General features: G+C 40.1%; 5 protein-coding genes and 1 long non-coding RNA gene across 12 annotated transcripts; 4 read left to right on the top strand and 2 right to left on the bottom strand.

Moving 5' to 3' along the window:
- Positions 1 to 29891: 29891 nt before the first annotated feature.
- On the top strand, positions 29892 to 44840 carry CLDN10 (claudin 10). 2 transcript variants are annotated; one of them, XM_040538630.1, is made up of 5 exons: positions 29927 to 30199; positions 36283 to 36444; positions 36607 to 36688; positions 42617 to 42724; positions 43441 to 44840. In XM_040538630.1, the coding sequence occupies exons 1-5, from the start codon at positions 29980 to 29982 to the stop codon at positions 43553 to 43555; spliced, it is 687 nt and encodes a 228-aa protein (XP_040394564.1). In that variant the 5' UTR covers positions 29927 to 29979; the 3' UTR covers positions 43556 to 44840. The 2 variants fall into 2 exon arrangements, with proteins under 2 accessions (XP_040394574.1, XP_040394564.1); XM_040538640.1 differs by lacking the exon at positions 42617 to 42724 and having other exon boundaries at positions 29892 to 30199.
- A 517-nt stretch (positions 44841 to 45357) lies between these two features.
- Positions 45358 to 78615, bottom strand: DZIP1 (DAZ interacting zinc finger protein 1). Of its 2 annotated transcripts, XM_040538594.1 has the most exons (19): positions 78492 to 78615; positions 77916 to 78407; positions 72936 to 73020; positions 71479 to 71603; positions 68357 to 68518; positions 67384 to 67521; positions 66071 to 66133; positions 64691 to 64831; positions 63801 to 63849; positions 62962 to 63018; positions 55785 to 55844; positions 52589 to 52734; positions 52067 to 52259; positions 51564 to 51693; positions 51318 to 51368; positions 50193 to 50395; positions 49666 to 49796; positions 46250 to 46421; positions 45358 to 45552 (listed from the first exon to the last, which is right to left on the bottom strand). In XM_040538594.1, exons 1-19 carry the CDS (start codon positions 78492 to 78494, stop codon positions 45470 to 45472), a joined length of 2484 nt encoding a protein of 827 aa, XP_040394528.1. In that variant the 5' UTR covers positions 78495 to 78615; the 3' UTR covers positions 45358 to 45469. The 2 variants fall into 2 exon arrangements, with proteins under 2 accessions (XP_040394528.1, XP_040394536.1); XM_040538602.1 differs by lacking the exon at positions 55785 to 55844.
- A 13965-nt stretch (positions 78616 to 92580) lies between these two features.
- On the top strand, positions 92581 to 122857 carry DNAJC3 (DnaJ heat shock protein family (Hsp40) member C3). Its single transcript, XM_040538616.1, has 12 exons — positions 92581 to 92761; positions 97884 to 97994; positions 101057 to 101181; positions 102190 to 102264; positions 110423 to 110575; positions 111964 to 112145; positions 113722 to 113841; positions 115095 to 115200; positions 115291 to 115411; positions 120516 to 120648; positions 121434 to 121582; positions 122648 to 122857. Exons 1-12 carry the CDS (start codon positions 92680 to 92682, stop codon positions 122803 to 122805), a joined length of 1515 nt encoding a protein of 504 aa, XP_040394550.1. The 5' UTR covers positions 92581 to 92679; the 3' UTR covers positions 122806 to 122857.
- Positions 92772 to 95985, top strand: LOC121060671. Its single transcript, XR_005814905.1, has 2 exons — positions 92772 to 93982; positions 95587 to 95985. It is a non-coding gene; the product is annotated as an uncharacterized LOC121060671 (long non-coding RNA).
- A 9383-nt stretch (positions 122858 to 132240) lies between the features above and the next one.
- On the bottom strand, positions 132241 to 220384 carry UGGT2 (UDP-glucose glycoprotein glucosyltransferase 2). Its single transcript, XM_040538550.1, has 39 exons — positions 220146 to 220384; positions 218931 to 219013; positions 210333 to 210463; positions 209468 to 209580; positions 205062 to 205236; positions 203139 to 203235; positions 202009 to 202087; positions 200362 to 200462; positions 196421 to 196520; positions 192129 to 192189; positions 187446 to 187537; positions 185732 to 185882; positions 183543 to 183662; positions 180676 to 180761; positions 176514 to 176649; positions 174832 to 174963; positions 173129 to 173293; positions 172566 to 172689; positions 172387 to 172485; positions 170447 to 170541; positions 168005 to 168211; positions 166501 to 166632; positions 164422 to 164549; positions 162589 to 162684; positions 160725 to 160827; positions 155543 to 155622; positions 153688 to 153877; positions 152626 to 152784; positions 151350 to 151435; positions 145280 to 145364; positions 143685 to 143767; positions 142609 to 142707; positions 140639 to 140723; positions 140093 to 140275; positions 138687 to 138847; positions 138270 to 138384; positions 136491 to 136607; positions 133597 to 133741; positions 132241 to 133089 (listed from the first exon to the last, which is right to left on the bottom strand). Exons 1-39 carry the CDS (start codon positions 220295 to 220297, stop codon positions 133067 to 133069), a joined length of 4569 nt encoding a protein of 1522 aa, XP_040394484.1. The 5' UTR covers positions 220298 to 220384; the 3' UTR covers positions 132241 to 133066.
- Positions 220385 to 220422: 38 nt separating this feature from the next.
- HS6ST3 (heparan sulfate 6-O-sulfotransferase 3) lies at positions 220423 to 553487 on the top strand. 5 transcript variants are annotated; one of them, XM_040538576.1, is made up of 6 exons: positions 220423 to 220655; positions 221048 to 221108; positions 223503 to 223581; positions 233535 to 233647; positions 234079 to 236846; positions 547802 to 553487. In XM_040538576.1, the coding sequence occupies exons 5-6, from the start codon at positions 236311 to 236313 to the stop codon at positions 548505 to 548507; spliced, it is 1242 nt and encodes a 413-aa protein (XP_040394510.1). In that variant the 5' UTR covers positions 220423 to 220655; positions 221048 to 221108; positions 223503 to 223581; positions 233535 to 233647; positions 234079 to 236310; the 3' UTR covers positions 548508 to 553487. The 5 variants fall into 5 exon arrangements, 3 of the variants coding, with proteins under 3 accessions (XP_040394510.1, XP_040394505.1, XP_040394496.1); XM_040538571.1 differs by having other exon boundaries at positions 221048 to 221132; XM_040538562.1 differs by having other exon boundaries at positions 221048 to 221198.
- The last annotated feature ends 23229 nt before the right edge of the window (positions 553488 to 576716 follow it).

Genomic DNA, 576716 nt, shown 5'->3' with positions numbered 1-576716 from the left:
GAGAGATTGGGCCCAAGCACTCTGCAATCTCAGCAAAGGCTAACTGCTTGACCAGAAGAAATTAGATCATTTCCAAAAGCTTGTAGATTTCAATCAAAAGAATGAACGGAAATTCTTGTCTTATAGCCTGAGTACTTTTAATTACTTGTCCCTTGCAATTTTACTACCTTGGGTAGTTTCAAATGAAAATCTGCATCCAGCAAGAGAATTCCATGTTGTGCCCACTTCCTGACACAGGACTGCAACAAGATGGTTACAGCTTGCGATGTTGAAGGGGAAGCACTGGTGAACAAACGAGAGGAACTAGAAAATATAGGTCTTTTAGGTGTGTTTGGCACTTGGTTATTGCTTTAAAAGAAGAAGGAATGGCAAGGAAAAGTCTGTTTCCAAACACTCATTTCTATTATACATGAGTCATGCAAAGTGATTTTTACAGCCAGAGATTTTTTTCACTGGCATTGCTCATTTTTCTCAGTAAGTGAAAGAAATGGCATTCTTTCAAGGTCTGAAGTTCACTGGGTTACATCTGCTTTCACTCAGTTCTACCAACAGCAATATTTTCTAAATGGACCTATTTCTTTTTTTTTTTTCTTTTTCCCTCAACATCTTTGCAGTCTTACTGTCTCCTTCATGCCACTAGCAAAGACAGGCTCGTAAATCAGCTCAGCCTTATGTCTGACCCAGTGCAGTTGCTCAAGTAATGTTTGTATAATCTAACCCCTTCTTTACCTCAAATTATGTACCTTTTTCCCTCTAAATAACTTAATGGAAACTCAGCACCAAAAACAATCCCACCTGCTTCTGGTCAGCTCTTGGTTCTGTGTAGTTGGACCAGTAGGGATTACTCCAGTATCCAGGGTCATCTCAGTTAGGAATCAGGCAAAGCATGTCATATAGATTGTACGCTGTTGCAAAATTAAATTAAAATAAAATAAAACAAAACAAAATGCAAGAGCCTGCCTGTCTCTACAATGTGAGATTGTTTCTGCTCCCAGGCAGGAGCCTCTGCTGCAGTACTGTGTCCAGTTTGGGTACTACACTTTAAGCACGATGCAGAGCACTTCGAAATAATACAGATAAGGGCAACCAGAATCGCTAAGGTTTACAAAACGTGACCTATGAAGAAAGACTGGAAGAGTTACGATTGTTTAGTATAAAGAAGACTAAACTGAGTGTAGGCATGAAAATAACCTTCAAATACGTAAAAAGTGGCTGCAAACAGGAAGAAAATAATCAGTTCCCCTTATCCAGTGGCAGTGCCACAGGAAGTGGTGAGCCTGAGTTGCTATGAAGATTTTGATCAATTTCAGCACTGTACCATAAAAACAACTGTCCCTTTTCATCCGTCTACAAGCAGACTAGATCTAACCCTTAGCTTAATTTTGTTGCTCTGTGGTTGTCGTCTCTGGTTACATGATCCAGTTCAACCTTATATCCTGTGGTCGGTTTAAGTCACCAGAAGTGCAATGTCCTTTCCTCTTCTCTCTCTGACTCCCATTTGCAGCCTGCTTAGCTGGAAAGCTTTAATTCAGAAAAGATGATTTATCAGTTATCTAAGGTCCGCTTGTTGGTAGCCCTTGGTCTACAGAGGTCTTTCGGTGGACTCCCGGTCTGCAAAGGTTGGTTAATAGTATTAAATCCTCTTGCACTTTCTTTATGTACATTTCCTACTTTTTGTCTGAATTCAGAGTAGGCTTTTTCCCCTGTGCTTGTAGAGCACACAGTTCTGTGTAACATATTTGTTGCCTGTGATTTGGCCTAGATATTGCTGAGTAATCTGCAGCCCTGAGCAAAGGCAGCACACTCACATTTATCCTATTTCTCTGTGCTATTTTCACTGCCAAAAAATATTCTTCTAATGTATCTGATGCAGCCTGAAATGGATGAGACAGGGAGGCAATACAGGCCAAAACGCTTGAAGTACTCAAGCTGTACGTATCTTCCTTGTATCAAATATAAACAGCATTTAGATTAGGATCTGAACAAAAACATCCAGCTAATGGCCAGCTCTCGGAAGAGTCAAACAAGGCTGGCAGGGAGAGGCAATGCTTCAAATAAGCTTAATGTCCTCTATAACAGCTGAGATTTGCCGTGAGATTATTATCTTGTGTACAGAACAAAGATTCGCTCATAAATAATCTTGAATGGTGTAGGTTCCATATTTCTCCTTTTTCCCTGTCGAGGAAATGTTCTCCTGCTTCTTCAGGCGCTTGAATCTGGGTGCAGACAAGGTGCTAAAATTGCTGTGCTGGATCTTAGGCATAGGCTTGGGACTTATCCCAGACAATCTAGACATGCCAAATGACAGTAAAGCAGATGGATGATTAGGGAAGGTATGGGCATATACAGGATTCGACTGAATCCACCCTGATTCAGTAGATACCTGCTGGTGAATCCTACTCTACCTCAGATCAGGTGGATGTAATTCATACCCACAACTTTCAATCCAAACAAAAGTGCGATTTCCTCCTTTCCTGCTGCAATAACTTTTGCACATTTCACATCCCTCCCTTGTCCCAGGCAGACTGCTTGAAGGAAGCAACACTTCACCCCGAGTTGCTGCAGGGGTACAGCACTGAACCCTTAAAATGCCCCCTTGAACTGAGGACCCCCTTTCCATCCCTCGGTATTCGGTCTTCATTGAGTAGACCTTTAACTGAGTGGGACTCAAACTATCCTTGATGTGCAAAGCCTTGTCACTGTCTCTTTTTCCACACAGTTAGGATGTGAAATCCATGTTCTTCTTTAGCCATCTTGTGGTGATGGGCATGAGTATGGAAAACAAGTCTCTGACAGGCATTCGCTGGCAGCCTGGATCTCCCTCATGCAAGAGAGAACACCAGCTATTTCAAAAACTAAGCCTGCCATCTATTCTTCTGAGTGACCTTTTTACATAAAACATGCTGTGCGTGCGCATGTGCACACACAAAGTCAAGCTGTCCCCCATGTTCTCACAGGTTTTTTTTTCATCACGCAGAAATAATGCTATCATTCTTGAAAGACTGATATCAGGACGGTGGAGAAGTAGTTACCGTGGGCCAAAAGGCTAATCAAGAGGAAGGGCTGGTGAAGTTGTTTAAAGCTATGTAGTTGGCAGGCTGCTCAGGGGAATCAATGGACATTTTCATAAAGCATTTAATAGAATGCACTGAGACAATATAAACCCTGTCCAAAGGAGCCCTTTGTTGAAGTGTTGGCAGTATATCTCAGGCTGGAGTCAAATAAATTAGTCATCAGATAAATCAGTCATGCCAGCTATGAGAGTGATACCAAAATAAACAGAATGTTTTAGTCAAATCCATGAAACAAAAGGATCAGCAAATCTTATTTAAAATTCTCCCATGTAATTGATGCATAATTAAGCTGCTAACATGAATGCAAGTGTGCTGTTCCAGAGTATGTGACGGTGAAGATTGTATCTTTGAAGGTAAATGGGGATCTCCGGATGCTATTAAAAGTAGTGTTTGAAATGCTGGTTCCAAGTACCTAGTGGCAAAATCCAAGAAATTCAAAGCCTGAGTCATTCCTAAATTACTGCAGCTTTGATGCCAGGGAAACTCCACAAATCTTGATGGAGCTACACCAGGCTCAGACTGAATCAAGCCCTCAGAACTTCATCCTATTAAAAAAAGCATTGTCAAATGTTTTTAAAGGAAAACATCAGGATATGTTTACAGAAAATACATTTCATAACGAAGAAATTGGAGGGGAGGTATAATACCAGCAGCTTGACTGCCTTACCCCAAATGTTTTGCCCCAAGTATAGTACCTTACTAGCTCTAAAATATGCAAATAACCCTAACTCTTACTTTTTTCTTGTCCCAAAATAATAATAAAAAAGATGTTAGTGATACCTTTAGAGTTATCCCAGTTATCCTTATGTTTAGCCCATATTATAATAACTGTTTTCATATAAACGTTTATATATAACTATTTATAACTATTTTATAACTATTTATAACTATTTTCATATATAGTTTTTAAAAGCTGCTTCCATAACCAGTGTTCCCACCCCACTCCTCGGGATGCTTGTTAGACAGTCTCACAAAGGACCCAAGTGCTGGCAGGGGAAAAGTGGGGCACGGGAGCCCACCAGTTGCAGCACTGTGACCAGGCTGCAATTTGTGTGAACGTAGAAGGACTTTTTTTAAATGGACTGAGAAAGTTTAAAATGTTATGAGGAAGCTTCTCTTATCTAGTTAACATTTGTTTCATAATAGTTGCTATCTCAGACCAAAATATTATGCTTTGGGTGCCTAAAGTTATATAAGTACCCAGACTAACTGGCCTTGTGCATAGCGGATGTAGTCCTGAAGGGATGTAGGGGCTGATTCTTCATTACCGAGAGTGCATCTAAGCGCATCAAGTCTCACAGATTTGACATGACTCTCACCATTCTCCCGTCACACGCTTCCTTACGCCAGTGTTGGCATTCCCCTCCTGAGCTGTGTGGTGTAGTCGACAAGCTGGAGGGAAGGGATGCCATCCAGAGGGACCTAGATGGGTTTGAGAGGTGGGCTTGTGCAAACCTCATGAGGTTCAACAAGGCCAAGTGCAAAGGCATGCACCTGGGCTGGGGAAATCCCAAAAATGAATACAGGCTGGGTGATGAGTGGATTGAGAGCAGCCTTCAGGAGAAAGACTAGAGGGTGCTGGCTGATGAGAAACTCAGCGTGAGCTGGCAATGTGTGCTTGCAGACCAGAAAGCCAACCGTATCCTGGGCTGCATCAAAAGCAGCACATCCAGCAGGGAGAGGGAGGTGATTCTGCCCCTCTGCTCTCGTGAGACCCTACCTGGAGTGCTGCATTCAGCTCTGGGGCCCCCAGCACAGGAAGGACATGGAAGTATTAGAACAAGTCCAGAGGAGGGCCACAAGGATGCTCAGAGGGCTGGAGCACCTCTCCTACAAAGACAGGCTGAGGGAGTTGGGGTTGTTCAGCCTGGAGAAGGGAAGGCTTTGGGGAGACCTTACATCAACCTTCAGTACCTATAGAGGGCCTACAGGAAAGCTGGGGAGGGACTCTTTGTCAGGGAGTGTAGTGATAGGATTAGGGGTAATGGCTTTAAACTGAGAGAGGGTAGGTTTAGATCGGATGTAAGGAAAACATTCTTCACTGTGAGGGTAGTGAGGCACTGGCACAGGCTGCCCAGAGAAGCTGTGGGTGCCCCATCCCTGGAGGTGTTCAAGGCCAGGCTGGATGGGGCTTTGGGCAGCCTGGTCTGGTGGGAGGTGTCCCTGCCCATGGCGGGGGGTTGGAACTGGGTGGTCTTTAAGGTCCCTTCCAACCCAAGCCATCCCATGACTCAATGAAACTGCATCCACCTCTATCCTGCTTCAGGTCCCCATGTGCCAAGTGCAGCTGATGATCACGTCCTTCTGGCAAAGAGCCCTGTGAGGGGCTGGGGAGCTGCCTCTGATACGACTGGTTACTCCGATACAACTCAAACAACACGTCTGTGCCAAGTGCATGGGTGATAACACAGAGAACATGAGCGCAGCTGCACCACAGGACAGAATGGCTTAAGATGACTTTGGTTAAGTAAAAACCACGCCTGCCATTGCATAACTCCAGGCTGCTGTCTCAGCAATGCTGCCCTTAATAGAGCAGCAAATCCTAAAAGTAACAGCCTTTATCACATTTATTCAACACGTGTATACAGAAGGGACAGGCCATCACCTTTGTGCACGCCCATCAAATCCTACTGAATGATGACTATGGAACAAGCTTCAGACATAAATTCTTCAGTGGAATACCCTCAAGGCAGAGTAATTTCATGTTTCCTCATGGAAAAGTAGAAGCCTCATTGGAAATAGGTGGTCCAGCCAATAGTCAAGTTTTGTTACTTCCCTTTTACAGTAGTTTGTTTATTACTGAATTTCATATCTATATTTTAACTCCATCAATAATGTTGTGTTCTTTCTCTTGAATGATCAGATTGATCAATACTGTATTTGCCTTGGAAAGGCTGTGCCACTTCCATTATTACCCTAAAACTACAAAGATTTTAGAATTAGCTGATGGTCAGCTGCTGTATTCACATATTTTCAGGATGACATCTCTCTCATACAGTGCTCCACAAAGGAACCAAACACAGGCATTGTGCTTGGCTTGCTCTTATCAGGAACTACTGAAACCAGAACAAATGTTTATTATTAATTATTATTATTGGCTTCTAGGAGTACATCTTGTAATTGGCACTGTGCAAACACAGAAAAGAAAGGCCGACTGTGTCCCGAGAGTTTATAATCTAGGGAGTAAACTTCAAAAGAAGCGGGTAGGTTGATGCCATAAAGGAGGAGGAAGAAGGAGGGGGAAGAAGATCAAGCTTGTTTGATCATGTTGCTTTACAAAAAGTGAAAGGAAAAAGCCCTTTGGACTGGTGGGGTTTGTAGGCTCTTTGTTAAGCTGTTCCTCCAGCGTGCTGGGAGTTTCTCCATTGGTCACCGCTGTATTTCCCAGTTTGGAATCATTTCTGTCGTAATCTAGAAAGTGCAGCACCCTGGCTCTCCTTTTGAAATGTTCTATAGTTTATAGTTATTCTATGTCTTGAAGAAAAGGATCAAAATATCCAGTCAGACCACACCCAAAAACAAGACGTGAGCCAGAAGCATTAGTGGCAACGTGACTGCCGGGTAGGAAGCAGCCTACACAACAGCGGTGGCCAGGAGCTTGGCAGTCCCTGCCTGCTCTGCAGTGTCCGTGGGGCTTTGAAGGCCATGATCCTGTACAGGACCTTGCAGGTGTCCAGCCTGTGGATTGCAGAGCATCAGACATCACAAACAGGATCCAGTCCTCCCCAACTCTGAGGTTCACACAACACCTTAGCACATCTAAGACGGTTTTTTTTAGATGTTTGATCAACATTGGAGCTAGAAAACGAGCTTGCAAAAAAGTGAGTAATTATGCAAAAGAATAAAACTTGCATATAGCACTCTGAAACCCCCATGGATGCTTTCACAAATTGTTTAATGGTGTTAGAGTTGGTGATAGCACCAGGATACCTGTACCAGTACAAGAAAGACTCAAATCATACCTCCACTCACAATTTCAGACTAGTCACATTCTAAATTGATTTATCTGTTTTCCAAGGAAGAAATAATTAAACACATAGATGGTTCAACTGTTTAGCTCCAGTATATTTTACAGAGATAATGTTTTTTCAAGGTGTTGTTTGGATTTTAATGGAGCTTCTTGAGGAGAGGACATAAGACAACAGAGATTTCCTGGGAGAAAGATGTCTCTAACTTTTACACTATTTGAACAACACATCCAAGGCTGAGAAGAATATGCACAGAGAGCATAAATATAATTAGATTAAGACTGAAATTCTGATAATATAGACTCCTAGTAATAACCAGGGAGCCAAAAAGTCTCAGTGGTAGAGATGCCCCATGCTGTCCCAGAAGCTCTCCAAAATTTTCAAGGATGTTTTCAACTGATACAACAGAGGAAGAGATAAAGATAGCAGTCTTCACTGATAATGTGCTCTAAATTGCGTAATTTGAAAACTATTTACCAAAAAACTGTTTAGAACTTCCCTTTCAGAACAGTTCTCGTATCTCACTTTGTGCTCTTCTTTTGTTGTGTATCTGGAGAAATTAATCTACAAGCACTGGAAATAGGCATCAGTGTAGGAGCCAGCCCGGTCCTAACTATCTTAGCTATAATTTTTGTTGGCCACTTATCTGAGCTTCTGTGTTATATCTAAGAACAAATAGACTATTTCTTTAATTTTATGTCTTGCTTTTGTGCTAGTAACTCATTTATCATTGTTCACTAACAGGGATTATAACAGAAGCTTTTATATGGTCAGTTGTTGCTGTAACCAGGGTCTAAGAAACAACCATTAGGGGAAGAACTTCATGTAAACACATCAAGAATTGGGTTTGGTGGTAGGGTTATTTTTTATTTTATTTTTATCCTCAGGGAAAAAAAAAATCTAAAAATTTAATTTTGGGATCCACTTGCTAAATTATGTTATGCTCTCCCTGAGTTAACCCTATTCATTTTTCGCTTTGCCTCCACTTTCAGCTAAATCTTAAGTATATGCTAGAAAAGCGATATCTATAATTAATAACTGTAGGTTATTTTCATTGATTAACCAATATAAAATGGCTGGAAGGTGTTCAGATATTTAAGAGATTAGTCATAAGAAAGAGTGGGCTAGTTCCGCTTAACAGACAATACTGACTGTTGTCCCAAATGCTTTTCTCATTACCGTCTGATGAATCTATCTTCCTTCCTTGCCACCAAGAATGGAAAGACAGTAATAGCCACAGCTAGGATTGACTACTCAAATCCAGATTACTGGGCATACAGAAAAGATCTTTCTCACCTACAGACAAAGAGGACAGGGAAGTGTCACGTTATCCAGGCGCAGGTGTTTCTTCTTTCTCACGTTCCTCTTGATCTTTATGCTGGCATTTTCAGCTGGACTTTCCTTGGCAGGAGGAGAAGTTTTGCTAATCCTTTTTGTCCTTGAAATGCCTCAGAATGTGAGTCTTCTTGTCCTTTTTTTTTTTTTTTTTTTTTTCTCCTATGAATTTAATTCATATTTGTAGAGATTCAAAAGCTCACTGGTAAAAAAATAAAATCGTCGTGCTAAGATGATCAGTCTGATTCTGATTAAGACAAGTAGGGGTATACAAACCTGGTAACATTTCTACAACACATAAAACATTATCAAATGTTGTTTACATGTTTCCTCTGAAGCACCATTCTTACATAACCCTTGAACGTTAACATATGTTACTGAAGTTTAAACTTACACCCAGCACTCGTTAATCTGCTTAGAGCTTCCCTCAACAATATCGGTGAAAAGGGATACACCAAGACTGATGTAATTAACCTGGTTTTATGTAATTCTGGGGCATGATATCTCATTTATAACAGCGTTAGGAAGTAGCACCTACTTTCATAAGCCTGAGAACTCCAGCAGAGACAATAGGCAGCAAGGTAGCATGTGTTGGCTGGGACAGCATCTGCATCCAGAGAGGCAGAAGCTAGAAGCAGAAGAGCAGAAGTCTAAAAATAACCTTGCAAGTCATGTAACAAAACTGGGAAAACTTTATTTTCCATGCACTTAGTTTCAATAGCTCGTGTTGTAGCGCTGCAGGCAATAACAGAGTTTGTATTTGCTAGCTATGTTAACAACCTGCTGAAGGCTAGCACATTCAGGGCAGATCCCTGCAAACCCCTTCTGAGGACATCGCTGACAGAAAGCCACTGATGATTCAGTGAGTTTGGAGCAACTAATTTAGGGTGATTTTGTCAAAATTCATGCTGCTTTTATTAAGTGTAAAAAACTCAAGGTACAAAATGTTTAAGTACAGCCTCCTTTTCAGAAGGCCTTTTAGTCAGGAAAGAAGTAAGATTGGTTTGACATGACTAACCTGTACTGGTGTTTATGTGACTCTTCATTGCCTTACAAGTAGTTTATTTACAAATAGTACTTACAAATAGTTTACTTGATTACATGTTCCAAAAAAAATCCAACAATTGAAGTGTATTAATTTATAATTCCCTGATGTTTCTGGGTTGGGTTGTTTTGGTTTGGTTTTGCTTTTGTTTTTCTTCTTTTTTGGCACAGTTTGCCCTTTCCCAGGCTTCCGCCACTTTACAAATCCTGCATGAGCCTGTAAGGCTCCATCTATGCCATGAACAAAACATGCCAGACTGGTGCTTGGGATTGCTCAGGGCACACTCCAGAGCAATTTGTCTTGGGGAGAACAGTCGCTGTGCCCCAAACCGAGCCTTGAAGTTGCAGAAATTTCAGTCAGAGCTCCGATGCTGGACCTAATTGCTTGGACCTTCTTTATCTAGAAGTGTATGTGCTGAAAATGCATGAACTTCTCTCTAAGACTACTTCAGACTCATGACTTCATTCCAGGCTATATATAGGACATCTGTTTTCCTCCCATAGAACAACAGCTCTGGTCTGCCAGAAGCGTGGCACACAGGCGCGCTGCACTGGCCAAAAGCCCACGGGGGAATTCATGCCCTGTCAACATGCCACGCAGACGTGAAGAGGACTAAGCAAGGGCAGAGCACTTTACCCAGATAGTGCCCTCTGTGCTCCTGTGGTTCTCTGGCATCCCCAAATCTAAATCCTATTGTCAAGGGAGTGTTTGAAGGCTAAAGGAAGAGCAACAAAGCAACAAGGTCTCCTTACAGAAGCAAATTAGGGTAACTTATCCCTGGCTTCTTTTGCTATATGAGAGCTTTCAGGCTAGAATAATGTGAAGAGTGTTTAAATGTGAACCAGAACTAAGCAGGGCCCAAGAGAACAAGCAAAGTGTCTCAGCTTCTGGTTCTGTTTACCAAGATCTCGCAGTCTGTTCTTGCAAAGTCCTTTCCTCTTTCTCCATGGATTCTTTGGATCTGCTTCCCTCTAAAGGCCATTCAATGAATTATACTATTGCCCATAAAATCAAGTCTTTCATATGAAATCAATGCAATGATCAGATCTATTCCTTATCTGGAAAGGTGTTTGAGCTCTAGAAAGTAGAGGAATAAATACTTTAAAAGTTATTTTTTTATTGTTGTTGTTGTTTTAAGAGAGCTTAAAAGAAATGATTTAAGTAAAGTAATAGATTTTATCAACCAGTGGAATTTTTCATGATAAATTTATCTAAAATTAAGTCTCAAGGATACATATTTTTGAAGTAGTACCTTATACTACAGTAACGTGAACCACAGAGGTGAACTGGCTTGTCCTGGGCAGAGACCTGAACCTGGCTGTCCTCGCTCCCAGACGTCTGCTCGAAGGGTGTTTGACCTCTCGGGTATACCAGCAGTATTACTGCAGTTCCACGTGATCCTACGTAAGGAACTTTCTGGTGTAGTAAAGTTTGGGCAATGTCTCATCTCAGAAGGTGAAACTGCTTTCTAATGTGCTACATTTCATACTTGTCGTGTTTGATTAAGGCAAATTCCATGGATACCAAAGTAAGTCAGTTGGACTTGAAACTTGGTTATAACTAAGGATGGAGAAATGTAGGATGGACGCTTTGACTTCATCTCCTTCACCAAGCAACATACACACTACTGAAAATCAGCAAGATTGCAGCCTCTTTCAGCATGGAGTCAACATTCTGGTTTAAAAAAAAAAAAAAAGTGAGAGCTACCTCCCCTGGAGCAGTGAGGCTCAGTTTTAAGTGCCATGAAATTTAGACCTTTAATGGAGGCAGTGGACTTACACTGTGGATAAAAAGGAGCCCAAGCTGGAGAAGCATGCTGAGAAGCTGGTAATTTTGTCTGCTTAGTTAAGGGAAAGAAAAAAAAATACAAACAAAGACACACACACACACACACACACACAAAAAGGAGGAGATTAAGGTTTACCAGTTTTCTATTTGGGTAGACTGTGAAAAATAGGATCATCATTAAGTATACTTGTAATCTGAGTTATAAATGTCATCAACTGGCATTTATGCTCAGCTTCAGCACTGTATGGATATCTACAGTGTGGGGGATCAGATTTTAGGTAAACTGAGTATCTCTCTCCAGTTCTCTCTGTATGGGGAATGGAGAGCAATTAAATTCCCGAGGTAAATCGGATCTGAGAGCAAGGCTCATTTAACTTTGAGAAAAGGGATCAAATGAGATGTTTAAGCATAGGCAATTTTAAAAGTCCTTAAAATATCCGAGACTTTCGACACTCTCCACCTGCAGTTAAGGCACTGGAGGATACCTTAGGGCATTTAATATGGCACTATCCACATATGTTTAGATCTCTAAATTGCTCCTTAGTTGTTTTGTCCAATGTAATTGCCCTGATTAGACAGTAAGGAAGCAACAGCAGGGCTCCTTCTTAGTGTGTTAGCTTGCTCCTAGTGACTTAAAGCAGCAAGCAGCTGTTTTGGCTCCGGAAGCCTCCAGGTGCCCTAGGTAGAAATAGAACTGCTTACACAGCTGTTGGCTCTTCATCAGGCCCTTCATTGTCCTCACTGCCATTGTCTACACTGTCACTTAGTGCACTTCCAGGATCTCTGTTGGAGATAACTGTAGGTGTCTCTGCTTGAGCAGGTGGGTTGGACCAGATGACCTCCAGAGGTCCCTTCCAACCTCAACCATTCTGTGATTCTGTGGTAACTAATTTGACCAAACCATAAACCAGGCTTTAATTCTGAGGACAGTAGACTCCATGGATCATTACCAATAGGTGACACCTTCTCCCACATATGTCCACGAGTTGTACCTGGATACAAAAAAACTTAAATTCATTTTCATGATATGAAAACGCTGAGGAAAAACAAAACAAAACAAAACAAAAAAACCTAAACATTTCTTAATTTTGTTTTAGGGCCGTCATTTTGGGCCTGGAAGAGATCCAAGCCAAGCCAAACCAAACCAAATGATATACAATGATGTCACGGACAACTTACTTTAGCAAAAGTTAGCAGGAGGATATAAGCCATCCTGCAATTTTGGCAGGAGTATCTTTACCTATGTCAGTGCAGGCTGTAATTCATACAAATTTAGGAACGTAGGAAAGCTGTACACAAACACTGTGTTCAAAGTGGCAGCCCAGCTGACTGTGCAGGGCTCATAATATCCCTCTTTCTCACAAGAGCACACTTATTTGTTAGCAAAGCCAGTGCTACTAGGGATCTGTCAAAGGTGTTAGTTACAAATGTACGGCAAAGAAAATTCTCTATACATCTTTACCCTCTTTAAAGCAGACAGAACAAATTCAAAATATAAGCCACATTGGTGATTTATGTAGATCGAAATCCTGGACTACTGTATCTTTTTATGAAGGCACATCCTCTTTGTTCTTCAAGCTGATCCTGAATCCAGTTTCAGTGCTTAAGACCATTCATCTTTGTTCTAGCATTCATGCAGACAGCCCTGCAATCTTCTGCACTTAACTGCTGCTGTTCAGTAGTGTGCTGTCACATGCCTAGCACTTTCTGAGGTCAGCCCAAAAAATATAAAGCCCATACAAGCAACAGAGCATTCATACCTAATAAATAAGAAATTGTTAAAATAGGTGAAAGAGCACATGTTGCCGAAGGTGTTTTGGAACAGCTACAGAACAAAAGACATAACCAGTTTTGCAAGAACTGTGTCCAGAGTATCTGCAGAGTCCGAACCTCTGTGAGAGACTTCTCTGAGAACAGAGAACAATATAAAGTAAAATGAGATATCCTGAGCACAGTTAGGTATTATTTACAAAAAAACCATTATGTTCTTTTGGCAGGTTATGGGGGACATTAAGTGGTATTAAAAGAGGAACGCATGTAAGATAAATCTCCTAGCAATAGGTTGTTCATACAAAGAACAAAGAAGTTGCGTAAAACTGGTAAAATTTCATCACTTGTAGACCCAAATGTGACTACAGCAGTAGTTCAGTCCGGTAGAATAAGGAGATAAACAGGTTAGTAATTAGGTTCATTAGAAAGCACTGTGCAGAGCATGACTTGCTTGCAGGAAAAGCTCAAAGATGACATGACAGACCTCAGAGTCATGAAAGATAAGCTCTTCAGAGAGTTCTTCTCCAAGTCTGTGGGCAGGAAGTGCAAACAACTAATGCTATCTCTCCCTGGGCAGGTAGATCAGTATTCTGCAAACATGAAGAAAAAGATGCTACCTTCTTTCATATACTGTATGATTGGAGGTATCAGGTTGTCACTACAGAAGATGAAAGTCCTCAAATGTCCTAAAAATGGAGGCAAAGAGGACAATAAGAATTAAATAACATTTCTATTCTCTTTATTGTCTAGAGAAAGAAAGAGGGAATGAATCCCACCTATCTCAAACAAATATTTTTGGCTATGATGTCCTCCCCATCTATTGTTTCTCTTTTGCATGCAGAGAGAGCTTAGACAATCAGCAGAAACTACTCCCTGAAATTTTAATCTGCACAGTTTGAGCTAGATGAAACACATCTTAACACTGCAAGTTTCTTCAGCAGTGCTTCACCCTGCAGCTAGGATGGCCACCTCTGGAAAGGGCGGTTTAGTTACCTATTTGTGGCACTGACAGATGGTCACAGAGCGCAGTCTTTAATGATTATTTGGTATGTTTTCTGTAGCTTCTTGTACAAGTAATTTTATCTCCATAGTCTGAAAGCACTGGCTGTAAAGTCTGTATGTTATGTTCCCAGATACTTTGCATCTCAGAAGCGTGGAGTGCAAAGGAGGTGCAAAGCCTAATTTTGTTAAAGGTTTCCAGGGAGTAGAGTGCCACATACTCAAGAAAAAAAATAAATAAAAATCCAGCAGATTTGAGGAGAAAGTTCAGAGAGGCCCACTTTGATTATCTCAGGAGCAGTAGGCACTAGCTCAGTCACCTGAAGTATCCCAAGTGCCTCAGCCAAGAACTGCTGGAGCACTAGGAAGTCAAGGCCACCAAGCCTTCTCCCTCAGCTAAGCCCTCTAGGTAGCACAGGGGTGCAAACATTATCCATCCACCCACTAGTGGGAGTCCCTCGCATCACCTGGGAAAAAGGTAGAGCTTAAATCAAAGTTGAAACATTCCTAACAGAAGTGCCTCAGTGTAATCCTCAAGGTGAGGGAAACTAATTAGTACTACTGTCCCAAATTTGAACTCCAGGCTTTGAACACATGCATTGCTATGTAGCTTTGCCTTGTTCCCTTGAGTAGAAAGCAGGAGCATCGACATACACTAATACTGGGATGTTTGAACATGGGATTCTTCTAGATCTTCAAGTCCAGACTGTTATGTGTCTTCTGGTAGCTGTCAAGTCCTATACGAAGTTAGAGAAAGCTCTAGAAAGGCAAAATACAGTATATTAGGGCAACTGGGAGAATGATCTACTGATAAGAAAAAGGTTTAACTTAAGATAAATACAAAAGTCTCTGAGACAAGATGCAGTAGAATTGCTTCTGCAAGGCTCAGCTGTGAGAAATAACATTATGAAGAAAACAAATGCTTTTATGGGCTCAGAAGGAACACGGACCAGGTCACTTACTGTGATTTATTTTTAATTGTGCTGAAATGCTGAAATGTAATAATACTGATGCTTAGGAGGTGAGGCAGCTGATAAACTCATTTACCAATTCCAAATAATAAAACCAGCATTTAAAATTTACCACCAGAGGATCAGAGAAATAAGTTGTCTGAGAAAAATAAGCAGGTGTAGCAAATCAATACCATGTTGGCTCCGTTTTTCATAATGGCAAGTCAAAAGCGACAGCACATCTCCCACGTGGTTCTTTGCTCTGCAAGAATGAAGACGCATTTCCTTCCCAGGAAGCAATGTGCTATTAATTGGTGCTTTGAATGCAACTCGCTTCAGAAGTGGTGGTGAGGGACAGCTTTATGGGACCTTACGAGAGGTGGGCAGATGGCCATTTCATGATGTTAACAGCATGCTTGTTCTGTGTTCCTCTCTCTCATCAAAATGTGAATGAATCACCACGTCCAGAAAACTCTTGCAATCATTTTACAATTATAATGCAGTTGAGACAGATGAATCCTCAAGAGTAGAAAATAATTCTCCTTGAAATATAAGGTGCAGAATTATAAAGGAAATACAATTTTCCCTGTAACATCCAAAACTCTTCAATGCAACACGCAGACAGCTGAGGCACGTGAAAAACAAAAATATATATGTATAGAAAAAGGAAAGAAAAAGAAAAAGTAGATGGGGAAAAGTTGAGCAAGTCACTACAGAGGAAATGAGTGATCTTGGCCAAGGGCTGTGAAATGTAAAAAATAAACACACAAGAAAAACAAAAGTGACAACAAACAAAAATCCAGGCCCACTCATACGGCAGCATTTGCAGCAGAGGATCTTATTTGGGGAAAGCAATATTTTTAAAACAAAACCATTCACACTGGAGCTTCCCTACCATCCCACTGAACGCCAAAGAACACAAAAACAAGGCAGACATTTCCTTACTTTGTACATGATAGATTTGTCTCGAAAACTCTGACAAACTCCTCCCATTCCACACCGACATACGGAGCAGTCTGTTAACAAATGGCAAGAATGGGTCCAAACCTACTCCCAGCGAGCACCTTAAGGGAATCGGCTAATCAGCCCCCAGTTCTGCAAGCGCTGAGTGGAAAAAGCCTCCTACACCTCCCTCCCTCTCCACCTGTGGAGCGCCAGAAGAAGCCAGAGCACCAGAGACCCCAGCAGCAGCCTCTGTCATGTTTTCCTCCCAAAGGTAGCAAATGACTGGCTGAACAAGATCTGCATGAACAGATATCTGAATAGACGGCAGTAATTCAGCTGAAGGCAGTAAGAGGAAATGCCAAGGTAAACACATTCCACATGACTTGCAACACAGTGTGAAATTTCACCCTATCATAAATAACACCATAAATGCAAATGTTGTATTTCCCAAGGTACTGGTCGGACACAACCTCTTCCCTAAGGAGCAGATGGGGAGCAAACGTAGTATCGCTGCTCTTAGCCCTGACGGGCGTATCTGAGGGGTTTCTTCTGTGAGGATGACCGTGTTGCCCACTGCTCCCACCTGCTATCTGCCTGGGTAAAGAAAGATGCCTCATGAGCTGCGTGCTCGGGCAGCCAGGGCACACACAGCCAGCAAATTAGATAAATACCAGCAGCTCCTGGGAAGACAATGAACAAAGGTTAATTCTTTCCCCTTTCCCAGCGTGACATTTTCACTGTGTTTAAGTGCAGTATGATACCTAGTTTCTACCATAACTTGAGGCCATGCCCTTCCACATGCATAAAAGCCAACCCACTTCTTACCCTGAAAGCAGAATTTTTTGGCTGTATCTAGTACCTTAACACTCAAAGACCAGGCTCATCCAACTACGGCTTCAACAGATACCGTCTAGGAGGAGAGAAATCCTTCCAAAGCGTGACTGTCCACAGGCAGGAGACGACACAGACCAGAGCTATGTCCAGTTTACCACTGGCCCAGAAAGTTGCTCTTCCAGAGGAGCACAGACAGTCATTGATTTCAACAGCACCACCTCTGGAGTTAAGTACTGCCGAGGAGATGGGACTGGCACCACTCATTTTAGCAGTCTGAAAGGTGTGTCTGAGGTGACCACTCCTGCAAGAAGTGAAGGCAGACAGACATCTCCAGAAGGCAATCCATATGAGACCGATGGGATAGACCATCCTTTGGAAGTATCTGTCCTTCTCTAGTGACTAGATAGGGTGCTTAGAGTCAATGCCTTAGGCTAATTTCTTAAACCTCAGACAGCTAAGTTAGGAGAGACAAACCCCATCTGAAATGAGTAGGCAGCTCAGACGTGGCTCATATGGGACACCACAGTTTATGCATTAGGGACTCCTCAAGGATCCCTCCATGTACAAAGCCCTATCACACGGAGAGTAGTCTTGCATACAAAATGACCACACAACTCCTTTTGGTGCATCCCCCTAGCACTGTGCCAAGACGTAAGTGCTGAGAGGGTCTTCCTTAGGGCTTGCGCCTGCTTTTCATGCCTGTGTTTTCTCTGCCTATCTCCAGCATATTCCAATGTGCCACACACTTCCTTGTCTCCTGGGGCCACAGAAGTATTTCTTCTGCTTTCTCATTTTTTTTCACCATCCACTCTTATGGCAGCCTCTCTGACTGATAGCTGAAAATACCATTCTCCCAAGATCCAACCATTTCTTTTGCTTGCATTATCCGCCTGCCACATTTCAGCTTGTTCAGGGAGATTAGTTTTGTGATGTAGCCCTGAAAAGTGACATTTCTTCTTACAAGTGAAATAATAGCTTCTGTTTGCTTTTCTGTGGCTGCATATAGGATCTGGTCATGCACTCAGAGCTGCATAAATCTTAATCCCGTTGATGCTAATTGAGTGATGCTGCTGCAAAACCACCATAGTGGAGATCGTATTCTGATTTGTCAGGTCATTTTTTTCTCCAGATTTTCCAGGTGAACGGATACCAATAGACTATTTTATATATATTTATCTTTGCTTTCACTGTGCTTCAGCATATTCACTTCAAAGTCATACCTCAGAGAGATCACAGTTCGATTATTAACCTCATCAGCAGATAAATTCACAATTCAGTAGCCATATGTTCAAGCGATCTGAATTCAAGGAACAGTCAATTTTTAACAAGTTGTTCAATGTGCCAAGTCTGTTCTAGGAAAATGAAAAGAGGACTTCATTGTATCGAGGTCTTTTTTTTTTTCTTTTTTTTTTTTTCCTTTCCTTTTTCTTCTCTTTTTTTAATCTATTTGCCAAGCATTTTCTCCAGAAGAGGGCGCAAAATTCGTATCGACCAATACAAAAGAAATATGTTGCTGGCCAGCCAATATCTGTGCGTACCAAAAGATTTTCAGGCTCTTTCTATCCGCATTTGTAAATATGGGATTTGAAATTCAACATAGTAATAACTCCTGCCCCGTGACATTTATAATATAGATGACTATGTATGAATCAGTCACTTGGTTCCCTTTACAGTCCGTAAAAAGAAACAGGCACTTCATGCACATAGCTCATCCATCTCACCTTATATTCGTTCGGCTGAGTAGCTCTCCAGCCTCCTTGGACTATATTGCCTGGAGCTGCATTCACCCCTGTGGGGCCTGGACATCTATCTAATGTGTAGGTACTTATAACTAGATCCCAAAATCCAGGTGTCTACACGTGGGGTAGGATTCACCTGACCTGCTTTACATTCCTCTTCTGTTTCCCTTCTGTCCTTGTAAAAAGAATTAGGGTTGACGAGCCCAGATGTGAGCCATCTGCATTTGGGACATCTAAGTTCGAGAGAATCCCACCTCTTGTGTTGGCCACGTAATGCTCTGCAGTGGCAGCCTGGGAGAGGATTACCCTTACTGTCCTTATTGCCAAACGCCAATTATCATATTACATAATATTCATTGTAAATTTAAGTGAACTTATGGAAAGTTCTGATTACTTCATTTGTGGGGCTGTTATCAATGCCGCAATAAGTGACCAAGATCAAGGGTGCCTTGCAGAGGTGCTAGGGAAGTTTTGATGAAATCGTCTGGCAAAGAAAGAGAAGCGTCACTGTGGTTAGACCGCACTGTTACTTAAGCCTTCTATCACACAGATCAATAGCTGCATTTATTTATGTAATATCAATCCCTGTTACCACTTCACTTGGCCTTTGCCAGTGCTCTTTAAACTCCACAGACCAGCAGATCTTGAGCAGGGGTTGAAAGCCTGAAGTAAGCCCTTACTGTCAAGCCTTCCTCGTAACTGTTCACACAAAAAATGAACAAGCATGGGTCGTCATTCAAAATAATGCCTCATTTCAGAGATATATACGCTGTGTAGATTGTATCACTACAACTGGAGATGATACAATCATCAAACACAGCAGTTCTGTGGTTTATGTATTCGCAAAGAGTTGCTTTCAGCTTGAAGATGTAACCCTACCCCTTAAGCATATACACAGCAGTCATCACACAAAAACATTTCTGTGAAGGTGTCTGCATGCTCAGGTGCAAAACAAGTGTCATGTTTCTAGCCATGGTCCAGCCAAATGGGGAGGTTACACAGTGTGCCCTCCTTCTGTCCCAGCCTACTAAGGTGAGGAATATTTTGCATTTCTCTGGGATTTCCCATCTGAAGCTTGTTTCCCGGACACAAGCTCATTTTAACGTCACCACTGCTCTGAGCAAACAGGGATAGCTAATAATTATTTAGTGGTATTGTCTTAGTTTAAGAAACAACAAAAGAAAGTCTAAGAGAAATTCATGAGCATGCTAGTGCATAAGACAAGGTCAACCCTTACTATCACAATTTAGAGATTTATACTGAAACGGGTGTCAGAAAAAGGGTTTTGGAGCTGAAGAAACAGCATTCACAGTTGCTTTACACCTACATTAAAATACTCTGATATTAAGATGTTAACAAACTAAATCTCTCGCTGACTTACCTCTTATGGTGTTCATCCTTCAATACTTCAAAAATAATAATAAGGCCTATCAGGATTCAGGCTCATAATGGAGAAAGAATCATTGGCAACTGGTTTGGGGAGTGAACTGTTTAGTGAGTTGGTCATGAGCAGAAATCATTCAAATGAAACCTAAATCAATGGATGCACAGGGCAGAAATAATTGTGCAAACCAACAGCTGCCTGTTCTGAAGGAAGACTCTGTACAGTGTAGGACCATAGCAAATTTATATGTTAGCAACTTCATCCTTTTAATACAAAATCTGGCAAGCTCTACTGGTGAGTAAATATTACCCCCAATTCATGGACGACAGACAAGTGATTATACAGAACTACCATCAAATCTCTGGGTACCCCCAAGCTTACAAACATATTGAGGCAGTAGAGCTAAGGTCACTGAAGGTGACGGGACACTAAGTGAAAAATACTGCATTGCAACGCTACAGAACATGCCCAGAGAAATGCTGAACACTATCCTTATTGCTTATTGCCCATCTGAATATCAGGAAGGGCTTGAGATATCTTATCTAGCCAGGCGTGACTGCTGCCATAAAAAAAAAAGAAAGAAAAAAAAAAAAAAAAAGTGAAATCAGCATCAAATGCTGGAGACCAAACAGAAAAGAACCTCAGAAACACCTCCTCAGTTCAAGGCTACTACAGCATTATTGAAAATAGAGATTACTCAAGAAGCTTACTTCCCCATTACAAAAATCCCATCTGTTGCACAAACAAATCAAGTCACAATGTCAAACCTCTCTATAACCTAGTGTTTGAGTGGAGCTGCTGAAAGACAATGACCCACGATTCACAAATGGCTCATTTGGGAAATCTTTGCTAAAACATTAAACACACTATAGCGAGTTCTTGCTAACAAGCACACTAGTAGTGTAGAAGAAAAAGCATTTTTAGGTCAGTGTTTTTTAAGGTGAAACTATAAAGGAAATACCTCTCTGGCTTGAGAGTAAATCTAGATAATTCCTGATAAGGCTAATTAATTGCTGTAATTATTGCATGCTCATCCTACTTGGCCATGTAATAAAAAATCCTAGGGACATACAGGTGGTTGATAGAGGTATGTAGGAGTATCTAATGCAGAAAAAAAATCTGTGGATAAGGGGAAGCCCTATAATTGGGTGCCATTTGTGGTCCCCAGTGTGGATTTCTGTAAGGAGAAGGAAAATAATATTTTTATTTTCCAAGGGTGAGGCTGTATTACTCTGATCTCCAATACCTGTCCTAAATTGTTCTTTCTCTCTCTCTCTCTTGCTATTTTATGAATTGCCCTTAACAGCCTGTAGTGCTAATACTTACTTATTGAGCTGTATATGCATACAACATTGTTAAGAAAAGTTGAAACAGTAGTTGGTGGGGCTGCTGGTTAATCATTTTGACCCTATATCAAGGAAATAGCAGTTTTGATAAGTCCCCGATCTCTCTTTATGATTCTGAGATATTTGATATAGGTCAAGGGTGTAAAAAGGTGTACCACATTCTTTCAATATATACAAAAACACATATATGTGCATGCGTTTTGTTCTATGATGTGACAGACTTTATTTGGTAAAGATCAGTGATTTGTATTTCAGTCTGTTTGGTAATCTGCAGGGCAAATTCTGCTCTCAGGGACACGCATACTAGTCTAATGACTTTATTATATTTACTCATATATATTAATACATATTGCAGTTGGACTAGATGATCTTTGAAGGTTTCTTTCAACTGAAATATTATATTCTATTCCACTCTATTCTAATATATTCAATGATGCATGTGCCACATAAAGGACTAGGGATGATTTCTTGACGTCGTTAGTATGTGGCACGAATCATTGCTCAAAGCAACGCTACAGGTTTTGATCTACTTGAGAGGGCTTCCTCCAGTAAGTTTAAAGTTCAGAAGTTCAAAGGCATGTCTCATTAGAAATTAACCATGGCACTTTAAAAATGAGAAGGGAATGACTTAACTCCACGCCTGAAAAACTTGGCAGAGGCCTCCTCACAAGCCAACAGACAATGGCATGCAGAGAAGCATATTGGAGAAGAGGGCTTGACTTGCAGGACAGCACAAACAACAGAGACCTCTTGCAGTCCCTCTCGGAAAACATAACCGACTGGATTGTCCAAGCTTTGTTTGGAGGGCAAGGTCTGCAGCATGAGCTGTAATGCGCTTTACTTTACAGCTGCCCACCTTGTACTGACCACTTGGTAGACAACTAGCTGAATATCCAAAAGGGGGTCTATTTATACAGAACTGAGGGCTGCCCGTGCAGCAGTAACTAGTCATATACCTCTGGCCTTTCCACACGCTCGTACAGATGACTGATACTGTCCTGTTGTGGCTTTCAAATGACCCGAAACCCCAGGGCTGGCAGCTGTGGAGAGAAGTTTCTCCAGCTTTTCCTTCCAACATTCCCCTTCCACAAAGTCGCTGCAACACCCAACCCCAGGGTGTGAGCACCCTTGGGGCATCATACAGCCCTATAGAGTCTAAGCAAATAGATAACTGAGAAAAGTGACTGTTAGCCACAAGGAGCAAGTCCAAGGATGCCACCGGTCCCTGCAAAAACCCATGAAACACGCTGGCACCCACGCATCCCACCAGGCAAATAGGTTTCTGCCTGCATGAGGCCTGGTGCAGCCTTGGGTCGTGGGGCCCATGGCTGGAGGGGGGGCAGAGGGTGAGGGCTCATAACGCCTGCAAGCTGAGCTGCTGCTGCTGTAACTTGACGTGTGCAGTTAGGGGGGAGGCCTGGAAGGGCCATCCGAGCCCAGGACAAAATTTGGCTGGTGGCAGGGGTGAGCGGAGGCCGCTCAGCCAGTGCCCTGATGCAGCCCCAGGAGTGAGGCCTGGGAAGGATTGCACTTTCCTTTTCTTTTAAGCACAACTTTTTCTTGCTGTTCTTCAAACTTGATCCTCAGAAGGCTTTTTTCTTTCACTCCTCTGGCCCCTTCGCGTAGATCTGGGGCATAATGTCTATGGCAGGTGGCTCTGGCCAGTGTCCCCCAGAAGCTTCAGACGCTGCCTGGCTGTGTGGAGGAGCAGGAGGCTGCCTTGGGCCGTGCTTGCAAAACCTCAGCCTGGGGAGGTGTTTGCAGCCCTGCCAGGGCTGGAAAACAGCTGTGACAGGCATGAGTAAAAACTTCTGCAAAACACAGGCAGCAAAAGGGCTCAGAGTAACATCCAAGGCACTACAGCAGCTTGACAGCCTGAGGTTGGATCCTATTCTGGATGGGAAGAAAACTGAAACAGGTTCAGGAAAGTGTTCCCAACATCAATATTGTCACAGCCCGGGACACGTGACGTGTCGCTTGGGGCACAATGGCTGGCACAGGACAGCAGCTTAATGAGGCTTCAGTGCATGCTGCCGCTCTCCAGCCTGCACACAAACACCTGTACGCCGATGCCTATGCCTAAACCAGTCGCTGTAGGTTTCACTTATGGTCAAGAAAGTGCATTAGTTGTATACCAAGCAATAACACAAACACTTTCTGCATTTTAATTGTAACATTTATCTCAGGTTCTTTAATGGATCCAGCAAACCTGTAGCTTCTGTGTGCCACATTATGTTCTATCCTTTTTTTACAGAATCAGGTTTTTCCCGTACTTCCCATACTACCACATGAAAAGTGCTCTGGGCCATCTTTCCAAATAAACTCTTAATCCTCAGACATCACTGAAAGTAATTTTTGACAATAGTGCACTATCGTGCTGGAGAAAAAAAAAAAAAAAAAAAAAAGGAAAAAGAAGAATTGTCACTACAATAAGCACTGATGTCCCCATTCTCACTGTTTGACAACTGCTAGCATTTTTATTTCACTGGCATTTTTCAAACTATTTACAACCAAAATTGACCTGAGACTTCTGAAATCTACGACTTTGTTGTTGGAAGGTTTTCTGATTCATACTTGGCCATAACACACAAAATAACCAGACAATGGGAAACAAACAAAAAAACCCCAAATTTTTCACAGAGCTGACACAAAGTAAAAAGACTGCTTCACTACCCTATTTTTTCCCATTGTATAGCTTTGCTTACTGAAAAAAAAAAAAAGTGCAGTGCAATATTTGAATTCAAATAAAAGAGCATCAAAATCAGAAAGAATGACCATATACATGAGATATTATACAGTGCTGTAGACTTCGTTTACAAGCTGGACATAAGTCAAAACTATTGAAAAAATCTCCTTTTCTAAATGTTGAAATTAATTTCTGACAGAAAAAAAAATAATAATAATTAATTGTAATGCTAAATCTCTCAAAAGTGATTCTGCCCTAGTTCACCTGGTTTGAAGTTAAAATGAATTAGAAAGCTAAAACAAGCAACTAAATGATCCATTCAAAGAAAGAGTCAGCTGTTAAGAGACACCTGAAGAAAGCAAAAAAAAACCAGAAAAACACAGCGCATATCTTTTATCATATACACTATCAGTAGAAAAAGGTTTATTTCTTTACAAGGGCAATGGCAAGGTAGGACTACGGTAATATAATAAAAGAAAAATATCTTCACCGTGGGAGCATGAAAGCATTAACATAACAAGCAGCGTACATTGTGTGCTGTCCTTGGCGAATGTCTGGTTGGCTACACTGGACCGTGATCCAGAGAAAATAAGAAATCCAAATGAACTCTCTCCTAAATAACATAACTGCTTCATTTACTACGTGTGGTAGGCACTGGCAAACCATCTTCCCAAGAGTCATCAGGAGGGCACCGCATGGAGGAAAAGGGAGACCCCCTTGCTGCAAACAACCTGTGCACATGCTCCCTACCCAGTGAATCCCCACTTATTTTGCAGGCAGTCTTCACTGAGGAGCTAATCAACACCTCCAGCTTTTAAAAAGCACAACACTATCATAGAAGTTGTGTGACTTTATTAAGCGTAACAAGTTAAAATGATCAAGAGCGCAAGGATTTTATAACCTTCTAGGTTCTCAGAAAAACAACAGGCAGAGCTGATAAGCACGTGCTTCCAGCTCGAGGGGGATGGTAGCAACCGGAGGCAGCGGTGGAGGTGATGACAGCACGTGATGTGAGAGCAGGGCATGGCAAAGGCCATCGGGAGGAGGTAGAAGCAAGCCACCAGGGAGCAGAGGTGAGGGGTGACAAGTGACACCGTGGTCTTTGTACCCAGCCCTGCTGAGCCTCAGCACAAATTTGCCCCAGGTTCCAGTTGGCAGGAAGGGGAGACATGAAGGCGAGGGGCTGCTTCCCACCTTCCCACCAGTATCTTTATTGAAAGGAAGCTCGTCCCATACCCCCTCCAGCTCCTCGCCCCGATTCCCACAGTGGCCGCGTATTTACCCAGAAAAGGGCTGTGTCACAAGGAGGGAGTTGTGGTTTACTTTCTCCGGCCCCGCTGTTTATTAGACAACAGTCCTCCCTGCCAGTGGCTGCAAATGGTTTCATTTAACCGAGAGCACAAAAACCACAACCTGGAAGGAAAGCAGCTTCTGTAGCGTGACTTAATCTGAGAGCAAACTGGCCGGGATCAAAAAAGGTCATGGTGACAAAGCGGAGTTAAAAGTTGACTTAAATCAACATGCTCAAGCAACTCTGAAACAAAGGGAATAAGGAAATAACGTGACTTTTTTTGATCAATACAGACTTTAAAAAATTGATAAACTGAGGCTCAAATTAATGTGTATTTGATCTATCAGCGATACTGCTTCTTTTAATCCTACTGGTTCGACTTCATTTCTGAACTGGTGTGTGCATGTGAAATATAAACGCTGGACAGACTTTACTCGACAGAAGCAGGTAAAATCCTCTGGTGAGAAGGGGGCTGCCTGCAGCAGAAGCAGCTCTCTGGTGAAGACGAGAGACTTCACATCAAATTGAAGCTTGCTGAGCTTGGGGAACCACAAGTAAAGCTGACAGCAATGAGATCTGAGATGTAAAAAAGAAATGGGGGGAAACCAGGCTTTAAAATACAGATGCAGATGAAAGCATGCATGCACGTGTGGAGGGACATGGTCAGGTTCCTCTCCTCTTCCGTTTCTCAGAGGGCATTGTCCTGTCAAAAATCAAGTGGATCAAATGTACTCAAGCTTTTTAGTGTGCCAGACAGTGCCTCTGCTCACTTTGTGTGCAAGGGGTCTTCTTGTTCCTCCACACCTTGTGGTGCCCCCAAGTCTTGAGACCTGGGAAGCATATGATGAGGGCACAGCTAAGGGCTTTGGTGCCATGCTCCCCACTTCGGGTTTTCTTTAGCCTGTCCAACATACCTTCAAAAGCAGTGACCGCTGCAAAAATTTCACCATGTAAACAGCTGGGAAAGTTGTCAAATGTACTGCCATCGTGAACTGAAATGTATATATCCATGAAAAGAAATTTCAGCATGTGGGCTAAATAACAGGGTAGCAGGGTAAAGAAGCAATCATGTTCTGTGCATAACATGTAATATGTAATCACTAGTGCCCCGGTGCTCCACTCAGAACAGCTACAGTAAGCCAAACTAGGGCTCGCAGTGCTACCCTATTTGCTTATTACGGCACAGTCGTAGGGTAATAGAGTAATTTGGGTTGGAAGGGACCTCCAGAGGTCACTCAGTCCAACCCCCAGCTCCAAACACAACCACTTACTTTTTTTGTAGTCATTTGTATTCGAAGCTTTCCAGGTGGGTGCCTGTGAAAGACGAGGGACTACTCGTGCCCAGGTCTGCCAAGCATTTGGAAAACGGCAGAGACCAGCCCCGGTGTACGAGGGCAGGGCACGGGCTGGGCGGCAAAGTGTTCCCACTGTGGGAACACCGAGGTCTCCAGCCTGGGCTGCAGCTCAGCCCACTGGTCAGGACTCGGCCCCTGCGTCTTTGTGGCTCACTGCAGGGATCACTTCTGAAAACGGGCTGCTTTGGAAAGGCATTTATTTGCCCCCCTCCCTGATTAAACCCTTGTAAATTGCATTGGATACAGCAGCCTTTTATTTCACGAATCCTTTCTAAATCCCATTGCACAGGACCACGCTCCAAAAATCAGTCGGGAAGTTTCCCCCCCTTTACGAGACGATCGGCCCCCATTTAGCGAAACTTTATTTGACGTGGAGACGGCTTCTGCAGTACTGAGAGCTGCAGCTGTGCTGCTTGCCAGGTGGAATGCACCTCAAGTGAAGTAGGAGATGCATTTCTTCAAATTTCCTGCTCAGTTTGTTAAACAGGTTATATCTATTTTTAAAAGCATTGTATTACAAACTTTCAGGGAACAACACACGGTGGTTTTTTTTTTTCTTTCCCCAACAAAATTAAGCAAAGCTGAAAAAAAAGAAATGCTGCATTAATCTTGGTGTCAAGAAACAAAGTCTCTAATGTCCAAGCGCACCGCACAGAATGGGAGAGAGGAAAGTTTATTGACTCTTGGAATGCAATTTTTCACTCCTTTAAAATGCTCTGGCTTGTCACTTCCTATTAATTTTTACTTTTACTTACATAATAGATGAACCACGTAACTTACAGTCACTCTTGTCCTGATGGTTTACAAATCTGGACAGTAATTTAATTTAATTTCTCATAGCTAAACAAAAACAACAGTGGTGATCCAACATGAGCAAAGACTGGTGCTTATTAACAGATGTTCTTACTATAATGGGCTTTATTAGGTGACACAGAAGAGGAAAACAAGAAACATTCCTTTGTTTATTCTCCTCTGGAGAAGAGGAGCTAACTGCTCTTTGTTTTAGGTGGCACTTTTGTTCTACGCAACACAGAACACTGTGAGTTTCCTCATTTCACAGTCACGTTCACCTCCTCTAACACATATGCCACTTTGAGGTTCATTCCCCAAATCCACCACTACCAGCAGATCTGACCTTGCCGAGGTGTGAGTCTCACGCAAGCCTGACTGTGCTCCCTGAAAGGCTGCCTTACCTTTTCGATATTCAAATCCCCAGGAAAATCCTAGCAAACAAGGAAGTTGTCCTTCAGCCTTAGAAAAATAAAGTGTTTTTTTTTTTTTCTTTATTTTTTTCCTTCTGCACAAGTGCTCTAGGCACCTTGAAAATCATAACACAGCAGAGCCAGGAAACAATCTCAAGTTGCCCAACCTATGCATGGTAAAATTACAAGAAAAATTACTCCAGGACAAAGGCATGACGACCCTAGTCTGCTTATCCTGGCTACAGAACAAATGGTGTTGTCATCTGGTGTTTAACTTATGAGGCAATAATGACTGCTTGTGATTTTGATCCTGCAAAAGCTAAAATAATATCCTGTATTTCAGACTTACCGTTTCGGAAGGACCCATTCTGTACATAGTAAAACAACTTCTGTGCATTGTAGAAATCCAAGTATTGAATTCTGATTGTAAAAAGACATGTAGTTTACACTTAGTAATAATTCTTAAAATAACAACACCAACAACACATTTTTATGCCCAAGAGCCAGCCAGACTTGCAACAAAACCTGAACCCCAAGGGATGGTTTTCGTATGAAAAGCTGTGAGCACCTTTCTTCCCAAGTCTGAGGGGATGAATACACACTCAGGCAAATGAATGAGCATGAAACAGTGTTAATGCAACGGTCTGCTCAATGTAGTACAGAAATAGTACAGAAAAGAGCAGGAATCAGTCATATTTATAAATATTCCGGAGCCATGGCTTGTCCCAAAGCATGGGAAGAAGAAACAAGGCAAAGGCTTTCACCCTACCACACAAGTTAAAAGTAACTAAGAAAGCCAGAACTAGGTGGCAAGAAAACAGAGGCAGAGGTTGAGGGGAATGACAGGCATATGTGTATGTGCCTACTGTGTTCTGGACAGCAGTGAGGAGAAAAGGGGATGTGGTTTCTGGAAAACCCAAAGCTGAAGACCGATGAGCTAAGAGCATGACCGAGGATCTTGCAGCTGCACGGGAGAGAAGAGCTGATGTAAGAAGGGCACAAACGCAACCCCACAGAGGAATGCTTTCCAACGCCTAATCCCTGCAGATACTAGCCAACGCAAAGAAAATGCCACGGGGGAAGAGTATCTATTGCAGCTTCTGCTAACCTTCAACCCAGAGTGAGCACTCAGCCGCGCATGATGTCATTTGGGGTTTGCACCACCGCAGATGAGATCAGAAGCTCAAGATCTTGCGTTGTTTTTGGATGAGAAAGACGTTAACGACTGGATTAGTAACACAAATATCCCCAGAGATGTTTCGGGAGCAGCCGTGGCAGAATAGACAGGAGAAAACCCCGGGGCCAAACCGCACGGGGCTCTCAGGTACACTGAGGACACTTCACGCTTCTTAAGTAAAAATGGGTCTGCAGGGGCATGAAGGTCCAAAAACGGGTCTGAAAGTCCAAATTAGCCCTGCTCAAAGGGCCCCTGCTCACAGGCGAGTGAGTTTGCAGTGGGATTAATGCACTTAACCCTACAGGGGGTGAAGCTAACCCTACAGTGAGTGCACCTGACCCTGTAGTGGGTGCACGTAACCCTACATGGGTGCACCTGACCCTACAGGGGGCTGCACCTGAACTTTCAGTGGGTGCACCTAACCCTACAGGGGGTGCATCTGACCCTACAGGGGTACACCTAACCCTACAGGGGGTGCATCTAACCCTACATGGGTGCACCTGACCTTACAAGGGAGCACACCTAACCCTTCAGTGGGTGCCCCTAACCCTACACAGGCGCACCTGACCCTACAGAGGGTGTACCTGACCCTACAGAGGGTGTACCTGACCCTACAAAGGGGGGCACCTGACCCTTCAGTGGGTGCACCTGACCCTACAGGGGGGCGCACCTAATGCTTCAGGGGGGCACCTAACCCTTCAGGGGGCGCACCTGACCCTACAAGGGGTGCCCCTGACCTTACAAGGGAGTGCACTTAAGCCTTCAACGGGTGCCCCTAACCCTACATGGGCGCACCTGACCCTACAAACAGCGGGAGAAGGTGGGGAGCCCTCCCCCCCCCACTCCCCCCCACTCCCCGCCGCTCCTCCCCTCACGCACAGCCCCGCCCCCCTCCAGGGGGCGTGTCCGGGGCGCAGGGCGGGCCGGGCGGATGGCCAATCACCGCCTCGCCTCCCCTCCCCTCCCCTCCCCTCCCCTCCCCGCCCCGCCCCGCCCCGCCCCGCCCCGCCCCGCCTCGCCTCGACCCGCCCCGCCCGGCGCGCCCCCGCCGCGGCTCCGCGCCTCCGCCGCCGAGCGCCCCGGCGGGCCCGATGGCGAGCACGTCGGCGGAGATCGTCGCCTTCCTGCTGACCATCTCCGGCTGGGTGCTGGTCTCCTCCACGCTGCCCACCGACTACTGGAAGGTGTCGAGCATCGACGGCACGGTCATCACCACCGCCACCTTCTGGGCCAACCTCTGGAAGACCTGCGTGACCGACTCCACCGGCGTCTCCAACTGCAAGGACTTCCCCTCCATGCTGGCGCTGGACGGTCAGGGCCGCCCGACGACACCCCCCCCCCCCCCCCCCAAAAAAAAAAATGAAAAACAACCCCGGGCAGAGCGGGGAGGGGGGAGCCGGGCCGGGCGGGACCCCCCCCGGGGCCGCCCCATGTCGTGGGAGCAGCGCCGGGGGCAAGGGGGGGGCCGGGGGGGGCTCGGCACTGCGCGACCCCGTAGCGTATGGGGGAAATTTTGGGGCCCTATCCAGGTTTCTGTGCGGTGTCACCACCCGGCACCCCGACCTGCAGTGCTTGCGGTGCCAGTAGGAGCACTGCGGGGTGCAGGGGGGCTCGCGCGGCTGTAAGTAGGGGTTTTGGGGGGTAAAGGGGGGTTTTGGGGGGTCATGAATGAATAAACTACGCGGTGCGGGTTGAAACCAAGTCGGACCTACAGCCCTGGCCAGGCACAGGAGGCTGAGGGCAGATTTTGGTACGAAAGCTCCGCTCGGAAGAGGAAAGTGCGAAGCCAATCAGTGGCGGAGATTAATGTTATCGCCGCGGGGATAAATGTTATCGTTAAGCAAATTAATGCCATTAAGCCTTTAATCCGCCGTCAGGACGCAGGAGAGGTCCGCACACCGAGGGCAGGCAGCGCAGGCATTGCCGTGTGGCAGGATGGGGGAGCGCCGACCCCAGGACCATCTTTCCCCCCAGCCCCTCGGTGGCAGGGGGCTCTGAGGGCTCTGCCGATGCCCCCGAGGGGTGGCAGGGCTGTCCCACCTCCGGTAGGGCTGTGGGATCCCTTGGCAGCCCGTAGTGGCCAGGCTTCAGCGCGGAGTTGCCGCGCGTGACCTTCCGGAGGCACCGAGCCTATTGTTCGGCTGCTTCTGTAGTCCGGGGTGAAGCCGTTCTTGGAGCAGGAGGAGCAGAGCTGCAAACAGAGCGTGCAAGATTGGGGACGTTTAAATTCCCCCCCCAAAAAAAGAAGAGGCATTGCCACCCCCAGGCTCAGGTCTGGAAAATCTTGCGGGTTGCGCTGCTCCAGGAGGTGAGTTTCTGAGGCGGCGGCTGCAGAGGGAAGCACCTGGCAGAGCTCCTGAACCCAGAAGGCACATCTGGAGAGGACCTCATCCCGCCCTCCTGGCCGGCCGTTTGACAGCAGAGGGAGGAAGCACGGCATCAGCCTTCCTCAGCAGCATCTCCGCGTGCTGCAAGGCCAAATCCTGGCCCCCAGGCACGGTGCGGGCGGGAGGCGGGCAGGGTGGGGAATGATGCACCCCCAAACCCTCCCCAGCACAGGCCAGGTGAGCTGTGTCAGCACGAAGCCTGATCTCCCCCAGCGCCCTCACAGCCTCTCCGTGTCCTCCCCTTCCTCCTGGCACAGGCTTACCTGGCTGAGCCGAATCCCGCTCTCTGTGGGATCGGGAACGTGGGAGCTTCCTCAGCATCCTCAGGCAGGACCCAGGAGAGGCAAAAAGGGATGGATCTGGCTTCCCTTTCTCCCCAAAGAGGTTGTGAGCAGAAGCAGTAAGCTCTATCAAGAGGAGCCCAGGAAAAACACTCCTTGACATGGCAGGGCAGGACTGGGAGGTCCCATGGGGCACAGAAGGCCCCCCTTCTTCATCAGCAGTGTGGTAGGTGGGGTCAGGAGTGGTCAGGAGACCCTACCCCACTGGCATTTTCTATCAGGCGGCATGGGGTGGCATTGGACTATGCAGCCCAGATTCCCACCTTCACTCATTCAGTCCGGCCAGCCCCCATTAAGGGCTCGCCCCCATGTTCTGTATGCGAGCAAAAATGATATTGCAGTCTGTGGGACCTGAAACCATTTGGGGTTTACTTTTGTGCTCTCCTGGCCATGGATGGAAACTTGGTGATGGAACCTCCTCCCCAGAGGAGGATGTGTCCGTGACCGTATTTCCAGCGGTGGATCCAGTGACCTTTCGAAAGAGCACAGCTGAACATAAATTTACTTAGGGGATGAAAGAGGGTATTAGAGCTTAGAAAAATATACAAAAGCGATGGGTGTGTGCTTTCAGAAGGAATTTGTGCTCTATCTGTAAGGTAACTTTTTACACTTGATGCAGACTGCAAGATGCCACTGCAGGTATTTATTGTGAAAGTGATGATCCCCATAACAGTATGCAGATTTTTTTTTTGAGTATGTATATACTGTATAAATATACAAATTCCCCATAACTCTTTGAGAGTGTTAGAGGCGAGCGTGAGAGGCAAGCATGAGAGCAGTGAGGCAAGCAAGATGATAGCAAGATTAATTTGAATGCAGGACAAAACACATTTGTCTAAAAAAAAACTACTTGAAATAGGTTTCTCGTGGAATGCTGCTAAACATGACTTTATGCGTAATACATGTTTGTCTACTTGTCTGTTTAAAACATATGGCTTTTTGTTGCTTTGGAGCTTCGTTTTGGTGGTCGGTGTGTACACGACAAGGTACCAGCTTCTTACGGACCCTGATGCAAATACATGTAACGCATTTTGGGGAAGGGGGCACTCTTTGGTCCTTGGTGGAAGAGGGGGGAAGAAGTTGGCAGCTCCCCCTTCTTCTTACAGCTTCCCTGCCCTGTAAGTCTTGGTAAGCAAGGTAACGTCCTTGCTTTCAAGGAAGCAAAGCAAAGGTTTGATTAATGTTGCAGCCAAACGCTGTCCAGGTCAGTCCTAACCTAGGTTCAAGTGACCGGGGACTTGATTTGGTGCTAAGGTTGGTTTCACCCTTTTATGTTTCCTGGTGTTCCAGTCAGCCTGGTAGAGCTGAGTCTTCTGCTCTCCCACCTTGTGGGTGCAGGTTGTGATTATTTTTTCAGGTATCTGTGTTAAAAATGGGTGCCTGTTGGTTAGTTGCTGTGGTGAGCTGAAACGAGTCCCACCTTGGCTGGCCTGCAGAATTTGGTGACATATTTAGTGGGGAAGGTTACTCATTCAGCAGAGCTGAGCAGTGCTCCAGCTTGTGCTCTTACAAATGAAAATGATTTCTGGGTGAGGGAGTTAATCATTTCTTGCTGTCTCACTACCCTCAACCTATTTTAAAGCTGTGCGTTGACCTTCAGCAACAACTGAATTTCAGCCACGTCGTTCCTAGCATCTGCGGGCTATGTTGGTTGGGGTGAATATTTACTGTTTGTCCTAGGAGGTTCAGGCATAAAGAAAAGTTTAGAGGACCTCTGGGTAAATATGTTCATGGTTCAGCACCTTAATGTGCCAATTAACTCCTAACAGTGTCAATAAATTGGGCCTGTCAAAAATAACAGCTTCCTCGCCAGTTTGCATCTCCTGCTTTACCTGGCTGCTATAGGAAATACATTACATGGAAAAGTAGTACGAGCAAACTTTTCCAGGCCTACTAGCAAAAATTAATGAGAGAAAACAAGGCTGCTGTCTTCAGACTTGTGTCTTGTAAACTAAGAGCCACGTTTTGAAATCCTACTAAACGCCGCTTCCTACTGACAGCCTTTGGGTCTCACCTGAGGGCTTGGGGGGGAAGGAGTGAAAATACAGGATTTTACTCGAAAGCAAAAGTTTTAGCTATTGCTGGAATTTGAGGTGAGCTGTTTGGGAGTATAGTTTTATTTCGCTGTTGAGGAAATTGTGCCCTGTCCAGTTTGGCTAGAAAGGTGGTCGCCCCACCTGATTTGAGGTAACCACAATATGGCTGTCTACTGTGAGTTCCCTAAGCTCACTGTATAACCCTTGCAGAAAATAAATACATAACTAAATAAAACAGGTGCAATTAATGTGATCTATTGTAGGTTCCTCTGTTAGGATAGGGTGAGTGATGCCTTAGAAATGCCAGGTGTTCTCAGCTGATGGTACAGTCTGGTGAACACCAGAAGTGAAGAAGCTTCTTACAGTGTATGACTGCGTGCTCTGCAGAATGGTTCCCTCTTCAGTGTGCCCATACCTTTTGTTTTCTTGCAGGTCCCCCCCAAAAAGTCGGATGCTTAATACAGGACCTAGGAGAGCTTAGGCAGGTGGTGGTCTTAGGTTTGGCTCTGTAAATCTTTGATCTGTAGTTCTTCTGCCGGGTTTTTCTCCTATCTTGTCCTAGTTAGCCCCTGTAGTGTGGACCTGGTGGTGCTTCTCCGTTCTGTTGAGCGGTGTTTCAGGTGAAGGCATCTCCTTTGGGGTGCCACAGGATGATGTGTAGGATTCTGATCGTGTGTTTAGGGGTTCGGGAGGGACCTACCGGGAGCCGCTTTTCATGGCTCCTGGCTCAGGTCTGGAGGCTCTTCAGTGGTGAGTGGAGAAGACCACAGACAGCAGCCGTTTCCTATCTAAGCTGTGCTCCCAGGAGAGCTGTCTCCTTTCTGCTACAACATTGGGAAGCATTGCTTTTTATGTGGATTCAAAAGGTTTTAAGGTATGGCAGCCTGCCACTAAACATTTCCACTAGAGGCGTTATATCCTAGGTTATCTGACCACTGCTAAAGACAAATATCAGCCTTGCTTATCAAACTATTCTGCATTAAAGTAGTAATAGATACTCTCAGCACAGCAGAAAACCAAAGACAAAAATAAAAAAAATTTGTATCCAAGGAGCTGGCTAATTTTTAAGCTCAAACAAGACTTAAACATGGTAATAATGCTGAAGTAACACTTCAAGGGAGCATGTCTGAGGTGTGTTTCTGTAAGAACTGAAGGTTTCCTCATGATCCTCTTTCAAAAATAGAAGAATATACAAATTTATACACATTACATAAATTTGTATAAAAAGTACAAACTGAGACATGTTATTGTATATGGAAGATAAAGGCTATTACACCTGATTGTAAATACCTAAAAATCAGAAATCTTAGATTTAGGTGTAGTGAGACCCAATTCTGAACTTGTCAGCCTGTGCTTCGTTTATCATCAATGGCAAAGGGAGGTTTCTCCTTACAGTTCAGACTTATTATTATAATTTTAACTATAATGTTAAGACACATCAACGGACACAAACGATGTTTATATTCCAACATGAGAGTCCTATGACAGTTACAGTTATTTCATTGCATATTCTTTCTTCAGGTGGACTACAGCAGCATGTTGTAGAGGAAGGTTTTCTATATGTGTGCAGACAGATGTAGACAAATGCCAGCAGGTTGTGTTCAAAGACACGCAGTCCAGCACCTAGATTGTGTAGGTTTGGTAAAATGGGGCGTTAAGTCCTACGAATAGCTTCTTGTGTGCTGCGTATTACACAAAGCTGCAAATATTTTTTTTTTTTTTTTTTAAGTGTTCTCAAGCAGATTGCTCATCCTGGAGCTGGTATTGCTCCAGCAGCGGCCAAAGTGGATGCCAGAAAAGAGTGCAGAAGAAGGCCAAATGTCTGTGATAGCCATCTGCAGCTCAGGGGCCTGCCAGCCAGACAGAGATTTCTCTTTCATGATTTTATCATTAAAGAGAAATTATTATGATTTATTTTTTATTAAACGGTTATTCGGCTGTGTGAGATTGCACTGTTCCGCCCTGTGAACGGTGCCACGTGGTTATCACTGTATTTTAATCCCAGGAGGAAGGGAGAAGAGGCCAAGCGGCCGGGTGTCCTGCAGAAAGGTCCTGCCCCCGGGCGCATTGGTTCGGAGCAGCCTGGCAGAACTGCGTGTGGCCAAATCCAGCTGTGAGGCACTGGTCCGGCGTGGCAGCAGCTCGCTTTGTCTCAAAGGGTCACTGCTCTCCGTGAAGCTGAGCACATATTTGACTCCCTTGCAGAGCGAGGGCCTGCTGGGCTGATCCACAAGAGATGAGGCCTTGCCAGCCTGCTCTCATTGTGGCTTGTGCACATCGAGACTTGCTTTGAGTGCCTCTGCAGCATGTGGCAGATGCTGCACGTCCCACACAGAGCTGCTCTTCAAAACCCAGTGGGTACAGCCTCCTGGGGACACTGTGCCCAGTGCCACAATTGTTTTTGCAGCCCCAAATGACACAGCGTGTTTCGTAAGGACCGGGTTCACGTGGCATCATCACGCCATCACCTGGAAGTATACACTCTGTGATAAGTTGGCATTACACCAGCCAAGATCTAATTCAGTTTGCAGTAATTAATTCATGCCAGACGCTTTGCAGGGTGAGAGGAGCTACTGTAAAACCCGTTGTGTTCGCTGCCCTCACGTTAGCCTTACCCTTTCTCGTTGCAGGTTACATCCAAGCCTGCAGAGGACTGATGATCTCCGCAGTCTGCCTGGGGTTCTTCGGTTCTGTGTTTGGGCTGATTGGGATGAAGTGTACAAAAGTCGGCGGTTCTGATCAGACCAAAGCAAAAATAGCTTGTTTAGCTGGACTGATTTTCATACTGTCTGGTAAATATACCTTATTTCTCTAAGTTTGTGCATTCGGAGTCATGCCAGAGCTGCTGTTTTGTGGCAGAAATCCACACGCAATTAATTCTACATGACTGCATCAGGGTCAGGCCCAAAGCTCCTCTGCTCGTTCCACTGAACGGTTTGTCTTGTGCTTTTCAGGGCTGTGCTCTATGACTGGTTGTTCCCTGTATGCAAACAGGATTACGTCTGAGTTCTTTGATCCTTCTTATATTGCACAAAAGTAAGTACTTTCCTATACCCCTTAGTCTTTCAAGAGTAGACCTTAAGTTTCATGCTGCGCACCAGAACCCATATATACAGAAAGCAGATGCTTGCCTGTTGGGTAGAAATGGAAAGTGGGCTTTATTTATTCATATTTAATCATGTTTTCCAACTGTAGTAATTGTGTGCTGAGGTTTCATGAGCTAACACCTCTCTGTAGAGTGATGGGTCTGTGGTCTTTGTGCCCAGGCTTATCACGGCTTGGCAGGACTCTACAGCACTCGTCCCAGAGAAGATTGGGTTGATCAGGAGTTATGTCTGTGTTTATGTCAAAGATGCAGAGAAGGCATTTCACAAGACAGGTGCTTGTTAGGCACATAATTCAAGAGGAAGAAAATTATTCCTTTAAGCTTTTGATAGAAGGTGGTTTCCATACAGGTATCGAACACTGTGCAATCTAGAGTCCATTTGAAAAGACATTCCGCAGGTTCTGTGGACTTTTTGCTGACAGATTTTGATATCTCGATGACTATTAACTTGAATCATAAATGTTTTCATAACCCACAATCATAAAGCACTAATGTCAATGCTTTAGCTGTACGTGTAATTAAATACAAGGGAGTGTGTGTTTATAGAATTGCAGGACCAAACCAGAAATAATGAGCATCCCTAAAGACTCCCCTTAAAGCTGTGTGAGTGCTCAGGACCTTCAAAGGCAGCAATTCATGAACCCATCTTGGGATTTTGGATTTGCATTTTAGCCACCAAGTTTGAAAACATAGGCTGTAATGTAAGCTTTCTTTGTGGTGATCCCCGGAGATGTCAGGCATTGGGTATAAATTTCCCTGAGACCCAAGTAAGGTGCCCTGAGCCTTTCCCTTTCGTTTTGATGGAAAGAAAGCTGTCAGCCTGAATAAATAACATCAGTTGGATCCACATTTGCAGTAGGGCTGACACGGTTTCTCTTTTCTTGAGAACAAGTTCATATTAGTTTCCTCCGTAAGGAGGAAAGGACAGGATCCAAAGGCCACCAAAAGCAACAAGGATGTGAGCTACTGTGGAGAAAATGGGGACTGGCTATACAGCCAGAAGTTAATTATTCATCAGGCTTAATGTTCCCAATGAAAAATAGCTTCATCATTGCCAAAATTCCCTTTCCTTCGTTGTGTTCCTACACTGTTTTGTTGCAAAAAGGGCAGGCAGACCTCATGGCAGAGTTTTAATGCGAGCAAATGAGAAAAACAGTTTAAAAAATTAAAGGTCGAATATTAAAACATTTCGTCTGCGGAAATTACCTTTTTCCTGAACAACCAGAACAGCACAACTGCTGGCACGAAAAATACCGGCTGCAAAGATAAAGGTGGAGAGCAATACTAGAAGTTGTAATTGGAGTTTCACATGGTGTACATGTGATGTAGCTCATGCAGTGATCTTGTGTCAGGTTAAGATAAAGGTGTTATTTGACTACTTTCTCTCTGAAACAATATAAAATACGTTGGAGCAATTAATTTTGTTGCCTTCTGGGAACTCTTCCTTTGATATACATTGCAGAAGCATTTAATAAGCCTTGCTGGTATGCTGTGGAAATTTGGCACTGGCTCAACTGAGAGAGGACGCTGCTTTGGTTCCTCAACTCTTCGCTATTTGGTGCACATTTTCTCCTGAAGTTATTTGGGTGGTGTCAAAGAGAGGTTTGAGATACCGTTAGTGGAAAATTAATGACACGGGATGTTGGGCATCCTTTTGGCTGTCAGAATTTCCCTCTGGTCTTCTGCATGGGGAAGAGGTGCCCTGAATATATACAGGTGCAGGAGGAATCAGAGATCTGCCTGAAGCTGGTGCCCAAGAGACTTCTGGTTTTGAATTACGTGTAGCTTAGCGAGGAGTGATAGTCACCTCTGGGACACTCTAAAGCCAACCTTACTTAGAAAGAAGTCTTAGGCTGGATTTTATGTTCCCACACAATAGGTTGCATTATGGATTTAAAACAGCTCCGTAGGTGTTGTTCCACCTCACGGAACAACACGCGCAGAGGCTTGGTGACAGCACGGGATGCCTCGGTACTCGCAGCCAAGCTGGACTGCATTTTTCTTCAGACACCTCTAAGAGAAGAAAATCCGTGCTTCTATCTGTTCTGCTGTCTTGCCAGCATTGCTCCCACAGGTTCTCTTAGGAAACTATTTTGTCACTTTACTACTTCTAATAAAAGCTTTTCTAGTTTTCATCCTTTTTGTCCCTTCCCACAGTCTGAACTCTATAATTATCATTATTCCTGATGAATAGAGTTAGTTTATCCAAATTAACCTGACTAACTTCCATTTTTATAGAGAATTGTCTCCCCTCAGCCTTCTTTTCTCTGAATCAGTTGTGCACAGTTCATTCACACAGCCCTAATTTTCCATGAATCTTAAGAATTAGATGTTCAAAATATGGGTTTCCACTGGGTAGCTGTATGGATTCGTTGAGAAGTTAGGTAGGGTATTTACAAATGTCCTGGAGTTCATCTAGCTGGCTAACAAAGTTTCAGCTGGTTTGCTTGAAAGTTTGCTTCATGGTCCTGACCTATGTAACAGACAGGATATTTTCCTTCTATACTGATACTATACTTTGTGTCTCACTGAATTCTGCCTCCTGGGATTGATTAGAGTAAAAAATCTGTTTTTAGCCAGCTGGGTCCGTGTGGCTGGGGACCACATGGTCCCCAGTTCACTGCTGTTGAATTCTTTTGGTCTCCAGCAGTCACCACCTTTGGCCTCTTCCTCACTGCCTCGTTCCCTTGACTTCCTGGAGATTTCCCAGTGATCCTGCAGCAGCAGACTGGGTGCACTGGTGGGAGTCCGTGGGTGCACAGCCCCACGCTGGGAGAGTCGCTGCTCTAGTTCTTACAAGCAAGAATGATAACAGGAGACTGCGTTTCCTGTAAAGGTTTTAATGATAAAAGGGAGGGGAAAAACAACAAATAGAGAAAAATCTTTCTAAAAAAGCCTATTTCCATTTATTAGTCTATTTTCCAAGAGGCATCAAGGTGCAGGATGTTTTTAATATGGCACTTACTGGAATTTGGATGGTGGGGTAGGCTTGGCTCCTTAACTGCAAAAAAATAACCTGGATTGGATAAAATCCAGGGAGCCATACACAGGTTGATATGCGATTGAAAATTCCTGATAAGCACCAGTGTAAATCAAAAAGTCTTTTGTGTATATGAAGGTGTGGAGGAGAGACCAATTAGGCCAGCTCTGCAACTCCTTAGGTTAGCAGTATGGCAGGCACCAGGAAGGGTCCATATATACCACCTGCTTTTGCGTGTTAGAGTAAAGTACTGCTTTAATGGTACAACCAGTCCCAAGATCAAAGACTGGACCTCATATCTTTGGCCTCCCAACTGTTAGGCAAGAGCCAGGTCACCCTTCTGTGCCCAATTAAACCCAATTTAATCCCGATTTCCTTTCTATACAAGAGGTTCAAGAGGGGAGGCGGCAATTGGTTTCCTTGCATCTCCCCCCCTAGCCTCAGGCCAACAGCTTGATGTTGCTAGATGGAGATGTGTAAATGAACTGGTGCTTCCCACTTTCTAGGCAGGTGGTCTGGCAGGGAAGTTGCTAGAGCAGCAGCTTTCCTGGGTCCGTGTCCAGCTGTGTCCTCCAGCACCCCAGTGCTCTGCTCTGCCTTCCGTGGGTCTGACCGTGCTCCACGTGCCCGAGGTGTGCGCTGGCAGCATCCTCAGCGTGGGACTTGCCTCACGCCCCTTCATTTTGGAGTTCAACGCTTTGATTCGCCTCTGCAGCTTGCTAAATGGGCACCTTGGGGCTGTGATTCAGCATGCGTAGTTTAGAAACCTTCTTTGGAGTCAAGCGCGTAAGTTTCTTGCATGCTGGCTGTAACGAGGTCCTGGGTGATGCAGGTACCTGCTTTCAGCCAGAGAGCTCCCAGATCTTGAACAGACAGAAATCTGCTCAGTCTTGTGAAAACCGTAGCACCTGGATAGAAACATGAGCATAATTAGAAATAAAGCTACGTGTGGTAGATTTTGAAGTCAAACAAGGGGCTGGAGGCAGAGTTTTCCTTGGTGAGAGGCAGTTGAGCTGTGGCTTCCAGCGTCTTAATTTGCAGGTTGGGTCCCTAAATCCCACATCAGGTATGGAGAATGTCTGGAGGAATCTGATCCTTCTTTAGCAAGGGATGATAAATAAAACCTCTGCTTAGGATGGCGTGAATGGAACATGAGAAGGAAATCTAGACATTAGAGCACTCACAGGGCTGTCACAACTGAGGTACAAGCCCCCACCAAGTGGCCTACCTCCGAGCTCTGAAGTCTCCATCTCTTTTTGGCAGTAGGTCCCTGAAATAACTTGAACTGGGGGTGTTCTCGGCTTCTAGGGACTGATATTCTTTCTACATGTGGCTTTTTTTTGCAGTATGTCTTTTTTAAAAAAAACTCTGTGCTTTACCTCTGGGTGAAATCTCAAGAAAACATGGAAAAGTGACTTTTTGTTCTCCAGCCAGTGTTCACCCTCTTGTGTGACCTGTTCTACAATTTGCTGTATCATTTTCTGTGTGTCTGGACCCCCAGCGAATTTTTCAGTTTCCACAGCATCACCTCCGTAAAGATAAGAGTTTTGTAGGACAGCTTACTGGTGTTCTCAGTTGTATATTTCAACTAATGTCAAAGCAGGAGGTGTTCATGGTCAGCGTGGTCAGAACTAGCTCAGAAGTATGCCGCTGCAAATTCCTTCTGTTGCACGGGAAGGCTGTCAAGCCGAGGGTTTTGATAGACTGCCTCAGCAGAGCTCACAATAAACTTACTAACAAAAGTTGGAACTAACGTAGAGTAAATCCACTTGAATTACGACTGTGGCTGCACAGGGGATAGGGTCCTGTGCTATCCTGAAGGACAAAAAGGCTTCCTTAAGGAAGCCTCTCTTCCCCTTGCCTCTTATTTTCCTTCATTTACAGCTGCTGCTTTCAAAACTTGGACTTACCCTGACGTGATAATGCTCCTAAAGCACCACCATCTCCTCTCAGGGGAGGGGGACGTACCAAAGCAGAGGGTCAAACTGAGCAGTTTCTGGCTGCAGTCAAGTGGTGGCTGCGGAGGAGACCGCTTCTGGTGAGCTGTGTCTCCCAGCCTGAGCCCCGCAGCAGGGACTGGAGAAGCAGAAAGTCACAGGCACGTGCACGTATGCATGTGTACACACTGCTACATCATCTGTGTGCGTGTGTGTACGTTGGCTTTGTGTGTATGTATGTTGGACGCGGTGCTTAGGGACGTGGTTCAGTGGGTGACATTGGTGGTAGGGGGATGGCTGGACCAGACGATCTTGGAGGGCTTTTCCAACCCTAATGATTTTATTCTATGTTTCCATGTGGATGCATATCTTGCAGGTGTGCGTTTATATATTGCATATGCATATTATATGTATATATGTATAAAAACCTCATGTTGTGCTCAGGCTGGAGGGTGAGGGAGAGGGACAAGTGCTGAGAGCCAGAGGGGAGAACTAAGGACGAGGAGAGTTGTAGGCAGCAGCTCAAGTCCCCAGCCTCAATAGCCTCAGAGGAGGACTCACGGAAAGCCACGGTCCAGCTCAGGAGACAATGGGAACAAATCTGAAATGGTCCAAGGGGGCGGGAGCTGTGCAGTGTAGAAGGGCCGAAGAATCACAGATTTCCGCAGCCCTCCGACTGGGAAGAGATCTGGAGAAGCGAGGCTGGCTGTGCGGGAGGTGAACGTTGCAGAAGTGTGCCTCGGGGACAGGTCTGCCTCTCATGTACCAGGGAAACAATGAAAAGAACCTGGGTGAACGTCAGAGCTGCTGATTTTGCAATGAAAAATGTGTGTGTCAAGTGAAAAAAATAATCAGGAAAAAAAATGTAGTTCTTCTATTCTGAAAAAAAATATGTTAAATTCATTCTGTCTTTGTTAAACGCATTTATTGACTTCCTGTAGGTATGAATTAGGAGCAGCTTTATTCATTGGATGGGCTGGAGCTTCACTCTGCATAATTGGTGGCAGTATATTCTGCTTCTCAATAGCTGAAAACAGTAAATCTCCAAGGTAAAACACAAGTTGCACTTCCTGAAAGAAATCAATACTAGTGCATTGGTACCTGCTATGTTACGCAGCTTGATTACTTTTCCAAAACACTTTGCAGTGAGGTCAGAAAATGATTGCGTGCATGAGAGAAATTAATGGGATTTTAGGGTAATTCTCTTCCCACCTTTAATGTAATGAAGAAAAGCCAATGTCTCAGTAAAAATACTTGTGTTACAAATACTTTATCAACTTGCTACAGCGGGAAAAAAATGCATTCACAGATGGAGGAAGAGCAGTCAGGTCACCTTAGAGTTGAGAACAGTTGTTGGTTTAATCCCAAATCAGATAAAAAGTGAGAGCTGCCAGACGGCGGTGGTGGCAGCGGGACTTTCAGCAGCAGAGGAGGGGTGATAATGAACAGGCAAAACTCGAGGGGGTAACTGTCCATCAAGGCCCCAGCCTAAATATTTCATCTGATCCGGCACCGATTCGCTTGGCTGTGAATGAGGGATAGAAGTTTATGCAAAGGGGACTGGCAAAGAGAGATGCTGGAGGGGAAACTGAAACCTCAAACCAGAACAAGACTCCATAGAGAAGGAAGGTGTCCCCCTGCACCCAGCAGGAGCTCTTAAGTTCCCATACATTTCTCCTGCCTCTGTGATGTTACAGCGCTTGGGTGCGGAGACGTTCCCTGTCCGAGGGATGAGCTGTAAACAGTTACTCTCTTCTCTTTTCAGGAGGGGGTATGCATATAACGGAGCCACATCTGTGATGTCTTCTCGCACAAAGGTTCACAGCAGCGTCCCAGACAAAACCCCACCAAAGCACTTTGACAAGAACGCCTACGTTTAATTGTACTGTTCGAAGATCCAAAAAGCCAGTTTTGAAAATGAGTTTGTATGTTTCATTCAGGGTGATTTCTCCCCCACAAAACACAATGGAATAACCACTAAGACGATGAATTTTTAAGATACTAACTTGCAGCTTTTTACATATTGATGTAAATTTTATTATACCATATTGTAAGATTGATGTTGGTATTGTAAAGTTTATACCTGCAAATCATGCATTGATGCTGCTTTCTAAAAAAAAATAAAAAATAAATAGGGTATTTACAGATGCAGTCTGTCAGTTGCTTCAGGAATGGCACCGCACACATCATAGTTACTGTAGTGCATCATTGCAAGTGATTCTCAAACGGGTTCAGTACCGGACAGGAGGGTCATGCTGTGCAGGTTAATATGTAAAATGTCTCCCCACTGATCAGCAGTGACGTTGGACTTTCAAAGCACATTGCCAGGTGATGACAGTCAATGGGAATCAGCAGGCTCTTATCTGTTTTGACATTGCCAGGGGCGAGGCTCTTATCTCCTTTTGACATTGCTAGGGATGTAAGAAAATCGTTCATCGATTCAGTGCCACAGGTATAAGATCAAGAGCCTGGGTAAAGTGAAAATAAGCATGTGGTTTGGGGAGCCAGCAGCAGCACAGTCTAATCAGGTACAAAGGAGAGTCAGGGCCAGTTGTTACGAAAGCAGTTGTTAAGAGAGAGCCTCACACGGCATAAGAAGAGTGCACGTGTGATGATAAGCACCTGGCGAAGGACTAACCAAATAAAAGATTACAGTACTTAACAGCACCATTTTGGATAATCTTGAATTAGTTAGAGCAGTTCAGAAATTCAGCTCGTACTGTTTCTTTGCCTGTTTCTAGAAACATGATGGGTTTTGAGGGAACATTTATACAATGAGTCAATAAATAAAATCAGAGCCTGTGAATAACCACTAAATAGTTTCTAGGCTGAGACCCTAAACTTAGACACAAACTCAGGCCTGCCTTGAGATTTGAACAGATGGACCCTTGAAGTTTCATTGCATTGGCTATTTTGGGACAAAGGTGTAAATACAAACAATAGGTGGTCCTATTTATTAATGGCACAGCACGACAGAAAAAGACAGGTTTATGTCTGACACCATCTAAAATGCATCAGAGTGAGAAAGTCATTCACAGTTATTTTACCTTATTTTTGTATTCAAGTCAAAATAATATTGTGGCATTATAAGAAGGCAGGCAGTATGTACAAAACAGAAATATGAAAGTACTTGCTCAATTAAAATAAGGAAAGTACTGACCCTCAGGCTGAGTGTTGGTTTTTTGTGTTCTTTTTTCTTTCCGATTTTTGTGCTTGTATGTTAACTAAGACTCCAAGAGGAAAAAAAGTAGGAGGCATTTAGTAATAACTTTTATTTGTATCTGAGGCCTTTTTTTTTTTTTTTCCTTTGGTGTTTATTGTAAACCATCTTAGAAACTTAACATTTTAATACAGGGAAATACTGTATTTACACTGTTCACAATTTTCTATAAAGTTTATGATAAAATACAAGAAAATATGCATTTAAAAATCTTATAAAGTATTATTCTGCAGTAAATTCTGTTCACTAGTGAACAGGCTTTCTTATAAGACCAGGTGCAGTCTTTAAAGTAAACATTAGAGGCAAAGTCTTCACCTCAGTGAAATCAAAAAGATTTTCACCACTGACTTCACAAGAAAGAATTAATCCTCAGTTTCCAAGTAGTGATGGCAAGTGACATGTATATGAAAATTCTTGTTCAAATTCAGGACTGAAAGACCCAAGAGCTCTGTATACAGTATCCCTTGTTTTTACATGAACAATATGAGAAATGAATAGAAAACACAATGTTTTCAACTACGTTTTCAACCCCAACAGAACCCAAAAGCAGTGCTTCCCATCAGGAATACAGCAATTAAATATCTGAAGAATCACTCCAATCTGTAACAGTGACTAAGCTGCTTTTTAATGTGCTTGTATTATCAGCTTCATGAAGGCCTGTTAAAATAAAAACAGCAAAAAAAAAAATTAGGGGTATTTTGATTTTATCTATGAGAGACAGTCATACATTATGTGAGCAAACATCTCTTCCTAAAGTCCACAGCTTTACCAGTGAGGAAATTACAAATGCTGATAATTCAAAAACTGTTTCTATCACAGAATATGATGTATGTACAAATAGTGTCAACATTACACTTCATATCATTTTTATAGAGAGAGTAAGTATACAGTTTTAACCTTTAAGCACATTGAAATGTTAGAGCTCGAAGCTACTCTGTGAGATTGAGGCTGTTTCCTTACCAGTGGTTCAAATAATTATCACAGTCTGGTAGGACACTTGGATAGGTATCTTGAACAAACCTAAGAGCTGACTGTTATTCTCAAGACAGAGTAAGAAAATTCCTCATTGCTTCAAACTTGGGAAAGGCTAAAAAAAAAATTCTTGGATGATCAATTTTTAAGACCATGTTTGAAGCCTGACAGTAAAGTTTCAAATTTAAGTTCCTTGACATCTCTAGGTATTTACAGGTGTGTGTTTACATACACATATCATATGTATGTATATGTAAAAACACATACATTTTTTCTTCTTATTCAATATACGGTATTTTACAATGTGTAATACACCACTTAAGTTCTCCTCTAGGTCTGTCAGGCACTTAAGACTTGTAACTTAGAAGTATGAATGTATTACCTTCCTCTTTTGGTACACTCTTCTTGGGAAGACCCCACGCATGTACAACAGATGCAGCATTTGACTCATTTTTCTGAGCTGTCAATGCCTTCTGACCGCTATCATTTTTCATCAATAAAAAGTCTTCTTCTATAGATGATATATCCCAGTCATCTTCATCTACTTCTGTGAACTAGTAAGGAGAAAAAAAAAAAAGTGCATTTTTTCCTCTGTCGCATCAAGTTCTGCTGAGATCAGGTTCTTCCATAAACCCAGCAACGCGAAACTGTTGAAGAAAAATGCACTGGTGCACGGCCTTCATGACATCTGTCACCAGTTTTAACATCCACATATTTCAATTATATATGTAAATACATTAAATACAGATATGAATTTGTTACTATAGTTCCAAGGCTAAAAGATTGTTGCCTTTCTTTTTTTTTAAATCAGGAACTGCAAAAGTTAAAGGGCCAGTTCCATAACTGGCAGAAACCTATGTTTTCTGGCATAATACGTTCTAACTCTTAAAAAAGGGTCTTCTTTTCGGGAATATTAGTTGTTCCAGTGAGATGGAAAATCCTTTTAACTTTAGAAGGGATATTACTTACATGAAAATAAAGATAATACATTATCATGCATGGTGGCAGTTTAGTTTGCTATATAAGTATTCTGTATTCACACTAAAAATTTAATACTGCATTTTAAATCTAAAATTCATTTATGTAATGGAAAAATTAATAAATTTAAAAACCTGGTGCTCAAAGCTAAGATATATATTCCTCCAAAGACTCACTATCAATATGCACAAGTATGACCACTTTTAATTAAGCGGTGGATTTGCATGAGTTCTCAAAATGATTATCAAATCAAACAGATAACCTGAAGGCAGCAAGTCCATGGCCAATCTTATCACATCAGCCCGAGAACTAAATATTTTCATTCATCTTCTGAAAGAAGAGCTGCAGCATTTCCCTATTTGCCAGTCAGTTGTGGTTCAAAGGAATCTAGCTTACAGAGCTTACCCATGGAAAGATAAAGATGGTTTCTCACAAAGTTAAAAACCTTATTTCACCAGAGCTTCTGACTGTTACAATAACGTATAGAACGTGCTTCCACTGCACAGAAGAAACATTCTGATGCAACTGGAAAACAATGTAAGTTATGTATATACTAGAGAAAAATCCACAAACACGACCATGTAGTGTGTCTCCAAAGAAGAGACTGGAGTAAAAGTTATTTTGCAACATAATTCAGTGCTTAACATTCATAACTGTTGCAAACTGCTTTTCAAAAGCTGACAGATCTGCTTGCTGTGCTGTATTATTAACATACCAGGATTCAACATTTTGCCATTTTAAATTATTTGCATTTTAAGGGTGTGTCAGTGAGAAAGTAAGTCTCATATGCTCAGAAATGCTGGAGGAAGTTTCCTCAAACTTTCACTCAGCCTCAACTGGTTTTCAAACGTATAAAATACAGAGGAAAAAATAGCAACTTCACACAGAATTCAGTTTTGATCAAGTGCAAAATACATGGCTCCAATTAAAACTGCTAGGCAATTTTATTAACTCAAACTTACTTCAAATAAATACCATAACCCATACAATATCTGGTACAGGTGAATTCAGATAATACAGCTTCAGATAAGCACAGAAGTAGTGTTCTCTAAAATGTTCCCAAAGTAACTTCTGTAAAACGCGAACTTTATAAAACATGTCACTAGCTGTCTTAGGTCTTATGGTACCGTGGGTTTTGAGAATGACCATTAGCACTTATTAGTACTTAAGTCACCCTAAGCTAATAAAAAACACATATCTTGAGAGAAATCATGTCAGTGGCATTTTCTGCCCTTTTTTTTTTTTTTTTTGGGGGGGGGGCACCTTTGAAAATTCCAACTAAAATTGAAATAATTAACCCAAACTATATGCCTACGATTAAACATACAAATATCTACATGAAGACATTCACCTTTGTATATAATTAGTAAAGAATACAGGATGGTGTGTTGTTCTGTAAAGATTACAGAAGCAAAGTAGCAATCCCTGCCCAGGGTTCATAAACTCATTTCAAACTCATCATGTCCATACTGCAACATGCCACTGTGTATTCTCTATATTCTAAACAAATTACAACAAAAATGTATTCCACATCTTTAATACACAGCTTTTAAGTCTTGTTTTGTGACAGCTCTTTGCTCTTGAAGCCCAAACGTCTTAAAGCAGTGGCCAACCACCTATAGATCTTTATTGAACATAACATCCCCTACATGTAACTGTGACTACTTCACAATCTCAAATCATCTGGCTTTGCAGAGAATTAGAAAGTAACATCAGGCCCCAAATTACATTGCAATAGTCATGTCTGATTTGATAATTTTGATTTCAGTGTGATTTGCAGCTCTCACGCAATCAATGGACAATTTAGGTATCACCAGTGGCAACTAAAAGCACCCCACCATTATTGCTCAAGTTCAGACTGTCACCCTTTTCTGGAAACTGAAATAGATGTGTCCCTATACCTAGGAGAAGTGATAAATTTCCGATTTCATTGTTAGTCAGGAAGCCCTAACACATCAGTTTTGTTACGGATAACAGGATTTTCAGTAATTATTATTTGTTTATTTAATAAAACTGATTTTCTTGAATGTCAGAACTAGTATGTGACCATCTACTTCAACCTACTAACATACTGAAATAAGCAGCACTACCTGCTGTTGACTTCCGATTTAGAGTAACTTTTGTTCTTACTAAAAAATTGTTCAGGTAAAAATCAATATGCACCAAAATGGCTTACCAATTATAAAACTCGACACTGAGAGGAAGACTGGGGCTTTAGTAAAGCCTGAGGGGTAGAGAATAAGTTGTGTTAGTATTCTGATTGAGAACACATGCTCTACTCAACGGACAGTTACCAGTGATAGATTGGATGTAGTCTGAGAACAGTATACGATTATAACTAGATGCAGCAGAACAAATTTCCACATTCATAAGTGGAATTTTTTCCCTCATTAAAACGCATTTAAGAGTTCCATACCAGACAGAGCTCAAGAATTAAAAATGCTCAAAAATATTAGCTTAGCAAATTCATGTTTTCCTCCATCAAAATACGATACTAGGAAAGTAAAGAAGGTGTGTCACTCTGGCGCTGAAACAGGAGATAAAGTGGTATCAGTTATTCCCAAACTTTTGGATCACTATATGTAGCCAGAACAGTCATGGTATAAGCTAGTAAGGGGTGTGAATGATGAGGTCACATGCCACAGCTCACTCTCTAGCATTCCAATATATAACAGTGAAGATGCCCCAAAAATTTAGATCCAACTCCAAAACTGTCTTTGAGTTCTTCACTGCATCAAAATGGTTTCAGCATGAAATAAAAGGCAACAGATCTCATTCAAGTACTAGGTACCTAGTTCAATTACTTAATAATGACTATACCTTCGGTTCTTGCACCTCTTCTTTCTTAATAAATGCTTGTGCGACATTAACCCCTCCAGCTGGTTTGCTTTTATTTCCATGGTTAGAAAGACTCTTTCCAACTTGTTCAGTCAGTTTTTGAATAACAGTTCCTAGAAGTTCATAAAAAAAATTATATAGATTGACAATTTTCATTCACAAGGCAAGCATGACAATTGTTCTTGAGGCTTTATTGTAAACTCCCTGAATATATTCCACAAAACAGAAGGCTGAGAAAGGCTGTTTCAGACAGAAGTCTCTCTAAGGCAGAGATTGTCTCTTTTTCTGCATGCAGTCATACAACTTGATACTTATCTAATTTTAACTGACATCCCTAAGTACTCTAATAATATAAATACACTACCAAAATAAGAGATTGCATACAAACACACATACACAAGACTAGATAACCTGCTTTTGTTATGATATTTCTAACACAGAAATATCAGCAAATGCAAAATCATGCACAGTCTGTTAAAACATGCATATACAAAAGTAGTGAAAAAAACCTTTTGAGGATTTGGCGGGTGTTTCAATTTCTTCAATTTCACTTTCCTCTGCCCCATCCATATCACTTTTGTCAGAAGCCATCTGAAAAGCGTTGCCTTTGCTGGTTGACGATTTTGACTGCTTTTCCAATAATTCTGATGATATGTACAACTGTTTAATATCATCTTCATCTGCTTCTTCCTCTGAACTGAATGGTGGAGTTCTACGCAAAAAGACACACATCCTGAGGACTTACTAGGTTTCAGTGACTGCACTGACATATGCATATTTAAGCTTTCTTATATTTTCCCTTCCAGTGCATTTCTCTTGTGAAAGAAAAAAACACAACCAAAAACAACAGGAACTGCCATAAAGTCTATCAATAAAACCATTCAGAAAGAAATTCTGCTGCTAAGTAAACTCAAAAAGTTATCACAATAGATCTCTCAATATAAGAGATATAAGAGAGCTCTTAGACATGATTATTTCCGCCTATGTAACTATCTTTACAAAACCAACACACCAACATATAAAAAAACTTGCCAAGCAAACAATAGACTTTCATGGGAGAGCAAAGTTCAGGGCCATGGAATTTGCACCACAGAAAGTCTGTCTGGGTATTCTCTTTGATGAAAATAATTTAGGAATTTTCCATAACACGCTCTCAAGTTAGAATAACTGTTGAGTTGTTAATTAGATGTTAACAGCCAGACCCAACCTACTTCTGTCTTGATGAGTTTAGAATTATATCTCAAATGGTACCCAGAAAAAAAAAGGGCAGAAAATTAAAAATAATGTGCCTGATGAGACCTGGAATAATGCGTTTAATTCTGATCATAGTAAGAAAATATCAACAAACTGAAAATGTAAGGTCACCAAAATCTTTAAATGCTTCCACCTGGCTTGGAACTTAGTGATTTTTGATTTTATTGACTGTCTCTGGTTCCCAATAAAGAACATATCTTCTGAAATGAGAATATGCTATCTTTCAGGGATTATAACAATGGACTCAAATGGAATAATGAGGAGAGAGGGAGATAAGAAGAAGTAAAGTCCAGAAGAGTATTTATAATTTGAACTTAGTAATAGCTCTTGTATTACAAGTACCAAAAATGTTTTCAAAAATCCAACAGAACAAAACATACGTGATACTAGACGTCCTTCTGGAAGATCCATTTCCAAAAAGCTTCGTGGATCTAAAAACAAGACAAGTTATTTCAAAACTGACAGTCAACTAAAGAACTATAAAGTTTATGTAGAAAACAATATGAATTGTTTCCACAATTTTTTACAATATTTTGGCATGAAACAGTCACATCAGCTCCAAAAAACCAAACCCACAGGGGATTGTTAACCTGAGGTATGAGTACTATGAGAATAGCATCTCTTACTTTGGTGTAGATATATTCTCAGTGATGGCTGTTCTTTGTTCAGCTGGGCGGACAGATGTTGAAGACCGTTTTACTGGTTTTTGTGGTACGGCAGATGAGGAAATTCCCAATTGATTGAACTTCTGTTTACCTATAAGAGAAGTTATCTATCTAATTATTAGAAGCAATGATTGGCATCTTTTATATTAACATCTGATTTCTTTCTAAAATTAAAGGTGTTTCTGCTGTAGATTATGGTTTTATAGAATAAAGGAAAAAAGTATATTTTTTTTTCTGCAGAACAGTTCATAGTTACCATATATCTTTCCGATGAGGGAGATAAAATTTCTGCAATTAAACACCTTTATTAGTATTAATTATTAATAACCCTTTAAAGGAAATTGTTTAGTTGGCTTTAACTACACAGAATAGTTATGTGAAAAATTATGAAAGCAAGTAGATCCAAATGTTTCTAGATAAAACCTTCAGTACCATAGTAATAAAACTAAAATAAAGAAATTAACCTTCTGGAGGAAGATGAGGACTGGCAACAGTTCTATTACATGATGATTTCTCTTCAATCCTAAAGCTGACTTGGCGTTCAAGATATTCTCGAATTTGTTGCATGTCAGGCTCTTGCTTCCGTTTGTGTTCTCTAGCAGATTCAACAGCACGCAAAATTTTATTTAAACGATCACTTGGGATACCACGAACACCCTAAAGAAAGAAACCATATTGTAAACACTGGCTATTGTTTCTGGGACTTATAACCTACAATCTAATACATTCTTTTAAACTTCAAATATTACAAAACCCATAGAAAAAAAAATCACAAAGTGAAAACATTGCTCATAGGTGTATGCAAATCATCGACAGCTGTAATTTGATGGAAATTCCCTCAGGTTAATGAATTACACTGATTTATAACGGTTAGAAATCTAGCACTTGATTTTCTAGGTTGAGGGCTGTGGTACAGAAGTGAAAGAGAATAACAAAGAAGTGGGACAAACGTTACCCCTCTTTTAAAGAACTGAAAATAATCTCACTGCTTTAATTCCTAAGGATTCCAGCTTCTCCTCCAGGGCTTGCTCCAAAACAACTCTTAGTTCTTTAGTTAAAGAAGGATCCGTCTTCAAGGCATTTATTAAATGTTGGTTACTTCTACCTGTTTTATGATCACCTTTCTCATTTTCTGAAATAAGAATGGAAAAATGCATTTAAAAAAGACATCTGAAAAATCCACAGTACCTAAGACAGTTAAAAACTGCACTGAGGTTTGTTTTTTTACAAACACCATAGACATACAAGTGCACTTTTTGTCTACATGGAGTTTGCATTCTTTTTAAAAAAGGGAGCTAGCTTACAGAAGTCAGCTCACTTGGAAACTATAACTCAACATCTAATCTAGCACTCACCATTGTGTCTTGTTTTTTCTTGTTACAGAACCACTGTAAAGATACATTTGAATATTTAACAACAAAGATCTTAACTTTTAGAACTGTTCTTTGGAACCTCTGATAAAGAAAGACTGTCTTCTGATAACCAAGTCCTCTAAAAGTGGTATCTCAAATCAGAGCTAAACTCCAGCAGGAATTAGAACAGGAAAATAGCAAACTTGTTCTCAAGAAGAGTTTCAAGGAACATGATAAACTGATAAAAAAAACGCCTACTGAGCTCAAATCTCTGGAAAGTTGTAATGCGTTTCAGAACTCTTGGTAAAAACAAAACCGTAGTCTGAGGCAGACAGTTTCACATAATACAAAACTGATACTACTTATCTTTAAAACTCTTTCAAGGACAAAGTTCAGTTTTCTTCTACGCAGATCTACAACATCATACATGCTAAAGAGCGGACGAAGAACTTTCTACTTCTTTCCCGTACGTTAAGTGCCAGTAATGACATGAACTCTTACACAAGACTTAAGGAATCATCAAGACAGACTCTTATCCTAAATTAAAGACTGGTGTTAAAGCTAAGCCGGAGTATTATAGAGTCATCCAGGAGAGTAAAGAAGCAAAACACATCCACTTGGAACCTGCCTGTAAAACGTCTCTGGCAAGAGGGAAATTTTACTGAGTAACACTTACACACCACTGGGGCCATGGTACCTCTTTCTGTCTGGCAGTGGTCAGCAAAGACTAAAAGCATACACAGAGGTGGATACAACATCCCAGCATGCTGTGAACTGCACTCCCAACTTTCCCCCCTGAAATAAAAGGTAAATCTTGGGCAAGAGTTTCTCTCTTTCCAGTATGCTTCACAGGGCAGTGGAGTCCTTTGCCAGCCCATGGACATGGATATAACTGAAGGAATAATCCCATATTATGACTTTCAAATGTTTTCTTTTAAAACAAACATACCAATTTTCCTATTATTTAAAAAGCTGTCCCACTTAGTTTTCATTTTTCTTTAAGGAAAAGATAACCATCCAGAGGACTCAAAAAAAAACCTCAACATACACAAAGAACTTATCTAGGTTGTTTTGAGGAAGATGCTTCTGAGGGGCTCTGGAAAGAACTCTGGGAAGTTAAAACTGAACGAGTCCAGCTACCACGCTGAGAGATCTCCGTCGAAGAGGACAGTATCTGGCTGAAATCTTATCTGGCCTTGGGAACAATACGGACAACTCATTACCTGACAGAGGTGGGATTAAAAGTCATTTGGCTGAAGAGCTGAGTCCTGGAAGAGGTAAACTACTGGTCAGTGCAGAAAGGTAGGACTACCAGACTACTGCCGATCAGGAGACGGTGATGTCCTGATCCATTACTTGGCATGAAATCCTCCCAGAAAACCTGGCATGAGACATCTCACATTTTAAGGGGAAGACTCCAAAGGAGCTTACATCTTGTCCCTTCCCAATGTTAATCCTTACAATAAAGCAGATCCATCTAAAATCATTTTTTAATTCACAATCACTTCATATTAATATGGGTAACAAGACTATCCAGCATTATCCTAATTAATGACAGTATTAATTCTTGTTAATTAACTTAAGCCAAATCCTCTTTGCAGGAGCCAAGAGCTCTATTTAAGGAACTGCTTTCTTACTGATTTTTGTTTAAAACAACCAACCAACACTACCAGATTTGACAACTCTGGAGACAAGGGACCTTAAGTGTGGTCTGCTGCCTCAGCTATCCAATGAAACAATCTGCCGAGTCAAGACTTTTCATACTCTCCCTTATAGATGGCTGTCACTGAAAGCAAAACAAAAAAATCTCGGTCCATCCTTCCAGACTGCATTCTTTCTTTCTTTCGCACTGCAGGCCATGCCTTTAGGCGCAGCAGAGGAATCAAAGACAATCCATCAAGAGAGAAGGTGGCAAGCGAGAGAAATAGCAGAAAGAACGGCAAAAATGTAAGCAGTCCTTACTTCAGATAGTCAGGGGGTTTTCCCTGGGGCAATTTCTCACTTAAGGCATAGATGTATTCACTTTCAAAACAGCATTATTCTTTCAAAATATGAATTCACTGGCTATAAGGTTCAAGACTGATATTTATTTTTATGCACAGCATAGATTATTATGCTATTCAGTTATTTGGTTTTTCGAGTACTGCGAGCTTCCTCCAGCAGACGACCACGCACGATGAACCAACACTTTTTGTTCTGTCCCTGTAAACGTGGCCTTGTCCAAGTTTTCCTCAGATGAAGCAGAGGACCAGCTGCCAACGTTGGGTTGGTAGCTATCAGCATGGGGCAATGGTTACCAACACTGGGCGCAACCCTGGCCAGAGCTGTGGCTGCTCAGAGGTAGGCATACCTCAGATTACTTGCAAAAGTATCTTTGGGCCACCTATAAAAGTTGGCAGCTTCAGCCTCCACTTCACCACAAACTTCCTTCCTCTAGGTGAGCTGTTTACCTGCTTATGCCAAGCATGAAAAAGAAGGGAGCATATTTTACAAGAGCACCAGATTATACCAAAGAATTTCCTAGTAAGGGGGTATTCCTCATCAATCATTTGTGTCCTGCTTATCTCAAGTGCCCCAGGACATACGGAATATGCCTGCATTAAAGAGTTAAGTCAGATCTCCACAAAAACATATCAAACTTGGATAAGGAAATCATAATATTTACAAGCACCAATGGCAAAAGGAAATTGACACATGCAAGGAATGTTCCCACCCAAACCAGATAAGCATATTCAAGTACAATGAAAAATACTGAACACATCAAATAATATTCACATTTTTATTTTCAAGAAAAACACGTAGCTACGTTTCATTCTGAATCAACCATTACCTTTTTCCTCTTCTGAAAGCTCCTCTATGGGCTCCAGCATATGTACCAAGGGGGCCTGCTCTAACAACAAGAACAGGAACACCAGACAAACAGGACAGAAGAAAGTCAAGGTCCAGAGAGGGGAAAGTAAGGCAAAAAACACACCGATGTCAATTTTCCGGACTGCTGACAACCTGCTGAACAATCACAAGCCCAATGCACCATGACTCTCCATAGCGCTGCCTTGATGGAAAACGTTTGTAGAGGTGGTCCTAATACAATAATTGCTTTGGCATTGGTTCAGTTGCCTAAATGTTGCTGTCTTGCTTTACCTCAGATATATCAGCTTTACTGCACAGGGCTAGCTGATGTGTCACAGAGCTATCGAAAACCCATGCCCTCCTGGAATGGTGTCCAGAGGCCAGGTGGGGTGGTTTTAAGCATCTACAAAGACAAGACCACCTAGGATTAAGTAAATTAATTGTCATCCTTTTGTCATAAGAAGCATTTTCATTTCTAAATGCATTTTTAAAATATTGTTTATGTGCAATTTGATATTAAAAATTTGCAAAGGGCAAGTGAAATAGATGGATATAGAAATCCTCAAAAAATACACATCAAAAAATGCATTAACTCATTAATCCAGAGAATTAGTAGTGAGTCCATATGTGCAAGACAGAAAATTTACCTACGTATATATAAAGATAAAATTTCCAGCAGAATCTCTTAAATGTTCAATGACTTCAAAATAGTGCAATTCAGTATTATCATGAGCTTTAAAGCTATTTTGAAACACCCTCTGCTGAAGAAAGCTTCCTAAACACATTGAAATTATTATTCTTTATGCTGTCAGAAAAAATGGTTTTATACAAGTGAAGTCAGAGTATACTTTTACAATTTTGCAGACTTCAAATATGGGGGAATGCATGAAAATGCTTTTCATAAATTAAAATTAATAAAAAGTTAAGGTTTTAAAAATGTTAATATTCATCTTCTTTATATAAATTTATTTCAATCAAAACTAGAACTTGAGCTTCTTCTAGGGTTTATAATAAAAACAGAGAAACGTGTGAACTATACTTTCAGCATTCAACTACCGGCAGTATAGGAGAAAACAATTTATTGGCCAATATTTTGGGCCAACATATATTTGCCTCAGCCTTCACAAGAATCCTTTGGCACTCTCAGTGGCTGTTATGCTGTATTGGTGGAATGGGAAGAAGTGGCATTACTGTCAAGATGTCTGCTCTTCAGCACATCTTGTACAACTGGGTGTAAGTGTGAATGCAGTGGGATGGGTTATGACAGTGAAATGAACACTTGGAGCTAAATGACACAACGTCACATCTCCAGTATTCCCCATCTGAATGGGGCTACAGTGTGCTGTAAACCCTTCAGTATGGTAGCTGCTCTCTCCATGATTTCTGTACATGCAGTTATATTCTTAGAAAAGACCCTCAACTGCTTTTCCAAGTAGGTTACAAGACTTGAGATTTGCTCCCATACGATTTGCACTGAATAAATTCTAAAAGATGCTGCTTTTACCTGTCACATGATGCTAACAAGATGCTATTGTCAGTATATTTTATGGAAACAGTTAAAAGCAAAACCCTGAGAGATGGACTGACAAACAGGTTTCCAGTCTTTCAGTCTGTAAGGCCGTAATTTTAACAGTGGCCAGAGCATTAGTGGGCCTTGGAAGATGATCCTCCATGCTACTGATCTCCTAGAGCTGTTCCTGATGCACTGCTGCCCTGCACCAAGTAGCAATGTCCAAAGCAATGCTCAGGAATGGTTTGGGAACATTTCAGAAAGTCTGCAGTGCCTCTGTTTTGGAGGAAAGAGCTTGAAGGGATGCTCTGGTGGAATTTAATTCAGTTGCATGAGCACAAGCCTCAGAGTTTGTTGGCTGGATCTATTACACACCTAGTTGCTACGTAATTGGATTTAATCTATACTCATTTTCTCTGTACTTTACTCAAATTCAATCTCCTTAAAGGAGGCAACTCATCCCACCACAAGACCTTGTCAGGTATAAAGGAAAAGCCCAGTTCCCAGAACTCAGACCTGAAAATAATCTGCTGAACTGGAATAAAGGTATATACTCATCTTCCTCAGTATACTAGAAACATAGGAAGTTAAAACCAGCAAAAGAAGAGTTGCAAGAGCAAAACCAAAAGTGTACTACTGCTATGTGTAATACTGTTGTGCACTGCACGATGGCAGAGGAGATCAAATCCTAAGACACGGGGGGAGTGGAACATCTGGAAACACCAACTTTTCCAGTGAAAGCAGGCCTTTCTTTTTACTGTATATATATTCTGTCAGATGTTCATTAAACATCATCTTGGAATCCAACATAACAAAGAGCAGCTTGGTTCACCACTCCCTGGGCTTACACAAAGGTGTAGAGATGACCCCCTAAGGAGCCACACTCGGTAAGTTTACCAGAGACGTGCTTCTTCTAGCAGCCTGATCATACTGATCTGACCTCAGCTCTTACCTTAGCACACATCTGTGAAATCAGCAGCATGTAAGTATGAGCCAGCTCATTGTTAGGAATCATTTAAGTCGGACAATCCACCTAAACCTCAAGTTAGCAGTTTGCTAACTTCAAATCTAAAAATATCCCACGGATGCAAACCCCAAACCTAACTACCCTGAGTTATGATAACCTTCTCTAGTTCATCAGACCTTTCTGCTCAAAATCTCACCAGGCCACAATCCAACGTTAGCCTTAAAAAAGTAACCATTGCAACTTTTGAATTAAGTAGAGCCAGTCACTTTCCTGTCAGTCCTAAATCTAGTTCAGCCGATGCTAGCAGACATTGTTCTACAACGACATATTTGGCATCAGACCTTGCCGGCCAGGACCTCACCCCTAGCTTTAGTCCCAGCCTGAGCGTTGAGCTTAGACTACCACCTTCCCTTTTGGGCTGGTACCTAGACTTGCTCCTAGCCACTTCTCAGTTCCCCTCTCCACATGAACACAGCTAATGAACACCCAGACTGCGTCTGTGCCTCACTGGAAATAGGTGCCAGGGGGCTGAGGCAAGGAAGGAGGCATGTTGTGCTCCAGCAGGTAGATCACCTGCTCTGGACTACCAGGGTACTGGTAGAACTGGAGGTTACATCAGTCTTGCAGCTCAGATGCAACCTCAATTACACTTTGTTCACTGACACCTTTTGAACCCTGACTCCCAGATCCACCCCTTTCTCAACTATAAAGTAGATAAATATCAACTTCATACTTCAACCTATTCAGACAGGCTCTGCTGCAGCTACGTTGCTTAATTGATCCTGCTTAACTCAACCATAACTCTTCAATGTCTGCTCTTCAATGCCGACCAATGTCTGCCCAAGCCTAATTCTAACCCACGCCCAGTGATCCTTGTAAAACACTTGCTCAGCAATAATCAGATGCCTCTGGGTGATAACAGCCATTCGCAGACCCTGCCATAAACCAACTTCTTCTGCCGGCCTGAACCGCTTTAACTCCAAACCTAATTCTATTTGGTCTTCCCCAACACCTGACCCTAACCAAATGGCTCATAATGATATGGTTGCTAAATCCTCTACCTAGCTTTCCTACTTTAACCCAGCTAAATGGCAGCTGCCAACCCCAGTCTTAATGCGAACTGGCTGTAGTCATGTATCACTGGCTGTCATATATCCCTGAACCCAGCCATATTAATACTAGCCATCAGTAAGGTCTGCAACCTTAAGATGACCTCCACAACGATGGAAGCATTTACCCACATCCTCCAGACTATCTCTTCTGAAAGCTAGTATGTGTGGAGAGCGAGCTCTGCCTGGCATACTTTGATAAATCATTACATTTCTGTTTTAAATAATATTTGAAGACAATTTCCATGCAGGTGGAATAGGAAAATACATCTAACAATAATGAAGAATTCAGGCTTTGTATGTTTCCATCATACCATACATTACTTGTCTGTTCTTATCTAGTAGTTTAAAATAATCAAATAAACATAAAAAACCCCACAATATTCTGTTAGTACTTTTGGAATCTGGTCTACTAGTCAGTATCTGAAGAAAAATCCTGTCTATTTACTTTGAACTATGAAATGCTAAAGTACTTTCAGCCCAAACAGCACTGTTAAAATTGTCTATAGTGGAGTAATGCCCACAGTAAGCACTCTGGCAAGTGCACTATGAAAACCAAAGACAAAATATAAAACTTGTTTGCTGTAAATTGCTATATTTCTTAAAGATGTAAAGAATATAAGCCACGGTTACAGTCACTATTTACTTATTTAATTTTCTTCTTATTTATACTCAATATTTCACAACCAAGGGGCTGCCAGACTTAATCTGATTCCTATAATTTCAACCATCATTTTTAAATTATGTATTTTCCTCCTAACTAATCAATGGGAAGCCATATACTGCACATAAGCAGCATAAATATCACTTTTAAACCTTCTTAAATTATTAAATAAACTTATATTATTAAATAAATATTATTAAATTTATTCTTAGATTTAAACGATAAATTTTAGACACTTACCTGAGGCCTCTAAGTTAGGAGCCTAGTCATCTCAGACTCCTTCTACAGTCAATGAAGAGACACAGGCAACTTCAAAGAGCAATTCAGAACTTAGTTCAGCTGAACCAGACTCTGAAGGTGCCCCTTTTCTCTGTTAACTATCTAAGAAGACAGCTTTGTACATTAAAACCTATGACTCAGTCGTGACATAACTGAAGCAACTGAGGAAAATTTAGTCAACCTAATTATTATCTTTGCTTTTTAGCTACTGTCTTCAATTTCACCTAGTATTACTGACCTAGCAAAAAGATTAAATACTGAACAAGTATCAACATTTCAAGAGCAATATAGGAGCCAAAGTCCATGTAAAAAATATGTATCGTAATTCATTTGTTGCTTTTTCTTGAGACTGAAGTTATCTTTGGAAAGACTTAAGTTGTATCTGCACAACACTGCAGCTAGCTCAGAACTCAAAGAAGAATGGTCAGCCAGGATGGCATTCTAGGCAGATTACTAGCTCTTCAGGAAATCTGCAACATTAACACAAAAGCACCCGGCTAATTATTCCACTTTACATTTAAGATAACTCATTTGTAATTTGTAACTCTTTTTACAGCACAGATTTGAGATGTACAGAAGCAATCTTAGGATGCAAAAGCTTCTAAGCAACTTTGAAAAGTGTACTTAAGTTTACATAAGAGTCTTTCCCAGAAGTAATTTTCTTTCAGACAGGGGAAAAAAAGAAAAAGAAAGCTAATACATATGTAGGCAATTGTTTGGTAGGAAAACTACAGCTCTTCTGATTTCAGAGATGCTAAATAAATTTGTGTAAAGAAGTTACCAGCAAGCACTTTCATTTCCATAAGAGCATGAGATGCAGTCATGATATCTTAACTCAGTATGAAACTCAATCCCTTGAAGAGTCCTGAAAGTTTCGGGAAAGTCACTATAATTTCTGCTAACCTTTATATCCAGAAATTAGGTAGGGTAAGTTTTAAAAAAATCCAGAAGGGAAGAAAGGGGACAGACAGAGAGACCTGCAGAGATAAATAAAATAATCATCAGCACAAGAATCTAAAGGAAACACCTTCTTTGAGGTTTCATAATAAAGTGATAGTGAATCTTTTCTATATCAATAGCAGGAACAGCCTTTTCTATCTTGAGAAGTTTCAAAAGGTGTCAAGAAATTCATATATGAAGAAGTAAGAAATCAGGAAAAAAATATCTCAATAAGCAGATTCAAATCACCAGAGCACAGAATATATGAATGTTCACAGAATGTTTTATCTCCACAGTACAAATGAAAGTGAATGTGCTAAAAAAAAAAAAAAAAAAAAAAGCAAAGCTTGACAAGCTTAGTATGTAAGCCCTTAGAAGCAAAATTATTCATAAAACTCAGTTCTTAAATTCAGCCAAAGTATGTGCAGTGAGATCTCTTAACTAGAACCAGCACTATTGTGTTGGTGCAGTGAAAGTTGGTCTGAATGAAAAAAAATACTGGACTATTTAAAATACTATTATCTATACTATGTTAATAATATATTATGATTTTTCACCACACATTTCATCTACATAAAGTTATACTTTCTAAGCTTCTAGCAATGAACAGTAATAGAGTTCCTAGCATAGATAGGAAATACCTGTATTATTCAAATAACTTTACTATATAATAAAAATCTCTCTTCTGTAGTTTAATAGTTCTTGTCACAAATATATTGAAATCAACATTTCATTTTTTATAAGTTTTTCACTTTGATCAGGTTATGTAAAGCTTCTGTTGCACTCTGCTCCTTCTTCCCATATGCCTCTTCAGAACCTTCTAAATTTGCTTTAAAAAGTAATATTTTGTATGTTTTTCTTACATTACATTTTTTTCTTCCTTTGACAGGTTTTAAAACTAAGAGAAGTAATAATAATAAATCCATATTTAATTAGTATGTCAATAATTCAAATACTTAAACTACTGTTTGTAAGGTTTAAGGTTTACTTGCTTAAAGTTCATTTTTCATATTACTTTCCAACTTGAAATGCAAATAAAGAATTGATCACAGAATACTGGTATGGTAACAACACTGTCCAATAATTTGCATAATGACAAAAAAATTAAAACTATTTTGACAAAGCCAAAACAATGTAAATAAATGATTCTCTTTTCTCCCCACTATCAAATAATATCACAATGTACATATGTTCTGACATATACTGACTCTGGAAGAACTGTCTAGATGGCATGAATGTCTATTTTGATTGTTTCTGCCATATTTTTCCTCCTTGACATAATAAGTCACAAGGAAAATACAGTCTTTCAAGGTTTGTAAAACAAATGTCTCCCCATATTTTCCTTATACAAATTCCACTGTATGTATATACCAAGAAAATAAGCATCTTTTCTAAAAGAAAGCAGTTTTGTTTCCTCTTCATAATTACTTTCAGTGACTTTAAAATGCTCTGATACTATAGATGTGCTAGGAAATATTCTACAATTATTATTTCTTTTTTCATTTTTTCTTCACAGTGTCCCTCTACTATTACTTCATACGAATTCTCAATGTGGATATGCAGCAAAGTGATTCAAATTACTTTCCTCTAGTTTAGCTAGTCTTACAGCAATGATTTGACAAATAACAAATTTGAGAAGACAGAGTTAGATTTGCAAGAATTGAATCTGGACCTATTGCAAAAACTTACCATGCATCACTGGTAGACTTGACTTAGATTCTTCAAGACGCTCAACAGTAGTGTTTGCTAATACAGCATAAAATTAAAAAAATAATGTGAATGTATTATAGTAAACAGTAACAGATACTTACAGATTCATAAATGTAACAGTATTTAATCATACTTATGAATTACAGAATTTTTTGCTTTAATGGGGTAAAATTACACAAATGGTTTACAAGTGAAAAACGGTCCTTCCCAACACAAATGGACAAACCCTAGATATGCTTCATATTTTTAATACTTCTACATGCAGGATAAAAATCTAGTAACCAAATCACTGAACTGGAATAGGAAACTTCACTAGTCACCTCATCTTTTTGGTCATGTATGTACGTTGTCTTCGTATCGCAGGCAAGAAGCCTTGGCCCAAAGCCAAGTCAAGTCTATCCTGATCAAGGCTTTTATCTCCACTTCTTCCACACCTCCTATCAATTAACATGAACCCTATTTATATAATGTATAGAGTGCATTGGAGTGAATTATCGCATCAGTTCTACATTCCTCAGATCAGTTTGGGACTATATTTCAGATGCTATATTTCACGCCTCTTCACTACTCAAGCCATCAGCTTTGTGCATTACACCTTCTTACAGCTGCAAAACACGAACCTTGAAAAATAACAGAGGCATGGAAACAGTATTATAGGTAGGTACCCTGCGACAGAAATAAATTGCAAGTAGTGATTTGATTTCGATATTTAATTAGAAAAGCTGATGTCTGCAGTTTTTAACGAATTGTAACATTTGTTTCAGCCAAGCTGCTCAAATCAAAAACAAAATCTGCTTTTGTTTACAGTTTGTACTTACCATCATATGGCTTGATGCTTGCAACAGATTTTGTGGACAATTCTTTTATCTAAAAGAGAAAAAGATATTTAAATAGTTAAAAAATGTAAACAATCAATATCGAGAAACGTATAGTCAGTATGAAATACCTAGTTTCAGTACTATTTCATGACAGAAATTATTGTTTATGATCTTGGGAGAAAGATACTACTTTTGTGGAATTCTACTTAATTCTACTTAACACTTATCACATTCATGCCTAATTAATGTTCAAGACTTATTTCTATTTTCTTATGTGTTCACGTTGCACTCTTGCTTTGTGCACAATACAAGCTTTAGCGTGAAAGGAGAGCAGTTTATGGGCCACCTCTGCACTTTTCAATAGTTTCAATAGTTTCTGCATCAGCTATTCACATTCTGTTTTGCAAGTTTAGCTCCACTCCAGAGAAACACTTCAGTACACAATTGATTTTAAATGTACGAACAGCTCTCCTGTCTACTCTAGTTTTGTCTATTTGTCTACAAGTCATGTATTTTCAGATTTCAAACACTAGAACTCATTACGATCATCTTGTAGCAGATAAAATCCTGTTCACAATCAGAATTTTTTTTTATCCGTAGAGGTCTTTGGTGACTGCAACTTAGTAATCTTTTAACTTTGTGTAGAACTTATTAAAAACATTTGGTTTGTTAAATCTTTCATTCTAAATCATATTTTAATTCCTGGTTTTCATTCCTGTCTCTCTTTTCCGGATCAATTCTTACTTATTAATGTTATTTCCAAAGTGTAGCCAAAATATTCCATCAATACTCTTACCAACTAGTAATATTAACTATGCAACCAGAGATATATAGGAAAATGTTTCTCTGTTTCCTATGCTCTCTGAAAAGGACTGCTTCACAAAACAGACCTGCTTCTTCTGAGTAATTATCAGATCATTCTGCTCCTGAAGCCTCTGCCCCAATTCTTCTATCCTCCTCTTGTAAAAGGTGTTATTTTTATTCAGGTCTTCTCTCACTGATGATTTAAGCTTCTCAATCTGTGACAGTAGCTAGAAAGCAAGCAAAAGGAAAAATACACTGACACTAATATTATATAAAATACTTCAATGCTCTAAAATTTAAACAAACAAGTAGCATATTTAAATATTTTTAATACTTTTTTCCAGCAAAAATGTAACGTCCCCTGTGATTTCATTGCAACTTGCATGTATTACAAAACAGTTGTACAAATAAAAAGTGGCGTAGACAAGGAATACTACCTAAATCTCAACACAAAGAAAGGGGCATGCAAACACATTGTTGAGATTGTCTAAAAACACGATTGCAGAAAAAACATTTGACTATATAAAATGTTTTGGTGATAGTGTCAAGTAATGATATTTTAAGGAGACAAGATGTGAATTTGCATGATAAACCTAACATATTAGCTTTGATTGTAGAAGACAGGAAACAACATTTTAGGTGCGCCATCTCAATAGTAATACTTACATTACTCCTCCCTTATTCTATTCTTGCATGTATGTGGGGTATCATTAACTACATCCTTTTGGGGGAATGTTCCATGGTTCCTCCCCACTGCTTTCTTGCCAAAGGAGGAGAAGTTTTGGTCAAACCACTATGATCTGCTCAGTTCTTACATGGTCGCGCAGATGAAAGGAAAATGAAAGGAAAGGAGGCAAGAGAAACAAAGCAGGAAAGAGATTAAAAAGAAACGCAGACATACAAAAAAAAAAAGAGGAATAAAGCTTTGTATAGTAAAATACGTAAGCCAATGCAAAACAAAACGCCATGGTGTTCTTTCGTCGAAAAGCCGAACAGATTCTGAGTTTGAAAGCTACAACAGAAAAAGAAGCAAGGAAGTGAAAGAAAAGAGAAAAAACAGACTGAGACATGCTGTAGGTCTATGGCAGTTGAATGTGCAAGGCAGATGAAAGCTACATGTTGGCAAATTGTATCTTAACTATCTAGCATATCCCCATAAAACACAGAAAACAGTGCATAATACAGTGCTCACAGAGTTAGTTGTGAGCCCTTCAAAAGAGAGATACAGTTTCAGCTGTCTGTCAGATTGTTAAAAGATAAATTCTTTTTCAACTTTGGCCTTAAGAGAAACTTCAAGATCATAACATAACTGAAACTCAGAAATGTATCTAAGGGGAAACACTTTTACAAACTCTTGAGATCTAGGCTTTCTAATCCCCCAAAGTTGTACTACAGCATATCAAGAACTACTGCAAGGGTAAGAAAATTATCTCCTTATAATATAGGTGGTTTGCTGTGCCACTTACAAGAGATTTTTCTGTCTCATGGTCCTGACGAAGGGCTTGTATTCTAGACGTCCACTTACTTTCCTGTATAAAGGAAAACAATATTAATTCTTGTTAATAACACATTGACATCTACCTCAATATATGCAGGTTTATTTTTATAAATAAAGCACAAGTACTAAAAAGATTCTTTATGATACGAAACTTGAATAGCCCAATATTTAAGATATAGAACATTCATCAGCATGTTTTATACACCTGAGTGTGGCTTTCTTACCAATTGTTCTGGAAACTATGTTTTGGCTCCTAGATTTGTATACCGTGACTGTGATTGAGAAATATACAAGTATTTTAATACACCTGTTTACTAATAATAAGAGTAATAGTAACGAGCAGGGCTTTTCCCCAAATACTGTCATTTCAAACACTCACTAACAATGTATTTTGCATAATAAGGATAAAAAACAGCCTTAATAAATGAGTTTCTAAGTAATTTTTCTTTGATGAAATAAAAAAGTAAAACTAACTAAACTTTCTATACCTTTGAACAGAAACGACCAAACTTCTGGACGAAACCAGCAGTATACAAAGACCTTTACATCCCTAGAACCATGAAATATATAATGCATGTTACAAAGTGTCAAAGAAGACAGTAAAAAGGTTTGTGGGTATTCCCAAATGTCTCATAACTCTCTTTTATTTTTGTTTTTTTAAATGAATGACCTGGACATGCAGGTGAGCCTCAGAGCAATGCAGCCATCTCAGCCTGAGTGGCCCTTCTTAGCTCAGTCTTTCCTACAGATGGGACTTGGGGTTGCCCAACTAGCCCAGCAGTTGTGCTGATCAGATGATATAGTCATGAGTACAGGATACAAAAGCTGCACATGACAGGTTCAAGAGTTTTGTATGGCTCAAAAGCCACCCGTTGGCAAATCTGGTCAGAAAATTTCTTAATGTATGCATTTTTTCCATCTTGGAAAATGGAAAATTCAAATTTTTCCATCATTTCCTGTAAGCGGCCTCACGGATCAGCAGACGGAAATGGTTTATTAGAGCCTTCTGGAACCAAACCATATTTGGTAGCGCCAGATATTCCCTTATTCTTTATTATCACATATATCAATAAATAACTATAGATTACAAAGGATAAGGGAAATAATTCCTTGATTTCCATTACAGAGATTTTTTTTTGAATCCACTACTGTTTACTACAGCTATTTCAGAAATTGATAAGGATGAGAACTTTACCTATGAATTTAAAATCCTACTCAGAGATGTTCAAAAGTAAAAAGAACATAAGCAGTCAAAAGCAATACATTAAGATACAGTGTTACCTGTTTTTCAAGAAGTTTGACGACTTTGTAATAATCCTGAGGACTCTGAGTCTTCTCTTCTACAAATTCTTGGCTGTCTTTCAGCGTCCCTAAATTGGACTTCTGTTGCATATTGGATGTTTGTATTGCTAACAGTTGCTAAAAGGAGGGGAAAAAATTTAAGGCCCAGATGTATATAAAGTTTTTGTTTTACGAACCTATCACTTAATACAAAATTTACTTTAAATACAACTACACAGAGATCATATCAAGTTCTTCTAACATTTCTCATGAGTTCAGCATTTATCAAATGTCATGTAATTATTAATATATACATCTTACATAAACATACGTTGCAAATATACTCGGAAACTAACACCTACAAAATACCAGTGCTCTGGTAATGCAATGCGTATTTCTTTTCTGACCTACCTTTTATAATTCTCTTTCTAGCCAGAACTCTGGGAAGCATTTCTTTTGACTGTATTGAAAACATATACAGTTCTAGGGTCAGGACTATAATGCAGAGATTAGTCCCCTCCGTGTCACTCATGAGAATATTAGTACAAAGCATGCCCAACAGACAGCAATAACAGCAGCATAAATAATCTGTAAAAAGGCACTCAAAGGTTGAGGAGTAGGAAAAAAATGATATGCTTACTGAAGGCATGACTTGTTCATCCAAGATAATGCTGTGGAAAAAGAACTGAAGTTATGTAGATAAAACCAGTAGACGAGGATACAGTTACAGCTATCTATTACTTGTAAAGTTCTGTAAGAAAACCTTTGAGGTGACTACATCATATTTCAAATATCCCAAGTTCACCCACCTGGATGTGTTCCTGTGTGATGTGATTTAGCTGTTCCTGCTCCAGCAGGGGGCTTGGACTAGATTATCTTTCAAGGTCCCTTCCAATCCCTAACATTCCGTGAAGTTCACCACCTACTGTAAAGGATTCATGCCTTAAAACGTTGGAAAACTTAAGCCACTTACATTTTCTAGTGTTGAATTTCTTGAAGATAACTCTTTAAGCTCTTTCATGAACATCTCTTTCACTTTTTCTATTTCATCAGCTAATTTTGCTTTTTCTTCTTCTTTCCATTTATGAAATGACTGTAGAATTTCTTCTTCTTTTGATTTTTGCTGTTCACATTCCTGAAATTATTTTAAAAACGATGCCTGTTATTTTTCCCACACACATAATACTAATTCAAGCACCCAAACTATGGGTAGAAGCAGTCACTTTCAATGGGCCATAATGTGACATCAAAAAACATGAAAAAAACTCAAGTTTCTGAAGAATTCTGGGGTAATGATATATTTTGCTAGCAAAACACATAAGCTTCAAGAAGTTTTGAAATACCTTATTTGGTCATATCAAAGATCCACCTAGTTCACCATCAAGTTTCTTAAAGAGGCCCTAAGCGTATAAGGTAGGAAAGGAAAACAGCAGAGCAAGCAAACATGCATATTCTCCTTAATGGTTTCCAAGCTGCCAACTGTTTTCAGCCCAGAGGGCTTCCTCAGCCTGACACAGCTTTACAAACTTGGTAACCGTCAACAGATTTCTCATATATGCTTGCAGTTGCTAAAAGCTGACACAGCCGCAAGGGAAGACTGCAAAGTCTTTTGCTAATGGTCTACTACTTGTTGCATGAAGAACCAAGCATTTCTGTTTCAAATTTGTCTCCTGACAATTTCATTTGATGGATGCTAGGCCTTGAACTAGGAGACAGTGAATGATTGATACCTATTCACTCTACATAACTCATGACTTTGCAGGCATCCATCTGTCCCCCCCACTCCCTACCAAGCTCTCATCTTTTTTTGGACTAACAACTCTTAGAATAAGTCATTCTAAATACAGAGGCTGTTCCAGACTTCAATCATCCTTGTCACCCTTCTCTGTAAGTTTTATAACTCTGTCATACCTTCTTGAGATGAAGGGCTCAGGCCTCCAGACAGGATTAAGCTGTGGCTACACCAGAATTGCACATAGATTTTCCATAACAACTTGCAATATTTGATTCAGTTTTGTTGTTGCTATTCATCACTGGGCTGAATTTCCCTGGAACTATCTATCACAGTCTTAAGAGCTTGCACTTCAGTAACAATGCTCTAGCTCAGGACTCACCTTTTCGTAGATGAAGTTAGATATTTTTTTTCCCATATGCATTTACTGCACTTCATCTGTTAAATTTCATTTGCCATCTCATTAACTAGTCAATCATTTTTGTACAATCCTTAATTTCTGCAAAACCCTGCAGTTTGCTGCCCAAAATATACACACTTTTTGGCAAACCATAAGAAAAACAGGATCTTCTGTATCCTTTCAGCTCAGGTCTTCTCCATTATCCACTGGACACAATGGTACCTGAACTGTCAAGTCATAGCAGACAATCTGCAACCAGTCACACTTCACATTTTTATCCTCCTCAACGCCATAGAAAAATACAGAAGTTTCAAAAGCCTTGCGTAACAGTGCAGTTTGTAGCTCCAGGACATTTCAGGGGGTCTCCTTGTAGTTAAGAGACTCAGCTAATACAAGCGACTTCAAAACAGGCCCCCAAGGTACTAAAAAACCTGCACTGCTATAAACACTCTAAGTCCCACATCATATGAGTGATACTTTAGGTGCAGGAAAAATATGTTTATAGAGGTACCTCTGAAAAGCCAGGTACAGAATGAATGAGTAGAATACCTAGAAGATGTCCACGGTGGGCCAACACTCACTATTCTGACACTGCTTGCACTCCCAGGTGAGACTCTATCCACATTCTTCGTTTGGTCATTAAAGTACTTTTGAAAATGGAGGAAAAAAAAAGCTAAAAAAACACAACAAAAACAAAACCGGAAGCTACATGGTTCCAAGAGAAGGACTGAAGAAAGGAGAGCCTGAAGTTGTGTTCAGGAAACACTGAATACTTTACAGAAGATTGGCTTCTCCTCTGAAATCAAGGAAGAAAATAATTAATGATAGCAATGTTTTGTTTATTCCCTTTAAATTCAAAATGTTGTGCTTCTTTTCAAACTGCACGATTGGTTTTATGTTTGAAGGTCCTCAAACTCTGCAAGGAAAGTCATTTTGAAGTTTGGAATATTGGGTGATCTATTAAGAGAAGGTTCCCATGAGTTACATTAACAACCACAAAACGCTGCTTTTGATTGTGATATAGAGCAAACTGTAATACCAGGATTAGTGTTTAACTTGATCATTAGAAGTATCCTGACTTCTATGCCAAGAATTCCCTCCTCAAAGTGAATCACAAAGCCCTTCCCCCCCTTTAAAAAAATAATCAATCCCCATTTTGATAGGGAATTATCCTATTTTATTCACCTGAACTGAAATGAAAACTCTGAAATGATTTGAAATTATCAAGCTGAAAAGAACAAGAACGTGTAACTTAGAGATTCTTTGTTTCTTTCCACAAGCCAGGAAGTACAAACCACATGATTCAGTATCGTTCTAAGTAAAGCCTTGCACGTAATTACAAATAGATAATTACTGCTTTAAAATCAAAGTTTTTTTTTTTTTAATTTTATTTTTTAATTCACACAACCGGAGCTAAGACTATGTTTGGTTTGACTCTCTGGTCTTTAAATCCCACAAAGATAGGCAGAACTATATAGTTTGCCTTGTTTCTTCTCAGTCTCTCTTCCTTAAATTGTTTTACCCCATGTTACTAAAGCTCTTCACAGCAAAGAATAAATCTCGCTTAGCTTACTAAATTGTATGTAAAAAGCAGTCATATCTAAGATACGTTTAATCATCACAAAATATCATGTTAAAAATAGCTTATATTTCACCACAGCGAGACCAATTCTATCTGCTTCAATAACAGGCCACACTTACCTTATGAACTGACAAGTGCTAACAGAAGTGTTGTCTTAAGCATTCATTTAAAATACCCCTTACATTTTGTTTTAGTCGTAAGGGAATGTTCAAAAATCGCAGGGGTATGTGGTGGGGTTGCTATGCTCCAATGCCCAAGCAGCATTGCTGCCAGGCAGACAAACTGTAGATACGTTTTTGTTCTGTTCTAGTTACTAAACGAGCAAGCAGAGTCCAAAGTACTACTTCTTTTGAGAGGTTCACATTAAATAGTACACATTACCTTAGAAAACCTGACCATATTAGCTTGCTGTTCAGCCTCTAACTGGGACTTGGTGAGCTGCAGCTGCTCCTTCAGTTTATCAATCTCATCCTGCAGTTTGTCTGTCTTAGCTTTCCTCTTTTGTTCTGTTAGGGAAAAAAATAATAATAAAAAAATATATATTTAAAAACATTGGTTGTAATTTCTGGAAATGTGATGCTTACTGCAAATGCTTTTCTACAGTGTTTCAGTAACATCTTCACGAAGTGTGATTCTTAGACCACTTCCCTTCCCATTACTATGATTCTCCAAAGATATTTTTAAATACGTATGTTCTCTGGACTGCTAACATTGTCCTCAAAGACTGAAAAATACCAGTTTTACTGACATGTGAAGTAGTTTATGGGATGTTTACAAGAGAAATTATTACATAATCTAATTGCAAAGTACACCACAGGAAACTAAGCAACACAGGCTCAAAAAAGGATGTATGAAGGACTAAGCGAACCTCAATCGATTAGTTCTGTTAGGTATGATTTATTCTGCATAAATAATTAGGTAGCCTCATTACAAAAGTTTCCTTTCACTATCTTTTTTTTAATCAAGCATAAAGTATGCAAGAGCTTCTTTCTTCTTCCAATATACTAACACTTCCTAAGATGCTTAAGTAGACTCCTCTCACTGTTCCATTGTTTTATTTGCCTCACAAACGGCAGTTCATAGCTCGCTAGATTCTTCCCTCTTTTTCTCCTCCCAGATGCTCCTCTTCTTCCTCTTTTCCAATCACTGCCCTTTGTCAATACCTGTCAATCCTTGGCAATAAATCAGAAGCACGCAGCCTAACAGGAAGGAGAGAATGAAGGAAGGGATGAATGAAGCAAACTTTGAGAGAAATGTTTTTGAAACCTTTTTTTCAATGAAGAGAGACAAAAGAATATATATTAAGCGGTACAGCATCCAAAATTAACTTAGATACACAAACCTCGATCAGTCTTGACAGTTTCTTTTTCTTACTATGTTTTACAGTCAGTTTAGTCCAGGAGCATCTGATCCTATTCAAACCGATGTCAGGTAAGTTGGATTATTTCTATTCTAGTAATTCAAATATATACACAAAATTTATTTTCCTTACTGAACCTTGCTCACACCTTTATAAACACACATACCTAAAGAAAAAAACTACGCTCTGAACTCTGCTACTGACTGAAGTATTCAGCAGGAATTCTAGTTTGAAAAGGTAGCGTAAACACGGAATATGTTTTGTTAATTATTCTCCAGAGACTGAGACATATTTCACTGAATACATTTTGTCAGTCAGCGTTGCTTGTATTCACACAAATTGGCATCTGCCATATAGAAATGGAATGTGCAAAATCATTCTTCTCAGTGTGAAAAAAACCTGGACCATAAATCCTCAATATATTTACACATTTCTAAACGATGCCTCTTAATTTCCTTGATTATACTGAAGTACATACCAATCTGAGATTCTTCCGGATGACGCCTCTGCATGTGACTTTGTAAAAAGGAATAGTTCATAAAAGCCTTTTCACAGAATTGACACTGTAAAGACAGATAACATTTTAGTTATTATTAGTAACACCTATTTGGTAAGTATAGCAGCTAAGGCTTTTAACGGATTGTGTTATTTTGTCCAGACATCAAAAGTAGGCACCTTTAATAAATTCCATTTAACAAGAATAATGGCTAAAATTCTCACAGTTCCACACTTCTGTGAAGTTATTCATATATTTATGCTAGTTATTCCTAAAACAGCTTGTGTTGGACGGAACCTTAAAAACCACCCAGTTCCAACCCCCTGCCATGGGCAGGGACACCTCCCACCAGACCAGGCTGCCCAAAGCCCCATCCAGCCTGGCCTTGAGCACCTCCAGGGGTGGGGCATCCACAGCTTCTCTGGGCAGCCTGTGCCAGTGCCTCACCACCCTCACAGTGAAGAAATTCCTCCTAACATCTAATCAAAATCTCCTCTCTTTTAGTTTAAAACCATTCCTCCTTGTCCCATCATTATCCACCTGAGCAAAGAGTTGCTCTCCATCTTGTTTAGAAGCCCCCTTTAATTATTGAAAAGCTGCAACGAGGCTTCCCAAGAGTCTTCTCTTCTTTAAGCTAAACAGCTCCATCTCTCTTTTTTTTTTTTTTTTTTGTAGGAGAGCTGCTCCAGCCCTCTAATCATGTCTGTGGCTCTCCTCTGAACCCGCTCTAACAGCCCCACATCCTTCCTGTGCTTGGGGCCCCGGATCTGGATGCAGCACTCCAACTGGGGCCTCACAAGGGCAGAGCAGAAAGGGACAATCACCTCCCTCGACCTGTTGGCCAATCTCAGTCAGCTCTCCATCCAGCCTGTGCTCATGTCTGGGATTGCCTTTACCTAGGTAAGGGCGCTCACCTTGCACTCAGACTTGTTGAACCTCATGAGGTTCAACATTGGCCCACTTCTCAAGGTTGTCCAGGTACCTTTGGATGGCATCCCTTCTTTTCCCTTTATTCAAATGCCCCTAAATGCCTCCAAAATGCCTTCTTCCTTTTTATACTGGAAATCTTGATGTAGAAAGACTGTTCTTAGTCTTGTCCTCTTGTCTCATCATTACTTTCCCAAACATGCAAAAAGGAATTGAGTTTAAAAAAATAAATAAATAACCATGTGGAAGACACACGCAAAGAAGTCAAACACTTATAAATGTTATTAAGACCCCAAAACCTAACAAGGTATAATAAAAGCCAAGGAACTCTCCGGAAAATGCTTCATCAGCTTCATATCCAACTGTACTGAGTTACGTTATTGCAAAATTCACCTGAAAAAACTTTATATACAAGTTCATTATAACTTGTCCTGCGTTCTAATGGCACACATGACAGTTTCTGCTTTGCAACCCCATTTTAAGTCAAGTTTACATCCCAACTGTTTTAAAAGATTTTTGTTCACCGCCAACGTGTATCCCACTAATGTTCAGAATACTAAAAACAGATGGAGAGTGCAAGAACGGGAGCCACATCTATAGATTTTGCAATGTACTGGTAATTCTACGAATCAAAACCCCTAACTGCTTTAGGTAGGGTTGCTCGCTCCCTCTCAGACTTCTATTTTTTCCCCAAAATAAATATATATTTTAACAACCCACAAATACTCAGCTCAGCCCTTTTTCCTCCTCACTGTGATATGAATGTAAAAAACAGTTAAAAACTGACTTAGATTGAAGATCTTGTCATCGTAACCAAATTCCCAGATTTCATCTAATATTTAAAATGCTGCCACTGATAGATAGACAGGCTATGAAATACCTACGTCCTCCAGCAAACACTAGAATCATGAATTATGAAAACAAATTTTGTCAGACAAATGCAAGCATAAAACCCAAGCAAATAAGTGCTGCCATAAAACCAAAGCAAAGACATAGCACGGCAGCAAAACGTCGCTGCCAACCAAGAGGGAGCTTACAGTGTAACAGATTGCACAACACTTAGGGAATTAAATTGGCTGTGAAATAACGTTATCCATTCAAGCACAAACTTCACATCAGTTTGACTTGCTGGTAGTGAAAGAAAGCTCTTAGTGCAGGAAACAGGACTAACACAGGGGACATCCAGGGTTTGAATTATGTGACCTTATTCTTGCAACTACTTAGAGTGTTAGACACCATGTACACTCTATGGGGACATTGTGCATGAGCACATCATATTTCTGTACAAAGCATCAAAAAGTAAAAAAAAAAATAATAATACTAAAAAATTAAATAAAGACAAAGAGACAAGACAAGAGAGTCAAAAATTTAGGTAACAATTTAGGTAACATTTAGGTAACAATCATTTTATGGTAGTATTTCATGGTTGAACTTACATCATTGGTGGACTAGAGCCATTAGATTTGAATTCCAAAACATGGTTACGTTAGATGCACAGTGTGCCACCACTTAAGGATAAACAAATAAATAAATAAATATGTGAATAAACATGTTAATGGGCTTGTTTGCAAAACAGACAAGACTTTAAGGAGATGAAACTCGAACTACCCTCTGAAGAACACCAGCAAACCCCCTTTTATTTGGCACTGCGGGTATGCCAAAACCATGGCACAAATAAATACCATAAGCTTATAGTTTACTGAACAGTCTGCTGCCCTGCATTTACAGGCCCTAGAAAGAATTCATTTTAATTCTGGCATTCAGATTCGGAATCCTGAAACCACTGTAGGAAGTGCAGGATTTGTTCAACATCACTAACTGAAATCTCTTTTCCCACATGAACATAAATAACTTCCAGAGATAAGAATTTACTAACAGAGAGGAAAAAAAGGAAAACAAAATTAAAAATGCAAAACAGCTTTCCATCTCTACATTACTGTACGTGCCACTGAACAGACAACTGATGAGCCAAGCTCACTACCATGTTCTTGAGCTTCCACTGTGACAGGTCTATCCCACAAGTATTTCAGGAAAACTTGGTCATATTTGGTTGGCAATCACAGCAGAAGAATAACTTAAATTTACAGGTAAAATGATGCGTGTGATCAGCTTTCTTTTGCAACATGGGACAGACAATTCACCCTCTAAGCTGTATAAAGGCCTTTTAAAATGATACATCAGCAGCTTGTCCTTAAGACTAACAATCAAATGCATGCGTTGTGACAAGGTTCTTAAGAAGTCTACAATATGTATGTTTACTCCTGTCACATAAGGTATATATTTCCTTGCAGAAACACTTGAGCCAACTTAGCTGCTGAAAATGGAAAGTTGCAAAAAAAAGAGCTCACTTTAAAAAGTTCTGATTTTCACAGTTAATGTGCTATACTACGTTTGGAAGTAGCTAAGTTTAGAACAAAATAAGTCCTGTAACTTATTCTTTAACATACAGCCTTTTTGCAGGAAAAGGAGGAACTGTTTTCTTACGGAGCACTGAAGTGGTTGTGGGATGTGTCATTGCTCAAAAAGTCACAAATAAAACTGCTAGTTTGATGACATTGATACTATAGAATCACAGAAAGGTTTGGGTTGGAAGAGACCTTAAAGATCACCCAGTTCCAACCCCCTGCCATGGGCAGGGACACCTCCCACCAGACCAGGTTGCCCAAAGCCCCATCCAGCCTGGCCTTGAGCACCTCCAGGGATGGGGCACCCACAGCTTCTCTGGGCAGCCTGTGCCAGTGCCTCACTACTCCAAGAACTAAAACAAAAGAAAGAAAATACCCACAACTGTAAGCTGGTAGACACGAAGAGCTACCCTGAAGTCTTAGGTCAAGCCCGGGTCCAGTATACTCACCAGACTTCAGACTACATTTGAAGCTAGAATCTGCAATCCTGATACCTGCTGAAGCTGACAGATTTTCAAATCAAGCTACTACAACCAGAGCTCAAAAGCCCCTCCCAAAACAACTGTGTCATGATACAGAGAGTAAAAATGGCAATGTACTAAGGCGCTTGGGAAAGACCCTACAGGAACAGATTGCTGTGGAGTTAGGGATGAGCTAACCCACTGGTGTTCTTTACCATCATGCCTGAGTCGCTTCTGAGTCACACACACAGGCAGAAACTTTGTGCCTGGAGAACATTACTGCAGGAAAGTGGCAACTGGCGAACAGGCTACTCCTTAGCACCGATGCTGATGTACTTGCCCTGTGTGTTTTCTGACTGGAAGTGTTCAAGGCCAGGCTGGATGGGGCCTCCGGGCAACATGATTTCGTGGGAGGTGTCCCTGCCCGTGGCAGGGGGTTGGAACTGGGTGATCTTTAAGGTCCCTTCCAACCCAAACCAGTCTATGATTCTATAGTATCAATGTCATCAAACTAGCAAAGTTTTATTTGTGACTTTTTGAGCAAAGACAGTTCCCACAACCACTTCTGTGCCCCATAAGAAAACAGTTCCTCCCTTCCCTGCAAAAAGGCTATATTTTAAAGAATAAGTTACTGGACTTATTTTGTTCTTGGCCTAGGGATGTCTACACAGCTACTTCCAAATGCAGTATAGCAGCATTTACTGTGAGAATCAGAACTTTAAGTGAGCCCTTTTTTTGCAACTTTCCACTTTCATGACTGTGAGGAAGATGTGGGTGCTCAGTATCAGACACACCCATTTCTCCCCACCAAAGGTCCCTGTTTTTGGTGCACGAGTCTGCTATTTGCCCACGTTTTTTGTAGGAGAAATGGGCCTGTGCAGCCCTGCTTGCCTCCTGCCATGGAGTCAGAATACAGCCAGAACGCATATAGAGACAGATTGTGGTGGGTACCCCAGAGCAACTCTGTCCCGTGACCATCTGGTGAATGTATGGAGGCAATGAAAGCCAGCAACACATGCTTTCATCACAGGTTTTGTGGGTGGTTGGGTGCACGTGTATCTGACACTTGACGTGTCAAAAGCGAGCCCACGACCGGGGGACACGGCCCGTGGCTGCTCCGCTGGGCTGGGAGCCGGCAAGACGCAGGTGGCCGTGCCCACTCCTCTCACCTGGTGGTAGCTGGCTCGGGCCTCCAGCATCATCTGCTGGGTGCCGATCATCTTCTTCCTCCGCCGGCACTCCTCCTTGAGCCCCTTGACCTCCTGGGCTCGGCGGGCCGCCTCCTCGCCCAGCCGGTCCCTCTGGGCCCGGGCCTCCCGCAGGGCCTCCTCCAGCCCCCCGAGCTGGGCGCTGAGGTACTCCTGCGAGTGCAGCAGGTACTCGGTGCACAGCTGGGCCAGGCGCAGCAGCTTGAGCAGCAGCGGGTCGGCGGGCGCCTGGCAGTGCGGGCAGCGCTCCCGCTCGGCGCTGCAGAAGGTGACGTGCTCCAGGTGCTCCTGCAGGGCCGCCACGTCGCCCTCCCGGCACACCCGGCCCACGTCCACGGCGCTCAGGCGACGCCAGTCCGGGCCCTCAAGGCGGCCGCGGAACTGGAAGGCGGCGAACGGCGGCGGCCCGGCTCCCCCCGCCGCCGGCGGGTAGTAGCCGCGCTCCGTGAAGGGCTGCGGGGCGGAGAGAGACACGCTGAGATGGCGGCGGGACGGCCGCCCCCCCACACGCCGCCCCCCTCCCGTCCCGCTGCTCACCATGGCCGGGCTCCGGCCCTCGGGCTCCGGCGTCCTCCGCGTTGCTACGGCAGCTGCGGCCCGGGCCTGCGCGGAGCTGGAGAGGAGGGGAAGAAAAGAGGAGGGAAGGGAAGAAAACGGAGCGAGGCGCGGCCCCGCCTGCCGCCATGGCCCCCCGCCTTCCCCCAGCGCCGCCCCCGCCCCGTCCCGCGGCCTCGCTCCCCTCAGGGCCCGCCGATCGTTCCCACGCGGCTGCCCTGGACGGCACCTCCGCACCCCAAAAGTCTCAGCTGGTGTCCCCCATGGTCTGGGTGCGTGACCCGATCCACCGCATCGGGTGCTTCCTGCCTCGGAGTGACCGTTGCCTCGCTCCTGCTTAGTTGCTTCAAGCACTGTCCCCAAGCAGGAATAGCCTTCTCCTCCGTCATACGAAATTATCCCATTTCCTTGCTCATCTTTACTACTCTTCTCCAAAAACCCACTCTTCCTGTTACCATTTCTTAATACTTCAGTCTTTTCAGTCCCTTCTACACACACTTCATTCTCTCATCCTTCTGGTCATTCCCAGTTATGTACCTCCCCAGGAATATCCACACAACACCTACTTGATCACACACCCCGTCCCATAGGTTTCTCTACATCCTCTATAATAGACTCATGGAACTGTTGTTCACAAGGGACCTCTGGGGATGTTCTAAAGGTTAATACAGTTTGTTGTGCCCAAAAGCTTGTTCACTTTTCCCATATATATGAATTGATCTAATAAAACACACTAGATATTCTTGCAAACCTAGCCTTCCCTCACCTTTGCAGACATAGCTTGAGTATATACATCCACCTGATGGTCATAGGACAGAGTTTCTCTGGGGTACTCACCACAATCTGTCTCTATATGTGTTCTGGCTGTATTCTGACTCCATGGCAGGAGGCAAGCAGGGCTGCACAGGCCCATTTCTCCTACAAAAAACGTGGGCAGATAGCAGACTCGTGCACCAAAAATATGGACCTTTGGTGGGGTGAAATGGGTGTTTGATACTGAGCACCTACATCTTCCTTGCAGTCAGTGCAACCAACATGCACACCCTTGAACCACGACCACAGGACACATTTCTGCTTCACAGCACAGACCTCGGCCTTTCCTTCAGCCCTCAGCTACCAAAGCCTAACCCCAGCCAGCATCACAGAGACCCAGATCAGTCCCAGAAAGGGTCACACACCCACTTCAGGATCACAAGTATTACCAGCCTCTCCAGTTCTTCTCATCTACATCCACTCCTGCACAAAGAGAAAGCTGAAGGACGTTCCTTCCTTTTCATGCCCGGAGAAATGTAAGGACTTCTCTTTTGCTTTATCTTCATAAAGAAATGTTACACCCTTTTGTCTTCTCCACTTTTGTAAAAAGGTTGAAAATCAACTATTCCAGGAATATACCTTGGCCCACCAAAAAGTTTCATAGATCTACAAAGTGAATTTCAAAGTGAATTTCACCTTAGAACAGTGAAGTTAATAACATGAAAGAAGGACAGCGAGCCCTCCTGCTTGTTGGCTCAAGCCACCATGGAAGGCAATCTTCCAAAACACTTGGCACTACCGCTTGCTTTTTGGACACTTAACCTTAAGCCTGCTGGCCACACTTTACTGCAATACTTAAGGTTTATTATACCTTCCCTGAGGATCTTCTATCACTCACCATGATATTTTTTAAATTCAGAAAGACATCTACAGATGGGCTGAAACAAGATTTTAACAAAATGTCGTGTTAGTCCACAGGAAAGGAGAAGTTCTTTGCTCTGATTTTCAGCAGCAATGGAACTTAACCTATGCATACGGTGGCCCATGCCTACAAAGTGCACTGGGGATCAGTTTTCAAGTCATCTAAGCTCTGATATACCATGTGGTATTTGTAACATTGCAGTCCAACATGGCCATCTTCCCCTGCAAGGAAGGAATTTTTGCCACCTCGTTTTCCATGAGTAATTGCTGTCTTCAAAGAAATTCATTAAACATCATTTATTTACATGAATTACAGTCTGCCTGGCTTATCACTGAACTTTGCAATGCTCTGACTCCCAAAGCAACAAGAAAATATTCTGCTCATCTCCTTTAGAAGCGTTTGTATGATACTGCAGAGACCAAAAAGGGTAGTCCCAAGGAGGCCGCGTTTAGCTAAGACATGCTCTCCTCGCTGAGGCTTGCCCACATTGGGGACAAAGCCAGGGACCCCGGCCAGGTCCCCGGGGAAAGGCGGTGTGTCACCCCGTGGGCCTGCAGGCCCTGAGGCAAGCTCCATCCCCTGGCCAAAGCAGCCTCCCCACTCCCTCCCAGCTCCCCCGAGGATAGGGTGCAACAGGAGCCGCGCCTGCCTGCGCCTCAATTTTTAATGTCCTAAGGTTGCCTCAGTGTGCTCCAGTCACTAACGGGCCTTCAGTCCATACAATCAGGCTGGAGTTAGTCTGACATAAAACCTGACCGTGTGTAAAATGTGGAATTCTGGTCCCCATTACTGACTTTTGCTTCAGGAGATCTGCTGTTTGTATTGGGCTGCACTAATTGCTCATGCAGGCATTGCCAGAGGAAGATACCAAGGCTTTTGCACGGTAAATCTTAACACCAATGCTGAAGAGAGTGCTTTTTGTTTTCAAAATTTTTATTTGCAAAACTTCGTTTGAGGAGTTTTCCTTCCTCTGTGACTAGGCAATGGCACAGTCACAGGCTCTGTGGTCCAGGCCTAGCAGCAAATACGTAATAACACCTTGATGAGCATTATGGGAATGGCTGGAGCGCTCACTCAGAAAGCAAGAAGTGCATTTTTAGTCCCGTCTGTGCCCAAGAAGTTTTATACCCCATGCCCTTCTGGAAGTGCTGCAGCAGTTACACAACAGCCTGTTCAGTGTGCCTTCTAAGTCTCTCTTGTCAAAACTGTTTTTTACATCACATAAATGTTGACTGGGTGAGAAAATGTTTGAGATTCATCTCAATTGATTAGGGGAGGTGTGCATGAAGTGTGCGGATACACTTGGATCTTGTTTGCTTATTCTAGTATCTAATACAAAATACAAAATCAGCCCTTGCAACAAGAGCTAGAAGGAAGTTTTCTGTTCAGTGAGGGTAGGGACATCACCCTGTCTGCTAGACACTTGGCAAGAGTGAGTAGTCTTTATGCCCCCATTATCATTCCTTCCTCAACTTGTATCAAACAGCTTGGTGATGGAGGTACTCTCCTAAAACACGCATGGATTTGCTAGCAGAGGACTGAGAACATCTTAGCCTTTCCCCATCTGTCTGATTTGATGCAAGAGGCTTATGGCGGCCAGCAGTCTGGCTGGAGCAGATAGACAGGTGATTACTGGTCATACACAGACAGTGGTGGGCAATCACCATAAATCCAACATGTCTGGAACATGTCAGTTTTGCTGTGGATTTAATCTGTGCTTTGGCCCTCTGTGCAATACTTACATACCAGTACTCTTACATTTCATCCATTCATTACTCATATACTGCATGATGCACATAACACCTCTATTCCTGCTAAAGATTTTCCAGGGTAAAATGTTCTGATTTCTCACACTTCATGGGTTAAGTCACTGTTGTGCTGTCTCTCACGGTTTCTTCTCCTTCCCACTCTTCTCTCCCAGCCTCTGACAGGGGTCAAGAATGCACCTCCATCTGCCACAAAGGTGCCAACTGATACCACAGGTGGTGTAGCCTCTGAATTGCTGCCTTGAGAGGTGATGAACTTTCTCCGTTGGCCTTCTTCTGAAGTTCGGTAGTCATTGATATTTTTTCTTCTGGGCAAATTAACAGTCACATTGTGAGAACACACATGGAATATGCTTCTCAGGTGAAGTAGCTGAGGGATATGCCTGGCTTGTGCATACCATGAAGCACAGAAGAGGACTCCAAGCAGCTCATTTCTCAAAGACAGGATGCTTTGGGCACTTTCAGAAAAAGTGATTTTTTTTCCTTAGGTGCCTAGGAGATAGTGAAATACTGGCTTCTCTAGTTAGCTTCTAACCTTCTTTTAAGAGTTATAGATTATAGCTGAGTGAGGTTTGGGGGCAGCTAAAATTTGGGCTGAGCCATTTAAGACTTTCTTAAAACCAGCTGGTGACTGGTAACAAGTGGTGTTCCCTGGGGTTCAGTTTTGGAGCCCATCTCTTTAGTATCTTTACTGAGGACTTGGATGAGGGAACTGAGTGCACCCTCAGTAAGTCTGCAGATGACACCAAGTTGGGGGAAAGTGTCAGTCTGCTGGAGGGTAGGAAGGCCCTGCAGAAGGACCTGGAGAGGATGGGTTGATGGGCAGAGGCCAATGGGATGAGGTTCAACATGGCTAAGTGCTGGGTCCTGCACTTTGGCCACAACAACCCCATGCAGCGCTACAGGCTGTGCAGAGGAAAAGGATCTGGGGGTGCTGATTGATGCTCACCTGAACATGAGCCAGCAGTGTGCCCAGGTGGCCAAGAAGGCCAATGGCACCCTGGCTTGTGTCAGGAATAGTGTAGCCAGCAGGACCAGGGAGGTGATCGTCCCCCTGTACTCAGCTCTGTTGAGGCTGCACCTTGAGTACTGTGTTCAGCTTTGGGCCCCTCAGTACAAGAAGGACATCGAGGCCCTGGAGCGTGTCCAGAGAAGGGCTACGAAGCTGGTGAAGGGCCTGGAACACAAGTCCTGTGAGGAGCGGCTGAGGGAGTTGGCATTGTTTAGTCTGGAGAAGAGGAGGCTCAGTGGAGACCTTATTGCTCTCTACAACTACCTGAAAGGAAGATGTGGGGATCTAGGGGTCAGCCTTATCTCCCAGATAACTAGCGATAGGACTAGAGGGAATGGCCTCAAGTTGCGCCAGGGGAGGCTTAGGTTGGAAATGAGGAGACATTTCTTCTCAGAATGAGTAGTCAGGCACTGGCCCAGGCTGGTGGTGGAGTCACTGTCCCTGGAGGTGTTTAAGGAAAGGGTAGATGTGGTACTTAGGGACATGGTTTAGTGGGCAACGTTGGTGGTAGTTGGACAGTTTGACTAGTTGATCTTGGAGGTCTTTTCCAACCTTAATGATTCTATGATTCAATGGTTCTGGAGTCCTTACTCAAAACCTTTTCTTCCCCTTGCAATTTTTATATTCACAGTTTCTGTTACCCACTGCTTTCACACTTCAGATTTTACATGCTTTCCTTATCCTAGAGAGTCTCATTGTTGCTCACTACCACACGCCATCCTTCTATGGGCAACCTGGACTGTTAAACAGCTGTTAACTGGGACCGTTTAACTAAAGATCATGCCCGGTTAGTGGTTTGACTTTATCAAATAATGTAGACTTAATGTCTACATTGATGTAGTTAAGTCTACATTACTTCTGTTGTCATCTACTTAATGTAGAGGACTGGCACTTAACAGAATCCTCTAAAGGTAGTTTGTGTGCATGAGTGTTTTTATGAAACTATTTTGTGTTATCCACTGTTCTAGGAGGGTTTTTCATGTTTTGTTGACATAGTGCAATGCTGACTATGCTATTTCTTAGTAGAGTTCAGGAAAAAGGAGAACTTCAGGAAAAGGGAAGAACTGAGCTTTCTAGGAAGCAGAAAAAAGAAGAAAAAGATTTTTTTTTTCTAATGGGGAAGCTGGTGAGGAGAGCTAAGAATTAAAGGATTAAAATGGGATCAGCAAAGTGATTTAAAGTGCAAGAAGTAAATCTCGTATGTTGTGATTGGAGCAAGGTATTTGTGAGGCAGGCTTGCAGAGCCTTGGTATCTGTAACTGGAGAACACAAAGAGGGAAGGTTATTCTGATTGTGAGGGGGGAAATGATGGCATCTTGGCCATGTCTACCTGGGAGATGTCCTGGCTAGCAGGGCAGTTTGTCAGGGCTCAGCTCTGCCTCCTGCTCCCCAGGGTGTCCAAAAAGGCAGGGTCTGGCAGCCAGGGCCAGTCCCACCACCCCACCAGGAGCAGGGCAGCTGGGGACGCCCAGCCCAGGGCATGGGGCATGTCCCTGGGGATTGGGATGGGCTGAGACTGGGCTGGGATGTGGGCCCACAGCTGGGCCCAGCTCAGTGGGGCCATGCCTGGGCAGGGCTGGGCAATGCGGAGCTGGAGACCAGCCCTGCTGCGGCCTCACTGGGGCTGGGACTGACGAGCTGGCGAGGGTGACGTGGGGTCCTGGGCCCTGTGCAGAGGAGGCTGGGCAGGGACAGAGAGGCCTTGTGGTGCACCCAGGGCCCTGAGGCAACGTGTTGAGTGAAAAAAAATTATCCGCGTGTTTTGTGGGATGGAGGAGGACACCATACGTGTTCTGCAAGATGTTTTAATTTGAGAGGACAGTGGAAAAATTGTCTTGTGAACTGAGAAACAGACTCTTCAGTAATTTTTCTCTTACAGTGATCTTGGAGTGACGCATGCCAGTAATCATTAACTTTGGCAAAAGTTGACTTGAGTAGCATGATACAGGTATAATAATGAATCTGGCCACATTCTTAGTTTATTTAATCTTTTCCTTCCTGCCAACTCCCTCTACTGCACATTTTCCAACATTAATGCCTATAGTAGTTCCATTCTTTCAGTCTTACTTAAACACATACTCTCATCACAGGAAAGCAAAGCATATAGAAGAAAAGAAAGGTAGGATGAGCCACTCTCCCAAGTCTCCTCTGTCAGAAAGAGTCCTGTGCCTCCTCCACAGTCCCAACACAACACCTGCTATGATCAAGTAGCTCAAAGAGACATTGTCCCATGTAGTTTAACAAATTTCGTTTTCAGGTTTGGGTACCTTTCTCTGACTAAATCTTCTTCTCCTCAAATAAAACAGTTTCTCTTAAAGGTTTGTCTTCATCTAACAAGTCTAGCTGGATTTTACCGAGACAGCTATACAATTCATTTATCTTCCTTTCTCCCAGACATGGAGGGAATTCAAGTTAACTCTAAAGAAATGTCTGCAAACACACTGATTGTGAGTTTTATCTACTTTAAACATAGATACTACTGGAATAGTTTCCTGACTTTTTTATTTGTGGTAACAACTAAGTCATATGCCAAGAACAGCTTTTTGAAGTTTTTTCATTCTTTCTTTGGTGAAATTACTGTTTCCTTTCCGATGACTTTTTGCCCTCCCATTAACTTTTTTCTCAGTATGTGTACAATAAGGTAATTACAGGTATTTAAAAGGGAAAGTGTATTGTGGTTTTATCACACAAAGTATCACAGATACTTTCTTGACTATTCAAAGTCCTTTCTTGGCCTGTCATAATTTTCATATGGCCAAGAGTTTCAGGGCACATGCGGCATGCCTCTGTGAGATAAGGAGCGATGAGAACTTCAGCCTGGCTCACTACATGCTGTTGCTACGCAGTCAGGATACCCTATAGTCCTGTTGGTCATCCTGGGACCAGGATGAAACACTGAATTGTGTTTGCTGTGCTTCCAGGTTGTCTGTAGCACAAGACAAGGTAGGTGTCCCTGTACCAACACATGGGGTTCACTCAGTGAGATCCGGTCAGTCCAGCTCAGATTTGCACTCAGGAAAACATCTGCTGTCTATCATATGACTTCTGTGGTATTTAACTTGTTTGTACCTCGAAATCGGATATAATAGGAGCAATAGAAAGGTCAATAAACACTGAAACCAAATGAAGGACTTACGACACCTAGCAACTGCTGGGTGAATTTTTAATGGCATGCATTAGTATTCATTCTTTTCCTAGCAACTAGGTTACAGTTTTCTGTGACTGGGACTCTTCATCATTTTCACGGGTAAGAAATAAACTGTATGAAAAAGGAAAATGAACCACCACCTTAGAACCTCAGCCAAAAAGCATAAAAGGGCAATCTGTATCCCCTTTCCTTTTTTTCAAATGTTTTCACTCATGATACTCGAAATCTAAGGGCATGCCCAGTTTGCCCCTTTAGGACTTTTCAGAATCCTGGATTCAGCAAAATTCTGATTTCTGAAAGCAAGAAAGTGAAGAGTGAACAGACATTTTCTGCTTGTATACATCCTCTTTTTTGTATTTACCTATTGCATTGGACTTACCTCTTGCTAAATTGAATGGCAAACAGGGTAAGTAGGACCAAAGCTACGAGTGTGAGGAGGGGCAATATATGTAGATGATCTCCTCTGCATGACCTCTGAATATCTGGTCAGAGGAGAGATACTGTATGCCTCACTTCCTCAGGCCATCATTGCAATGCAATGTAAGAATTTTGTTGCCGTTTGGGTTATTACCAATTATAAGATAAATGAAGTTTGCTGATGCAGAGATGGACAAGTAAAAGATGATGCTAGATGGCATCACATCTGTGGCTTACATGCTTGTAAAAATTTGCATGAGTGGTGTTCTTTTGCAGAATGGGTTGAATAATTGCTTAGTTGACCCAGGAAACTCTCACTTCGTAGGATCAAAGAGTATGCATATCCTGGAAGTACAGGTATGTCTGCTGGAGCAGGCAGAGGTAAGGTTGCACATATGCACACTTCAACAGTGTAGTAAAAATTCTCAGAAGTACGAGGTTTGCAGACCTTGGTGTTTTGGCAGGATATAAGGTAGGAATTAACACCTTAACTGATAGCACAGTACTTTGTCACTGATATTTTCCACATTTGTTAAAATCAAGGAGATGTTCAAGAGAAACACTTAAAATAGTTTGGAGTTGTCATGTAGGTTTGAAACTGGGAGTTGAGCTTGGAAAAATATTTGTAATAAATGATAGGTAAGCCAAAAACAGTTTCAAGGAAATCAAAACTAGTTATGAAAATAGGGTGAATTTCCTAAGTTGTTTCAATAAAATAATAATAATAAAAAAGAGAGAGTTCATTAATGTTAAAATATTCCATATATATTCAAAATGTTGTTTTATTTCAGAAATACAGGTTTCTGAAATATAGCTAGGATCAAATATAGTGTAGAAGTATCAAAATAATGTTCAAAGCAAAATTTCATCACTTTTAATTTCAGAGTAGCCTTTTTATTTTAGTGTTCTACACCTTAAGATATGAAAATAAAAAATGCTTTAAAAGGAGTAGTAATGTTTCATATATTTTGCCTTCTGTTAATCCTTCACCCTCTCAAAATCAACAAAAGAGAGTTTTTCTTTGAAATCAAAACACCTAATCAAAACACCTGAAAAATACTGCTTAAGTTTAATTGTTTCAATTTTAAATTAAGTTTGAATTTGAATTGTTTCTGTAATATTTCTTGTTCAAAACAAAGCCCACAAAAGTATCTGCTATTCATCTAACTCTGACTGGGAAACAAAGATGTCAAGGTAAAGCATAATATGGAGTTACTAATATCCCCTTCCCTGTTTAACACTTATGAGAAGGTTAAGTTAGGCAGGAGATAGTGACTGCGTTAGGAGATGTTTGGAGTTTGTTATTGCTTCAATAGCTAGTAAGAAAAATTACAAGCATACTATAATTCCCCTGATTAAAATACATTTAAAATAAATTTAATTGTAAGGAAGCACTGATGTCTAATTCCCCTTTTCAACTTCTGTCCTACACCCCTGTTGATAATTAACCATAGCAGTATAGCTTAGTGAATAAAGCAGACTCAAGGCCTACATAAATCATATTTATAGCAGCATAAACAGCAGCTAGTAACTAGTATGTTTATATAGCTTCTAACACAAGGTTGTAGCACAACCTTGGACTAAGTAGTTCTAATGGTTCTCCCATCACAGATGTGACAAAGACATACTTGTAGAATTTTGTTAGGGCAGTATGGACGGGAAAGTGTTAACAGAGGCTAACCTTACCCTAAAGAAGACTGGTCCCTCATGCCCCCTTTCAAGTCTATGGATGAAGATAAGTTTTTTCCAAGTGCAATTTTAGAGAACTTAAATTAAGTACTCATCCTGAACCACAGTCTGCAGGAGCCCTTCTGCTTCCATTTACTGCAAAAGGAGCCCATAAATAATGAATTTCCCTAAAGCCACCTCTTTTAAATACCAATCCAAATGTAAAAAGAGCTACTCTAATAGATGTACACTGCTATTCCATTTAGCCCCAACATAGTTAAGTTTCTGATGGGGATGTACAAAGATGAGACAAAAAACAAGGTGTAACGTCTGAGAGGTCTTCTCTTACAAGAAGCCCTGAGAATAGCATCTCTGTTACCATCCCCTCTCACCTCCTCCTATATTTACATGCTAGACTGTGCACATAGCATAATAGTCTGCTATACTGCTTCTTTGTCTACATCAGGGAATGTTTTGATTTGCTTGGGTGTTTCTGGAAACAAGATTATTAAATAAAACCTATCGCCGAGCATATTGGCTCAGAGGTAATGAGCAGGGTCCTTCCAGTACCTTGTACGCTGTTGTGTCTAATCCAGACTTCTCGCTATATTGTCTTTTATATATATGTGTATAGCTACATACACACACAAGATATTATATATATATTATATGTATATACGTAGGTTTCTCAGTTAATAAAACCTTAACGATATCCACCGTATGTCACCACATTCAGTTCACCAATCCTGTAAGAAGCGATGAGGAGCTTAAAAAGTCATTCCTTGCTAATGGACGCCCCCTGCTGTTACTACATATATTACCAGCAGTAACTCCAGGAAAATTCCTTGGCTTTCTGTCTTTGAACGTAGTGTAATCTTTTCCATCCACTCATTCCCTCCAAAACTCAAGACTGATGAAGAAACACGTTTCTGGCACGAGTCTAATTCTGATTAATCCTTTTGAAAGACTTATTGCATTACAGTTGTGTTGCTTTTCTATTTTCCAATTTCCAAAAAATAATGTTGGTATGTCAGATGCATTTGTGCTTTCAAAGTCTTTCTCCTTCTCTGCATCTTGTCTGCTTCTGACATTGCTCACAGGAATATGTGTAGAACTTTTTTCTCCCAGGCTTATACTTAATATTGAAATTATATATGTTTTGGGATGGATGATCATCAAGAATGTACCTTCATGGTTTACAGTCTCTTTCAAGAATTACTGTGTTGGCATCTGAGTACCTGACAACATTTCTATCACAAAGGGACAATGAAAAATACTTTCTCTTTGAGCATGTTATTTTGTAGTGTTACACACTGTTCTTTACATTACTATGTCAGCCTGAAATACTGACCTTCAAATATATACTTGTCAAGCTTGTCTACTTAAAATCACATTTGATGCATTCATCATAATACTTTCATCTTGCTTTAAGGGATTTGATGCTTGAACCTTTATGCCTGGAACTCCAGTATTAAGTACAGAGTTTTCTCCAGATTTTTTTTTTCCTTATCTTGTTTAACATTAAGGGCCTGTTGAGTAGGCATTCACCCTTGATATTATTTTTTGTCTTAGGGGGCTGGAGGTATAAATTGTCTTGTCAAATTCATTTTATCTGGCTTTGGTCTAATACTTTTTTTTTTTTTTTTTCCCCTCAGGTAAAATACTGTAACAGTGATTATATTCTGCTTAGTTCAGTTTCAGCCTTTTTATTTTGTCTTACATATAGTGCTAGGGTTGTCATGTTCTTCCTCATGCTGACATCTTCAGAACGTCATATTGCGGAATTAGATTTTACACAACTCTGATGTTGCAGCAGTTAAGGATTTATTATATATCTCTATAGCAAATAACAAGGTTAGATCATATGATTTTAACAGCACTTAATCAGCATCTGAGTATCAGTCAATTAACACAGTGATCTAAAGAAACTTGCTACAATAGCAACAGTGACTTAAAGATTCCTGAATAGCAAGGTTCACCCGAGACTTAATGTAGGGTCCTAGGGAGAGTTCTAAATCCAGTCGCATGCTTCTGAAACTCGCCCTTAGAGTGAATTACTCACCCTACTTCCATGTCAGCATTGGTCCACAGATGAGATTGTTCCTCGAGGAGTCAGCTCTGAGATGCACATCCCCTCAGGGATACCCTGAGAAGTGTCCCAGTTCAGGGGGAGATCAAGAGTGCAGCCTGCTGTGGTCTCTGAAGAGCTCAAAGAGTTCTTTTTTGGGATCCCTATTTATACGACTATAAGGCTGTTGTCTTTGGGTCAGTAATTTTCCAGGATTCAGGTCTTCTGCCAATCTGTTTAGGAATCAGGTTGTGCAATCCTCCCTCTCAACCCTCAACAGGAGAGTGAGACGGTATCAGACTTCACCATATTCTGTAGATAGCAGAGCAATGATGCCATGATGGCTTTGCCTTTCATATTTATTAGATCTTTATCGCAGTCATACTGTAGTCATGATGGACTCATAGTCATATTGTAGTCATGATTGACTCGTAGTCAAGCTCAGATGCCTTATCGGGTTGTTTCCTGAAACGAGCTCTTCCTGAGGCTCCATTGTTAATGAGCTGGTTCAAGGAGTGATTACATTGATGCCTACAGAGGCTTATAAGCCTGAACAAGACTTATGCCCAGTAAGGAGCGGGGCGTACCCACCACGCTGTACAGAAGTAGGGCGTACCTGACACACAAGTATTCATTTCACATCTATCACTTCTATTATTGCAAGTTCTTATTTCTGAAGACTTTCTGCAGGTCAAATTTCAAGGTGACACTTTTGAAGCATCATCTTCTGTATGAAATATTGAAGAGGGCTAACTGACTTTTCTTTTTCTCATTCTGATCTTCCAGGAAAGCTTGTGAATTATATCACATAGGGTGAAAAGGGTAATGTGAACGTAGATGCAGAAATAAAAAAGAAATTTCTGTGGTTGCTGAATCAGACTCCAAGCTTCAACTTTGTTACTTGCTTGGCAGACTTCTAATGAGAACAAGATGATTATTTTTTTTAAACATTGATGGCATATAACATTATATATGTCCCTAATACGAATTGTTTGTTCAACAATACACAGTAGATATGTCTAGGCACAAATGTCTAGGCACATACACTATTAGCTTTTCTGTGCTAAATAAGAATGTATGTATTTTAGTTATGAAAAAAAATATAATTAAAGATGTCTCCAAATGCATGCTTGTTAGATGGCAACCTACCTTACAAAGACTTTGCTTTCAGTGTGCGGTTGTTGTGGTTTAGCCCCAGTAGGAAACTAAGCACCACAGAGTTGCTCTCTCACTCTTCTCAAGTGGATGAGAGAATTGGAAAGGTAAAAGTGTGAGACCTCATGGGTTGAGAAAAAGACAGTTTAACAAGTAAAGCAAAAGTTGTGTGCACAAGCAGAGCCAAACAAGGAGTTCGTTTGCTGCTTCCCATCAGCAGGTAGGTGTTCGGTCACTTCCATAAAGGCAGGGCTCATCACGTGTAACAGTTTCTTGGGAAGACAAAGGCCATTGGTCTGAATGTCCCCCCTTCCTCCTTCTTTACCCTAAATTTATTGCTGAGCATGGCACCACATGGTGTGGGACATCCCTGGGCCAGCTGTCCTGGCTGTCTCATTGCAGCTCCTGGTGCACCCCCTGCCTCCTTGCTGCCAGGGCAGTGTGAGAAGCTGCAAAGTCCTTGGCTCCACCCAAGCACTGCTCTGCAACAACCAAAAATGCATGCTATCGCTGCTATTTTAATCAAAAATCCAAAACAAAGCATCACACAAGCCTCTACAAAGAAAATTACCTCTATCCCAGCTAAAATCATGACAAGTTTACAGGTCAAGTATAAACTTTTAGTGTGAGAATACTGTGCTCTAAGTCACACCACCAGTTTTTCTGCAGTTTGGTGAATCCCCTAAATAATTTCGGCATGCCTGGAGGTCACCATACAGCCGAGGCCATGCTGACTGCTTTGGCTGTGCTCCACCTCAGCGAAAAATAAGATTGTGACACAGGGACAGTAGAATTGGTAGTATGAACTCTAGACTTCGTGAAGGGAGGAACTGCCTCCCCCTGCTCTACGGCTTGGTACAGGCACGAAGCCCCCCACCCCAGGAAGAAGCGGTCAGGGAGCGACAACAACAAGCGCTGGGAAACACAAGCGGTTTATTGAGCAGCTGGCTGACTAACGCCGGCGGCGGCCATTTCAGGTCAGGGACCCCTCCGCCTTACTGCGCATGCGCCGCCGAGGTTAGCGCACCAGGGGCGTGCGGCTGCCAGCCACACATACGCCCCGCCACCACCGCGCATGCGCGTTGACACCATCGGCCTCACCCCCCTACGCCATCCCAGCGCCGCTTCCGCCTCGCGGGCCAATCAGCGGCGCCGCTTCCGCCCGGCGGGCCAATCAGCGGCGCCCACGACCCTCCCCGCCGGAGCCGGAGCCGCGAGGCCGGGGCTCCGCCGCCAGTGTCGCGGCGGGCGTGGGGCGGCCATGGTGTGCGCCGCCGCCTCGGCCGGGCGGCTGGGCCCCGCGCTGCCCTTCCTCATCGTGCTCCTCGACCTGCAGTACCACGGTGAGCGCCCGGCGGGCGGCGGGCTGGGCCGCCTGCCTTATCGGCCGGCCTCTTCCGTCAGATAACTAGTGACGGGACCAGAGGGAGCGGCCTCGGGTTGCGCCAGGGGAGGTTCAGGTTGGAAGTGAGGAGACATTTCTTCTCAGAAGGAGCAGTCAGGCGTTGGGACGGGTTGCCCAGGGAGGTGGTGGCGTCACCGTCCCTGGGGGTGTTCAAGGAAAGGTTGGACGTGGCGCTTAGGGATATGGTTTAGTGGGTGACATTGGTGGTAGGGGGATGGTTGGACCAATGGTCTTGGAGGTCTCTCCCACCCCTAACGATCCTGTGATCCTCCTCTTGGTGTCCCCATTAGTACCTGAAGCTCGGGGCAGCAGCTTATCTGCACCTCCCGTGGCCTCGTTTACTTTCAGAGTATGCCGTCAGCAACACCTGTGCAGGCAAACCTGCGTTCACAGGCGCCTGTTAACTTCTTAACTCGGTTATGCGATTGCACGGGCAGTCAGAGTTTAACCTGAGAAACGTTTTCATGCGGGTGGTGGCAGACTGATGTGGAACTGAAGCTGTCAATATTCAGAATTAAATCTCCAGACTGACCTTTACACTAAAAATTCATTACTAAAGTACTAATTGCATCAACTGGCCAAAAGGCAACGTGATCGTAGTGTAGCAAAGACGCTCAGTAGCCCAAGACTATATGCTGTGGTGTTGAATTGCTTTTTTGGATGTCTGTTCTGGTGAAGTCAGAGGAGAAACACTGTTGTCAAAGATTGTGGCTGTTGAGGATTTTTCATTTCGTGTTGCCAACCTATTTCAAGTATACAGGTCAATGGCTACGTGGAATACTAAAGTCATGTTACTAATTTGGGGTGTGTTTTCTTAACATCCATTTAGTAGAGATGTTTTAGAGTGAAGTACTAAGATAAGGTCCAAAACCATAACCTGTCATTTACTGAACTTACTTGTGTTTTAGTTCATGAGTTCATTTTCCAGAAAATGTACTGAAGGGGTTTAGAGATTTTATGCTACTTCAAATACGTTTTTTCCCCAAAATATCACTGGTCTTTGAATTCAAACGCATTAATATTTGCATGCATTAATATTTGCATTTACATTTGCATCCTGCTGTCTTGATTGTAGAAGCCTGCCTTGTGCCATCTGATTCATGGATCAGTGACAGTCAGCCTGTATAACCTTCGTACCTTACAGTTAATATCTGTGAATGTGAGTTGTATCTGGCTAGTAAATGAGTTCAGTCGGAAACGTTTTGGGATACATGGTGTCGTGGGAAGTTGCAGTTCATCCCTTCCTGTCCTGTTTCCTGAATCCTTTCCCCTTGAGCACCCTGACTTCTGCCAAAGAGCTCCCGTTTGGCACAGGTTGCCTCTTGGGAACATTTCCCCTTCGTGGCTGCTCACCCACGCAAACGGAGGCAAAAAGAGGCAACTGGGGAGGATAGAGAAATATTGTTCCTCTTTCCCTTCTCCACCCTGAAGGAAAGGTAGCAAGGAGAGTAAGAAGAAATGAGTTCTAAGTATATGGCGCTCGTTTCATTACTGTCAGCCCACCAGCCTCCTCACCCCTATCCCATATGTTTCTGCCCTGAATTTGGGAAGTTTTTTTTTGTCTCTCCACAAGTTTTGTGAGGAAGAAATGAGTTTTCTCTTGGCTTTTTGGTTTGCCAAGCTTTGTTATATTTATGAACTTTGTTTGCAAACTTAGGGAGTAAAAAATTGCATGGATGGAAATTGGATACTTCACATTGGACACTTCAGCTGGATACGGGGAGGAGGAAGGTTGCTGTGCCCTGAGGCCGCTTGTGAGCTTTTTCGTATCAGCCCTGAAGCTGTGATTGCATGTCCACTTCTTCCTTTGTTCGTTCTTATTGCTGCAAAACATGCTGACACGCTTACAGAAGGGTCATTCTAATCAAAACCATCCCAAAAGCAGGACTGCCTCTTCATGTGACAAAACAATCACTGAACTCCTCTGTTTAAATAAATAAGAAAAAGTTCAGATCACTTTTTGATTAAGTTTAGTGGCGTGCACATTTCTTCTTTGAAGAACGTGACATTGAAAATTGTGTTTCTGGTACCCAGTCTTATTTTCGTAGTCCTGTTACCCAGCTTGGGCATGAAATTAAAAAAAAAAAGTTGAAAATTCTGTAGGGAAAAAGATGGGAATGTACAGATCAGTGTAAAACCTTGAAGCAGTTCTGAAGTTAGAGGGCTTCCTTTCATTAGGGGTGAGACTGATGCTAGAGCTGGGAGTTCGTGTAGTTTGGTAAGCACGTAATAGCAGCAGTTACTGTAATAAATCAGAAATCCGACCAGGAAGCTCTCATTTCTTTTAGTGAGTGTATTTAACTGGAAGAACAGGTTGGCTACGCCTGTTTATCTTTCCTGTAGGGTGTCAGCCCTGGTACCAGTTGCTATCCGGAGCAGGTTTGTGGACTCCTCTGCTCTTGGGTCAGGGGGTAGGTACCCAAATAGGTTGCACGGCGCTCGGTCCCTTAGCGACAGCAGCCCTGGCTCCTGTGTCTGCTGGCAGCCCTCGGATGTCCGCCGAGGGGTGGTTGCTTTAGAGCCGTTGTCTGCCTGCTGCCAAAAAGTAAGTGCTGTGTTTGTGCGAGTGAACAGCCCGGCCGTCAGGTCTGGACGTTCCTCAGTAGTCGTGGTGCGTGCCACTCCTCACAGTGACGCTGGCTGCTCCTGGAGATCCCTCACTGGGTTGTGATGTTCAGCAGCGGGTGGGGTCAAGTTTTTCCTACTTATTAACCATTAACAGTCACTGTACTCATTTCCTTTATTTGCTGCTGTCGTCTTCAGTATTTTCAAGGGAAAAGATCTCTCCTGCCAGATGTGTTGTGTGGCTGCCGTGCCTAACGAACATGACACATAAGCAAGGCGCTGAACGCTGTAGGCACATCCTGTAGTGGAAGCTATTCTTAGAGCAGCGCTGATGTGACTAAATGTGAAACGTGGATGCTCCGTAAGGAACCTGAGACGCTGTGAAACTTGAATGCCGTGTTTTGGTGGTCAGAAGGTGCCTCAGAGTAACCTACAGCCCCCTTCTAGCATCCAGCTCCACATGCACAACTTCTGAGAGACTTCAGATATTCGTATTTGGGGAGAGGCAGGAGGCATGAAGCTCATGTTTCTTTTTTTTGTTGTTGTTGCTTCATTTTTGGGGGTAAATTTTGTTATTTCATATTAAATATTTCAGCTTGCTTGTGGTTGACATCTGATTTGTTGCTACTACGCTTCCAAAGCCAGGGAAAATTGGAGTTTTTCCAAGGGCGTGTGTGTTTTTTGTTTGTGCCTTACTGTTTATTTTGGCATTTGAAAAGACATTGGATGACTCAGTGATCAAAGCTTTAAGCTAGAAAAAAAGGCAAAGTGGCCATTTTTTTTCCTGTAAATGAAAAATTCACACGAAAGCTACCAAATACTGTGTATGAGAAACTTGTCGAGAAATACTTCTGCAATATTGTCAGCGAAGCTATTTATATTTATTCAGTGTTGTACGCACCCAGAGTGGATTTTAAAATGCATTTTTAATAAGTTCCCCAAATGGACTGTATGATAAGTAATATTACTGTTTTAATTTCCTCTAGTTAAACAACAAAAAAAAGGAGACGGGTTTATTTTGTAGTTGTTTCCATTAATTTAAAAAAGGAAATTTGTTTGGTGTTACGGATATAATGCAAACACTTGAATTGAAGCCTTTGAATCTAATTACTTGATTTATCACCAATGTTTTTTTAAGAGGTAGAGCTTTTTTCAGTGGATACAGAGGACATTTTTGTCATTTTTAGCAGAGACAGCTCAATAATTTTCTTACAACGTGGAACTGAAAGTTAGGAACTGTATTAAGGAGTGGGAAGGGAAAATAAAAACGAGATCTTGGATGCTGAAAACTCCTAAAATGTTGATGACTTGGTGATCAGGAGTTGCTGTTCTTTCATTACAAATACTACTTTGTTGTTTAATCTCCTCTCAGTGGGAGAAGTTTTGATACGCTTTCTTTTAATGTGTCTGGGTAGTGTAACATTTTCATTCAGACTAAGAACCAACTTCCAAGTGCTACTGAATTTTTGTATTTAATTCGTAGGATCATAGTCCCAACCCCGTGCCATGGCAGGGACAGCTCCCACCAGACCAGGCTGCCCAAAGCCCCATCCAGCCTGGCCTTGAGCACCTCCAGGGATGGGGCACCCACAGCTTCTCTGGGCAGCCTGTGCCAGTGCCTCACCGCCCTCACAGTGAAGAATTTCTTCCTTACATCCGACCTAAACCTACCCTCTCTGTTTAAAACCATTACTCCTTGTCTCATTGCTCCACTCCCTGATGAAGAGTCCCTCTCTAGTTCACTTCTGATGATTTCAGTACAAAACCTGAGTAAAAGAAATTGCTTCCTTGTGATTGTAGTTCATTGCTTTCTAAGGTAGTGTATTTATGTAAAGATTTTAATGTATTGACCTTGCTTAAATTCGTGCATAATGTATGCTGTCAGAAAGCTGTTTATAGCGTGCATGTTTTAAGTCACAAATTGACAAGTTATAGTGAAATTGTTGTGATTTAAAGAATGCTCGAAGCAGTGCAGATGAAAAAACACTGTTGCTGACTTAATGTATGTACAGCATGGGCTTAAAATCAGGTGTTCCCTTCTTGACAGCCTTCTTTCCCTCGTGGTTGAACAGCAGCAGTCCATCAGTTTTGAGCTAAAAACCTGCCCCTTCTAAAACACACCACTCAAGTACAAATTTCACGTTACTAGTTAAATGGAAAGAGAGTAATTGTTTATATCAAAACTTGCTCTCTGGAAACATTTTGCCTTGGAAATAATAAAGATGAGACAAAAATGCAGTAGATAAGCCAAGCCCCGAAGTGGCCAACAGCTCTCAGTAGAGTCCTCAGGCATCAGTAGGGTCATGGAGTTTTGCTCTGACCTCCTTTTGGGGAGGGGATGGCATGCTGAGAGTTCCTTAGGCTGCAGGTTGTTGTGTGGGAAGACATCACCTGTGCTTCTCTATCACTACCAATGTTTGTACGTTGTGTTATCGTTGTATTTATTTGGTATAATAAACTGGCCATTCAGAGCGTTATTCTTGTTTTCCTTCAAGGAGCTGAATGTGGAATAAATGCTGAAGTAGAAAAACAACTTGAAATGGGAAAGAAGTTATTGGCTGCTGGACAGCTAGCAGATGCTTTGTCTCACTTCCATGCGGCTATAGGTATGTAATTGAAGAAAGTGACATTTGCAATGAAACGTTTCTGGCTTATTTATGTATTTATGCTAGCGTTTGCTTCATTACGTAGCCTGCTTTCGTGCAAGTCCATGAGTCACCAAAGTTGGGGCACCTTCTTGCAGCTGCTTGGTCTTTAGCAGGAGCCAGCAGAGCTGCCGTAGAATATTTATGCTTTGGTTTTAATAAAAGAGGCTGTTAAATGGACTGCACGATACGTGAACACGCTGAGTCGCTGCTGTTCTGCGAGCTAGTTAAATGGCAGCAATTATATTTGACTGACTGTAGCACCATTTGATGAGGTGCTCCCTGTATCTAATCCCGTCGAGATCAGAATTTATCTTCGGTTTTGAAAGGCTGGATTTATCCATTCTTTCTTCTTCAACACCTTAAAATAAAACAAAGCACACAACCTCGGCAGTAAAAATAGTCTCACTTTCTTTTTTCGGTCTTGCAGTGGGTAGTATCGCAATGGAAATGATGCTACAAGTTTGATACGTTGGACGGGTAGCGAAGGGTATATTAAATGTCTCCCACTCTTACACTCAGCAAGTGAGCGAGTTCCTATTCTGGTGTTCTGCATTTGCGGCCATCTGGGAAGTTAAATGCTACGTGTATAAATTTTCAAGGAAGTTCGATGGTTCAAGTCCTTGAATTGAAACACAGAGGCAGACAGCACCGGTAAAGAGCAGTGTCCATTAACACTGCAGTTCTTCAATTACCCATTTTTGTTGGTGGTGCTTTGGTGTTTTGTTGTTCGGCTTGCCGGACGTGGTTATAACGCGTGTGTATACAAGTGCAGCGTTTTCCCCGTGAGAATAGTAACGCCGGGTTGTTACGCAGTAATGAGTCGTACTGCTGAGACACTTCTATTTATGCCTTGGTCTAAAAATAAAATGTAATTGAAATACTGCTGGTTCCGAGCTATCAGTGTTTTCTTCTTGTTTTATAAGCTCCTCTTCTGCAAGGAGAGCGGAGGGAGCCTCTTTTGCCGTGCCCTGGAAGAACCTCCCTCTGTGGAGCTGCTCTCTTCATCCTCTTGCCTCTCGTGTTGCTGCCAAAGTGCTCCCGTGGGATCTGAGCAGAGCTAATGTTAGCAGCGTGGTTTATTCCTTTATTATTGGTTGGGAAGCTTTAACTTGGATTTGCTGAGCAGCCCAGTTCAGTGGGTGGCCGTGCCAGTGCTGGTGGTGTCGCCGAGGGGGAAGTGGGGCAACAAGGTGCCCGCAAGGAATGAAATCCTCTGCCTGGCTAGCTGTGCTCGAGCAGCTGGCAGAAAGCAGAACTGCGGCACGACCACATCCGTTGTTAGCTTCCTGGGATTTTTAGTTGGATGTTGTTCTGAGCCCGACAGCCTGAACCTTCGTCACACGTCTTTCCTCTCCGTGTCTTGCCTTTCTGAAAGGAGTTTGAGCAGGATTTGCCTGCTGTGCTTGTAGAGGAGGGGAGAAGAAATTTCTCTAATCCTCTTTTGCCTATACTGTGCTAGCATAAAAAGTGAGGTAAACGGGACTCCTTGTCTCACCTCAGCCAGCCTGTTTTTCTTTTTTACTAACATCTAATATTAAAGAAAGATACCGTCCCTTTCTTCTTTTCAGTTTTATTTTTAACTCTTCAGTTCTGTCTAGTTGGTGGCACCTCTGTGAGGTTTACCTCTCTGGGTAAATGCTGATTGACGTTCCTTGCTGCTACTTCTGACTGTCAGAAGGATGATTATCTGATGCTGAAATGTGCTTTCTGGGTTAGCTCTTTGCTATCTTCTTTCTTCCTCTGCGTAGGAATAACGTTCCTTAACTTCATCTTTTGATTTGTTGTACTCTGCGCATTGAGTTATGTGCAATAAGACTTAACACTAAGTTGTTTCCTTCTCTTAAAGGTAGTAATATTTGAATTTACACGAGGATTACAGAAATCAAGTACAAGGTGCATACAACATGGAGGTTGTTATTCAATAGTATCCTAATATCCAGTGCTAGACATCAATATTTCCACAGCCAAGGGATTGCAGAGGAAGAATGCAGATACTTTTTTCCAGAGAGATTTAACCTAGCGTTTTGGTGTTGGAGGTGGCCAGCTATGAAGCTGTTTACCTGCCTTAAGATTTATGGCAACGCTTTTTTGTTTCATTTATTTTAAAGTTGAGCTTCAGTCCCAGATGAGGTGTGGAAGAGACGTCCTTGTTTTGTTCCTCAGATGTGGATGTTTTTGTCTACAAATTCTGGATTTTCATACGTATAATTAATTGGGCAGTAAATTGTCTGTCTTGCACTGCGTATGGTTGTGTGGGAGCTCTAAATTGCCTTTTCCTGAGAGCCAAGAGTAACTGCTGTCTGCTTCTTTGAAATGCTTTGTAGAGAAGAATATTAAGAAAAAAACCGTTTTCAGAAGCTTATGTTCCCATCCTGTAGGGGTATCCATATTTGTGGTAGGCTTAGAGTGTTAAAATTGGAGGATCTTGGAAGTCTGAGCAGCAGACACCATGAAATGTGGTGGCCTTGGAGTTAGCCTGCAGGTTTTGATATAGTACCTGTTTTTGTCCCCCATTAGGAGGGGGTGTTGGTGCCCACTTTAATATTAGGAAGAAGTTGCTGCTGTCTAAATGGATGATAGGAAGGGTTTGTTCATCTGTAATGACATTGGACTAACATATTGCTCGTTTGGGGATTATTTGTTTGCATCCTGTGTGATGGACAGGGGCTGGGAAGGAGAATAACGAATTAACCTGCTTTCAAAGGCAGGCCTGCACTTTGAGATAAAGGGTAAGTACGTAGGGACTGTTTTTTTTCCTGCACAAGGCTAAAAAAGATGTACATATTTAATCTTCCAAAGTCTTAATTATTAGCAATGTCTTGTGCTTCTGTAATCTTCATTGTTAAATAATTAAACCGCATTACAAATTGCTTGGAACAAATGTTTCAGTGATAAATGCAATTTTTTTTTTCCAGTGGCTTAAAACTCAGGTAATATGTTTTTAGTCGTTGAAGTTTAGCTGTACCCAAAGGTTCAGTTGCTCTGAGATAGTGTTCTGATTACTGTTCGTTCGCTTGCAGAGGGAGACTCTGATAACTACATTGCTTATTACAGAAGAGCCACAGTGTATTTAGCCATGGGGAAATCTAAAGCAGCGATTCGCGATTTAAGTAAAGTGGTGGAATTAAAGCAGGACTTCACATCCGTAAGTATTACTGGAATTGGAAACTGTTCGAGTGTATTAGAAAATACTTCAAAGGAGGTTGTTTTCCAGGTTTTGCTAAACAGAAATAGAAAATACATTATCACTCAATCCTTTAAATAGGATAAAATAATAGCAGTGGGGTATGTGCTAGAACTTGCAAATATTGTGACTCTATGGTCTAGATAGCTCCTCTGGTAACTTATGGTTTTATTAAGTGCACGTTCCTCATGGGCTTGTACCAAATGCGTTCCTTCTCTGTCAGGCCATGCAGGGGGAGAGAGAGCAGATGCCTCTGTTTTCTGCCCTCCTGACCAGCAGCTGAGGTGAGGCCTCTCTTTTCCATGGGAGCTGTCCTAGTCTCACTGCCTTCCTGTGGGGCTGTTGCAAGTTCTGACCTAGCTTTTGCTGACTGTGTGGGGAGAGACTGCCTCACTGGTTGGAGACTGCTGGAGCCCTCTCCATCTCATTCTCTCATCTCCATTTCCCATGTCCTATATAGCTTATAGTAAAGGAGCAAACGCTAAGCTCCTTGTATGCAAATGCTCACCCTAAATCAAAATCTTACAAATCATTAGCTTGTCATATTACATAGCTTCTATTATTCGAAAAGTTTAATGAGAGAACCCAATTTGAGAATTTTTAAAATAATTTATTTCTACTGTTTTTTTAAATCTATGACCGCGTATAGTCAGGACAGTGGAGTAAGGTAAACATTCACTTTGTTTTGTGCAACTTTTCAAAGGAGTTCTCAATTATGTTTAGGATTACAGTTGTTTATAAAAAATTATGTTTATACTTTGGTCCTCAGTTATGGTGTAAAGTAATTCTTTACTGTCAGAGGCCTCTTAACATTACGAAGACAAAGAACAGGTGGTGGTATTTCTTATTTAGCTTGTTAGCTGTAGTAAAATGAAACATTTTGTTCTGCTAAAGGAAACAAGTAAATTTTCATAATTTCCTGAGGACCCATGTGTGAATTGAAAGAAGCTGTCTTCTATTTAATTTCAGGCAAGATTACAGCGAGGGCACTTACTGCTCAAGCAAGGAAAATTTGATGAAGCGGAGGATGACTTTAAAAACGTGGTAAGTTCTCCAACTTACCTGAATTGAAGAACTGTTTCTGTTTTTACGGTTGGCTTCTGAGCTCTGATGCTCTAGAGAATGTGTGTGTATACCAAAGTTCAAGTCTTCCCTGCCCTTTAAAGGTGTTGTGGTTAGGCCACTTTGTATGAACAAATGATAAAGTTGGACTGGAGAAGTGAAGTTGAAATACGAAGGCGTTGCGTGAAGTAGCACAGCACTCTGTAAAGTCTTGGTTTTGTGTGTGTGCCTAACACTTTGTGATCTCTCCCTGATGGCACCTGTGCTAGAGAGCAGTCTTGGTTCAGAAAGGTGACATGGGATTCAGTACATAATTGAACTGATTTACATCACCATTTTCAGGTGACAATGGGAAATGACTGCAGGCCGCATGGATCAGGCTCTCTTTCCACTGATTGCAGAGGGATCCTGGCCTCTTAGTTTAGTCACTGTGATGCTAAAATCATTTAATTCAGTGGCATACATCTGCATCTCTTACCTGTGAAGGAGTTCTCTAGCCTTTGTGAAAGTGCTGAAAATACTTTCTCTCCGTTATCAAAAAGTGCTTTGAGTTACCCTGCAAGTACAGTTGGCTATTACTCACCTAAAACTCACGCGGGTTGTTTTTTGTTTCTGTGGGTATTTTACATGTTATTTCAGCCTCGCGCTGCAAAAATAAACTCTGGAACAAAATCAACTTCATCCTCAGATAATATGTGGAGCTCATTTTCCTCACAAATTTTCTATAAGCAGGAGAATAAATAAGATTGATTCTTGTATTTGTTTTCTCTTCAGTATTTGCTAGTTTGAACAGCTTGCCTGTCCTTTATACCAAAATAAATAGAATTTACAAGTGTAACTGATGTTGTCTTGTTGGCTTTCTTTGTCGTGTGTGATGGAGAAAGCAGTTCTGCGTTGCAGGTTAGAGCTGCTTAATGGAAATGTTACTCGTGAGTATGTAAGGCAAAACCAGAACAATTAGTGTACGCTTTGCAGGGCAGCTGGGAGGAGTGACTACTGCAGTTATAAATGCACCAGGCACTCTTGTGTTTGCAGCAAACCGGCGGTGGTTTATTCTGAAATTCACGTAGCAGCATCTCCTCTTGCTGCTGCTACCTCAGTAAGTTTCTCAGGGGTGAGCGTGCGGTCTGCAGCTGCGTGTCTGACTGCAGTGCAGCCCCGCTGTTTGCACTGTGGGAGAATGTCGTTCAGCTCTGATTAACAGAGGACAGTTGCTGCACTAGCAACTACGTGATGTCAGCGTTGGTTCTGAATTTCTGCACCCATCTCTTCACAGCTCTCTGAGTATTGCTCAATACCGCATACGGAAATGCTTCTCCAGTCAACTGTCAAATAGCTTGGCTTTTTTTCCCAAACCAGCTGAAATCCTGAAAAACTAAAATTAGATTGCTGCCTTTGTTCAGTCAAACAGTTTCAGTCTTCAGTTGAGCTTTAAATCTGGAGCAGAACAGAGTTTCTTCTCAGTGGCTAACTTAGATACCATATTGGTCCTAAATTTTAGTGTCAGTTTCCTTGGTTCTGTGAACAATATTGCTTATGCACTTCCTTAGTGATTACAGCAAGTGGTGTGTTACAGTGTATTCGAGCAAACTAAGACGATATTAAAGCAATCCTTTGTAATAGATAATTCCTTCCACCATATGAATAAATTAAAGCTGTCTTGGGTATCTTGGCTCCGAAGTAGAATACTTATTTCCTTGGAGGACTAGTAAGAAATATCCCTTGCTTGCTTCTAAATCTTTCAGATAGACAATCTGGTTGCTCTCAGAGTTCTTCTGTGTGCAAAATACCTAGTTCATTTTGACGATGTGTTTACATTTCACTATGACATTGTTTAATCTCAAAACGTGAGGAAATCAGTCATAATACTGTGAAGCCTATTAATGTTCTGTGTTTGTGTCATTCTTTATGTATACATAAGAGGATGGGAGAAAAGGAGGAGGGCTGTTAGAGATGAAGTGGTTTTTAAATGATTTTAAGACTTGGACATTTTAAGACTCTGTATCTTAGCTACCAAAAGCAACAGAGGAGAGGTAAACAGTAGTCACTAAGAAACTTTGACTGGGATCATAAATCAGTTGTCAAGAACCTCAAAGGAGTAAGTTGTAGGCTGAAATCAAAATTCTTTCTACTTCTGGGCAAATGTGACCCAAAGAAGTGCTAGTGGGGTCTCAATAGCTTTTAGACTAGAATTCAGTTTTGGTCTTGAATGCCTAAAATTGTATGTTTTACCTGTGAACTGGGTATATAATCTCAGATTCTGCTCTTTGGCTACGAATGTAGAAGATCTGAATAGCTTTCCAGCATTTTAATTTGTTGGCTGCATATCTACCAACTTAGTTGGTAGTCATTCAGGGTAAGCACGCAGTACAGCAAATGAAGGTGTCCAAACCTGGATTTAATTTGCAGTGCGACTTTGGCTATCCTACATTTGTTGTACATATGCTTGAAGTCTGCAAACAGTCACAGTAGCCATGTCGTGGTCTGGTCGAATATTTCAGCAAGCAGAAGTTGAATATCATGTAAAGATGGTGAGAAGGTGCTGTATTTCAAACTATCCCTCTTCACTGCAAGGGAAGTCTTAATTTGGAGAAAAATACCTGCTTGCTTTACTGCAGGACATTAATGTAGATGGTTGAGGACATTATATGTTTATAAAAATGAACCAGAGGGAGGTAAATATGATAGGTTTTTACCTTCAGTGTTATTTTTTTTCCTGAGAAAATAGTTTTGTGGGTGAGATAGGCTTTCTTCTGGTGAAGCCAGCCTTCTTTGAAGTAGATTGTATTCCCTTGGATGACAATAGATGTTATCTCATGATTTCACTGATTTTTGTTTGATGGTCAGCTGTTGATTTTAAGGCAGGGGATCAGATTTTTAAAATGTTCCCTACTTGTGAGTTGGAGAAACCAGGTCGAGGTGTAGAAGCTAAGGAGAGTGGTTTTAGATGAACTGCTCAAAGACAGGCATGTAGAAGCAAGACAGTTTCTATTTCCCTGTATGATGTTTGCATTAAAAGTCAGTGTTGCTTTCCCTGCCTACCAGAAGTTGCAAGCTGAAATGAGCTATTTTCTCATAGCATATATCAGAAGTTTGTCAAATCCCAGTAGAAGTGCTGAAATGCCTTTTTTCTTCCTGTCCTTCCTTCATTCTTGCTTGGAGTTGTGCTCCTTGAAAGAGATGTCTGAGCAGTAAGACAGAGTAAGAAAATGTCAGAGCAGGGTGACAGGTAAACTTCCCAGCTTGTAGCAGCGACAGTTCTGTGTATATCTTAAAAGAATCATTGAAAACATTCAGTAAAATAGTAAACCTATCCTTTAATGTGTACTTGTGGAAAGAAAAAAAACACCTTTAAATTCTTTCTATGCAGTTTTAGACTATGTAGGAAAGTTTCCTGAGGACCCTAAGCCTCTTCAAAGTTACGTGGTTGCTGAGCAGAGCAGTTCTCTTCGGATGTTTCTACCCGAGACAGGACTGGCTGGCTGAGGAGCGTTCGTGGCAGTGGGAATGCCTGGCTGAAGGGGTGGGTGTGCCACTTCCAGGAGCTGAGCCTCCTGGGACCCCAGCCTTAGGGCCATCCTTTCACAGGTTGCTTTTGTTTTTCATTTTTCCACACCGTACTTCCCTGTTTGCTGAAGTTAATCACTGGGTTTGGATAGAGGGGGTGATTCAGGCTCATCCCTCGATGTGTGAAGCAACTCCACGTTTAGAGAAACACTTCCTTTTGGCCAACAGATGCACCAAGCCGATGGGGTTCCTACAAGCGCCAGGCTTTTTTTGTGTAGCCGTACAGGATCACCACTTCTTGCTCTTTAGAAAAGTGGCTTTCCCCTTATAACTCAGCTATCAGTATGGAAATCTAATGCCTAGAGGGTAACAAAGCTTTTAACGCATGTCAACAGAAGGGTCTAATTCTTGTCTTCAGAGTGCCCAGGATGAAACAGGGATAAAGCAGAAGTCCTTGGGTGACTTCGGAAAGTTATTCTTCAGTGTACAAATAGTATTTATTTATCCACTCCAATTTTGGTTAAATGCTCATGTGCGTTAGTATCAAGTTCCTTCTGTTCTGGTGAGTAGTTTCCAAGTAATAGCAGTAGGCAGGGTGGGTTTGCAGCACGTCAACACTCAAATCTAAGGCCTCAGTCTCTGAAAACCCTGGAATATTTATCTTAAATCATGATTTTTCAGTGAAAATAAAGGAATAATGCTATACTTTGGTTCATGAAGGCCTTCTGAAAAGGATACAAGAGTGACTGAAGTCATGGCTGCCCTTTGTGTGTGCGTTGTAATAGTTTGTGGCCCTGCTTATGTCCTAGAGAATGACAAGCATCCGAGTTACTGTGTAGGAGATACAAAAACTGGAAGGATTTTTAGAACAGAACTTCTGCCTAGTCTGGAAAGCATGAAAGGGAAAAAGTTGTCATATTTATTACAGTCAGTCAAGGAAAAAAAAGGGGGATTTGAAATGTTCACAATTGCATTTTGATGCAATAAATACTCCAAACTGAGGTGCCCTAAATATGCTTCCAAGGGAGACAGAATTGCACAGACACTTGAAACCTGGAAACTGAAGTTTCCACTTGCAGTTCCACTAGATGTCAGCCAAAACTAAGTGACTGAGCACTGCATTTTTGCAGATCCTTGTTTTCTAATCTAGTGAAGCCTGTGGTTGTTGCAAAATGTACTGAACAACACTTTTCTGTGCGTGGTTGGCCAGCATTTTGGATATACGTGAAGGAGACCATCTTATGGCACCGTAACTTAACCTGATCAGAGTAAGTTACCCAGCACAAGTTTGAGTATTTGAATTTCTCTTAAACAGATTACATTAGCAGTAGATTGTTTCCACATATGTTCCTCTGTGGTAATATGATCATCTGTAGCTTCCTGGGTAAAGAGTAAAAGGTATTTAAATACTTACTGCCTTTTTCCGTCTGTCTAACATCATAAATGTTACCTAATGCATTGCTCTGCCAGCACGGAACTTCCCCGTCTCTTCTTTAGTGCAGGGACGTCCTGAACTTCGATAAAACAAATGGAAGAGGTTCCTGCCTCCCCCCAAAAAGTTTTTCACAAGCCTACTCAATTTGCTTTCATTGCTGGTGTAGTCACAAGCACAGAAAAACAAGAAAAATGCTGGGGTTGATGAACTGAATTCCTGATACGTTTTTCCCTGCTCTCTTGGGTACAGCAATGTAATATTGCCAAGTTCTGAGTCAAATCCTTGAGACTAAGTTCAGTGGAAGCCAGACTCCTCGCTGATAGTGAAGGAGGGAGAGAGGCACACATGCAAATGCTTTTAAAGTTTGGCTTGATAAATCACATGCGGCTGATGTTTTTGTTTAATCTCCCTCACCTAGGGGCAAAAGGCAGGTTTTCTTTGCCCTACAATGTTTCTCCCCTCTACTGAGGTTAGACAATAAAATAAAGCAGCACCTATAGTGGTAAATCTGTAATAGAGAATTACTGACAATAACAAAGCCATTCCCATATGCTGGCCTCTGTTTTCTCTAACGGAATTAGTTGCAAGTTGATTTTTTTTGGTAGTGAGCGAAAGCTGCTGTAACAGATGGCTGATGCTTGTTGCTGCAACTTAAACTGCAACTAATTTAGCATTCCCTTCCAAATGCAGTAAACCTCCAAGACTGCAAAGGATGCTGTGTTCTGGAACATCTTCACCGCTAGCAGCGTGCTCATCCAGCTGCCCTGTGCAGAGCAGAGCTTTGAGTTTGTGCGGGATGATGAAGGATGCAGAGGAGTGATTGAAACGTGATTTGTTATGTAACAGTGGTGTAACAGTCTTCTGATCGCTGGGCAAAAGGAGAGGAAAAACTTGGAAAGTAAAGCAAAATGACAGTATCAAGCAACTGCATTACATTTCCAGCTTTTTCTCTTGGAGCTTAATGAAGAGGCCTTTTTTTTAAGCTGTAAATAACATTACTGATTAAAACATCATAATACACTATACACTCAGAAGCTCTTAATAATTAACTGTTGTCATGATACATGGAACACAATAACTTAATGGCTTAGTTTTGAATGATAGCTTGAGAGGTTTCCCTTTGCTTTGACGTGCCAGTTTGTACTACCTAAAATTATCTCAGATGTTTCACTCAAATGGTTTCTATTACAATTTGATTTGTCTGTATGATTGTAAAATTGCTTTTCATATTCCACTGATGATGTGCTCCAAATAAATTACAAGAAACATCATGCGTCTAAGGAGTGCAGTTATCATGAGATAAGTTGAAATGGAAAAAGCTCGTCTGTAGAAAAAGCTCTAATTTTTGAAAGAAGAAAATGCTGAGAAATCAAGGGAGAAAGTTAAGCCATTCAGCTGGAACTAAAGAGGTCAGAACTTGGGAGAGGTTTGTGTTCTTGGAACTTTTTAAATTGCAGATGCAGAAATTTGCCTCTATTGCAAGCTCCAGATTTGAGGGAGAATGAGGATGCACAACGGCAAGGGTTTATAGGCAGAATTCCTCTTCTAACCAGAAGAAAAGCTTTTTGAAACATATATTAAGACTCAACTTACAAAGAACAAAACTCTTTGATCACATCCCTCTCTCTCTCTGAGAGAGAGTGGGGGGGGGGATAAAGGATTTTCAGGTCAAAGTACAACTTGATTTCTGCCAGAGTAAAATGAAACAACTTCATAAAGGGTCAGAAAGACTTCAAATGAAGAATCGAAGACAGAGGTGAGGCCTGGTCATGCTTTTCATGTTGCGTTAGGGCTTTTCTCTTTCATATACTTAGGTATGAGAATTGAGAAATTTTGTTAAAGGAGTTCTGAGGGCTGATGTTGAATTACTTTAGAGACTGAAGCACAAAATGTGAGCATTTGAAGAACTTACTGATTAGAAGAAGGGAAGGAGCGGCTTCAAGATAAAGGAGGAGAGAAGTAGTACTGGATGACTTTGAGGACTTGGCAATTTTAGTTGACAGTCTGTGTATAAAATACAAGATAGTGCGAGTTTTGATTAAAACAAAAATAAAAATACAAAAAAATCATGTCCTACTGATTCATCCCTCCGAAAACTCGGGAAGTCATAATGATCTGCTACAAGCATGAAGCTAGTGCTTTATTCAAACTACACTAATTGTACAAATGACTTCCTGGCTTTGCAAGGAGATGGACGGCATTCTTCCTGGCCCTTAGGTGTCGTTCTGGGAGGTGGTAGAGTTGCTGTGAGAGGGTCTTTTTGGTTTATTTCTCTGAAAATACAAAGCTGCCTAAACAAGTGAATGCAAGTACAATGTAACCCCTTTTACTTGGTCGGAAGGAGAAATTTAGAGGCTTTAGACAAAGCCTTTGGTTCGTATGTGTAAAACTACACATGAAGCGAAGTGTATGAGTTCCCAGCTGATCCCAGTGAGCCTTTCTGCCACCTGAAGCCTTGCTGCTGTAGCCACTCTTTCTGGGAAAATGTAAGAAACGGCCTCACAGTGATGCTATCTGTGAATGGGCTAAAGTTGCGCCAGGGGAGGTTTAGGTTGGATATTAGGAAGAACTTCTTTACTGAAAGGGTTGTTAGGCATTGGAATGGGCTGCCCAGGGAAGTGGTTGAGTCGCCATCCCTGGAGGTCTTCAAAAGACGTTTAGATGTAGCCCTTAGTGATATGGTTTAGTGGAGGACTTGTTAGTGCTAGGTCAGAGGTTGGACTGGCTGATCTTGGAGGTCTCTTCCAACCTAGATGATCCTGTGATTCTGTGTTGCTGTTGTTTCTGTGTGTTGTGCTTAAAATGAGATCTGTGACTATACCACGTGGATGTACTTCCCACTGGTGCTGAGGAACCTCGTGTTTAATAACTGTCTGCAGGGAGTTAATTAACTAGGCTACAGCTGAGAAGCCCCTGACTTCCTGTGGTCCAGGAGAGGAATTGTTGTGTATGATGCCTCCAATGGTGAGGGAGCAAGCAGGGTGAGGGGAGGAATTAAGAGCTCTCGAACTTCGGACATCTTGTGTGAAAGCTAAAAATGTCTTTCCGGAATTCAGAGTTGGAAACACTTCTGGAATTTTAAAACTCACTTTTACTTTATTTGCAGCTTTAGTCAGTTCTCCGTGGTACGATTACTAATGGGACAAAAAGAGATTCTGGAACAAGCAGTTCAGTCTCTCTTCTTGTTAATGTTTGCAGCTCAAATCCAATCCCAGCAATAATGAGGAGAAAGAAGCCCAGACTCAGCTGACAAAATCTGATGAGCTACAGCGCCTGCATTCACAAGCATTATCTGCCTACCAGCAAGAGGATTATGAAGCCGCGATCTCTCTTCTTGATGAAATCTTGGCAGTAAGTGTGAAGTAAAATGATACAGTGAAAGGGGAGTAAGAGCTCCTGTCTGACGTGCATTTTTGTTCAATAACTTCTTCACTAATGTGCAAACACATGGCGTAATTGGCTTAGTTTTGCTGAGCACCACGAATCCATGCTGAGGCTGGAGAGTGGAGAATGCTGAGCGAGCACTAGCTGCTGCAACAACAACAAAAATCGTTGTTATGGTTAAAGATAAGACTTCAACCAAGCTTTTGTTGTGGGGTAACTTTCTGATCATCCTCTGCTTTTTCCACAGTTCAGTATTCCTGAGGGAGCTGGGGGAAGGGGGAGTTGTTCTCCAACCAGGGAAGTTTTGCCATGTGCAGGAGGCGTGGCTGTTTTTCATCTAGATTTTTTCTTTGCTAATATGTAGGCAGTTTGTATGTGCTGAATGTGAAACTATATAAAAGGTAGTTCATCACTGTGAAGCAGGTACTTTCTTGTCTTGAGAAAACGAAGTAACAAAAGATCAAGAACACCACCAAGTTAAAAATGTGTATAGCTATATTCTCAGCTTGTTCCTTAGGTACCTGTATTTGTTGTTAAATCCCAATCAGTAAAGGTACCCCGACTAGTCTACATGGAATAACTCAGTCATGGGGGCGTTTTGTGTGTCACATAGAAATATATTAAAAGACAGTTAACTGCTGTGGTGCTTTACATGCATGTTAACATTGTTGATTTGGAATTTACAACATTCTAGCTTTTGGTGAAGAAACTGCCAAAGTGTGGGAGTTTGTTTGTGGGGAGGAAGTTATGGAAAAACAGAGCAACCTTGTTCTCTAAAACCGTGGTTTAAAAACCAATGATAAGGCCCAGAAGAAATTCTGTAAAATGAGTTATAATAGGCAGTTCCTTATAAGTAATTATCCTTGCCATAAGTAAATATCCTTGCCATTGTTACCTCTGTATAAATCTTCAAAATCCAGACACTGAGGTCAAATCTTGCTTTGCTGAAACTTACTCACATGCTTCTTTCTAGAGGACAACTGACAGCTGGGTCCTTGCTGTTCATTTACTCCTGTTCTTTTGGGAAGATATAATAATTTATGGTTCTGGTATCCTTCCCTGGAGGCTTAGCAGACTGTCTCTGTTTAACCAGTGCCAGTAGATTTAATTCATCTTCCCGCATGAGCTCATTGAATCACTTACAAATTTTTCAGGCCTTTGTTTTCTGTTTGGGCAGGTGCATCACAGCATCCACCAGGAAGCAGAGATGCTAATTTCGTGCGCTCTGCATGCAGCTCGAACCTTATGCTATTGCAGTTGGCAAAATGAAATTTAATGGGATTTTTGTGTTGTTGGGGAGGAACAGAAGTGAAGTGTTATGGACCAAAGTCAAGCTTTAATTTTGATTTCTCAAGGTTTGTGTTTGGGATGCAGAGCTACGGGAACTTCGAGCTGAGTGTTATATAAAGGAAGGGGAGCCAAGCAAAGCCATTAGTGACTTGAAAGCTGCTGCCAAATTAAAGAACGATAACACTGAAGCCTTCTATAAAATAAGCAGGATATATTATCAGCTTGGGGACCATGAATTATCACTCAGGTAATCTCACTGTTTGCTGTAATTATAAGAATTGAGACAAAATGGGCTGATGTAGGTCATGATAAACCATGAAATATCTGTCTGTTTCTTTGGATGAAGTAGAAACTCTGGTCTGGACCTGATAAGGGAAACTCCTTTCCAGAAGCTGAGAACTGTGAAGACATCATGTTTATTCTTGGCAGACCAGCCATCAATGCTGCCTGAGCAATTTTTATTCTTGTTTTGATGCCACAGTGTAGAAACATCAGAGTTGCTTACATTTGTTGCTGTTGTTATATTCCTCTGTCCTGGAAGAAAGTGCTTCACTAAACTTGGAGACTCGTATTTTTAAACCTTGAACCTCCATTCAAGTTAAGTTCACAGTGAAAACAAAAAACTGGTTACCCAGGCCAAACTGTTAACTTCATATTCCTTGTGCTCAGATGGACAAATGATAGAATTCTACTTTTCACACACAAGTGGCTTCTGTGATCTCAGATGCATTTATTGCATCTTCAGACTCCTTCCAATACCATTCTGGACCAGAATCCTTTCAGTAAGGCATGAGGCTGAAAAAGACTTGAGCTGTTTTCAGCCCAAGTTTGTTTCTTTTCTTGGCAGCATATGACAAAGGATGGAAACCGCATGTGTGAATATAGTAACGCAAATAGATCTTACATCTGGCAAAAAAAAATATTTTTGTATGTTCAGCATGGTAAACACCAAATAACTGACTTGTTCTTCCCTGATACTATTTTTTGAGTCATAAGATGTACTAGTTCAGTAGCTCTTGAATTTGCTGTGTGATTAATCTTGTCTTTCCTTCCAATTTCTTTCTCTTCCCATAACAAGCTTAATGATTTTCACATAACGGGTTTCATCCGTGCTTAGGAACAAAATTTTTTTTGATCTTGTTCCGAGACTAACACTGTGGTTGTGCTGAGATGACTGATACATTTTTAATGTATATTTATGTATATGTATTAGTTATACATAATTTTTATTCATTTGTGACTGGATTCTGGAGGTTTTTTGGTTGTTTAAGACCTTTTCCTATTTTAAAAGATATGGGTCTTAATCAGAGTCTCCTTAAACGGTCTTCACAGTGAGAAGTCTTGCTCAGGTTTGGCAGATACTCTATCAAGTGGAGCTTCGGGCCTTACCTGTGTTTTGTCTGTTCCAGGCAGCATAAAACATGCTTACACCTTAGATATAATTTCTAATATCCCTAAGTTAAACACAAAGGAAAACTACAATTGTCTGCTAACTGCTGAATACAATGAATTTTCCAGAGTGTATTTTTCTACTGCTATTTTATTCAGTTACTAATGTAACTTCAGTTTGGTTGTAACCAAATAACTAATGTAATTTCAATTTTGGCATATTTAGCAATAAAAATAATTAGAAACAAACAAAAAAGCAAATATCCCTGTATTTTCTGGAGGACTTTTTTCACTCACTTCAATTTTTGAATGAATGGAGAGAGTTTAAAGAAGTCAGCTGTTGTTTTGGACAGGTTATAGATGCTGCGTTGTGTCTCTAGATGAAATCCTATAACGTGTGGTGTTTTCTCTTACTTCCTTCTCCCTGTGAAAAGTGAAGTCCGGGAGTGCCTAAAACTTGACCAAGACCATAAGCAATGTTTCTCTCTCTATAAACAAGTAAAGAAACTCAATAAGCAGATTGAGTCAGCAGAAGAATTCATCAGAGAAGGCAGGTAAGTGTTCATTGTTGTATGTTAAAAAAAAACCACTACCAAGGCACCAACTAATTATTGACTGAGGAGCTGATTAAGTAATGCTTTTTGCATCTGTCAGTTGAAGTGGACAACTGAGCGCAGCTCTCAAATTACAATTAAAATAAATATTGACTCGTAGTCAATTCTGAATCCTTTTTGATACCACTGTCTTCTCTTTGCATACTTTATGGAGCAGGTATTAAGACCAAGGTAGGGATAATATTTGTTAACTCTCAGGTATTGTAGGACCTAATCTTGAGACTAAAGACACCAAGCACTCCTGCAGTGCCTTGAAAGCTAAAGTGGATCTGGCTGATAGGTCTTTTTTTATGTACCTTGCGTAATGCTTCTCTATTCTGTTACTTCTTGCTTCATTTCAGTTTTACACATTTCCAAGTGTGCAACATCCAACTGTAAGAAGCCCTAGCAAGTGATTAAACATTGTCAGGGTGGCTCTTTAAAAGGAAGTGCATCAGGGAAAGTGAATCAGCAGAACTGAAGGCTGTTTTATTAAGTCAGCAGTCCACCTGGGCTCTTTTCACTTTAGTCTTCTCTTTAATTCAGTATCAGCACATTTTCAGGGACTCTTCTGAGAGCTTGAATTTCTTCTAGCTTGTAGCAGCCCCTGAGTTCAATCACACACTTGCATATCTAGGTGAGTGTTCCAGTCTATTTCTTATTAACTGTAGAACTTGTGTATCTTTAAACCTTCACAGCAAAAATAAATTTTGCTATGTGGCTTGCTGAGAAGAATATAGGGAGAAAACAACTTCCTGGTTCAAACTGGCATAAGGGTTTTTTTGGCACCACAAAAGGCAAATAGTACGGTGCTCGTGCCAAGACAGACTGAGTCCTTCTCGAATATCAAAAATGGAGAAGCTTTTGTTTTTGGACGTGCTGAACAGGATACTGGGCAGGAAACAAATCTAGACACTTTTGTCAGTGCACTCTGTGGGTTGGCAGTCATGGTGTTCTGCAAAAGCCTGCTAGGCATAGTGCCTGCACTTCTGTTTCAAAGCGCGGAAGAGGGAACGGGAATATAATTCCTAAAATGGTTGAAAGTTTTTTTCATAATGTTGCCTCACATCATGCCTTTAAGACCAGTATAGCTAAGGTACGTTGTTAGAAGGATGGGAAAATCTGAATTTTAAAATTTCAACATCTGTAAATAAATTGCAGCAGCCCAAAGTAGTTATTACATTTCACAATAGTATGCTCTGTAATTAAAACAGGTATGAAGATGCTATCAATAAATATGACTCTGTTATGAAAACTGAGCCAGATGTCCCAATTTATGCTACGCGTGCCAAAGAAAGGATCTGTCACTGTTTGTCAAAGGTAATTCTTGTTTCCACTTGCCTCTCCAAATTTCTTTAAAAGCAAAACAAAACTCCACCCATGAACTTGATTTTACTTTCTCCTCTTTAGAATCAGCAGGCTACAGAAGCCATAAAAGTTTGTACAGAAGTTCTGCAACTGGAACCAACCAATGTGAATGCCCTGAAAGACAGAGCAGAAGCTTATTTGCTGGAAGACCTGTACGAAGAAGGTAAAGTTGTATGCATCTTGTTCCTGCATTTTGGTGGGCACTTAAAATGCAGTTAGTGTTTCAAAAATTTTTAACATGCACTTTGATTCTACGCTATGTTGTTATCCCTAATCAGCACTGGTAGTAGCACACTTACAAAAATATCTGCTGTTAATTTTGTCTTGATTAGTACAAGTGGTACTTGTTTTAGCTAGTGTTCTTTACAACAGTGGGCTATGTTCAGGATCCTTTATGAGAGCATTCCGCTTATTCAGACTTGAACACTTTTTATGCAAACAGTAGTGTCAGAACTGCATTTATAGATAAAAGGTAATTATGGTTAGGGTCATGTAAGCCCATTTTAGGAGCTTCCTTTTAATGTCCCTAGATGACAGTATGAAACAAGAGTGTCTTATACCCTAGTGTGTGCTCAGGGTAGAGGAGGGGAGGCCATTCTTTCACCTCCGTGGGTCTCTGTAATGCTGCCAAGAGCAGTAAACTGATTCTGTTCTTGAAACTGCATTTCTTGTGCAGGCTTTGTGTAAAACGCATACTGGAGTTTAGTTTTTCATTAGACTGGTGGCAAAACGCCATGTGAAGGAAGAGGTTCCTGTGGAGCTTTGCCTTGCTGGGGTGGTGGAGGTGTGCCGACAAGGCTCTGAGCAAATGCTCTCACAGCGCTGGGTGTGGGAAAGCAGCTTTGTAACGCCACGGGCTGGGTGAATGATGAAGGCAAGGCATTGTCTACAGGTAGAAGCCAGTGGCATGAGGAAATCCCAGTTCACAGTTCTGTTTTTGTGTGGTGTAGGGTGTTGGAGCGGAGTTTCAGCCTTCTCTGCATTTCCTCATGGCTGACTGAGAAGGCAACAGAGGCCAGCTGCCTCAGTTGGACTTGCCCTGTACTGTAGCAGGCATCCTTGCTGTTGAAAGTCACCTACATCAACATTATCAGTACTTATTTTCCAAGTGGCAGCGGTTGCGAGTGCCCTTTGAAATCAGAAAGCCCTCTTCCATTTCAGAGAGCACATGAAACATGTGATGGCTTTTCTTTTTCCTGCCCCCAGCTCTGTAGATATCCTGCAGGTCGTGAGACTGAAAGTCAGGTGTAGAGCAGGGAAGCAACAAAGGGGATGAATCTTCGAGTGCTGCCTCCCCAACACACACCCACATGCCATCGCCCCACATCTTCCAGCCAGCAATGTTGCTGGGGTTGTGCTGGACCCGCTGGCCATTCCTCCCCCCCGGAAGACCGTGGTCCATGGTTACGTGGTCCATATGCAGCCTTGGAAAACAGGGACTGAGTAATTGGTGTCTCTGAGTACACCATTATGTTCTTATGTAGCTTCCTTAAGAGCACTAAGTGCTCATGTACTATAAAAATCTTCAAAATTTAATTTAGTGAATCTCATTTCCACGAGAAACCAGGCTTAAGAAAGAGACTTGAGCAATCTGTCTGTTCCTGCGCTCACTCATGCAGCAGTTTTGGAAGCCTTGGGCCGCTTCAGTGAAATGCGATAAAGGAGAGGACTCGTAGGCTTTAAATCTGCGGAAAACTAGCTCCATTAATTTTAATACTCCTAGAACAATTTTCCTTTTCTGTATTCTGGTACTGGGTCTTCAGCTTTACAACTGAACCAAAAAACACTCTTCCATTCCAACATCGAGACGACAGTTCTCAGTAATGGCATGCTCGGATTTCTTTTGTCTTTTGAGGAAATGAATCACAGAGATGATATTGTTCTTGAAGTAAACGTCACAAATGAGATCTATTTTATTTTTTCTTGGCCTTCTTGACTCAAATGCTTGAAAACAAGGTGTAAAGAGGACTGGTATAGCTGCAGGCAGCCTTTTTTAGCAACTTTGTGCTCCAGAAGTGACCTAGTCCTAGGCTTTCTCTACTGAGGCTGGCAAGCCTCCTCCTTCCTTGTAAGAAAGGGTGGAAGACAGCAGCATTTCTGAGAACATCTAATGACCTTTATACAAAGGCATGGCTTAAAGAAGTGAGAAGAACAACTGTCATTCTGTTTTTCTTAGGGTAGTCTTTTTATATCTTTGCCATTTTAGGTTGACGCCGCAGTTCTAAACAAAGCCTTAGGAAGGTTTCACAGCGGTGATGCCCCCTTCATCAGGCATTTCCCCCTCATTTTTTTGTAATTCAGCACAGCAGAAGTAGGGAAACGCAGGGAGGACGTGCCTGGGATCGGGGAGCGCCAGTTTCCAGGGCTGGAGCCCATGGGCTTGGCCTGGCTCCTGAGGGGTCACCACGCTCCTCCGGATCCCCCCGTTTCCCTGCCTTCCTCCTGCCCTTGACAGCAGCAGGCCGGCTGTAGTTCCACTCCGCTTTCCGATAGTGCCTCCCTAAACAGTGTCACAGTTCATTAATGTTAATCTGCCTGAAGGTGTCTTCACTTACCCTTCAGTTTCAACTGCTGTAAAAGGATGGCTGATTTCTCCCTGCTGTAGAGAACAGTCGAGTAATTAAAATCGTAGTCTCATATTTAAAGTGGTAAATTGATTCTCCTTCTCCCCTCAATAAAACCTCAAGCTGGAGGCACCTATTTCCTGTTTAAAGACAGGAAATTTCAAAGTGCTTATAATTCAAAACTTTGAAGGAGATTATTGTTAAATGTTCAAGATGCACTTGAGGATGTATAGCTGAGCCCCGATTCCCATTAAATGGTTTTAATTACTTCATAATCACATGGGATCCAGGGCTTGTCTATGAAGACAGATGTGTAATGAATCCCTTTCTGACACTACCGTGTAAGTACAGGAGTCTGTTAGTCTATCAAGTATCCAGCACAAGTTCTTTCAAAGAGGAGAAAAGCATTTGCTGCTTCAGAATTGCTCAGGGCATGTTTTATCTCCCCACCCTGCTACTGTGCAGGAGGCAGTCCCTGTTCCTGTAAGCAGTACAGTTTCAGTTACTGCTCTAACAGAGTTGGCAAGGACGTAAATTATCCACAGTTACTCATGTTCGGTAGAAAATTAATTCTTAGTCACCTGGTTTTAAAGATGCAGGCAAGATAGGAAAGCCAGCTAAGATGTTTAGAAACATGATGCAATTGCTGCTTCAGAGGTTGTGAAGACACTTGTATTGAGAGCAGGAGAGATGTGACTGAAGTATTTAAATTGAAAGGGGTTCTAGAAACTGGTTGTTCCTTCCCTCTTGTGGGACCGTATGAAAGTAAGAATGTTCTCGGAAGCAGCAGGCCAGTAGGAAGAAAGGATGATTCTTGTATAAGCTTGGGAGGCGTCAGTGCTTCTAGAAATGGTGGCTGGGAGCACCTGATTAAATACCTCACTCAGCATACCTGGAATTAGCAATAAGTCTCCTGCTCTCCTAATGATATTTTTGTCATCAGGAAGCTGTCATCCCGCTTCAAAAGCGCCTGGTCCCAACCCTCACCCCTCATGTGCGGACAGAGCTCAGCTCTGAGTGAGAAAATTCCCACGTTGGAGAACACCATCAAAACTGGAGCCTCTCCAACTGGAGGAGTACAAAACGTACTTCCAACGGGGTGTGCTGTGTGCTGGAGGCACTCCCTCAGCAGCGTGCAGCACTATAAAACATAATAAAACTCACCTTCCCGTACACTTCGTATTTGCAGCCTTTAAATAGGGGAGTGAGTTTCGAAAGCCAGTACTCTCACTGCAAACACTTGCCCCTTAAGCAGCTTGGTTGCCAGCTGTGGGGCGTGCTGTAGGTGATGAGGGGTTCGGAGAAGAAATCTTGGGGTGATAAAACAGCATAACGAAATCCCTCTGTTTTCACTGTTACCAGTTCCATCGGTATATATTAGGCACGTGCATTGGTGTAGGCTCCTGTTTTGTTTTTCTTAATGACTGGACAAATTGTTAAAAGTATCAGCCGAAAGCAGGATGTTTTGTTCCAGCAGCAAGTAACATCATCCGGTGATGTGAAAATGAATAGAAATTTAGTTTTGCTTGTAATAGCATATGAGATTGTTGGGGCACTGGAAATACTTCTTGGAATTTTTTTCAATAAACCAAAACAAGATTGCGGTGGTATCAGATGTCTGAATAGCACAGATTCATTAGCACTTCCTGCTGTCTTGCTCAGAAACAGTGGAAAACAAATGTAACACCTGCTGAGAAATAGCATCTGCTTGGAAATAATCTGATGCAAGTACTTTGTCGAACTTGAGAAACCTGGGAGACTTGGATCTGCAAATGAGACTTGGAGGATTATGACAGTGAAAGAAGAGTAGTCTCATTGAAGACTTCAACAGTTGCCTCCCTTGATAAATCTGTCAAAGAATACTTAAAATTGGTGTCTTAAGCATTCGGTTACCACTTACAGTAATAATATGGTTTATGTCAAAAAAGGTATAGAAATGAGATCTCCTCAAAATTCATGAGAGCATTACGGCACCTCTCTTGCTCTCCCGCTTTTATTTCAAGAGTTGCATTTGCCAGGACTGAAAGCATGCCTTTGGGGTAGTAGGGGGGACACGACGATGAAACAGAACACCCAAAGCCTAAAATGTAGCTGTCTGCAGAAAATACCTATATTCAGGCATAAAAAGAGAGTATTTGTCTTTCACTAAGTGTCGTATTTGTGGTGTTGCGTAAATGCATTTGCTGGTAATCTGAAATCTGTCCTCGTTGTCGTTAAAGAGACTTTCTGTCGTGTTGAGTGCACGTGGTGGGAGAAGGAATCTTAATGTAAAGACTCTGTATAATGCCTCCTTGCAACTGCACGGCAGTGCACGGGACTAACGTTGTGCAGCTGGCTCTTCAGTTACAGCGCACTGAAACTTCTCGATTCCTGTTCTGTCCCAGTCTAGCTGCTCATTATGTTCGTCCATAGGACTTTGTAGCATCTCAAAGAGCATTCTGGCTGGCTGCTAATAACCTCTCTTCTCCTGCCTTTCCAAAAAGTGCGTTGAATCTAAAAGAAAATTGCCTAATTGATATGTGAAAGAGAACCTCCTCTGCCCTAGCGTTTTCTAATTTGAAAGAAGCACATTTGGCAAGTTAAAGTTCCACTGTTTATAAGTTGTAACAGCAAAACTTCAGTTTTGAAGAGTGTTTGCGTTCTTTTAAGTTGGAGTTTGTGAGGAGTTACGTCATGCATTTTTCATTTTCTTCTTTCACGAAGCTATTAAAGACTACGAAACTGCTCAAGCCAATAGTGAAAATGACCAGCAGATTCGGGAGGGGCTCGAACGAGCCCAGCGGATGTTGAAGCAATCACAGAAGAGAGATTACTATAAAATTTTAGGAGTAAAAAGGTGAGACGTTAATATCTGAGCTGATGACATGAATGTTGGTTATTAAACTATCATATGTTAGCAAGTTGATTTGTTCTGCTGCATGTTATTTTCCGTTCATGTCTTACTACCTTTGTGTTCAGCTTTTAAGTAGCATTTGTTTAAAATTCGTTTAGAAAAGAATGAATAAAAACAACCACTGGGAAGGAAGGAAGTAAATGCCTTGGCAAGAAATCTTTAGTATAGAGGATCAGAAGTAAGGTAGGTGACTTGGTGAAGAAATGAGGACTGGAAAGAATTACTTAAAGCAATAAAAAAAAAATTGTGGCTGATATGATAGATTAGGAGAGTTTGAAAGGACTGAATGAAGGAGGTATCTGAAATGCTTCTGCCGTTAACCTAGAAAAACTAACAGCTTCTCTTTGTAAAGAGAACCAAACAAATGTTCAGTTCTGAACCAGTATCGGTCATCTTTCTAATTGTGAACTAATTCAATCTCTACTCTGTGCTTTTTGTGACTGACCTTACTGTAAATCCTTCAGACTGGGAACTGTACCGTGTGTAGTAGCACCTTTCGAAAGAGGGTAAATGGATAGCGAAGCAAAGAGGAGTCTTGATTTAAAGCTGCAGTCTCCTTCCTGTTTTCATATAAATGACCAATATCACCTTAAGGTTAAATAGAATCTCATAATTTTCTTGATACCCTTAATTACTTTTCCAGTGTTTAAAATAAACCTGTAGATTCAGTAGTGTGGCATGTGAACAATTAGATGGCTTGTAAGTGACCTATGATTTTATCCATTCAGAAACGCCAGAAAGCAAGAAATCATAAAAGCATACAGAAAGCTGGCGTCCCAGTGGCACCCCGACAACTTCCAGAGTGAGGAAGAAAAGAAGAAAGCAGAGAAAAAATTCATTGATATAGCAGCTGCTAAGGAAGTTCTTACTGACCCGGGTAAGGATTGTTCTTGTGCAGTGATTTTACTTTAGGACTTTTTTTATCACTGTAAAAATGCAGCAAGTGTAAGATATTACAAATATTCCAGGTTCCCTTTTTCTGCTCTCCCCTTAACCATTTTGAGAGAGCACTAATGCTTGCCTCGCATTCATTGCGTGAAGTCAGATAAAAACCTGGAATTACCTATTGTGCTTCAGTGACTTTCGATTCAAACCAAGTAAAAATTATTTGATTATTTCAGAGGTATCTTTTTGGGGATATAATCTTGCAGAAGCTTCCAGGACCGCTTAATTCTGGAGATGCTGCTTACTTTAAGGATATGGGTGTCTCCTCCTGCCTAAAGTTCTGATGCAAACTAAACTTAGATTGACAGCACCTGAAGTATTCCAGAGAGAGCCTGAAGAGTGGCTTTGTTGCTGTACCAAAGCCCAGATGGAGCAGAGCACTGCCCCAGGAGCAGGGGACTGGGTTCCTGGCTCCCATCGGCCTGTGGGAGGGGGAGCAGAAGCAAGAAGCCCTCTGTCGGGTCTGGCTGTCTGCTGGTCGGCTTCAGGGGAGAGGGGAGAGACCATGGAGAGTGCTCTGTGGTGTGGTGACTGGTTTGTAACTCACTGGTGGAGAAGAACTGGCAGGATAGAGTACGTTCTGACTGTCCTGAGGGGGTGCAGCTGTGAGAATAAATACAGTGAACTCAACAAGGACAAAACGTCCCATTTATTTGTGGGATTTAGCAGTTCCAAGTGTGACTGTCCTGTCCCTTTTGAAATTCCAGCGTGTTCTGTTGGACAGCCGGGTACTGCCTTGCCTCGCATTAAGCTAAATGATTTATTTGAAGGCCTTAGTACAGGGTTGGAGGCTTTTCTCCTCTGCCAGTGTCCTGGAGAGCTTTGAAAAACTCGGAAGTAATTAGTCAGGTTCCTACCAATGCTGCCAATGAGAGTGATAAACAGCAGTTCTCTGGCTTGGGGGTGGTTCTGAACCACTTTTTGGGTCTTCAGGGTCGCTGTGTGTTGCTGTCCTGACTACAGTGCCATCATTCCACCTTGTTTTTATTTCCTTCAGAAATGAGGCGGAAATTTGACGCAGGAGAGGACCCACTGGATGCAGAGAGTCAGCAGGGTGGGGGCAACCCTTTCCACAGGAACTGGAACACGTGGCAAGGATTCAACCCCTTTGGTTCTGGAGGAGGACCATTTACATTCAAATTTCACTTCAGTTAGAGCCAAGACTGTTTTCGGGTGGCTGCTGCTGTTTTTTACTTAATTCGTTCAAGAAAAATAAACTCTCTCTCAGTACAAGACCCAAAATCTTAATTTCTAATGTTGTCCTTAACCCAGAGTCTTACCGCACTAGAAGAAAGCTCCTTCTTTCTTTCAGTGTTCAAAGGGTTTGCTTTGTGGTGAGCTTGACGAGCTTATGCTGGTGGGGGGGAGGTTGAGCAAGGGTTTTGTTACAGCCTAGGTATTTGTTGTGGATGTGCAGGAAACGTTCATTCCTTTGGATGGAGAAAACAGTGAGAGGCTATTTAGGGCAACACTTAAACGCATCTTTAGGACTCAAGTATATGCTTAAAGGTAAAAATGCATGTAAATATTTCTGAGTCTGGGCCTAATAAACATGGAACGGGTAGTTACAGTAGTCTCCACGTTAACAAATCGTTAGTCGTCGTGCTCAGCAGGATGATCCATTCCTCAGTATTCTTTAAAGGAAACCCCAGCGACCACCCTGTTGTATTACTGTTGGCGGTGCCATAGGTAGAGTGAAGAGGCTGAGTGAGTCTGAACAATCTCTTTTAAAGAAGATCACTTGTAAGTAACGATATCTGAAGATGTCTGTTCACTTTATTCCTTAACCTGAAATTGAGACGATTTCCTTGGCAGCAATTGTCAAACCTTGAAAGTTGAAAAAAAAACAAAACACACAATAGACCTGTTTGGTTATTTTTATTTTCTGAAGACTGTTTCTGTGATTTGGAATGTTTTAAGTATCATTTTTGAGTAGTTTGCACTTTAACAAAATATCTGCTTGAGATTTGAGCAAAACAGTGTGATGTGACATTCCCCCAGCTGTGCAGCAGCTTGTTCCTTCTCTGTACGTAAAACTCAGAGTCCTCACAGGTTGTGAGCTGAGTGTGTGAACTGCAGGAATAAAATATTAACTGGAGTCTTCCCCATTTAATGCAACTTCATTTCTGTTGGGTGATGCGATGGTGCATTAATACGATGTGAAACTGTTTGGAGTAGTGTGTGTGTGCTGTGTAACAGCCGCAGTACTGCAAAAACAGCTGCCTGTGTACGGGAAGGTCTGACTTCTCGTTAGCCCGGAGTCTGGTTTATTCTTTCCATATACATGCAGCTAAAGCTGGGTTTGTGCACAGGTGGAACTGTGCGTGAGCTGAGAGGCGTTGCCAGGACTGGAGCTGCTACAAGGAAGTCTTCTCATTCTGTAACCGAATATATCGAAGCTACTGACAAGTTTCACCAGCAGCCATTTTATCAGAATGCAGCCGCAGTCAAACAAAGCAAATAAAGCCTTCCATCTGCAAGGGATTTTTTTTATTACTGTAAGTGCAGTTGCTTTTGAAGTATAACTCTTGTCTCCTGCCTCAAGTACTTTACAAACACAATTTTTACCAAGCCACGAGGCCTCACAGATTTTTCAGCAGCGACTTAGAGGTCAGTGTTTGGTCAGCAGAAATTTGTCTTCAAGCTGAGGAGCGTGTGTGGTGGTTTCTGACAGCGTGTGGTACAAACGCCCCAGCGGCCTGTTAAACCCCAGCGTCACATACTTTCCAAGCTGAATGACTTCTGGAAGTTTGACTTCTGCTTTTGACCTGTCTGAAACGTTCTTGTTCAAACTCTGTAGAAGATGCTGCAGACACTGGCCGTGCCCTTCTAAGGTTCGTGTGGTTCTCTTCGGACCGCTAGGGCTCGGACACAGGAACTTGTTGCACAACAAATAACTTGTCCCACTGATCAGGCAGCTCTTGGTGCGTGCACTTTTTGCTGGCCCGTAAGCAGAAGATCGTGTAGCTCTTCTGTATGGGTTTCCTGTGGTCCACGGTCGCTTGTTCTGTGTGAAGGCAGGGCTCTGCCTAAACACTCTGGCATTGCCTTGCTTGCTACAGGAGGGGCTGCTTCTGAAATGCTGTTGAACGACCACTGTAAGCAATATGCCGTAACTTCGTACGTACAGGAGTGGTGTTCAGCTTCAGAAAGTCACAGTAAATACCAGACAGCTAAGTTTGTGTGCTAGAGAAGTGCTTAAAACGTTGTGTTTTAAAGGACTACCCTTGTGCAGCTTTTTGTTCTTATCTCTTCCCATCCTCTGTTTTAAAAACTATGGCTGAGAGAATTGGGGGGTTCAATTTTTTTCTTTAGGGAAGGAATAAGATGGCCCCTCATAAGTGAATTATTCACATAAGATATTGATGTTAGAGCCGAGCATACTCATTTCTTTCTAAGGCAGTGGACAAATGGGTACACTAGAAGCAGTCAGGAACAAAAAGGATTATGTTTAATTCTGATGATGAATGGGAAGGGGAAGATCATGTATTTGGAGGGGAGGGGAAAACAGCTTGAATCTAGTCCGTGGAAGATGATGATTAATGCTTGAATGCTGTTCATAGATTCCTTTTGTGGAAGAGTGTCTTGAAAATAAAGAAAAACTTGATGGAGAATAAGGCTTTCTGATACTAAGCAGCTGTTGGATCACATAAGTGTTACCACTTTTTAAAGGAGCAGATGCTGGCTTTGAGCTTTAAGGTACTTCTGAAAACACAAAAAAAAAGTTGTTGTTTTTGTTTTTTAAAAAAAAAACTTGTGTTTCAAGGATTTCCAGATACAGTGATGCAGTTCCTGATATGACTTCAGAAAAACAAAGTGCTGGTAACACACTGTTAATGGTGCAAGCTATGTACAAGGAAACTGAATTTGCCTTTTTATTTATAATGGGTGTCTGTAGTGCAATAATGTTCAATAACTGAACGTTGAAGTAAATGTCTTGGTAGTTTGTGAAGCCCGAGGTGTGCATGAAGCATCATTACAACGATTGGCCTATATGTAGATGCAAACTTTCCATGCTGAATTCTGTCTTGCAGTTTTTATAAACTAGTTTCCGACTTGTTTTAAACTAAAGGGGGGATGCATTTTACTTGAGGTGTGCTTAATACTGATGTGTTAATAAATCAGTATTAAAACAGATTCCAAGTGAATTATAAATGTAAGAGCTCAAACTTGTGACGTGCGCGGAAAATCTGTTAGCTTAAAAATAACTTTCAACATAAAAGCTTGTTATTATTTCAGTTTCCAGACCAGTGTTTGGAATAAGAATTATTCTTCTGTTTAGGGCTGTGATTTGTAGGAGCTTTGCTGGACATCAGCCAGCACAGCATAGCAGGTTAGTTGTATTTAAAAGTGCCTTATTGTAAGGTATTGTTTGTTTGCTCTGTAATGCATAATTTTATCCATAAAGTTAAAAATGTGAGAATCTTTTTTTTTTGCCCACTGCAAAATTCAAAGTAGCAGTTCTGTGTTGTAAGAAGGATAAGTCAAGTTAGCCTGAAATTTATCAAAGGTCTCAAATTATTAAAATGTCTTTATATAAATCATAAGTCTAAAAAGCAAAACTGTTTTTTCTAGAACTGCAGGAATTATTTTATGGTATTTTTCACAATAAAGATATTTATGATGACAAGAAAGCACCATGGTGTATTTGTCTGCTCTTCTTTCCTCATCCTGTTATAGAGTTTATAGAATCATTAAAGTTGGAAGAGACCTCCAAGATCACCTGGTCCAACCATCCCCCTACCACCAATGTCACCCACTAAACCATATCCCTAAGCACCACATCCAGCCTTTCCTTGAACACCCCCAGGGACGGTGACTCCACCACTGGTACCTCCAGTGTTGGTTTCCTTCTGATGTTACTGGTCTGGGGACAACTACAGCACAACCTTCATGTAGCAACTTGGTTCTTTCTGAGAAGTCCTCTATGAGAACGGGGATATTCTGCAATCTGTTTTGAGATACCTCCCCAAAGGTCACCTCCATGTTCACACCATACAGAGAGAGGCTAAAACAGCCCCTGCTCGTGATGGAAGTTGGATCAGGGTAGAGAGGCTCCTGCAGGGAGAGGTGGGATTTGTACAACTCATGCTGGAGCAAGTGGATCTGCAGCAAGTGGGAGCAGAAACCAGAAGTAGAAGGGTGCATCCTGAATGCATAACTGTGATAACTCACTGCACGAGTTGGTTTAATGGAGTCCCTCCTTTACAACCAAAACTGTCTTAGACTTTGCTGTGGTTCTGCCAGGAGAATCTTGGATGCAGCTGTGATTTCCAACAGGACTGGGTCAAGATGTGATGAGTGTTTTAATTGCTGTAGCAACGTCAATCCTCACGCTTCTGGGGTAGGTCTTGGCTGCCACAGCCACATCATTTTACAGAGTAGCTCTTCCAAGGCTGGCTGAAAAGAAGCAGCAGCAGAGCTGCTCTGCAAAGGCTGCAGCAAAGTTCTCCAGTAGAGTTTCAAGTCCATCACTGGCTTCAAAGAAAACGTTAAGTGTGTAGACGATGCCATAACACAAGCACTAAGGGCTTGATCTAGTCACCAGCATGACGCCTGTGCAGCAATGTAAGAACTAAAGCAGAGCTGTATCTATGACATCTGGAAAGAGTCCTACATGCAGTCATCCAAAGTGTATGTACAGCGTAGGTGACTGACAGTGCAAATAAGCAAGAGAGCTCCTTATCAGTCACCAAAATGTGCTTGTTATTTCTGTAGTTGGAACCAACTTAGTGTACACTGTCTTATGTGTTCATACAGTGGTGAAAAGCATGGGCACATACATAGCCTGTGAGAGCTGAGGTGCTGGAGTTGAAAATGACGTGGCACAGAGCAGCCAAATCTGTGAAAGTGAATGCAGATTACAGAATGTGAGAGGAGGGTTTGGGGAGGCTTCTTTAACAGGACAGGTTTTACATCAGGTACCTTACTGTGGTTTCTCAGCACCTGTCTTTTTAAACCCAGTAAGTGTCAGGTAAGAACACTTCAGCCTTTCTTGACCTAAGCAGTGCGCAACAGTCAGAGACAGAGTTATACTGCAGGAGCGAGTCTGAAGAACTGAACTACAGGACAGCAGAGGAGGTTGTAGCTGGGGGGTTGATTTGGAGGGGGGCTCTCTTCAGGCTCAGAGCTGTAGGCAGAGGATCACCTAAGAAAGTGTAGAGCAGACCCACAGAGCATCTATCCCTGGCCTTTCACGGGGCAAGGTGCAAATCTGGCAACTTGTGCTGAGCAACATCCATATATCGCTTGAGCCTATTGAGCTAGACGGGGAAACTGACTTTAGAAACTTTGGAGATGAAGCACCTCAAGGAGCAGATAAAAAAAAAAAAGACACCGAATGCTTTCAGGCCTGTAGTTTTATATATGTTCATCTGTATAGACCCATCATCTCTGGTAAAGGTAGAAAATAATCACCTAGTAATAAAAGATTGCTTCCACAATTTCTATTAATGTCTTTTTCATGTATGTCTTCAGGTTTAAAAAAAAATAAACGAGTGCAGTGTTGATTGATTCTGGTTTTAAGCTATTGAATATAAATAAAGTTCTGTGTTTAGTAAAAGGCACTTTCCAAACCATCTGCACATCTACATTTTACAGTCATCAGAGCTGAAAATCTGGTACAAGAGGAATGCATGGAGGAGTGTAACTGGAGGAAGCTATTTATATGGCATCCATTTTCAGACTTGGCAACCTCTGATGAGAGGCTGCCAGGATGTTTCATTCATAGGAGTGAGGATTCAAATATAAAAGAACTGCGCTCTCCGTCAGGGGAGAGAAATTTAGGTACAGTGATGCTGATGATGGCTGTAACTGCTCGCTTCTCACCTTCAGGCGAGGAAGTCACAAACCAAACTGAGACTTCCATCAGAGCAGGCTGGGAAATGTCAGAACAGTTGGACATGCCTCAGATAACGTCTGAAATTCAGAATGAAAAATTAGCTAACGTGAACATGAGTCTAAGAGGCTAATGCATTGAGAGGAGCAGGGCACAGACTCCTCTCCGCTGGAGGAGCCTTTTTATCACTCCGTGTTAAACAGTCACCGGAGGCAATGCGCGATGTGTCAGGAGCTGAGACCAGCCTTCAGAACGGGCTTCAAGGAGTATTCTCATGGTGACAAAGGAGACGATACGTCACTGAAAATGTAAATCCTAAAAAAGAGGCACTAGAAAAAAAACAATGCGTTCTAGATGGCATCCCAGTCCTAACTTTTTCAGGATTAGCAAACTATGCTGGGAATCAGATTAGCCTGCATGTGGCACTAGGCATGTTCAGGGCATAGTGTTAATCTGTTAGAGACGTGATGCTGGGCTAAACCGATTAAGAATTTAATCCGCTAAAACAAAATTAGATACTGTTACCCTGTCAGCAAATGTTTCAATAGTTTGGCTCAAGTTTTCCTGTGTATACTTAAAGTCAGACTTTGAATAAAGAACAAAACATAACAACAAAGTATAAGAGGAAAGAAGAATTATAGAATCATAAAGGTTAGAAGAGACCTCCGAGAACAACTGGTCCAACCGTCATCCTGCTACCAATGTCACCCACTGAACCACGTCCCTAAGCACCACGTCCAACCTCTCCTTGAACACCCCCAGGGATGGTGACTCCACCACCCCCCTGGGCAACACATCCCAATGCCTGACTGCTCTTTCTGAGAAGAAATGTCTCCTCACTTCCAACCTGAACCTCCCCTGGTGCAACTTGAGGCCATTCCCTCTAGTCCTATCACTAGTTACCTGTGAGAAGAGGCTGACCCCCACCTCCCCACACTTTCCTTTCAGGTAGTTGTAGAGAGCAATAAGGTCTCCCCTGAGCCTCCTCTTCTCCAGACTAAACAACCCCAGTTCCCTCAGCCGCTCCTCACAGGACTTGTGTTCCAGGCCCTTCACCAGCTTCGTAGCCCTGCTCTGGACACGCTCCAGGGCCTTGATGCCCTTCTTGTACTGAGGGGCCCAAAGCTGAACACAGTACTCGAGGTGCAGCCTCACCAGAGCAGAGTACAGGGGGACGATCACCTCCCTGGTCCTGCTGGCTGCACTATTGTTGATACAAGCCAGGATTGGCCACCTGGGCACACTGCTGGCTCACGTTCAGGCGAGCATCAATCAGCACCCCCAGATCCTTTTCCTCTGCACAGCTTTCGAGCCACTCTGCCCCAAGCCTGTAGCGCTGCATGGTGTTGTGGCCAAAGTGCAGGACCCAGCACTTAGCCATGATGAACCTCATCCCATTGGCCTCCGCCCATCGACCCATCCTCTCCAGGGCCCCCTGCAGGGTCTTCCTACCCTCCGGCAGATCGACACTTCCCCCCAACTTGGTGCCGTCTGCAAAGTTACTGAGGGTGCACTCAGTTCCCTCATCCAAGTCATCAATAAAGATATTAAAGAGGATGGGCCCCAACACCGACCCCTGGGGAACACCGCTGGTGACCAGCCGCCAGCTGGATTTCACTCCATTCACCACCACTCTCTGGGTCTGGCCATCCAGCCAGTTTTTGACCCAGCAGAGTGTACCTGTCCAAGCCAGGGGCTGCCAGCTCCTTCAGGAGAATACCGTGAGTGTCTGTGCCAAAGGCCTTGCTGAAGTCTAGGTAGACTACTGTAGAGTTCATCTATTGAGATTGGAAAGATAAAATCTTGACGTGAATGCGAGTGCTTGATTTAGGAAAAAGGTAAAAGGAAAACATTGACAAATATTTTCAGTCCTAAATCTCTGTCTTTTCAACAATGCTGCACTGCTGTCTGGTCTGTTCATTTTCTCTTAAGCTTACTAGTTGACATTAAGAAGAATGAGACCTAGAAAATACACTGGAATAGTAATATGAATATAGATTGAACAAGCTCTTCATTTCAATGGCTCGCCATCAATCAATATTACTACGCTTATTTACTGATTTGAACCAGGTTTTGGTAATACACCTGTAATAGAGGATGCATTGTCTTCCCTTTTATAGTGCAGAGCGCACAGATTTGGAGTGGAAACAAGCTCTCCCCGCTGCTCCAAGTTCTCTCTCAGCTTTACATTTCTAAACATTGCTGTTGCTGCCCAGCAGGAACACTTCCACCAGATTAAAGACACTTGAGGAATCGCTGCATTATTTTTGTCTTGGATATATTAACCAGACATTTAATGTTCACTGTATAATGCAAAATAGGAGAAGAGAAAACAATTGTTTTTTCTCCAGTGCCACCTTTAATATTTTGTACAACATATAAAATCCACTGTTTTAGTATTAAAAATATAATGATATGCTAACGATTCAAAGTGCTGCTTTAAAGAGACTTTTGAAAAGTAGTTCATATAGTTGCTGGGCCTCTCTGTTTTATAAACAGCTCATTTCAGAAAACAGTTTTTCCTGAAAATATTATAATATGCTGGGAAAAAAGTGCTGTTACACATTTTTTACAAACAAAGGCAACATCATAGAAAATGGCAAGAGAACTTTTAAATCATCAAAACATCTTCGGCAAATTACATTTCTGAGAAATTATGTCCTAATCATTTAAGTAATCTTAAGAAAATAGTATTTAAAGAGCTATTTCTTTTTAAAAAAGCATGCAGAAGTAATCCAATTTTAAAAAGAACAGGATGATACAGATGTAACGAGCAAGAAATCAGTGCATAAATTCTCCACTTTTTATGCTGCATAGCAGAAATTGCCCACGCAGATAATCATAATGAAAGTATGGAGTATCTGTTGTTTCCTTGTTACACACTGAGTTTATAGTAGCTCTGCATAATTAAGTCATATAGCAGTCCACGTATGCTATAAAAATACCAACTTACTCATTTGTGTTCTACGATGTTCCAGGATGTTCAACTTGCTGCCTGATATTCTGAAGTATTATGTTGCTTGTTATGAGAACAAGTGTAACAAAACAAATATTGCAGTGAAATGGGATAACTAAAGAGAACTGAAATTAGTGTTAACGGATTATTACTACTGGATTACATGGGAAATATTTAATTGAATTACTTCATACAAAGAAAATGCCCACAAAAGACCTTTTAAAATTCACATATGATATGTTAAAACTGTTATTTCAAAATGCATAAAGGTAATACAATGTAAGAAATAAAAGCCTGTAAAAAATTTGCATGTCTCATATCACTAAGACTTTAAAAATGTCAGCAAAGCATGATTATAAATACCTGCTCTTAGAGGAAGTGCTTTCAAATAACCTACACCTGAGAACGATGACTGCATGCAAAATATGCTTCATTATTCTTTCTATTCATTCACTTATTTGCTGGTATGGAAATGTGCAACTGATGAGTGATTTACCCACTTAGTGCAAATTACATTATCTTTTATAATTACAAGCATTTAGATTGAAATACTTTATTAAGCTCTTCTTAGAAGAATTTGTGGTCTCATCCAGTCTATTCTGAACATCGGCAAAAGCTAAGCAACAGAGCATGTACTGAAGGCACTAGATATCACTTTAAGAAACAAAATTCCTATTTGCAAACGCGCATTGCAAGAATTTTTCACTGCAGTTTTTGTAGATCAAAATATCAGTAGCCAGTTAGAGCAACAGTTTTTGTGAGTATGTATTTATAAAATTACAGTAGACACCACTGACAGTCAAAATTAATCAAGTATTTTATTATTTTAATTTCTGAACAAAATAACGATAATCAAAACTGAGTGGAAACATCTTTCAGGTACTGACCTTCTGATTCAATGCATGCTGGTTGGAAAGTTATCTTAACCAAAAAACACATAATGGAATCTTAAGGCATACTATTTAAGTGACCAAAAGGAGATTAAGAATCAAAAATGGTTTATTTCAACTTAGTAAGAGTGCAGCAATCCTGTATAAAAAAATGAATAATTACATTCCTTGCTTCAGTAAGCTTCAAAGTTGATTCAGATTTCTGTGGTCTAAATTGTTCAAGCTATTTTTTATATCATGTCTTTGCTACAATGAGAATTTTTCTTGTGACTGCAGCATTTCTCCAAGGACAAAACTATGGATATATAACCAAAATTCTTTATATTTAAATACATTTACTTAATGCATGTAATATGCACAAAACGGTTTTCATATACGTATTTAATACTGCCCCCCCCAGCTGTATTAACAAAGTAAATCTTTGAGGAGTTGAATACATTGTTGTTTCTATTGTAAAATACTCTGGGCAAACTGTCTTTTAGAGAAGGAAAAGAAAAACAAAGGAACAAGGAAAGCTACTCTACACTGGTTTAAATAAAAGCAAGTACCTGTTGATTTGTCTCTTCTGTTCTTTATATTTCATTTAATATTTTTAAATAACACCATAAGTTATAAAATATTTCACTTCACATTGAAGAATGTTAACAATAGTGCCAACGCAGCTTTCGTAACTTCCAGTCAGTCTTTTGCAGAAGACTATTGCACTGTCACCATTGGTTTTTACAGGTGATGCTAAAGTTCATCATGCTTAAAACCTGTAACCAAGGAAAAAAATCATATAACAATTACATAGAAACTTTATCACTGGTTTTGTAAAACATGGAGAAAGCTCTTTATTGTCTATTTACTGCTAGAGAGTCAATTCAACAACAAGAACTTCATTTTTAGAGCCTTGCTAAAAGCTGATCATAAGCTTTCACAAAGAATAAAAACCACTAGGAATTCTTTATACTAAAAAAGCGCTTTCGTTCTCCGACTTAAGACTGGAGACTGATACTGGCAGGGAAACCTGTAAACTATGGTCTGAAGACAGAGAAACATATTGGACAAGGAGACAGTGACATGGAAATTTGTGGAGAGGATGCGTAAAATCTGAAAGGAGGGGAGCATAGGTGGGGAGACGCTCACTGCAAAATGAGTCTCAATGCAAAACTTCTTGAAGGGAAAACTACACTGATACAATGTATGAGCCTACCGATCCCAACCTTTATTTCAAATAAATTATTTTAAAGAATTAACAGATGAATATGCATGTAAGTTACCTTTTTGAAAATACGATGTTTGGTTTTTCTTCTCTTTTTCAATTTGCTCTATTAACTTCCGTATTTCAGTGTCATATTCAACCCATTCAGGAACAATCCGGACAGCAGCCTTTAGTTTCGGTTCTTTGGTTTGGGGATTGTTACACTGAAAGTTTAAAACATACTAGATGTAAAGAAAGCCAATGTGAAAACAGCGCCTCTCCAAGGAACTGTAAGTGATCAGCTCCTCAGTGTCACTGAAAATAAACAGCAGAACACACATTATTGCTAAAAACTAGCTATGTATTCATATGTTGACTAGTACAATAATCTGAATGTTTCAAAATGGTCTACCATTTACTTCAAAGTGAAAAATAAGTTTAACTTCAGACAAAAACTACATTGCAGCAAATCATGAAACTTGACATGAATTTAATAAAGTATAATAAAAAGTCATTTATGCAAAAAAAATCTTACTGTTTTGCAGAGAACTGCTATTTACCATATTTTCTTGTCACATTTTCAGTTTAAATATCTGGCTAAGATTCTGGTATTTCATATAAAGAGCCACCTCTCAGCAGCCCACAGAAATATCTGAAGTCTCAAACATACTTCTTTACTCTCATCTATGTCATACCTAACAATAATCTCATTAGCATTTATGAGTTCTTTGAAGGACAAAATGTGCAAGGTCAGTTACCTTGGTAATCATTAAAAAAATCACAGAAAACAAATTGTAAATAAACCCAGTTTAAATAGTTTAAAACATTTTATTGCAAATAATTCTTTTTTTTCTGTGTATTCCTGACCATATGGATAGTAGAGACTTAGCTACCACAAGACTACTAATATTTAGACAAAGTTACGTGGGGAAATACAAGGTATACATTAGCACATTGAAATTAAAACTGATATCATGTTTTCTATTACGTTTGTGATGCTTCCTCTAGTGTTATCTAGAAAATAAAATTGTTACTTTCATAAAATAATAAAACTATAAATCATAATAAAAAGTGACACATGATACTGGGGATTGAAAGATAGTCTAGTAACTTAAATTTCAATCTTTTACTTTCTAGAATAGACAGTACCCATGTTTAGCACACACAAAAAAGCTTATTTTAACTGTAAAGACACAAAACTATTTACATACTGAATATTTGCACCAGATTCCAATTGTCTATTTTTCTTCAGAATTATGGCTCTGAAGTTTCACTCACAGTGAGTGGGGGTTGTCAAGAAAAGGAGGGAAAATTGGATGCGGTAATAATGCCAGACCAGAACTTTTTCTCTCTCTGTTTCAATTCCCAAAGACAGACATTTTCTTCTTTCTAAATGCAGGTAAGTCTCCCCAGCTTTATTCTTTTTAAGCTATGCTCTATCTTCATTTATAGTGGTGAAATGGACAGAGAAAAAGAGTCATAATAATATTACTCCTCTTCACAGCAGGTTCAGCAGGGGTAGCAGCACACAAAACTCAAAGACTTATTAGCAGTACTTCATGATAGTTCTACTAACCTGGCTGAAAATGAAGGAAAAAAAAAAAAAAGGGAAAATATGTGTACAGGAGTGAAAAACCCTGATCCTATCCAGTTATGATGGCAGCACTTAATTTTCAGTAGTCTTCAGCTTCATCATAAGCAAATTTGGTATTGAGCATGCAGGAGAAGCCTTGGAGGAACGAAGAAAAGTTGTATGTATTCAGGCATTTACCAAAAGGGAACTAATGTTCTAGTACCTTCCAACAAGGCTGGCTCCATGACATCACATACGCATATATCTGTAGTGGGTTTATGTGGCAAGGTTTTGGTAGCAGAGGGCCATAGGGGTGGCTTTTGTGAGAAGGATCTAGAAGCTGCCCCATGTAAGGTAAGGGTCCCACTGCTGACCAGAGCTGAGCCAAAAAGTGATGTTGTTTTGCGCCTCTGTGAGAGCATATTTAAGACAGGGAAAAAAAAAACGCTGCGCCACACAGCAGCTGGGAGAATGAGAGGAGTGAGGAACAGCCTTGCAGGCGCCAAGGTCAGTGAAGAAGGAGGGGGAGAGGTGCTCCAGGCGCCGGAGCAGAAGTCCTCTGCGGCCTGTGGTGAGGACCATGGTGAAGCAGGCTGTCCCCCTGCAGCCCATAGAGTACCACGGTGGAGCAGGGTTCCACGCTGCAGCCCGTGGAGGAGACCACGGTGGAGCAGGTGGACCTGCACCAACGGAGGCTGAGGCCTGTGGAAGACCCCTGCCGGAGCAGATTCCAGGCCGGACCTGTAGCCCGTGGAGAGGAGACCACGCAGGAGCAGGTGACCTGGCAGGAGCTGCTGCCTGTGGGGGATCCAGGTTGGAGCAGTTTGCTCCTGAGGGATGGACTCTGTGGTACGGACCCATATCTGGAGCAGTTCTTGAAGAGCTGCTGCCTGTGGGCAGCCCACGCCGAATCAGTTCAGCAAGGACTGCATCCCATGGGAGGGACCCCACAGCACAGGGGATGAGAGTGACCGAGAAGGAGCTGCGGAGAAGAAGCGCTACAGACTGACCATAACCCCCATTCCCCCGTTCCCCTGCGCCGCTCGGGGGGAGGAGGTGGAAGAGGGTGGATGGGGGAGAAGGTGCTTTTGGTTTCTTTCCTTTGTTTCTAGCTTCTCTAGCTTGTTAGCAATAGGCAATAAATCTTACTAACTCCCTATGCTGAGTCTGTTTTGCCCGTCACGATAATTACTGTGCGATCTCCCTGTCCTCATCTCAACCCTTGAGCCCTTTTCATCGTATTTTCTCCCTGTTCCTCTTTGAGGAGGGGGAGTGAGAGAGCGGTTGTGGTGGAGCTCGGCCGCCCACCCGAGTAAAACCACCACAATATCAAAAGCCACATAAATTGTAATATATATTTTTTTAATTTATAAAACTAATTTAACTCAAAATCAACTTACCAAGTCTATTGTTTTAGCCTTTTTCTTGGACTCATCATCACACCAGGTTTCACACCAAAGCCATTCTTGAGGGAGAGACTTAATAGCTACTTGATGAATCATATTATTGGGAAGATCCTGTGCAAGTTTGTAAAACCATAAATTAGCATTGAGTTTTGAGGTAACTACAATTACTCAAAAGAGATTCCACAGAATATCTTCTGTCTGATACCACTTCTGCAAGTTGTTCTTATGTCTCCTCCTATGTGCTCATCTGACTCTTTTTCAAGTAGATTCAAAATTTCATAATACTGATTTTGTTAGCCAATTCCACCTCTTACTTCTCAAGTACTTTTTTCTTGTATTTATATCTGTCCTTCCTTAGTTTGACATAACTAATACTGCTATCTGGTACTTACAGTTCAGATACCACATGCCATATGCTAAATACTCCTAGCAGAATTAGACAGGGTACAGTTATTAAAGCCTCTTAACCATACTTCCATTCCTCTTATTTGCAAAACATGCTCAAAAGCACATAATCCAGGATTATGACACTATTCTAAAGTTAGCCTTCTTTTAGGAAGACAGATTACAGAAACTTAAGTATGAAAAGGAAAAGCTATTAAACTGCTATCTTACTTGACTTAAAATTTTATTTTTTTCACCTTTATTATATATTCAAATACTCTCATAAAAATGAAAGCACTGAACCAATATTTTGCTGATGTAGCCAATATGCATTTACAAAAGGGAAGAATCCCAGGCAGTCATATAGTACGGGTACTTTGACAACGGTTAAAAATATAAGCGTAGTTGGTAGATCCATTCATAAGCTCCTTCGCATGCACAACTCCTACATAACATTTAAAAAATAAACGTCAGTACTCAAGTAAGCATTAGCCATGTCTTATTTGCCAATACACATTGCTAAATGTGACAGAATAAAATAGTACATACAGCTGTGTTATAAAAAGCATGTAATTTAATTCAAATATAGACATTAGTATGAAAAAACTAGCGGACTACTAAAATAGAAGTATGCCATGTCAAGATATTTAAACATTAATTTAAATGTTTCCTTTTTTGAAAAACTTCAATTCAATGAATGTTAGGAAGATCAAATAGATGTTTTATCATTATCTCAATTTCAAGAGATAAAAGGTTGTTTTTCTGTTGTGCCTCTGACTTTTAAAATGAAATCATGATTCCTAAGTTAACAGAGTAACTTTCAAAGTTGCGAATTTACAGAATTGTTAAATGGAGTAGAAAGGAGAGAGACTACTATGTACTTACACGCTTGTGATTTGCACACTTATTTATCTTACCTAGCTTTAAAAATTGCTGGAGTTATATAAATGAAGACCCTGGTCAACTCAGGGTGACCCAGCAACTACAAGAGTGCATTAGCACTTAGATTAAGTAAATTAAATTAACATTAATGGAAAAATAACAATAAAAAAATGCTAGGTAAGACTATAATTACCATTATCAGAATAGAATATTATAATTAAGAAAACACACAAGTGTACCTAGAACAAGTACAGATAAAGGCAAGCAGTGCAATACACTTGTTCCCTCTGCTATTTTTTTTCCTCCTTTTCTTCATATTAAACCATTATTTAAATAATCACTTTGTTCCGTTTTCTGAACTGTGCTCATATGCACACCTAAAAATGTTCTGCAACAGCAAAAAAGGTAAATAGTTTCAGAATTATATAACATGCATTGAGATAAAAAGTTATTCCATGCATACTGAGAAAGATAAAGAAAAACTTAATTGCTTAAACCTAAATGTACCTGATCTAGATTTGACAGACTGTTTGGATCTTGACTTAGAGCTTGGTACTGGCCCCGAAGCCTATCTCCTGCTGCAATCTTTCTGAACTTCTTAAGATCCACAACATATAAGGCACTACAAAGATAAAAATATGAATCAAGACTTGCAGTTTCATGTTGGTTTTGATAACATTAATTTAAAAAGTAACAAGAAAGCAAAAACTATTCAGATGCTAAAAGGATATTATTTTAAGTAAATAGCTGAAGTTACAATTAAAAAAAAAGTGAAATCAATATATCATCTGAATTTAGAAGAATTCATCTCTTGCTGAGAATGACTGTAAGGCAACTGCTTGTGAACACCTCAGTGGTTACTACCAAGACCTAGATTTTAATCATTTCTGCAAACTGCACAAAAATACATAGAAGTTCTCCTACCTAATATGGTATTTCCTTTTCCCAAGATGCGATGCCCAGTATCCTGATTTCCAGAAACGGTACCCATCCATTTCTTTACGGCTGTCACAGAATGGCGTGTATCCATAAGGAGCTCCCTTTAGATCTAGATCTCGGAGTTCTTTCAGGTCACTTCTCACAATCTAAATAGGAATAAAAACATTTAATTTTATTACTTAATAGTGTTTTTAACGTGTGCATATGAGGGTAGTTATGGCAGCAAACTGACCAAAGTTTATTTTTTAATAAAACTGAGACACTACAACAATACAGTGTAAATAAAGTATTCCATTGGAATTATATTCACTTAATTCTTGTTCAAGAAAAAATATATGTGTATTCTGTGGCCATCTATGGAATTTAAAAAGTAAATTAAATAAAACAAATTATTTTTAATTTATGGGCCTCTGTTCTGATTGCCCACTATTAAACTCCATTAATACAGTAGTATAACTTTGAAAATCTACTGAACATCTCCCTTCTAAAAAAATATTCTTATCTGTTACATTAACTCGGACACTCAAAAATTAAGGCATCATTTGAAAATCTTTGTACCTCACAGCAATGTACTTTTAAAAATAGGTTACAAGTCCATTTTACAAATGTTCTTTCTTTACTAATTGACCACTCCTTCATCAAACCCCACCAATGTAATTTATCAGTGGTAAAAAATTTCTTCTGCTTTAGAGTACAGAGAAATCCTTACAGTAGTTAGGACAGAAAACCAATAAAAATACAGTATACAGATGAAATTGCAGAAAGCTGCAGTCTGCATTGCTACATCTAAATTTAATTTATCTCAAGCTCTGGAAAAGTACCAAAATACATAATATTTTTCTGAGATTTTTAATAACCATGTGACAGACTCTTCAATATCCTGTCTGATATTGAAGCATGTTACCTTTCACTAAATTATAAGATACTCATTTCTGAGTGAAAGACTGAATACAAATTCAAGAACAAAAGAGACAGAATTCATCTCAAAAATTAATCTGTCGGTCAAATAGTCTGAAGTAATCACCTCAGACCCTTTCCACAGTCAGTGGAGAAGTCCTCTCACAGTCAGCCCAGGGATTGAATCATTCCAATATGCCTTTAGTGAAACGTACCTTTAAGATCACACCTATCTCTCCAGGTGCCTTTGTCTCTCCACGGACATTAGAGGGAATTTACAGCAACTCACTATGATGAGACCCTTAGTTTCTACATGACTAAAGACAAGTGACTTTGTTTTGTTTCATGTTCTGCAACACTACCAGTTCTGCTTGTACAACTGCAATAGTCCTATGAGACCAACATTTGGATAGAATGGCCACAGGGAATGAAATTGGATCAGTTTAAACCAAAAGAAATTCCTCATACATTTATACAGTTTTATTTTTTCTTACCTGGTCAGCATCAACAAATATTACTTTATCTAGAGCCAAAGGGAAAAGAACATCCAAAAAAAGGATTTTGTAGCCCCAGATAATTCGTTGCTTTTCTGTCTGCTGATAAAGCCAGCGGGGCCATTTATACTGTACTAATTCATACTTGAATCCGTACTTTTTAGCCATGTGAGGAATAACATCCTAGAAGAAGATCCAAAAACTGTAAGTTGCACATATATGTGACACACAAAGACTTGACACAGTTGTAGCTCTGTTGACCTTACTGATCACATAAATTATTATTTTTAAATGTTTCTTTAATTATAGAAGTATCCTCAGCTCTACAAATATAAAAAGCATTTATTTCAGGCTCATAGATATCAGAAGATAATGAACTGTAATCTATCACTGGGTTTTGGGTTCCAGAAAAGAAGAAACTTACACTTGAGGTCATTTCCAATGATAAAATTTAAATTTTAATTATATCATTTCTCAATTGTAACAATTTTTATAAGTATTTAAAATTTTAAAGAAAAGCTATTAAAAGAAAGATGTTTCTCCTACCTTAAATGTTGGGGAGAGATAGTTTTTCAGAAACCAAAATTTAACTGGTGTTTTTGTATGACGTAGAACAGAAAGCATCATAATTCTGTGGAAATATAAGTCTATAATGAACAAACCAATACACACAGGTCACTATATTTCAACTGCACCTGAATGGTGCTGAAACTTTTTAATTTTAACTTTTCTTAACCCAGCTTAAGTGGAAATTTATATCTATTACTAATAAAAAGCTTTAAAAAGCACATGTTCAAGACCACTTGGAGATAGATGTATTTGATCCATACTGGACAAGCAATATTAGAAAAAAGTTTCAAAAGTTAACAAGTTAACAAGTTTTACTGTGAAAGAGGACCCTGACAATAAATTAGAATAACAATTAATCCCTAATGTTAACTAGGCTACTGAGATTATTTATTTTAGAATATATCGTTTGAGTTTAATAGGTTGCTGAAAAGAAAACCAGTGAGAAAGAGAAAGCATGGTTCAAGCTAAGATCCTGTTCAGAAAACCCTTGATAACTCTAAAAAGAAAAAAAAGTTGAGGTATGTGAAAAAAGTGAAATCTTTATTTTGGGTTCCATTCTTTGAAATTTTTGTCACATTTGTTTGGTGTAACCAGACAGATAAGCAATAACTTGTGAAGCGCGTGAAGATGTCAAGTCTGCTTTAAAAATCAAGGAATAATAAACCTTAGATTACAGCAAAGAAGCATACAAAATATTTAAAAATTAATTCTCTCCTTTAAAGTAAACAAGTCTTTCCTTTTATGAAGGCTGTTGAAGCTTGAAGGAAAGAAACACAGACATTCAAACTCTGTCTGACTACTAAGAAATAAAAGTCAATACATACAAAATACTACTTTCCAAAAAGATATGCATGAAAGAATTGTGCAATTCCCTTTCAGGAAATGAAAATCACTAGATCTGACACCTGTAAACAAGCACTCATGGAAATGAGTAAAGTAACAGAGAAATAGTGGTAAACAGACTAGGCCAAACTAAGAATTCTTTCAAAGCAATCATTGCTTATTGAATAATCCATGTCCACTGAGATATTAAATAGAAGTGAAGTCACACATGGACACAGAAGAAGCCATAGTTTGGACTACACATGAACAGATACAACTCCAATGAAGTCACCGCTGCTATGTCTTCAGAAAGAGAGGCTGAACTTCATCTTTTTTCATCCTTCATCCTAGCACATGCACTCATGAAAGGCACGGAGAACATTTTTCTTTCTTCAAAGAACAGTGATATTTTTGAACATCTATACTTTGTTCTCAGAGATGAAGTTGGTCCATCTTTATACCTTATGTCCTGGTATTAGCTGGGATGCAGTTAATTTTCTTCACAGTAGCTGGTATAGTGCTTGCTGTGTTTTGAATTTTTGATGAAAATAGTGGTGATAACACACTGATGTTTTAGCTGTTGCTGAGCAGTGCTTACACAGAGCCAAGGACTTTTCAGCCTCTCGTGCGGCCCTGCCAGTGAGGAGGCTGGGGGTGCCAGGAGCTGAGAGGGGACACAGCCAGGACAGCTGGCCCAAACTGCCCAAAGATACATCCCATACCGTGTGGTATCATGCTCAGCAATACATCTGGGAAAAAGGAGGAGTAAGGGGGGGGGGAGGCATTTGGAATTAAGGTGTTCATCTTCCAAAGTAATTGTTACGCACGATGAGCCCTGCTTTCCTGGAAGTGGCTGAATACCTGCCTGCTGATTGGAAGTAATGAACGGATTCCTTGTTTCGCTTTGCTTGGATGTGCAGTTTTTGCTCTACCTATTAAACTGTCTTTATCTCAACCCACCAGCTCTCACACTTTTACCTTTCTGATTCTCTCCCCCATCCCACTGGTGAGGGTGTGAGTGAGTGGCTGTGTGGTGCTGAGCTGCCTGCTAGGCCAAAACACACAACCTTGTTACAAAAGTCAGCTTCTTTATGCTGCTTAAATTTGTTTGAACCTTTACTTACCTTAAAAAACGTTCATATAAATGGCCTGAAGCAACTGAAAATATATTAAGAATATCACTTTTCTTTTCCTTCTCTTCTGGTGGAATTTCTTCTGAAAAACTAAGAAAATAACTGAATTATTATATAAGCGTAAAGAAAATACTACTACATTACCATTGAGATTGTAAATAATCACAAGTCAGAAAATACACAAAAGACATACTCATCCTACAGTAACTTAATACCCTTATGTTTTTATTTCCTCTGCACATTCCTATGATACCAAAATCTTTTGGGAAGTACACCTCACAATCACTTAGGACAAATGACGGAACAACTGCAGTCTCAAATTTTTTCAATCAAACAGAAAGGCATCAGCGATGCAGCAATGACTGCACGGTATGACATCTCTGAAGAAGGTAACCCTTCCACTAGCGCTGAGTTCTCATAGACTAAATAGACTGCAGGTCCCAGTCCCAAACAGTGTTTCTGACTTTTTTTCCATACTGAAGAGGAAGGATGTGTGACAAGTTTCTAGACTGGAAGAAGCTGGCAGACAAACTGCAGGACTTGAGCTCATGCTCCTGAGCTACAACTTTGACTCAATAGGAAGATCAACTACGAACTTTATCGGGTGAGGGTCTGCAGAAAAGTTTATTACAATTACTTACAGAAGTCAAACTTAAAGAGGTATTTCAATGACATACTTAAATAGGCTTCCAGGGCTTTCATAAATTTTGTCTAGCAGCAGAGAAATAGCATCATAGCCTGCTTTTTGATGTTCAGTTTGATACCAATGAGTAACACATTACACATATTGAAATTGATTCCCTGCCACAGCAAAATAATACTAATGTTGATGGAGAAAATGAACAGGAACTAGAAATGGAAAGAAAGGATTAAAAAGGAAATAAATAATGAGATGTACAAGACATCGTAACTTGTCTTTTTCCCCCTTTTATTTATATTATAAATCCCTTGGGGAGACATCAGGTTTTTTCGGATGTTTGTATCACTATCATCTAAAAAACACTTACATTATGAGGAATAATAAACATGTCCTGGCATAGTTAAAATATAAACAATTTATTTATTACCTTGCAACTGATTCCAAATTTCCTTTTTCTGTTATTCCATCAGTAAGGAGATCTTCATTCACTTTATCAGGCTTTTTCTGTACCTAGTCATGTACGATAAATGAATTTATGCAATTTGTGAAATTATTTGATAATAATTACTACTTCAATTGTTCTATCAAACAATTACTGGTTAGCTGGACTTACATCTTACCAATTCCCATTTCAGTAAAATAGTTACTGAACTGTGTTAAACTGGACTGTAAAAATGTCATTTCATACTTTTAAACTATGTACAGAACATATTGTAACAAGAAGCAAAGTATCATAGCTCATTTTCGTCCCGGACAGAAGATAAAGGTGTGATTTTGCGATACAGGCATTAGCAGACAGAAGAAGAGTAGCAGGGTGGTGCACCGTGCACTGAAGGGAAACCGTGATTCTCATAATCCCTTCACAAGGAGAAAGTGACAAATCTGTGCCTGAAACACTCTCCTGTACAACTTAAGCCATTTCTGTTGTCCTACCCAGCTACTAAATAAGACACCAAATTCATTTTGTTTGCTGACCTTAATTTCCTTGATTAAAAAATAACTTTTTGAAACCCAAATACCTTCCAAAACTAGGTGTTTGAATATATTGTTACGACCATAGCAGTTTCTCATGTTTACACTGTCAAATTAACACTTGCAGACTTCTCTTCACACTAAGTCTCCTTTTAAGTAATGGTGCTGAAGCCATATACTAGATATCACTGAAGTGGTTCTAAAACGCACCACTTTTCACATAAAATATTTTTCCTATTTAAAGCAAGCTGGCACCCTTTACCCCTTCTCTGTGGTTTAAAGGCAGTCTCCTCACCCTCCAGAATGTTACTTGTTTTCTTAAGGTTCTGGAAACTTTGAATTAGAGAACTGGGGAAGAAACTCTGGAAATAAATGATTTTTAAATACTTCTTTCTATTTATGTTTATATAGTTCTCTCTGCTTCTCAGTGTCTGATATCAGGATAGGACATACCAAATACACATAAACAAAATATTACTTACATAATATAACTTATTTTTCTTTGTTTTTGATATATATTTATGATTTAAAGTAATGTAATTTCATTTACACAGATTTGGAAACAGGGCAGAATTCGACATGCCTAATTTTGGTATCTGGACTTCTTGTAAAGTCCCTCCCCAGTCACAGGGCAGAACTGGATGCCTCAAGAGGTGATCACTCCTTGTTTTAAATACAGTATTGAGCTGGGATGAGCAGTCAAGTCCTCTGGACTGTCTTTCTCATTCTACTAAGCAGAGAAGGAGTTTAAAGCACCTAAAATTCAGACTACAGATCAGTCTTAGACATCTTAAAGTTGATGAGATAAATCCTATTCATGTTATGTACACAGATGTATTATTTTAATAGCTATTTAAAAATCTCCCACACGATTAGTACAACCTGACTTGATCAAATTAACCAGATTAATTTACATACCCTTCTCTATTTAAATTTACAAAATCTAAATTATATATTCCAGTATATTTCTTCCATTTAAATATAGCCTAAGACATGTGAGCTTTAGTCATATATAAAGAAATAGTGCAGACAAAATATCTCTTTACATACTTGAACTTTGATAATTTTGCTTCTGAAGTTGTTTAATACCACAATAACATCAGCCAGGTCAGCTACAGAATCTGTTCCTTCATGGCTGTGAGGGGAAAAAAAAATGTGCAAATGTACTAACTCATTAAAACATGCATTATCACTTGTGTTTAATTAGAGGATAAGGTTTAGGATTGCTTGTATTTATAGAAACAAAATTTCTTCACTTGCACCTAATTATATCCTAACTTCAGACACTTCCTGAGCTTTATTCATACCTAGTCATTGCCCTCAGTTTTAACCCTCACTTTTTAATTTGAATTTTTACAGGAAATTTTATTAACCGATGAAAAAATGCAGCAATCTAGAGCTGAATATATTATTATGCATTATACAGATACATATTGTATTAAAATATTAAACTACATTTCATTTCTCAAATATGGAAAAAATCTTAGAAATTGCTTTGTGATGGCACTAAATGTACTTTTAAAATAAATCTACTTTAAAAGGTCTGGTGAAAGCTTCATCACAGTGCTGAAAGAGTAAGGCTGGTAAAAATGGTTCGTTTTGGTAACAGACAGGGCTGTAAGCAATGCACCACATGAGCATTTGCCCCCAAACATCAATTTAAAGCTATTCAGGCATTTCTAAACTGCACTCATCCACTCAGTAAGAAGTATGGGAAGTGTTGCTGTCTCTCTGTGTTGCAGCGAAATAGCATAATTCTCAAATTTTATAGCATATCTCAAAAGCCCATATATTTTTCCTTCAATCCTTTCTTTCTTTTAATGCCATTATATGGTTTCCCCTTGCTACAGCTACACATACAAAACCTTGGTTTAAGAAAGTGATCTGCTACCCCTTAGTTTTGCCCCCCCCTTTTTTTTTTCTTCAAACTGTTTCATTTTACTTACCTAAAAGTGACAGGATTTTATATATTTACCCGTATTTTCTATTTAATACACTTCCCTAAAACCTATGATCATAGAGATTTTTGCACATAACAATGTTCAGAATTATCTTGACCTTTCCACCAATTTAATTTTACTTTCACACTTTTAAAATATTGCATATATGAACAGTCAGTCAAGAACTGTCTTCTTATCACAGCACTCAACATAAAAGGGCACTGATCTCCACCATAAATAGTGCAATTAAAAAGCCCTAAAATAGTAAAACAAGAGCCAAACTCTTTTCTGTTGACAGCAGAAATGGCAGCAGCTAGCACAGTCAAGATTTTAAGTGGTCTTACTTTTGCCCTTAGTTTTTCCACAATCAAAACTTTCTCTTTTATTCACTCATTTACCTCAAAATTTCCATGTTATGAGTTCTGTTGCTATCTCTGTAGCTCCACTGATGAAGATAGTTTTCCAAAGTATTTAGAATATTCTCAAACTGTTTGGTTTGGCCATTAATTTAACATCACTTTTGTCTCCTTAAATCTCTTCTCTGGATCCCCCACTGTCAACTCCAACTTTATGAGCTCACAACTGTTTTACTCCACACTGGGCTCATCATGATGAGTTTTTGTCCCAGTAGGAACAATGTATTGGAAATAATGAGATTTACCATTAATTACACTTAATGCTGGTCTTGATATAATTTATCTGTTTCTCCATTCAAATCCTTGTATATTTCCTACTGTAACACTAGATTTTCTTTTCTTGACCGAATACTTCTCTTCACCTTGATTCCCAGTCACTCATTTACATTATCAATGGCTACAGACTAGGATGTTCGCTTGTTTTGAGGTAAGTATCTCTCTGACAGAAAACTGAGTCCATCATACTCTCCTCTGATTTAAGTTAGTGTGCTGAATCTTATGGAGGATCTCTCCTCTTGTACCTGTGCATGATACTCAGCATGTTGCCATTTTGTTAATGTAACAGATGTACATTTCAAATCAGTGATCATAAGAAAAATGTATTGAATGTGACCCCTGGTTTGGAAGAAGTGGGATGATGATTTATGATCTCCTTTAACAAATACAGTAAGGACTTTGTGCTTTTTCCAAAAGGTACTGAACACTGCTAGCACTGTTAGTGTAACTTATAAACTCACTGAAGGCAGGCACAACTTTGTTTTTAAATCTTACCAAAATGTCTTGCATACTGATGGCACTATTAAATATTTAACAATAACTACTTCACTGTTATATAATCATTGAATAAAACTAAATATGTCCAGCAGACCATTTAGGTCACAGCCTTAATCTGTTCCAAAATACCTACATACTTTTAAATACAGATAACTCCATATGGAGAAAAAAGCATTCAGATGGAGACCCTTTCAAATCTCAGAATAAACAAACAACGCCTTGCCCAAATTGCAAAAGATAAAAATTTCAGTTAAGCAGTCTGCATAGCATCAAAATATAATAAATTATACCCAGTTGCCTTTTTAAAAATGAAATTTTCAGCAGGAGGCTATATCTATCTATTTTTATAATGAATTATTATCTTGCAATACCTACCTGTTTCCCGACTGACATCACAGAATCAAAGCTCTAATAACAAGTAGTGTTCAGACTGTTGCTGAGTATATTGAATTTAATTTTCCTAACATTCACAGTAATTTATTGATAACATTGATTTACAAGTGTGACTGCCTCTGAATAATGATCCTTGTTATAGCCAGTATTTGACAAAAAAAAAAAAAAAGCTTATTTCAAAAGCTGTGTATTTACACAGAGTAAAAATAAATTACTTGCATATGTATTAGATGTTACTATGAGAGAAGCAAAATACTCACTGAGTTGTTAAACGCGCTGTGACTTCAAAATCTTGTATTTTCCCTAAAACTCCTATTATAACGTACAGGCCTGTGCTTCAATAGAATGGGTCAAGTACAGTTTAACAGGAGTGGCTCTGATTAATGTACAAGGATAAAGAATATCTTGCAATAACTCTTGGCAAAATTCCATGTTATCAAACAGTTGCATGAGTTCTGACAGCAGTTTGGTACTATTAATACTGGTATCATTAAAAGTAGTATCAGAGATGCTGGTACCACCCCCCAAACATACTTTAGCTGTTATATTCTAAGTCTATGGCTTGTAATAATTAAATTAAATAAATGTTTTTTTAATTCGTTATCAAGTATTAATTATACATAACTTAGCCGGGCTCAGTAAAGCCCATTTTTATTACTTCTTTAAGAAAATCTTTAAGAATATCTTAAAAAACTGCGGATGTTTTAAGTTTCCTTTGAACCAACCTAGAAAGTAGAGTGGTTTTGTTTCACTTTGCTTCATTTTTTAATTCAACTATAGCTCACTACATTTTTTTACAATGATATCTTTCATAAATCAGTTTATATACTTTAAGAATTGAATATTAAATTAGACATCTTATATAGCTACACGTGGTGGAGATTAAGTGAACTTCTTAGGATAAATACTACGCTTTTCTGCTTTTCCAACAGATTGTGAGCCATTGCTGAAACAAAATAAATTGAAAGTTGCAAACAAGTAGAAGGAACTTAATATCCTGTTAACATGTCTCCCTGTAACACTGGAATTGATGCATTAACTAAATACTCAAAACAGCAAGCATGGTCATTGTTTTACTCATTTTATAATAGCAGTTGATGACTAAACATCATATGGAACTGTGTGTTCCTGAATTCCAAGTAATAATAAATATTTTATAAGAAAATTGACCTATTTCAGCACACAGAATTACAGGGAGAAAGGAAAAAAAGGCAAGAACTGAAGCTAAAATAAAACAATGATGTTTCTCTACAATGGACTGGATCCAAAGCTTCAAGAGGAAGTCCTCATATACTACAGATATATGCTGTGACATACAACATGCAGGGAAAGTATCTAGCTAAACAGCTGGTGTTACAGGCATGGCTTTGGCATCTATGGCTATTGTACCCTCTTCAATGAAAAGGGACTGCTGAGGAGAGGTAGGATCTACCTGATACACCACTTTGCCACAGTAAAGGAGGGCTTTACAGCAGGTTTGTCAGGGAATGCTGACCAAAGACTAAGAACTAGAAGTATGTCAGCAGTGAGGAAGTGCTTAAGGGAAGGCTCTCACGCTTCTCCTGAGAAAGCAGCATGGCTGGGAGCCTGTCTGGGAATGCACACAAGATGAAAAATAAACAGAAGAAATTAGAAGTTTCATAGCTGTGAAGCTATGATCTCATTAGGATCACAAAAACTGCAGAGAAGCTCACATGCCTTGAGTGATTCAAAGGCCTCTTACGAAGGATAGGCAGAGAAGTCACGAAAGATGGTTTGCACCTGGCACAAAGTAATGGGTTGAATGCACAGAGCTTTGCCGTGGAAGAAGCAATAAATCTATCCAGTGTTTATGGGTAAGGATCAGAGAGATTAAGGTGACATTGTGGTGGGTGTCTGTAAAAATTGCCTGATCAGGAAGAGGAATTAGATGAAGTCTTTACAAAGCTGGAAGATGACTTGTGATCACAGACTGTGATTCTCATGGTAGACTTCAAATATCCCAACATTGTCTGGAAAGGCAACATGGCAGGGCACAGGCAATCCAGTTTAACAAGGTGTGTTTCTTTCTATAACTGTATATCTTTCTATAACATATACTATAGCTTAAAATAGAATTTTGGCCTTATGCAAATCTAAAACGTTGAAGAAATGCAGGAAAGTCTTACGACAAGAGAATGATACCAAGGCAAATGAAATTTAATGAAACTAGTAGTACTAATGTACTAATAGAATTTAATGGAAATTGCTGCGCAAGAAAAGAGAAACCTAATGATAATTAAGCTATAAGAAGCTTTAAATTAGCTATTAATTCTCAGGAAGGAGATCTCGGAGACCGTAGATTTCTAAGAATACCAGCTTAGTGCCTAGCAATACTGAAAATGGAGATCAAGCATTAGTACTTAATAGAAAACAAAGCAGTAAAAAATTTACCAATGCTATTACACCACAAGTCTGTCTTTAATTACGGCCAACCAACTCAAAAGGATAGAGCAGAACTAGGGAAGACACAAATAAGAGCAACAAGGATGACTGAGATATATGGAGAGCCTCTGCATGAGGAAGAACTATACTCAGAATTTTCAGCTCAGAAATGAGAAAAAATAAAGGAAAAAGAGAGAAAGGCCTATAATACTATGAACATATCTACCCACATTTATTACAGAGAAATACTTTTATTTATGTCAGGTATATCCCACACAAAGTTGCAGAGTGGATTAGTTCCTTTTTCTTAATAAAACATGCCTTTAAACAATACTTTGAAAACTATACACTGGTGAATATTTAATGCTTCTGTTCTGTCCTGTCTTTCAATTATGGAAACAAAAGCAATTTCAAATTTTAAATTACAACCTAGCTCAATGTAAAGAGAAGAGATGTCTTATCAGAGTGGAAAACTTCCCGAACAAAATAGGAAAGCAACTAATACTAAATTCATATTGAAAAAGATCAATGCTTAAGACAAAATATCTCAACAGTCATTTCAGAAATGCAAGAAGCAGAAAGTAGAAAAGCACCATCGCAGAATAAGTAGTCTGAAATTAAACTACAATCATTCAATAGACACCTCTACTCAGAAGCAGATCTTGATTAAAAACAGTATTGGACTAGAATCATGGATACAATTTCACAGATAATTCAAATCTGGTCGAGCAACTTTGGAAAATGTGATTCCAGACAGAAGTACAAAATTTATTACAGTATTTATAATATTAGGAATACAGTATAATCTATCATACACAGTCCACTTTATTTCCAGCCTCTCAATGTATACACACAATTCTAGATCATCCTCAAAGGGATTATATGAAACACTTCTTTATTTTGCTACTTAGCTTTGCAGGTGTGCGGTAAAATGAGTAGGTAGTGAACTCTATTTTATGAAAAATTGCCCAGAAAAAGAACACTTTCAAATTTAGTTTTTATGTTTTATAATTTCTTCCCCTTACACTATCAGGAAATAAGGCATCTGTTATAAACTTTAAATCATCATCTGGTTCCTGCTCTACCTTTTCATGTTATTTTCGTTCATTTTTCTTCAGTACTGTCAGATCTTTTCAAAATATGTTGAACTTTAGCAGATTCATTTATATTTCCTAAGGACAGACTAATACTTACGAAAACACCTGATAAATCTCTTCAGATTTCCCTTTACGCAATCTCAGTGTCCAAGCACCTGGATTTGCTTTCAGCTGAAAATACCCCTATGAAAAGTAAAAAGACAGACATTTTTCTGTCAGCATTTCATAATCAACCATGTAAATATCCAAACATCAACTATAGAACATTTGGTACTGCAGCTAAGGTCAATAAACACTACATACTGCCACACTAATCCTTAATGTAATATGGCATAGTATCACCTTTCCTGTATGTCCATACTAATGTGTTCCATTTGTTTCTAGCTGAATTTGAGGCATATACAAAATCTTCATCTAGAACAGTAGGTGAGCAGTAAAGACATTAATTATTAAATAGACCCTAAGCAGAAAAGCTTCTTTGATATTAATAATTTTTGTCTGTAACAACTTTCAAGTCAACACAACTCTTTCCCAATTTAGGAATACTGCATACAGGCATCACTGTGTGAAAGCCAGACGAAACAAGCTTTGGAAACAAACATGGAAGCTTCATCATGTTGAACACCTTCTGCTGTTGAGAAAGTATTCAATACTTGTGTAAAAGTCAGAGTCACAGTTCATTAAGCATTTTGTTCTTTGTGATACAATTTTCACAGAGAACTGAGAATGGCAGATAGGTGACATCTTATTCACCAAAGTTCATCTTTCTCTATCAAATTACCTTAGACAAGACAAAATAAGTCTTTCACTTCAGGAATCACAAGATCTTCTGCTCTACAAACTGATGCCAATAGAAATAATTACTTCAGGTGACCAGAGGAATTCTGAAGTGCAGATTTGTCCACAAAGGCTTTAAGCACTTATCTGAAGCATCTAAAATAGAAGCCTTCTTTGCTTGGATCATTTTTTAACAAAAATGGTTATTTTAATCAGAAAGTGATTCATACCTTATGTTTATTGGTGGAATCTTCATCTGAGGATATCTACCTCCTACTACCGACTTAAGGCAATGAGACTCCAACATTAGGCACTTCAGATAAGGGTCTAAAATTAGGCTAAACTAAAATCTATATTGGATTTTAAGTGTGAGGAAAAAGCTGGGTAAATCAGAGATGCACATCTGCTTTTGTAGATGGTCTCAACTCCAGGATACTGCTGATACGTTTAACATCGGTAATTTCGCAACACAGAGAAATTGATTTTTCCATTTAGAACAACAATGGATTTCTCTATTACGAACAAAAATCTCATAAAGAATACTCATGAAGAGTGTGCAATTGGTTTTGTATGACTGTTTTGTACTTAATACTTACCAAGTTGGCCATCACAATAGTATCAACCATGACAGGATTATTTTTTGTGCCCAGGGTGAACTGTAACCCTCGAGGAGGTTGTCCAGTTGTTACATCAAAGCAATGTCCTTCAAGCAATATGTATTCCAGTTCATATTCTGCTGTAACAGTCCCTTTTATCTGTGGAAGGAATATTTTATTACTAGATTACATCACTTAACTACGTGGAAAAAGCAACATTTTACAATGACAAGCATGTTGTTTGGGATTTATCTCACCTAACTTCAACTGTCAAAAATAAAAGAAAGGCTCTTCCAGGGGGAACTTCTCTCAATTTTAAAATAGGTATCCAAGATAAAAAGGACAAATCTAGAAGAACCTTCTCTCCACTGACTATTGAGAAAGTTGAGACATCTCAGCTTTGGTAAGGTAAATCCCAAACTTCGCTTTTATGATACACCTTCCAAATTCACATTTTTGGTGGATCAAACACCCTCAATATTTTGCATAAGATTAGTGAATGAAACGAATTTGGTTATTTGGAAACTGAGGATTAAAAATATAATAATATATAATTAAAAAAATCTAAACTAAAAAAAGGGTCAAATATTTAAATCTATGTTTTCATCTATATTAATAAACAGCAATATATTCAGGTTTACTTTAAGATATGATCAGGTTAATCCTATTTCTACCAAAAATACATAATAAAAAAGAGAAATAGAAAAATAACACAAATAACACACAGAATCCATTTTTTAGTTTTTTTTTTTCCTCAAAAACCATGCATACTTTCATAAACATTAAAAGCTCAACACAGTAGATAAAGTACTTTTATTTTTATTATGCATTCCGTGTTTCTTTTCATTGATTTCTTTAAAGGCTCTTCTTGGAGAGAGAGAGAGAGAGAAAATGTGGAAAAACATACAATGAAAGTAAAAATGGTAAAATACTGACCAAATTATCAATTAGCACAGAAAGCATTTCTGGAAAACAGAGACAAAAATCCCACAAGATTTCCTTTTCCCTCTTGAGGTTGAAGGTACAATACAAGTTTTATAATGCTTACAAATTATTACTTACATCCTGTAAATGAATGTTATCAAGATCACAGGAACTGTTTACTGCTTCAACCAACCAGCTTTCAGGAGTGATCATGTTTAGAGTCAAAAGCAGCGATTCTGGCAATTCTAAGAATTTTGCCACAGGTTCAGAAGGAAGGTGTTTGTTGATCCCGTACATTAATTCTGGTTCCAGAACAAAACGATAGAAGCTGTTGAAAAAAAAAAGAAGCTGTTGAAAAGTGTTAAAAAAAAGTGCCACGTTTACTCAAGTATGAAGGCTGAGTTGCAAATACAATGTTCTGCTAAGTATGTTATAATATAGTGAATGTTTACCACATTAATGATGTTTGGAGGCATGGCATCTCCCTGTTCTTGCAGAATACTGTGGAATACTGTCAGACAATACATACACTCTCTCAAATGGATTGGTACAGAACAGAACTATTTGTTTTGGATAAATTTTTGCTGGGAATGTGCATAGCTTCCACTTATATTCTTAATGGCTGGGAAAGTAAAAATACCCAAGATGGGCATCTAAATATCTCGACTGTGTACTGCCTTGGATTCTCAGAATCATTAAACTAAACAGAAGGACTAATCTGCTGGAAAAAAAGTGTCTTTGGGAACAGTTCCTGACACTAGCAGCAGCAAAGACAGAGAGCAGTGGGAAGGAGAGGTCTCTCTATTCTTCTCCAACTCTTATTCCCTAGGGAAAAGATTCTTGAAACAACATAATGATGATGTTTTCCTTCCTTCCTTCCTTCCTGTAGTGCTATCCAGCAAAATGAGAAGAATCAGAACAGAGAAAGATGAGCACTGAAGATCTCCATCTTTCTCCATCAGAATGAAAGCAGCAAGCAATTAGTACTTCATATGGAAAAAAACACAAAACATTTAATTACTATGAAAGTGGTTTTTAAAAAAGTAAAAAGGTAAGAAGAATAGAGTTTTCCCACAAAGTATTTGGACTAGGGTGTACATGGAGGCTTTTTACATGAAAACATTGCTGCGAGAAAAATACAACCTGTCCTCAGGGCAGGTCGCAGAACACTTCTTCCTCTTACCTTTCCGAAGCTCTAAAACCTGTAAAGTGGCAAGCTTTAAAAGCTATCACACAAGATACTCTGAAGTCACTCTCTTGCAATATAAGAGATGTGCATTCATTTTCTCTGAAGCTGAATAGAAACTAAGGCCTTCTGTTTTGTGGACAACTAATTCATTCTCTAGTCTACTGGATAAAGGGTAGACACTATCATCAGCTCTCACTGATGACAAGATTATAGGTAAAATTTCTGCCAAAGGGATGGATGGCAGTGCTTAAATGCATCTCTTAGAGGGAAAGAAGCCCTCTCTGGGGAGTTCACTTCAGTGTAAATGTCTGTAACTGAATTAGTGAACCTAGTCTTTATAGCCAGTTAAGAGAAAATTCAATTTAAAGCTTTCTGGGTCCTTAATGAATTAAAATGAATTCGCCAGTATAGACTGTACATTACTCGGACAAATTTTATCTTTAGATTTAGTGTACTGAATCTGTAAAAATCAAGATACGACCAAGTTAGGTAGATAATCTCTACAAGTGTCCACAGGCATGAAAGACTCTCCACTGACTTCTACAGTGATTGTTTATGACAGGGGTATTTGAGGGACTAGATCACTCCTCTGTGGTGCAATGTTTGATTTCGTAGAATTAGAAATTTTTCTAGACAATTACTTCAGTAACATTCAACTTTTATTCAAAGAAAATAACTAATGCAACAGAAGAAACCATATATATCACCCACTTTTTCCTTCTTAATGGAATATGTACCATTAAGGCTTTTTTTCTTAATTCAAGTGAGATCATATACTTGTAAGAAAAGCTATGAACTACTCACCTCTTCAGTGGCACTTCTGACAGCTTAGATCTACAGTTCAAAAACAACCTGAGTTTCATATTGACAATGTCTTTGAGTACCTACAGAAAAAAAATCTGCGTAAAAAATGGTTCTTGATAATCATCAAACTTTGAAAATAAACCGAAACTATCCTTGTGGCACCCTGTCATTTCTCAAGCTTCAGTAGAAATCTCAAACATTATAAAGTTTCTAATATTTCTGTATATTAAGGGATCTGGTCAGTTATTGCAAATAAAGATTTGACCTTTTTGAAAAGTGAATGATTTAGCACACAATATTCTTGATAGTCAAAATGTTAATGTTTTCTACCAGTGCTATGGATTTTTAAAGAGCAGCTATCCTTATTTTCCAATGAATGAGTAAATTATAGTATCACTTCTCTCATACTGTGTTTTCTGGAGGATTTTAAAGCCCTTTAAAGTAAGTACAACATGTGCCTTCGATCCAATAACCAATCTTAAAACAATGACCTTCAGTCTTACTAAAATTGCCGTACACAGTAAATTGGTGAATACAGTAAAGCTCATAAAACTGTTTTAATATTGTCAGTAATAGATTAATGGTATGCTAAGCTACTCAATCACTTTCAAAACATTCAAGTTATTTAAAGTCATTTCTACTTCTTTCTCAGTTTATTCATCTATTCATTTCTAAAATACTAATTTTCTGGATGCTGTTATACAGGAGCTATAATACTAGAACAAGATTTTGTTCTTTGTGAGCAATCTGTTTTGCTTAAAATAAACAAAGTATTTAATTTCTTTAAAGCACTCTTAAAAACCTTTACCAAGTTATCTTCATTTATGTGGTTTCTGATCAAAAGTGCTTATTTGAAAGTATAAAGCAACTGTGTCTACCTTTATGGATATTATCAGAAAAAGCAAATAAGATATTAAAACTAAGTTAAAATACTGATACCACTACAGCTAAAATTACTATAATGGTAAGTAAATTAGGAACAAAGCAAGACAATGACCATCCTTAAATCTCTCTTTTATTATAAACAGTATTTTTCTTTCCTCAGTTCAACCCATGGCTGCATAGTCTGCTATAGTGCTACAACTTTGCATAGCTGACACATTGCTCACAGTCGGTCATTCTCATCCTTTGCCTCACCTGAATACCATCACTGAAAAACTATTGAGCAAAAAATGAAGACTAGGGAATGGCATAAGGGTGAAAACAAGTGAAGAACCAGGAAATGAGAACCTGGAAAGCAATGATACTTGTAATTATTCAAATCCTCATAAAGCTTTTAAGATTAACAAATTAATCTAGAATGAATAAAGCTCAAGTAACTCTTTCCTTAGAGAGAGGAAACTTGAGGAAGCTTGAGGAAGAATTTCAGGGCAAAATAAGGTTTTAGATTTATTGCAGGTATTGCCCAATATGCGCTTTTAAAAAGCAGAGGTATATAACCATATTCCATTCATATATTCATACCCCAAGAGTAGTAATTCATAACATTAAGAGTAATGTTAAGCAGCAAATAACTGAGGAAAATTAGGAAAATTCTTCTCTGGTCAATGAATAAGAGGAATTGGAAAGCCTCTGATATGGCAACTTACTCAATGAATTCAGTCTGTTTACTTTAATTAAGAAAATGCAAAGAGCAGCCTGGGAATTTTGTTCTGTAAGTATTTCAAACTGTAGCAAATAGCTGAACTATTTCAGTAAACATGCCTTGAAAATGATTCAAGCCCAAATTTTGTTTTGTATGTGCAGTCACTTTTCAAATGCTTACAGTCAGTTACCACAACTCGTCCAAAAAGCATTAACTCACTACACCATGATTATTCAACTAATCACTTGGAACTGTGTGCAAACATCACCATAACATGAAACATCTACACTGAAAACAATCTCTTACAATAGAAACTTCAACAGAGCTAACAAAATGAAGAGAAGATGAATGTGTAAAGCATGGAGCTAAATTAAAATCTGCAATTCCAAGTCTGAGTTTAATAGTCAGGTTAATTAACACTGGAAAAGCTCAGTAAGAACTGTGATCAGCACCTAACCACTTAGCAATATTTAAATTAGGATTAGATTGAAAAAAATCTACTTCAAATGCTAATTGATCAAAAGAAGTCCCATGACCCATGTTATATAGGAAATCAGACTTGATTATCAGAAGAGGCTCCCTTTGGAGATTTCTCCTTACTTTTGGAATGGAATAAGAGTTTCTCCCTAAAGACAGAATGAACAAAGGAAAAAAAAAAGTAAAAGATAATTGACAGGAAAAAAAAGGTGGATTTTTCACTTCACATTTTTGAGGTCTTTGAATTCAGTAGCTACTATTACTTGAAGAAGAAAAAAAAAGTAGTAGGATCTTAGCAGTTCATACTGCTGGAGCCAAGCAGTTAAGCTAGGAGACAGGTAATTTGTTCAGTGGCACTGAACAAACAGAATGTGTAACATATTTTTTCAGCTGTTTTAGGTGAACCATGAGAAAAAAACATTCAATTTTGTCTTCATTTTTAGAAAAAGCAATTTCTACTTTTGTCACATCACCTTTGGGACCACCTTCATAAGTTAGGACTAGTTAGTTGCTCCATGTATTCTGCTGAGAACTGATGTGGTCCAACGCTGGTAAAGTTAACATTGGTATTCAAAAATCTACTATAGACACTGACCCTTGTCTTGTACAGTAATATTTGACGTTGAAGTCTGTGACAAAACTTTTTAAAAAAGGCAAAACACTATTTCTATGGAAAATTCGAAAGTTCTACCTGACTCCCTCTGGAGAGGATATAGAGCAGTTCTTATGATACAATCCACTATACATTACAAAAAAGAAAAAAAAAAAAAAAGGCAAACAAAAACAGATAGAAGCCCTGACTCTGCTCTAACTCATTCATGCTCCAACTCATACCTTGCCCCTGGCCTTGAATTGCCATTTTTTGACACTAAGCAGTAAAGTTATTTTACTGCTTACCTATAGCTGTTTATACCTTCTCAATTTCAGTTCCATTTAATATGAGTAGTTTATCATTTATATTTCAAAAAATATTACCAAACACTTATTTGAAGTGACTAATAAGGGACAAAAGTAATATAATAGCAAGTTTTCATCAGAGCAAAAAATTAAAATGTGACACAGTCAACAATGACTGAAGGAAGAATCATGCTCCTTGCTGTGGTAGTTGCTACACAAATTTTGCATCATGAATTGGTACCATCCCAAAATTCCGGGCACTAGTCCACTTATGTCACTCAAAAGAAAGACTCTTTAAATATAAATATATTCTGGTACTTAAAGCTTACAGTATTTATGTCATCTATATCACAGAATCACAAGACGGCTGAGGTTGGAAGTGACCTCTGGAGACCATCTGGTCCAACCCCCTGCTCCAGCAGGGCCACCCAGAGCAAGCTGCCCAGGACCATGTCCAGGTGGCTTTTGAAGGTCTCCAAGGAGGAGACCTCACAGCCTCTCAGGCCAACCTGTGCCAGTGCTCTGTCACCTACACAGTAAAGAAGTGATTCCTGGTGTTCAGAAGGAGCCTCCTGTGGGCCAGCCTGTGCCCACTGCCTCTTGTCCTGGCACTGGGTACCCCTAAAAAGAGCCTGGCTCTGCCCTCTGCTCTCTCCCCTTCAGGTATTTGTATACATTGATGAGATCCCTCCTGACCTTCCTCTTCTCCAGGATGAACAGTTCCAACTTTCTCAGCCTATATATAGCAACATAATAAGAGAGGCATCCATTCAGAAACTTTGAGTTTGGGGCTTGCTGTATACGTAAGCATGTTTTGTCAAAAATTCTTCATGAATATTACCACATTGGTAGCCTTTCAGATAATAAGAATTAAAAGAAAGAAATCAAGTTAATTTATTTTTAATTAAAAAAAAAAAATTGAAAGTAAGTTTCATCTGCATTAAAATATTTCTTAGTTTCAATAGCATTTCATTATTCTCTCTGAAGGGTTGGCAAGCTGAATAAAACTAGAACTCCTATGAATCAAGTCGCATCTACGATGGCTGAACAGATTGGTACACCATGGGAGTCATTTGCCTAGACATGCATTAAGGAAGATATTGTTCATTAGGGAATTTGCTGCACTAAGAGAAATGGAGGCTTCTGACCACAGCTAAAAAGACCTTGAGGCAACTTACCAGAAAATGAACTTCTGGCTGAATAGAGAGAGTTTCCCGTCAATTCCAAAACCAAAACGTTTTCATTTGGTAGGATCAACATTTCATTTTAATAGAGAATGGTGAAATGAAAGATCTGATTCTAGAGAAAAAAGCTAGTATTTAAGAGTCTCAAAACAAACAGAAGTTTGTGGTATGAGAATTTTCATGAAATTTTTAAATTTCTTACTTTGTTTCTCTATTATGTACAAAGAGTGACTGGATGCCTCACCATTCTACACAAAAGGCATAAAAGGGTATGAAAATGGGAGGGGAAAAAGTGATGTAAGAATTTATGAAACTTCCATAATTACTGCAGAGAAAAAGATAAAACAGGATGCAGCAAAAATCAAGCAAAGGGCTTCAGAATTCTAACGGACCATAAAAAGAAGACAAAATTTACATTTTTATGGGAAACTATAAAGGAACCTGAGGCAGAGTGATAGTCTGCAGCTAGTGAAAGAAGAAAATCACTTTATGAGCTATGTTTTTAGGACAGTCTCTCTTTAGATGATCAATAGCTACACACAATGGAAGACTTCTAGATATACCTGGTAGCATTAATCAATGGAGAAACACCCTTCCAAGAGCTGAAAGGTTTATAGTCCAATCTTATGATGATATTACGGGTCAGATTTAGACCACCTCATTTAGGTACATTGGAAAACTAAGGTGGTTCGGCATAATGGAAAGAAGCATATGCCTTTTAAGATTTTGAGATGGGAGATCCTCTCCCTCTACATTACGCATACTCCTCCTTTCCTTCTACTAACTGTAAAGAGCATTTATGGACTCACTTCTAAGAGGACTGGTTCATAGGTCATCTCAATTTTAATTGCAAATAAGGTACTTACAATGATGAATTAGATCATCCCCAACTTTTTAGTATTAATTTAAATAACCAAATAGATATTTAAAAAATACCTAAATTCTGTTTACCTGTTTACTACACTTTACATGAAAATAAGAAGTTTAATACAAATTAAACTGCAAATATGCAAATTAAAAGAAATGACCACCATCTTACAATCAACAAATGAGCCATCTTCTGTGCTTCTCTTGTCAATGGATCAACAATAGCAATAACATCATAGAATGGTTCATTCTCTTGGGGATCGACTTTTACTACGCTGTTAAAAAAAAACCAAAACAATAAATAAGTGAAAACTCCAAAATGAGTTTATAGAAATAACAAACATTTTTAGGCACAAATCTGTAATATAAAAGCCACTTCATATTTCACTGCTTATGAAGATATTTTCCTCATTTCCTCAGTCATCACTTTTGTCCCCTGTGATATCACTAGAAAAGCCAAACATGAACAGCAATTAAAATTTAGTATTAATCTACATAGTTCCATACTGGTTATCAGTTAAATATATGCTTAATTACAAAATCAATAAAATAAAAGAAAAACAGAGAGCAAAATTCAAAAAAGGGCCTTTTTTGTCGCTTGTCCACAATTTCCTTCAGTGACATTTACTCTTTCTTTTACTGATATCTACAACTATCAGATTTGACAAGTGCCAATGGTGACACATTTTTAAAATAACAGTGCAACTGAAAAATGTGAAAGTTGATCAGATGGATTAGTTTTATGCATTACAGAAGATAATTTAGCTTCATTAGAAGAAGTCAAGGAGACTCTGGTTAAACTAATCTGGTTGTACAGGAAGGAAAAACTAGTAAAAAAAAATAATGTGCTGTAAATACACAAAATGGTTTTCGAGAAAAAGAATACTTAGAAATGGGATTAGTGTTAGTGAGGTCAAACTCCCTCCAGTACAGAAGTAGCACAGCATTCCATGTTATTAGCAAAACCTTGGAAAAGGTGTTAGCCACTTAAAACAGGCTACTGATATCACTGTTTGTCTTTCCAACAATTAGTAGAGGCAGGGCAAGCACAGTGGCACAGCATGCTAGAACAGTTTTGCAAATAGAAACAAGTAAGGATTTGGAAATAATATTACCCTAATTTTAATTTTGATCATGGTTTTTGTGCACATATCTTTTAAAGAATGTGCCTGCCTTTGCTCCAGAAACTTGCCCCAGCTATGCTTAAATTAAAAATGGCTACTGTTAGTGTCCATTACGAAGACAGGATTCATAGAGGTACATCCTAGTATTTTAGGTCTCAGTAACAATGACAACAAAAGAAGGTGCTTGTGGCATATTCACTTTTTAAATCTAGGATCAGAAAAACAAGGATTCAACATACAGAAGTACACTAATGACACTAGTATGAGCCTGGCAAGTGTAAATCTGTCTGCTCAAGACAGTCTGCTCAGTTTTTTTTAAGGAATTAGGTGCCATTGAGCCAAATCTATTTGCATTTGAATGTAATCTAGTTGTATTTTAGAGTCTAATCTTATTGTATTTTAGGGTCAAGCTAAGAACAGGAGTCAAGAGTGACACTGCTAATCCACAAATTGTTTTACGAGCATAAACATATGTGCATTAGCCTTGCCAAGAGTACTCAGGACTAACAAACTGAACAAGCTATATCTTAGTTCCACATTAATGAAAATTAATGGGGGCTTCTTTTACTTCTGATCTGTGCAATTACTTATTACGTTTGATAAATGTTAAGTATGGACTCCAAGTTTTCTAACCAGATAAGCGCTTCTATTCACACCTGTTGTAATCACTCTTTCTTCAATAATGGCTAAGGCTGGAAAACCATTAGGTATTACTAATTAATCTATTAAAAGACAGGTAAAAAATGTATTACACTAGGACAGATGAACAGATTGTTCATACAACCATACAATCAAAAACTTTTAAAACTGGAATGCTTACTGAAGTTTCCAAAAACTGAATGTAACAATCAGTATATTATAATTTTAATGTGAAAATACTATAGGTCCATTACCATGACAGACAGAACTCACCTGTGCTGTTCCTTGAGTAATTCAGCATCTTGTCTCACCTCTGTTTTAGGCAAAGACGACAGTAGTGCATCTATTTTCATAATGAAATCACTGCCACTATATTAAATAAAGCACATGCAAGTCACAATGATTTTCATTAGAAAAGGAGTAAAGCTTTTGCATTTTAGTCTGTCCTTATGTAGATAAGTAGTCCTTATGTAGATAAGGAATATTTAAAAAGCCCACATCCCAAACCTGAACTCTAAAAGATTATCACCTCGAGATTTTGTAGCTTTGAGTAAAACACTTGGCATGACGATGACAAAGAACCACTACAGCCTTAGACTTTGGGAATTGTATGCTTCTTAAAATGAAGCAATGCAGAATCAGCAGAATTTACATTCAGCCTCACAGTTTGCATAGTACAATCTGCTGATATGTAGAACTCTGTATTCCTTTTTTTTTTTCTTTTCATTTTTTTCCTTTGTAACAACATCTAGGAACATACATAAGTGAAGAAAGCTTTTAGCTTACTTGGCCACATCTTTTTTTTGTGTGTGTGTGTTTCTTCCTGGAATCTCCTTAAAAATCTCAGCAGTTCTATTTCAGTGTCACTGAGTCTTAACATTTGATTAAATATGTTTTGCCTTTTCACTACTTATCTCCTTGATAATTCTACTTCTTCATGATTTGCTTTTTTCTGGTAGGTATTCTCTCAGTTGTGCCAGTCCTTCCAGATAGCAGAAATGATACTCAGACACAAAAAGTCAATACATATTTCTCCACAGTTGGCTTGTAAAAATAACACAGTTGTGCTCTCTTCTTTGTACACAAATTGGATGCTTAGATTAGAGGCTGTCTAGAAGTCATCTTTATACTTACTTCTTCAGTCAACAGATGTGTGAATATTGTCTAGCAGGGTGTCAGCGCACCACATTTGTCCATGCCGCTATGGGCTCCTTTTCTAATGATTCCCAAAGACAATTCAATTTCTTACTTCAAATATCAATACTCACTTATTACTGTGTTTTTAAGATACATTGGATTTTATTGAGCTTATTATTTTTTATTTAAGTAACCAAAAGCCAGTAGGAATTGTTTACAGTTAGCTGTACTCATCTCTTGGCTGTAAGTACAGTGAATGTAGATAAAGTATTTGGAGTAATTTAGCAGAACTAAACACATTATGAGACAAGTTGGAGAGGATAAGATTCTTTGGATAAGCAGTGATCTCTTAGGCCTTAGCCTCACACACACAACCAATGACAAAGAGGTGCATGCCTCTTGAGAAACACACGGTGCCTTTTTTTCTGCTCTGCATTGTAACAAGGAGGTACCAAAGAGGTTGTCAGTGGCAGGGTAAATGACATGCAGCGGAAAAACAACATACAGTTTTCTATTACATATATAAACTATATGTTACAAAGCATAATTGGCCAAGCATAAAGGTGATACAAAATTCAGCGGATATGACATTTCTTCTAGAAAACAGGGCAATTGTTTGAATAGGTAAGTATACCAAGTCTGTAACAAAAATGCAAAAAAGGAAATGAGGGACCCTTAAAATTGTCTGCACAGAAGTACTCACATGCTAAGTGAGAGGACAGCAAATAGCTAGCATAGAATATATCTCTATGGTATAGAAATACAGCATAGAAACAACAAACACTTCAACTAAGTGCAGATACAATATATATGCGAGTATACAGTATGAATGAAGAGTACTATGACCAAATATTTGAATTTTTGGTCATATTCCACATGCAAAAGGATTACTAATTTGTTACTGTCAGTAAACAAAGCACTATATCATTTGTTTGGACAATAAAGACTCAAAATCTGAAAGAATTTTACCTTTTAGTACTGATTCCCATCTCTTTGACAATAGCTTTAATCTTCTCTGCTGAGGTGCTGTACATTATTTTTTCCAACAAATTAAAGTCTTCTGCATAGAATTCATCTTTATCTAAAGGACCCAATATCTTGGAGAAAAAATTATATTAATAAGCATAGAATGTCCTAATTACGTTTATTTTGTAAGCAAAAATATATTAACATTTTAAATGAATGCAAAACATTCACTATGCAACCTCCCAGCCCTATATACATAATTATTCTTAACTACACAGTACTAGACTGAATAGTAACTATACAGAATTAGGTTTTTACTATTATGCAATTACAGCTAACTGTTACAAAGAACAGCTGCAGTGGAAATATCCATTATATTTTTCATTATACATACCTATATCAAGGAGTACACTGTTCAGAAATAATAGATCTAAGTTTAAGAAAAACCTCTGTTCAGTACATTATTTTAGATCGAAATTCAAACTGCTGTCTTCCTACCACACTCTTTAGCTGTTTAATTCTGTGAACACAACCTTAACTTCTCAAGGCTTCTCAGATGAGGAAGAATGGATAAAAACTTATACAAGAGCAAAGGACGAGGAATGCAGGATACCAGAGACTAGAAACAGAACTATTTTTTTTTTGGTGTCTGAAGCAAAAGAAAGTGCCTTGAAGTCCTAGAAAATAGATTTGAGGATGTTGTTTGGATTTCCTACTCATAGTCTACCAGACTAAACCGACCCAGGCCAATTTTCAAGAGCATATAGGATCCCCACAATGTAGAATGTCAGGATGTAAATTTGGTGCTGAAAGCCTCTCTCTCAGAATTCAGCTGTTTCCTACAAATGAGAGGTCATCTAACCCCATTCCACTTTTGAATCTTTTATTAGTATTAATGATGCACAAAATAGAGAAAACCACAGTGTGATTATGAAACACCATGCTACTTTTGAAGAAGTCCTAATTAGAAAAAAAATTCTTTGCTCATAAACACAAAACTCCAATGATGAAATAGCAAGGATACAAATGAAGGATATCCCATGCCTTTTTAAAAAGTAATCTTTTAAAGTGAAAACACACTTTCAGGTAGATGAATACATATTATCAAATTTATCTAAGTATTTATAAGCAAAGTATTTTCTCAACACTTAATATAGAAAATTAGTTGAGCTTTTTTAGGCAAGGAAATCAGTAATAACCTTTCATTTATAAAATAACATTGCATAATTAGTTTTTTTATTAACAGAAAAATAACCAACACAATTCTTTTGTTCTTTATCAATAAAAAGAGTTTACGTGGTTTGATTAGTATTATTTCAGAAGTATCTCAGAAGACATTTAGGATACACAAGAGTAGCTAAGTACAAAATAAGAGTTTCCAGTAGTGAGATGCCAGCATATTTTCCCTATTTCTTTCTAATGGTGGAACAATTGATAGAAGACTTAACTCAAAGAGTATAAATTGTATTTATAATGTAAGGTATTAACTGTCATTAGCAAATACTAAATATTGAACCCAACATTTTATTTTCAATCACAGTTTATCTATAGCCAAACTGTAGTAAGGCTTATTTGTTTCAGAATATACTTACTAGAAATTTAAAGAACAAAACTATTATGCTTTTATTTGAATAGTAAGACTATAGAACAACGTAATGTTTATAAAAAATGTTTCTTTCCTAAAAGAGAAGAGCTTGAAAATACCACTTTAGTCAATGTAACTTGATTTAGTTTATCCTACACCAACTATGTGAAATATAGGTAACTTCAGGATCAAAATTTAGTCTTAAACATCATTAATAATACATCAAACACTAGACTATTTAGAGATTTTTGTGTATCATTTCATCAGATTTTCTCTAAAATAGCTGTGGAAATGACATGAGTACACATGGAATTGAGCTAATAAACAAATTAGGAGGAAAGCAAAATAGAAAATAAACAAGGCAAACATTCATACCATTCTCTGCCAACAAGCTGAAAAAGTGAGAAATTATTATTGTGCATTTTCTTTAGCCTGAAACTTAAGTTCCAAGAAATAAAAAGTACCTACAAAAAGACGGAGAGATGACAATTTCTTACCTTGCCATTGCTCATAACAGCCATTTGCCCAGGAAGCAGCTTAAGAACCTCCTGGCAGAACATCTGGTGGGTTTTAATTATATCCACTCCTAAAGTGTTGTACTTCTTCTCAAAAGTATCATCATCCATGCCCTAAAGCAAAGACAAAGTATGAGATGGTGAAATGATTCACCAAAATAAATATTGTAACAGCTGAAGTAAGCAAAGATTTTCTGCAAGTTATGCGGTAACCAAAAATCAAAATAAAACAACCTCAGATTCAGTTTAAGTATATGCTATTGGTACGGAGCCACAGTCTCCCAACTAGATAGATAGAGTGCCGTTTTTACCCTTCAACAGCTATTAACAACCATGAGAGGAAAGCTATGCCTGAAGGTAAATACTTTTTCTAAGATCCAGAACACAGTTGAATGAAAAATAGCATTCTCTATTCTTGCATTCTCAAGAATGCAGTTCCTTTTTTCCTTTAGGAAAAAAAAAAGTATAAAAATTCATATTACTCTAAAAACTAACTATCACTTAAATATGTTCATTCAATACTGCTTAAACATGTTTTAGGGAAGTCAACAACATCGAGCAAGACACATGACAAATCAATGTTCAAAGTGGAAGAAAATGCTGGAACTTTGCCATGCTTACAATGATGCAGCACATTTTGATGCTGTCAGAATTATCCTGCTATACTAAACTGTACTGATATATATTTCCCAGTTAGAAATATGCACACTAAGTAAACAGATTAATTCAGAAACAATTTACATAACAAAATAAAAACCAAAACAAAAATAATAACACATACACTGCTTAATTAGCTACTTCTATGTCTTTCAAAATTTACTAAATGATAAGAGTATGATCGAAAACAATTAACTAATTAATTTTGCAAAATGGTGCCAGAGTTCTCCTAGTCTTCCAAATCTTATTTAAAAATACTAAATTTTACAGCTTCTTCTGAAACAAAAAATGAAGTTTGCAGCAGATATTTAGTAATTCAGATTTACCCTACATGCAAACTTTGAAGTCAACAACATCTGTATTTTAAACCAATGTATTTTCACAGAAACACACCAAAAAGTGTTGGCCAGAAGTATACAATACTCATTAATCTCAATTGCTTCAGTCTGCACCTTTTACTACTCACAACCACAACAGGTAAAAACAGTTATTTCTGGTCTTAAATCTTGACAAACATTAAATAGTAATTTTAATGAAGAGTAAGCTTTAAAATAATAATGAAAAATAAACTACTTTGGTCTCAATAATTTGGTATCCATACTCTATATTTTTCAGTACTGTTACATTTCCTTTCTGTACTTTACAGAAATGGTCTATTTTTCATCACATAAAGATTGTCAAAAAATCCAAATCTGCTGGCCCAGAAACTGTGTAAGGGTTAAAAACTTCATAGCATTTAGCCAAACACTGTTGCTCTCAACTGCATCTCCTTAGGATAAAAAAATATGTACAATAAAAAATAAAGTAGCCCAATTTAGTTTGCACTCACTGCGACAAGGAATTTAACAATTTTTGTTCCAGCAGCAAGGGATTTTGCTGTCTCTTCCTTAGTGAGTTTATTTAGGAAACTTTTTAAGCTGCTGTTGTTTTGAGTTAGAAAAGCTGCCAAAATTCCTCTTGCAATGACTGTGTTATCTTCCTTTATTTTTGATGAAGGATTGTTCAAAATTCCAACTCGTGTATGACTGCTTGTTTTCTGCAAAGAAAAATACAGAATAATACACAATTTTACATTTACATCTGCTGATACCTAATGTATGCATATTTATTGTAACTGTGAAATATCTTTGTATTTATTTTTTTGAAGCTCTTTGTCTTCAGAAAATACACATGAATGCCTAATTCACAACTTCAACTAGCAGTAAAAATGCTATTAGTAACGATTTATAACACATTTTAAATATAAGATTTTTTTTGACAGAATAATTACTTTGAGCATTCTGCAGAGGTGCATTTTTAACGAAGTACATATACAAGTATTCATTTACAGATTTCAGGATTGTTTTTGTAGATGTGCTTTTCCATTTTTTTCAAAAAATATCAAACTGAGCATATAATAGATACAAGAACATTTATCCACTTACCACTTTAATCTTAATCAGCAGGAAACTCTTTCACTTGCTAAAATCAGTGATGACACTTAAATCTTAGTATGAGAGATTGATGATTCTCGGATAGGACCAAGTAGTGTCACTAACTGAAGAAAAGGTAAATGGACTCTCTTGCAATAAAGAATACAATACTAAAGGATGAAATCAGTGGTATTCAACACACTTAAACTGCAGAATTTAAACCGCAGCTCTTAATAAAAGTGGGTTGTTTTTTTTAAACACTTGAAAAGCCTGAAAAAGTGTTCTTTAAACTGAGAAGGGTGTTCTCACTGGAAAGAGGACAAGCTGCATAGTGTGCTACATTAGGAGATGGGCAACAAGCCAATCAAGGCAAGTTATTCTTCCCCTCTACTTGGTGCTTGTGGGGCTGCACTTGGATTGCTGTTCCTGGCTTTGCCCCCCCAGAGCAGTAAGGATGCTAGGATACTGGAGAGGTCTCTGCCAGCCGAGACATTTCTAGTTTCTTCAAAGTTAAAATATACTAGTAGTTTTCAAAATAATACTATTATATATTAGCTGGAATAGTTAAATTGCGTTTCCTTTGACCACTTCCCTTAACAGATCCTTGCACACTTCATGCACAAGTGTCTATGCCACTTCTGCACCTAATGGAAATTCTACTTTTCTAGACCCAGACCCAAGAGATGAAAGGGAGTGGAAATGGGTAGAGAATCTCTATGCAAATTAATGGACTTTGAAAAAACAGTGTGTTTTTGTCTTTTTGTCACAAAATTTTGAAAAATTACTAGACCAAGCCGTAGAGAGGGTAATGAGGTTTATCCAAATCAAATCTATGAATAAGAATGAAGATAATCAACTGAACTGCTATTTCATTGAAGATGCAACAAACCTTGTTCAGAACAGCTTTTTCTAATGATTTTCCTAGATTGCCACTGTCACATGGGGACTTGCCCAGACAGTTCTCCCCTCCTAGAGTTAGGAACTATCCTTTATTTTCCTCACTGAAGAGGGAAGGACGTGAAACTACAGAGGGAATACATCTGTCAACGTAGAGCTGCAGATCTAGCCGTCAGATAAATTAAAGGTTTTTCTTTAACAGAGACTTGCAATGAATATTCATCTCTGCAGTTTAAGTGTCTTTTTAGGACATACTTGGTATCACACACTCCCTGCAATATATCAACTTTATAATTTCCGTAAGGTGTTTCCAATTTCACTCCTGATAAGTAAATCTAGGTATTTTCCCAGTGTCAGTCTGTAATTAGTCTTCTAAACTCCCCGCAACTGAGTTTTTGTAATTTATACTCATGTGGCATTTGCTTGTATACTTTAAATCCTACTATTAATATCAAAGAACTTAGAAATAAGTAAACTCGTAAATGATTCTCCTACAAATAATTACAAAAGTAATTATTGGTATATTAAATAAAATAAACTTTTAATCCAGCTCAGAAGTATACAAATAGCATAGGAAAAAACAGTCACTTCATGGCCACAACTGTGTCATATGATACAGGAGAGCACTGCATAATGGTTCACATGACCAGGCATTATCCTAACTTCTTAACTATCCTAACTATCCTAACTTCCCTGTAACTGGGATGAAATTCACCCTTATAATGCACAACAGCATAGTTTGTCTCCTGCTTCAGAAGTCCATGAACCAAATGATTGTTTACAGGCCTGTAAGATGCCAGAACCACAGGAGAGTAGAGCAAAACAAATCCACAGTCTCCTAAGTCTGAACCTGACCTGAGACCATTTAAGAATATAATTTTTGAATGTGCACAATGTTGGTAAGAACTTATTCATAATAATAAAAAATACATTTTTTTGAATAAAATCTGCTAGAAGCTCACCAGGTGTTTCAAGGCATTAGAAAGCAGTCGTCTCCCAGCTGGCTTATCAAAATCAGCAATAACCCAGACAGTAACAGCATATAATGCATCTTCATCTGAAAATTAAAGATAATCCTGCTTTACACTCTGGAGAATCTTCTCATGAATAATAAATAATGAATTAATCTGCTCAAGACTTTGAAGTTTGTGTATATTTGACAGCTGACTTCAACTGTAGGACTAATTTTTGCCACATCAGTATCTTTTGCCCTCTGATTTGAAATAAAATTCTTAGGAGGCTCTTTATCATGTTAATATCAGAGAGCTGCTAAAATAGGTGATCTGTTCTTGTACATGGAAACACAATGTCTGTAAATAATAAACTAGCTCCGTTTAACAAAAACTGCTTTGTCAGAAGTTTCTCATGGTTACCTACGTTCCCCAAGAGCAAAGGCAGAGTCCTTCAAGCAGGGTAAAACTTATCATTTTTGGACACAAATGTGAATATATCCTATACAGCTCAAAGAAAATAAACTATCATATAGCTGTATATTCAGAAAATTTTTCTTTTTCCTGGTCTATAGTCTCCTGCTCTTTGATCTTCATGAAAAAGATCTGCAAAATTGTCTCCAGGAGAGTATCAGTCTCAGGTCCATCACATGTTCCCTAAAAAGTAATATGCATAGACTGGAATTTTACAAGGTTCTAGTGAGATTCAAGGAAGAAGTTGTGGTTCAGCTTTGTTGAAGTCTGGAAAAACACACTGGTGACAGAGATTTGAAATGTAGATTCCAGCTTACAGTTTAGGGGCTTTACACAAGAGATCTGAATGTTTGCACTGAGCCAACAGATCGAAAACCAGTCATAATTTGACAGCTAGCTTGTATGTACCTCTGGTTGTAGATGGAGAATCAAAGAGAGTTAGAGTTGAATTTTATTCTTAAGAAATGTTAAATATACTTTTTCTGATAATGGAATAAATGAAAACTATGTTAATACCACATAATAACTACTGAAAGAATAGAACTTTGCTAACTGGATCATCTGTTCCTTGATGGGATGATGTAAATCAGCAGTGGTTAACTGTCTACTCCAAGATGTTAACATGATACAGACTAATGCAGTTTTATGCCTCCAGAATTTCTTCTAACTCAGAGGGAAAGTACTTGCATATGCAATTCAAATGCATTACATCAAAATTATTTTAAATGTACAAAAAAGCATGAGTTTTATCATGATAACATGTATAAATGAGTGATAATCCATCAGTATGTATTTTTTTCCTTTTCTATAGGAAGACAAAGCTTCAAAGATCAAATTTAAACTATGTAACTAGAGGAAAAACAAACTGTATGTTAGCAAATAGAAATTAAAATCAATTATCCCTTCAACTGTAGAAGTGCCTAATTTTGATACAGATATTATGAAGAATTCATAGTCTTCACTTTATAATACTGCAACTAAGAATAATTTGAAAACTTAATATACTCTCTATATCATCTTCAAGTAAAACCATACCAGTATGAAAACTGAGTCTGCTTTAGAAACTGCAAAAGTCTTTCAAAAACTTTTTAGCTTCATGTCTGTGAAACAAAAACAACCAGTCACTTAACTAACAAGTGGGTAAATTTCTTCTGATAAGAAGATAGGGAGATTTCCCAGAAACTGGTAAGTGGGTATGTGTCTATGCATATGTGTGTGGTGTGTGCACACGTGCACAGGTATTCAGATGTCTGGAACTTTTCCAGTTCCTGATGCTTCAGCGGCAGGCCTTTTAAAATGACTTAATGACAATCATCTGATTTCTAAACTACCAAATCTGAAATAATTACCATATTGTTATCATTTATGTTTATAATATTATGGTATGATTTGGCCCCTGAAAGGAGCATATACATAACATATACATACAACATATACATATATATATAACATACAACCCATATGCAAAATAAATATACCCTTTCTTGTTAAATACTTCATGTTGTCTGAAATTACAGCACTTTTATCTTGTGAGTCCAAAAATGAGAAAGTAGAGAAGTCCTGCACATCAAACGGAACTGCAAAATGTAAAACAGAATATGTTAGACTTAAAAAAGAAAAATAATAGTAACAGTCTCAATCTGTGAAAAATAGTTACCAGGTGTGGATCTGAAATGTATGTATCTTCTTTCTGCTCCAAGAATAGTGGGATTTATACGGGGAACTACATTTTTCTGATCCATAAGAAAATCTATTGCATTTATATAATCATTTAACAAACCCTGTAGGAAGATAATACATAAATAAATCAGTACTCCTATAGTTCCAAGACAAACAAGGACCAAGTATTTATACCACCTTTCAACTGAGCTTAAAGCTTATATAAAAGTTATGGACAACTTCTGGTCAAAAATGTATAAATATCACACAGTATTTCAAAATACCATATGCACATTTTTCAATTAACAACTACAACACACTCTCAGTTTCTGGTTGAGAAATTCCATATGATTTGTATATGCTTAGTTGTTCCTCAAATCTGTATGATCTAAATAAACTGTTTCAAAATCATGACTGCAAATTAACATAACAATGTAATTTCAATTGTCATACTATTAATTTCAAACCATCTTGTTATAAAAAATACCATTTATAAACATGACTCAAACAATCCACTCCCATATATTTCATCTGCTGTTCATTCAGAAATCTTTAACATACCATGAACAGTGCCCTCTGGAAGAACCCGGTGGCATCAATAATCCTCTGAAGAATAACTGTCTCTAACTCTGCAGCATCCATCTCTTCTCTGTTAAAGGGCACACCATTAAACAGAGCTTGAGGCAATGGACCCAGGCCAGTCTTTTTATAAAAGGTTGCTCCTGCCTGATCATATCAGAAATATCACAGAATTAAATGGACTGTGGCTGACTGTAGCAAAAAATGAAACTAATATCAAGAGACAATGAACTCCAATCTCCAAGTACTATTCACTGTCATACATTCTCAAAAATAGCAGGGACAAATCAGGAAATATTTGGAAAACAAACAGGATGCATTGGAGTCAGTTCTCAAACAGAAGGGCAAAACAATTTATTGATCTCTATATGGGTTTTTAAACTTTTGCTTTATCATCTTGCTGAAAAATACTATTTTATTTTGCTTAATATTCTTAGTTAAAAAAAAGGCAAATAACTTTGGAGAAGGACTTAGACATAGCTGTAGTTTGAGGTAGATCAACATAGAACTTTCCTTCAAAGGCAGCACTCCAAAAACCCTCAAAAGGTTTTTTCATTTAAAGGCCAAGCTTTACTTGAAAAGAAAGCAGACCAGGTTATTCCCAAACAGAGAAAGTGAGACAAATACCAAAGAAGGTACAAAAGTAATTTCCCCTTCCTATTATGTATTCTTCCATGTTCTTTCAACGTAACTTTCTGGAAGGCTACAAACTCTGTGTGTCCATCTTCCTCTCATCCCACTGTCCCCTCCCAGCTATTCACTGCCGTCTCATAGTCCCTGCTTGTAGAGGGGGCTCCACCTTGATGGGTCTCAGTCTATTTTTCTTCCTCTAATATTCTCCACGAGAAGCTTTCATTCACTAAGCATAGCTAGCTCTTTCTAAAGGAGATTCAAACTGCCTTTCAAGGCCAGGCTGGATGGGGCCTTGGCCAACCTGATCTGGTGGGAGGTGTCCCTACCCACAGCAGGGGGTTGGAGCTGGATCTTTAAGGTCCCTTCCAAACCAAGATGTTCTATGGTCCTATATGGAAGGCTCTATGCATCTTCATGTTGTGAGGAACAACCAGTACAAGGCAAAGAGCACCTTTTTTTTGCTACCCAGATGTACCTTTTTGAAGGGATATAATACACGTTACAGAAAGAAATGAAAAAGGAAATAAAGTGGATGAGAAACGCACATTTTTATAGATGGCAGGGCTGAAGATACATGAAGAAAAACAGTACTTTTATCATTCTTCAGCAGAAAATCATCAATATAATCAACTATTGATAAAACGTCTTCTCTACAGTCTTTAAATCAAAATACATAGTTGTCTTTCCCGAAGGAAACTGTAACCAGAAAGCACACTTAAAGGAAACAATGATTTGCATAGAGGACAGGCATCTGCTCCTCACCCAGAACATACAGGTAAACAATTGCTTAACTGTGACAGAGCCCCTTTGACATGCTTGTTAGAAAAAAACTTCTGCTCCTGAAAGCAATTGGCAGCAGTAAATTTTAATAGTGAGAGCTGTAAAACAGAAACCCTTTCCGCATTTCCACTAGTAATTGAATAGTTGCTGAAGAAAAAATTAACTTAAAGATACTGTTTTTACTTGCTTTAATATTTAGTAACCTTTCAGCTTAGGAAATGCAGTAACTTAACTGTACTGCAATATTTCTTACCACTTTGCTTTCAACATACCTTCCTTCCTTCATCATATTCAGAATGAACACCTAGGATGCTCTGAACATCAGCATAGGGGTATTCATTTCTAAGAACTTTTTTCACATGATTAACTGTTAGAATGTTTCCATCTTTCAGTTCATGATACACCTGTAAAAATTAGAAAAAAACACTACTAATAAAATTTAGAAAAGTAAATGAAAATTTTAAAAATTCACATTTTTGTAGTGTGCTACTAATTTTCATATTGGTATAATATTACATTGCTTTTATTACTACACTGCAATCTTTATATTCCTTTATTAATTACCACCATCACACATATGCACAATTTTTCATCGGAGCACTGTTCTGATTAAGCTACTATTATACCTTTAGTCTAAATCTGAAGTGGCAAAGGAAATACACTTATGTGAGCTGCATGTGAAATGTTATGTCTCTCCCCTGATTAGACAAGAAATCTGAATTCTTAATATAGACTACCTAACCATGGTTAGTTCCCTGAATCTATATGAGGTGAATCCAAGCCTAAGTCAGTGATATTTCTTCCTGCAATGATAATCTCAATCGATATGGGATGAATCCAAGCCTGAATAAGTAACTGATACCTTTTCCTAGAATGACACTTTTTCCTTACCAATGCTATTTGATTTCATAGCATGAGATTTTATTACTTTCATCAAACATACAAAATAAATCTGAATGAAGAAATTATTCTAATTTCTTTTCAAATGAGATCAGTACAGTACATTTATCTCTATAGCTCTGAATATCTCAAAACCGTATCTTATTGATATACTGTACCTTGTTTTTGTCATCTTTTAATTGTATTTATCACCCCCTCCTTTTTATATTATGAAATAAAGTAAATAGAAAAAGATCAAAATGTTAAAGTTACTGTAAAGTGATATCTTGTAATCTGGTTGTAGATAATTACTTCAGTTCTTTTTATTTTAAACTTTTTGAGTTTGTCTATGACATTAGTTTCTAGGCATCGAATAAAAGAAAACAAAATGTATAACAAGTGTTATGTATTAATATCATATTCTCTGATATTATTTTGCTTGCAGTTTTCACATAGATTGTTCACTTCACTTCCCTCCATTCATCTCTTATCTCTGAAATTCTGTTCTTTACATAAACCTACATTCTCTCACACAAAAAAACAGAACCGTTTGTTAAGCTGCAAGTCTGGAATACTTTTGACACCCATGAACAGCCCAAGCATGAGCAAAAGAAAGAACTCAGTCTGTTTCACTTTCTACACTATAGAATAACCAAGGTTTTCCAAACCTTATAAAACTGCCAGAGTAAGTTTAAAATGCTTGTACTCCAAGAGACACAGAACACAAAGGCAGATACATGACTTTAACAAAAATAATAGAGAAACATTTTTCCACATTTCCACAATGATTTTCTAAATAATTTTTCTATTTCTCCACATATATGAGATATACGTCTACCTCTTTATGTTCTCGAAGAAAGCCTGTTGATAGTTAAAATGACAAGAATAAGTTGGTTTCAAGACAAGGAAAATATTTCTGCTAATCGTTCTACAATAAATTAATGCTATATACTTTTAATACGTCGTCTCCACATAAAGCAAATGCAAATGTATCATGTTGACACAAGGCAGCAAAATCCTAACTATGTAGACAAGTAACAAATTTAAAAAATGATTTCTTGTGAAAGACACTAACATTAATTATGGATGTAAAGGCTTGAGAGGTGTCAGATTCCTCTGCAATGTAATTAAACATTCTCCAAAGAGCTATTCCAGCATCTTCATTTCCATCAATTTCTTCTTTTGTATTTAAAATAAAAACAAATCCAATTCTATAAAGAAACAGAAAAAGATCATACATTTTAAAACAATATCAATTTCATACACATTCGAGAACTGACCTAAAAGAACAAGATGTTTTCACTCAAGTAATCTGTCCAGCATGTAGCCATAAACAATTTCTGTGTCTAGGTGGTGTTGTCATGACTCTGTGTGGTGATGCTCAGGACACCTGCTATGCAGTCTTCATCAGATCTCCCAGACTATGCTTAGGCTACTGAAAACGTACTGGGTTTGGATATGCCTTTTGTTCCATTTAAATGTGACAGTAATTAGGATTTCTGTGAGTAATTAGGATTTACTCATAACCTTTTTTCTCCTTGTTTGTCTGCAAGTTATGACATTCTTTATGTTCCTGCCATCACCATCTCAATGGCTTGACTCTTTGGCATAGGAAAGGGACAAGAGAGATCCTTCTGTTGAGGATCTCTGGGACTGGCAAATTGACCTGGACCGGAAAACACTAAGCTGTTTTCTGACAGGGAAAGAAAGAGAGTAGACAAGCTCCATCTTGCAAGCCACTTCACAAAAAAATAGGTAAGGAGGAGAAAGAGTAGAGAAATTTCAAGGGCAAATTTTCCGGTCTCGAGTGATGTAGCATGTGTACAGCCATAGTTAGATCATTTAGATTCCCAAAAAGGAGAAATATATGAACACAGTGGCCTGCATTAAAAGGTGAATAGGAAGGTGGATTCTGTCAGTCACCTGGAAGTTTGTGAGTGCAAAGCCATCAGGCTCCTCCTAAGGAATTGCAAACCTTTCACTGTCTGGTATCAGTACTTTTTATTAGAAGAACAGACACCCCCAACCCACCTCCTGCACTCCAACATTAAGCCTGCATGTGTAACAGGAGTGAAGAATGGGAAGAAGATGACTGTCCTGGTTTTGGCTGTGGTAGAGTTAATTTTCTTAGTATAGGTTCACTGTTTTGGATTTTTGATGAAAATACCTGAGATAACACACTGATATTTTAGTTATTTTGAAGCAGTGCTTGCACAGAGCCAAGGACTTTTCAGCTTCTCGTGGTGCCCTGCCAGCGAGGAGGCTGGGGATGCACCGGGAGCTGGGAGGGGACACAGCCAGGACAGCTGGCCCAGGCTGGCCAGAGGGATGTCCCATACCATATGGTGCCATCCTCAGCAATAGAAGCTGGGGTAAAGAAGGAGGCAGGTGAACATTTAGAGTGATGGTGTTTGTCTTCCAAGAAACTGTTACTTGTGATGAGGCCTGCTTTCCTGGAAGTGGCTGAGCATCTGCCTGCCAATGGGAAGGATTGAATGAATTCCTGATTCTGCCTGGCTTGCATGTGCAGCTTTTGCTTTACCTAGTAAGCTGTCCTTATCTCAACCCATGAATACTTGCACTTTCACCTTTCTGATTCTCTCTTCTATCCCAATGTGGGGAGAGTGGGCGAATGGCTGTGTGGTGCTGAGCTGTCTGCCAGGGTTAAACCAAAACAATGACCAAAATCATATATTTTTAAGAATCAGAAATTTAGATAAAAGTAGAGATTTTATGTACATATTCTGCTGCTTTTACAGCTCAGATCCACCTTGTGCAGTTTCCCAGAACACAGCCTTCAATCATCCTGAATAGCTAACGCTATTCACACTGGATCTGCAGAAAAATCCTCTACTAGTAGCTATCACTTCTCCCAAGACAAAACCAACAGAGCAGAAAAACTGCTCCATGAAAAATCCCTCTGGAAGCGGCTGTTCAGCTCCGTTCTCTTCTGTATTTACTTTTTAGCAAATGTACAGGTATGCATGCCTCTGGCTGACAACTGCAACCAAGACTGCTCAACATGCTGACTGGCTTACACAACTGCAGCCGTTTAGGAAACACAGCTGGATAAACTGCTGCCTATCCCTGACTACACAAATAGCAGCGCTGGATAATGTTCTAAACACGGAGGTTGGTAAAGAGCTGGAAAATCATGCCAGCTATCAAAAAGAGACGAATTGGAACAGAGGAATCACAAAGGAGTTTCTAAAGGAGTAGCGCACAGACTCAAAGCTGGCTTCTGCTTATGCATTTTGGAATTTCATTCATCTCTGTACATTTTGGGATTATTTCCATATAGCATATAGCTTCACCATAGCTACTACAAGCACATGAGAGATCTACTGATCTCATGGTACCTGAGAGCTGCTAGAAGAACATGAGAATCTGCAATACTGGGTCCAAATTTCAGAAGACCTCTATATTTATAAGCAATAATTCAACAACTTTCATGATTTAGGAAGCCAGGTTTTCATTCGAATAGCCACCGCACATCAGATATTTTGAAACTAACAATAATAAATGTGTTATGTCAGTGTAATACTGTTTACATGAAACTTCAGGTCATAATTAGGACTGCATCAGATCACAAGAACAAAGGGAAGTAAGAAATACAGCACATTTTCTAAAAAGATATAAATAATGATTAATGCATAAAGATGCATCGTGTTCTACAATAAACTGCTTTTTCCATTTTTTACATCCATCGTTACTATAAACAACTTTTCTGAAATCTTGTGTCACCTGGGAATAGGAGAAACAGTCAACAAAACAAAACGTTATAGAACTGTATAGACCCCATGGTTTGTCCACATCTTCAGTAGTGTGTACAGAGCTGTTGCTCTCATCTCAGAGAAGTTATGTCAAAACTAAGATAGTTCAGGGAAAGACACCTAAGACAACAAAAGAACCTTTAGAACAACTTCCAAATCAGAAATAACTAGTAACCTAGGGAAAGAAACGACTGTCGGAGAATATCATAGACCTATTTAAGATCATAAATGGCATCTAGAGAATGGGAGAAACTGTTGAGTCTTTCCCAGTTATAAAAACTATGGGAGCAGTAAATGAAGCTATTGGAAGTCTGGCTCAAAACAAACAAACAAAATAGTTCTTCATGCACCCATAGGTCAAATGTGAAAATGCTTTGCAAAGATACTGTGGGTTGTAAAATTTACACAAATTCAAGGAGAAAGCAGAAAAGTTTATGGAAGAGAAATAGATTATTGTTGCCAAATAGAAACCGAATCTGAGTCTGAAATCCTTTGATCTCCAAATGTCTGAAGGCTATAAAAATACTCAAGCAAAGTACGTAGTTAATATGTTCTTTTTATCTTACCTAGGTAGCTTCTTTAAGCCTGTTGCAGACATACTGACCTAAATGGACCTTTAGTCTGACTCTTTGGCTGCTCTTATACTGTTATTTATGAGAAAATGCACAGATAACTAATATCTATTCTCCTTTACTTTTTTGTCACTGAATAATAATAATAATAATAGCAAAAGAACAATAAGAAATGCAAAAAATTTTAAAGGAAACTCAAAATTTAAAATACTGCACTTTACTGGGGGAAACAGAAAGCCATTTCATGGGAAGATTTTAATTATTTAACATGGAGTTCATCTTGCTGAACAGTGGATCTAGTTCGGACACTCTTCTCTTTTATAACCTGTAAAACAGACACTGAAGAACAATTCATTTTCTCATAAAGTAGGTATCTCGGAACAACTGGATTCTTCTTCACAAGTGTCTCTCTCAAGTGACTGCTAGTTCAGACTCACATGACTAATTTCTAGAAATTCAAAACTTGGTGAGGTTAATCTCACTTTAAAGAGTTTTTTAACAACAAAATTTAGTAAAGCAAACTCAATTCAAAAAAAAAATCCCTCAAATCATGTTTTACTATTTGTCTGCCTGCTTACAGAATATTTTGCTTATAATGCAACTTCACATAGGCATCCAATGGGACTATTTGAGAAGGTAACTTTTTATCAGAATTTTACAGTTTATTTTCCACTCAATCAGGTATGCTATCCTTTACAACCTACTTGCTTAAGAATACTTAATACTCTAGCAAGCTTAACACAAGTGGCTAAAAATATGGCTTATTAGAATGTTGTTGCATTGAACTTCCTCTGAATTCATTTCTTTGCTTAGCAGAATAAAAGATGACAAAGAAAAAAGGAAAGCAGCTTTCTTTTAAGACTTTCCTTCAATACTTTCAGGTTTTCCTTACCGAAGCGGTACATTATGATGATAGAATAATTCTGCCAATTTCATATAATCATCTGTATCTTCTTGGACTGGGTCAACAAAAAGAACCTAATAAGAGAAAATATATTATAGAGACAATATTTTGTCTTTATGCCTATTTCTGAGCTGTACACCCCAACTGCTTTCATTTTCCTAGATCATTCATTGTAAGAAAACATGAATAGTATGAATGAAAAAACCTTCAGAATTAATGGATTTGGACCAAATACCGAGCAACAGGATTTAACTGTTTATTAAACTTCAAACCAACAATAACCTCTCCTTTGAAAGACTGTGCCACTATTTTATTTATTTTAATTGAAGTTATCTAATTAAAATAGATCTAGTGCTAATTTTTCTATTACTACTTGCAACTAAGTCCCTACTGTCAAGAAAACCGAACTAAAAGACGTAAACAGAATATGTTGACATAAAACTGTATTTAAAAAATGGAGCACTGGGAAATAATTCTTTCCTGTCTCACATATCCTTGTATTCACTGTCTCACTTGTTGTAGCTTGAAGTGTAAAATCAGATCTTTCAGGCATGCACAGAACCCAAAACTGTGATTTGTCTGCATGGGTAGATTATACTTAAGCAGATTTAATTATGACATTGGTACCTTATTTATTCAGCTTTGCATTCAAGTCCCTTTAGAACAGATCACAATTTTGTTAGAGTAGCTGAAATGCAGCAGAATAATTTTAAAATTTGGAACACTCCCTCCCCCTCAGATTATAGTTAAATGATATGTTGTCAATTTCTATAATAAAGCTGTTATATAAATCTATACCAATATTTAACTTTGAATACATATGCAATCTACTTCATATTACACACACCTTTTGCTTCATTGCAAGCATGCATATTTTAGTTATATATTGCTTGTATCTTGGTTGTCTTTTTGTACATTGAACTTCATTCAACTGCCTTTTGTAATTATTTTAATTTAAAACAGTAATAGCTGCTTCCTTAACTTATTGAGTGATACTGAATACTACATATAGAGGAAAAATGAGACTACAAGACATTCATAATTAGTATGCTTTCTGTACCTCAGCTCACCACCTCTAAAGCAAGAACAGTTAACATGACCTTCACTCAGTAGTTTTCTATGAAGAAAATTCACTAATAATTGTGAATCATCTATATGCAGCAAGGAAGGGAACAGGAAAGCTCCTGGCAAAACAAGTCAGATATTGTATAGTATAAAAGAAAGAAAGCCATTAACAAAATGGGGAGTTAAAAAATGAAATACTGAGTATTTGTTCAATCAGTGAGCAGAAACTTTTCTTTGCAGTGCACACAGCAAACAACCTCTGGAAAACCAGTTTATGTTGTCATGCAGATCAAAGTATTACAGTAATGCACAAGGAAGCTGACACAGCTGTACCATCAGAGCTTCCCGACGTTCCCCAGAATAATATTCATTTTGATCTATTTTAAAGGAAATTATATTTTATATTTTCCCTAGATAAGCACTCACTGGACACTAGCATTCATAAAAAATACAAATTAACTCAGTGGTGTTTTATTCATCATGTAGAAGTAGCTCATGATTTCTTTTCCTCTTTACTCAAAAAGACAAAAAAGTTTGCATTCCTCTGTCAAACTGTATCAATACTGCCTTCTGAATGTCATTTACATCATTTTCTTGTCAGAGAGGTTAAAGAGTGTTACCATGTCATCCAATAAATCAGAAGAATTTCAACATATTTTCCTTATAGGGCTGAAATAACTTTCTTCCTGTATTCTTCAGTGCTAATCCCATGCATTCTTTTCATCTCCTAAACTATATACCAAGGCAGTAGAAGCAGACCTTTCATTATTTTGCATCTCCAACTGTATTCTTCAGTGATATATAAAAGCATTCTAATTACTTGAGAAGGAAACCTAAGCCAGTGGTGAATCTTCCATGAAAACAGCAACATTTTCTAAAATAGTCTTGAAATGAAGCACACATTCCTCCTTTCCTCCAGAAGTTGGTGGCCTGTTGGTGCACCATTTCAATCTTTGTCTTTTGTCTCTGAATCCTAATAGTGGTGTTACTTCACCAATCATAATTGTAACGCTATGAAGGATTTCAATAAACTAAGAGGCTAATTTATAATACAGTCAGTTGCCTGGCATAAACTCAAATTAACAGCTTGCTTGCAAAGCCTGAAAACCAAGAAATAAAGCTGGAATTAAAATACTGCTTTTTATGGAAGCATCTACAATAAAGAATTACTCAATTAACTGATCTCAGTTTGACATTCACAAGTTAACTGTTCTGAGATATCAATCAGCTGTAAAAATAGTTTCTTGTTGTTATAAGGAATATTCAGCTGTTACAGTCAACAGGCTTTCGAACTCTAGTTTCAGGGTCTTCCCTTATGCCCCTTCACTTACACATTTTGAAGAATTTAATTTGATAACGTAGTACTGGAAATTTCCATTGTCTTTGTCTACTATTATCCTTTCATTACATGGCCAAATACACAGAACAATGTACCGATGTACGTATATTTACATCATGACTAGAAAATAGTCCAGTTTACCAAGAAACTCTTTGTGTAGAATGTAAAATTTAACATTAATTATAATTCTGGGAACATTTTATAGAAATAAACCACTTCACCAAAAATCTGCTACACTCAATAGATAAAAGACTGAAACAACAGTTCTAGAAATGAGGCTAATAATCACATGTGACTTACTAAACAAAACAATTCTCACTGTTGTTGGTAGACCCACAAAGAAAACACAAACCCATAACCAACAGTGAATACAGAATGTGTATTTTTCAATGGACTGTCTGCGCACATATTGATACATACATTATGCAAAAAAAAAGTTATATAAACTTACCAAATTATATAAATTGCGTCTGATCTGCTGTATAACTCCAGGAAATGTAGGTTTTAGCAGTTCTTGATAGCTTGCAGGCCATGTGCTATAGCTGTGGTCTTTTTCTATGTCATTAATCCACTACAATAAAAAAGCCAACCATTTAAAAAACACACGTTAACTAGTGGATAAACTATGTATGTATAAATAAAGCTATTTGAAAACACACGGAAAGCCTGGAAACAGGAAAAAAGTTTTATTTCTTTTTTAATTAGTAACAGAAAATAGCTTCTAAAATTAGTATTTTTTTTCTTTTCAGTCACTATGTTCATTTTTTTTTCAGCACGTAACAGAACTAATTATGAAAGGAAAAGGAAAAAAGCTTTTGTGTTCTGTATCAGAATGTGAATAAAAACATTTTTTCAAGTGTGGAAAGTACTTTCACAATACAAAGATCATAACAACTTACCACACAGATACGTGTGTAACATAGCATAGCCATCTTGAAAGACATACAATATTTATCTATCAGCTGCAGCAGCACTTAAGATATATCAGAATAACTAAGTAATTAATACATGGTCAATTACAGTCATTTTTTATGCGGTTTTTAAAAATACAATTTTATAAGTTTTTTCTTTTTCTTTCATATTAATATTTATCACTGTGTGCTATTCTTACACTGTTTTCTGTGCAAGCTATCTACAACTGGCAAATAGGAGAGAGATACATGCTTCTTGCAGGTGAAGAAAATCAGTCTCATAGTGCCTTTTCCATTTGCATATAACCTTTGTTTCGAAAACTAAGAACTTTGAAAAACAAGGAAAAAAAGCAGAGTCATTGGACAATGGAAAACAAGATGTGTAAGTTCTCCACAATTCACTTATCCTACTTTTAAAGTACATTCAGCAGTCTTGCATAATACAAACTAGATCACTCTCCCTGTCCAGGCCATGGGAGACATGGAGCGAATCCAGCGAAGAGCTATTAAAATGATCAAGGGACTGAAGCATCTCTCACATGAGGACAGGCTGAGGGAGCTGGGATTGTTCAGCCTGGAGAAGAGGAGGCTCAGGGGTTTCTGGTCAACATCTGTAAGTTTCTGAAGGGAGGATGTCAGAAGATGGGGCCAGACTCTCCTCAGTGGTACCCAGCAATAGGACAAGAGGCAATGGGCACAAACTGAAACACAGGAGGTTCCATCCGAACATGAGGAGAAACTTCTTTACTGTGAGGGTGACTAAGTACTGGAACAGGTTGCCCAGATAGGTTGAACAGTCTCCTTCACTGGAGATATTCAAAAGCCACCTGGACACAATCCTGTGCAACGTGCTCTCTGGGACCCTGCTTGAGCCAGAAGTTTGGACTAGGTGATCTCCGGAGGTCCCTTCCAACCTCAAGTATTCTGTGATTATGAGTACTGCGTCCAGTTCTGGGCTCTCTGGTACAAAAAAGACAGGGATCTCCTGGGAAGAGTCCAGTGGAGGGACACAAAGATGATACGGGGCCTGGAGCATCTTCCCTGTGAGGAAAGGCTGAGAGACCTGGGTCTGTTCAGCCTGGAGAAAAGAAGACTGAGAGGGGATCTTATCAGTGTTTACAAATATCTTAAGTGTGGGAGACAGAGGGATTTGGCCAACCTCTTTTCAGTGTTTTGTGGGGACAGGACAAGGGGTAATGGCCACAAAATGGAGCACAGGAAGTTCCGCACCAACATGCGAAAGAACTTCTTCACGGTGAGGGTGACGGAGCACTGGAACAGGCTGCCCAGGGAGGCTGTGGAGTCTCCTTCTCTGGAGATATTCAAGGCCCATCTGGAGGCCTACCTGGGCAACCTGCTGTAGGGAACCTGCTTTGGCAGGGGGGTTGGACCCTATCATCTCTTGAGGTCCCTTCCAACCCCTACAATTCTGTGATTCTGTGATTAGTTGCTTCAAAGTCAAATTCTACAACTATGATTTGCAACTACTCTTAGATACATTCTTCTTTTCTTTTAAACATCCTACACCTTAAAATTTTAGTAAGATATATGCTAGAGAAAATTATTCCTAAAATACTCTGAAGGAATGCCACCCTCCAAAGTATCTTACACTGCTTATTGAAACATTATTATGCCTCTTATTTCAACTATACTCCATATACTACAGTATTAAACTCTCATACATAGAGTTAACAAATATGCAATATTTAAAAAATGTTTAAATACTCACTATTATCGAAGAATGGCGAATGTCTAGTGCATAACTGTCATCTGCTGGATGTATATGCAATCTCATAAACTTACTCAGGGTCTCCTCTTTGATTCCAAGTTCATGAAGGCCATGCATTACTTTTCCATCCACTTTAAGAGTCTCTAAGATACTTTTTCAAGAAAACAAAATGTCTATGAAATCTTGTCATGGCATAACAAGGAAAAAATTTCAAAGACTGTTAAGGTAAAGATTACTTTTAGTATTAAAAATCATTCTTATTTTCTCCTACAGTCAAATGTCTAAAATATAATATATATATAACACTACAAGTATTTATCTTCAACATATTTCAAAACAGGATTCTAACAGATTGTACAACTTTGGTTTATTCACATTTATTTTACATGAAGGAATTTCCTCCATCTTTAAAAAGATGTGGCAGGACAGCAGAGGGGAACGCTGCTTGTTGCATTGTTCTGGCTGAGGCAGGAATCCAAGAAGAGTGTAGATAAACAGGCAGCAAGTGATGGAGACACAGACAAACCCTATGTCTGTATTATGGCAGAACGTTGAGAACAGCAGGGAGGAAGCACGTAGCTACACCTCTAAGATACGTGAAGAAAGCTATTTCCAAGATGCCTGAACAGGATTCTGCAATATCTGTTACAATCTGAAAATTCGATATAAGAATGGAAACAAGCCTGAAGTACTTGCCTGTTAGAACACAATAGATTTTACAAACACCTTTATTTCTATTTTGCTTCATTCTGAGTTTTCTCTATTTCAAAAAGTTTCTTCTAAATCATATTGAAATTAAAGTTAGCATTATCATTTTAAAGTACCTATCAATATTTGCAACATTATCAAAAAAGATGCAATTGACTTCATCTCAAAACTCTGAGAAAAACATGAAGTAAAAAAAACAAACAAACACAAAACTATTATCTCTAGAACCAAAAAAGTTTAAGGATCTTCATCGAAGGATAAAAGAAGACATGGAATAGAAAAATAAAAAATAAAAACGGTAGACTGACAAACCAAGAACATACAAAAACTTCAGCCTTAGCATCAACAGACTTATTGACAGGTTGCATGCCACCAACATGATTCTGAAGTAGTCATGTCTGTCTTGTTGTTCACAACATGCAAAGGAATGGAAAATGTCCACAATTTTTATGAGTTCTTGCAAAGAAGAGGCAAATCACAGGCAATATAATTATACCGTATTAACAGAAACTGGAAAAAAAGTTTTCTTCTAGAAAAAAAGCGTATTAGAACACAATAACAGAACTCATTAGAAAAGGTGACCAGGCACAGACTCACTAACATGCCTAAAATTATCCAAGGTATCTTTAAACTAAATTTAATGCCTGTAATTTTTTTTGTAATTCTTATGAAATAAAGATGAGAGAGCACTTAATTTACTTTTTCTGAAGTGTTCTTCCCACCTTTGTATACACACGTTGGATTCCTTCCATTTCAAAATTAATTTTACATTGTAAGATATAAAATTGTAAGTAAATTATATAACACATATTCCAAGAAAAAAATACTGGTTTCAACTACTTCTGCAATTTTCATATACAAAGCAAAAAGACTGTAAAGCAATATTTTCTCTATTGGAATACTTACTGGCCCCCAAAATGCAACAGATCTGATTATCTATCACCATAAGCACAACTGCAGTATTATTAGTGATTCTGTAATTTTCAAGCCAAACATATCCTCTTACCTAAATGGATCATGAAAATCTAGATCAATATGAAGTCCATTTAGAAATAAACGTGCTTCTCCGGGTTGGATTCCAAGTGTTTCATGAAGATGCTTAAAAATAAAAAGCATTGCTAACTTATTTAGGTATATGTCAACACTAACATACACACACACACATATACAAAACTGTACGTAATCCTAGAAAACAAACACATCAAATCTCTTCAGCATAATTTCTTCTTTTATCTCAATGTTATTAGTAAAAATATTGAAAGCATACTTCTACAGGTGTTGTTTAACACACTGTCAATGAAAACAGTTGTATAAGCCCCCCCCGCTGTAGCCCAACCTACAGTGTTCCCACCTGTACAAAGTATAGACGATGACACATTCTCAGTGTCTGTCAACAGAAAGTGAAAATACACACAAATACCAAATTATGGTTCATATTTTTTTGAAAAATTACCCCCAGAACATTCCTCCTGCAAATCCATTAACGTCCAAATAAAATGTAAATGGAGGCCCGACACGTTCTTCACACCTCCACTTCAAACTAGCCTTCTTAACATCTAAAAATCTTGCACAATTCCAAAAATGTGCAGTAGCAATTCTTCAGGGAAGGTAGAAAAGACAGACTAGAAACATACAATCTCATTTAACAAAGGGATCTTGAAAAGACCATAGATCAGAAAGGGACAGCATATCCTTGCTTTGCAAAGAGAAAAAACACAATAATCAAACAAACACAAGATGAAGGTAGTATTTAGTGAGTAAGGACTGCCTTATCATTTTTTCTCAGAGAGCAGTGAGGCACCACACTGTTCAAACTATCGACAGTGGCTGTAGCAAGATAAGTAACAGGAGCAACAACAGCAGTTTATTCCAACTAACACCATGAGGAGCTGTCAGATTTCCAGATCTGTCTTAATTCCCAGCAGAGGACTGGAAAGCGTTGTAAGTATGCATGGAAAAAAAAAAAAAGGCTGAGATTTTTTTTTTCTCGTTTAACTCTCACTTATTGAACAAAACAGTGAACAAAAAATGCAATTTCAACAAAAGCACACTTTAAGCAAGCAACTCAGGCTGTGTATATTACTTCGTTTATGAGACTGCCCCGAACAAATGAGAGAAAAATCAGGAAAATATTGAAAGCTGTAAAGCTTATGCAACCATTAAAACAAGACTGAGAAGTAGTAGCTGGCGTCTGACACATTTTTCCTAGCTTCACATAAAATTAAATACCCTCCCAAAGTCTCACTTTCACTCTGCACCAGGCAGAGATGCAAAGTCCTAGACAGACCTGAAATATTCCTGTAGTTAGCGAATCTAACTCTGACCATGATTTTAATACCACAGTTGTACCACAAAGTGCTGTGACTGCAGAAAATTCCCCATTAATACCACTTGACTCAAGGAGTGAACAGCAAACATAAGCAGGATTCCAGCCTCACAAAATCTTACCAGCATCTTTCAGGGCCCTTACTCAGATCTTGTGAGAAAAGCCAGGCAGTTAGAACAGGCCCTCTCCCTGAAGCCCCGAAATCACCATTTAGGCTAAGAGATCTCGTACCGTGACTGAAAGCTTACTGGTCATCCCTATAAGCCCAGAGACTCAAATAAACAGAGATACTGATAAGATTGCAACTGACTGATATAGGTCATACAAAAATGAATGCTAACTGAAACAAATGCAAGAACAAAGATAAAAGAATCAGCCAATAGGTATTGCAATGGGAGTCTACATGTTTCCAAATCATTTGGTACTGTAGGAAAAGAACTGGGCTGATTCAGAGCTGAGACACATTACACATCTTTGATAACAGGCATTTGATTGTTCGGAAGTTCATCTGTTTGCCTTAACAACATTGATGAAAGCAGTATTTAGACACCCAAGACTAGAATTTAATGCTAATAATACTCACACAGTATTTTGTTGCTAAACTGTCAGCAAATTATTGCACTGGAAGTTTTGAGTTGTGTTTAATGAGATTTTCTTTTTTGTTTTACCCATAGCAGTTCTTTGTCTCTTTTTTAGTTGGATATCAACTCATTACATCTAAATCATCAGATGCCTTTCAACTTTTAATACCTTTATTTCCTCCCGTTACATTTCCTATTCAACTTTCATTATCTTGAGAGGGAATCATTCAGTTACACACAGCATGAGATCATATCTCTCCTGCTGCTAGATGGATGCGCTGCAGTTCAAGAATGCACATGCCCATTTATTGTGCTCTAGCAGCAGTGTTCAGGAAGTTTCCCTACTTTAATTCAACAGATTTTGGTTTTTAGCTGTCTAAAGACCTGTAGGATGTAGTATATGAAACTTAAATTTAGGTGCCTAAGATCGTGTTATAGTTAATGCATTCAATCCAGTCTATGGAATCATGTCAGTGGTTCAGCTGACCAACCACAAAGATACCCAATGTCATTTGAGACACTGAAAGGTCTCAGGATAAGGCTTCTGGACTGGAAAGTCCAAATCAGGCAGAAGGGAATGGATGTCCACATGGCCATGTTCACCAGGCCTGTGTGGCTATCATGGATACCCCGTGGCATCCCAGATGACTTCAGAAATCAGGTTTAGGCAGCTCAATTGCATCCCAAAAAAACACCACTGAGAGAGAAAAATTGTTTTTGATGTACATTGACTACATCTTCATTGTTATAAGAGGAGTTTAGATACCTAGATGGATGTGCCTAAATGCAGGTATCTTCATTTCAATCCAAATCTTCGTTACTTTGCCTAGTCCTTATATTTAGTAATAATAGACATTTTAATTCCTGATATACTTTTCATTTTTCTGTGTTTTGGAGTACAGTAGTTTTTGCTTAAGAAGTTGGTTTTGTTTTTTTGTGTTTACAGAGCTTTAATTGAAACAAGACATTTTAAAGACTTCACCAAGCAACAAGAAAGAACCTGATTTTAACACTCATATACTCTTGAGAAACTATGATCATTGGAGCTGTTTTGCTTTATCCTGACTACAACCTTAACAACAGTGAGATATAGGAAAATGCATTTCTCAGATGTATACAGAAAGCAATGAAGCAGGGTGCAGATATTGTATGGAAAAACTATGGCACTTCTCACTAGAGCAAGAAGGAAGATGTCTCCATACTGTTAAGCCCATTAAAAGATCTCTGCAAAATCACTGAACTGCATCATCTTACCCAAGAATCAAACATGTACCTAGCACACAAGAAAGCTGAAGGGCCCAGGAAGGTGATCTGCTGGGATATGTGAATTGTATTCTCAATGCACCAATCCCATGTGCAATCATCTACTGACAAAACCACTATCATCTATTGACAGAACTGTTTGTGCAACACTTGAGTCTGTCACTATTTGTGCAGGAATAGCTTTGCATGGTGGAGAGTTCTAACACATTAATGTGAAATTTTATCTGCAGTGGAGGTGACAAGCTCCTTACGAGAAGACTGCATCAGTGGGCTTCACAGCACAACAGGGACATGGTTAATTTTCACTGTTTTGGAAGGTGGAAGAACCTAGAAAGGCATTCCCCTGGAGATACTAGTCTTATCAAGACAAACAAAAAGACCTGAATGGATACAAAGCAAAATTATACACAGAAACGTTGCAAAAATACAAGAGTTCCTTAAGTAAGAAATAAACCCCATCACAACAGTGGCTGGTCAGTCTTAGCACCATACAAAAATACATGTTCTGACAAACGCATGAGTCACAGACTGAAAATCAGGAGAATGCTGCCTACTCAGAACTTAACCTACACGTGCAAGAATTCAGTTTTCTCAAAACCAGCTACAGGGGTTGCTCACTACACTTCCTCTTTGACAGGAAACAGCCACTTGTAGAAAGTCCTGCTACTTGAGCACAGAGATTGGCAACACGTCAAGCCAATAGCAATGTCAACTAAAAACTGGGTAATAAATATTAATCTAAACAAAGATTAAGGACAATGCTATGGAAGCACTATTCAAGTCAAAGGCAACATTTACATGGTCTAGTGATATAGACACAAACAGGTCTTACAATATTCATTTAAAAACACAACAATGCTGATCTTGGAACTGCCATTTGAGGAGACCAGTCCTAAAAGCACAGTGACTAACATTTAACACTTAAGTTGAAACAACAAATTCAAACTCTGAACTCAGACAGAAAATACATTTGTCAGGAAATCTCTACAGTGCAAACTGACACTTTAGCATTGGCTAAAGCGATCAGTCAAAAACACAAGAGCAATGCCTCTTCATGTGATACTAAGCACAAAAGACGCAGTGCAGCAAGGATGAAAATAAATCTACCATAGGCAATGTTCAAAATACCTTGCAGAAGAGTTGCATGCATGATTCTAGTAAAATGGAAAGCTCAAAACTAGCATGTCCTGACCATAACATAAACAGCAAGCCTACATTCAACACCAAGCTCTATAAAAGATTAACTGGTATCTTGCTTTCACAGCATACAATGTCAGACTGAACACAACACTCCAGAAAAATTGTTCGTCCCTGCCTAATTCTGTAAAGGAAAAAGAGGGAAAGAGAAAAGTACCAAGAACAGCAGAAAGTAAAACAAAACAAAACAAAACAAACAAACAAAAACCATTAACTACTTTGCTCTGAAAGAAACCACGTGAAAGCTGCTGTACTAATACAAATCTCCAAACACAGTAATATGACAGTAACCGAAATGGGTACTGGAAGAAATAAAACAAACCTTCTGATTTTCTTCTATTTCATTTCGCATTTGCTTGTCTACTGGCACTCTGGTCAATGATCTGTAAAAATGAAATATTGGTATCACTCAACCACTGTATTTTTAAAACTGTATTAAACAATTTGAAACGTATTATTTTAATACAGTATCTAATGCACTGTAATTGAAAATGCTATAAGTAAGACAGAGAGTAATGCATAGTGTCATAAATGTTTTATTTTCAAAACAAGTATCTTCTCTACTACTCTAGTAAACCTAAATTTCAAGTTTATGTTAAGTTTTGTTGAAGTAATATTACCAGCATTTATTTTTATTATATATATATTTTTACAACTCTCAATTTTTCCTCTTGCTTTTCTGGAAAATATATTACAAAAAAGGAAGTTGTTTGAATATCTAAACTATTGCCTAAATAAACACCGTAATTGTATCTTTTAAGTTAATGTTAATAACTCTGTGCTATTCAATCTTACAGCACAGGTGGCCAAGGACACAATTTGATGCTTTTGAAGTTAGTTTCCTTAGTCATTCTACCTTTTCAGAGATAATCCATTGATTTAACATTTTTTACTTTTCAAGAACATTGTAAAAAGACTATTTTGTCTATTTTACCTTCACCTGCCACAACGTACTGTATGTAAAGTTTGTAACTATTAGGCTTGGGTAAAATACACCCAGAGGCAAATTAGTTTCACCATGCTTTATGAAACCCCAAACTGTATTAACCTAAATCTGATCCCCCCAATAAATGCCAAAATAAATACTCTATTGTCCACATTTTTTCTCCAATGAAAAAATGAGTATAATTGTACGTGTTTTAACAAATCTATATGGGACAAAAAAAAATTGAAGTTATCTTAAACCTGGAAGCTAACTAAGCAAACTAAGAATTATCTACTAATTCAACCTCAAAAATTATGGTAGTAAAACAGTTATTTAATAACATAGACATTCACTTCCCCCAAAAAAACAAAATGGCTTAGAATAGGCCTTGCTAATAAACTCCACATAGTTTTCACAGTATGTCAGAAATAAGATGCAAAATCTGTTTACTTTAAACAAATATTCAGGTTTTCCAGGTTATCAAAGGGACTTGTTGTTAAGTGCAAACAACATGATCTCCAAGCTTTGTCTATAAATATTACAAAACTCATCACAGCTTATCCTTCTCAATGTAAATACCTTTTTCCATCCACCCCCTGTACATATTATGGCAGGTTATTTTTGTCACTGTGAAGCACTGCATGCTTTCAGAGCATGCAATGAAATGGCAACAGAGGGTCAAGAAGGAGCTGTATTTAAACAAGCCCATACTTGGTATATTTTCCTGAGCTCAAAATTCGCAAGCTGAAACTCAAACCGTGATCTCAAAGACAGCCCTACAAAATAGATCAGATATATTATTATCAGTAATCACTGGAGGATGAGCTTAATGACTTGCTTATAATTTTTATTTTGCTAAAGTCAACATCATTTTTAGTAGGGTCTGCAACTCTCAGAATCAGTGCTTCATCTGCATAAACCGATGATAAAAACTACGAAGATAAAAAGGAAAAACATAAAAGATGAATGTGAAAATAATAAAAAGCAGAAAGGACAAGACAAAGCTGGCCTAACATTAGCAAGGAAGTAAAATACCGGCCAGCGAAAGGTAAACTTTACTGCTAATTATTTTTTATATCAAAAAAAACAATATATTTAAAAAACATTAACCAGCTCCTTGTCTTTATATGACAGTTCACGTTGCAGGATTCTTGCAAGATTTTAGGGAGAAAGTGTGGTAAGTGTAAGGGACAATATCATATCAAGAGGCAATGGGCACAAGCTGGAACACAGGAGGCTCCCGCTAGACATCAGGCAGCACTTCTGTGCTGTGCGGGTGATGGAGCACTGGCACATGTTATCCTGAGAGGTGGTGGAGATTTCCTTGGAGATCTTCAAAAGCTGTCTGGACATGGCCCTGGGCAACCTGCTCTGGGAGGCCCTGACTGAGCAGGGGTTGGACCAGATGGCTTCCAGAGAACCTTTCCCACCAAAGTTACTCTGTCTTGGTCAGTCATCAAGAAGAACACCCTATGAACTTGAGGTAGCAAGTAGAAGTACTTGTGAAAGACGTGTTTGCTTTGAGTTCAGTCATCTGTTCAGATCTTCACAAAGTTTTATGCATTGTTTTTCAAATAGTCACTGATAAGGACTTACCATCCAGAAATGTTTTACCACCTGAAAGTAAATGGATTCTAATGATCATTCTACATGTCATAGGAATGTTTTTGCATGACTCTAAGATTGAAATATTTTCTATCAGATAATATATGCATCTTTATTCTTGTGTGGAAGAACACATAGCTATACAGTACTGCATATCAGGGAAAAAAAGGAAACCTTGCACATGTTCATAATGTTAACACTCATGAATTATGAATGAATAGCAAAAAACTGAAGAGTATTGTAATTTTTACTACTGCATTCTTACATAGCATATATTCATGACAACCATTTATAACAAATCAAAACTGAAAAATATCTTATAAAATATTATCAAAATGTCAACATGAAATATATTAGTTGTTACAGTGTCTACATCTGATGATATTTTGTAAAATCCCCCTCAGACTAACCTTTTCAAATGAAAATACTATGACACAAAAATGTAGGTAATAAACTATGAAGTGAAAGAAACTCCCAGAGGAATGCTGTATTAATTTGTTATGGTCTAAAGAATCCTTCAATTCTTAAGGAAGATATAATATTAAATTTTTATTTTCCTAACTATAGTTCTAGATTTTATACAGCATTTTCAAACCAAAATTTGCATAATGAAAAAATGGTTGTTTTCATATCTAAATGTAAACAGTTCTAAAACAGTACTATTATAATACTCAGTTATCTATCTAAGGTGATTAAGCAGTACCTTTTCATCTCCTTTTTTATTTTTATTTTTTAACTAGTATTTTTGATTCTACAGGTTAAGTGTGATTAGATTACTGAGGAAATACATTTTGCATACCATTTTAAGACAATGCCCATTTGATTTAAATTTTTTGTGAATGCAGGCCTACTAACTTTTAAAATTATTTAAATATTTGTAATCTCTCATGTTAAAGATAACAGAAGAAATTATACAGAGCAGGAACTACAACTCCCCTTTTAGTAGTTTTAAAGTCTTCCTATACTTTTACCCAGAAAAATAAAAATAAAATATTTGAAGAATAGGTAAATTCTGCTCTAGTGCCACAAATACATGTCAGGAATTGGAGTAGGATGTAACAACTTAATGACTTTTGAAATCAGTGACTTAAATCTCACCTGGAATACTTCGAAATGACTTTTCTTCCTGTCCTTTAAAGAACAGAACTGGCCTTGCAGTTCAACATTATGTACATTTCCTCTATTTTGTAATAAAAAGCTGCATTTTCTGATTGCTAATATAAGTGTAAACTTGTACCTTACCATTTCATAATAATTATGTTTCAGGCATTTTAAAACTTTTTTTCTTTCTTGAAACAAAATGCAGTTTTTCCATTACAGTGTTGATTTTCACTAACAGATAATCAGAGATGATAATGAAACATACGATAATTAAACAAGAGTTGTAAAATATGAAAGCACACTGAGTTAAGAACCATATTTAGCATCATATTTAATTCAGTAATTCAAGTAAATACTGCTGATAGGATTACGTGAAGAACTTATTAAATGTAAAGGAAAACATTTCTCAATTGCAGTACAATTGGCTTACAGGAAGGGCAATCTTTAATATTAGTACAAAGGGTAATGTTATTAATTTACTTAGCATTTACCTTGATATTTTTTTAACTAATCTGTTATGGGAGACAGATCTTCCCCAGTAAGAACTCTAACATACAGTAGCCAGGGTTGTATCTTATCAGCAGTGTTGTACTTTGAACTAGTGTGTGTAGATCCCCTATGAAATTAACAGAATTTTGCCTCTTTCGACTGAAAGTAGATTTGCTATTAATTCAACAGAACTTTGCACCTGGGAAAATATAATTCCAGAAAAAGCCCAGAGGACTAGGTCTTCAATAACAAGTGCCTAAAGGATTAGGATGCCTTCATGGCATCTCATGCATCAGATGGGAAACATTTAAGAGACCAATCATGAGCTCTCCCAGGAGTTATTATCTACTCAATTAAATTGTCTGGAATCCATCTAGTGAGCTGTAAAACATGAATATCTGACTGCAGGATTTGGCTGTAAATCTGTATTATTGTCATTAAATTCAAACACAAACATAAACACAGTATTTGAAAAACAAGCTTAAATATCATACCTGGCTCTTATTGGGAAGTTCTGAGCTATGTCTTTCATCACCTTTAAGGCATCATAAGCAGGGGTAGACATAATTTGAGCAGCTGCTTGAAAACTAAGATCTGAAAAAAAAATCTGGAAATATCAATAGTGCCTAGAACCAGAAAACCTTTCCATACACACACATTATAATTTTTTGTATGCTTCAATTAGACATTATAAAAGATTATGAAGTAACATTATTAAGGTTGAAAAGAAAGGCCCTTGAGAAGTTGGAAATACTAAAATCAGGGCTTCTCATACAACTTTTGCTTGGCTATCTTGAGCATATTGCACACGTAATTTCTAAGCTTTATGAAAACACATGGAAAAAAAATAGACAATTCATCACATGCTATTGTACTAATACCGAAAGTGTATGATGTTGAAACCTAGACACAGACCAACCCACAGAAGCCTGTAACTGCAGCCAAGAAAAAGACCTTTCCAGTTCCAGGACTTCACAGGATTTTCTGGGTGCAGATATGATAAATCTAAGAAGGCTGTATTGAGCAAGTAAGACGTACAAACATCAAGAGTTTGCAACATTTTCTCAGGAACATAATACTGAGACTCCTGAAACAAAGACTGTCAAATTTCAGTTCTCATAAGTATCTAGTGCAATTTTTAAAGGGATATCCTTTTTTCCTCTACTCTCTTTCTTAGAACGAAGCACATTTGCATATATAAGGATGTTTTATAATTCATGTACCTAACTTGGGTGTGACACTTCCTGGCATGTGAGACTGGGAAAAAAACAATTTTGGCACTGATAGGTAAGGGAAATAATATACTAAGTGCTTCCATCTACTTTGGATATAGTGTGACTAACAGCCTCAGAGTAATTATGCTTTTTCCCATTACTTGTTAGTTAAGGCACCTGAACAGAAACTGAAAGCCTCAGACAACTCAGTTTGAGGAAAGCTGATGCCACATATAGTAAAAAGAGCTAGGCACAAAGTCATAGAGGCTTCTGCCTTATAGAACTCTGCACCATCTTTTTGAAGCAGGCAGGAATTAAAAAACGGCCTGAAAAAAGGGGACAGCATGCATTTCAAGTTAGCCTGATACAAGATACATCTTGTCTAGAAAAAAATAAAAGAAAAGCGAGTTTGAGAGGTGGATTGTTAACTAGAAATTTCTTAATACTTAAAACAACACTTCCAATAGTGATATCACTGTTTTCAAAAAGCACATTTCAGATCTCTTTCAAGAGCCACACAAGCTGTGATCAGGTGAGGCAATACCTAGTTACTACTGTTACTACAGATAATGATGCCTCACCTGCTGTGCACTTAAGACTTGTACTTAAAAGACCATTGCATAATCCTTCAAAAATTACTAACAATTTCCATCTAACGCTGAACAGCTTAGAGTACAAATCTTCAAATCCCACTGAGGAAAGTGGGTATGTCTTTGTACCTTCCTGGTTATCTCTGGTCTGGGATGTGCACTTGCAGACCTTCCTGTTGTGGTACTCGACACAGCCGAGACAGCAGTGTAGGGCACCTTGCGAAAAGAAGATCCTGAGCTTAAAGCAGACCTCAAAGTATGCTTTGAAAGCTAATGAAGCACTAGAGAGTGAGAGGCTATTCACACAGGTAAAAGAATGAGTTATTAAAGAGAATACCAAATTGATACTCTGCACATCATTTTTCATTACGAACAGTAAATCTAATTACTTATCTAAAACATACAGCTCTTAAATTGGATTCTTGAATGGTGTTTAGGGTCACTTTATTAATAGAAGTATGCCCCTGTAGCTGAAGGAGTTTTAGTTAAATTTGGCTAGATTTTTACTTGGAGGCTGGCTAAAGGAAATTAGAGTAGCTGAGCTACTAACTCAGCCTGTATAATTAGTCATGCAGAATGAACAATAGAAAGTAGTCATGTCAGGATTAAAAGTATCAAAACAACTGCACCATACAAAGAGGGGGCTGAAGGTCTTTGAGAAGGGTGTAGATGTAGAACTTAGTAGCATGGTTTAAAGGTGGACTTGTCAGTACTAGGTTAAAGTTTGGACTAGATGATCTTAAGAGGTCTTTTCCAACCTGAAGGATTCTATGATTCTATCTGAAAAGGCCCTGAATATACTCATGTGCTGTCAGTACAGAAAGTACTGTCAGTGCCAGTTCTTCTGGCATCGAACAAACAGCATCCCAATGCTTGACTGCTTTCAACACCTGTATGAACTGGTTGCTTGGGGTGCAGAGCCAATTTAATTTCTATTTATATAGCCCTGATACCACAGAAAAGACCACCACTAAATACAGATCTTATACTGGCTTTTGAAGGTAGGCAGTAAAGGGATCAAAGCTTCACTGCTGTTTCTGCTTGAACATCAATAGAATAGTATTTGATCGTGTCGAACTTTTTAACTAGACAAAAAGCGAATTTTCTTTTTATTTGCACAGTAGATTTCTCTGAAATGCATTTTATTATTGTTATTATTATTGTTACTATTATTATTACTATTATTATTATTATTTTGAACCAAGATAAACCCTATAACTGAAGGGGAGTTCTTTGTATAAGACTGCAAGCAAACTAAAAATTAGCTTAAATAGCCAGTTTCAGACTGCATAAGGCTAACGAGCTCCATAACAGAATCTTCCTGAAAAGAAACTGGAGAACAGATGATTGCTCAGCCTCCTTCACTAGTATGAAGGCAAATCATTTTTGATCCGGTTGTTGTCTAACAGTGAAGAACAGGTAAAACGTAGTTGCTGAAACTTAAGTGTCATGACATTTTAGGGACTTTAGAATAAGCATCTTGGCAAACTTTCCTCTCACCATTTGAGGCATTGCAGAACATCTGCACAGAGACCTACAGGACAGCCCTATCCACCTGGAAGAGGCCGGTTGCCTTAGGGAATCCAACAGCTACCCATAGCTGAAGACATACATTCCACCCAGGACAGCAGAAACATGGGAAACAGCACAGAAAAAAAAAAAAAAAAAAGAAGCACTCATGGAAGACACAGCTTCACACTACAAAATTTCTTCCTAAATCTTCCTTTTCTGATTTGTTTTAAATGTAAATGTATTCAGAAAGATGAAATATTATCAACATATTGTTTCCATTGGCATACTAAGATGTCTTTTAGGAGCAATTACATTAACATATAAAATAACAATGACAAAAATGAGCGCTACATTCTCGTTTTTAAAAGTATTTGCATACTTTAAATTAAAAAAAATCTCTAAGCTTTGCCTTCTTCTTTCATACCTGACATGGGAGAGGTCTGGTAGAAATAGTTTATGTGCTACAATGACACCACCTCGTAATCGTAATGCATGGTGCATTCTGAGAAATAACAGGTCAAAAATCACCATTTCACAGTGATTTATAATTCTCTTCAAGCTACAAAACGTCCTCTTGTAGGTCATCAGCAGAGGAACTGCTCAGAAATCATCATTTCTGTATTGCTCTCCTTTTCTACATAAAGTTTTTTAAAGCATGTTCTTTTATCTGACGTTATGTTAAAAATGTATGTGTGTCAACTCCATCACAATGATAAAAATTGGAATTTATAAATGAAAGAAAGCAAAATGTCTTAACTGGTATTTCGTCAATGGTCATGTCAAAATGTTATTTTTTTTCCTGACCCCTCACATAAAAACCTGAAACTAAATTTAATATCTTAGATAACACATCAGGCAGAAAACGGTGCAATTTAATTTCTGTCTTTAAAATCCGTAAAGCTAGTTATGATTCTCTATCATATGAAATGACTTCAATGTTCCTTCAATTTCTCTCATATAATACTAGGAGAAGATACGAACATGTTCTCTTTAAATACTTGATATAATATTGTTTTTATGAAACTATATGTCTCTTTTTAAAACAGCTTTTATTTTAATGCTGATACATCAAAGGAAAACTGAGAGCACCATGCTAATTCAGAAAAATGCAACACATACCTTGTAACTCCCAAACCTTCAGCGGTTCCATGTTGTTAGTAGTTTCAATTAGATGTTTTTTAAACTCTTTCAGATTATTTTTCAGATCAGGATGCATCCGTCTATACCAAAACATTTTTAAAATGAAGACAAATTAATGACATCCAGAAATGTCTGCTTTTATCTACTGTATTACACACAGCTGTAACACTGTATCGTTATGTTATCAAGCAAGAATTAAAATTTTAATTCATTCTCAAAACACAAATGACGATTTGGGATAAGAAAGGGTGATTTGTGAGGACTAAAAACCTATTAATTACAAGGAGGAGTTCAATTGGTTTGTAGTGATCCATCTGAAACCCTGTCACAAATATCTTGATGGAATAAATGAACTCGAAGTCTAAATAATATTGACACAATGCAGCTGTAAACAGCAGTAAACTAAAAGTTGTTATAAGCTGTACAGTTAGTTTACTATAGCATATTGCATGCTTAATTAAATATTAACTATACTATAGATGAACTCTAACTGTAAAATAACAGGGCTTGTTGTATTACCCATGAAATATATAAGCAAGCTACTGTTTGTATGGAATGAGAATGCCTGGTTAAAGAATGTCTTTTATAAATTAACATCACTGACAAAATCAAGCTACTGAGCACACCAATCACTAGTCAGGCTTGAAGAAGAGCACAGTGCCCAAAACCTTGGATATCTTTTTCCAAAAGATAATTGGGCAAAGAAGTTTTGAGGGGAAAGATTTGTTTCCCCTCAAAGACAAGACAAGACACCCTCCAATAGCAAACCATCTCCATTAAACTTTTAAAGACTCTTCTACAAGAAGTATAGAACAAGAAGCAAAAAGCAGCTAAAAACAGACATTTAGAACATTAAGACTAATTTCCATAACATTCCATATTTCATTGTAGATATTAGGAATTTTCACAAGGAATTCCTTCCCCTCCCACCCCTCAATTTTAAGCTGTTGGATGATTTCTGTCATCAAAGGGATATTGCCCTTTATCGGAAAAGGGAAAAAAAATCACATATCAAGACTGTTCTTCTGGGATTAAAATACAGTCCAGGTTCCTCAAAGAAAGAATACTCAAGTGAAAAGAGAAGCAAAGACAGAAAATTCCCTTTCTACTTACTTGTAACACAGTCCTAGAAATGACAAACTAAGAAGACACTAACAATAATCATATCTTCCTCAAAATATTGCTCCTTAAACCCAAGAAATGAATAACTATCCATCTTGAAAACACCTTATGTGGCTACAACACACTGGTTGCAACTTGTTTTGATTGTAATAATCTGAAAACAGAAGTAGCAGCAACTGTTTCCCGTAGGACACGATGTTGACATGTTTGTATCTAAGTTTTTGTGACTGTTGCTCAGAGGGAATTTTTTACTTAAAAAAAATTTACTTTATAAATTCTAAGAGAATTAGAAATCAAAAAGCAATAATTGAAATGCAATGAATAAACAAGAGTTGCATCTTTACACTCACAAGACGTACAAAAAAGAATTAATCAGAATTGTCAACCATAGCAAACATAGTCATTTGCAAATTAAATCTCACTTCTTCTATAAAAGACTTTTTAATTTTGGTTCAGGTTCCAGAAAAAAATGCAAAAGTTTCATTATATCTTATGTCAACTCACTTTAACTTGCCAAAGAGAAATCCTTGGACATCACTTTCCTCATCATCGTCATCTTCCTCTTTCTGTGTGTCATTTGTTCCTGAACATGCAGCACATATAAGCAATATACAACAAGAAAGTTACTGAAGTATCCTGCTGTATAATTCCTATGAATTATAAAACTGTTAACAGAAACAAGCAATCTGAAAGTCGTCATTCCCAGATGTAATTTCAATTAGATTTATATCTTTGCATTCATGTTTTGGCATCAGAATGAATCACTTTACAGAACTTATCAACACTGGAATTATTTTAAAAATTTAATTCATCTAATGTTTACAATTTCAATATAAATTGCTATGGTTAAATAGTTTACTTTCCAAAATAGTCATTTCTCAGCTTGATTAAGTAAGAAACTCTTATCAGCCAACTAATACCAGATTTATGCTTGAAAAACATGATGCCTTTAAAGTGCTTGAACCTCCAACTAGCATTTGATGCAAGTGAGAGATTTATTTCCTTAAAAAAAATCAATCGATTTTTGAAGTGGCTCCAAGGCTATTAAACCATAGTCTTGCCAAAACATAGATAAGTTTCTTTAAATCTTGCAGATCTCCACACAAAGTAATTTCTCTGTGTCAGAATGCTACAGCTTCTATTTTCTGTGGTGTATGTCTCATTTCAACACATAAGTACATATACCGGTACCAAATTCTATGATCCTATAGAAGAATGTAAACTTACTTTTAAAATTAGAAAAATTAGAAACAAATTCAGGAAAAAAAGAAACCATAAAACACTAATGTGTAGTTACTGTGAAAATTACCACATTAGAGATGCCACCAAATACAAAATAATTGAAGAACAAAGGTTAAGCAATCTTATACTTATTGAAAGGAAGAAGAATGGTTTACGTTTTGAAGTACAGCCACAGATAACAATAATTACAAGTTAAGTAATGAACTATATTCTAAGCACAGTTGTTTACAAATGATCCCATGTATTTTAATATTCTAGTTCTTAATGACCAAAAATTCCTTGTGCAAAAATAAAGTACAACTTTCAAAATATTACTGACTTTATAGTTAAAGATATTTATGTATTTTAATAGTATCTCCAATAAGATACCATAAATGTAAAAAACAACATACCTTTAACCTGTGTGTCATCTACTGCTTTGTATTCTGTGCTCTTTATTGCAAGTTCCACACCATATCCAGATAAATACATTTTTCTGGAACTTGGTTTCTGGTGGACAATATTATTTTAACAGAACAAAAACAAAACTTTAAAAACTTTATCTTAAGATTTACAATATGTAGTACTGCAACTTTAACATGTTATGACAATAGTAACTTGATCTTTCAATTCATGATTCAAAGCATGAAATACTACATCAAACAAAATAAAAGTCATGCAAGGCATATTGTCAACCCACTGAGGAGGTGTGTAACAGAAAGTAAGAACTTCTTTTATCTCCTGCAGAATACAGAAAGGCTGTCAAAATAGTAATTCCTTCACGTAATATTAGAAGGATTAGAACAAGCAGAGCTGGTAGCACCCTGTACAATTATTGACGCCTTACAATTCATATTTTAAACAATTCCTATAGCCTTGTAAATTTGCCAGACTTTAGAATGTTAGAAGGAAATTATTTATGCATCAGGCTGATACCTTCAAAAAGTTTTGTTGAAAGGGTCAATCACTTTCTATAAGGAAGATTAAGAATTATCATTAAGGTATCACTGCTAAAAACATGTTGCCAATTTTATTAATACGATCAAATGTTTTTAACTTTGGAGTGGAAGTCTGACATTCAACAGAGTAATTACTCATATGTAAAAAAGTGCCCTAATTTGCCCAAAATGCAGAAAAATTCCCTTCCCAAAATGCAATTTGCACATGCGCAGCAACAATATCTTGAGAACCTTTCAGCTTTAGTTTACAGTTTCCAAGAATCATTTTGTATTGAGACACCTCCAGTCCCCAACTCAAAATCCCAGCACAATTGGGGTTTTCTCTATTGGTTTTCTAAGCAAATCTCAACACAGAGAGAGCACTGCAGTGACAGTAGTACTAGCAAAAAAAAAAAAAAAAAAAGACAGCAGAAAGGCTATACCTCTTTTACTCTCAATACTCCCTCTTCTGGCATTTAATGAAAAAATGGAGGGAGAATCAGTCTCCATGGGAGAGGAGCAAGGAGCATGGAGACCACAGGTACTTAGTTTGGAAAAAAAAGCGCATAAAATGAGAACTGAAAGTTCAGTAAAAACTACAGCCCTATACAACTTAGAATTTACGACTGGCTTCCTCAAATTCTCCATTTCATTTCCATAAGCAAACAGCTCTGAAAGTTAATCTGCAAACTAAAAATCTCATTTCCCTGAAATGCCTGGTCTACATAAATCACAGCAACCTCTTACTGCATCAGATTATTCTTGTATTAGCTGCACTATCTAAGAGCTGTACTTTGAATATGAATTACAAAAACCTGAGAATCAAAACAAGGAGACAATATAACTCCATGTACTGGTATTTGTCTTGTACTGTCATGTTTCAGTAAGTTAGGGAAAACATTCAGTAACGTTATGTTTAAAATACTGACACTGGAATGCAAATGCCACAAAAGTGACCAATCATGTTGACTCTTGACAGCCTATGCTATTGTACTACAAAGAACCAGAGTTTACACTTAGATTACATAAAATTACATGTAATTAATTATTTCATTTTTTCTGCTTGGTTTTCTATTCTAGCTCCCATTTTCCTAATTCTTGTTACTTCTGTTCTGTCTGCTGCACAGAGGTTCACCCATGATCTTCATCCAATGTACCAAAAAAAAACCAACCCAACAACTGAAAAGTGATTAGATAAAAAGATTGGATAATATTATTATTTCTTTCCCAGCTTCAAAGTCTGTATTAGGTCAATCACTTCATCTGGAAAGTTTTAAAATTAGTATGTGTATTACACGTGATTTAGGCAAATTCAAAAACAAATGTATAACGCGTGTTGTGTCAAGAAAAATAAAGTACTAACAGTTTATTGAATCAATGTTAATTTGAACTCCATACCTGAACATAATGTCGGAGAACGTAAACAATTTCCTCCTTTTGCGCCTTCTCAGATAAAATCTTGTGGAATTTAACAAAGTCTTTTGTACCTATTTCTGCATAAAGAACAACCACTGGGCCATCCTCTTTGAGAGTTGGGAATTTATGATCTCCCTTGAAAAGATATGGCCTGGGTCTGGTTTCAAAAACAAATAAATGTGTTACAATATATACAGAAGTGAAATAAAAACAGTGGCACTTTTTGTACTTCAAAATTGAAAAACAAGTAAAGGCTTATATGCTAGAGATATAGGAGCCATGTAAAAATAATCACAAAATAATCAGAGTCACCCACAAAAGAACATTCAAAACCGATTTTCAAATTAAAGTCTCAAAAACTGAAAAATCAGCATCAACTATAAATAACTTCACTGCGTTATATCAAATTGAAACATCAGCGAAATAAAAAGCAGAGACATTTTGAGCAACAATCAATTACAGCTAGAACCTTTCAAATAAAATGACACTGTATCTGTTAGAGAGGTACACAGCAATCCGTGAGTAACAACACAGTAGAGGGATATTCAGTGAAGTTTGAGAAAGCTGCTAACACATATGGAAACTAAGTGGGGTTATGCTTCACTTACAGCATCAAGCTCTTTTAATTTAGCTAATTTTGCAAATTTTGATTGCACCTACCCTCCTCATTCAAGGCCATGACTGCAGTTAGGCTTTCTATACCTGCAATAAATGAATTCTTAGATGACTGCAAACATCTGTTGAACAAATAATGGAAAAGATGGAAAAGTAACAAACAAGTAAATACAACTGAGCGGTATTCTCAAGATGCTAATTATTGATAAGTACATTTATTTTTTAAAGTTGCCTTTGTATAGTCACACTGGAAGAATCAATAAACTCTCTCCAGACCTCTGCAAGGCAAGCTGAGAAACTCTAACCCAACATACCCTGCACAAATGTGTGCACTGTAGCTGCACACTCATTCAAAAAACATACTGCAAAGTTGTGAGCACAACTCCACATGCCACAGCCTCTGTGATGCAAAGCTAAGGAATATCTTCTATGTAAAATCACAGAATAATTTACACTGGAAGGGATCTTTGGAGATCATCTGCTTCAATCTCTCACTCAAATTGGGGACAATTTGTATCAGCTTGCTCAGAGCCTTAACATCAACATCCTATGTAAGCTTGGTAGGTATGCAACCAGAGACCACATTTGCAAGGCAGAGACAAAAGGAGAGGCCTGGCTTGAGAATTAACTTGGGTGCATGCAGCCATGTGTTGCAAAAATATCAGGTAAGCTTTCTCATGCTCATCACAGGACAGGACAGGCAACGTTTCAGATTCCTGAAACAGATGACACCTACAATTCTTCGATAAGTTCAAGAGCAGATCCAGATTTGCCCCACTGAAAGTTTACATACGGGATGTGACTTCTGAAACTTCTCATACCCAGAGAGACAACTGCCAGTCATTCATAGGGCGCTGTAAACCTAAATCAAGGGAGCTCCTCTTTTCTTAACCAGTCACCTAGGAGAATGAATCGTGATCTCAAAAAGTACCAGCTGCTGTCGTGACTTTCCTGAACACTGACAGTCTCAAAGAAAGCATTTCACATGATAATGACCAAGCTTCACTAAAAACTTAAGTGCTGCAGTGAAATAACACAGCATTGGGCTACCATAGTGACCTGGAAATTCAGAATTAAAGCATTCAGCCCTTGCTAATGCAAGGTAAGCCTCCGTTTTCTGTTTGGCTTTGACACTGAACAGCAGTGAGGAAGAATCGATTCTCTTACTGCTCAAAACTCATACATTTATTGACATGAGTGATTCTCATGAGAAGGCTACCTGAAAGGGAAGGAGAAGCAGTTAAGCAGATAAAACTGATAAAACAATACATGGATGTGGAGTCCAGCACTCATTAACCAGTTACTAGGGTAGTGAAGGCGACTATGTGCTTGCCTAGGTAGTTCCAAAACAGTATGCGTGACTCTCGTCAGGTGTGCCAGCTCTTGGCAGCAAAAGCCCTAGAAATTCAAGTGTTGTTTTCAAGATATGCAATCCCAACCATTTTAGCACTCAAGATCTTCCTTTCAAAGGTCCACAGCCCTAGAGCAGCCCATTACAACTCCACACAAACCACTTCCTATTGGAGCCATGCAGTCCATTGCCACGTAACTGAAACAGACCAAATCACGGTAGCTGCTGCATAAAGGAATGCCTGAAGCAAAATTTGATCTTGACATGCAGACCTTATCCATTTGCGCTCTCCTGAGTCCAAAGTGCCTGAGACTTCATGGATCTCAGGCTGAGCTGATGGATCTGCACAAAATAATGCTGCACACTCTTCTTTCTCTTCCACTGCGATTTGAAACTATGATCCCTAAAAATAGAATATTTCTTAGCGTTCCCATTCAATAGTGAGAACTTAATGACACAACTGAAAGCCTAGCTTAAGCCTGGCTTAACTGGAAGATTCACGACAGACAAACCCCCCCAAAATAAAATGAAACACAAAGGAAAACAGTTTGAAATAAAAAAGGAAGGAGCATACATTAATAAAACAAAAAGATCACTTTCCATAAAAGCCACAAGAAAAAGAATGACTGATTGAGAGGAACCAACAGTGAGATTGTTCCATATACCATGATGTACACCATACAGAAAAGGCAGAGAAAGAGCACAGCCCTACCTGTATCACTTAGGCTATAAGTCTCCAGCACAAGTGACTGAGCATATGCTATCTGGAGTATATTGTTTCCGTATTGTAAGCAATATGGAAACAATTACTTGGAGGGGAACATATTTTTCTTAAAGTCTAGCTCCAGGAACTCTAAATATTTGAATGACTCATCTATTTTTGGGCTGGGTATAAGGAGAGGAAGTTTAACAAGATTTTGTTGCCACTGCTGAAGGTTGTAATGTGACTTGTACACACAAAAAACTACCCAAAACAGAAAAACAATTTAATACAAAAAAACTTCAGTTTTCCTGTGAGTTTTTAAAATTAATTTAATGGTTCGTATCAGTCTAACACTTTTAATTCTGAATACTTTATGATTCTTTTGTTTAGTATCCTGATTTTCCAGAATCGTGTAAGTTTGAGAAAGATATCTCCAGAAAGAAGAATGTGCCAAATCTACTTTAAAAGACAAGTATACTCTTTCAGAAGAACAGTATATTCAGGCATTGTGGTAAAATGCTAAGGTCTCATAATGCCTTAATAGATCACCAGAAGAATTCAAATCATTTTAAAAGCCCAAATATAATACAAATAATTTATGTAAGAAAATAAGAGACGTTTGTTATGCAGAACATAACAGTTAAAAATGGGACACTGCAGATAAGACTGTAAAATCTTTATGCAAAAACCTTGGTTATTGACTAAGTAAACGACAATGATTCAGTAGGTTTAATTATATCAATGACTTAGACAATACCATAAATCACACACGTAGAACATAAGCCTGTTTTTAGAGGCAACCAGCACCAAAAAGACAAATTTCATTCTTTCCCCCCAGTTTGTATTTGATAGAAAGAAAAATCCAAGTGTTATGACCTACTAAATCATCTTTTCGTAGTAGTCTTTCTACATATCTCCATGAAGTGGCTGAGGGCATGAACACTAATGTATATCATGATAACCTTGACCATTGCAGGATGAAAAAACAAACAAACAAACAAAAAACACAAAACACAAAAACAAGCCCTACATAAAGGTTTTGAAAAAATATAAATTAATTCTGTTTTTATAAAGGTTAAATATTTTGCTTTCATTATTTTTGTTATTGTTTGCTATTTTGATAGGTTCTACGTATTTTATTTCATAGCCCAAACTCATTCTAGACAGACGGTAGTTTCCACAGGACAAAACCTGCTGAAAGTCTTGATAGATTCAAAGTCTAACACAAGGTAAGGAAAGTTATGCCATCTGTGGTAGACTTTTCTTCCACTCCTACATTCCAGAAACCCTCAAATGCATTGGCATTGACAATATAGAAAGGTCTGTCAGTAGAAGTACTGACTCTGATGCATAAAATGGTAAGCTTGTATAGAAAGTACACTGTAAACTTCACTATTCCATACCAGAAAAAGGGAAGAAATACAAAATCATCCATGGGGTTAGAGGAGCAAAGCTCTATGTTTTTGTTTTAAAAGACTAATTTGATTCATAATTGATGAATGCCTGTAAGTGTTTAAAATATTTCAAAACCAAAAGTAACTGTTTTAAAATAATGTATACTTTAAATGGGTATGTCTTTAAATATGCAGTAAACTGGGATTTATGGGCTTGTTAACATCAAGTATGTAGAATGGAAAATTCCAAAATACTATATGTGCTATAAAACATTTTCCTCTTTAGTAAACTATTTTTCCTCTTAAAACAGATCACTGAATTTACCTCTTAGTAGCCTTCTTCAGAAGCTTTTTTATTTCATTAGTCTTACAGGTGTGCTTCTCATGGATAACCACAAATGCATTGCAGCCTTCTGGTGGAGGTTCATCAGCTGCAATCTAATATTTCAACAATTATACTTAACCAGAATACTTTGATTGCACTTCAACTTAAACTCACATCCCTTTGATTAAAATAACTCCACAGCTGCCATTGAGTTTTGTTTCTAATTAAGCCCATTCAAAGTTGTGTACATGTGAAAATAGTAATGGAAAATATTAAAAGATTGAGACCTTATAACCTTTGTAAGAGTTAGTCTATCAAATAATGTTCCAGAAAACTCAAGTCCCTTTATGTTCTGTAAAAATGGGGCTGAGAAATATCCTCCACAAGCTTAAATCACAGACTATACTCTGAGGCATTTTTAATTTTAGCTGATATCAGTATTTGACTATTCTATCTTTCAACTTCTGAAATACTGTAATGAGAGAGATGAGAAGTCCATTAAATAACAGATCTAAATGTCTTGAAGATACAGGAAATTTCCTACTTTGGGAATGTCTGAATTCCCACAGGAAAATTTAAAGCAATGCAAAACAAACAAACAAACCCACAACTGAGTTTTAAGAAAGAACAAATCCCCCCCCAAATTACCTCGAAAATACAGCTATCCATATAATTAAACACAAAGATTTTTTCCTCACAATAAAACTAGCTTATGAAACATCATATCATACCTTTTATAATTAGTATCAGGTTTGACTACAAAAAACACGTGCATGTATATTACTGAATTGTAATAAATATTATTTACTCTGAAGCCAAAATACCACATATATCATTTACCAAATATATCAGATAATATACTCACCTGTTGAAACATCTGAACAGTTGGAGAATATGCCCGTATGGAAAGTGCAAACTTCAACAGATTGATTTGCAAATTGGATAAAAATTGTCCTGCTTTCTTCAAGATTAAATTGTAGTAAGAATGCTCTGAATCTGTTGAAGAAAAAAATACAAAGTTTTTGTATTTAGCCTCTAATGGTGTGGCTTATCCATCTGTGCTAACATAATATTTGCATATTATGCTGGCACTGACAGGCAGTTCAAAAGTCTTCAATGTTATTCACTGACAAATTGTTTCCTTTACCTACAAATTCTCAAGGCCTAATGTAACACAAATGAAATAAAAGTGAGCAGAATAGCACTGGTTAACATCTAAGTCATTTTCAGCAATAAAAAAAAAAATACTCAATACAGTAATACCTCTTTGCAGTCCCATATGGAAAGTCTTGAATAGAGCTTAATTTTTCAAACTTATGCTAGCCTTTTAACGCAAACTTTTAAGGTTATGTTAAACCAGCATTATTTTTAAAATTATTTCCTCACATTTAGTCTTGGACCACTCCAATCATTCAGTTTACATTCATAAAGCTCTTCTACTGGCAACATTCTTTGGTCTACTCTCACATATCTTATTTTTTCCCTAGAAATGCATTATAAACAAGAGTACGAGAAGAGATACAAGTGAAACGGTTTCCCATCCCCTACCCCTCCCAGCAATCTCACCTTCTCAAAGCCAAAATCAGGACTCCAAGTAAGAAAGGAAGCTGGATGGAGTCTGGGAACAATGGAAGTTATAATAAAGAACTGTGGTGGTAAATAAAGAATCTCCATTTATTCTTCAGGTGGAATAACCATAGAATCACAGAATGGTTTGGGTTGGAAGGGACCTCAAACACCATCTAGTCCCAACCCCCCTGCCATGGGCAGGGACACCTCCCACCAGACCAGGTTGCCCAAAGCCCCATCCAGCCTGGCCTTGAACACCTCCAGGGTTGGGGCACCCACAGCTTCTCTGGGCAACCTGTGCCAGTGCCTCACCACCCTCTGAGTAAAGAATTTCTCCCAAATATCTAATCTAAATCTCTTTTAGTTTAAAACTGTTAACCCTAGTCCTGTCACTACACTCCTGGAGGAAGAGTCCCTCCACATCTTTCCTTGTAGGCCCCCTTTAAGTGTTGGAAGGCTGCTGTAAGGTCTTCATTGAGCCCTCTGATCATCCTCATGGCCCTTCTCTGGACTTGCTCCAACAGGCCCATGTCCTTCTTATGCTGGGTGGGCCCAGAGCTGAACACAGTACTCTATATGGGGCCTCACAGGAGCAGAGCAGAGGGGGAGATGCTGTGGTTTTACCTTGCTAGGCAGCTGAGCTCCACCACAACCGCCGTCTCACTCCCCCTCCTCAGAAGCCTCCTTGGCCTGCTAGCTACACTTCTATTGATGCAGCGCAGGGCACGGTTGGCTTTCTGGGCTGCACGTAAATATTCTCATGCTTTCCTTAGGCATGTCAGTGAAAGAAGCCTAATTAGAAAGAAGTTGTAATACTCTTTTATCAAGTTGAGAAAAAGACCAGTATCTATTAAAGAATTTAACGAATAATGCTCATCAAAAGTTTGAACTGGGCCATGTTTTCTACGTTGCTGTATATGACATTCTTGAACACAAATTAAAATTGAGGAACCAAAGCTGTTACCATAACAAACATTGTGCACCATCCCTGTTCTAGAGGTTGGTCTTCCACAGTAGGAACAGCTGAAACATGCACAAACTAGTCCAGAATGTACACTGTGGTGAAAAAAATCTAAGTAAGTACTTTACTTACATGAATAGGTACTACCTGTAAAATGCAGTGATTCAGGATCTTTTTCATGTAAAATTCAAATATTCTCCTATAAAGTTGAAAATTTGCAGCAAAGAGAAAGCAAGTTGAGGGGGTAAACCATTGCAGCTGTCCAGCTTAAATTTACCTATGTTGTTGGTCAACATCTTAATTTAAAAGTGTTTCTTCTCTGAAAGTGGAATGATTGTCCCAGTGGGAAACCCCTCTAGGGGTCCAAAGTGGAACCATGCTAGACCACATACCATAACCCTATAGGCCATAGTTTTGGAATTATCCATCAACTGTGGCCAACTCTAGATGTAAATAAACTTCTGAGCCTGGCAAGTTCTAATGAAAAGGATCCCTTGGGATGGATTAAAAAAAATAATCCAGAACCTGGGATATTAAAAACAAACAAACAAATAAACAAAACGACTTTGAGAAAAAATTTGGCATCTGAGCATTCACCATTCTGATGCCAAAACATTAAACAACATCCTTCTATTCTATAGAGACTGACCAGCCTTTTACTGCTCCTGCTCAACAGCAGGATTAAAATATTTTTAATCATAGCTTCTGTGGTACCCTGAATTTTCTTTGCAGGATTTCATTCGTATTATTATATAGCACATATCTGCTAGGCAGTTTCCTTCATACCTTGTATCCTTGCCCAAGTATTGTAGAATACTTCATCACATTTATTTTTTCCCTTTTTTGTTTTAGCAAGTAATACCTTCTCTAAACTCTAATCATTAATCAGTATCTTAAACCTCTTAAGACATTCTTCACATCTCTCTACTCTTTTAATTTCTGAAATTTGTTAAGTAATGTCCTGGTACCATGGCATTCAAAACTGTCTGAGTTACTGAATTGTCTTTTCACCTACTGTTTGCCCCAGCCTTGGGCAATGCTTTTCATATACAATAATGAAGTACTTCCTGTCCTCTTGCTTTCCTCTTTACAACCTCTAGCCTTTTGTTCCTAGAACCTCTAGGATCTTCTTTCTGCCTTTTCCTCCTCCTGAAAATTAATTATTTCAAAAGACTCAGTTTGCTGTTATTCACTATAAAAAAAAAAAAAAATTAGGATTACAAAAGGGCATGTTCTACATTTCCAGGAATTTGCCTTCCCATAAACTATGTATAAACATTCCTGTCTTAGCATTAAATTAATTGGACTACTTACATTTATACTAGAACTGCTGGCTTCATTCAGACTACAGTGATAGCTCTTTAAATTTCAGCACGATAAATTAATCCACATCAACAGCTATATGATCCATCTCATGCAAAAAACATTTTTTTAAGTTTATTATATACTTCAAACTATTTTCACATAGTATTTGCTCCTTGATACTTGACAACTGCTTGCCCTTCAGGCACATTTTTAACAATACTCTCTGCTAAAAAGTAGAAGCCATGATAAATTTTTAGAATGTTAGAGGCAACCAAGGAGAAACAGATGTTTTGGTCATAAAATGTTTCATGATGGCATATTACCATTAAATTCATTAACTAAGTTGATTAAAAAATAACTAAATGAGATGACATCGATGGCATACAGCTCCAGATTTGAAACATCTAAATGCATGCGTACAAGCTATATATCTGTAAACTGCCATCCTGGCCAATATAATCTAACAGCCAACAAAACATGAAAAGCTATTTAGGTTGCTCTAAACGTGCCTAAATTTGTCAGCTGAATAGCTCTCTAAACTCCTATAGTCAAACTGAACTGAACTACAACTGAAGCTAAGAAGTACTCATATTCATCTACATTTATTGTCCACAATCTCCAGATGTATCTCATATCACAGGGAGATGAAAAATAATTTAAAAAGAGGGAGAAGACCAGGGTGGTCACAAAAGGAAAAAAAGGTCTTTATCATGGCTCCTCAGACTCCATGCAAGTGAGCACGCACACCACAGAAGTAATATGAATATATGCTGGTGCCCCACAGGAGAATTGTAAGTACTGAGGCACAGAACGCAGGGAGAATAAACATAAGGGACATAATTAAGTCAGAAGAGTACAGCATGATAGGCTTATTGTTTTGAGGGACTGGAGTTTGGGGATTGTTCCAACTTTATCTATGTGTATATCTGTATCTATAGATTAGTTAGGGAATTGGAGAGCTCAAGTAACAGCAGCTCCAGCATCACTGGCCTGTCAAACCCCTGTGACATTCAAGAAAGATGCCAGTACAGATGGAGTACTTTATCGCATGATTATTACAGAAAAATGCCGTACCTGTATTATTTCCTCTTGAATCTGTATGGCTGAAAATACTTATCTGATTTAGTAGTGAGTAATGTTGATCTAATACAGTGTGCAATGATTAACCTTCTATATCTGCAACAGCTAATTTGCATGATTGTGCATATATATAATATATTGTTCTATTCTTTTGGAGAAAACGGCTTCCTTATTAATGTCTGTGGGTTTTTCTTTGTTTAGTATTTACAAGATAGCTGAACATTCAACACACAAACTAAACCACTTAGGAAGACAGTAAACACTCAAGTTATTATTTGTCAGCAGGGAACTAGCTCCTTACCTTCGCACTGTATTCCTGAATTAACCTTTTGAGATACAAAAACAGCACAAAGTTTAAACTGCAATTTTAGTATTTTGTAACTGTGCTGTTCTTTAATATCAAATTTTCACAGCTTTGAGTTCTTTATAACATACATGCAGCCCCAAATAGCATCAACCCCATTTCCAAATTTTCCACAAGACCAGAGACAAACATATCACATTAAGTAAACATGCACAATGCTGTCCATGCTACCTGAAGACCTCACTCTAATTTAATATAGCATATCCCATAATCATCCTTTTTTGATATTTTTCATAGCTGATGATCTCAACGATGCCCAGGTTGATATGAGTACTTATTAAAAAATGTTTTAACAACCAAACTAACCCTATAAAATGATGTAGCAAATTCCACATACATCGCTCCCACCTAATTTGTTTCATTTCTACAGACATCACAGCTAAACAGACTATTTATAGACCAAATTTGCTATGGCTAAATATTTAAATGAACATATTAACAACTGATGTTGATTTGATTATTCCAAATTTAAAATAATAAATTTCAAGGACTGATAAGCAACAGGTTTGAAATCTTCCAAGGAATGACTTTTTAAAAAGCCACCATACTTGAGACTTTCAATTGTCTCTTGGTTTCTCTAATACTTATCGACTCTTCTGAAATACTCAGTAGTATGTGGGGATATAAATCTACCATCCAAATCTTCTATAAACCCAGTTTTTCAGCTTCAAATCTAGAATTTCTTTATCTTAGGAATTTTCTTCTGTTCAAAATCAACATATTATCATCCATCCTACCTAGTCTTGATATCATCAACTTGATATCATACAACTGAAAAATCATTCACCCCAACCAATCCTTTTTAAGCCAGCTCCTTTAATTTGCTCAAACAGTTTTTGTTGCATTGTGACTATTCCTCTATGTCAATGTCTTTTGACATGTAACAGATAAGAAAGGGCTTGTTCTGTAACATCCAGAGAATGAACTTCTCCTCAGAGGTATACTACTGTATCTCTCTCTGTAACTGTGCCACTCCAGTAGCTCAGTATTAATATTCTTTACTTGAGCTGACCATTTTATATCTGATGCCTAATGCAGACTTCCCTACTGAACGTGTCTTAATTATTGCTGGATACATATGATACTCATAATATTTCTGTTTCACACTTAGGATATTGACTTCAGTAAGACCTTTTTAAGTTGGAAGAATCAATACTGATGTGATTTTTTCATTAAATAACCACTTTCTTTTCCTCTAAAATTGTAACTTTCCTCGCCCGCTTATTCAGAAAGAGCACTGGTTTATTATACTACCTCAACTTTAAATTAACTTTTAGGAAACCCACACCTGGTGCCAGAACTTTAAACTTTCCTGCAATATAAACATAGGAGTTTGTTGATCATAGTAACAAATATACACATACCAACAGCTTTATATGCTTAATTAAATAAGTATTTTAGTACATTCTTAAGGTTCCCCGCTACCATCATCTAATCCTTTGGCAAGACAGACCACGCAAATCATCCTACTGGTAATATAATTATCCTCAAAGAGTTTACCCAGGTGAAGTAGAAAAAGCATGTAGCTAACAGCAAACTTCTAGAAATATTTGTGCCACTAATAACAAATGTCACTAAAGCTTCAAATTCCTTGGAAGGTTGGTCCAAGCAAACAGAAGACTGGGGGTAAAAAACTCTGACATGTACAAAATGTCTTATCTCAAGGCATACCAGCTGTACCTTAGCTGGGCATATAAATAATAAACGAAGAAAGAAAGAAGAATTGAAGCTGGAAATTACTTCTGGAGGTTGTCTCATCTAAACTTTTACCTAGGGGAGATCTAATTTCCATGCTAGATTAGGCTGCTCATGGCCTTGTGGACAGTTTTGAGTACCTCCAAGGATGCAGGTTGCACAACCTCCCTGGGCAGTTTGTTTCAGGGCTTACCAATCCCCATGGCAGAAGTATTTTCCCTAGTATCTAACCAGAATTTCCATGTTTCGGTTTGTGCCCACTGTTTCTTTTCCCACCACTGCATACCTTCATGAAGGGACTGGCTCCACCTCCTGCATACCCTGCTGTTAGGCAGCTGAGGATATGAGATTCCCCTTACCCTTCTCCTCTTCAGGATGAATGAAACCCATTTCTCTCAGCCTTTCCTCTTAAGTCTGCCACAGTTCCCCAACCACTGTGGTGATCCTCTCCTAGACTTGCTCCAGTATGGCAATGCTTTTCTTGTAATGGCCCAAACTGGCCCATTACTACAGAGGCAGTCTTGCAAGTGCCACATACAGTGAAATAATCACTTTGTCAACTGGCTGCCTACACTCCTGCTAACTCAGCACAGCATGTAGCTGGCTTTCACAGGCACGAGAATGCAATGCAAGGCACTGCTGACAAAGATATCCAGCTGGTTCTCAAGAACTGCTTTCTAGTCAGCCAGTGCCCCGCTTGCGCTGTGGCTGAGGTTATTCCAGCCCACGTGCAGGAATCCCTAAAGTGCCTTTGCAGAACCTCCTGGTATTTCTGCTGGCCCATCCCTCCAGCCTACCAATGCCCCTCTAATGACAGCTTTGCCCTCCAGCTTCTTGACTTCTCCCAGTTTTGCACCATCCACCATCTTGTGGAAGGTGTAATCCACGACACTGTCCGGAGCAATGATAAACACATTAAAAACCATTAGTTCCAATACTCACCATAAAAAGGCCACCAGTAGACAGCCAGAGGTCAGGCTGAGCATGTTTCCATTTTCCGTGTCCTCATGCCCTTGCACAGAACAGCTCTGAAGGTTTACTGTCCTCAGCGATTCTCTCTGGTTTTGCTTATACTTCTGACTTCCGACTATCCCGTTTTCATTAGCTCACAGAATAATTATTTTTTTCCCTTTCCAGTTTACATCCCACACCTATAATCACAGTTCTTTGTATACCATCTGCTTCTACTAGATCCCTTCCGCAAAAATGAAGGATAAGAGGAAAAGGGCAGGGAGAAAAGAAAGTAGAACATAATGTTCTACTCAACACAAAAGCACATCATGTAATCATACGCAACAAAACGTTGTTTACCATGCTGGTCTCTGTTCCTTTCCTCATAATTTCCAAAGTCTATCAGCTTCTTTGGGCATTGGCTAAGCACTCAAATAATGCTCTCACTGACCCATCCACAGGCACGTGACAAACTCTTTTTAATTCATATTCAGTCAATTATACTTGCAAAAATGTGTTGTTCCTGAAGTTCCTTCTCCCTTCCATATATACCGTATTCTGAGCATGATTTTTGTCATCTCACTGAAATTACTGGCACGGTCTTGTGAACAACTTTTCAGGTTTTGATTGCTAACATTAACATTCAATTTATTTAGAGCCTCTCCTAGTGGTAGGCCCAAGTGACAGGTCCTCACACTCATACGTAATGAATGCTACTATTTTGAAGAGCAAATGAAACAACTGCCTCAAGCACTGTGTTCGGTTTTGGGCCCCTCAGTACAAGAAGGACATCGAGGCCCTGAAGCGTGTCCAGAGAAGGGCTACGGAGCTGGTGAAGGGCCTGGAACACAAGTCCTGTGAGGAGCGGCGAAGGAGTTGGCATTGTTTAGTCTGGAGAAGAGGAGGCTCAGGGGAGACCTTATTAGTAATTTTCACTAAACTGCTCTCCAAGACACTTTCTGGGATGGCTCATTTACATTTATGGTTAGTTTACTGGATTTATCTCCAGACTTCTAGCAACCTAATATTCTGTTGTCTAGTCATACAAGATTTTTTATCCCATTTTGTCAGCAGTATTATTCTGAGACACTAGTATAGCTAATAAACAGTCTCAATGTCACCTACGAGTATGAAACATTTTTGGTATTTTGTTTTCATTTTTTCCTTTAGCTACCATACTCATTTGAGCTTTGTGGGACTCTCTCCTCTTCAAATATCCTTCTTACACAAAATACTGCCTGAATATCCAATTCCTCTTGCTGAATCTTATAGGAAGGTAGGTATCTTTAATCTTTACATTTCTGTCCCATGCTCAAAGAGCAGTTCAGTCCATCTTGTCTTATTTGTTTTTAAAATAGCCCTGCATATAGATTGCCTAGGAGAAAATATGCTGAAACTTTCTGAAAGAAAACTACCTAGCAAGCAATAGTTGGAAGAGTTAGGCTTTACCTGACAGGAACTAGCTAATATGTTAGCTTGATGTTTAAAAATCATGTAAAGTGTAAGATATATTAATACTAGCATGCTGTTTAACTTACCTCCTTGCTTATAAATTGTTAATTCTCGTACAGTTTCCAAGAACTGCCAAAACTTCTCATTACCATCTTCTGCAATAAATTCACTGTTTAAAAAATAAAAATGAATTGTCCATAGGTTGACTTTATCCAAAGATGTACCATAGTAAAAATCCTCAGTTGCTTTAAAGTGACAACAACAACAAAGCGATAAAGTGTTAAGTATTTAATGATCACCTAACATCTCTACAGTATGGAATACTGAACACTCATGTATTTTGGTAAAATGAGACATTGAACAAAACCACTACCAACCTGAACTCAACAGTCAAGAGTTGTAAAGCAAACAGACTACTAATAAGCACAAGCGGTTTTTCACTTTATTTTTCCATGTGTATACCAATATACAGTTACATATAAATGTACTTAAGCACCCAAACTTTATTAAATAGAGGTTAAATATACAAATAACAACACAGTGTCAGGTTATAACTTTTAATCGAATTACAGACTTATCAGGGACAATGTTTATTTTGATATGCAGGGGAAGTCCCCATTCTCTGGAACATTTTCGAAGATGGGTTAATCGTTACAAGCATAAAAGGTAAGGTTTGCTTTATTCCAAACACCCTTTTTTCCACTTAATGTTAGCACTTTCTCATTTTGTTATTCTTAAGGGAACACCAAGGTTTGTTTATTGCCCCTCTGGCCTGCCAAGAAGATCGACTTGCTATCACGAGCTCATTCTTTTCTAATCTTTACTTTGGAAGTCTGCCACCCCTTTGATTACAGAAGCTTGCAGTTCTCCCTTTCATGGGAGCTCTCCAAACAGCAGCAAACACATTGAAATGAAAAACTGAGCACAATTTTAAACCAAATTGGCTGTGGGGCCAGAAATGCGTAAGAGAAGAAAGCATTTTGACTTTGTACTTTGAATTAATAATCATAAATTAACAGCGCCTTTTTAGAAGGCACGTTTTACCACTACAGCTCCACACCTTTACTAATGCCTTTACACGCCGTTACTTCATTCGTGAGACAGAAGTGAGTTAACTGGGGTGAGAGAAATGTACTTTTACTCTACCCACGACCTCGTGAAACCGGAGAGGGGAAGCTATTCAAGCTCCCCCCGCCTCCCGCCCCTCAGCCCCCCCTCAGCCAGCGCAGGCACCGCCGCCGCTCCCCTTCCCCGTCCCGACGCCCGGCAGCGGAGGAAGGCAGCGGGGGGGCTGCACGCACCTCGCCTCCAGCAGCTGTGGGGTCGCCGGCCATTTCGCCGCCAGCCGGGCCGTCACGGCCGGGGGGGAGGCCGGAGCCCCGCGGCAGGGGCAGGGCCGCGCCCACAGCAGAACGAGCAGGGCCAGCGGCAGCAGCAGCGCGGCGGCCGCCATGAGATGGCGGGCAGGGCACGCGCCCCGTCCACCGCCGCCCCCGCAGGGGGTACCTCTGGCCCCGCCCACGCGCCGGCTGCCGTCTTCCTATTGGCTGTGCCGTGCCACCGCCGTCGGGCCATTGGTCAGTCCAGAAGCCAATCAGCGGCTGACGACTTATAAACAGCGGGGCTAGAGGCAGGGGGAGCTCTTTCTTGACACGCGGCGCCGGAAGGTATGCGCATGTGCGGGCGGTGTGCTGTGGGGGGGGGGGCTGAGCCGTTAAGAGCTCCACCCTCCCGTGAGGGTGCCGTTGGTGTGTGTGAATTTCCTGCTGAGGGTTAGCTCTTGGCTGTGTCTTCCAAGAGCCGGGACAACGGTAGTTTTCCTAAACTTTCCAATTCCTGTGCTTGGGCTTTGTGCTAATTAGGAGTGCTGCCTCGGCTTTCATTAGCCTAAAAAGAGCTAATAACTTAGTAGATTCGCAGAGAATACATATAGGCAATATAGGAAGGCAGAAGCACTTTTTTTTTCCTCTGCAGAAGTTAGAACATGGTTCCAACTAGAACTGGAAAGCTGTTTCCTGCCAACATACTTTTATTTTTTCTCAATAAATACACCTCACTGGAAAAAACTAAGCTACAGTTGTTTGAACCAATGTCCTTATTTGCAGGCTTGTGTTAAGCTTTTCAAGCTCTTGGTCTCCAAGTTACTTATTTTCAATCTGGTTATTTATTTTCAATCTCACTAGTTACTCATTTTCTTCCACAGGACTGCTGCACTCTCTATGTTCTTCCCCAGCTGTCTGGCAAAGGTGCAAGTGCTGGTGCAGGTGCTTCTGGAGCAGGCTTGTAGGGTGTGGATATGGAGCAGCTCTCACCAGTTGTTTGTTGGAGGGATGAGTCCTCCAGTTGTATTAAAAGTATGGGGTATCACCTTCTCCAAAAGTTGGCTGATGATGCACAGAGCTTGAAGCTGAAATCAGGACTGCTCATCTTACTGCTGCATGCACCTTAGTGTATCTTGCCAGCCATCACCTCCTGACTGTTCAAAACTGCTGTGTGGATGGCTAGAGCCAGTTAGGGCCCTAGTAAAAGGATCAGGCTATGGGTTGTATAGTTTAGTTTTAGTTTTAGTGCTTGGGACTGGTCAATGTAACATCCTCTGTACAAATAAAAGGGATTTGTTAGCCAGATGTTCTGAAACTGACATGTAGAAATTCTGCCCTAACAAAACACCTGTACTTACATGCTGCTGGGTCTGCGGTTTTGTTTGATAAAGTTATCCCTAAGGCCCTGGGGCTCTTTGTTTTTACTTATTCCCACAAACTTGTGCAGTTATAGCACCTCACATAATTGTCAGATACCACTGACACATCTGTGTTGCCAGCTTCACTGTAAAGCAATTGATTTAAATAACCTCACACAAGACCAGTAGCGAAGCCTTCATATACTTCCAGGAAGTATATAGGAGAGTGTTTCTGTTGGGTCATATGTAAGGCCAATAGTAATAACAATATTCAGTGTCTTTTATATGGAGAGAGACTGAAACACTGAGCAGGTTTTTTATTTGTGCTGACAGTTCAGAAGCTGCTTCTGCTGACAGGGATGACACAACTAGGGTTATGTACAGATGAATAAGTTTGGGTCTCCCATGTTTCAGTGCAAATAACCTGTGTATATGGACAAACTTTGGCATCCAGAGGAAATAAAACTATAGGTGATGAACTGTTAAAAGACACGTCCATTGCTCCCTAGCAAAGTTCAAAATACATCTGGTCTACTTTGTAGGAATTATGTTACAAAATCCTGCACAGAATAATTACGGCTGTTTTAAATTAACCAACTATCAAAACAAAACGATCCTTTTATGATTAAAGAAGTTCCAAGCCAATTGCTTTTTGCTGTTTCTTCAGCCATAACTGAAATTTACTAAAGATGTTCCCTATGTATATACATTTATCAAGCGTTTTTCATAACTACATGTGGTACTATGTGTTTGTGATGATGGATACATCTGCCTTAACCTAATCTATCAATTGTCTTTGTATATAAAGTAGCTGTATTACATTTTATTTTATATTGATATTGAAGAGGCTGCTATTGTTACTTAACTGTGAGTTCTTAATAGCTTGTACTTGTTTCATACAATTTATTGCTTGCTATACAAAAAAATAAAAATTTGTTGCCACTGGTTATGGAAATAAAACTACCTTTGAATTCAGTGGCAGGATAAAATGGTAGCTGTGAATCAATGGTCAGATAATTAGCCTCTGCTGAACTAGAGAAAATCATTGGTCGAGTTTTTCTCTTGGGGAGAGATCTTTTCTGCTTAAATTCAGGGATCTCCATTAGACAGAAAGAATCTCTCTCCTGACACGCCTCTCTCTCCCTCTCCAATTTAGGGTTATTGTTTTATTAGTTGCCTTAAATTTAGACAGGGTAAATGAAGTTGGAAGGGATTTCCAGATGTCTCATGTCCAACCTCCTGCTCAGAGCAGGTCGCTGAGATCTTTGTCCGCTCGAGTCTTAGTGCCATCTCCAAGGATGGCACCTGCGCAACCTCTCTGGGCAACGTGATTCATTGCTTGATCAAGATGCAGTTCCGACTGCTCTTCAGAAATAAATACTGTGTTGTAACAGAGCATCACCTTCCTTATAAAGGGAATATTTATGTATATACATCTGTATACCTATCTGTCTTCCTTTTCCTTTGGTACTTAAGCTACATTCTGGCCTCAGAGCCAATGTACACTTTTTAGAAATCTATTTCTTTATAAGTGCACAAAGGCAGATTTTAATCTCTTAAGCAGTGTGCAAACCTAGAAGATGGAGAGCGGACTTAATCTTCATTTCTACAGCAGTGTTATGTAATTAAGTATTGCAAATAACACTTGAACATTCCTGTACGTACATTCCATATGTATGAGAAAGACCCTCGGTTCTCTGAAACCGTTTTTCAGCAGAACAGAAAAAGAATTACAGCAAAATTTTAAAATTATTCATATCACAGCTGTGTAAATAAGAATTGATTATCATAGCTGTTTCAGTGTGAATAGAGGAAGTGATTAATGAATGCCTCTCTGTAAGATGCAAATGTTTTATAGTATTATTCATAGTGAGCTATGTCTATTTAATAGAAATAGTAGCAATAAGTGAAAATAAGTTGAGCTTCATCAGTGTATTCAGTTAGCTGAAAATAAAACTTTTTTTTTTCTCTTTTACAGGTTGAAAACAATTTTTGCGCTGAAGGACTCCCTTTTTCCCTAACTTGGAGGAACACAAATGACAAACACCAGTCAAAAGGTAAGCCTGTTATCTATTTATTAATTGTCAGCCTTCTGGGCAGTAGCTGCTGGCATCCTTTTACCTGTCAGTGTTGTTCCTATGTCATTATGGTCAGAGCAGGCGTTTGAGATGTTTCCCTGGTGAGATTAAGTATGCTGCACTGAAGCACTTTTTGTCCATTCCGTTAGAAGTAAAGACCAACCTGAATTATGCAATTAGCGTATCTCTGTGTGGTGGTATTATGTACTAACACAAAATATATTTTATAGTCTGTTAGCTCTTCATTTTGATTGGCAGGGAAAAGCAGGTGAAAGAAAAATGGATGTAGGAGTAGCATGAGCCTGGTTTCAACAGCTCAAAGAAGCTGCTCAGTGGCAACTAGGGCAATCAAAATTTATGCTGCTTTGCTATGTGCCTACACGTGCAGCTGCAGTGACAGTAAACGGCTCTCTTCAGGATCCTTCTCTTTTGGACTTCCATTTAAAAAAGAGATGGAAGCAAAATTTTGCTTTGTAAAATAAGCATAGAAGTTACAACTTCTTGCGACCCACCTCAGAACCATAAAGGATATACCTCCTGGGTTAGATGAGCCAACTTCCTATGAACCTGTGGGTACGCTTGTGTGGCTTTGTGGAGAACAGTAAAATTTGGCCATAATGGGAAATGCAGCTTTTGCAGTAAGCAGTGGCACTGTGGTGTTGTGCCAGCAGGACGGTGTGGTTGCACTGATTTCTGAACCATGCTGGCTCCTACCATGCCACACCTGGGCAACTAGCAGTAGCAATGAATAAAAATAGAGCTTGTCTTTAGCACAGCAGGCTTTTCTCAGTCTGACTATGCCAGATCTCAGCTTGCTGAACCAAGTTCATCACGTAACATGAGTTGGCACTTCTGATATTATTAACTGGGGTGCTCCCACAATTATTCTATTCTTTAGAGAACCCTGAGGTTTTCAGGTGTTGAACACGAGCATTTTTCCCATTTTCCCTAATTGCAACTTGTGAATTTGTGTATGTACTCAAGGAAAGGAAAGTACAATATCGTATGTAGAATGCTGTGGGGTTTTAGTGGAAACCTTTTTAAGTGGTTACGGACATGTTCGTAATCCCTAGGATAGGTCATATATAGCATTTTAATAATACGCTTTTGTTTGTCTAAGCTATATTGATAAATTTGACAGGGATGCAGGTCTGTGTACTATATGTGATTTTTAGAAAAGATGTCAGCGGACAACCTGCAGGCACAATCTTACTGCAACAGTGACTAATACTAAAAAACTGAGCGAGTTGATGTGGGATGGATCTGCATTGGACCTTAGTATTTAAACAGTAAAATGATTGAATTCAATTAAATATCTGAAAGCTGGATAAAGTAGCAGACACTCCAGGTGAATCTTAGAAGGCATTTATTGTTTTCGTGGTTCCAAATGTGGGGCAGGGATGATGTGTGTACAAACAGGGTAAGTTTAGTCTTGGGCACATCATGCAGTTCAAGGAGAAATTCTTCTGTCATCTTCTGCCTAAGAATAATGACCTAACTCCAAATAATGTAGGAAAATCAAGAACTGAAGGGAAGTTTTGTTTTTGTTTCATGTTGATTCTTTGAGATCTATCTCAAAGATAGTATGAACAACCGATGAAAGGGTAAATTAATGTCAGCGTTCCAGTTGGATCCAATTACTTGGATTTTCAATTTTTTTTAAACCAATTAGCCACCTACTGAAAGTGCACCGAAAACATCACGCTTTCTCTTGTATTCACCATCTCCAACCCAATGATTCTCAAATGGTGCTACATGACCTGAAAATGATACACAGGTGATGCACCAGTAATATAAAAAAATAACTAAAAGTGTTCTGTAAGGCTATTAAATAACCATTGTTACTGATTCAAATAATAGCCACACTCTTGTGTTTTAAATTTTTTAGTTTGCTACATGGAAATGTATGGGGGATTATAACTTTGGCAGGTAGAAGTTGTTTATATAAAAAGTAGCAAGTTAAGTATTTTTACATTACTTCATTATTTGATGGGTACAAAAAAAGTGCCTCAGAATAATTCTGAATACATTAAAAAAAACAACTGCAAAAAGGACTTCAGCGTGATAGTACAGGTGCATTTCCTGAAAAAATATAGTATTTCCAGAAATAGAGGAGTTGTATTTGACTTATAGACCTATCATTTATGAATCAAAATGTGCTGCTGCTACATGTGAGGTGGAAAATTTAAAGTACCTGTACAATAAGGTATATCAGTGATTTTTCCCTTTTAGTCAGCTCAGTAACCCAAGCACTAAATCCTTGCCCGGAGGAGGTACGTAAGAAAGCATAAGCTAAGTTGGAAAATTAGCCCACGAGTCCTCAACCAAATTGCCTTTGGCATGCTCCCAGAGAGGTAAACTCTGCTCTATCTCCCTGGGGCCAGCTCTGCCAGCAGCGACACTTAGGGTGACACCCGGGCTTTCGCGTGGCTCTGTGGCTCCTGACTGGCTATGGCGCTGAGCAACCTGAGGTCACTCTGAAGTTGGTCCTGCTCTATGCAGAAGTAGAACAAGATGACCTCCAGCGTGCTCTTTCAACCTAAATTATTCTGTGACCCTTAAGTGCGATTTATTTTAATTAAAGCTTGGTGTAACTAAAGCGAAACAGAACTAGTCACGCATTATTGTGTGAAATGCAATGGGATTGTTTCCATTGGAACAAATTCCATTGCTGCTTTTCAGATTTTGCTATGTCCCTTTTCCTTGTTCCATCATTCTGGTAATGACAATAGCAAACTAGTAGCCAGGTTTCTCATCTCTCAGGGCTCATTTCATCTCACTTCCCAAATCTGAAAAAAAAAAACAACTTATGGACAAGTCATGTAAACCCATTCCTTTCAATAACTTATACTGAATATATTTACAGGGAACATAGAAATATTACTTTTCAATAATGTAAATTAACATTTTATGTCCTTTAACATTTTATGTCCTTTTCAATTTATCTGAGTATATAAAATTTTCAATTTTTATGATTTATATGCAAAGCTAATTACAATCCATTGTCAAGACAGCTTTAAAAATCAATGTAAAAAATAAGTTATACATAAATGAAAGAGAAGGAAAAAGTGCAGCCACAAGCTATTACGCGTATAATGAAAATGGATTTATTGCTCAAGTCTTATTACCTTCTATTATTAAACCATTAAGAAGGTCCCTTAAGTTTAATCCAAACTGGAAAAGACACATTCACATACACGTATATGTGATATTCCAGCCAAACATACATTAAATGAACTTTGTGAGAATTAAAACTCCCAGAAGAAAGATAAAATTTATTATTCCCACATCTCTGACATTAGTGTGGTATATCCATAAATAAATTATAAAATGTGTACTTTAATAAGTTCATAAAATGTGGGACAGTCAGGAATTACATTTTTTTTTAGCACTGAAACATGCACATATAAATTCAATCACAGATTTGTATCAGGCTAGCACATTTCTGTAGTTCAAATGGCACTAGCCACTCAAAAATCCAAATAAGTCCAGTCTCAGTGAAATAACTGGTCACTGAACCTGCAAGGTTGCGGTTTATAGCTGTATATATGCAGATTTCTGGAGCTTTGCACCTGTGTATTGAAGTGATTGCACGTAATTAGCAATGTGATTATCAAATATGTTTTCACATACCGCATATAATTAGACTTACAGAAACACACTACATTTAGAATATTTTAATGTAGATAAACTTTGGGGGCAAAAATGAAGTGTTATTAACAAAATGCAAATTGTTTAACCTCTAATGTGCTAGCTTCTGCTTCTCCTGTATCTTTCTGTTAGCAAAAGGATTCCCAGCCATGCAAACTCAGCGCAGCTTGAGGTAAGAGCCAGTTCTGCAGATTTTTTCACCTCCTACCTGTGCTGCTAGAGCAGTGATGTGTGGTTCCAGACAATGGGACACTGAAAACTCAAGGCAATGAAAAAGAAGGCAGCAAGATTATTAATACTGGATGTATGCTATCTGGATATAGAACTTTGTAATATCTTTGTTGTTAAAATAAAATGATCATGCGTATGGATAGATGGCTAACTTCTAAGATTATACACACATATATATGGTAAACATATAGGTAATATCTCATTGTAAATTAATGAAAAAATATATTTATCCCTTGGTTTGTGATCAAACTAGGTTTCTGACTGGAAAACCTGGCTTTGTTTCTGTTTTCCAGTATTCCTTGATTATAACTTCCTAGACTAACTGAGGTTAAATCAAACATATGGCTTCTGTACTGGTTATTTACATTTGTTAATCTGCTGTTAGTACTATAATTCTGATAACTACCTCTGACAGTTATCATAAACAATGTATTATATTTTAATAGGCTGGTACACTTAGGCCTCTTGAAAGGATTACGATGAAATAATAGGTCTACTGTATGATACGTAGGAAAAAAAAAATAAGATCTTGCCTACTGGAGGTCCCAGACTCCTTCTCCTAAAGAGTCTTTCTAAAAGTCCTAAAGAAAGTACAAGCTTCCATCTTCTCCATTTGTTTCCTTTTTTTTTTTTTTTAAATAAACCTGTGGTTCTTGAACACTTTCTTAAAGGAATGCAGTTCTAAAATCTCTGGACAAGTTTCATCCCACTATTTCTTAACAGTTGGGAGAAGGGATTATAACTATAAAAAAAAAAAACGAACTGTATTTAAATAAAATGGCTGTACAGCACATGATTTTTGTTATAAACATCAATTTAAAATGTTTCAATGCCTGCTAGTTCCCAGTTATGCTTGGACATAGCCATGCACAAGTGTAATTGTTTAATAGATCAAATTCTGATATTTCACTCACCATCAGTAATCTGTAGGCCTCAATGTGACTATGCTGCTGTAGGCTACTTTTATCTTCTCTTACCAGTATAATTCCTGCTCTATTTTAGCTTTTTCTTTTGCCAGAAACGTATGTGCAATGCTAGTTGTTTGTATGGACATGCATCTCCTCACTGAAACGCTTCAGCTTCAGGTCCAAACTAGCTGCTTTGACCAACCTGTGTTTTGATCTCTTCTTCGGACAGCCTGAGAACTACCACCTTGATTTTTGCCATTTTTAATCTGAAATAACACTTGAACAATCTTCATGTCAGTTCTCCCTCTGAATTTACAGTTTTGATCTCTAACCTATCTGTGTTGAATGATTTTTCTTCCTTCTAGTGTTTTTTAGCTAGTCTTTAGTTTGTCTTAGACTGCAGAGCCAACAAACAGATCCTTCCTTGCTATTTTAAGGGCTAGAGGAATTACTCGTCTTATATTTTGTGCCACAATTTGCTGTTGTAGGTTAAAATTCCCAGTTCTTCTGGTAACTGGTTTTCCCAGCATATTTCAATCCGAAATCATAAAATGCAATAAATTAGTGCTGGAAACAGGTGTCTCAAATCAGGACCTCAAACTGAGTATGAGTATCTAACCTGACACCTACAGTACTAATAACTTCTGTGTTGTAAGTTTTGTAGATTGGCCAGATTTGAGGTGATGAGGAGAAATTCCACTGTAGCCCCGGCCGTGAGTTAACTTACATCTCTTCTTAATTAAACCTAAATTCATCTCAAAAATTTTGGGAGTCCAACTAAACTTTTAACTGATAATAGAAGCAGTATTTTAGTGACTTTGATAGCACAAATTAGAGAACGATTACCATTCATACATTTTATGAATACACACACACACATAAACCAACAATAAAATCAAATCTGTTACAGAAGAATCGCTGATCTCATGCCTTCAAGTTATTAGAATGAACCTAGAAGGAAAACTAAGTTATTTGGAAAAAGCTTACTTTTTTGTACTTTGTGAAGGCTATGCAACCCTGCTGTGAGTCTGTTTATCTGATAGAACGCTGAGAATTGGACCTCAAGAAAAACAGAAGTTCTAAGCAAAAATGTGAATACATTGTTTACTTTTTGGAAACTATCCCGATTCTAAAACATTTCTTCATGATGACAGCACTGTTGAAATAATGCCTCCTCCAAGTGTGTAGGGTTGGCACAATTTCATGGTTGAGTAAGCAATTTGCTTGAACAGGAGATACTAAGGAGAAAACATTGAAGTGATATTCCAGCTGGACCGAAGAGGGACTAGTAACTCAGGTGCTTATAGAACTAGACTAGGTGAATAAGAGTTAAAAAAAAAAAAAAAAAATCCCCTAGCAGGAGTTGGAGTCCTTCTTAGAAAGGTCTGAAAACTCCTGGGGAGGCACATAAACAATGTGTGGTTTGTGAATTCAGACTTCAAAGTATTCAGGTCAGTTTGCTGAAATGAATCCAAGAAAGGTCTAAGAAGAAGTAGTGGCAACCCAGAAAGCGATAACAGTTCTGAACTTGCTGTGATTTCCAGTAAAGAGTTGGAGGTCGGTTATAAAAGAAAGGTTCAGACTTGCAGACAGCTGTGAAAGCCAGATAGGGGTGCTGAAAGTTGAGCCTGATCTACCGCTTGCAATGCTTTTCTTCATTTTCCACCTGTATCCCACGAAGATCAGATGAAAGAGATGAAAGAGTCTGAGATCAAATATTACAGAAATAATTTTTTCCATTTTGGAGACGGAGACTTCCTGGAAGACTTTTTGTTGTTGCTATTGGAGCTTTTTTTTTTCCTTTTTTTTTTTTTTTACATCACATCCCAAAGGCTAAAAGATGAACCAAAAAATAGGTTGGAGGGGAAGTCTAGTGGATCAATTCTAATACTACTTCAGATTTACTTCAGATTTATTTCTCAGCAGACACTACAGTTCTACACTTCAAACAAAGCTGGGATGCAGATTTGGATAATGTTAGGCTGTAGTTGTCCATAGTAAATATAAAAGTCAATCTTGAAGGAAAAGACAAGATATGTCCAGAATGACTTTGCAAAGGGCAAGAGGGGTGGTTTGGCTTCTAGACAAAAGCAGAAGTGCACAAGATAAACTGATAGTGGGATAAGTTGTGGTTGATGGGGACTGGCAGATTAATGTCACCTGAAATGAAGGAAGAGGGTTTTGTGTGGCGAGAGGACAAAAATACTGCTATGATGCGTATCACCAGGTGGCAGTGTTACACAGTCTTGCAACTCCTATACTGTATGAGAAAATTTGGGGTCTTGGAAGGAATACTAATAGGGATATTTGTTAGTTTCTGTTAGGCAGAAGGAAGTTGCAGAAGAGACTGGTCTCTCCCTGCACTGATTGCCTGGGTCAGAGTCAGTTTTGGGGATGGAGTTGCAGTCTGGGGACTGAGACGTTGACTTGGACATCACAGTCTTGAGAAAGGGGAATGTATTGGATGCTGTTAGGCTGCTCTTTGTGGGGAAAAACAAAAGGCCATATTCAAATGTAATAGAGATATCCTTCACATGATTGTCAGTGACTGAGTCTCTAGCACTTCTACTTGTACCTGAATCTAGAAAAATATAAGCGGATGTGGTATGGATCAAATGCCTTTGATCTGTAATTAGTCCACAAAAGCTGCTCTTTTAGCTACTCTAGAGTTTACATCATAAATATTGCAGTATTCAAAGGCTGGAGACTGCAAGGAATGTGCGTAAGTAGGTCTAGGTTTTTCTCTGCACAGGACAGAAATGGGAGAGCAGTTTTCTTTGTCTGTCCTGTTAAATGATGTCTTTGTGTTGCAGATGCCAGTTGTCATAAAGAGCATACACAAACAACTCTATGTTTAGTTTCTTTGGGATTACAAGAAAACACTCTACATTTCATACTCTTTGCCTTCTCCCTTTGCTCCAGGACCTGCATTTGCTGCTAGTCATTTGATATTGCAACCTCAAATTGCTGGAGTAGTTGCAGCCTCACTCAAGTTGCTTCCCACTCAACAACTCTTATCTGGCCTTATCATGAAGCTGCACACATCTTCTTGAATGGCAAAATCAGCCAGAGGCTCTTTGTTAGCCAGTTTTCAGGCAGTGGTCACACCTCACATCATCCTTGCTATAGTTCTGATTACAGTTGGATTCCAGCAAGGGTCGCCATTGTTTGTGCCTTGTGGCCATCCTGTTCTCCAGGCAGTGAACTCTGGTAAGCCCCTCACATGGTCCTACATGCCAGAGATTTTCTCTGCTAGAAAACATATGGGAACTTTAACCTGAGTTTTGTAATGCTGATGCCACAGTCCTAAAGGCAAGAGAGAACACAGTTTTTCTTTCCTTAAAATAAGAACTGCAAATGCTCTGGTGGTGGAGTCTACATGAGTAAATTAAACATGCTCAGGAACTTTCTTGGATATGGAGGCCATATACTGTGACACAGCTTAACTTGCAGTGGTGCTCTTGGTGACTGAGTGCTGGTTGGAAATGTTTTCTCTAATGGTTTGACTCCCAAACTATGTCCAGGGGTTGTTTGGGAGAGTGCTAATTCACATGCCAAAACCTAGTTAGAGCATTTGTCCTTCTTTACTCTGCTAAATGACCATGTTGCAATGCCCAGGAGTGATCCCAGGTGCTGTTTCATTTGCTGATGCCCACTGTGAATCTAGGGATGGGCTGTAGTGGTGGTGCAAGAGCAAAAGACAACCATGTCTACTCGGTAGAAAGGACGTCTACCTATACACAGCTAAGCTTTGGCATTTATCTAAAAAGATCTAGCTCAAAGTTTTCAGAAATGTTCTTTTTTTTTTTTTTTTTTCTGGGAAGCTATCTTCCCAACAACTGTAACTATATATATATATTAATTTTTCTATGAGCAATTTTAAACTGCTGAGTGATGGTTGTAAACAAAAGGGCACCGAGTAGAATGCTGGATGTTCCTGTTGTCCTAGGTCAGTGCCTTACACAGGTGGAATTACCAATATTCAAAGCAGAATACGGCTGGTCATTTATCTCATGAGGAAAACAAGCAGCAGCGTGTAAAGAATGACTTTCAGAGGTATTTGCATATGGACTGGCACACATGAAACATTTAAGACTATGAAGCATCAGCATAGTATATATAATAAAGGAATAGTGAACTGATACTATATCACACCCAGGACAATGTATGAAAGTAACTGAAGAACATATTTTAACTCACATCTTTTGCATTATGATCTCTGCTGGACCTCAAATGTTGCTGCTTCTTTGTTGTCTATATCTGACTAAAGGAAAAAAAAAGGGGGGTCATAGGTTTAAGAAAGTTATTACATACATAAAAAGAACAGCAAGCATGAGAAGTAAAAATTAACGTGTCGTGATGAGTTGCAAGAATTACAAGATGGTGAGCCGGTGACAGTATAATGCATAAATTACTTTAAAAGGAAGAATACAGCATTTAATGTGCCATTGAAATAGAAGGTTCAGTGACTGCAAAGAATAAAATTTAATCTGACAAAAAATAAGGGAGGTTTATACTATAAACCTTGGAACAAATTAATCCCAAAGAGATGAATGAAGTTAGCATGAGTCTATTAATTTAGCTACTACGGTTTTACAGTTTACATCCTTGTGAAAAGGGAGAGACCTGGGACTTGCTGAACAATGAAAAATTGTTTTATGGGAAATCTCAACTGGCTACAAGTGTTGAAACATTTCAGGTCAGGCAGTGATAAATAATTGAAAGAAACCAACGTGACGTAAGTGTCACTTCAATTTTGCATTAATAGATTATTAGATGTTAACCTTGTCAGACAGGTAATTGCTGAATGAAATCATACTTTTGTACCTTTGCTTCGTAATATCATTTTCTTAGTCATGCATTTTGTACCAAACTTGATGTTGGCACTGACACTATTTCACATGCCCGTTGGTTCAGACTAGCAAATGTTATATCGATTCCTAAAATAAACGGTAAGCATGCCAATTTTTATTTTTAGCAACTCAGAAAGTCTGCTGTGTGCTACCTGGGAAGTGCCAAGCAGAAGAGGCGTAGTGTGTTGGAATTTTAATACAGTTTTGTGCGTGTATTTTCACATGTTATATGGTAGAGATGACAGTAGAGATTGCATGCTGTTTTTAACAGGTGTTTTGTTTTTTTCAGGTGGTCTACCTGAAATTGCTATGAGGAGTAGATCATTTCAGAATTCTCTTATTTGAATACTTGGTGAACTCTGAGCTATACTCTGACAGCACAGGATCTTGGAGAATTATTATGTAAGAAATAAGAGAACCTTAAATCTTACTTGTAATTGTTTTGTTTTGAAATCCATGGAAACTTTATTCAGAGTACCTGAAAACTAGCTTGTAACTAACTTCTGATTTTCCTTATAAGTAAACTCTTGTTGGAGACTTACAGCTGAGTTATATTTTAAAGGGAAAAATGTTGAGACTGAACAGTGTTTGCAGTTTTTTAGGGCTTTGTTTTGAACTCAGCTATGTTCCGATTAAATCAATGGAAACACGACTGGATTCAAAGTGACCCTTATTATTGCTTCACTGGGGCTGATGAACTACAGCCATTGACTTTGGAAGAACCTAACTAATTTTAGTGAAGTTCAGTCCCACAGGGCCTTGCACCATAGCACGTACATCTCTAAGGAGAACATAAAATACTACCAAATAGGAACACTACGTTCTCTTTGTAGGGACACTCAGCACCCGCTAAGTGCAGTGCCAGGCAGACACCTGCTGGAGACCCCGAATGCTCCCCAAACCTTCGGCCTCACTGGCAGTACAGCTTATGGTGTAATGGTTACGGTGTAAACAACACTGTGTGCAGTTGTGAAGAACTAGGTGGTGGCTGGAGGTACTGTGGGTTTTAGCTCTACAGCAAGCACGATCTGCAAAACACCATTAGGAATATTAAAGTTCATAAGTAAAAGGCTGTCCTTGAGAGCTGCATAAGCACATTCATTTCTGTGGGCCTGCGCGTACTTTTTGCCAGTTTCAGAAATATGACAGTTTTTTAAAGGTCAAGTTTCTCATCTAAACCTCATTATAAATGTTCTTCTCCTGTACATCCTTTCTGTCCAATAAAAATACATATATATAGATATGGATTTTTTCTGGTCTTCACAAATCAGTAACTGTGTTGTGCAAGTTTAAATAAATAAGAACTTTAAATGTAACTGTAATTCACTTTCCCTGTTTAGTAAATTCACCTTTTCACAGAGATGAAGGTACTGTGTCAACAATCTGGTATTTATTGAGAAAATCTTAAATTGTCATAGCACTTCTGTATCTTACTAAAAGCACTATGAGAGATACTTCAGTCTAAATCCTTTAGCGGTGTTTTTATTTCAAATACACCGTTACCAACACAAGCCATCCCAGTGCTATTCTGTTACAGAAACAAGGCTATACTTAATGTTGCTTCTCTGTTTTGATGTTTGCTTGTTGGGTAATGAACAGGCTAAAGGTGAGAACAAAACGCTGCTGTACCTTGTATTTATAAATATTCACCTATCTGTGGGACAGGCTCGCTATCACCCCTTGCTAGGGGTGAATTTCACCAGATAATCCATGGCGTTCTCTGCAAAGTTTCCTGCAGAGAGAAGTCCGTCTCTCTTGATGCCTCGGTAAGATCCAGAGGCTTTTACCAGCCTAATACCTTAACAGTGTCGTGGGATCCTGGAAAAGTGTATGTGTGTGTGATATGTGTGTGTGGTACGTGCATATGTTTGAAGTCAGGTGACGGATGGCGTTGTAGCAGCAACTTTATGAACATTTTCCAGCTTCCAGAGTTTTATCTCCTTTAGTTTAGGCTGTTTTCTAGCACTTTGCAATATTTCTCACAAGTTTTAATAGGAGCTGACGTTGTCTTTCAAGAGTCTAAATACTCCTGCTTTCTGTATAAAAATCTTCATCGTAAAATACAGAGGTTTTATCGGTTTTTATAGTTTTAGAGTTAAGTAGTCCCACGGGGATGTACTGCTCTGTTGTTAAGAGGTCTTCCAGAGTTGGTTGGTTGAAACTAAGAAAGTTGCCCTAGTGCTGCCAGGCATCTAATGAATAAATGGAGTAAAGGAAGACATTCTGTGATTAAATAGCTTGGATGAGCAATCAGCCCGAGCACGATGTGCTTTGCATGTTAATGCGCCATAACCCAGGGGCCGTACAAGGCTTGTATTTGGATGGGAGGTGCTTGTAACAGACTTTTACAAAATCCGGAGAGCTGGGCGCGGACAAAGCAGTGGCTTTGGCAAGGAAACGCCCGCAGCGCCCGAGGCGCCTCAGCACCAACGGGCCGTTGAACGTGCGGGGCCGGGCGGGACCGTTGGGGGGCTGCGGGCCGAGCCTCGCCTCACGGCCCGGGCGCCCCGCTCACCTGGAGGAGCCCCCTTTCCCCCCTCATTGGCTGCCTTCCGCCCCGCCCCCGCCTTCTCATTGGCTGGCTCCGCCGATCCCCCGCGCGCTATTGGTCTCCGCCCGGCACCTGGAGGGGAGCGAGGAGCGGCTCCCTCTCCCTCCTCCTTTACTCTCCCCCCGCTCCCATTGGCGGCAGAGCCGGCGTGCCGGGCCCGCCCATTGGCTGCTCGGCCGGCCGCGTGCCCGGATTGGTGGGCGGCTGCGCGGCGCCCCGCCCCGCGGGGGGCAGAGCGGCGCGTTTGGGCTGGAGAGTTGCCGGCGCCGCTCGGCAGCGCGGGGCTGCGGGCGCCGAGAGTCGGGCGCCCGCTGCTGCCGGCCGGGGAGCGCGGAGCGGGGCATGGCCGCGCCGGGCTGAGCCGAGCCGAGCCGAGCCGAGCCCGGGGCGGCGAGCAGCATGCCGCCGGCCGCCGAGCGAGGGGAGCCGGGCGGGACGTCCGCCCTGGCAGCGGCCGGCAGCGCCTGAGCCCGCGCTGCACCGCACCGCGCCGCGCCGTGCCCCGCGCGTCGCCATGGACGAGCGCTTCAACAGGTGGCTGCTGCCGCCGCTGCTGACGCTGCTCTTCCTGCTCATCGTCTACCAGTACGTGTCGCCCGCCTGCCCCGGCGCCGCCTGCCCCCGCCGCCCGCCGGCCTCCGCCGCCCGCCGCGGAGGGGACCCGGCGGACGAGGAGGAGGCGGAGGAGGCGGCGGCGGCGCTGCCGCGGCTGGTGCCCAAGTTCCCGTTCGCGCGGGGGGAGCTGTGCCGCCGGGTGCGCTTCGACATGCGGGGCCGCGACGTGATCGTCTTCCTGCACATCCAGAAGACGGGCGGCACCACCTTCGGGCGGCACCTGGTGCGCAACATCCGCCTGGAGCAGCCCTGCTACTGCCGCGCCGGGCAGAAGAAGTGCGCCTGCCACCGCCCGGGCGGCGACAAGGACACCTGGCTCTTCTCCCGCTTCTCCACCGGCTGGAGCTGCGGGCTGCACGCCGACTGGACCGAGCTCACCAGCTGCGTGCCCGCCGCCATGGAGCGCCGGGGCTGCGCCGGCAACCGCACCCTCAGGTCAGCCGCGGGAGGGGGGGCGGGGGGGGGGACAGGGGGCGCGAAGCAGCGGCCGTTAAACGGCGCGCGCCCGGCCGTTAGCGGGGGGAGGGGCCCCGCACGGACCCCCCTCACTTTCACCTCACGGCGTTTGGGCGGGAAGCGCCCGTCGGTGAAAGCGGAGCGGCTAATAATTAATAAATTAATAAATAATTGAGGGTTACGTGTCCGGGGTCCGCCGTCCCGTTCGCTCCCCGTAAGGAGGCGTGCGTTTTGTTCCCGAACTTGTGCCAGGGACCGAGCCCTGCCTGCTTCCGCGCGAGTTTCTCTCAGCTACGCATCTTTAGAAACTTTATTTTTTAAATAAAAGCACAACCATCACCGAAACCCTCCTGTGTATACACGGGTGCCTCCGCAGCCTTGTAATTGGTATCTGACAGCCCTCAAAACCTCTTTTTTCCCCTCATTTCAGGGCAGCAGGTGAGATGGTTGAGTGCCCGTCGCCTGCTGCTTGGGGACCTGGAAGGTTGTTGTGGGGAAAAAATCGCCGTGTGAATAAATATCCCCGGTGACACGGGCTGTAGGCTTCTGTGTGTGCTGCTTCTCTTCGTGTTAGCTTGTGTCCGGTCTTGGAAAAAAATCTTTTCTGTTTTGAAATGGGAAAGTTGTCCGACGGCAGTCTCTCAGCATACAGGATAGCTGTAGGCGATTCACTAAGTTTCGGGCTTTGTTCCCACTCATTTACCATGAAGTCACGTTTCCAGGCTAGAGTTAGGTCCTGTCCTTATTTGTATGACAGACCCTGAACATGTGCAGTAACAAGGTAGCAGATCAATTCTCTCTTAAACTTTAACACTATAATGATTGCAGTTTCAATTTATGTAAAATACCTGAGGGAAAAAAAGTCTTTCCTTTTTTTCAAGTTATATAGTTTTCCAGATAACACAATGTTCTTTCATTTTACTGCCCATCTTAATTTTTATGAGTCTGCAGACTGTACGTTTTTATCAGCACCACTCACACGTTGTTTTGGCTCTTGTAAAAACACATAGTCCATGACGCCTGCGGGCTTGTTTTCCCTGGTCCAGTTTATCACCAAGATAGCTGGTTGCTGTTGTTGAACAACTCGAAGATGACTTGATGTAAGCATCAAAGACGATAACGGGCCCTCCCGTACCACAGAGCTCCGCACGTTTGGCGTGATTCCAGCCACGATGATGTAATGTTGAGCGCTGGGGACTTGGGCTGCACTTGCAGGGTGCTGTTAAGGCAACTCATACAATTTTATGAAAGATGTTCAGCTGGGTATAAATAGAACGTATGGCTTCATGTGCTAGTGGAAGAGAAATGCTGTGGATGTCTTCAAGGGCAAAATAGCTTGGTGGCAACAGTACAGCGGCAAGGAATATTCAATAAAATTGTAAAGGAAACCAAGGAGGGGAGGAGGAAGAGTAATACAGAAATGTCTGAGAATACTTTACCTGTCCCTGGCATCCTCTCTTCTTCTCCTTTGTCGTGAAGAGTAGTAGTAAGTGAATAACCAAGTGTTAAATTCAGTGCCAAAGATTGCAAATGGGTGGTAAAAGTGAAGTAGTAATTTTTATACTTCTAGGTAGAAAACATGATTATATTAATTGATAACTTTGAGTTGATTTACAAAGCAGGTCATGGCAATTATTCAGTTGTTTGTTAGTAATTATTTTGATTGAAGAAAAAGACAACTAGTGACACTTCAACAGTTACAGCTAAAGTGTTTTCTTAATTTTTTTGGTTTAGTTAGGGAATGCTTTGGTTAGTATGGCGTCTTACTTGGGCTTTCTGGATTCATCTTCACATAAGTGAGGGAAGTGCTGTGAATACTTATTGGTCGTATCATTCTAATACTTGCTCCTTCTTGTTGTATTATATGCTGTTCTGGGCAGACATCTTTTTCTTTTTATCATTGCTTTCTCTTTACGGTTGTGTAGCTTGACTTCATTTTTTTTCAAGGAGTTTTAAAATGAACTATCAGATAACCCTGAAGTATGGAGTGGCTCTGCTGCGAATGTCTTTGCTCCTGGTAAAGTTGGAATCAAGCCTAAAATACTTTGCTGGAGCACTGTACTATTAGAGGCATATGTCTAGGTCTTTTTTAACGTATGAACTGAAAATTGAGCGTGAGGTGACCGTGTGCCTAAAATAAGGAAGGAACTAGCATATGACCCTAAAGTAGAGCATGCAGATTTTTTTTTAGTCATCCTTTAGAGCTTCTGAATGTATTTTAGGCATTAGACTTCCCTGATTAGCTTAGGTTTTCTCTTCAGCCTTCTAGCAGTGGAGCCAGGAAATCAGGCTGAATTGGTTAGGTATACAACACTGGATTTTCTTTGTGGCTGGGAGGGCAACAGGACAAACCAAATGATGAATTTGGTACCCAGGTGTTTGAGCTCTTGTGTAATATATTTGAATATGTGGTGAGGATGATTCTATTCTTTTCTTCATAGCAAGGCATTAATATAATCTCTTCTTTCAGCTCTCAGTATATGTAACTGATCTTTAACCACAAAGAAAGGATAAGCAATTCAGGGTGTAAATCTCTGCATTCTGAAATCGTGGTTCTTAGAGTGCTGGTGATTGTGTAGCATAAGTAAAGATTAAATAAGTGAGAGCCTTGTTTAATCTTGTTTAGTGTTCTCAAGTATTTTATTTGCTATTTTGTTGTACGTTAGATAAAGTCCTAACTTTTAACACAGGTTTGTAGAAGAGTCCATGGAAAAAATAAGGGAGGGAACGGTCCTAAGGATTTGAGGAAGTGTGTGAAGCCCTACTTCACCCTGGATTTGTTGTCCTTCATGAGCAGTGTGCTTACAGATGTCTTACATCTGTAAGATCTCATTGGGATATTGCAGAAACCTGATCTTGGCTTTTTTCATTTTCTGGTGTTTGAGTTCTGAAATCTTGTATCCCAAGAAGGAACTCAGGGCAGAAGCTGCCACCGTGGCCCAGCAACTTGAACTCCTCAAGCCCAAGCATCAACTCTAATTTTGAGGTCGCTGGACCTATGGGAGACCTCTATGGGACTTATGATGTGATGTGTCCTCGGTCCAGCCTAGGTACTTCAGTGTGAAAAGTTGTTTGTCTGTGTATTGGATGCTGATGTGGAGTTCAAAAATCTTTATCAAACTCTTTGTTATATTTGGAATCAAAGCTATTCTTTTGAATGATGTTACTTTAAAAAAAAATAAAGGCACTACAAAACTTTCATTTTTTTCAGTCATTTACACGTTTTAATTTGGAGGATGTGAGACGTTCTGTTGAAATATTACCTAAGTGTTTACAGAATAGTGCCGTTAGTTTCTAACACTAATGCGCAGCTTTCCCTCTTACAACAGTTGCTTTCTGGACAGTGAGGATATGGAGAAGAGTATGCAGTTGATATGGTCTTAAATTAAACTCATATTAATGTAGTTTTCAGCTCAGTGTTGCAAATAATATAATTAGAACATTGTGACTTCTCTCAGGATGCCGTTAGGTTCACATGGAAGCTCTAACATCAGTAGCATACCCAGCAAACATTTCACAGGAGACTTATTGCTGAACCCAAATTGCATGTACAGGGTAATTTTCTGTGCCTTCCAAAAATGGCTGTTACAGGAGAAGGTAACGGAATGGTGCACAATCTTTTTGTAAGGAACGGTCTTTTATCTCTGACCTCTCTGTCCTCACAGTTGATGTGTTTAGTTCTACCTTGGGAACTTGGCTTTCCTTCAGAGGCTATAGAGCTTCAACCAACATTTATTGAGGACAAAAAGGAGAGAGAAATGACGTTAGATGTCTAAATTGGGATGCCATGGAAGAGCTGGTCTCAAGTCTGAGCAACTGCCATTAGGCTGCCTCTGTAGACAGTGGGGAGGAGCAGAGTAGTACAGCCAGTCCTTCGCAGGGGCGAAGACATGGCTGAGACCTGATGAATTTTCTTCTGGAGGGGCAGCTCTTCCTTTCAGTGGCTACAAAGGAAGACTGGAGGGGCTGGTTTGGACTAGATGTTTAAAACTCGATGGGAAGTATTGCATATCTCACGTTGCAGACACGTGGCCCTAGTTGATATTAGGAAGAACTTCTTTACTGAAAGGGTTGTTAGGCATTGGAATGGGCTGCCCAGGGAAGTGGTCGAGTCACCATCCCTGGAGGTCTTCAAAAGATGTGTAGATGTAGAGCTTAGTGATATGGTTTAGTGGAGGTCTTGTTAGTGTTAAGTCAGAGGTTGGACTCGGTGATCTTGGAGGTCTCTTCCAACCTAGATGATTCTGTGATGTCTGCCTCTCAAGGTACCAGGTAAATAATACCTGGTGTGTGGCACATGGCTTGTGTGGCCTCTCTGCTTTATGTATGAGGGATTGAAAGGGGACCTTTAGAAGTTCTTATCAAGGCACGCTTTCTCCCTTGCTGGTGTCTGTAATATCATTAATAATTATTCATTATTATTTATTGCTAGTTTGATTAAATTAGGAAGGTAATCTTTTAAACTGCACACTTGAGGGAACACTTCATTGAAACTGTTGTCTAATTTTTTTATATGAAACAGTGAAATTAGTCTAATTCTGTAAACCACATGGGCTTTATTATCAGTGCAGTGTAGTCTTCTAAAGTATTGATTTTCATTAATTCGCTTCTATTATACTTCCCAGTTCTTCATGTCTAACTTGCTGTATGCTCTGTTAGTCTATGGAAATATAAATCAGCAATAAACCCATGAGTCACAGAATTGGGAGAGTTAAATAGAAATTAGCAGGTTCCCTTTTCCTCTGATGCAGTCCTATTGAGGTTTTTTTAAAGCTCTAGCAATAAGAGAGCATAAGATGGACTCCTTTCTTTGCAGCCATGGTAACTGTGATCATCACAAACACGTAAGAAGAGTGCTAATTGAAAATTAAGACTATGCTGAAGGTAAGGAGGAGATGAGAACAAAAAGCTTCAGGTGTTTAAACTGAAAAACTTGCAAATTCTCTATCACATCTTGGTATCTTCTGAAATGAATGTTAGAGCTAGTGAGCTTTTATTTTTTTTCCCCCCTCATAAATTTAAGGAACAACAAGGGTTGAGAAACTTCTTGTGATCCTGCTACTGACAGTCTGATGTGGTGATTTTTTTTGTTTTGTTTTAATCACCTCCATTGTTGGTAACTTTAGAAGAACCGTTGGTAATCCCTTCTAGGGTTTCAATATCCTTACAGTTGGACAGTGGTACTGTCTTCAGTGCTCAGTGTGATTTTTTTTTTTTTTTTTGAGGGACATGGAGTACAAATTGATCCCTTGCTTTTTATTTGCCTACTAGGTACTTCAGTTCTTAGGAAGTCCTCTTTCAACATTCCCTTATTGAAAAAAATAACCCAATCCAGCTCATTCTGTATTTCTTTTAGGTCATTTTTATTGTTTTTCTTCTTTTTTGGGTTTATGTCAGTTGCTTTCTTGAAATGTGATGCTTCGGTGGTGGTACGATATTTCATCCATATATGTAGTACAAAGTAGAGCAGAAAAGATTACTTCATTTATTCTGGAAGTTATGCTGTTGGTTGTACTTTTCAGTGACACTTGCTCATTTTGCGGTTGCGTGACATTGACTGTCCAGCTTGGGATTTAGACACTATTTATTTTCTCAGAGACTACTACTTATATTTCCCATTGTCTTTTTTATGACTCATTATTTCTGTTTAAGTATAGAGCTTTGCATTCATCCCCACTTGGTTTTGTTCCTCTTCTGCCAGTTTCTAATTTGCAAAATTGATTTGAATTTTAATTTTGTCCTTCCTAGCTTTATATCATTGACGTATTTAATAAATGTGTTCTGTATTCAGCACCCATGTTGTTGATGCAAACATTGAATAGAATTAAATCCCATTGTAATAATCTTTTGTTTGGTAGAACTCCCTGGAAAGCAGTTCTCAGAGTTGTGCCCCTGCCACATTATTATTACTATTTTGCTAGGCAGTGTTTTTCTAGCTTATGACACTAATTGGAAGTGTTGTCTAGTCATGCTATTCTTTTAAAGGCATTTCCTTCTTGCTCTTCCTTTTTAAAGTAAATTACTATATTTTTAGAAGGAAATTTGACTTGATCCAGCTTGAGTGAGACTACGGTGCTGTCTGGTAGGTAATCTTTTCTTCTGTGTGTTTTAAGCTCTTTGTTTTAGAAATCATGGCCACTGGAGTTAAGCTGAGCGTTGTTTCCCGCATCCTTTTAAGAGGCGCTGTTTGCCTTTCTCAGCCTTCTGATCCTTCACACGTCCTTCCGAAGCTTCCTGTGGCAGCCTTGGTTCTGTGACTGGTTCCGACCCCTTGATTAGCGCTCTCGTGTGGGGATTATTTTTATTTTCCCCAAGCTCAGTTTCTTTCTAGATGTGTAATTCATGTACTTGCTAACTGTTGTATTTCACAATTTTCTTCTTTCTGTTGGAATGACAGGCTTTCGCTTGTGTTTTTTCAAGGGGGTCTGATGCTAATAAGACACTGAACTCTTCCATCTTACATAACAGAAGTGTTCAAAATGTTTATCTTATTTGTTCGACCTGATTGGAGAATATATTCCTAGAATATTATCCTTTACTGCATGCTTATTTCACTTTTCTTTGTCCCTTCTAGCTCTTATTCCAACTTGAACATAAAGACCTTTCATATTCTCTTTGAGAGTCTGGTTTTGTTTCTAATTCCTTCTTGTGCTTAAAAGCATGTTGTGGTTGAGCCTGCTTTCTTTGCGTTACTGTTAATTGTGCTTGTGACCGTTTATTGTTTGAATAACTAGCATCTCTCCCCACCTTTTTGCACTGTTCTTGTCTCCTGTGAGATGTCTGCCCTCCAACCCAACCTCAGGAGTGGCAGACAAATGACTGATGGGGACAGAGCTTCCCAGCATTGCGGTTGTTGTGGCTCTGGAAAACTTTTGACCCAAAGTCTTGTCTTGAGGCTGTTGGAGCTGTAGCAATAAGCCTCAGCAGGCTGCATTGCATGGGGGCTGCAAAAATGACTAGAATTCACGTTTTCTGCTCATTGCTAGTGTTGATGAAACAATAGCACTAATTTGGTTAGGATTTGATTGTTCTCATTCACCCATCACTGTAACTTACAGATACCTGTGAAACTTGCACCTCCTTGCCTCGAAATTTACAGAACGTGTTATGAACATGATCGCTTGAGCAGTAGTTCTTCTAGTGTCCGCAAGAGAGCTTACCATGATTTACCCAAGTGAATTTTCTTGCCCCTTTCATGCAGACCTCACTGCCTCTCTTTTTAATCTATCTTCTTACATATTGGGTGGGTTTTTATTGTCTCCTGGATATCTTATCCTGAAAAATAGGCTAATACCCTTCTTGAAATGAAGGAGCTATTCTCTTTGTGCAGGAGCCAGTCAAAGGGAGTCTCAGGGACAGAAGTGGAAATGTCAGTACCTTCCCCTAGGGCTGCCCAGTGTTACAAGACAGCAACTGTTTTGACTCCTGTGTTAATAAGATGCTTTTTAATTTGTATTATCTGGCTGCCTAACTTAATTTCCAATCCTCTTGAATAGGGTATTGATTAAAACCCAATTCTTACATAGTTTTAGGTGTACGTGTTGGTCTGAGGTGGAATGGGAAAAGTTTCTGAGTAGTGCCAATAGAAGTTAAATCTGTGGACAGAGCCAGTGGCAGCAACAGGGATAAAATTGTAAACTTACTCTGATTTTTGAGACCCCTGTGGGGGCAAGGGGCATCTCTGCCAACTGGGTGCTGTTAATCACAAAGCAGCTCAATGAAAAGGGTGAAGAGCCGTTTGAACCAAATGTCTTCTCCCCTCAAGTGTGCAGGCAGCTTTTATACGTTGCCCTCTAAGTCAGTAAAACATTTCCTCTTGGAGCACGGTGCAGCAATGGCAGTGAACTGAGCTCCTAACGTAAATGCTTTGCTCTCTGTGCAGCATGAGACTTGAGGAAAGCAAGGGAACCGATGTTCTGCAGTGCATCTAGTATTGCATTCAGACTTCTGCCTGCTCTCTGGAATTATTTTCACCACAAACTTAGATTTTCTTCATTAAGTACTAAACTAAATTGATTGTCTTAATGTCCTGAGTTGCCTTAGAAGGTAACTGAAAGTTCTGTCACGGTTCTGTAATTGCTAAACAGATTTTCAGACACAGTGTAGGAGGCTGATTTTGTGACCTGAAGGTCTAATTTGGCCTATCTGTATGATAAAGTGATTCAGCATTGACACGATTACTGATATGGGGGGGGGGGCGGGGGGGAAGAAACTAGTGGCAAAACGATCTTGGGGTTTTGTTCAAGGTGGCATGGATCTACTTTCAAGCATATTCTAGAATGGCAACATCTATAACTCTTGAAACACCTGTGGTCTCTTTTCATCGTCAGTGCTTGAGATTTCAGTATGTATTGACTAAAAAAAGTGTAGAATGGGTTCTTGCAGTGATACGGTCTTCTATCCTCAAGCTCTGAAGACTGTGGTTGTTCTGCTGTAAAGCAGAATTTCTAATTTTTTGTGAATACTTAGCTGCTGTTCAAGGATGAAACTGTGTAAGGACCATGACACACTGTATCAAAGCATATTCTTTAATGTGTGGGATGACCGTGTATCAAGGCAGGGATGGTAGCATTCAGCATCTCTTGCTCAGACATTCTTGCGCAGGCGTTAAGCTGGGGGAATCTCAACAGCTCTAAACTGCTTTTAGATGAGTTATTCTAACAACAGTTAGAAACTGCTTGTTTTTTGCTTACTGGTGGTCTCCAAGAGCAATTTGTTGCTGAGAGTTGGAAGGGTGAAGGAACAAACTAGTGATTTTTTTGTTTTCTTTTTGGTTTATGATGGCTTTCAGTAAATGAATGCTGAGATAGCCTAAGACCAGTGATTGAGGATTTACAGGGTCTGCTTTGCCTCCGTGTCTTGCTTGGGCTGAGAGAGAAAGGTTGGAGGGAGCCAATGGTAAGCAACCTTCATGTGTTAGAACTTAACATGGAGTAATACTTGAATGCCACAAACTCAAGAAATAGCTTGAAGTTGCTCTGTGTATAGTTTTGGCAAACATTTTGTTATCTGGGTTTTAATATTCTTTTTTAAAATCAGTGTTCTCTGAAGTAGCTCTTGTGCTCTTTCAATATCTGCATCTATGCTGAGAGTTGTTTGAACTTGTGCAAAACACAAGGTCACGTTTCAATAGAATGTGCAAGATTAGAATGGATTATTCTCTGTGCAAACAAGTGATTCTGTATTTGTTAGATAAATCAGCTTTTATCTGGGAAATGTAAGTAACAAAGGTGTTAGTAAGTAAACAATCTTCATTCCACTTTTTAGAATAAAATTTTCCATGTAAAAAAAACATATTAAGGGCTTTTTTGCACATCTCTTGCTTGGACAAATGATAAAGCACCTCATTTTAGAGATGCCAATAAGCTTTTAAAATGCAGTAGGAGTACCGCTGCTTCTAGGACTTCTGCAGCATCTGGAAGTCTAACGTTGTTTTAAAAATCAAGCGCTGCAATTTAACTGGTAGCAGATAATAGTTGAGTTTACTCCTGTACATTTCTCTAAAGATCTGGGTTGTGGTCCACAGCTTAGTCATTAAAAAGGGAGGAGGGAATTGGGTTGTAATTTTTGACTTAATCAGAATGTCTGGAGCCTCTTCTCTTCTTCATGAAGTAGTGATCTGCCAGAAGTAGGTTGCTGTAAAGTGGATTTCAGACATATTAGAAGTGTTGTGTTAATACTTTGATATATCAGTTGTCAAAGTGTGTTAATGCAGGCTGAAGTACGGCTTTGAGTTTCCACAAACTGAGGAGATGCCAAGCGCATTTATTTAGTAATGGGAAATTCTGAATGTCATATTACGAATATGCTGCGATGGAAAAAGCAATGACCAGATGCAACGTCATGTTTCAGAGTCAAAATAATGAAGGATTGTTGAAACAAACAGTTATTCATAATCAGCTTGACACTATGCTACCCAGGTCTGTGAAATATCTTGACGCTTCTGTGAAGACTGGCCATGTGGCTGCAGGTGCTGTCTGGTACTCTTCAGGATGGTAGGGTAAGTGGGGGTGCTGACCTCCCTGAGACCAGTTACTTCCAGCAAACAAGTAAACTTGAAACTGAGTGTAAAAAGGAGGCATGCTTCACAAAAAAACTTCATCCAAAATATCAAGGAAAAGGTAGGAAGCCTGTTTAATGTAAGCTGGAGTAGCTAAATAACATAGCAGAAGATGATGTGAAAATGTATACATCAAACTAATAAAGAGGTTGGAAACAGCTGAATGGAATGCAAGTAAACTGCCAGCTCGGAAGGATGAGAATTAGCAATTTGTCATCTGGGTGTGGGACTAGTTTCTCCCAGGTCCTGGGCAGTATAGTCAAGAGTTTGATAAAAGGTCACCCGTGTGACTACAGAAGCTGAAAGTGTTTCATTCTGCTCACTCACAGTCTTCTGTGGTATCACAACTGGAATAAAAGGCACTGCTTTTGAGCTGCCAAGTGGTAAGCAAAGGGAGTTCGAGAAAACCTTGATGAAAGAACCCAGATTTCATTGAACTGGGAGGAACTTTTTCTGGGAACTTCTAACATGAAAAATGGATAACTAAGAACAATTCAATCTGGATATATTGTATATATTATATATAATATACTTGTGTTGGAAATAATTACAAATTTAAAGAAGGGTAGCAGTAACAAAATATTTTATGTTTTAAACAATTTAAGAAATAGTCGTAAGTAGGGCAGAGCTGTTCCTCCAGCAGCTGATCACTCAAAAGCCAAGCTAGTGCAGATCAATCTAGACTGACACAAGAGCTTTTAGGAGTTAGTAGTTGAATCATTAGGGAAGTTTGTTGGATACTTTCTCCAGATCTAACGTGTCATAAAACCCACCTAAATAGGAGGTTTGGTAATCTCAAAATATCACATGTTGACTGTATAAATGTCTTGCGTTATTCAAACTTGACCCAACACTGGAACGAGTATTCAATAACACGAAATGCTTGCTGTTACTGAAGCTGCAGTAATATTCCTTTGTTACGGAGGAAAAAGCCCCTGGCTTCTTTGTTGCAACTACCTGCAAAAGTAGCTTGTGGTAAAGCTGGCATCCTGGACACACATGACTTATGCTACTTAGTTCAAATTGCGTTGTTTTGGATAACGTCTCAAGAACTCTCAGAAAAAGTAGTACAGGGAGATGTATACAATATATTTCCAGGATGAGGGACATTTTTATATTGACAGTAATCAATAAATTGTAAATTTAGAATGCATGTGCTAAAAGATAGGGTATACAAACAGCTTAATTTTCAATGTTATGCTTATCTTAATCCTGGGATTATGTGCTGCCTCTGGCTAAGTTTTGCAAAAATTATTTTTTTCCTCTCAAATTCTCAGTTAAGGTCTAATATTAATGGAAAGAGCTTTCTGACTCTTTAGACTTTGATTTGTAGGACTTGGGCAAGTTTCAATGTAGGTAAAATGAAATTTTATATGTAGTAATGCAGGAAAAAGTATTTTTTTCTTTAATCAAGTAACATATTTCTAACTTTTTTTCTTGAACTGGCTTTTGTTTATGTAGCAAATAAGTTTATATCTCACTTGGTATATTTTCACACTCAAAAGCAGCTATTTGCAGTTCTTAACTTCACTTCCATGTCTTTGCACACAGGCTAAGGCTGAGAATTTGGGGGTGGGTGGAATAGCAACTGATTGTGTTTGGTTGAGGAACTCCTCACAGTAAGAGGTGAAGTAAGAGAAGGAGCGTAGGAATCAGCTGTGAGCCTGAAGTGAGAGCCTGGAAGGCAGCAGAGGAGGGCAGGGAGCAGAAAAAGCTACAGCCTTGCAAGGTGAAAGAAGGATCACAATTATACAATTTGAAAGTTCATTCAAATAAAACTTGGTTTAGAGCTTAAAGCTCTCCTTATGTTCTTCTATTTTTCCTGGAAGAGAAAGATGTAGACATTGAGAAATTCCAAATATTAGCTGGTTTGAGCTCCGGTCCGACATAGGTCTTTTTTTCCCCCCTCATAGGTTTCTCAAGAGTTTTTGTAAGAGACCCAAATGTTAAATTAAGCATCCTCAGCTCCTACACTGTAATTCCCTTGTAGCATAGTTGTCATATAGTATTTTCATCCTTTAACTTGACCTCCAAATTTAGTGATGGGAATAGGACAATTAGCTTCCAAGAAGCTTCAAACGTGAGTAAATTTCTGTAATGGCTGAAACCCTGTTTTCATGGCACAAGAGCCTCTGTCAAGCTAAAGCCATGTCTTTTCTGTTGTTGACTTAACAAGGTTCCGCTGAAAATAACTTTGTGGATTATCTTGTTGTTCTCTGCTACTAGTCACTTATATTTATTATAGAATCATATAGGTAGGAAGGGACCTCTGGCAGTCGTTTAGCCCAAACCCCTGCTTGAAAGACAAACTAGAGCAGGTTGCTCTGGGCTTTGTCCAGAAGGTTTGAATCCCTGGAGATGATGCCACTGTCTCTCTGAACAACCTCTTCCAGCATTTGATAGGCCTCAGGGGAGCAGAACTTACCTTCTCACCTAGCTGAAATTTCCCATTTTCTGACTTCTGTTTCAGATGTGTGGATGTGAAGCTTAGGGACACGGTTTAGTGGCGCACTTGGTAGTGTTAGGTGATGATTGGACTTGATGATCTTGTGGGTCTTTTCCAACCTAAATGGTTCTGTGATTCATTTCTTCCTGTCCTAGCACTGCTCCGTGCATCAAGAAACAGTCTGCTTCTCGCTTCTCTGCACACTCACACTTAGAAACTGACGTTTATACACTTTTAAAAATATTTATATAGTGTCAGGGTATGTTGGGTCAAGCTTTTCTATTTAAATTATTTTTATCCAGAAAGCTAACACTTTTGTAAGTTTACATATTCAGACAGTGTTCTTTATAACTCCAACTTTTATCTCCAATGGTAAATCTATTTATCAAACTGTTCACTGTTAAATGACAGTATGAAATCTTAATTGTCATGTGTTAACATGAAATAACTTCCTAGAATTTACAACGAAATAACACAACTGTTCTGCCTCTCTTCCTAGTCCAACGTTGAGTCATTAGATTCAATTTTCAGTAGAGGTAAGGTTAGTTTGTGTAAGGTTCAACAGTTCTGGTTGTGTCTTTTTTGACAAACTTAAAATCTGAAAGTGACTGATGAAATGGCTTCTTCCAAACAGAAAATTTAGGTGCCTAAATAAGGGGAGTAACTGAAAATAGCTTTTCCTAAAAAGCTCAAGTCCTCTGTAATACAGGACATTCTTCGGGAAAGTCTTTGCTTTGCTCTGCAGTCACCTACATCTGCTGCCAAACGCTGGCAGGTCAATGAGCATGTAGATGTACGCTGCCTTGGGTTGTGCAGCGCTGCCTCTGACATCTGCAGATTATTTGTATTAGCGTATATCTCTCTTCCTTTTGATTAAATTGTCAGATATCTGACAACGTGATAAAGAATCCTGTTGTGATATGGGTCACTAGCAGCCATCTAAATGGCTGCTGGGCATTGGCGTGGAGTAATAGTAAAACTGATGGACTGCATCTGACAAACAGATTGACTGGGAAGCTTAAGTGCGGCCACACACAACTGCCGCCTTGATTAGCAGAGCGGTAGGACCGCTAGATGTTCATCGGTCTTGTTTTATGCTCTGTTACTTGCATTTCAGCCCATGATGAGGTATTTCCAAAGAAAATATTAAAATAAGTGAATTAGGAAGTGTTCATAGCAAGCACATCATTATAGTTGTTATATTTTAAACAAATGTACAAGTTGTGCATCATTTCGGAAGCTAAATTTGGCGCTGTGTTACTAGAGAATTTTAACTCTTATGTATGCATGGGTAAGAAAAGAGCTCAAAAGTACATACGGTAGTAAAGAGTTTCTCTTCCACAATTACCTATTGTGTCCTGCCTCCTCCACCCCTGAGATCCCTATGTCTTGTGTTATCCAGGTTACCTCCCCCACTTCTGATTTAACGTCTTGTCAGCCTCTCTATGCCCGTTCTGCCACACCGCTGTCCTCCCGATTTTGCCAGCTCTTCTGCTTTTGTCTTATGTGCTGCTCTTGTGTGACCCACATCCTCTTTGCAATCCACTCGCTAGCTTTGCATGCGGAATGAGCTGGCTGGAGCGGTGCTCCTCTGCTCTGCTTGCTTGGCAAAGTGCAGGCTTCGATTGTTCAGCTCTGAGCTTGTCTGCCCTGCTGAAATTCAGTGGGGCTCTTGCATTTTTAGCTCTTTGGTCTGGGACCTGTGAGGGCTAACTGAATTTACTACTTTAATCTGTCCTAAATTCTTTGTTTTATTGTTCCCTCTGTTCCTAGCAGTACACAAAAGCTGATAAGGAAGAATAACTACTGTCTTCCCCGCTACCTGAAATGTACTCAAGGGACAGACAAAATGCATTTCTGTGTATCTTTACTATGTTTCTATCTGCCCCCTTTAGCAGCTTCTCAGAGAGCTTTTATAACTGTTTCCCTTAGATCTGTATTCAGTTTCTCCTAGGAGAAAATATTAAACGCTCACAAGTTGTCTCTATAGTGTACGCCTCATTCTTTTGCTTTTATGATGTCTTGGAGAAGCAGGTATTTAAGATTGTTAAGTGTTGACGGAGTTGGCAGAAAAACTGTGTGCTTTACCTTCAGCTATCGGTCAGCAGTACCGAAACTCTGCTCTGCAGGGTGAGCCACTAGCTCTGTCCTGAGGCAGGAAGGAGGGGAGTCCCTTCTAGCAGGGCAAGGAAGGTAGGTAGGTCCCGGATTTGTCCCCCTGTCAGAGAAAAGAAGGAAGGCTGCTGATGCTTCAGGACCCTGAGGGAAAAAAGGTGATGGCTTGATGGGACTAGAAAGGTGTGAAGGGAAGAGGAGAACTTGGCTGCATGTAGGGTAGGAGGTAACCCTGAGCCATGCAGAGGGAAGTGGGATTTCGTGATAGAGGCAATAAGCCAAAAGATTCAAACAGGACATCTGTGTTTGCATCAAAACACAGGAATGCACATAGCTCTACCAAGTGAATTTTCAGCAGATGTTTTGGCTGGGGAGTGGCTTGATCAATCTCAGTCAAATCCGAGTTTCTGTCAGATTTTTGAGAGTCACTTTTAAGCAGTTAGCTTACACTTTTTTGTTACCTTTTAATAGAGAGTTGTTTGCTTTCTGCTTCTTGAATTCACATTATCTGACTTCTTTTCTCTGCAGTCATGAGTTATGTCATGAGAAACAACAGTTCATGAAAAATGATAACTGTCTAATTCCAGGACCTGGAGTCCCAAGAGCGATGTGGTGCATAAATGCATAGAAGCTGCCTTCATTATTTGGTAATTGTCCTCCCCTTCTTTCTTTTTGGAGTGCTTTCATTGTTTTCTGGCTTCTTAGTTGTATGCTCCCTGGTCAGCCTGGTGACTGCATGTAGTGGCAGTGGCTGCAGCATGATTGATGTGGAGACTAAATTGCTAGACACAGCTAATGAGTATTTCATGGAGCAGTTAGTCAGCAAACCTGAAGATGGAAATGCAGTTTTATGTAGTTCTGACCACTGTGTGCAGCATCTAGTTCAAAGTATTGCTGTCAAATAGTTCTGTAAAAATGTATTTAAACTTCTTACAGGAGCAAACACTTCCCCCCCCCCCCCCCCCGCTTTTTTTAAAGAAACTACTTAAATAAAGTACCTAAAAATTGAAAAGCTTATTGGAGAGAATTTATAAAAGTAAAATCTTTGCAAGTGGCATGGGAATTACTTGAAGATGCCATGTGGGAGTCTTGAAGTAAATGCATACACCTATCAAAGATATTAAGTCTAAAAAGAAACTGGTGTGGGCACCGCTAAACAGAAGGACAAGAGAGGTGGTTACACAAAGCTGTTCACCATGTTCTTAAAGTCAAGTTTTGTCTGCAAGAGCAAAGTTGAAAGGATCATAAATCCTGGCAGCATATGGTAAAAATGCAATGCAACCGAGACAGATGCTTGAGGAACAATTTGCAGAAGACATAAATTAAACTTTTTGAAATGCTCTGGGAACAGGAAGGAACAGGAAGCTTGTTAGAGAATGTGCAGGGCTAATAGATGATCCCTCTAATAGATGATCACTCTTTCTGTACTCCGGGAATAGAGCTGTATCAAAAAAGAAGCTACTGTTGCATGTGCATTCATCTTTGAGCTTTGAAGAAGTTCTGGATCTCCCTTGAAATGGAAGTGTTGGTAGAAGCAATTATGGAACAAGGTGGTATTTTTTTTAAGACGTGAATCAGAGGGTGTTCAAAGGTACTACGTACCAACTTACCAGAACCAGAAGGTATTTAAAGAAGCTCAAGAATTAAAAAGCCAAACTACTAAATGTGGATGTGACTTTTCGGCTTAAAACTTGGTATTTGGAAGACTCGAAAGTAGCTTTTAAAAAGAAGCTTACTGCTAAGAAGTAGGGCAAACATCTGCAATGGGAAAACTAGGAGAAACTATAGTAGGGAATAGAGTTAGTGGGCAGCTTCTGATTATGGCAGAGCGGAAGGTCCAAGTGGCTTTTGAAATAGGGAATCATGCCTGAATAATCATATAGGATTCCTGAAAAAAGTCAAAAAAAACATTCTCACAAGGGGAATCTGGTGATTGTAGTCTACTTGAGTTGCCAAGGACATTTAACAAGGCTTTTCCTCAAAGGCTGTGTGGGAAACTAACTTCTTACCAGATAAGAAGGGGGTTGCCAACTCCAGCAGCTTTATGGAGACAAGGCTGCTCCAGCTCCGTGTTTCCAGGTCCAAACAAAAGCAAGGCTGAGCAAGTATGTATTCCTCATAGGCACGTGCATGAACTTATGTATATAATACGTGCATGTGCAGGATGAGCTGCAGAGCTCAGCACAGACAGACAACGCTACACTCTTCAAACACAGACAGTACCAGTGGCCTTATCCTGATTCCCTTCCATGGCTGATCAGGATGAATGTCCATTAGTGGGAAGTGTCTGTGTAATTACAATAATTTCAAAAACGTGTGTATATACGCACAAATGTATATATTCCTATGTTTAAAATAGGAAAAACAAACAAAAAAAACCAGCACAGATCCCTTCTGGTAGCTGGCCTTGGACACTAAATCTATCTGGGAGCTGGACCTGGATCCACAATCTCCCCAGTCTTCACTGGCTAGTCCAGTTTGGGAATTTCGAGTCACTGTGCACTGATACATGTATCCTGACTCACTCCAGCTGCTGGCATCACAGACCCTCTGACCTATGTGTTGCTCTGGTTGTTGGCATTTCAGATTTCACTTGCTTTGGTCTCTACAGTTACTTGTGCCGTAGTCCCAGAATCAAAGAATGGCCGAGGTTGGAAGGGACCTCAGAAGCTCTGGTCCAACTCTCCTGCCAAGCAGGATCACCTAGAGCATGTTGTTCAGGATGGCATCCAGGTGGGTTTTGAATATCTCCAGAGAAGGAGACTCCACAACCTCTCTGGGCAACAGTGCAGTCACACAAGCTCTGTGGTTTAACTGCAGTTGTTGGCACTTATACTTTCATAATCACAGATGTACACATAATAGAGTCTATTCACTCAGGAAAATATTTAGGATTGGAGTTTAATAAGAAGACTGGCTTATTAGGTGCAGGGAAAGCCCAGACAAGCAACTTGTTTATGTTCTACTAGCTCCTCTTATCCCCTTACCTTTCTGCTTTTGTGTGCTTGTTCTCCCTGAAACCCTCTTGATTCCTCTTCTCCCTGCCTTTAGTTTCTCCCTTATGCATCCCAGAGTGTATCTTGTACAATTTTAAGCATGCTTTCCTTGGATCCCATCGAGTTTCATATTCCCAAAAGCAGTAACAGAAAGCAGTAACAGCCTCCTGAGGCTGATGGGCCTAAGCAGGCAGCCCTTCCAGTCACTCATCGTGGTGGGTCTTGCATCCCTCCTCTGAGGAGCTGGGTCACGGGCTTTGTTTCTCTAGGTGGGTTACTGGGGTTCCTCGGCCTGGCAGCATGCTTCTGTGTTCTTTTGTGTGCTTTGAGATGAGCTTTTTATCGTGTAGCCTAACAGCGCCCCTTCATGTTTATTATTTAATTTGCTGAAAGGAAAATTTGTTACTTTGACTCATACTAACCTTATTTAGGTAAGCTTAGTATTCTGCTAGAGAGATCTGTGACTGCATGTAGCTTTATTACATATATTCATGAATGCAACAGTAAGTAAAAACTACCAGTGCCAACCCCAGCTGTCCACACAGGTAAGGGTAGAGAGCATTTGGTGGGGAATAGCTGTTTCACGAGTGAGAGGGTATTCCTGAACTGCCTCAGAAGGAGGGCACAGTTCACATACTAGAACTGCTCAGCAGGGAGCTGACTTGTTGAGCATGGTGACTCAATGGGATCAGTTAGTTCTGTTTTTACTGCGACCTGCGGTTTCCAAAAACACTGAACAAAAATTGATTTTTCTTATCTCGAGATACAAGCTGATTAGAAGCACAAGTGAAAATGCTTAAACCCTTTAACCACATATACCTTTGCATATTTTTTTCTGATCTCAAACCTCCTTCTGGACACAAATGGAGAACTGAAAACCTAATTGTGGATCTTTCTGATATGCTTTTTTTGCAAACGTAACTAATTTGAAAACCTGTCTTTTAGAGCTGAAATGTTGGTGTGCAAAGAATCTTTTCAGAAAGAAGGCCAGCAGCATCTTTTTATCGCAAAACTATTTGAGCGGGCTTACGCTATTTTTTGTTTGATTCAGAACAGATAAATGGCCTATGCACTCTCCCAACAATATAATGTTCTCAGTTATTGTTGATGCTTATATGATTGCATTGCAAAGATGTAACTGCAACTTGCATGGAAGTTCACGCAGTAAACTGACTAGCCTTGCATGCTGCTGCAGTAACGTTGGCAAACCAAGGGTCTCAACAGGGCTTTTGGAGAGGAGGCAGCTCTGAAGCTGTGGTGGTTGTCCTACAGTTCAGCTGTATCTGTATCTCTTGTTCTTCTGTATTGCTGGTGACGTGGCTTTAATTGAACTAATTGTCTATACTGTACACTGAAACCAGGATGTGAGACTTGACAGTTCAAGGCCTGAGTGAAAGTGTCTTTAACATCTTTGTGGGTGACCTAGACAATGGGATCGAGCGCACCCTAGCAAGTGTGCAGATGACACCAAGCTGAGTGGTGCAGTCGATACAGCAGAAGGAAGGGATGCCATCCAAAGGGACCTGGACAAGCTTGAGAAGTGGGCACAAGTGAACCTCAGGAGGTTCAGCGAAGGTGCTGCGCCTGGGTAGGGGCAATCCCAGAGCTGAGCACAGCCTGGGAGAAGAACTCACTGAGAGCAGCCCTGCGGAGAAGGACTTGGGGGTGCTGGTGGACAAAAAGCTCCACACGAGCCAGCAGCGTGTGCCTGCAGCCCAGCAGGCCAACTGCGTCCTGGGCTGCACCACCAGAGGGGTGGCCAGCAGGGGAGGGAGGGGATCGTGCCCCTCTGCTCTGCCCTGGTCAGGCCCCGCCTGGAGTGCTGCGTCCAGGGCTGGGGCCCCAGCACAAGGAGGACGTGGGGCTGTTAGGGCGGGTCCAGAGGGGGGCCACGAAGTTGATCAGAGGGCTGGAGCACCTCTTATGGAGACAGGCTGAGAGAGTTGGGGGTGTTCACCCTGGACAAGAGAAGACTCCAGGGAGACCTTATAGCGGTCTTCCAGTACCTAGTATGCCCACAAGAAAGAAGAGAGGGACTCTTTATCAGGAAGTATAGTGACAGGACAACAGGTAACAGATTTAAATTGAAAGAGGGTAGCTTTAGGTGTTAAGAGGAAACTTCACTGTGAGGGAGGTGAGGCACTGTCACAGGCTGCCCAGAGCAGCTGTGGCTGCCCCATCCCTGGAGGTGTTCAAGGCCAGGCTGGATGGGGCTTTGGGCAACCTGGTCTGGTGGGAGGTGCCCCTGCCCATGGCACGGGGTTGGAACTGGGTGGGCTTTAAGGGCCCTTCCAACCCAAAGTGTTCTGTGATGATTTTATGAAGTCTTACTAGACTGAACCTGAGAGTGACAGATTAGCAATTCATGATTGTTTTTTAAACAAAAGTCTACTAGTTTATATATATATTTTCTTGTGATTTGGAATAGTGTGTTAAGTATGGAAAAAGTCACCCTGCACTTTTAGAGCTTTCTCTTTTTAACTCCTGGCTTTGTTTAAATGCAAAACATCTAGAGGACTGTATTTTTTTTTTTTAGTGGTGCGTGAATGAGAGTTGGTAGGAAAGAAAAGGATATGCGATGCACTGTTTTTTTAAATATAAATTGATTGCAGGGGTAAAATCAGAGTAGAGGAGGATAAAGTTGTGGGTGTTGCTGAGAGACTGGGGTCATTCAGATTCAGCTGAGTGGGGAAGTGGAGCAGGAGAAATATATGTTTGGCTCAGCAGTGAAGTTGAACAGAGGCTGCTGAAGGTTTTAAGAGTTTTGAAAACTTGCTGCAATTGTTAATAGTTATTTTCATAGCCGGTTCAATCCAAATCGAACTGCCATCCATAGAACAGGTGCAGAGTAGAAGCTTATTGCTCATTCTAGCTTTTAAAACCCACAATAGATGAGCTTAATGTATTTTCCTCTCTTCAAAAATAACTAAAATCCTAGAATTCTTAGCAGTTGCCTATCCAAGACTTGTACATTAGAAGAGTCTTTTTAGGACAGTGCTTGTTTTGAGAATCATTGATAGAGAAACAGTTTATAAATAACAGCGGTGAAATCCGTCTAACTTTTCAGAATAAATGCCAGCTCTTGAGGGAAGAAGTTTGTCCGTGGCCTAATTCTTTCATGCCTTACAGGTACTCGGTTTGTAACATCAGTTTCAAGTTTCTTGTTTGTGGTTTCCCATATAGCGCTCCAACTCAGACTTACGCATTCACTTGCACTGCAACAGCTAGATTATAAATCCCCTGAATCAAAATAGTCATTATGGAATACAATAACCTTCGACTGAAAGTTCCGTAAGCTTCATGTATATGCACCTTTTAATCCCTTCCATAATGAAAAAGCATTTTTTGGCTTGATGAGATGTCAGTATAAACCGTACTTGCACATGCAAAGAAGTTCTTAGATACATCTGCTGTGGTAAATCCTATTCAGCTGAAGTTCTGAGTCTGCAAATTCTGACAGCTTTTTATTCAGCGCTACAGCTGTTAGCATAGCTACATATGGTAGCGATGCTTGAAAATATTACCTGTGAGTTCTTAAATATGTATAGAGCGAAGAAATCCTTTACCTTCATTTGGCACTTTAAGATAAACTACACTGGCTCTTGAAACTGTAATTTTAAATCTTCAGCTACAAGGCTTTTTTTAAAAAATAAAAAATAAAAAAAAATGGAATGTTTTTCAGAAATGTGGTACAATCTCCTAGGACCCTGAATCAGGCAGTGCATTTAGGTGGAATTGCTTCCTCTATGCATTCCCATCTCCATTTTTATATCAAACAAGCTGAAAGAGACTAAACTTTTCAATCACTGAAACTAAAGGCTTTATTAGAACACGGAATAAATTTGACAAGGATTAAAACAAATTATGAAAACCTCAGGGTGAGGTAGAGTTAGTTATAAGGTTGGAAAACAAATCTATTGCTTGCTTCACATGCCATTCAACTGTGTTGGCTTTTCCGTGGTCATTTTTTTCAAACCCAGCTCATTCTTCACTCTCCCAGTGTTTGTTTAGCTTGAGACAATCTGCAGTTTCCATCTCTAGCTTTTTCCTCTTGAGTCCACAAGAAGAATCTTGTTCCTCACCTTCTGATGCCTGACTGTGGTCCTGCTTTCTGACGCTGTTGGGAGCCCTGTCAGTCCTAATTGCCTTGTAGCTTCCCTGCTTGCTGGCTGTCCCTCTCTGTCACTTGTGTGTGTGTGTGTGTCTGCTGTGTTCCTAGGAGACTTCTTCCCTAAACACTGAGCACTCTTTTCTTCTCCCCACCGTTCAATGTTCTTCTGAGCACTTCTCTCAACTCATTCCATGTAACACAGCATCAGTATTGGAACAGGAATAAACAGGGTAGCATTCCTGCTGCCTGTCATTGTCTTTGCAAGTGGTGTTTTTAGGAATCTAATGAATTTAAGTAATCATTCAGTTTTGAAGCTCTGTCATAGAGGTATGTGTGTGTACTGTGTATTGTGTTCCTGATCTCCCCTCCTCTAACCAAAGTAGCTGTCTTAAATCACGTGGAAGTGTTTTAGGACGTACCCAGCCAGAGGCGGTGTGGCCAGCTTAATTAGAGCATTCCTGCAAATAAAAATGTTTTGAGGAAAACCTGGAAATTACTGTTTTAGGCTTTACATTTCATAAAATATAAAGTAATTGAAGAGCTTTATGGTGCTGTGTAAAAGGAATTTCAAGAAATAATGAAGAGATCAAATTCTATAAAGTATGAACATGAGTTCATATCCTATTAGTGTGACATTGAATGGGAATTTACTCATTCATGAGTTTACCGTATTGGAGAGAAGAGGGAGGTATATTGTGGAGGGAGAACTTCTGACAAAAGAAAGTCCTTAATAAAGTCCTTAACGTTTTGGAATTATATGGGGGGGATGGGAAGGACACGTTAAGCTGATGTCTTGTCCACTTCTTCTATTGAAAGTATATCAAGAGTGATTTTGGCCTTCTTAACATAAGAGTAGATAACTTTTTTTTCTTTGTTAGGTAAAGGTGACTGGCTATTCACAGTGCACAGAAGGGAGCAGGGATGAAGGTAACTCTGCTGCATCTACCCACTACAGCTTTTTGCATTTTGAAGCTCATTCCAGATAGATTTCCAGAGGCAGCCGCTCCTTGTGTTGTTTTGTGCTATGTGTCTCTTTTAAGCTAAATTGCCCGCAAAGGGCAGGCAGGCAGGCAGCTCCAGAGGCAGAGTGACAGCGTAAGGCTTCCTTGGGATTCCCAGGAATTTACATGACAAATCCCTTGCTATATTTCCATTCTTCCACTCTAACATATGTGCTGCCATCATTAATGATTTACATATAAATAGCTATGGTGTAATGACATTATAAAATCTTTTTATTTGATGTGAATGAAAGTAAATTTTGTACCTGTATTCATATCTGATGGTGTTAGTTTCTAGCAATTTCTCTTCTAAATTGGTTGAGGAATTTTGATGAAATCTACAGCTTACTGATAAGCCTAGTGGTGGCAAACTTTATTACATCCTAATCTATTTATGCAAAAGTAACATCACATTTTATTGTAGGACTTAAGACTTCATTTTGTTCAAACTTGAGAATGAGTATACTCTCACTGGTTAGTCTTGGTCTAGGTTATCCAATATTGAGGATATTCAGTTTTGAAGAAAAAACACCTAGGTATCATCTTGGTGGGAAGATGACTGCTAATTAACCAAGCATTTTACTATAACCTTAGTAAGCGTAGTTACTTGCTTTGAATTTATGGGAAGGATGTGGAAAGATTCAGTTCAGTCCCATTAACAGACATGGGCTTTGACTTTGAGAAAAGAAAGGACAATCTCACCTGCAGTGAAAAGATAAAATCAATTGATAGTGGTTGCATACACACTGGAGTAGCTTCCCGACATCTCTCAGCAGTGAGAGTGTGCAGCAGTGTGCAAGTCCAACAGTGGCAGAGCCCCTATTTTTTTCCATTCTTCATCAGAGGAGAGTCCAGGAAAAAATTGTGTGTGTGTGTACATCGAAGTCATGGGTTGTCCTCAGGAATGACCATGACAAAAATCCCTACTGGCAAAGAAACAACACATCTAGGTATTTACTGGGGGCACTGGTGATGTATTTTAGGAGGCAAAACTCTTCAGAATGGAGTTTCTCTGCTGATAAGCCAAGAAAAAAGTGAGTTCTGATTGATACAGAATTAAGGGCCATTCATGTTTATGGATGTGGGTATATTAAACTCACTGAAGTTCATCTGTTCTATTTTAGGGTATAATAACTGTCTGCTTATTACTGCCTAGCCTGTAGGCAAACTGTTCCCCCAGCACACATGCACACATTTTTATTTACAATTGTGTAAGTGTCCCTGCTGCATGCCTCGGCCATTCAGTCACATACTTTGTGCAGGCCTATCAAACATTGTGTCCTACATTTGCGTCTTCTGGCTGTTGGGGGGGAAAGGAAAAAGGAAATGGTTTCCTCAGAACAGTTTTTTGATTTCTTATGTGTAGAAGAGAATTCAAAATTCCACAGTTGATTAAGATTTAAAGTTATGATGTCAGCAGCATCTCCTTGTTTCAGAAGATGGAATGAATGCTCATCTGTGTCTTCCCATATGCCTATGTTGCTGTTGAGAAACAGCAGCTGATGGAGAGGTCAGGTCACTGGGCAATCTTAACTACTTTATGGCTTGCTGCCACTTAGATGTTACAGACTACTTGACTCGAAGACTTCGTCTGGAACAACTGACACTAGCTAAACTTATAATTTGTGCTGTGAAGATTCAAAGGCCATGCTGAGATCTTCACCAATGATTCTAGTGGAAGGAAATTCTTCTCAAATAAAAAAATACAGAGAGTTGCTGTTGCTTGGTTTCTTTGATACAAAATGAGGCTTACTTACCTTCTAATAAAGTCTTCATCCAAAAGCCCCAAATTAATTTGACAGTTAGACAAAATAACTTGTCTCCTATTTTCAAGATAATATCTGTTTATCCTTAGGACCAACACACGCTGGAGGGCACCCAGCTGGAAAGCAGCTCTGCAGAAAAGGACCTGGGGGTCCTGGTGGAGACCAAGTTGAATGCAGATCAGCAATGTGCCCTTGCTGCTAAGAAGGCTAATGGTGTTCTTGCCTGCATTAGGCAAAGTATCACCAGCAGGTCAAGAGAGGTGATTCTTCCCCAGTACTCAGCATGGGTGAGGCTGCACCTGGACTACTGTGCCCAGTTCTGGGCCCTGCAGTACAAAAGAGACGTGGACGTACTGCGAGGAGCCCAACAGAGTGCTACCCAGATGGTGAAGGGACTGGAGCAGTTCTCCTGTGTGGAGAGGCTGAGAGAGCAGGGACTGCTCAGTCTGGAGAAGAGGAGGCTCAGGGGATTTCATCAATGTGTATAAATGCCTGAAGGGGGGTTTAAAGAAGATGGGGCCAGGCTCTTTTCAGTGGTGCCTGGACGAGAGGCAGTGAGCACAAACTGGCACGCAGGAGGCTCCCTCTGAGCACCAGGCAGCACTTCTGTGCTGTGCGGGTGATGGAGCAGTTGGACCAGATGGCCTCCAGAGCTGCCTTCCAACTTCAACCATTCTGCAATTCTGTCAGTAAGGGTGCAGGCCTCTGTTTTAAGAATATAAGGGAGCTATGGTTTCAACCACATTTATTTAAAATCTGTTGTGTTTTTTTTTCCCAAATCTCCTGTACTTACCAGTCCTTCAAAATCTACCAAGATCAAGCTTTATAAATGTTGTGCTAATGGCACCAGGATCTACTGCCCTCCCTCTAGTAAGGAAGTTTCCTTAAGAGACAAATGCAGTAAGCAGGCAGAGAGCTTTGTCCTTCTTGTTGCATTGGAAAGTGCAATGACAATTTATTCAGGAGTGCTACAAATTTCAGGTGGTTTTCTTCAATATGTAATCCCAGGTTTTAAATCTGTTTTTTGAATCTGACGTTTGGAAAATATGTTCTTCTAGAAGGGCATAACTATAAGTCCCCAGGAAATCTTTTATCCTTTTACAAGATTTTTTTAAAAATGTGTGAACCACATCAGTGTCAGAGGAATGTTTGCAAACTACTTCTCTAAGGTCTAGTTGACTTACAATACCAGTAATTATTTCATTGTTAGAGAAAATTGTAGAAAATTTGATTGATCTGTTTTGTAAACTCCCAGCTATCAAATCACTTTTTTTTCTGTTCTCTGTTGCTGGATGTTATTTATGGAATAGAGCAGGAAATAAATCAATGTTGAGATACTGGCTAACGACATCTTTTTGGTAATTTTAAAGGTTGTCAAAAAACAGAACACTGAACAGGTTTCTCTTTTTTCTTTTCTTTTTTAATGCAGAGCAAACTAATGTTCATGGTAATTTACTCTTTTGACCACAAAGAATAGCATTACAGTTTCAAGAGCTAATTTTTGGTTCAAATGTGTCTAGAAATGAGCAGACATCTTCAAATTTGCACCGAAGTCAAGAAGATGATGATGTTGAAGATTGGAATTGAGTGTGCAGAGCTGGGGCTCTTAAAAATCAGTACTGATCTGCAAAGTTCCTGAAATGTTCACTGCTTGTGTTGTGATTATTTAGTTATCCTTGTCTGTTATTACTAAGGAAGCCAGCTTTACAATATACATGTGCTCTGATGACAATTATGCTTTGGGTATATAGGCTTAAAAGGATTTAAGAGCTTGTTTATGCTTGGAATAAATCTGGTACACTCGCCCACTGATGATGGTCTGTGATAGTCACGTGTAACTGTGTAAGCGTAAAGGCAGTTGAGGGATGGAGAGAGGACAGCAGAATTTACTCAGGTGTGGGGGAAAAGTCATTTAACAAAAGAGAAGAAACAAAGCGATAGAAAAGATATTTCTCTAAAGCATCAATTTAGGGCAGAACCTGGAGGCTGGGGGGTGTTGTGCCTTAACCCAGCAGGCAGCTCAGCACCATGCAGCCATTTGCTCACTCCCTTACCCCTCCAGTGGGTTGGGGGAGAGTTGGGGAAAAAAGGTAAAATCCGTGGGTTGAGATAAAGGCAATTCAATAGGACAGAGAAGTAAGGGAAATAATAGTACTGATAATAGTAATAATTATATATATGTTTATATATAATTAGTTACTATATTCCATTACCCAAAAAAATGACCTAATGGATTTTCTAGGACTGTATTCATCTCTATTTTGTGTATATGATACATATATTATTGGAGATTCAGAATTGCAAGGTCATATTACATGTCCAAGATGCTATTGTGATTTAACTACAGACTAATAAATATAGTACCAGAGAACAGAAGTCAGAATAGCGTGTCTTTTGTTGATTCCATATTTTTTTTTAAGGTACACTAATAACTGCAATGTCTTTTATGTATTTTGGGAAAGTTGAAATATAGCCAGAAGGAAAGAAACTGCCTAAGAGGCAATACCGTGTGTTTCAGCATTTTGAAATCCATTTTCTTGTTTACACCTTGTGTCTTACCAGTGGAGGCTGCATTGGTGTCTGTGCAGAAATGCCAGCACATTTAGTTTGGTTTGTACCCATCTGTAAGAACATAAATGTTCCTCAGGCAAAATCTTTTTTTTCATTTAATGCTTGATCATTATGATGGTGTGGATGCACATATAAATTACTTGAAGTCTAATGTATTCAAACCGAACTCTAGTAAAACACTATTCTCACAGATTACATTTGAGGATTTTTAAAGCTGAAGGATAAAATGTCAATAAAAATAAAATGGAGTTATATAGTGTTCAATATTTTGATGTATCCCACCTGCTTTCATAGTAATGTAGTGAATGATACAAGCTGGTTTAAAAGTTTCTAAGTTCATTATTAACATATTTTGATGGTAGAAAGCATAGGTAAGAACAAGCCAACTGATGTTGGGCACTTCACTGAAGGAACCCCATAACTAAGGTAGTACGTGTGTTTTTAATTTACCCCCCTTGTCCGCTTGTACTTGGGCAGCACGATCGAACCTCCACTTGCACGATCGGCGGTGCAGATCTACCCCCCCAGTCCTGCCTCATGCACCGAAGAGGACAGATGGTGTTCACTTCATAAGCCGGTAATCAATATTTTATCTTAGCCTGGTTGTTCAGCGTGAGCCTCAGGCTCTGTTTACTATAGGCTATTAAGTCCCTATTACAATATTAATTTCCGTGTGGACTTCCTGTGGTGCTTGTTGAGATAATGTTTGAGTACCTCCCAAAAAAGCCATTCTACAACCTTGTGATGAGGTAAAGGGATGTTATGGAGAGCACAAGAATATTAAAGATGAAAAAGAACACTATATTTTAGTGTCTGACCCTTACTTTGCAGCTTCTGGCCTAGACTGGCACAGCGTACAGTTCTATAAACCACTGGGAGAGCTGCCAAACTTGTCCCAGCATCTGGCTTTTTAAGATGCTGTTTTTGATTGCCTCTGTAGTTGCAGACTCGCAGGAAAAGATTTAGTCTTGTCTAAAAAAGACTTCAATTAAACCACAGACAGAAAGAGATAAAAGAAGGGAAATAATGTGAGTAAAGAAAAGAACTTCTGAACAGGGAAGAAAGAGAAGCTAAAACTTTACATTCCATGTTCAGGACCTCTTGGCCTGTTCAACGCTGATTTATCCCTGGGGTGGATCTTTCCTAATCAATGACTTGGGCAAGGGTCCTCTGAAGATCATGGCGAATATTCCACGAGTCTAGGTGCACAGGGAGTCAGATCCAGGAGTATACAGGAAAACTTGTTGGCAGAACTCTGATGTTAGAAATCATAATAAAGCTTCTCATTAATTTTGCATTTAAGCAAACTTCCTTTGTCCAGATGTTATATTTAGTGAGATGACTTCTTCCAGCATGCAACTGGTAAAAAAAGTTATTGTGAGCAACAATTATAGGAAAAACATGAAGTATGATTATGTTTACATTCCCCTCTCCCACCAGTAGGGTAAGAAGCCATGGTATGTCAAGTTCAGTGCCGTTGTGGAGGAGGCAGAAGAATAGTTGGTCGTAAGTACAAAGCTGTGAGTAGTGCACCTTCTGTTTCTCTGGTCGTAGGAGGTGGTACATGGACAGGGTGCTCAACAGGATGAACTGATGTGTCAACCACCCCCAAAAAAAAGAGTCCTAGCAAGTCAGTGTTAATTGCAGGTGCTTTGTTTCAATAAAACTTTGTTTTAATTGGAAACATCTGAAAATGCTCTTGAATTCTAGATGCCTTAGAGGACTGTTAGCATCTATCAGATCTCATTTTTCAATCTTTGTCGTGTTTGCATGAGTTATCTCATTAGAAAAAGGCAAATTCCTGACATCCAAGGCACATTCCATGAAAGTTCCTGTTTCATAGCTTAGCTTTTCAGGTTTCTTGTTAAGCACAGTGCTGTGGGTTAACCCCAGCAGGCTGCTAAGCACCACACAGCTGCTTCTCTCCCCACTGTTGGGATGGGGGAGAATCAAAAAAGGTAAAAGCGCAAGAGCTAGTAAGTTAAGATAAAGAGTGTACTAGGCACAGCAAAAGCTCTGCGTGCAAGTAAAGCAAAAAAAAGAGTTCATGCACTACTTCCCATCAGCAGGCACCATTTGCAGGAAAGCAGGCTTATCATGTGTAACAGTTTTGGGGAAGTTAGATGCCAAAACTTTGAATCCCACTCCCCGTAATGCCTCCATCCCCCCTCCTTCTTCTTTCCTCCATTTTTTATTGCTGAGCATGACACCATAAGGCATGGGACATCCCTCTGGCCAGCCTGGGCCAGCTGTCCCGGCTGTGACCCTCCCAGCTCCTGGTGCACCCCCAGCCTAAGAACCAGAAGAGTCCTTGGCTCTGTGCAAGCACTGCTCTGCAACAACTGAAATGTCAGTGTGTTATCAAGAATGTTTTCATCACAAATCCAGAACGTAGCACCATAGGAGTTGCTTTGAAGAAAATTAACTCCATCCCAGCCAAAACCAGTATACACAGCCAGATATTTTTTTTCCATAATCTTTCTCTTGAAAAAAAAAAAAAAAACAAAAAAACCAAACTGGTTTCATGGGATTGTTTTCCCCTTCCTTGTACATCTGTGTCTATAGATGGATGAAAATCCATCATTTGGTTGGTCAGTTGTTCGTCCTCTCCAATATATCCCCTTAAGAGTACAGACAGTAGTCAAGATAAACTTCACCTTGCTGGTCAAATCTTGACAAAGCAAATGATCAGGGGGTACGAAAATAGTCAGCCATACTGTATAACCTGTTTTTCCTCTAATAAGATGGCACTGGAAGAAAATCAGTGGCTTGAGGAAAGTTGTGTTCAAGATGTTTAGACCCAAAATAACAGACACACATAGCCTGGAATTGCAAGAAATTCCTTCCTAGTTTCATAGAATCATAGAATATCCCGAGTTGGAAGGGACCCATAAGGATCATCTAGTCCAACTCTTGGCACCGCACAGGTCTGCCCAAAGTTTAGACCATGTGACTAAGTGCACAGTCCAATCGCTTTTTAAATTCAGACAGGCTTGGTGCAGTGACTACGGCCCTGGGGAGCCTGTTCCAGTGTGCGACCACCCTCTCGGTGAAGAACCTCTTCCTGATGTCCAGCCTAAACTTCCCCCGCCTCAGCTTAACACCATTCCTGCGGGTCCTATCACTGGTGTTTACAGTGAATAGGTCACCTGCCTCTCCACTCCCCCTCGCGAGGAAGTTGTAGACTGTGATAAGGTCCCCCCTCAGCCTCCTCTTCTCCAGGCTGAACAGGCCCGGTGCCTTCAGCCGCTCCTCATACGTCTTCCCCTCTAGGCCCTTCACCATCTTCGTCGCCCTCCTCTGGACACTCTCCAACAGTTTAATGTCCTTCTTGTACTGTGGTGCCCAGAACTGCACACAGTACTCGAGGTGAGGCCGCACCAGCACAGAGTAGAGCAGGACAATCACCTCCCTCGACTGACTAGCGATGCCGTGCTTGATGCATCCCAGGATACGGTTGGCCCTCCTGGCTGCCATGGCACACTGCTGGCTCATACTCAACTTGCTGTCAACCACAACCCCCAGATCCCTCTCTGCAGGGCTGCTCCCCAGCGTCTCATCGCCCAGTCTGTATGTATAGCCAGGGTTGCCCTGTCCCAGGTGCAGGACCCGGCACTTGCCTTTGTTAAACTTCATGTGGTTGGTGATCGCCCAGCTCTCCAATCTGTCCAGATCTCTCTGCAAGGCCTTTCCACCCTCATCCGAGTCCACAACTCCTTCAAGTTTGGTGTCGTTGGCAAATTTGCTCAGAACACCTTCTAGTCCTACATCCAAATCATTTATAAAGACATTGAAGAGGACTGGCCCTAAAATGGAGCCTTGAGGGACCCCACTAGTGACCATCCACCAGCCAGATGTGGCCCCATTAACCACAACCCTTTGAGCCCTGCCCGTCAGCCAATTGCTCACCCATCGTATGATGGTTTTGTTAAGTTGTATGCTGGACATTTTGTCCAGTAGGATCCTATGGGAAACCGTGTCAAAAGCCTTGCTGAAGTCCAAAAAGATCACATCAGCTGGTTTCCCTTGGTCAACTAGATGAGTGATCTTATCATAAAAGGAAATCAAATTTGTTAGGCAGGACCTACCCCTCATGAACCCATGTTGGCTGGGACCAATGACTGCATTGTCCCCCAGGTGCGCCTCAATAACTTCAAGAATCATCTTCTCCATAATTTTACCAGGCACTGACGTGAGACTGACAGGCCTGTAATCGCTAGGGTCTTCTTTCTTACCCTTTGTGAAAATTGGGACAACATTTGCCAGCTTCCAGTCTACTGGGACCTCTCCAGACTCCCAAGATCATTGAAAAAAAATTGAGAGAGGTCCCGCGATGACATCAGCCAGCTCTTTAAGCACCCTGGGATGGATCCCATCCGGAGCCATGGACTTGTATGGATCCAGGTGGAGCAGCAAATCCCGCACACGTTCAGGGTCGGTTGGGAGTTTGTCATTTCCACTGTCATGGTCCCCCCACTCAGGGCACCCTGGGTCCCGAAGCCCATCATCAGCGTTGAAGACAGAGGTGAAGGCATTAAACGTCTCTGCTTTGCCTATGTCATTGTCTGTGAGGAGACCTTCCCCGTCAAGTATCGGACCTATGTTTTCTTTGGTTCTCCTTTTTCTGTTAACATATCTAAAAAACCCTTTTTTATTGTCTCTCACAGACGTAGCCAGCTTCAACTTTAGTTGGGCTTTGGCCCTGCGAATTTTCTCCCTACAAACACGAACAGCATCCCTGTATTCCTTCCTTGTCGCCTGACCCTCCTTCCAGTAGCTGTGCACTTTCTTTTTCCGCCTAAGCTCCAGTAGAAGATCCCTGGTCAGCCAGGCCGGCCTTCTGCCCTGCCTGCCTGCCTTCCGATATTTTGGAATCACCTGATCTTGGGCTTTTAGGAGGCAGTGCTTAAAGACTGACCAGCACTGATGGACGCCTACGCCTTCAAAAGCAGCTTCCCAGGGGACCTTGCTGACTAGTTCCCTGAGCAGCCTGAAGTCTGCTTTCCCCATATCCAGGGCTGAAGTTTTGGTGGCAGTTTTCCTTCTGTCACCATAAATTCTAAACTCAACCACTTCATGGTCACTATGACCGAGACGGCCGCCAATTGCCACGTCTCCCACAAGACCCTCTCTGTTCTCCAGCAACAGATCAAGGAGGGCACCTTTCCTAGTTGGCTCCCTTAGCACCTGCACCAAGAAGTTATCATCTAGGTGCTTTATGAACCTCCTGGACTTGCTAGTGTCAGCCGTGTGGTGATCCCAGTTGACGTCTGGCAAGTTGAAATCTCCCATAAGGACAAGGGGAGTTGATCTTGAGGTATCTCTTAGTTCTGCAAAGAATAACTCATCGGCGTTGTCGTCCTGGCCGGGTGGTCTGTAATAGACTCCCACAACGACAGCCCCTTTATTTGTTCATCCCTTAATCCTTACCCAGAGGCTCTCAACTTTGCCATCCCCAGCTTGAAGTTCCACGCAGTCCAGCCCATGCTTCACATACATCGCCACCTCGCCTACCCTGCCTGTCCCTCCTGAAGAGCCTGTAACCATCTGTTGCAGCACACCAGCCACAGGACTCATCCCACCAGGTTTCGCTTATGCCGATGATGTCGTAGTTGCGGGACTGGGCCAAGACTTCTAGCTCGTCCATTTTATTCCTCATACTGCATGCGTTTGTGTAGAAGCACTTCAAATGCGCTTCCCTACACGCAGCACCTTGTGGAGCCGACCAAAGGACCTCACTGGCACACAGTCCCTCTGATTCTAGCGCACCATCCCTTAGCTCATCACCGGCGTGTCTGGTTTTATCCCCTTCCCCCTTCAACTCTAGTTTAAAGCCCTATCTATCAGCCCTGCCAACTCCTGAGCCAAAATCCTTACCCCTCTCTGAGAGAGGCGCTTCCAATCTGGTGACACCAGGCCTGGCGTCACGTAGACCTTCCCATGATCGAAAAACCCAAAGTTCTGTCAGTTGTACCAGTCCCGAAGGCACGTGTTAATGTGGTGAGCCCGCTTGTCAGCAGCGATCCCCCCTATCGGAAGGACAGAGGCAAACACAACCTGTGCCCCTGATCCTTTAAGTAGTTGCCCCAAAGCCCTAAAGTCCCTTTTGATCGCTCTCGGACTTCTCGTTGTTACCTCGTCATTACCAGCCTGAAAGACCAGTAGCGGGTAGTAGTCGGTGGGCTGTACCAGGCGCTTGACTTTCTTAGCTAAGTCTCTCACCCGAGCCCTGGGGAGACAACAGACTTCCCTGTGGTTTGGGTCCGGTCGGCATATCGGGCCCTTTGTCCCTTTCAAAAGGGAGTCCCCTGTGACAAGAACCCTTCTTTCTTTCTTGACAGACGATGTAGCAATGTGGGGGGTAGGGGACCTTGCCTTAGGCACCCTCTCCAACTGGGACAGGCTTTCGTCTACTTCATTGTTCTGACTATGGTGTTCTAGAGCCTCGTACCTGTTACATAAGGGTAGATGGGAAGGTGAAGTGGGCAGGAACAGGGCTCGCCTACCACCCCGAACAGGAACCTACCTGAGTAGCCACATCAGTGACCGCAGCTGGAGAGGCCGCAAGAGATGTGGAGGCCATGGTTTTCTGCCTGGTCGATACCATGGCCAGGTTTCTCACAAGCAGGCTACCAGTACCGAAGGGAAAGAGTGCTGCAAGAGAGCGGTGAGGGGCCCTCCCTGCTCGCCCTGCCTGCGCGAACACTGTCAAATCAGATGTATGATCCTATTTTTCTAGACTTGATTTCTTGGATATTCCTTGCCAGGTTTTATTGTATATTATTAAAAATATTGTTGCTAATTACTTAGTGGACTGGAATAAATGAATAGCCAAAGCAAATAGATACTTCAGTAAATATCTGATCTGTGTCTTGCGTTAAAGAATTGTACGTATAGCTTACATGCTTAATGATGGGTTTATCTTTAGTTGGGGTATTCTTTTCAAAACAACTTTGGACCAAAATAGAGTTCATCTGAGAATTGATAGAAAGTCCTTTTTGTGCATTGTCAACAACTAAAGTAAAGTTGGCGAAAAAAAGTTTAATCTGAATGTCTGTGAAACCTCACTTTATCTCATGTATAACTAGAAAAAAATGCAAAAGAGGTTAGTTACCTTAAGTAATGACCTTCTGAAATGTCAGAAAAATAATTCTCATATATGTGAAGCTGTTAAATGTGTGGTTTTTGAAATATGCTACCTTAGCAACTTAACATTTAAATTAAATTCTATGGTTTTTCTTTGCTTCTGAATACTACACTGATCCATTTTCTCCAGATCAGACAAACTGAGCTGAATATAGTGAGTCATTGTCTTACTCAAATTACTATTTGTAATTTTTATACTTTCAATAAGTTATTCTGCTAGCTCCCTCTTCCATATAATCTCTACATACCAGTTAGCTTTCCTGCCATTCATCGTGTTTTAGCCACTTGTTGACTGTTATGATGCGATAAACAAATTTACTAAGGGTATGCTGTAGGAGTGAAGGAGAGTGTGAAGAAAAAAAAAGAAAAAAGTGTACTCTACGGCCTTTTTCAAAGCTTGAAGGCACACTTCTTTTGAGGGCTTGGTTGTGCTGGAAAGGTAATCTGTTGTCATATTCAATTCATACATAATCTTCATCTCCAGTTCTTTTGCATTTTAAAGACTATGATATATACGTTTGTTTTATATTTCATCAACAAGAATTTTCTTTCTGTCAGTTATTAAGAAATTCTTGTCTGTGTTTGATTAGGGGTTGCACAAATAATGGCATGTAGTTTATTTCTTGCCTGGTCGAAACGTTGTAAGTAATCACTTCTAACATCAAGTCAACTTGTATTTATAACATTTTATTATTCTTGTGGAGTATCATCATGAAATTATTATAAAACGGCTTATCATTAGATAAAAACATTTTCAAATGTCTGTTGTAGAAAGGACTTTTACTACCATCGTAATCCTTCAGGAAAGAAGAAAGCTTTCTATCTCTAAAAGTCAATCTAACTGGGAAGTAACCCATAGCTTCTTTAAAAACACCTTATCCAGCTGTAAACTTTCCTGGAGTTTGAATAAAGACTTTGGTGTAACTTAAGAAGAAAATATCTGTTTCAGTATCCTTTATGTGGCTTTAAAAATAACTGTTCTTACTCTTGTGAGAAAAAGCAGAGACATAACTTAGTAAAGAAACAGGCATTGCTGGTTTTGAAACCAGCATCTAAAATCATAAGCCACCAAATACAAAGGCATCCCAGGTACCTGAGACACTTCTGTGGCAGAGTCACTGGATGCAGAGAGAATTTTCAGGGAGGCAGTACTATACTATCCACAACTAGTATTTCCATTGTTTTCCTACTCATCCATATTGTATCTCCAGTTATTGAATCTTCAGTAAGACCAGCAAGACCATTCTTAAACTGTTATCATTATTATTTTTAAATTTAAATATCATTTTAACATTTAAATATATAAAACAATATTTGAGATTAACTTTCTTTGCATAAAAGGCATGGAAAGGTAATTTGACCAAATAATCTTCTAGATTTATAAGGTGTACATAGCATACCTGGATTTTTAGTTTTTTTCTTTTTTTTTCTTTTTTTTTTCATTTTATTTTTTAGTGGAATAAGCTTACAAAGAACATTTGCTTCTCTTTAAGCAGTATAAATATAGGTAATGAAGTCATGCTAAAGTAAAACAGTTTGCGTGAACTCATGAGGAGCTAATTCCATTTCATTAACAATAGCATTATATCTTCTGGCTCTTTTTATACCTTTCCATGGCTGCCAAAACTTTATAGTTTTCCTAGAAGTTTCCTTGAAATGTTCTGGCAGAGTTGATAAATATTAGGAATAATAAGCACAAGATTTTCATACAAGATTAAAACAAACAGACAATCTCTGGTAAGTCTTTTGCCTTTACTGTATTTTAGACACTTATACGTTATAAATTAAAATAAAAGTGATAGCATATGATAGCATGAAGTCATCAGTGCATCAGTATTGAAGTCCATTCTCAGTGGAACTGACACCATGGAATGGAATGGGTTTTAAAAAAGTACCTCAGTGGAAAGTAAACTGACTCGGTGGGCAATAAATTGGAAACAGTTTAATAGTCAAGGAATGAGTTTTGAATGAAGGTTAAGAAGGTACTCCAACTGCTCAGTCTGTTTTATCTGTTTTATGGAGCTGTTGTATTTCTGTCACTTAAGTATCCTGCTGAAGGCTGAGGCAAAACAGGAACTAGTGTTTTTTCAAAAAGCAGTGGTTTTGATTCAATATACTCACTTGCACATAGTATCAATCAAAATGCCTTGGCTAGTCTTTAACTGTTCCCGTGGAGTACAAAAAGCTGATTGTGGTTGCTGGTGTCATGAACAGACAGTCAGTGCCTTTTCTTATACCTTAAAACAAATAAAAGCCATTGGAATTAGGTAATGTTGGTCCTTCTGTGACTCCGTTGTCATAACGTTAACCAACTGTTGAAGTAGCTTTCAAGGTCTACATGTGCTGTAACTGAAGGAGAAAGAAACCACAAAGTCGTGGATATGTGTAACCTGTGTACCTTAGTACTGTGATTTTCACTTTGGATATGTCAATGTGTAAGCGTTTATGAACACGTAACCATACTCTGATTTTTTTTGTCTGCTCTACACTATATGGTTTCCTGGCATTTGTTCACTCTGTGATTTGCTTTTTAAAACATTATCATATGGGTGGCTCTTCATGTCACAGATGTTGGGAAGGATGTCTGGAGATCTGTCCAAGAGGTCTAGGACAGGAAACCTCCCGTTAAAAGTTTATTGTTATTTTTTTTACTGTATTTCTCAAGAGTAATCAGTTTATAGAGGTTACTTTGGACTGTTCTGTTGCCTGTGTCTACCTCTGAGGCTCTCTGGCATGTGATTATTTATTTGTAGAACATTTACTTATTCACAAAGGTGAATTCTCTGGGAATTTTAACGTATACAGTCATCTCCGGTACATACATTTATTTATATGTGTACTGGCCTGTGTGTTTCTGGATCTGTTTTAGTACTGTACGTTGACATAGTCTGCAAAATGTGTTTGAATTACCTCCTAACTCTTATTTAAAACAAACAAACAAATAACCCCAACAAATGAACCTAAACTTTTACTCCACCTAATTAATAACAATGAAATAACCCTTAACCCTCCCCCCCAATCAAATCAAACAACTAATAAAGTATTGGTGTTGTGAATTTCAGCATTATTCTCTTAAGCTAGAGTGAATAGTGCAAAAAGTACATCTTAGAAAATCAAGGATTTGTTTGAATCATGTAATAACTTTCTATATCTGTAATATACCACCCTGAACAGCAGAACAGGAAAGTTGTTTTTTTTGTGACAAGATGTATTAGCATCTGCTCTGAATATGCCATGGATATCTTCTGAAAATAATTATATGTCACTTAAAAATATATAGTTAAAAGATATTGAAACATAGCAGGCATTTATTTGATGATCATCATAAATTAATTTTATGTATAAGCCTATAGAAAGTAAGATTAATTGAAGCCCTTGAGGCCCACAGCAGTTTTTTATAGTAGCTGACATCTCTCAAACTGTTGCCTAATTAATACGTTAGTCCTACAAGGTGTTAATTCAGATGCTTGAAATGTTAAGGATGCTGTTATAGGAATCTTTGAGATCTCATTGTTTGACTCATTCTGTAGTGAAACACCCATCGCAAGAGAAGCTTTTGTAGTTTTATCCTGCAATGTTTTCTTATATTGTGGTACTAGGATCTAGTAAAACTGTTAGAATGCAATATTTTATTGTGTTTACCTCTGTTTGTAAGAAATTTTGGTAGGCTGGCTCCCCAGTAAATGTCATTGTAACTCTTATCTGTTAACTTTTCTCTCATTTGTGGTAGCCCGTAGTGGTGACAGAGCTTGCAGGAAAACATTTGGTGTATCTTTGCATGTGCCGAAGGCAGCGGTGATGTGGAAAGGAAACGCCAACACTTTGTTCAAACTCGTTAGCCACCTAGTGTGGGCAGTACCAATATAGCTGCGTGATTACTATGCAGCGAGGGTTGATGTTTGATGACTGCATGAGGAACGGGTTTTTACAACGCAGCAAAACCTTTGTAAGTACTGACTGGCGCTTGCAAATACTTCATTTGCTTTCTCAGATCAGTGTGTTCTTGACTTTCCTGAGACCTGGGTGTGGTAACCTGTATGCTTCCCTAAAACTTAAACTGTGTCAGCTTCAGAATAACCACGGATGGAGAAAGAGTGCTGGTTGCACAGCTTCTGTACAAACCAGACCTGGTAGGGCTTATGAGGTCCGAAATGGAGCATCTGAATCCGGGCGAGAAATCTGCATGAACGCTGCCCACCATGTTCCTCGGTGGGCAGCATCACTGACATTTATTCTCTCCACTATACATATATATATATGTACATATATACATACACATATATATACATATATACATATATATGTACATATATACATATATATATGCCTAATATGCATAATCCACTATGCCTAATTTATATGGGTTTTATATTATACGTGAGTTTGGTTTATTCAGTTTCTCTCTCGTCTTTCCAGTCTGGGAAGTTGGCTGTCCATGCGTACAGCTTCTGTAGAAATAGAAGCCGTCACTTCCAGCACACGTTGAGTTATTCACAGCTGTTTCTGGAAACGTGATCTTGCACAGAAAAGCTCCTCTATTTTTAAAACCAAGGAAGCTGATGAGGGGTTGTTACGGGACTAGGTGTATGGTACAAGATGTCTCCTTTACCATTATATCTTTAAAACCGGGTTGTGCTGTGGTACAACATACCACTGTAGCTTTACTGTCTTGGAGGACTTGTAGGTGTTTAGATGGTAGTCCTGTGAGCTGATTTAAAATGGTTATGAAACTACAGCAGAAGACTTCAAGCCAAGATAAACTAGCATTTTCTCAAAAAGAAGTCCCGGGCTCCTCTCTCTCATTTCAAGCACTGTGCCAGTACTTGTTTCTCTCTCTCCCTCCTCCCCAACTTCCCAAAGCTTGCGTAGCTGTGAAATTAATTGGGTTGGAGAACCATCTCGATTAAAATTAGCTTTGTTTATGTTCATGCAGCTGCGTATAAGGGAAGGAAAGCAGTGTGAGGATAACAACTGGGGCTAGGAGAGTTGAGACAGTTCCTTCTTCTGCCAGCTTGATGAGTGCCATAGGTTGCAATCAATCAGTTGAGCTTATTAGCCGTATAAATATCCTATACAGTTGCAGCTTTGGATCACACTCAGATCAACAGTGATATGAAATTGTGTCTCTGTTAAGTCGTAGCAGTTGGCATCATAACGTGCAGTTAGGATTCACCAGTTTTCACAGGTTACGTTTTCAGGGAGAAGCACGCTTGCTGAAACACCAGGCATACAGTTTTAAGGAGTCAAAAAGCATTAGAGAAATCTTTCATCCCTGAAAGTTTCTGACTAATCCCTTCCTTTAACATGAAAAAATAGACTCAAAAAATCAAGGAAGAAAAAAAGAAGGCTATATTCCTTTACTCCAGAGAATGTAAAGATTAAATTGGTTTTGGAACATCGTTTAATGTGTGGCATTGTAAATCAATTTTGATACTGGAAAAATGTCTAATTTAATTTATGCCCAGAGATTTTGCTTCTTCTTCTTCTTCTTGGTCGTCTTCTTTTTTTTTTTTTTTTTTTAATTTTCTATACTTTTTTCCACCTACCATTTTTTTCTTCCTGGTGGCAATACCCAGAATCTTCCCTGGTTTTCCATGCCACTGTCTTGCTGTTCTTATTGTCTTCTGTTTCTGTGTGTCACATTCCACCCCTATTTTCTGTTTGAATCCTGTTTTCTGCTCTTTCTGTCTCATGCATCTCCCAGCCACCCAAGCAGCAATCCTACCAACCAGACACAGGATCTGAGCAGCTTACAGACTGAGGTCTAAATGCAGCTGATATTTGAAATAAAAAGCCGTACAACAGAAAGCCAGAGGCAATCCTTGAGCGACACATTGAAAAAAAAACACAGCTCTTTTCATGTATGTCAGAGCAGGGAGGATCCTGCTCACCGAGTTCAGACCCTGCTGTCTGTGCATCATTAGCAAATACATTTTGTGTCTGCCCCATCTCCGTGAGCTGTGCTAAACCACGAGGGGCTTTTCTGTGAGTTTCACTGCTACCTGCAGGGCTCTGACATGCAGGGCTGCTCTCAGTTGTTTTGCACAGATGCTGCTCCCATAACCACATTTGTTAATTATATTTCAAGATTGCTATGTGAGTGAAAACAAGCAGCTTCCTGGGCCATGTACGAAGCAGTTTGGTGTGTTGATGGGTGCCGGGTGGTGGCCATCTGGGGCATTTGGGTGGGCTTGTGTGCTGGGTGGGAGCCTTGGCACTGGTGGGTGCAAGCGAAGTGAATGGCAAAGCTCCCTGGCGGTCACTTAGTCTGGAGGGAAGGGGCACGGCAGCGACCTGGCGACCAGGGACAGGGCTCGGCAGCTAGCAAGGCACATGGCGTGTTGTGGCTGAAGACTGGGAGACCTAATTTAATGATGTGGCTGGCCAAAGTAGTGGATCAGGTTGCCACGTGAAGTCGTGGAAATGCTCACGAGTGGGCACAGCCCCGAGCCGCCTGCTCAGACCGGCTTTGAGCAGGTGTTTGGACTCGGTGACCTCCGTAGGTCCTATCCAACCGAAATGACTCTGTATGATGTTAGTACATCACGGCAGACTGGCTGGATAGCTTACATTTTTAGTGGTGTATTTCTAATCCGAGGGTTTTTTTAGTGTCACATATGCAACTTAGTCTATTTATCTTTGGGAATTACATCATTGTTACCAAGATGCACACTAACACGTTGAGAAGCATACAGGAGAATAAGGTTTACCACACCATATGAAATCCTCTGGTCTGTCTGGGTGACAGCTAGCTAGCTATTGCCACTACCAGACCTTTAAAAGAAAAAAAAAAAAAAGAAAAAAAAAAAAAAAAAAAAAAAAAAAAAGACTGTAGGGTCAGTATGGGATGCTATTATGCTATCTTTTCCTCAATTCTGTTCTTCCAGAAGCAGTTGGGCACCTGGGTTTCATTAATTGTGACAAATCCATTAATGCCAGTCCCTTCTGAGTTTCGACATTAACTTTGGCAATTGTTTCTGAAATCTTACATAGCACCTAATGGTTTTTACTATTACCACTTCTTTTGTTGGCTTTTTATCGGCTTTACTGACTGTCCTCTTCCGTATGGAGAACAGATGGGTATCTATTAACTACCTGCACATAGACCACAGAGGCTTGCTCGTAACTTTTTAATAAGATAGTAGATTGCTATTGTTTGCTCTTGATCCTCTTTGAAGGAAACTATTCTAATTCTTTTCAATCTCTCTGTATTAGATCTTTTTTGCTACCTTTCTTCGAGATAACTTTGATGTCAGCATTTGTACAGATTCACTGTATAAGTAAATCTGTATTATAAGTATTACATAGCGTGTACGCATGAATGCATATGTGTATTTCCTATTATTCCCCCATCTATTATTTTTGTTTTCTTAGATCATGTTTGTTTTAAACTGCAATTGCACTTTCAGTTTCATTGAACGGTTCATATGAGAGCTGTCTCTTTCCTTTTTTGATAACTGTGAATTTATAATCTTTAATGGTCTATAAAAAGCTTAAATTTTCACTCCAAGGAGCCTTCAGTACTGTCAGAAAGAATTAAGGGGTAGGAATGTATTACCCATTTGGAAATCATTTGTCTTGATCGTTGCTTTCTGTAGATATTGAAGATTAATATTAAATTTGATATAGTGAATGTGTGCATAGACTTCTATTTTCATAATACATTTCTGGACAATGACTCGCCTAAATGCATTTTCATGTGTTTAATGTAGACTTTTGTTCTATGTCCTTCGTATAGGCTAAATAAGCCAAATTCAGGGAAGAGGAAGTATGAAATTCATACCAAAATGGAAATCCAAGTCTAATTGTTTGCTAGTGAAAATTATGTCATAGACCATAAAAATCCTGAAGTTGTTTGTGGTTTCAATTCGCTGTAGTTGCTACTTGGAATCCAGAGCCTCTCATCCTCCCACATGTATGCCTTGTTCCTTTCCAGATATGCTAATCGCTACAGGGGGCGGTAGGGAGGATCACAAGTGACAGTAGCAGAAGTTTGCGCATCTATATGTGGCAATAAGGAACTGTGGACTTCCTTTAACAAAGTACCTCTGAACTTTGTATTCAGCAGGCTTGAACCTTCATCTCTCGAGTTTTCTCTAGGGATTTTCCTTGTCTCAGGTAGGACTTTAAGGACCAAAAATAAAATACATTGCTTATTTAAAAAAAGAGCAAAAATGATAGATCTAACCAAATATGGGCTATGAAGGGAAGGGCCATGAGGTAAGATATTTCAAGTGCCTTATTTTAGATGTTTAGGTCCATATCTTTTCCCCAAAGATGTATGCAAAAGGTTCTTCATCCTAATCCAGATCCTGGAATTATTAGGCAAAGAGTTTGTAAGACGGTGTTTAAAGATTATTTGCAAACATCTGTCAAGAGTGGACAAGAAAAGGAAGTAATGGTGCCACTTCCTTGAGCGAAAGGGCTTTTAGTTGAGGGAAGCGTGCTGACATTCAGATACTCTTTTTAATGTTAGATTGAAAATGCCTTCACAGCATTTGATTTTCTGAAAAGCTATTTTTATGTTAAATGCATTTCTTAACATTTGGAGTTATTCCACTATTCTGAAAGTCTAATTTATTTAATTGCATGTCCATCAGATCCCGAATTTCATGTATGTCACAAAGTGCTTTTCAGCAAATGAGGTTTTAATTGTATTTCAGAGATAGCGGTCGAAGTAACAAATCTTGTCTTTACATCCATATTGGAACCTGATACGGATTGATTAAATGGAGAAGCTGCTGTAAAATTACTTTGTCTTATTAACTGTGCTGTGCACTTGGATGCAAAATATATGCATTGCTCATCAAAGCTAAATGATGGCGTGAAATTAAATAGAAATATTTTAAGATGTAAAATCATACATATGCTTTTTATTAGCGGATGAAACCAAGCCCTCATTTTCTTACCTTTGTGGAAAAAGTTAACAAGTGGCGCAGTGCATTTCTGCACATCTTAATAGTGTCTGTCATGTGTGCATTCTTTCCATTTCAGACTCTTCTTAGTTCCATATTAAACTGCACATTTTTTTAATAAAAAAACACTTCATTTTCCAAAAGTCTCCTTGAAACTATACTTGTAGCGATTTCATCAAACCTATGTTTTCATGCTGCTGTGAATGTGTGTGTGTATGGGCTGTTGTCATGTTCACCTTGAGATACTCATTCTTCATGCGAAAGTGCATAAAGTTTTCCTGCCTCTTCAACTACCAGTCAAATTCTTAATTATGAAGGAGCTGGCAATGAGTGGAAACAGTTGAATAAAATGAAAAAAGCGCTCCTTTCATCCTGCAGAAGGGGATGCTACTGGCAAAACTCATACCTCTTTGTGAATTTGTAGTTCCACATGCACCAGATGCTGATGCAACTTCACAATTATAGTAGAAGTACTACATTTTAATGCAGTGTTTAAACTTTATAAAAACAGATTTTAGCTATGTTAGATTCTAACAGGTTTTAAGAATGTTAAATGTAGTATCAGCTCAGTTAGTTAAAAACAGTATTTTAAATAAATTTTAAATACAAACTTATTCCCCTTGCCTTTTTGCAGGTTTTTGGACAGTACAGGCATTGTGATATGACCTCAAGGATGCTGATGTAAAATCTAGGAAGAAATATCTAAGACACAGACTCGTTTTATGAAGCGAATTAGCCTGCTATGGAGCAGTGATGGAAACTTTTTGCTTAATGATTGTCTTGTCTGTTGTATATCTAGTATACCTATTCCTACTGCTAAGTGCCTTTGCTATGGGGCTGAGCAGTGCCTTCTGCTGCTGGTTTTGATATGGCTGGAAAGGAAATACTGGTGTTTCCGAAGGAGCTCCACGCTCTTCATCTTGCGCGGAGCATAATGACAGGTTTTGACGGAGTGGTTTGAATATTGTCGGTGAAGTAATTGCAGGCAGCTAGACTGGGGGATAGAAGTTGATTGTGAGGTAGTAGGCTACCCGAGAGGCATCACCATTTTTGTGAAGCAGCAATGCCGTGTTGATACTTGTTAACTGGCCGTTGTGGCTAAGGAGGAAAAAATCCGCCTAGTTGAAGACGGAGCATTTTTCTTTCACTTGTACTTGTTGCTTAAATGAGAGCTCATTAGTCAAGTTTAACAGCTAGTAATTGCATTGACGGCTCTAAGTGTTACTGAATCAGCACCAGAACACTTAAAGTTATTTATACAGATTTACTGTGTTAGTAACTTTTGCATGAATAATTATGCCATTTAAAACTTAGCCTATTAAGGGGTCTTCATTTATATCATCAATAGTGAGGGTTCTCCCTCCTTTTCCCTTTAGTGATCTTTTAAGCCGTTTTCTTCATTTATACTGGTATCTGCTTCATTTGTCATTGTTGAAGAGTAAAATTATCTAGTTTTAGGAAAGTGGCTTTTGTAACAGCTTGTGCATAAATATTTTGGCGGCTAATGGTTTTCAAGGAGATGAGAATGTTTTAAAGTCACTAATCGCAAGAAGTTAGTAGCTCTCTGCTCCTGGGAAGCTAATACTTTTTAAAAAAACTTTACAAAATATCAATAAAGTGATTTTATTGAAAAATATTAAACTCTGTGGCAGCTTTTTGTCATTCAGTTGCAAAGCAGAAACGCCTTCCAAATATTAACTATTTGAATGGCCCTCAATAGCCATATAACAGATCATCTCTGTAAGACTGTATCGATTGGGCTAGTGAAGCGCTCACTAGTTTTCATCCCCGTGACTGCCCTGTATAGCAGAATAGCTGTATGCATTTAAAAAGAAAACACAAGCTCTCAAAAACAGCATTAAAACACACGTAAATAGGCGAGGAGGAATGCTGGTTGCTTGTTTGTTTTTTTCAGTATTGTATAAAGGTACAGGAAAAATGAAAAGCTGGACTGATTTTTAAATGGTATTCATGCTGATGTAGTATCTGTGTGAAAATTGTCCTTGTCCCCATACACTTGCAAGAGTTTCTACAAGGGAATTGCAGTCGGTGTTAGCCACGGTCTGTGGATATTTACTCACATCCCATAGTTTTCTCTATTAGGTGAATATTCAAGGAGCCATTCATTGTGCTTTAGGTTGCTTAAACTAGTACCTCTCCCTTGCCACCTCGGACCTGAATTCCTGCGAAAGGTGGCACAACCCACTACGATACCATGTGCCACCGTGTTCAGAGTCTAACCCTTCATCTCTGACCTTGGTCAGGCATGGCTTCTGCTGTATTTGTAATGCCTGAGGCAGTGCAGCTCTCTGTAGGGGGCCTGGTGGGGTGAAAGGGGGAGTTAAATACAGATTTAAGGAAGCAAGGCGACAAGGCTATTTAAAACTTGCTGCATAACCAGGTAAGCACCCAGTAGCTGAGACACTGCAGTGTTTTCTGCCCTGTATTGGGACAGGGAGACTGACAGTTTTCCACGACGTGCTTCGACAGGCGGTTTTAATCCCAAAAGCATGGGGCAGGGCAGAAGCTTTGCCAAGGCCTGGCAGTGCTGCTGGAAGCCTTCTCCGTGTGGCTGCTGCTATTAACCACAAGATGGTGCAGTAAAATGAATTGCAACCTGTGCGCGTTCGTGCTTCTGAGTCACTAATGCAGGAATATTCAGCTGCCTGGAGAAGGGAAAAAATCACGAGGAGGTTTGTAAAGAAGTCTAGAGGTAATAATAACCCGTTGTTTAGAAACTGCTCAGAGTGGTACTTAGCGTAGAGATGGTTTTCTTCTAGATTGCAAGTGTCAAACTCTCTTCCTGTATCTTTACAACCTTATTCATTTTTATTTTTTTAACAAATGAACTTTTTAACTGTGTTTCACTTGTGAATTGCATTTTGTTTTCCTCCTTTGGCCTTCAGTAGCTTTACTGCTAGAATAATATTAGGATGTGTTCCACTTTTTCCTTTTTCTCTTGCATTGTTTGAACTTTTTTTTTTTTGGCAGAAGATACATTCTTTTCCTGTCTCTAAAAAGATGTTATCCAGGTTGTTACCACAGCAAAGCATCAAACTCTTCAATGCTTCCTGTCTTTTAGATGCTGTTTTAATTCCTGTAAAGATAGCCACAGAAAGCTGTATGTTCTGCCTTAATGCATTCTCTCTGTTGGACTCCGGGTGTCTTGGACCTTCTCAGTGGAGATGGGAAGTTCAGAGAGACCTGCCAGCACCTGCATTTTTTCAGAGGCCACAGGAACCTTGGCTGACTCAGTTGTTTGGGGAAAATACTTTTCTTCTGAGGCTTTAGCCAGCTGCTGTCTGCAAAACTGACAGCGACTGTGTCAGTAAAAGGTCCTTGATTTTGATCAGCGGTTCACCCTTCTTGTCTCCTCTCTGCAGGCCTCATTCCAGCACTGCAGAGTGGCACCATTCCTGCCTCAGGGCCAGGCGAGGTGCTGTGCCTGCCTGCATGTGTAACCCGTGCTGGGCTGGGAAGTGAAAATGTTTATTCTCAGCAGAGCAGTTTGAAGCCTCTTCTCGTTACAGTGGTTTGTAGTGTTGAGACAGTCTCCATGTTCAGCTTCTACACCGGAATGGCATGCTTCCTTCAGTCCCTGTCTGCAGGTGCCCCTGGCTGAGTGGGGTGGTTGGTGGCGATAATTAATTCCCTGCATCAGCAGTGGTGTCACCACCACTGGCAGAACCTACTATGGAGTGATTCCTTCTTGCAAGAAGCAACCCTGTAACCAGGACCAGGCCCTCTAAGAAAAGCACCAAGAAATACTCTTGATGCATAGAAAACATCAGTTGTCTGAAAGTACTCTTTCTTCACAGCTTGGATAAAACTCTACTTTTCCTAAAATTAGCAAGGGCTGATTGTTTTTGCTGAGATTCCAGAGGCAGAGCCATCTTTGTAATCAAACTCTTGGAAATCCTTGCATTTGTCATTACTGTAGCAACAGCACAGCTAACCCTACCTGCTGTTACCTGCAGTGTTTTGGCGCTGTTGAACGACTGAGAAATCTGTGCTCTGGAAGTTTTCTCTCTTGTATTTCTCTGCAGCTCCCTATCTGATGGCAAGAGTGAGCATGAACAGCTCTCTAAAGAGTGGGTACAAGTGTCCTGCGCACCTTATGTCATTTGCCTTATGACTGCTTATGTTCTTGCACAGGAGACAATCTCTTTGGCTCTCGTGCTGGTGCTTAAGGACCCCAAGGCATCCAGACCGATCTGACTGCTCTCCGACATCTGTCCACGCTGGAGCATTGGTTGTGAGGGAAACGAGATCTTTGACTCCTAATGGCCCTCTCCCATCCAACAAGATTTTATGGCCATCTTAGATACCCTGCCTTTTTGATAAACCTGCAGAAAATGAAAACTCCATTTCATTTTGAAGTATTAGAAAAATCCTGCAAAATGGTATGAGCATTTTCATAGGCTTCTAGTGCTTGTCTGGCATTTGTATTTGTGCTATAAATGCAAAATGACAAGTCAGAAAGGATTTTCTAGCGAGCGAGAGAAAAAGAATATGCAGCACTATGGTCCTTTTCATTTATTTGACTTGCTCCTGTTGTTGAAATCCTGATAAAGGTTTTCAAACCTAAGCAGAGTTGTCAGATACTACTATCTGCTAGAAAGAGGCTTCATAGTTGAAGGATACGTTTAGTTCTGCCGCAACTGCCTGAATGTGTATTCTGGCTGTTTGCACGCTGTGTTCCTGCAAAGACTTGTTATCAATGCAACCTACAGCCTTTCCGTCTTGTGATTCCAAGATAAATGTAACAGGACGTATGTTTTTCCTCATGCCCCAGATCATTATTGCTATGGATTTATTTATTTATTTATTTATTTGGCTAAAGATTCTTAGAATACAGTTATGGAAAAACTGAGCAAATTAAGTACGTCCTTACATGACTGCCTAAAAGTGACATTGTTTTGCTATTCTCACAGTTATTTTGTGGTTATACATAGTTTTTAGAATTGTTGAAACTGGGAATACTACTAATCATGTTGTTTCATAAAGAAGATAGCTTTATAATTTGTCCTGTTTTCTAGAATGATGTCTGAATGTTGAATCGTGTTGCGATCAGAGAAGAGTATTTTTCTGTCGCTTTCAGCTTAATTTATTGCTATTTTCCCCTGGCTCTGCTCCTTCTGTGGCTGTTCTCACTGTGGTATGGAGGTATGAATTTTTGTCTTGTGTGCATTTTTTTTTTCTTTTTTGCATTGAGTTATCTGAAATCTGACAGAAGCGTGGCTGCCCAAAGTCATGCTCTTCTGTTGTTATGCCCATGTACCGTTTCCAGACCGGCTCAGTTGATGTGTCAGCTTGAAAGATGATGGTACAGCCATGGGGACTGACCCCCACCTTGTGGCCTACAATATGGAAGCACTGATCTAATATCAAGACAGCCTCTGTGGGGTAAACACCTAGAAGAGAATACCCTGTTCTTTGACAGGGAGATATCAAGAACAGAATCTTTTATACCCCAGAGGGAACTTTTCTGTGGCTCGGAAGAAAATACAATAAACCATTTCTCTCAGGCTTCTCGCAAGAGAACCCCCCTGAGGAGACACGTAATTGGATACAAGAAACATCAGAAATTACTTTCAGCACGTGCTTGTTTTTGGCACGCCGAACTCAGTAAAAGAAAGGAAGGCAGTTTCTAAAGGCCCAGATTTTGGGTAGCCGTGGCACACGGTTCTGTGAAACTTGTTGCAGATAGGGTGTGCTTCGCCCCCTTCAGTCCCTGTGCTTCTGGAAGGGTTTCCAAGGAGGTGTGTTTTGGGAGTGGGAAGGAGCCTTCAGGTCACATTGCTGCCTGCTGCACGGTAGGCTGATAGCTTATTGTTGAGTCCAGACATGACATGGAGTCCTGTGATGATCGAGGGAGGAATCTGGATTGTCACAGAAGTTAGCTCCAGCTCATGTTGGAGTGCCAGCAGCTTGCAGTGACAGAACTGCTTGGAGAGCCTCGGGGATGCTTGTGGGTTCTCACCTGAGTGCATCGGAGCTGCTTTTAGCGGTGCCTGAGCTGCACGCTGACCCTGCGCTGTGATCCCTGTGATGGGAAGGCATGGAGAGAAGGCAGCTGCCTCACGACAAGAGAGCCGTGTTTTGGTAGTAAGTACAGCTGCAAGCCTGCATAAATTGATAAGTGCAATAAAATAGGTTGGGGCTACAAAGGACTTGGTAGAAAAGGGAGAAACATACACCAGCACTTTGACTTCAGACAGATGACTAGTGTTATTTTACCCACTACCACTGCTAAATGTAAAACGAATCTGTATTTGCCAACCGTATGCCCCGCATCAAAGCCTCTTCCACAGCGTAAGAAAGCACTGCATAAAAGTGTATGATGTCTTTTAGCCTTAACAGGACATCCTGTAATTAGATTTATGTAAAAGAGAAGAAACACAGGTTTCGTCTTTTGCTGTTTGAGCAAGGTTTTCTAAACAAATGTGTCTCTCTGCCCTAAGTACTGTGCTGCTGCTAGACTAATTAATCATTTCCATGCTGGATAGGGTTCATCGGGGAATGACCTACAGCTTTGAAACTTCCTGGAGCTACTACTTGTGTATGTTGGTGAATAATTAAAACTTAAAATCAGCATTTTCCTTCAGTTGCTGAGTTGTGTGGCTTTGATCAAACCAGCGAATGCAAACTGAGTGACTTGCAATGTTAATAATGTACTACTGCTACTTTATTGCAACATCTGTACTTGTCTGACTATAACTAGAGAGGTGCCAACACATTAACTCAATACACTTTATACCTGAAATATCAGCTTAATTAGGATCATTTATCAAAATGACACTTGTTTCATAAGGCCAAATCAAATTGATTACTGTTGTTCCTGCTGCACTTGTGCAAGCATTAAAAGCAAAGCTTTCAGAAACAAAGGTTTGTAAATACATATCTTGTATTGCATAAAAATGTACTGTTGGAGAAAGCTCAAATGTTTAAAGGTATCGATATCTATAAAAGAAAATACAAACATTTAAGTGATTTAATAGTCCCTGTGATCATCACATCTGACTAGTTGCAGCCTTTGATATATTTGCTCTCATACAGTGGGAAGTAACAAGGAAAAGTTGTCACTGTTCCACAGATGGGGACCTGAGAATCAGAGACCTAAGCTCAGATTTTCAAGTGTATTTGGTTGCCTCAATGGCTTTTGATGGCACTAGGAGCCAAGTATCTACTTATCTTCCAAGGTTCTGGATTTAAGTAACCTGAAGATCAACTGAAGTCAACCTAATTATATCATGTTTTGGGAAAGTAGTACTCAGAACAACAAAACCATTTACAATACAGATAAAATATTAATTTATTTTACAATGAAGGGTACTTTTATAGAGGGTGAATGAAGGCTGTACTAGCCATATTTCTTTAAATTGAAATCTGTTTGGATCCTCTTCTAAATTCGCTATTGCAAAATGCTGTGTGCTCAAAACACATTGAATACATTTGAATAATGTTGTCTGAACATCACCTGTGACGTGACTTTCATGCCTTGAGGCCCATATGTTTAAGGCTGTGAAGTGGGAGTGATCCCATCAGCCCTCTAGTTCCCTTGGTAAGTCAGAATTTGAACTTTAAAAAGTGAGTAGGATCAGCTGGGGTTAAGTAAATCAAATAAAAACCCAGCTAACAGAATAAAGCAGAGCACAGCCATTCTGAAGAAGTTAATGTTTCCTCTTTAAAGATGAGGAGCTCAGTGATGGGAAGGATTCAGTTTCAGAGATGGGATTTGAGTCTCCTGACTCAAAATTTGAGGACTGTATTGAAAGAAACGTTACATGTCATCCACATCAGCTCTGGTAAGCTCTTGAAATGAGATATTTACACAGTAAGCGTAGGAAGAATGGCTTAGAGGAGAGGAAAGGAATGAAAGTCAGGCCCAAAATTGTTTTGCAAACTGTATCCAGCATAGTTTTCAGCACCCTGCTTTTGCAGGGAGTTACTGTATAGAAAGGAGTCCTGATGCTTGTCTGCCTGAAGACAGCAGATGTTAGTATTTTAGTGCTATGGATGTTTGTGACATAGTAGTGAGCTTCTGCTGGGAAGCTGAGGGCACAGTTTTAGAATTTCAAAGGAGCTTGGCAGTTTGGAGAAGTGGTCTGAAGTACGTGAGGATTCAGGATTCTGCTCTACTCCCTGCTTTAGCTGCTAAAGTTAACCCCAGAAATGAAATATGGGAATAACTCATTTATTCTTCCATTCCTTGGAAAATGTATGAGGTTGTAGCTGAATCACAAGTTGCATGTAATTCAGTGATGGCCCTTCCAACCCAAACCAGTCTATGATGCTATAATTATTCTGCCCAGTTCTGGGCACCAAATTTAGGAAAGATAAGTACCAGCTAAACATGGTGCAGGATAAGAATATTCAGGGTCTGGACTATGGGACTTCCAGAGCAGAAGTGAAGAGTAGGGAAGTTTTCTCAACGGTTAGGATAACCTAAGTGAGAAGCAGTGTAGAGGGGAAGAACTCTGTTTATCTGCAGTAGACCTGCAAAGAATTAAGAGCAGTAAATTGCAGTAAAACTTTTTATTTTATTTCTTTTAATGATTAGGAGACACTTAGCAGCATTACAAGTGAATCACCAGGATGTTTTGTCTGGAGATTTCAGTTTCCAATCTCTGAGGTCCTTAAGAACGAAATAGAAAACACATTTGTTAGGACTGATAGTTTATTGTCCCTTGTAAATCTATTTATAGAATGGAAGCATAGAATGGAGGCACCTTAAAGACCACCCAGTTCCAACCCCCCTGCCATGGGCAGGGACACCTCCCACCAGACCAGGTTGCCCAAAGCCCCATCCAACCTGGCCTTGAACACCTCCAGGGATGGGGCACCCACAGCTTCTCTGGGCACCCTGTGCCAGTGCCTCACCACCCTCTGAGTAAAGAATATCTTCTGAATATCTAATCTGAATCTACCTTTTATCTGATCTTTGAATTTTATTTGACCTTCATGACCTAAAGTACTACTTTTTGGGGCCTATGTACAGACGCTTTGGAATAAATGCTAAACAATGCATAAACAATATCCTACTCACTGAAAGCAAATGAAGCAAATGTGAACCTTATTTTGGAGACTTTGAGTATTCCCATAGTTCTGCAGATTCATTTATTTTATTTCACTGGAAACTAAAATGTAGAGATTGATTAGGTATTAGATTTACGTGTTGGTTTTGTACCTTCACCACAGGTAAATGACCTTTTCAATATAGCGAAAAGTTTTCTCTTGAAATAATGGAAAAAAAGCAAAGACCAAATACACTTTGGTGCTTAGTCTTTGTTTTACCTTGGTGACATTGCAATTTGCCAGATTTATTTTTCATACTAAAAGAAGAGAAAATTGTTGCTACATTGGTTTTCCAACTGAAATTGAAAATATGCTTTGTTCTGGCCTATTTATTTTTAATTCTTTCTCTTCAGTTCTTGTTGCCTCTAGCAAAACACCACTTCACCGTAGCAAACTATTAAAAGAAGCAATATCCATACTGTGCGTTTGGCCCATTCCATCAACGCATGAACCTGCCAGAAAAATGTCAGAAGAGACTCCAGTTGCTCTCACATCACTCTAGTGAATTACCCTGGTGACAAATTTTTCACACTGATAACTTGTTTGCCTACTTTTTTTGCTTTATTTTGGAGGAACTTATTCCTTTTGTTTGTTGCATTGCTTTTCACACGTCCGGTGGTTGAAGTGTCCCCGGTATCACTGTGTAACTGTAGACCCACTGAGGTGTTAATTAAATGTGAGAATTAGGACTCTGATTCCTATTTCTTGTGGAACAGAGGGTGGCATTTTGAAGAAATACCCAGACTGACTACCTGCAACAGCCCTGGTTTAAAACTCTTCATCTGCTGTGCGAGTGCTGGAAAAGGCTGAGGGCGGTACACATCCACTTCACTTTGTGGTGGTCCTCCAGAATGCAAATGCATGGCACCAGAGGTTTAAAATAATATGCCTACTTAAACAGAGTGGCTGAAACATGGGGAATATGCTCTCTATTTTAAAGACTCGTGTTCTTATCTAATCTGCTGTTATCGTATCATGGGACTAGAATTGGAGTACCTGAAATAGCTTGTGAGATCCTTATAGAGCTATTTGCTTAATGGATAAACAGGATAAAATCTGCAAATAAGGACTAAGATTTAGACGTCATTTCACAGTATTAACCCCCTGCTTATCCAAAACCCATAAAATTTGCTAGAATAGTATCAATGTGCAGTTCAGGTATGTTTCCCATACCAACCCTCTTCTGGTTATCTAATTTCCAGATCCTGAAGAATGCACGTGAGGTGACTTTTCAATGGAAAGGATTCGTGCAGGGGGCTTGAGGAATTACATTTTTTTCTCTTAGTTCTGATGCTGTGAGGGGAATATGTACTGATAAAAAAATGTGTGGTCCCAAGTGTTCTCTTGCAATTAGTTAAAAGGTTGGAATAGTGCTAAGGAAAGAGTCTTTAACCCTTCAGATTTTACAATCATGGCTTTGGATGACTTTTTTGGAGGGGTAATATCCAGATGTTGCTTGAAGGAGCATATTATACTTAGTTGTGTTGGTATATTGTTTTGACAAGAGTGAATGGAGTAGCTTTTGATGATTTGTTTATCAACAGTTAAACACAGAAGACATTTTTTAGGTTTCCAGAAACATTTTCTAGCAAAGGCAGTTTTGGAGGATGGTCTGTAAGATTAAGACTACCTGATACATTAACTAGCAGTGTGTCATGCTTCATTATGACAAATAGCTTCCAGATCAGCCTTGCCCATTTGCTCAGCCTTTTTTCGTCCTAAGAATCATGTAGAGTCTTTTGCGGAACTTTAAAAACAGAAAAGGAATTCTTCATATTAATGTGCGTAGCATAGGGGTAGTGTTAATTTTTAGTGTTAATTTCTCTTTGTGTACGTAGGTAGTATGTCAGCGCAATTCCTTTCTTGCTAAAGAAAATTTACCAGAAATCCATCTGGAGAAAAAAAGGCAGCTGCTTGCTTTACTGGTTTATCATAAAAAGAACTTTTGCCTTTCACTTTCAGATACCAAGTGTTTTGTGTTGTTTGCAGTCGACAGTCTGTATAGTTAGAAGAGATTTTGAAAAACAGCAGTGAAAACAGTGGGCTTACCCTGAGCAATCCCAAGAAAGTTGGGGTCACTGATTGGCAGGTAATTGATGTTGTTGAAATGTTTCTATGGAGCAAGACGGGTTAGCATAAGCCCTCTTCAGAGAGAGACTTTGATCAATACAAAACAGTATTTTAATCTATACAATAACTACAGTTGACTTTTTACACAGTAAATGAAATCTTTGAGAATATAAATTTGTTGTTGTTTGAAAGCAGTATAAAAAAGAACTGTGTTAACACTGCTTTTTTTGCTTGTAGTAACACGTAGCCATTGCATACATGTTGCAGAAGATGAAATAATGTGACATGAAATTTTGATAGCTTCGTATTGGTTTTGGGGTTTTGACCCTGAAAATGCTTTTCTAAGACTTTAAGATAAACCACCTATGAGGATGGAGAGGTCTGAATGGCTTCGTCATGGAATTTATCACTGGCAAACATTATTTATTTATTTTTAATGCATACAGCTGAAGTCCCTGCTAAACTTGGTAGTGTTATCAGTTTTCTTCATAATTCTTGATAAATATATGCCAGAACAGGTGAAGTTACATATAATAGCAACAATATGCTACCTATAATATTGTTGTTCAGAGAAATGATTTTTAAAAGCTGTTTCCAAACTGCACAGAATTAGAGAATTTCTTCACTCTTATTACATTACAATTAGTCTTTCAATTGAAAATGTTGCTTTTAATACTTTGAAATACATTGCACTCAGGTAACTTACAACATTTGAAGTCTTTAGTTTTTTCATGTATGAAATGTAATTTATATGATGTGACAGGAGAAGTGACTATCTAATCCAAAACCTACTTTCATCCTGGATGCTGTTTGAAAGTGTTTCTTCCAAATGTGCTTGTGTTGCAGGAGCTTCATCTGATCAGTAGTTGGCTTGTTTTGCCTGGAAAAATATGAGCAGCTAACTAGCAGTTTTGCTTAACATTTCAACCACACTTAACTATGAAAACATACTTTACTTGAAATTTTCTGAGTTTTTTATAGAAAGTTGCAAACACATAAAGAAGAACATTAATTGATCTTAATTTCTGAATCTTTCCTTTTCTCATTTCATGTCTGTCTGGTACCACTAAATATCACGTTTCCTCCCTTGCTATTGCAAGTAAACCTTGAGGCATACACAGAGTGGCTATCTTCGTAGTTAACTTTATGAAGTTAAGGAGGGGCTGGAGGGGAGGGAGACCTTTTAGAATTCTAGCGTGTCAAAATAAACCCTGACCACTAAAACCTGAGTTAACAAGAATGCCATCACACCACTAGATCCTTTCCCTTGATTCCTGATATACATTTATAACGTGCATTTTATCCTTATTCACAAGCTATGATTATTTGTCTGTCTCCCGACGTTACTAAGATTGTATCTTCATTGTGGGAGGATTGTTAGGAGTACATATGAGATTTAAAAATAAAGTAAAATAAATACAATTAGATTTGTATGGCAGAGGTGCTTGTTGGTATGAGCAGGGAGGTGAAATAGCAATCACTTTGTTTTAATAAATAGAAAATCAAAACAGTTTAATCATATCAAGAACATTCTGTAGTAGGAGATCTTGCAGCACGTTTACTGCAGTCTCCCATGAAAAGAAGTCGTTTCTATCATAACTAAAGTCATCATGCCTAAAGTGATAGACATCAGGATAATTCACTTCCTGAGAATGTAATTGCTGTACTAAAAATTTAAAGTGAAATTCATATAGTAGGAAAGTAGCTATGATGACATTCATTACTGCTGTGAAAGAAAGTTCATTGGGATTTTATGCAGATGATACTTCTGTGATATTATTGAAACAGTAAGAAAAAAGCTTGGTTTTAAATGGCCTCTAATTTGGAAATGACAGGCAGGAAACTTTGACCTATTCTTTTAGATCCAGTATGTGTTTCACTAGAAGAAATTGAATTGGAAACATAACGAAATTTTTGCCATTAACAACTAAAAAATGGAGAGATATCAAGCTTGCTTGAAGGATGAACAGCATGTTTGCTGTTTTGTTCCTGAAGTGTGCCTGTCCAAGGCTTTGATTCTGCTCTGCAGTCTACTATCATCTTTTGACCACTATGTAGCCAAAGTGACTTCAAAATCAACTTTGAAAGTAGTGTGCTTAAAAAAGAAAAAGTGTGTGTAAACAAGCTCTTAAGACAACTTATTGCCACTTGAAGCAAGAAGCAAAGTTGCCAAGTAGAGCCGAGCTGAACCAAGATGTTAAGGGGTGGTGGAATTGTCTTGTGTCTCTGAAATTCTCTGACGGCCCAGAAAGAACCTCTTGAGGATTAACTCTGGGAAAGAGTTACCTCAGCCTCTAAATCTAATGAGGCAGCATTGTATCAAAAATCCTTTTTTCAAAAAATGATGGAGCTTTTAAAATCTAACTGCTACTTAACCTTGTCTATATTTGCTCATAAATTGAGAAATATTTCTTGCTTTAAATAATAATATTTGTATTTGCTCCTTAATAAAGTTTAAACTGTTACACTGTCTTTGTTAAAGCTTAACTCTTTAAACTTTGACTGCTAATTAAACTGTCTTTTTAGATTGTCATTGCAGGAACAAAGTAGCTGATGGAGTTTTCTCAAGAGCCTATTAAATCTCTCTGGACTCTATTATTAGCTTTTTGGAACACCTTAGGAATGCGTGATTGTAAAAGAAAAACTGGTAACTGATTAAAAAAATGTGTTTTTGAATGTTTTTAGATGAACATTTACATGCCTGTGGAGGTATCCAGCCCCTTAGTTACAACTTGTGCTGAATTGACTGCCACCTCATAGCCACATTAAAGGAGAGGGGAGAAGGCAACAGCAATTTGGAGAGAAGCTTCTGAAAGTACATTTGTTGCCTATAGAGGATGCTGCTGTTCTGTCAAAAGCTAACCCCACTCAGTGTTTCATGAGCACAGAAGCACAGAATGGTTGAGGTTGGAAGGGACCTCTGGAGGTCATCTGGACAAACCTCCCTGCTCAAGAAAGGTCTCCTAGAGCACATTGCACAGGATTATATCCAGATGACTTTTGAGTATCTCCGGGGAAGGAGACTCCACAGCCTCTCCAGTGCTCTGTCACCCTCACAGCACAGAAGTTTCTCCTCATGTTCACATGGGACTTCCCATGTTTCAGTGTGTGCCCATTACCTCTCACCCTATTGCCTGGCACCACTGAGAAGAGTCTGGCCCCATCCTCTTGACATCCTCCCTTCAGAAACTTACAGACGTTGATCAGATCCCCCCGAGCCTTCTCTTTTCCAAGCTGAACAGTCCCAGCTCCCTCAACCTCTCCTCATATGAGAGATGCCCCAGTCCCTTCAGCTCTTTGCTGGACTCGCGCCAGGAGCACCACGTCTCTCTTGTACAGGGGAGCGCAGAACTGGTCACGATTCTCCAGATGAGGCTTAATGAGGAGTACTACCACTGATCACAACCCTCTGACACCTGCCATTCAGCCAGTTCTCAGTCCACCTTACTATCAACTCATCCAGCCCTCACTTGCTGAGCTTGCCTATGAGGATATCATGGGAGTCAGTCAAAAGCCTTGCTGAAGTTCAGGTAGACAACATCCACTCCCTCTCAGTTGTCCCATCATAGAAAGCAATCAGGCTGGGTGAACATGATTTCCCTTTGGTGAGTCCATGCTGACTACTCCTGATCGCTTCCTTGTCTTCCACACTCTTAGAGATGACCTCCAGGATGAGCTGTTCCGTCACCTGTCCAGGGATGGAGGTGAGGCTGACTGGCCTGGAGTTCCCTGGAACCTCCTGCTTGCCCTTTCTGAAGACTGGTGTGATGTTTGCTTTCTTCGAGTCCTCAGGCACTTCTCCTGATTTTTCTCCATGGCCTTTCAAAGATGAGCGAGAGTGCCTAGCAGTGAAGTCTGCCAGCTCCCTCAGCACTTGTGGGTGCATCCCATGAAGGCCCATGGACTTGTGGATGTCAGGTTTGCCAAAATAATCTATAACCTGATTCTCCTTGACCAGGGGAAAGTACTCCTTTCTCCACATTTCTGGGTCTCTTGGGTCAGGGATTCCTGAGGGCTGGCCTGGGCAGTGAAGACCAAAGCAAAAAACGCATTCGGTATCTCTGCCTTCTCTGCATCCTCCATTACCAGGGTTCCTGATCCATTCGGTAGTGGGCTCACATTTTCCTGAGTTTTCCTTTTTTTGCTGATGTATTTGAAGAAGGCCTAGCCTTTGCACTGGTACCTGTGGTCCTTGCTTTCCTTCTGTTGCTCTGAAGGGAACTCCAGCTCTTTGTAGATGTTGCCCTGTATTGTCTTAAATAAAGTTTCTCTTCACCTAAAACTCAAAATAAATAACATTGATTTATTTATAGGTGAGATCACTTACAAGGGAGTTGTACTGGACAGTTGGCAGTCAGAAGGTCACTTTACAGACTCTTGTAGGAGACTTGTAATGTGAATTTGCTTTTCTGAAGGCTATATTGTGGACTATCAGTCTCGCTTCAGTTCATGTAATCCAGGTAATGGTATAATTTGTAATGCTTAAAACATTGCAACAGTGCAAGTACCATAAGTTTCATAAGCTTCTTATATCTACTGCCCTTATTTCCTTGGCCGGGGCTTCCCTGAAGGAGACCTGTATCATATAAACAGTCTTTCTGACTGTTGAGTATCTCCAAGATAGTCAACCAAGAATTAATCAATGTCAGCATTTTGAAAATAGCTGGAAAAAATGAGATTTGGATTTCCAAGATTCTCGCAGTCATCTTTTTCCAAACACTTGGAAAAAAATTCTCAGCTTTTGTACATGTACTGTTTCTAGTCTAGGATAATTGTAAAAAGACATTTTTCTGCTTGTTATAGCACAGTATTTCCAATGCATAGTCTTTAAAAGATGCCTTTCATTTCTCTGAAATCTTCTGTTTACATTTTACGTTTACAGAAATAACTCTTGACATTACAATACTTGTGGCTGAAGTACTGTATGGAGTGAATGTGAAGATTGTACTGCAATTTCTCAGAACAAGAATATTCCTCTGTCTTATTCTGTACTTGCCACTAGTCTTATTATGCATAATACAGATGCGCTGAAAAAACAGTCGTCTTTTCCTTGCGAGTTGAGGCAGGAGTGACAGGAATTCTCAAAAGGACTGATGTACATTAGAAAGACAAAGGAGGGTTTGTATTGCATCATTAATCTTTTTTGTTAGTTTATTTGTGTAATTTGTGCCTTTTTTGTTAGAATATGGTGTAGGATTTACCCACATTCAGTTCAGAAGTTAGTTATGCACATTGAAGTTTCAGAGACGTGGACATACTGGGAAGAGTCCAAGAATGACCACAAAGATGATGAAGCACCTCTCCTGTGACGAAAGGCTGAGAGACCCCGGACTATTCAGCCAGGGGAAGAGGAGGCTCAGGGGGGATCTCATCAATGTGTATAAATACCTGAAGAGAGGGTGTGAAGAAGAGGGAGCCAGGCTCTTTTCAGGGGTGCCCAGTGTCAGGACAAGAGGCAATGGGCACAGTACCAGTGCGCCAGGCAGCACTTCCATGCTGTGTGGGTGTTGGAGCACTGGCACAGGTTGCCCTGAGAGGTTGTGGGGTCTCCTCCTTGGAGATCTTCAGAAGCCACCTAGACATGGTCCTGGGCAACCTGCTCTGGGTGGCCCTGCTTGTGACCTCCAGATGCTCCTCCCAACCTCAACTATGCTGTGATTCTGTGATTTGTATTTCACTGTTTATTGAGGAGATAACTGCCTAAAACCTATGTCCTGTCATCTGTTGTTCATCTGGTCCACCAGGAGCTGGGAGGGGACGCAGCCAGGACAACTGGCCCCTGCTGGCCAGAGGGATGACCCATACCTTGTGGTGTTATGCCCAGCAATAAAACCAGGGGGGCGGCTGCTGCTCAGGGACTGTCTGGGCATCAGTTAGCTGGTGGTGAGCAATTGTGTTGTGCATCACTTGTTTTTTAATTTATTGCTTTTTCTTTTTCTACTTGTTTCCTTCCTTTTTTTTTTTTTTCCTTTCTTATTGAACTGTCCTTATCTCAGCCCATGAGTTCTTGCACTTTTCTTCTCAATTTTCTCCCCCATCCCAATTCAGGGGTAGAGACGAGTGAGCGAATGGTTTATTGGTGTTTAGTAGTCTGCTGGGTTAAACCACAACAACAGTGCAAGTGGTAAGAAGTTCCAGTTATACCAGTTCCTGGTCTGGCGTTTCAAAAATAATCTCCCTAAATTTAAAGTTGATGATAATTAAAATTCAGATTTCTTCCATTCAGCTTCGTGAAATTAACAGCAATGTACAAATCCAAATGATTAGTCACAAAAATGAATGTTGTTTTGTTAGCTGTTTAGCTACAAGTGAATTTTTAACTGTTTTTGGAAAATAAATGAGCTTTTATTGATAGAGACCATTTTAAATGGACTGGCTTACATCCTTCATCACGAAGTAGGAATGTTTTTGGTTTTGTCATATTTCCTGTTTCCCAGACTGTAAAACAGGTGGGTTATGAAGCTTGTGCTTCTTCTCATCTCTCTTGCCAAACATAGACAAGTTTCATATAGCTCAGAGGTTTGCACAGTTTTGTGGTAGTTACTGCCAGCTAAACTAAGCAGACAGAATTATTTTGGGTAGAGATAAGGGATTGCTGTGCATCTCCCTAGGGTATGCTTTGTTTCTGTCAGAACGCTTGTTTTCTTTTCAGGCTGGGCCATCAGAGAAATGCCAGCATTGTAGTCTGGGTTAAAGGCTAGAAACTTTTTCTGACTGAGTGCAAACTTTTTCTGGGGAAAATAAATAAGCAAGTAAAGATGTGCTTGAATTTATTTTCGTAACAAGTTTGGTTTTCTACCTTGACTGTAGTTTTGGAATGAGACTGGAAGCTTTGTGAACACAGCACCTTTCCCCTTCCCCAACCAGCTCTCCCTTCCAGCATGCCCCGTCTTCACAGTCTCCTGCACTTAGGTGTTGCAGGAGGCAACATGTCAAGAGCAAAGGACAGACGTATCTGCAAGAAGAGTAGGACAAGAGGCCTCGGCAGAAGCAGTCTTACGAAACAGGTGGTTGGCAGTGGGTTGCAAAATATCAGTGTGTGGAAGTTCTCACGAAGCCTGAGCAAGTTCTTTGTGGCCCTTGCAAGGCTGCATGAGGGGCTGCAGTCCAGACTCTTCCTCAGCCAGCACTGGTGATGGCAGAGGTGGAACAGAATCGACAGCAGATGGAAATTTCTGTGCTTGAAGGGACATGAAGAGTTCCAAGATGCAGAGAGCTCTAAAGGTATGACAAGTAGCAGAAAGTTTTAAAGTTTATGTATTCCTGGGCATGCCGAATGTGATCTTGTCTTCTGGCCCTGGTCATTTTAGTTCACAGAGGAGAGGTCTTAGATGCATCAGAGTGAATCTAAGGGCCAGTTTTGAACTTTTTATAAATCTAATTGAGAGCACTACATTGTATAAATGCTTCAGTGTGCAAACATGCATACTAATGTCCAGGCTGTAGCAAGTACAATGGTGTCCAGGTCAGCACAACAAGAGATATTACATCTTAGATGAAACAAGCTAAGCGTAGTGCCTTTATACGTGATCTCTCAGCCTTTGCTAGCAGCTCAAGTAGCACTTGAGTACAGGCAGTTTTATTTCAGAGGATATATTTAAAAAAAATCTCTTTTCACGATGGCACTTGAAGCAGATGTAGTGTTCCAGGGCACAGCATAGATGACTGTGAGGCAGATGAGTAGATATCAGTATCACAAGTCTATTATTTCTGATCTGTAGCTTCTGAATCATTTTATTTCAAAGTATTTGCTCCAGTTGTGTTTGGCATCAAGACAGCACATCTATTTGTGTTTAGGAAGGTGTGTGATATCTCCTAGCAGTCAATGTCTTGGGAGAGCTATCATGGTAATGCTACGTGGCAACCAACCATTTTTCCCATTTCTCCTAATCCCCCTCCTTTCGGTGTGGGGGAAGAGGAGGAAGAAATTTGGCCTAAGTAACGATGTCGGGGGCTTTTTGGGGGTGCTGAAAGGTTCAATACAGCAAATTAAAACCTAGTCCTCAGGCATATTTATATGGTACTGGAACCATCAAGCTTCATTTTATTTTTTCAGGTGTTTGCTTGACATTTACAGGTAACCTTTCTAAAAAACATCAGTTTCTGAAACTCATCAGGTAAATTTGGCAAGGGTACTGGTTGATAAGCCTTTGAGGAGGATAAACCTAGATGGCTCAGAAAATTTGGTTTATTTTTCCCTTCTAAAGTAAACTCTTTGTTTCGTACTGTAACAGAGGGAGCCTAAAACTTGTCTTCAGGTTTGTGTTTTGTTGTGCTCCTCACCCCATAGCTCTTCCAGAGGGAACAAATGAGACGGCGAGCAGATTACAAAGAAGCAAAGACTTCCCTTCCCTTTGTGTTTAGCTAAGCAAAGAAGATTGATTGTTTCAGAGTATATGTCTCTGTGTGTGTATGTACAAAATCTATCATAAGTTAGTGCTTATTTTGTACAGGAGTGAAGGCTTATCTACTTTTTGAAGTAGGTTCAGTGACTGGAATGATTCTTCTGAATGTAGTTCATAAACATTAATGAGATATAGCTCACTGCTGACTGTCTTTTCAATAATTAGTCTTTCTGACAAATTGTTACGTGCTTTTTTTTTTTTTTTTTTTTAATGGCTCATTTCTCCCTTTGTCCTTCTTCTGCATTTGTTTGGGCGAGGATGTAAGTATCCTCGGCCTCTTCTCTAGCAAGGACAGTAGCAGGTATCTTGCAGGTTTTGGTCAGCAACTGCAGGGCACTGTGTAGTAGTATTGAAGGATTACAAGAAAAAAAAAAAACGTTTTATATATGATTTATATAATTGATTTATCTAAGAACAGTTGTCTTGCTGTTGTGGACAGGTCAGAAAGGGGATCTGTAAAGATTTTTTCTTACCTTCCAGGAGAACCATAGAGACATGCTTTCTTTTTTGTATTAAGTGGGTTGTGTTCAGAGCCAGAACATTTTCTGTCCTTTCTGTTGAAACAGGCTGCTTTGCAGTCAGGAATGCCAGAAAGAAAGGAGTAGATGTTGTCCAGTGGTGAGGAAGTTTTTGGAGAAGTTTGTTTTGTTTGTATGTTTCCTTTCTTTCTTTTTCTTTCTCTTCTTATCTTCCTTCTCCTTTCTTCTCCTTCCTTTCCCTTCTTTTTCACCCATTCAGGAAGCATCTGATATAAAACGTATAAATACAGTTAAATTTGAAGAGCTTGGTGTAGAGCTCTTCATTGAGGTCCCTTCCAACCTAAACAGTTCTGTGATATGTACTGACATGAGTTACCACGTCCAGTTACTATGAAAGCAGTTTCATTAGCATTGATGTAGCAGTGCCTTGCTCAAGTATAACAGTGGTTCTTCCAGGCTGTAACTCAGAATCTCTGTTCCTGTGTGACTTGAGTGCTAACGAAAAAAAAAAATTCCACTTAAATCAGTTCATTGGGAGCTACACAGAGAAGGAAGGGGACTGAAACATGACCAGTACATCTCCCTGTTTTCCTGTACCCACAACCTCTTTCAGCATAAAAATTAAATAAATGTTGTCCTTTGTTCCTTTTTAAAAACAAACAAACAAACAAACAAAAAACCACTTCATTCTTTGCATCCGTTTCTGCAATTCTTGTCTTCCCCTACTTTTTGTGGTGTTAATATATTTTATTTAAACAGTGCTTGCAACATGCCTGCATTGTAATATATACAGAATAATATCAGAACTATTCTCCACTCAAATTTCATTGGGGTAATTTATTTTGATTTTTTATTTTTTAAATTATCAGCCTTTTTTGATAACTTTCCCTTTTAAGGGGACAGATTTCCAGCTTGCCTTTTCTGAATCAACCAGAAAAAAAAAGAAGACTCTAAAAAGTAGGTTTGGATTCTTCCATTTTATTTTACAATGTAGCAGTTCCCGAAGTTACCATGAAGATGTTCATCTTTGTCCTTCTTTTAGAAGGATCAATGCTTTGGACCTTTCTTTCCGCTTCTTCCACGTATTCAAAAATATTTTAAAAAATAAAATATATAGGAACTTGATATGTTTGAGGAATCTGTTTTTGTCATGTGATTTGATTAATTCCAAGGGAGAGGACCCTTACAAGTATATGAAGAAATAGGTTACTAATAACTGAAAACAAAGACCGAAGAAATGAATGCTGTTAAAAGGAGCCTTCTCTTCCAAAATTTTTTATTTTAATTCAATTCTGTTCAATTCAGAAGTGGGTATAAGGCACACCTATTTAAGAATCAAGATATTCTTAGTTCTGTTTCTCATGAAGTGACCTGTTCTCCATGATCTGTGGTCCTCCATAGCATTTGTTTTTTTCTCGGCTGTTTGCTAGCTTGAAAGTTGAATATTGCTTTGCTATCTCAGTGTGTTAGGTATAATTTTTAGGAACAATGTAAATATCAATTGGCAAGTGCTTTTAATATAAGTTTATCAAATAGTGCTATTTATTTGGCTATGGAAGTATATTTATTTTATTGCAAAGATAAACAGATTTTGAAGTTCCTCCTTAGCACATTTAGCCATGGTACATGAGGCTCATCACAGGCCAGGTAGAACTGACTTAGTTGTAGCTTCCAGTTGGAATATTTGCGGCACATCAGCAAAATACTGTCAGGATGGCAGGGGAGGGATGAACTGGGCGGCTGAGTGGGGCGAATATATGTGCCAACTATATCTGAATAATACTTTCCTATCTGTGCAGATTTCCAGGTATAAAGAAAAACGATCAAACAAATAAAAAAAACAATTGATCAGTTAAAATTAGCTGCCCGAAGAAAATTCCATATGGAACCAATAGTGCTTAGAGAGAGTATTTGGAGGTCAGGTTGGTTAAAGACAAGGTGTTTTGCTTTATTAATTGAAAGCACTTTTAGGTTTGGGGGAATATTTAGTTCTTATAGAGAAAATACCTCCATTTATTGTGTTCTCAGCAGCATTGTCACAGCATTATTTTCAATACTTTTTAATTTTAGTAACATATTTACTCTGACTTTGAAATAATATAGGAGCTTCCCAATTCTCAGTGTATAATTGCTCTACATCTCTCCTAAATATGATAAGAGTCTCTTTTATGTATTTATACTACATTTCCATATTTTTCTCTCTTCATCTACACATGCATATTTTGTTTTTATGGAACTTAAGTGTAGGCAGAAATAGAAAGTTGTTAACAGCTCAATATGAAAATAAAGGGGGCCTACAGGAAAGCTGGGGAGGGACTCTTCATCAGGGAGTGTAGTGATAGGACAGGGAGTAATGGCTTTAAACTAGAAAAAGGGTAGATTTAGATTAGATATAAGGACAAAATTCTTCACTGTGAGGGTGGTGAGGCACAGGAACAGGCTGCCCAGAGAAGCTGTGGATGCCCCATCCCTGGAGGCGTTCAAGGCCAGGCTGGATGGGGCTTTGGGCAGCCTGGTCTGGTGGGAGGTGTCCCTGCCCATGGCAGGGGGTTGGAACTCCGTGATTTTTAAAGGTCTTTTCCAACCCAAACTAATCAATGATTCTATGAAATTTAATAAAGTTTCCTTTGCTTATTTTTAAAATTTTAGTCATCTAATTTATGGCTGGATAAACTGTCAAGCTGAACACTTAATATTGGTCAAACCATTACTTCAGGTTATTGGTATGTGTACTCTTTCAGCACAGAAATGTTTAGTAACTTGAAAATGATCAATCTTCAAAACAGCAGCTCGATTAGCTCCCTTAGAGCACTGGGTATGGTATGAGATTACTAAAAAGCCATGCAAAGTTATTGAACATAAAGTTTTATTAAAAATAAAATATTATTTGTGACTGGAGCTTATGAACCAAGGAATCCAAGTTAAGGCCTTATCATACGGCCTTGGGGCAGAGAAGAAAAGTGACTGCAGTAAGTTTAAAAAGCGTAAGTGATATGAAGGGGTGCGGAGTTCCAGGTGCGCGTGGAGTCCTGCAGAGTCATTTTTGCAGCTGAATTGCAGTAAGGTTGGATTTCAGTTGGCCATCAACTTCGTTTCTGAATGTGAGGCAGAAGGTCAGTTTTCAGCCTATCTTCAAATATTTTAGAGCAATCTTTTTATAAAAGCACTGAAGCTATTGACTACTGTAATCTTACTTTTGTTGAGGAGTCAAACCTGGTAAAGTCTGTGCAGGATATTTCTTATTAATTAACCAAACTAGTCGAAGTTTGGGGACTGTGTCAGTGGTTAACAATGTAGTGACTAACTGGTGAAAGTTCTGCTGGCATAAGCTCATTTAAATAAAATACTAATATCTTTGAAGAAAGAAAGAAAAAAATCTCTGCATCTGAAGGTGTTGATGATTAAGGACTTTGTCATGCTTGGAGTAATTGCTTTAATTAGCTATTAAACAGGCTTCAGGGTCAATGTGAGAACAGGTTTCTCTCTTTCATTTGATTTAGTAGGAGCAGTTAATGATTTTGTTTTTATTATCTTTACTCTCTTCTTTAGAATTATTTACTTAGCACATGGAAGGCAACAGATATTTGCTATTATAAAATCAATTTCATGCCTGACTAGGCTATCTCTTCCACCTCTGTCATTACTCTTGGTGCTTGGGGTGTTATCTTGGGCTTATTTGTGTTTATACAACTAGATGGCAGTGGGCCTTTCCAATAATTATTTGGGGATTTTGGACCCTGCATCAACAAACAAAGTGTTCAAAATAAGAGTTTTTAAGTATGCTTGTACATGACTGTCCCATTCCTTCCTTCTAGAAAAATATGACTACTTAATTTTGTATATCATTAAACACGTAAAGCATGTAAATACTAAAAAATGTCAGCTGTCTTTCCCTTTAAATAGAAGAAAAAGCTCAATAAGAACTGTAAAATGTATATATAGATAGATACTCCCATTTTATTCTGGTAATTAAGATTTCTGTGTACATTCTGCAAAATAAGATTTTGACAACTAAAATGTTGACAATTAGTATTTACCACATTCCATACATTCCCAATATAAGCCCACTATGATCATATTTTTTTTTGTTTTGCATTAACAAATCTAGTAATAATTTAATATATTATGTAACAGCTTTTGAATCAAAAAGGACTTCTCAAAGAGCATGTAGAGTTAGCTGTCAGAATATTTCTTCATTGGGTATTTTTTTTGTTGTTGTTTTTTTGAATGTCTGCTATCTATAACTTAAAAGATTGTGATATGCAAAGAGAAAAATTTGAAATAGTTCAGAAACAAAGATCACATACACAGGTTCCCACAATGATGAGCTGTGTTGGTATGTGGTTTTGGTGAGCTTGTCTCAACTCAATCTAGCAGTATTCAGATCAATACCCTAAATGACATGGTTTTTAGCTGTGATCCTCAAATTTTAGGTTATCTGGCAAAATGTGGTAGAAAACTAGTGATTTTTTTTTCTCCCACTAAGGTAAAGTCCATGTTTTCGTATCTGGGAATTGTTTTCTTTGTCTTCCCAATGGTGTCAAGAACCATCTTGGTGAAAGAGTGGATTCCTGCTCTGTTAATTTCTTCTCCCTAGTTTAGCAGCCATAGATCCTTTCTTTTTCACTTTTTCTGTGAAATACCCAACATTGCCAATGATTTCCACTAAAAAAAAGAAGAATTGTGCAACCTGAGCACCCGTGGGTACACCTGCAGAGCTTAGTGATGTAGCAGGCAGACTGCCCCAGAGAGCAGTGAAATGGGGATGGACAGTACCCTCCAGCTCTCCCTCCTGCTGGATGCTTGCCTTCCCTGTGCTGTGCAGCAGTGTCTGAACTTGGCGTGCATTGGGCAAGGGAGATCCTGTGGCAGTGCAGAGAGTGCCAAGCCACTGCCCTTGAGATTTGTGATCTCTCCCTTGAACAAAAAAACCACCACCACATTGTGCTAAAAAGGGTAAAGGGGAACATGGGTGGGCCAGGACGGGATGACAGTCCACATATAAACCTTGGTCTTATTTCTGCAGGCAGTTATAATCACAAGCTAACACCTCTTCTCTGAGATCTCTCATTTCTCATGCCTTTCAGGACTGTCACCAGAACTAAGATGCTGAGTCTGTCCAAGTGAGCGGACTGCTTTATAAATTTTCATGGCTGCTTCTCTTGTGCGCTGTGCAGATCATCAAAGCTGCTAAAGTGGACCTGAGAAAAATACTGCTTCTTAAAAGGAATTGAATAACTTTATTATTTATTTATAACAATAACTTCATTATTGTTAACTTAATTACTTACCTTTTTACACATGTACGTGTGCATGCACACGCATGCATAAATGCACATGCATGTTGTGGAAAAGGGGCAGTAGGATCAGATACCAATTGCCTGATGTTCTACCAAGTACACCTTGCTTTTTATGTTTCTCTTTTGGAGAATTACCTATTAAGCATTAAATGGAAATATTTGAAATTAAATAGAGATTTGAGATTAAAAAAAATAATATGAAGACAAAATAGATCATCGTTCTAGTGACTGTTACTGGGCTCTCCAAATTCAGCCTGCTGCTTTGGGTATTGTGGGACGCAGCCAAAGAGCGGCAGTCATATAGAGCCGAGAGACAGCAGGACCTGAGTGTTATGGAGTTGCCTTGTATAAGCCTTGGAGATGATGGACGTTTAATAAAGGTCCCTGGATTTTATTACTGTTTTACTCTTGGGCTTGCAACGTGCTGTTTGCCTTTGGCTGGGGAGCTCTGTCTGTGCAAGAGGCTCTGCTTCACTGGTCTGTATGTTGTGGCTGGAAGGCTTGGAGGAGACGGTGGTCTGAGGCTTTTGAGGCAGAGAACCAACTGTGAAGGCAAGTTTAGTTTGATCACTCTTGTTGTGCTAACCTTGCCTGATGGTGGCTATTGCGGTGAAGGCTTTTTTTGTCTTAGGTCAAGTGCTTAACACAAAAGATGGTTTTAGGGGTTGGGTAACACTTTGGAGTCTCTCTCTACTGTTATTTTCACAACAAAATGGGACCAGGGAGTACTTTCAAAATTAAACTTCTATGTTTTTTGCATAGGAATAAATGATTCCTTTGCTCAGGAACTCTGTTCTAGGACCTGTTGATGGGTGTTCAGCCTGTTTTCCTTGGAGTCCTGGTGGTCATGCGGCTTCCCCTTGCTATCAGTACAGTTGCACTTTTAAAAAAGCATGTGGCACTGGAAGAAATCCTGGTTTCTGTGCTTATTAATAGTGAGAAGTAATTAAGTTTCTGGGTTTTATTCAGTGATTAGTTATTTTGACAGTGAAATGGCAATGGAGATTCTATCCTATTGATTTTTTTCTTTTTTTTTAAGACAATGACTTGAGTTATAAGATGTAATTTCACCCTAGCTGAGTAATAGCATCCCATGTCTGTATTTCCACACTAGTCAGCTGTTGAGGAGTAGGACTGAAATAGCAGCACAGCTCCATTGTCAGTTCTTCATTGTCTGGGACAAAGTCTGGAACACAACAAAAGAGATTGGAAAAATCCAAATAATTTGCCTGTGTAAGATGTCACGGAAATATAGCATGGAAAATCTGAGCATTCAGTGTATGCCGTTATTAAATTGTGGCTGCACGCCACTGAAAGTGGTTTCTGCAGCAGAAAGCTGTCCCTGCTGTGCACCTCAGTGTGCTGGGCTGCTGAACATTCAGCCCCCTTGTCCTTGTCCCACTGTGGGACTGGTACATCGATAAGGGATGGCTTGCTGCTATACAGCACTGGTCTCCAAAGTAGAGAGTGCACACTCCCTGGTGTGTGCCAGGCAGTCTGTTGGGTACAGGAAGAAAAAAGTTTTTTTTTTTTTTTTTTTTTACTATTAATGAATAAAATAATATAGTGTTTATTTAATCTTTATTTCATTTTTTTTGTCTAATTATTTTTTGTGTATGTTAATGTATGGCATAATGTATCAGTATAGTATATAATTTAGAGGTACATATATTAGGGGTTGTGCTCAAAATTTTGTTATTCATAGGGGGGTATGATCAAAAAAAAAGTTTTCTTTAAAGGCCACTTCCTCTACCTTAGGAATAGTATCACATCTTAATGAGCTTTTGCAGTTATGTTGGGTGATGCTGCTGTTTGTAAGACTAGCATAACTTTTTAATTTATAACCTTAGCCTGTGCATTGGACAAGATTTCTGCTAGCTCTGACCAGTGCAACTAAGAATCCAGTCTTCCATAAAGGCAGTGGGGAGGAAACATGCTCCCCTGGCTGAGGGGTGGGCCAGGAACTTAACTTCCAATTTTCTCCGTTGAAAGCTGCCAGGTGAAGGAGAAATGAGTGCATGGACTCCCTATGGATACATAGTTGTGGATGCCCCATCCCTGGAGGTGTTCAAGGCCAGGTTGGATGGGGCCTGGGGCAACCTGGTCTGGTGGGAGGTGTCCCTGCCCATGGCAGGGGGTTGGAACTAGATGGTCTTTGAGGTCCCTTCCAACCCAAACCATTCTGTGATTCTATCATGACTCTTTCTTTCAGGTCAATGTGGTATTGAATTGATGTATGCATGTGTGGTGAGCCCATCTCTTCAGGATTTTGCTGTACTTGGATGGTCCAGGGGTGAGACCTGGAGTATTTCATGACAGGAACATTCCTATAACATTATGCTAAAATGTGATGCATGCTTGTAGGTGCTATGTCAGATTGCTTGCATCATAGCGGTGAACAATGCTCTTCTGTAGTATGCGTGCTTCTGCCCTTTTACAGTATGTTGTACTTAGGTTTCTTTCTGGGAAAAGGATGTAGTTTGCAAGTCTTTAAAAGAGCAGTTATGATTAAAGACTTAAACACTAGAATTGATTTCTGCTCTGTAGCATGTCTCATGTAGGCTGTTAATCATAGGGACAAAGTCATCCTGGATGGACTTCTCCAGACCTCCTGAATGTACCACCTCCTGGTAAAACCTGTGTTACCTAAATGTGAAGATAAGTAGACTAGAACAATAGTAGCAATGTGTTTGTTTTGTTTATTAACACATTGAGTTTAACAGGATTCCCTTAAGTTCCTGCCATCCTTTTCTCTGAGATTTCACTAACTCATTTGGTTGTTGAAGTCAGAAGCAAACTGTCTTTTGACCTTGTGTGCCAGGTTGTATTGTCAACATCTTTAAAGATATCTTGTGCTGCACCTCGGGTAATGTATCCAGTTTTGGGCCCCTCAGTTCAAGAAGGACATTGAGGCCCTGGAGCATGCCCAGAGAAGGGCTGTGGAGCTGGTGAAGGGCCTGGAACACAAGTCCTGTGAGGAGCGGCTGAGGGAACTGGGGTTGTTTGGTCTGGAGAAGAGGAGGCTCAGGGGAGACCTTATTGCTCTCTACAACTACTTGAAAGGAAGGTGTGGGGAGCTGGGGGTCGGCCTCTTCTCATAGGTAACTAGTAATAGTACTAGAGGGAATGGCCTGTAGTTGCACCAGGGGAGGTTCAGGTTGGAAATGAGGAGACATTTCTTCTCAGAAAGAGCAGTCAGGCATTGGGACGGGTTGCCCAGGGAGGTGGTGGAGTCACCGTCCCTGGGGGTGTTCAAGGAAAGGTTGGACGTGGTGCTTAGGGATATGGTTCAGTGGGTGACATTGGTGGTAGGGGGATGGTTGGACCAGATGATCTTGGAGGGCTTTTCCAACCTTAATGATTCCACGATTTGATGATTCTATGATTGAGTGATCATTTTGCAAGTAGTTGTAGAACCTTTATAAAGATTAGTGATATATTTTAACGTGCCATGCTAATTTAACATGTGTTGGGGCTTTTACATGTTTTTCACTGGTAAGCTTTTTATCATGTATCCAGTATTAATGAAATTTGGTGGTGGATTACATATTACCTGTAATTGGCAAAAGCAGAATTTAGAAAGCACTTAACTGTTGTAACACTTGATTTGAACTGTTGTCAAGTGTGCCTTGTATCCTTTTGTATTTGGTAGGAGCTCATTCCTTTATTCCAACCCTTTGTGCTACTACTCTTTACTATGGCTATTTATTCCTGCCTTTTTGTTATCCTCAAAAGTTAAGATGTATGTAACTTTTATCACACTGGTTTCTTTTGGTATAGTTCAATGCTTTGTCTTCAGTGTGAACTGAGTACCTGGCAGTGTTTCTCTAAAAGTTTTGAAAGAATGCTACTTGTGTGTATTATTAGATAAAAAGAACAGAACCGAACACATGATCAGTTACCTTTTAAGATGGTGTATTTCGAAGAGAATCAGGTCAGTAAAAACTGGTGTCAAGAAAAACTACTTTCCTGTGACTTATTTTTTGTCTAAAAAGAGTTTCTAGGGAGACATTCTGGGTAAAATGATACCTCTCTTCACTATTCTTTTTTCTTTCCTCATTCTTCACAAAGTTACTGTGCTGTTTTAGCTCTTCTTAGGAACAAGTTAAAGCTGGTAGTCTGTGGGATTTGCTCTGTCTGTAGAATTAAATTAAACTTTTTAAAAATAAAGTAAAAGTAGAGAGTGGTGACATAAGCAACAGGTAATCCCCATGCTCAAATCAGAATTAAATTGGTTTTAGTACCTCCATAAAATCTTTGCATGAAGAAACTACACCAAATTGAATACATTAATCAGTATTGCAAGGGTGTTGAAAGTCTTGTGCATTTTTCAGATGGGTTAGGTTAATCTGGCTGGTGATGGAGATGACTCAGTCCAAAAAGCTTACTCGTTTGCTATCCTTGATCCCACTTTCTAGACCATCTAAGTAAATTCCACGTATAGATCTTTACCATGTTGTATAGCACATGCTCTTAGTTTAAGCAGGTTGTAAGCAAACGGTTACAAAATATGCAAACAATGTATGTGTAGTATACATGGACTGAAGCTAAATACAGAAATCTTTGTGAGAAGTTGATTAATGTGTTTAACAGCTGTATCTGACTAATTTTGTGACAAATACTGCATTAGTGCTAGGGACTCAGTCCATAAAGTTGTTTGTGTATTTTGTGAATACCATGGAGTAGGTGACTAACAGAGTGTATTTGACACAAAGTGTGTACTAACAAGGTACAACACCATGAAATGGTGTACGTCAACAGAGCCTTCAAGTTATATTAATGTATATATGAAGCATTTGGCATGAAACTGATGCTATCGCAGAATATGTTGGAAGGCAGTGTTTTCTGAAATCCTACTGAGGCCACAGTATCAGAGTACTCTCACTATACAGGCCACTTCTCAGAGAAATGATAAAAGTCCTGTGTGAACTCTGGCTCAATGTGTGTGTGTGGCTTCTCCCTTTTCGAGCTTGGCAACCAGCACTCGCATCAGCGTATGCACTGGCGTACTCACTGCGTATGGGCACGCATCAGTGCACACCCACAGTCGCCTCCATTCGAATGGAGGGAGCTATCTCTGGGGCTGTGCTTGGAGCACCGCTAGCCAGCGTAGCTGGTGGGTGTCTTCTCTGTCATGGTCATCCATGCTGAGGCTCTTCCTGCTCAGTCTTACAGAGGCATCCCCTGACATTTCCAACAGTCTTAAACTGCAGTAGATGTGTCTTTACATTATTCCCACTTTCGTGGCATGCTTCAGCTTGTGGCTGTCAGTGCTGCAAGTGTTGGAAGTTCTCTGGCAATCAAGGACTTACAGGCGTAAAGAACGGCTTAAACTGCTCCAAACAATTCTTATTCCCCCTTCCATTTGCACCAGCAGCACTTCTTGCAGCCTAACATTAGTACTGAAGCTGTTTGCAGCCTTGGAGAAATAATTCATACCTTGCTGTGTGGATGTGAGTGGGAGTGGTAGCCGTGAAGATGAAGAGGGTATCTTAACAGCGTAGGTGTCCTGTTAGAAAGTGCTGTGGTCCTATGGTCTGGTAAAGTAAGCTTCAGCATGTTGATAAGTTCTGTCATTCCTGTCAAATGTCATGATGCTTGCTTATTAATTAGAGACAGCTGCCATTGTAGAGGAGAGGTTAGGTTCCTTCCCTTTCAAGTCAAATCAAAGGGTAAGGTGATCCCTCTTGATAACAGGGGATTGGTGGATGCAGTTATATCTTTCTGTCCAACACCTGCTGTAGCACTGGCAGCAGCTGAAAGAACAGTCAGGTGAGATGTACCCAGTTCTGTCTTGGGACTTAAATGCTTCACAAAGTTTCTTGTTCTTTAGGCTGCCTTCAAAATATTGAAAGGCTCTAAATCAACACAAGCTGCGTTGTGATACAGTTTCTTGGATTGATTTTCTAAGCAGAAAAATATAATCTCCAGGACTAAATATGTACATTACTATCTAGCCAGGCGTGATTAGGAACCATCAAAACATGTTCTAGATACTATTATACTGTGTCTGAGTAGTGATCCTGAGGGCTAAAGAAAACTGGCAAAAAAATCTAGCAGTTGAAAATAGAGAGGTTTGCTTAACGTGCTCTATATGCAACATTGTGGGTGACATTGGTAGTAGGGTGATGGTTGGACCAGATGGCCTTGAAGGTCTTTTCCAACCTTAATGATTCTATGATTGTATGCACAACCAACATAATAGAAAGCTTTTTTTTCCATTAAATGCATATATTTGTATGTCTACATGCATAGTAAGTTAGGCAAACATCTTCTATCTGCTAATCAAAGATTTGAGTGTACACAGTTGACGAACAGCTGAAAGATTATATAGATATTCTCATACGTGTCACTGATCTCAGTATGTTAAGAATGCGTATACAAGTCTATATTGCACAGCTATGAGAATGGTTCTCCTACCTTCTGCAAGTCCAAATATTGCTTAAAGATAAAATGCTCCTATCTGTCCTAGTAGGAATTTGTTTGAATTCTAACCTCCCTAAACATATTTATTAAGGGAAATGCAGGGTGTTGGCATTGTTGCAATTTTGAATGTAATTACTTTCTCTGTCTTTTTGTGCAGATTAATTTCTGAAGGTATCCTGTAAAAATAAGTGGAGTTTCTTGGAATATTAACGTGGCACTCAACAGTTATCCTGCAGATCTCGGGATGGTAAACAATCTGTATTATCCAACAGCTTCACTATATGGCTTAATTTTTCCAGCATGTTTTCAGAACATGTTTTTTCATAAGACTGAGCTCTTCATTCATTCTTCTACTCTTAAGTGCCATGCAGAGAGCCTGATTTACTCTTCAAATTTTATTCTTCAACTCATTTTTTTATTGGAGAGAAGCTGTTAGCTTCTTTAAACAATGGAAATTAGTGTGAATTCTGTTACGGGTCTTGTTCAGATTTTGGGTCTTGTTCTTGAAAGTATTGCTTTGTTGATCCTCTTAGTAGATAAGGGAATGGCTGTGGATGTTGTCTATCTGGATTTTAGTAAAGCGTTTGGCACTGTTTCTCACAGTGTTCTCCTGGAGAAACTGGCTTCTCCTGGCTTGGACAGGTGTACAGCTCGCTGGGTGAAGAATTGGCTGGATGGCTGGGCTCAAAGAGTCACAGTGCACGGGAGTTGGTCCCCAGTTGGTCAGTCCAGTTGGCAGTTGGTCCCCAGTGGTGTTCTCCAGGACTTGGTACTGGCACCACTTTTGTTTTACCATTTTTATCAATGCTCTGGATGAGGGGATCGAGTGCACCCTCACTAGTGAGATGACACCAAGTTAGGCAGGAGTGTTGATCTACTTGAGGGTAGGAGGGCCCTGCAGAGGGATCTGGATAGGCTGGAACGACGGGCTGAGTCCAATCGTATGGCATTCAACAAGGTCGAGTGCTGGGTCCTGCACTTGGGTCAGAACAACCCCAGGCACGGTATAGGCTTGGGGAAGAGTGGCTGGAAAGTTGTCCATCAGGAAAGGACTTGGCCTGCATCATCCTGGCCTGCATCAGAAACAGCGTGGCCAGCAGGACTAGGGAAGTGCTTGTCCCCTTGTACTCTGCTCTGGTGAGACCGCACTTCAAATATTGTGTTCAGTTTTGGGCCTCTTACTACAAGAAGGACATTGAGTTGCTTGAGCTTGTGCAGAGAAGAACAACAAAGCTGGTGAAGGAACTAGAAAACAAGACCTGCGAGGAGTGGCTGGGGGAACTGGTTGTATAGTGTTGAGAAAAGGAGGCTGAGGGGAGTTGCTGTCTACAACCACTTGAAAGAAGGTGGCGAGGAGGCTGTGAATCTATTTTCTCTGGTGACAAGTGACAGTACATAAGGCAACAGCCTCAGGTTGTGCCAGGGGAGTTTTAGGTTTGATATCAGGAAGAATTTCTTCATGGAAAGGCTGGTCTTGGAACCAGCTGCCCAGGGAAGCAGTGGAGGCCCCATCCCTGGAGGTGTTTAAGAGATGTGCGGGTGTAGCACTTAGGGACATAGTTCTGTGATGGGACTTGGTGGGTCAGGCTGACACTTGGAGTTGCTGATCTTGAAGGTCTTTTCCAACCTAAATGATTCTATGATTTAGAATCTTTCTTTGAAATAGCAGTATATGTTTATCACCGAAAGATAATTCTGAACTCCTTTCAATTTGTCTCTCATCTTTTAAGACATAACGTCCATTTTTCACAGCTCAAAGTACGGTTAACCTGTTATGATGGGTTGCAAACCAACCAGTTTGTCTCCATTTCAGTAACAACCCCTGCCCCAAGGGAGACTTTGAATATTGTATTTCTGTGGAACAGATTCCCTTTCTATTTGATAGGAATTAAAAATAATATAAATGACTGTTTTTTTCCTAAAAGAAGCCATAATAAGGGTCAAGTCTTTATTGTTCTTGCATAAAAATATATGAAAGTCTTGCCTGTGAATCAGACAGCTTACCAACATACACTAATAAATGAAATTCAAAGCTTAGGAAGGAGGATATAATGAGATAAAGTGCAAATAAAACAATTTGTTTTGTTCACATTATCAGGAATGTATAATACTATCATATCTTGCTTCCCTCTGCTCCCCTCTCCCCTTTGTGCCTCCAGCTACTATTACTGTATTTATCCGCCTTACTTCCTTAATGTAGAATGTGTAAGGATTTTAAAGTATTTCATTCTCTGGTATTATATCTATCCTGCATATGTTATAGGAAAAAGTGCAAACTTGGGAAGCTTCACATACATTACAACTTCAATTCTTCCCTACCTACCCTGGAAGTCAAGGCCAAGAAATATAATTAAAAAATTAAAGAAATGTGCTTTGCACATAAAGAGATGAGATTAATTCTTTTGATGACCTCCAAAGTTGATCACATAGCTCGGTTATGTAATAGAAGCTTATTATAAAGACTTATGTGGAAAGTACAGATTTTCATGGAAATCTGGGATGATATAAATAATCACCAGTAGGTCTGTCTTCTGAATTATTCATATACAAAAGCCAAGTTTTCTTTGTCTCTTTGTTGAGCACAGATCTTTTTTTATCTTATTCTGAATGCAGTGTTACAGGAAGGTTACAACAAAATGAGAAGAACTTGCATTGTCAAAGTTTCTGAAGATGGTCGTTACCCCCGTGCTTTTTACTTGAAATGTACAAATAAAATACACAAACGGATGTCTTGACTTAAACCACCAGTCTGTATGATTGTTTCCTGTTGGCAATAGGATAGCAAGAGTGAATATATTGCCTGGATTACTCTCCAAGCCTGTGGTGGTTTTTGTTTTCTACAGCTTGGAAGACATTTAGTCCAAAAAATGTGTCCAGTTTTTAGAACATATGATATTTCTAAGGTCTTTTGCAGGTGCTTGAGCATGGAAATTCATAGGAAAACAAATAGTAAGGAGTGTGTTCTGCTTGTGAACCTGCCACACGTCAGCTTCCTTTAATGTTCCTTGGTTCTTAGACTGGAAAATGCACTGAGCAGTTGTTCTGACTCCATTTTCATGCCATTTGTTATTTATAAATTACTGTCCTATTTCACTTATCTCATCATCTGGACTGAAGAGTCCAAGTGTATGAATGATTCCTCAGATTAATCTTTCTTTCTATTTGAAGGTGCTTGCTGTTCTCTGTACCTTTCCCATTTATATCTATTTTGTGATAAGAGGATCCAACAGTGTGCAGAGTGTTCTAGATGTGGTTGCTCTATGAATTTATACCAGGGCACGATGTCCTCTGCTCCTACTGCAGAATAGTTAGATTATCTGGAGACAGCTGACTGCAGCAGATTCATGGAGCAGATTCCCATGAAATACTGCTGGGCAAAGTCTTTCCAGTCTGAGTACTGCCTGTTTATTTTTCTTTGGTTTTCTGTCTTTCATAATGTTACCTATCCAAGCAAGGACATTCCTCTTGCACTGTGACAGCATTGTGTCATTAAGAGCTTTTTGTGAAGTTCATTGAAAGATGATTTTTTGTTCATATAGCCTGATTGGATTTCTCATTTGCTTTGCTCACATGCTGAACCTTCTTTTAACATTTGTCAGTCATGATACTGCTTCACAAAAGCTTTGCTCTCTCTTACCCAATATATCCTGTTTATCTATGTAGTCATTAATTCTATTTTCTGGAATAGTTTCTCCCACTCTTTTCTGGCATTGTTGCAAGGCTTACTGCTTTGTACTTACCTAGACCTTCTCAAGAAACATTTTTAAAAGCTAGTGTCCCATTAGTCGTGTTACTCTTTTGGTATGAAGGAAGTTTAATTTGAGAAGCTGCATTATTTGGAGTCTGTGTCTTTTCCAAATTGCTTCTTAAATCTTTTCTGGCATCATTTCTTGTCTTTTAGATTTTTTGGCCTGTCAGAATTGTCATTTTTTACTGTAATTTCAAGAAGCCCATTTTCAAAGATTTTTTTTCTTCTAATAGCCTACCTTACTCTCTTGCTCAGCCATATGGTTTTCATCTGTATTTTCTCTAATACCTTGACAGATGATATGCCTCTGTTTACCCTTTAGTACAGTGCTGTTGAACAGTGTCCAAAATATCCATAAAGCTTTTCCTTTCTATATCATTTTCCAAAAGTTTAATGATTTTTCATCTTTCCACCTTTAAAATTAAGCCCAATGCTAGTGAGCCTTCAACTTCTGTTGTTGCTGCACGAGTGCTGCATCTAAGTACCTGATTTTTCCAGACCAGCCCTTCAACGGTTATATGTACTTCGTCACTGTGCTGATCCAAGACAGCTCAAGATTTGCTTCTCCAAAGTTGGACAATAACACAATTCTTTCTTTGGGCATGGTGCCCCAACCAAGTATTCACCCAGCCTGCGTGGTGCTGATGTTTGCCATTGATGCTGCTTCTTGGCCTTGCAGCTCCCGATTCTGTCTGCATGATGCATCACCATCAGCATCCAGGTCACGTTGAGAGCAGTAGCTATGTCCAGAATTTTAGGTCCAGAATTTCAAGCTAGAATTTCTGAAGCCTTCTTTTATCCTGTTTGTTGGTGTGTTCCTAATTTGGCTTGTTCCAATATTCACAATGAATTGATTTGATGCCCACTGATTTTAACAGGCATTTAGATAACAACCTCACATACAGATACCCACTTTTCACAATCTTGAGTAGAGTCCAGCTTCTGTAATCTGCCACCTCTTCACCAGGCTGCCCAATGTGCATTTGCTCTGGTACCACCGTGTAGTTGTCTGCACATTGGTGCCGCCTTTCTCTTCCTGTCATCTTCCTTCTGTTCCTGCCCATATAGAGGAGCGCACACTTTGTGCAAGAGGTAGTCTGCTGGTGGGGAGGACTCAGCTGTGGGACTCCTCACCCCAGTCCCCACTCTTTCTCTTTTGGTAGCACAAGACTACTCTTTGGTAGCATTTAGTTAGGCTGCGAGTTCATGGTCATAGCCTTGAACTCCCCATTTCCCGTAGCTTACTGGTTTCCAAAGTTTTTCCCTAGCACTTGTTTCCAAATTTGTGATCGTGTACCCTCCCACTACAAAATGGCATGGCAATATAAATTTTGGTTTAAAGCCTCATCTGTACAGTTTTTATATTTATTTAGCCATTTAATAAGGAGAAAGCTACTCAACTCCTAATGTGGATACATTAACATCACTATAAAAGGTTAGAGGAATGATCTTTGCTATCAAAAGTATGTTTTACACTAGTGTAATTAAAGTCATGCAGCTTGTAACCCTAGAGATGATTTCTAAAGTGATTTTGCTAATAGCACATAAGCAGTGGAGTGACAAGTCTTCAGCGAAATTCTGAAGGTCACTGGAGAAAAAGGATCATTAATAGCATGAAAGCTAAAGCTCAGTTGCCCTTGGATTTATGTCCTTTATCTTCCAAAGAATTCTTCCTCCTTTTCCCCTGAGCTTCTCTACTTGTATCTCTGATACCATTTAGTGCTTTGGCCTCTCTGAAGCCACACGCGCACAAACACATAGCCCCAACATAATTATTTCGGTTGGAGGGGACCTCTTGAGATCATCTACTCACCTCTTTGCTCAAGCAAGGTTATTTAAAGCAGATTGTCCAGGACCATGTCCACTTAGGTTTCAAGTATATGCATATATTTATGAACACTACACTGAGTATGTGGTATTCATTAGTTAGGTGATGGATAATAGATCAGTCAAAACTCCTCTGCCTTCAGTAAGAGCAGTATGTAGGCATCTCCTCTGTACTCTGCTTCTCATTTTTGTAGAATTTAGAGGACCGCAATTATTTTTGTCTCCAATCCCTTCATCAGATTTAGTTGAAGTTGGCCGGCAAGTTTAGAAGTTAAATGTGACAAGTGAACAGATGTGGGACTGCCTAAGCCTCATTTCCTTGGAGGCTTAGACAGTCCAGGTTAAAAATATCTCTATTTTTGGGTTCTCTTTGCATTACCAGACTAATGTAGCATGAAGCTGCTCAATTGTACTGGAAAGTTAAGGGCTGGAGTCTGCTGTTTAATGTGTACTGTATGAGTGGAGTTACTCCTTTCTAGTGATAACAGCAGAGTATGTACAGTTTGCATTAGAAATTGTTAAAATACACCTCTCAAGTGATAATTATAATATTAAAAGGCAATGTATTTTCTAAATCTTGTAGCTGATGTGGGTCTGAAGAGAGGAATTCTTTTCTGCTGTTAGAGAAGTTTTGGTATTTAAATAAAATGTGTTGGATTCACCTGTCACTTGTGAATTTTACTTTTCTGTTTTAGCATTGTAAGAGCTCACTGAAGTTAGTGATAGTATTTCCTACCAGATTCAATTTCCTGAGAGTAAATCTGTTGTGTCTCAGTGCAGGATGGATGAGGTAGAAGTAACTTCCAGCAAGTACATCAACTTCAGCTCAGCAGAACAACCCCAAAAGGGTTTGTGTCTTAAACACTAAATGAATTTGTTAGGTACAGCAAGAAGATTAATGCTGTGACTACTAATCATCTTGTCCTTGGCTTCTCTAACTCTTAATTAAAAAAAAAAAGCCACATAAAACTTCCCATAATTAAAGCAGCTACAAAGAAAACTTTGTAAATGCAAAGACTTCTTGAAACGTCTGGGTGTGTTTAGGCAAAAAGTGACAATTTCAGAATGCAGAATTTTAGAACAAATTCTAATGATGGTAAACTGTGTCATAAAGGGAAAACTTTCCCAGAGGATGAAAAAAGTTTTGTATATACAGCAAGTGGTAACATCAGTATGCATGCAGGGTGTCACCGCTTAGCATTTAGTTTAGAATCTGATACTTTCTTCACGTGCAATTGACTTCTTAAGGAAGTGCATTTCAGATTTGTGTTTCTCTAATGAGCAGATTTTCCTGAACATCAGCTGGTCACATGTTCCTCAGAAATGAGAGTGTTTGTGTTGCTGGTCTGTTCCATACCCTTAGCATCTGAATAGCCAAATGAGCTCTTTTCTGACCTTCAGTGTCCCTCCAGATGTAGGCAGACACACGTGGTCCTCACCTGGACAGGGGAACTGCAGGAGTGATTCTGCAGCAGACGGTGTTACTGGGTGAGTGTTAAAAGCTAAAACTTTGGGTAATGAAACACTACATTGTTGTTAGATTGCTTCCTGGGGGTGAACATCATGGGACTTTCTTACCTTTTTTTAATTTTCACATATTTCTCAAGTTACATGGCTAACGTCAGGTGATCACTGTTTGTGGGGGAAAAAAAGATATTATAAGGTATTACAATTAGATATGCATCTGCCAGAAATGTGCAGTACCAGGAAAACTGCATTTAATCTGCCTGATTTCAGAAGTGAAACTGGTTTTACTGTTGGAGTCAATGCCAGGTTGTGCAATGCTGTCTTGGTATGGTGCGGAGGGTTAGATGTCTCTTAACTTTTGGTCAACTGCACCTTTTTATTTCTTCCCTCTTCCTTTGTCTTTTTCATCTCCTCCTCCCATCCTCTGCTGCCCATGCCAGAGATGAGACATTAAACTGATCATTTGAAAGGTGGGTAATGACAGGAATATGGCGTGGACGGAATTGGGCGATGAACTTGTTTCCATTTTGTAACAACATTTTAAACCAGTGATAGCCAATTATAAACACTATTCACCAATTAATGGGAAAAAGCAAACAACAGAAGCGTGGTAATTGCTTTGTAGTATAGGAGCACCTTGAATTAAATCTAAAAGATATTTCAGGTACTAGAAATAGTTTAGCTATTGCTCAGCAGAATAAATAAGTCTGCGGTCAGCTTTCACACCCAGAGGGCTTCTAGTAGCGAAGATGGCTTGAAATCAACCTTAAATGTCTCTACTTTATTCTTCATTGTGGAGTTAGTTTGGATATATCCCTCCTACAGGCAACACTGCTCCTACTGAATGAAAAATGAGAATTGAATTGAAGAAGTTCAGACTTAGATTATATGAGTTTTACCCATAAGGGCATTTCATTGTGTTCTCATGACATGTTGAGGTATAAGTCAAAGACTCTCTGTCTGTCAGCTGGCTCACCAAATGCATCCTCTTTTTTCTCTAAAATAATTTCTGAAGCTAAAGCTATCGGCCAATTGTCAGATTGGAGAAGAAGAAGAAAAGAATTCCCAAAGGTGCTCAATTTTCAGTGACTGTCAAAAGGAGAAAGTAAAATGGCACTTTTATCTTCTGGAATGGGGAGCTGGGTGGAATGAGCCTTTGTCCTCTTCCAGGTGGTGGCAGCCAGCTGGGCTGGGCATCTGTACGCCTACTAGATCGTCATAGCATGTGTGATGTGAGAATACACTGTGCAATGCTGATGTCACAGGAAAGCTGAGCTTATTGCCCAGACTGTGGGCATGGTTGGCATAAAGGAGACATGTTTGCTGGAGAAGTGCTTTTCGTTTCACGGCTCGTGATACGGCATAGCTACAGGAATTGTAAGTAAACCAAAGAGTCTGCCCAGAAATGATTGTAGGTATTGACAGTCCTTTCTGTCCTGCCTTAATTCACAGTGGACCAAGAGGATATATACAGCCTTGAAATTAAATTAGGTATGAGATCATCATACATTAATTATTTTACTTCTGTGCTTACATTTGAAATGGGTGGCTTATGACGAGAATCGGGTAGAAAACATTGCATTAGCTGTTACAACACTTTTTTTTTTTAAGAAACACAGCCGTGTACTTACATTAGGTAATATCCTTTTTAAGAAGACTGATGGTATACTTGAAGGGATGATGATTTTATAAAAAGGTTCATTTTTTTTTTTTCCTTCAGCTGTCTGGTTGAAATGGTTGTTTTTGCTGCCATCAGATTTAATTAAATTTATTGCATTGGTAATGATTTGTTAAAGCACAGAACACTGAATAGGCATCTTAATTATTGTAAATTATGAATATGTTTTAGGGGTTCATTGGAAGTATAGATGTTATTAACTGTTCCATGACCTAAAGAATAAAGTCAGTTGGGGTTAGAGGCCACTTTCTGCAGGGGATTATTCCTAGGACAAAACACTGTCCTAAAAGTAATTGATCAATCCTTCATAACTGAACATCCTTTAAATGTGTTACATTTTCACTGTTCACCTAAGATGGATTCTGTTGGTAACATTAGGCAAACAAATGATTTTTAAATTTATTTTTAACTAAAGCAATGTCCCACATCTTGTTTTCGTCATCATTCTTTTCGGATTTTTTTTCTGGTAGCTTGTGAAGGTTTTTCATAGGTTCTGTAGGCTTTGTCCTATTCACATTTCTGGGAGGGTTTTGTTCTCTTCTAGCTTTTGTTAACGAAATAGGTTTTGGTTACTTACAGACACAGTAGGACAGCAAACTTTATTTAATTGCTTCAAAAAGCATTGTTATGGGTATGAATAGCTGCAGAATAAAGGAAGGAACACAAACCACAGAGTACTGAATATCAACTCTCATCCGTAAATTCCTTTCTGAGGGAATTTTCTCGTCTTCATTTGTTTAGGAAACAGCGGTAGCAAGGGATTTCACAACAGTTGTCAACAATTATTAAAATCATTGGAGTTGCATCCTCTTACTCCAGTGGTGAATGTAGTTCTGCTTTATTGTTGTGAAGGATTGTTGTGCATTATGTTGAAAAAGAATTAGGTTTGAGATGCCAGTGTTTCCTTTTGAGAATACGTGTAGAATTTTCTGCTACTCTATTTTAAACTGCATGTTAGGATTTGTGAAGATATTGTATTTATTCTTATAATTGTGTTATTACTGTTTTATTATTATTATTATTATTATTATTATTATTATTATTATTATTTTGTTTGTAAAGCAATTGGATTATCTATGGTGTTTGAAGTACTTTTGTAATATGTTTTTCTTTTCCCTAAGGGCATGTACATAATGTTAGGCTATTTTCAGCCAGTGTCTTTTAACTCATTTAACAAAGTTTGACTTAAACCTTAATAAAAATTTGTCTTCAAATTAAGTATCATATGTCATATATAATACGCTTTAATTTGCACTCAGCAATTATAGCTCTGCATGGAAAGGGAATGTTGACTTGATTAATCACACTTAAAGACTGTTATAGTGAATAAAAAGGAAAGTGGTTTGACTTGATTTCTGACATAATTGCTTCATTTGGATTGGCATCGCCCTCTACCAGTTGTTGAGAGCAGGGGCACTGATTTCATTTAAAGGAATTGTGCAAGTGATTAACTGATGCTGAAAGTGATAACATTTAAACACAGCTTTATATGAAGATCTGCGAAAAGAGAAGAAAAAACTCACTTTACAATACCACTGCTGTAGTGCATTTTTTTTTTTTTTATCCTTAATCCCTCAATTACTACTGTAATTTTGGAAAACACTTATATGCTATTATTGTCTCTGTCCCTTCTATAAAGAAAAGAAATGATGCTGTGAAGAAGTGGGAAAGTCATTTTGTCCTTTAATCATTTTAAGGTTGTAAAAAAGCTGTAAAGCTTCATTTTCAGTGTTTTTGCTTGTTTTGTTTTGCCTGTAACCATTTTTTTCTTCTTAATGGTTTCTAAATAGAATTGGGTTTGTCCAGCTATGGCATTTGTAGGGCAGAAGTCCAGTTTGAAGGCTCTCTTCAGTTTAGAGCTGTCTTGCAATGTCTGTCTCAACTTCTGTCTTTCTTCCCTTGGTGCTTGAGTTAAGTTCCTTGATGCTCATGGTCATATATTTAACCACTTGCTCAGAATTCCCAAGGTACAGCAGTTGTGGTAATTGTGTTGAAACATTGTCTTCTACATTTATTTTGGCTTTAAAGAAAGAGGTATTGCATTTCAGAATTGATAAAATAATTGCAATCCAGATTTCAGTAAACTTTTTTGATGTTTTAATACTGGAGGCTTCCCTGGATCCTTGCTTACGAAAAAGGAGGAGGCTATTAAGCTACTTGTCAGCTCGTTTGTTGTATAAAAACAAATTCTTCCTCATTACTGTTTGTTTTCATGTCGTGCCTCTTAGAACAGCCGCGCAATGGGCTGCTAGCTGCTGGCCTCTGTGGGCTAGCAGGGCACGTGCTCCCTGAAAACCAGAGCAGATCTAGCAGTCGTCTTCTCCCTCGTTGACATGTGCTTAGTGGGTATTTGTATCAACGCACCATGGCGAGGTAAGTGTGCCACAAGCGGTATCGGTGGGGCTTGCTCACATCTCATACAGTCTGCACTGTTGCAGAGCCTGGGTTGTGAGTGCTCTAAGTGCAACTCCTTGCTTTGTACTCTATGCTTCAGGGTCCTTAAGATGCAGACTAATTAACAGCAACGCTACAAGAGTTTCAGTATGGCTATTGTTTCAAGAACCTCAAAACCCTAAGCTAGAATTCAAGATGCTGCTGCTAATTTTGCCCTCCTGCTCCAGTATTTATAGCATTGATAAAGATGTAGCAAAACTTGAGAGTGGGGACAAGATTAAGAATCTCTGGCAATATAAACTCTTCTTCATGATGGGAGAAAGAGAAATAGGCCACAGGATGCTTGTTTCAATCTTACCAATTTGACATCATGAGTACTTGCAGTCCAATAGATCTTTCTCAATGTGCTTGACCTTGCAGAAGCTTGAGGAAGTATAACTGTTCTTAAGGAGGAAGTTTTGCCATCCAGTGAAGGTACTGTCAACTGCTTCACTGAAAAAAATGACTGACTTACGCTGTGTCTCTGCAGAAGATTTAAATTATTCATTACTGGGCAGTTCAGGCATGCTGTATCTCTTTCAAGGCTTGTCAAACAGTATTTTTGGCTATGAACCGAAGTGGTGGAATGTAACAGTATTTTGGTTCCTGGTAAAAATGAGGAGCTTCATAATACATGATAGCTGTCAGCAGAGACAGTGATATTTGATGCCTGCTGTTACAAAATGTGACTTCTGGTTACCTGTAACAGTTTACCTTACCTTCCCAGCAGATCTCTGCACGAGCATCTCTCACAGCGCTGGGAGGAGATGTGTCTTGTGGGTGTTGGGAGAAAGCCCACAAAGTCCAGCTTGATGATGTTAGTAATGAGATGTTCGTTAGCTATTTGTATGTTTTCATATACATACAGTATATGAAAACAGAGAGAATGTTTTGTCAAACTGTGAAGAATCATGTCTTTCAGACCCATGCCTGAGGAGCTCCTGGCTATAATGAAGCAATCAAAAGAAAGCAGAATCACCCCCAGCAGAACCCTCAGGTGCTCTTAACGAGGCTCTTAACCTTCTTTGATAAACATTGACATTTACTTATTTGTTAGTTTACACTGAAATTGGGTTTGAAAAGAATATAAAGATTTTGGGAGGCAGCTCTAAATGCAAGACTCTCAAGTTTGTTATTGAATGAGATGCACAGTACTGCACTGAAGGTTATCTAGTCTGTTGTCAAGCACTTTTTAAATTTAAAAATTTTGCAATTTCAGTGCAGTCCTCAATAATCATCTCCTTGGAACTCGAGCTATTAGGAATTTCTTACTAAGATGCTTTAGGTTTATCCTTCGGTGAAGTACAAACACAAATGTTTCCAAACATTCAGATCATGGGAAACATTGCATTTTTTTTTGTAACACCAGTATCCTTTTTTAATAATTTTGAGCTAATCTTTAACTATTTGAGAAGAAATGCGTTGTCTTTATTAACATTCATTGTTATATAAAGCCATGTGGCCTAACTATTTCTTAACTAGTTGCTAGGTGACTATTTAAAAGGATGGCCCTATTTAGCTTGTTAAAGCAAATATGTGCTTGCTTGCATAGTAAAAAAGAAGAAAATACCAGTCTTAGGAGTAAAAAACGTTGAACCTGTAAATATTCTTGCAAGCAAATGCTACCCATTCATCATTGTCATGATCACTGATGGGTTACACACCAATTCTCTGAGACTAGTGTTTATTCCTCTTCTTAAGTAAAACCTTAAGTTGTTATCTGCTCTGTAATCTGCAGAGCTTGCAAGTGTCTGAAAAAGGAAATTGTACCTAAACCTAATGAAATGTGGATTATTTCTACAAGTAACTCAAACATCCAAATTTAACTGGCAGCCCTGTATAATGATCCTATGCTGTGTCGTTTCTGGTATGAATAATACAGAGAAGGTAATCAACTGCACCAAATTCTTTCAGCTGCCTTGATCAGCAGGCCCCTCACTGACATAAAGGTCACAAATCGTTACCTATGTAAACAAAGCAGTTTTTGCTAAAACTGCTGTCAGATATTTACAGAATCCTGTGGAGATGCCTCACTTACCCACTCCCACCTCCCAGTAGCCAGCAGGTGAAATGCAGGTGCTAATCACAAGGGACACAGATGTGTAAATGAGGTAACAGAATATGTTTAGATGTGAAAACTGTTCATTTCTGTCAGCAGAAACCTGGAAACTGAGTATCTTAACTACCTACCACTGTGTGTGCTGGGGGGGTAGAGGGGTATAAGGAGCTATATTCATCATTATGCTTTGCATGTAAGTTATTTGATTATTTATTTGCATTTGTTAGTGTGTCTTTACAGTCAGATGATTTGAAAAGTAGTTTACACGTAGCTAAACAGGAACTAAGTGAAATGAGCTGCTTTTGGGTTGAGCAACCTTAATATGTTAATCTTGGCTTAATTTAATTTGTTCTAATGGTAGCAGTGAATTTTTAAATGGTTCATTTGGTGCTTAATTATTGTTTAAGGGATTCAGTATACTTTGAAAACACTCATATTGGTATCAAGTGCAAAACCCATTCATCTGGGTACATTTCTTGTCTTTCCACTAAATTGGATATGAGCAATAATAGGAGGGAAAACTTGTTGATTTTATTGCTTAGAGACAGCAAAGGTTTCTTCTAGAAAGGCTTTTAATGTCATGATACATTTTATTTCCTGTAATGTCGTGTGAGAGGCATATTCACTGTTAGTGTCAAGCTTTTATAACAAGTAGAGGTCTTTTCTTGAGGTTTTCTCGGGAGGCTGCAGGAGATGCAGAACACTGTCAGAGAGGGGGCTTAGAGGAGGTCATGTGTTCAGATGAAACTCAAGTTTTTTTAATATAATTTGCATTTCTCCTATTTATTAAAATTATTTGCATTTTTCTTTGCAGAAAAGATTTCCAGTTCTAAATGAGCTGAACTGTTTTTTAGGCAGCCTTGTTGATGGAGTCCGTATCTGTTTACAGAACAGATAGAGCACGGCATATGGTACATTGCCATCTTACCATGTTAAAGCACATGTAATGTAACATGTGAATATGATAAAATATTGTGCAGAGCGATATGCATGTAGAATTTGCTCTGAAGTCACATTTGCCATGCTGCTTCGACAGCCTCACCTTCAGTATTCCCATTAATCCCTTTTCCTAGGGACTTACCCTGAGATCACAGACCACTGAGTAGTTTCACTGAGTAATGGGGTTGGGGAAAAAGGGCAATAAATGACTTGTCCTTAGGTAAATACTTTCTGGTCTATATGGAATGTATACATACAAATGTTAAACTTTCACAATTTTATTTGGTCTTAAAGCATCTAAGATGTAGAGAGCATAAAACATGGTAAATGGGGGTTGCATTAAGTTGTATGGGGGCGGGGAACATAATTAATGGATTTAAACACTTGCAAAAAGGATTCTGATAACACCTTTATGCCATCCTAAGCCAACGTCTGCTCTCCCTTCCCTCATCTTGCGCTCTTATTCAGGGTCATCTAGCGCATCAGCTGCTGCACGTGGTACAATTGAAATACCATCTCTGCAGTGAATCCTGGTACAATTTATACTTGTTTGTATCCAGGAAAACTCTCAGTTCATTTGGTGGCTCTCTGTTGGAAATGCTGTGCCTCCAGGTGTAGATAGTAGGGTCACAGTGGGGAGTTGCTTCTTGTTAAGTGAAGATGAGGTTTGAATGCAAACAGTAGGAGGTGGGCTCGTATTTTCTGCTGAAATTACCTTCAGCTTATATTGTGACAGGACTATAAATTGAAAAGTGACAGACCTGTCCTGCAATGCACTCCTTGAATGTGAGGATTGTATACCTCATTAATAAGACCTGTTTTTGAGTCGTATTTGAATGCATTTAGGTCTCATTTGCTTTCACGGTGTGGTTTAAGTAGTATCTGTATAATATGCTTCAGTCTTGTGATCTGACTGAGAGCATTAGCAGTCATAATTATCACACTAGGAGCAGCTACATTACAGTTTGGCACACCCAGCTGAGAATAATCAGTCACTAAAAGTTTTTGTCAATGGCATTGTACCTCCTTGGTAAATAAGTCCTAAAGACTGTTTACAACATTGCCTTTCTGATTGTGCCTCCCTTTTCTCACCAACTTTTTCCTCTGGAACATTGTTAAAATCTCCTCTGCCTGGAAAAGAAATCAAAGTAAAACCTGCCTCTTCAATAGGAAAAATGCTCTTCTTTTTTACTTTCTTTTTATTTTTTTAACCTGGTAAGCTGCCAATTCTCATCTCTAAGATTAATATATCTGTATTTCTTCTCTCAAGGTGGCCCTGGCAATCAAGTCATATATTCTTGAAGTTTTCAAGGAGATACAGGTATCCTTTCCAACGTAGATGCACAGATCTAGTACAGCCTGTAGGCAGTATTTAGTCTCCACTTTCCTTACATGTTGTCTTGGGATACTCGAGCCTTGCTTCAGGAGCTAATAGATTTTCTGATGTAAACAATAGTCACTGGTGCCTCCTGATTAACTTTATGTAACAACCATCTCAAAAATTTAATTCGCTCATTTTTTCCTCCAGTACCGTAATTTGAGTTTGGGATGAATAATATTTCAAGCTGCATATAAGTTTCTTCAATTAATTTCATTCCAGTTGATGGTGGCAGTGCATAGTCTTGCCTGTGAGATGTTCTGATCCCTGCCCCCCTCTCCAGAATCCTCTTGCTTCACAATTCTGCGCGGAGTCAACAGCACTAGCTGTTTTAGTGTTCAAATGAATATTTTGCTCCCCAAGTACGTCTTCAGTAAGGTTAAAAGTCCAGTGAGCTGAAAATGTTTTAAATGGTTTTATTGAATGAAGAGTGCTTATCAGCTCCCGAGTTTTTAATCTGTTTAGATATTCTTTCTGCCTTTCCCATCTAAGAGAGGGGAAAATCCAATGAAAAATCAGAGATATCAGATGATCTTTGGACATGACTTTTTTTTTTCATTTATTTTTTTGGAGAGAGGTGTAATATAGTGCAATTTTATGTGCTAACTTTTTCAAGTTCAAAATTAAATAAGGGTTCAAGGTTACTTGTTTCTGAGCTTATCCTTTGAATTATTTCAAGACCCATTTCAGATGATTTCAAGTTGGGTGCTTTGCCATGAAGCAGATTTTTGAAGTACTCAGAATGAGTGGAAAGTGATGAGAATGTTGACTTTTCCCCTTGAACGCTAAATTTTGTTTTTTCTATTCTGGTAACTGAAAAAGATTGCCAAATGTAGTCTCTAAACAAACCAACCCTGTTCCTGCAAAATATCTTTCTTGTTTACAAGGAGTGTCACACATTGAATCTCTTTGAAAGCATGCCTCATCTACACTTTTCAAAAGATGTATGACTTTTTCTGTTAACTTTGGCAACACCTGTTTTCTCATGCCTGAATTTACCAACTTGCTTCAGCAATTCCATTGTCAGGATATGCAGTTGTGATGTTCGTTAGGACGACTGCTTGATTAGGGTGCGAGTACAGTTGCTTTGCCTCTTGGAGATGCAGTAAAGATACACCATTAATTTTATTCACCCCAGTTCAGTGGTATTAGGTTATAAACATGCAAATAAGTTTGGACTGCCTTTGTCTACTGCTCTGGTTCAGCACTAGAAAGTAACAGATGCCCCTGCTTTTCAGGCAGCTACTGTATATTTGCCTCTGCTCTTTTTGGCAAGTAGGACTTGGGAACGTAGATGGTGGGGGAGTAGACACAAACCAAAATTCAAAGGCTAACACCAAACAGCGACAATGATTTCCAATCCCTAATTAGAATAAGCTATTTTTTATTTTTATTTCTTTCTAGTATTATTTTTATACGCTGATTTCTGGTATGATGCTCAAGAGTTTGCACTATTTGAGGATGTATTTTTGTCCTTGTGATTTCATAATTAATACATCTCACATGATGCTTGTTGCATTTTTCTCTTGATATAACTTGTAGTATGTATTTATTCTTCTATAAGAAGGTGCATTTTTAGTTATGATGGAGAAACATAAAGTGCAACAATAAAGTTGAATCCTAAAATACTCTTAGCCCTCAACTATTTCTTTCTCAAACCGTCAGAAAAACAAAGTTGTAAAACACAGTGGTTTTACTTCCATATCAATGGATAAATATATCAATAATGTAAGTCAATAATGAAATGTTTAAAGCTGAAGTTGTGGAATATTGGTGTAAAGCATATTTCTTCATTGTAGACTTTTTTACTAAATGCAACATCCATTTCTGTAGCTAGTTTATACGCTTAGTTTATTGCTTTTAAAAATGAAAAGCTCATACAGTAGTGTGTGCAGATTGGAGATCAATAACCCATTTTGATGACTAAAATACTGCCAAAGCAAAAGTTTGGAAACTGAGTTTAGAATAATACTCTCTAGAGACGACATCGATTTTGGGGCAGCATCTTCCCTGAGTGCTGACTCTGGGGTAGCCCAGCATTTGCTGTGGGGCTGCTGAGAAGTTGGGCCAAGTGCTGGTAGACCCCAGAGCGTTAGGCAGGGCCAGGTATCTCATCACTGCGGCCTGGCTTCACGTGGCCTTCTTGGAGCATTTGCTCCTGTTGAAATGCTGATATTCTAGACCCCTGTTAGTTCAGCTGTGGTAAATCTCGACAGTTGAGTTTCTTATTTTTATTTTTTCCCCTACTTGAAAATTAGAGTAAATGATGGATACGGAAGGCAACAATTTTGGACCTTGAAGTGAAGTGTGTCCCACAGTGACTGTCTGCTCTCCCTTCCAATTTAATGATGGTAGAGTATGTAGACAATAAGATTTCTGTGCTTTTGGGAGTGAAACCAAGAAGTGAGTCAATAGATTGCCTTTTTTCCTAGTCCTCTGCAAAGCTGAGCAGAAAGTCTAATTATAAATAAATAAATAATTTTGGGGGTATTGTTAACAGCTGCCTTATTGCCAGTGCAGGTCACTTCTAGCTCTGCTATTGTACTGCTGAAGTCATTTACATTATTATGGGGCAGGGAGTTGGTCTCTGGGGCATTTCCTAAGATCCAAATATATTCCAGTCTTTAGGGTTTAAGATTTTTTTTTTTTCCTGGGAATGACAAGCAAAAAAACTACTGACAGTTTTATTTTCTAGTCTGTGCCCCTTCTGCTCATGCCTGCCTATTTGTTAGCTCCTTACTGTGGCCTCTGTCATCGTTGCAGCAGCACTGCCAAAAAAAATGAAGAATGAAGAATGGAGAGTTTTTTGACATTCTGCAAAGTGACTTCATGTTGCTTCATTACACTTGAATGGGAAGGAGATGGGGGAGGATAAGAGGATCACCAAGTCCCTTCTGAAGTGGAAAATGTAGAAGCAGCTTTTCAGAGTCTGAGAACTGTGCTTGAAAACAACTTCTAAAAGTTCTCTTAATTATTTTATTATTTAGGACTGAAATAACACATGCAATCTTAGTGACTGGCAATCCAACCTATCATTAAGAAATCATCCGTACTTATTACTTAAAACTAGTTTACGCTGTGTACAAAACAGGTTGAGTTCCAGAGTATGTAAATACCGCAGAAAGTATTTCACATCGCTGTAAATGTCTCATGAAATTCTGAGGCAGCGAGGATAGTTCTGATTTCCAGCCAATACCAGCAACGTCATGTAATTGTGAATCCATCAGCTGGAGTTAGCTGGTTGGTAACAGCTAGTAGGCAGGCAAACTGGCTGGTTGCAAATTTACCAAGAACCGTGAATGTACTGGAGAAGAAATGGCTTTGAAGTAAGGAATGCCATAAAACTGGTGATAAAACTGAGAATCATAGAATCATAGAATATCCCGAGCTGGAAGGGACCCATAAGGATCATCTAGTCCAACTCTTGGCACCGCACAGGTCTGCCCAAAGTTTAGACCATGTGACTAAGTGCACAGTCCAATCGCTTTTTAAATTCAGACAGGCTTGGTGCAGTGACTACGGCCCTGGGGAGCCTGTTCCAGTGTGCGACCACCCTCTCGGTGAAGAACCTCTTCCTGATGTCCAGCCTAAACTTCCCCCGCCTCAGCTTAACACCATTCGTGCGGGTCCTATCACTGGTGTTTACAGTGAATAGGTCATCTGCCTCTCCACTCCCCCTCGCGAGGAAGTTGTAGACTGTGATGAGGTCCCCCCTCAGCCTCCTCTTCTCCAGGCTGAACAGGCCCGGTGCCTTCAGCCGCTCCTCATACGTCTTCCCCTCTAGGCCCTTCACCATCTTCGTCGCCCTCCTCTGGACACTCTCCAACAGTTTAATGTCCTTCTTGTACTGTGGTGCCCAGAACTGCACACAGTACTCGAGGTGAGGCCGGACCAGCACAGAGTAGAGCAGGACAATCACCTCCCTCGACCGACTAGCGATGCCGTGCTTGATGCATCCCAGGATACGGTTGGCCCTCCTGGCTGCCATGGCACACTGCTGGCTCATATTCAACTTGCTGTCAACCACAACCTCCAGATCCCTCTCTGCGGGGCTGCTCCCCAGCGTCTCATTGTCCAGTCTGTACGTATAGCCAGGGTTGCCCTGTCCCAGATGCAGGACCCGGCACTTCACAGAATCACAGAATCGTCTATGTTGGAAGAGACCTCCAAGATCATCTAGTCCAACCTCTGTCCTAACACTAACAAGACCTCCACTAAACCATATCACTAAGGACTACATCTAAACGTCTTTTAAAGACCTCCAGGGATGGCGACTCAACCACTTCCCTGGGCAGCCCATTCCAATGCCTAACAACCCTTTCAGTAAAGAAGTTCTTCCTAATATCCAACCTAAACCTCCCCTGGCGCAACTTGAGCCCATTCCCCCTCGTCCTGCCACCAGGCACGTGGGAGAATAGACCAACCCCCACCTCTCTACAGCCTCCTTTAAGGTACCTATAGAGAGCGATAAGGTCTCCCCTGAGCCTCCTCTTCTCCAGGCTAAATAACCCCAGCTCCCTCAGCCGCTCCTCGTAAGACTTGTTCTCCAGACCCCTCACCAGCCTCGTTGCCCTTCTCTGGACTCTCTCGAGCACCTCCATGTCCTTCTTGTAGCGAGGGGCCCAAAACTGAACACAGTACTCGAGGTGCGGCCTCACCAGAGCCGAGTACAGGGGGACAATCACCTCCCTAGACCTGCTGGCCACGCTGCTTCTTACACAAGCCAGGATGCTGTTGGCCTTCTTGGCCACCTGAGCACACTGCTGGCTCATATTCAGCTGCCTATCAACCAGTATTCCCAGGTCCTTCTCGGCCAGGCAGCTTTCCAACCACTCATCTCCCAGTCTGTAGCGCTGCTTGGGGTTGTTGCGCCCCAGGAGCAGGACCCGGCACTTGGCCTTGTTGAACTTCATACAGTTGACCTCAGCCCATCGCTCCAGCCTATCCAGATCCTCCTGCAGAGCCTTCCTTCCCTCGAGCAGATCGACACACACACCTAACTTGGTCTCATCTGCAAACTTACTGAGGGTGCACTCGGTCCCCTCATCCAGGTCATCGAAAGATATTAAAGAGGACCGGCCCCAGCACTGAGCCCTGGGGGACTCCACTACTAACCGGCCTCCAACTGGATTTGACTCCATTCACCACAACTCTTTGGGCCCGGCTACCCAGCCAGTTTTTAACCCAACGAAGCATACGCCAGTCCAAGCCACGAGCAGCCAGTTTTTTGAGGAGAATGTTGTGGGAAACGGTGTCAAAAGCCTTACTGAAGTCAAGGTAGATCACATCCACAGCCTTCCTCTCATCCACCAGGCGCGTCACTTGGTCATAGAAGGAGATCAGGTTCGTCAAGCAGGACCTACCTTTCATAAACCCATGCTGACTGGGCCTGATCGCCTGGTAAGGCGATCGCCTCGCACTTGCCTTTGTTAAACTTCATGTGGTTGGTGATCACCCAGCTCTCCAATCTGTCCAGATCTCTCTGCAAGGCCTTTCCACCCTCATCCGAGTCCACAACTCCTTCAAGTTTGGTGTCGTCAGCAAATTTGCTCAGAACACCTTCTAGTCCTACATCCAAATCATTTATAAAGACATTGAAGAGGACTGGCCCTAAAATGGAGCCTTGAGGGACCCCACTAGTGACCATCCACCAGCCAGATGTGGCCCCATTAACCACAACCCTTTGAGCCCTGCCCGTCAGCCAATTGCTCACCCATCGTATGATGGTTTTGTTAAGTTGTATGCTGGACATTTTGTCCAGTAGGATCCTATGGGAAACCGTGTCAAAAGCCTTGCTGAAGTCCAAAAAGATCACATCAGCTGGTTTCCCTTGGTCAACTAGATGAGTGATCTTATCATAAAAGGAAATCAAATTTGTTAGGCAGGACCTACCCCTCATGAACCCATGTTGGCTGGGACCAATGACTGCATTGTCCCCCAGGTGCACCTCAATAACTTCAAGAATCATCTTCTCCATAATTTTACCAGGCACTGACGTGAGACTGACAGGCCTGTAATTGCTAGGGTCTTCTTTCTTACCCTTCGTGAAAACTGGGACATTTGCCAGCTTCCAGCCTACTGGGACCTCTCCAGACTCCCAAGATCGTTGAAAAAAAAATGAGAGAGGTCCCGCGATGACATCAGCCAGCTCTTTAAGCACCCTGGGATGGATCCCATCCGGAGCCATGGACTTGTATGGATCCAGGTGGAGCAGCAAATCCCGCACACGTTCAGGGTCGGTTGGGAGTTTGTCATTTCCACTGTCATGGTCCCCCCACTCAGGGCACCCTGGGTCCCGAAGCCCATCATCAGCATTGAAGACAGAGGTGAAGGCATTAAACGTCTCTGCTTTGCCTATGTCATTGTCTGTGAGGAGACCTTCCCCGTCAAGTATCGGACCTATGTTTTCTTTGGTTCTCCTTTTTCTGTTAACATATCTAAAAAACCCTTTTTTATTGTCTCTCACAGACGTGGCCAGCTTCAACTCTAGTTGGGCTTTGGCCCTGCGAATTTTCTCCCTACAAACACGAACAGCATCCCTGTATTCCTTCCTTGTCGCCTGACCCTCCTTCCAGTAGCTGTGCACTTTCTTTTTCCGCCTAAGCTCCAGTAGAAGATCCCTGGTCAGCCAGGCCGGCCTTCTGCCCTGCCTGCCTGCCTTCCGATATTTTGGAATCACCTGATCTTGAGCTTTTAGGAGGCAGTGCTTAAAGATTGACCAGCACTGATGGACGCCTACGCCTTCAAAAGCAGCTTCCCAGGGGACCTTGCTGACTAGTTCCCTGAGCAGCCTGAAGTCTGCTTTCCCCATATCCAGGGCTGAAGTTTTGGTGGCAGTTTTCCTTCTGTCACCATAAATTCTAAACTCAACCACTTCATGGTCACTATGACCGAGACGGCTGCCAATTGCCACGTCTCCCACAAGACCCTCTCTGTTCTCCAGCAACAGATCAAGGAGGGCACCTTTCCTAGTTGGCTCCCTTAGCACCTGCACCAAGAAGTTATCATCTAGGTGCTTTATGAACCTCCTGGACTTGCTAGTGTCAGCCGTGTGGTGATCCCAGTTGACGTCTGGCAAGTTGAAATCTCCCATAAGGACAAGGGGAGTTGATCTTGAGGTATCTCTTAGTTCTGCAAAGAATAACTCATTGGCGTTGTCGTCCTGGCCGGGTGGTCTGTAATAGACTCCCACAACGACAGCCCCTTTATTTGTTCATCCCTTAATCCTTACCCAGAGGCTCTCAACTTTGCCATCCCCAGCTTGAAGTTCCACGCAGTCCAGCCCATGCTTCACATACATCGCCACCTCGCCTACCCTGCCTGTCCCTCCTGAAGAGCCTGTAACCATCTGTTGCAGCACACCAGCCACAGGACTCATCCCACCAGGTTTCGCTTATGCCGATGATGTCGTAGTTGCGGGACTGGGCCAAGATTCTAGCTCGTCCATTTTATTCCTCATACTGCGTGTGTTTGTGTAGAAGCCCTTCAAATGCGCCTCCCTACACACAGCACCTTGTGGAGCCGACCGAAGGACCTCACTGGCACACAGTCCCTCTGATTCTAGCGCACCATCCCTTAGCTCATCACCGGCGTGCCCGGTTTTATCCCCTTCCCCCTTCAACTCTAGTTTAAAGCCCTATCTATCAGCCCTGCCATCCATCTGGCCATCCCATCGTTAGATCTGTGAGTATTCTAGCATTTGCTGGCGTGTAAAACACAAGATGTCTGTTTGGAAGTAAATCAAAATCCTAGTAACAAACCTACCTTTGAATGTGTTTCTCTAAGACTAAGAAATCCGTAGTATAAAACTGAAATAGTCTACTGTTTCCTTGATTCGCAATGTGCTGCCCACGTTCTGGAAGAAGTTGTTGTAGCTTGGGAACTTGCATGTAGATTTTGGTGTCCTCCAAGCCCTTTTCTAGTACAGAATTGCCCTCAGCAAAGTGTATGTTCCTAGCTCATGCCGTGTTTGTCCTGTGAGGTGTACTTTGTAAGCTGAAGATGGAGCTGCACGGGGCACATGCCTAACTATGGGATGGTCCTGGAGTCCTGAAGGATGGTCCTGATGGTGGAGGCAGGCAGGTGGAGTTGAAGAGTGGTTCTGGGAGGTCGTGCTGAGGCTGGTGGATCTTGGGATCAGAGTCACTGGAAGTGACATCAGGATGTTAGAGTCTCGTGAGGTCACAGTGAGAGGTCAGAGCCAGTGACTGTATTCAACATCTGTGCAGTAGCTCAGAAAACATACCAAAAAAATTCATCGATAACAAATATGCATTAGTGGCCTGTTGCTTTTAAAAACAGTCATTATGGTCAGGTGGTGTTCACAAATGTTATGAGTAGGATTGCTGATGGACAGGACTGCTTTATATACGCTCTAAATACTTTCAAATTCCACTAACCAAATGAAGGAGAGTATAAAAATGTTAGTTCACTTTGCACAGTTAATTGTAACGTAATTAAGATCTGAAAACTGCATTATTGATTATCTAGTAAGGGGAAGCAGCATGTACTGCAACATTTCACTGATAATTGCATTCCTAAGTACTGATTTGTGTTACTTGCTTTTTTCTTTTTCCATTTCATTCCTGTATTCCACTTGCAGTGTGAAGACAGTGGCTATGAAAACCTAAGGTAATTGAACCGATTGTAACCTGAGCGAGATTGGATTCCTAGAGAGCAAGAAGTGTGACCACTGTTAATAGACCAGATAGAGATTAAACAACATGGGCAAGATTTTTATGTAGAATTAAAGATGGGCCTCAGTAACACCTTATTTATTTTACTTTTGCTTCAGTGGCGTATCTCAGTTGGTTCATGCTAATATGATAGTAATAATGCATTTGTTTAGAAAATTAAAAATTAAATTTTGGTAAAAATTAAATTGTGCTGTTAGATTAGCCTTTTTCCTTAAATAACTGTATTTGCAGGAATATACTGAATATCAGATGTTCTCAAAGCCACTGCTGAGAAGACCGTCCAAGTCTTAACTCTGCTATCCTTGTAGGAGGAAGCAGTAGCAGGTGTTGGCTGGGGATACTCAGTAGGAGGAAGCAGGTGCTGGGTAAAGACCTGGTGTTTTAAGCAGCTGGTTGAAGATATGATACAACCAAGGGTTAGCTGCTGTTGATGCTTCAACCGTAACGTCATTGTGGGGCATAGTAGGAAGAGACTTTGCAACAGTGGTGTTATCTGCCATCAGGACTAGGTAGAAATACGATTATATAAAGTGAGCTGATTCTGTGCATAGGAAAGGTTGTTGTTCACAATGGCCAGGATTTCGCTGTCCGTGTTGCTCATGAGGACAGCTCATGGTCTATTCAAGCTGGTCTGTTGGCCCATTGCACAGCAAGCTGGTCATGGCACAGTCTGTCTTGGCTCTGGCACCTTCAGTTTGACATTTCCACTGACACGAGTGTGCTTTGGTCCTTCTGGGGTGCTGTTGCACCAAAGAATCAGACGCACCAAGAGTTTTGATAATTTAAGTCTTCCTTGCTGTCCATCCCAAATTAAGAGACTGCATGAAAATAGCTGTAATTTAGTTATCTATCTGTGACCCTGTGCGTTTTAGCCTGTCATCCTAGTCAAAGGAGTTAAAACAGCAGTGAAGCCTAAAGAGTGATTTAGCTGATCAGCCACAGGTCTCTGTCGTAGGAGAACTGAATTGCTCCCTAGGATTTGCTGACTGCAGCAACAAGATTTCTTCTGAGTATAACAGGAATTCATATACTTATTTTTAGGTATCTCTACCTGGAGCTGAATCATACCTACAGTCTGGTGCAGGTAGGGAATGATTCATAAGGGAAGAATATTTTTACTCTGCTTGAACACTTAAAGCATTCATTTTAAATAGGATCTCTGCTTGTTTCTGTTCATATGCTTTTGCTTTTTAACAGCTTACCTTTTACTGAGCGCTCTTAAGATAAATATGATGATGGAGAAGAACAGGCTTTTGTTAAAAACTTAAAAGAAATCAAAATCTCAAACAAAACTCAGAATGCAAAGGCATTACCAGGAAGGTAAGGTTCACAACCAAGTGCTAGTTGGCGTGTCCCGCTGACACCGGCTGCCCGTGTTCTTGCAAGTGAAGAGAAAGCCAACCTCTATATCGAATACCTGTGAAGCTGAAGGACTCAGCTGACCGACCCATTCTGAGCACTATGTGTTAATAACTTTTTCTACTAAAATGTTTTGAAGCATGGAAAACAAAGGCTTTTTCCCCAGAACTTGGGACCTAGCTTCATTGAAAATTTTGATGCTGTTGATCTTCCCCCTGGCCCTATAAGTTTCTGTTCCCTCTTCAGAGGAGTGGTATCTACAGAAAGTCTTCCATTTCCGGTGTGGTGTTTTTAACCAGTCCCTTGTAAAACTGATGGATAATCCAAACCCAAAAGTTTGCATATTCTTTGCTTCAGAACAGGTCAGTTTTTTGTTTCCTAATAGGAAAAGTAGATTTATTCTGTTTTCTGTGCTATGCACAAAGCACAAGTTCATAGGCTTTAATGTGAAGTTAATTTTCAAATTCCTTGCCAGATGTAGTTCTTAATGTTCAAAGCAGCTTTGGCCAAGGGTCCGAACTGTTGATGTCTGTTTTATCCAAATAGAACTAAAACCTTTGAACGTTTTCTTTGATCATCTTACTGATTCATCTTATTCTCTGATCAGCGGCACACGTAGTTGTGTAAATTTGCATGCGTCCAGGTGTTCTGCACGTAGATTACCAGGCAACGAGGAATTTTGACAGGTTTGGTTAAGCATTTGAAGCTTGGAGTGAGCATCAAAACCAAACCCTTGAGGGTCTGTCTTCCTGCCTGAACATCTGCAAAGTGCGATTTCCATTGTCATATAGAGTACAAGTAAAAGTGAGGGAAAACAGATATTTAGCATTTGAGGCATACAAAGCCAATTTATTTAATGTGGATTACAGTACAAGATTTTGAGAAGGATGGCATTTAGTTGTGTCTGTCTGATGCAAGATCCTCTGCTGCCTTACATTTTCTTAGCTTTATTGATGTTGATGGAAGTAGGACAACATAGACCTACTGAGGGTTTCTGGGGATTTGATTTGTAAACTTGCCAGAGCTAATAGGGAGAGATTGTACAAAGGATTGCTTTGTTGTATGTGGCCTCTGCACAAAAAAGAGAGTGTGTGGCTGGGTTTTCACTTGGGTCAGCACACACGGTTGTGCATATTGGCTTCCAGCTGCCCCAGTGCCAAGAGTGAGCATCTGTTTGGAGGGTGCTGCTGTTCTTATGGGGTTAAGGGTGCAGGCGGGGTAGTGGAAACCAGATGGCAAGAAAGACCACTCTTTGCCTTGGTCTTGCACTGCATGGAGTGTGCTTATCTGAGCACGTCCTGGAAACAACTGAAGACACTCTCAAGTTGAGCTGTACTTGTAAATGATTTCAAGAATGGAAGCATGGGCTGAAGGGGACTTGCTGGTGGACAGAATGAAATGGTAGGGTCTGAACTGAACAGGAGGGCATAGAAAATCTCTGTGTCCCTACATACCAACACTGCTGTTTGAAAGGAAGAAAGAGAGAGAGGAGACCAGATAGCATGCAGATCACACAAAACACTTGGAGCTTTGGGTTATGAGGCCTGTGTGGGTCAGTGTCAGTCTGAGACTTAATAGTTGAGGCAGGGCTAGTGGGAAAGAAGTAGTTATCTTATATTTAGTGCATTGGGGTAGTTTTGAGGGTGTTGCTGCCCATTAGCATGTTTTTTTTTTTCTTTTTTTTTTTTCTTGGGATGCTTTGGAAGTACTTGAAAAATCAGCGTCCACATTGGATCATATTGGAGGACTGAGCAGAGGGACCTGATCCCAGAGCAATTTATCCCACTGCACTTTTAGGAGCAGTTCCTAGCTGCTGAACAATGGCTGGGTGTTGTTTTGGAAGGAGTGAATTTGACTTCTCCAAAGCAGAGTCACAGAGCAAGGTGATAAGCTGTAGGAGTGTGAGAGTGTGGGTCCTGTACTCAAGCATTTTCCTCGTCCTTCTTTCATTTAGTAGTATCAGTATGCCTTGTGATTCTGGATATCCTGCTGAATTTATTTATCTAATTGTCTGTTTGTTTACCTTTACTTCTACCAGGCTTGCATATATATTTTCTGACTAATACAGAAGAGAAATTCTTGGACAGTTATTCACCATTACTGACCAAGTTCCTCTCCCTATCTGTGAACAAAACAATTTTGGAGGCCTATCTGTCTTTTAATTTTTTTTTTGTTTTATTGTGTGACCTCAGACTTAACAAAATAATCTGTTACTAGGTAATTCATCCCCCCTTTCCTTTTCTCCTGTTTTTGTTCAACCCAATGTCACTGTGATGTGGTGGACACTTGAGTTTTATGTAGTTTTGTCCCTCTCTGTCCCATCATTTTTCCGGGACTGCTTTGGTAAGATGCATCCTCAGCAGAAATCGTTGATGTCAGCATTGCATGTAGAATATGTGTGGGCTTTGTTTTGGACACACATTTCCATCTTTTGATTGGGTATTCTACTGAAAGAATTCAGGATTTGTGTTGGGCCAGGACAAATATCTCCAGAGCATTTGGTCTCTTTATAGCACAAGTTGTCTTATGTGCACATCTTGAAGGTTTGGTTTGTGTCAGTATCCTGATAGTCATTTCCCAAAGACCAAGTGCATTAGTCCTGTATCTTTGTTTTGGATGCAAACAGCAAGTTCACCTAAGGAGTTTTCAAAAGCCTTCCAGACAGTGTTGTAGATATTTCTTCAGTCTCTTGATGAATATACAAAGCCATTAATTACTCATTCTGCAAATTCCGAAGTTTGTCATGACAATGCTTGGCTCTGTCACCCCTAAATCCATGTCACAAGACTTTTTTTTTTTTTTTTTTTTTTTAGCTGTAAGGGCCCATTTTATGATTCTTAGGACCTGCCTTTCAACTCTGGAAGACAGGGAACCCCACAGTGTATGGCACCCAAGTCTAAGCTTCACCTTCCAGTCACATTAACCTTGTCCTCAGGAAATACAGAGGAAGTCCTTTCAGAGTGAACCTCTCCTGTTCCCAAGATCAATGCAATCATCCCTGCAGATCCTATCCTCTGAGGGCTGTTTAGTGTTTCAGAGAGCTGCTGTTCTCATCTTTCTATAGCGACTGTGGCAGCTTTTCTCTTGAAGAGCCGGTCCTTGAAGAATGCCGATGTTCACATTGCTGCATTAAAGCGCAGGGCACTCAGGAGCACAATTGCAGTTTTCCATGGATTCAGTTTTACGTCAGCTGACAGAGTAGTGCAAGGTCCCTTCTTTTGTCTCGAGTGATTTGAAGTCTGGAAGTGTCATCATCCACTTTCAGTACAATTTATTTTGCTATAGGTTTCATGGACTTGCCAAACATTTTTGGCAGGTGGTATAGGGAGTTTTCTTTCTGGATCAAAAGTAGGAAAGGGGTCTTTCTGCTGGCTATGAGCTTTATCAGGAGATTGAGGGACTTGTGTCTCTACTCCCCTGCCCTCACCCCTATACCCAGAGGGTTTAAGCGTTGTCTGTGTCCCTCTTCAGTTCCTTCCTGATGATGTGCCTGATTCTTCTTTATTCCTGAGTCACAAAATTCAGCTGCCTCTGCTTTTCCCTAGACCTCGTTCTGTGCAACCAAGGGCTAAGTCATGCTTGTCTCATAGGCAGTGTGTGTAAAATAGTCCTTCCACCTGCCCAGGAGCAAACCTTTCAGGTGGCCTTCCCGTAAGCATGTGTATAACTAAGAAACCAAAGATGCCAACAGTCTCCTCTCAGCGCCTATTCAATGAGATAGTAGCCATGTCCGAGGTCATGTAGAAGCTGCTAAGCTCGAGTTCCTCCTGCTTCACCCTGGTCAGGGTGTATCAGTGGCTTTATTTAAAATGGCTGCCATTCCTGAGGTGTTACAAGCAGCCCTTTCTCATAATCCTAGTCACTTTTAATCAAAACCCATTCCAGACACCCCTTTAAGTGCTGTGCTAATATACTGAAGAGTCTTGTTCCACTTGAGTAAGCTGTCTTAGTCACTTTTTCTCCAAAAGGTTTTGAGATTTATATCCCAGTCTGAGACTTGGTGTGTGTGATGCTTGAAGACACCTGCAGCAAAAAGGTGCACACAAACCAGGATGCAAGGGACAGTAACAGGGGAAAGTTGGTTCACATTGATTGTCCAAGTGTGTGTTCAGTGCTCATCCTCTGTGGGTGGTGGTCCTGCAACCCCCTGATGAGAGGGGAAAAATGACACGTTGCTTTCAGTATATTTGTAGAGCCAAAGGAAGAGCGTGGTGTATACCTTCACGCATTACAGATGCTATAAAGACAAATTTCCTCCACAAATGTCTGCAGGATCTGGATCCGCTGTATTGACAGATATGTGGAGAATGCATCCTAAGCTGTGAGTACTTCTCTTTATTGTTCCGCTGGTTTAACTGGCTGTGGAAAAGCTTACAAACTGCAGTTGCTGAGCTTTTCAGTTAGCATACTCCGTGTACTTACTCAGAACGGAGACAACCTCCGTTTCAGTCTGTAGATCAGATGCGTATCTTCCTGAAATGTAGTTACGCTGTTGATACATTCTGCTTGTACAGAAAATGAATGCAGGCATGAATACAGCTTTTACAAATAATCTTTGGAAATAAAATGCCCAAAGCAGGATCCTATTGTGAGGATTTGTGTGGTGTTGTGGTGCTCTGTCTAAAGCTGTTATGACAGAATATCAAAAAATGCAAACTCAGAATAAAGAATCGGGGTTTTTTGGACTGAAAGAATGCCATGAAAATTGGATTGACTTGTTGCATAGCATCATTGCAGGCATGAAATATGTACAGTGGTTCTTAGACACTTTCTAAAAATGTGTGTTTTCAAGCCTTTCCTCAGGTCTCCTTGATACAGAAATTGCTTCTACTATTTCAGACTCTGTCTTCAACATGCCAGTTCTTTGAAGTTGGTTTTCAATCTGAGACCTTGTTGTGTTTTAATCACTTTTCCGTAGCAATACTGCAGGCTATTACGGTCATGATACTTAAGTGCTTTTCTGCCCTTTCTTGTTCTCTGGCACCCTAATACCTATCTTTCTTTATACCATGTGGGAGAAAAGATGGAATTAGGATTAGATTTTTATTGTAACCCTTACCAAGATGGAGCCCTCTGATTTATGATGGAAACCAGTAAGAAGTTGTGATGCATGTGAGGTGCATTTTTGCCATTTATACTTGTAAATCAGCAGGGAAGTGACCCAGAAGTTATGTGAGTTACGAAGAGCATTGTTAATATAGACCTATCTAAACGATGCATGTGTTTGTGAACATAATTCAGAAACAGGGTGATGTGACCAGAGAGGAGCAATCTGGATCGATGCATGGTGTGTATTTCTCATTTTGCAACCCCTTTTGCTTCAGGTTCAGATGACTGGAGGGAGGTGGCTGTGGCCAAGCACAGCAGTGGTCCCTCAGAGCAGTGCAGCGATTCCTACGTGGCTGGGAGAGATGCTAAAGCAAAGGAGATAGCAGTGCTATTTGAACGGCGGGCTGTCAGTGATGGCTCTGAGATGCACGTGTTCTGGAAGCCAAAATGTTTGCCGATATTGGTGGTATTGCCCCTGCTCCTCCCACCCTCAGTTTGGGAGAGGTAGTGGACGGATCAGAGGTGGTGCATGGCGAGGTGGTTTGCAGCCCCGGCTTTGTCTTCTTTTTATTTCCCAGTTCCTTGCGGGACATATGCTGGTATGCGATGGCAATCTGTCTTTGATTGACTAATTCTTCTTCAGTCTTTTCAGTGAATAAAAAAGTATTTTTGATTGCCACATAGCTAAAGCAGCTATTACCATCCTCTTATTCTTCTAATCACTTATAATTGTGGAATAGAGTACTTCTTGTTACAGACTCGTCATTATGCAGTTACTCCTTAAGTAGTGCAACTTAAACATTCTCTCACTCATTTTATTTGGTCTCCTAAAGAAAAATGAACAACCTGTTTAGAATAATTAGTTTGCTAAAAATAAATTACTTAAGTTGGCTTTCCTTACTGTAGTTACTGTACAGTACAAGACAAGAGAGAAGTGAAAGTCGAATGCTCTCATTACCTCAAAGTCATTTTTTTTTCCACAGGTGACAGTTAAGAAATGTTAATACATGCTAAGAATGCATTTATTAATGGGACTCGTGGGTACTGGGACAAAGCTGTCCCGTATTCCACCACCATAAAGCATGCTAATCTCTTCAGTTCGTGGATTCTTAAATGAACAGATTGAGAGAATAATTGGGTTGCTCTCTTAATCCTTAATTTGAAATATGAATGAGAAATGCTTTGATATTTATATTTGCATAAGTTAATGTTTTCTAATTGATTTACTTAATACTTTCATGTTGACATAATTGTTTAGTATGTTTGTTCACTCTGCTTTGGAAAGAAAAAATTACAGAAACAGAGGCTTACAGTTTTGCTATTTTTCAGCATATTTTGAAATGCCTAATAAGAAGGTGAGAAGGCAACAGATGCTTGTGTGAAGTTGTATTATTTCCGTTTTTGTTAGCTGTCACGTTTCTTGTGTGAAAGCCCGCAGCTATTGCCTGACATTCTTGCTTGGGAGGAAGACACACAGAGATGTCGCGGTTGCCTTTCTGCTTGCCCTTTTATACTCGTATTTGTGCAGTGCTTTTATGTTTATTTATGTTATAAAATTGTTGAAATGTGATGTCTGTTGATTTTCGCTATGTCAACAGACACAGAGTGGAGGCTGCAGACTGGACAGTGAGCCGCAGGTTCGATAGTGCCTTCCATGTTTTCCTTTATTTTTATTTAAACTAGGTTTTGTCATGATGTCAAGATTTAAAAAAAAATCTTAAGAGGTCTTAAGAGGTCAGCATCTTATTCTCCATCATGGAGGAGAATTTTTTAAGATTTCTAATGTGAAGTCATCCAGGGATCACATGGGTAGGATTAGGCTTCTCTCACTGTATTCTGAAAATGTAAGGGTCAGTTCTCCTGCTTGCTAGGGAATTATTCTTAATTTTCTGTTTACACATGCAGTATGTAGCAAGGGAGAACGTTGTTTTTCCAAAATATGCTGTGCAGAGATCTACAACAAAGACATTAGGAGATTCTTCAGAAAGCTTTGTACAAAAGTTTTTCTTAAAAATTGTTTGTACTGGGAAAGTCAGGAGCTTCAAATAGGCTGTGGCTTTTGTCATGCTTCGTGTTGGTCTTCAAGCAACCCAGTGTTTAAGTTAATGCAGTCCCCAGTGTAATCGGCTCCATTGCAGCTTTCTTCCTATGCTGTGCCTGGCAGTTTTAGCTTTGTTTATTTTATTTTTTCTGTTTTTGGCAGTATTGCTGTATTCATTTCTCATTTACTTATTTACTGTATTCTTTTTTTATCCTTTTTTTTTTTTACTAATTTACTTTAACTGCTGAGTTATTTAGCATTGATTTTCAAAATGCTGTTTAATTATATAGTTCAACTGCAAAACAATCTTTACAATTTTCTCAAAAGTGAATTCTGGCTGCCTTATTCAGCTCAACTGCTTCTTGGAGTTCATCGTCTTCACAATATAAAATACTGTGCCCTTGTGTCAGTGTTGTAGGCTTGGTTTTGTCTTGTTTTCAGTTTTCCAGCTTCTACGTTTTAGTCTCAGAATAGCTCTCAAGTCCTTTGTACTTGCTGTAAAACTGTAGATTTTGTGGACCTGGAGCTATAGAAGTGGGGAAAGAAGGAGACATTATGGGAAAAGGGACTTGGTGCGTGTATTACAGGCTCCTCTTATTATTGCCTGGGTAGACTGATACCAGTTGCTGTCAAGTCTTTCCTCTGTGTATTGCAGCTTTATTAGATTCTTCCTCAGAATCTGTCCCACATCAAAATTAATCTCCTTCCATTTTTAGTTTTCGTTTAGATTTGGATAGGAAAGATCAGTAAAACCCAGCATAATGCTGATTGTGCTTACACCATTGCCCCAGTATGATTTGTAAAAGAAAGCATAGCAGTGTGCTCATCCATCAGAACGGCAGGTTGTCCTTCTGATCTTTTTGCTGCCCTGGATTTATAAGTTCATAATACCATAAGCTACTCCAGTTTCTTCTCTGTCCTGTGGGACACTTAATGTTGAAGTTCATTTTTTTCCTGGAGTTGCTGCCATCTTATTGCCCCTTAGCTTTTTACGTTTGAGGAATAAGCCTGACTTTGCTCTGCTTATTAAGCTGAGATATATAAGCATACGTGAACATCCTGGTAATTAGTCTCCCATTGCTCTGTGAGAAATCTGAGGATTTTCTTCTGTGTGGCTGGAGGTGATTTTTTTTTCCCCTTCAGCCAGCCAGATACAAAGATATGCTATAGAGTGTTATTTTGTTCTCCTTTTTTTATTATCCATAATTATTGGTGTCTGTTAGCATCATTTCTCTGGTAATTTGTGTTCTCAGGGAGGAAAGTAAAACAACACACTGTAATCTAAAACTGGACATTGGCATCTATACAAGCATTGCGTTATCTTGTACTGTAAATGCGTGCTTGATGTCGTGCCCTTTCGTGCAATCAGAGGGAAGAACTAAGAGGCATTTAAGTCACTTTCTACCGAGCTGGTAACTGGATTATTTATTTGTCACGGGGCAGCAGTGGTGCTGGAGCGTGGGGATCGACCCGCAGCTTTCGATGTCTTCGATGCCTCCTGCCCACGCACCGAGCTTGGTCGCGGTCGGCCTGCACCAGCGGGTCGACTGACGTGCATGGGGGCCTGCCAGGCAAACGGGTGAACCCAGGCTTAGCTGAAATGCTTCTTAACCAAAATTGATACCGATACCTGCACTTAGCATAGCAGTAAAGCCAAAGAAAACACTATATAAAACAATAATAAAAAATAACACTTCCTACGACCCGCTCCACTTACCTCTGGCCTGCTGCCCCCACCGTGCCTACCCTGAGGGCCTCCTGGTCCTGCGCACCCACCCTGACAGGGGGCTGTGGGTGTTGATGCTGGTTACTGATCAGGATGGGGCTGTACTGGCCGTGGTTCTGGTCAGGGAACAGTGTAGAGCTTTGTCCCAGCTCCGATGATGATGAAGAGGCTCCAGTGCTTCCTCACGGTTGTCGGTCCTGCTGCCCCTCCAGGTCTTTGGAGGATCTTCTCCCTCTTCACTGCCAAATTTGCTGCCGTGCCAGGTAACGTCACCACTCTCTTGGTCTGAGCATAACATGAGTCCCCGAATCAAATACTGCTTAGAATGATTTCATCTAGCATGCCATTTTCTGTTCTTGTTGGTCACTCCCTTGTGTTTACTTCGGGTACCAATCATGAGAGTTATTTCCTCATGTTACTTTTGGGATGCTGCCATCAGTAATCTCCAGGCAAACATTTACATCTTTCTACCAGTCATGCTGAAATCCTCTCTTATTTCGCTTTTCCTTACAGCCAAGAGCTATAAAGACTGCTATATGTAATTTGTCTCTGGCAAGGTCATAGTGTCAAAGGAGGTCTGTGTGGATGCATCCACAGTTGTCTGTGTGTTTGGGGAATTCTTTCTGAAAGTCTTTGTGAGGTAGCGTAGGATGCTATATTTCTGGCAGGTTGAGGGGAGAGAGGAGGCACAGGCATCAAAAAGCAGTGTTGCAAGATTGTTAAGATTTATTGCTGTGTAATCGTGGTGAAAGTCTTCCAGCTTTTCAGGCCTGTCCAGGCAGGACCAGACTATCGCAAGTTCCTCTGATTAGATTTACAGACCCATTAAGTAGGCTGTGCAGACTCATGTCTGTTGTAACTAGTATAATTTAATTTCATTAGTAATATGGCTATATAGTTTTTGATTTCACGGACGACGATGGTGCAGCGTGTTTGAACCACAATAGGTATTTTTATTGTTTTATTTTCATTAGTAGTATATTTCCTCTTTTTATTTTTTGGACTTGAAGACATTATCCACTCATATTTTCGTGTTTTCCAGTGTGTCTCAGACTCTAGGCTTACCCTTTGGGCTTAATTATGAATGCCTGTCATGTCTGCAATTACGTTGAACATAAGCAACAAAATGTTACATGAGTTAAGCTGGACAATAGCCAACTTCCTATCAGAGAACAGCAAAGTCAAGGAGATAAGAGCCGAAAATTAAGCTAGAGATTTTCTTATTGAAACTGGAGGCTGTACTTCATTGTATTTTTCACTTTTAAAAAATCTGCAGCCCTTGCTTGCAAGAGTTAGGAATAAAAAATAATTGATGTCCCTTTAGTGTGATAAAACCATGTGTTATAGTTAATTGAGTATAGAAGACAGGATTTGTTTGTTACCATTGTAACATTCTGTTTAAAAACTACATACAGAGAAGTCTAATTTATCAGAAAATGCATTCCTTGTAACGAACTTTTGTACTGACCACTTGATTTTGACCTATCTGGCTTTTTTAAATAAGAATGATCTGCTTGAATTAGGAGAAAAAGCATTATTGGTCTTTTGTCACAGATGCTTAGTGAAATCAAGGGTGTGCTCCATGCATGTTCTTAATAGTTCCCAGTGGGATTATTCTAAGACAAATGTATTCTTTATGTAAAGAAAAGAAAAAGAAACCAACCAAACAAACAAAAACACTTGCAGGATGATTTTGATCTGTTCAGGGATCTTTATGCCTTCCTTCTTTTGTGACCCCAGAATGTGCTGGAAGTGAAGCAGGAGGCATGCTGCTATAGGTAAAGCTGAAAGTCCATTTTAGTTGAACCCTGCATTGCACCTGCAGTCCGGGCAGCCATAGAAGCATAGTGTTCTACAGGAAGAACAGTAATTGTCTTGGCTGAAAACTTCATTAAAAAAGCCAGGAGAATTTTAAATTAGCGTTATCAAGAGAAATTGGTAAGGATACATACAGACTGCTACTTGGTGCCTCAAGGAAAATTGCAATGAAGCTGCATATAATGTGGAGGATATTTTTTCAGTTCCCTTTCCAATAATGGTAGTTGTCTAGATAACAAGCAAAGGTGTGATGAGAAGTTGGATATAATTGTTAGAATCATTTGAACTGAATTACAGTCACTTTATGAAGGACAGCGAGAATAACAAGGTAGGTAACACCGATTTTTAAAGATTTCATTACCTTTTTTAGAGTTACAGAGAACAAAGCCATGGTCTTTTGAATGTGTGTGGATCAATATGCTGCTGGAGGGATCTGTTACCAGCCATCGAATGATACTACAGAGTAGAAGAGTTCCTTTAAGTACCACCGTAATTCACAGTTAACAAAATGGTGGTGTTATGGGGAAACTTCAATTTAAGCGACATTTAGTGGAAGTTCTGTGCAGTTGGACATAAAACAAGCTATTGTTGCCAGAAGATGGAGGATAATTTGCTAAAGCAAAAAGGTATCACACTGAAAATATGGTAAGTCAATTCTGGGTTTTGTTTTGATGGATAAAGATGAACTAACCACTGGACTGGAAGCTGATGGTTGCCAAGGGACCAGTAATCCTGACCTGATTATATTTAGTACAGGGAAACAGGGCAAGTTCAATCACAAGCTTATATCAAAAGGGCTGATTTCCCAGAACTGAGGAAAACTCTATTTGAAATCGTCTGGGAGGAAAATATGGACAGAAAACCGGGAGTTGCTTAAAAAAAATTAAAGGAGGGACCCCAAGGGACTATAGCTAGTAAATGAAGGGGAGAAGTGAGATCTCTATTCTAAAATAAATTCAGATCAAGAGAAATTAGTACAGTATCACAGGCTTATGAGTAAAAAGAAGTGGGAAAATAGGCAAGAATGCCAAGTAGTTTCTTTCTGTATTTTAAAGTGTGTACCAGAGAATGTACCGATGGGGTTGCAGAAATTCCTCATATTTTCAGATCTTTTAGTAGCAAAGGAGAATTGTGATAAATCACATACAGTTATGGAACAAGAGCTACTGTTACATCTGTTCCACCAGTGCTGGAACAGGAGATCGAGCAAACCTACAGAAAATTGTTGCAGTTGTTTACTGGGTGTTGAAAAGGCATTTATCACTCAAAAGGTCGTATCTTAGTATCATTTAGTACCCATCCTCAAAAACTTCACTGCTTTTAAGGGAAAAAATTGCAAATGCAATGCTGTTTATTGAAGGCTTTTATGGGCCCCCCACCCTTAAGTTCCGTCTATGCTATGGATTAAGAAATGGCATTACCACAAAAATAAGTCATTGCTAGTATTTTAGATGTTGAATCAACACAGTTTGGCCAGCTATGAACAAATGCAGGCTGCTTATTTTTTTTTAACTTCATCAAACTAAATCCTGGAAAGACTAAATTCACCAAGAAAGCAACTCAGAATAACTGTGCACTGTAGTTCTGCAGGTGTCTTCCAGATGTAATGCATTTTGGAAAGATTTATACCCACAGCAAAGAGGTTCTGTAAGTAGGCTTGAATCAGAGGCAGTGTGTCCTGTTCTCGTGCAGGCATTCTATATCCTATTCTCGTATATGTTCTGCCCTGTCCAGAATCTATGTTTTGGCTGGATAACGCAGACCTCTCCTTAAAATCACAATAGTTTAAGATGCCAAATTCCTTCACCAGAAGAAATAAAAAATGTTAAGGGTCTGCTTCTAAGATGTTGATAACAGCCCTAATGAGGGTAATAAAGTATAGGATGCCTAGTATGGTAGGGTGGTTACAGATTAAATTACAATGTGAGTTTCTTAGAAAAATAGGGGACAACTTTCTTGTGGTTTTGCAAAATTTAATCAGCCATTACAAGGGAGTAACAAGGCCTTACTTACCACTAATCCATCTAAGCACCTGCTTTTCATGCTACTTCGAATGATCTGTCTTTTGTTCAAATAAAATAACGCCAGATCTGTTTGCATGTAATCACCAACACTGATTTTTCTTATCCTTCCCAGCTTTCCAAATTAATGTAAAGGAAGAATGCTTATATTCTTTATGTGAAATTTGATAAAACTTGCTTGAATCAAAAAGCTGCAAGAAATCTATGTCACTAATCGTTGTTTCCAAGTGATCCAGTAAATTAACATGGTGCTTGATTCAACTCATGCTTATTTGAACCATGCTTGTCCTCAGCAGTAGCGGTGCTTTTTAAGCCCTGTGAGGTTTTTATCATAGAATATCCTGAGTGGGAAGGGACACCCAAGGATCATCAAGTCCAACTCCTGGCTCTGCACAAGGCCACTCAAAAACAACTAGCTTATTTGCAGCATGATGATGATACAACGCTAGTACAATTCATCGGTGGTACAAATTATACTACATACATTAAGCATATCAACAAGATATATGGTAATATCAATGTTTCTATGAAAAATAAGTTTTTCTGGACAAAGTTAGGGAAGAACCTCCTTTCTTTCTTTCTTTCTTTCTTTCTTTGACAAGGAACAAAACCTTTTCTCTTCTATATGCTTTTTCTTTCTCTGGCTAGATTATCTAAGGATGCAAGTTTAATGAAGTATTTGTTTTTGAAGGACAGCATTTTTAAAGGTTATCTGAGAAGCATGATGTGTTCATAGTGAGGAGTGAGTTTTTACGCAGTCTGCGTGTGGCGTATTTACAAAAGTAACTATGATATTTGTGAACAGAAAGGCTTAATTCTGTCTTTGCAGGTTTCATTTCCTCACGTTCTGCTTGTGATGGCAGTGGTATTAAGAATCTGCCGTGGCCTTGGTTATGGAGTCATTTAGACGTGTAGTCCTGTTGGACATGAGCAGTTCATAGCTTTTTATTGTAGTTAAGTATGAGAATACTAATGAATACTTATTTAATCCCCACCACTTGCTACCGTGTAGCTATTGCAACATCTATTTGCTAGCCTCTCTGGGTTACAGTTACACTTCACAGACTTCAGGGAGAGATATTAAATTACCTACTTCAAGTACGTTTTACTGCTTTATCAACAAGATATACACTTGTAAATATTTGCAAAGCTAATGAACGTTCTTCTTCACAATGCTGCGTGTGCTTTGGTTGTAGGTCAGTCTTGATCCTTCAGGGGGAGAGTGGGACAGGATATCGCATTTGTGCACTGCAGACTAGTGCCACTGGGTACTGAGTATGGGTTGTTGGGTGGAATTTCTGTTCCAGTTTGGTCTGGATGGGATGGCCATGGTTCATGTAAGTCCAGGCCCTAAAACGATCCTGCCTTCCAAACCACCCCTTCAAAGCCCTACCTGGGACCTCTAGGAGGATGGGGCAAGGCAGGTGCGACTGATGTGGTTTTGTTTGTTTCTCTGGGAGAGGGAGGCCAGTTATGCATCCAAACACCTACCAATGCCATTTGTTCTTCTCACTTCTTAAACTTGTTTGCCTTCCTTATGGTTCCCCAAATAATATGTGTTGATTTCAGTTTTGATCTCCTATTTAAAAAAAAAACAACACCATTATTTGTATATACTTTATACGTGTTTAGTATTTCACCCTTCTATCATGCTCTTTCTGTTGAAGAACCTTGAGAGCGACATGTTTGTCAAAGAGAGAGCTTGGTCATGTTGTTACTATCATTTTCCAGGTAAGTGATAAGCAATCTCTTTAGGTGATAGAAGTTACAGCATCACAGGTCATGAGGCATGGGAGGTAAAGAATATTGTTGTGGTCTTTCCAAGGACAGTGGAGCTCGGTTGTTGACTGTATGTGCCAAAGGCTGTACCAGTTCATTATAAAACCCAAACTCTGTTTCTAGCAGAGTTTGGTTAACAGTATCTTGCCTGTCCTTCTGTGAGATTGTGTTGTGTCATTTTAGCTTTGAGTGGTTGTTGTGTTAATAGTAGCTTGCACTTATTCACAGAATCACAGAATAGCTGAAGCTGGAAGGCACCTCTGGAGGCCATCTGGTCCAACCCCTGCTCCAGCAGGGCCACCAGAGCAGGTTGCCCAGGGCCACGTCCAGGCGGCTTTTGAAGGCCTCCAAGGAGGAGACTCCACAGCCTCTCAGGGCAGCCTGTGCCAGTGCTCCGACACCCACCCAGCACAGAAGTGCTCCTGGTGCTCAGAGGGAGCCTCCTGGGTGCCAGTTTGTGCTCACTGCCTGTAAGGTTGCCCCCATTTTTCTGTAAGCTTTTGCAAGTGTAATGAGAATTCTAAATCTGGTCTCCAGGATGTGATCTTCCTATAGACAGAGGTCAGCTGCAGAAGGTAAAGTCACAGAAGAAGATCTTTTTGGGCTGGTCATCTATTCCTGTCCCTCAGTCCCAAAGCAAAATCTGTTGATCTTACTGACAGATTAAAAGCAAGCTAGGCAGACACCTCAAAAGAGATTTCACAAATAGAGTGATGATGGTTTTCCTTATATGTTGCATTATTCATTAGACTCCTCTTATTTTTTAAGATTCTAGTATAAGAGTATTTGACTATTTTAAAAAACAAAAAATCACAATTTAATTCAAAGAATTTATAAGCAAAGTAGTATATTTGCTCTGCTGTAATATACAAGATAATACTTCTGAATTTTGACTCCAAAGCATCATTCTGCAGGTCAGAAAGGTGATCAAGTTTGTCTGTTGGGTATTGGGCTTCAGCAGCTTTTTTAACCTCCGCACAGTATGAAGTGTGTGTGTTTGTGTATATATGTGTATATATATATATATATATATATATATTCACTCTGGCAATGTAAAGAGCAATGCTTGTTAAATTCAGTGCTATTCTGGCTTTTCAGGTCTTCCCTTTTCTTTAAGAGACTGTTAATAATTTTTAATTTTTTTTTGTTTAATGAATGTTTCACTACATGAAAACTGGAAGTTAAAGTGAGGATGTAATAAAATGTTCTAAAGAAATGGGGACAGGGATAGGAAAATTCTTTAGATGCTTTTACAACACTAGTGTGTGTCTATAGCATCTCTGCAAAAATATTTGATGCTCAGAGTGACTATCAAATCGGTAAAACTTCTATTTAAAGTCGTGCCAGTTTTATATCACTGAGCTCTATTGTTTTCTGTGCTAAACTATTTATGAAACAATTCCAGGTTTCTTCAAAGAAACAAATTAGAAAAAGTTCTCAGCAGACAGTCATAAATTTTCCTTAGTTTGGTTGTGAGGTATGAGATTCAATTTGAGCTTGCTTTATTACCCTGAACAAATAATTGGATATGTTCAGAAACACTGAAAATAGTTATAAACGATTTGTTTCAATCTGTTAACTGAAGTTAAAATAACGTTAGCATAAATTCATCCTTGAAATTAATAGGTCCAAAACACTGCAACTGAAGGGAATTGGGGTTGATTCTGTCAGGTGTAAACTCCTAGCTATCAGCTCATACTCTGCATCTAACGGGTCGACTCCCTCAGCTTTTCAGCTTACATCCTTGTTCCTTTGCTAGAAAGTTCAGTTCAGAAAGCAGTCCTTCCAAGTGAACCACTAGTAGTATTCCATACTTCTTTCTGTCATTTGTACAGTTTTTATAAATGCGGTTAATAACATTGTGTTATTTTATAGGTGAAGCAGGCAATTATTTCCCCTTCACACTTTGCCTAATCCCTATTGCAAGGGGTTGGCAAATTTGTTACGCTAGTTTAACGGAAATTCTGTGGAAATAAGAGAAGTTGGAAAAATGGTTCTTTGATGCTTACCCATTTGCACAGGTGGGCATAATACAGGGAAGTAAGAGTTCTCTCCATACTGTATGAGTCTTAAAACCCTAATGATTGGATGTGATCGGGTGCTAAAAGCTACCCACTGCAATGTAAGGTGTATACAAAGAGAGTGTATGCTTCCTCCTTTCAGCAGATCTGAATATGAACAGGTGACAACTTCAACAGTTAAATCATTATTATTTTGCACACTTGTGCTTGTTATGCATGGACCATTTGTTGTAGGTATTTAAGGAGAATGCTCGTGACCCTCCCAGAAGGTGAATTAATTAATGTGTGCACAAAGTTTTGTAACATGAAGCACTGTAAGTTACACGGAGCTAAGAGCATGAGAAGCTGAATGAGATGCCATTTTACCCAACGTGGAATAGTTCACGAGGTCTGCAGTTTGGAAATGTCAACTACTAAGTAGCAGTTCCAGATACCTTAGAAAATACTTATAGATGGTTTCCAGTCATTATACTTTAAGATGAGATGACTACTGTGCACCTAAATGAGATGCTTATTTCAGTCTCCGAGCAGCTTAATTTTAAGACGCCAAAGGTCAGGGAGGCTCTAGTAATAATCTAATAACAATTGACTGCACGTTTCTGGGAGATTTAGCTGCATTAGAGCCTTGTTGCTGAGAGCAGGATGAATTAGTTATTACTTAACTGGCATAACTGGAGGCAGTCTCAGCCCTCTAATGTGACTAATACAATGTCATGGAGTGGCCAAAGGCACCTAATGCTTCTAGCTGTTCTAGAAACTCTGAGCACATCCACCGTGGTTCTCAGCAGATTTCTCTGTGTCCCACCTAATAAGGATGCGATTAAGTTGGGACTGAGGTACCTGATGTCGTGGTTTTAGCTAATAGGCGTCAGGCCACGGTTCCGGAGGAGTTAGGTGTTGAATGCATTCATTCAAGCGTAAAAAACGTTTTTTTTTCTACAGATGATGAATCTCACGGCAGCCTGAATCATTTCAAAGCCTGCCTCCCTCTGAACCTTATTATGATCGGATTGCATAATGATTGTAAATGTGCTTTGAGATGCACAAATTGTAGGCACTAAGTAATTGAAAAGAATTTTTCTAATATTGATAGCAAAATAATATTCTGATCATGACATGTAACAGCAATTTTCTTGGAACACTGAATGGACATTTAAGTCTCAAGACCAGAAGCTTATTTACAGTTTAATTAAAGTAAATGCACATTAATAGCGATATTATTAGTATTCAGTATCTTTGGGAATGTACAGGCAGTTAATCTTCATATTTCCTAGAGGAATAAACGATAATTTGGGGATGACTAATTTGATGTAGTAATTCAAAATGTGATTTTGAAATTTATTTATATGGTTTCAAAGTTACTTCTCATTTATTTTCTGGCAATCTAGCGAAGACAGTTTAAAGAGGAAACTTCTGGTTTTCAGTGAGTATATTTGTTTCTTAAATTGGAGATTAAAACTCATGTGGGGGGGAAGGAGAGGCGGCCTTGCTATTGGAACTTGCTTTTTTCCTCTGTCTCCCATCCCTGCCTTCCCCAAGGTGCAGAGTGGTGTGAGATGGGAGGAACTTGTCTGAAAGGAGGCAGTTGTGCTCCCACTCTGAGTCTCTGGTGCTCACCGCTTCATGTAACTCACCAGACTGGCAAGAAGCTAGGCTAGTGAAAGAAGTTAAATTTCCTTCTGGTTAGTGAGTTGAATAAGCTCATGAAAAGATGTAAGAGCTAATGTAAAAGGATTGCATTAGTAGGGGAAGAGGAAAATCCTTGCTCCTTAAGCAACAGAGAGCTGCTAGATTTGCTGCTAGTCATGGAATTGCCTTCTTAGTCTTAGTCTGGGTTGGTTTAACCGAAACATTTCTGTGTGGAGACTGACACTCTCCAAAAGCAATATCCAGTTGTTCATGCTGGTGTTGTCTGAAGTATTAAATTCTGTTTGAGGAAGCACTTGGGGAAAGCAGGAAGATCAGCTAAAGAAGAGGTCTGAGGAATCACTGCTGTCACTCTCAGGAATCATGAATTTTGTCTTTCCAGTCATTAATTTCTTCAAGGTTTGGGGATCTTAGAGATCTCTATTTTATTGGGCATGAATAGGTAGAGCTGAGTTTTGTGAGCAAACGCAACGTGGGAATAACATGGGACTGTGTGGGGTGAAAAAGATGTATCTTTCATGGAAGTTTTTTTGGTGGGGAGAATTTACTGCAAATCTGTTATGGGTCTTTAACAGAATAAGAATGTTTCAGAATGTGATAGAGCTGCTTGATATACTTAACTTGGATGTATTTTGACAAAAAGCTTTTGACAGAGTCTCCTCGTACAGGCATGAAAGCCTTTTTATGGATGGATTTAACGGCTGGTTAAGGACAGTAGACAAAGAACATGGTCCAAATTTTTATAGTGGCAGGAGATTATGAACAGCATCTAACAGGAATCTCTTGGAATATGTACTGCTCAACATATTCCTGGATCTGGAAAAGTGATGAATAATGAAAAGACATAATTCTGTCTAATTAAAGCATTAAATTAAAACCGAAGAATTACAGAAGAATCTCATGATGCTCAGTGACTGGGCAATAATGCAACAAATGAAATTGTGGCAATAAATTCAAAGTAGTGCATCAGGGATAAAACTATTGCTGCTTACACAGTGATGGGCTGTAAATTATCCATTAGCACTCAGAAAAGAGGTCTGGAAATCATTGTGATAGGAGGCTGAAAATGCTGGTAGTGTGCTTCGTGCCAGTCAGAACAACGTTAAAAATGATTAGGAGAGGAGGAGAGAACAAAAAGTGTTTTGTAAACGTGTTATGTGCTTGCATCTTGGGTAGGAAACAGCTTCGGTACAAGGAGAGATTCAGGGCTCTCCGGTTCACAAAAGAGATGATTGAGGAGAAACTGATTGAGATATATAAAAGCATAAATGGCTTGGAGAAGGTACATGACAACAATTGTTCACCTTTTCTCAAAACACTGGATGAGGGAATATCCAGTGAGATGAACAGGAAGCATCTGTAAAATAAATTAATGCAAATAATGTTCATATTATGCCTAATTATTACGTGGAACTCTGCAAAGGTCAAACATCTAAATGTCCACCAAATGGATTAGGCGGGGAGGGTAAATCAAAGACTGATAAACACAATGGTGTGTACAGACTGTTCAGCTTGGGAAGTATTTAAAATAGGGATTGCTGATAGTGGGGACAGTTAGTATGCACTTCCCCCATTTTTTATGCCATTTTCTTCACCATCTCCTATCAGCTGCTATTAATTTGACATTAAATTAACACTTGGTCTTAACTGGCTCAGCTAACCTTACAGGTAGGTTAACATTTAACCACAAGAGGCATATGTGTAAAAACAACCATCTAAGTAGGCTCTTAACTGCACTTATTCAAAATGGATGGACCTAAAAGGAATTTGTGCATCTCTGGTGGGTCCTCAGTCCAGACTGATGATGGGTCTTTATGATCTGCATTGTTGGAGACATAGCAGAGATGAAGGGAGACTGAAGAGGTGAGACAGGGATAGAGATGGACACTTAAACAGTGTGTATATAGAAAACTTTGATTCTGGTGAGTAGGAGTCCTGATCATTAGAAACAGGTAAAAAAATGGAAGGGCAGCTTCAGAGCAGTAGGTATTCTGCTTGTAGCTTTTTTCTGTGCTTGACTGTTGGTAAGGTAAATTCTGGAGGTTAATATTGGTTTCACATTTTTGAAGATAGCATCATGTCTTTCCTATTCCAACTTTCAGATTAGAAGAAAAACATTTAGGGGACTCTAGACCAGTGGGAATTGAAGACTGGGGGTTAGAAATTGAAGGCTTATTGAGAAATCTGCTAGAATTTAAGAGGCAGACTTCCCTTAATATGATGGGAGACATAAAGTTTACAAGTCTGGATCTCTGACCTGTCTACCCAAATATATTGTAAAAGAAAGTTGAGTGGAAAACAAAGCCTGGAAATTGGCATATAGAAAGCCTAGAGGTGGAAGACTATGGAAAAAACATGGAAAGGAACACGGTACTAGTTTTTTGACTGACGTGTTAAATTAGGAGTTGAAGAGCTTTGGACTTTTGTTACATTGAGTTCTTACTTTTCAACTTGTCTTGAAAAGATGAAATTGGAAGACCACCTATGGAGAACTGTAGCTGAATGGAAAAATTTGTGTATGACACCTTATGTTGAAGATTATTTCTGTATCTTAAATGGTGAATCACTCTGTGCACAGGAGCGTGAGGAATTGATATCTTCTGCTTCTCAAGTTAGTCTGTGTAACAGCACAGTAAATTCCTTTGATGCTCTTTCACAGGCTGGTTGCTGTGTTTCATAATGTACGTCTCTGAGATGAAGAGAATTGCAAGAATATTCAAAGTGATTCAGAAAGGATGACACAACACAATATTGTTGTTGTGACCCCATGACATAAGACCATCCATCAAAGCCATTAAAAAAGAAAAAGTTTCATTGTCATCTCACCAAAGGACAACCTTCTTCCCCTGTTGTGAGCAAAATCAGTCGTGAGCCAGGAAATTCCACTTAATTTAGTTTACTGCAGATTTATTTCAACTTCAAATTACTCATTCTGGTATTGAAAAATAAGATGAACAGTTAAACTAACACTCAGAGAAACCACCTCAGCTTCAGTTGAGACACCTCTCCTTCCCCTTTCCTGGGCTGCCATCCCTTGGGTGTGTGCTACACACAGTCCCTTCAGTGAGGTAGAAGTTGTTGTCAGTGCGTTGTTCCTTGTCTTTTTACTGCTCCTTGTTTGTTACTCAACTTGTCTGCCATGGGCTTCTCTTCTTTTGGGGGCTGCACCTACTCTGGTGTGGGTTCCTCCACGGGCTGCAGTCCTCTCAGTGGTGCTCCTCCTCCTACGTCATTTTCTATGTTACTACCCCTGCTTGGACATCTCCTCTTTTTCCTCCTTTCTCTGTAGCTTTTCTGGGAGCTCTTGCATTGCTTTCTGTAGATTGACGGTCTCAAATCTGATGTAAACAGATTGGTAGCTAGCTGGAGACAACTGATTACATGCACAAAATACCCTAAAGATACTTAGGGAACTTATGTTGAAAGACAACTGACCGATTAATTTAGGAACTGCACTGAAGGAAGAAGATGAAGAGTGAAGGTTGCATCACACTGCTGATTTGAGCACCAAAAATCCCCTCCATGTTCTTTTGGATCTACTAGCTATAGAATTTTTGATTATTTTTCTATTCTGCACATACTATGTTTAATGTTGTTACCAAAGAAACAGACTTGCACGTAAAAACAGAAGTATATGAACAATTGCATGAATATTAGAATACAGGAGATGTTAATGCTCCAATTTTTCAATCCTTTATTCTTCTAATTATGAAGCCTGTCCCAGCAGTATTAGTCACTGATATTTAGTGCTAATTTATCTAGACAGTAGTGTATAATATAAGATACAATCTTTATTTTAGTAGTGTGTTGTTAACTGCCTCTTGGAAGTAAATGAGTAGATTAAATGGGAGTGGACGTATTGCAAACTTAAAAATTGTGCTGAAATCTTTGACGTGTGGTTTCAGAATTTTGTCTTTACATGTATGGCTATGATTTTCTGTCACTTCTGAGCTATTTATATCATGGGTAAAACAATATTGATGAGACTAATTTTTCATGTAGTATGCATTAGTAGATCAACGGAAAATATGTTAGATTCTGTTAAGTTGGACCTCTTCTTCTCCATAAAGAGAGACAATAACTAATATACTTATCAGAGATTCTTTATAAAATAAGAACAATTCAGTAGGAAGATCAAAAAACTATCAACCAAATAAGAAGAAATTGATAAAGATCTGGATTTGTGCTGGGGCCAAACTTGTTCAGCTATTCAGAAGTAGCTTGGTGATGCTAGATTGTATAGAGCATTGTGGAAACTGGAAAGAAATGGATTAAGAAAAAAAAAAAACTGGCAAGCCTATTATTCTGGCCTTCTAGATAATTCTGTGCTGTGAAGCACTGAACCAGGATCACCCGATATTTACAGATGAATGAATCGGGATGACGGGTGCATTGTGTGTGACATAAAAACAGACTACCACATGATGTTGAGCTAAATATTTTAAAGTAAAATTAGCAAGGTAGTTGTGAATAGGAGAGAATACTCTTCAAAGTCTTCTTAGATTACTGTAAGTATGTTGATAATACAAGAAAAATAACCTAGCGCTAATGTTTGTAGGCGCCTTTCACAATCTCAACGATAAATTTGTAATTACTCTGGCCAAACCTACACACAAGCCATGACTAAGATTCTCTTCAATTGTCCAATGAGTAATACTGAATCACTCTACATCATCGAGCTATTAGAGAAAGTGGCTGTATTCATGGGTGAGAATCTGTTTTATCACCTGTTTCTGTGTGCTTTAGAATTTATTCAAGTCAATAAGCTGAGAAAGAATTTAATCATAACCAACCATTTGACCTACCTACATGTGGCATGAGTGCTTTAAGTAATTTTTCTATTTCCTTATGAAGTAGTGGAGACAATGCATGCATTCCAATAAGAAGTGTGATTTGATAGTTGGGAAGTGCACTCTTCCCTTTCACTGTGCTAGCAATGTATGACGGCATATGAGAAAGATCACAGCACTTCTCAGAATGGGATATTAGAAGGTAACCATGGATGTTTTCGAATACTGCTTGTTATTTGTAATGTTACGCAGCTGACATTCATACACGCGTGATACTTGATGTCTCTGGACCAGGATCAGTATTAGTTATGGTTTTGTTGCCCTAGCAGCCACTCTTAAGATTTATGTGACTACCTCTGTACACTAGGCAAAGTATTGAAAGTGTTAAGGTCCTCTAAAATACAGTATGCATGAGTCCGTGATTACATGCTTGATGAACACTTGAGGAACAGCTTTAAAAAAAGAAAAACAACAGAAAACTGGTCACACTTTCCTAGTAATTCAAAATCATGAAAATTTATAAGCAGAGTATATTCCTTTGACGTTTCTAGCACTACTGACTCAGACCTCTTACCAGATTTAATTTATAAACTAACGCTGAGGAATTAATGGAACTAATTTGTTGCTCAGATGATTCATTGTGTTGTGTATTCACTCCTGTTGAGTTCTGTATATGTATTTTTTGAAAAGTAGTAAAACAAGTCTGCATTCACTGAAGGAATTATTTATTTTCATCAAATACAGGTTCTTATGCCATGCAGTGTTCTATTTAATGAGCTGTTCTTAGGGCGTTTGGTTTTATAATATGCCTGCATTTCACTGGGGGATGACTTCCATGGGATATGGAGATGTGAAATCAACCTAGCTTGCTAAAGTTTATAAATCCCCCCTTCTTTTTCCCTCTGCAAACAGAGATCATTGTGTAATCAAAAATGAAGTTCTGGTGAAATTCTTAGCTTTTTACCTAGTTTTTACAATATACTTTAAAAGCATCAACATGCTTCTTTATCGCTCTTTTTTTAATACAAAAAAGTTGCAACTATTTGAAGAAAGCATAGACTCTCCCAAGCACTAGCATCAAAAAATATCCCCCTCATTCGTCCCAGAGGGTTAGTCACGTTGACTGAGCACTCGCTTGCCATTTGCTCATATTCATTGTGCACTTCTATGCATCATTAATGTATGATGGCCACATCCTACAGCAGATATGATCTTTTCATTTCCCTGAGCTGTTCTTGGTAGCCCTCATTGTAGGGTGGCAGGTTATCAGGGACACATTTGAAAATACACCCTCTCCTCCCTGGTTACAGCAGCCTCTTGGATCTCTGCAAACAAGTTTTAGAACATCCCCATAAAGCGAGGTGGTGCTGTCATCCCTGCTCACACACAAGGAAACAAGGTACAGAGATTACACAGAATAATTTTGGGCTGAAGAGTTTGAGGATGTCTGGGGCTGGACATTTTTATTTGGTACTAATTTACTGTGTTTTCATATCAACAGCAGTTGTAGCTATTTGTATTTATTAAATAATGAATCAGACCTCCAGCTGTCATACTGGGTGTAGCAAAGACGCAGAAAGTGCAAGCGAGGCTGGCTAGGCTTGAATTTATTTTACATGACTGACTTGTCTAGGTGTGAAGGATGTTGGGTGCCCAGTGTCCTTTCTCAAGTCTGTGGAGGAGAAGCTCTGCAAGAGAGCAGTCAGTCCACCTGGCCACCTCTGACATAGGTGTAGATGCCTGACGTACGTACCTCCAACTCATTGAGAAGAGTCTGGATCTTGGTGATTTTCTGTAAAGAGAAGTCGTGATCAACATCGCACAAGGGTTGCACAGTGTTGGCGGTGGCACATGGTTCTCCAGTGAAAAAAAATCTGAATATGTTGAAACTCTATGGATTCTTCTTTCCTTCCCCTTGATGGATCATTTGCAGTGGTTGCATTTTTTGCAGGAAGTTTCTCTATCAGGCTTTTCTTAGCATGAGAAAAGATAACACTTAGCTAACGTTACTGGAGGGTGACAGACTATCCCACAGGGATCAGCAGAGGGCACGGCCATTCCAGGAGAATGGAACTGACTTTGTGACGAAGTGCTCTCCAGTCATCGTAATGTTACTTGCACCTGTTTGCTCACTGTCCACAATTTTTTTTCTTCCTTAATGTAATACTCTTCATGCATGTTCATGCCTATGCATGAACTATTTTATTCTTTATACTTTTTTTTTTTTTCAAGCTGTCATCTTATATCCCATCCTTCTCTGCTCTGGTTCTGCTCCTGCTCCTTTCCCTCTCCCATTTTGCATTCTTTTTCTTTCTGTCTCACTTCTGTGAATTGTACATCTTTCTTTCATTCATATCCTTCATTCTTCTGAGTTCTTGTTAGAAGTGCGTATTTGTCCCCCCGCATCCTGTCTTGAGGGGCAGTACAGAGTCTTCCTTCTATAGTTTTCTGGAAAGAAAACGTGTAGTGACTCTGGAGAAGCAGGACTGACAGGAAAATAGCCTGCTCCATCTGTATATATCTAGCACAGAGCTTGCTTAGTTCTGTGAAGACAGCGTGCTTGCATTGTGCCAGCAGCTCACAGGAGTTTTGAGAGGTGATGCAGATGGCATCTTCAGAGGAAGGAGTTGCCTAGATCTCTATCTCTGAACTGAGCTTGATGTAGCTGAGGAGGAATTTTTCAAAGACCTGTACACGGGCCAGCTGGAGTAAGTGCCTAAAGAAATGTCCTTGGTGGTAGAATGTAACTGCTAGATGGCCAAAATGTGAAGGCCCAGGGATTTCTCATGATTTGGTAAGACAAAGACAAGAGCTTTAAAAAAAAATAATATCTTTTCTAAAACTCTCAACCTCAGTTTGCCCGCAGAGCACAGTACTCTGCAGATGAGATAGTATTACCATATTTTAGTTCTAGTGCCTGTTGTTGCAGTACTAATTTTGTCATCCAGATAGCTGCTGGTGCAGTTTCTGTTGTGTGCTGCACATTTACAAAGTCGGTACGATTAGGAGAGCTAGCTTTGTGTTTGTGTGGCCAGGCTGATGGTTACTTTCAGACTCTGCATAAACAAAGCCTTAAAACATGGTGTCCATCTGCCATCGCATCATTTAGTGCTAATAAATGGCCCAGCACACACGGATGTTTTTCTAGTGTGGTACTGACTTTTTACAGATGTCTGTGAACCTTTTGGCTGAGTTATAATTTTCAACTTCTCTCATCATTATTTGTCATTGGAATATGCCTGGTCTGTTTTGAGACTTATTTAAAAAGTAAAACTTGAATTTGTTCTCTCTCGTGACTGGGCTATTTCTCATATTATTTGAACAGCTTCCTGCTTTTGTCAAGAAAAAGCTTAGATTTACAGATCTGCGATGAGAACAGAATAGTTCCAGATAGCATCAGCTCGAGACCAAAATGAAACGCCGTTGTGCTATTGTGTGTTGTATGCAGCTCTAGTCTCCCAGCCTCAGAAAGGATGCAGTAGCAGTAAGTCAGGGATGGAACAGATTCTGCCCACAGAAAGATTAAAACAAAACTCTGCAGCTTGAAAAGGAGGTGTTGTAGGTGGGTTTTGATAATGTTGGGAATGATAAGGAGAGGGGGAGAGAGCATAAACGAAAAACATCATGTTCTTGCATAAGTCCATCGTAATCTTGCATCCTTGGGATGGAACAACTTCTGTGTGAAGAGACTTTAAATAAAAAATAGAAGAGAAAAGGAATTACTGATGGGGAATAGAGTGAAGTATATAAAATCATGAATGTCATGGAAAAGGTGAATAAAGAATAATTGTTTGCTATTTCTTACGGCACAAGAACAAGGGGATATCCAGTGAAATGATCAAGCAGTAGCTCTAAGACAAATGAAGGGAAGTACTTTTTCATGATGTGCATAATTAAATTGCAGGATTCATTGCTGCAGAGTGTTGTGGAGGCTTAAAGTCTGAATGGGTTCAAAAGCAATTAGACAAATTCATGACGGATACTTCCATCTAGGGCTATTAAGCACAATGATGGGAATTGGGAATCCCTAAACCACAATTTACGGGAAGATGAAAGGTTGCTGGAGGGTTGGGCAGAGGGAAAGAAGCATTGCTGTATGAAATAGGATGGCATATTCTTTTCCTAAGCATCTAGTGTCAACCCCTGCTGGGGCTGAGATGCCTGTAGATTGGTCCCAGTCTTTTTTTAATGAGAAATTAGAAAAAAAACTGGTAAGAGCTGTTCTAAGGAAAGCCAGTCTCATCGGGGGCTAGCACAATGCACTAAATGGCCTTTTAGGCCACTGCCCTGCCCTTTTTAGTTTACATCCATGCATCTGTGTTAAGGAAAAGATGCTGAAGTAACTCACCGTGCTTAATTTAGAGAAAGTTATTAGCAGCTTTGTGCCAAGCTGCTTAGGAGGAAACAGATTTCTGATCCTTTTGTTCTCTAATTCTTTGATTTCTGGATCTCTGGATTTACGGGCTTCAGCTTCAGGATATGAAGAGTGTTTTGTGCAGGAATGGCCTGATATTAAGGGTAGTATTCTCAGGGGGAAGGTCAGTTGTCAGTCCGAACTGATCATTGAAGCCAGGTGTCTGCACTCCCACAAGCTGTACATAATGACAAACCTGATTTGTTAAGTTTCTTCACAGAAACACAGGGCGGTTGAGGCTGGAACTGACCTCTGGAGGCCACCTGGTCCAAGCCCTGCTCCAGCAGGGCCCCCCAGCACAGGCTGCCCAGGACCATGTGCAGGCAGATTTTGAAGCCCTCCAAGGAGGAGACCCCACAGCCTCTCAGGGCAACCTGTGCCAGTGCTCCGACACCTGCCCAGCACAGAAGTGCTGCCTGGTGCTCAGATGTGTTCTGGTGTAACCTGGCTGACAGCTGAGCACCACGCAGCCACTTGCTCACTCCCCAGTACTGGGATGCGGGAGAGAATCAAAAAAGGTAAAAGTGAGAATTCATCAGCTGAGATAAGGACAGTTTAATCAGAAAGAGGAAAAAACAAACAAACAAAAAAAAACCACACAAGTGCTGCGCAACACAATTATTGCTTACCACCAGTCAACTGATGCCCAGACTGTCCCCAGGCAGAAGCAGCCACCCCTGGCCAACTCCCCTGGTTTTATTGCTGAGCATGACACAAGCAGGCATGGGACACCCCTCTGGCCAGCCTGGGCCAGCTGTCCTGGCTGTGTCCCCTCCCAGCTCCTGGTGCACCCCCAGCCTAAGAACCAGAAGAGTCCTTGGCTCTGTGCAAGCACTGCTCTGTAACAACTTAAAACATCAGTGTGTTACCAGCATTATTCTCATCCTAAATCCAAAATGCAGCACCATACCAGCTACTAGGAAGAAAATTAACTCTATTAATATTATAATTATTACACTAATACAGCCCTGCACTTTGGGGGCTATAACTGTAACAGAGCTCAAGGTGGTTTAAGCAGCCAGCTTTCAAAACACATATGACCATGTCTGGGTAAGAGTCAGGAAGCACTTCAGCCAAACAGTTACCTTTCTTTTTGTATTGGGTGTCTGTGGCTTAGGCTGTAGGACAACGGATGCATGTGCATCGCTGTTTGAAACTTAGGTGCTCTCTGAAAGTCTTAGACAATCTGAATTTTGCTTGATGTTGTGAGGCTGTTATTTCAGGAGCATGTGTATGCTTGCTGGTAATCTACCGGACTTGCAAAAGTCCTTTTTTTTCATTTTAACATACAAAATTACCTGCACGTTGTATTACAGACATTGGAGCAGTTACCAGAAGAATCAGATTGGAAAATAAAAGCAAATTTCTTAGGTACAAAGCTAGGCTGGGTTCTACTTGCTTTTCTTTGCCAAAATAAGAGTTTGAAGAATCTCGATAATACTGTATTTTCCTCCTGCAAAAGAAGCATAACCATTTACCCATGTACAATGTGATCATGTAAGCTACTTCTGTGATGCAGCAGTGGATGATTCATTGTACTGGATTAATTAATGCTTTGCCACCTTCAAATAGAATAGATACCGTTCAAAGAGGAACATTTAGACTAAATGCATCTGAGAAGTGAATTGCATACTTGTAATTATTTTTAGTTCTTAAAGTATCTGAAAGGATTTTTGACATTTCGAAATGTTGTGAACGTCCAGCATTTATGTAATGCTTTTTATTGAGAATTCCTATTGACATTTTTCCCCGTAGGTTTTTGTATTTTTTAGCATTCATCAAGCGATGAAGGATGCTTAATATTTCTGGGAAACAGAAAAGAAAGGCTGTGATTCACATCTGAGAGCTTTGAAGCCATCAGAAATTGTGGGTAGGGAGATGTAGTCTAGTAGGGAGACTACATTACCTTTATATTCCATTTTGATTAACAGCTTTTAGTGTTTGTTATACAGTGGGAACCATAAAGCCAAACTGCAATACCAAAGTGTAAACAGAAAACAACTTGGTCATAGTGGCTACCTAACGCTTGGGTGTGGTTTTACAGTCACATATAGTAGAGGTTCTCATGACTAGTGCTGGTTTTGTAGTCTCTCAAGATTTTGAAGTGTAATGTAATGATACCATGGAACTAATCTGAGTAGCCAGGCTTCGCTGAATTCTGTGGCTCCCAAAAAGCCAGGATTTTTTTTTTTTAATGTCTTGTGTGTTACTGTGAATATAAATGCTATTCAAGCAAGGAAACATAATTAGTGTTTTGCATGTACAGGAAAAATCAAAAATGAATTGGTGACATCCATGACATATTTTTTCTCCTTCCCTGCATGTTCCTTGTATTAAGACTGTATCACTATCTCTCTGATGAGTTTTGAAGCTGGTCATACTGTAAATGTCCAATCTTTTTAGACTACTGTTTGCAGAATGAGAAACCATTGGTACAGAATCAAGGAGTAGCAAATACATTTGTAAGTCTTAGCATGACAACTCTGAATGTAATACATAATAAACGCATAGGACTCGGTACCGAAAGATGAACTAGAATAAGACAGGAGGAAAAACTCAGTATAATTAAAGAATACTTCTACTGTTAGTTGACTTGCGCCAATTCTTGTGCAAGGTTCCTTGCTTCCAGAGAAAGGTATCTTTTGAGCATTTGTAAAACAATGTTTTAGCTGAATAATGTTTTATATGAGACTTGATTGTTCGTTACCTTTTGTAATAGAAGAAATAAGAATAACTAAATGTAAGCAAGAGGCAAGTTCAACAAACATATATAGATACTTTTTCCCATGACTTAATGAAATGGTGAAATTTTTTACCACAGGATACTTCTGTGTGCTAAAGGTTGAAAAAAACAAGTTGTTGGAAGAAAACTCTGCTGAGGGTTATTAAACAGAAAGATACCATCTCTGGCTCGGGAAATTCCTGAGCTGAAATCTCCACCAAAATTGGAAGGATATGCTACAGAAAAAGTACTGCAAGTTTGGGCTATTTTTGTAATCTCTTTTAGGACTCTAATACTTGACACTGTCAGGATAACAGATGAAAAACATTCAGTCTTGCAGAGCATCTTCCCTGGGTTGAGTAATTGAAGCATTACATTTTGGAAAGAAACAGGTTAGCCAACATTATTGTTCTTAATTATTGATTTACTTGATTTTTTATACCAATTTACTGTTTTATTTTTCCATACCAGAAAGTTGCAAGTGGAACATTCCCAGCATCGAATCACGCTTCTGTCTCACATCCTTGCTTCAAAAGTTCCATCACTGCTCTTTCAGTTCCCTTTTATTTATTTCAAACAGAGGGAACAGCAAAATTTCACCTTGCTCTAAGGACATTTCTAATTTGTTCTTTGCTACCTTTATCAATTTCTCTGTGACATTCAGGTCTGCTGGGTACTCTAAAAATGCTCCCTTGCTTGAATGCAAGAAGTTGGTGAACTCTCCACCGTGGGGTTCAGTAGCATCTTTTTATATTGAGTAAAGGGTTTCTCTTTCATTCCGAGGTATCCTGCCAAGCTTGCAATAAGATCTGTCCCTTCTTCCATACAGGCATTGGCTTTTAATAATCACCTAATTTTAAGCTGATTTTATTCTCCTCTTGAAAGAGCTAATAGCTCAATCCAAGCAAGGCTGATAGATTTGAAGTGGGACCTGGGTGGTCCCTAGTTGTGTTGTCCTAACCTTTGCCAAATTTCCATCACCCCCCAAGTCCGTAAGCACTTTTAGCTAATTTAGCTCCGGTTAAATTCCTTCAGTGCCTGAAAGTTTGCTTGTGCGCGCTCCTAGCAGTGCTAGCAGTCTTAGCAGAGAGGTCTGTCCATCATAGATAGGAATATTTTTAAGTCTCCTCTGGTCTGGGGAGCCCTTCAGGTGTGTACAGGTCACCCTGTATACATGTGACAGAAAGAATGATGTACGTAATATGGTGACCGTGACTGTAACTGAGAAGCAGAGGTGGAAGTGTCTGAGCATGGTAATCGTACTCAGAAGTACAGTGCTTAAGATTCTTAAAACAAGAAGAAACAGTTGTGCATTCCTGTTTCTTGATCCAGACCTGTTCATACTCTTCACTGATGAGGTAGTCATTGGGCTAAAAAGAAAATAGAACCAGCTCAGAGCAGGAACTCCCTTCACTTTTTCCTTCTCAGAGAATACCTGATCTTCTGCCAAGCCCTGCTCCCTGGTCTCATCCCATCTCTTTTTTAAGGTCTTGCATACCTTTCTGCCTAAGGAGCACAAGGTGCCTTTTTCTTTTCCCCGTAACCGTTCTTGAGGGTCTCTGGGGTGTGCTTTTTTGCTTGTTTTGGGGGTAGGACAACCTTGGTCACCTGTTAATACATCTTTAGTGTGCATGGCACATGGAGTTACATCCTCTGCATCTGGTATTAACATGTACATTGTCAGCTCCCAGTGGACTCTTTCTATTCTAATCTTTCCTCAGGATTGTAATCCTGTATTTAGTTATAAAGGAAAAAGCAAATATTTAAACATTAGGACCATACTTCCAAAATAATTTTCCTTATGATTTTGATGTCCTCCTGCAATTACAGCAGCGTACATTCTTAGCCTAAATACCACAGTATATATATTACTCTATTCCCCCACAGTGAGTAGGAAGAACTGTTGCATTATTTCAGTTAACTTAGATTAATTCATAGCCAAATCATAGTACTAAATGAGTGTTAGGCTTTGTATTAGTTGTAAATACTGGTCTAGGTTTATTTGTTTCTAATTGCTGCTTCTCTCTGCTATTACTTTGCTAGGGACCTACTCTGCAGCTGATGGAATATTGATGTGGAACAAAAGTCACTTAAAATGCTCTCTGAGCTTGGAGGAACTTTGTCTTCTCTCTCTGTATCACAGATTTCCAGCTAATACTTCCTTTGCCTTGCCTTTCTTGTCTGATAGATGGAAAACATCTCAGTCACACAGGTCTTACATGAGTTTGCGATCTTCAGTCTCCGTTCTTAAAGAATATTTCCATAGTTTACCATTTCTGTCTTAAAGCTTCATGTAACTTAAGCAATTACTTTGGGTCGAACACAGCCCTTTTCCTTTATATAAAGTCGATGATGTTCCTTGAAGGAGCAGTCCCGCAGTACTTCTGGAACCACGTTATTCAAATCCTTGGTGAGAAGAAGCAGGCCTGCCGAGCACCGAAGTATTAATGAATAATAAGGCTAAGTGTATTTCATTTCTTCCAAACTGCTGTGCTTTATTACTCACTCTGAGAAGTCCCGTCTACTTATCCTTCTGAGATACACAATAGAAATGAGTCATTTTTACAGGTAAATCTATCCTAAAATATGTATTTCTTGACTTGTCTAATACTACAAAAATAGCTTTTCAACAAGGAACACACGTGCCAAAAATCATTTGCCAGTTACTGTGTTTGAAGCTAAATAATTCAATATTGAAAGTTATTAAATAATCAAGTCTTTGCCAAGATAAGTGGTAATTCTAATAAACAGTTCATGTGAACAAAATCATTTGATTCAAACATTTGTAGTAGAGTTACCTAAATAACTGTACTGAAATCTCAAGAACATTTAACCTTCTTTCTGTTTCTGTTCTATCTTAGTGATGGTTTCTAATAAAATAGCTTGTAACTCTAAACTTTGCCAAATTTAGTGGTGATGTATAAAGCAGTTCATATTTTATATGGATATTCTGGATTTGAAAACAAAACCAAACATCCTGTTCAACTCCATAATTTCACTTGTAGAAACATAAAGTAAACTTGCATCTAAACCATATTGACTCTTCCTTTGAACAGTAACAATTTCTACATCTTACTAAATTCTGAGATTTTTCTTTTTAAAGCCTTCTGAATTCTGGAAAACTTCTTTCCCACCTTCGTATAAGTACAGTGATAGTGGTTGATGAAGTTCAAAAATAAGACCAGCACACAGAATGCTCTGTGAACTCCAAATCTCAGGAGGGAGGTCTGTGATGGGTCTGTGGAGGGAACATTTCTGTTGCGAGGATGCTTCACGGCGCCTGCTGCAGTGGAACTACTGAATATGCTCGTGGAGTGTGTGGAGACAGAATCGTGAGTCAAACACAGCAGTAGTTATTAGGCAGATGGGTAAACTGCATTATCGTGGTGGATTGGAGCACATTTCCTGTAGTTTTGCAGTGTAGCTAGGATTTTCTAGATATTAAGGTTATTACAGAACTAGAAACTCAAACTCATTTGACTTTACATAATTTATCTAATAGGCCCTGTGTTCTTCAGGATGACATCTGCTTTAACCAAGGTGAATATGAAAGGCATTCTCCTTTAAACCATCAAATAAAATTTAATTGCAATGATGCCTTCTTTTACATGCACTTAAGAATCTGCTTGGGTAATACATTATTCAAACCCACGAGGCAAGGTGTGTGCTGTACCTCTGAGAAGCTGCCATACACTGCAATTCCTGTCCACCATGGTGGACAGTGTAATGGAATTGCTTCTTAATTACAGAGTTGTCCTTGATAACAGTGAGAAAAAATTGGATTGGACAGTATTGATTCCAAGCACTTCTGCTGCTCTTTGGGGACATTCCCAACCAGCAAAACATTCACTGACAGATAAAACAGCTTAAGTTCACCCCATGCTTAGTTTAATCAATAGGAGCCTATTTACATTGCAGAACGTTGGCCATGTTAATTTAGCCCTGGAAATATCATCATTATGTGCCTCTGAGGCAGAATAGAAAATGTATTTTTGTTAAATATGTACAAGTCTATCCAAGTCGCTTGAGTTTTCCCTCATTATCTTTTAAAAAGAGTTTAGGTCTCTCATAATATTAATCTGGACAAGTTTTATCCATCTTTCATTAGCTGCATAATAATGATTCTCTCTTCGTAAACATTTCATTTGAAACGCATTCCTTTTCAGCAAGAGCTATGTGCCATCCCTCCTATATCAAAAGGAAAACTGAAAGCAGAGCCATCATGGGCTACAGTTTAATTTGGAAGAACGTAGGTGCAAAAGTTCACCTTCAGAATTTTTAGCACCATAACTCGCAGATTCTGTCCCCTAGATAATAGTGTAGCCTCTTCGAGAGAAAGTGGGATAAAGTGAGGTTGATTGTTTGCCCACTTCAATTCAAGTTGCATGATCCAAAAGTAAAGCTCAACAATGTATAGGACCGAAGTCCTTTGCATAGGTAGTCTATCAGTCTAATTATAAAAGGCTGTCATCCGTGTGATGTGTTTTCTCATAATCTGCAGCCAATGATTAAAATTCAGAACAAATAATAATGCAATTAAAACAACAACAACAGCAAAAAACTCAAGCCAAACACAAGCAGATAAAGATTCACATATAGGTACATCCAATGGTCAAGTTGCCGTGTCCAGTTTTGCCTCTCAGGTTCTTTGTTTGCTCTCAGCATTTTCTCAGCTGTGAACTTTTTTCCTTGCTACAGTAAAACTGCGCTACAGAAACCAAAATGTTTCGAGATTGCATTTTTGGGATTTGAAATCCCTGATCATATTACTATTACTTTTATGTATTCTGTGGCAACAAGTCCATTAGCAAAACAAAGAGGGACTACAGTGGAAGTTGATGAAACGAACGTAGAATTTAGGCAGAATATGGAAGCAGATAATGCAGGGCTGCAACACAATTCAATTCCTTAGATGTGGGAAAAGCAGCGAGCTAATAATATTCTCAGCTATAACCATAAAAATAACTGTAATCTTACAGTGTTCTTATGAGAAACAAGAAAACCTGGAAGAATGATGGCTGTGGCTTGATCTCTGCTGAGCAGAGATGGTTGTATTTTACTGTTCTGGAGCAAAGTAGAACTTGTTCTCCACGGTGTTGCTGTAGGGACCGGTGGAGCTCCATGGACAGTTGGCATTGATCAGTGTAAGATGAAAGCAGGGGTTCCTTTGGTTGCAGCACAGACCATATAACATGTATCAAGATGCAGTACAAGTCTGCATTTATAAGTCCTTCTCAAATAACTAAATAGAATGGTAGATTAAAGTTTTCTTTAAAAAAAAAAACAACCTTCTTCTGTTATAGTCTTCATCCCCATCTTTTTTTTTCTAACCAGTTCGAGCCTTTGTAGAGCAACTCACTATGAGGTTTGTAAGTAATTTCAAAATACATACCAAAAATACATCTCATGTACCAGTAAGAGCTGTTAAAGAAGGGATAATTGAGTGGTGTCATATTATACTCATCTTTCATTTTTTGACCATTTAATTTCATATTATGCATGAAATGAGGGTGAACCAATTTATTTCCATGTGTGATCCATTTCAGCTACTCTTTTCTTTTCTTTTTTTTTTTTTTTTTTTTTTTTTTACTATGGAAATTAAATTAATGCTCCTTTTCAGCTCTGGTCTGTGAGCTCAGTGTTAAATCTGAGTTATGCTACATCCAGTACTGTTGTATTTAAGAACAAAAAAACCTTGCAATTACATAAAAATGATGTAATTTAAATAGTGTGATTTTAAATTAGCTTTGTCTGGCCAAAGGACTTGCTTCTCTAGTAGCAAGATGCATAAATGAGAGAAAAATGCTGTATTTTAAATGTGCTTTATATCTAATTTTTGTAATGTAGTTTGGCACTGCAAACGTAAATGAACATTAACCAGAAATTTGGACTTTGAATGATATTGCATGCTTTAATTAGGCTTTTGGTTAAATGTGTTTACATTTCTTTTCCACTGGTCGTAGCAATTTTTTACCCTTTTAATTCTGCTATATAAAAAGTAATGCTACGCTTCTCTTTAAAATACTCAGATGTACTTACAATTTGATTTTTAATTTATTTTTTTTTAATCTGGTAGTGAATACATTAGCAATCTAAAGTCTGTAATGATATTTTCAGGCACTCTGTGTTCTAGTCAAAAATAAATATCCAAATTTCAGGATCCCAGATACTGTTCAAACATCTAGTATTTTGCTCTTGGGCAAGCACAGCTTTGAAAACCTAACTATTTCATTTTTGTCTGACAGTAAGCTGCTGTTTCCCTGAAATTTTGCTGCATCAGGGCGTGCAGAACATTCCTCCATTTCTTGCTCTGTAAATGTGCAAAGTTTAGTTACAGCTGCTTTGACAAGTTTTCTGCAGTGGTTCCTGGTACTGTTAGAGGTAAAATCCAAATGACAGTTTTACATTTGTTCTACCTAACTTCTTGTAAGCAGATCGTAGGGTTCACATTTAGACAGTTGCCTTTTTTATTTAAAATAATGTTTAAAATTTTTCTCTCGATCCTATTTTTCTGCGTCCTCCAAAAGAAGAAAAAAATTCTGGATGATAGAGAAGAAGCAGCTCTTTCTATTCTGTCTCAAAAATAAATACCAAACCTATACAGCGAAGGGAGGAAGAAGTGTTCTCAGAAAATTGTTTACATAAAACACCGTAGTCAGAAAGTGATAAAGAATAACTATTTTTTTTTAGCAGCTGCAGAACATCAGAATATAGTCTTCAATTCCCTTACATGTTTTGTAATGCAGATTCCCTTTAAAGTAGCCTTGCCAATGTACCTTAAATATATTTTAGAATTATTTTACCATGAAATTAGTTTTTCTCCATCATTGGCTTAGTTGAATCCTTCTTTTTGATCTATGCTGGGACATTAGAAGTGAAGCCATGGCTGCACATACTATTTTAGTAGGCTCCTATCAAAATGTGCTCTGCAGTAGACCATACCCCATGCGAGTGGAGGTTATTAGTGTAGCGTGGCTGCTGTGTAACCTGCTTCTCCAGCTCTCACCAACCGGCCTTACTTAATTCCCACTCTTTATACTTCTGCCACCAGAACGTATTTACGTATTTATTAACCAGGGGAAGAGCGGAGAAGAGAACTGCCATCTCGAGAAGAAGTGCAGAACAGCACAAGGCTCTTCAGGACGTCCTCTTGCCTTGCTAATACCTGCCCAGCCCAATTCAAACTCCAGCCTCCAGAGTTTTCTTGCCCTAGTAAGCAACCTGCAAAATATTGCCTTCCTTTTAACCTTACATGTTAGAAAATGGAGAGCGATTTTTGGTGTGTGGGTTAAATGAACCACTTAGGGGAAATAAATTGTTCTGGAAAGACAATTTTGGCTTACTAATATTTCAGTATCCCTGCCCTATTAATGTTTTTTTTTTTTTTCAATTTTCATTTGCAGGTAGTTCATTTTTTTCTGTTTGTTATTATTTTATTTTTAAAGTGTTATAATAGCTGTAGGGCAAATTGTTTATTGTTTTTGATTTACACAGGCAGTTAGAGAACTTCTATAGTAAAAATCAAAGGGCACTTTGTTACTCTTATGAGGAAATTAAGGTTACGTTGGAGCAGTTGAGCCTTATGTTAGGGGAAATTTTTTCATAAATCTTCATGGTATTTACTTGCCATTTTTTCTTTGGATATTCTGTGATGCTTTTAGGTGGATTATTATTACTATTTAACTAGTTTCTTGCCTATCACAAGCAAGAACTCAGGCAAATCAATAGAAGATTTAGTAGCAAGATTTCAGAATTGTGAGCACCCCACTGCAGCTTTTACAACTTGTCTTCCTCTGACGTGAAACACAAGTAACTTTTTATTTTTTCAAGTAAGATCGTTATGAGTGTAAGGCTGCCCTAATCTAGGTTTTGTGAGAACAAGGAACTTGGAGCATAAGGAGAATATGGATAATGTTTTAAAGGTAGTCCACAGCAGAACCTGTTCCACATGTGTAGGAGCCTTGTATTTGTTACATTCTCACATATGCTTACCATTGCCTGTGTGAGTATAATCACACTGTATCATTTAAATACATGAGGGCCATTTTTTCCCATGAGTAGTATTTTAAGAACAGAAAAAGAAATCTTTTTTAAATTTTTTTTAATGAGTTTATATTAAATCTATTGCAGTAGGTAACATCTGGGCAGCACATACAAAAATTATCAAGGCTCCTGCAAGCACGCTGTGTTCTGCTTGTCTGCACTTCCACCCACCATAGCAGGCACAGGGACTACACACACTCAGCATCTGTTGGGAAGAATAACCTTGGTTCAGAAATGCATCAAAATTGGTTGTCTTCAGTGTTTGTAACTAAAGAAGATTATTTCTCTGAGCAGCTCTATGCAGCAAGCTCACTGTTAATGCCCAGGTGTTGTGTTGGATGAAGAATGGGAAATGGATTAGTGTGATGCTAACTTGTCTTTTTTCTTCTCTGTTCTTGGAACAGGAGTGTAAACTGCCAATAAAAACAGGAGAGCCATTGTTGTTAATGTCTACATATTAATAAAAATGCTGTTAATGACAAACAGATACAGGCTTTAGACATCTAGTTTTCACCTGAGTTCAGGAGTCCAGCTTCAGCAGGATCTACTGGTGACCACTGCCCATACTGTGAGTACAGGCATCTGCTGCAGATCTGTTTTGCCAGGGCTCCAGCCAGAGACACTCACAAGGTGTCCCCATGGCTCCTCCCTGGGTGCTTACCTGCGTTTCCTTACCAGGAAAAGCGAGGCCATGTGCAGAAAACGAGACCTGCTGCATGATCCAGTGTCCCACTGGGCTGTCGCTTGGCATGTTGATTCAGGAATTAGGAGATGCAGAGGGCTCATGTCAGAGATGTAATCCCGTTCCCTCAATTTGGCAGTCTGTATTTTCACCAGAATTTAAAGATACATATATTTGCACCCTGCAGTTGTCTGACCCTTTAATACTTAAGGACAGCATACATACTGTGTGACTTAATACTTCAATAATTTGTAAAATGGATTTCCATTTTAACACAGCCTGCTGGCAGCAATGCAGCCTGGGTTTTGTCCAACAACTGAAATGTGACGTGATGCATGAATGTAACACTTTTTAAAATGCTCATTGGTATTTTTAGAACATCTGCACTCGGAGTCCAGCAGCTGGATGGGCGCCAGCCAGTTGCTGTTTGTCAAGTACTTCTTTTTAGCCACCTCTTCATGTTGCGCATCTTCATACCCCAGTGGTAAGCATGCGAATGGCAAAAAATGACTGCGTTTGGTGTTCAGTTTCTCAGACTGGGACTTTGAAAGTCAGTCTGCTCAAGGGGATGTGGAACATCATGAAAACTCTTTTGCAGACATCAGTTGTCTGCTACAGTGAGCTGGCTTGCATGTTTGGGACCTTGACTGCTCTGCTGAAATCATGTAGTCTCCAGCTTGTGAATCCAGGAACAGCAAGTGTAAATTCATTTTGTTGGGGTTTGACTTGTGGTTTGGACAAATAAATCAATCCTGCACATAAATCAGCTCTCTGCTTCCTGAGTTAATTTTTCACTCAGTCCAAATGAATCATCTTTCCTAACCTGTTCAGGCCAGATTATTTTCATTGCTGTTCTACAGTTCTCTGCTTTCAGTTTACCATTTGCTCTGGCTGCTCTGCAGGGCTATCCCACCCAGCCCCAAGACAACTGGGCTTTCTGGTTTAGACCATTTTTTTCCCGCTTGTCCTGTGAAAAAAACATGGCTGCAGGAGCTGCTCTGCTTCCTCTGGAAAACTCAGAGGTTTCAGGACTTCATGGCCTTTGCTTTTCCTTCCTCCTCTCCTCCTGTCCAAGGGGCAGCTGTGAGTGGGTCGTATAAAAGCCCAGGAATGAATAGGCTCTTCCACTGTCTTACAGCAAACTGAAAAAGGGTGAAACAGGGTTATCTCTGTGGGAGGAACAGTGACCGAGGGAGGGATGTATGCGGTGCCACAGTCCCGAGTTATTAACCCGGACCTACCATTATACAAAGGGTAAGCTGGCCAGGATTTGAGATGCTTTAATCCTGCTCTGGGCAATCCTGGGAGTTGTTTCTGCTTCGACAGCCCTGGTGCTTCACTCAGCAGGATGAATTTTGTTCCAGGAGCTGAGGGTCTGACGGTTTGGTCTTGTGATGCTGAGATCCCAGGCGTGGCCCTAAGGCCAGCAGGATTACTATCTGTCTTCTCTCTAATGTGTTTTGTTTCTTGTACATGCTTACTACCTTCTTTGCTGCATCTTTCTGTCTGTTGCTGCTGACGTGTACTGCAGGCAGAGAGTCAGCTTGAACTGCTTACAAGGAAAACAAAGCATCTGTGAATTCTGGAAGTAATTTCTGTGTACCCTTCTTAGCTTTGCTGGATAACATGAGTAAGAATAGTAAACTATTAGCATAGTTTTGATCCTGTCTGAACAGACCTACTGGGAGGGGAGAAGGGAAAATAAGATACCCTTGAGATCAGTATTGGACACAGGAACTGCCTTTCAGATGACTCAGGGCACCATGAATTTGGGTGATACTTCCATAGCTCGGAAAACATATACGGCATGCTGTAACCTGGTTGTGACATTATTAGAAAACACAGCGTTACAAGTCAAGTCTCCTGTGTGGAGATGTCAGAAAGTCTGACGGTGGTGTGTGAGCCAGGCGGAGTTAGAGCTGTAAGAGTAGTGTATGAGTAATAAGTCAGCTGAGTAAACTTATGCAGGGGAGGGTTTACACTACCTAAGCTAACAAGTATTTGTTATTTGTTTTGAAGGTTTATTTTCCGCTTGTTGTAAGCTAAGCTATGAGAGCCCACTTACATAAGCTAACACTAAAATGTAAGAGGAGACATTTATTCAGCTTAATACTGATCTGAAGTACAGTTGTATGATTAAAAGTTTTGAGTGACTGAATGATACATGGCAGGCAGAATTCATAGTCATGTGCTGGGGGAGAGAGGGGGAATTATCCTGACTTTATATATGTAGCAGTGAGCACTGAACTGTTTATTTCTTTATTTATAAGAACAATAAAGACAAAGAAAGGTATGGAAGAGCTTCTGCACAAGTAATGATTAAATAAACCTGGACTCAACATCCATGAAGGAGATTGCTGAGTAATGGATATAAGCAGGTCTGTAGATGCACAAATGGCATGGAAAAGGTGAACAGCGAGTGTTCTCATACAGGATCTTTGTCTCCTACTAGATCTCAGAGACATCAAATGAAGCTAACAGATGGCAGGTTCAGAACAAAGGGAGATGCCTCATGTGGTTTGTCATCAGGGATATTGTGCGTTGCAAACACTTGCATGGGGTCAGAAAATGAAGTGAAATTGAGTGAAGTGGAATAAAACAACGTCATAAAACACAGAAAAATCTCTATCAAAGCACAGAGGTACCCTGCCTGTGACTCAGGATGTTGCTGGTCTCCATATAGCTGGGAGCATATCCCTGGAATTTGTCTCTGTTTGTTTTGTTCTTTTGCTGGAGATCCTGAGCTTAAGAGACCCTTTGGTCTGACTTAGCAAGAATGCTGCCCCATTTCTTTTCTATGCTCTCCTTGCTGTGTGGGGAAGCTGGAATTCAAAAGAGGTGTGCATTTAGGTTCATTCAGTTGTAGCAGATATCTGAACAGATCTTTCTAATACACCAAGCCATCAAGGATTCTTGGCCAGAATCTCTTGTCTCCTGTTCATTACCAGAAATGAGTCTAAGCTTCCTTTTTTGTCCTCAATAATGTGGTATAAGAGGTTGCAGAATATATTAGACTTGTATTTTTTATTTTTTTTAATTGTCCATGAATTTTATGTTGTCAAAACTCTGTGCAGGTCTAAATAACATAGCTACAGAAATAAGTAGTAATTGAAGGGGGATGGGGCCAGATGAGCTTTTTATCACATAACCTAATGAAAGGGAAAAAAAAAACCTGCAAGAATGAGGGAGGGAAAAAGTCTGTTGAGATCTGAAATAAGATGGAAAGTGATTAAAGCAGAGGAGGAAAGGGAAGTCTGATTAAAGATGAGGAATTCTGATGATGTGACCTTTCATGCCCGCTGCATCTTTGATGGCCAATGCAAAGTGAAGGGAAGGGTTGATTTAAAAAGGAAAACAATCTGAGGTTGGTTGGCAGGAAAGGAGTTTAAAGAAAGGAAAGGAAAGGAAAAAAAAATCAGGAAAGGAGTTTAAAGAAAAGAGAATGCAACTTTGAATTGTGTGTTAGAACAAAGCAGGAAGGAGTACAGATGAGTGACACTGGTGTTGTCGTGGCCCTTGTGCGTGTTTAAGGGAGGCAGAGCATGCTGTACACAGCAGAACTGGAGAGGCGTGACATGGCTGTGGTGTGGGAAAGGACACAGAGCTGCAAGTAGACTGTTTCACTACACCTGAAAATGTAGCGGGGGCTTGTACAGAGAGTACTACAGAGACAGTAGTGAAATTGGGGCAATTGGCTGCACGATCTTGGTTCTCAAACTTGTTCAGTTCCCAAATAGGACAATCAATTTGCCCTGTCTGTCTTGTCTGAGAAACTGTGCCTCTGGTCTCTTAACCATCATATTGGCTGCTCCTGACAGATAGCAACTGCTGCATGATTTGCAGAGGAAGGGATGGAGGCAGTGAGAAGGATGGAGGAGCTGAGTGAAAACCAAAGCGTTTGCTATCATACCTTTTAGGGGTATGAAGCAGACAAGCACACATACAAGCAGATGTTCCGGGAGGTCTCTCTTCTCACAGGGCCATCATTCTTTGCTGAAAAAACAAGCTGCAGTTAAAGGTGACGATTTCATGCAGCCATGGTGTCCCTATCACTTCTGTCCCCATGCTCCTCTGGGTGACCTCCAGGATCTCGGTGAGTGCTGGCTGGGTGTTATCCTGATCAAATGGCAGAAGCAGCCAGCACTGCAGGAGAACACCATGGCAGAGAGGTTGTTTGTAGGACAGGCACCTTCATGAACAGAAAAGCTGGTTTTGCTGTTGTGGAAATGACATGTTCTGGTCTTGGCTGAGGTAGAGGCAGAGATGGGCAGCAGTCTACCTGGCTGTGGAGCTTCCTTTGGCAGCGGTTGCTATCTGTTATGTAGTATGACTTGGCTTACGGAAGGTGAACGAAGATGACCAGTAATTTTGTGAACCCTTCCTGTGCAAGGCATGGCAGGGAGGGACAGAGAAGCAGGGGAGTTTGGGGAGGCTTTCCTGGAATGGTTAGTGCATGCTTCTCAATGGTCTTCAACATTTAATTTGGGGTTTAGTGTCTCTTCACTTAACTGCGGGAGCTTGAGGTGGGGCACCAGTTATATTTCCATTCCAGTGAACTTCTGGGGAAAAAGGAATAAAGCCAAAATCCCATCCCACTTGCCCCCTCAACTCACGGTATGCCCCTTCTGGGACTGTATCTGCCTTGTGTGGCTGGAGGTGGTCTTTAAAAGAGTCTGCTTTGGTCCCTTCTTGGCACAATGGCCTCCTGTTGGCTTCTTCATCTCTCTGGGAATGATCCTGGCCTGACTCTGATAACAGCAATGGGGCGGGAGATGGGGGGATGTCAGGCAGCTTTCCTCTGCTGCTGATGCCTCTAAAAATATCTTCCTTGAGAGGTAAGTGCTGCCTTTCAGTCTTCAGTGGGCCAAGCAAGCTCATTTGCACGGCTATGCAGAGGAGGACTGCCGTCAATCCTTTGTTATCCCTTCAGGCTTTTCATTAATTAACACATTTTCAATCGTAAGTAGATGGCTCAAAAGACTTTCTTGCGTACAAAGAAGTTTGGTTATCCCTGAACATCCCTAGTATTCTTATGAGTTATTGTCCTTTTTCTTACAACTCTGAAATTGATTATTGTAATACTAATAATTTCTTATGTGTAGAATTTCCTCCTGTCTAAAAAAGACTTACATCTCAGTGCTTCAACACAGTATTATCCATTTCTGCATTCATTTATTCAAAAATCTTTCTCGGCTTGGGACAGTCCTAAAAATGGCCAGTTTTTTCATCCCTACTCACAGAGAAAATGGAAGTCCATGCCTGGGCTCAGCAAGCTGGCAGTGGGGAACTGGTGATGAGGATGACATCCAAAAAGGTTAAGCAACAATAAAACACTACATGCCTATGTTTTTCTTATTCTCCTATTGAACCCAAACTAACAGGTTCAACTGGGATAGATGCAAGTTGCCCGTTCTCTGACTTTCAACATTGACAGTGGAGAAAATCAGGAAAGGCTGTGTTGGAACAAACCAGTAACATCTTTTTTTCCAACATCCAACATCTGGCAATGCTGCACAATAAGCATCTGTCATGGTTTATTCTGTGAGGCACTGCAGGGTTTTGTGCCTTTTTTTTCCCTTATCTGTTGTAATTCCAAATTCCCATCATCTTACATAAGAATCTAATATCTTTATAAGCATCTAATCTTATTCCAAATCCCTCTAATCTTTCTGGATAACAGATACAAGAATGTACTTATAGTTTCCATATGTATATATATGGAAAGACTTCCATGGTTAACTATGCATGATTTAGAAATTAAAAAAAAAAAAGTTATTAATTTATTAAAATAGAAATATCTTAAAATTAAAAGATCTTTATTGAATTTAAATATATTGCTTTTGTTTTTCAGTTTTGTTGTTTATTCCCTTGCTTTTCTGAAATTATAAAGAGAAGACGGTCAATGTCTTAGCTCTGTATTATTTTATTGTGTACTCTTCTTTCTTTACTTCTGTCCTTCCTAACCTCTTAGGCTTATGATCTTTATAATGCACCTTAAATACCTCTGTTTTTTCATTGTCCACTTTTTTATTTTTTATTTTTTTTAATACCTCTGTGTTTTTCATTGCCTGCTTTTAAATTTTGCATACTGCCTGCTATAGCTTTTTGTTTTTGAGATACATGACAAGAAGTAGCAATTGTTTATTCCATATTAACCTGGATTATCACATGATAAAACTGGGCAGAGAATTACATTTTGTTTATTCATTAAAGGGCTGAAGTGAGCAACAAACTAGTTTTGTGCTTTTCAAGTTAGAGTTGTGTTCCGCTAGAAGTGTGTTCAAGGAAAATTCCAATCAGAAGAGGTGGGGAATTTTAGGTTCTTTGTTCAGATCTAAAAAAAAAAAAAATTGTTTGGAGAACTCTGTTTTCAAGATGAGATGGAAACTCCAGCCAGGTTCTGCAGCAAAAAGAGTGCTACAAACTCTTCCACAAATCCTGATCAATTTAATAAATCTAGTGCTTTGAGGGGTGGGAATCTTACCTCACCTACTCGATAACCTTTTCCAGTAACAGACTGGTCTTGCCTGATGTCTTGAAAATGCTTTTAATTTTTAATTTGCAAATAGTACTGCTGATCAGGAACAACTGTTGCTAGGTTTCATAAGCATTCCCAGGGATTTTAGCCCTTATGGCACTAATCTAGCATTGCACACACCTTTTTCTATCTTAATTACAAACCTGATTGTGCACTGCTTCTCATTCTAGGAAAACAAGCGTATTGTTCATATTGCTCGTGGGCCTGCATCTTGTTGTGCCTGGAAGTACAGTATGTAAACCCCCTTGTTGGCTATGGCCATGACCCCCACTGATTGCACCAAGCCATAGTTGGGAAGGATTGCAACTTTGTGAGAAAGATAGCAGCAACTAGCTGTTTCAAAGAGAATAGAACCCTTAAATTAGACTTTAAGTGCATGAAATGAGGGGAAAATACACTGCGATCAGCATTTCCAATGCTTTTCCTCTCACTGCTCTACAAAGTGATGACAGAAGTCCAAGTTTACTTTTGCTAGTCTCATTAAAAGTCAGCAGATCCTTCTTAGCATAGGAAATTGTTAAAACACCTGGTAAATTATATACTGAAATAGGTTAATTATTAGCTTTTTCTAATTATAATGAAGTGACTATATATTTACCGATGAACAGTGCTATGTGGGAGCCTAGATACTGTTATTGAATTTAAAACTCCTAATTTAATTCCATCTTGTCTTCCCTTTGATCTGATTATTCTGAATGGCAAATCTATCATCTGTGTGAACACTGGGAACATTGACTTTTATTTGGGATGTATTCAATTTTAACAGGTAAGAACCTTGCTTGTATTATTTCTGCAGCATAATTTTCACCTATGCCCTACTTAGAGCAGATGACAGTGTCTCATCTTGCGCTATGGAAGATGCTTTTAATTAGTTCAGTGTAGTCGGCTATGAATCATTTGCTGTCCTTGAGTGCCAGAATTGATGACTGTCATTATGATACTCTGAAGAAGTGTGAAAGAATCCAGTTAATGAAATAGCCATTTGGGCATACTTATCACTTCCATTTATATTTTTGTTTCAGGAGCAGCAATAAAAAAGTTGGTGGTTCACATTTATGTTCATATAGATCATATTTAGGCTTTTGTTATCTGTGGTATGTACAGATGCACATGCAGACAGTCAGATATGAAAAAAATATGAAAAAATGTTATGTAATAAACTTATGTAATTGTTTAAAGAAAGTACTGATTGGTGCATGGCACATGGGATGGTGTTTTTGTGATTTATGAGGAGGTCATAAGTAGCTGCTGACTGTTAATAACAGAGCTTGAACTGGTAGTATGGTGACTAACTCTTTGACTCTTAGGTGTTTTCTTTCCTCGGTTCATTTCCATGGTTCTTTCTTGAACATAGTTTGTTCAGAAGTGTATCCTCGCCTGTTTGAAAATGCTCATCACAGTATACACACATTGGGGAATCAAGAGGTGGTGTGAGCTCCTAAAATGGCACAGGTTTTCAACTCTAGAGGGAGAAAACTCGTGTTCATGTCACAATTCTGACTCACATGTTTTAAAACTCTCCTTTGCGTCTAGTCGTCTGAGAATTGTAAAATACTACATTGTCAAGGCTATCAGTAGTTACATGAGGACAGTATGGAGCCTGAAGGAAAAAACATTCCTCTTCTTGTACAGAACAGGTGATGCATGGAACAGAGGAAAGAAGCTGTAAGGCACGAGGCCCACAAGGCAAAAGTAAATACTCACTCAACCTGACTGCAGAATGCTTGATGGTTGTTAAATGTTTACATAATTGTAGTATATCTGCTGAATTTAAAGAGGAGGAAAAAATATGACCGATGTTTGTGCTCATCTGGGTTTTCTCAAACATGTTAAAAATTAGGATGGCTAAAAGGAGCAGGAAAAGTGGGAGCTCTAAATGTGGTGGGGGCAAACTCAAGGCCTGGTTGGATGGGGCTTTGGGCAACATGGTCCAGTAGAAAGTATCCCTGATAATAGGAGGGGAATTTAGTGATGGGACTCAGCAGGTCAAGTTGAAGGTTGTGCTTGATCATCTTGAAGGTCTTTTCCAACCTAGATGATTCTGTGATTCTAACTAGATGGTCTTTAAGGGCCCTTCCAACCCAAGCCATGCTATGATTCTATGCAATCGGTGTATGGGCAACAAGCTACATAACACCTGCCTTCACTCGAAACAACTGGTTATATTTGCATGTCAAAATGTTTGCGAGAAATTATAAGGAAACCAGCAAGAACCTGGTATAGAGGGACCTTAAAGTCTAATTGATTTAAGAAATGGCTAATGTACTTAAAGAATAACCAGTTTTTGGATGCAAGTATGTTACTTAATACTGTAATATGTATAAACTGTTCTTGGTTCATTACCCTGTCTTTGGTTTATGTGTCAAGGACTTAGTAGCAGGGGGGCTGCAGGGGTGGCCTCTGTGAGCAGAGCCCAGCAGCTGCCCCATGTCAGATCAGAGCCAGCTCCAGACAGCTCCAAAAGGGTCCCACTGCTGGCCAGGGATGAGCCAGTGACATTGGTTGTGCCTCTGTGAGAGCAGATTTAAGAAACAAACAAACCAAAAAGCTGCTGTGCAACAGCAGCTGGGAGAGGGGAGTGAGCACCAGCCCTGCAGCCCCCAAGGTCAGTGCAGCAGGAGGGCAGGAGGTGCTCCAGGCACGCAGCAGCAGTTCCCATGCAGCCTGTGGAGAGGCCCCTGGTGGAGCAGGCTGTCCCCCTGCAGCCCATGGGTCCCACAGGGAGCAGATCCCCACGCTGCAGCCCCCCCGTGGAGGAGCCCCCGGTGGAGCAGGTGGATGTGGCCTGGAGGAGGCTGCGGCCCATGGAGAGCCCCCGCAGGAGCAGGCCCCGGGCCGGAGCTGCAGCCCGTGGAGAGGAGCCCACGCAGGAGCAGGGGTCTGGGGGGAGCTGCCGCCCACCCGTGGGGGACCCGTGCTGGGGCAGTTTGCTCCTGGGGGATGGACCCCGTGGTACGGAGCCATGTGGGAGCAGTTCTTGAAGAGCTGCTGCCTGTGGGCAGCCCCCGCAGGCTCAGTTCGGGAAGGACGGCATCCCGTGGGAGGGACCCCACGTGGAGCAGGGGCAGAGAGGGACCATGAGGGAGCGGCGGAGACGGAGCGTTAGGGACTGACCGCAGCCCCCATTCCCCTACGCTGCTCAGCGGGAGGAGGTAGGAGAGGGTGGTTGGGGGGAAGGTGTTTTTAATTCACTTTTAGTTTCTCCCTGCTCTAGTCTGCTAGTGATAGGCAATAAATTATATTAATCTCCATCTGTCTGTTTTGCCCATCATGATAATCATTGAGTGATATCCCTGTCCTTATCTCCACCCTTGAGCCCTTTCCATTGTATTTTCTCCCCCTTTCTGTGGGAGAGAGAGTGGTTTTGGTAGAGTTCAGCTGCCCAGCAAGGTAAAACCACCACATACCCAAAGGCCTATGCAAAATTTTCTGAAGTGTTAAGCAAATGTGTGACAAGGAGAGGAAGACAATTTGTGCGACTAGTAGTTGGAAAGGAGAATACCAAGAATACACTGATATAAAACAGTACAGCCACATTCTGGGGTTAAATTCTCGACAGTTGTTTAAGAAACTATCAAAGACAATGGAATTTAAAGATAAATAATTAAATAGCATGGTAATATTCACATAGTTTGGAAGGGCAATTAATAGCAAAGGTATTTGAAGATGTCTCAGTTCAGCTTGCAAGAAACCTTAGAATCTGTGCAAATCTGCTCAACAGAAGTGCCTTGGCTTTCACTTGGCTTCTCAAACAAGCCAACGCAACCCTTGCAAAGCTTTTCCACCGTTGTTTTTTAACATGATTGATTCGAGTGCACTTGTATGAAAGGTTTGAGACTTGTTCCTTTTCAATACGGTATACAAAATACAGTGGTTAGATTTATTTGTAACTGAGTATAGTAGGTCTTGTGCAGGCGTGTGCTCCCCGCTGCGTACCATGCAATCCGAACAAGAGTAGAGCTTTAGGAGACTGGTATCTTGTAGTCTCTCAGGTACCCCTGTCAAATTGTAGATAGCTATTTTTGTAGTTTTAGATAACTGGATGGAAGTAACTTGGTGACAGTTTTGGGAACTACAAGTCTTCTTCACAGACAGAAATGCCAATCTATTTTTATATACATTTGTGTTAGCCCTGAAATTTCTGGATATAAACTGTAATTAGTAGCAGGCAGAACAAGTACTCAGGTGTACCCTGTCCTCATAAGACAGGCAGCAATACTGAAAGATGAGGTCAGTTCTCTCAACAACTGAAAACTTCACTTCTCTTTTTTTTTTGGTCCTCTTGTTGCAGTACTTGGTTATCAGTTTTGTCAGAATTTTTGCCTTTCCCTGCAATTCTGATAGGGCCAATGGTAAGGGTAGACCTGCTCATTTGATTTCTCAACATCAAACTGAGTAACTTGAGCTCTAGGAGTTTCCCCAGTCTACACCTTTATCTTCCATCTAGAATACTTAGACTTACGGGTTTCAGCATCACAGCTTTTGAACTTTAGACATTTGGCCCTCAAGACAGAATTTACTATCTGGAGTTGCATGCCTTCATCCTATATGTTGTGAATAGGAATTATGTGCTTTGGAATGGTTTTCATGAAAGGCAGCATACAAATAATAACTGAAGTCAAAGAAAGCACATCTCTGCAGCTGGACCACTTTTGTTCTGGTGCAGACAGAATAGGAAGAGACAGTTGTCGTTGCAGAGTGAGCGTTCAGTACAGAACATGGCTTGGAAGCCCAGTGGTTGGAAGAAAGAAGACCAAACACCAAGAAGAAAGGTGTTTTCAGGACTGCTCATGTAGATACCCCTGGCCATATCCCTGTCTTGAGAGTCAGGTCTGGAATTTCAATTTCTTTGGTGTCCTTGTGCTATATACATACTGTACTTACTATCTCTGAATTCAGAATGAGGCTTTTTTTTTCTTCTTTTTTCTTTTTTACCCTGCACAACACAACAATTTCAACAGAAGGCATTAATGATTTGGTATTGACCATTCTCCTAAGTGGGTTCCAGTCAATATAAGGAATAGAGTATTGTGAAAGACATAAGAGAACATCCCAGTTCTCTATACTCCAGTAGGCAAAGCTGTGCAAGTGAGGATGCAACCTGTGGGTCTGGCCTTCTCTGGAAACTCAGTGTACACCACAAGGTGGGTGCTAGGGTACAGCAGAGCACGCTATGTCCCTCTCCTGAGTTTATCTCCGTCTTGCAGAAAGTATGTACAAGCTGATGTGAATCTGGGAATATCCATCCGGCACTTGAAGATTGGCAGGACATGGTCACTCTTGGTCACTCCTGAAAGCTGGCATCCACGCCATCCAGATCTTAGGTGAGCATCACTAAAGGAGCATGCTTGGCTGATATTGACTGGTTGGTATTGCTCCATTGCCATTTCAGTGACTGAAATTGGTAATAAGACAAAACCACTCCATGACAATGAGCATGGAAAGTCCATAGGAAGTTTTCTGCTTCTCTGCATGCTTTCACTGATAATAGTTCACAGTGATTTGATCAGTCCAGCAGAGATACATAATTATGCTGCCACGTGGTGGATCTGTTAGCTGATTCAGCACTTTATTACCTAAGACTTAATCATCTCTTATCAATTTGTGCAGGCTAGCACAATAATACTTTTATCTGTGTTAGGAGAACAGGGGTTTGTCTACACAGGGTCATTCAGGAAAACTAATCCAAATTGATTTTTAAAGTAGATTAATTAAATTAGGTTCCATCTCTTCGAATTTACTAAGTGGCCAAATTTAAGTTAGTTAAATTAGATCAAATCCTTGTTTAACCTTTCTGCTTCAGAATTGCATTGCCCTTAATTTGATTTATTTTAATTCACTTAAAAAAATGAGACAAACCTAACTGTGCTCAGTTATATTCCAAATCAGAGAGTTTGATCTCATTTAACTAAAGAACTTTCTAGCCAAATGCTTGGTTAATTGGGATTCAAGTTTGAGTGTCCTGAGTGAACAAATATCTAGAAAAGAAAGTACTGAGCATGTGATTTATTCTTTTTTTTTTTTTTCCTTAATAGTAAAGCAAATAAGGTCTGCTGGAATTAACATATTGCTTTCTGTGGCTGAAAGTCTTGTTTGTATCCTCGGTAAGACTTTCATGCATGAATTTAAAGATGAAAGAGAGTGCTAATATTTGACAACAAAAGAATTAATTTTATCTGCTGATAAAAATCATACTATTAATTCACTGTAATTTGAAATTCTATATGCAAAGTACCTGATTATAGAGCTGTTAGAGCTTGCCTAGCACTAATAGCCAAGAGTTACCCAGATGTACCTTATGCCTGAATATGTTACTTTATCAGTGTGATACATAAGCTCTATGTAGTATATTGTTTAACCTTCCTATGCTTTTAATGTAAAAGATAATGACGTGTGTCACGAGCAGATTATACAGCAGTTGGTAGCAATATGTATTTGACAATTCTCTCATTCGCAGTGCTTTGTGCCTCCGGCACTCTCTTAATGGCCAGTGAAGCTGGGCCCGACCTTGACAGGGGCTTGCAGTGCAGGAGGAGTAAATATTTAGTTAGAATCACCAGAGTGAAGTGAGGTCTCTGATCTGGACTGGTAACTAAGGAATTAGTCAGACTAACATTGTCTCAGCCAGTTCTTTCCTGATTTATATAGCAGCCCTCCATGGCATATTGCTTATTTATCACTGATAAACTGTTCTTGCGCAAAAGTTTTTTTTATATATATTCAGTCCCTCACTGCTGTGGGCTTTTGATAACATTATGATTTATATTTACCCATGGTTTTTCCTGACTGTGGTTGAATAACAATAAAATTCTTGTTGATTTTGGGTGGTCAGATGAAAACTTAGAGCTACAACCAATATATTAATCAGTGCCACCTATCAGAATGCTACGGGTCAAAGCAAAAATTGATATGAAAGTTATTTTGTTATCATAGTAAATGGCATAAAATATTTCTAGGTTTTCTTATCGCTGGTAATGCATTAATGTTGGCTTATCCTCCTTTGTAGTCTACTGCTAATCGGTAAATTATTTTGATTTTTTATTTTTTTTGCAAGGATTGTATATTCTAGAATCAATTTAATTTTTGTGGAAGAGTGAACCTGCATGTTTTTTGGATTAAATTATTGTGTTTCTTCAAATGTCTGGTTTTGTTTGGCTGGAAAACTGCTTTCGAAACTGATAGAAGGTTTCAGAGCATTATTTTACCACTACTTAATGACAAAAGCAATTTAAATTTAGAGATGATTTTTGGCATAGAAAGCCAGTAGTACAGGTGAATTGTATATAGTCTTCCTAGCTGAGCAAAAAGGTTGCTTGTAGAATCCAAAGAAATGGAGATAAAGCAGGCATGGTATGCAACACAGTAAGTCTGTTGTTATCCCAGAGAAACACATCATACTCCATAGAACCAAGATGACATCAAATTCATTGCACTGTCTGGCCCCTTAACGATATGTAATGCTGCAAGAGTAACGTCAGCCACCAGTGACAGTAGGTCTGCAGAAAAGAGTGAAAACCTCTAGAGATGCTTATTTGAAAATTATTCTGTATTTTTCCAAGATAAACACATTGGATGGCCTGTTTCTCCCTACTGAAATTCAACTCCCGAGCTACTTTGATGTTGCTGGCTTTCTAAAGTGTTGGCTAACCAATTAGAAGGTGTGGGATATGAACTGGTGTTGAGTCATGCATAATTTGCCGTGAAAAATGAACGTACAAAATGTTCTGAGGTGTAGTCTGCATGCTAAGGCTTATTTGTTTGTCTGTTTTGGAACATTCTTAGATATTAAATGCCTCAGACGAAAATAAAATGAAGTAAAAACCAAAGGCAATATTCAGTGGTTGAATGCATGTCAAAGCTGGTGAGCATCTTGTCAGTTCACTGGAGTCTTTCAAGAACCCTCTTTCTGGTACTGTCCTACCGAAGTGTGATCACCCTCAAGTATTGTTCTTCTAGTTGATGTCCTGTGTTAGAAGAACGCCTGCTTTTGTGTTCTGATGTGCAAGGTACTCCTTGTAGGAGGCGGCCAAGAGCTGTCCTGTGCCAGACACAAGCACTTCGAGCCAGCTCTGACACACCCCAATGTGTGCCAAAACTTAAACAAACCAGGCACGCATATGGTGCGTTTAAGAAAAAGCCTCAACTGCCAAGAGTAGGATACAGAGGAGAAGCGTGAGGAGAGATGTGAAGAGATGTGTTTGGAGAAAAGACAGGAGAAATGGAAGAGAGGTACCCATTCAGCAGTAGGGAAACCCCTGAAGGAAACTGCAGCCCATGGAAGACCCATGCTGAAGCAGGTAGATCCCTGAAGGGACGGTGGCTCTTTTAGGGTCAGATACACCCACAAAGGGATTGCCTCCCATGGAGGACCCACACCAAGGGAGGTATACGTCCAAAGGGAGTGCAGCGCACAGAAATCCCTGATGCATGGACACCCCCAAGGGGAGTGCTGGAGTATGGGCACTCCTGAGGGACTGTGGCCCATGGAGGGACCCACGCTCAAGCAGAGGAGCAGGAAGAAGCAGGGGAGAAAAACTGAAGTACAGTTCCCTGAATCAAGACTGTTTTACCCGTGACATCCAATTAGACTTACTGTCAGTGATATGTTCCAAAAGTGTATTCTAAATACCCTTTTTGGTCAGTGAAGCTAAGAAATTGAAATTCTGTGGAAAATTCAAAACCTGTAAATTCTAAATTAATTATTAGTATGAGAGTTTTATTTCAGGGGAGGATTCTTATACTTAGAAAGCTATATATTTATCCCTTCCAAAACAAAAATGACCCGTAGCCATCTTGATTTCTGCAACAATTTGACTGTGCTGCAGCAAGCAAGAATTAAATTGGAAGCAGTAATTAAAAATGGAAGGAGTTCCTACTTGTGCAAACAGCTATCACCTATTATTGCAGGCACAGCTGGATTGATCACCATATATTTTTTCATGTCAATAAAATAATACTTCATTCTCACCCCATTTTTTAAAAAATATATATTTTCTATTAACCAAATCAGTAGATAATCTTGTTTTGTAAAATTCTTGCATTCAAAGGGTTTCTTCTAGTTAGTTTATTCCTGTAAAGTTTCCTTAAGGAAAACGATTTGGGCTGACATATTTGGATTTCTTTTTGTTTGTTATCGCTAGTTTTTGTTTTATCTATAGGCTTTTCACAGTGGTTTTCTTCTGCAGTTTGTTAAACACGTATCTTTCCTCTGTCTCTCCTTCTGTCTGCTACTAGTGATAGTGTTTTATTCTGCTTTCATTAAATATTGCCCTGTTTTTCCTTTAATTATGGGAGGTGTTTCTGTTTTGTCAAAGATAAATTTGCCAGTTCTCTTTGTGTTGGTGTTGAGAGAAACACTACTACTTCATGTCTTGTGGTTAATTTATCTCTTAGTTTTAATGCTAATCGGTTAAGACATGATTAACAGTGTTCCTTGGTCCTCATTTTTTTTCTGTCCAGAGTCTATTTTGACACTTGAATTAATGCTTTCCTACTTGCTGTATATTTACCCAGAGCTTAAGTTTGATATTTTTCTGTACTCTTTTTCCATGCTCTGTTCTTCAAAAATTATTTTCAATAATTTCAGCTTGAAAATTTTCACAGAAACTTCTTAGGGAGATAGGGTAGTTAATTAAGAAAGCGTTCTTGAAATTCCTAAAATTAATGACAAAAGACTTTTAAAATGTTTTTGGAAGCATTTTAGAGCAAAGCTTTTTATCAGATTTTTTAATTGTACAGTACATTGTTGCAGAAGTACTGGTAAAGGTGTCTCAGGTTTCAGAGCTAATTTACTGAGCCAACATCTTAGACCTTTTTCAAAAAATGAAACAAGTCAGAGCCAGTTTAATATTATAGTACTGAAATAGAATTATGCAGTGTTCGAACCGTGCCTTTTGTGCCAGCCAGAGTTTCTTGCCTGTATTTCATTGCCTCATGCTTGCCATTTCTTGCTATCTAGAAACTGTATAACAGAGCCTTTAATAAAGCATTTCTGCTAACAAAAAGTTTCTCATATCCCATGAAAATTATAGAATTCATTTCAGTCCTTCAGGACTTTTAGACTTTTGAACATGCTGCAGATGTTCCCTATGATACTGTGCTGGCCTTCTCATACCAGGCAACTACCACGTCTATATTTTTGCTGGTGGAAACTTTTCATATAGCTTATGCAGTATCTTCTCTTCTTTTTTTTGCCTGTTGTATTGCTTAGCTGCTAAAACGCCAACCCATAGAATCAGAGAGTCACAGACTGGTTTGGGTTGGAAGGAACCTTAAAGACCACCCAGTTTCAACCCCCTGCCATGGGCAGGGACACCTCCCACCAGACCAGGTTGCCCAAAGCCTCATCCAACCTGGCCTTGAACACCTCCAGGGTTGGGGAATTTCCTTTATTTCATTTGCTAGATGGAGGAGGGTCAGCACCCTCAGCCCCCTGCCATCCCAGAGCAGTTTATGAGTGATGTTCCTCCCCATATTGAGGAGCCCACGGAGACCTTCTCACATTTCTCCAAGTTGCATATTTTTTCCAAGCATGTTTGTGAATATACACAGGTACGAAATGTAAGCTTCAGGGGATGGAGATTGTTCAGATTGAAATACGTGCATTGATTTCTGTAAGTGAGGGAGTCTAGAAGAGTTCAACTCCAACTGAAAAGAGAAGCTGTTGATTAACTGCTCAAGAGATGACACCTAATCTAACAAGGCAACATTTGCATATCTGAGGAAGTGAGAGGAGGGTTATTTTCAAGGAGTGGCAAAACTGTCTCCTGAATAAATTAAAAGTAATTTAATTATGGGCATCTGGATGGTGGGGCAGGTGGGGGAGAATTAATAAACACATTTCAAGGAAAGAAACTTAATTCTGTCTGGACCCCAAGGAGACTGCAAAGAGGAAGTTATCATCCTCTGAAGTCATCGAAGTGTATGCCACTAGCAGTGGGCTCTCTGTAAAGAAGGTAGGGTTATCTCTGTTAGGCCAGGACATGCAAAAAGTCTCAGAGTGTATCAAAGTCACCTGGCTAGAAGAGAAAGCTTTCAGGTTTGATCTTGGTGTAGATGGGCTACATCCATTTTTTCTTTTAGTTCCTCACCTTCTTATAGACAACTTGTAGCTGTGTTGACTATTTTGGTTATGCTAAATTAATACTTGGGGTTTACCTCTGCCTATTTTGAATGAAGAGTGATTTCAACAGAACTAGCTGAAAAAAACCCACCAAGTTTCATAATCAAAATGAACGGAAAATTTACACTATGACAGGAGCTACACTTATCCATCTTATTCTTAGGAGCTGATGAAAAAGATTCCACCTGCATAGAAGGCTTGTGTATGGGGTTGCCTTGATTTGAAGAAATGCTTTCCAGTTACAAATAATAAGAGCTACTGACAGTGCACTTTCACCTCCCCACACCCTCCTCCAGTGGAAAAGGTATGTTTAAACAGATTCTGGGTGAACAGATTAATATTCTAGAGAGCAAACCTCCAGAATATGTATCTGAATACATTAGATAGTTCTGGGGTCACCTACCCTGTCCTTCCCAAAGTGAAAATGTCCTCAGATGACACTGGGCAAGTCAAGTCTTCAACCAGGGCTGCTGTGGAATTAAGAACAGTGCAACTGCAAAGAGATAGAGCTTGTCAACTTCATTGCTGTTGTTGTTTGGTTGTGTGTTTTTCCCTACATTTACAAGGCCACATTCCTTTGGACCCAAATTACAATGTCTAACCAGCATAAGGATGTGTTAGCTTGGGTCAGAGCTGCCTTGAGCATGTGCATCCTGTAATGCATTATTTGATGTAGATGTGCCTTCAGCAGTTTTAGAGAAGTTGGACTCAAATTCCATAAATATAGCTATTTTTTCAACCAGTTGCAAAATATAATCAGCAAATTAAAAATAAATTGTAATAACACGATCCATCTTTTCACAAATACGGTTATTGACAGCAATCTTTCTATTTTGGGTTTGGGCTTAAATCTCAGGCTCATCTGCTCATCTTTCTGAATCATCACACTAAGCTATTAAAGTAATTTTTTATGTCAAGATTAAGCTTACTTTAGAGAATCTTTTAAAATTCTTCTGTAAGATTTATATTGCTACATACAATTTTTCTCTTGCACTGTCCTTGTTAGAGACAAGGTGCTTGAGTAAATGGACTCCGGAATTTCATGTTTCAGCAACAAGTAACATGACAACAGTCAAACAACAAATAAACAAGTGAGGAGATATTTCAAAATGATGCAAATATGGATGTACCATTTACAAACATGCTGAAGCTACCATATTTCAAGCCTGAAGTAGTTCTCTCACAGGCTGAAGATAATGCTCAAGTCAATTCTTGGTCATTTTGTTCTGCGCATGAATAGTATTATATAAGCAGCCTTATATATATAAGCAGATATCAGCAGACATATAAGCAGATTTTTGATGAGCAGTGTCGTCAAGAATGGCAACAGTCTCATTCTGCCTTGTGTTGACAGCAGAAGTCCCCAAATAAACTTATAAGGACTCGGAGTATCTTTTCGTTTTCTGATTATTCCATCATGGTATTCTGGCAAAGCCAAGAACTGGATGCAGCTCCTGTCATACTATGTGACTATGAGCCAAGGGCTTTCAGCTTCCTATCGGCGTAATTTGAGTTAAATCTTCTCCTTTCCCCTTTCTTTTGGAAAGGAGATTATATTAAATGAGATTGTTTTTTTCAGTTGTGAAGGTCTGAATAACAGAGGAAGAGGAAGAATAGGAAGTGGTTGTTAGTACTTATTAGCATGTTTTTTTTCTTTTCATCATGATTAAAATAACCCTCTCTCATTACTGCTCTATTTGACACTGTAAAAGGGCTGTGTTTTTATTTATTTATTTATTCTTTTTAACAATTTAGCATGCATACTATGGTTCTAGACATCCTTTTGCAATAATTAAAAAAAAAAGAGAAAAGAAAGTCATTACACTGATGTTTTAGATTTCTTTTACAGGATATACTCAGTTTATACCCATACTACTTGCAACACCATGGTGATTTACTGTGTGGTGAGGAGCTGAATGCTGAAAACAGAGATAACATCATGAGTGTGGTTAAGACAACTGACCGGAGAGCTCAGGCACTGTGGGGAGGGCAGGAATATCCACTGAACTCCTGATGGTAAAGGTTACTGGTCAGTATCGCAATTTCCTCCAATTGAAGGGTAAAACTAACATGTTAGATAATGGTGCCTGAGCTTGGTGCAATCAAAGATCTCTTATCCTGTGCATGTTTTGCTGACTCCTATTCCCAGCCACTCCAGGGATGAAGGATGTTTCTTTCTGAAGCCAGTGTAGGTACAGTTTTTCAAGTATTGGAATAATAACATTTAGATAAGCTGTGTTCTTCTATGTAATGTTATTTTCTGCTTAATTCTCTTCAAGCAATAACACAGGAAAAGAGGACTTTGGTATGTTCTGTGGCGTAACTGGATGATGACACATTTGAGAGGTGTCAAGCACACTGCAGCAAAAATCTTCTCCCGACCTTGTTACTGGAGCTGACCGAAGTTGTTGGGAGAACCTGGAGAAATAAGTTATGATACATTCCAATTTAATGGTTACTTCTAAACAGCTTCTGGTTTCCACACAATTTCCAAACTGAACCTTCTTGATATTGACAAGTAATATTTTAATGGATAGATTGATTGGACTGGCACAATGAATTAGCCATCAGCTTGACAACCATATAGCATTATGTTGTGTATCTGTTTACTCAGCAGTGGGTGAAATGCAAGAGTCTATTGAAAATCAGATTTCCATGCTGCTTTGTCAAAGCAAATTTAATCACAGCTAGAACATGTGGCATCCATCATTTCCACTTCAGAAGACATCAACAGGCACAGATCAGCAACAACAAGCACTGCTGCCACCGCTGTCTTTGACTCACATGGAAAATTAAATTTACCCATAGATTTTTGATAAATGAGGCAGTCTCACTCATCAAACATGATTACTTAAGTGTTCTCTGTTAAAATAATCCCAAATAGCTTTGTATCTAGAAGCAAAGTCTTACTCCATTTGGCTTTGAGTCATTCCTCCTGATGTGGGGTAGGCTTTTGAATATCGCCTTGGCAGATTAGGCACTGCTTTGTCTTTGTTTTTCTTAGAACCCCAAGTCTACAAGGCTGCCTATTTCTCCCTGTGTTTTATTCACCAGCTCAGCTATGTACTGTAATTTATTCTATATTTTTCTCTGATATTTCAAATTAATACATGTCTTTCTACTCTCATGGAGATATCATGATGGGTAGCACACTGGCAGCATATTGTAAGAAATTTCAACGTAATTTAAGGAGTGAAACAATACAGAGAATGTGAAAATGAGACCAATTGCTTTGTTCATGCCTCGAGTATGGTAGAGAGTATTTGAAGGATTCAGATTTAGATAAAATGATGAAAAACGTTGTAAGTATTAGTTCTGCGTGTTTTACCTTTAAAAAGTTTAATATCCTTTAATTTATCATAGACAGTTACAGATTAGCAGCTAATTAATATCTTTATTCAGTGATCATTTTTTCCCCTTCTACTTTCATTTAGAATGGCCAAGCATGTGTTTTGTAACACCATTGTCTATTGCTATTATTCTTGTTAAATTTCAATCTGATGTGTTAATGCCTCCATAACTGAGTCCAAAGCCTTTTTCTTCTGGACATGAAGATAACAGTAGAATTTTTCTACTTCCTGCTAATTGAGCTATGATTCTTTAAAATTGTCTCTTGTCTTATGCTGTCTCTTGTAATGTCTTAAAAAATTATGTCATTAATTGAGAGGAATTGGTAGTCACTAACACATCTTCAGAAAATTGTTTCACATTTACCGTTTTGAGTTACAGTACTGCTCCAGAGGTACCTTGCTTGCAGACTATGTGAGTTCAAACAATAATGCTTCTGTGTTGCTATGCTTCCTCAAGCATCGATATTTAGTTGTTTATAAATATTTTTGTATTTACAATACAATCCCTAAATTTCTTTCCTTTACAGTAGTACCATTTTTTTTTTGAGTCAAATGTCTTGTTTTTTCCTGCTTCTTTGAGATAAGCTCTTTTCTTTACATCTCCACCAGTAAAAAAAATAATCTGTAGTGATGTTGTGATAACCTGTAGATGCTGATTAAATCGTAAACTTTTTTCAAAACATCTTAATTAAAATATATGGCCATATTTATTTCATGCAATTTAGAAGTCTGGACTCAACAGGCTAGTCTGAACTAATTGGCTAATTCACCCGAGTTGATTCACTTAGTTTTAGTCAAGGGGGAGAAATAGCTATTTTGGGGGGGTGATTCACCCGTTCTAGGAGAGGCACCTGGAAGAGGCCGGGTGATCACCTTCTGGAGGCATTATTCCCTCTTGGCTGTAAAAGGCGCCTGGGATGAGAATGCTACCTGGGAACACTAAGCGGTAAGCAGAGTTTGAGGAGGCAAACCAGGGCTGCCTGTGGTAGGCACAGCTGTGCAGATGGGTTGCTGGTACCGCTGGCACAGCGTGGTTGTGTCGCACGCCCACCCCTGGGAAAGCCACACGAGATGGTGGTCCCATGCCGGGAGCTCCTTCTGTGGTTTGTACTGCTGCTGCACAAAGGTTGCACAGCAAATTGTCTGTGTGAAGGCTTTTATACCACACCTTGTCCCTTACTCTCCTAGGTAGTTGCCCTCCAGACTTACTCTCTGAATTCTCTGTTATCTGTACTCGGACATCTGTATCAGGGACATTTGTGTGAGGTGACAGTTGAATACGTACAAGAACTAATCAATCCCTAAGGATGCAACAGTTTTGTCTCTGTCAGACTGGTTTATTTCTGTTTTTCTAAGAAAAATACGAAGCTGATGAAGTATAGCTTACCTATCAACACCAAAAGGGATTTCTTCTCAAAGGCTGAGAGATGTTCAAGATTTATGACTTTTTCTGCTGTCTGATTTGCCGGTCTGCATGATTTATGATGAGCTTGTTCCTATGCTAGCTATCAGATCGTCCTTTTCATACCACAGGCTGTCCTGTTAATAGTCAGTGCAATTCAAAATTACTTGTCACTGGGCCTTCCTATATCTGAGTGTGTATTGATACACATCCAGCCAGCAGCAGGTCTTGCCCGTTGATCTACTTTCTTCTGGGTAGACCTTACAGCTTGAAGGTACACTCGGGGTGGTAACAATAACTTGGTGTTTGGAGACCTGAATCTTAGACACCTAGCCAAGGTGGACTTCAGCGCTGGTGTCTGATCGTCAATAGCAGGTGAAGTACGGACTGGAATAGCCAAGCATAGCGTGACTTTCTGTCCCCTTACAACAGCTCCCAAATACAGCTGACCTAGTTTCTGTGCCTGCTCATCTTGTCCAACATGAAAACTCTCTATGTTTGTGTATCTACTCATGCCTGAATTGAGCGTTAAGCTGCTGCTTTAGGAACTAACAATGAGGAGAAACTGCTCGGTTTATGTATTCTTTTACTTCATGCTAGCAGAGTAGATTTATTAGATTTTCAGAACAAGACTGTTTTTGAATTTAGAAACAACTTGTTAATGCAAAGGCTATGAAACTGAATCTAAGCAGTACTCACTGTCAACTGTCTGGAATAGTAATGGACCTGTGTGTTTGGGATTGCTGCCTTTCCCAGCACACTGGGTCTATTGAGACTACACACCTATGGTTTTTTCTTTCATATAAGACAAAATATCTCTTAGTTTGCATCCTTCACTCATTTCTGTTCCCAAGAACAGTGTAATTAAAAATGTCTGGAATGAAAAGGTGAGTTGAGGCAGAAAATTAAATTTGATTGTAGCTATCCAGCCTAGCAAACAAGTAATAGCTCTACTTCAGATTTTGAATAATAGAGTAACATAATGTTAATGCAGCTGAACTTTATTGATAAATAACTTTATTCTGATTTATTTTATAACAAATAACATTTCCTTAAATTTTCATTGCAAAATTTCTGGACACTGTTTGACATTGTAGTATTCCAAAACTACTAAATTCATGAAACTTTAAAGTTTTGTGACAGTTTTACTAAGGTACCCGAGTAAGAAAATTAGAAGTTGCTATTTTAGTTTAGATAACTGCTTTATAAGCAGTACACAGAAGTTAGGAATAGGCTTAGTTGGTGTTCTTAACAAAGTAAAAATACTATTCCTTCCTGTGTGTCTCTTTATTTAGTAAAGAAACACATATCCAGTTGTTTGGACCCTGTTAGGATATTATTCCACTCCACTGAATCAAATGCTTTTTCAACATTTTATGGATATTTCTGTAATCACATGATCTCAATAATTTTAACAGTAATGTAACAATATCTTATACCTTTTGCTTTGATATATATACATACATCAAGTTTTAAATAACATGCAGTATTTTTACAGTGGTTTAACAAGAGAGGAGTAATGCATGAAGCAGCTGGAAACATCTACAAGCCAATGTTTGTCAATTATCACTTGTATAAATACATTTTAAAGACCAGGGCATCCTGATTTGCTCAAGTAACAATCTCATAATTGCGGCAAATACAATTTAGAGCACACAGTTCTGGAAGAAAAAAATGCTAGGGAAATTTAGGGGAATGGCAATTGGGATTAGAAATAGCTGCTTGATTCCCCATGGAAGCTTTTGCTTTTAAGAAAGTGAGATGTTGTTTTCTCTGTAAGTTTAAGCTTTTTTGTTGTCTTTTTTACGGTACACAGGACAAAAGTGGAAGACTTTAATGAAAGCACACATCAGATGTAGAGGAGAACATCAAGACTTTTAATATAACTTGTGACCTAAATGTAGTATGACCTGTTATCACCTGTCTCTAAAGGAAAATAAATCTCTCTTCGATTTTTGTTTTGGTAATTACAGACCCTCACACTTCAGAAACCTTGGCTTTGGTTGTTTCCTCTCATGCGAGGCTGTTGTGGCTACCAGTAATCCCTGAGCGTACTGTCTTCATTTTGGAGTCACCCTCACCTGTATTGTAGTCTCTTCAGGAAACTCCAGAGGAAGGGTGAAAAAGTCTTCATCACAGACATGACATGTACCGTGAGTTGGCAGGTGAATTCAATCAAAACAAGCTTCCAACTCATCCTTTCCCTCTGACTTATTTATTTAGAATGAAAGGTACTAGACTTCTATCTGTTTCTACAAAAAAAAGTGTGTGATAACTTGTACTGCGTCTTAGCATCCCACCTCTCCCTTCAAGTTGTCTCTATGTCCCACAGAAGTTCATAACTACAGTTTCTGATCAGTTGCAGCATATCATTCAGACATTGGCAAGATTTGTTTTGTTTTGCTTTGCTTTGTTTTGTTTTGTTTTCTTGCTGAACTCAGGAAATCACAGAGCTTTCTTCAAAATCCTTCATACTGGGTCCCTATATACTAAGGTTACTCGAGTAAGCCACGTGAGGCAATATTTTATCATCAACCTAGTCAGGTATTGGATGCTGAGAATTGCTTGGGATGATCCAAATCACAAAGACCTCTTCCCATTCCTATTGCTTCCAATTTCTTGTCTCTTACAGCCCGTATGTGCTCTTTCCAAGGACAGACAGACAGTCTGGCTGAGCCAGAAGAAGGCTTGAGTCTGCTTTTGTTACACAGCTGTTCAAAACAAGCTATCACCATCTCTTCATTGCTTGGGAGCCATGGGATGGGATCGAGTTGCACTGGGTAGTTTCACCATGTTGTATGCTGCTCTAGCTCAGGTCAGCACATCTCCCTGGAATTTCTGGATTGAACTGGGGTTAATTTCCAGTTCTCTTGTCCTCCAAGAACATGCATGCGCATATGCACACTTAGCAGCATGCTCCAGCAAGGTCACAAAGTGGCAGTCAATTTTTGGAATATCCTCAATGTAAATCTGCTCAAGGCAAAGCAAGGTCTTCTCCAGATCAAGGCTTGCCCCTGGTTCTCTCATTTACACTGTGAGTAAAGCCTTGAGACTGAGCTTTGATGTAGATGTGCTTAGACATTTCTCCTATAATAGGCTCCCTGAAGAAGACCAAAAAACTTTTGAACTCAAGCTATATTTTAAGTGAGTCAAAGCCAGAATAATTAACTTCTTAAATCCAGAAAACTCAGAGTATCTAATAAGATGGAATGAAAATATAGAACATTTTTATTGAATAGAAAATCTGCTACCCACTGTGTTGAGCAGATTAAAAAATCTGCTATCCATAGCAGAATAAATGTGTTATTGAAGATAAAGGAATGAGTTATATTTTGCATGCATCAGTTTACTGACATCATCTTTGCAAATTTAGTTCTGCCCAGAATCTAATACAAATGAAGTAAAAGGTCAGGACGGCAGCAGCCTTTAACAGCCTCTGTTACAGGCATTGATCTCAGCCCTGAGACAGACGATGACTTTTATGGAGACCAGCAGCAGTGCGTGAGACACTCGTGGACTCAGAAGTCAGGTAGATGTGTCCTACACACGTGGAAGGATGAGAGTCATGTGTAATGGCCTGGAAAGGTGCGTACACAAACAGTACTGTTACAGAGCTGCAGATGTTGGTGGAGTCAGCAGAACAACTGCACCATTGAGAAAGAGCATGTGTTTGTGTGTGCACCCAGAATTGCTGCCTTACCACACGGCACTAGTGATAGATAGCCTAGTGAAGTGATCTGTCGGTCTTTGAAAAGGCGTGTAAGAAGGAAATGGAAAAAGGGAGCCTAGATGAAAAACTGCTTGTCACATCTTGCAAAAATGATTGATAGTTCAAAAAGAATCTCGCCTTCAATGAATGAATATAGAAATGCATAAATCTGAAATAAATAAAATGTTGTGACTTCAGTGTTGCTTTCTCTCACCTGGTTTTCTCTGTCGTTTCTTCAATCTCTCACTTTTTTTTTCTTAACCCCACCCCAATTTACTTTTCTTCATGGTCAGGATATGGTTATTCTTTATCACTTTTGTTTCCTTCACAGATGTCCCACATTGATATTATTGTTCCCTTTCTATCTGCTCTACTTTTGGCTTGTTCCTGTAGTCAATCACCTTTTGATGGCTGGAGGAATCTTACTTCCCCCAGACAGGCTCTTCTTTTGAGTCTCTCCTTGGAGACTCTCTTTCCTCCACTTTATCTGTGTCTTCTCCCTTATTCTCTGACTACATGCTGGAGCAAACATCTTGAAGGCAGATACAGTAGTTACATTGGCTCCCACACTGCTTGCAATTTCAGACCACTTAAGCTGAATGAAGACTATGCATTTTTCAAGGCTTGCTCTCTGACTGCTCTTTCCCCATCAAGGCAGCATTTTGGGGACTTTGCAATGATGCTCCCTTTCCATTTGCCATTCCAAGAGCACTGTGTTGTATGGACATCCACAGTACCCTTAGCTCTGCCTCTTGGACTTATGTAAGATTTTAATCCTCAGTGAGCTTGATGGCATGACCTAAAGTGTGACCTCCTAGTTGGATCTGGCTCAATGAGGCCTAAAACTACAGCTATTAACTACTCATTAACAATTACAGAACTGCAGAGGCTTTTGAGTGGGTAGTAGATTAAAAATAATAATGTATACCAGAATCAGTAAAGCTAATACAGTATATAACTGTGAACTGAACAAAAGTTTTAATAAAAATACCAAATTTTGCCAGTACAAATAGCTCGTGGAAAATGAGAATATATTACTGAAGTAAACTAAAAAAATTAGCCTTAGAACTGTGAAGTTTCCCATCCATTGGTGCTGAAATTCTGTAAAGCCTTCCTCCACTGAAATAAACTTTTATTTTTTTTAGTAGATAATCATATTTTGATATTCAACTAGTACAGAATAATTTTTATTCTTAACTTATTAGCAATTATTAGAAATAAAAGGAATTTTATGCTCTTTCCCTAATTATAGCTTCTTATACTAATTCTTGCATTTAAATCCAAAGATAGGTCTTTATTTTAACTGTGAAACGTTGTGAGAAAGATGGAGTGTTATAATGGAGCTTTTCTGGATTATTAGATAATTCAAAACATTTTTCTGAGAAAATGGAGTAAACTATAATCTCAACATGGCAGTGGTTTGTAATGAACCCAGATTAATTAAACACTTATGGAATGTTCCTAATATAAAATGTTGGATAGAGAACAGTATTTTTACCAATTAGAGCAATAATTTGTCTGTAAGCTGTTTTATTTTATACTAGTTTGTCTTCAAACATATCAATAACTAAAAGGAGAAAATGTGACATTTTTGCGAAAGAGGTTGTGAGAGTGTTTTGTTGCATGTATCTATCCCAAATGCCTACTTCATCTGTAAATGTCCACCCTGGAGAGTTCTGACAACAGCACAGGCGATCTCAGCTCTAGTTTCTCTCTCCACTTTCACTTCAGTAAGAGAAATGTTTTTAGAGGGCAATAATCCAACCTAAAGTAGCCAAGCATCTAAGTTTGGTTGCTCCAAAAGTTGCTTCATCCCATCTCACCTAACCATAGAAACATCCTGGATGACCAGCCTAAATAAAACTTTTAAGATTCAGTGAGATTAGTTGCACCCTGGGAAACGTAGCCCAAATAGAAGGGCTGTACAATCAGATGAGCACTATTTGCAAGGAACACTCTTCTGGGCAATCAAAATGCCCACAGCAACATAGACATTGAGTGTCTGCTCTCATTGTAGGCCTCCTGGAGCATGGAGACCTCTCTATGGACTTCTTCTAGGACCTAGGAGACTGTTTTGGCATTTGGAGAATTAATTTTCTGTGGTGTCTTTTAGATGAAGTTGAGCACAGGGGAATCTTTGTTTGCTTTCCATTTGGTTACTGTCGTTGCTCTAATGCCAGAGAGACCTGCAGTTCTGGGTAATCTGAAAATCTACAGAATCTTCTGGAAAGAGTCGAAGACATTTTCTAGAGATTACTTCAAAAGAGATTAATGACTTCTTCCCTAGCACAAAATAACAATTTATATACGTATATACATACGTATATTCTGTAGTTCTGTCCTAATACATATTAAGTCCTGTCATAATTAGGAAAGATAGCATGGCAAGGAATAAAAGCCAACATATAAGTGGTTGAAAGATCCTTTCTCTTTCTTGTCACCAACCTACATCTCTCCTCAGCGGTTCTTCACTGGTGTATACAAAGTAAGGGGCATGACCAACAGATGGAGAGGAGCTTTTATTTCTCCGTGCTTGACTCTGTGAGGCTACACTTGGAATACTTTGGTTTGGGCACCCTGGTGTAGTAAGGATATTAAGAAACCGGTAAGGGTGCCGTGGGGGCTGCATGCTCATTGCAGCATGCATATCCTATGTGAGAGAGGTTGAGGGAGCTGGACTTTTCTAGTTGTGTAAAGGAGGCTAGGAGCACTCTAGTAACAGCCTTGAAGTGAATCATAGGTATGACTAGGTCTTTTTATTAATGCTGGAGAACATTACAGGTGGCAATAGTCACACTCAGCGAATGGGGAGGATTAGGATGGGCATTAGAGAAAAAGCTTCACTGGGTAGGTTGTGGAACACTGGGACAGGTCACCAAAAGAGGTGGTGGAGCCTCCATTCGTGAAAGTTTTTCAAGACTCTGCTAGCTAAAGCTGACCTAATTAATGGTATGTTTGTGATAGTTCTGTTTTGAGTGGGAGGTTGGCTGATCCTCAGAGTTTTATAGTTCCACAACACCATTTCTACAATTTTGAGGTTTTCCTACTTAGAAGATGAAGTTACTGTGATGTCCTTGTTTCTGGCTTGCCCTCAGCTGTGGAGGAGGATCTTACTGCTTGTTCGCAATCCCAGTGACTGCACGTAGAAAGCCCTGATGCAAAAAGTTGAGGAAAAACTGGCATTATGCCTCACCTGGAAGGTCTATGTACTTTGGTATTAGGATTGTTCATTTCTAAAGGAATCTACAACTTTTTTTTTTTTTTTTTCCTGTTGGTGGTAGGAAAGGTCTCAATGTATAAACTATATGGAAACTTGCAAACTGTATGGCAAATTTGCAATAAAAAAAATGTGATCTTAATTGCAAGGTAGTAGGGGAGAATGGTAGTTGTTGTTGGCCATGGACCCAGACAATTTTACAACTTTCTGTGTGTACTTAGAAGCAGACAGCTATAGAGTCTTAAGACCAGGTGTTGTAGATTTACTTCAGTTCCTACCAACCAGGGGACTATTGGGATAGTACAGCATCAGTATTTAAAACTTGTATATCAGTCCTTGGGAACCAGCTAGTCTTCTAACTAAATCTAAGTATAATGTAAGTAGAGAACTTTACTAACTAAACACTCTAACTCAGTATTGTAACTGTTTGAATTGCCAAGGAAGGTCTTCTGGAAAGAAGAAGAATTGTAGTGGTGTACTTCAAAGTGTTTCTGTGAAAGATTTTGAGATCTGTCTCCTTTTAAACTTTGGCTGACAAAATTAGTTGGGAAAAAAAGATGTTTTATAAAGTTTATTTGGAAAGCAGATGCTTGCTGAGTCAGAGTTCATGGGATTAGAATATTGTACACTGATTATATCAGGCAGCAGCTGTGGCTCTGATTCATGTGCCAGGTTTACATAAAAAGAGATATTTCTTCTGGGACCAATCAAAAATACTAATATTTGATCAAGGAATTACTAGCTGAATCTTTATTAATTGCATAGTGAGATGTTCAGTGACCTTTATTTAAGATGATTCTTTAGAGACTAAAAATTAGCTAATCTAAGTATGTGTTTCATTTAGAGTAGACTAACCTCAGAAATATCATTAGAACTAAGCATCTGTTCATCAATCAAAAAACTCTTTATGGAAAGAGCTCTTAGTTGATACTTCTTACGAAGTCAAAAGAGACTTCTAGATGAAGCAAGGCCACTAAAATAGCAAATTTTGTAGAACATTATAATACATTAAATGAAAATGAAGGCTGTAACTCAAGTAAATAAGTGCAAAAGTAAAGATCATCATAGAATCACAGAATGGTTTGGGTTGGAAGGGACCTCAAAGATCACCCAGTCCCACCCCCCCCCACCATGGGCAGAGACACCTCCCACCAGACCAGGTTGCCCAAAGCCCCATCCAGCCTGGCCTTGAACACCTCCAGGGATGGGGCATCCACAGCTTCTCTGGGCAGCCTGTGCCAGGACCTCACCATCCTCTGAGTGAAGAATTTCCTACTAACTTCTAATCTAAATCTCCCCTCTTTTAATATAAAACCATTCCCTTTTGTCCTGTCATTATCTGATCGAGCAAAGAGTTGCTCTTTTTGTTTTTTATAAGTCCCCTTTAAGTACTGGAAGGCTCCTATGAGGTCATCCTGAAGCCTTCTCTTCTCCAGGCTGAACACCCCCAGCTCTCTCAGCCTTTTTTCACAGGAGAGGTGCTCCAGCCCTCTGATCAACTTCGTGGCCCCCCTCTGGACCCGCTCTAACAGCCCCACGTCCTCCTTGTGCTGGGGCCCCAGCCCTGGACGCAGCACTCCAGGCGGGGCCTGACCAGGGCAGAGCAGAGGGGCACGATCCCCTCCCTCCCCTGCTGGCCACCCCTCTGGTGGTGCAGCCCAGGACGCAGTTGGCCTGCTGGGCTGCAGGCACACGCTGCTGGCTCGTGTGGAGCTTTTTGTCCACCAGCACCCCCAAGTCCTTCTCTGCAGGGCTGCTCTCAGTGAGTTCTTCTCCCAGGCTGTGCTCAGGTCTCGGATCACCCCAACCCAGGTGCAGCACCTTGCACTTGGACTTGTTGAGCTTCATTAGGAAGGAAATAATTGAATTGCCTTTTTCAATTTACTATGGTATGTGGAATATGTTATTCACTGTTTTCATAACCTGTGCAATCCTGAGAACAACTGACTGAATGAAGATGGAATTTCACTGTAGGATTTCACTTTGTTTTCTATGCGAGCTAAAGAAATTTCATGTAAGTGACTTCGATCTCCACTTGGTGTGTTTGGCTAAAGTACGATAAGTATTTTCAAGAAATGTCAGGCTATTATAGGGTAGGCAATAGCAGAAGAATTGTGTAAATGATACTGTGTGTCTAACTGTGCTGAGCAAAGCCTGTTTTCAGGGAAGGCTTTAGTGCAAATTACAGGTGAGAGTGGGTAAGTGCCCAAGGTTCATCTTCATCAGCTTACAATTTCTAAAGTTTAGTGTATTTTGGGAACAATTTGACAACTCCATTAGCTCCACAGCACTAACATCTTTTTTACTGTCATTGGGAAATAAGCATTTTTTTTTAATGGAGCCTGTAATTCATTTATCATGAAATCTCATTGTTTTAATGAATTTATTTATTTCAAAAAAGAATCTGTATAAATTGGAAAGAAAACTTCCAGTTGTAAAATCAAAAAGAAAAAAGTTGCAATTTTTTTGTAGGAGATTGTTCGAAAGAGAGAGGGGAAGATTCATACCTGCTAGCTGTAAGCATATGAGTTACCTAAGGTGGAAGTCTGGTCATATTAGGATAGCAAGCAGAAAGGTGGTTCAGAAACAGAACGGGATGATTCAGAAACCATGTGGTCAGCTTTTAATATAGGCCTTTCAATTAAGTTACATTTACATTCAAAATTAGATGCAAATAAAAGTTATTCCCTTGAGTCTGCACACTGATTTTCTTTTTTTCGAAGCATTTTTTTCAACAATGTAGATTTGAACAAGGCAGTTCATGGGGAAAATTTTGTCCATTCTTCTAAATAAAATGTCCTTGGTGTGGCAAGCTGAAGGGGTATTTTCCTTTTTTTTTTTTTTTTTTTTTTTTTTTTGTTCCACGTTAGTCTCATAGAATCATAGAATGGCTTGGGGTGGAAGGGACCTTAAAGCTCATCTAACTCCAACCCCCTACCGGAGGCAGGGATGCCACCCACCAGATCAGGTCACCCAAAGCCCCATCCAGCCTGGCCTTGAACACCTCCAGGGTTGGGGCATCCACAGCTTCCCTGGGCAACCATTTTTCTCCAGACAGAAAAATGAATGCTAAATAAAACATTTTCCTTGACTGCTGGTATGTGCTGGTATGCATTTGTAGTTAGGATGTTGCCACTCTCTGATAAAATATTCACATTCAAAATATGTTATACTTATCAGAAAACATATAGTATCACGATGAAAAACATATAAAGCTGTAAATGTAAAGACAGAGTTCTCTGCTTCATTTTAATGTTCCCCACTTTTGCACATCCATATATTGCAGTTTTTAAGAACATGTTTCCAGTGAGACCCATTTTCCATTTAGTGTGCATGTTGGAAAGTGAATGACGGTGCTTATGGAGTGGAGCGGTTCCAGGGTCCAAAACACGCTTGCTTATTTTTCCCCTTGTAATACACATCCTAATTGGTTTTTGATAAATGTAATTTCTCTCAATTTTGTAGGAGCAATATAGGAAGAACAAGTGTTTTTGAGTGGAGGAGAGAAAGTTTTTTGAAAGGATCTTAGCTACTCTATCATTTCCTTGTAGTAGGAAACACCATCAAGGAGGAAAACAAACTACTCCTTGCTGAGGGCACGGGCTGGTGTGCAGGGAGTGTGTGGTGGAACTGTGCCTTAATCAATGTCAGTATCTGTTTTTCTAAGCACTTCAACTTATATCTTGTGGCTTTATTTAAAAAATAATAATTTGTAGCTGTGTTTCATCTTTTCTTAGGTAGTATAGTAAACAAAAGTCATCAAAAGCATGTGCATACCTAAATACCTCAAGTGATTCAAGGTTTCTATAGGACAGTATCTCTGGCCACACACACGTAAATGTGTTCAAAAGGACACAGCCTGAATTTTGTCCTTCTTTCTACCTTGAAGGAAGTTTTAGTTGCAAAGTTAACAAGGTCCCTGGGAGGCTGGGGGTTTTGCTTGTTTCGGTTTTGTTTTGCTTGGAATTTTAAATTGTAATGCAATAACAGTTGTGTTCTTTATAAATATGACTGCAAAGCAGTCAACATAAAACATCGATATTTAGAAGAAAACAGTGAAAATTTTATTTCCTTTGCATCTCTGACACTTAAATACAATATAATAGGCAATGTAAAGTGTGTAAAGAATCTGATACAGACAGTGTTAATCAAGTGTCTTTTGGGCCTAGAAATCAAATCTCTTTAGTGGCTATTTATCTAGATTGGATTTGTGTTTGGACTCCAGAGGATTTCACAACAGATGCATAGTTTACTAAACCGTTAAGCTTAAATTGTGGTGTTAGTACATGTTTTTCTCCTGTTTCAGCCTCTGAAGATACTATAAGGATTATATAAAAAGGAAACAAATATTTTAAGCACATTGAAATGAATAATTAGACTGTTCTGTATGAAAATACACTCCTAAATGCTCAACATCATGAGCATAAAGATGACTACATCAACTTCTCTGTTAGCACGACACAAGAAAACACGAATATATCCATTGCGTCTTGCTAGTTCTGGTTTTTGCTTTACCTCAAAAGAATCCATGCCAAACTTTTGAAAGACACTGAGATTTTTTTTAAATGAACATGTTTAAACATGTTAAAATGAACATGAACTAGAAGGTGTTCTGAGCAAATTTGCCGATGACACCAAACTTGGAGGAGTTGTGGACTCGGATGAGGGTGGAAAGGCCTTGCAGAGAGATCTGGACAGATTGGAGAGCTGGGTGATCACCAACCACATGAAGTTTAACAAAGGCAAGTGCCGGGTCCTGCACCTGGGACAGGGCAACCCTGGCTGTATGTACAGACTGGGCGATGAGACGCTGGGGAGCAGCCCCGCAGAGAGGGATCTGGGGGTTGTGGTTGACAGCAAGTTGAATATGAGCCAGCAGTGTGCCATGGCAGCCAGGAGGGCCAACCGTATCCTGGGATGCATCAAGCACGGCATCGCTAGTCGGTCGAGGGAGGTGATTGTCCTGCTCTACTCTGTGCTGGTGCGGCCTCACCTCGAGTACTGTGTGCAGTTCTGGGCACCACAGTACAAGAAGGACATTAAACTGTTGGAGAGTGTCCAGAGGAGGGCGACGAAGATGGTGAAGGGCCTAGAGGGGAAGACGTATGAGGAGCGGCTGAAGGCACTGGGCCTGTTCAGCCTGGAGAAGAGGAGGCTGAGGGGGGACCTCATCGCAGTCTACAACTTCCTCGCGAGGGGGAGTGGAGAGGCAGGTGACCTATTCTCCCTTATCACCAGTGATAGGACCCGCAGGAATGGTGTTAAGCTGAGGCAGGGGAAGTTTAGGCTGGACATCAGGAAGAGGTTCTTCACCGAGAGGGTGGTCGCACACTGGAACAGGCTCCCCAGTGAAGTAGTCACTGCACCAAGCCTGTCTGAATTTAAGAAGAGATTGGACTGTGCACTTAGTCACATGGTCTAAACTTTTGGGCAGACCTGTGCGGTGCCAGGAGTTGGACTTGATGACCCTTATGGGTCCCTTCCAACTCAGGATATTCTATGATTCTAGGATTTTATGTTTTTAAAGCTTTCTCCAAGCTTGTTTTGGTTGATCCTGACCTCTCTTTTTGTTGAAAGACCAGCAGGTTGTGGACAGTACTCTTGCATTTCACTGTGAGCTTTGCAGTTGCTGATCATGACTCAGAAAGTTTTACCTCACTGCTTGCAGATTTCTTTCTGATGCCTATTATACTATAGAACTTGAATTAATACACACCTTGACAGTCATCATGCTTTAAAATAATTGGTGTGGATTTCTTTTCTGGTAAAACTGGGAGAAGAAAGTCATGAGATGCCCTTTTTCATTTGCTGTTTAGTCCTAAGATGTTCCGGACTTTTTTTTTTCCCAATTAGTTTCCTGAATTCTTTCTTATCCTAGCTAATAATGTGCTTTAGAGTGCTAATTAGTAACAGTAAAAAATAGCTCATACTTTTAACAAGAGACAAGGTTTCTTGTTCTGATAATAAATGGTAGAGCACTTGTATTTTGTATTGTGTCTGTTGAACAGTTTGTACCCGAAGCATTCAGTAATTAAGTAAGGGAGGAGACAGGGGAGGAAATATCCTTGGTGGGGGGATGCTGTGAGGGTTTCTTATTTTTTGTCTGTGAAGACACGCAAGATTGCATATTTCTTTTCTTGTTTAATTTTAATGAGATAATTTAATTGTACTTAAATATCAAGTGAAATAATGGTACATTTATAATTTGAAGCATTTAAAATTTGCTTCTGTTGTAGCAGTAGTTTTGTTAGCATCCTTATCAATACGTGAATTTACTTTTGCAAGTTAGAAGGAAATATATTGGCTTTTATATGTATTATAAAAAGACCAATTCAGTGCTAACTCACAATTTCAGGTCCGTGATTACACCACCTAGTCACTTTAATTTCAACACCTTTTTATAGCAGTGCTTATTTCTGTTGGATCACTCGATTTGCTTGATGTTTCTGTCCTTGAAAAAATCTGAGTCTGATTTCTGTTCTAATAAGGGAGCTCACGCAGAAGTCAGGCTTCTACCTTGCAAAGGCTTTGGAGTCCTCGTTGTGCTGCCTTCTTCTGAGAGCTGATTAATCTTCTAGACCTAGAGTTTGCAAAATATGTGCCCTTTACTTACTGTTTACATATAATGAAACATCTCCACTGACTTAGCACTATGGAAGTTTAGGTCTGTGGGAAGCTCTCAAGTATGTGACAGCTTCAGCAATGCTGGGCAGAGCTTGGGAGGAAGGGCAACAGGATGGTCTCATTCATAAAATCTTCCTTGCTTAAGTTCATTTACAACACGAACCCTACTTACCAATTGAAGAAGTGCTATGTGAGACACAGTGGATGTGTCCACACCACTCCTAACCATGACAAGGAAGAGGACATTGCTCCTGTGTTCACCTGTCTCCTACCCATACCAAGTATTGTAAGCATGTCTTTAAGCGTTTCCAGCAGCATAGGACTCAAAAGTGGCCACTCTGAGTGCATGTTGGTGGCATGCTAAGCTTTAGGGTACGTTTAGGCTCTTGGGACCACATAAATTTCCAGTGACACTTTTCAAAATACGAGAATCCGATTTAACTGGTGCTCTTTTTTTGTTCTGTACTATCAGAAGTGAGAAAGTTTCTACAAATGATTAATCATCTCTTTTTAGTGTGTACCTCACTGAACCCAAGTAACGTGCCCACTAACATATATTTGAGGAAATGGTTATAGGTGTTTTAAATGGCCTAGCACTTTCTTTGAACAATGCTTTATTCACCGGTGCTTTCTGATATGACAATGAAAAGTTAGTAAATGCAGTTTTAAAGACTCTCTGAATTTATTTACCTCCTGTTCTCTTTGAAGAGATTCAAAGCCTGTCAGGTAACTGTCTTTAAAATCTGTGGTATAAAGTTTGCAGGTGATTATTTTTCCAACTAAACCAAAAGTCTGCAAAAACCAAAAGTCTGCAAAAATGACATGTTGGACAGAAAACAAATAGAATAATGTCTTATATTTGTGGACTGGTTCAATTCAAAATAGGAAGCTGCACTTCCTTAATGTTTTTGTGCTTTTTTCAGAAACTGTGCACAATCAAATGTTTGCCCTAAATGCAGACTCAAATAGCTGTCAGCACTTTTAGAGAAGTTAGGGGTACCTTATCGTTTTGTCCTGAGATTTGTTTTTCCTCCCTCAAAGTTTGCATCTGTTTGGTTGAGTTACCCAGACAAAACTTCGTTGTCTAAAAAGATGTCTGTCTAAATTTGTCTAAATAAATCTGTCTACAGGTGTTACTATAGTACCAGCAGTTAAAAATAATGGTGAAAAATTCCTGTGCAAAGCAAAATGATTACAGATACTTGTACTACAGGCCAGATGAGATTTGCTCATCTGTCAGAGCCATGTGCGGTGCAGAGTTTTGCTGGCCAGTCTTCTCCCTTGCAGTAATGCCTCTGAAAAGTGGTTGTCACCAGGATATTAACTATTTTGAGTTTTTCTTACCTTCTTCAGCTCTAGTAGAATGAGTCTCCCAGTTTCCTTTGCTCTAGGAACAGGTGTCTCTGTGAGTCTTGATTACAGTAGGCATTTTCATGGTGCAGAAAAGATAAGCGAATCCAACCTTGCTAATGTCTTTTTCTTTTCCTGTACTGTCAAATGTAAGAATGTTTCCACAAATGATTAGTCATCTTCATTTAATAAGGCTGTATCTTCATTTCCTGAAAAAAAAAACGGATGGGAAGAGATGTCTATATTCTGCATTATTAGGTCTACAGAAACTTTGTAGGGCTAAAACAGACTTCGGAAAAGAATTGATTTGTCTGGGTTGTTATGATGTGTCTTCCCATGTGGAATTTCTTCCCCAGCACTACCAGTTGTTGCTCCAGAGCCCTCTCTGGTATCCATCCATCTGGAGGATGTTAAAACAGAAAGGCTTCCACAGAGCTTGCTAGGCAAAATGATGCTCAACAGTATTAACAGTAGCATGTTGTGGTCCTCAGTAAAGCAGGGCTTCCACCTTGGAGAGAAGATTGAAGTTGTATTGTAGGGTCATTTGGGTTAGGAGATGACAAGCGTTGGATTTGGGATTACTATGTCAGTGTCCCGTGTGTCTTCCCTTCCCTTGAATGCTAGTGTTGTGCATGGCATTAAGTGGCTTGCTTGTAGTCTTTTGTAGACTTTGAATTAGTCCAAGTGTAGTCTTTGCAAACAAATTCCTTTAGAGGCCATCTGTTTCATGTAATTCACCAGGGACTTTCTTACTTATTTTATCAGTACAGGCTTTAGATGTAGACTAGGTAGTATGTTGTGTTGTATGGACCCTGCCAGTAAATGGCTATTTCACTGTGTACTAGAGGTCAGAGGTATAGGTACAGTATAGAAATGCACCCCGAATATGAACAATAAGGACATCTTAAAGTGATCATGCATTCCGTTTTCCATTTAATCAGGCATCTTCCATTTCTGTTTCCATGGCGCTGAAGTTTCCACAGCCCTCAGAGTTATCGAATGCCCATGAACAGGGAACAGTGCCTGTATTCCTTGTACATTCATGGTTTTTCATTGCTTGCAGTTACAGTCTAATGTCAGATAAGTGCATTGGCAGAACATTTCTAAAAACACAAAATTCACCAAGCTTTTGCTCTCTTTTTCCAGTTTGTGATGCTTGTGTTATGAAGCAGTTAGATAATCACAAGAGATGTGAGCATGGTGTGGTGTACAAAACACCCCTCCGGATCTTTATTCAAGGATTCTAGCATCATAAAAAGCTAATCTGCAAGAAAAATTGTGAGTATTAAAAGCAAATGAGTAGTTACTGTGCTCCCTCTATTTCTCACTTATGACCCTGGTCTAGCCTCTTAAACAAAAGAGTATAGCAATCTGTCACACAAAGTATTCTTGACATCTCCCAAATGAGCTTCTCATTTTCCCCCCCCTTTTTTTTTGTTACCTAAATGTAAGTTGTTGCATAATTAAAATCTCTTTGACATCCCGCTTACAGTCGTATGGTCATCCTGTCACAGAACTGGTATCCATCTGGCTCGCAGCTGATGGAACTGTGTACTAACCCATTCTCGTTGTATCAGGCACCGCTTGGAAATTCATCACCACCATGGCTGTAACTTTTTCAAATCAGTCAGCTCCCACCATGTATAATGATTGGTAGGCTGCACAATTTTTGTTACTTTTTTTTTTTTTTTTTTTTTTTTTACCTAGAAAGGCATTTGCTTCTCTTCTTGCACTCTTATTTCATAAAGAGTTGAGGTTGTTCAGCTGGAGGAGAGAAGGTTCTGGAGAGACCTTATTGTGGTCTATTCTAGTATCTAGAGAGGACTTACAAGACAGACAGAAAAAGACTTCTTACCAGAGCGTGTAGTGGCAGGACAAGGCACAATGTTTTTAAATTGCAAGAGGATAGATTTAGATTGGATATAAGGAAGAAATTCTTCACTGTGAGGGTGGTGAGGCACTGAAACAGGTTGCCCAGAGAAGCTGTGGATGCCCCATCCCTGGAGATGTTCAAGGCCAGGCTGGATGGGGCTTTGGGCGACCTGGTCTGGTGGGAGGTGTCCCTGCCCATGGCAGGGGGTTGGAACTGGGAGATCTTTAAGGTCCCTACCAACCCAAACCATTCTGTGATTCTATATAATGATTTTTATGTATGTTATATGTATCATAGAGGCACTAACAAATGAGGTGAGATCTCATGAATATTTAAAGACCATTTCTAGGCATGTTGCCTTTGGCTATTTTCCTGCTCCCCAATAATTCCATGCTGGGGGATATATTTTGTCACACCTGGTGTTTCTGTGCCTCACTTACAAACAGCTCCCACTTCTGAAGCAGGACACCATACAAAAATTTGGCTCCCTCCTGGTCAGCCAAATTATACAAGCCTATGGGCTGATGCTGCACTGGTAGAAGCTCTAGAAGGTTTACATGATGTTACAGATCCTCGCTAGCCAAGAAATAGAAACTCTACATGTTCAGAAGGAACACTCACTTTCCAGTGGTGCAGATACAGCCCACAAAGAGCTGCATTTGCCCATCCAGGATGTACTGGGTGGGGTGCACAGGCAGAAGTCCACTGTACAGCATCCGTATGGTGAGTCGGTCTGGTGAAGCTGCCATTTGTTGTGCATTTGCCAACTTCATGGCAAACAGCAAAGGGCAAATTTGGAGGTGAGGCATCACACTGTGTAAGTCTGGATGCTTTCAGAAGTTTGTCTCAGGTTGGGGTATGCTATTTTAGCTATCATGCATTTATAAAGATCTATTTATGGAAATCCAAGAGTTTCATGAATAAATGAGATAGCATATTCCTTTCTTCATTTCATGAATTACAGTATCAACATTTTAGAGCCTATTCATGAATTAATAATTACTTTAATCAATAAAAATAATTATAGTGCTAAGAACATTTTAACAATGAATGCTTTCATGCCGTTTCCACTCCTTTTTAATTAAAGCATGACAACTCATATTTACCATTTTCATCATGATAGCGCTAAATGGTGAAATTTGTCATCTTTGACTTGGGCTCTAATTATAATTCTTTTAGATGGTTAAAATTTCTTCTCATTATTCAATTATGCTTACTCCAATATTAACCCCCTCCAAATTTTCTCTCAAAATCTCTTTCATGCTGTAAGAATATCTTCAGCTTCATAATACCTGTTTTAAATATTCTACTCTATCCAGAATAAATGCAAATTAAACATACAAAATAGAAAAACAAAGATAAATTGCTGAGTATAAATAAATACAGCAGAAGACCAATTATTTCTGATGTAAATGCATCTGTCTTATTTCAGTATAGCATGAAATATTAATAGAAATTTGTTGCAAACATAGCAATTGCTAAAAGATCATAATAAGCTTGCAAAAGCAGTATACAAATTTAATTTTTATGATTGTGACAGTCTTCAATTAAATAATCTAAGGTTTGGTGTGTTTTTTTCATACAGAATCTCTTCCTCTCTCTTTGAGCGGGTTGCATGCCATTCCCTTAAACATAACAGCTTGCTTCATTCTTGTACAGCATATTGTCCATATCTTATTTTACTAATATATTTGTCAAAGCCCCAGAGAACTGTATTTTGCCTGTTCTATGGCTAAGGGAGTAAGAAACTGAGGAACTACGGGGAAAAATACTCTGCTTGAGTTGACCACATTCAGGCATGTAGGATCTAGGTTTTCAAACTCCTTGCTTTGTAAAATATCATGTAATATTATGAAATTGTACTGGCAGTCTTAAGACAGAGCTTTTACTTAATTTCCAACACAACTGTGACAGTACTTCCAGGAATCAACCTTAAGTGAGGAATTCCAGGCATGGATTCATGCCATTTGAATTTAAACATGTAATTGTGATATGTATGTCAGGAGTTTAAGATATCTGTACTTCCAAAAACCACAATGCTTCCTTTTCACTCCTTGCTGTCACTATTTCTCTCGTTATATGCCCTCATCGCTTCTGCAACATCTTTCTTGACTGTGCATCAGAGTCATTTGTAGACTCTTCTGTGTATTAAAAAAAGAAGAGGTATATTTGACCAAATGTCCACAAGGTTCAGTTGCAGTGCCTGTTGGAAAGATGGATTTACCTGTCTTGAGGATGCTTTCGGTTGACCTGCATGGTTTTAAATCATTAAGTAGTGTTTGCCTAAAAAGCCAAATTCATCTTTCTGTGCCCTTCAAAACCCATCCCTACAGCCAGAGAGCTCCTTCAGGACTGTGTTGGGCATCGGTCTGCCGGCAAATCCCACAGTTTGAATCCAACCTCCATGAACTCTCAAGACTGGTCAATTAAAGACTGAATTATAGTGTGTATGCATGGGGGAGTAAATTAAATTTGCAGATGGAAACCAATTTCTGGCATTATATCTCTGGAGTGCTTGACTTAAAAGGTAATTTCAGGAAAATTTTGTGCGTGCAGTTTCCAGTAGTTTTAGAAGATCCACTGGGGAGAAAGCTGCAGATAGGTCAGTATGCCCACTGATCATCAAAAAGAATGAAAAAATTGAGGTCTGCTGTGATGAGGTTTTCTGTTTAACCTAGTTTAGTGGCTTTGTCTTCTGAATGACTTGCCCCTTTCCAGTAGCTTCATACAAACCAGCTTCAAGTGGTGGAAGTCTTGGGGTTCATTCCATCTCTGGAACAAAGTGTGCTCTTGGGTTTGCACATCTCTGCCTCCTTCTACCAAATGACTCCTGACCTGTCTTGCTGTGTCTTTTCTTTCTGCCCAGTTCCTTTTTCAGACCCTATCCTTGCCTGTTCCTTTCCCTTCTCCATGAAGTTTCTTCTTGCTCTGTCCAGGCTTTCCTGTCCTCTTCTTTCCAGCTTAAACAGAAAGGACAGGCAGATGCCACTTTCTCATCCCTCTGACCCCCCTCTAACTTTCTGACATTTTTTCTGGCAGACCTGTTAGTGTTTGTATTTGCTGTCAGGGCAGAGGGATGATCTGGATGCCTTCCCCCTCACGTGCACCCTCAAAAGGCTGCTGGTTTCATCACATCCTGACTGGGTGCTGGGCCAACTAGATGGTTTTGCAGAAATGTCCTTATCTTCCACACAGATCTGAAGGAATGAAAGTGGTCCTACTTGCAGTGGTCAGACCAGAACTTAGTGCCATGAGAATGTAGGAGGAGTCACTTCACTGATTGCTTTGAGCCTTCAGGAAATGTAGGACCAAAGGATGTCTCATCTGTGAATCCAAAGGAGTTTTGGCAGCAGCTAGGCACTCCAGTCTCAAGCAGCAGTGTCCTCATGTAGTAGCGGGATTTCTGTCGTGGAACCGAGGCTGCCTTGGTTGCCAGTGTAGACGTCTACAGCTTCTCAGTTTTCTATTTTGAATTTTGTGGGCTCATTCTTTTCTTGGATCGCTGCGTTGAAGGCGGTTATTTAAACTTTGTCCTGACTTGCAAAGTCGGGGATACTGCCTTTATGTACGTCACTTTTTTTTTCCCTTTTCCAAGGAAGTGAAGCTGTTCGTGTCAATTGGAATTAAATTTGGATCTAGATATAACATGGTACAAAACAGTGAGAGTTCACCAAAGAAGTAACCCAGTATTCCCTCCCTCCTCCCCCACCCCACCCCCCCCAAAAAAAAAAAAAAAAAAGAAAGAAAGAAGAAAAGAAAAGGAACAGAAGTATAAAACTTGAAATGATGTTTACACTGTTTTTAACTTGGTAGGGAAGGTCCCATTTCAATTTATGCATATCATTTAAGTGCCACTGTACCTGTCAGTGTAGGTGAGATTAGTTGGTAGTATAAGTCTTATATGTACTGGCTCCATGCACTGGGCAGAATTAATTAATTAGATATTAATTGCATTTGCTGTGTTAATGTCTTAATGCATCTTAATGACAAAACTTATTTTAATAAATGATTGTAACTTTACGTAGGTCTCACAATAACGGAAGTGTATTGTTTAGCTGTTTACACAGTCAACTTGTTGCAAGAAATATGCACAAGCTTTGGTCTTGGTTGTTGCTTATACAGGTGGGTAAGAGACAATCACTAAATTTTATATTCACTCTTTTTAGTGACAGAGAATATGTTTTTGTGAAATCCAAAGTAACAGTCATCAGTACTCAATTGCTGCTTCACTGTGAATTGCAATTGCTTTGACGAAGCAGCTATTTCCAGTTTAGCACACTGAGAAAGGAGCTCAGCTACCTATTTTCCCGGCATGTGTGTATGACATAATACTAAATACTTGAAATATTACACCCTTACACCCAAATCTCATGTGAAAATGCTTTTCCTGTATTATTTCACAAAGCCAGAAAATTAAGATACATCCAAAAAATATCTTGAGCAAACATTTGCACTTGGTGGATTTATCATTTGCTGTTGGCAGGTCTTTCAAATTATTTCAAGATATCTGAGATCTGGGAATAATTTGCCATGAAATGCTACAGCTTTTCCTTTAAAGAAGGCATAAAAAATAATTGCTCTATAAGATGTAATGTTTATGAAGTCATACGAATGGTTGCATAATGCGCACATGGTGGGAACTGTGCATTTCACGTTAAATACAAGAATGGCTGTGCACTGGGAAGGAATATTTAAGAAATCAAGAGAACTATAAACGGCCATCTGCTTCATTCTCCATTTTTATTTGCTGAATTAACCCACTGCAATATTTTAATGGATAATGGATTGCTGTTCCATCTGCTCATTAAATTTTTCATATCACAAAACTGCCTATCATGAAAAAGGGTTGCTTTCTGTGTGGGGAGGGACAGTTGTTGGGGGGAGAGAAAACAAAAATATAAAATGACAAACAGCATGAAATATAGCTTTCCTGTTACCCTTGGCTGTGACTACCAGCTTTTCCTGGGCTTGCTGCTGTCTTCAGCACAATCTTCCGTATGTTGCTGTGGGGTTACAAAGTAGGAATCAGTAGTGGGCTCCTGTCACTGATGGCTTTGTGTTTCTGCTGGGTGCCTTCCCCCACTTCTTCTGGGCTGCTGTATTCTGGTTGCTCTCAGATGCCTGCCTACATGGCCCTCCTATGGGGATGCTGCCCGAGTATTAATCTGAAGCTCCTAGGCTGCTCTGACCCTTCTCTTCACTGAACTTAACAGAGCTGACAAGACGAGAAGCACGAGGCTTGTGCAAAGCACTTCTAACTTCCTTCTGTTCCTTCTCTTTGGCACCAAATGGAGGCAAGGGAAAAGGAGCTAGTGCATGATGGCCTGGGTACTCTGAGGCTGGACCTCAATCTTGTGCTTTGCTGCAGTAGCAGCAAATATTTGAGCCTCTTAGTTCTGTAAAAGTGCACGTTACTGCTCTCCCTCTTCGAATAAGCAGTATAACTTTGTTTGATGAGGTGTTTGAGGAAGTGTTATGAACATTTACAGGTACTGGGGAAGCCCTTTCCATGAAGGGTAATTCCTGGCAAGAGTGCAGTTTTAAAAAAGGAAAGAGACATTGAGTGTCATGGTGTCATTTTTAAGATAAAAAGATGGATGAAGGACAATTTACCATAATATTATTCAAAGATAATAAACTACGTAGTAGGATTTACCTAAATAGTCCTAATAGAGCATTTTAACTGATCCCTTGTGATTACTGTAACACTGTAGAAGCACAAAGCAAATCACAGCAGAAGTCTCAGAACACAAAAAAATGTGTAGCAGAAAGACATTTGAATATGTTGTTTAAAAGAAAAAGGCATCTGGTTCTGGTGACCCACTAACAATGGAGTACACACAGATGACCGGCCCAGAGATTACATTTTCCTGGAAATTTCTGTTATCTCACAGTGTCATTTCTGAGTGGAAACAGCCAATTTAGAACTCGTAGCAGGGCTGGATGTATGGTTCGGATTACCGTTTTCTCCATTTGTTTACACTGAATTTCACTTGCCATTTTATTAACTAATCACTCTGTGTTTTTTTTTTTTTTTTTTCCTGCAGTTCTCTTTCCTGACAGTATAAATTGCAGGCTCCGCAGGGCTTCTGCCTAGAGACAGACTGATATCTGTGCTCAATATGAGGTATCTTGTCATCTAACTTTTGCACATATTTCTACAATAGGAACTTGTCCATTGATACCTCCTTCTGAGTTCAGCTAGTTTTGCAGGTACTCACACTCCTCTCTTTCCCCTTTCCTTGAGCCAGCAGTGTGGCCAGGTGGCCAAGAAGGCCAACGGCATCCTGGCTTCTATCAGGAATAGTGTAGCCAGCAGGAGCAGTGAGGTGATCATTCCCCTGTACTTTGCTCTGGTGAGGCCTCACCTCAAGTGCTGTGTTCAGTTTTGGGCCCCTCACTACAAGAAGGACATCAAGGCCCGGAGCATGTCCAGAGAAGGGCTACGAAGCTGGTGAAGGGCCTGGACCACAAGTCCTGTGAGGAGCGGCTGAGGGAACTGGGGTTGTTTGGTCTGGAGAAGAGGAGGCTCAGGGGAGACCTTATTGCTCTCTACAACTACCTGAAAGGAAGGTGTGGGGAGCTGGGGGTCGGCCTCTTCTCACAGGTAACTAGTGATAGGACTAGAGGGAATGGCCTCAAGTTGCACCAGGGGAGGTTCAGGTTGGAAGTGAGGAGACATTTCTTCTCAGAAAGAGCAGTCAGGCATTGGGGCAGGTTGCCCAGGGAGGTGGTGGCGTCACCGTCCCTGGGGGTGTTCAAGGAAAGGTTGGACGTGGTGCTTAGGGACGTGGTTTAGTGGGTGACATTGGTGGTAGGGGGATGGTTGGACCAGGTGATCTTGGAGATCTTTTCCAACCCTAATGATACTGTGATTCCTTCTTTTGGAGAAAAAGGTATTTAAAAATTCAGGGGCTAAAATGCCTTCTCCTATATATCCTGCCCGGAGAGAGATGGTTTCCCTGTCATAATGCTTTTCCCTGAAAATGCTTTTTGATCAATTTACGCAAGCAAGGCTTGGCATGCTCATGCCTTGCTATTCATCTTCTCAGCCTTTTATCATCCCTGCCCAGGTAGCTCTGCTGTGCCTCTGCTAGGAGGAGCAAAAAGTCGAAAATGAAGCTTTCCCTGACTCATGACTTCTACAAAAATACTGTACAGTTCTCTGGTCAAGAAACTGCAGAGCTTAGCCCGCAAACCTGCAAAGCTTCTTGGTGGTACATCATCAACATTCAAAGGGCTTGTACGTGTGATGAGATTTACTGTACAAACATCCCTGAAAATTGCACAAGCTGGTATACACCTCTCTCATGTTAGAAAGGCGTAGTCAAAGTGGGTTTATACCTGATCACTTGTACCCTACTACTCTTACAGTCAAAGTTCAAGCAGTACCACTCAAGTACATCATAGAATCATAGATTGGTTTGGGCTGAAAAGGACCTTACAGATCATCTAATTCCACCCCCCTGTATTTGTGCTTGGGATTGCCCTGACCCAGGCACAGGATTTTGCACTTGGCTTAGTTGAACTTCACGAGTTCTGAGTAGTGTGTAGGTAACAGGAATGTGGTCTCACTCTTTTAATTGCAAGACAGTTTCACAGAGGTGTTCAGCAGAAAGCTTTGACAGAATAATATGGTAGTCTCAAGAGCTGACTTGCAAGAATTACATCCCTCTGAGTTATTTCTGGAAGTCATCACTTGAAGTTAATTTTTTTTTTTTTAATTGACTCAGCCCCCTGTGAGCTTAATGACTACAAAAACATTTAAAAAATAATAAAAAGCAGGATGGAATAAATGGTGATTCAGTTTGAAGATGTTTGCAAGGCTGTGCATATTCAGTGATATTCTCTCTGTGCAGCAGTAACTTGTTTTTTCAATAAAAGAAGCTCTCAGAAATATCTTGTACTGGATGCCAGTAGACTAGAAGACCGATGAAACGGGTCTTGTGAACTTTCAAGAAAGAGCAATGTGTCTTGGTTGCCCTCTGATACAGCTGCTGCAGACAAGACTATTTTAAAATACTTCTAAATGCAGATGAGGTGAATTGGCTTTGATCCACTTGGTCATAAAAATTATTCATCAACTTAGAGTAATTATGAAGCACTTCTGGCACACTGTAACTTTCTCAATTGCAATGAGTTCATGGACTTTATTGACAAAGATAAGAAGTTAAGAAGCACTTTGTTCATTAATTAGGGAAAGTCAGTTAGAAGTGAGAATTTCTATTTGTTCAGAATATGGCACATACCCTGTGAAAGATTTAGAGATATCAGAGCAAGCGTATTTTGTTTATCTGTCCCACATCCTAAGAAAAAACAACCACTCTCTAGCAGTTTCTCTCATTTTAAGGACTTAACATTTTACAGAAGTGGGTGAAGCCCTCAAAATATGTAAGATTTCTGATGATGGTGTGTCTGCCATGTTAACATGTACTTCAGAAGCAGAAGGAAATATGTTGTATCGCATCCTCAGGGTGCAAGGGGCGGCTCCACCTGCCAGTTATTATCAACATTTGCTACATCAAGCTGTAAAATCAAGGTTAAACAGCTACCACAGATCCCATACTGCATGATGGTGGCTGGTTTAAGGAGTCTCCCGTCCTTTCTCTGTGTGTGTGCAGCTGGACAGGAGTTACATGAAGAAATTAAGAGCATCCAGGTTTTAGATTATGAGGCCAGAATACGCCGAGAATATTTTAAAGCATAAGTCACATCAATAATTTAAAACTCTTTGCAAATTTTTAATTCTTATGAATTAGTAAATGAAGTATAGTGAAGACTGGATGTCTTTCATGTTCATTTATTCACAAAGTATAGTTTGCTTTAATAATTATAAGTCTTCATTGTGTGCTTTAACATTATCCTATTAAATCTTAGCTTTGAATTGCTGACACTGACATTTTTTTTTCAGTGCCTGAATTATGGCAGATTGAACAGTAATGAAATGCCTGTTTCTGAGATTCTAATGAAAAGGAAAAGTTAGGACAATGCATAATACACATCATAAAATATGTTTGCTGTGCAATGTTTGGGATAGCACTTAGATTTGTTTTTTAGTGCACTATCTCATCTCTCCTTATCCTTTTAGTTTAGTGCAAGGTGTTTTACAGCAGGTGGAAGTACAGGGAATGGAGACTTTCGGTGCTGTGTACTTTTAGTACTATGAATTTCAGACTTTTGTTCACATACCAGTGGGAAAACATTGGCAGTGGTCTTTTGGTTATCTTTTAGAACTGGGGGAAAATAGTAAGCTTTAGATTGCCCTGACAGTCAGGACTAAATAACAAAAAATACTTTTTTTTTTCCCAACTAATAGCTTATTAGATTCTAGCAGCATGTGTATGACTTCAGACCTGGAAGCAAGAGAGCACTGCAGTGATTTCAGACTCTGTGCACCTTTCCTCCTCATGTCCCCAGAGGATTTTGAGAACGTGTAGCTCAGGGCTGATATATGTAATAAAAGCAATCCTCAGAATGGTTTTGATGCCTTTCCCATACTCTTCCTGGACTATCTCCCCACTTTTTGTCACATTCATAATGCATCTCGTTTTGATGTTCATCTCAATAGACACCTGAAAAGATAACTTTTCAGGAGTGAGGCATTCCGGGGGTGCACATCACATTCCTAAAGGCAAATGCTTCTTCTAAGCATGGGTTCACATCGCTTGGGGGTAGCACACTCTAGGGACTGCTCTCAGACAGCATTATGGATGAAAGAGCACAAGGTTTGCCCTCCTCTATTCCATGCAGTTCCCTGACACCACCTGAGCAGCCTTTGCACTCTTAGACATACCCATGTACCAGCCACAGCGTGCAAGTGCACATACTGTGCTTCTTGCTGTAAAGCCCTGTTCTTGTTTATTTCAAGTACTTTGAAAACACACAAAAATAATTTTCTTAGTCCAGTCTGGGCTGAATGTGAGTAGCTACAAAAGTACAAAGCTACCAGCGGGGCCAAGAGTAAGACCCCGGCTTTCCTTTTGCCTTATAAACATGCCTTTGAACACCTGCAAGTGTATTCTTAGATTTGTGTGCTAGCATTCAGTATAAATTCAGTATAAATGCCCGCTTCCTTAGTCCTTACACCCGACTTCTGTTCCAAGAGGCACAGACTTCATGCGTAATGTAGCTTAAAAGTCTAGTTATTCTAGGTTGCACAGCTATTTTAAGTCTAGCGGCCCACATAGCTATTTTTGAAATGAGGTTTAATCCTTCAACACAGTTGTTTTTGAAGGGAACTGAATTTGAGAAGCCAAGAGAGCCTATCCAGCCAGATGTTCCCATTTCTATGATTCTTTTGCCCTTTTAAAATAAGTTTTCTGAAACAAGGGAACAGTGTACACAACACATAAACAGGGAGAACTTATATTTTTAAATTTCCCTGATATTGGAGGCTAAGCATTTGCTGAAGAGGTTCAGTGTCTCCTGTTGTCTACCTGTGAGTCTACCCTGTACATGATAGAGCAAAGTTGTAGTTTCTGCTGCAGCTGAATCTTTGTTGTTTCACGATTCCTTGTTGCTTTTCTTCGGTTAGCTAGATTGATCTAGATTTCATGAGGTGTCTACTTTGGTGTCTGTTATGCTATTAATTTCCTACTCAAGTATTCAGAGAAAAGCTATGTGTCAATGTGAAGCATTGCACCTGCATCAGCATTGTATTTGTCACTTTCTGTAGGTCTACGGACTTATGGATTGTGTTTAAAAGGAAAAGGAAAAAAAAAATACCAACAAAAAGACGTTAGAGTAATTTGGGAGTGATGCCATAATTCATAATGTCTTTGAATTGTACTTTTGTATTTTTAACAGCTTAGTTTGCAATGTATTTTGTGGGCATGTGTTATATCTGAAAATATGAAATTTCCTTTAAGCAGGCTGAAATGTATTACTTTTGAATTTGATCTTGTTTTATAGGAGGAGAATGTAAATAGAAGCATATAAATTATCATTTTTTTATCATGTATCCTCTTAAAGAGATGTTCTTACATCTTTTACCATTTTCTCTATATTTTTCGATCCCTCTGACACTTGCATACTCTTTCAAAGAATTTTTGCTACTCAAAATGAAGAAGGTGATTCAATGCATGTTTTAAATCTATAACAAAATAATGATTTAACGTATGAATTCCTTTTGAAATACGTTCCATCTTCTTAGCTGAACCTCTACCTGAAGTAGAGATTGTCGTTGAGCTATCCTCTATGACTTTCACTCTTTTCACATTCGAGTAAGGTTTAACAAAAATTCAGGAAGTGTGCGTGAGTCAAGTACATTTTTTAAGCGTCGTACATTGTATACTGTATACTGTATATATATATTTTGTATACTTTGTATACATTGTATACTGTATATATATATTGTATACTGTGTTTAATATTGTACAAAGGAGTAGCTGAGTGAAATGCCACTAACAATGTCAGATCTTTCTAAATCCTGATGGGCTAACTGAAATTTTTCTTTAATTTGCAAATTTTGCTGTGACTAATAATCTCTCCTTGAGAGATTACAGAATGTCTAGGTTCTCAAAGTTCTTGTTTCGTTGATTGCTTGGGGATGTTTTTCCATGGGAAAGGCCATTAAAGTCAAATTGCTAGCATGTGTTGGATTTAACATTCTGAGCAGATTCTTCACAAATTCTTGTATGAATTCAGCTGCAGAGTGAGCAAAACACTGGTTTGCTGAAAAAATGAAAAAATGTTTCTCTAGCTGTTTCTCATTTTATGTAAGATGACTGTGAAAGGGGCTTTGGACTGAAAATATCACTAAAATCTCTCTTCCAAATCATGTACGCTTATGTACTTAGATATGCCTTGTCTTGAAGTGAAATCTTGGTGTCAATGTGGACAGTTTATGATCAAGCATAGTGAATTTTACTTCATTAAATCTGAAAAGAGGTGCTATAGTATCTTTTCATTTCAATGAAATCTATATAAATGTTTTTATTTTCTCCACGGGGCTGCTGAGTCAGTGCTTGTTGTCCAGAAAAATTCTACGATGGTACACAGTTATGTATTTTGTCAGGTACAGGTCATTTTAAATGGATCAAGGAAAATGGAAAAGTGTTTCTCTGCCTGTGACCAGGACCTGGATAACATGACCTGCAATCTTTTTCCATTCTTCCTCTTTTCATCTGTGGGTTTACTGTGCTAAAGCGATAGGATATAGGTTATAATTTAGAGGAATTCACCTGTCAAATGGTTGATTATGTCTGCGATGACCAGCAGTGTGGTCTTGCTCAGTACTTTCTTTTAGTAACCAAACCTTCCTTGCAGTGGCAATATAAATAAATACATAAATAAAATCCATGTTATATAATTATAACTCTTTGAAAATAATCCATGCCACAAGCTAATAAATTCTCCTTTTTTTCTTTTCTTTTCTTTTTTTTTTTAATTTTCATATTGCTTCAACTTTATGTAAATTCTTTTTACTTATGGTACAAGGGATTACTTCTGGGAAGTGTCCCAGCTTGCACTGGAGTGGGGAGTCTATTCTGGGGGAGTGTTTCTCACCTATGGTCTTCAGCCCTTTGTATAGTTTGCTATTAATGTCAAAGGTAGTGGCCAGCTTTATCTCAAGTACATGAGAAACCAATTAAGGCTATGATATCATTTCAACATGCAGGCCACTTAATAAGTTTGGGTCGCAGCTGATGTGAATTGGATTTGAATTGGTGTTCAGCAGGTGAAAGATTGTATATTAAATTATTAATGCTTTGCAGTCTCAAGTTTCCTTATTGAAAGTGTGCTTCCCTCCCATCTGCTTCCTACAGTGATTTGTATTAAATACACATGTTAGTTCAGGTCTGTTCTCAGTTGGCACCCTGTGATATAGTTTCTCTTCCCTGTACCCACTTTCTTCCCCCAAATCTATACCAAGTCTACGTATTTTGGGTTATTCTCACTAGGTCTCCAGCCATCATCTGCTTTCACAATATTGATATATTTTCTCTTCCCCACAGGGGTCTGTGGCTTTATAGCTAAGGAACCAAAGACCAAAAATACTTCTGTATGTTTAGAGACTTAATTTTGTCTCGCTCTGTTTCTCTGTGGAGTACTTTCTCTCAAGGAGCCAAATGTGATATGCCATAATAGGATTTTTTTTCCCCGTTATTCCTATAAGTATTAACGCTACAGGTACTCTGTTTTGTAGCACATCAATGCAGTTGCATCTTTAAAAATAATCTCTCATAACCATGAAGCGGTTACATCAAACAAAGACAAAGTCTGCCTTCATATCAGGGGTGGGGAGAAAACATCTTTCAACTTAAATTTACATAAAGCCTGACAAACATAGTTTGCAGTGATTTTACTGTCAGGGAAAAGCCTTTTCAAATAAATAAGAACTTGCTCCAGATTCACATGACAGTGCCTCTGTAAAAGTCAGATCTGATTTTTTGCCCTTTTCTTGACAATGATTATAGTAAGTGACCTGAATGTAGTCTGTTCCTTTGAAGTGTGCAGCTGAAAACACATTCTTTTCACCCTTCTAAAATTGAACTAGTGGGATTGTAATGTTCCCTTCCCCGTGAATGGGAGTGGTACACGTGAATGCCTGTGTGTGCTTTGGAAACAGAATCCTTGCTAGCATGCTTAAATATACTTAGTGGGTTATCATGTAGCATATGCCAAGTTTGTTTTCCGTGATTTCCGTTAATGTCTTTTCAATAAGTGAATTATGTGAATAAATAGATGTTTATTATGATTAAAGGAGTAACTGTATATTCTAAATTTATTGAGTGCTGACTGGAACTTTTGGTTGGAAGTTGGTTGGGAAAAATTACTGTCAAACTCATTTACCACAATTGCAGCAGAAGTGCAGTTCCTTCTGAGAACATAGGCATTTGTATAATCTGACTCCATGGCACTGAGCTATGCTGTATGTAGTGTATTTATGATTGAACAGAAAGTTTCAAACAGCAGCCTGTGAAATTGGATTTCAGATGTAATGTACCATAAATAAGTGCTATAAAGAATGCCTTTAATGCTATAAATCAGTTTTTATTGGTTTCAGCTATCTCATTCTGGTTATTGTATTACCCACAAAATCAATGGGAATCAAAGAGCTGGAATATATTTTATTTTAATGTCCCATCTCCCATGGAAATGGCATATGAGCCCTTAGATCACCTTTTGGGTAGGTTGGGCAAGACTGATAAATTACAGGCTCTTAGAGTGTACTGGCAAAAAGGTCCGTGTAAATAGCAGCTGTGTGAGGCTCCAGGTGCTTTGGTACTGCACTTCCTCCCTGTAAAGGGACACTTGGCTCTCTTCCTGAATGTCCTTTGCTTTTGTTGGGTCTGTACATTTACCAACGTGATTTGATTCCTGCAGTTCTGGTGGCTCCTCAGGCTTTAAAAAATGGTGTCAGGGAGTTAGATGAACTGGGCATCGCGACCAGTGCATCCAGAACCGGGATTGCTTTCAGGGTAGGAGATTCAGTTTCTGGTGTCTTTAAGGATTCCCTCTAGTGGATGCCTGCTTAATGCTGGGAAAAGAGCAAGAACGCTTCTAACAGCAGCCGCAAAGAGTAAAATACAGCGTGGGCTCTGTTTAGAAACAGTATTCTAGCGGAAAGGAGGAAGGTCATGCATCGTGATTCTGTGAGTAGACTTCTAAAACCAGAAACAAATCATGCTATCCTGGGAAACCGAAGAAGTAGGAAGAGGAACTGTTTTCTAAGCAGTATTGCATCAATTTAAAATGTTAGCTCTGCTTCCTCTGGGCTTCTCCTGTGCACATAGTAGGGTCGCACAGTAGGATGCAGTTGGGAGAAACATGCAGCTCAGGTGCTATGCTATTTAGGGCTGGAAATCTATGATGAAGGGCGAAATGCTTGTGTCTTTATGTGCGTCAGAAAAATTCACTGTGGTAAAAGACTGAAATACAACTACATGGCAGTTGGAGATGGGTACACTGGTAACTCCTGGAATATTGTACTGCTTCACGATGTTACATGTGCCCACCAATAAATACGACAGAAGTAGTAAGCTTTTTGATTGTTATTAAATATGATGTTGTTAAATATTATGCTGTGCTATACATGAGCTTTGATTTTTCCCCTGTGAACCAAAACTGCTGTAATTTATACGCCAGAATTAAGAGATTACACAAAGAAGAGCGATCACTGATAGGACTTCTGTAGTGTGTGACAGGTTATTGTTGGTAGAAGTTTGAATACGAGGATGATGGTAGGGCATGAGGACCAGGGGAAACAATTTACTGATCTTGGATCCCATGAATATTGCTAAACTGCCTTGAAGTCCAACTCACTTGTGTCGGCTTACACCCACATCACCTCGCATTCGCTTTTAAGCTTTTATTTCAAGGATTGAATGACACGTTTTACTACTTGCAATAGCACAAGCAGTTATTCTCACTTGAGCGCAAAGATGTGTGGCTTCACAAGAGGGGAGTGTTAATCATTTGCATGCGGACTTGCCGGTTATCTATGGGAGCGGGTCTTGCCACTTGTTAAGGAGACAGGTGTCAGACCTGGCTGCTTAATAGGAACGTGAGACATGAGCGATACTGAGGAGGCAGAATAAAATGCCTGACTGCCTCAGAGATGGTTATAAAGGTCCCTATTCCTACAGCGATATTACAGGTGGTGATTACGGGAGAGGTAATGATTTAATGTAAAATACGAGATAATTAAAATGTTTGATTTGATCTACAGGCCTGTGGTCAATTTGCACGCCAGCTGCTGACCTGCGCTGCACTATGCCGCCATGAACATTGCTCAGGATTACGCCGCTGCTTCGAGTGATGCTGTCAGGCATAAATTTAGATGCTTTTGTTGCTGCTACTGGTTCGGATCTGAACTAGTCCATGGGCTCAGTCGAAAAGAGACCACAGATCTATTTGTGGCCCAGCAGTGCGTTGAAGCGCAGCAGCAGTTGGTTATGACTCCTGCAGTCTCTGAGGTGAGAACTCAGTCAAGGTATTGCGATAACTGGACGTGGGCAGTAACAGCGTTGGGTGCATCGTGCCCCATCCACATTTCATGTGGTTGGCTCGGTTAGATGCTGCAGGCTTACTTTAGGCGTTTAATTTCAGACCTGTCCATGGATTTGAAATGAAGACCTGTGTTCTCTTTTTGCCTCTCGTGGCTACAAAACCAAGAGGAGAGTGATATAAATGACACAAAATGACAAGAAGAAAAGTGTTCTGGTTCCACCAGATTTTTTTACCTATTTATTTCCCTTCCATCTGAAAGCTGACATGCATTCTAATGCTAGCCATCATTATGAAATCAACTTGCCAGTTTAAGAGAACATATGGACAGATGGACAAAACCAAGCCCATGGAAACTGCAGGTGATCTCAACAGGCCTCCCTTCAGGTTAACTAACAGGGATGCGGCACCGTGCTGCGCTGGATTCATGCTTTCAGGTTCAGAGCTTGGTCTGATCACTTTTCTGTGCATTTCTGTGGGGAACCCCACTGGGTAGGGTTAGGCATGGCACCACAGTGTGTAACAGCATGGTGTGGCCTAGTGCTTGCTTGTTTGTCACAAATTAGGACTGAAAATTACTGTGGCAAGGAGCTGAGCAGGACCAAGTGGCAGATCGCATGATTTCTCAGAAGTCAGAGTTAACTCGCATCAGAGCTCTCTGATCTGTGAAATCCCAATGTGTGAGGTCTTCCTGTGCTGCAGAGTCAAGAAATACCACAGCCTCCTCCCTGCTCCAGATCCCATGCATCAGATGCATCAGGTACATCTGACCAGCTCTGTCAAGCATGTGGGACTGTGCAGAAAAAAAAATATATATATATATCAAAGGACATGACACTGGGTGGTTAATGCATGATGCACAAAAATGCTGTTATTTAGGCAGAGAAGTGGGGTGGTGGCTGCAAAAAAAGCACCCCCCTGCTCAGTCACATCCCTGTGCTGTGCTGGCATGACCACTTTTGAGGCCACACAGTGGTCTTGGTTAGAGACCTGAGCTGGCTGAAAAGTGGTCCAGTAGCTTACCCTATGGCCCCAGCAACAACAAAAAGAAAAAAAAATACATTTTTCATTTTTCAGTGGGGTCAAATCCTGAACCAGCACACCCAGAGTCACACAAATGCCTCTTCCAGCACAGTCCTTCAGTTTCTAAAATCCTTCAGATTAATCCCTCACTTTATACCTTTCCTGCCTTTTTTTTTTTTTGGTTACTTCTCATCCATTAGCTAACTGCTGTATTCTCTCCTTTCTCCAGCCTTTTTTTCTCCTGAAAAAATATGAATTTGGGGGGGGGGATGGGGGGGGGGGCTGGGAAGTCGGGACGAGGAGAGATCTTCTTTCGCAAGTCACAGAAGTGACTTTTTTTTGTTTGTTGCTTCAGCCATTCTGCCTGTTCTTTCTCCATCTGTTTTGAGACTATTGCTTTTAATGAGCGGAGCTGTGCAAAGTTATCTGAGTACATCTATTCCCTGATTCTGCAGTGTGGCGTAGATCAGAGGCTTTCCTTCTGAGCAGGACACCCAGTTTCAGCTGTCCATATTTCCTTTTTCTCCTGTTAAGTCAGTGGTGTTCTCAACAGTGCAGGGTAGCTGTTTTTTTCTCCCAATTCTTTGCTTTATCACCACTGACAGTGCACAAGAAAAGCTATGAAAGGAGTTTCTCCAAATCCACGATCAGATAAGCAGAATCCCCAAAATAGAAACCCCAATGTCAGACCAAAAGACTCAGCACTTCTTTCCACCCTGGTGGGAGAGAGGCTCTTTTCCCTCCTGCCTGAAATCAAATGTATTTGAATACTGCGGGTCTTCATCAAACGAACTTTTTGCCAGTTAACGGGAGAAGGTGGGCATAGCCAAACTAACTGGTCACCAGGCAAAATCTGTTTCCTGAAGTAACTGTGGGTGCCAAGCAGGAGTTGCGGCAAAGGAACAGATTTTCAGGGGTCAAAGTAAGCAACCTGTGTGAAGGCTGTGACGAAGAACCACTAAACCAACTCTGTGGCAGGTTTCCCATTTCTGGACGTATGTCATCCAAGTGTGCCCTTTCCTTTGCATGTCTCTCTGGCTTTGGTGAATGACAGGGCAGGGAAACAAGCTTTCACCTCCGTAATGCTTGGGCGAATACTGGTAAATTTAGTAAATTTCCCTATTGATGCTGATACAGGTTTTCTGCAAAGTCAACTAGAAATGTAGTCCCAATGAGGTCAGTGACTACTCAGGAAGATGTGTGCGATAAAACAGAGAGAAAAAAGAATAAGCCAAAGGTCTCAGTTGGTAGTCATAATTATATATTAAGTATCATGCACTATAAACAAACAAGCCCAGGCTATAACACTGCTTAGAAACTGGAATTTCTCAGGCATGTCTTAATGAGCTCAGCTTCACATGTGAAACGAGAAACACTCGCAACATCCATCTATCTTAATTTGCTAAATTGGGTTTGCTCAGTTGACACGGAGAAGGTGCATTCAGCATGTCTTCTGACACGTATATTATCCTGTCGTGCTTTTTGCAAAGGCACCGTGCATTGCTGTTTTTCTCCAAAATATGTCAGGCTGGTAATCGCGGAGCAGGATCTGAAACTCTGATGCTGCCTTTAAAATGAAAGGGTTCTACAAAACAGTTAATGCTGAGATTTTAATTGTCTCTTACTTATCAAACAGATAGACTTTGGGTTTCCAGAAATATTCAGCTTGCTTTCTTTCACACACTTCACTGAAGTACCTGCTATAGCAAAGCAATTGCTTATGCTTTCCTTCTAGTCAATAGAGGAAGATAGGCCCCTTCAGAATTAGGTAACTGAGATGTGAAAGACACTTCAGAGATATTTATAGTCCTAAATTAGTCACCTTAACTTAATGATTAAGCTTTAGTGGGATAAATTGGTGCTTAGCTCTTTGTTTCATGTGAAAAGGAAGATAACAGCAAACGGTTATAACCCCAAAAGGAGTTTTTAAAAAAATTACTCAAGTTGCAGTAAAATTCTCAAAGGAGGTGGCTACACTAGGAATGGTTTGCTAGCTCTTTTAACAAAATGTTCGCAGTCTCTGATAAATCCTCTGAGTTTATAGGAGGACTGAGAGACGCTATAATCTTCTCTTTAAAAACAAATTTGTTTTATAACCCAGGAGCAGTAGGCTGCAACAGCTATTTGTAATAATGTGCCTGACAGTGGCCGCTGGATAGAGGCTTATACAATCATGTATGCTGTGTGTACAAACAGAGTTCAAAGCAACCTTTTCCCCAGAGAGCTTCAAGTTTAGGATTATGGAAGGATTCAACAGGTAGATTATAAGTATTTGCTTAGTGGTTTGGAGAAGCCAAGTGACAAGGGGTGGGGTAAGGGAAGGATTGTGTGTATAAATCAGTAGTCTGATGGCCTGGTTGGTGCAAGGTGGTTGTATTTTGCGGAAGACCATAGAAGATACACTTTAATGAAGAACTTGAAGGAGGATGAGGGTGCTGTTTAAAGCCTTTGGTTGCGTTTTCCTTCCCTGTGTGAGGGTCAGCCTGGGAGAATAATCTCCAGGGAGAAGTAGTACGGTGAGCCATTAGGCAGAATGAAAACGTGGTTCATGCTGTGGTCAGGTAATAGATTTGGTAGGTAAGGATAAATAAGGTGAGATCAGTAGGTGCAGGGCAGCGCACTCGCTGAGAGATGAGTAATGACGTGGGCATTGTGAGATGTGAGTCAGAAAGCTCTGGGACAAGCCCTCCTTATCTGTATTCTGCTGGGACTGCAGGACACGCTGAGGTGTGACCGTGATGGATGGGACTCATCCTGCCAAAGGTACCAATATAACGTGTGAGTCTGAGCTTATCATCTGCGTGCCTTCCTGTGGTCACTACCAAGTGAGGAAGACAGGAAGCCGTTCCAGAGGGCATTTCGTTTCCACTCTTACCTGTATGGTATAGGTGATTGTGATAAATTGCCTTGTGGCAGCATTGCTGTCCCTCTCCACAGAGGGTCTTAAAGTAGTTGCCAAAGTTACAGGCGTGGTTGTGCGAGATGAATTCTGCTTAAAACACTAAGTAAAATTAGTGCATTTATAGACTTACACAGGCTGGGACCGTGGTTATTGTGTGATTTAAACACTATAATCTCAACAAAACGGTGCATTTTAAAATACTTTAAGAGAAATAGGTGTGACCCTATTCCACATTAAAAAAAAATGTGGGAGGGAGGGGGACAGAATAGGAATATGAGATAAAGGAGACGGTGAAAGCATCAAATACTCACTTGAATTAGAGATTTTATCTATTGCCCTTCAAACAAGATAGAGGGAAGAGAAATGGATATCTGTATTTAACAGAGAAACTTTCCAAAATTGTACAGTTGCTTATGATTCCTATAGAAAAACTACTGTAATAACAACTGTAATGATGTATCTGCAGAAAGCTAATGCAGCAGTCTTCTGATTTAAGAAGTAACTCTATTTGCCCAGCATGGGTTTGAAATAAAAGAGAATTCTTCAGGTTTATATAATCCTAGGTAACTGAAGATAGCTGCTGCTTAGTGCTTTATCTCCTCTCTCCTGCTAGGACAATAGAAGCTGACCTTAAACCTTTACTATTTTTGCTTGGTAGCACTGAATTGCTAAAGCATGTGTAGGCATGCTGAGAACCTGTAATGGAAATCTTTAGGGAACCGTTCACTTTTCAGAGATCAAAGATTCATTTTTAATGTCTCGTTCAAGTTTTCCTTTTGCCCATATTCCCACACCTAATAGCAGGTATCAGTTTTCTAATGTTTAACATAAAATTTTGCTATTAGAGTGTCTAAACTGATTATTTTAATCAGACAAGTGTTATAATGACAGAAAATGAATTTTCTTGGCTTGCTTTTCTGTGTACAGGGGAAAAACCAGGTGCTGTGACTTCAGGTAGTTAGCTCAGAATATTTGTCCTTGCTTCAAGTACTGCACTCCTCCCAGTAAGCTCACAAATATATGTTTTATAACTTTTACATTTTTATTATTTTTCAGAAGGTGATTTCTTAAGCATACTGCCTTTGCTGTACTTCCGTGTATTTTTCTTCCTTTTCTTATTTTTTCTTTTTGTTTGTTTGTTTGTTTTCATTTTCCCTTTTTCCCCCAGATCCACCATGTATGTTAAATTCTTTGATCTTTGACTAGGAGGAGCCAAAAAAGCTGTAAACCTCCAATAAACTGAATTAGTACACTTTTCTTTTAATAAAGAGCTCCTTCTGCTGGTGGAAAAATAATCAAACAACCATGCAGTATACTCAGAAAAGAGTATACAGTCTAGGTAGTTTGGTAGATACAGACTGATTTCTGAGGCATTTCTGGTTAGGAAATACATTATACTTAACTTTTCTATTAACAGAAGGATGTACTTGTGTGCTGATTCTCTAATCCTGTGGCTCTTCACTGGTATTGTCCCTCTGCCACATGCAAGTAATAGAAGAAAAATTCTGTTTCTTTATACCTATTGGTGTTTCATGGATGTAGCAGATAATAAAATGCAGCTTTATATGTGTTAAAGACATAAACTGTTGTGTTGCCATCAAATGCATTTTCTGTGTGTCATGAAATAATGCAATGAAAACAAACTTGCTGAAAGAAGCGAGTTTCTTTTCCTAAAATGGAAAATTCATTTTGGAGTGCCAACCTCGCATAGCAGCTGTGAGGGGTTTCTGCTTTTCAAGATGTTTTCCTTCCGATACTAACGTTGTTAGTAATTTTGTGCTAATATAGTATAATATTCTTGAGCAACATTCAGCAAATTTTGATAGTGGGAACGGCAGTAAAGACAGAAATGCTACAACAAAGCTCAGTTTTTCTTCTTTGATGGCTGAAAGCTTTTATTTTAACCAAGTTTATTTTCGGTTAACTAAGCTCACTCACTGTTTCTCTCTGAGGTGCCAGCTCAATAGTAGGTCAATTCTATGTTCTGAAACTGATGCTACCTGTGATACGGAGCTTTGTGAAAATGTGGGAAAATCCCACAAAAAAAAAAAAAAAAAGTGGGATATGCCCTGTTCTCAGATCCCAATATGGAAGAGCCTAGGGAGCAATGAGTTTGGACATACAATCTTTCAAGACGTTATTTTATCACCCAGTGTCTACATCCGTCCATGTTTTAAAGTACAGTAAAAGCCATTCAAAGGTAATATTTCTTCTCACTTTGGAAAGTCATGCTGTGACTTTCTGTACTGTTAGCCACATTGTGAAAAGGAGACTGCCTCATTGCTTTTGTGATTTTGTGAACATAAAATCCCCTGTGAAAGTCGTGATGAAATCAAGAAGTATTCAAAGTAGTGCCCAGCATTCACATCTGCAGGCTAATGCACAGACTGGTAGGGTGATATGTGGATTTTAGACAGCTGCCTATACGTTTAGATGCATGCATGCTGGTGCTTGTATGTAAGTAGGTGTCCAAGCATGTATAGGAGTCCATGGGGTCTGGGAGGTTGCTCAGCTCATGCCGAAGTAGCTCCCCTGGACCAGCACTTGGTTCCTAAATGTAGAACTGTGGTGCTGGCTGAGAAGCCGTCTGAGCTACTTGCTGCTGGATGGAGCTGGACAGATGTGACATGGCAGTTAGGGGAAACTTGAATCATCCTGGAAATTAGGTTGGGAATTAGGAGGAATTTCTTTTCAGAAGGAGCAGTCAGGCATTGGGACGTGTTGCCCAGGGAGGTGGTGGCGTCACCATCCCTGGGGGTGTTCAAGGAGAGGTTGGACGTGGTGCTTAGGGACATGGTTCAGTGGGTGACATTGGTGGTAGGGGGATGGTTGGACCAGGTGATCTTGGAGGTCTCTTCCAACCCTAATGGTTCTGTGATTGTAGGATTGGAGCCACGTCTGTGCAGGCTGCCCAGAATAAGCTAGGCCATTGAAAAGGCACATGTGAGGAAGTAGATGCCTATATGTAGGTACCCAAATTCAGATGTCTTCGGTCTAGGGCCAGTTATACCCTTAATGCGTGGTGTCAACAGTCATGATTCTTATGTGTATGTCCTGGAACTTTGGGTAATGTGTGTAATATTTAAAATAATTTATTGTACTATGTCTTTCTGTGTAATTGATATTATTTACAATTGTGTTTGTGGAAAGGCTTTCGCCACAAAGAAAGAGAACAGAGTTGGTACTACTGCATCCCTATTAATGCAAAGGATGTGTCATTATTACCAAGGTCAACAATATGCAAAAGTTTGGAAAATTTAATTGTGCAATCAGCAATGTTTCAAAGTATTAAGAAACATGTCTTCTTAACTTCAGTCCTTCCAGACTGCCTTGTTTCTGTTCCTTAGAGGTATGTTTTGAGATCAATTCGTCAGATCCAGTGCTAAAGGCATATACAACCAGTTATCAAAAGTATGCTAAAGTTACTCCAATTTGAATGGGGATAATGGATAAGGTGATGTATTGTGATGTAATTTGGTAGTGCTGTCTTGAAGACTAGAGAAAACTGGAGAGACGACTGGTTTCCCAGTATTATTTCTATTATTATTATGTAAAAAGAACACTGCAAAGTATCAGATGTACTTGCTTAGTCACTTTGGGATGTGTCAGCCCCAGAAATCAGTTAGCAATGCCTGACTATTTGTATATAAGAAGCTCTTTGAGATAATTTTTATACAGGTTGAACAAGTATTACTCCTACATAACTTAAAAATACATTCTTGGAAAAGTACTTTAAAACCAACTGCAGTGAGTGGGCCTAATTTACTTCTTAAAACTTCTGAGGCACAAGCTTTAAAGCTTCCTGCAGACTAATGCACAGGGCATGCTAAGAATTTCTCAAGGGGAAAACTCTCTTATACAGAACTGCTGTATGAAGCTGTCTATGGCCGTGGAAACCATACCCCAAACCACCTATGGGCACCCTGCAGTTGTCCACATGCTGGCACCCAGTGCCACTGGGTCACTGTAATACTCCCTGCCTGGCCTCCTGCTTTGGGTGCCTGAAAATGGTTCAGCTCGGAGCAGGGCGGGCTCACTGAGCTTTCCCCAGGGTCTGTTCCAGCTACTCTTGAATCTTCACAGCTGTAGCAGGGGAAAACCTGAAATATGCTGTGTGCAGTGCAGTAACGTGGGCTAGATGTTCAAAATAAGCACCTACATTTAACAGGTACGCTTGACCTTGATTTCTCTGTGCTTTGTTTCCTCATCTGTAAATTTGGATAATACCAGCTGTTCATCTTTCAGGGATATTGTGAGGATAAATTATTAGTGAAGCACTTAAGTACTTAAGGGATGAGTAATGCAGTAAAGTCTGCAAGGAAATTAAACATTCTGTCTTTCTAGCAGGATCTGAATATTGTTTACTAAATGAGGTACGGGGTCATACACAAAATGCTGAATAGAGAGCTATGCATCCAAATGAGGCAGAGCTCCTACCTTAGGGGAGAAAAAGGATGAATCAAGACTTCTGTGCTAAGTATGTGAGAATACCTAGGCACATGAAGGAGAACTAAGGTAGGACAATCAACCATAATTATGACTAATGCAACTTTTTGGGTGCTGACTTACAGCTTTAATATTACTCTTATGAGATGCTGTATTTTGTGATGTTGTCTCTTGTATTATGTAGGCACATATGCACACATCCTCTCACAACAAGCTTTGTTAACACCGGAGTCTGTGACCAGAACATACAGTGGAGCCAAATCTGGGACACAGATAAATGTTGAAAAAGAAGAAAAAAATAGGAAAAAAAAAAAAAAAGCAGGATATTGACTTAGGAGGATGTTTTTTGTTGTTATTTCTTAGCATCTGCCTCTTAACATGACATAAAAGACTTCTAAAGGGTTCACCACTCAATTAAACTTTTCTATTAAATGCTGGATGCAGAAGCCATATATTTAACAAGTTTTCCACTCTGTTGCTTCACTGTATAAATAATATGTCTTCTGGAAATTTCTAATACACGTCAGGTATTCATGATGAAAAAGCACATTTGTACTGCCAGTTCAGAGATAATTACTTGCCATTAGGTTCATAAGAACATAAATTTTATTCATTTCTATCATCTAACTTGTCAACTTCTTAAATTTTGCCTACACTATGCCCCTCAGTGACAAGCAGCAAATAATTTAGTCTTCCACCAAAATAATAGTGACTGGCAAATGAAAATTTCATTGAAACAGACAGCACAACATTAGTTGCACTAAAAGATCTTAAATTTTTTCTCAATAATAATTCAAGTTCTATCACTCAAATTAATTTATTTAAGTGACTTCTATTAAACAGCTCTTATTTAGATGCTCCCTTTTTGTTTAAGAGATAAGCAATATGTGCTGGTTATTTGCTCAAAGTGCATTTTTACCCTTGCAGTTTTGTGGTCACTCGTGTTAAGAGTTGTTTGAGAAAATAACAGAGTTTACACCTGTAAAAATGTTCCTTCTCCCAGTTAAGTTGCTTATGCAACACAAAAATGTACACAAATCTGATGGGGGATGCAAATACCTAGCATGTCATAAGGAAAGGTCATCTACTTCCATGTCAGTTTGGTTTTGAGATGCTGTGCAGCAGTAACACTGATGGTTTCAATGATATGTTGTTGCCTGTAACCTAATCAAGGGTTCCTGCAAAACTGTATTGCCTTGTTTGTAACAAGATCTGTGGTGTGCTGATACGCAGACGGGTAAAAAAGATCTTGAGATGCTGGGGAAAGCTGCTTGTTCAGTTATTATTTGAGAAAGACTTTTCTGTTAACTTGTGTCTGCACGCCTCTGTCCGTCCAAAGAAACTGCCAATTTCTTCTTGAAAGGGCTGTTTTCCCCCTCAGCTTTTGTTTCTTTATGTGTGTGGAAATCTTTCTTACCTCAATGACTATGTAAAAACCTTAGAGAATCATGACTGAGCTGGAAGAAAAACACTGACAAAATTTATATGTCTAATAATGGCTTGGGATAGTTAAGTTATTGGAAAAACATACTGCAAATATTGAAAAGAGTAGTACAGAACTGCTTAATATATGTAATTTGAAACCAGAAAAGGTAAAGTAATTCTTGGACATGTCTGTCTTCTTTGTATATTAATCTGCCACTGGAGACAATCAGATGCAATTCAGTGGGGAAAAAAACTACCAGTAGAGAAGCAATTTTCCAGTGAATTAATCCCTGGCAAAGGTTGCCTAACAGGGGATCCTTGTCTTTCCATAAAGAAAAAAAAAAAAAAGAAAAAAAAAAAGATGGAAAAAAAAAAAAAGAGAATAGTAACATCAACTTTTCTGCCATTTGGTGGTAACATTTTAGAAGAATACGATCCAGTCAGTCCCAAAGGGCTTTCCAGCACGAGTGCTGACAGGATTTAAGAAACAAGAAATTTCCTCTCCATATGTATGTTAGATATTGATATTGCAGACTTGCCTTTAATCTAGCAGGAAAATAAACACATCTTCATGTTGAGATGAAATGGTTTGTGAAATGTTGATGCTATGCTTCAAGTATTTGAGCATACCTTAGTAAACATACAGTTGGAGGCTATTAATGTATATTATTGACTGCAATTAGAGTTTACCATGTATCTAGTAAATGGGAAAGTGTGGAGTTGCATGCGTAATGCAAAATTAATGTAAACGCTTGGAGGAACAAAATGACACCTGATTCCCTAAAATACTTTACTTCACAGGTCAATGTGGCTGCACAGATTTCATTAATGTAGTGTTAATGCAGATATAAAGCTACAGAGTTGGACAAAGTAAGTAGACATTCCATGTCCTGGGAATAACTACTTCTGTACTCTTCTGCCTCTTGAACATTTTGCATTACCACGCTGCTTGTGTAGGTATTCTTGAAGTATTTTCAATGTTTCATTCCAATGCAATGCTAAGTAGCAAGTTAAGAAGTTAAAGTTGTGTGAATTGTTCTGGAATTCTTAAGGTCTCAGAGAAATCTGGATCACTGAAAACTGCACTCTGCGAAACAGAAAGGTGTTTTAGGTTGTTTGTGGAATATTCACATAACTGTAGCCAAAATGTAATTTTATGCGTTTACTTACAGCTTTGTTATTGACAGTCAGCTTTCACAGTAGGATGATGCATTCCATTCAGTCATGTTCAGTTTCCTTTTTTACTGGGTGTAAAATCGAAAATCTTCCTTTGATAAAAACTAGGAAGAAGGATCTCAAATGAACAAAAATAATCAGTTCCAAAAGCATAAAATACAAATCGGAGCTGACAGCTCTATTTCTGTCGTTTCTAGTTTACTAGAATTGTAGCTTCTTCCCAGCACAGTGCTTGAGCATTTCGCAAGTCCTGGCACCAGCTGTGGCTCCAGAGACATTAAGGTCCCTACTATCTGGAAAGACATGCTCCTGTAGCTTCATGCTGTTGCAAGGAGCTGAAAGACCCCTGGATCATGAATACCAAGGCAAAGTTGCACTGCCAGGAAGTCTGGGGTTTTCAGCATCTCATTGGCAGGAAACCAATTATTCCTACTTTCCTGCTTCCTCTCAGAAGTTTGTCTGAGGCAACTTCCATTCTAATGAATCTGCTTTTTCAGGGAAAACAAAACAAAACAAAACAAAAAACAAAAACCACAAACCAACACTGGTTTTCTAGTAACATCTACAACAAAAGAGTTTTTTTTTCTGGCCAGTTCTCCTGTCAGTTTTGACCAGCTAATGAACGTGAGATTTATTTTTTAGCTAATCCCAAGGTATGTATGTTACTCATTCTTCATGAGACCACACTGAAGCTGCAGCTTAGATGAGAATTTCCCACTTAGTTTATTAAGCAGTGCTAGCCAAAGACATTGATGATGTACACCTCGCTGCCCTTTCCTCTATTCCCAGTTACGAGAAGGTGCAGGTTACCTTCAGATGAGTGGAGTTGTTCCTAGAAGCATCTATGCATTAAACGCAATGCTCCTACAGACTCATGTAGTTCAAGGAATATTTCAAAAAACACATCCTTTAAGTAGGGAATTGGCTTGTAAATTATCAGAGAACTGTTTACCCACATTCCTGTACGGATTTGGACTAAAGCACAGGAAATAAATGCTCTGCTTCACAAGGTGTCTTGCAGTGCAGTGGAATGTTCTCACACCTGGTAGGTGCAACAACGTGCACATAAAGGAGAGGCAAAAAGAGTCTGAAAAATGAGAGAGAAAAGATACCGCAAAGAACATAAAGTCACCCAAACACTCCGAACTTAATATTCAGATGTTGCTCTTCTCAGCCAGCGAGTCTTGGCTCCGGAGGGCCATGTCCAAGGTTTCAGCAGTGGTGTCATTTTCCTTTCCTGCACGGAGGCAACAAGCATATGTCAAGCCATTTGCACCATCTGCCACATAAGTGTCAGTAAAAGCAAGAGGAGCACAAGGGGGACAGACACTTGAGGACATTAGTGTTAAACTATTTAAATGGGAAACACCAGTTTTAACGTTGAAAATCTACGTAATCTTAGCAGCCCAGCTTTTCAGCAGGCAGCAAGGAAAGCAAAGCACAACTGACTGCTCTCGCCAAAACGTCAGGATATGGGGTAGGCTGAGAGTCCTCAGCCTGTCTGCATACCTGCGCTCCTGCAAATGAAACTGTGAACTAAAAGAGTGATTCAAATGCATTTTGTGAGGTGGATGATCTCCGGCATGTTTTATTCTGTGAGGAAAGGAGCGTTAATGTAAGTATTTCCAAAAAGAGGCTTGAGGATTTTCTAAGTGTACTGATTGAAAGTTTACCAGCAAGGATTTTCAGCTTGTTCGTGACTAATTACCTCACTTTTTGAGAACTTCTCCAACTGCATCTCTTTTTTGCTGTTCTGTTTGTGTTTTTTTTGTTGTTTTTTGTGTTTACATTTCATAAATAGGTTTAGCAGGGAGGCAGTAAAGTGTGGGGTGAGTCTGTTTGCTAGGAAAATGGAAGAGTTGATTTCCCATGTGGCCTTCTTGGCTGGCAACTGCAAGCTGAAGTATATTACTCAGTTATTGCTGGTTTTTTGTTATTATTATTATTATTATTAAGACTCCACTTCTGCTCATCACTTTGCAAAACTTGCAGTTCATTGTACTCCCACTGTTTGTCTGGAAAGGAACAAAAGATACAAGAAACACGTCCACTGTGTTGAAGAAAAGTGTGGCTTCTGAAAACTTATGGTATTACAGCTCTACACCATCTTTTTCTTAGTGCATGGTAAGAAGGACAGTCTTAAGTCTGAGAAAAAATGAAACTGATGAAAAAAATGAGGGACTGTAAGGGAGCTGATTTATAGAGGTGACAGCAGCACAGTAGGCATCTGCCTTCCCTTCCTCGAATGCAGCTGTGATCAATGCAAAACCACTCGTTGTCACGGGATGGTGTGGCTGTCCCTAACCCTTAACCACAAATTACCTCTGCCTGGTTGGTAGTGAATATACATTTCTTGTTTTGCTCTAGTCACACAAACTTGATCTTAATGAAAGCCAGAAGCAAATATAGATCAGGGTATATATGTGTGTGTATGAATGAGGGCTGAGATGCTCTGCTTGGCTCTAGGAACTGAAATTTAAAGAAACTTTCCCATACAGTAAGATTTGTGACAGAAATAGGGGAGTTTCCAGTGACATCTCTACAAGGTCTGTGGGTTTAGATATATAGAACAATTTTCCTGCCTGTTTCCTTGCACCTGGCTCTAGCTTTCCCCCTCCTAAAAGTGAAGAAAAAGAATTTGAGTACAAATTCACTCCCAGCATAGCAGACAACTGGTTATATACGGGACTGCTTGGGTGGTTGGTTTTGTGTATTTGCTTTGCTTTGTTGCAAGTCTCCCATGTAGAAAACAATTTATGCTTTAAGAAACACAAAAGGAGAAGTGCCTGGTGTACCTGGTGGGTTCCCAAAGCCCTGAAATGGACAAAAGTGAGATATTTGTACCAAGTGTTGGCATGCTAACCTCAGTGTGTCATGTCGACATTTTAAATACTCCTTAGCTCATGTCAGTGCACAGCATTGAAGTGTTCGCATATCAATTTCTGGGAGTGATGCTACAGAGATTAAAATATTAAGACTGTTTTCTTTGTCATCAGTGTACTCGAAGCAGATTTGCTGAAAGAAGCAGCATTAGCAACACAGCTGTAACAGGGTTTCCCAAACCATTAGTTTTGAATAAACAGTACTTGATCATGTTGAAATTTTGCATGAACTTATGAAAAAAAAATGAACTCCTCGCAGTTATCAAAACATATAACTTCATTTACTCTGCTAATGAGAAAAATAAGTGCCTTTTTGGAATAAAGAAAAATAATTATATTCATTTTCTTGCATAACCAAAAAAATACTAATTGATTACTTCTATGACTTTGTGTTTTCATTCTAAGACTTCATGTACACTGCAGATAGTAAATGATGAGTTGTCTGTTTCATAAAGCATAGAAACCTAGATGCTTTCAATTAAAATATATATATTTTTTTTGACTGGTGGCATGTTCATTATCAGTGCACCTTAGTTAAAAGCATCCAAGAGTTACGTTCTTCCTCATGATTGGGAGGACTACATTTTTAGTTTAATCTATAGTATTTTGTATGCTAAGGAGTTAGAAACAGTTGCGGAATCCGATCAGCTTGGTGACGATAGCACAACAGTAAGTGCTTCCTAGGTGTTTGTGCCTTTTTCAAGGTATTAAGACCTCCCTTCTTCCTCAGAAGAACTTTGCTGAGTGAACATTATTCTCCCACATTGTCTGGTCACCTTGACTGAAGTAGCATGAGCACATGTTTAAATGTAACTACCTACCTTCTGTTTCTGGGTCATGCCTGGTTAGAAAGAAGATAGCTGTATTTTTAATAGATAAGAGTATGAAACTCTGCGTGGAACTACAGAAAAAGGACACCTAATCCAACCCCCATTTCAGTAAAAGCGGTATCTAAAGCCAAGGAATAGAATATGAATGAGTGGTTATCACTGAGTAGATTGATTTATTTTTGTCTCTATACAATTAGAAATTGAAGAGAGAGGATGTGATTGGTGTATCAGTGTACAGAAACTAAATGTGTCAATTTTAGTTCTCTTTTGCCACTGTTGGCTCATATTAAATCAGATCAGTAATCAGCCTCCTATGTTGGACTCATTCTGTGGGCAGTGCCATGAAACACTGCACTTTGCAGAGAAAAACTTGTAAATAATACCCTTTCAAAACTTTGAAGGAAATCATCTTATGGTTTGCTAATAGAACACAGTTTGGGGGGAGACACAGATTCTAATGGTGTTAGACTGAGCTAAATGGTTTTATGTATTTTTCCACCGGTAGTGAAAGCAGTTCCAGTCCCATGGCTAGACATCACTATGTTGGCACGGGGGTATTTGAGTTACTTTCCAGTGTCTTTGGTCCTGGATTAACACTGAATATAATTTCTAACACGAATATATTTTAGAAAATTTTAGGCAAAAGCTTAAGAATGTAAAACTATATCTAGAAAAAAGAATATGACAAGTAATGCTGAATGCTTAACAGACCATAAAGAAACATGCATTTGAGTTTTACACTAGAGGAAAATGATTGACCCGAGGTGTCAATTTTTCCCTATAATATGGACCTTTTGTATTTAAAGGTGCATTAAAATGAATTTTCAAGTATTTTTTTTCCTACAGTGCTCTCAGCATATGTCATAATTAATTATGACCATTTCTGTCCAATATGGCAAGATGAAGCCAAGTCTACACTAATCTAGCTTCTCTCTCTCTCTCTCAATCTTTTAAGTTTGTTACTGAAGAGAGTTTTCAGAGGAACAGGGGGAATTTTATTTACTTTACCGAAGTTCTTACCATTCTATCTTTACAGAAGAAAGTTATGTAAAGAATCTTTAGAATTACGTTATTTCATTTTTCCTGCATCTTCTAAATTTCAAATTTTCTCATTTTCTGATTGAGGGCAACTTTGTAACTGCAGGCAAATGTTCTACTTCCTAATTGACCCCTGAGCTGGAAATTAGTGTCTCAGTAAGCTTAATGTAGATATTGAAACATTTTTTTTTCTAAATTTGATACTTGAAAAAATAGAACATTATTTCTGCACTGAGCATGTTTTGTATTGTCTTTCCCTCACAAGAAGTTCCTTCGGCTCTTTAACTTCACTGTGGAGATATACCAGAGTACTTCACTGAAGGCAAATACACATACATTACCTGCACTGAATGGATTTAGGGCATGCTGTTGATTTCTGCTAGGGACTCTCAGGATATGCCACCAACTCTTCTTGCTTTCAGAAGTGACTCATAAGCCAAGCCCATAAAGAAGCCAGATGTGTTTTCACCCTTGTCCTCTTCTTTTCCCCCACTTTTACCTACATCATCTTTCATTGCTGCTGACAAAAAGAAAACAAAGAACACACAAACACACCTGACAAGTGTATAGAGAATATCACCTAAATGAGTACTTTCTGCTCCCTGAAGACAGGTTTCCAAAAACCTGCCTATTTCTTAATCAAATACAGAAAATGTGTTTTGCATGTAATAATGACATACAACATTTTTTAAGCAGAACATCACTTTTCCCCTTGCTTGTTCATCTTAGTACGTTTTTCTATGGGCCTTCATTTCATATTTGACTACTTCTGTGCATTTTTGAGCCTTGATTTTCAGGGGGAGGTGATAGCTTTTATTAGCTCACCTGATAGTTAAAAAAAATTAATGAGCTTCTGAAACTCATCTTTTACCAAGCCCTTCTCAAATTATTGGGTTACTTTTCTCACCTGTGTTGCTTCTACACTGGATTAGCAGACAACAGTCTATTGTCAGAGTGCTTTATCCTCTGCAGACATTTTGGGATGCTTTGCTGCCCTGGGATTGTCTGAAACATACTGTGAAATTCTTAATGACCCTTGACAAAACAGAAGTGATCAGGCAGTATTTCAGTAATTTCTTCAGTATTGGAATAATGAGGAAGAGAGATGTTTGTACTGATCGCAGCATTTGTGACTGTTTAATTTGAAAACTAGGAAATAAATATAATTTTGTTCAATAATTTGCATTACCTTATATGACTTTATTAAGGGAGAAATGTGGCAATCCCTTCAATTTTGAAAATTAATAGTGAGTCTGTAGCTGGGTGTTGTGCTGCTCCAGATTTATAGGTGCAGAAGTTTTGAAGTCATATAGTAACAGAATATCTGCATTTTTTGTATTCGTTTTGTCTGGTGGCAAATATTTCGCTACACAAGGTGAAATTAGCTCAATGCATCTTGATCCTCTTTTAATTGGAACCAACAGCTTGTAATACAGATGCTTTGAATAACCTGAAAAGGAAAGGAGCTCTGTAAATCAGACTGTGCAGTGATGACTTTATTTATAGCCTGGTTCATTTACGTTTGTAAGTAAACTTGACTTCCACACACAGCAAAGTGTGAAATATCCAAATTAATCACAGACATTAAGTGCCTGGGGAAAATAGATTTTGAGAGGATCAAAGGTATGAAATCAGAAACAAAAAAGAATGTGGAACAGGCCATTTATGGATTAACAGGCTAAAGGGTCACTTAGCCCTCAGAAACAAGGCTTAAAGGCAGAGCTGCTATTGATTTTTCTTGACTGAAATCCCATTTGAACTGAAAAGAATTAAATTATAGACACACTAAACAAGTTAAAATCTTCTAGATCCCACTTGCATATGGCCTCTGAGTTTATCTGGCTTTCTGAAAAATGCTAGTGCTGCAGTCTTTCCACCGGGAAATAGGTGAGAGTGTGAGGTACCAGTCTGTGGATCTGGTCCCACCTTGTGGATCCTTCAAGTTCAACAGAGCTCTAAGCTGCACATGCCAAGCAGGCCTATGAAATACTCTTTGGTTTTTAGATGAGAGTGACCAAATCTCATCTTTAGATGAAAATCCAATCAGGCTTTGCACAAAATATTTGGATTTTGGACTAGGAGATACAGTGGGATAGAGACAATCCATTATCATGGACGTACTGCCTGGAAAGCAGCAGAACAATGAAGACCATCTTTCTGGGCCTGCCGTAAGCTCGGTTGCTCCTATTAGAGTTGCAAGGAGCGTGACATCTGACAGACATCATGGTGACTATCATGTCCCAGAAAATCTGCATGGCCATAGGATAATCCAGTCCTTAAGGGAATCAAGATTTTTTGATCTATGCTACTGATATAGGCCTTAGTAGTGTATAAGGACATATACTTCCTTCTTTAGGACCTTGTCTTCTTTCATCTGACAAGAGAACAGAAGATTGGTGTTGCTTTACTGTGAATCCAAAAGGTTCTGTGGTTTTCTGATTCAGTTTAGTAGAGAACGGTTATCTTATTGTCTGTTGGGGACATAATGGATTGGATAAGTGGAAGGTGAGGTGAATTGAAAACTGGCTGAACTGCCAGGCACGAAGTTCAATTAAAGGAAATATGAATCATAGAATGATGGAATATCCTGAGTTGGAAGAGACCCACAAGGATCATTGAGTCCAGCTGCTGGCTGTGCACAGGACCACCCAAAAATCATCCCATGTGTCTGAGAGCATTGTCCAAATGCTTCTTGACCTCTGTCAGGCTCGGTGACGTGACCCCTTCCCTGGGGACCTGTCCCAGTGCCCAACCACCCTCTGGGTGCAGAACCTTTCCCTGACACCCAGCCTGACCCTCCCCTGTCCCAGCTCCATGCCGTTCCCTCGGGTCCTGTCGCTGTCCCCAGAGAGCAGAGCTCAGCGCCTGCCCCTCCGCTCCCCTCGTGAGGGAGCTGCAGGCCGCCATGAGGCCTCCCCTCAGCCTGCTCTGCTCTGGGCTGAACAACCCAAGGGACCTCAGCTGCTCCTCGTACATCTTGCCCTCTAGACCCTTCACCATCTTTGTTGCCCTCCTTGTTTGCATCTTTATTGTGAAGTCCTGTAACTAGCTGTTTCGACTGTGTGTTACTGGGTGGCTTTGCATTAACAGGCAGGTGAGGGTTTTCTGTCTCATGACTTAGTTGCTCTGTATGAACGAATGTGCCATACAGCTGCCGAGCTGAGTTTTCGTCCTCAATTACGCCAAACTCCTAGCCACATAGTACAGTTTCCCTGGTTTTCATCTTGTCCAGTGTAGGAAAAGCTTTATACAAAGCCAATCAATATTGTCTCCACAAAGAAATGAGAAAAAGGTTGGTGTCTGTCGTTGTTCCTGATCACATCAAGCAGTTAAATCTTGAGGCTTTTGGCTAAATATGCAAAGTGTGTGTTCTCTGCCTTTTTGTGTGTGTACTCAGATCATCTATACGCACATCCAGGCATACGGATGTTGAAGAGCATTCTGTACCTTCACCTAGCAGGCTGGAAAATTTTCTTAGTCATTCCTATTAGATTTGTATTTCTGTACGATGAGAAGGAGATAAGCTGCTGTTCAGTGCCCAATTTCATGGCTCACTTTGAGAGAGAGAAGATTTTTAGAACTGGATAGTCTTTGTATTTTAGTCTGTTTTGGGTATGATGAGAAAATCTTGTCAATAGCTGCAATTCTGGAGATAGATGATAAAAATGAACAGAACTCTGAAAGAGAAATACTTTTTCACACAACATTTGTTTAAGCTATAGAATTTTTTCCCCTCAGAGGACAATCAGTTGATGGTATAAGTTTTTAGAGCTTCAAAAAGGCATTGAACAAATTAATGAAAGAAAAATCCATTGAAGTCGAAACTTGCCCCCTCTGGGTTAGAAAGTGCATGAATCAAAAGTTGCTGCATGCTAGCAGTGTATCCATGCTTATGCTATATTTAAACTTCTCTGTTTGAGGCCTCCTGATACTGAGCTAAGATGGGCCATTTGGTCTGACCCAGTACCTCTGTTCCGTGATGTGACCTGCTCCCACTCAAACCTCAGTCCTGGTTACTGCTTGCAGCTACATGACATGATGGAAAATGCTGCTACCAGATCCTGAGCATTGATGCAGGGCCCCAGGCTTGAGGCTCTGGGGGACAAATGGTAAACACAGTAGATATTTGTGGACACAAAGGATGCTGGGCACTTTCTGGGATTCAGGTGCTGTGTAAGTGGACTGTATCAACTACGCCACGTCACCACCTGGTCTTACTAGGTCAATAAGGTGCGAGATTTTCAGATCATGATCGATTTATTGAAAATAGGATGGTTCCTAATGTCTTTTAGAATGTGTCTGCTGTTATGGAGGCATTAAGAATAAATCTGGTAGGATAACTTCAGGCACTGTCTCTGAAAACATTGGCTGCTATAACTTAATTTATTTTTTTTTTCACAGAACAAATAGTAGAAGAACTACAAGCAGAAAACATGTTTTCTGTAAATACCAAAACACCTCAGTAGACCCAGCACAACATAGGTAAAAATAACTTTCTGTTATTCTTCCAGATTTGCATTTGCATTTTGAATCAATGTGAACACATTAGAAACAAAGTAAAAATAGAAGATGAGAAGTGTAAAGCATGGTTTGAGGGGTTTAGTTCTGATAACAAAATGTAGAGACAATTCTTTCAAAGTGCAATCAACTCCTGCTATACTGTCAAGGTGGTATTTGTGTATACACAGACATAGACTGCTTCAAAGACCATTTTATACCCTATTGTACAACTCCAATCAGACTTGGTGTTTCAAAACAAGACGATTTGTCTTGCTGTAAATACAAAAAGAATTATACAAATGTATCTTTCTTCTTCATTATCCTGGAAAGCTCATAGATCACATGAAATGTTTGGTGTGTGGCAGTCGAGGAGAAAAACAGAAAAAGAAATGGCATTTAATTTGGCTTCTTGCTATGTTTACCTCCATCTGATGTGGGATTAAGGTGTCATTTATGCAGCTTTAATAACATTTTTATTCCTTTTGAAGTTTGTGAAATGCAGGTCAGATAAATTTCACCATATTTCTCAAGTTTTCTCAGTTTTTTGTTAGGAGTCATTAAAAGGAGTGCAGTAATTACTTGGGAGAGAAAATGCAAGAAAAATAATATACCTCTCAGGAAACTAAAGCTCCTCTTGCTGAATGCAACATAGAGAATACCACAAAAACATGTTTCAAAATAGCACTGACTTCTAAATGCTTATGGTTTTGTTTGTTTGTTTTTCCTGTTGACAATCCAAGAAGTTTGATCAACAGGGCGCACTATACAAAGAGTAGTGCAAGTGGGTACCAGCAGCTTAGCCTGAGCTCACAGAGCAAATCCCAATTCATAGTGGAGATGCCTTAGTAGTGAGCCTTAGTGAGACTGGAGGTCAAGAGGGAAGTACCACTGCAGAAGTGTTCAGGGTCAGGTATTTTTTTATGCATCAAAGAAGTGGCTTGAATGGGGAATAAAGAGAGGGGATGAAATAAATGGGCATTACAAACCACTGAAGATGTCTTTGCCTTTGGTTATAGGGTTGGTTTGATTGTTTTCTGTTTTATTTGACGTTACTGCATCTTTTGCTGGCAGCCATGCCTTTTAATTTCACTTTGGCCCAAAATAGGCTATACCTGTGTCACCAGATACTCAGGTTTTGCACAGAAGTATTGTGTTTTGCCTCTGAGGCGTTGAAATAGGGCATTTCTCCTCCCCTGTTGGTGCACAAAGCAATTTGAAGGAGAATATTGAGAGCAGACGGCTGCTCAAGGCCATATCCCTGTTGGCCACAGGAACAAAACACCCCACCCCAAAGTAAAGGTAGGTAATCCTTAACAGTTTGTGCATTACTGTAATCACAATGGAATAGTTTTGATTTTTCTCAGCTGAAATGTTCATCTCTAAATAGCGTGGCTCAGTCCTGCACAGGGCACCCGTATAAAAGTCTTTCCAGTTGTTGCTGGTAGTGGTTTGTTTCGTTTTGTTTTATATCAAGAAGAGTTTGTTTCCACACAATAGCTGTTTTTAAGTGTTCTATTCTGCAAAATTCCTACTTGTACTCTACTATTCACAAGTTGCACATAATTCAGTAGCTTTTGTAATGTGTGCATAACTGCAATTATCTTTTACTGCTGTAGAATTTACATATCATAAATTCTCTTTTTTCTATCAAGCTTCAGAAGGCATATATGTAGAATAGCAATCTTTATACATATCATCAACTGTAAGACAGAGAGGTTCTTGTTTGCCCTGACAGCTTTTGTGTCAGTCCTGCCTGACTTGGGCTATGAATACAGCTTTGTTAATAGGCTGAACAAGTAACTCGATGATAATTTTACTCAGCTTCCATGTTTTGGAGGATGTTTCATCCAACTTTTGAAACATTCTTACACGAAAGCAGAAAGGTGGACAACTTAATAAATAGCCTTGTGTCCTATAACCAAAGCTGGGTTCTCCTGCAATGTAGGCAGGAAGCGTTGAAGCTCTGCTCCCTTGTGAAGCTCTCCCTTGACTGTGGCTGGCTCTTATCTGCATACGGACTGGGTTACTGGAGTCCAAGGGAACTTCCAATACACCCATATTTTATGTTACAGGAATACAGCTATATTTCATGTTGCATGAATAAATGAGGAACTGGAAAGTGTTATTTTATCTTGGTTTATAGGGCTGTGAAAAATTACTGCCACTGCTGTCCTTAATCACGTGCAGTAATCAGAAGACAAAGCTGTGCAATGTTAAGATGCTGATTTCAATCACCAACAGTTAAAGAAAAGAAAAAAGATCCTCAAATTAAATCTGTGAAAAAGAGCCCTGACCCTTCTTGCATGTATATAACCTAGTAGCAGTATCATCAAATATGGTGATGCATAGTCCAGGTAGTGGAAAGGTGTATGCATCGTTCATATCTTAATGCTTCTTCAGTGTTAAGATAATGATTGTATTTGGGGAAAAAATATTTCCCTATTACCACAGGATTGATTATAAGCAGCATTATAAAATAGCTTAAGAGATCGTAAAAGACTTCAGGTTACAGCAGTGACTTTGCTTAGTCTTTTGCCTGTCATTCAAGAAAGCAGTTTCCGGTTTTTGACTGATGGATGGGAATAAATAAGTAACCTCTTACAAATGGAAAGAATTGCTCTTAAAACCTTACCTTTGAAAACCTGGAAAGGTTTACAGTTGGAGAATATCAAAATATGTAGGGCATTCTTGTAGTATTTTTCCTAGAGCTGGATGAAATTGAGAAAAACATTTTGATGGTAGGCTTGCATAATTTTTCTAACGCTGTCAAGTCCATCAAGCATGTGAGCTACTGTGAAATGGAGAAGCTAAAAGTCAGTGAAAAGAGAGGAAAGTAAATTTACAGAAGTGTCGTTCTGAGCCCTACAAATTAACAATAATGCAGATATAACTATCTGTGCTGTATGATCCTTTTGTAAATCTGCTAATATTTTACTATTACTCTCACTTTATTCGTTATATGGCATTTGTAATATAAAGAAATATTATAATATTGCAGGGGGTCTCCTAGAAGCATTTACATATGCTAGGTCTAATTTTTATTTTGCTTAATGCCCAAGCAAAATTGCATAGCTGTAAGCAAAAAGAAAATGTAATTGTGTTACTGTGTTTCTTTGTTATTTATTTACATTTATAATACCTAAAGGCATAGCCATGATATAACACCCCATTGGAACAAGTGTTGGATAAATACCGAACAGAAATATCATCTCTGCCCCTAAGAATTTATGGTCTAAATTTAAGACAAGAGACAAGAACCAGTTTCAGAACAAAGAAGAGAACAATACAGTATTGTTGCAGTTGCTGTTACAATGCAGGATGTTAGTCAGTAGTCCAAATGGTGAGTATGATAAACAATGACCTTTGCACAAGAGCAGAGTAACATCTGGCCAGACTTTGAGGTTGGAGCAGTGGGATAACCATGGGGAGAGGTTAAAGAGTAGTTTTGTATTAAATTGAAATGCTGTGCAGGGATCTTCTAATAAATAGGTCTTAGGGGAAAAAGAAGGGAAAAAAAAAAAAAGTTAAGTCTGATATACAAATTGAAGGTCCTTGAGATATATACTGTGGTGGTGACCAGAAGAAACAAGAAAAGGGGGCCTACAAGAAAGCAGGAGAGGGACTCTTCATCAGGGAGTATAGTCATAGGGCAAGAGTAATGGCTTTAAACTAGAAGAGGGTGGATTTAGATACAATATTAGGAGGAAGTTCTTTACTCTGAGAGTGGTGAGGCACTGGCACAGGCTGCCCAGAGAAGCTGTGGGTGCCCCATCCCTGGAGGTGTTCAAGGCCAGGCTGGATGGGGCTTTGGGCAACCTGGTCTGGTGGGAGGTGTCCCTGTCCATGGCAGGGGGTTGGAACTGGGTGGGCTTTAAGGTCCCTTCCAACCCATGATTTTGCATGATTCTATCTTCGTAGAAAGGAGGCATGAATGAAAAGATGACAAACTTGCTTAGTCATATTGCACTGGCGTTGGCAGCTGTAGGGTAGATAGGGACACATGGCAGGGCTTTGTTTTGTTGCTCACCTTTAGACAGCTGCATCTGAATGAGTTTGTTGCTGAGGTTCCTGATACAGATGATGCAGAGAAGCAAACAGCTTGGGGCACAACTTGTCAGTCCTCTTAAAAGCTGACTTGGGGGGATGTGACTCATGCCCTAAGAGGGCATATTTCTCTGTTGGTGAAAAGGGAAAACCAACCAGCTGAGTCTGTCCAGCTGCAGTGTAGACATCTACTACAGCTGATGAAATGGGCAAAGGCAGAGGTTTTGTGTAAGAGAGAGATGGGGTCATGCTAGAGCTGGGTTGACCCATTTCTCCCCATGAAAATCAGGAGTAAGAGAGAGGAAGAAGAGGAAGGACAAAATCATTTTCATTTGGTGTTTTTGCTTCAGGTAGCTAAACCCTTACATCGCTAATTTTTTACTGTGTTTTCTGCTCTGTAGACATTAGTGATCATGGTCTTTGGATTGCAGCAGTTTTCCAAGAAAGCCTTGTAAATTCTTGTACCTATTAATGAGTTTTACAGCTTTTTGGGTTGTAAGTCTAGGAACAACACAGATATATTTTCCGTATATATCAAGTTGAAATTAAAAATACTGTAACTTGGTTTATTTTTGTTACAACAGCTGAAGCCAGTGAGAAATGCTTGCTTGTTTGGTTTCTCTTATTTTTAATGTGTCCCTTGACTGAGGTATTCTACAGATATATGCATAAAACAAGAGAGCCATGCATACTGAATTTACATTTTTTTTTTCAGCATATCAATTTTTCCTCTGTTTTCCTTACAACTTTACTATATCTGATGTCAGTATTTTTCTTCTATTGTTCAGTAGCAGGTTCTTTCCCGTGAAGACACTGTCCTGTAAGCTAACACCTACCGACTTCTGAAATCAAGCCTTTACTTTTCGGTGTGGGAGGCCTGGAAGGGAGGTTGTATCCAGAAGGAAAACAATGAAGATTAACAAGAATTTATTTCATAATAAAAGAGGAGTATTTCAAAACACAGGATTAACTACTGGAATTAGAGCTGAATCTTCTAAAATACGTTAGGCAAACATCTCTGGTAACAGGAGGTTCTTCTGGAAGCCTTCAGGGGCACGTCCTTTTTTCCCACTGTTTTGAGAAGTGCTTTTCTAGGTACCTCAGTTGAAGGTGCAAGTCTGACAGTATGGATCCTGAGGGTTTTTTGGCTTCTGAAACTCGCTGAGAGTAACTTTCATTAAAACAAATTGTTTTCTCTATTATATTAACCACTATTGCAGCTGGCTGCAAATTTTTCATTTTCTGTAGGTGATATTAATCACAGCGTGCCTGTAACGTGCTGATGTTTATCCTGAACAATACAATTAAACTATGTTAAAATTCCGTAAGGATTTCTTAAATACATCTATTGCTATGTGAATATTAATATATTTTTTTTCACCTAGCAGCAGATGTTCACTCTTCCTGTTTGAATTCCTTTCTCCAGCACACACTGTGTGACATTGAGGTACAAGTCACATAACATAGCATGTGCGTTTGGCATGGTTCTGAGCTATTGAGTTTTGCCACTCGTGCCCCTCAGTTTTTGTCTCATTTCTTGTCCTACAGGACTATGAGCAGGGTCGTGTAGGTTCATATAGTCGCATATTGCTAGTTCCTGTGTCACTAACACAAGCTTGCTCATGTCTGGAAGACTCATCAGGTGGCTTTTGGAATGGTGCATCCTGCAATGCTTGAATTGGAGTCCAGTGGCATACCTTGGACTGTATAAAGCCAACGTTGTATTTGTTGGAGGGGCCACTGAGCCTGAAGGATATTAGGCTGCTTTTCAGAGAAGCTCAATTACACGCTTACCCAAGGTGACATACAAGGATTTAAAACTTTAGGCTGCTGTTCAAGGAACCTTACATCTCTTATCTCAAACATGGATTCGAAGTAATGTTTCATACAGTGGAATATGAGAGATTTGTTAAGTTCAGTGTTTTGTCCGTGAAACAATTGTAGAACCTCATAGGTATGGGGGTGAGTTATTTTTTCCATTATCCTACTAGCGGATGGCTGTAAACTTCCATTGTGAAAAAAACAAAAAGGAAAAAAGTACATCTGTACGGTTATAGAGATTTTGATTGTATTTCTGATAATTTTTTTCATAATGTAATTGGATTGATATGCAAATAGCATTATCTAAATTTCTAAAAACTACAGTCAAGGAATGTTGCCTGGGGGCAAAAAAACACAAAACTCTTTCAAAGAACGTATAAAGCCAAAAGGAGAGATGCAGTGTATTCACAGCCTATGATTTAGTAAAAAAATGACCATTAAGACTCTTCTTTTAATGTCTTTTTAAATTATTTTCAATGTTTTTAAATCAGAAACTCAAAGTAAAACATAGCTGGCACATAGCAGGAATGTGGAAGATGGTTGGCTCTAAATATATAAAGAATATCCATAATTCTTGGTACAACGTGATTCATTTAGCAGTTTAATGATTACAATGGTTTCCTCATGCGAAGCTATGAGAAAAGTTGAATCCAGCAAAATGTACCTATTCCCAGTCTTCTAAAGAAAAAGTAAACGTGAATGGCTTTGATAACATATTTTACTCTCAGAAAAAGGACAGACAAACTGGCAGCTCTTCAATGGTTGGCTTCAATCCCCTGCAATATGTTGATGGTTTGCATTCAGGAGGGGAGATGATGAAGTCCCAGAAGCTGCACAGCTTTACCCAGACCTTTTCTCTTGGTTAGATCTGGCTTCATTCCCCCCTTTCCCAACGAGCAGTGAACATGAAGACAACGTATATGGTAGTGGTGTCACCTGGATATTGCATTGCTCCTGGAACAGCCTGTGCAAAATTGCTGACTCAGATGTGAGCCTGATGAAAGGAGATAATGGAGGGGAGAAGAAGAAATATTTTCAAGAATTAGCTAATATGGAGTTCTTTCTCACCCTTTGCTGCCAATTAGTGTTCTACATATGCCTTATATAAGGAAGACTGAGTAATAAATTGGTGTTATTTTTGCACATGTGAAGACGAGAAGGGGACAAGCGAGTGAGAACTCCGAGTGAGAACGCTGGTAGCAACATATGGAGCTTAAAAGCATGTTTTATGAATAATATGCCCTAAATCTCCACATTTATGCAATGTAAATGGTATTACGATGAAGAAGCTGCCGCTCCTCTGCAGCTCTGCCGTGCCTGCAGTGTGGTGCAGGAAGCACACCGCTTCCCAGCTGGCAGCACCAGCAGAGCGTCCACCAGAAGAAGCCAGGGTAAAGGGCCGTGGCAGGGAAGATGGCCAGAGCCGCCAGCTGAATGCTTTATCTGAAAGATGTATCCTAGTTCAACTAATTATAACTTTCCTTTCCTTCTCTGTTCACCTTCAGGCAATAATCATTAGGGCTGTATGAGTTTGTTTATATTTACTGAGAAACAGCAAATTTGCAGAACAGTGTGGTTTAAGGTCTCGGAAGTATTTGAGTGCATCCAATAACTGTGGCTGGAAAAACTCCAAGGCTTAATTGGAAGTTTTCTCTTTGTTAATCCCATAACTAATATGGTGATTAGGGCATTCACCCTTGATGTGGGAGAATTTCATTCGGTTCCTCTCTCTACCTTAGGGGCACAAACCCAAACCTTCCACATCTGAAATACCCCTAAGCACCAGATCTCATCCTCCACCTTTCCAGACATGATTTCAATTTGGACAAGACAACAACTGCTGGAGCAAGGACCAGGACCAGATGTCTGCTATCTAGTCACCTGAATTAGAGAGTATTTCTTTTCTTGCTGTCGGTTTTCTTAGGTGGTAAAGCTTTTTGTGCAAAGGGGAACAGCTCCAACAAAATATTAAGGGCACTGTTAAAGTCCTTACAATATTCTGGTCTGGGACAGTTACTAAGAAGGAAAACTTCAGCTGAAATTCCTGCTCCGAATTAGGTAGAGAAGGGATTTCAGCCAAATTATTTTGCCCTTCAAAAGAATCATGTTGTTGACAATATTTGTCATGGATTAAGGTTCAGAGACATCTTCCGCTACTTCCACAAGAATTTAAGGGGTAGGTCAGAGGCTGTCCTGACTCAAATCTCTCTGTTTTACTCCCTGATTACTGCCTCGTTCCTTCACACTCCTGTACAGCTGTTAGAGCTAGGTTAATTAATTTGGAGTAGGAGGTGAGATGGGGGAGAATAAATGACTGAAAGAAGGAAGGCATTGAATATTTAAGGCTTCCCTCCATCATCCATTATGTGCTCTCTTCTCCCATTACAGAAATAAACTATTTCCCTGTCTTCTTCTAACTACTAACCTTTTTGTTGCCTCTTATGTCCCTTACAAACTGCAACTTCTCCTGTGTCATAACCTTTCCAGTGTTACTCCCCCATGCTAGTGCTGTTTCTCTGTTCTGGTCCTTAAATAGGTGTTCTTATTTAAGCTTTCTGTATAGTTTTTCTTCCTTTCTTTCTTTTTTCCCTTTTTCTTTTCAGGTCATTGAAGAGCTCTAAATGCAGTCATATTGTTTTATCACTGCTCTCTGTACCCTTCCTGTGCAATAGCATAGTTGGTTGCTGTTGTATTTAATAAGACTCTTTCAGCTCTCCAGGACACTTCCATCCTTTATGCTTCTCTCCCAGGAGACCATTTCAACCTGTTCCCTGGGCAGGTTGAATTCCACTTGTCAAGACAGTTGCCCTTCTCCTCTGTTCTCACTGATTCCTTTCCCTAAAATAGCAGGTTCTTTGCCTTTATTCTCAGCTTCACTGAACTTCCACTTAGTTTTCCCAAATATTTCCCATTAATCTGTATCAAATCTAAAATAGCATTTGCTTCTCTAATAGCTTCCTTCATCTTGAGGAACAGACAATTTCCTGCTGTACATCCCAAAGCCTGGATTGTCCCCGAAGTATTTGCACTGATTTTAGAATAAGTTTCACTCACCTTCTCCTGAAATGGAGGAGATAGCTCCCCCTCCGTGTCCTCAGCCATGTTCTTTGTGACTTTTATCTTCAACCAGGTCAAAACTCTGCCTTCACTTTTTCCAGAAGATGTGAGAGGGAACATGCATTTTTTGAAGCAGAATACACCATCCCCTTCTTTTTCCAGTATATTTCCTTTAGTTTCTGAAACATAGTTCTGTATGCTTGGGCTTTTTACTTCATTTTTATGTTTGCTTTTTGTGCATGGAAAGGTTCTGTTGTCGGACTGTTGAACTAGTTCTTCTTGTGGAATAAGTAAGGATTACCTTTTAGTCAAAAAATGCTTAATTATTAAACATTGTATTTCTGTACAGTTTCCAGAATAGATTATTAGAAGATTTTGGGTTGGATTTCGTGAGCTGTTAGTAATTACACAAAGCTTAAGAGCAATGAAGTACTAATTACAAATCTGAATTGTAGGAGAAATTAAGAGAAACTGTCTAATTGGACAAGATGAAAATTCGTAACGATTCCAGTTACAATCCAGTAACTGTCCAGTAATGTCATCTAGAAAGAAGTTACATGAGAACTGTTTTAAATAATTATAGGAGATGATGTGTGTTATTGCTAGCTTTGCAAAATTTGCACCATCTAGTGAAAATATCTTTGAAATCACACTATTTGAAACATGTATAAATGGAAAGAACTATCTTGGGGTTAAAAGTGTGTTTAAGGTTGCTCTCCAGCTATAAATAAAACATTACATCTTTCCTTTCAGTTGAGTGCTGAGCTTACTTTTTAGTTCTGGCTTACTTCATTTAGGAACCTGGCCTGTTAGGGCAATCCTGCTCCTTTTACAGGTTTGATGAAATGTTTGAGGGCTGACTTCTAAATCTGACCCTTGAAAATACAGAAACCAAAATGTTTTTCACTGTGTAGAAGCTACTAGTGCTTTTTTTTTTTTTTTTTTTTTTTTTTTTTCCTCCTGATACCGAGTCAACAGCAGGTGTACCAGTTAACATACAAGGCATCGGGACTGTACTAGCACGAATTAGTTTGAAGAGGAGTAAGGCAAATGCCACACTCACTCTGTTCTCTGCTAAAGAGTGTCATCTGTGATGACTGATAGAAGTGTTTTGAAAAGAGCATTCCAGATAATAAAGTGTTGAAGAATACTAATAAGAAGGTATTTCACCTTCTTGTTATTGCTGTAAATTGTGTGAATGCTTCATTGTTATAATATTATGAAACACACTTTGGCACCACAGCAGATACTTTCTTTTTATGTAAAGTAACAGTTTCTGGAGTTTTAGATACATTTTTAATGAAGAATCTCAGTATGTATCTCCTTTCTGCTGCCTGTTTATGTGAGATTTATCTACCCAAGAAGAGGAACCTTTTCCAGTCTCACCCTTTGCAATCCTGCTCTTCCAAGAATACATTAATACTCGGGGTTCTCTGGACTACAAGGTATTTCTTCTACAATTGTAGTTTTGATTATTGGCATTGCTTAAGCTTTTTATTGGAGAGTAGGGAGTTCACTCTGGTTTAGATTCAATCATATCTTCTAACGCTGGGAGTTGCATGAGAGACAACAGGATTGCTGTTTGCTGGTGAGTCCTAATTGAAAATGAAAATAACACTTCAGGTGCACAGCCAAAATGCCTTCCAGTAGCATGAGATCTGAGACACTTCCTAGTCAGGAAGGATGGGGTCAAAGAACGCGGTACTCAGAGGCTTTGACAAAATAATATTTCATGAGAGAGACACAGGAACTGAGTAATTGGTATTTACATCTGTGACTAGTACTAGAAAAAGAGCTGACAATTAGTCCCTGCCTCTACCAGGGCAAAATCATTTGATAAAGGAAACCAGCCAGCAGGACTACGATTTTCTAAACCCTGTTCTCTCTTTGCCTGAAATTCTCCTGTCCCAAGCCTAGGTGTTGCTACCTGCCAGGATTCAGTTCTTTATGATTTAAATCAAAGCTGTGGTTTTGAGTTATGTGAGTTAAGTCAATTTATTTGAAATGTGTGATGTTAATTTGCTCTGGACTCTGACTTTATAGCAGATGCCAAGTTCCTGCCCAGAACAAATTTTACAGCTCAATTCCCTTTTCCCTAGCTATAGGAAACCGGGTGAGCAGAGGGTGAGAGTTGATTAAATTTATAGGCAGCCCTTTTGTACTGCATGTTTTCTTCCTGTTTGTCTTTGTTTTCAATGTAAGGCACAAACACCCAGGATAGAAGATATAGAGCTATGCTTTTTTAACATAGGATGCATTTTATTCATTTTAAATAAATAAAAATAAAACAGTGTAATGATCAGAAGGCCTAATTAGATAGGGATTCATGCATATAGGAGGAAACACGATTTTTGCATCGTGTGCTTCTTTCCCCCATGCTTACAGCAGAGAATATTTCTCTCCGGAAAACATTGCCTCTCACAAAAATGTTTAATATTAATTTAGCTTTAGGGAAGGTGGCAGCTTGTCACTCCTGACCTCCAGTTCAGAAATTTAGAAAAAGCAGCAAACTGGATAAAGTGTCCTGTGGATGAGAACTCCAACGACCTTCAATCCTTTAGTCTCCTCCAAGAGGTTACCATAGTGTGCGGTGCTTTTTATAGTGTGGTTACTGGGGAACTGAACAGTGACCCTCAAACATACCAGTATGGTCACAATACTTTCAGGTACAGAAAATAACAGCTAATTGCAATTGGGAACTTTTTGGATCTGTGCTGGTTTTACTCAGCTGGGCAGCTGAACTTCACCACAACTGCTCTCTCACTCCCCTTCCTCAAAGGAAAAGGGGGAGAAAATGCAATGGAAAGGGCTCAAGGGTGGAGATAAGGACAGGGAGATCACTCAACAATTGTCATCACAGGCAAAACAGATTGAGCATAGGGAGATTAATAAAATTTATTGCCTATCACTAGCGGACTAGAACAGGGAGAAACTAAAAGCAAACTAAGAACACCTTCCCCCCAACCACCCCCTCCTACGTCCTCCACCTGAGCAGTGCAGGGGAACAGGGAATGGGGGCTGTGGTCAGTCCCTAACGCTTCGTCTCCACCACCCCTTCATGGTCACTCTCTGCCCCTGGGCTGCCAACAGGCAGCAGCTCTTCAAGAACTGCTCCCACACGGCTCCGTACCACGGGGTCCATCCCCCAGGAGCAAACTGCTCCAGCACGGGTCCCCCACGGGTGGGCGGCAGCTCCCCCCAGACCCCTGCTCCTGCGTGGGCTCCTCTCCACGGGCTGCAGCTCCGGCCCGGGGCCTGCTCCTGCGGGGGCTCTCCATGGGCCGCAGCCTCCTCCAGGCCACATCCACCTGCTCCACCGGGGGCTCCTCCACAGGCTGCAGCGTGGAGATCTGCTCCATGTGGGACCCATGGGCTGCAGGGGGACAGCCTGCTCCACCAGGGGCCTCTCCACAGGCCGCAGGGGAACTGCTGCTGCGTGCCTGGAGCACCTCCTGCCCTCCTGCTGCACGCACCTTGGGGGCTGCAGGGCTGGTGCTCACTCCTATCTCCCAGCTGCTGTTGTGCAGCAGGTTTTTCTTGTTTGTTTGTTTTCCTTTCCTTAAATCTGCTCTCCCAGAGGCCCAACCAGTGTTGCTCACAGGCTCAGCTCTGGCCAGCGGCAGGTCCCTTTTGGAGCTGGCTGAAGCTGGCTCTGATCTGACATGGGGCAGCTGCTGGGCTCTGCTCACAGAGGCCATCCCTGCAGTCCCCCACTACCAAAACCTTGCCATGTAAACTCAATACAGGATCGTGCTAGCGCACTTAGTTGGATGGATGTAACTCAGCCTTGTTCAAATTACTGTAATTACACAGTCTGAGTTAATGAAGCAACTATTACACTTTATGAAGCAGAGATTTTTAATTTTTGCCTCAGTGTTACTTGAGAAACTTAAGAAGAGACTTGCAATGAATAAGGACATTTTTAATCTGAAAATGTAGTCTTTATACTAAAGTGCTGTTGCATAGAAGAACAGACAGGATAGCAAAATTATGGACTGTATTACAAACCAGAAAGATGCAGGTCAGATATTCAGAATGTCTTTTACCAGTGAGGGTAATGAAGCACTGGAACACAGCAGGTGACTCCATAATTTCCTTAGGTAGTGATGAAGGTTTTTAAGAATAACTGTCAGGAAGGCATTTGTGCATTGTCATGACTAGGTGACCTTTTGAGATAACTATTTTTATTCACCAGACTTTGTATATACAGCTAGTTCAGGGCCAGGTAGAAATGCCAAGCCACGGATTTCAGATCATTTCTGCTTTTGTGGAAATTCTGACTCTCATCTGCTGCTGAGTCATGAGCTGTTTATGGTGCAGCTCCTGTGATGGGTAGATGACCATGAATCAGTATGATTAGTGTCTTAAATCCTGCTGTGTTAAAACTTTGATACTTACAGTTTAAGTCCAGACAGACACCCGGTCTGATGAGTTTTTAGGGCTGCCTACTTGCATGCTTGAACACATTATTTATACTGAAAGTCTGTACATGCTTAACTCCAGTGGTCTGGGAAGGTTCAGGCGCTGAAGTGTTACCAGATGAATTTAGGGAATGTTATATAAGTCTTCAAGAGATGCCTAGGAAACAAGATATGGTTGGGTCTGAAAAGGGCTTTGATGTTAGACAATGTCACATCTTTGCTCATGGTTAAAGCCATCAGCCAGGGAGCAGGGGGCACTGGTTGTTCATCAACCTGGAGGAGAATGACCTAGCCTCCTGGTAAGGAAATTGTCCTGACTGCTGCATCTTGAGCTGTCCTCAGCAAGGGCTTTCACCTCCTGTGCTGCAGAAGCTGGGCCTAAGAAGAGTGCAGTTTAGAAGAAAGCTGGTTTAGTGGACTGGGAGGATGCAGAACTCATCTCCCCAACTCAGGGATCCCCAAACCGTGGATGTAGATTCCTGGTAATGGATGGGATTCCTGGTAATCTAACCCAGCTTTTGCCTCAGGAAGGTTTTGCCATGCTGATACAATGGTGAACTAGAACATTCTCCAGGGCAATAGCATGCTCTGAAGACAGAAACAGTGTGTTCGTTGTTTGTAATACCGTGTTTCTACTAAATGAGGGTGCAGGGGGCACCTGAAAGGAAAACAAACTAATTTAGATGAGCATGGGACAATTAATATCAGGCTGGTGTTCCTTTGATTTTTTTCTTTATTATTTATAATGAAAAACTTATCTGGGTAAGCTTGAGAAGTGGACCCATGTGAACCTAATGGGGTTCAACAAGTCCAAGTGCAAGGTGCTGCACCTGGGTCGGGGTGATCCGAGACCTGAGCACAGACTGGGAGAAGAACTCACTGAGAGCAGCCCTGCAGAGAAGGACTTGGGGGTGCTGGTGGACAAAAAGCTCCACACGAGCCAGCAGCGTGTGCCTGCAGCCCAGCAGGCCAACTGCGTCCTGGGCTGCACCACCAGAGGGGTGGCCAGCAGGGGAGGGAGGGGATCGTGCCCCTCTGCTCTGCCCTGGTCAGGCCCCGCCTGGAGTGCTGCGTCCAGGGCTGGGGCCCCAGCACAAGGATGTGGGCAACCTGGTCTGGTGGGAGGTGTCCCTGCCCATGGCAGGGGGTTGGAACTGGGTGATCTTCAAGGTCCCTTCCAACCCAAGCCATTCTATATGATTTTATGTACTTTACATTACTCGATCACTGATAATCCAGTCTTGGATCTCAGTGACTGAAGGTGCTTCACGTTTCCAGTTCCTATACTTGTACTGAAGGAAATAGACATCCAATTTGAGCATGCTTAGGCTCCCTCTGGAAGCACACAAGTTTCTTATGAGTTATTAGGGGTAAGAAGGTGCTCCAGTCATGTGGACCTTCAGAGGGAGTTATTTGCTCCAGAGAAGAAATGTAATTAGTTGTGGTGGGCAGACAGTTTGCTCCCTGCTCCCCTGCACTGATCCACATGACTAACTTAGGCACATAATTAATGTGAGCTGGATTCCCGAATACAGCCCTTTTGTTTCTTAAAATACTACTGATATTTGCTTTTCTAAAGCTGAAAGGCAGTGGATGTAGAAACTGATGTTAAAATATTAATTAAATGCATTTCCAGTATTTGCAGAAAGTCTTCAAGCAAGTGCTGATGCTCGCTAGGATTGACAGGTTCGTGCTAGTGGGAGAGAAAAGGCAATCTTTGATAAACCAACTATATGTGTATAAAAAAAAAATCCAAGACTATTGTCTGGTCGTCTGTTGGCCCAACCTGAAAACAAGCTAGGTGAAGTGCATTTGTCCTCTATAGACTGTATCCTTCTGAGCTGGAGATAGACACCAGAAAGTGGCCTCATGCAGGAGGTGGTTGTGTTGCAGTACATAATGATGCACCTGGAAATGTCACGTACCTGCTGTTCCCAAACATCTGTGACACCTGGTTTCCACTTGCAGTCCTTGTCAAGGTGAGGCTTATAACCTGAAATGCTACCACTAACTTTCTCGTAAGCTCCTGACCACTTGTAATTGGGGCTGTCACTGCTAGCTGGGAAAATGTGTTTGTAAACTTGTAGGAGAAAGCACAGTGCTTGTCTGGTCCCTAGACTTTTAGACTGTGTGGCAGTAGTGTACGTTTTTAACCAGTTAAGCTCCTTTTAAGAATATTTATTTTGAGTTCTGTAAGGGATGCTGTCTTTGAATCTTGGGTAAAGTTTAACCTGTCAGTCAGGCATGCACAATAAAACAATACACAGGCTGGCTGAAGTTCAGATAATTTTGACTATGCAACAGTTGAGTAAAAGGACAGAATGTAGATAGAGGCATAGACTGTAAAAAGAGAAGTCAGTTTTCATAAATTAAAAGCCAAAGTAGTCATATTTAGTAATGCATGCGCATCACAAAATAATAGAGAAAAAAGAAGGAATTGAAAGAGACTATGAGCAGGTAATTTTCATGCTGCTGGGTTCTTCCCAAGCCTAAGAAAAATGGAGGAAAGTAAGGAGATAGAGGGAAAAAAAAAAAAGGTAGCCAAAGCTGTTGATAGTAGGAAGAAGCTGAGTGCTCACAGTAAGAAGACAAATTAGATTTTTTATTTTTTTAGCAAGCAAAAACTCTTTGTATCATTTTTATATTTTTCTGCTCTTCCGTGAATATTTATAACAGCAAAAGATGAACTGACAAGCAACATAAGGAAATACTAAAATTAACTCTTTATTGTTACCTCATTTCAATCATTGTCATGCAAGATTTTACTTGTAACGCCTAGTATTTTCACACAGCTTTATCATTTTTTTCAAGTCTACTGAGCCCGTTGAGCATTGAAATTCTTTAAAATCTCTGATCTTATTAAATTTGGCTATTATATATGTGCATCCAAACAAGGACAATATGAGTGTGTATTAAATTTGGGCAGAATCATGCATATGTCCTCAGAAATTTGTATGGAGTTGCCATACCGCTTACTCCTCTCTCTTGCTAAACAAGGCACTGCAGCACCTGCCGTTTTCTGGCATAAATCAGTAAACCAGAGCAACTCTGGGTGTAATATCTCAGGGTAAAAAACGAAGAATCATTTGAATCATCTGGAACTGAATTGTGTACAAGTGGTACTAATGAAACTGGGCTTTTCTGTTATGCTCTATTTATGTATGAAGGTGCTTCTAGAAAATGTCCTGTACATGGAAGCGTAACATGCTGCAAATATTACACAGGTTTTTTTGGCATTTGTATTTAGGGAACAATGTGGAATTCAGTAGCATTCAGAGAAATGCAACAAAATCTTAAGATATAAGGATTTAGGTTTCTCAAAATTTATGGGTGATGATGATCTCATTTGTAAGGTGAGTGAGACCTGCTCTAAATATTTTGATAACTTTATTACACTGATTGAAAAGTAATCAATATATCCAATAGTTTGTAATCAATGATCAATATATGTAATATTTTAGTAGAAAAGGAATATAATTAGGCTGGTTGGTATTATTTCTACTACAAAATTGATTACCTGATTATTCATTCACCAGGCTAGACTTTAACCCTGTTGATAACTAGGAAATTGGTGTTAACCATAACACTTCTGCTAAAAGCTTTCAACTCTTCTTTAGTTTCAAGGCAACAGATCAGTGGGATGCTGCAAAGGGCCTTGGGGAACTGTTTTTATTAAAAATTAGAATAAAACAATGGAGGAGTAAGGCAACCAAACTATTTAGAATTAAAATGATGTGTGGACTAGTACCGGTGCTGCTCTAATGGTGCAGGGTGCATTTGCATGCATGCAGGTGCTCTGATTGCTTTTCTTTTTTGACTGGGACACAGGCAGCAAAATGTTGGGATAAATATCAACTCTTTTCTCCAATGCTTTTTCTCTCGTAGCTCTGCCCCATTTCCTGTAACTGCAACCTGTGTGTACCTGCATGAAGCCTTTGGAAGCCATTTCATGTTCCTTGGGGCTCACCCTGAACTTGCATGATGCAGCCATTTGATTGCAAAGTTTTTCTAGCGTCCACAAAATAATAATGACGTAATTTGGGAAAGTACTGTTCCGATGCATGTAACCACTACAGACAAAACTGTATAATAACTTATTCAGAATGTGCTTTTTTCAAGATGTTCAGGAGGGATCAAAATCCAAATCACAGAAAAAAATCATTGCAAAACAGAACCGAGCCATGCAGAAGACAGCATGGAAATGAAAAGGATGAACTGGCTTAAGTAGAAGAGATTTAAAGTCTTTAATGATAGCTTAATATAATGACAGTTATAATAAAATAAGCACGTATGCTTTAAGTGGTTTGTTATAATCTTTGCATTTGTATCCAGAAGGAAGACCAAAGAACAGGGAAAACTATAGCCACTCATATCTAGCTGTTTCTAATTGAAAAAATCTTTCATGCTCAATTTTGAGTCCTCTCTTTGCAAACGCAGAATACCATTTATGCAGAACATTAATTTAAGCAGTATAATCATTAGCAAGTTCTAATCAATTTATAGTGTTTAATTTTTATTATGCAGACAATGTTGTTTGATGTATTTCATATTTGCTTATTATTTCACTCATGATTTGTGCCCTTTCCATTTGGATGGAAATGGGTGCTTAAAAAAAGAAGCTGGAATTTTTAATCAGATTCTTAGTGATTGCATTTGTTTTATCTTTATTGCGGTTGTTTTATCAAAGTCTGTTTTTCACTTAGAAGTAACAGATTTGCTAAATTTCATTGCTGTTTTTAGTCACTGCTGGACTGATTTCTTCCAGATATCTGAGCAGCTATCAGTGTAGAGATTTCAACATACTGTCCCAGCAGGTAAAGTGTCAAGGTTATGCTTGCAGCCCTTCAGAGGGGGGCTAATATTATGTTCTAAATATTATGTGTTTGGTAGCCTTGTTGTTGCTGCTGTTGTTGTCATCAGGAGAGCTAATAAAACCAGCTAGCAGGCAGAGCTCAGCCTCTTTGAGCTATTGCCTGCTTGAGCCTTTGCATCCAATGTTTTCATCGCTCCTCCTGGGCCTGCTCTGGCATAAAGCAGCAAAAAAGCCACGGACCAAAATGGCTTTAAAGCTCAGAGCCAGCTGAGATGCATCTGAAAGGCCTGTCCCCTACCTACATGTACCAATGCACACACATGAATACCTGTGCACCTCTTTCAAATTATTGTATTTACTATGTCTCCATTTTTCATGTGTTGGAAGAGAACAAACTTTTCAGCTTTTTCAGTTCAGAGCTGGCTTCCTACTTTCCAACTTTTGACAAACTTGTCCAGGCAAAAGAAATCTCCTCTTGATACCTGCAAGTTGTGATGAAACCAAAAGTAATTAAAGAAAAAGCTCTAAATAAAAACTAGAAAAATTGTAAGTAATAGCTTTTCTCCACTCTAAACACTGAATTAATTTAGCAGGTTAATCGATTATAAGATAGTGGTATCTATGAAACTATATTGAACCCCAACATTTTGGATTTCTCATAATTTTCTATTTTTTAAATCAGTATTTCTTAACATGTTGCTGAATCATGTACAAATTAACTTTTAAAGCATATTTCCATTATTTTTATAGAGGGCTGTGAATTTGAGCCTGAGTAGTTTGTCAAAATTACCCATTTAATTGCCAAACAATATATTTTTAAGAGAGAGGATATTTTCCTGTGATTTTTTTTTAGGTCATGCATTTTCATCCCTCCTGACATCGAGATAATTTGTGGAGTGACTGTTTTGCTTCGGGCACTTTAATAGCGCTTTTTACTTTATGGGCTGTGCAATGTTTGTTTAGTGACTTTAAACAGCAGTGTGATTTCTGTAAGTATTTTGTCTTCATGGATATAATATAATCAAATCTGTATTTTGAAGCCTGTAAAGAGATTACAAGTAGAAAATGCTATGTTATTGCAATAGAAAGGCAGCTGTCTCTGATAGATGGCTTGCTGAAACATATTTATTAGATTTTTGAGTGACTTAGTGTCTTCATTGAACCCTCCTTTCTATATACATTGAGTATTCAGGAGTTTTTTGTTTGTTTGTTTTTGTTTTGTTCTATATAGAATCTTCTTTCCAGTGGCTGTGTTATAGTAGAAAGTTAGCTTTGTGTGTTCTGAAGTTCTCTTTTTTTTTTTTGAGGTTGTATTTTTTTCCCAATAGCTCTGATTTATGATCTGTGACCTGCTTTGTTACATGCTCAGAGTTGCTTTGAATGCGTACTTAAGTTTAACAGTTGCGATCCTCAAGGTCATCAAGCATTTGGCCTTGTGTTAATTTACCTGCAGGGCTCTATTAACTTGTCTTATTAGCTTGAGGTCATTATTTCCTGTCTGAATGAAGTGAAACCCAATTAGCATTGTCAAGTGTTTCAAAGGTTAATTTGGAGAAAAGGGAAGGGAAAGGGAAAAAGAAGAAAAGAGAAAATAATAATAATAAATGTAGCTTTTAAAATACAAAGCTGCAGCTCTGTTTCCAGGTACAGTGATGTAAAGCTGCCATAAAGTTTTATCTTCTGGGGTGATTTAGGTGCATTTACTCCTAACTTCAGCTGGTTTAACTGAGATCAGGGTCTGTCAAGAGATGCTTGTTTTCCAAGGGGCATCTCTGCTTCTTGTAGCAATGACAGAGCTGTATTTTTTATTGGTTTTGGGAGAGCCAGGAAAAAAAGAAATCCAAATCCTGCACATGTGTGGATGATACCATTTACGTTTGCATTGCATCTATAAAGCACCTATTTTTGGTGGTACTCAGCATTTCCAGACCCCCATCCATAGCTATAATCTTGGTGCTTGACTTCTGTTTACACCATTAAGAAAACTTACACAGAGATCTGATACAGGAAAGTTCCACAGTACATAAAAATGGCCTAAATTAAGAAATGTAAGTGATGCAGTCCAGGCTGTATCTTGAATTCTGAGCCTTTCCAGTCTTATTTACCAACTATGAGCTCTTGAAAGATCTTTCACAATCCTCTCCTGGAGCCTTACACAGCTGCTGTTCTTTGGAAACATATAACCGATGCATTTTTTTATTTTATTTTATTTAAACCCAAGGATGCCCAAACTTAGGGGAAATTAGCTTGTTTGGGTTCAGGGCTCTTTGTTCCAACTCCTTTCTTTGGTTACAAAATGAAGTGTTTCATAATGCCGTGGGTGAGCACAAATGACAGAAGAGTCATAACTCTGAACAATGATGGTCAGGTTACTCACCCAAATAAAATTCTGGGGTACAAAGCCTAGTATCAAAGTGGGTGTCGTGTGTTAACAGTACAAAATATGAAGACATGGGTATTTTGAGGACCTGAATTTTAGACGTAGGTAGGTGACCTACACAGAAGTCCCACTATGGATGCCTTAATTTTTTTATGAGGCTGATGTCAAGGTGCACAACCAAGAACCTCGGCAGAAGAGGAGACATGGGTGCTGATGCAGCTTGGATGTGGTCTGCTGAGACTTTGTGAAGGACACCGATCCGTCAGGGCATGCATGGGTGTGCACCTGAAAGGAGAGCAGTCAAACATGGGCATGCCTCACCCTGAGCACGTTTCTGCTTTCCATGTTTTTCAGCTTTAAATGTTTGGAGACCATATTGACAGTTATAGGTCAATATGTTAATTATGTAGATCTGTAACACCTAAATAAATTTTACTTTTAGCCTGGGAATTGAAGCTGGTGAGTTGATGGTACAGGCTGTTTTAGGAAGCACAGTGTCAATAGTTTCAACTATTTTATCATCTACTGTATTCCTTAGCCTTGTGATCTTGCTATTTCTGTAGCAATTGCATATCTATGGGAATTTACAAATGGAGAGTCTTTCTCTGCAACATTCCTCTCTGTTAGTTATGGCAGGCTTTTTAAGGTAACTTTTAACCAGCAATATTTTTTCTAATTCAAATGTGAAATGGGGAACTCAAAATAAAAGTGAAATTGGTGGGATCCAAAGTGAAGGTCATGATTAATTTTAGATAATCGTCCTAGTGGATTGCTGATGAAAGGCTAATTCTGCTCAGTAGCACGTCAAATTTTGTGTGGAATTGTGTTCCTTGAATAAAGAGCCAGAATTGCTCTTTGCCAGTCAGTGTATTGCCAGTTTCTTACCATACAAACTCAGTCAGTTATGACTTTTACCAACACTCTTACTGCGTGCATTTTAATATTTGTGTTTAATGTCTTGTATTTATTCAGTTTTGTAGGAAAGAGAAAATGCTAAGTTATTTTCTGTGAGAGAGGAGGGGAAAGGTGTTACAGGTCTTCATTTCTATGTAGCTACATTCAAGAGAGTGCTCCCAAAATGTTGGATCTGATTTTCATTACTAACTCAACTGTTTTCACCTATTTAGGCAATGGAAACTTTCCCATCAAGTAGGAGTGATTTAAGGCAACATTTGGCATCCTGATGTTAGAGAATCAGTTGATTATGTGCAATTAGTCAGACTCATGAGTGCATCAGCAACACTTCAATGAACACTGTTCTCCCTGTCATCGGCTGTGACTTCCACGTTCAAAACGGACGTGTGATTTTGAAGCAGAAGCGCTTATCCGGAGAACTGGGTAATAAATGGGATGTGTAACTTCCCATCTTACAGTGACTGATTTGAATCCAGCCAAAAAAATGAATAATGTTGTAAATTTATCAAAACATCCAATGGGAAACTCTAAATGAAAGTGACATTAGTTGGATGTAGATCAAAAAGGCGAATTCCCCAACTTCTTGGTAGGCACAGTCATTGTAGAGGATTTCATTATGCTCTGTTTTGTTTAAAACTTTAGTGCAAAGGCCTTAATAGTAATTTCAGGGGTTAATTCTAATTACTTCATTGTCTTGTTTTCTAAACTTACATGAAACTACTCAACCAATGGACTTTGATGATCTTGGAGGTCTTTTCCAACCTAAGTGATTCCATGATTCAGTGCTTAATTTTTGTATTAATATGTGCATGGTGCTGAGCTGAAACCCTGTAAGACAAAAAAGGTGTATGTCACCTCTAGAGAAGTAGAAAAAAGTGTGATGTGGAAGTAGAACAAATGTCTCCATGAGCTAAGGGAACAGAGAAGGCGATGGTATTTCTTAATTTATGCCATAGATAATCTTTTGTATCATCCTGTATCCTCTGTGCATTTATAACCATGAGCACTGAGACTGTGCAAAATTCTCAAATTCTAGAAATTGCATTTTCACGGAGTGAAATGTGAATTGCCTGACAGTTCTTCCACATGTACTAGCAGATGAGGAATACTGATGAGATGTTAAGCTTTATGATGTTAATGATGAGTAAGCAGCAGGCATGTTAGGAGGATAGGCAAAGAAGGGTGATGGGAGCAGTGTAAGTATCTAGTTGCAGAACAAGAGAACCAGTGTCTGGGAACAGGAGCTCTCAAGACTTGCAGAGAATGCTCAATTTCAACAAGAGACAATAAAACAGGAGCATGTTTTCCCTGGGAAGGATTGGGGAGAAGGCGTGAGGAGGAATCCTGTTTAACCAAGGGACAAACCAAGACCTGAGAGTGTTGTCCTCACCAGAAAATGGGAGCAATCTCCACCATGACCTGGAGACATAGGAGGAGCTGTGAGGTGAGCACATGTCTTTCTGTACAATACTCCCAAGCAGTAAGGGAAATGTGAGAGAGTGATTTATGTTTCAGAATCCTGCACCAGGTCTGTGGATGCATTGAGCTTATGACACTCTGGGAATTATGCTGTCAATCAAGAGAGACAAAGATGTTCACATTCAAGGAGATAAGTGTTCTTATTAGAATTATTGGGTAGAGGGTAAAGGAGGACAGAACAAGTCCTGAAGATGCAGATTAGATAAGGTATGAGTTCGGTTTTTGTAAAGTAATCATAGGATGGGAGCCTGCTCCCAGGAGGTACACCAGAGGAGTCAGGGGAAGACCAAATTCTAGAACTTATCTAGACCAAGGAAATGGTCTCTCCAATCCATTGTGGGGTTTTCCTCCTGAAGCCAATATTCAGAGTAAAGGGAAAGTAATTTCTGAACCCCTTTCCCAGTAGAATCTGCTTCACATATGTCACAGTAGAGTCATAGAGGAAAAAGATGTAGTGCAAAGACAAAAATGGAAGTAAAAGGTTTTAAACCTTAAAAAGAGAATTAATGAAAGACTGTGCTGAGCACATGACCATATAGTGCTGCTTCCTTCCTAATATTATTACCTCAGAGCAGCTCTGTACACATTCATTGTTCTTTTGCTCAAATGAATCTATAAATGGACATTAAACCTACAAGGAGGACAATTGCTGAGCCCCTTGCTGTAGATTGGTTTGAAGATATGAAAAGCATCTACTATATGTTTGCATTTTGCCTTAGTAGTGATGAATGCATGTTTCTGGAGTAACTTCTTTGGACTCTCTTTTATCACTGTGAAACATATTTCAGTCTAGTGACGCTAGTTACAATCTGAGTTTATACTGAGAAGGAGACTGAAGCACTGGTAAAAGGAGAAAGGAGACTGGGTGGAATGCTATGGTTCTCATAGAGAACATCCTTCATCTGCAACGAAAAGCAAAGATTTCTTACTTAGTACAAGAACTGACCTGTTCTGCAGCTGTGCTGTCATCAACGGCTCAATGAATACTATTTCATTTAGTTCATGAATATAGATGGCTAATTCCTCGGGGCAACTGATTCTATTAATACAAAGCATATGTGCAACCACCACTAATAGCAGAAATCTGCTCACTTTTAGGTAGTTTGTCTTTACTCACTAGAGGGAAATGGCAATCTCAGAAGGAAAGGATGCTGACAAAAGGGCTCCTAAGACTGCAGTAGTTTTGTCTTATCTAAATCTAGACTTTTAAAGGGAGTGGTAATTAATTTATGCACTCGGGCAGTCGATTTGGGACCTTCCACATCTCTTAATTTTGAGGCAGCTGGTAAGAGAGTTTTTACTCCAACTTCATTATGGAAATTACTATACAGTGGGATGATTATCATGCTTAAAGTTAAGCATTGTGCATAAGTGCACTCTGGGCTGACTGACAACAGCAGAAATGGGGTAACTGACCTTCAGAAGATAATCTCAAAATAGATACAAATATATTTCCTTTGTATGGTAAAGTATGGAATAGCAAACAAAACAAAACAAAAAAACTACTCGCACAACATTACAAAGTAGAACATTAACTATAACAACAAAACACAGCAATGTAAAACGTGGAAATAGTGAATCAGGAAAGCAAAGTGTCATAAAAATATCATGTTTTGACCACTGCAGCACCCTATCTAGTGGGGTCAAGAAGCTTTTAAGTCTTTTGGCTTCACAAAATACTACATTTGGGCAAATGTAGACAGAGCTTCTTCATATGGATAAGAGAAGTTAAAATGTATAGAAATCTGACAGCAAGAAAGGGAGGATCTTCTGCAATTTCAGTAGGAGCAGAGGAAATGTCCCTTGTATAGCTCTTGAACATCTTTTTTATCTTCCTCTTGAGTGACAAGAAATTCTGTTTCCCAAGGTATTGGTGAATGGACTCCATCTTGAATCAGCGGCCTGGTACACAGAAGATATAGTTAGCATCTCTTAAATTTGAGTAGACTGTACATTCATCTGTCTTAGAATTTTATCATTTATAATTATTGGGAATTTTCTGTTTTCATTTTTCATGGTGTTGTTGCGAGTGAGATGTATTTTTCCTCCAGCTGTTCTTGGCTGCAGCAGAGCTCCAGGTCAACTTGTGAAACATTTTGCCTATTGACTGGTGATGACTAGAAAAGAAACTTTTCAGGTCATCTTTTCAATTCTCCTCTTCATGCAACATTACTTCGCAGCAAATATTCCTGAGTAATTTAAATTATGTAATTGACGGTGTTTTCCTCAGCCGAGATTACATTACTTTACCTATTGTTCATCCTATCTTCATTATATACCCTTGCGGAGGGTTACGTTAGATTAGATACAGCTTGGTCTCCTTGGCTGAACATCTCCACTACAAATGTGTTACAAAGCTTTCTGAGGGGAGGCTGTGTCGTGGTGCCCTGTAAGTCCTGATGGGAAGAACATCCGTTCCCTTTTGTCTGCCTGATGCAGATAGCATGAACGTGATGCAACACCTGTGTCAACACTAACACCACTGTTGCTCATACAAAGCAGTGCACCCAAAACCACAATTACTGCTCATGTTGTTCCTGAGTGATATCCTGGTACTCGCTGGACCCAGTGTAGTGCTTCCAGTTCCAATAGCATGCATTGAAAAATCTTCCAGTGCACAGAGCACGGGGGCCAGGCTCTCCACATGCCTGGTCCTGTATAAGGGTGGCCTGCGAGTGTGCCCTTCCTGTGGATTTTGAGCAAGTGGAAACCCTTCGATCTTAACTTCTTTTTCTTTTTGTGTGAGGGGCCTGGAGAAAACACACAGTTACAGTCTGTAGTGCTATTGCTGTGTCATCAGTCCCTGACTACTGCCTTTGGGGAGGGAACAGGGCTGCATATCAAGCCCTCAGAACCAAAACCTGGGATGGCTGCATCCTACGTGCACTCTACAACTGAGTTAAGTGCTGGTGTCAGGTAATGGGTGTCTTCTGGAGTAGCTATACTAAGCAGAAAATTTCTGCTGCAGCTAAGGAGGGGCTTGGTAAAATTATTTCTGGTGGTGCAGGAGCCCTCAGCCAGACCAACAGTGTTTTTGCTATAAATTTGGTACCATATTTATCACCAAAGCTTCATAAAATTTTCTGTACAAAGACATCAAAAAACAATAGTTGCATGGGAAACGTTTTTAAGTTGTTGTCTTCTCTCTGTGTCTACCTTCATTCCTGCTTCTGCTTCCTCTACTTCCTTTGGAATATTGGTCATGCACATTTCTCTTAGATGTTTATTTGGTGTGTTCTGCCTAGGTACTGTCTTCTGCCCATTCTTTTCACTTCCCCTGACATAGCCACTTCCCACTCCTAATTTAATACGTCAAATTAAGCATTAGTGTAATACTTATTCATCTCAAAATGTAAATGAGGATGTTACACAATTCCAAGGCATCATTACCATTCTGGACTGTTCTTTATTTGCCCCTTGTTCTATGCTTTTCCCACTTATTATCTGCTAGCTATCTTCATTTATATTCTCTACAAGTCCTTTCAGTGTGCATGCATTTATTTTTCAGGTGGAGTTTTATGTGGCACCGCACTGTACACTGACTAAATTCTGAAAATGTTGCCTCTGTTTCATTCTCTCAGTGATTACCTAACTAAAATAAAAATCACGATTCTTCTTTTTGAGACAAGTTTTGATCTTTTGGTAGTAATTAACATTTTTCCATAACTCTTGCATAAATAAAGATTTTCATTTTTAGCAGTGTGTCCAGGGAAAAGTAGATAGATCCCTTAAACATGAAGTCAGTATCTTCTTGCTCGTAACTTTGGCTAAAATCAGATTGTTAAAGGTCTGGAAAATACACTATAGTCTTAAGGCCAATGCTAAAGTCTTGAAAGTCATTTGTGTCTAGGGTAGGATATATTTGTTTCTCAAAATACTGAAAATACAAAGCACTGTTTGAAGGTTGAGGACAGGCTGTTTGGCAGACTGGACGCTGGTTCAGCATTAGGATCTTTAACTGGGTAAATGGATGAGGCTACTTTGTGTGTGTGTGTGTGGCTATCATAGCTTTAATAACACAGAGAGGTGGGCATCGCAAATGCAGCCTTTCCTTGCTGTGTGGACACAGACCAAAAGAGCAGGATGCAGGTGGCGTCTGGGAAGAATTGCATTTCTGTTCTCCTAGGATTAGTTATTGAGTTTGGCAATAAAATTGACAGTGATTTCATTTCTGTGGGTCTGAAGACTGGCAGAGAAAGCCACTGAAGGAGACACCTTAGTGGAGCAATCTGTGGGTTGCTCCTTGTCTGCCAGGAAAGTTCCTTAATGAAACACAGATATGTGTGTGGGATTTTTCTTACATATGGATGCTTAAGCCTAGCAAGCTCCTTGCTGCCCTGGTCTGTCTTTCACTGCGTTTGACCAAGCAGATTTGGGAGTGCCTGAGGAGAGGGGCCATGGCAGCATGAATGTCACTGTCTGTAGCTGGGAGAGAGTTTTGCAGGAAAGGAGGAATTTGTTTTGCACAGAGACATCTGTGAATACAGTTGCAAGCAAGAGCCTAAGAGCTGTGGAGCTTGGGAACAGAGTTTTATCTGGAAAGAAAGTTTGAGCCGTGTGTTAGTCTTTTGGGACTGAAGACATTCTGGAAGTAAACAATCAGGATCCACATTTCTGTAACGTTCCCCTTGTGGGAACGAGAATGGCAGCTGTAGTTGCCTTACACCGCTTCCGATGTAATCACTATTACATCAGTGCATTGAGCATTCAAGTGCCTTAGAAATGTCTTCCTCTACCAACATATATTACACCGGGAGACAGATGTTTATGTCATGTTATTTTATTCCTCATCAATCAGCATTTTCCCAACCATCTTATTTTTAACTTGGCTATTTACTAATGAGCAATAAAAAACACAGTGCCTACAGCAACATTTGCACAGTGGGTTGTGAAATAGCAACACGCACACACTTAATTTCATTTCTTTTCATGTTTACCGCAAATCAAAGCCTTCTCTAATATCTATGTCCTTGTTTAAACCTAAATCATAGCAGGGTACTTGTGTTCTTTCATTTGTTTCCTTTTAGTTATGGTCACAACATTTTTTTCCACTGAAGTCTTAACAGCTTGTAGCAGTCTTGGAGACCAAGGCCAATAATTTCCCTAGAGGCTATGTGTCGGGATGCTGGAAATTCGTTTCTGATTTTCCCTGGCTTCCTTAGCCTACATTAATTCTGATTTGTTATGAACTGGATCAAAGCTAATAGGAAGTGAAGCTTCCTTCAGTTAAAATAAGTGAAGGGGTTGAGGTGAAGGGGTCCAAAGATGCCATGAGGCAAGATGGCTGTTAAATTTCAGTGACACACACAAGGCTCAGCAGTCTTGAAATACACTGCCTCAGATCATCTATCTGCACAGCCCTACTGTCAGAGGAAAAAAAGCTTCCTCTGTTGGTCTGAAAAAGACAAAAGAAAATGTTTCAGCCTTGCGCCAAATATTTGAGTTTGCAACACAAAACCAGAGTTGTGAGAACTGAAAAGAGGATGTGATCCTGGATGTGGGGATGATGTTCAGAGAGGTGGGGAATAAAGACCACTTCCATCAATGCGAAAGGCTTTAGGGAGGGTGGACATAAAGCCAATGTTCATCAAATCGATTGCAGAAGAAACAGAGGAACCAGATAAATTTGTAGGAAACACCAAAGAATATGGAGTATCAATGTGATTTTCTTGAAAACGGAGGTAGATGACAGGAAAACAGGGAGTGTATGTGTGTTAAGAGGAATAGAAGACTGAGAAGCTAGGTGTGAAGCTGTAACCATAAAAACACGACTTTGAATAGGCTAACCATTGCATGGTAGCAAATTTAAAATAAAGTGCTGTACAAACTGTATTGTCTTTTCCTCTGCTGAAGGTCCTGTGTTATAAAGGTATGGCACCTTAATTACAGCACCGTAGTACTTCCCAGAGTACTCTAAGCTGCCTGTGTCATATCTCACTCTTTCCACTTTCCTTTTCTCGGAGGAAAAATTAACACATGCCGTGGCTTGGTTTTCTTTAATAATTCTGTGTGCTCTGGCTCTGCGTGCCTGATGCTGAGGACAGTGTCAGTGATGTGTGCTTTGCTCCTGGAACAGGGGGTGCTGGGGGACGCATCGATGTGTGGATGTTCCTGGAGTTTATTTCACAGCCTTTGACCTTCTTCTGAAGGAAATCCAGGGGCTTGCATCAGTCGCCTTCGTCTTGCCTATAGGTGACTGCACTGCTTCTCTAAGCTGAAATGTTTGAGTAGCTGCATTAACCTCTGTAAATGTTTACACTAATTTAAAGTTTGCCATGATAGGATGGGTAATTAGGGTTTGTGAGCAAATTAGTCCAGAGTAACTGTGGAAAACAGGGTGGAAAGAGTAGCTGGTTGTTACTTTCAGTGCAAGTGGCTGCTCCTCTGCTCTCTTTTGACTCTGTCAGTGTTAGGGCTTGTCTGTACAGAAGCTTGCACTGTTGTAGTTAAACTTTTTTTTTTTTTCTAATGTTAGTTAAATGAATAAACATGCGGCATATGGACTGGCCTTTGTTTTGCATATTGCGTATTCTTCTCCTCCAACCAGGGAGCAAACTGCCTCAGCAGGAGATATTTCCTCTGCTCAAGGCATGATACCCACAGTGAAAGCCTGAGAACGCGTGGCTTCAGTGCATCAGAGAAGAGTTATGTCTCTTCACCTTCAGGGACCCATTATTTCTCATCTGTAACATTGCACATTTTTAAGGTGTAAGGAGGGAAGTAACACCCAGCCTACCAGAGCTTCCATGATTAATGTGGGATTAGCCTGAGTAAGTGTAACAAGGTTTCGTCTCATCCTTTGAGGAAGAGATGAAGGGGCAGATTGAGGCCAGCAGATGGATAGCTGTGCACTAAGTGGATTAGCTCGGTGCAACTTGCAGCAAGGCCAGGCTATAAACGATACTTGATCAACTGGCACCAGATACCAGCTAGCAGTGGGAGGGTAAATCTAAACTGTAAGGATGTACCCAAGCAAGGACAGTATTAAAATTGAGAGGGCTTCCATCTTTATTTTTTCTTCTTTCTTTCCTTTTATAAAAGAGATATAGATCTCCAAAAAAAAAGTAGTAACTTGTTCATTCTTTTTAAAAGTTGTGTTGCCCCCCCCCAGCTTCAGATACATTTTGCAGCTGCTGTGGAAAATTTTCTCACAAAGTTCTGTATTTTTATTACCTGTCTATAAAAGAATTTTAAACCCATTCTCGGTGATTCTTATAAAAGTGGCTCCTTTAAAAGTGAAAGTATAGCAAAATCCCAGAATCTTCCTTAAAAAGTGACAGTGTCTCCTTGAAATCTGCCTTGTCCTCTGGTAGGTAGTAGTTCTTTAAGCCTGAGTACACTGCAGAGAGTCCATTACTCTCTTTTCCTAATCTGCAGTAAGCAGACAGGAAAGATCCACAAGTTCCAGCGTCTCGGCGCAATGTATCTGTTTCTGGCACCTTGCTTCTAATTATGAAGCTCTGTTCTAGACTTGGAAGACAAATGCTTGCACTTCAGAATATTTCCCAGCCCATTTGCAAACTCTACAACATTTATTATTTTCATCATGTTTAATAGCACAGTTCCTCATTTTCTTGCCCTTTTATTGATGTTATAGTAATGTGGGCAATGACTTCATTTGACTTTTCTAAGTAGGCAGTATCACCTCTAGTTAGCATTTAGATGGGAAAATATCTGAGGGGGTTCAGGAAATGTAATGGTTGTTCAGAATGTGACATGTATCCATCTAAAATGAGACTGAGAATATGCTGGTGATTTATCAGAAAATATTCACTCATAAAGGTAAGTATTTTCCTGTGAAAATACAAGTTCTGGTAAAACTCTAGGAAAACAAGCAAACAGTTTGATTCAGAAAGCATTTTAGATCAAAACAGGAGTCAGTCCCTGGTGTCTATAATAACACAGTACCTAATGTCCTCATCTGGTAAGTGCATGAATTCATTAATCAGGTCTTCACAGGATGGCTGAGTGTAGAAGGGGACCTCTGGAGGTCATCTGGTCCAACCCCCTGCTCAAGCAGGGCCACCCAGAGCAGGTTGCCCAGGACCGTGTCCAGGTGTCTTTTGATGATCTCCAAGGAGGAGACTCCACAACCTCTCTGGGCATCATGATGTTCAGAGGGAGCCTCCAGTGTTCCAGTTTGTGCCCATTACCTCTTATCCTGTCACTGGGCAACACTGAAAAGAGCCTGGCTCCCTCTTCTTTTCACCCTCCCTTCAGGTATTTATAGACATTGATGAGATCCCCCTGAGCCTTCTCTTCTCCAGGATGAACAGTCCCTGCTCTCTCAGCCTCTCCTCATAGGAGAGCTGCTCCAGTCCCTTCATAATCTTTGTAGTCCATATCTTCCATGTCACAGGAGTCTGCCAAGCCTCCAGCCCATCGGTCCTCTCAGAGTGCCTCTTTCATGCTGGAAAACTTTCACTGTGTTATATATATTTTTGGTGTAGAAGTTTGAACCTTGCATGCTCCAGATGGACAATCCATTTGCCTAAATATTGATCTCTCTTTTGCACATATGATTTCTCAATCACTCTTACAAAACAGGACAGCTCAAGCAAAAAATACTTAGTGAGCTACCCTAGAATAACAGCAGTTCTAAACAAGGCCCACTCTTAGGACATAGGAGGCCAATTTTATGTCCTTACTCTAAATTAGACAGGGGAAGTACTTGATATTGCAGATATGGCCTTAGCTACTCTGGTATGGAATTGATGCATGTTATTTTCTCAATCTTTCCTGTTACAGCTGTGCTGAGTTGTAAAAATGATGAAATGTCAGTGGTGTGGAGAACTGAAAAAGTATCTCCTTCAGTGCAGCAGGAGGGCAGGAGGTGCCCCAGGCACGCAGCAGCAGTTCCCCTGGGGCCTGTGGAGAGGCCCCTGGTGGAGCAGGCTGTCCCCCTGCAGCCCATGGGTCCCACATGGAGCAGATCTCCACGCTGCAGCCCCCCCGTGGAGGAGCCCCCGGTGGAGCAGGTGGAGGTGGCCTGGAGGAGGCTGCGGCCCATGGAGAGCCCCTGCAGGAGCAGGCCCCGGGCCGGAGCTGCAGCCCGTGGAGAGGAGCCCACGCAGGAGCAGGGGTCTGGGGGGAGCTGCCGCCCACCCGTGGGGGACCCGTGCTGGGGCAGTTTGCTCCTGGGGGATGGACCCCGTGGTAGGGAGCCGTGTGGGAGCAGTTCTTGAAGAGCTGCTGCCTGTTGGCAGCCCCCGCAGGCTCAGTTCGGGAAGGACGGCATCCCGTGGGAGGGACCCCGCGTGGAGCAGGGGCAGAGAGTGACCGTGAAGGAGTGGAGGAGACAAGTGCTGCTATAGACTGACCGCAGCCCCCATTGCCTGTTCCCCTGCACTGCTCAGGGGGAGGAGGTAGAAGAGGGTGACTGGGGGGAAGGTGTTCTTAGTTTGCTTTTAGTTTCTCCCTGCTCTAGCTTGTTAGTAATAGGCAATAAATCACATTAATCTCCCTATGCTGAGTCTGTTTTGCCCATGATGATAATTGGTGAGTGATCTCCCTGTCCCTATCTCAACACTTGAGGCCTTTCCATTGTATTTTCTCCCCCTTTTCCTTTGATGAGGGGGCATGAGAGAGCGGTGTGGTAGAGTTCAGCTAGCCATCAGTGTGAAACCACCACATGTATATAGAATAGCATCCATACAAGGGGAATTTATTGCCTTAATTTTACTGCTACAGCTTTATGTGTGGTCAAACCAAAGCTGGTTCAATTCCATTTTCTGAAACCATTAACTGAGGTTTCTGCTACAAATCCCATGATTATTGCTCTGTATACCTTTGCCAAATTCTTACTCTGAAAATTGCAGCCCTCATAACTCAGACCCCAGGTTCTTTTCAAATTGATGGTAAAACTCACACAGATATCACAGGATCAGGTTAATCTACTTAAAATTAAATTAAATTAAATTAAATTAAATTAAAATTGAGAAAACCATTTTATGTTTCCATTGCTTTCAGCTCAGTTTTGTCAGGCTCGAAAGATAAGGTGAGGTACTTGGTTATATTGGGACAGTGAAAGCGCAATCTGGCCCTGAAGTTTAATTAACAATTCTGTTGATGATGTGTTGACCAGAGCTGGAGCTTTTGCTGCCATAACTCTCCTGATCAGACAGAACTAAAAGGAGCAAAAGAAGGCACTGAGGAAAACAGGTGTTACTAGAAGTGCAGGCAGGGAGGAGAACTCTTGAGTAATAGGTATAGGATTTTTTTAAAATCAGTTTGCTTTCCTCCCGGCATCTCACTTTTATCATAAACCGTTGTATAGTGTCACGGTGTTCTGTTAAGCAGATGGTGTGTTTTATCCCAATGGTGTCTGCTTATTGCTCGTGGATGGAGTGATTTTTCTGTGTAGGTAGTTAAGGTGCAACTTGAGGTTCTCTGGCAGTCCGACTTGTTACTTAGAGAGTCTTAAAATGTAAGTCATGGTTAATTTATTGCTCATTTTAGTTTATCCATGCTTAGCAGTGTGCATGCATCTGAAAATACAAGTAAACACAGATATCTAAGTGCACCTGTGGAGGTTTTCAGCAAGCTTAGTCTCTGTTTGGGGAAGGAATTTGTATTTTCTGCCAGCTGCAGGTTATACGAGGCAAACTTTTTAACAGTAGGGATAATGAAGAAATAGATGGAGCTTGTAGAGAGCTCTTTAGGAATAGGTTGGATAAACATCTGTCAGGAATAACTTAAGTATTGCTGAGCTTTAGGGAACAAGAGTGTGCAGTGAATGACTGCCTGAGGTATCTTCGCTCACATCCTAGGTACCAGGTTTTCTAATCAGCCCCTGATTCTTGAGACTAGCAATCATGGGATTTGAGACTCGAATCTGGGCAGCCTCAGAGGAAACACATGATATTTTTCCACTCTGGTGTTTAGGCTTCCCAGGAAACTGATAGGATGTGCGCGTTACAGAGGCAACATGTCTTGTCTTGCCTTTATTATTATTTTATTTTTTATTTGCCTAGTCAGTTCCTTCTTTCTGCCAGCCTCACATCTGTGCTGGTTTTCAGCCTGTTTGAAGATTCCTACTCTGGTCCATTCCTCCTGTTAATTTATTCTGGGGATCAACTTTGAGAACTTGTATGTGTTGGGTTAGAAACCTAGGATGCTACCTACAATCTCTGAAATGATAAAGTGCTGGCTGGGATGCTGACTTTGTTCTTTCTGCATCACTGGAGGATTTCTAAGAGATTGCCCCGAAGTGGCATCACTAACCTGTGTTAGCTCTGAAAAGGATTTTTGTGAGTAGCTTTGGCTACATGTGATCTTCCTTTAAAACTTTGTAAGGAGAAGAGCTTTCTAAATAGCTATCGCACTACTTGCTGTTTCCCCACCTCCTTCTACTTTTTAACACTTTGTGAATGAGCTGTGCTATTAATAATTTGTACCTCACTTTTCTTAATGTAAATAAGTGAAACCTCTCCCTCACATGCTAAATACAGTGAAATGTTTTGATCAAAGGAACTATGAGCACGTTAGCCTCAAATTTGCCTGAAATTCATTTGAATTCTGCTGCTCTAGTAGCACCCTTGAAATTATTCCTATGTCATTCAAGCTGCAGGTAGTTTTTTGCCCCCCTTGCCTTTCTTTTCTACTGTGCTTTTTTATTTTTATCCCCCCTGTCTAAACTGTTTGAATGGAATGTCATTCATTTGTGTCATTATTGGAAATACAAACTGTGTATCTGTCACACGCTTCCCACACTAGCAGTGAAGTCTGAACACTTAAAGGATGGTTAAAGGAATAGGCACAGCATATGGGTCTTCTGAAGTGCCTCGTGCGGGACGCAAATGTAGTACCCCTACAAAAGGTCACTGTAGGGAGGGTTTTACAGCCTTCCTTTTTCTCTGCTTTCCTTCTGCCCTGTTCTTCAAAGGAGAAGGTGCTAATGGTGTCCCAGTCTGATTAGTAAACAGAATTGTACTGTGGGAGCAGGCAGTGCTTCATCTTGTTCTGTAGCCATATATCAACATTTATAAATAGATCATCTTGATACCTTTTCAAGACAGCTAGTGTTGTGGTGATTTTATTTGATTTGTGCTTCTCCAGAAAGGATAATTATGACAAATGTTTCCATTACCTATCGCTAGTGCTTTGGGAAAGGAAGAAGCCTATGATTGCAATTAGCTCCTGTAGACAGCAGAAGAACTTTAACTCAAACTAGGTTTGCTTTTGGTGTTAACTGTTTCCTTTGCAGAAATCAGTACTCACTGCAGCCTGACATTTCTGTAGGTGAGAAAGATCCTGAATATTGGCCACAACACCAAGGCCAAGTGGGCACAATAGTTTGAGTGATGGCACTACAGAATTCAGACAGGATTGGACCATGCTTATTTGCTCCAATCCTCTCTAGACTGCAGTTTATCACAATGAAGCTCTCTCTTTCATTTTCCAATTGTGTCAGTTCTCCCTCTAATTTTCCCAAGGTGATCCCTCACTCAGACAAAATCCTTGGCAGACTTCTTCCAAGTCTGCTGCCCCACTTGCTGTTTCTGCCATCTTTGTTCTTTCTCAGCCGATACTCTGTCTCTGGTCGTCACTTGGCTCCCTCCAGTTTCAAGCCAGCCTTGGGAAAACCATCTAATCTGCTCTCATTTCACAAGATGGTTTGTTTTCCAGGGAAAGACCACCCATCCATAACCTACTTAGGTTATTTTTTCATATCATTACTCTGTGCCCCAGTCAGTCAGGAGTGCAGAGGAGGGTCTTCAGCTTTATTCTCCCTTCCACCTTCAATGTCAGAGGTACTAAGAGGCATTGGACAAAGGAAGAAAGTACTGGCTTGGAGGTTGCAGAACAGGAAAGGGTCATTTCCTTCCCATCTTGTGGGCCCACAAGTCATAGGAATGTATCACCCAAATTCAGTCAGAGGGGTTGGAGTAACAAGCAGGTCTGCTGCCTTCCAGTCAGACCTGTACTGGTTTTGGAGGTGGGAGCAGGTACCTCCTAACTATTTGTAGCATTGAGTCAGGAAATCCTTTTGATTTGACCGAATTAAGCTTGACTGTATACTTGGTTGAATTTTTAGATGCTCTTAGTCATATGTAGCAATAACAACACATCAGTAGGTAGTACTCTACTCTCTAATTACTCCCAACAGCCCCAGCTAGACTATTGGTAATATGCAGGCTGATTTATACCTCACAGAGCGTTTCAGGATGTGGTATTAAGAATGGCTACTGAACATCGTCATTACTCTTGGATAGTTCTGTAAGGTACTGTTACTGTTAAGCTGTTGTAGAAGGTGTTTTAAATGGTCGACTTTACCTGGGAAACCATTGTGACGTTTTGTTTCAACAGGGTCTTGCTGTTCCCTTTTTTTCTCAAAAATTAAGAGCAGCAGTAAAGTTATCATCATCAGAATAGCCAAAATGGTTAACCCCCATCAGTCAGTTTACATGTATGGAGTCTAATGCCACTTCCTTTTCAAAATCCCTCCTATTAGTCTGCTTTCTTGACAGCCAGGGTACAGAATGAGGAGTTTGCAAGGAACATATTAATTTAAGCTGATTTCTGTTCACTTTGCGGTTAGCATTTGGTGATCTGGCATGCTATCCTGTGCAGATTACCTGTATTTATCATAGTTTTAAGTCTTCCATGTACAGAAGTTCTAACTCAATCTCTGTTCCTAAGGCTGAAGATCTCCTTAGTGCCTCCTTTCAAATGGCTGCGATGCTTGACTGCCTTTGTCACTGTAGCTGGCTTTTGTTCTTCCTCTGTTGCAAGACTGATCAGCACTACAAATAGCTCTGTTTTTCTAAAAGAGACAATTCCACAGAAAATTTTTCACTTACTATGTTTAAAGCTTTGCTTAATTCTTTCAAGTTCTATGTTTCATCAAAATATGCAGATTGTTCAGATTACAGGGTGCACACATATCGGTTTAACTGTACTCCATTCACCTGATTTTAGCGTTCATCTGGCCAGTATGTGGCTGTTTAACTGTCCAGAATGCCATGAAACTGTTCAGTGGGACCAGCTGCATGTAGATGTGAATGTTTGTCTTCTGTAAGTACTCCTTAATACTAGTGCTATACATGTGCAGAGGTTCTTTTTGCCTTGAGTTCCTTCAATAATCTTGGCTTCTAGTGAAGCTTTTATGTACTTTAGCCAGATCTTCCCAGTAAAGACTGCTGTTATTCACTGCTTGTACAGCTCTACTGCAGGACTTAATTTAATAAAGGATTTTCAATCAAAGTCAATAAAAAGGGAGAAGATTTCCAAAGGGCAGTTCTATTTACATGTTGTTACAGTGGGTCATGAAGGAATGTAAGTGGCAAGGACGCAGTAAGATTGTCCTATTGTGACTTCCTATAACACAAACTTTGAACATCCAAAGCTTGCATCATCTGTGAATTACCCAGCACTACATTTTTACTCATTAAAAAGCTGTAAAGAATCTTGCAACACATTTATCATGATTAGTTCTCTGAAAATGCCAACACAACTCCAAAGTGACTTGCATGGAAATGCTCTATAATAACACTGAACTTGTGCAGTACACGGCTGGAGACTGGAGCCTTCCAATGGAGTGATGATTGCAAAAGAGCCTCATCGTCTTGTTGGGGAAGAACACTTGAGATCCTCCAAGTCTGCTGACTTCCTTTACGTATGCGTATCGCCTGACTGAAAAGCAAAGGAGAAGCTTTGCTTATGGTTCAGCTAACATCTTCTTGTCTTGTATTATGTTGTGTGGGTGTTTGTAAGACCTGTTTGTAGGTCACAACAGAAACAGTTTTAAAGCATTACTCAAGAAACAAACAAAAAAAACCAAGAGGATCTGTAGAACATACTTTCTCTTCTGCGAGTGAAATTTTTAGAGCAGGGTCATGGCTATTTTAATTGCAGGCTGTGGTTGAAGCCCCTCAGTTGCCAAAGGAGAGCAGAATAGGGACTGGTAAGTAAGGGCGGGGAATTCTCCTGGCACAGTCAAGACCACAAAAGCTCGTTGAGTCTTGATAGCTCTTCAGTGTTTGGCTTAAGTCAAGAGTTCAGTGCTGTGACAGTGAGGAATGGTGCAAAGAGCTGACTAGAAATGGAAACCCCAAATGACTTTGGTCTGTTTCAGGACTTTCTGAGGCTTTCTTCAGCCATATTTGAAACCACACACATGGTGTCATGAGGAGCATTATAGAAATTTGTGGGAATGGCAAGTGGTAAAAACTGTGCACCAATCCTTTCCTATCCATCTGTTACTCTTGAAAAAAAAATAGTTTTGCTGAAGGAATTTTCCACCCTAAAATGTTGTCAAAGTTCCTTACTGAGCCATCAAATATTCTGAGGGCCATAAGGAGCTCCCCTACTCATTGTGGGTGCTACCTACACCAAAAAGCATGCAGCACCCAAAAAGGAAAGCAGCATCTTTACAAATGCGTCTCTTTCTTTTGAGGCTGGGGAAGAGGACTGGATAGAGACACGACAGTCATACTGCATTTGGTAAAGAAGCCAAGCCAGTGGATAATTGTTTCTGCCTTCCTTCTCTTTCCCCCCTCAATCATTTTTCCCAGAGCACTGAGGATTTCTGGTTCAGTTTTGGTCCCTGAGCAGTTCCTGATGCAGCAGGACTGCATTCCCCCTTTACAGTCAGTAAGCAGTGTGGTCTCACTCTCATCTGTTTCTGTACACTACCAAGAAAAAAAAATCAAGCTGGGTGACCTGCCAAGGTAACCTTATAAATTTCAGTGACTTTAAAAATTTCATCAACCTTAACCATATGTGCTGAATGCCCCCAACAGCTGCAGGTTAAGAAGGGCATTCAACATGTAATTACCTCAAAATTGACTTTTTTCTTTTTAGTGCCCATGAGTCTATCCTTGCCATGGCTGGCTGGCTCCCATTCAAGTGATGATCCAGCATGCTGTATGCTCGTGGTGTAGCAGCTGCCACTGAGCCTACTGAAGCATGGGATAAACTGTAGGGTAGGGGGGAGATAAGTGCTGATCTTAAGTCTGTATATCGTCTTTTATCTTTTTATGCTTTTTTACAGAAGATTTTGCAAAAATATGCAATATCCATTTTTGTTTTGTTTTGCTTTTGTTTCTAAGTGGGCACTTAACAAACCTCCGTCACTGCAAGCAAGCTGTAAAAAACTTTTCTTTTCATAAAGCTTCTTGGACAACTGCAGTTTTACTCGTGGTGGCAGCAGGGCAGAGCTGTGTCACACTTACGAAAGGGAGAACTGAGTCAGGCATCGCTTATTTATAGAGGTGCTGAAGTTTGCTGTTGGTGTCAGGGCATTCAGTATCTATATTTAGGTTATGGCTGGCAGGTCACTTATAAAAACAGAACTGTTGATTTATGAGAAGTATGCTTAGATCAGTAATTTTCTGCAATAATTGTTGTGTTTTTTTCCTATCAGAAATGTTGGGTGAGGTGATCACGATCCCTCTTGGAGTGGGGAATGGTGGCTGAATTAAATCATCCAGCATGTTGAGAGTTACGCTAGCACAGAGAACTGTCTTAGGTTTGTTAAGTGGTAATGCCTTTAAGGTAGTGAGTAGATGATACTGCACAGCCCAAGGGTAAAGGACTTCAAGTTTCTGTTCTCTCCAATGTTTTTACACCCTCTCAACTGAGGAGAAAGACAGTATCTTTGTTATATGCAGTTTCCTCCTGGCTCTCAAGTGTATTTTGCTGTGGCAGGCCAGTTATTACCTATGTGACACTGGAAGTAGTGAGATGGGGAAAGTTTTCCTCTTACGCTTGAGAATATCGATCCTCTGTATTGGATGTGTGCGTCCAAGTTGTTGGGCTTGAGTCTCTGTGGCGATACTAAGGGTGGGATTTATCTGACTAATTGATGTCTGTGTTATTGGAGTTAGTTGTGTAGATTCTTTTTGTAGTCAATGGAGAGAAATACACACTTTGAGGGCATACTCCTTTGCATCCTAAAAGTATGCATCTAAAAAGGTCAGGTGAATTGTGACCCTGGAGTTCCAGTTTCTAGCAGCTTTTTTGGCTATAGGTGGATGTATCTGCAGATCTCCTAAATAGGCAAGATGAATCCTTGAGGACCTGATGACGAAGACTAAAACTGATTCATCAAAAGCGCTGATTCCTGGAAAGAAAATAAAAATTATGTAATTTTGGAAGTCTTTGTAATGTCCCATAGCCCTTCTTTAAGACTTGTAGGAAAGCAGTGGCTCATGCGAGGACTTGCTGCAGTGATGTGCTACCAACTGTATTTGTTTCTGATCACTGACAAAGCTGGAAAGATCAGCGTTCAGGTGAGGTGCCACTTGTTCCTAGTTAGGAATTGTTTTTCATTCCTAGCAGGTTTTCTCTTAACGATGTTCATGAATCTGACTTTGCGTCGCAATCATGTATTGATTAAATTTGACACTTGACTCAGTTTTTAAACTTGAGTAATCTGTCGCCAACTATAGATAACCATTTTTCTAAATATTCTTCAAATCAAACTTTCATATATTTAATATATACTTTTATCTGATTCAGTGGAAGAACTTAATTCTGTTCTTGCGTTAACATCCAGTCCAGAAAAGGCCTTCCTTGATACTGAGTATTTACATGGGTAGCAAGTGGATATCACTGTATTACTTCTCCAGACTTCAAATACTTAAAAGCCATAATCTGCTGCAAGTAGTAAATGCAGGCACAGTGATACAGAATCAATTAGTTGTTTTTACATTACACATGCAGACTCCACATTTCCTGAAATGTCACTGAAAGACGAGCTTTAGTAAAATCATGTAATTAAAGTAGAAATTCCGACTGATGTACAATGTTAGCTGCTGTTTTATCAGCATAATGAATAGGACGAGAAGAGATTGCCTCCATAATCAAACTCGTGCACTGGCTAAAGTACAGCACTATTTCAAACAAGCAGAAAAGCCTGTAGGTAGTCATCAGTTTGTGGAATCTGCAATGTCAGTGTTGTAAATCAGCGGGTGCTCTGTATTTGCAGAACAGTTGCAGTGCAGCAGAAACATAGGTCTAATTTCCTGTGATTTCTCATTTTAGTCCTTGAAGGCTGATTTTAATAAAAGAACCATGTATCCTAGAAATTGTAGTGCCAAAGTATAATTTATTTATCAATGGTTACTCTAAATCATGACGTGTTTTGTTCCTTTTTCCTCTTTTTTTTTTTTCTTATACTTAAAAAGGAGAGGAGCATCCTAAAGGGTACCTTTTGGAGGTGAGGAGGAAGTTTTTGTTTAAGGAAAACTCTGTTTTCTTTTCTTGTATTCTGTCTCTAGGTTCCTTTATCACGCGATTATAAATCTGAAAAGCTGGCTTCTTCTCTGTCTTACACTCAGGCAGAAAGAACGTGCATCCTCAGTGCATTTTCTGATTGTATATAGAGGGAAAATGCTTAATGAATGAAAGCATGTAACTCAGAGTTAGTGAAAATGTAGATCTCCATAGTGTCTCTGTCATAAGTTTCCTAGATCCCTTGACATCTCCTGGGTGTATCCCTGTGTGGCTCAATTGAGGCAATGATACCAGCCTTTCAGGCAAGCATTTTTTTCATCATTTTCAGTGAAAGGTCTGGGAGGACAGAAATTAAACTATCTGTCTATTCCGTTACATATGTTCTCCTTTCTGCGTCAGTGCTGGGCTCAGGAGTTTTATTCGCCATTTTTAAACAACTACCTGTGAAATCTGTTTGTAAACTGGGAATAATAATGGCAATCCTTTGATTTCTGTTGGTGAAACATACTCTGTAAAAGCTATGTATCATTCATATTCCATTAGATGAAAAATACTGTGTTTTGGGGAGATTCTCATTGTGGCAAGAGCTCTGAAGTGTTTTTCTAGGATAAATACAAGGATTAAACACAAGCACATCCTACAGTTATAATTTTGGTGTATCTGTGTGTCAGAGCTGTGGCTGCATGCACACCCAGTGCACTTAAACCAGTAATTTCCAGTGTGATCTGGGATCTCCCCAGTTAGTTATGCGCTTAGGTGAGACAGTGGAGTTGCTTGAGACAACAGACCTAGGTGAGACACGGCGATGGACTAATGAGTGACCGCTGGGAACTTCATGCAGCAAGAGATTAGCCAGGCAGTGCCTGCCTTGTCTACACCAACTGGTAGGCACTACCTGAATTTAGAACACTTTTTTTTGTGGATTGAAGTAGGTAGGAATGTAATTTAAGGTAATGTATAGCAAAGCACCGTGCATGTGCTGGGGTGGTCATGTAGGACCATGGTCCAGATGGATGTAGAAACTCAGCTCAGTAGGTAGGGGAGTTACAGAATCACAGAATCATTAAGGTTGGAAAAGACCTCCAAGATCATCTGGTCCAACCATCTGATCAAGCCGAAGACACAATTGCAAGAACCGCATCTGGACAGCAAATGACCACCCTGCTTGTGAATTTTGTTTTGTCATATGAGCATTACCCTAAAGATCCCTAAAAATTAGGGTTTTTTAACAAACACTGTCTGGAGTGACTCTGCAACACAGTGAATAAAGCACCAAATGCCAAAATGTGTGCTTTGTTTTTAGAAGAAATAAGGAATATTTTGATATTTCTCAATTTCTACTGATAGATTTTGGAGCCATAAAGGAAACGGTTGAGAGATATGTTTGTCTCAGCAAACTTCCTATTCAACCAATGGTTTTGAAGGAGGTGGTGAGACCACAGAGAAATGAGTTTCTGGGTGTGCTTCAAGGTGAGCGTGTGGCTGAGGAAAGAGCTGTTTTGGTGAACTGTCCCCCACTCACCGTCAGAGTTTCTGGTGGTTTGAGACAAGTGTACTCGGCACTGACTCTTTGGTTATACTCTCCTTTTGAAAGAAATCAGCCCCAGAAAGCAAGCAGCATTTTGATTTTTTCAGCCAAGCTGAAGGAGGCTTTGTAAGTGAATACGCTTAACCATTCAATTTTGGTTTCCCTTCTGGCAGCATCCTTTCTTATACATGCAGGAAATATCATTGTGGTCAAAAATACCTCAAAGAATGTGTAAAGACTTTCTAAATGCAACCCCTTGAAAGCTTAACAAACCCTGTTAGCAGACACATTGTGATTTGCTTTTTAGAAAGACAGTGAGTCACCTGTGTTACAAGCAAAGTTAGAGTTTACATTTCTATTTCTGGGTTATGGAGGTCATGTATAAACTGTAACACAGTCATTTGATGCTGGAGCTGCAGAAGACATTTGGACCTAATGAGAATTTTTTTCTTTCTTTCAGTTGCACTCTTTGCATTGCAAACTTTGGAGCTGTCAGGATCAGGAAGATTTATTATAACATATTAATTATTTGATATGTAAACATTGTGGGGGGGAATGTATTTTACTTACACAGACTTAATTGACTTATGCTTAAGAATGCCTGTGACAGATCAGCTAAATGTTTTAACCTTGTCAGTATAGCTGGCCTGAGTTATCTTGAAAGGCCTGAGCCAAAGCCATACTGCAGTAAAATGGACATAAAAGAAAGAAAAACTTAATTTCTAGGAATTGTAGAAAACTGTGGACTTGACGTTCTGCAGTGAGGAAGACAAAAAAAAAAAAAAAAAAGGTATGATTTGTGGAATGACATTTCTCTCCCTTTTAAATATTGGGAATATTGTTATAGTCAGGAACAGCTCAGGAGTGGGGCGGTGTTGTTAAACACAACATAACCAGCAACAGGAAGTCAAGCTGTGAATGGGCATCTTGGAAAAAATACACCACGATTTTGTACACCTTGTCAAAGGAGGAGAGTGTACATTCAGAGGCATGAATAGGAATTTAGGCAACCAGGCAGTTTGAGTAACTGATACCACCATAGAGTATTTTTCCAGCCATTGTAATGTGCCTTCAGGAAGGTGTGTGGCCGAGTGGGGTTGGGCAGAAGGAGAAACGAAGATCAGTATGGGACCCACCAAGAATACATGCTCTTCTGCTGGGAATCCAGTAATATGTGCTCCAAGTGAAATGAGAGATGTATCCTGCCTCGCTTTAATGAACTAGTGGAGAAAAAACGAAGAGGAGCAAATTAGTCTCTGCTTCTTTCATGTCTTTATCAAACACACTGAAGTTTGCTTACTTCGAAGGGAGCTGAGGTATTTAAAGCTGAATGTAGTTAACATGTAAGACTGTATTTAATGTGTAAGACTATTCAAGAAGTGAAGTAGATTCCACTATTAATGAAGTCACAGAAAAACTTCCCTCATGGACCCTGCTGATGTGTTTAATTAAGGGATATTTTCCAGAAAGTCATATGAAATTTCCAATAAATGGAGTATCTAGCACTTCCTTTGGTAGTTTGTTTCAAAGGTTAATCACCCTTTCTGCTAGAAGTAGAGGCATTAATTCTCATTTACATTTATCTAGCTTTAGCTTCTAGTCATTGGTTCTTGTTATGTCATTCCCCATTAGATTAAATAGACCTTTAATATTGGTATTTTCTTCCTGAAAAGGTACAGCTTTGCTGTAATCAAATCTCTCCGTCTTATTTTGAAAAGCTAAACAGTTTTAACTTATGTCCCTCGCTATAATTCATTTTTACCATCTCTCAGTTAAGTGTTACGTAGGTTTTCCTGTGTTATTTTATTCTTTTAAGAGGAAAATGCCAGAATGCTATGTGGTATTCTAGTACTGCTCCCATCAATGTGCTCTTTAGAGGTAACGCAACCTTCCTTCTAATTGTTGCTCCTTTTAATCCAACAAGGGTTACATTTGATATCTGCTGTGTCGTCTGAGTCACAGTCTCTCGGCCCAGTTTATATGCCATTTCTGATGGAAAAGGGACGCCATATCATTAATTGTCAGAGAAGGGAAGGAGAGCTCCTCTTTATTTTACCCATCTTTTATATGGTCTCTAATAAACAAAGAAACTACATTCCAAAGTAGAAAATAAAAATTTAATGTGTCAGTCCAGAGATTATGGAAGGAATGGGCACTTTTAACAGCAGGAAAAAATCTACTGTGTTCTGTACTTTTGTTTTATTGCTGGTAGGAGACCTGTTAGAATTATTTGCGCTTCATCTTCAGGTAATTCTAATGCCCAGAGAGGAGCAGCTGCTGAGTTTGAGGTCAAGTTTTCAGAAATAAAACTCTGATATAGCGATCTAAACTCTGAAACCACCCTGTGCAAAAGTATCAAGAAGCCATTTGTAAAATAATTTGGTGACATCTAAGGTCACCCTTATAAGTGAGCTTTCTACATTTCTAATTAAGGAATGACCATGCTGTACAATATACATGGACTCTGCAGCCAGCTGTCTTTCAAGTCAAATTTGCTTGTCTTTTGCTTGTCAAATTGTACAGTTTGGCTTATTGATTGCTGGTTCTGTACAGCTCTCAGCAGCACTTTATCAAAGTCTTTTTTCAGGATGCTATTAGTATTTCCAGGTTACGTGATTGTACTGTGTTTGTCTGCCTGTTTCTCCTCAGTGAATCTGGTGGACAAATCTGACAGAGGTGGAAAGGTCCCTGAGGTTATTATCCCCATGCACTTCATAAAGTTAAGTAGCTGGGTGGAGGAGCTCTGCTTGGAAGGTCTCTAGTGTGGGCTCCCCCAGCAAAGAACAGGGGAAGGGTTTTGCATGTTCTTATCATGAGAAATGGATACGATCGGAGCTTGAGTCTTAGCCCAGATGCACAACTTGTGTTCCTACTTGCTTATTGATGCCACAGCTCACACGGGACATATTCTGTTGCATTATGATTACTTTCATATGGTGCATCTATAGGCACTCTCCTCCAAATTAAATTACATTTCATCATGCTTCTTTCTAAGTACTGCAATACTGAACAAACCTTTGTAGAATGCAATGAAAGTACGGTGTACTTTGTAATGATATAAGAGGTAGACATGAATATATATGGAAAAAAAAAGGCTTTCAGAAGACTGTTACAGTGCCAAATCAAACACATGGAAGTCCAGAAGTGCTAGAGATAAAGCTGTTTCATGCTGTCTTAATTTACTTCTTCCATGTGTATGGCTTATAATACAGATGCTAGACTGACAGATGCCTGTTGTGTATATTCACCAAAACATCAGCTTATTTTGTTTTTATGATGAGATAGTGCACAAGGACCAAATATGCACCACAAGGTCGATGATCTGTCGCATATAGGATTCTTCACTAACCAGTTGTACTGTGTGGTCTGGGCATTTCTTAAATTTACATTTTAAGAAGTGTGCTGAGGGTGCAGGGAGAAGGTGGGGCAAGATTCCACAATACAGCCCTTGACACAAGCCATCTGGCATAAACTATGTGAAGAAGACTCTTTTGCATTCACAGCAGGGACCAGACTTTTTTGGTTCATGAAGCAGCATGGAACTTTTCTAGGGAGTGGATCGGGCTGAAGAACTATGGGGTACACTTACCCAGATATCTCTCTTGCCAGCAGAAGATTACTGAGAGGTCTAAATTTTAGATTCTGAGTGGAAGCATGCTGTGTGCATCCTCAGTCTTTCCTTGCCCTTCTTTTTCTGCCACTGTCATCCCCTCGCCTTCTCCAAGTCATTAATCCTGTCTGTGCTGTTATGTATGAGCCCTATTACAGAAATTTATAATGTGGCCAAAGTTGGATGGCACCTCAAAGTCCATGTGTTCCTGACACATGAGCAGCAGCTAAGGTGTGTTTTGAGTTGTTGCTCCAAAGAATGATCATGTTCTGTCTTTTCCATGGAGTGAATTCTCAGTTCATACACAAACTGAACGGTAGGGAAAACAGATCTTTTTTTCTTCTCTAAGACTGACTTTCCAGGAGGGAAAAAAAAAAAAAAGAAAAAAAAAAAAACACCTTTGTGCACATACTAGCCTTGGAAAATTTCAGCCCCCCAACTACTCAAATTTGATTTTATTGTAAGTACTAAAATTATCATATGAAATTATAGTACTGCTTTAGTGGAGTATAGTTCTGCTAGCTGTCAATATAGTCCCATAAACTTGTACCTAGAGTTTGGTATTAAATGACAGAAAACATGTTGAAAGAATTCTTCATGTTATGAATTTTCTTGAGTTCCTCAGGAATGGAGCCAGGCTCTTTTCATGGTGCCTGGTGGCAGGACGGACAAGAGGCACTGGGCACAAACTGGCACCCAGGAGGCTCCCTCTGAGCACCAGGAGCACTTCTGTGCTGTGCAGGTATCGGAGCCCTGGCACAGGTTGCCCTGAGGGGTTGTGGGGTCTCCTCCTTGGAGGCCTTCAAAAGCCACCTGGACATGGTCCTGGGCAACCTGCTCTGGTGGCCCTGCTGGAGCAGGGGTTCGACCAGATGGCCTCCAGAGGTGCCTTCCAGCCTCAGCCATCCTGTGATTCTGTGAGTTCCTCCTACTGACTTTCAGGCTAGTAAGTTCTAGTTATAAGAATTATGTAGAACATAAGTCCTGTTTAATAATTTCTTCTAAGATGTAAGTAGTGGCTCCTCGCACTGAATATCTCATATTTTGCATCTTCAGAGACAAGGGAGTCTGTTTGACATTGTTTAGTCTTTATTGGGAAAGACACTGCACCAAACAAGAAGTTTAGAGTTCATGATGCAGTGCTCTTTTTGATATTCCAGATAAATAATTCCATTTTAATCTCACAGTAGGAAAACAACTGATGGAGTTTTAATGCCATATACAAAGAGCTGCACAATGTGCTAGTTATTTGTCAGTCTGATGGAAGAGCAGAGGAGTTTGCTTCCTTTGACTTTAGCCATGCTATATTTTATGACTGATTTTTACTTGTTTTACTCATTCCAGATAAAATCTGTCATGATTATACATCAGAAAACATTTCATTATTCCATCAGTGAGAAATAAGTGTAGTCAGTGCAGAAGCAACAGATTGCTGCCTCTCTCAAGCTTTATGGAAGTGTGTTGTAATGGGATGGAGTAGCTTGGATCGATAGTTCTCTCTAGTAATACAATCCGCTGTCAGATAACTTCAACAGCTTTACAGATTTAATGAACTCCCTGTGTTGATGATAAAAATATAATGTAAGAAGGAAACTAAAACAACATCATGTATTAGATATAGCCCTAGGCAGTGTTTTATGGCCGTCTTTTCTTCGGTTGTATATTTTTAATTATAAAGCCAGTATGCATCAAGCACTGTCCTGAAATTCTCCATCAGTGAAATTCATCTTGCTCTGCTCAAGTCAAGGATAAGCAGACTTCATGTAGGGAATTAAATGAGAATTTCAAGCTCTGTGTTCACACCACACTGGTGGTAGTATTTCAACCTGTGAGCTGGAGGAGAAACCATTTCTGGCCCCTCTTTGGGGCCATTAAACTTTGGAGCCATTAAACTCTTGTGGAGGAATGTTTTTGTCTCCTGGCCCCCTCTGCCCCATCTGCAGTAGGAGCTTCATTCCTGCAGCTTTTTTGAAACTGAGGAAGTCATGGAAAGAAGCATGAATCTGTGGTTAGCCAGTCGGTGAGAAAAAGTGTCTGAGCTGCTACTGGAAATATTCTTTAGGAGTCAGTAGTAGATACACTCCTTGCTATTACTCCTTAATACTCCTACTCCTTAATAGGTCCTTACTACTTTCTACTACTAAGAAATAAACTGCTTAAATTAAGACACTGTATAGCCATATGGGAAACCCTAAGTATGCCTGGGTTTGAGCACACTGACATAACGTTTAAGGATTCTTGTCTTTGATAGGAAGGTAGAAAGTGGTATAAATGTTTTGGAGAAACATTTAAAAATTATTTTCCTCTCTAGAAAAAGGTCAATAAACAATTGTCAATGACATACAGTAAGAATTTTTTCTTTTTTTTCACATGTTCATCCAAGCAAAATGGAACTGTCATGCAGGTCTCAGACATGACATATTCTCTGTGTAAAAATTAGGAAAAGCAAAAGTAGCAGCAGTGTGACCTCTGGACAGACTGAAAAAAATAAAACATGGTTGCTCTTATTTATTTGTGTCCTCTTTGCCCTCCAAATGAAAAAAGAATGTTGTGTTGTGACAATGCTGCTAACTGAATTTCTGTTGGGTGTAACTAGACCTCTGTGCAGCAGTTTTGGTGTAGCTTTTCGGTGGTGCTAATCTCTGTTGTTCACGTGCTGCTGCCATTCAAACCTGCTTTACTCCTTTTTGGTGGTGGAAGTGTGGCATCTGCCTAGGTGCTGCCGCTGCTTAGCCATAACTCAGGTGGTGCCAATGTCCTGGAAGGGCACTCTTGGAACAGGCATTTCTTCATCTAGCTGGACTTAATACATGCTCCACCCTGGTGGAAAAAGATAGTTCTTCGTCCTTTGCTGTTGAACTGTCTGAAGGATGAAAGTTCACGATGCTGTTAGAGAATTCAGCCAGGCCTTGGACAACCTAAGATAAGGTTTCCTTCAGAAGGATGGTGGACAAAGTAATCCTGGAGCCATAAAGGCTTCCTGCTGAAGATTCACCTCTAACAGCAGGCCATATGGAAGCATGTCCTTTCCTGTGCCAGCTTCACAAGGAGCAGCAGATCTGGAAAAGGGGTTTGGGCCAGCTACTCCAAAAAATGCAGTGTCTCATCTGTACATCCCAAGCAAGCCCCATCTCCACCACTGCAGCCCTGCGACAAGGGGAAGCTGAGGACCCAACCCTCACAATGTGGGTAGTTGCACAGGAGCTAACTGGCCCTCTGTTCCTTCTGCCGGGCTGACAACAGCCATAAAAAAAGAGGAGTGTTTATGCCTGATACACAAAAATGCCAGATGTTTCTCCCCTGAACAGTCTAATTTTGGCCTATTTCAAAAGACCAAAGTGCCGCATGCACTGAGTTATTGAGCAACATTCATAAAAATGTTGACATTGCTTACTATCATATAGGCTTGATTGGTAATGTTAGCGGAAAGAAAGCAAAATTTATGTAAACAATTTAGTTCTGTTAGAATTATTGAAAAAAGTAAATATCTCCAAAGCAATAAAAGCAAAAAATTATATTTATGACAGTACTAGAATTCCTGGGGAAATGGTGCATTAAGTAAACAGGAGCCACATTGTGCGTTTTGTTACCATACTTTTCACAGATCAAAAGCTTTTAAGTCAAGCCAGTTCACACTGGAGCATGAAAGGGAATACTTCCCATTTTACTTCAAATATTTCCTAGCAGAAAAATGGAAGCAAGGGCAGAAGATCAGAATGAATGTGTAAATTGAATTTTAAAAGAAGTGGTTCGCTTAATTCTCTTTGCAGTATTTCTCTGTATGATCCAAGGTCCAAGAGTGGGCAGATGTATTGATAGGAGTCCTTTGTATCTTGGATAGTCAGCATTTTCTTCGTGCTGTTAGACCTACTAAGTTTTTCTTAAGGAGCCTGACTGCTACTTGAGCAATGATTTCAAGTGCTATTAATTCTTGCTCAGCTCTGGAATTTATCATGTCAATGACCTGCTTCTTCTTAAAAGAAAGAAACATCTGACGACATAGTAGAAGAACACAGAGTTTCCCTAGTGCTAACAGCATTCAGTTCATCTCGAGTGATTTTTGAGAGCTGACTGGTCCTTTGAAGGGATGATCTCTTTTTGTAGCAAGACAGATTGTTGTTTTTGAAACACCTAGAGGAGAATAGGCATTGAATTGTTGAAATTCAGAGGGAGAAGGAACCTTTGACCTCAATGTAATAAGCTTTTAGCTGAATACAGTAAGCTGAACGTAATTGATTAATAAGTCTTTTGGGAAATCATATTCCAGTATTTCCATAGGAATAGAGCTGCTTTTTTCAACGAGAGCCTTCCTCTTGGGAACATGAGCTATTTGCTATTTACTGGCCCACTAACTTGAATGGGGAATGATGGAACTTCCCTGATGATGTTCCAATCAGCACAAGGATGCTAAAAGAGAATAAGACTAGCAGACCACATCACAGCTGTGTAGTTTAATACTGTAAGTGATTACAGGCAAATGGGCTTAATTCCTTTTTGGAACACAAATTGAGGCAGTAACCCTTTATTTCTTCTCTTTAATTCCTTTTTCATCATAATTTGCTATATTGCATTTTCATTGGTCTTCTCTTTCCATGCCACCTAGGAACAATTCAGTCTAATGTGGCCATTGGAAGCCTTAAGAAGCCAACAACATGTGTACCTTGTGCTTGCAGGATGCCTTGATCCATTAAGCATCAAAATGCAAAAGGTACTTCTTCTTCGAGTATATTTAAATATATATGTATATATAAGCTGATATAGAAAAGTCATGCAGCCAAAGGGGAAAAGGTGGAAAAATCTAGTTACAAAGGTGAAAGTCAAGGAAAATATGTCTAATACCATGATTGAACTACTTTTAGCTTTAAACTGAAAGAGGATAGATTTAGGTTAGATATAAGGAAGAAATTCTTTACTCTGAGAGTGGTGAAGCACTGGCACAGGCTGCCCAGAGAAGCTGTGGATGCCCCATCCCTGAAGGTGTTCAAGGCCAGGCTGGATGGGGCTTTGGGCAACCTGGTCTGATGCAAGGTGTTCCTGCCCATGGCAGGGGGTTGGAATTGGATGGTCTTTAAGGTCCCTTCCAACCCAAACCATTCTGTGATTCTATGATTCTATTGCATGTGACTCAATCTCATAAATCACAGTTGTTTCCGGGTAAGAGCTTAACAGAAAGGCATAAATACTTAGGCCTGTCTGAAGAATTATGTAGCATAACCCGAACTAGCTTTGATCAGCAAATGGAAGACCCCAAGGCAGGAGACATGACTCTCAAGATTACTCTTGCTCCCAGTCAAACCCTCTGTTGTTTTCCTGAGAGAAACATCTCCTGAGCTTTTATCAAATTAAACAAGAGGTCTTGGACCTTACATGTTTTTTTCCTCAATAATTGATTAATTTTTTCCTCAATGTTTGGTTGAACATTAAACATTTTGTTGCCTCCCTTTTAATGTCTTAGTCCTCCTGGCTTCTTAAAAAACACGAATAGTGTAATTGCTCATTGCTCACTGTTACTGTCAGAAATAGGTTTTTAATTAATGCTAGCCGTGGTATCACCTTCATGTACATAGAAGAGATATTTTTTATCATGATAGAATCATAGAATATCCCAAGTTGGAAGGGACCCACAAGGATCATCGATTCCAACTCCTGTGTCCCCAAAGGACCACCCAAAAAGTCAGACCATGTGTCTGAGAGTGTTTTCCAAACACGTCTTGACCTCTGTCAGGCTTGGTGCCATGACCAATTCCTTGAGGAGCTTGTCCCAGTGCCCGACTACCCTCTGGATGAAGAACCTTTTCCTAACCCCCAGCCTGACCCTCCCCTGTTGCAGCTTCAAGCCATTCCCTCGTGTCCTATCACTGGTCCCCAGAGAGCAGAGCTCAGCACCTGCCTCTCTACTCCCCCCCTCATGAGGAAGCTGCAGGCCACCAAGAGGCCTCCCCTCAGTCATCTCCAGGCTGAACAAGCCAAGTGACCTCAGCCGCTCTTCATATGTCTTTCCCTCCAGATCCTTCATCATCTTCGTAGCACTCCATTGGGCAATCTCTAACAGTTTTATGTTCTTTTTATATTGTGGCGCCTTAAGGTGAGGCCGCTTCAGCACAGAGCAGAACGGGACAATCCCTTCCCTTGCCCAGCTAGCAATGCCGTGCTTGATGCATCCCAGGGTACAGTTGGCCCTCCTGGCTGCCAAAGCACACTGCTGGCTCATGTTCAGTTTGCTGTCAACCAAAACCCCCAGATCCTTTTCTGCAGGGTTATCTCCAGCATCTTGTCCTCCAGTCTGTACATTTAGCCAGTGTTGCCCCTTCCCAGGTGCAGAATCCAGCACTTGTTCTTGTTAAACTCCATATTGTTGGTGATTGCCCAGCTCTCCAACCTGTCTAGATCTCTCTGCAAGGCCTCACCACCCTCAACGGAGTCAACAGCCTCACCCAGTTTGGTATCATCCTTGAACTTTCTCAAAAAACCTTCAAGTCCTACATCCAAATCGTATATGAAAACATTGAAGAGGACTGGTCCTAACATGGAGCCCTGGGGAACCCCACTAGTGACAGGTTGCCATCCCGATGTAACCCCATTTAGAAGAACCTTTTGGGCCCAACCCATCAGCCAACTGTTCACCCATCTTATTATGCTTTTATCTAACTGTATTCTGGTCATTTTGTCCAGAAGTTTACTGTGAGAGACAGTATAGAAAGCTTTCCTGAAGATGGGTGATCTTGTCATAGAAGGAAATTAAGTTTGCTAAACATGAACTTCCCTTTGTGAACCCATGCTAGCTGTTCCCATGATTATCCCTGCAGAGTTCCTTTGTGTGATCACTCAAAGAATTGAGAACCTTTTTTTAGTTTAGAAGTCCTAACAGTCTGCTTTGTAGTTCATGTTCATCTCAGGAGACATCTTTTAGGTGAGATTCAGTTATCTGGTCCTGGAGTATTACATGATCTTAGTAGCCCAACTTTTTCCTGTCTATCTCTACTGCAGTGGTAATTTTTTTGTAAAACTTACCATTGATTTTGGTATGCTTTCACTGTTACACTGCATGCTGAAGCGAAGACTTGGCAACAGCTGTCACAACCTAATGAACAACATCTCTGAATATCAAATGTAACACTGAACTCTGTGAGTGTGGTGACTTGTTCTCAAGAAATGTCAACTATTTTGCTCTGCAGCATGTGGTAAATACAGCTTATGCAGCTATCTCCCAAAATGTAACTGCTAGTCTGCAGCCTGCAAATAAGACATAACTTTTATAGGTGACAAAAAGCAATAATATTTGGTTGAGGTATTAATGGATGAAAATATCACCTCCATGTACAAAAAAATCTGTGCTCTGCTGATATCAGCATTTTATAGGAGACAGCTGGGATATTTCTTTTTGATAATTTTCTTCTCATAGCCCTAGGGTTGTCTATAGAAAAGGTTAAAACAAAAGGGATCTTTAGTGGCACAGCAAAAATGCAATCTACCCCACCTTTCCAGAGTCTTTCTTAAAAGAACATTTATGCCCCAATGCCTATGTCCAATTATCATAATAGAATAACCAAAACATACAACTAAAAGTAATATAAGCATAATATGAAATTTGCAAAATGCAAGAGAAAGAGAAAAAAATTAACATTAAAAAAATGCAACAAGTTTTAAAGTAGCAGACTTGGATGGATTTCACTAGACTGAACAGATTTGCTAATTGTATTTTATTAGCTCAATCTTGTTTTCTTAGCATGAAAGATTAACAACAGAATGTTATTTATTTATTTATTTTCATATTTGGAAGCAGGAGTTCTCCTAGGAGCTCTAGCCAGACAAAATCATATTAAATCACAGTTTATGAGACTGGATTGGATAACATTTGGAGATGATTGATGACATGATTGCTACCAGTTGTCTATGGGATGTCTCAAGCTTTCAGCTTTTCTGCTGGGAGTTCTGTGTGTAATACTCCTGCTGCATAGATCTCAACAAGACAGCTCTGGAGAACCACAGTGTTTAAATGTCTCTCTAACAAGGATACTCATAATGCACTGGAGATAGCTTTGCTAGAGCTGAGCCTTTATGTAAACATCTGTTAGTCAATTTTATATATATATGTGTGTGTGTGTGTGTCTGTGTGTGTGTCTGTGTGTGTATAAATGCAATCAAGAAAATACCTTGCCAAAGAATCAGATCCTTTTGATTTTTGGTAGATCAGTATGCTATTCTTATGCAAACATCATCTCAGAGTGTATAGTGGAGAAAAGGATATGGTATTCAGTGAAAGTGATAAATACCAGAGTACTTAAGATAGTGCGTACACCTGTCCTCGGTCTACTCTGTAACTTTTAGCTAGGAAATTAACTGGCTAAGTTAAGTTTGAAGCTTAGTGCCCAGGTCACAAGAATTTAAATTGCATGTCTGAGGGTACATCAGTGCCTGTTGTTTTTTACAGATCACGTTATACCCTGCTTCAGGGAAGGAAGCTTTCTGTAGAGTACCTATTGCCTACTGTAATACAGCAGAATGAGGTAGACTGTTTTTAAGTCCCAGAATGGGTCAGACCAAACTCAAAACCAGCAGTATAAAGATATTATAGGAATTGATCAAGGCTTCAAGCAAAATAGACGGCCTCCTCCCTAGCAATACATTTTCAGAGAAAACAGTATAGTATTGCTTATCAAAGAATATAGATTCAAAAGGAAGTCTGATATGCTGCTAGATATGGCTCCTCTCTGAAAAATCAGTGTACCTAAGCAGAGTTGAAGGTGTAAGAATCAGAAATTTTGTAATCTTCCTGCTTTGTTGAACTTTTAACATTTAGGAAATAATACTTTCATTAAATAATTATTTCTGCAAAGCATACTTTACAGTTCAAATCTTAAGGATTATCTTCTTTGCATACCCTTTTGTTTAAATTATAATTACTGTAGAAAACCTCATTGTAGTGATTAGCTTCTTATCAATAGGTCTCAAAGCACTACCTAAAGGAGCTAAGAATCATTATGCATGTTTTGCCTGTGAGGAAACAATCATGAAATAACAGAGAGACTGGGAAAGGACAGCTGGAAGAATATTACAATGGTCAAAATAGGAACAGAACCAAGGATCAATCTCGTGTTTTTCAGAAGACTATTGTTCTTCCTGAGTCTTTGCTCTTTAGTGAGGTTTTGTCCCAAAGACTGATAGTGGTTATATTGTTTAGTTCCGCATTTTTCACCAACACAGAGAACTGCATAACGTGGTTTTTATATTTAACACAGCACTTCTGCATGTATTAAAATACCGAGCAATTGTCTCCACATGAAGTCCAGTGCTTTTTAACCAGCTGGTTTTGTGTCAAATCAGGCATTTGCTACATTATGCTCCTCAATGCATATAAACAAAATGGTTTACTAAGTTTCCTTTCCACAAAGATGACTATGGGAAAAACAATAGTTTGGTTATTTATACCAGTGACAATTGTTGTGTCAGATTTGCCTGACAAAATGAATTTTTCTTACCCTTGACATATGCTATTCTGTTTAAAACACATTCAATGTTTATAATCCAAACGTGTCTCATCCACAACTATGTGTAGACTGAACCCTTGACCACCCCCAGAGGTCGTTCAGATGACTGAATGTGAACTACCTCTATATATCTTTCCCTTCATCTTGAGCATTGGCAACTTGCAACGAAGAGTACCCAGCCTTGCTTATAGGTCTCAGGAATTGTAGACTAGGTTGGAGAGGCCTTTCCAGCTGTTTAGGGAGAGGGAACATGTGATCACATATTCCCTGTAGCCTAAAGAAGCAAAAACACCTCCTTGTTTTTGTACGCATGTTCAAATTTATCAGTAAAAGAGTATGTCAGTAAGTCTTCAATAGAGGTTATTCTAGCAGGTAGCATTGCTGTAAGCCTGGGCATATACAAGAATGAATCATTCAAAACAACGCTGATTTTAAAATAAGTTCCACAGCGCATCATTGGAAGAGAGAGAGCTGACATGTTCTTTGAAAAGGTCACTCAAAACCTATAGGTGCCGGCAATTATTAATAGTTATTGCTTGTCTGAAGAATGTTGCATCCACGTATTCCTTAAAGGTTGTGAACTGTGGCAGATAAAACCGATAAAGTTCTTGTCCTCATCTGTTCAGAACTTTCCCCCCTTTCTCTTTCTTCATAGAATTTATTCTGTGCATCTTTTTTTTTTTTTTTCTAGTTTTGCTGAATGATTTGGAAGTGAGGGGAAATTATATTACTATTATTATTATTTGGAGCTACACAATTATACTATTAAGGTTAATGATGCCAGCAATTAAAAGGCATCTAGTTATTTGGAAACTGTCAGTTGGGACAAATTGTTCTTTAATGTCTCTACACATGGATTACTTTGATGGGAATGTAGGAAATCGGTAGGTCAGTGCAATATTTCTTTTTGCTTTTTGCTGTCAGGAAGCTTCCCCCGCTGTCCTTGAAAAGTGTTTCAGGAAAGTATAAACTACATTATACCACCCCTTATCTTTCTTATGGGTATTAGTTACAAACATTCTCATTAACTCTCCGTCAATGAATTATGGACTAGCGATTTATGGTACAGAATTATAAATTGTCTGGGACTGTTTGTGCTCATGGGTTTCTGGCTCAGAAATTCGCCTCCTTTTTACAGAACTGTTTGATATAAAACATGTCTTGAATTTTACTGGATGAGTTGCTTCATTGTGCATACCTCTGTGTTGGGTTTATGTGGCAAGGTTTTGGTAGCACGGGGGCTGCAGGGGTGGCCTCTGTGAGCAGAGCCCAGCAGCTGCCCCATGCCCCAGATCAGGGCCAGCTCCAGACGGCTCCAAAAGGTACCTGCCACTGGCCAGAGCTGAGCCAGTGACGTTTGTTGTGCCTCTGGGAAAGCAGTTTTAAGGAAGGGAAAAAACTCCCGCACAAAAGCGGCTGGGAGAGTGAGGAGTGAGCACCAGCCCTGCAGCCCCCAAAGTCAGTGCAGCAGGAGGGCAGGAGGTGCCCCAGGCACACAGCAGCAGTTCCCCTGCGGCCTGTGGAGAGGCCCCTGGTGGAGCAGGCTGTCCCCCTGCAGCCCATGGGTCCCACATGGAGCAGATCTCCATGCTGCAGCCCGTGGAGGAGCCCCCGGTGGAGCAGGTGGATGTGGCCTGGAGGAGGCTGCGGCCCATGGAGAGCCCCCGCAGGAGCAGGCCCCGGGCCGGAGCTGCAGCCCGTGGAGAGGAGCCCACGCAGGAGCAGGGGTCTGGGGGGAGCTGCCGCCCACCCGTGGGGGACCCGTGCTGGAGCAGTTTGCTCCTGGGGGATGGACCCCGTGGTACGGAGCCGTGTGGGAGCAGTTCTTGAAGAGCTGCTGCCTGTGGGCAGCCCAGGGGCAGAGAGTGACCATGAAGGAGTGGTGGAGACGAAGCGTTAGGGACTGACCACAGCCCCCATTCCCTGTTCCCCTGCACTGCTCAGGTGGAGGACGTAGGAGAGGGTGGATGGGGGGAAGGTGTTCTTAGTTTGCTTTTACTTTCTCCCCGCTCTAGCTTGTTAGTAATAGACAATAAATTTTATTAACCTCCCTATGCTCAGTCTGTTTTGCCCATGACAATAACTGTTGAGTGATCTCCCTGTCCTTATCTCCACCCTTGAACCCTTTCCATTGCATTTTCTCCCCCTTTTCCTTTGAGGAAGGGGAGTGAGAGAGCAGTTGTGGTGAAGTTCAGCTGCCCATCAGGGTAAAACCACCACAGTCTCCCAAATAAAATGTTCCTTTTCTGTGATGTTTTGGATTGCTTGGATTTTTTTTCCTCATCAAAAAAGTAATCTCAAATCCCAAGCCAGTTGCTCAGCTGTGCTCACAGAGATCCACAGCTCCACATGCAGCCAATAGCGAGGAATATCTATAAGCTCAAAATTTTGCCATCAGTAGTTTTGATAAGGTCTGTTGCAGTTAGAAGCTAGCCAGGTATTTTCTGCCATTCCTATCTCCATTTTGACTATTTTCTAGACATCACTCACTGAGCATATGTGGTGATATCTGCAGTGCATTTCCCTAGAAGATTTTCAGGTTTATTTTGGGCAATTAGAAGTGACAACATCAATATTTATAGCGTTGCTTGTATTCCCTATACTTATTAAAGAGAACAGCTGGTTAATACTGATAATATGTTGAAGTGAACACATATGGATACACAAATACATATAAATATCTAGGGAATAGTTGAAATGATTTTATGATGCTATTCTCTTGCCAGATAACAATTAAAAGGTTAAAAAAAAAAAAAAAAAAAAGAAAGGTTTCATTTGGTTGTAGTCTCAAAGTGATAAAACACAATGAAAGATCAATGTTCTGATCTAGTAAACACTTCAGGCTAAAATGCTATTTGAATGCTTGAAGTGAAGAATAGAATAGAAGGAAATACTGCAATATGTTAACCATAGCAGCACTATGGGATGGATGCTATCCTACCCACTCTGTGCAACTTCCAGCAAAATAATGCACCAAAACCATGTATTTTGGTGGGAATGCAGGTAGTGGCTTTAGAATGAGCAGCACTAATGAACCCAGAAGCTGGTGAACTTCAGACGGAGCATATGCAACTCGCCTCATCCCAAAAACCCCTATTACTACACCTACTAGTAGTAAATAAGGTACTTGCTGGGACTGCTCCATTTCTATGTTCTTGTAAAGGCATGAATATGTTTTATTGATTTGTCCTGCGAAGCAGGGAAGCTGGAATAGCATGGAACAAAATGCAGAAAGATTTTTGAGAAGTTCTATTTTGTTGCATCCTGTTTCAGCTTCTCTGCCAATGTTTCCTTTTCCTTTAGAGGAAAATAAGATCTTACTGAGGAGTCCTATACTCAAAAGTAGTTTGTTTTAGGCAGTTAGAAATGTTGTTTGGAGTTTTTGCCCTTGTTGGCAAATATGGATTCAATTTGCAAACAGCTCTCTGAACTAGCTCAAGTCTGAATTTTACTAGATATGAAAAATCCTTCCACTTTTAATAGGGATATCCAATTTTTTTTTTTTCCCCAAAGGCTAGAAAATGTAAACGATGATTCATTTTTGTTTTCCTAAATAATTACATAGTTCAACATAATTATCCAATGAATACTGTTTATTTAGTCTTAATATTTAATTGCTCATGTGAAACAATTATCCATTTTTTTTAACAACTTTGAAATCTGTTTAGGAAAATAAATACTGTAATTAGAAATTAAAAGTCCTGTTGCTTGGTATAATAACTACATTAGTTTTAAGCAGTAAAGTGGAGCTAAGCTTTGTTCTTTAATTACTACTATTATTATTTTTCTTAGTATGTATGTGCCCCATGCTTATTTCCAGCCTGGGGTAACACATTTACAGAAGCTGGTCCTGCGACCAGCCAGTTTTACATGTACACCATGGTGTAGTTCATAAAGAACCAGGTGACTGATTGCACTGATAGAAGGAAAGGGTAAATGAGAAAACATTTAACTAACGACAGGAAACCTAATTATAATCAAAATTGAGTTATATTTTCTCCTAATTTCTGAAATATTTTTAGCATGGGAATTATTTCTGCATCACTAGCTGTAATTGTTTCTTAAGTATATATAAGCCTTTTCACAGTTGCAAGTTTCAGCGTCAGATGAGAGAATGATCTCAGGCACAGGCTCAGTTGCAAAGCTACTAATTCTGGATTCTGTAGGGGTGTATCCGCTCGGTTTGGTCCATAACAGTACATTTCTCAGGCACAATTTTGAATTCAAATATACACATGCTTTTTGGATTTCCCAGCAAAGTGGGTTCAGGTCTGAACTTTGTAGCTCGGGTAGACCTATGTTTTAGGTGCAGGAAAAATCATTTTATAATATTATGAGTGTGACCCCTACCAGATGAGTATCAAGATTCAATGAAATCTCGTGCATTTAACTAGAGTGATGTTTTAATGAGGCAGAACTAAGCTCCTCTTCAAGAGTTCTGGAGGCAGTAAAGGTGAGGACTTCCTATAAATGCTCACCACAGTGCTAAAGAGCAATAAATCAGACGTGGTGGACTTGTGAACACACAGATAATTGTGTGTCTTAGGTGGAGGAAGAGATTCTTGTGGACATTGACTGTGGGAGGCCTTTCCTAGGTGGTTTCTGGGTTACTGCCCTTAAGACTGCAGTGGTAAACTCTCTTTGACAGTGCTGACCAAGCACATAAGGCAGATGAGCAATGTCACTCTGACATTAGTACTCTGGATATCTTGACTTAGCAGCTTGGTCAAGCAAGAGCAGGAGAACCAACTAAGGTGTAAGGGACTTATTTATGCCCCATTCCAGGAAGTGTTCAAGGCCAGGCTGGATGGGGCCTTGAGCAACCTGGTGTAGTGGGAGGTGTCCCTGCCCATGGCAGAGGGTTGGAACTGGGTGGTCTTTAAGGTTGCTTCCAACCCAAACCATTTTGATTCTAGGATTCTATCTAGGATGTGTTAACTCATGTGTTAGCCCCCTTGCCCCTGCCAATAACAGCATCTGTTTGTCTCAGCCAAAGCAAAACCATAGGGTTTTTGTTTGTTTGCTTGTTTGTTTGTTTGTTTATTTTTAGGGAATGAATACTGCATTGCCTAAAAAGATCATTTCCCAGTGGGAGGGTTGGGGACCCACGCGCATCTTCTCTGCATCAATAGTGCCTGTGTGCACGAGAAGGAATTGGCTACCTACCTTTCCAAAAAGTCAGTCAGGTCTTCCAGCAAGCATTGCCATTCTCTGTGTACCCTTGACCACAGACAGTCACGTTGCCAGGATGCTTTAGGGAGCTTACTAACAAGAAACCTGAAGGCAGCTATGTCACAAGGACATGGGACACCTCCATCCAGATCTCCTTCGTGCAGGAGGCTCAACAGTATCCAAACTAACCAAGAAACTTACAGGACACTGGCACCCTGGAGATGCTGATTTTACATTGCCACATCAGGGGCCATCCCTCAGCTTCTCACACAGAGGACAAAGTTCATCCTGGGAGGACAAGAATCCCTATAGGTGGAGGGAACACAAATCCACAGTAGCACTTTTAAAAATAAAAATAAAAAATCAAGCTTTGCATTTTTAGTCTGCTGCTTCTTTCTCTCTAATGGCTGTTGGTTCAGATCTGAGGATGCTTTTCATTAAACCTGAATCCCCCTGACAATGGCTTGCTAAAATCTATGAACAGTGTAACAGTAGGCTGTCTTGGTCTGACAAGAGAAACAAAAAATCGCTTGCCACTTGCACCAGTTGTATCAGAAGTTATTGAAGAGACTGAATGCACTTCGGTGCCTTCGTTGAATTTGACGCCACTTTTATGTTTCCCCGTTCTGTTTTTTAAGTTTCGGTGGAAGCCAAATTCCTGCACTAAGGGAAACGTGTGAAGTAGTTGCCAGTAATAAGACTTGAGCCAGGGGATGACAAGTGGGCTGAAGAAGCCCAGCAGCAATGCTTGTAAGAACAGTGTGTCACAGAGATCATTTTAAGGCCGTTATTGATTAGTGGAAGATGAATGTGTCTTTTAATGGTATTCTTTGGTGTATCATTGATCTTCATAGAGCCCTACCAAGCTGCCTTCAGGTGCTTCACTGAGAGTGCCATACGTCATAGCCGGTAGCTGTGCGGTGACAAATTACACAGCACCAATCTGCTGCCGCCGAGTGCTTCCCTCTCCCTTCAGGCTCTTAAGCAAAAGCCTGCTTGCCACGCTAGTCAGTAAGCAGGCTCCTGCTGAAATTCACTTACCCAGAGCTTTTCTTTGTATTCTTAAATCTTTGCTAGGACCAATTAGTCTGCTGCGATAACTGAGTAAAGCTTCTGCAATTCAGTTAGAAAGTAGTAGGAAAGCAGCTTGCCCCTTCTGTAGAATTGGTTGCTTGGAAGTTATTCTTCCTGCTTATGTTTGTTCTCACACAGGCAGGTCATACTGCAAAACAAACGTTAGGGTTACAGCTGTATTGATCAACTGGACTGACCAGGCCAGGTTTGCTGTATCAAGCTGACTACTCACGGTGAGAAGGGAGAGGCTGTGATACCGGAGGCGATTCCAAGCAAGAACAGCATCCAGTACTAGAGAGTATGCAAAATCTGCCCAGCAGATCATAGGCATCTATTTCAAAATCTACTATCTTTAAATACAATTTGATTAAAGGATATTTTAAACTTTGTAAACCATAATTGTTTCTGAACAGTGCTTTCCTTTTATCAGGGGAAGTTTTGTGTTTCATATGGCACAAATAAACATTATGCCGAATGGCTTCGCCAAGAATCCATATTGCAGGATTAAAATAATGTGAGCATGTGCACTTTTTCTTGTTAAGGCAGCTGGGTAACTCGCACACTGCAATTTAAAGCTTCTTTATTTGCAGTAAAAATTCATGCCAGCAGTTCGGTAACCAATATGTTTTGTATTGTTTCGTGCCATGACGTAGAATGAGGCTGTTTCTGGAAATCTTTTAGTTTGGTGTTGTGCATACGTAGAATATTAACTATGCATGTTTTCTGGAGGCAGCTCTTTTGAAGACAAATGTCAGATTTTTTTTCATAATCTCGGTAGTCTTCATTCTAATACATCAATAAGGCACTGCAAATTACACAGATGCATTTATTTGCACATATTTTGTACCGATGTTGCTTTGTGACACACTTTTCATGAGTGAAAGCATTTAGTATGAATACTTGAATAAAACATTTCTTACATATGAAAGGCAATTAGGTGCGGAGCTCCCAGGAGCATACTACCGAGTCATAGTTAATGACTATGAACGTATCAAAAAGACTTAGATAAAGAGTGTTAAACTGCTTTGGACAGTCTATATTCATACTTCAAGGTAACTTGCTGCATTATTGTTAATTATTTTAGGGTCAAAATGAAATTATGGAAGCACTCAAAAACTCGTAGACCTTTCCCTGTTTTAATGTAAAATATGATCAGCAATCTTAGGTAAAAATTTGTAATTTTCAATTTTTTAAAGCATTAAATGTGACTGGTTAATTGATTTTTAAAAAGTAAAAAATGGTTAAACATTTTTCTCATTGCTGAGAAAAGCAGCAATTATGCCATGGTTCAAGTGTGGTTTAAGTGGCTCAGCTCATCTTCAGGTGAGGAGTAATCTCCGTAGTGACTTTTGGTGACTGATGGCCAACGGTGTCTTTAGTGCAATAAGGCATAATCATTCTTCGTGTGGTTGAAGGTGTTAGTCACTGGCATGGTGGAGCAGAAGTGTCAGTGTTGGTTCCTCACCAGCTGTGGATACACTACAGGATTACCCTAACATTGTCTGGTAGAGGCTCGAATCTGATGAAGACATCACAATCTCAACTTTTTTTTTTTTTAAAAAAAGCTTTTTGTCTGTCTCTCGAACCCAGTGAGAAAAGCCGTGGAAGCAGGGAGCTGAGTTTGACTGGTGGAGAACCTTGGCATGTACTTCCAACCAGCCTTAAAAAATATGCCTGAGAAATGGGGACAGTGGCATCCTCTTTCCAGTTGTCTGTGCTGACACTTGCCAGCCTGGTCTGATGCCACCCCAGCAAAGGGGTGAACAAGAGTGGCTGTCTTCGCTGCTTTTGGCCATCAGGATTTCAGCTGGGCACAGGAAGGACTGTTATCACTTCTGCTGCGTGCCTGGAGCACCTCCTGCCCTCCTTCTGCACCGACCTTGGGGGGTGCGGTGCTGCTTCTCTCACTCCTCGCTCTCCCAGCTGCTATTGCCCAGCAGTTTTTCCCTTTCTCAAATCCATTCTTCCAGAGGCACAACAAAAGACACTGGTTCAGCTCTGTCCAGCAGCAGGTCCCTCTGGAGCTGGCTCTGATCTGACATGGGGCAGCTGCTGGGCTCTGCTCACAGAGGCCACCCCTGCAGCCCCCTACTACCAAACCTTTGCCACATAATCCCAATACACATGGGAACAACCTGGAGGTATCTTCAGATTTAAAATAATGCTGGCAAACAGGTTTTTCCCCCCTTACAAAATACTTTGTGAGTGCAAATATGGACTGCTGCAGTCAGGCCTCTCTCTTCTGAACTTGTATCATGTTCTTCTTCTATAAAGATTTGTTTTTCAAGAATTCTTCAACAATTCAAGCTGCAAATCTGCAGACTCTGGTACATAAGTCTTTCCTGGTGATATGTTTATTAATCTTAGATGCACTGCGTCTCACCAGGTGGGCAAGTTTGATATATTTGCATTATCAATCTAATCTAAAGCCTTCTGACATAACCAGAATATCTGAGTGTCCCCCAAGTATTTAAAAGCAAAAATATTCTATTTCCTATATATAATTCCTATATAATTCTGTAGATGAAACAGTGTGATGAGTTTTTGTAAATTACTGTTTTTTTTCTGGGCTTCTTCTGTAAGTGACATGTAGAGTTGTTAATTTTTTGCAGTTTGGCATGCGTCTCATGATTCTTGTTCCTTACAAAATAAGTAAGTACAAAAATAAAATGATCCCTAGTCTAGTCCAGGTATGGTTCTTACATCCAGTTTGCCCCTGCACTCATAAGCTTCCTCCTGTTAGGTGACAGTTTAATTATCCTAACGGGCAATTGTGATTATGGAGTGCAAGGTGGCTTGTCAGGTATCCAGCATAATCCCACGTGCATTAGAGGGAAATGTAAATATTAAATGTCACTTCAGAAAGTCTGAATTATGCTGCACACCAAATGGCTTGCCAGGGCGGAGGACATTCCTAAGTGGTGGTTCCATCGTATCCTCTTACTTCTTAGTCTCGTGCCTTCTCTCTGTTTTACAGCAGGGGAAAGCAGAGCTTCTTACCTGCAGCAGAGCAGCATTAGCCTGGCCCAGAGGCTGCACATACGGGAAGAAGGCGAGAGGACAGGTAGGCAGCAGAGTGCTGTTTGCCAGTCTCCAATGATACTTGGTGCCCTGGGCTTCTGCATCTGCTCAAGGGTCCCAGAAGTCCTGAATCTGCTGGTAAATCTGCTGAATTAAGGACTGGTGCCCTCCTTGGGCACTACTGCAAAATTTTGAATTCTTGAGGGTGCTGCCTATTTTCTTTTGGCCCATACCTTGATCTTACTTGAATTTTGCTTTTGCAGTACCAACAGCACCCTTGGCAGTGGCAGAAGCCAGTCTTTCAGAGGTCCAGCAGAATGTATTTTCCTGAGCTGTGGAAAGGAGATCCTTCATCTCACTGAAAGTCTTCAGCATGAGAGCTGACAAAAAAAATAAATAAAAATCCCAAGTCTCAGCAGGACTGCCTGTGCCCAGTTCCCAAACAAGACAGTTCAGAAAGCAACAGAAGAGGCAGGCTGAACATTCAAAAGTGGTTTGTGAATCTTATAGAAAGGTGATAATTTCTGTAGTTACAATAATACCACAAAGTGTTTTATGGCAGAAGGTAGATGTTGGTTGATCTGAGAGCCTGTCGGGATGAGTATCATTGACATCTTTTTGGTTTTACAGCAAGACAGCAGGGAACCTCAGAAAATCTATCCCTGATTCCCCAGAATTGCAGAACTCCAACCAGGACATAGGAAATCATCTCGCAGCACTGCAGAAGTCTCAGAGCACTCGCTCAGTCTCCTCCGTACTGTTTCTCTCAGTCACTGAAACACGAGGTGGATGTTTTCCCCGTTCTCCTTCTGGCATGGTTCTTGGCAGGCTGCAGGGCCATACTGGACGTGGGTGAACCCCGCGCATGGGTGGATATTTCTGCGCAGTGAGAGGTGGTGTCTTCTGGGGACAGCTCGGTTTGCATGCCTGTCTTCGGAGGCGTTTGTGATCAGCAGGGGTGCTGTGCTGAGTTCCTCCAACAGCAGATGTGAGCGTGTTGCTTTGCTTTTCAGTGACTCTCTTGGGTAAAAATCTTTCGTGTCCAAGTGCTTCTGAATCAGCCTACACTTCTTTCATCAGCAGCAGTCAGGTTCATTCTTCCTTTTAATTCTTTTTTCCTTGTCAGTGTCTGCCCAAGGCCAACTTCCGCCTCTGTGGCAGGTGGAATGACAGAAACCCCAACTATCCCAGAGTGCCTGCGGCAGGCAGGAGGGCAGGAAGACTGTCCCTCACTCATCTATGGGTGTATTTTTCAATGTCCTCACTGCTCATACTTGGGACTAGATTTTCCCAAAAAGCTCAGCTTTCACACAGGTTTACAAAAGACTTTGCACTTGCTGCTGCAAATATTTCACCATTTTCTCTTTGTGCTTCAGGTCTAAAAGCTGGTGGAGCGCTGGGCCCTTCGGAGAAGGTCTCAGGGACTACCAGGGCTGGACTCCTGCAACGCCCAGCAGTGTGCAGGGGCACAGAGCTGTGTAGGACAGAAAGCAAAGGGCTTATTTCCAACGAGAAAGGGTGATCTGACCACATGAAAGGGATGCTACATTTTATGTGCAGCCATATAGCACTTGTACATCACTTGTCTGTGTAGATGCGTGGCCTCAGAGGTTGTTTAAGGGACAGCAAGAGGTGGAAGCTGAGGGTAGCCACAAACCTCCTCCCTGGTCAGAAGCATTGTCCTCAAGGAGCACAAAATCTATCAAGGTGGTGACCATGTGGGCTTCTCACTGTCAGGCATTAATTTTATCTTATATAAGACTGGGATTCTATGGTTTAGCAATGTGGCCAGATTTTTCCTATCATTTTACAGATTAAATGTGCACTCAAAAAGGGCTTGAATTGAATCAAACTTTTCCGAGTTAGAAATGCGGAGGGAATAGGACAGCTGGTCTGTTTTCTCCCCGTCTGTGGTGAACAGAAATCATGGGGCAAGGAAGGGAAATAGCCAATGCCAGCTCTGCTGTCTCAGCCAGCAGCCTGCAAAGCAGACTGTTAGCTAAGCTCCTAAGCTTTTCTTCTGGCATTATATAAAAACATACCGGTATGGCTGAGAATTGCTAACATCCAGTTGTGTGGCCTCTGCATACCTGCAATGAAAGGGAACAGAATAAAAGGAGATAAATCACTTATCTTTGTGATTTTATCAGGAAAAAGTGCAAGCAGGTGTTCATGCTGACATATTCTGGTCTATGACCTTTAGTTTAAAGGATTTATTTTGCATTATTCCTTGCTTTACAGCTTTAAAGACATAGTAATGAGGTACTCTCTGTGCATCCTCCTACTCAGAGAAGCTATATTGAGAAGTACAGCTGCAGCCAGCGGGGTGTTAATCACCACTTACCGACAGTCAGGACTAACACAGGCAATTGGAGAGTGTGGTAATTTTCTATAGCACGTCTGCTCTCACCATCCTGTCTTCCATTAATAGGGTACCGTTTGAAATGCTCGAGCATTAGCTATTTTACCGTGGAGAATAGATTTATGTAAACAAACATTATTCTGGGGTGAAATTAGCCAAGGTATTAAATTGATAAACATGACGGCGAACAGTGCCAATGACAAGAGTGCCAGAGAAATACGGCAGTCTGCTGTGAAATACAGGATGCCTCCCCCAGCCTGCGACGGTGGAGTTGGTGAGTTGTGGGCTGTTAATGTTAACACGATACTTCCCTGCTCTCCATCAAGTTGAAAAGGGATTTACTGTCTTCCTGCCTCTTGTTTCTGGCCCTGACAGTGGGGAGTTTCAGTGTCTAAGTGTCGTTTCAAACAACTATCATTAGAACGGTGATTATTCAAGATAATAATTAAATCCTTGTACCAGGATCCCATCACAGTGTCGTCTCCTGCAAATTATGTCATCCTTTCGCTCTTCACCGTTTGCTCCCCGGTTCGGTTTAAAAAAGTGTTTTATTTTAAAAAGCTTCCATTAGGGACAACATTACAAGCACAAAGGACTGTATTAATTTTGGATCTCTATTACCTTTTCCAGTATTACTCAAAATTTAGATTGTCTTGAATACCAGGGGACCAGCATGATGGATCCAAGTGACTAATCACACTAGGATAAGAGGTTATTACATCCCAAAGAATTATGTGTCTCATAAAATATTATTAAAACTTAATGTGTTTGATTTTTCTCTTAGAATTATTCAAACAATTTTAGAATCACTGGGTAGCTGACAGTTTGCAAGAGGGTAATCAGAAAATATTCCAAGGAAAATACAAAAGCATAGCTTTTGGGTTGTTTCATTATGTGTTATTTTACATTTGTTATGACTTTTAAACTTAATTATCTCAAAGGGTGGATAGTGGTGCACTCACTGATTTGCCAGACATCATAATATTAAAGTATAATGACTCATGATGGAATATATGCATCTAGATATTTTCAGTGTTATTGCTTGCCTCTTAAAATATTTAAGTCCAGAGCATGGATTGACACAGGCTGACTTTGTTTTAATAGCTCTTTAATAGGAAGAAAAATCCCCATTTTAAAAGGAAGCAAGAAAAGGAGCTTCAAGCGTCTCATGATGGTACTCTGGCTTTTTCTAGCTTCCTCTCGTCTTCAGGAGCTAGATGGCTACATATATCAAAAACACCTCCCATATCCAATTCAATGAACATTTGTTTCTCAAGAAAAAATGAAGTCTAAGGGAAATTTGACAAGTGATTTTTCCTTTCTGATGATTTTATTATTTGCATGTGTACTGGGTGTTTCAGTTTTCAGAGACTGTTCTTAATCTTTTTATGATGAAGTCTTTAAATTTGCAAATTGGAAATTGGAGAAAAATAACCAATCAACCTGAAGCAGTTAGCAGGCTCCTTCTCTACAGTTTTGTCGTTAATGGGCAGAGAGAAATAGGTTAGGCAAGTTATATTTTCTTCTGTGTTTCAAACTTGACATGTAAATTTATCAGATGTGATAGGACACAGCAAGCAGTATGAACACAAAGAGATGGGCTGCTTGACTTCATGCCAGTCTATGAACGGTGCAAAGAAAATATGCAGCCTATGAATATTCAGTATTTATTCATCTACTGTCTCTTCTTTAGTCAGAAAATTCTGAAGTAGGAGCAGCTTTTTTTGTCCATAACTAGTTGATGGTTTGATTCTGGAAGGACCAACTGATGGGTCAGGAGTGGCCAGAGACATGGGGGAATCTGATGCAGTTTTTCTCTCTCCCTCAGGCTGCTTGTGTGACTTTGAGATTACTTAATCTCCCTCTCTAAAGGCAAGGACGATAATATATCCCTACTTGGATGTGATGACACATCCATTCCTTGGGCTTGAAGCACTGTGATGGCTGGATGCATACAGATATCCAGATAGGTCGAGCATGGGGATCGATTTTAGCAGCGTGCAGTGCACCACTAGCAACTGCCATCGAGTCTGTAGGTGTTGCATCCTCCTACAGAACATTTCCTCCATTTGCTCCTGCTTTAATCCCTTTCCCTTTCACCAGAGCTAGCGTCCATGCTGTGATTGAAGTAATTAATGTCAATCATTCGGTGTACAGAAAGGATGGCATACGTAAGACCTAAGGGGAATTTTAGTTGCACAGACCTTCAGCAGCAGCAGATTTCTCTCTGCTAGCAGAATGTTGGTGCTTGGGAATAAGCAGGTAAAAACGGATCCAGAGGACAGATAAAAGACTACTTTTACTGCAGGCGAAGGATATGACAGTTTAAAGCAATAGCTTTCTGGTTTGTGTAACAACCCTGCCATATTTGAGATGCTTATGGAAAAGGTATTGCTTTGGCTTGCCTCTCAGCCGGCAAGTTCTTGGCTCACTTACACTTACAGTTTACAGCTTGATGTGGAACTGAATCTGGAAAAATAAAGAAAGCTATTTTTAGAGAGAGCAATGAATACCACTGAATGAGGATGGGATTTCCTCTGATAGAGTAACATCCAAGCCAGGAAAGAGCTGACCCACCTCCTCTAAGCAAACCCCGATGTTCAGGTTTGTCCGAGGTCCATTCCTGTTGCAGAAGGCTCACTCTTGCATTTGCCAGCATCACAAAACCTTTTTGTCAGCTGTGTGAGAAAGAGAAGCTGCTCCAGACTGTATTTGGGTGTTTGCAGCATTTAAAGTCTGTCTGATCACTCCTGCACCAGCTTAACCGTGCTCCGCAGCCTGCTTTGAACTAAGTCTGGATACTGCTGGCTGTGGGGTCAGGCTCACTGTTTGCAGGAGAATTCATAACTGGTGGTAGCATGCAGCTTGGGGTAGGGGAGGGCTGCACTCCGCTGAGATAAATTATGGTACCAGCAGGCAGGAGCTGATGCCAGCGATTAAACCCATCGCCTTTTTTCACCACTTTTCAGATAAAAATAAGACTGATTTTTGCATGTGGAAATCTGACGAGGAATAATAAAAGGAAATACAGAAATAAATCCACTTTTTCGTGTTCCATTCAACTCCTTCTACTCCCTTAAGATATTTCCGAGGCAGTGTATGCTCTGTTGAGCAGCGCTGTTGTTTGGCAGGTGTCACCAGGTGGCACTGCTTTCAAAATGTCATTGTGCACTAGGAAACACAGAGATTGGCATCTCTTTCCTGCTGACATTTTAATACACCTTTCTGATGAGGGCATTGCTATGTGAGAGGCCAGAGAGTTTGCTGTCTGCCAATATCTTTGATTGAAGTTGCTCCCTAGGAGCAGGGCATTGGGGTTCGGCTGAGTGTCTTGAAAGAAGGGATTGCCTGCATGTTATTTATGACAATCTCTGCTGCAGGATGAGCTTCTAAATGTAAATTACTCGACTTGCCTTTAGAGTATATCCACTCTGATTTCTCCTCCACTGAGGAGCCAGTCTGCAGGACGCTGACATCTGTTAGCATTCAGAAAAGAAGCAATACATGTTCCTAGAAGTTAAAAATGGAAGAGACATATTGCATTTTCTAACATTGTTTTTCTCTCTGCCTGTGCTTGTTTGTTCCCTGTGCTCTAAGTCTGGCTATGCTTAGTACAACTCCAAGCGACTTAACTTAGTACAGTTGTCATAATTTCTCAAATAAAACTGTGCCTCCACCATCCAGGTATCTGTTCTTCTGTTTAATTTACAGTTTTTTGTTTTGTTTTGTTTTGTTTTTCCTAATGATTATTGCCATGTCTTTCCTTACTGTTTAGCCATTTACTTTTCCCTAATTGATTTCTTTCCCTGCTTTTTTCATGCTTTAAATTACAAAAGGACCCCATCCTACAGCTGTTGACATTAAGGCATGTGGTTCTTCACCTCTTCTCAGCACTGGTGGGAAATGGTGTGTGTGGCTCTGGGCTCCCCAGTATAAGACATGGGCATATCGGAGCAAGTCCAGTGAAGGGCCACAAAGATGAAAAGGCAGAAGCACTGGACATGTGAGGAGAAGCTAAATAGGATGGGACTGTTTGGCCTGGAGCAGAGAAGGCTCAGGGGGGATCTTATAGATATGTATAAATACCCGCTGAGGGGAGGGTAAAGAGGACAGAGCCAGGCTCTCCTTAGTGGAGCCCAGCATTAGGACAAGAGGAATACATGAAATACCATTTAAACATATGGAAAAAAAAAATCCACCATTTTTTACTGTGATGGTGACCAGACAGTGAAACAGGTTGACCAAGAGGATGTGGAGTCTCAGTTTCTGGAGGTACTCAAAAGCCAAGTGGAAATGGTCCTGATAAAACTGCTCTAGCTGATTGTCACTGTCTTCAGGGCTCAAGAAGCAGGAGTTAATTCAGCCCAGCTACATAGATTTGCTCCTGCCCTGTCATCAGTTTGCAGCCGTTTCCTCCAGACTGATAGTATTTTTTCTTACCCTAAGATATTCAGGATGATATGCTGTAAGTCAGCAGAACTACACCATACATTGGGATACTTCTGACTGTGAAGTGACAAATTTCCTTTTATTTCCAAAGTGTATATGTTAATAGCACTCCCCATATTATTCTTTAATTCCAATTCCTAACATCTTTCCGTCTCATAAAATACATTTCAGACTATGTTTTCCTTCATATGTTCTCATACTTTTTTAAAGATGATTCTTATTATTAAATTCTCAAAGTATCTTTATGTTGTTTTCAGGTCATATAGTTTCTTGGCACCTTCTAAGTTATTATCATCTCCACAATTAATTAGTGCACTTGCTATCTTTTCACTAAAAGTATTTTATTGTAGTATATTACACTAGATAACATTGCATCCAACAGCATCGATCAAAGTAGCATCCATTATAAATTTCTCCCTGCAGCATTTCCAAACTCGGCATTAATTTCTGTTTGTTTGTTTTCCCCATCATTTAGTTACCAGGCCTATGTGACTGGAATCACTGGAAGTTCATGCTGCACAATTCCAGAAGTCAGCCTTCTTGAAATGGAATCCAGATACAGGTTTAAAAGCCTAATTTCCACCTCCTGTTTCTAAAAACCTTGGTGTCTGAGTTGACAATTGATGAGCAAAATTGCTATCACTTGTCAAGCTCTAAGCTCAGACAACCAGTCACTGCATTCTGTAGTGAAAATCCTCAGAGTTCGTTGTTTCTCATCAGAAGCAGAAGGGACTAAGTAGCCCCACACCTACCATGCATATTCCAAACTGCATCGTAATTTTATTTGCCATGTAACAGCAATGAACAGGTCTTGGCAAAAGCTAGACACAAAAAAAAAAAAAAAAAGTTTGTAAATGGATTGGACCATCATTTATTTTAAATCATGTGGCAATAAACCAATAACTCAATGGATCACTGAGCAGCTACACTTACAAAGCTGGAGAACTCAGCACAACAGTGAAACAGGACAAGCAGCCTTCAATTTTTTAAATACCACCTTATAAAAGAAGTGATGCAATGATAGTGTTTTTCCAATAATGTAAGGCAAGTCACCTGGGGAAAATGACTTTGCTATCTGGTTATTAAAGACTATTACTGATTGCCGTGTTGCTCACCAATAGCTGACAAGAAAGGATTGCCTACCAAGTGCAAGTAATTGAGTACTCAGTGTGATGACCTGTCAGTCATTGAGTTGCACTTAATCTAACCTCAACTGATATCAAGAATGTGGTGATGGTGGTGGTGGCAGGGGTTTGCAAGCAAAATTGATTATTGATTATAACTACTCCCCTTGCAACTTGGACGGTGACTCCACCACCTCCCTGGGCAACCCGTCCCAATGCCTGACTGCTCTTTCTGAGAAGAAATGTCTCCTCACTTCCAACCTGAACCTCCCCTGGTGCAACTTGAGGCCATTCCCTCTAGTCCTATCACTAGTTACCTGTGAGAAGAGGCCGACCCCCAGCTCCCCACACCTTCCTTTCAGGTAGTTGTAGAGAGCAATAAGGTCTCCCCTGAGCCTCCTCTTCTCCAGACCAAACAACCCCAGTTCCCTCAGCCGCTCCTCACAGGACTTGTGCTCCAGGCCCTTCACCAGCTTTGTAGCCCTTCTCTGGACACTCTCAATGTCCTTCTTGTAGTGAGGGGCCCAAAGCTGAACACAGTACTCGAGGTCCAGCCTCACCAGAGCAGAGTACAGGGGAATGATCACCTCCCTGCTCCTGCTGGCTACACTGTTCCTGATACAAGCCAGGGTGCCATTGGCCTTCTTGGCCACCTGGGCACACCGCTGGCTCACGTTGAGGCGAGCATCAATCAGCACCCCCAGATCCTTTTCCTCTGCACAGCTTTCCAGCCTCTCTGCCCCAAGCCTGTAGCACTGCATGGGGTTGTTGTGGCCAAAGTCCAGGACCCAGCACTTAGCCATGATGAACCTCATCCCATTGGCCTCTGCCCATTGACCCATCCTGTCCAGGTCCCTCTGTAGGGCCTTCCTACCCTCTGGCAGATCGACACTTCCTCCCAACTTGGTGCCGTCTATAAAATAGATTAGGAATGGGGGAGGCTAACATTGTTGAGAGAACTCAGAAGAATATCTGAGTTTGGATACCTGTAACAGTTACGTGTTTTCCCTCTTAGATAAATCTTCCCATTTTCACTGCCAAATTCCCAAGGGGAATTATTAAATTAATTAATTAAGGGGAATAATTAAATTAAAATAAAATGTCAAAAGGGTAAGAAAAACTAGACATAGCTGTTCTTAAACCTCTGAAATCTGTGCTATACCGTAATGTACTGGGAGAGTGCATTTCCAAGGCTTCCAGACCAAGGACATTTAAGCCATAAATGGTTCACAGAGACCAGTTATTTCAGTGCTCCACAGTGAAACACACACATGGCAGTTCTGAGGACACAACTGGAAGCAGTGAGAGTCACTTTGGCTCTATAGAGCAGGACAATGGTTAGTAAGAAAGGATCTCATAAAAATCAGTGTTTTGGTTTACTGAAGGATCAAGAAAAAAATAGACATTTAAGAGTGTCCTACATCAAAGGAGATACAAGAAAGTGAAGATTTTATGGATTTACTAGCTCCAAAGGGTACCTAAAGCTTTGATTGTCTGAAAAAAAATACTAGTCATTGAAAAAGAGGAAATCAAACATCAGATATAATTTGTTTATAATAATTGATATTTTATCCCACAGAGAGTCATATGATTGTATTTTGGTTACATTTCCATATTTTAAAGATAGAAAACATCCATTTTATCTGAAAAGTTAAACTGAGAGTCTCTCTCTTTTGAGCACACTGGTTTGCCGTCTCCTGGTTTACCCTAGCACAGTGGCGCTGTTTGTTGAGTCAGGGACATGAAGCCCCACCGGATTTCCCTGGCCTTTCAACCCTTGCAAGCATTCAGACAGGAGTCGGGCTCCCGAATCCTTCGACTCTCTGTCCCTGTCAGATGTGGTGTCTCCTTCTCACAGAGTCTTGTGGTCGGAAGCAGTCAGGTTTCAAACACAAACAAATGCAAAACATCTCCAGAACTGAAGCAATATTACAATAATTGCTTCCCCATATTTACATCATTTATTTGTGCTTTAACTGAATAAATCCCTGTCAAAGAAAATAAAACTGTAATTACTTTAATTCAGAGCATGTACAGTCCACCTATTATCCAGCTAATTTACTGTGCTCACAACTCTCTCTTTGCATAATGAATTAGATGATAACTTTTTTAAATTTACAGAAATAATTGAAGTCTTGGTTCAGCAAGGCACTTAAAGCCTTAAAGTCTTTATTCAGCAAAGTAGAGAGGCCCATCTTTACATTTGCACAAGTTGGCAATAGTGACAGATATCTAGCTAGTCCCCCAGATTATCTCATCAAACTTATTTTTGTCTTCAAGCAACTCTGCTTGCAAAGTTGTGCTCGTCATTTGTAAGTATAAAGTGGTAGAGTGATTTTAAGATCAACTTTTCTGTGTAGCCTAGATATACTTCTTTTTAAAGGATGTTAATATTGTTGCTGGACTGATAATATAGTGGCCCATGTCTTCTGGTTAGAAAAAAAAATAGTTTTCTGTATATATTAAATACTTCTTTTGTATTAGGTATGTGTTCGTTTATTTATTTTTCTCTGTCAACTATTTGGAGACAGTCATTGCACTCAAGAATATATTTTTTGGTGAGAAATACATGGACAAAAATAAGCCATGCCATATGAACATCTTTCTTTTAATTGTCCATTACCCATGTCTTACTTATTCCTAGTGACTGCCACTTAAGTGATGAGTCTGAAAACACACTACTGTCTTATTAACATCAATCAGTGCCTTATTTAGATTCGTACTGTGTGGAAGATGCAGTGAAAAATAAGAGACAGCCATTTCCAAACAAAACATGAGAGAGACAACAGATCATTTAGTAGCAATGGTAGTTTCGTACCAGTAACTATTTCATCTTCCTGGGCCGTGCACACTTGTAATCAGTAAACACAGCAAGACTGTAATGTAGATTACTAAATCCTCAAGATGCTGATATTTAGCATCTAGTTGCCCAAGTTCAGGTTTCCAGTTGGAACTGAAAAGAGGTGGCCTGATTACCAGCAGCTTCAGTATTAATGAGGAATTCAGCAGTCTGAGGCCTCAGGTCCTAAGGAGTGAGTACCAAGCCATGGTATGCCTTGCTTTGGGAGCTGTGCAGCACACAACACCTGCAGGTATAAGTGTGTGCCACACAAAACAATACACACAGCTGCTTCTGCAACAGCTGGTGGTGGTATGTAGGAACTGAGAGATGTTTCTTTATTTTCTTCCACTGCCTGAGGGGTTCAAGCTTGCCTCTCCTGTCGCCCACAAGGCTGTTGTAGCTCTGTGGCTCCTGCTTCTTTGAGCAAGAATTATGTCCACAGTCCTTGGTTGGATGCTGTTTCATTTTGGTCCCCGTTTAGTGGAGGACTTGTTAGTGTTAGGTCAAAGGTTGGACTAGGTGATCTTGGAGGTCTCTTCCAACCTAGATGATTCTGTGATTCTGTGATTCTGTGACGTCAAGATTCAATGGGCAAAAGTATGAGAGTATGACTACTCCATAGGCAGTGAATTCCGCTCCAAAAGACCAGGCAGAAGATATAAGTAATGATAATAAATGATGTCCTGGCTACCTCTGTGAAACATCTGCATTAGAACCCTCACTGATGGAGGGAGAGCAACACACAGCACTGCTTCCTCTTGCATTGCTTTTCCCAATTTGCCAAAAGTTTATCTTTAGGTCTTTTGTTGTTATTACAGGTTTTTAATAGGAGTTGTAGGAAACAGTACGCAAAAATAAATAAATAAATAAATAAAGACCAAAAAAAACCACAACAAATCAACAAAGACAAAAAGCCACCCGCACCACGTACAATATATTGTAAGGATGGTAATGTTAGTAATGGTCATAAGGAAATGTAAAATTCTGTAGTATGAGCAGAGTCTATGTGACATGCCGTAAATAAAACATTGAACTACGTGCATTAAGATGATGATAAAAAGAAATATTGAACAGCCATCTCACTTGCTGAGCACTGCCTGTTCTGTGCGCTGAACAAAGCAGGGGTTCTGTGGAAAAATAATAATTTTTATTGCAACTAAATATGGTATCATAATGGCAAAATAAAGCTGCACAAATAATGTTATTTCTGTCATTTTCTAACTCTGAGGACAATATTTCAGCTTGTAATAGAGGCTTTTATGCATATATTTTCTCACGGAAGTACCACGGTATTGTTATTAGATATGTTGCACTCCTTTAAATTTTATGTGTGATATTCAACATTTAGGAAATTTAATTTTTCAGTTGTGTCATTTACTTAGTTGTAGTACACTAGAACAAGGAAATGTATACTACATGGAAAGAATGGCATAGCCCAATGTAGGACAGGCATACAGAAGTGTGCAGGGCAGCAAGGCTGAGCAGATTGTCCTCGTGTGGGTGTATAATTCATACATCCAGAGTAACTCCTGCACAGTGGTAACAGGTTAGAGTTCAAGGCTGTAGTTTGACAATACAGTTGAACTGGCTTTAGATCTTCTATTTGCTCAAAAGTGGTGTAAACAACCAGTGCAACCGGTACTGCTCCAGCATTAACTCACTTTGCCAATTCAGGATGTTCAGGAGAAGTTGTTAAATTATTTTTGTGCCAGAAAACGCTATGCTGGATTAAGTATTTTCATTCTGCATAACCCTTGTGCCCCAGCAGATATCATCTGTCCTCTCACTTCTGGCACATGTAAAAGTATAAAAACAGTGGAGGCACTGTATCATGTACTCTGACCAGTCTGACAGAAACACGGTCATATGCCGACATTTGCTATGGGTTGTGTTTGTATTGCCAGGCCACCCATCTACACACAGACCTGATATTAAATGTGGTGGAGGGGGTGAGCCATTTTTCAGCCTACCTGAGGATCTCAGCTGCCCTTTCTGCACTGTGGCCTAAAAGGGATGCTCCTCTCCTATGTGCTGGACACCCACGCTCACTTCCCGCATCCAGTCTGTTTCTGTGGTTCATTTCTCTCAGAGCTGACGTGCTGTTTGATGTTGCCTCCTACCAAACAGCGGTAATAATATATTTTCTGATAGTCTTTTTGTAAATGAATGGAAAGTATTCATTTTTACAAGTGGTAGAGAACTGCAATTTGTGATGCCTGCATTTCAAGATCTAGTTTTATTTTTTATAATTTTTAATATAATTTTAATTTTTAATAACAATTTTTAATTTTTAATAATAATTTTTAATGTAATTTTTTAACAAATTTCTTATTGTAGGTGAGAGAACATTTTCTATGGCAGGAATGACATCCAAAGTCTTCTTTATACTTATGACTAAAACTGTAGAGATCCTTTGTCTTATTTATTTGTTTGTTTGTTTTGCTTTTCTTTGAATTAACTCATCAGCACGTGAAATATTTCTCTCATCACTGTTAATAAAAAAAGGTCTGGCTTTGTGGGTGGCTTGATAGAAGAATATAGTAGAACAGGGATGGCCAAGCTGAATCAGACCAAAGGTCCATCTAGCCTAATTTGTTGTCCCCAACACGACAAGCACATAATGATGATACCCCTGAATATACTCCCTAGTCTAAAAGTTCAAGACTTGAAAATTTCTTGCTTAGTGAAGATGTCTCTCTATTTAATAGCTCTTGGTGAGTTTGTCTTCCATGAACTAGTCAAATAGCTCCTTGCAGTCCTTTTTAATATGACATTTTCCTTTTCTATATGTTTATTTATTTATTTTCACATAACAAAATTATCATCCTTAGGCCTTGTTAGAAAGCCAAAGCCACATTCAGGCTAAGTTTAACAGAACAAAGTCCATTTGAAAAGTTTCAATAATGTAACTGTTATAGGACATCTAGGGTTTGAAGTTACACTGAGGGTGTTGGGTTTTTTTTTGTTTTTTGTTTTTTTTTTCCAAAATCATTTCTGGCTCTCAGATTTGTTAAGAAAACCTGAAATTACAGTAATGGACTGTTGTGGTTTAGCCCGGCTGGCAGCCAAACACCACGCAGCCGTTCGCTCACCCTCCCCCTCCCTCTCCAGGATGGGGGAGAGAAACGGGAAAGTGAAGTCTGTGAGTTGAGATAAAGACAGCTTATTAAGACAGGAAAAAGAATAACAATAATAATAATAATAGTATTAATAGTAATAATGTGTACGAAATAAGTGATGCACAATGCAATTGCTCACCACCCGTTGACCGATGCCCAGCCTATCCCCGAGCAGCCGGCCCCCCCCTCCACCCCGGCTAGCCACCCCTGTATATTGTTCAGCATGACGTCAGATGGTATGGAATACCCCTTTGGCCAGTTTGGGTCAGCTGTCCTGGGTCTGTCCCCTCCCAGCTCCTGCTGCATCCCTAGCCTGCTCGCTAGCAGGACAGAGTGAGAAGCTGAAAAGTCCTTGGCTTGGTGTAAGCACTGCTCTACAACAATTAAGACATCAGCATGTTATCAGCGCTCTTCTCATTCTAATCCAAAACATAGCACCCTGCCAGCTACTAGGAGGAAAATTAACTCTGTCCTACCTGAAACCAGGATATACACCTGATGCACAATGAACTGGACTGAGCCATTTGAGAGTAAGTCTGTATGTCTGGGATGCAAAAATGGGGTGGCTCCATTTCAGCCCAGTTTCAGTGAGCCAAAATTTGAAAATCCCAAGTGGAACAAAGCATCCCATCCAAGAGCTTGTAGAGGGTGAGGCACAAATGAGGGCAATTCTGTGAAACTGGCAGGTGGGGAAGTAGCCATGTGCCTAAACCTAAACAATTCTTGCTCCAGTGTTGTACATCTCCAGTGTGTAGCTAAAAGGCCAGACTGAATAGGCTTAGCATAGTGAGCAGCGGTCATGGCTGCTCTGGGGTAATGTTTTTTTGCTCAGAACTGCAGATTCTGACTGGATTTTAATGTTTTTCCACACTTTTGAGTGCTCCCCTCCTTTTTTTCGGAATAACTTTCCTTGGAAATTCTGCAAGTATATTTCAGTATAGTGTTGTGTTTTTTTCTATGGTTCCTAAGAAAGCCATTTGCCTGGAGATGGGGGCTTTTCCAATCAGCATTCATTACTTCCACGCTGTTTAGAAGTCGCCGTGGTGCAGTTTTTGTGCTGGGGTGGATGTGTCTCCTGTGTGCACACCATCAGCGTGGCTTTGTGAGCCAGCTGCACTGTCCCTGCTCAGTGACACCACCCCACTCTGGTTTTCTCTGATGTCAGCTCTCTGTGTTACATACATTTGTAGATCAGTGGTTTGTTCAATTTGCTCGCTGTTTTACAATAAATGCAGGCATATTTTGGGATGAGGTAAGAGCATTACTTTGAAGAGTGAAAAAATCAAGAAAACTCAGCCTGTGTGCTCTTCCCCTCTTCCTTCATTGCCTGCTCCATTACTGTTTGCACAGCATCTGTTGTAAACATTTCTTCTTCTTTTGAGAATAACGGGGCAAAAAGGAAAAGCAATCAAGGCTGTGATTGTCTTTATGAAACCTGTGCCTTCCCTTCCCACCAGCATCTGCTCTCCCCACAAGGTAGGCTGCAGGCTACCATTAGTCTGTAGATAGGTAGTCTGCTAGTCTGCAGGCTTTGGTCTCTTGCTGGACAGGGGGAGGTGGATTTCTGGCCTGTGAGCAAAATGTCTCAGGGCCTTTGGGGAGAATATGCAGTCTGGTGGCCATTGCCCCCAGCCCTCACCTTTGGGACTGCTGTTGGATGTTAAGATGAAGGCATTGCCCATGCCTGCTTACCTTGGTCACTGGACTTGCCTGGCTGTAGTGTCAGGTTTTTTCCATTAATGCTCAGGGAATACTAATGTGGCCCTTCAGCTCGTCCCCTGCTACACCCTCAAAGGTTCCTGCTGCTCGTCCAAGGATGATTTCTTGATGATAAAGCCCTGCCTGTGTTAATCATTGTTCCTAGCAGTGAAAGTGCTGTTACTGGAAACAACATGGAAAAATGTCTGAATGTCTGAAGTGAGTTATTTTTAGAGCCATGGTTTGCATGAGTATGCTTAATGCTGGCAAATTTATTAAGGCCATGCAGCAAATTAAAGTGTCATGAATAAAGGTCTATGTGCATGTAAACATCCTTTTCAGCTAGGTAGAGCCATAGTTGAGCTTGAACATATAGCAGCTGCTGTCTCAAGATGGAGAGAGGAGATGCAGATGCTAAACAGCATTTAGTAGGAATGCTGTGATGTATAGTTTTGCCATGTATGAAAAATAAGATAATTATTAACGAAAAATTTACCTTAAGAAAAGCCCCACTGGAAAGGAATATCTGCAAAACAAGCAAACAAACAAACAATCAAAGAACAGGTTTCTTTGCCTCCATTTCGTTTTCTTTTTTTCTTTTTCTTTTTTTTTTCCATTTTCAATGGTCAGGTAGGGCAGGTAGAATATCTTCAGCACAACGAGATTTCTTTTTGATATGCACAGATTAATTTATGTAAAATAATTTAATATTCAGTGTATGTACCAAAAGTAAGATTGGCCCAGTCTGTGCAATACAATCCATTAATTTAAAGATACAGACATTGAAATCATTAAAACTGCAGGGAAGTATTCATGATGTTATTATTAACCTGAATTTTGGTTTCCTGTTTGTATCACTGCTGGATTATATTGACAGTAATATTTTGATATAAAGAAGAAAGCAGTTTATGGAGTCTATAAAGGAAACCTAATGAATGTTTCATATTCAAATGTTTGTGTTACTTAGGATCCATGTCAGCAACTCTGCTCCTTGTTAACATGTAATTATCTTTCATAATTCTGTTATCATCCTGTTTTCTTCAGAGCAAGATAAGTTTGTGACCTGAAAAGTACTCTGACTCTTCAAAGGGAAGGGAAGAAATCCTAAACTTGCGAAGACAAAGAACCTTACCATTAGGTATTTGTAGCTCTTAGGCTTCATTTCAGATGGTTTTTTCTGTTTGTTTTTTATTTTTCCTGCAGCCTGAATTCATGTTCAGCATCTGCACAGATGTTCATTAATTTCAGTGAAAGCTACATTTGAAAATAAAGTCCTGCACAGTATTCCCCTGGCCTCTAGTTCAGAAAGATGCTAGATCACGTTGAGACTCAATGTCAAATATCTCTGTAGGGAAAGGCTTGGAAGGCTGATCCATTTGCATATGTGGGGAAGTACAGCAACAGTCTGCTGCTCTAGTGTGAGAGGAGGATGTTATTTTACAGTAATAAAATGGCAAAGATTATAACCCACAGTTCAAGAAAGAAGAAATTCCTCCTTGTTTTTACAGACAGAAGAGGAGCAGGAACATCAGCTCAGAGACTGTGGCTGGATTTTAGTAAGGGCTGGATTGCTTCATGGCCCCAAACAACGTTTATATATAAATGAGTTGAGATAATAAGGCTAATCAAATGTCATGCTTCAAGTAGTCAGTTCAAGGCCTGAAGGGATTTGGAAGTGCTTTCCCTCCACTGTACAGATGTGCTCCATTGATTAGGATTTGCCCATTCCAGAGGAGGGCTGCTGTGCTAAAGATATCCCTGATGGCTTGCTGCAGACAGTTATTCATATGGCGTCCAATCAGCACCTTGGGTGTTTAATTTTACCTGGGTGCATAAAGTGTTGCTGCAGACTGAATTCTGTCGTCAACATTTGTTAAATGTGACCATATCATATGGCAGTATTGCTGCATGATCATGAAAACTTTGCTTAAAGTGTGCAGATCAATGTGCAGAGATTTACTCGAACGAGTTAGCAGATTGGTGGGTTTGTGCTGTATCAGCAAGGCTGAATTCACATAATTGCCTGCTTGCTAGTTTCCCTGAAAGGTAAAGTATCCCTTATAAAAATTGGAGGTTACACACCTAGGCTTCTTTATTTCATCTTAGTCCTTTTTTTCGTTCCTTTCTCAGTGCACAACATCCACAGCTGATATAGTACAATGCTCAGCCTGGTATGGGCTTGAGAAGCTTCGTTTGCTAAGACTTGAGGTCAGAAGAAAGAGATGGTCCGATTTCTGTCGGGAATGGATGGTAAATAATAATAACCTCACGGAGCCACAATTGAGTTAGGAAGATGAGGCTATATAGAACTGTCTCCGTAAAGCACTGAAAATATTAAGGCAAATAAGAAGTTATCCCAAACAAGATTTGTTTTCCATATCTGTTGGGAGCTGAGAGGACCGTGTAAATATGTTTAATGCCATTTGTACCTTAACTGTTGTGCCTGGGGGATGCATGCACACAGAGCTGGAATCGTGAATAGTGCTTACTTTGGGCTCACCCTGCAAATTGCAATAAAGTACAGCCAGCAGGCATCTTGGAGGCTGCCTCCCCATGGCAATTTGAACTGATTCTGTGTGTGTGCATGTGTGTGCACGTGTGTGCAAGTGTGTGTGTGTGGGGGGGTGTATGAGGTCCCATGTTAGCTGGTTATTAGAGCTAGTATTGGAAAAGCTTTATCAAAGTACATGCTTGACAGGTATACAGTAGAATTGTACATACAAAATAAATGGTTCACTTTCAAATTACAGTTTTTGTTGTATTAAATTCTACAATTAACTAAATTCTAGTTGGCAAAAACTTTGTTCTAAGATACCATGGTATCTGTAGACAAAAGGTTTATAACATACACTTTCTGACAGCATGTTGTGTTCGCTAAGATTTGGGGAAGATAAGAGGGCCCCCTTGTGGAAATTTTTTTTTATATATGGCAGTCTAAACTGATGCAGAAAGAAAAGTCAGGAGGTCGATGGAAGGGGAAGAAGCAATTTTGCTTATAGCTTTGAGTTGTGCTGTTCACTGGAAGCATTTCTGGCTTTAATTAGATGTTATCCAGTATTTTAGTTTAAACACAAAGTACAATGTAAAATGGGAAGTCAGTACTCTGTCTTATAATTATCAAATTTGAATACCCCATTGTTTGCTTACTTAATGTCTTACAGGAAAAAAAAAAAAGAGGGAAAAAAAACCATACCATTAGATCGTAAGAGGAGGAATATTAGGAGAAGCAAAGTTAACATTTCATCTTACACCTGAGTGATTTCCTTAGTTTTTGTGAATTGTTTCATTGAATTAATAGGAAAGACTATTCTTACGATGTTTTCCTTAGTAGCATCACCTGAAATTCTTTAATATCCATGTTGTCTTTTTGCCTGCATGACAGGTAAACACATATAGGTCATTTTGTTTACATCATTTGTGGTAACGAAACCTAGATGTTTTAAAAACTCGGCATGTAGGGCAAGAAAATGGTTATAATGTCTGGATTTTGTGATGATCATTTATAATTTAAGGTCATTATGCTTGATGTCAGAATTAATAAAGACTTGAGGCAAAGCTTAGAGCGAATAAATTGATGTACTTTCAAAGGGATTTCAATTACTGGGCCTTTTTATTGTTAATTACTTTATTAATTGAGCAGAATTACTGTACTGATTCAAAATGTGTTGCAGTGAAAAATCCCACAGAACCTTCACTTGAGCATCCCAGATTTGGATGAGAGCGTCTGCAACCAAACTATTAGTTGGAAATTAGAGAGGGAGCCTGGATGCATGCCACTTGTGGCAAAAACTTGGTTTCTGATGAAGCCAGCTATAGAGGAACATGGGTGATGTCCGTGCTGCTTGTCTCACCCAGCCAGAGAATAAAATGGAACAGCAACAGCTCGTACAAAATGAGGAAGAGGGTGAAGTAAACATCGTAGTTAATTTTAACATAAATATTTTTGCTCTGCTACAGGCTCAACAGAATCTGGCTGAACAAATATAAAACTCGGAAGATTTAAGGGTCTGGCTACATTTTACTGTTTGTCTGTTTCCCCAGTTTTGTTGTCCATTTGTTATTGTGTATTCTGGAAGGCAGACAAGGCTATTTGTACTTTGGAAATATCCCTGTTTTCAGGGATTTTGTGGGATTGGATTTTACCAGTGAGATGTATTCTTGCAGGCAGATAGGACTTGTGACAACAGACCTCTCATAATTCTGTAACAAGGTGTACGTGTTTTTTTTTTTGTTTTGTTTTGTTTTGTTCTTTCTTTATAACAATTACAGAAGACCTTATGCTAAGTCACCAAATGGGCAGGAATTCTGTGTCCCCAGCTCTTTGCATCAGAGCTGGAGCTGAGGGTGGCCGGAGCTCTGTTACCATTAGCACAGGCAGTGCCCCATGCTGGGCAGGCTGCTCCCGAAACAGGGACGTTCTCCAGCCTTGCTGGCAGCTGCTGAGGGGCTGGGACCTGGCCATGAGGAAGGTTTCGTGTCTTGTTCTGTGTACATAAGGGATACTTTGCTGTGCTAAACCATTACCGATGATTATAGGTATCACACTTGATGGGTCCCCTCCCAGTATAGTTTCTGTAACCCTTGGAAGCCAAGTTGATGGAACAAGCTCTAGCTGTGGGTCCCTCTTGCTGGACTGTCTCCAGGTTCGCTCTTCTCTTGTCCCTTGCCTGTCATCACCTCTCATTTCTCTTCCCAGTCCTTGTTTTCTGCTGCCATTTGAGGCCTGTGGGTCATCCCCATTGCTTGTCTCTCCTGTACTTGTAACATCTCTCTGACAGAGGCAGGTTCAGTGTTTTTCCCCCAAGCTGGGGCTAGAGACAGCTCTAGGAGGAGGCAGGGAGGAAAGCAGTGCAAATACTTCCTTATTTCTTTTTCCTTTCTGCATGGTGGCATAGCAAAGGCAGAGATAGGAGAAATCATGTTCTTGAGTAAAGGTGTCACACGTGCCCCAGATTTTCATGGTCCTTATGAGACCTGGCGATGATCTGTGCACAACGGGGGTGAGATAGAATGAGGGCAGCATGAGGAATGGATTCCTCCCTTTCCATTCCTGGCCACAGAGGATTTATTATTCTCTCTGCCACAAAGGTACGCGTGGTCTTGCATACAGTATCTTTAAAGAATCTTGCGGACGCTATTTGTATTTATTGCATTTGAATGGCATGTGCTCATATGCTGTTTCTTACAAGGTACAGGATTTTTATTATGCATGTGCTTGATAGAATAACCAGATTCTTATTATTTGATTTCAGTGTTGCATTTTATGTTTATATTTATTTCAGCAAAGCTCTTGCTACTTCACTCTTTTCGGCAATTTAAAGAACACTTGGTACAATTGAGCACGATACAATTTAGGCAAGGAACAAAAATCTCTAGGGGGAACGTCATTAGATTTGTGTTTCATCAAGAAATGATTTACAATTTGTATCAAGGCTCTTTGATGGAAAGTGGCAGATTTGTTTTTCTGTCAAATCGCCTAAGCTGTACATTTCTATTCCAGTCTGCTACACTCCCAAACAAATTGTCATTTCCCCATCTTAACCTTTCTTTGTGTTCTTACGTGCAGCAAAGCTGGAGCCACCATTCTCAGCCTTTGGGCTGAGACGCATAAATACCTGGCCTCTTTCTCTGGTAGAAGATGGCAAATTTACCCTGAGTAACGTATTTGATAGAGCAGCATCTGCGTAGTTTGTTATACAAGGCAGAAAACATGGGGCTGAGTATAAGAATTTTCTGATGGAGAAGAAGCTGGTAGATGGAAGGTAACAAAATAAGATGTGCTGAAATAGGAACTTTCTGTGTTTTTTTTTTTTTTCTAAATTAAAGTTATTAATGAATTTCCTCAGGGCTGGTCTTAGCTCTGATCCTATTTCATGTTTTCATTAATGGTGTTGGCACAAAAAGCTTAAGTATGTTAATGGAATTTGCTTAATGACCTTGAGGATTTCAGTAAGAGGTGGAATGAAGTTTGGTAGCACAAAGTGCAAGATCACACACTGCAGTCCTGCTGAAATGGATTTCCTCTATAAACTGAGTGCTTATCAGCTGAAAAGGAAGGAGGAGTGAAAGGACTCCTATATATTAGCCAGTAACATAGTGAGGATGAGTTTCCAGAGTTATGCCCCGCCTCTGTTCCTCCCCTCAAAAAAACATCAACAACAACAAAAATGTACTGTGAAGGTGGTCAGATATTAAATACATTGCCAGTAGAGATAAGGAAGTATTTGTTATACAAAGCATCTCTGAAACCTCATGTGAAATTTTGCCCAGTTCTAGCTGTGTACAGTGAAATGTGAAGTCATGCAAGGTCAAATACAAGGAAGGGCTGCTTGTGTGGTCAAAAACCAGAACTGATCTCAGCTGTCTCCAGCATGGCTTACTTTTGTGAGCCCCATATCAAAAGCTCTCACGGAAAGGTGAAACGTTGGAAAATTTGGGATGCATCTTTGGGTGAAATAGTCTAAGTGTGACTAAACGGTTTTGGGGGACTGCAGCTGGCTTACTTCTGGCTTGTCTTACCAGAAAGGACAACAACTAGTTCAACTTTGTATAATAAAGGCTTTAAAGGCCTTCTCTCCTCCTCTGATGTTCAAATATAAATTATATTGATGTATTTGCAGTGCTAACTCAAGAAAACTATGTGTAACTGGGCCAGAAATAAGTTTAGTTTGGGAATGAAAATCACGTTCCTAACCATGAGAAGCAACACAACCAGAGCAATGGAATGAAAATAATATTTCAAAAGGGGATAGGATGTTTTTTGAAAGGGATAACAGAGTGCTCATATCTGTACTGCTAGGGAAGGAGACCGATGACCCTGGGTGCCTCCTGTAGCTAAATAAAACAGCAGACCATGCTTTCCATGTACTCGAGCATTCTTAGCTCTTTATACCCTGTATTTTCTTCATTAACTTAGCCTAGCTTTATGCTCTGCGTTTGAAAATTTGTGCCTAATCCTAAATGCAGCACACAAGAAAGTTATGCATTAGTTCAGAAAACTCACACATTCATATGCCATCTATGTGCATCTTCTAATATACTGGGATTAAAACCATGGGTAGATAGATCATTTCATTAGTCTAGGAGCTGTTCCGGACCCAGACTTGATACTTGTGAAGAGAGTTCATTTCTTTAAGGACATGTAGTTTCTGCACTGTCCTCTCCAATTTCTAGAGACTCTATTGAACGAAGTGTCATTGAAATAAATATTCATGAAGTTTCTCAATAATTCAGGCTGTGCTGATTCAGAGTGTTATACCCCTACTTAAAACCATATGCAAAAAGTCTTGTAAAAGGCAAAGCACATTCCCTGTACTCAGTCTTTGGTAGCTAGGAAGGAACAAGGGAGGACAGGTACAATACTGTTGGCGGGCTGATTCTGTTTTGATGTGTCTTCTGACAGGACTGTGCATTTGGTGACAGAAGACTGTGCACAGTCACACAGAAACACAGAACCACTGGGGTGGGAAGAAACCTTGGGAGGTCTCTAACCCAACTCCCTTCTTAAAGCAAGGTCAACACTCAATGTAGACAGGGTTGCTTGGGGTTCTGTCCAGTTGGGTCCTCAAAACCTCCAAAGATGGAAGGTGCACAACTTCTTCAGGCAAAGCTTTCCCAAAACTTAATTATCCTCCTAGCGGAAATTATTTTCCATGTATCCTCCTGTTTTTCAATTTTTGACCATTGTCTCTTATTATCCTCTCATACATGTCAGTGAAAAACATGGTTCCATCTTCTCAGTAACCTCCTCTTATGTACTGGAAGGCTGCTGTTTGGTACCCACCTCATGCCTTAGACATCTGTTTAAAATACTTCATTAAAGTCTGCGTCTTCATAAACAGATATTCTCTTGTGTCAAGAAAAAGGTTTCAATAGTCTGAGTTTCTTTTGTGCAGAGCAGATCCCAAGATCCATTTTTGCTAATGATTTTGAGGGGCTTATGGTAATATGACATGTAGACAACATGATTGCTACTTCTATGGTTATTCACTACTCACAAAATCTGTTGCTTATCGAAGATGCATGTAGAAAGTCACAGTTCCCAACTTCAAAAGCCTACAGTCCTTCAAAACAAGGTTCTCAGTTTGCATAGTCCCAGGCCACTTGCCTTCATATGTAACATATTTAAGAAGAGTAATCTCTATAAATGTGTTTGTTGCCATTGGTTATTGTACAGATGTACCGCTGGATTTTTAAGGTCTTTAAATATATATATATATACACACACACATATATATATATTAAAACAAAGCTATTTTCAAATTCTCATATGCTAGCATAGCTTTACATTATTACTGAATTTGCCCTAGCTTCACTTGAAGGAAAATTAGGCTCCATACGTGGAAAAATTCCTGATGTTGTACATGCAGCATTTGTGTTGCCACAGGTTCATTCGCTTTCTTCTACCCTTCTGGACTACCCTAAATCACTGCTGTTAAAAGTTGTTTGATGTCAGAGAGTGAGTGATCTCTAAAGACATTCCTTGTCATCTGACATTCTTTAATCAGCTGTGGGACACTAATCTTCACATCAGCAGCCATGCAAAAAATAAAAAACCAAAAAAATCAAAGGGCTTTAAAACTTTTTTGATATATATTTTTTTTTTCTGATAGCACAGTTATGGAATTTAATTTGTTATTTCAGAGGATATTTTAAAAAAATAGTGTTTGCAATTTCTAAACCCAAAAAATCAGGACTTTTATGAGTGCTAAAGCAACAGGTTAACGTAATAGAAACTGAAACTGGTAAGAAGTGGTACCCCTCCTAACATGCAATGAAATGTGAGTTGTCACATTTTGTAAGTGCTTCCCAGTACCCAAACACCAAATTTCTCTTGACTGTTAACAGACTGTCATCACAAGTAACTTCCTGAGCAATCGCCTTTGCTTTCCAGAACCAGAAATATGATACCAGTTGTCTGACTCTAAGCCCTCTCCCTATCTTATCTGTCTCCCTATGGCAGACTGTTTTTCTAACTGCTGTTTTGGAGATGTGTGTGAAATAATACAATACTTACTTAAAACTGTTTATTTGGGGAACGCTCCAGCTCTTAAAACATGCTTACAAAGAGATAACGTGACTGGTGTATATATATATATATATATATATAATATATATACACGTATATATATGTGATAGGTACAAAAAGTAACATCATGTATGTACTCTGTAGTTACTTCTCACTCTCTTCAAAATGTTACGTTACAGGTTAGTTTTCAAGATTGGCCTAAAGTTCCCACTCTGTGAATACATCTGTGCAGGCAGGGAGTCTTTGACTGCAGGTGTGGGATCCACCTTACAGGTTGACACTTCTGTGTAGGTGTCTACATTTAGGCATCTCCAAGTCAGTGGGTATCTAAGATCCCACAGTGGTCAATGTGCACAGTGCATTGTATAGGGAGTCTGTACAGTGGTACAGTTCATGTCAGTGTTGGCATGTAATTTTGGCCAGCTGCATCACTCTCCAGACACCACTGACTGGGTTGAGCAGCTCCCTGTTGGCTTTAGAGTTTGTTTAGACACGTAGCATTTGGGTATCTTACTCTGGAAGTAGTGTCCTGTCCCACCCCTGAGTAAGCATGCCCTACAAATTTAGCTGCACCGTATGTCACTGGGATAGCAAAAGGAGCAGTTAAACAGCACAAGCTTGTGGCCAATTTGGAAATAGGAAACTGACCAATTTTTTCTGATTGGATTCAAAGCCATGGGACAAAATCCCAGAGGAATTATGAGGCATATCTAATTTTGTACCTCAAAATGCAAGTTATAATTCTTACATTTAACTCTGCTGAAGTCAACAACAAATTTGCCTTTAATGTAGAGTAGCTGAGTGTCTATAGGACATTACAGCCACTATCTGAAGTAAGCACAGTGCTCACCATTCCAGTTAAAAAGAGTGAAGTGGTGGGTGCTCAGATCCTGTGAGAAACTTGCCAATTAAGTGTTTTTTTCCTACATGCTGAATTGATGATGTATGCAATAAGAATGGATGAGCATTGACTTCTTATTGGTGACTGCTGTCTTAATGACACTTTCAGTAAAGGACACATACAAAGAAACCCATGAAAAACCTGAGAGGACAGCTGACAGTATTAAGGTCACAAACTTTGGTAACAGATGTCTTAGAAAAGCATTCTCATCACAGTGGTCTAGTATCCTCTGGCAGACGCTAAGCTTAAGAAACCTATGTGCTGTTGCTACATCATCTTCACAGAAGTCTGCAGGCTGGCCAGTGTTTATCCAGCTTGGTGGATTAGCTTCTTGCAGCTGTATGGACATGTATATAGTTTGCATGCTGCTTCATCGCATTTTCTCTGCAGTCAGGTTGTTCAGAAAAAGAAGTATACAGTTTGGTTTTGTTACACTGGGCGGATTATCTGTAAATTAAGCACAGCATGGATGCAGTGACACTCTGCACAGTAAAGCTGCCAGCCATGAGGTGGTACATCTGCATTATGCTAGGACAACTTGACCAGTTTGTATCAGCACCAGCCCAACAATGCTACTTGACTTTCTGCCTTCCCCCACCGTCCCTGTTATATGGTCACATTCCCTAATTATTCACATATTGCATTGCCCATGTTTTTGTTTCACACATTTACCCTCCTTTATGCACCGTTACCCAGATTGGTGATACTTTGCCTGAAGAGAAGTAGCTGATCAGTGGTTTACTCTGTTATTGCCACTGAGAACGTGGGCTTTTGGATAAAACTGGGAAGCACACAACTTTTGTTCATACAGTGCAGATCCTTCCTAACCCTTTGTCTTGTGACCACCTCTGTCACTAGCACAACTGTACTGCCAGGATGGCTTTTGCCGGGCATTTCAGAGCTTGCAATGGGAGCACACCCACTTCCAAGACTAAAGCTGCTAACTTCTCATAACAGCTCGGGTCATAAACTTGAACAGGGCTTTTATTTTCCCAGCTACCAGGAAGAACCACAATGTGGATGTTTTTATGATGCACCTGGGCTTTTCAGTCATTTTGGTTCTTTTTTTCTTCTGGCCGTTAGCGTCTCACGAAATATTCTGCAGTGACTGCCTTTTTCTCCACCTCAGATATTTCTCCATCCCTGCACCAACTGCTGTGAGTGTTCTCTTCCCCTTTATGAAACTCATCACTCTTTACACACAAGGTTCTGCGTCAGTATTAAAATGAAGAGGGGAAAGCTCGCTTTTCCCCTACTCTGAGCCTCCACAAGTGCTGTGTGAGCTCTCCTTGTGCTGGCTGCTGCACACGAGAGCAAGAGTGCTAGGGAAGATGTCATTCATCCTCTTCCCCAGGAGGCCCTACAGGATGTTTTTGTTCTCAATGCGTGGTGATTCTTCACATGTTTAGTAAATCTGCCTCAGCTGGGATGTCTGTTCCGTGGTGATAGAAGAGGCAAAACGCCCTGGTTTGGGATCACCCCCACTAATATGCTCCTCTGAAATGAATTTCTAAATCCAGGCAATACTATTGAAGGATTAATGTAAGATTAGAGTATTTATACTAAAATACCTTATAATGTGAAAGAAATACTTGTTCTTGGGTTACAACTAGAAGCTCATTTTATCTGTTCTATTAATTAAAGGTTTGGGTTGTGGTGGTTTGTTTTGTTTTGTTTTGTTTTGTTTTGTTTTGTTTTATTTTGTTTTTTCTCCCCTAATGCTAATGAAGAGACTGGATTTCATACTGGTGGGACTAGAGCCTTCTGAATTTCCAGGTGGTTTCTAATTCCAGTTTAAATAGTATCATTTCAGATACAGAACTTCTCAAGCTAATAGGAACAGGACAGTGCTACCCTGGTGCTAAGTTTGTGGCTGTGGTCTCTCATGGATTCTCTCTGCAGGCATCTTGTGTGAGCTGCACACACTAGCTTGACTAGGCTATTGCACGGATTACTAAGTCTGACCACCACGGTGCTTAGCATCCTGCCCAAAAAAATCAACCATCCTAAGGTGGCCATTTTGCCACTTGCACTTACTGTGATTTTTCATTCATTGACCACAGCAGCTTATGCTAGATTGCCACATAAATTTTTACACGCACAAATGTGGACACATGGACACACACATGTCCATGCTTATATGTATGTATGTATACTATATATATATAATTTGCATGTTTTTTAATTAATTTGGAAGGTTTTTTGTAAAACATCTTCTCACTGACATGCCAGCATATTCTGCTTGGTTACTCTTTAAACACCAAGGCTGCCTGTGGCAACAGTTTGAGTAATCAATGATGGAAGTCCATTGAAACAAAGCCAAGTCTGTGATGAGTTAGCTTTGTCAAACCAGGGAAACAAAAAATAACACTTAGCTCTTTGCTGAGTATTTCCCCCAGTGGCTACCTGTGGAGTTTAACACAGCCAGGAGCACGCTTGAAGCAAGGAGGACATTTACACAGAACAAGCACACATCTGTATTCAGACTGGCTCAAGCACACTCAATGTACAGTTGACTTGATGCTCTTCTACTGAATAGTGAAGGAAGGGGAAATGGAAGGCGACCTGTCATTTAACTTTTTTATGAACTGCTTCTTGTCTTTATTATGAGCTGACTCCTCAGCCATTCCAAGTCTGATTGAAAACTGCATATTATGCAGAGAGCTCTGAAATGCTGCTCTGTTTAACCCATAAATGTCAACAATTTCCTGAGATAATTTTGATAATTTTCCAACTGAAACAAATGTGCATAACCTATATATTTTTATTTATATTATTATTCTAGAGACATGACATCCTTTTCACTGAAAAAAAAAATAATAGTAGTGGAAGCAGTGCCATGAGTGCTGGTCAGCATCCCCTATTCATCTGTGTAGCTGTCTAACAGTGTTACCCAGGATCAGGTGGAAGAAATCTAAGGTCTTCCAACCTTAGGTTTGTTAAAGGTGATGGAAAAGGTGATGGAAAGTCATGAGCAGAAGGTTAAATGGAAGGTTGTGAAGTGTGAACGTGGTATGGATAGCTGCACTGTTAGTGCCTTGGGAACTAAATGTGCATCAGGCTGCTGTTAAAGATTTCCTTCCAGATGAAGAAGCCATTCAGTCTTAACACAAGGAGGCAGCACTCTGCAAGATATGCAAATAAGAAGGAAATCGATCAGGATAGCAGAGCCAGATTCAGAAGTCAGGTAGTTACAAGGAGAAGCATTAATGAGCAGGTGAAAGTTTCCCAGTCTGCTCAAGGGAAGCTGCAGAAGTCACACAAAGACACACTCCTCTCATTTCCCTGCATTTGCTTCGTACTCCTGTTTATTGCACATCAAAGACATTTACATATCCAGGGATGAAATGGAAATGATTGATGCAAAGGAGATATTTTTGTTAATTGCTGTTGCTCTGAGTCATGCCTGAATGGGACTGCTAGGGATGGGTGAGGAAAGACAGAACTGTTATTAGAGGTATAAATAATTGTCGAGAGCAACTTTTAAATGCATCTGTTACCACGTATCAACATCTAAAATTATCCAAGGAGGTGAGAGGCACCAGTACAAGGACTAAGCCAATACTTGGTCTTCATTGATACAGATGTTGGCAACTGTCCCTGCATTTTTGTCCATTTTTTTCACGTCTGCTGCCTGGATCCTCAATCATTTCCTACAATAGTCCTGTCAGTGCCTGCTGGATGTTACAATAACAGTGTCTTATACTCAGAGTTTATGTGTGTTTTGAGAGTTTGGTTGCTTTATCTGCACAATACAAGTGAAATGTCCACTTTTTGTTCTATTAGTTGGAAAGGAATTCTTAATGTACTCTCATACATGCAGCAGAGCCAAGGTGAGATGGGCATTCAATTTGAGACGGGAAAGCCATGCTTGAAGTACATAAAGATGGTGTTTTTCATAGTGGGGCTATACTGCAGAGCACACAGGAGGATTTCTGGTGCTTCCTACTCTGCAGGAGCAGTGAAGAGGTATTTAAGTAATATCTCTCTATGGAATGGCTGCACAGTCCTTGAGTTCTCTGTTGACATGAGCTGTGTAAATAACTGAAGTGGGTCCAAACAGCTGAAGTACAGTTTGATCATGTGTGAGAGGCAGCCAGAAAACCCAAGCCCCAGTTTTTTTTGGAAATGTCATCCTTCAGGGTATCATCTGACGTTAACAGAAATCATAGCTCCCAACTGATATTAAAATATATCTATGGCACTCCCTAGTTTATATCCCTCCACCTGTAACCTTTCTACTGTGAAATAATTTTTGAAACAACCATTTCCATTAGATAGTAATTCAAGAAATGACCCTGCAGCAGACCATAGTCCATAGTTTGGCCTCATAATCTTATCCCAGAAAGTATATTATATATCCTCTAGGTGAAGAACTCAGAATGAATAAGGACAAAGTGGTCTGCTCTGTTTCCTTTTGCTTTGTCTGAACTGGGGAATATATCTGCATTTTAGGAAAATGTGGGGACGTCTATCTTAATGACAAATTCAAGGTTTATGGAAAAGCTGTTTACCATCTTGAGTGGTAGAAAATGGGTGATACCTGAAAAAGAAGGGTACTGGTCTTGGAGATTGTTAGTAGTTTCAAGAATTTTCATTTAACTGGTTATAAGATGCCCCTCACAAAGTGTTGGTGTATTTCCAGTGTAACTTGTCTCGAGCAAGCTTGCCTCCTGCTTATTTGCTTCATCCTTGTCTAGGCTTAAAGAAGAATATTTAGATCAGAGTTTTCTTAAGAAATCTTAGGACTCATGATTTATTAATGTATTGTTTGCAGTCAGATGAGTCACACAAACTCATGAGCTTATTTTTGTACCATTCCGTGTGTTAATTTTAGTCATGAATCTTCTGCTAGTTATTCTAGCTGACAGAAATCATAAGTATTTTGGTTTTGTTTTGTCCTTATGATATCACCCTGTAATTTAGGTTAGTTGTTATTGTATAAAACATTTCCCTGTAAAAAATGCAATCTGTAAAATCCTGTTTGAACCATAGTCAATTGCAGTCCATTTCAGATTGCCATAAATAGATGTACAAATTCAATTCAAGAGCTAAAAGACAAATTGACAATGTGAGTGCTGCAGTTATTTGCTCTATTTCGAATCAATATTTCTTAGTGTCTCTTTTGTATTCTTGACAGGTGAGGTTGAATAATGATAATCTTTATATCAACAAATGCTTTTATACTACATGATTATAACTAATTTCAATCAACCACTTGTCTAAAATTAAGTCACGTGAATGGATTTGGGGCCTCTCATTATCTTCACTCCCACCCATTTAATAATAGGGTTCTTCTTAAGTAGGTGGCTCATGCCAGTCTTCCATGTGGTGTTATTTTTAGCACTTGCAGCATCCACATTGTATTGCCCGTGCTTCTCGTATACTCTGACCAAGTGCTGTATGGATTATCATCTTGTACATGCATGTCTCAGTCCAGAAGGAAAGTGACAAGATTATAGAAATAATTTTTTCCACTTTTTCTGATAGTACTGTTAGCATTTTAAAGTAGTGGGGAGTACGCTTCTGTTAATTGGCTTCTACACGAAGTAACTAGCACTGAACAGTTGATAGGTCAAAGTAACTACTTTTCTCTGATAGCTGTTTATTTCCTTTTGTTTCTGTCTTTCTTCCAATCTACCTTGTATTTTATTCAGGGTTTATGAAGCTTTAAGCTTTTTACTATCTCAGAAATAGTCGCTTCCAGTACTTAACGTATGTTGAAGAAATGAAGGGATGGTGGTGGTGGTTACTGGTAATCATTTGACTGGAGAATTAAAAAGGGAAAACCACTGAGTCTTAAAACTGTGTTTAATGGTATGTTACAGGAACTTCTATTACATCACAATGCTGAGGGATCCGGTGTCACGATACTTGAGTGAATGGAAGCATGTCCAGAGGGGCGCGACATGGAAAACTTCCCTTCATATGTGTGATGGAAGAAGCCCAACACCAGACGAGCTGCCTACCTGTTATGAGGGTGATGACTGGTCTGGAGTCAGTTTAGAGGAGTTCATGGACTGCAGCTACAACTTAGCCAACAACCGCCAGGTGCGCATGCTGGCAGATCTCAGCCTGGTGGGGTGTTACAACTTGACTTTTATGAACGAGAGCGAGAGGAATATGATTCTTCTCCAAAGCGCCAAGAACAATCTGAAAAACATGGCCTTCTTTGGGCTGACCGAATTTCAGAGGAAAACACAGTATCTCTTCGAGAGGACATTCAACCTGAAGTTCATTTCCCCTTTCACCCAGTTCAACGTTACACGGGCCTCCAACGTGGACATCGGTGAGGATGTGCGGCAGCGGATAGAGGAGCTGAACTTCTTGGACATGCAGCTGTACGAATACGCCAAGGACCTGTTCTTGCAGCGCTTCCAGTACTCCAAGCAAGAGGAGCATCAGATGAACCGGCTAAAGAGGCGAGAGGAGCGGAGGCTGCTGCGGGAACAGAGAGCTCACCAGTGGCCAAGGGAAGAAGTGGCAGAAGTTGCCGTTACTGAAGATTATAATAGTCAGGTGGCAAGGTGGTGATGCTCCTCCGGCTTAACTAGCCCATAAGAGGATCAGAGGCTGATACTTTGTGTAACTTGGCTACCTGAAAATCAGCCAAGGAAGGCCAACCGCTTTGGTAAATGAGACAGCATCTGACAGCTACCCTTCCTTGTCTCAGTTTTTCTTGGTTTCTGTCAGTGAGGAGAACTTTTTTTTTTCTAACTAGGCATTAATAGTGTTATTAAATAGCAGTAGAATAGATTCCTATCCAAACAGACTTCCTGCAAAGCCCTAAGCTATGAGAATGGGTTGAAGAGAGAGCTATATCCACGACATTAACAGATGTAACCTATATGATCTGAGCTACCAAACCTTGTGCAGGCATGAATCAAAATTGAAAAAAAAAAATCTGTTTTGGTTCCTCTGTGATGTGAGAGCTGGTTTATTTAATATTGTCCTTTGCAACTGTAGTGTGTAGCTTTCTAGTGGATGAAATGGAGGTAAACATACTGCCCTTCAAACTTTTACACGCTGTGTTTTGATTAAGGAAAGGATTTGCTGGGGTGATTAAAAAAGACCAAGGAAATGTGGGATTGGTACAGTGCTTGTTCTTTTCTGTAAGCCCTCAGTCAGGGATGATTTGTAAGTGAAGGGGGGGTTTAACTTATTTTTCTGCAGATGTTAAGAGTATCAAACCCAGCCAGGTAGCAGTTGTCTTTCAGAGTATGTGTGGCAAAGGGAAAGCCAAAGTGCAAAAACTGAGAAATGAAGTAGGTCCTCATTGAAGCTGGGCACACATTGCCAAGATTACCTGGCTGTTGGCAATGAAATAAGCCTCCACATTCACAAAAGGTGAAGAGGGACCCAGCAAACTACAGGGAAGAGGAAAGAGAGAGCAGGAAAAGCTTAAATGTTAGTGTGACATTATCCAGATTTGCTTTAAAAGCCTGGAGATATATTGTCTGTGAAGATAGGCAGGTTTATGATATTAGTCTGTTAAAGTACATTGATTCCAAGTGAATACAATTTAAATTGGTTTTCTCTCTAACTATGGTAGTGGCTACAACATATAAAAATAAAAAAATCAGCTTTCATTTTTATAGGATAAATAATAGATATGTGGAAAGGCTTGATATTTATTACTCTGTATGAAGATTCTTTGTAAATTTATTGCTTTCATGAAGAGAGATCTGCATCTGTTTTTCTTCCTTGTCTACAAAGATTCAATAGGTTCTTCCTCCACACATTGCATTCTTAACTGCATCTATTTATTCTGAGATTTTTTCTTGTTTCCATTTGTAGTAGTGGAATTTTAAAAAGAAGGTCCTTTGCATCATAGATCTTTAAGAGATTTTTTTTCCTTCTTCTTCTAGCATAAATCTAAAGCATTAGGAGGAAATTTCTCTAAGTGCCTCAACGTGGCTGCTAAATCAAGATGCTGAAAGTATATTATTGCATGCATGAATGGCTTTTACCTTACAGATTTGCTAATTAGAGATACTGGAGTACCTGATGTGGATGCACATTTCTCAGTTATTTTCAAAATTCAAGGGTTTTAGCTAGTCATTTTAATACGTTGCAGAAAACAAGGCTGATTTTGAAACTTTATCCCTTCATTTCCAGAATGTTATTTTTAGTGCATGCTGTATCTTTTTCAGTTCCAACAATGTTATTGCTATTTTTCTATGCACAATATCAAAAACATGATCTAACAATCCTGTTGAGAGTTAATGCATACAATAATATGTTAAACATATGTTACACCGGTGTGCTACTTTTGTGGTAAACAGGGGTTTGGGGGCTCTAATGCTTGTTCCCTTGGTGGATCACATGCATCTCCTCCCACCTCTGCCTTCAGAAGGGAAAACATGGGACAGCAGATAGCCATTCTCCTGCCCAAACATGGGATATCCATCTCAGAGAAGACTCCCCTGACCATTCTGACTGGATCCCCATCACCTTGAAGAGGTGCTCAGACTCCTCTCTCACATAGAAACACCTATGTTCAGAGGTTTGAACTGAAACTTTTACAGTCTAAGACTTAAAGTTCACTCCGCATGTCCTGGCTGTGGGACAGTGGGGTCATTAAAAGCCAGGCTGGACCAGTCCTCTTGCATCTTTAGCACAGCATTGGCCCTGGCCCTGCAGAAGGCAGGAGCCTGCCTGCTGGTCAAACATTCCTGGGCCCATTGCTGCATCTCCTCCTGTGCTTCAGATCCCATGGCGAGAGAGGGGATGGGAGCCTGTGGCACCCTATACACCATGTCCAGGATTTGTGGTTTCTCTTCTTGTCTCTGTGAGCACAGGGAGCTGAGGGTGCCAGAGGTGACCCTGAAGGGCCCTGCAGAGTGGGCAGGAGTCAGGGCTGCTGGTGGGCCTGTGGGAGAGAAACCGAGTGCATGGGAGGAAAGATGCAAGCTCATATTTGGATTAAGGAGGAGGATAAACAAGAAAGCAGAATCAGTCCCAGCCCATCTTTTGTTGTAAAGCATCCCTAAGCACCAAAAAGGGTCCCTTTTCTCATGTCCCTGCCACTTTCCCCAGCAGGCCACCTCTCCACACCACTCACAGCAACAGGGGCCTCCTTTTTTATTTTGAAAACGCTGCATTATTTTTTCAGGGGAGAGGAGAGAGAGAGCAGAAATTGTTCCCTGCAGCCTCACCAGTTGCTGTAAGTATCAGTTTCAGCTCTCTAAGCACACCAATAGTTCTCCAGACTATTCCTTCTGCATGACACAAAACAAAACCTAATGAGGAAAATCAAAGCAGTCTTTGGGCGGTTTACATTAGCTTTAATAGTTTGGCAATACCTTAATGTGATGCCTAACCTTTTAGTCAGTCATTTCCCAGGAGACAAGATTAGGGTCCTGAAGAGCTGCTAATGTGCTGTAGTATCTATGTTAACAGGATTTGCCTTAATGCTTGGGATTTATTTAAAACTGAAGTTTTTTTTTCTTTCTTTTTTTTTCTTTCTCCTGGAGCCTGTGTATCACATCGCACTAGTTGTGCAGGAGCGGGCAGCAAGCAGCTGGGATCTTGCCATCACCAAGGCCCACGGCTCCAGCAGCTCCCACTCCAGCTACAGCAGTAGATTCAGCAAACTCCCTTCACTAACACTGCTGCTGTCCTTAGCAGAAATTCCCAGCACATCAAAAATCAAGCAGTTTTGAAATACTTTCAGACTGATTTCTTCTAAGACACAGGCTTGCAGCTTTTTCCACTCGAGCACAGCGCCCAAAATACTGTAAAGCAAAAGCAGACTGAAAGCAGAATAAAGGTTCACATCTCTGTTATTCCAGGTTTTCATTGCTCTGACAGCCCAGGCTTCCCTGTAATTACAGTGTCTCGTTTAAGATCAGAGAGCAGCGTGTTCCTTTTGAAACCTTCATGAGCAGCGACGCTATAGGATTTCTGTCCATCTTCCTGGCATTATTTTGTTGCTTAAACAAGGCAATTTGGCTTCTGCTCCTGTGATGCTGAAACAAATCTCATTCTTTTGTAATGGAGATGTACGTACTAATCTCTCCCATCGCATCTTCAGCACTGGCTGCCTTTTCCAGTTATAATTTGCTGTAGGCTTGGAGCAGACAGAGAAACATGCTGAGTTGTTAAAACTGGTTCCTGGTAATTTGATGTCTAGTCCAAGAACTTGGCCTATTGCCTATGGGCTGTACTTTATTAAAGAAGGAAAATTTGTCCTCTCTTCCCCAGTCATCAGTGCTAACAATAAAAAGCTTTTTCACCGTGGGGAAAGGGAAAAAAGACAGTTTCTCATGTTTGGTATCATTCACTGCAGTTGTGTTAACAATGAGGTTGGAATAGCCTTGCTAGGGCTTCTACCCAGTACATGGTATTTATCTGCAGTTCACTAAAAACAGAAGTAGAGAGTAAAAAACTGAAGGAAGTCAGATCCAGAGTCAAATTCCTAACTTCAGTGTATCCGCTCAACAAAACCAAGTGGCAGCTCACATCACCCTTCAATCTGAAAGTGCTTCAGAGTTGACATCCACTACCAGGAGGATCTTGTTTCCCACACATTTTCAAGAGGCTCAAGTACCAGTAACTGCGAGTGAGTGTGTGTTGTTGGGGACCTTTCTCAAGTTGACCTTCCTGTTAACACGTTTCATTCTGCACTAGTGGGTTCTTGTTTCCCACATCCAGTCCTGTACCAGTACTGAGCACTGAGGCTATAAAACTTGTTATCTCACTGGCACTTTTCTCCTCCATTGCTGTTCCTCTGATACACATGAAATTATTCTTTTTTTTTTTTGGTCTGGGATAGAGAATATCTGTTTTCCAGGCTGGTGGAGATCACCCTGTAAGAGGTCCTGAGATGAATAACCACAATAAAATCATTCTGATAGAGTAGATTGCTGTGTCCTCCTTACCCATGGCAAAAGCATACTCAGAAAAGGTACCCAGCTTGCATTGAAACACTTCCTTCAGTTTGGTTCTTGTAATACTTTCTCAATATTTTGTGGAGAGAAATAGGTTCCTACAATATCCTTCGTTTTTGTTTGGTTGGTTTTTTTTTGTTTGTTTGTTTGTTTTTCTTGGCCATATCACTAGCTCTGTGATTTCAAATAAATCTTTGAAGTGAAAAAATAAATAAATCAGGAGTTCCCATCAGTTGCCATATTTGAGATGAAATGGTAAATTAATAGACTGTAAATTATTTTATTCTTTAGGGATTTTCCTTCTGTTTATGTGCAATAATGTGTGTGAACTCTGCTACTAAGAGATTGTATTGTGACTAACCATATCTACTTTTATTCCTATTTAAAGGATAGTTTGTAGACTTAGGGGTTTTCATTGATGTAAAGCACAATTTAATGAATTATTTAATGTGTTTAACCATTGTGATGTCAAAAGCAATTGTTTTCATATATTTATTTGTTGGTGGTTTTCTGTAAATTGATACTCATTAAGAAATCTGTTAAAAATGAAGAAATTTTGTTGAATATTGTTGGGTCCATGAATAACTTATGAGCAACAAATAAACATTGATTGCATTTTTGAAACACTAAAGGTTCCATCTTATCTACATAGCCATAAAAGTGACTAAAAATGCTTCTGTTGGGCTGGTTTCAAACATTAGTACAGATCCACTATGACCATAATTATGTTCTATAATAAAATGTACATAGAGGAAAAGCATGTTGGCACAACTTACTCTTTAATTATGTTGGGGCCCAATCAGAAATCTTACGATTGCAATTGACTTTAGCAGGCTTCATCTCAGATTGCATTCAGTCAGGAGGCTTCAGCCTTGCATAGTCACTAGCACTAATTAAAGTGAACCCAGTGTCAGAATTTCCATACTTGGATTGAATTAAGACTTAAGTATGCAAATAACCAAAGTAGTGCTAGTGAATTTGTTGGACATCATTTCTATGGAAACAGGACAGAGGACCAGTCCCAACTGTCAGGGTAATCTAGGGAGCTACCATGGGGAAGAATGAGAAGTTGCAGTCTGTTACTTCACCATTGGCCTCATATATATGTCCTTACATCTTCTCTGGGTGCATCGACCATACGAGGAGCCAACTGCATTTTCAGCCATACTATCTCATGTAAGTGTGTGAGTACAATCAACTAGGACAGAGATGGGAACATGGGGGAACATGGATAGATGTGAATAAGGAGGATACATGGAAATCTGTTTTACAAAGTAACTCAGACCCCCTGTTAGGTCTTTCAAAAAGTATTTTGGGTCCCTGTTTGTTCCATGACTATTTTATCAGACCAAAACTTATTCACAGTTCTTGATTCCCAACACCAAGCAAATACGCCACGTCCCTGGATGCGAGTCTGGTTGAAAGAGAAGACCATGCCATGGCAAATTAGGATGGATTGACCTTGACTGGGCAGATCACATTAAAAAAGGGCATTTTTTCAGCAAAGTCAACAGACCAGTGCTAAGTGTTGTGTAAGGCTGTGTTAATGTGGGTTTTTTTGTTTGTTTGTTTGTTTTAGAAAAAAGTCTGCTTGGGAAATTACTCTTGGTACACAACAAAAATAGCAGTTGTTTAGGGTAGCAGAAGAAAGGAAGTTCTCAAAGGTTCAAGTTAGTGTTATTTTCTAAATTGTTCCTGCTTGTTTTCAAATTGTTTACAGCTACTGTCTAAAAAACACCATTGTGAAGGAAGGCTGTTTGAGTCTGCAGTAAACAGTACCTCTCTATAATTTATCTTCATATCATCCTACCCAGTTTTGCACTTTTTTTAGAGCCATTCACTTCAACACTGAATTTATCGATACTTCTGGTCATCTCTTGAAGTTTTGTATAGGTGTATGGATATGCATCTGGAGTCTTTGAAAAAAACTTAAGACCAAATTAAACATCATAAAGAACAGGGTAAAACTATACATATGCCTTGCAACAGGACTGTGTTTGATAGCCTTTTGTACCCCTTTCAGTGCTATTAATGAAATCCCCATTGCAAATTTCAATTTTCATGTCATTATTTTAGTGTGTAACATTTTGGGGATGTAAAAGGGTTGGAGGACTTTGTAATCTCCAGATTTCTGCAAACTGTAATGGTGGCAGTATCTCACTGCTTGTCTGGTGGCTGATGTGAATTAAACTTGGTTCCTGGGAGGCAGCCTGTCGGCCCCTGGAAACTCATACTATTGTTTGAAACCAGTCCCCCAGAAGCTGATGGCTGAGTGGGCATGAAAAGTGGACCCTGACAGTGAAGACCAGATGGCATAGGGAGTTGATACTACCAGGGAACAACTCAGGCTGCTAAACGGAATCATCCAGTGCTGTTTATGATGTCCTGAAGTTGCCTGCTTGTCCTCCAACCCCTGCTCCAGAAGGTTGTAGGTCTTGGCATAGATGCTGTGTCATATCTGCAAGCCCTGTACAGATGTCTTGAATACCTGCAGGTCTCCAAGCAACAGTCCCTCCCCCCTAGAGACTTGTATTTAGGAATCCAAATTGCTCCCACAGTGTTTGTACTTCTGGGGGCCATCACTTGAGACAATCTGCAAGGTGAGAGTCCATCACCATCACCAGTAGTGAGCACAAAATCAAATGCACTGCAGGACAGTGTGAGTGATGGAAGAGCAAAATGAATGTTATTACTTTACTGGGTCCTGCACTCCAGTGAAAGCAGCTATGAAGCAGGGGCAGGCAGAAAGATGGTAAATGAAATAAATATCTGCATTGCTGATATTACTATATAACAAAGTAGAAATGGATTTTGCCACCAGAAGACAGATAAATTTTTTGCACATACATGGTTACATTTCAAGAAATACATCAGAAATTTGTACTGTAATGTGCAGTTATGGCACAGTTATAAGCAAGAGTGAGAATTGGCATTGCTGGACTGTATTAGATACCTCTGGAGAAAGGCTTTGATTTTTAAGATTTAATTCACATTCACTTCTATTTTAGCTACAGAGGTTATACGAGGTGTGACACCTTTCAACATTCGTGTAGAAATTTGTGAGTATGCCCCTAAAATTCAGAATATGAGCAAGTGAGATTAGGCAGTATGGAGGTAAGTAAATGACTGTTATAAATCTTACTGTTATATGAAAGTACAGGGTGCTAAAAAACGCATAAATAAGGCCTGTCCTGCTTTGGCAAGAGGGCTGCTAAAGGATTTTGTCCACTGGGTAAGCAGCTGCCCACTTCACTATGGAACATACAGGGTCCCTTCACATCACTAAAAATCAGCTGGCACACAGCCTCCTCGCACTGCCCTTGGGGATCCCTATTGCCAATGGAGGCAAGTGGACCTTCAGGGTACTAGGATCTGGCCTGCCTTAGACATTTGTCATGGGGTAAGAAGACTCTCATCCCAGAAATGGCTCCTTCACCTCACTGTTTGCAAACAAGAGGAAATAAAAAATAAATAAATAAATAAAAAGTACTTTAGAGAGGGTAGAACCTCAGCCAGAGGACGAGGGGGCAGGAATTCACTTTTGGAAAGACTGCACTGGAAATAGAAGTAAGGCTTCCAAGTGAGTAGGTCTAGAGATATATAAAGATTCACAAAGACCAGAGGGGGGAAGTTTAGGGATGGAGAGAGCTGACCTGGGGACCATCTATGCAAAGATGGTGATCGAAATCACTGGAATGAGTGAGGTAGCTGAGAAATAGAAGATACGTGGGGAGGAATGCAAGCATCAGAGAGCCAAAGAGATATCCTCTGTGAAAGTGTGGATGTGAAGATGCCCTGAAAAAGCTGCTTATCTATGCAAAGTTCAAGGAAATAATTTATAGGAGATTTCGGTGGATTTCTGTCTTACTCAGAAATCTTTATACTGTGTAATATATGCTGAGGCCCAGCCTCTTGAGGCAGGATCTGATGGGCTCGTATGAAACAACCTGTGCTCTGCCAAAAGCAGGCAAGGTCACCCAGCAGTCCGTTTGGGATTTCAATTCTGTGATGTGGCATCCAAGTGACAAACAAGCAGCCTTGCATTATGACACATGTAGAGACCAAGCAATGTCTCCCTTTGTCTATGGTGGGTTTAGAGTCAGAACTGCTGCTTCAGCTTGCGAGACTGTAAATCTGTGATCGGTGATGCTCATGATAAGCAGTAATGACAATATCTCAGCTGTAGAAGTTTAAGTGTTTCTGACTAACAGGATGCAGGAATATGCATGCTAATAAATGGCTGGATATTAAGCAGGATAAACAAAACAACCCTAGGTGAAATCCATCAGCAACAGATCAAAATAAAACCGTGTCATCATTATAACTGGCAATACAAACTGACTGGTCTGCAGGTGCATGATGTCACAGTCAGGACAGGGTTTCAGCAAAGAAATCACATGAAAATGAACACTTCCAAGAAAGCAGGAACATTTTAGAAGACTTTAGCGCTGCAAAGCTCCAGTTACAGTCCTGGGGAGCAGTGGAGCTACTTTTCATGAATGACTGAAGGTTAATGTGTGTGTGGACACTTGTTTCTGCATGCCCATGCACGTGCGCACACACACACATGATGCATCTGTCAGAATGTCAATGCTGGCCATTTGTATACTGTTTGTATTGATTCCTACATGCTGGACACATATGCTTTGGATTGCTAGTCAGACAGAGCCCAGCCACGCACCTGCCTTTAGTTTGGGGGAAGTTTTTATGTAAGGATCAGATACAGAGAAATGGTACTCCATCCAGCACAAACTGCTAGAGCAGGAGCTTTATCAGCTGCAGGAGCATTGCCAAAAGCTCAGACATCATTTGCTACCTTGACGGTGTCCATCCAGATGCTGAAGCCTCATGAACTTTATATTTTTTCTCTACTCTTTTTAAGTGCTTGCTGGTGGTAGCAAATAGTTGTGGAAAATGTTTCTAACACAGTTAGTACTAATTTCAGAGATGAGGATAAATAAGAAACACTGAAGCCCTTTCTCAGTTCCCCACCAATCTTGGGGATGCTGTAGGATTTGTGTCAATGTCTTCTTGGGGACCAATGTTTTTTACAGTGACTCTCTTCCTCTCCATAAAGCTGCTTTTATGAACCATGTAGCAAGCTACAATCTCAAGTTAGCTTCTCTGGACCTTAGCTGTCTCACAGCTGTCCTTGCTTTCTCTCCTTTGCTTTGCTCATCCCTTTGACTTCTGATATGGTCACACAAGCACTTAGTTCCCATAACTACTAGCTTGAACTGGGAGCTGTTCTCATCTTCTAGGTCCAGCTCAATGCTGGGGTTCCATAAGGATACTCTTGCCCCACCAGGCACCTTGATTTCCAAGCAAAGAAAACTAGAAACACTGGGTTAAATGGGAGATACCACCACCCCAGTTGTAGTGAGTCTTGTGATGACCAAGGCTTCGGGACATAGGCTCAGCACTAGGTATATAAATTGCACAAGCATAGGTTTACTCACCTGTATGTTTATGAGAATTAAACGGCAAATAAATGAGCTACAGTTTATCAGTGATTTAGATAAACAGTCATAGGATGTTTCGTCTTCTATTTGGATCAACTGGGCAGCTAGCTCAGCAGATCATGAGCTGAATGTAAACTTCTTCTGTTGAGCCTAAGCCAGGCTTGTCTTTGCCAGATTTTGTTTTAAAGAAGCATCTTTATTTATAAACTCTGAGCAGAATTTGTCAGTCAACATTGTTTATGTCACATTTAAAACAAGTTAAATAAATCACAAAACTGAGTAAGTATCTGGGGGAATGAATATGTAGGAAATATGCATTTGTGGTACTCCTGGGCAAAACATGCACTCTTGTTGAGTCATAATGGTCCAAGGCTTGGGAAACGTAGGCAGTGGTAGAAGGTGATTCATCTCCTGAAACAGCTATCCAAACCAGGATATTCTAATCTGCTTTTTTGTTGTTGTTGTTGTTTACTACAAATGGAGGTAACCTGAAGAAATCTAAAGCAGATGGATTATATCCGAAGACTCTAATTATCTGTTTTGATGCCTTGTCCACTGGATGAACCCTGTATATTCAAGCTTATGGTGTCCTCTTTGGTGTAACTGAGAAAACAGCATTTGCTTATCTCCCCCCTGCCAACAACATCCTGCAAATAAAACCCCAAAGATTTACATTAAGAATAGTTTGGGGAATAGCTGAACTAGGGCTAGCTAGACCTGCACACTCTGGTAGTGGCCCGAGCAGCTTCTTGTCAGAGCAGGGAAGCTTTTTGAACTCAAGTAAACTTCTAGTACATTTAGCAAAGAATCTTTTAGCTTAACTGTGATGACATTTTCATTGGCACAATGGAAAACTACCTCTTTTTGATTGTTTTGGGTCAGTCACCTAGCTTCATTTAAGCATGCCTAGACCTTACCTTCAAAGACACATTGAACAACAAGTCCTTGCTCATCTTCATGCAATTCCCGATTTCATGGTCCTCTATCATAATGCCTCTCCTTTGTGTCTGTAATAGGAAGAAGAATATAAGGCTGTTCTGTAAGCATCCACATTTTCCATTATCCTGGTCGAGCTTGTCTGCAGCATTTCTTGATCTGCCTCATCTTCCTTTGGAGATAGGGGGACCAGACCTGTCCACACTATTCAAGATACAAGTGCACCAGTGATTCTTATGGTGACATAAGGACGTTCTGCAAGTTGTTTATAGGCTTTTTTTTTTCCTATAGTATTTCCTAGAATTTAGTTTAGATTTTTTTTTTTCTGACCAGTTATAAGCACAAATCTACATTTCCATAAGATTACCTATTATAAGTGCAAGATCTCATTTCCAAGTAGAATACTCAACTGAGAATGATAAGTTAGGATTATTTTTTCCCATATGTCTCACTTTAAATTTACCTAAGCTGAATTTCATCTGTCATTCTATCACTGTCAACCCATGTCATCAAGGCCTTTTGCAATTCACACTCAGCCCTTGTCTTTAGTACTCTGAATAATTTAGCAGCTATTCTCCAGCAGAGATTAGTGTCCCCAGAGCTCATTCTGCAAGCTGACGAGGCAGCAGGGGAGCAGAACTTGAGGCAAGCCAACATAACATCCCAGTAGCAGATATAAAGGCTTCATTTACCTTCCCAACCATTTTGATGGAAGTGCTAAGATGTATGCTGCCATTCTGCTCCTCTCGCCATGGAGGTGAAAAATCAGTTTTTATTAGTGTTGAAATTGCTTTTCACACAGGTTGCCATAAACAGAAAGGTATTGCTTTTTGGTTCATTCTTTTAGCAGAGAGTCATAGTGGCAGTGTGTTTAATCCCCTTTCTCATCTGTATTCTCAGATTCTTTTAAAACTTTTCGAATTACATCTCCATTTCCTTCTTCTGCACACAAATTTTGGCAAATAGAATTTTGTATCTTTCTAGCACACCAGCAGCTCACATCTTCGCTTGGTCTCTCTGCTGTAAGGCTATAAACAAAGGCATATTGAGTGAGCTGGCAGTCAAATTACAGAAAGCTGAAAAGGTCAGAATCTTAAATCATAGATCAGATAAGACAAAGAATTTCAGACATCTCACAGCAAATAAGGTACGGAGAATGTGATGAACACTGTATAACAGCATGAAACCATATGTGGAAAAATGTGAAGTGTTATAGGCTTCCTCTTCTGATTTAATTCGATACAACTGCACTTAGGAATTATAGCAAAAAAGGCACTGATAGCCACATTGTTATTTGTGTTCAGTAGGAAGCAAGGCTAAGCTACGTTTGGAAGTTGGATAGGGCTCTGGGCAACCTGATCTAGTGGGTGGCATCTCTGCCCATCGCAGGGGATAGGAACTAGGGGATCTTTAAGGTACCTTCCAACCCAAACCATTCTGTGATTCTATGATTGTTAAGAAGAGAGGAGGGTGCTTTTAGTTCTGCAAAAATCTCACTAATGGGGCTAGGGTTTGGAAGCTCAAAAATCAAAATTTCCACCCTAGCAACTTCCAAAATGGTATAATTACAATGATTTAATGCTTATATTTCAATGGTATGCAAGAATTCAGGCATGTTTACTCCTCTGGATGTGTGCAATAGGGAGAAACAAGAGAAGAGACATCCACTCTAGAAGCCATGGAAAGTAGGATTCGACAATGCACCTTTTAACAGCTCAGTCTGTGTTTGTGGTTATCTTCTCCAGGAGAGTGCAGATGAGCCAGGGTTGGTGCCCAAGGATACCAATGACATTTTGAGGTAAATAACCCTGATTCCTGACTTCTTGGAAGCAGGCTAGTCTTTATCATGATCAAAAGACATATTAATAAACAAGTCCCCCAAATATCCCAGGATTAGGAGGAGAAAATAGCAGCTGAAAGTTACATGGACATCTTTCTCCTCAAGGTGAGTTGCTGGAGAGTGGTAGGAAATAGAGATGAGCAAGAGGTGACCAGAGATAGGAGCTGTTATGGAGGGTGTAGGGAGACTTATTGGGTGAAACCATCCCTCTTGCTTTGGTCTTTTCACCACAGAGGCAGCAGTCCCCTGGTTCCCCTCTGCTGGCAGGATGGCCGCAGGATCAGGCTGGCTTACAGCAGAGGTGAGCTGGAGAAGAATCAGGTTAATAGATTTTGGCAGCATTGTGGAGACTATTTTGTTCAGCTTTTCCCAATAAAGTTTAAAGACAAGAACCTTAGCATTTCTTCTTAAAATATAAGACTTAACTCTTTATTTATGAGCTGCTTCTGAATTTGAAAACATCTTGTAGCCTCATGTCAATATCCCAGTGTTTGCTTTAGCCTATAAATAATACAACAGTATGAGGAGATGCATTTCCATGCCAAGGCTGTAAATAAATAGTGAGTAATGATATACTGTCTGTTAAAGCAGGCAGGAAAAGCTGCCTGCCCACAGGCATGGGGTGACTCTGGAGTAGGTTGGAGGGGGTGAAGAAGTCCTTCTGACAGGTGGGAATTTGGGGATCTGGTCACCTCACACATTCAGTGCACTGGCACATCTAGTGTTTGGCTCTTACCAAAAGCTCAGGGGAGAAACCTCAAGCTGGCAGTAGTTTTAAGGTCTGCAATGATACATCTGACTTCAGTTCTGAGTGGAGAGTTAATTCAAGACAGTTGATTAATAGTATCTAAAGGAGACCTACAAGAAAGCAGGAGATGGACAATTTGTCAGGGAGCGCAGTGATAGGAAAAGGGTTTAGACTAAAAGAGCATAGGTTTAGATCAGATATAAGGAGCAAATTATTTATTCTGAGGGTGGTGAGGCACTGGCACAGGTTGCCCAGAGCAGCTGTGGATGCCCCATCCCTGGAGGTGCTCAAGGCCAGGCTGGATGGGGCTTTGGGCAGCCTGGTCTGGTGGGAGGTGTCCCCGCCCATGGCAGGGGAGTGGAACTGGATGAGCTTTAAGGTCCCTTCCAACCCAAACTATTCCATGATTTATGATTCCTGAAACCCAGAGTACCTTCTCAGCCCTCTAAAGGGAGGTATTGGTACAGCGGGTAAGGGATGCAGCATGGACAAACCTAACATCAGGAGTACTGTGCGCACTGCCCACCGAGGGAGTCCCTTGTTTGTTTTTGAAGTACACTACGAAGTGTCATTCAGAAATTCAGAACTAAAAGACAACTTCATGAGACCACAACAGTCAGCATTATCCCCATGTACTTCACTGATGGGAGGAAAGGTGTGTTGCAGGTACATTCTTCCATGCCCTTACCTGTATACTAAAAACTTGTCTAGACCATGTGTCATTCATCATAAAGATCCATGCATGAAATTACAATGGACTTTCCTAGCAAGATACCCAACTAATAGTTTGACTTTATAGTTTATAACACAGAAGCAGGTTCAGAGGAAGGATCTGAAAGGGTCTGGACACAATTTTGGGGAGGAAGTTCCAGCAACAGAAGTCAGCAAAGAGCTAGACACCAGGCCAGATGCTCAGGAGACAAATTCAGACTCTCTGTGAAGAATGCATTCAGTTAGCAAAAGCTGACCTGACTCTGTACTTTCAGCCATGTGGAGTAAAAAAGTCTGGGTAGGCAGCAGGAATTGCTGAAGGCCTGGTGACATCAATTATCGACTTCCTAATTCCACCGGAAAAAATGTACTCAGAGATGTCTGTAGAGCCCAAGATACAGTCCTGAAGTGCAGTAATCAAAATAGAGTAGTTTTAGGGACTAGGAATGGTGTTCTTTAGGCTGTAATTATCAGTAAGCTCATGCTGATTCTCCCTTCTCAATGCCCTCCCTTTTCTGGCAAAGAATAAAAACTAAAAAAATAAAAAACGAAGCCTTTGTTCAAATACTTAAATCTCCAAAGATCCCCACTGTTATCAGAAACAGTGTAATTAGTGTGCATGGCCTTGTAGCTTTCAACTTTGCCTCTTAGATATTAGTAAAATGGCTTAATCTTTGATAAAAAAAATAATAAAATCCGAGAGGCTGCACGTTGTGGTTTAGCCCCAGCAGGCAGTTCAGCATCACACATCTGCTCACTCGCTCTCCCCAGGTGGATGGGGGAGAGAATTGGAAAGGTAAAAGTGCGAGAACTCATGGGCTGAGATAAAGACAGTTTAACAGGTAAAGCAAAAGCCACATGTGCAAGAAAAGCCAAACAAGGAATCCATTCACTGCTTCCCATGGTCAGGCAGGTGCTCAGCCACTTCCAGGAAAGCAAGGCTCATCGCGCGTAACAGTTTCTTGGGAAGACAAACGCCATCACCCTGAATGTTCCCTCCTTCCTCCTTTTTTACCCTGGTTTTATTGTTGAGCATGACACCACGAGGTATGGGACATCCCTCTGGGCAGCCTGGGCCAGCTGTCCTGGCTGTGCCCCCTCCCAGATCCTGGTGCAACCCCAGCCCCTCCACTGGCAGGGCAGCGTGAGAAGCAGAAGAGTCCTTGGCTCTGTGCAAGCGTTGCTCTGCAACAAAAAACATCAGAGTGCTATTACCAAAAATCCAAACCCCAGCATCTTTGAGCCTCTATGAAGAAAATCATCTCTATCTCAGCCAAAGCCATGACACCACACTTGATCTTTGTCAATGCAGAGAGCAACCCATGGAGCAATTACCATTTAAACTCTGGGTAACTTCCATGCCAGGAAGCCAGAAGAAAATCTGTAGTCCCAGAGAAACTTAAGAGAAACTTAAAAAAGGCAAAAGAGACCTGCCTCTATCCCAATTCTCAACAAAGATGTGGGATAAATCCCAAGAAGCTGTATGTATTATCAACCGTATGGGAGGCGGGATTCCTCCCTCAGATTTGCTCCCTGTGCCCTGCTCCCTGCAACCCTTCCTCTGGGCAAGGATTTGTCAGCTGTCATTTTTAATCTGCATCATTAGTGGGAAGATCATTAGCAAATTACACACTGTAATGTGTCAGTAAGTTTACATCAGAAGTCATCTGTCTGTGGGAGTCACAGGAGTCCCACGCAGCACTTCCAAGGACTACAAACAAACAGAACAAAATCCCAAACCCTTCCAGCAAACCCACGTTAGAGCAAGCGACAGCAAACAGCCCACAGTCTGCATCCTAATACACTACTTTTGTTACTCCCCTCCTTTCCCTGCATTAATTTATTTCATCTGTGCAGTAAACCATCCCTAATCCCACCCCTGAGCAGGATCATGGACGCGTGGCCTGGCCCTGGCTCTGAGCAGGGAGGCTCACGTACACCGGGTTGAACAGAACCAGGGCAAAAGGTTGTAGTTTTGTATGGTGCTGGATCTGCTCTATCAGGGGGCTGCTTCAGAAAGGTTTGTTCTCCCTTGCCTGCCCGCCCCAAGCCCACGGCTTTCCTCAGACCAGAGCCAGTGATTGCATGGCCACGAGGTGGGCGACATCCATGGGAAGGCCTGGAAAAGAGGTTCAGGCTGCCCCCCATCTCCCTCTGTGGGTGCTCACATGCCTGATTTGATACCACAGAAGCAGGGGGAGGGGGTTTTATTGGGGTCATCTCCTTCAGCAGCATCTTGCAGTAAGATCAGAGCAAGCAGAAGCACTGCCAGGCTCCAAGTGTACGCTTGTATTGAGCACAGGGCAATAGCTCTGAGTGCTACCAAAACCTAAAGTTACTAGAGATGATTAGCAAACAAGCACACTAATTAGAAAGGAAAAGGAAGTAAGAGAAGGTTAAAAGTTTTTGAACAAGCAAGCTTGGATTTTTGGTTATTCCTATTTTATTTATTTTATTCTTATCTTTTTGAATTCAGAGTACTGAAATACATAAACTTCTAGCATCTAGGTTTGATTAGATAGATACCCAAGCTCTGTCTGTTCCCTACGGTATATCACCAAAACACTATTTCCTTTTTAATTTTCTCTACACGTGGCACCTTGTCTACTTGCTCAACTCGTGAGATATTTTCCCAAGCTCTCTGAGTGAGTATTTACCTGTTGGAGCATTCACGTTGATGCTCCAGTGCAGGCAGCAGCTCTTGGCTGCTTTCCTTTTGGACCCAGTGGGCCAGACTTTGAACTTTTTCAGCTTGAAAAGGTCAGGCCATTACAGAAGTTGACAATTTTTAATTTGGTAACTTCTGTGGGGAGCTGAATGGCACTCATTGAACAAAGAAATTAGTGTGAGACTGACTACTTTAAACGAGCTACAGTTGTCATTTGGGGAAAGAAGTAAATTAATTCCAATAAACAAAGAGAAATCCTTGATGCCCTTCTGACAACACTGGGATCTCAGTGAGGAGGGAAAGAAATTTAGCTTATTAATTGTTTAAGTCTTTGGCAAACTCCCAGTTCATCTTTTCTGTTTGGGTAATGATAATGCTTTGCAGCTGTGTAGATGGAGGAGACTCTCAAGCATTGACATCCCCTCAGCCACGCAGTGGGCTGGTGGGACGTTGTGTGTGGGACATCTCCCACTTGGGAATGATTACAACAGATGAGGCAACTCAGGGCAGCATTGCCACAGTATCTCACACAGGAGGCAAATTAATCCAGTATAGAGAAGGCCACCAGGCTGCATTTGTCATTGGAGCCATACTGGTAGAAGTTTATGGGAAAACTCACACAAGAAACACCTTCCCCTTTAGACAAACTCTGCTAGAGAACAGGCTTTTGCCCATGCTCTTATCAGCAGGGACATAACCCTACCAGTGGACCTACCTGTCTCACATTGGTGATGCTGGTGGATGGTGCACTGCTGCATTTTGCTGGTCAGGTTAGCTGGCTGAACAGATATGTTGTTGGCTGAGCTCTGCATGGTGGTGGCTCTTAGATGTTGATCTCAACAAAGAATTTTGGATACCTGTGTTTCCTACGGAGAGTGGTTGGCTGAGGCCTATGGATTTGTTTGGATTGTTCTCTTCAATTCTTATCCACATGGAAAGGGTGTTTTGTTCTTGTCGTTGTTGTTTTGGTTAGTTGGTTGTTTTTTGTTGTTTTGTTTGCTTGTTCTAACCTTATATTCTTTTTCCAACAAAGATCCTAATTATACAGCAAAAAGAGACATACTTTCTTATATGTGAACTGCTGTTTCAAGGTGAGTGTTTGGTATGTGGCTCTTGCTCTTCAGCATTGTTTTGGAGATCTCACTCCATCTCCATGGATGAACTAACATCCTTGCACTAGCAAATACAAGATCCAGGCCTGTGGCTGGGTTAATCTAACGTGAGATAGACCTCAAAAGTGGCAGGGAAATCATTACTGTTCTTTTCCATGAGGATTGGCTTAAATATGAAGAGGCTTGATTCCCCCTCCCCTACCAAACATTAAGATCTGGATCGATTTGTCTTGTTTGCAAACTATACCCTTAGTGCTGATTTACTACATGGAAACATCTGCTGTAGTCCCCATCTCTGGGGTCCCTGCTGAGGCACAGAAAACACAAATGAGAGCGTAGCTATGAAACCTGCTGGTGGTTTAACCTAAGCCATCAGCTAAATAATGACTTTGAGGGAAGACGCGAGTCTATTAATGGCACTGAGAAAGGTCAAGAGCTGGTCTTGGCCAGGGAGGTCCAATACAATGGCACTGAACCTCCTGCTTGGACGGGTCCTGCTTCTAATAAATGCTGACAGGGTACTTGGCGGGAGGACTATGTGGGAAGAAAAAATTTAGCATTTGGAGGAGTTTGAATGTGGGAAACAGAGAAGGTTGTGGGGATCAGGAGAGGATGTTAAAGTAAGATGTACATTTTTTAAATCTGCATAGCTTCCTTCAGTTTCCGTTTTGTTAAAAGTGAAAGCCACATTAGGTTTAGGACCTCCTGAACCTATATATGTGTTAATCCAGAAGCTGTTATTTAACATAACACAGCTCCAAACAGAACTGCTGTAATAAAACAGAACATTTAATATTTCCTTTCAATAAAACTGGAAATGAGGCCCCATGCCCTGTCCTCCAACTGGCTAGATATATCACACTGGTTTTAAACTCTATTCTGTAAATCAGCATTCAAATTCATGCAATCTGCCAAGCAGGTAATGAATACCAAGGAGGTTTCCGGGAAAACTATGGCAAGTGGAATTCTTTAGCTACTATAATTGATACGGCTAGTCTTAGGAAATAATAAACAGCATGTTTTTAGGGAGCAGAAGCCTGAGGACATGAATGCCCTTTGGAAGAGGACCCTGCAGGGGACAGCAAGAGAACATCAAGCTAAAATGTATGATGTCCTGCCTATTTTGTCATTAAGTGGTCAGTGTGTTGTGGGCCAGCACAAACACACACAGACAATACCGTTGTTGAATAGATGTCTCCCAAGAGCTAGAAAGACCTTTCCTAGCGCCTGAGCCCAGCGTGTGATGATGCCTGCCTTAGCTGTTCGGTTTGTTAGCCCGCTGCTGGAATAACTGACAGCAAATGAACACCGCGGCATTTTCTGCTGATGATTCCTGACAAGGTGAGAGAGAAGACGCTCTCCCTTCCCAGGAACACTGCTACTTATCCAAGCTTCAAACTCAGGGCTTGGGGCTTGATGTACTTTTTGTCTGATGAAAGCATTTTGTCTGAGAGGTAGTTCAGGATGCTCAAGGCATAGAAACAGGCTATTACAGTTTTCATTTGCACAGTAGTTATCCACCCGTTGTTGCTCATAGACCTTTCTCTGTGGCCAGATCTTGAATGTGCCTCATGCGCACGGTGTCACAAGCTCTCCAGCATGCTATAGCAAAATGTCATTTTGGGGATGATTCACTTGCTGGGTCTGCAGCAGCCACTCTGTGGGAGTGCACTGAAATTTGTCCTGCAAAGCCCTGGCTGCTGCCCGAATTTACAGTGTGACCAGGAATTGCCACCACCATTAAACATGGGAAGGGCAGGCGCAGTTTGGTAAAGGTAGGCCCCAGCTCTGCTGGTTGGGACTCCCTTGCAGCAGGACATGGTCAGACACAGTTCCCACCACACTGGCTTTGCCTGTGCAGCTTTTCAGTCTCTGTCCCTGGATTTTGCCAGCCCTCAAGAAGCCCCCAAGCAGGGTCTGGGAGACAGGAGGTCAGAGGGGTCTGACCTGTGCCTGGGAGCAGCACCTGGGGCTGTTCATCACATCTAGCGGCTGCCTGTTCTGCTGAGGTCAGCGTTTGAGGGCAAAGATGTCCATTCTGTCCTGGAGTTTCTGGAGTTATACCCTATCAACAGACACAAAGAGCTTCAGTTATTGAGGAGTCCGGGTCAGAGCCTCCTAAAAGAGTTTGATAAGGAACAAGAGAGTGCAGCCAGATGCCTTCAGCTGCCAGACATTTCTCTGACAAGCAGCAAAATTAGTTTGCCTACAACATACCAGGGATGCTGCGTTTCAGCAGTTCACATTTTCTTAGAGCGAATTGAAAAAGCAGAAAAGCTGAAAAGAGTTTGTGGTCGCAAGACCCTCAGCAGAGCTGTTTTTCTCTTGTTGGACACTCTCTTCTTCTGCTCTCAAGAGACTCACCCTCCCACCCACACGTGCTGTCTGAGGACCTTCCTGCTAAGACCTATCTCCCCTGTACCCCATCCAGAGAAGCTGGAGGGTGCATCAGAAAAGCCATTGGCAGGCTATTGATTTTTCCTGTCATGGGCTGTCTAAATATTGTGATCTGTGCTCCTGGCAGTGAACTAAAAAAATGTAACGTGCTTTATCTTCCATGCCTTTACAGGCTTTTTCATCCTCTCACTGAAGTGGGTCTTTAAATAATGAATGCACGGTCACGTCTTCTGCTTTTTTAGCTATGAAGTGTGAGAATGTAACAATATAAAACTCAGAAACATGGCTAATAAGCTTTTACTTTCATTTGATGTCACTTCCATTGGCCACGACTCTCCCAGTCCGAGCAGGGGCATACGTGCTAAATGCCACAAAAATGCACTCTTGGTGCTGGGGGGTATTGGGGTGTCCTTCCCCATCATCTTTTGCAGGGAAAGCTGCTGGGAGAAGCTCTGTGCTGCTGAGGTTTAGAGTGAGCAGTGAAGGAGGGCACAGAGGTGATGTGAGAGCTGCATAATGTGCATATGTCAATTTAATTGAGAGTTGTAATGGCCATTTTACTTGCTGGCAATTTTGTGTTACATATGCACAAGTAACGTGAGTGCTACTAATGGAGAAGCCTTTTCGGTGATGGGTTACTGCTTTTTGAAGAAGTGGCATTGCACTCAACCGAGACAAATGCACTTAGGCTCAACTATGCCTTTAAAGTGTTTCTAATTGTGCGTTTTTACACTGGGTCCAAACCACAAAATATTTGCAAGGAAAGAAAGAAAGAAAGAAAGAAAAAGAAAGAAAGAAAGAAAGAAAAATGTTTTAGAAAACTAAAAGAGGTTTAAGAATAAATTCTTCACTCAGAGGGTGGTGAGGCACTGGCACAGGTTGCCCAGAGAAGCTGTGGGTGCCCCATCCCTGGAGGTGTTCAAGGCCAGGCTGGATGGGGCTTTGGGCAAGTTGGTCTGGTGGGAGGTGTCCCTACCCATGGCAGGGGGTTGGAACTGGATGGTCTTTCAGGTCCCTTCCAACCCAAACCATTCTGAGATTCTATGAAAAATGCACACAAACCTTCAGTACAGCTTCATACAAGAGAAGACACAGACGCACCCTTTTGGCTGAGCCATGAAGAGATCCAGCAGCAACTGCTAAAAACCTGCAGCTGGGAGGCAGCTTTGTCACAGGGAGAAAAGGTAGTTCGGTCCTTATGTCACACATAGGTAAATAAAGGCTTGTCCTGCTACCAGCTCCGTCCCCTAAATGTGATGTGGCCTCATGCTGTCTACAGAGCTCGATACCTGTACTGTGCACACAAACAAGGCTCTCCCCACCTCAACACACAACTGTTTCCCAGCTTCTTGGTCTGCTGAAATTATGACAACAGCATCATCTTCAAAGGGGAAACCACCAATTTCCCAGCTGCCAGAAATGTGCTGGGCACCCCAGCCAGGTAAAGGCAATTAGAGCACGTTTTCCAAACCTGGACCAAACTTTTCTTCTTAACTGCATTCCCTCTAGGGAGTGTGGTGCCTGTGAGGATGAGGGAGGGCTGTACATTACACACAGGAAAGCCTGCAGAGAGGGCTGCAGCTGACAGAGGTGTCAGGAGCAAGAAGGGACACAAGAAAGTGTGGGAGAAGAAAAGGCCGTTCTTCTGCCTCTCCATATCGTGCTTGCCATTTCAGGGGGACGCACAGTTGCTCAGTTCCTCCCCAAGCTGCAGCTATACACAGATGAACTTGCGTTCTCCAGTTTCAGTGTGACTTGTGGGGCAATTCACACTTTTTTTGCCTTTTACATTTGATAATCACATTGGGACCTCTCAGTTAGAATAGATTTAAAGACACTGAGATGCTGCCTCTGATGCCTGCAACAAAGGAAATCCTTCAAAACAGCTCTATTCATTCAAAGGTGTATCTTTGGCTATAACCTGTGATAGGTAAACTGTGGAAAATATATACTGTAGAAATGTTTATGAGCAGAGCTGTGGTTTGATCATGCTGCTACCATTTTTTCTTTAAATTTATATTTGGCTACTGCAAATTTTTGCTATAAATTCTGGCTACAGTAATCTGCATTCTTATTAACAGCTTGGTTTAAGAAAAGAGGGAAGTGTGGGAGGTAAGGGATTAAAGAACAGTATATGCATGCTTCAGATACCTCTTCTTAGCAAAAGCTTGCTTAAATGGAAAAAAAAAAAAAGAAAAAAAAAAAAAGAAAAAAAAAAACAAGCCCTTATATCCTCTGGGGGAGCTGGCTAGAAGCTGAGAAAAAATCGCATGCAGCTGGTGGGTGAAGAGCTGAAACATCAGGTGAAGCTGTTCACAGTGAGCTAGGAAGGATTTAGAAAACAGTTTATGTTTTTGATAAACAGGCATGTCATTATAGGGGAAGCTAATATGCCAGAAGCAAATTAGCTCAAGAGATATCTTCTAAGCACACCTGCATGGAGGGGATGCTGCTGCCTGCAAGGAGGGGACCCCGAGGTCCCTGCCCGTCCTGAGCTGCTCCCCTGCCATGCTCCTGGGGCTTCACCCAGAGATGCTCAGGCGCTGGCTGCAGGGGAGGTGACTCGCAGTTGTTCGTGCTGTATTTCTGGTGCACCAGGGGCCGGGCACAGCTCTGGGGCCATACCGCTGTGGTACCCCAAGCAAGGGCCGTTTCCTTGATGGAAATCAAGATTATAGAATTTAATCAGGTGTTTTCACTGGCAAATGCCCTTTTTTTCACCCCAAGTGCCAGGAAGGCAGCTCTAGCTGTGCCCCCACTGCACATCGTGGCTGGAAGCTGGCCCAGAAGAGCTCTCAGCCTCTAATTGCTGTACCCACATTAGCAGCCAGCCAGGCCCCATGCCCCAGCTTGGAGGCAGCCGCTGGTGGCAGAGGGGCACAGAAGCACTTAAAGCTCCTCTGAGCTGTGCTTAATTGTGCAAAGGCTGCTCCCTGGGCTGCACCACGGAGCCTGAAGGAGCACGTTTGTTGGGCTGAAGAAGAAGGTGGGTCCTTGCAGCAACAGGAGGAAGGGGTAAATATACCTGGACAGCCTCTCGGGTCCCTCGGCTTTCCGTGGTCCAGCTCCTGATCCCAGATTTCACAGGGCAGTATCCATGCCATCAGCATGAATCGCTGTTAGCATCTGACTTTGCAGCGCAGCGCCTGCAGTCAGACAGAGACGCGAGGCGGTTTAGGAAGGCATTCCTCGCCTCCTCTTGTTAAAGGTGGGAGCCAGGCCACCTACGTTGGGATTAGAGCCTGACAGCTTTGCAATCACAGATTAAAATGGGAAAGTAGAAGCTGTTTCCAGTCCTCTTACATTCCCGTCATCCTCTGGCTCCTTGATGTGGCTGCTGCTGAGCCACTGGGGAAGCAGCTGGGCACACCAGGCTAAGGGAACCCCTGTAAGAAGACCAGATCCCAAAGGATCCAGTGCTGACCCTCAGAGCTGTGCCTTTCTCCAGGATCATCTCTGAGTCGGTGAGGGTCAAGTAGACACAGCCAGTGAGATTAAAAAAGAAAACTATAGCCTGGGCTCAGTGATGAGCCATACAGACATGTGGTATATGGACATACAGAAGTGATAACTTCATAGCACTGTTCTGGTAGCACAGAGGAGTACTAGCTTTGTGCCAAAATTTGGGACTTCTATTTAAATTAAAGATTTGTCTTTGGGTATTTTGTCAGCTCCTTGTAAAATTACATTGTTCGTCCGTATCTGTCTTTTAATGAAACACATGTAAAAACCAAAGACCATACTCTGAGGCTGATGACTGCAGAATTATTATTTCAGTTCCAGGAAGAGGCTTTTGAAGATCCCATTATCTCAAGGAGTCGAGAAAGTCAGGTCTCGGGGCAGGCACGTCCTCACTGTGATACTCGACTGGGACCAGCTGCCTTGTTGCTCCTAGTCCATTTTTCACCCAGTTTGTGTAGACCTGAGCAATCCCGTTCTTGCTGTGCTTTTCAGGAAGGCTCCCTAGTGAGAGCACTTGCGAGGTGAAAAAAAAAAGGCAATTTTGGCTAAAACACTTCGAATCAGCTGCAAGTGAGGCTGCTGACATGAGTGGGAGTGGAGTGAATTCAGCGCTCAAGAAAGCAACCACCACCTCGCAGGCTCTGAAAGAACAGTTCACCCGGGAAAAGAGAGTGAGTAATAATTGTGGTTATATCAGTAGCTGTCCTTGGGGAAAATGAAATATATCCCGATCGGCTCTGTCATTGCTCCTGAATTAGCTCTTTAATTGCGCTCCTTGCATTTATGCTCAGTAAAGCATCGGTGCCTTCCCCAGAATTCACAGTGCAAGCTGATGAGGCCAGTTGCTCCAGTTGTTCCATCAGGGAGCTGCACTGGTTCCTGCTTTGCTGATGCTGCCTGGGACCGGGTGCCTTGAGGTTGAGTCCTGGGGCGGCTGAGCAGGCTGCTGTGCACCCATGCATTTGCAGGGCACATTGGTGCTTTGCTGCAGAAATAGGGTGGCAATAAGTCTAGAGAAGTGTGATTAGAGGTCTGGAATAATATAAAAAAAAATCCATGTGGGCTCTTCTTTTGTGGGGTACCTGCTGTGGACCCCCATTTGCCGTGGGGATGAGGAAGCTGCGTGTTGAATGGGGCACCCCATTGGGGTCTGTCGGCTGCTCCCCAAGACTGCTGCATCTCTCCTGTGTCCCCTCTGGCATATGGGGACAGGCAGCCAGTGACTTGTACCAAGATGCCACTTACACCTTACAGCATGTGGCAGCCATGTCCTCCTGCCCTGCTAACCTCATCTGCTTGCTCAAGCACATAAAATATCTCTTTAACGTCAAAAAGAATAGGTTCTAACCTCACATATGCCAACCAGACAGTCCAGACTATAGGCAGTGATTTCTTTTGTAGCTGAAAACCAAGAAGGCCCTAAGTGAGGGCAGCAAAACCAACAAGAGGTAGGGGTGCAGGGAAGAGGGAGGAGCAGGGTGCTGGCCTGGGGCACGCAATGCCCACCGAGACCAGGGCAGCCAGGTCTGGCCCCCACTGTGCCTGTGTTAAACATTGCAGCACCAGCACCCATGGCTCTCCTGGCAGCCCCTTAGCTTTAGCAGCTTAAAGAGTATTTAATTCCCTCACCCTGCTGCAGAACATAGCTGAGCACACAGCGGCACTAGTGTGGCTGGCTTGTAGGAGCCCAGTGCAATGCAAGGGAAACACCAATGCTATAACACAACCCACCTTTTGTTGCAGATTTTCATCCTCACAAGATTTTAAAGGCAAGGAGGGACTGTGCATTACAGTGCATGAAGTTGTACCAACAGATTGCTGCATCACACCTGTAACTTCCTAGCAAGCTGCTGCATAGCCTGTACAAAGACATCCCTCCTTGATTTAAGCCCTCCCAGTACTGGGGAATTGGCCGCACCTCATTTTGAATCTCGATTACTTTGGCTTCTGTTTCCTGCCCAGAGGCTGTGTTTGTTATGCATTTGTTTTCCGGATTAAATAAATTTCTATTAGCAGTGATTTCTTTGGGAAGTTACACCTAAAATGGGACAAACCCAACCCAACCTCTCCTCTGTTAAGGCAAACAGGTTGAACTTCAGGGGCTTCTCAGTGTGCTCACTGCTGTAACCATGTTTTGCAGCCTGCACTAAACACTCGTATGAAGTGTGAGCATCCCAAGTGGATATCCCTGTCTGGTACCAATCCCAACAACACTTTTGCAGGAGTGACAGCACCTTTTTGTGTGCTGCACAGATTCCCATTCTTTGCCCAGGGACTGTCCAAGCTCCCTCCCATCCTGCTCTGCAGGCAGACGGCCTGATTTCATGCATCCTCGTTGCTTTTTGATGCTGATGCGAGGAGGCTTCAGACATTTCCCTCCTTCCCCTCCTGTCTCTGTGCTCCCTACCAGCTTGTGCAGGCTCAGCTCTTTTTCAGACTCCTGGCTGAGCTGCTACAATTGACTACAACAGCAGAAAACTGCAGAGGCTGAGACTTCTTCTCAGTTTGTTTGCTGCAATTATGTGCAGGAAAGTTGCTGGCAGAGGGTCCTACGCTCACTGGCACAAGGCAAGCAGTAGGAGCAAAGGGTTGGGGGCTGAGAGAGGGAAGAGGAGAGGCAGGAGTAGACGTGCTCCCTCTTGGTGCCTGTCCATGGGCTAGGCTTGTCCTTGTGAGGGAAGTCTACCCCTTCCTAGGCTCTTAGATGCTGGAGATACAGGCTTGGGAGTAGCAGAAACCTGCAGTGAGCTGTTTTTAGTCAGCCAGGATTTTACACTGAGCCAGGTACAACCGTGGGCAGCTACAACAAAACCAGCTTCTTTTCTGGCTTGTGAGTGCTGAGAAACTTCTTGGGCATCCTCTTGTGACAGAGGATAATGTTGTGTACGTGCTGTAATCACCAGCTATTCAGAGAGCATTGCACCTGGATCCTGCCTTTACAGAGCGCCCGGTGCTTTAGATAAGGCAGCGATAAAAAAAGATGAGTGTGTGTTTTTGTGTGCGTAAGCTTTCAGGGCACTAAATCTGCCTCCTTGTGAAGAATTTCTTGAGAACTGTATGTCAGTTTATTATTCCTCGCTTCAGCCGTGGCTACTCGGTGGCTGCCTACTTTCACCTATTTGTTCCAGCATGATGGCAGCTTTATTCGGGCGATAATAGGAGTGCTGTGCTGCTTTATGAGGCTGTAATCCAATTCCCAAGCGGATGAATACTCTCCAAGGCCACGCAGTTTATCCTGACAATCCAAGGAACTGAATTATTGACCAGAAAAATGGTGGTGTTCCTGCTCATGTAGTTATGCTCCAATTCCTCGGTATTTGTGCTAAATAAATGTTCAAAGTATTCAAAGAAAGAAACGACAAGGAAGAGCACAGGGAGAGGATGGGGATGACCACGAGGAACAGTCTGGCAGAAGGGGCTGAAGCTGGGATATTTCACTGTTTGTTTCTTAATTATTTCAGTAATTCCTTGAGGATATTTCCCATCTTTCAGACAAGGACTGCACCTTGAGCTAAAGACCTAGGTGAGATGCCAGCTAAATAATTTGCACGGTCCCGAAGAGCTGAGAGGTGAAGGTTATTCACAACTTTCAGAGTCCAATCTGCAGCTGAACATCCCCGTGGAATACAAATATCTGCAGCTCTTGCACTGAGCAGGCTCAGGGCTCCTTGCACACAGTGTGGGACAGTGCAGCTCTGCATTTTTCTCTGCTGTGCTTTGCTTCATGCTTGGAGTTGAAAGGGATCTAGAATGGATTTTATTGTTTTGCATAAGGTTTTGGTCTAAACACACACGTTGTACACTACACAACATGCAGAAAGAAAGTGCCCACCTAGAGGTTGTGTGTGCAAGGTGAACTGTGCAGACCTCCATACTGTTGGGGTGCATAGGGTGCAGCTCAGGACTGGGGTGGTACTTGCACCCTATGCAACCCAATCATGTTCAGGTCTGTAAAGTTCAATTTGCACACTTTGCAGTGGACATGTGCATTCACTGACTCTCTCTGTCTGTTAATGAATGTCATAGACTGCAAGAAATGCACCACCGAGAACTGTTACGCTTCTTGTCTCAATATGAGGCTTTGCACATCTCCATTGGCAATGTTTGTGGTAGCCCTGGAAGAACCTGCGGATGGTGGGAAGCCAAAGTTGGTTGGTGGCTTCTCAGCCCTGTCTCCTGGAGTCAGGTGGGTTCTGACTGTGTGTGTATGTGTGTGTGTGTCCCCTCTAGCCACTGCAAAGAGAGACACTGCTAACATTTTAGCCCAAAGGAAGGCTGAGGTCAGAAGGAAGAAAATCTGCATCTGTCACCTGAGATTCCCAACTCCTCAAAAAGTGCATGCAGTGGGTAGGACTCCATTTAGTGAGTTTTCAAAACACTGAAATACTATGTAAAATTACAATTAACTACAATAATTGATAAATATTGCATCTTCAAGTGCACTTAGATACCCACTCCTGGTTAGAGCATGCAGACATGAATTTGGCCTCCTTTTTCCTTGGACTATTAAAGTGT

Source organism: Cygnus olor, chromosome 1, assembly GCF_009769625.2.
Source record: "Cygnus olor isolate bCygOlo1 chromosome 1, bCygOlo1.pri.v2, whole genome shotgun sequence".
In the NCBI taxonomy this organism is placed as follows: domain Eukaryota; kingdom Metazoa; phylum Chordata; class Aves; order Anseriformes; family Anatidae; genus Cygnus; species Cygnus olor.
The sequence above is the reverse complement of the archived record's forward strand: the minus strand, read 5'-3'. Positions and strand labels throughout refer to the sequence as shown.

Bases quoted from the DNA above. Each gene is read 5' to 3' on its own strand.
- CLDN10 (XM_040538630.1), top strand. From the start codon at position 29,980: ATGGCGAGCACGTCGGCGGAGATCGTCGCCTTCCTGCTGACCATCTCC. The intron at 30,200-36,282 runs GTCAGGGCCGCC...TTCTCGTTGCAG, and splicing joins CTCCATGCTGGCGCTGGACG to GTTACATCCAAGCCTGCAGA. The intron at 36,445-36,606 runs GTAAATATACCT...TGTGCTTTTCAG, and splicing joins ACTGATTTTCATACTGTCTG to GGCTGTGCTCTATGACTGGT.
- DZIP1 (XM_040538594.1), bottom strand. The intron at 67,522-68,356 runs GTAAGTGGCTTA...CCCTCCTTTTAG, and splicing joins GAAATTCAACACTAGAAAAT to CAACTGTTAGCAATACAAAC. The intron at 52,735-55,784 runs GTAATGGTTGAT...TTCTTATTTCAG, and splicing joins GCTTTCAGAAGAGGAAAAAG to AAAATGAGAAAGGTGATCAT.
- DNAJC3 (XM_040538616.1), top strand. From the start codon at position 92,680: ATGGTGTGCGCCGCCGCCTCGGCCGGGCGGCTGGGCCCCGCGCTGCCC. The intron at 113,842-115,094 runs GTAAGTGTTCAT...TAATTAAAACAG, and splicing joins GAATTCATCAGAGAAGGCAG to GTATGAAGATGCTATCAATA. The intron at 115,201-115,290 runs GTAATTCTTGTT...TCTCCTCTTTAG, and splicing joins TCTGTCACTGTTTGTCAAAG to AATCAGCAGGCTACAGAAGC.
- UGGT2 (XM_040538550.1), bottom strand. From the start codon at position 220,297: ATGGCGGCCGCCGCGCTGCTGCTGCCGCTGGCCCTGCTCGTTCTGCTG. The intron at 180,762-183,542 runs GTAAGTTTATAT...TTCTCTTATTAG, and splicing joins GACGCAATTTATATAATTTG to GTTCTTTTTGTTGACCCAGT. The intron at 133,090-133,596 runs GTAACTTACATG...CCTTGGTTACAG, and splicing joins AACATCGTATTTTCAAAAAG to GTTTTAAGCATGATGAACTT.
- HS6ST3 (XM_040538576.1), top strand. From the start codon at position 236,311: ATGGACGAGCGCTTCAACAGGTGGCTGCTGCCGCCGCTGCTGACGCTG. The intron at 236,847-547,801 runs GTCAGCCGCGGG...GGTATGTTACAG, and splicing joins GCCGGCAACCGCACCCTCAG to GAACTTCTATTACATCACAA.